Source organism: Chaetodon trifascialis, chromosome 11 (genome assembly GCF_039877785.1).
Source record: "Chaetodon trifascialis isolate fChaTrf1 chromosome 11, fChaTrf1.hap1, whole genome shotgun sequence".
NCBI lineage: Eukaryota > Metazoa > Chordata > Actinopteri > Chaetodontiformes > Chaetodontidae > Chaetodon > Chaetodon trifascialis.
This window is the reverse complement of record NC_092066.1, coordinates 16,254,843-16,711,708: the sequence shown is the minus strand read 5'-3', so window position 1 is coordinate 16,711,708 and position 456,866 is coordinate 16,254,843. Positions and strand designations below refer to the sequence as shown.

Below are 456,866 nucleotides of genomic sequence, written 5' to 3'. Positions count from 1 at the left end.
GGCCTGTGTAGGCAGCAGCTGTAATGCACAGGCATGCCAGGTATAACATCCAAGATGAGATGAGATGAGATGAGATGAGATGAGATGAGATCCTGTTGAAGGAATAAAGGGATACTCAAGAAGCATCCTGGGTAATCCTGACACACAGCCATGCGCCTGGAGGAGCAGAGGGGCGAGTGTTCTCATCCATCTCAGAGGATGAACAAGAGTGCAATTAGTCACCTTAGTCCACACAAAATGCCCCCCCACCACACACACACACACACACACACACACACACACACACACACACACACACACACACACACACACACACACACACACACACACAGAGTTGTGTTTCCATAATTTATGAGGACATTACATAGACTTACATTCATTTCCTGGAGACTTACCATAAACATAACTACAAATTGCCTGTTGTCTCCATAAGGAAGGTGAGTCCCCACAATGTGACTGTGTAAACAAATTTATGTCCCCACAAAGTGAGGATGTGATAGATGGCCACATACACACACACACACACACACACACACACACACACACACACACACACACACACACACACACACACACACACACACACACACACAGATACCACCATCTTGTTATGGTTGTTTCCTCTTCGGCCGGCACGCTGAAGGAAAGGCTATCACGGCACAGCTCTATTAATTTACTGTAATATTAGATTTGCTCTGGTTTTTAATTATGAGATTATGAATGACAATAGGAGGAAAATCTTATTGTCAGTGGCAATTAGAATGGCAAAAAGATTTAGCAAGAAGAAAACGGTCGTACAGAAATATTCCAAACTCTTCACACAAAAAACACAAAGAAAACAGATTTTAAGCACCCTCAAAGATTTGTTTTTCATTTGATAGCTCCCACTTCCATTTCACCCATTCATCTCCATCTGAGACGCTATCTCACAAGCACTGTATGTCATACTGTATCCTATCTCTAATCAAGGTGCAGCTGTGTTAATGCAGCAGTGACAGACGTGTCTCTGGGCTTTGTCTGCTGCTCGTTGTACACGATGCTTTCTTGCGACACAGCAAACACCTTTTCACCGGCATGGCCTTGGCACAAGCATTGGACCATCAACCTCTGTTCACACAGCACAATGATGTCACCGCATTAAATGGAGCAGTTGATGATGAGAGGAAGTGAAGAGGACAAAGAGAAAGAGAAAAAAAACAAGAGCATGGTCCATTTATAATGCAGCCTGGTGTGTGTGTGTGTGTGTGTGTGTGTGTGTGTGTGTGTGTGTGTGTGTGTGTGTGTGTGTGTGTGTGTGTGTGTGTGTGCGTGTGTGTGTGTGTCTCCCTGCAAATAGGTGTAAAGATGTTTGTGCTTGTGTGTGTGTGTGTGTGTGTGTGTGTGTGTGTGTGTGCGTGTGTGTGTGTGTGTGTGTGTGTGTGTGTATAAAAAACCACGTGCCTCGGGGTGTGTGTTTGTGCATCCATGTGCACATGTGAACACGTGCATACCTGTGTGGGCGGATGGGACCAGCGTTTGACAAGAGAGGCTCAGTTTGCCCGGTTGTAAAATATGGTGATGAGAGATAAAGAGAGGAGAAAGCTCATCACTAATGCAAAGGTTCAAAGACTCGGTCCCCGTCTCATCATCAGAGCTCCAACAAACACAAAGGAGATGACCAACTGACCCCCCATATTCACCACCAGCAGGCTGGATACACTGTACACTCTCCTCTGTCTTCACAAAGGTCCTGTGGAAGACCACACTTGAACGTCTTTCCTACTTGTATTCATCAACTCATGCTATCTACACAAGGACAAAAACATTTTAAATACTCTGCACACGGACAGCCCTCTATGATCAGACTAATCTAATGCAGGGAATACACCTTTATATTCCACACAGCACACCAGTAACACAGAAATGGTCTATTTCTGCTTCCTCAAGGCGTAGCTATGTCAGATAAGAAAATTCACCCCTGCAAAAAAAAAAGAAAAAGAAAAAAGTCATGCACTAGTGCTATTAGGTGTGAAAATGCAAATGAAGTGGGCTATAAAGGTTATTAGCTACAGATATTAAACCCTGCAATCGCAATTTCATCATGCAATCTTTTCACACCCCTCTTTTTTGACTAATACTGACAGAAAAGAGGACGTAGTGCAAGGAAAGGGAACGAGGAGAGGGGATGAGGAAAGGAAAGGACATACCTTTTATCTGGTGGAGGTTGCACGGGCTCTCTCCTTGCAGAAGACACATCAACGATGATTAGAAATGACAGCAAGAAAATCAATAGTCTCCTTCTGAGAATAGGGGCTCTTCCAGTCATTGCAGCCTCCTGTCTGCGGTGACTGCCTGTAGCATGGAATAACGGGGAATACACGCTCTGAATTTTTGCAAGCACATGCTCAGCTTATTGTTACAGCTATTGGCGGCTCCCTCTTCTTTCCCCGCGTGTTTTCACCCTCCTCTCCTCCACCTGTTTGTGCTCTGAGAAAACCCAGCTACGGTTTTATTTTGTTTTATTGTTGTTGTTTTTGCCTCGAGTCCTCAGTCAAATCTCATTCCCTCCTCTGTGTCATGAAATTAATTATAGGAGGGGGCGTTTAATATGATTTACTGGGGGATCGATGCAATTGGACTTTTATCAATTCAGCGCGATAAAAATAAAATCGGACTCGGTGTGGGGCTCCCGTGGGGGGAGAAAAAACGCTGATGGGTGCTGTGACAAATCAAGAAAAGCACTGGAGGGGGGTTTTATGACCTTGTGTGCGCTGACGTCCCCCCCGCTCCTCCCTCTGAATTGATGCGGGGATCCCTGATGCTATTTTTAGCCTCTCGGTCGTGGAGAGCCGTGCGTGGGTGGAGGAGAGAAAGGGAAGAGTAGCAGAAGGAGGAGGAAGAGGAGCAGCAGGGGGATGAAGAGGAGGGAGAGAGATGGAAGAGAGGGGGGAGAAGAGGAGAGGTGGTGGTGGGTGGGGGGTTCCCATGCGGACTTAAACTGCAGCAGCATCAACACAAAGCTCCCCGCTGTGAGGGCTTTGAATCGTGACCAGACAGCCAGGAAAAACAGAAAAGGGGAGCGCCGTGTCATTCTCTCCGCACAGGACGGTACTGCTTTCTTTGATTTGGCAGGATTTTCCATTTTTTCTTACACCAGTCTTAAATTATACAGGACTGTGAAAAAGATCGTGGAAGAAAAATCATGCAGAATTATGGAGTGTATAATTATATTGTGGAAAATGAGAGAGATTTGAGGAAGCTGGTCAGAGAGTGTTCAGTAATAAACCTGCAGTAATAAACCTCTAATGGAATTTAGTTCTAAAATATACGATATTTCGACAGATATTATGCCTAAAGCAGGCCTATGTCAGAGCTCTCTGTCATTTAAATGTCTGATTTTAGATCTGATACGTCTAACATCATTTAATGAGCCAATATTTATTTAATGTGCTTTTCTTGAAAAATAAAATCAAGATTTCAAGAAGTCTTTACGTCTATTCTAATTCCATGATAGCTGAACAGAGCCGACCAGTGCACACCATAAACAGCCTGAACGCATTTCATTACATCATGTCCCCTGCTCAAATTAAGTCATACAATTAGCAGCACAGACTGAAATCAGGAGGAAAGTGGAGGGACGCTCGGCATATGGGGAGAGATTTTATTATTTATCACCAGGGACTATTTTTAGGTCCTGCTGACGTGTTGGCGTAGAGGGTTTCCGGGCACATGGATGGCAGGTTTCCCCGTCACCCGCGGGTCACACGGCGGGGGGAGACCCAGGCAAAGCCTACCATACCGCAGGAAAACATGAAACACGTAGGCATCACAGAGGACTCCTCCAGCTGGTTGCATTATTCACTCCTGCGCTTATAATCAGAGGCGTATTATTACTGAGAGAAACAGGAGCAGCCGCGCTGCCGCAGAGGGGGCGTTCAGAGGCTATAGTGGTCCATGTGATGAAGAAAACTAAAAAATGTAAAGCAAATTTTCAAATTTTCTATGTTGTTCAGGAATATTGTTGTAGAAAAATTCAATGATATTTATATCTCAGAAGAAGAATACTCTGTAACACTTGTGTCACCATCATCTACACTCAGATTTTCTTCTAAGTGCTTGTTGTCTGGCAGGCTTTAAGAATAAATGGCTTTCTCACCAGCCAGAACAGCATGGCTGGTATTGCTTGCTCTCTCTCTCTCTCTCTCTCTCTCTCTCTCTCTCTCTCTCTCTCTCTCTCTCTCTCTCTGTGTGTGTGTGTGTGTGTGTGTGTGTGTGTGTGTGTGTGTGTGTGTGTGTGTGTGTGTGTGTGTGTATGTGTGTGTATGTGTGTGTGCAGTCACAACGCCTCAAAGGTTTGCAGTTGAGATCAAAATGAAGGCTGTGTTTGGAGATGGGTGTGGTCCGACTCATGAGCACTAAGTACTCATGTAATGATGTCGCTATGGCTGAGTACTCATGGGTGAGGACATTAACATGTTGACGGGTGTTGTGGCTGGTCTGGCCCCATTGTAAGACGGTCTCTAGTTGATTTCGGGTGCATATGACATTGGCTGTGTGAGAAACAATAGACGGGCCCATGCATCACATAGTACCAAATAATTAGTCCTAACTTGTGTGAATGAGGAACATCGAGGAGTGGGGAATTATCCCGTTCTCAGAGAATTTAGGCCAACACTGTGCTGAAGACCATAGCTGAGAGGGTCTTGAAAAATAAACATAATGGTGCTATTTCCCTTCCCTAAAGAGAAAGAGAAAGAGCAAGAGCAGGATAGAGATAAAGCAAAAGACATAACGTGAAAAGACAAAAATTGAGAACAATGGAGGAGTGCAGGTAGTAAGGAATAAAAACAGGGTTGTCTGTGTGTGAGACGTGGGAGGGAGAGGGAAAGGAGGGAGACAGAGTGCATTAGAAATGATTGGAGGGGAGCGATAGAAAGAGCATATACTGGATGGGGGTATTCTGATGTTCTGGGTGATAATGCTGCCTTGTTTCCTAATGAAAAAACCCAGATGCTATCTGGCTCCTGGAAAAAGCTGGACCTCTCCTCTCCCTCCCTCTCCCTCTCCCTGGTGGGGAGTAAAGCCACTTCCTCTGCTCTTGAAGGGCCCTAACTGGCTAAACACAGTGGGGGATTAGCTTTAGCTTCTCTTTACTGCCAAAGTGCCCTCGAGGTGTGGAGAGGCAGCAGGTCTGTCCCTGCTGCCTGTTGGTCTGTCCGCCCTCCATCTACTCTGCATGGACGTCTGGATTTCTTCCATCCTGCCATGTCTTCTTATCCGTCAGTCTCCATGTGCGTGTCAACGCGCCTGTCTGTCTCTGTCTGGCCAGCTGTTTGTCCAGTCTGTGTATTATTTGTATTCCATGTGTATCTTCGTGCTGGTCCAGCTTCTCTCTGTTCCTCCCTGACAGCCTCCCTCTCTCTCATGTCTGTCTGCATGTTGATGCTGGGTGCCTCTCTCTGTTTGACTACCTCCATTTTGCTGGACGTCTCCGCCGCTCGCTCCCTGCTGCATGCCGGGCCGCTCTCTGCTTCACTGCCTCTTTGCCTCCTCAGGAGAAGAAAGTGTAGAGAAGGAGGGCTCTGCCCCCACCCAAAACACAATGTTATTCACAGTGCAACCTTTATACTATAAGTTTACAGCCTGCTTGTGTAAATGTGGGTAACTGTGGCTAATTTTAAATGGAGCTGCAGGGAAACAGAACAATGACACGGACACAGTCCTAATTAAGGAATTAAAGCAGCTTAGGTTTAATTTGTAACAAGGTCCGTTCATCAGAGAATTTCACTCCTTACCTTGAATTGGCTGTTGCAGGATGCAGCTCAAATTCACAGCTGACGTCACCTTCATAGTTTTTAAGTATGGAGGACATAACTATTAGCGGCATTGTTTTAACCTTCAAGGGACACAGTGACATTTGAAATTTTATTCTGTTAAATTTTTTTTTCACCAAGCACTTAAGGCTATAGAGTATTTTTAGCAAGCCACCCTGGAGATTCACTGTCACGACTACTCTTTTTTCCACTTCTCTATATCAAAACATTAGTACGAGCAAAATCAAGAAAGTTTTGAACACAAAATGGAGAAAAGATTTTAGACCTGCACATTTAATGGGTTCACGTGTCTCTTGTTCTTATTTCTTTACAATAAAGTTTAGTCAGGTGGTTGATTTCTGGGCATTGGAGGCCCAACAAACACAGTGACTCATTTGGTCAAAGTTAAGTTCAGATTTCATTTCCACGTTGATTTTCCCTACCTGGAAATGATAAACATCAGTTATGTGGAGCTGACTTTTTGGAGAAACCTAAACTTAGCTAAACCTGCTGGCTGCAACTGGCTTAGCAGATTTCAGCAGCTGCCATTTCAGCGCTGTCATTCTGATAGAATTCATGCTATATGGTGAGGTTATGCTATGCACATCACAGTGTATCAAACTGTAAAGTATGTAATTCATGACATGATTTCAATATACTGTAAATATTGGTAGCAGAGGGAAAAAGCAAACACCAAACAGATGTCTCTACTCTTATACCTATACCTTAGACCTAATTCTTTGTGTCACTGCAGACTGCAGAATCTGTATTTGTAGGCCGTTCTTGGTTCTATGGCAGTGTTTGGGATAAAATAATCAGCCTAAAAAGGCACAATAGGGACAGTTTGCCAGCCAGCCTGAAAACTTTAAACCCTTTTTTCTCAACTTCACTGTCTATATGATGCGCTAAGAAGGAAATGAGGGCAAAATTGTTTATTAGGATGTCCCTCATTAAAGAAAATGCATGTTCTACACGCTGTAACTATATCAGCAATATAACTGGGCATAAAAGACATAAAACAATGCAGACAACTTGTTTTTAGTTTACTGAGGCTCAGAAACGTCTTTCTTGCTGTGTTTTGGGCCTGATGCTGTTTGTTGGTAATGGCCCAGACAGATGTGGTTGCTATCCATCAGCCCACAACATCTTCCATGTGTCACTAACAGTCTATTTCCCTGTGGTGCCTCCTCTCTTTAAAATGTGTCATTTTATTGTTCTGATTCCTCTCTCTTCTCTGGGGAGCGGAATATGATTTCACAGAACATTAAGTGGATGGGATCTAAGGGAATAGTGTGGGGACTGGGGATGGCGGCGGTGATCTGGCCTAATTAAGCCCTCTCCCCATCTCGTTCCTTCGGCCCCCTCCTCCACCTTCACTCCCCCCTCCCCCACACCCCTCTACCCCCCATGCTCTCAGATAGGTGGGTGACTTTCACTGTGGAGTGTGAAGGGCGAAGGAGTACTCCTCAAATCATAATCCGCCTGACTTTGGGAGAAAACGGATTAGTCTAGCAGTAGTCTGAGCAGCCATGCAAAGACACACGATTCAGCATCCTGTGTCTGTTTAACCCTATATGTCATCTATAAAGCCACAGAGAGAGCAAATGGACATATTAAGGCATCAGAGCGGTGAAGGCTTATTCCTTCATGGTCTTGGTGGACTGAAATTATATCAGGCAATGAAGCCACAAATCAAAGCTCTGTGATCCGTCCAACCACTTCCACCTTAAATACTGTATGATGCAATCTGCTGCTGGCTTATAATGATGCTCTTCATGTTGACTATACAGTTGGGGTTTACATATATTTCATATGAAGGCGTGACCTCATGTTTTCTTAATAGCTCTGAGCCAAGTATCATTGCACGGGTGAGTGGCGCCAGGTGGATATAAGCTAACCTTGTTTTCCCTCTGGTCTGCACAACTATTACCCAATCATATCCTGCCATTAAAAGCACAGGGTCCTCCGCAGTATTGAGACAGAGAGGAAGACCCACAGAGGTCACGCTGGAATGAAGGCCCCGGATACAAACATATGCTCTAAACGCACCATTCAAATGACGAATGACTGTGACTGTTGGCGTCACCATCATGGAGGCACAGGAGAGGCGGAGGGAGCAGGAGGGGAGGGAGACCTGCAGCTACAACACATGCCCCCTCCTGCACATCGGGCACGGGGCTCGGGCAAGCATAAGGTGATTGATAGTGGTGCCAAGACAACATCTCGTCAGGGGCCCAGTGCACAAGGGTGCCTAGCAGAGCAATGATGGACGAGCCCGTAGACGCTACATAAAAATCGAACCCGGCATATATAACACATTCCCAGCTCCCTTTCTTAACCTGTAATGTATAGTGATAGAAATTTGTTTCGCAGTCCATTGCTGCAGACAGTGATGGATGCCAAAAAGAAAGAGAGGGAAAGGGGAAGAGGAGAGAGGGGAGGGGAAGGGGGTGATTTAGTTTGTGTGTGTGTGTGTGTGTGTGTGTGTGTGTGTGTGTGTGTGTGTGTGTGTGTGTGTGTGTGTGTGTGTGTGTGTGTGTGTGTGTGTGTGTGTGTCACAGTATGGGAATCAGTAAGAAATGTTGAATGTTTTGCAGCCATTTTGTATGTGGCACTTACTGTGTGCACATACATAATGTATACACATACACACACAAGCACAAAAACATGCGTATAGACAATATTGATTAAGGCTAATGTACGCAGGCTTAAAGGTGTTATCCCATACAGCACTTTGTTTTGCATCATATGCATGAACTGTGCTATATACATAAAGTTTAATCTTATTCTTATTCTTAGAGTCATGTTAATTTTGTATTATTTACCTCATGGTGTATGCATGTATTTGCAGCTTTCCCAGTTAGCGGCCCACCATGATTCAGCATGATATATTGAAGTTCATCTCAGGGTCTTTGTCAAAAGTTGTCCTTATCTTACTTCTCACTGCATCTATTAATAAGATCAGACAGGGGGAAAAATGCAATGTGTCACTTTTGCAGGTGCCTCTGCACAAAGATTGGGTTGATATTCTTTAGATGTAGTTGAGCAGTGATGCTTCCTGCTCTAACAGCCAATTGTGTAGCATATGAGAACTCTTGAAACACACAGGGCACACGTGTGCTGTTACATGACCCATGAGAACATGTCATACTCTCATGAGCACACAGTGTGCCTTTGCAATTTATACACTTTTTCAAATTGAGGTAAATTATTAGCAATTTTTTGTTTTATAAACAAAATAAATTCCAAAGTAGTAAACTACATTTTCATTTAAATGAGCTAATGAAAGTCAATTTGTAATAAAATTATATAGATTGGCAAAATAATCCCTTTATGCTGTCATTGAGTCTTTTAAATGATGGATAATTATTCACTTATTTCACCTAATGGTTAAGTTATTTCTAAAAATGAATTTAAAAAGATTTGTACAACAGTGTAAATTTGAATTGATTAAAACCAATTAATCAAACAGTCTATATTTATTCTGGTGGTTCACACAAGCCTCGGTGCACATGCCCTCCCATGTGTGTCCTGATTATACCTCGTTAATGGGAACTCTCATACCTGCATGTGCACACAACAACACTGACCACCTTGGTGCATTGTTAGCCTATCAAACTGACTTGTCGTCACGAATCTCCCAGTAGCTGATGAATATTAGATGGGAGCCGATAATACCTCGACAGAGGAGGCCTCCCCCCACCAAGGCAAGAGAGGCTGCACGCTCAGCAGTGAAGCGCTGCCCACTGAGACCAAACCCAGCCTGCTGAAAGATTCCCTTGCAGTTGAGAGCAGGATGCTGTATAATTGTGGGTGGATTTCATGTAACTCACAGAGTGAGAGGAAGTGTGTCCATGTGCGAGTGTGAGTCCATATTTGTGCATTTGTATGGCAGAGAGCAAGTGAGAGGGATGACGGAGAGAAGTATTCATCTCCATCTATCTCCATAAACCTCCAATTGGATTTTACAGCAGTTGCCTCTTCATCATGAACTGCGATGGATTGTATTCCAAAGCTCCGGCTGTGAGAGGAGGATTTCAGGGCTTAAATTTTTTTCAGTTACGTGTGAGAATGACAAGGAGAGGAGAAAAGCTGTGCGCCAGAGATTTTGTATATACATATGTATGTGTGGCTGATGGGCCCTCCTTATGGGCACACATGCAGTTGTGCATATAGTATCTTTATCAGGTTTGCCCAAGCCACAGTCTGGGGTCTAAAAAGGGTAACGCCACCAAAAACCAAAAGAAATGATTGGAACCTCATATCAGTCTCAAACTGAAAGAAGTATATTTTCAAACAAGATCTAACTCTATCAAATGTATTAATGTTTTCACACAGTCTAAAAGGTTTGATTCCAAAAGAAATGTTTGTAAAATGTGTGCTAAACAAGCCTATACTTCGAATCCAGATCAGTTATGAAATACACAAAGGGCTGATTTTTCATGTGTAACTCAAACACTTCAATTATATATGTTTTCAAAAAAAAATACTGATTGGGCCTTTAAGAGAAGAGTTAAAGATTGAGGATGTTTTGACAATGTTCCCATTACGTCAAGTCAGTCCTTTTTTTAGAAACTGACTCAAGCTCTTGCTAGAGATTTGAATAAGCAGAGTGGTAAAACTGAGATAAAACATGGATTGAAACAGAATCCACATTCGCCATATTATTTATTTAACATGGTGAAGTTAATTTTTTATTTGTTTACACCATTTGATTAACATCAAGATTAGAAAGAATCATACTTCAGTAATTGATGCTGAGACACTGCAAAACTGTTTCATGGTATATGACTGACGTGCTCGGCATAGCAAAGTATGATACACCCCCAGCTCCATCCAGCCTTTATGCAAGAGGTATCATACACATGAACGAGACATAGAATTTCACCCACCTCAGAGAACAGTGGGTCCAATCCAGTCCACATAAACAAAATGCACATTCATTTGCCTGCCTGTTGGAGCTGCAATCAAGTCCTGTTAAGGTTTATTAAAGGCGCAGTTTGACATTATGGGAAAAACACATTCGCTTTCTCATCGAGTTTTAAATGAGAAGATTGATACTATTCTCATGGCTGTTTGATAAATATGAAGCCACTGCCATCAGCCAGTTAGCAACAGCTAGCCTAGCACTGTCCAAAAATAACAAAATCTGCCTAAAATCCTAAAATATGGACACTTTCTGTGATTTTTAGTAAGTGAATCAGTTAAATATGGAAACAAGCCATACTGAGTTCTTGCATGACAGACTGAGGACAACAGGTGGGTGCTGCAGTTTAAGTGAGCTGTAGTGACACAACAACCCACTGACTGAGGGGGCTATTTTTTTAATAAAATAAAAATTCATTGATTTAACCATGCAATAGCCCCAGAATGGCAAATAACAACATAAGGGTGTGTGTCCATAGAGCATTTTTCTCTGGCAGGATGCTGGGGAGCATTAGGGTGAAGCACTTATGTGGTGAGCGAGAAAAATGTTGTATGGACAGAAGCCCTAAGGCAACTGATTCAGAATCATGGAATACATTCATTAATCAGAGGACTTGCATAGGAAGAGTGTTAGGTTTATTCTGAATATATGAACGATTCTCTGTCAGAGTCAGCAGGGGGAGGCACGCAGCAACAGCTGCTTATTGGTAGGGACAATTCTGTATTTCCACATTTTTGGTAGGAACATATGCAAGCTTACACCCTTGGCTCTAACCCCCAACACATTTTATCATGCTGTTTTTATATAAAAACTGCTGTCAGTAGCTCAGCCTTATAATTGAAGAGTGGTGGATGTCAGCAAAGTGAATTCAGTTTTAATGATTTAGCTTTTAATGCAAACCACAGTTTGTCCGCTAACATTATTAACTGTACAGGAAACACTCCTGCGAACAGAACTGTGTAAGAGTATGAACACTGGCACAGTCACAAGTACAGGAGGTTTCTACCCACTGGAAGAGGCAAGACTGTAAAGAGTGACATCATCGAGTGATCTTTATTCAAGCTGCTCCTCACACTGCTGGAGGGAGACCCTTGTGGTTACAGTGTGTGTTCTGTGTCTGCTTACTCCTCTTGTTTTCTGCCTGTTGGGAGCTGTAGCACACTTGGTAAAACTGCTAGTCTTCACTTTGTTCCTATATTCAAAGTAAAACACATTTTGCATCAGATTCAACAACGTGTTATTGGCTCAAATGATTTCTGGTTTGCTGAGCCTCCCTTTATGGTCCATTTTTTGCTCCACATCTTTAATTTCCTTTCATAAAAAGGGGATTAGGATTCACTTTTAGCACACAGGTACTTCTCCAGTGATATAAGGTATACTGTCTGAGAAGAAGCTGTTGATATTAAGTGGAGTGGAGGTCTCACACACTGTTTGCTGTACATATATATCAAAGTGGCTTCACAGGTTGTAGACAGGAGACACAAAACAGCAAATTTTGTTTTCAAAAGCCTGAAATTAAACAGCTAATGAGCAAAATTGTGTGAGTTGTGTGATGTTATTACACCTCAGTGACTCTGCAGATAGTTATCACCCAACTCAGCAGTTCCATGCTACTTCATGGTGTCTTTTGGCTGCCCATACCTTCATGCTCTGGTTCACTTTCACCTCTCTCATCAGCATCATTTCCACAGAAGCAGACCGATTTTTAGCAGGCAACTGCAAAACTGTAAGTCCGCAGTTTACACTATGTGGCCAGCACCCAGGCAGATGGAGGAAGTTAGCAACTTGCTAGTGAACACATACTGGAGCATTCCAAGCGAGGCAAGTCGAGCTGAGCTGAGCCACAACGTGCACTGAAAATAAGGCACTTGAGATGGCACGCTGGTTATACATCCGCCATTGATGTGCGCTGGCAAAGTCAGTTGAGACTGTAAACGTTATGGTGTGACCTGTAGCTCCTGGTGTCATGCTTTCATTCTGATATTGTTGAAGGACTCAATAAAGTTGTTCAGTGAGTGCAGTCTGACAGTTAAACTGTGGCAGGACATCAAAATCGATCACCTTCTACTACTGTCTCATCATGAAAAAGCTTTTCTACTTGCTGTGGTCCAGAGCAACAATGATCGGCACTCTGTGTTACAACAGTGTCAACCCACATAAAGCTGCACTACCTCAGGCTCCTGAAGCCCCCCATAAGTGCCCCACACTGTAAGTACACCTACTTTACAACATACACAGTATACAATATACAGGCTCCAGGCCTACAGTATGTTCCTGACAATACTCCCTATATATCCCCTCAAATCAGAACACAAATGTACCCACAGCCAATTACTAAGTACCTAAGTAGTAAGTAGATATAGGAATTATGTAGGTATGTTTGGATTAAAACAGTCATCAGTGTCAGCAGTTTTCTGTTGTTTTTCCCATGTTGCAAAGCTGTGGCATCACAAAAACTTGACTGGTCAGTTGCAGTAATGGTCCTCAGGCAACATTAATTATGACAGCGTAGGAAACCAACACAGTAATATCAGACTGTGTGTCATACAGTACCCGTAATATTAATTAATACCCAGATGTTGGAAATACTTAAAGTATAAGTTCTCTTTAAATTCCTTCCAAGCACCAGACTGTCATCATTACTGTAATGAAACACCCCGGGCACAAATGGTTTATGTGTCTCAGTCAATGATTTAATAATTAACAGTACATTCACACATCTGTAATATTGCCTCTCAGAGAAGATATTTACCACAGCTTCATTCTAGAGTAAACTAATACTCAAATCCATTTGTGACATAGTAGATCTTCCCCATTCAAAGACACTGTCAGGCCTCAATTGTAAATAGAAAAGATTGGCACAACTTAATTAGCATATCGAAGGATCTACCCAACAGATGGCCTTGGATTATATTCAAGGCTTGGCTCAAGTTAGTGTGATGGAAATGTCTGACACAGGAACTGCCTCTCTGTATGCTCATGGCTACGAGATACATGTTATAATCATGAATAAGCACTTACCTGATCTTCAGCAAAGGTTTTCTTTGGACACACAGCTGCAGAAGCAAGCTGACAGTTAACTTTTACTAGTTTGTACTCTGTTACAAAAGATTATTTTGTTTGCAGTCCCTCAAAATTCTACACATTTTGATATAATTCAGACATATGGAGTTACTTAATGCCAATGTAATCATCGATTTCCTAGCCTAATGTCAGCAATGGCTGAGCAACCGGCCAGGTACATTACCTGTCTAAATCCTGGAAAGCCTTAAAGCTGGTGACAGGGCCACCGGTCAGTGGTTACAGTGGCAGGTGGAAAACATATTAGCTGATAAGAGAGACCACCTTGTGTAATAGTAGGCTCCAAAAACAGGCTAACAAGTGAGTCACCCATTGTTTCGAAGGGTTACATCAACATGGGGACTGACCCTGAGAGCAAATGCAATGAAGTCACAGTTTAAACTGCTTCACTGCAGAGGAGTGATAAAGAAGCTGAAACAGTTATTTTTGTGTTAAACTGCAATGAAGTGTGAGTATTTGAATGAAACAAAAACTTGCTTGGTGCATTTTCAGCTCGTCGTCCTTGTATTTCTGTTCACAATGCTGTGTGTGCATTTTGTATTGGTCAAGTTACTTGAAAAATGTAATAAATTATTCATAATTCTCATTAAAAACTAATAGCAATCACTAATTACTCAACAGCAAAAGTTGTTGCAATAGGGGTAACATCACTCGTTACTTGATTTTTGTTACTCAGCACAGCTGCAACAGCTAGAATGAAAAAACAGGAGGTGTTTACTGACCATCAACAGCTAGCTTAGCATTTAACATTAGTTCTCACAATGATGTCGAATACAACTACTGAAGTAACCACATTCTGTACGTGTTGTGCACTTTTGGATGTAGGTGTGTGTACAGGAGGGGATCTGTTGTGAAAACTCCATTCATAATGCCACATTGTAATATAACATAAGTTTAACCAACACAATATCTTACATGCACAGTGTGCAATAACCAAGGCAAAAGACATCCAAAGAATTGTCACATACGGCCCAGAAGGACATATCTAAATTTGTGCAGTATGTTAACAACACACGTTTCATTTGGGCAAGTTTTAGTTGTTGTCAGCTAGTATTGGCCATGTTTTCACGTGTTAACGGAATATCCAATATTCTTTGAAACAGCCAAATTAGTGATGAGAGTTATGTTCACATTGTGAGAATTTATTCAGCAAAGGTGTTTCCATCTCCCATTTTGTGCATTAACACTTTTTGAAAAAGGCAAAAACCACCTCAAGCATGCCTAAAGACTTTTTTGCGAAACTGAGTATTTTTTGGGAATTTTCCATTAAGCTTTTTAAATGCAGTATTTCATAATGCGCATAAAAACACCTTGATGTGATCGCTGTTTAATGACAATGTTAAACTGCCTCCATGCAGTTTAACAGGCCCTGATCACATTACTGTAATGCCTTAGAGCTGACAAAATAATGCAAGCCTCTACTTTCAGTGTAACTAGTGTCAACTGGATGTAGTCAATTAAAGTGCAGCATATTTGCTTTAAAACATTAGGAGGTGGAAGTCACCCACGTTTCTCCCAAGTTTTTAAATTTGGATAAAATCCATCATGTCTTAAATCAGTCACTTTGAGTTTGAGTGGTTCGTAATCACAAAAAACGGACTTCGTACCACATGTATAGATCATAGAGATGCTTAAATTTCGTGTCACTGTGCTCTGCTGAATAGTGGAGACAGAATGTGGAAGTGAAACTGAGAGACCCTGAATTTGACCCAGTGTTTTGACTTACTGAATAAATGAAAAAGACATGAAACTGAAAGAAAGAAGGAAGTCTGATACTTCAAACTCATTAACATGCACATTAACATGGCGTTGGTCAGGCCCCAAACATCACCTTGTCTAAGGTTGGAAGAGAAATACACAGGCTGATGGAGCTCCTGCATTGCGTATTGATGAGAGCGACTGGATAGGATGACAGCGCAAAGTGAAACCAGAGACCCTTCGCAGAACGAGGCGGGGAGGGATGCGGTGACAGTGGTGGCTGTGGTGGTGTGATTTAGCTTTTTAACATTATCACTTAACAAGACAGGGCTGGCACTCGGCCCCAGCATAGGCCCGAGGACAGCAGGAGGGAAAGACAGGAAGAAAAAGAGACATGTCCAGTGCTCCCAGGCCAGCTTTACCTTTCTTATTCACCAGAGAGCAAGAAAGGAAGATGGAATGATGTGACGAGAAATTGAGATGAGAAAACAGAGAAAGAGGGAGGGAGGGTGAGCTTCCACTAGAAACTTAATTATGCATGGCAGGGCAGCTGGAGCAAAATAGAGGAAGAGAGATGGACAGAGATGGGAAGAGGAGAGGAGAAGACCTACCTACGCAGAGGGATGGGGGCAGGTCGAGAGGAGGGGGAGTAGGAAGGACGAAGGAGATAAAAATGAGTAGGTGGAGGGCGGGCTCCATGCTTAAGGGTGGTTGTAGGTGGTGAAAGTTGCAAATACACAAGAGAGCCCATGGTGTCAACTGAGCTGGAGGTGATTCTGTGTTAGCAGTTCATCTGGTCTGATCAAGGACGTACATTATGAGAAAACAAAAAAATAAACAAAGGCCGATATTCAGAGTTTTTTCTGCAGGGGCATATTAATACAGTGCTATCTGTCAATACCTGGACGTATTGTATCTTGAGCAATTGATAATGCAGCGTAAGATGGTTGCACTGCAAAAAAAAAAAAAAAGATTCGGCCAAATCAAAGAATTAACATTAAGAACTTTAATTAATTCAGTCCTAAAATGTTATTTTTAAAATGAATCTTTGTGTGAGATTGTTTTGCAATTGCAACGTTGTACCAGCACAGAAATCTGCCTTAAGTGAGAACAGACAGCGAACAGGAACAGCAGTCAATAAAGCTGATTCAGAATCAGCTTTATTGACCGAGTATGTTCAGGTACACGCTCTGGTTTTCTAATGGCTCTCAGTTTACTTTGTACAGAAGGATACACACATACAGCTAAAGCGAGGACAGCAAAGCTAAACAAACATAAACATATAGCTACACTGTGCAGGCGAGTAGGTGAAAGAAAAAGTCCAGGCAATTTAAATTGACAAAATCATTCACTTTATTTAACTTTGATACACAAATTTACACAATCGACCAAAAAACGAACCGTCTTCACACTGCTGAGCCCTGAAGAAAAGAACCGAAAAGTCCATAACGGAGGAAGCTATATGTCAGACATTCAATTTAACATAACCTTGGGCTTAATATGAGACTAAAGACTCGTTATTAAAGAAATGAGACTAACTAACCAACTAACTCATGCCTCCCCCTTTTCTTTCTTCTACACCTGCCAGGATCAGGTGAACCCTCTTTAATGGTGCATTTAATACAGAGGGGGCCAAACCCTGAACCATTAAGCCTCTGTATTCATTAATGGGTCCACTTACTGGAAGTAACAGAGAGGCAGTGTTTCAATTTCTTAAAAAGCTGCCGCACTGTACTGAGATACTGTACCTGCTGTTGTTCTGCTCCTCTGGGCTTAGATATCCTGCTGAGTCACACACACACACGCACGCACACACACACACACACACACACACACACACACACACACACACACACACACACACACACGCATCCATGCACACACTCAAACACACGTGCGCATACGCACCTCAGCTTGCTTGGAAACCCACGCACTCTCATTCTGTCTTCATCACACACCCTGATGGGGTGGAGAACTGGAAGTGGCACAAGCAGCTTAGCTTTGATTAGCTGAAGTGTATTGAATGGACTGCTCATGTTTTAACAGCAGCCTCCCCCCCGAGATGAACCCGGCTGATAACAGTGACAGGAATATCGAAGGAGGCAAGCCAACAATGATGCAGTGTGTGTGTGTGTGTGTGTGTGTGTGTGTGTGTGTGTGTGTGTGTGTGTGTGTGTGTGTGTGTGTGTGTGTGTGTACACACATATGTGTTTGAATATAAAACAGTGTGAAGGTTTAGTTAATATCTGTTTATCTGTCAAACACGATAATGCAACATACATAATAAAAAGTGATAGACATAAAACAACGACTCCTCCTCTACATTACTCAGCTCACTAACAATGCTTTACCATCCCATCAAGTATAATCCTCCCTCGTCTTTACGGTAACGTCGTCAAGTTGTACATCACTGAAACTGTGTGCCACATCGGCTAAGTACTCCCACTTGGGAGTATTTTGTCAACATTACATCAGCTACAAACAGCCCAGTCATGCATGGGAGTATGGAGGGATGAGGTGGAGGCAGTGATGGACGGAGGGAGAGAAGGTGCAATGGAGCAATTGGGAGCAGCTGTGAAAGAGCAGCTGGAGTAATCGTTTTTCTGGGCATGCCCACCGCTGTCTCCATCTCTCTGTCTGTTTCCCCCACTCGCTTTCCTCCATCTCCCCTATCACCTTCTTACTCACTCAGTCATACACACACACACACACACACACACACACACACACACACACACACACACACACACACACACACATTTTCTATCTTTATCAATTCTTGTGTGTGGGACTAGTCACATTGTCAGCTGCAACTGGATGAGGTTGCCGTTCTTTCTGGATGTCAGAGCGCACACACACACATCACAGACACACAAAACGAGCTGCGTCTTGGCACTCACTGCTCACAACCTCGACATCACAAGACAGCCAAGCTGTGTGGATCAACATGCAGTAATTGCATCATTGCCAGGTGAAGTGGCTTCATGCCACAGTTATGGCCTGGACAGCTCGAGAGTTATTCAAAGAAGTTACCAGCAGATTAAAAAGGGAAAAGGGTGCAAGAAGATGCAGAAATGTGCAATCTTTTGCAGCATCTGAGACTAGTTTTCAGAAGAGGAGCAGAGGAAACAACAGCAGTAGAAGTGTTTCTGTCTGTGGAAGCCCAACTGACTGATTTGAAAAGACCTGACAGCATCAAGCCAAAAAGCATCAACTCACACACAAAACATACGCTGTGGGTAAAGATGAGACAACAAAATGCAACAAAGGTTGGTATGCTTAAGAAAGGATGATGTATGAGGTCATTTTTAAGGTCATTTTTAAGAGAAATTGCATGCTTGCTTAGTGTAAGTTATCACATTTTAGTTAAATCTATACCATAATACTGTAACCTTGCTCTGTTTAACACTGGAATTTAGCCATGTGTTCACACTCAGGACTGGATTTCAATACATTTATTCATCCACACACCTATTCAAATGCATCACACACTTATAAAAAAAATACCACACTCTGGTTGTATCAATGCAGAGAACTCCTCAGTGAGAGCAGAATACGTACATATGGTTTATTTTATTTGTGGTCTATTTTTCCAATGAAAATGAAATATTATATCAATTGTCTTTTCCAATATATCAGCAACGACAGTAAAGCTCTGAGCAAACAGGATGACTGACGCTAGGTATAATAACACTAGAGAAAGAGGGTTAAATGTATTGCTATGGCTCTGAGTTGAAGCATCTCAAATGCAGAACAAACAACAGATTCTGAGTTATTCAGCATTCGACGCCGGAGCATCACCTTATCTGTGCTGCGCTGTGGCATTCAGCTCTGGAGCTGCAGAAAACAGGCCTGCAGTCGGTTTACAGGCTGCCGCTGCCACACTGCCCTCTACCAGCTCAGCTCTATTAGTTCAGCTTCACCACCTCCCAGTGGCCCCAAGGTTGTGGCAAAATGGTAGTTAATGTCTCTGCATGTATGTGTGCGTGGTGTTTGCCGCATGTGCTTCTATTCTTTCACTGGACAGATTAAGCGGATGTAATGACATGCATATGAAACACTGTATATGGCGAGGAAGTAATTAAGGAAGTTGAGGTAATAATTGGTTTTGGTTCAGAGGCCGCTGGCTATGGAAATCTGTGGACCTTTAAGTTTGAGGAGAATAAAACAGAGCGCTGACAGTATATACTCATTGGCTATTACAACACGATTTATAAAATATTCAAGAAGACCTCCCAAAAAAACATCTCTGGTCATGTCACACTCATATAGCTGACCTCTATTTCAGTTGCTTGCAGCGATCATTTCTCATTTGAACCAGAGCATCACTCTTCTGAGAGTTAAACAGTACAAGCCATTTTTATTGACTCTAACAAAAGTTTTTGACACAGCTCTAATGGAGCTTTATCCTAATAATCACATTTATGAGTCCTCATAAAATGAGGGTTTTCCTGACAGCCTGTCATTCATTAGATGTATACGCAGATACACCGTGTGTCTATGATAATGATCATTTCAATCACAGCATGGCTATTACAAAAGTCTGCATCATCGGCAAATACAGAGATGAATAAACGCGTAAGATATGAAGCTGCAGTTCATTACGTAATAAAACCATATTGGTGTGCTACTATACTGTATAGTGATCCCTGGCAAAGAAATATTCATTTGCAGTATCTAATAGTAACAGTGCTAAAGATAGTGAACACTTTATCCAGTCACACAGCCAGGCAGATGAGAGGTGATCAGAGCACGTCGAGAGGAAAGCTCTTTTGGTGGCTTCCTCTCCCTCGTCCTGTGGGAACAGCGTCTAATCGCACAGTGCTTCTGAAGCTGTCACTGCTGGTCAGGCCGTCTAGCTGTTGTCAAGCAGAGGAGAAGACAGAGCCGTCACATCACAGCGGGAGATGGTGGATGGCGCAGGTGTAGGGATAACCGTGCTGCATGATATAAGGGATGATGGTAGGGGGCGGTTTACTTGACAGGAATTATGGACTTAGGCCTTGACTGGAACATGCGCAGCAGAACAGATGTTCTTGGTCTGTGTTAGAGCTTTCAGGCTCAGGAGCAGGAACACACACAGCTGATAGTCATTTCAAATGTGATTAATGGGACGTCCTGGAGGCACTAAGTGAGGCACACATGAAGCAAACAGAAAGTGGCTGCAAGATCTGACGTGAAGACTTCCTGTATGGCACTTTGACAAAGAGCACGGACAGTCTTCATTCTGATTCAGTGTGTCAGTTTCAGGGCTCTGGTTTTGTGTATTTGAGGCGTTCCTGATGAAGAGCTGGATAACAGCAAGATAGCAAGTGGCTTTTTGTTGGAGGGCAAGAGCCAGCCTCAGTGGCACAACCTTTCAATACATTGCTCTTATTGACAGGTTATGGCTGATCCATAAAACATTATGTAACTGTGTTCTGAGGTGATCTCAAACCTGTCCTGGTGAACAATAAGTGTCCATAAGGTCTGTTTAATACAGAGCCAGCATGCAAGCAACATGTTGCACATGCAGTATTGCAGCGCCGTAATATCGAATTTAGAATAACTTGTAAATAGCATTCAACAACATACAAGTCATAATAGCGCCTGTGCAATCCAGCCAACATCCACCCCTCACATCAGCCAATACAGAACACTGTAAAACTCAGAATAAGCTAAAACACATTTCTGCAAAAATATCACAGAAAATGGCAACGATGCGTTCAAGGCGTTCAGTGTGAAGTCTTTATGCGATTTCAAGCTCTGACATCCAAGGTGTTTTGTTTGACATATGACATATAAACACATCTTGTGGCGCCCCCCTTAGGCAAGTTAATGCACAGCAGCTGTACATGTAGCAGAAAGGTTTTGGAGGACTGGAATTCACTACAATTGTTTTTTTTTTTCTTCAAAACAAAATCAGATTTTATTTCAGATCTTTCATAATTTAATGAAATGTTGTCACTTAATTTATCTCTCATTAGCAGAGTAGATCAGATTGTCTGTGTTATATGCATGAAGCATCCTTGAATCCCTTGAAAGGTTCTATGAAAATACATATTATTATCATTATTATTATTATTATTATTGTTACTGTTGAAAACAATAGGCTTGTAGCGTAAACCTCATTGTTGAGTTTGAAGTCTCAGTAAAAATTCACACACTGTATGCAAGACACAAAGACCCTGTTACCGAGGATTCATTTGACACAGCATCTGACAGTTGGCGATACGTAGAGGAATGCCTGGAGCACTAATAATAATGAACACACAAAAGCAGAAATGGACGCTGTTGTCTTTGCTTTTGCTCCCACACCCACATGTGCTCCCTGGTTACAAAATAAAACACACAAACCACCAAATATAGCATCTTTAGCTCTGACACGTTTACTGTCGGAAACAAGAGCGCTGAGAGCCATTTCATTTACATGCAAATTGACACCCACCAGTCCACCACACACACTCTCCTGCCTGGCATGCGTGTGTGTGCACGTGTATTCATGCATGTGTGTGCTCTGCTGGCACTCAGTGAAGGTGTTATCCTGTCCTGCTGCTTTTCCTGCTCACTAAAACAAGAATCAAAGAGATAGAATGACTGAAAGAGAGATGGAGGCTCTGATTTAATTTTCCATATCCAGTTTAGCAGCTTTTCAGTTGACAAACCAGGCATGAAGAGGAGCCCATTAAAGAGGCCCCATGCAGCCGTGTGTTTGTCATCTCATGTTGGCACTTGTTAATGGCGGGCTGAGGCCTAGAAGTGTCCTCTGCTCAGATTTCTCCTCTTGTCACAAGGAGATAAAGGATCACTTGAGGTGATTGAGCATTTTACATTAATGAGCATTGAGAGGCTGATCAGCAGGGGAGGGAGACTGTAGCTCAAATGCAGCTGTAATGACCGAACTTGATACAGTAACAATGTAATTCTACAGTAACACCGAGGAGTTGGCAGGATGTACCGTTTCTTCACCAGTGTCAACTATGATAGGTCAGTGCTACTGTCAGACCAGGTAAAGCAGTGCAGAAAGTATGCCGTTTGAAATCAGATATTGGTTGCCCTCTGCTGGCTGACACCTGGTACTGCATTAAATCTCTCTATTAAATCTCTTCATGCCCTCTCCTCCATGCACACAGTTTAAATGTCCATGAGTGTGTTATACAGCATGTGCACAGTATTTATCAATCCATAATTTCCTAATAATTCTAAAAATTCAGTTGCAAAAAAATATTAATTCATTATTTGATTATTAAAAGAAACTCTGTTTGATTTATTATTTATATTATTTGTATGCAGATACAAACCATAATCAGCTTTCAACATGTAGCCAGCTGTTTTACGGAGTGTTGTTACTCCTGAGGTATCTGTAGTTAAAAACCGAACAAAATAATCGGCTAACAACTTGATCTAAATTTAGAATTCATCTTTGGCTGTTTTGTCTGATAACACAGCAAACGAAAACCAATTACGCAAAAATTAATTGTAATTACAACGCAGCCCATCCCTCCCCAAATAAAACCAATTAACCAATCAGTCAGTGTCGGCTGATTCCATTTGCTATTAAGCCTCCAGTGTAGAGTGACAGATAATCAGTTTGATTATCCGTCGAGAGAATTATGCAGTCAGTGCTAGAAACTGGCCAGGTTACAGAGATTGTTTCTGTACGTATGGAGCTGAACGGCTTACCCAATGGCCTCAATCCAATTTAGCATCATAAGAGAGAGTTCCAGAGTTGTAAACTGCCCTCACTGCTCCATTACTCAGCAGTGGGACTTATAGCTTATAGGTTCATGCGCCTCCATGTGTCTGCATTTGAAAATGACCCATTTGCAATTTCAAGGTTAATTTCTCTGCAGGTTTAATTATTCCAACTTACAATGGGAAAAAACATAGCTGATTTTAACACAGTTTAAAATGAAATTAACTGATGACAGATGAATTACAGTGAACACTGGCATGATATATTGATATATTGATATATTCTACTGCTGATTTGGTACAAGAAATACATTGTGATCATTTTTCCGGGCATCAATATCAAGGGGCCTGGACAAAGTCTGATGAAAGGTGCTGTTGAGTCTCATTATGGGAAGTGTAAAATCCAGTGTTTATAGAGCTCAACCCGTACTGAGACTAAAAAGTCAGAATATCTCAGCCTCTACTGCTTTGATTTTGACTATTCTCTTTTTTTCCCCAGCTTTGTGAATGTCCAAAACTAAATTGTTGTGTATCCTTTTGATGTAGTTATCCTGAAGTGGGGAAATGGGTTTGCAATATTGTAACCTTGCATTTATAGTTTAAATGGAGTAAACATGTCACCAAAAAAAAATCCTTAGAATTGCAGATATGAAACAAACCTTCATAAATAATCATCAAAAGATTTATTACAGAGCAGTTTGCGGAAGCAAATAAATATTTTCTCCAATGATGCAGAGAATATAAATGATATTAGTACAAAATAAAACCTGTGCACAACATGATTTTAGCTTTTGTTCTGCAGTAATTTATTACTGATAGTGTTTGCCAGAGTGCTACATCATTAGAAATATAGCAAAATCATTCTTCTAAAGGATTAGGCAGCTTGGTAAACAACCTCGCAGCACAGATTAAAACATTTTAAGAGTGTATTTTTTCATCTGACATGCAGAGAGCTATATCTAGCAAAACTGGATCAACTCTTTCATGCTGCATCCTTTCTCGCAGCAAATATCAGATATTCTCCCAGCAGCTCTTCTAATCCGAGGGGACAAGGGGTACCAGTGTGGAGCCAAGAAGGCGTCCTTCTCCCCGTCAGACTCTGCAGCGTCGAGGCCTGCCTCTATTGCCTGGTGCTCCTTTGAGGTGTCCTGCTCCCCTGTGCAGAGGCAGTGGAAAGACATGCAGGAATTAGAGAGAATCCTGGAAATGTGTAGCTTTGTGCTCGAAACTTCTTGTGAAACTCCAAAGGGAATAAATGGATTGTACTTTAAGTCATTGATACAAGGGTATGCAGTTAAAAAAAAAACAATAAAGCAATGAAGGCAAACAAGACAGGAATACATAAGAGACTAGACTTTTTGAAAACATGAGAGTCAATTAACCATGGAGAAATATAACTTAAATATAACTACATAGTCCCACCCTCATGACTTTCAATCAAATTATGGAAAAATATGGCATATCAAGACATGATCTTTTCCATTATTTTCAGGTCAGAAATATCGCTGCTTGCTGATATGAATGTCACACAAATAGAAAAACAAGTGCTTCTTTCTCAGGGGGATGCTTCCATTAGAACCTTCTATGCTGGTCTGAGGGATTGCTCAAATTTCAGCACTCGGGCGCTGGGAGTGATCTGAGAGAGGGAGCTGGGTGTTGTGATAACTGAGGAGATGTGGGAGGGCATCTGGGATAACGCAAGGAAAATAACAGTTTGTAATCGGACAAGAGCGATGCCACTTAAGATACTGCATAGAGCACATGTTGCTCCAAACTGCCTCTCCAAATACAGACAGGATGTCTCTCCATCTTGTCTTAAATGTAAGGCAGGAACTGGTGATCTTGCCCACTATCCCCACTGGGGTCTTCCCAGTGCCCGTGTAACTGATGCATATCAGAAAAAACTGTATAATGTTATGACATTTTGTGCTAAGAAAAATATTCTTCAGCACTGGACTTCAGATAAAGTCCCCTCAGTTGTGGGATGGCATAGGACAATAATGGAATATATACCTCTGGACTTTCTGACCTGTCTCCTGCACTATAAAACTAATGCCTTTGAAAGAATATGGAAACCATTTCTTGATTATATCAATGTCAATATTTCTGCTAAACTAAATAATTCAAAAAGTCATTTAAAAAGTGCATAAATGAAAAATATATATCTGAAATCTGTCTCCACATGTTAAAAATGTAAAATATAGCTCAATACACTTGATGTCTGACAATGTCACATGAAGTACTTACAGTGAGAAGTGTGTCGATGCTGTTCCAGCTGCGTGTCCAGGATGCTTCTCCTCAGTCGAGAGTTACCACAGGATGAGACGGCCAGACGTATCAGCTCTCTCCCGCACATCTTAATCCTCTCCTGGGCATGAGCCACACACACTGCAGCCACCAACACCACCATCAGAGACAGCAAACTCTTAGCAGCAGACATTGTATGATGTGCTGCTGCTCCTGGCTTGGTCACTGGACGGAGAAACGTGAGGTTCTGGTGTGTGGAGAGTAAGGTGTGAGGTGACTTATGAGGTGAACTTGAGGGGTTTATATAGTCGATGTGTGTTACCCGAAGAGGTGGTTTCAAATATGCTGAGGCCACGGATTCTTCTAAAGATGTATTCAGCCTTGGTGAAGGAAAGGCATGTTCTGATCTAGAGCGAGAGACTGATGCAAAGTCTCCTCAAGGATGAAACTCTCATTGAGATAAAAACCTGGTCTGACAGCCATATACGGCTCGGCCCTGGGAGCATGACAGGTATTAAAGGTATAATGTATAAGAACTGGCCACCTGTTGAAGGTCATTCCAAACAAATACTGGGCAGCATATCACCAGGGTAACCGCTAACTGCTGCTCACTAGATTCTTTGCTGTAGCTATCATTGGCTGTTGCTACTAGCTGCTGTTAGCTAGTTAGCTCAGTTAGCCTTGAAGCTAGTGGCCATATTAGCTGCATGCAACACTACACCACAGGCAATGGAAGCAGCCTCAGCAGCCTCCTACTAAACACAGTTGGATCGGGACCCAACACAGCCTCCAAGACTGAAGGAGGCCAGTTGGATGACAGGGAAAATGGTGCTGAGGTGATATACTGTGGCTCCGACCAGGAGTCTGACTCTGGGGACAATAAAGACACAGGAGGCTGCGACAGGAGACATGTGAACCAGTAGAGGAGGAAGTGGAAGGTCATCTGTGGTGGGAATTTTGTCATCTAAATTAATTTCGATCAAACCAGAGTTGGTGATTGTTGGAACATTAGAAAGACTGTTGGACTATCGCCACTTGAGATATGAAGTGATATTACGAGGGGGCTAGCTGGTTAGCGTTCCAACTTCATGAGATATTTCACCAACACAATCCATAAACGTCTTTGACATCTTAGAACTCTTCTTCACATTCTGCTGAGAGTTTTCATTAATTTTTGTATGTTTTAGTCAAAAATTGGAGCCATTCCGTATACATTGTACCTTTAAGTGAGAAATTGTATGAAATTTTTTGGCCATTGAGAAAAAACATTAGGGCTCTTTTGACCTCCCAATGGAGGTTGGAGTTTGGTGCTTTGCAGAGAAGTTAAAAAGAAAAACCAAGATGGATTTCAGATAGTTCAGATGCTAATAAACCCTGTCCTGACAGTTCTGAAAGAGGTTTTAGGTTTTAGTCTTAGTTTATTTCACTGATGTCCCTAAACTCACAGTACTTCCATATGTTTATTTGGAAATTGTCACGGCATCATAATTCATGTTATTACACTGAACTATTTTCCTTGAATATGAAGTGCTTTTACACCTTATCTTGACACATTTTGATGGATGGCAGCTAATAGGAACAGGGTGCAACTAGCTAAAAGATGTCAAGGATATTGACGCACATGGTCACTGCAGGCCATACAGTAATCACATAATCATGATGACTGCTTCATATTTCCAGCACTGATGAAAAATATGAAAGGTGGCACTTCTTCTGGTTATGCTTGGCTTTTAAACCTCTAATGACAATGTCCTAATATTGGTTTACTACTCTGAGCCACTGTGCAGTTGTACTTGTTTATTCTTTATATGATTTTCATTCTTTATTTCTTGAGTTGAGGTTTTTAAATTTGATGCTATTCATTACTTTCAAACCAGTTAGTACAGTCAGATATTACAGACTGTATCATTACTTTCTATGCCTCAGTGGTGGTATGTCAGTGTGTTTCTGCTTCGGCCACTTTTTTTTTCTTTTTTATTGATCGGTAAACATAAGGTTTAAAGCTGCTCTCACTGATATTTTTCTGTGTATAATGTGAAAAGGGATCCACATGGATTTTTCACCCGAGCAGTTCCCCTCACATCTACAGGGCATTTTAGCATCTTTCAGCTCATTGTTTTGGTTTTCTGGTCTGAAACTTAACTGTTTTGGTTCTGCCTCATTTCCCTCATTGGAAGCAACAGCAGGCAGGCGTTTTCAGCTCTGCTAACTGCACAGCACTAAATGGCATACGGGTAACATTAGTTACATGGCAGTTGAACAAAATGGATCATTTAACAGCTTCAGATTTCCCTCAGGAGTTGGTGGAGACCAAACGGAGCTAAATAGAGAGTGAATACTGACTTAGATTTGATTTCAAATAATTACTAACATTTCTGTGTGTCCGCAGGCTGTTTGAAGGTGACCCACTGCTCACGCATATTACTTAAAAACACTCATTATTGCTTCTAAGATCAGTCAGAGTTACATGATTGTGTGTTAGTGTACAAGGTAGATATGGTATTTACATTATTTCTGGTAGATGAAGTCTGTGCATTGCAGTACAACTGTGTAACCTTCAACCAGTGTTAGTGAAGAGTGCAGACATTCAAACAGCTTGTATGCATAGGTCTGAGTGAAAGACTATATATGAAATATTAGCTTTTCTATGCAATCATTTTAATCAATTGGTGAGTATCCGTTCTGTCTGTATGTCTGTCTGTTGTGCTGATCTGTCCCCGATGTCCCTCTAGACTGCATCTATTCTTGTCCATTCAGTCCTGGCTGAGCCACTTGAGACAGCCAGGATCTCTCAGTACTCCTGAGTTTTAATTGATGCTGACGACACTATTAAAGGACTGGCATCCCTCCCATTACCTCATCCTGTAATACTATTAGACAGGCAGCATCGTCCTCCAGACATATGAGACAAGTGTCTGTTAATAGACATAGACATCAAGTTGTTATTTAAAGGAAATGTAGATGATAATGGTTATTATAGCACAAGAGTGCCATCAAGAAGAGGCTTTTTTAATCGAGCAAGAAATCTGCTTTTATCATTTTTAAGGTATTGACAAGTATGTATTTTAATATATAATCAAGTCTGTGTTTTACATGGTTTCCAGCCTGCGCTTGTTTTATAATTTTGTTTTGATTCCATGCACAAGAAAGAAAAATGACACATTTTACTTGTACATTGCAAAGTGCAAAATAACTAGCTTTCACCTTCTGTTTGGATTTTTTTCAATTATGCAGTTTTTGTCACATTCTCACAAGAGCTGAAACACTGCTCAAAGGATTTCACCCACAGTCAAAATCTTTGGAATCTACTTTCACAAGAAATGTGAACAGAAATTGAAAATATCTGTCACTATGGAGCAAATTCTTATTCTTCAACAAATATTTTTGGACTTCCAGTAAAGTCAAGCAAAAACAAGGAAGCATTAGCAGTGTTATACCAACGATTCTCCCCTGATTCACATACAATGCAACACAAAATAGTTTCTATGTTTCATGTGGTTGAAGTGAAGGTCTAATACATCATCGGTTTCTGTAAATTCGACGAGAGGCACAACACATAATCAGTGCAATTGGAAAGGGGGTGTAGGGGCTGGCATTGATGATGACCAATTAAAAATCTTTTTCCCTTTCCTTTAAAATCCCTCCTTTTTGTTTGAAACCAGTGCACTGGATAGAACAGTCCTGGGCAGATCTCAGGAAAGCATTGCCTTGCCCATTACCTTGAGAGGGTAGCCAATACTCCTACCTTGAATTTGTTTGGGAGAAGATAATACATTTGCTTACAGTAACTGTGTGGTCTTGGGAGAGCTATTGCCCAGAGCAGGAATTGGTTTAATGATCTTATCCAAAGAGCTAAACACAGCAAGCAGCACAGTGCAAGGACGGTTTAACTGCAGGACTGGGCCATGCTTGATCCAGACATCAGCTCAATTCTCAGAGGGAGCATGCCACATACCGACATGTTGGATGACTGTTAGTTGCACTCTTGCCCATGTGTAACTAGTGAGCATGAAAAATGGTGTATGTCAGTTTACAATGAGGTATCTACCGTATATCAGAAACAAATTGTTCAGATATCATCCATAAAAATATTATGTAGGAATTTAAATAGGACCTGATTGTGTACACCTGATTAGATTCCCGGTGCAACCAATATAGCACACAATATAATTGACTCTTACCCTTGTCTGAGCAAGCAGGAGGCGCAAGCGCAAATCCCAATAATCCTTGACAACAAAATTACACTCCTGCTCTTGATCGCTAGAGACACACCCCCTGCTGCGCCTCTCCTCCCATTTAGGTGCAGTCAAGAGCATGTTGAGTGACTGGAGTGCGCTTTGGACAAGAATACCACTTTACTGACATATACAGCATGACACAGGGAAGAGCATAACACTGATGATGTTCCGATTCTCTCAGGTGTGCAAGAATCTGTACATTTGTATTTCCTCAGCCTAAAAAAGTGGAAGATGATGATGACAGTTCAGCTTGGTGTTTAGGCCAGTCAGTACTGGACAAAAGTTTTACACATGAATTTAAATGATACTTATAGTGCAGAGCATCAGTAGTTGAAATGTAATAGACCAAAATAGTTCATTAATAGCACTTCCAATGAGAGCAGTTCCTCATAAGCATAATGTTCCCTTTAAAGTGGTTGAAGTGAAGCATTGTGTCATTAATAATGTTACTACTGGACCTCCTTGTGTCAAACAACTATTTCAGTCTAATCAGAAGTGGCTGCAGCTGGGTGCTATTCTTAGAAGCCAATACAGTTACAAGCTGTCCAGTGGGAGCATCACCCATAGCGTGCAAACAGCACCTACTGTAAAGCTAAGGCTTAAAGCTTATGTCAAGATATTGGTGCCTCCATTTCTCCCCTTAGATTGTTTATCTTAAATCACATATGCTCAGAGATGGAGGCAGATGGGGTCTAACACTTTGTAGACCCATGGGTGATAAGGCCATTTAGGGTTAGCGAGGTCGCAAGTTGGCAGCTTCGCTCAGTCCTCGCCCTCGTGGATACTTTGCCTCACGCCGGGTCGATAATGTATCTCATCATCAGAGTCCTCTGGCTGGGGTTCAAAGCAGCCTTCAAATTTGCGCTTCAGACGTTTACTGAGCTGGAAGGTGCGCTCGGTGTTTGAAACCATGTATTCCTGTTCCTTCAGTTTGGCGTAGTAGTCGGAAAACTTGTTGAACAGGATGGAGATGGGCATGCCATTGAGGATGATGCCAAAAGAGATGCAGCCAAAAGCCACACAGCGGCCAAGATAGGAGATAGGCACAACATCACCATAGCCCACCGTAGAGATGCTTACCTGTGGGAAGAAGTGAAGTGAGTCTATGCACATGCATGATCTGTACTCCGCTTTTACTATTTCTATATATTTATAAGAAAACAAAGCAAAAGGGCAATCCCTGTGGATAGATATTTGGAATTCCCTCATTTTGTTCCACAGAGCTCATTCTCCTTGTACATGTCTTCTTGACCATCCAATAACTGAAATGTTTTTGTACTGAGAATGAACAGGATGAAAATGAAAATAAACTTCCAGGAATAAACTACAACACTTTCCATCTCTCGAATGCAATCACTGTGTCTGGCCACAAACGAGACGCATTACACCGTATTAGAGGGGATTAGACACATATAAGTTAACAGCTGCCACCAGATAAATAAAAACCAAATGTCCCTAAAAGAGAGTGCACGGGAACACAGAGAGCCAGGCTGATGAAGTACAGGCACTCTAGTACATTAAAACGAGTCAAATTTGAGGCTGTTATTACTATTAAGCTGATCAACACAAGACATTTCAGAAGAACTTAATCCCTTTGTCCTATATCTTGCATAGTTTACCATGTAAATGGAGCTATGAGTACAAACAGAGTCCAATGTAGTGGTGTAGTGGCCTTTGAAAATGTATTCCTGTCCAATGCCTAGATCAAATAGCGTGTTAGCTAAATGTACTGCACCACATTGTTCTTTAATTAGATAGTCAACTGCAAAGTTTGACGCAATTTTAGCAACCAGAATTAAAATGCACTTTCTTTTCGTGTTTTTGACTGTAAATTCCAGATTAAAACCGTTAGTGTTGAAAGGACTCCAATATTGAGTTTAGTCACTATTGCTACTCTTGCCTATAATCACAGGATTTTTTTTTCTTGTCAAGAAATAGATGAAACAAAGGACACCACTTTTTATATCTGTCTGTTAGTATGAAGCTGGAGCCAGCAGCCAGTTAGCTTATCTCAGCATAAAGGCTGTAAACAAGGGGAAACAGCCCAGCCCTGACCAAGATGTTAAAAATTCACCTACCACCACCTCTAAAGGGAACTAACATGTTATATCGTTATCAATGCACAACTGTCAAAGTGAGCACACAGTTTGATTATGACAGTTTGTCACCAAACAATCACATGTCCATCATTAGCATGAAAAAACACAAAGGCTCATTTCTCCTGCTTCAGAGATGTCAAAGTTCCATGCATTCACATGTCTTTAATTACAATCTTGTCGTGGGTTTAGTGCTTGGTTGAGCCACAGCACAGAACGTGACTCTGCTTTGCATTGTGGGCATTGCTGTCATGTTACAACTAAGCAGGCAGCATAAATCCCGGTAGGACTAATCCTTGACAACTGAAATGCACTGCACTGCTTGATCATACTGACACGCCCCCCCACCCCCACTGAGCTCCTACTCTATCTCTGTGGCACAATAAGGGGAACAGCTTAGTAAGCTACATGCATAACCCACTTAATTGATCCGGAAGAATCTCAGAAGCAGGTGTAAGAGCTGATCAAATCCTCTAAATGCTGTGCACTATTCCTTGTTTCATTAATAATGGCAACTGAGGTATTATTTGGTATCAAAGATGTAGCCTTGTGCAAGTTGCACTTTGGTGGGACTTAAATTAATGTGATTATCCATCCTGTCTCATTCTCATTTTTGCTTGAGTCATGGCATGTCCATCAAGGAAAAAAAAAAAAACAGTAAGAAAGGAATAAACTAATTAAGATTATTTGGATTAAGCTAAAATCATGGCAAAGTCACCAAAAAGCTCAACCTACAGATGAGTGGAAAAGCACATTTACATTTCTTACAAAAAGTATTGCCCAAATTCTAATGCAGTCTGGTTAAATAAAAAATACAGAACTAAAACTTTTACTGAATTGAAGTTTATGCTACTCACCGCTGCCCACCACCATGCATCTGGTATGCTGCTGAATGGTGTCCCAGGCTGATCCACCTCCACAGAGTGCATCAGAGCAGAGAAGGTGAAGATGCCCATAGCAATGAACAGAAACAGACAGCACACCTACATAATGACAGAAGTATACATGTCAACAGCAGCGTCCATTCAACATTGGAAATTATACTCAGAAATCTAGGACCACCCATCAGGTCACGCAACAACTTTAAGCTTTATTATGACTCACCTAGAATGCCTACATGTTACATGTATTATCACAAAGGGCACATACAGTATTTTGAACATGAATGACTCCAGGAGTTGCCAAAAACCCCTGAGTCAAGAATGACACACACTTTAAACACTTTTCCCATAAGAAACACTGTCACGTGTGTTAGTGTCTGTCTCACCACAGGTGGCAGCACTTGGCGGGAACAGTGGTAAATTGGGCAAAAGAGAAGAAGAACATCTTGAATTCTTACATGGGCAATGTAAGCCATGGATTTCAAAACCTATTGTGCTATTTAATGACTGTTTTATTCCCATCTTGGTGGCTACATGAAACTTTCCATAAAGAATTCTTGGTCCTGAGCTAGCACACTGCTAGCTGGGGGGGCTACTTGGGGTGAAGAAGAAACATTGCCTATACATCCAACAGTTACAGAGCATGGTTACCGTTAATTAGAGGTCATGTGCTTTGCCACCTGACAAATGTAATAGTCATTCTGCTTAATGCTCTGTTTTAGTATCTACCTACAACTCCTGAGAAAAATGTCTGCCTCTGTAGCTGCTAAATGCTCAACTGTGTTCACCAGCTAGCAGCTTACTAGGTCAGTCTGCTGTTTGTTGCTAGGCAGGTTGTGCAAAGTGGGTTGATAAGAGCTTTCTCCATGAAAACAGCTGCCTGCTGCAGCTGGAGTCAGCTCTGATGAGAACAATGAGACTAAACCAAAACAGTAAAGTTGCAGGTCTGTAAACCAAAATAAGAACAATTAGATGATAATTGTCTCTGGGTACATCATTACAAGTTTCATGTGCTATTAGAAATGTGATCCATTGTTAGTATGCTGATTATAGTCACGCTAACTCTGATCATACCTGCTCAGAGCACTGTCGAATGGTGAATCCAAATGCCCTCATGCCTGTGGAGTGACGGGCAAGCTTCAAGATACGGAAGATGCGCATCAACTTGACCACCTTGAGCACCTTGCTGACTTTGCTGACCCTTGCCATGGTCTTCAAATCTTCCTTTGCACTGATATCTTCTGAATCGATGACAAATGCCTCAAAAATGAGCTGGATAAAGTATGGCATAACAGCCACCACATCAACAAAGTTGAGGGCACTCTTGAGAAACTCTTTGATGTTGGATGTGGTGAGTAACCTCAAAAAGTACTCCATGGTAAAGAAAAGGATGGAAGCAATCTCTACCCACTCCATGTAGGTTCTGCCACTAAGTTTGTACTGCCTGAGTTCTTTTACTGTATTCATTGTCATGGCAACAATGGAGATAAGCACAAAGAGACTGGAAAATACAGCAAAAGCTTTGGCTGACAGTGAGGAGTAGGGATTCTCCATCAAGTCCCAGAGCATCTTCCGAAAGCCTCCAAGAAACATGGTCTTGTATCCCTCGTCATCTTGGTGAGGTTTGATCTCATCAATCAGCTCCTGGTTGACCTTCAGCTGGTCTCTGATGTCATCCACTTTCTCCTCAAACAGAATGCGGCAGCACCTGAGAAGAAGAAGAAGAAGAGGTAGAAGAAGAAGAAGAAGAAGCTAATTTATTGTCTACTTCTACAAGAGTTACTTTTCAAAATCATGCTTGCAATACACAAACAGCAGTGGACCGAGCTACACTTTGGCTCTATGAAGTATCTACAGCACACCTTGGACTATCCTTCAGTTTCAAGCCCCAGAATGACATCTCTTCTTCAAAGTTGACGGGGCAGAGACTATCCATCACCCACAGGACCTTACTACAATAAAAGTGGAAGATGTAGTGGAAAAACATTGGGTCCCTGTCAAAAAAGAACTCATTGTTCTTAACATTGTAATCGTCACAGAGTGTCAGACGCTTGACCGGATCATTACAGAGAGCAAGGACTCCAATCCTGGTTTTTGGGTGTTGGAGGACCAAATGCTTTGGGATGTGAAACACCTTTCCGCCTATGTTGAGGTTGACAATGTTTGATTGCCTTGGGTTTGTTGCCTCTCTGCTCTGTTTTGTTTCAGATTTTTTACTTTTGTTGTCATCAGGAGTATCAAGGTTGTCCATGGATGTCCACGGTTTCACAGAGCTGTCTTGCGAAAAGGGGAATTCACACTCCTGTTCTTCAATGCTTTGTGAAAAACTCATCTCCCGTTTTATGGTTGCAAAAAGGCTGGAGCGACGCTTTTTCAGCACTTTCAATCCGGGCTTCCGCAGATCCATTGTGAAAGCTCCTTAGACGACAAGCGAAAAGAAGAGTTTGTGCCAAGTTTGGAACAAGTCAGTAAAAAGCAACAACAACAGTATTCCACAAGAGCCCCATTTAAGCTGAATGCTGTCCTTAAAAGAATAATATCAGGTTGAAATAAAGATAAAGAAAGAGCTGTCGTGTTTGTCTCTCAGCATGCAAGAAGATCAACTGCATGAGTTAGGGATTCAGCCTCTTTACTGATTCTCTAATCCTATTGCTGTCCTTTCTGTCCAAACGCAAGTTAAAAATACTGTTCACAAGGATTAGTGTTGTGATTTAAGGCTTTGAGTTCTGAGAGAGGAGGAAAGGCGGAGAGAGAGAGTGGTGTGATGACAGTATTGCATTGCTAACAAGGCTATGGAGTGCTTTTGTACAGGAAGTTACTTCTAGCTAGAGGTTTACACTGGCTACCTCCAGTCCTGATAAACTTCTGAAATGCCCCAAATTTAATATTTGTATAAATATTTCTCTGCTTTTCTTTGTATTATAAACAAAGAATCCACCTTTTCACCTCTTCTCCTTTATCTTAAATAGCAAATCCTTGTTTGACATGGATCCCTTTATGATAAATCAAGATCATAGTTAGTTTGCCTATTTCAAAAAATAGTAAACCAAAGTCAAAATGAAGTCACATTTTGATTATATAATATTGAATAATAATACTGCAACAGTGTGTAGACCAGATTATGATTTAGTTTAATGAATCAATATTTTAAAATGAGAGTAAAACATGCATTGTAAATGTGAATATGCCACACAAAAAATGTGTATGTTATGTTGACTGTCACTGCATCAGTAACTGGGATGCACCCAGTATAGTCTAAGTATAGTCATGTAGTCTATGGGATTTTCTATGGTCCTACATGTTGCACAGGGAGACACGTTGTGCGGTTTGTGTTGACGTGGAAAACATTAGATTAACATTAAATAAATAAATAAGGAAAGAAAAATCAATATACAACCAAATGTAATAAAGAATTGCATGCATATATGTGGAAAATATGGGTTAAACAAGCAGACCCAATTGATTGGGTTTATTATGCCACATTGTAAAATTGAAATGAGTGAACTGGTAAAAAGCATTATAGCATCATGACTAATGGTACGGCCCTGGTTTTCCCCCATCAAAGTTTGTGTTAATGGTATTGGCCATTTGCCGGAAAAGGAAGTGGAAATCTAAAATTTAGAAACTTTAATTACACAATTCGAATTTTGCATTTTTTTATGAACATGTTTGCTGGATATTTTTCTTGTTTGGTTACAGTTAAAATGATGTTATGAAATGTAAAAATTAATAGGAATTAGAGTTGCGATATATCTCGGCCGCGCACCACGTGACTTCCTTTCCGGTCTAACCTGACAACATGGACGCCAGCCGCGTGCAGCCGATCAAGCTCGCAAGAGTAAGAAAATACCTAATATGGTGAAAATAATCGTATCCGGACGGATAGACAGCTACAGTAACAACTATTGTGTTATACGGTGCAAAAAATTTGAAGCTAAATTAAATTTTATACACTGGTTAGCCTCCGACACGTCGACTCTCGCGTGTCGATCATGGAGGCCCGTTCATGCTGCAGTCTGCTCGCTAGTTCACCGTTAGCCTGTTGTAGACTTTGAGTTACCATCAGTAAACGCCAAGGGTACTTTGAAACGTATGTATTGTCAGTCTAACTCATATTTTGTTTTTTCAGGTCACCAAGGTGCTCGGAAGAACTGGTTCCCAGGGACAATGTACACAGGTAACGTTATGCTAATAAGAGGAGCATTAAGTTAGCATTTTACTCAATTAAATGTAGGGCTTCTCTTTGATCCCATCGTTTGTTTAAGTTCATAAAAAAATGAAATGAAAATAGTTTCTGGTCCTGAAATATACAGAATTATCTAACTTTGCTGATTAATCTGCGTGCCTTAAGTTCACGTCTGCGTGTGGTCTCTCACCTGGATCTGAGACTAATCTCCTATTTTGAACATTAATGTGTAAAAGTTTGAAGCTGAGTTCAACTCAGGGGCTCAAACTTAAATCATACGGCTAAGTTGTCTTTTCTGCAACATTCTGCAATTTTAATGGTGGTTAAATCTTAAATCAGCCTTGCTTTAGTGTCTCTATTTTGTTCTAACATCACGTCATCTGCTCTTCTTGCAGGTCCGTGTTGAGTTCATGGACGACAGCAACCGCTCCATCATCAGGAACGTGAAGGGCCCAGTCAGAGAAGGAGATGTGCTGACACTTCTAGAGTCTGAAAGAGAAGCCAGGAGGCTGCGATAGGGTGAGGGGCCATGAACTCAGCCATGTCTTTTAGCTCAATTACTAATAGTTGACAACACCCAAACTGCGCAGTAGAGGCCTTAAACAGCACGTTGTAGTTACCAGGTTTAGGTGCTGGTAACGTCCAGGATCATTTAATATAAGATATAATCTATAAAGATAAATGATGCATAAAAAATAATTCTCATCTGGCAATAGTGTATTGCAAGATAATGTAGCCCAGTGTATGACCAGAAACAGCTTGAACCCCAGCACAATGTAAAGCAGTTTAATGTTGCAACCATACAAGAAGTGTTTTATGGAACAAGTGTTGGTCCAAAAAAAAAAAAAACATAACTCAAGTGTTTTGTTGCTTGAAAGGTGCTCCACATTGGGGTGGACAAAACTTAATAATATAACCTGTGACATACTAAAACAGCACTGTCTGTTGGCCCAAAGTATCACAGAATTGAAGCTAGAGCTTTTTGACAGTGCTTAAAAAATGTAACAAAATAGCTTCTCAATTCTTTCTTTCTTCAATGTTATCGTATTGTTTTGTAACAGGATTCTCAGTTCTCAGTTTGTTTTTAGCTTGCCCTAACTCGGATGATGTCTTAGTGAAATGGGACACGATGCACCTCAAACACATTGCTGACTGTCATGTTGAAGCATACAAGCATCAATTTGCCTCCGTAATGAATCATTAAAACTTGTCCTTGCAGTGATGCAACTGACCAGTTTTGGACCAACAAAACTGTGTTTTTGAAAATCAAGGTCAACTTAAGTGACAATGTACTCCTGTGGCTTGCGGTTTACGTTGCACTTCAGTCTTGTTAGCATATAGCTTAGCCTAGTTGTGATGCGGTTCGTGCTGGTCTGTACTCAATTCTCCCATTGTGGACTCATTTTCTCCTGGGACACCAGACAAATACCAGGGATGGGTAACAGTAGGTGGTCACAATAACCAGGACAAAGAATCACTCAATTCACAATATTTAATCTGATTCTTAATGATTTATTAATCTATTACCTGAAGTAAAAACCCATGCTGTTTCTCAGTTCTCTGCTCAAATCCTGTTCATACAAAAGCATTAAGAGTTTTATGTGGGTTGAGTTGAATGTGGTTATTTTTGAGATGGTGTGTGTGTGACAGATGTCTTCTCTTCACAGAGCCCACTGAAGCTGTGAGGTGTGAATCCAACATGTGGAGCAGAAGACACCGTTTCACTTGGAATGGCCTTCACCGCACTTGTTCAGATGTTTTGAAATAAATTTGGTTATTAAGATGAGAGTAGACGTCCTGTGGTTATTACATAGTACCTGTGAACAGGTACTATGGTTCAGGTTTTTTCCTCATAATTAACATTTATTGAGGCTGCAGCAGTTTGTTTGTCTGAAACAAAGCGTAAAATTTACCTACAAAGCTTGTTTTCCTCATTGATTCTGTCAGCTGTGGTCAAGGTATAGAGGCAATGGGAAAAGTGACATGAACCTATTTTTCATTTCAGTAGATGCACTCACAAGGTAAATGTCAGTTTTATAGTTCGACCAATCCAGAGTCTGTTGCAAGAAGAGAAACATTTACAATACTTGCAAAATGAAATAAACTGAGTCAATGATGTCAGCTTGAAAGTATCAAAAATCAACAATCGATTTCATCATGACTTAAATGATAAAGCCTTAACTGCACACTGAAACTAGACTGGCTTTATTTTTCAGTGATCTAATGTCAGAAGGTGAAGTCAAATGTTGACAGTGATTAAGCATTTCTGCTGCAGTGTGTATATAGAATTCTTTCAGATTTATTGCCATAAATGTTGTCATGTGGTTCAATGTGTGCACGTGAAGAAAAGCTTGTTTTTTGTAACCAGGTTCAGGTTGTGCAGTTTACTGTCTGTCCATCAGAGGGTAGCATCACTCAGTTCATTCTCGAATTGACACTCCAGTGATCTCAAAGAGTTCCAGACTGGCCTCACCCAGTTTTCTCCCCTTCCTTCTAACTTAACACTCACAAAAAGCTCGAGAATTCAGCCCAGAGAGCTTGAACAGTATTAGTAATATATGACGCACATTATATCTAAGTATAACTGCACATGGTACACTTGCTTAATACCGTGAAATAATTCTGACAGCTGCTGTATGGGGTTGTCTTTGCATGAGTCAGTGAAAGCGTCAGTAAACATTAGCTGTACATTAGCCAGGCTGCTTTAACTGATATCTTCTTGAGTAAATTTAATTAACAGTCAGTATATTTTTCTGGTTCTAACCAACCAATTGCAGACTCTCTGACACTGATGAAAACAGTTAATACATGAAAGAAAGATTACAACTGTATCGATATAGATCACATTTCTAAACTTCGGACATTCCTTTCCTCTTCTAAGTCTACTTTTCCTTTGTACAACACCAGAAATGAAAAAAAAAAAATAAAAATCTGTTTGTGGCTGTGAATGCATTGCTTTGTTTAAATGCAAGGACTTTAAGCACATTTACATTATTTGGATAACGGCACCATCCAAATCCCTGAAATGTTATGTAAATACAATAAATGATAGAAGCAATAAAGACTGGATGTTCAGAAATCACCATAAAATTCTGTCTTCCCATTTAGATACAACCCTGATTCCCTTTCATACGCAATCATGATAATATCACCTGTTACCAATCAACCTGTTTACCTGTGGAATGATCCAAACAGGTGTTTTTGGAGCATTCCACATCTTTCCCAGTCTTTAGTTGCTCCTTCCCAACTTGTTTGAAACATGTTGCCGCATCAAATTCTGAATAATATCTTCTTTATTTACAAAATCAGTGAAGCTGATGAGATCAAACATTAAATATATTGTCTTTATGCTATTTTCAATTGACTATATGTAAAAATGGACAAGCAAGTTTTAGTTTTTTAAGCATCCCAACTTTTTGAAATTTAGGTTGTATTTAAAAAAAAAAAAAGATTTCATTGACAGTGTTGTTTTTCAGCATGAAGGTATTTGGCTCAAGTCCAGATTGAGGTTCACGAGGGAACCCGGAGGTTGTTTGAACAGGAAAGCAGGTCAGCTTGAGTTATGCGTTATGTGTGATGAAAACCTGACATGTTCCATACTTTGACCTATTTTACACACAGTTATGTATTGACCTGCTGGAGGAGAAAAATGAATTTACTGTGTCTGTAAGATCAATACAGTATATGATGTGAAATGACAGCTGTGCTGTATTGATTTCTGTATAAACAGCTTGGATTAGGTAGCTCATGTGATGTTTAGCAAGTCATTAATAAGTTGTTGGATCAAAGGTGTTATAATGTAACTTAGTTAGTTTACCATGTTGAAAACACACATTTCAAAAATACATGGATTGTTAAATTGCTTTATGTACACAGTGCAGCAGAAAGTCAGCGTTTTATTAAACACTCTTTTGCTCTGGCTTGCAGCGTCACCTTGTGGAAGTTCAAAGGCACAGCAGCTGTTTCTGCCTTCTCTTCTTCACCAGGCTTTACCAAGGTTAGCCCCAAACCCAGCAAGACACCATCATTTGGAAGTGGTGTTTCTCTGCAGGGAATACTAGAGCAACAGAATCAGTTTTGGTTATCATGGTTGATACTTCTGCAACGCAGGTGAACCCATCTTCTGCTCATAGAGCAGATTGCTTACCATCACATACAGCACAAGTCACAAATTATTGCATACAGTATTGGAGCTGCAGTTCCAGAGGCTTATAGACTTCTGAGAATTACTGTGGCTTTAACCAGGAGAGCATCACCAAGTAATGTGAAACCGATTTCTAGACCGACAGCAAGCCACAAATTAATTCTTGGCAGCTATTCATTAAGTTAGATTTAGACATGCAAAACCAAAGAGAGCATGCTGGCACTTGACAGCTGAGAGCCAGAAAGAGAAAGACAGAAGTAAGAGTGAGACAGGATAAACAGCAGTCATCTTACAGAACACAGAAAACAGCTGCCATGCTGGCATTCGTCTACAGCAGTGTACCTCCAGAGCCTCATGTGAGCATACACAAGTGAACAAGTTGCCCAGCAGTCTGTATTTGACATACTGCAGCCAGAAGCAAGCCAGAAAGCAGACTTACAGATCAGCCTGCATCTGACTGTTATTCAAAAAAGAAGGTAAGTTTTCCCAAAGCTGCACCTGCTGCATTCTCTGACTGCACTCTGGCCTGAAGGACAACAGTAAAATGTGAGGGAGCGACAAAAAAGGAGGTTCAGGGGGTGTTATTCTGCAGGTTTCACAGTCAACAACAGCTCTGTGCTTGAAAACAGCTCGGTGTCACTCACGCTCGGTAACTCACCCTGTCATCATCATTCCACGCCTCTCGATGCCTCCCCCACACATACGTACTGTATAGACTTACGGGTGGCATGTGTTTACTATCTTCCCTGTCTCTCTGTCTCTGAAGCAGAAATGTGTCAGGTCAGAAACATATTCATCCCAAGGCCGCTCCCTGTTTGCCTGCATGCCTCCAAGGTCCAACTCAGCCAGGAGAAAACACCAGCAGTGCACATGAGGTTGAAGTAAACGAATAGTAAGTAAAAGTCCTGCATTCAAACTCTTTCTTGCATAAAAGTACAAAACTATTATTAGTAAAATGGATTACCAAAGTAAATGCATTTATTAAGCAGAAAAATAAAGTTTTAGTATCATGTATTGTATTATTGTACTGTGATGGTGTTACTTTGACCTATTTTATATACTATTTGGTACTTTAATCTGTAACATTGCATTAGATTTTATTAACTGATTTTGAATGTAATTCTTTGATCTGTAAAGTAATTAGTAACTGTAGCTGTCAAATACATGGAGCAGAGTAAAAAGTACATTTACCTCTGAAATGTCACAGAGCAGAAGAAATAAACTAGCATGAAATCAAAATACTCAATAAAAGTAAAAATACCTCAGAACAGAAACTGTATAAATACACTTTATACCACAATATGATAGTGGTCTGACTGTAATCTTAGACTGCTGTTGATCATGTCTTAAGATTCTGCACAGATTACAATCCCTGTGACAAATGTACTGTACAGTGACACAAGGGGAAAGTGGAGATCTTTCTGTCGTCTCAGTGTGAAGGGGGCTCAGTGGACTTGGAGGAACTTGGCAGGAGGCTGTGGGCTTTGTTTCTCCCATGCTGGGTTACAGGATGTGCAGCAGGGAGGTCATGGGCCGTCCAGGGGGAGAGAGGCCTCTGATTTACACACTCTGAACCCAGCAACGACCTTGGTCATGGTCCTAAAATTTGCAAATGGGGCCCATGGGACCCAGAGGGGATGCAAGAAGATGATCACCCCAGAGGTAACTAGAGGACATTCCCTCTCTCTCTCTCTCTCTCTCTCTCTCTCTCTCTCTCTCTCTCTCTCACACACACACACACACACACACACACACACACACACACACACACACTCTGTTCGTTTCTGTCCTTATTTTTCTCAGTGTTTTTTCCCCAGGCCTCTCAGGCTTTTTTAGCCTCTCTGCCCCCCTCCAAACCAATGCTGAACTTTAGTACACCCTCCTGCTCTACAGCTTGTTTCCTGCCATTAATTGCAGAAGGTGAGGTCCTAATTGGGGTCCAGGATGGGAAGCCAAGTTTTTACAGCTCACAGCAATGAGGGGAGCTTCAGAAAGAGGAAAAGACTGAAATGAAAAGATTAAACTCTTGGCATGCGTAACACATCTCTTACTCAAAACATGTTTACCTGTTTGCATACGCACAGGGCTTGAATTCACTGCTGTCCAACAAAGAGGTGCATTTTGAAACACATACCTGAGGGTGGAGGCATAAACAGAAAGCCTTGTATATTTGTGTGAGCAAGAGCAATGTAGCGCAGAAAAAAGTAAGAAATGCAAGACCAGAAAGAGTAAAATGAAGAGAAGACAGCTTAAAGAATGACAACAAAACACCAAATGCAGCTTGGACATTCTTGATGTGCTTTTATGTGAGCGAAAGAGCAAAAGGGGGGGACTTCACTGTGCGAAGGTCAGGAAAACAAGTCATCCATTTATTTTTTGAAGGCTCCATCCCCCGCAATGCATTGGACTTGTAAAATATCTTTTTCCCACAATGCCTTGCACAGCAATGTCACAGCATAAACAGCAGGTGCGCAGACAGACAGAAAAAAGTGGCGGGCTGAACCACAGAGTCAGATGTTTGGTTGTTGATGATAGTGAGAACAGTGGTGGAGGGTTGGTGGTGTGGAGGGTTGGCGGTGTGGAGGCAGGGTTACAGAAAGCGCTGTTTTGAAGCTCTGTAGCACCCATCCTAAAGTAAATACTGTACAAACAATGATTTGTGGACTCTGTCCCCTGGACTGACATACTGTCTGCAAAAACACAGCCGGGCTTTGTTCCAGAGGCAGATGTGCTTGTGTGGCGCTGAGGATAAACTGGATGCGATCAGGCTTGTTTTATGACTGATACAAGACACCTGTGATTTCAACATAGCTTCAGGTTCATCTTCACCTGAGAGAAAGATCAACTGCTGGCAGTTCACACCTTTATCCACCACAGCCGAGTAAAAGAGGTGTGATCAGTTTCCTTCTCAACGCGGTTTTAAATGAATCGTTCCGCCCTCACCTGTTCGCTCTTCTGGCAAGAATGAGTTGGAAAGATCAAGATGACTTTCACCTGTCTGTTAAATATGAAGCTACAGCCAACAGCCGGTTAGCTTAGCTTAGCACAACACTGGAATTAGGGGGACTTAGCTTTACCCTGTGAGGAAATTCGCGAGATCACACAATGCGATAACCCATCTGGTGCGTTAGAATTACCCTGCCATCAATACTCTTATTGGTTGACATGTTAATTAGCTAGCCTTCAGAAGTGCTATTAGGTCAGGATAGCCTTTTCCCCTGGTTTCCAGTCTTTATGCTAAGCTAAGCTAAGCTAAGCTAAGCTAAGCTAAGAGAACCAGCTGCTGGGCAAAGCTTCATATTTACCAGACAGAATAAATAACAAGTTTCATTTAATTCCTGACGAGACAGCAAAGTTGGAGCATTCCTTTAATGTGGTGTCAACACGTCTGTCATTGCTGTCTGTTAACTTCTGATAATGATTTGTTAACTGGAAATGTCAGAAGAGTGGTTGAGAAACAGTAATTAGAGATTCAGCACACACACCCTTCAAGACTGCTTATGAAATATTGCGTACTGTGTTTATAGTGTAATCTAGTTTACAAAACATATTAACCATCTTACTGAAACAAGTCAAAAATGTCATCCGGCTTAAAGGTTGTAGTTCTGTTTGTTTACTAGGAGCTCAGGTGTGATCCCGCAGCTAAAGAAAGGGACAGATTGCGTTAACTTGAATGCACCCACAGTATGAGATACAGCAGTCAAAAACACATGCTAAACTCACTCAAGAACTCACTTCAGGATTAATAAATACAGCAGCAAAACCCAGAGCTGTTGACACACTTAATGAGACATCATGCGGGATCCAGTCAGGGCGCACAGCTGGGTCAATATTTCACAGGAACAAACGTTGATGGAATTTGACAAGACAACATATTTACTCAGTCTTTCTATGTCAGGTTACACTAACGTTTTGGTCATGACAGTTTGCTTTGAGCTGTTTTTTATGCCCGTGTTTGAATAGTATTCATTGAGTCAGTGGGACGAACGGGGATATGATTTTTGTCGTGACTGCTCAGAAACGAGGACGCCACCAACGTGACTCTTGTTGGTAATTTTGTATTTTCCACCCAGGCACAAAGATGTGCAATCATAAATTAAAGCTCCAGAGTAAAATGAAATAACACACAACAGGTCATTTTAGTTGGGCTACAATTGCTGAAAATGCTGAAGTAATAACTGCTCCTGGTAACTCCACCCGACAAAGACTGAGAAGTCTCACACAATAAGTTTTCAGTCCTGCTGTCCCTCCAAATCTTTGTGAGGACAGTCAGCGTCTGTTAGGAATCAGGATTTGAGATTAACATTTATCAGGGCAGACATTAAAGACTCGACAGACAACAGATGGTCAGAAGTCATTAACTGAAGTTGAGGTGGAGTTAAATTAAATGTCTCGGTTAAAAAATAACTCCCTGTCAAACGTACTTACTGTCAAACTACAGCAGCCTTCACTAAAGATAACATTAAAGGAACAATTTGACATTTTGGGAAACACGCTCCTTCTCTGCCTTGCAGAAAGAAAAATGAGGAGATCAGTACCATTGTCAGCCACTGGCTAGCTTAGCTTAGCACATTTTATAGCTCCCTCTGAAAAACAACAGCTTTTTGTCTATGGATGTTGCACCACAGGACTTCCAGAGAGTGTGTGTAGTTTCAGAACAAACATCCAGTTTATTGTTCTTTTAGAACCGACATGAGACATAAGAGTATGATTCTGCAGGTTTGTCAGTGCTGGAGTGCACAGCTGCTGTGTTACTGCTGTAGGTCACAGCCCGTACGGTTCTGGAAGAACACTTTGTAATTCAAGCTTTCTTTCCTTTTACTTCTCCAAACCACCAGCTGCTTACTACTTGACAGTAAGAGGTCGGCTATTTCCTCACATTTTTCCCAGAACAGGCCTCATTCACAATTAGATCCCTCTTCAGTTTGAGTGCGTCCTCCATCTGACCGGCTTCCACCTCCACTCCTGTTGATTAAAATTAATGGGGCAATGAATTAGTGTCATTGTGATCAGTTACCTACACCCAGTGGCCTCGAGTGCTCCGTACTCTGTGGTAAACACAGCGTGCGTGATTGAATGTTTCACAGGAGGCCAATTAGTTCGTGGGAATCAAGCTTGATATCTGGGGTACACGCCGCCAAGGGGTTTGTTTTTTTGGGACAAAGCGTGCTCTGAAACTCTGGGGAAACTAAACGGCCACTGCTGATCACATCTGAGGGTTCATGACATGTAAAGATGAGTTATAGAGAGCTTGTTTAGCACCCACAGCTGCCCCTTTTTAGCAAATCCCCAGACAACATAAATATGTGCTTGAGTTATTTAGAGCCACTGCATTTAGCATGGAATTCATCCTTGACCTTGGTAACTTGTTTGGGCCTCTAAAGGGAGCAAACAGTATTTTACAGCAGGGTTCCTCATTACATACATCAGCAAATGCTTTTGGTGCTATTATGCCACTAATAATTCAGTATTTTACTGCATTTATAATTACAACTACACCATTAAAGAAATATTGTAACATTGAGAGATACACTTAATCACTTTCTTGCTGAGGGTTTGATGAGATGATCGATACTCTCATGTCTGTGTATCAGCTATGAGGTTCCAGCCATGAGACTGTTAGCTTAGCATAATAACAGGAAAAGGCAACATAAATTTCCCACCAGCACTTCTGAAGCTCTCTAACTAACACTTATATACATATCTTATATTTCGTTGTGTTGTGGTTTTATGGGAAGTTTTACAGAGGTTTGTAGTGAGGATGGCACGCAACAGTAAAACCACAATACATAATTTTTACACGGATTAAGGAAAGACATATTAATTAGTGAGCTGTGGAGGTGCTGGCAGGTGGATGTTTTTACCTTTGGACTGAGCCTGACTACCTGTTTCCTCTGACCTTTATGTTCTGGCTGTACTGTACTGTACTGAATCACTTTCTTACCAAGAGATAGATAGATAGATAGATAGATAGATAGATAGATAGATAGATAGATAGATAGATAGATAGATAGATAGATAGATAGATAGATAGATAGATAGATAGATAGATAGATAGATAGATAGATAGATAGATAGATAGATAGATAGATAGAGAAACTGTGTTTACTGACAGTTTTACAAAGTGTTCCTGAGCCCATGTAGTAACATCCTTTACACAATCATGTGTTCACAAGTGGTGAACCTCTCTCCATCCTTGCTTGTGAACGACTGAGCCTTTCCAGGATGCCCCTTTCATGCCCAATCATGACACTGTTACCGATGAACCTGTTTCCCTGTGGAATGTTCCAAACAGGTGTTTTTGGAGCATTCCACCATTTTCCCAGTCTTTAGTTGCTCCCGTCCCAACCTGTTTGAAACATGTTGCTGCAACAAATTCAGACAAAAATATGTTTTTTTTTACGGATTTAACAAGCCAGATGTAACATATCAACAGGTGAGCTTTAGAGGTGCCCTTTGTACAGACCCAGACAAGCTGTTTCCCCCGTTTCCAATCTTTATGCAAACTGACTGCTAGCTCCAGCTACATATATACTGCATGAGAGTGGCATTCTTCTTCTCAACTAACTCTCAGCAAGAAAGCAAATAAGTGTATTTGCCACAATGTCAAACTATTACTTCATCAGCTCTAGTGCTTCAGTCTAATGTCTCCAGCCTGAAACTGACTCAGGTTGGTGCTTTGTTTTACAGCAGTTATGTAACTCTGGATTTGCTGTCTGAAAGTAAAGAAGCTTCAAGGCTAGACAGCAGAAATTACTCAAATTCTCTGTGCAATTCATCACCTAATTGCCCTGATATTATCTTTCCTAAATGCAGCTTGAGAATCAAGTATGGTACTGTTTGCAATCATACACAGGCAGCATTTGTTTGCTCAGCGTACAGTAAAATATTGTTAATCAGTGTAGATTTCCAGCACCATAAACAACTGTCAGTACACACCGCTGATCGGGTCAACCACAGTCTCTATGTATTTACATTTTCCAACTTGGAATATGTGTACATTCTGTTCTTTTCTACTTCCCGCCAGCTGGGACGCTCATTCAGTGCAGGAGCAGTGAAAGTACTGAGGAAAAAAATCATGAAGCATCTGGGGATGTGAAGATGTGTACGGGTCATCCATCAGCAGGAGATTGTTCCATAGGATCAGCCTGAGTGGTAAAAGTATCTCACAGCAAACAAATCCCCAACACGTCGAGCAGAAGCAATAACAAAAACACATTCGTCTGTATCGTATAACGCAAGTCTCTGCATGTGCAAGCTGAGCATGAAACGTAAGGAATGTAAAAGGAGACAATGGTCTATGTATGTGTCCATCTAAGCATGCAGGAAAGACACATGCATGCGTGAATGAAGTGTGTACATGCATGAATGTGCGTTCAGCTGCAGAAATAGGGCACTGAAGCACATTTTCTTGTTTCTTATACAACTTACGTGACCTGAACGAAACTGTTTCTAATACAAACAATTCAGATCACACAAACTTTGCAGGATGTTACAGAAGTGAAGCACATGCATGCAGATATCCAAAGTTTTGACGTCATAAAGAGGCAGAAGTCAAACATTTGTGTGGGAACTGAAGGGGACTCTTGATACGTGCTGATGCAGAATGGGGACCGTCCATGTCTGCGGAGTGCTCACAGGAAATCTCTCATATCCTCTCACCCTGCTCTCCCTGCCTGGGCCTGTTTGCACTGAAATGGATCACACTTCATTTCTCTGCTGGCCTGCTGAAGGTTAAACGAAAAACTGCAGGTTTTCATTTGCTTCGGTGCCATGTCACATTCAGTGTGCCGCCCCTGGGGTAACAATAGTACAAGTCACCAAAGAGGCCCTGCTGGGTAAGGGGGCGGGGGTCAAGGCTGAACTAATACAAATGATATGCTCGTGTTTTTCACCACTAGGAGGCAGTAGTGTGTTTCGCCTGGTTGGCTGCTTGCTCTCAACACACGGTAGAGGGAGAATTGAAAAGAGGGAGAATTATGCAGCAAGGCAAAGGTTTTCCGCTGCATGTCTGTATGGCATGAGTGTCTATGAATCGTGACATGTATCTGCCGGCAGATTTGTCTGTCCTCACTGATTTCACTCCTTTTTTGCAGAAATTAGATAATGCAGTCTTATTATGTCTCCCAGTTATACATTTTTCTGTAAAATACTGTTTCTAAATACAGTGTGAATCTTTTTAGAATAAAAAAAGAAATTCATGCAGCAAAAACCCCAAAGGCATCATTTTCTGAGTGGAATGGATTAATCAGTGACAGTGTTATGTTAGCAGGAGAAACACAGGGGTAACTAATAATTAACTGTGACTGGAACTCTTACTGACACAGAACCATCATTCATGTTATCAGTTACATCTGTGGTTTTCGTGCTGTAAAAGTCAGAATGTCCACCTATAAATCAGGCTTTGAAAAACAAAAATCTGACTTATATAATACATACTGTTCACTCTTGACCACAACCCCACCAAAAAACATAAATCTCACACCAGCTATATCTCACTGACTATTTCTTCATCAGTTATGACTCTGACACACCCAGAAAGCAGCATCCGTCTTCTTGTGTTTCATAAGAGCAGATCCCTCCCTGCACCTCTCTTCTCCAGCTCGTCACGGACTTTCTTTCTCAATCACCAAACGGTCATGAACTCCATTCACGAACCCTGAACCTCAACGATCATGCAGTCCGCCAAAAAGGGCACTGCGACTCATGAATATCTCATGATATCAGAAATCAGGAACATCAGACAGGAGAAATTTGGTTACTTAGTCCAAGAGAAGTGAGGAGACATCCTAAATGGATGAGTTGTAATATTAAGTCTCACTTGGATGTTCATATGCTGAGATCTCGTAGGTATGATAGGAGAAGCATGCAGGATGAAAATCTATAGCATTTTTTTCCACAGAAGTTCCTTCAGTTTTCCCCTCCTCTTGGTTCAAATCTCTATTTCAGATTATTTATGTTACTGGAATATATTCAGGTATGTATTCCTGGCAAACACAAGTGGAAAAAATTCAGTGAATAAGTCCCAAATAGACAAGATCACAGATCAGTCTGTCCATGGGAACCAGAGGTTTACGGCTCTAACAGGCTCTGGCACCTGCCTTTTTTTCAATCCCTCCCTCCTTCCATCCCCTCGTACATGACTAAGTCAGGGGGCTGCACCGGGATTTACAGATGTTCTGTGTTTGGAATCTGGGTAAAAGGTCACAGTGCCAGCTACAGATGGGAGCAGCCATTTTGGGAAATTGAATAAGCAGCTGTGGCGAGGTATGGATCCAGTGATGATCAAATGTACGACCGTATGGCTTTGTGAGTTTGAATGAGGAGAAAGATTCCTGCAAGCCCTGTACGTTATTGTAGACATTATACAAATCAAACTGATGTTCATTTAATGCACTTGCTTAGTCTGTCCTCGTGTAAATGTACTGTCCACTGACAATGTGACTGGTAGCCTGTTGGTTTTATTCCCCTTTGGATGAAGTGCAGAGGTAGAGAGTACAACAACGGTCACACTGTTACTTTAGTTACATTGCACCCTTAAATTTTACAGACAGAACAACAATGAACATTAAAATGCTGATTACATGTAAATGTATTTTTAATTATACTTATACTATTACTTTGCTATTTACTTAGCTTTTTTTTTTTTTTAACTTAGGTAAAATATCTGAATTTTATTTTGAAGCACTGCCTGAAATCTTGGTAAATTATTTTGCAATTCTGTCTTTAAGGTCATGATGGAAACAACCATGAGTCATCCCACGATTACAGTATGATTAATGTATCAAGCCAAACTGGATTTCTCTCAGACAGTGTGAATCATGCCGACTGTAACATGGGTCATTTCATATTCCTGCATACAGTGCAATGGACTCCATCAAGCTCCTAAACAAGCAGCTTCTCCTCCACACAGCTGTAATTCACCTGAACCACCAAACTGAGACATATTTCTCAAAATCACAGGGATCTGTAACTTTTCTGCCTGGTAGGATGCAGACATCAGCATGCAAAGCCAAAAATGAAGACCTGCCCTCTCCTTTCACACACTTTCTGTAAACCAAGCTCACATACAGCTGCTAAGGTCTGTTATGTCCCAGAAGGATGCAAAAAAACATCCACATTCTTTACAGGTACAATCATGATGCTCATGTACCAGACTGTCATCAAGTTCATATATTACTGTATTTATTACATGACGCAATCGTCTTTTCCAGATGCCATGTTCCTGCTTGTACCTGCCACAGACCTCGCAACCACTTAGCCTTTCCTTTCTTGAGAACAATACTACAGCAAACAAAAAGAAAATATTTCCAATGAATGATAATCCTGCTGCACCGTAACTGAAAGATCATGAATCATCGCCACAGCGGATACACAAGCCGGTCAGCGTGAACAAAAGCAAATCTGTCTGTATTGACCTCTGTGCTCAGCTTGAAAGGCAAAGATTACCCCAAGTTGAATTAGAAACACCTATTTTTAACTGGAACACAGTAATCTTTGGTTGTCACAGTGGAATCTCTCTCTCTGCCAAGGATTTGAGGAACATAATGAATGTTTGTTACATTCCAGACGTATAAGTGAGGGCCCTGTAATTCCTCTGCACTCAGTTTCCCCTCTCAGCACCGTCAGCAGTCTCCCACTTACCTTTCACCTACTTAGTCTGGGATGCAGACAGGAGAGGGTTAAACCAGCTCCTTCTTTGTGATCTGCCCCGGATCATGTATGGCCTATACAAGCTCCCCCGGCGGAGGTTGTTAAAGAAACCCCATGGCCGGCAATTTGGGCATTCTCTATGCTGTGAACTTTCCCCTAATTCTCACAGTCCTTGCGGCCTCCCAGCAGCAGATCTTTACTGAGGAGCACCTCAGGCCAAATTGTACGCATGTTCCTCCCCTGACGTGCTGCTCTTTATCACTGACTTCATTCATTCCTCACTTTATCCCTGCAAAGATTAGAAAGAAACCCTGATGGACTGTTTGTACAATAGCTGTTAGAAATGTGTAATTAGGATCTCATCTATGACAGTCAGATAACATGATAAAAGTTGTGCTTTCTGTAGTGAAGTACAATTTACATTTCTAAGGTTACTGGGATTGTTGTGGAGGTTTATTTAGGATTGGCATCAGACTGATTAAATTTGAGGGAAATTCAGGATTAAGGAAATTATCCCCTTACATGACAGGAAACCAGACCGTTTTTTAATAATTAAGTTGGCATTTTAGTCTGTTGTATTTCCTTTTTGTTGTGCAGAGATGTTCATGCTCCTTAATTTAGCTTGACTCTGTTCTCAGTCTTGTGAAGAAAAGATTTAAGATTTAATATGCAGTTTCTTTGATAATCCAGATTTGAATCACACAAAAGTAATTTACAAATTACTACTTTTTCTAAATATTCTCGACATTGAAATCATGTCAGTAAGATATACTGCACAAGGCAGCACATGATCCTAATGAGCAAAGAGAAGATGAAGACAAGTAGGACACAGAACAGAAAATAGAGTCATAGACTGAAGGAAAGATTTCATCAGTTTGGAACAATAAAGTGAGGTTAGAGGACGTGGAGTACGTAAAGATCTTCCCATCAGGACTGTGTGAATTGATGACAAATTCTTCCGTTACATGGTGATGAGTCCACTGGCATCAGCGTGTGTGGTCCACTCAGAGTGCAGCCTAGAGTGGCATTGGCCACTATCACTTTTATAATTCAGTTTTGTAAATCTACCTTTACACTTCAGGTCAAATAAGGCCAGTTTACCACAAATGACTTTCTGCAAATCTATGTTTTGGACTGAACTATGAAAACTGAATGAACTCTCTATTTGATAAGCTTACTCTGGATTCTGTTATCATTATCAAACAGGGGGTTCCTGTGCTGATGGATGGATCAGTTCACATATTCAGAAAAACTACACATATTACACTTTGTGTTGATTCAGCAATACTTCACAATAAAGGAATAGATTTGTTTCACTGTGGGGGATATCAAATGTTCAGTTTCCTCCAGTAGATAATGTAGTCCCTGTCTCCCACTGTGCTGAGATGAAAGACAATCTTTTTGTTATATCATGTCCCTCCTCTGCCTCTAATATGAATAGTTAACAGAGAGGTGGAGGAGGGACAGAAACCTGAGAGTAACTGCACCCCTCCCTCTGGTTGGCTGGCCAATGGCAGGCAGCTCACAGCCCAGACTTGAGGGCTGTAAAACTATATAACAGCAGTGCTGTGACTGCCCAGTCAGGAGCCTGAGCTCACAAATCCAAGTCAATAGGAGAGGACAGGGCAGAACACTGCACACCTCTGCAACAGGGAAACACACTATTTAAAGCAAGATTTCCATTTAGACAGCGGCAGCAATGCAGACAACACTGACAACTGCGACTCTCTCCCTTGTCGTGCTTATGGCCACAGGTTTCCCTTTCGATAGGAAAGGGGGCTCACCCTCCGGCAGCGGTGCCAAGGAGAAGCGTGTACAGTATGCAGCATGGGATGATGTAAATGTCATTGCCCATGGCCTGCTGCAGCTGGGACAGGGGCTGAAGGAGCATGTGGACAAAACCAAAGTCCAGATGAGGGACATCTCCAGCAAGCTGAAGGTCTTTAATCGCACTGTGACTGAGCTGGGGAAGGAAAGCCAGAGGCTGCGAGTGGAGGGCGAGGCCCTGAAGGCTCGTGCCCAAGGGCTGGAGGACAGAGAGGGCCAGCTCCTGAATGTCACAGCCGAGCTGAGGGAGAAGGCGGAGGAGGTGCAGCAGGAGAGGAGGACGATGAGCGAGAGGATGAACCGGCTGGAGGAGCGGGTTGACAGCATGCTGCAGGGAGACGCGGTGCTGCCTGACGCGGACACTGGTGCCAAAAACAACAGTGATGCTCGCAACATCCAGGTGAGAATGCCCAAGTTTCTGTCTTTGCGTTTTGATAATGATCATTTGTTTGGAAAAAAACAGAAGCATGTCAAGATAAAGGGGGGCTGACTTTAGTTTGAGGGGGAAATTAATCAAAATAAGGCTTGCAAACATTATCCGTATACTCATTACTTAAAGGTAGTCACTCAAAGTACAAAATGTTCTTGTAGTACGACAGCAAATGGTTAAAGGGACTCTTCAAGTTAGAGGGTTACAGTATGCATGGACAGTTGGCTTTTATTGTGGGGTGGTGGCTTTTTCCTTGAGCTCAAAGGCATTAAATCAAAATGCACAGAGGGCAAGCAGTGGGTGGTGGGTGTAGTGGAGTGGAGGGGGGTTGGTTAACAAGCCTGCAAAGCACACAGGAAGAGCGTGCAATACGTGCAGGGAAACACTAACGGCTTCTAGACAAAGGGATCTGCAGGCATCAGCTGCAAGAATGTGCGAATAATTTCATACAGCTGTGACATTTTACAACCTGGAGAGTATTCGGCCATAATCCACAGTAAAGGGGGCTAATGAAGCAGCTCGTGAGCCTGAAAGGCTTTACAGTGGGATGGAAAATCCCGCGTCGCGAGAGTTACATAACCACGCCACAGTTGGTTGAAAGGACAAATGGTTTTCAATGAGTTGTGAAAATGTGTCTGGGGCCCATGTCTCAGGCGTTTGAATGGAACACTGCAGGTGGCCTGTTTCTTGTGTTAATCCTGGCCTTTTTTTGGTGATGTCTTCTAAAGTTCTAAAGCACCATGGGCACATTTTACGCACAGGCACGGCGCCGAAAAAAATCGACAAAATGCTAAAAATGTGGTATCTTTGTGTTATTTTTCTGGCAGCTGATGCTGGAGGCGCAGAACAGACGCATTGATGATCTGGTGGAGCGGATCAGACTCCAGCAGGAGAAGCTTGACAAGCAGAATGTGCGCATCAGGACGCTCCAAAGTCAGGTGAGGAAGCGTTACGATCACGCATATAGCTTGCAAACAAACGTTTCTGTATTCATCCACATCAGAGTAATTGTTGCAAAGTATTTTGCCGATTTGTCAAAGGTTCTGTAGTCTCATCATTAATTCGTTACTTTTTCAGGTGCAACAGGCACGACAGAGACCTGCATCCCCGCGGAGCAGCAACGCTGACGGCTCCGTGCAAAGTGGCGTCGCGGAGCAACAGGACTCACCAGTCGGTAAGTTAAGCCAGAAAGCGTCCAAAATCCCCTCTTGGCACTGCCTTAAAGTAGACTGCACAAAATCTGACGCCAAATGTGGCAGGCCATCTGTTTAGTCAGGCTGCAAAGACGCTTAAATCACTAACAATTAAAATCAAAGGACCTAATCAATTTGGGACACGTTTCTCTGCTCAGCGTGTTGCCATAAACATCAACTGGTGGACTTTTTGCAGAAGCTGCTCCTTTTAGCCCCTGAAATCCTGTTGACATTATTCAACCAATACAGGACAACACAATTATCTGAGGAGAACGAGTGATTAAAAAATGTAAAGGAGGTCTCCTATTTTGCAGCAATATAAACTAAATTATATATCAGACATGGTTGTTTATAGCTTTATTTCAAATCATCACACATAAAATCTTGGCAGAGAAAGGGGGGGGAGTCCAAACTGTCGGAATGGGGCTCAGTTGAGTCAGGGGGCCTCATACTGTGCTTTACAGTACTTGTAAAAGACAAGTGATGGCCTTGGTGTGCAGCCACGCCAAGCAGCTGCTGCTCCCCTCTGATCAGAACTGTGACTGGACCAGCAGTCACAGTGAATGCTTCCATTCAGACTGTACTCGACTGGATACACACCAACTTACTCACCCACTGCTGTCTAGTCTTCAGAGAGGATGTGGGAGGGTGACGGGGGAAAATGCTGAATGAAACAAATCTATACATACTGAAATAGTAGGTTTTAACAGTCCCAGGCTAATAAAACTGGAATCAAGTGGAGTGAAATTGAAGTCCAATCTCTGTTTCTGATGGCCATAGATGAGAAGTAGGTGAAAGGTGAACATGGCTGAGGCAACGGTTTAGATCAGTCAGCCAGCACAAATCACAATAACACCTCAGAGCTCTGACATCAGCAGGACTGGAGGAATGTGGGAAAAAAGAAACAAGTTTCTTTGGCAAGGTTTCAACTGGGGGAAAGTTCGCTGGTCTCTGAATGTTCAGTCAGGGTCACAGCTCAATGGGATTACTCACACTGATCATTTCTGTTGTTTGGGCGGGGGGACCTGGAAAAAGCATGGGGAGGCTTTGTACAAATCTAGTATGCAATGTTCTTCAGATTACTGTCCTTGTGTCTGAGCTAAGAAAAAATGTAGGGAAAACAATGTGGGAAAAAGCAGCAGGCTATATTTGTCTGTAAACCTTGTACACATATCCTCCACTGTGTTGAAGACCCTCGCCTCGCCTCCTCCCACCTTTTTGTGTAAAACAAACATTTGTACATCCCTCAAGAATGAGCAACCTTTCCCCTAGATCTGTCCGGGAGTCAGACATCCCTCCTCCTCCTCCTCCTCCTCCTCCGTCAACCTCTCCTCCCCCATCCCTACACACAAACCCCCCACCTTCACCTCCTCCTTCTGTCCCATTGTAATGAATAAGAAGTGTGCCAAAGTTCAGGAGAACCCCTGACCCCGAGGCAGACTACAGCCACGACTGGCCACCAAGAGTTCAGGCCTCCAGAGGAGAGGTCATAAGACACAAATGTGGTTTTGTGGTTCTGCAGTCAGCTGGTTTGCTCAAACTGAAACAATACGCAGGCGGATATCCAACAATAATCAAATTGAAACAAAGAAATTAAATTTTCTTGTAGTTTTTTCCCCTTTTTGTCACGTAAAGATATTAAATAGCATCACGTGATGACATCATCCATGATATAAAGGATTACTGGAGAGGTGCTATTCATCTCGTGCCTCACTGGGCACATGACAGCTCCTATTGGCTCTGGAGTTCCCTGCTTTGTGTTACTGCCTTCTCCAATGTCCCTTTACAGAAGCAGCCCCTTACCCCCCTCCTCACCACCCTCTGATCACTCCCCATGCATGCACCAGCCATGCACTCCTACGTCACTGACTGGCTGCTGTGCACGTGAAGGAGGGGTGACGAGCCAGAGAGGAGGGGAATCAGAGAGAGAGGGGAAAGGGGGGTGAGGAATGTAAAGAGTAGTAATGTGTAACTCCATAGCCTGGTTGGGTCTGCTTGGGAACTGGGAGAAAGGTCATATTTATAACTGAGAGAGAAGTTCTCCCCCTCCTCTCTCCCTCTTGTTATGGCTAGATGAAAGGCTCTATCAGGTACACACTTATATCTCCAGACTCCACGTGCTCAAAACAACACCCATATATGCAGACACTCGGCTCTTAAAATACACAGAAACGTGTCGCTGAGAGTTTCCCCATCTGTGAATGACCTACTTATGAATGCTGGGTAGAGTAAACAAGTTCACATTCACAAACCACCCTTTTAAAATAACACCTATGCCGGAATAATATCTGAAACTGCTGCTAAACAGGAAATTTGAACAAGAAACAAGATCATTCTTGCAACTGAGGGGACTTTCAGCCTAATGTTTTACTTGTCCATCACAGTGCAACAGTGCAAAGATCAGAGGAGTAAAGATGAAGCAAAACACATCTGTGAAATGTGTCATGTATACAAAGCATGGCCAGCAAAGGCAGTGCAAAGCTCACACATTTTGGGGCTTTGCACTGATACTGTATGGACCTGTTGGTCTCAACATTGTTGTTTTTTTTCTTCTTCTTCTTCTTCTAGAGATGGCATCAGACTGTCATGAGCTGTTCTTGAGAGGAGAGACCACCAGCGGGGTCTACACCATCCAGCCAAGGAATGCAGAGCCCTTTAAAGTCTTCTGTGAGATGACAGCTGGTGAGTGGAGTAAAACCTCTCCTCATTTTGCCTTTGCTGTCCTGGTTACAACAACTGATAACTACTTGGGCAATCAACTTCAAACAGAATACTTCAAAGTCTCCAAACTGCACAAGAAGCTGCTTTTCGGTCAATACGACTTTCTCTGATCAAACCTTTTCTCTCTTTCTGTCCAGATGGCGGGTGGACGGTGATCCAAAGGCGCCAAGATGGCTCAGTGGACTTTGACCAGCTATGGCAGGCCTACGAGAAAGGCTTTGGCAGCTTGAATGGTAAATGCTCTTTTGACTTTGATCTCACTCTCACTAACTGTAAAACTGGACTAGACAGGTGCTAGCCAGCCTGGCCAGGGTGAGATTACTTCACTCAGTATTACTGTCCTTTCTAAACCACTGCATCAGAGAGCTGGAGCTCACCTCAATAAGCATCTTATCACTGACGGATTCGATGGATCAAAGGCCCAGGGACGTTTTCTAACGATGTCTCTTCTTCTCTTTGCTTTCCTCCCTAGGAGAGTTCTGGTTGGGTCTAGAAAAGATCCACTCCATCGCTAAGGACGGTGGCTACATCCTCAACATCAACCTCTCTGACTGGATTGGTGACTTAGCATCCATCCGTCTCCCCTTCCATCTGGGTGGAGAGGAAACCAAGTACTCGCTCCAGATTCAGAAGACTGGTGATTTCAGCACCTTGGAGAGTTCCCTGGGGACCGACGCCACCTCCGGCCTGCCTTTTTCCACCCGTGACCAAGACAACGACCAGAAAAACGACACCAACTGTGCCAAGCACCTGTCTGGTAAGCTGTAAATGACAATCACAAGTTTAAATGCCTCTATTTGTTTATTTTCCTGCTTGGGATATACCTCAAAGGCAGCGCCTAACCTGTTATTGTCCTTTGTCTTCTTAGGTGGCTGGTGGTTCAGCAACTGTGGTCGCTCCAACCTAAACGGCAGATACTTCCAGAGTCCTCCTCCTAAGCACCGGCACCAGAGGAAGCAGGGCATCTTCTGGAAGACCTGGAGGGGCCGTTACTACCCTCTGAAGTACAGCATGATGATGATCGCCCCTGCTGCCATCCAAAGCAAGTCCTAAAGAATAGAGATAACCTTAAAGAAAAGGTTGAGACAAAGAGAAGAGGGTGGAAAGAAGTAGATTTTGGACTATTCTTTCTTTTTCTTGGTGCTTAGTTGGTGAGGCAGAGGTTTCCATTTTCCCTGGTTGTCTCCCTGTGAGCAGAACCTCATACCAGAGCCCAGACCCTCAAAACAGAAGCATTAAGAACTCACTTTCAATGAGTTCCAGGTTTCCACTGCTGTGTTCTCTGAGAGACGTGCAGATTCCTCCCTTGCACACTGAGCCACAGATGGAAAAAGAGAATAATAAAACGTGCAGTGGAAAATCTTTCATGTGTTGAACCACTGCAGTTGATTCCTTCTGCTGGCATGAAGCTGGGCCCCTAGACAGGAGAGCGCCACAGGGCGAGTTCCAGCCTGTCCACTGTGCTGTAAGTCACAGAGGATTTCCAACAAGTCAAGGCTCATCTCCAGACATGTGGTGTCAAGTGTGCATGTGGGCTGTTTGCGCATTTGAATGTGGTTTTGTAGCAAGCTTGCAGCACTGTCAGCTGAACAACAGCTTGAGAATTGCTTGTATTTTGTAAAGGATGCATGACTGAAACACAGGCCGAGTAAGCAAGCCTTTTAAACCCTGTGGTGCGGACCAAATGGTGACTTAATTAAAACAAAGAGTCGTTTTCCACATGGACAGGATGAGATTAGTGTTCAAAAGCATTATGTAAAGTTATAAATCACTGTAAACTAGGATTACGATTGCAGAAACTGTGTTAAGACTGATGTTGAAAAGCAGTTTGCGGGGCACTGAAGAGCATTTCAGCCTTTCGTACAATGTATTTTATGCCTGCAATTTTGAATCAAATTAAGCGTGTTCTCCACTGACTCTAATTTTCTGTGGAGATTCTGATGATACTGAGTCACATTGACTTCTTTTAAGATGGTTTTGTACATAGTTTCTGAAGGAATGTTGTTCACAGAAATAGAACTATTTCTGATTTGTCACATTATCTGTTCTCTTTGTGACTTGAGAGTTTGTTATTGTAGATGTTCCCTTTTCTTATTTAAATGGTGTAAAGAATCACTATATATATTTCTGGTGCTGCCTATTTGTAATTTATATTGTCTTTGTTGTGTAAAATGACAAGATGTAAAATTGTTTTTTAAGAGAAATAACCATTTTTGGCCACAATGAGCCAATAAAATTGATTTAAACTAATATTTGTATTTGTGTTTTGTCCGTGTATTCTGTGTCACTTAGAGAGAATCCACAAGTTTGCATCAAACACAACTTAACATAGTATCTGTGCATAAAACAGATGGCCGAACACAGAACTAAAGCAGACATTCACAACATTTAAGACACAGATAGGAATACTGTGAAAATATGGCCACAGCTGGAGTCAGGATAAGTGGTTGAGCCCAGACTCTTTCTATTGTACATTTCGTCATATCAAATACAAGCTAATTAGCTTGAAATGGAAAAATGAAGCAGGTGCCTGATTTGTATCAAATTACTGTTGAAAAAATTTAAAATTCATCAAAAATAATTAGTCCAATTTGTGGTTTAATGGAGAGTACATTTCAAATCCCTCATTGTTCAGAGAATATTGTTTTCCATACGAAAACAATAAAGATTTGTCTGATTGAATTGAACTGAGCACACCATTTTTCTTTTCTTTTTTTTTTTACCAGTCAAATCAAACCTGTCTGAACTGAACCACCTGCGGGCATAAACCCATGCAGGAGTCATAAACCATCTCACTGAGCCACACGTGGCAGGCGTCTCGTATCTTAAAGATTTTAGCAACTTAATCACATTACCTGGAAGCAAACTTCAAGAGACTCAAGGTGTCAGCTTTAATTTCTCATTGCACCACTTTCTGCTTCCTTGTCAGGCTTACTGCTAATGTGCTTCATCCATACTGATCCCCGAGCACTGACAACTGGTTCAGGATCAACCTCTGTAACAGCTGATCTGATGAGAGTGTGCTCTTAACTGACCTCTCCCTTCATAGCCAGTGAAGCCAACGCCTGGCTGTGACACAGATGAGTTAAAACTGTGGACAGCACTGGTCACCTACAGAGAAAGATGTAGAGCATGACAGAAGACTGGCTCAATAAACCTCATGTTAAAACGGCTCTGTGACTATAATGGAGCAATCATGGTCACCAGTAGTTAATATATAATAATACTAATAATAATAATAATAATTAACTTTATTTATATAGCACTGTTCTTAACAAGGTTACAAAGTGCTTCATGGAGAACAGAAACAAGCAGCAGATAAAACAGCACAGATAAAAACAACACTGATAAAGAACAGCCGATAAGGAAGAACCAAATATCAACACATGGGGCTTAAAATAAAGTGTTAAATGCAGGAGCAGAATGACACAGTAACTAATATTTAAGAGAGGAGTTTTCAGAGAGCATATCTCAGATGCTCCTGATGTAGCCGTCTGATTTCAATAGGCCGTCCTCCAGTCTGGGGGCTCAAACAGCAAAAGCCCGCTCACCTTTGATAACAAGCCAACAACCAGCAGAGCCAATCCCAGAGACTGATAATAGGGAGTCAGTAAAACTTTTGTGTACCGTATGAAGCCTGCTTTTCTAATGAATACGGAACAAGTGCCCAATGTGATCCACATTTCACCCAGTTCTCTTAATGCTTTCTTGCTGGTGATGACCACTGTGCAAGTATGAAGCTACAACTAGCTGCTTAGCTTAGCTTAGTTTAGCATAAAACGTGAAATTGAGGATAAAACTAGTACTCTAGCTTTGGATAATAACTGCCAACAAGCAAATCTATGTGTAATCCGCTCAAAAACTGAAGTGTAAAAACAAGAGGTTGTGGTTTTATGGGGGTGCTGTTTTTCCAGGTGATGTCGCGGCTGCTAGGCAACCAGAAGAGAATCCAGGAAGTCACTGGCACTGTAATTACATAACCCTCATTATCAAATCGTTGTCTTTATAGTTCACATAACATACATAACTGATTAATGGTTATGTATGGTTATGGTTATTATGGTGGCACAGGTAACACTGTCGCTTCACAGCTAGAAGGTCCCGGTTCGAATCCCGCTGTGGGCGCTGGCAGCGTGTCCTCCACCATGCCTTCGGTGCCTACTGCTTGAGGAAAAAGGGCCTTGACCAATGGTAATGAAAGAGATTGGGTCCCCGGGCACCAGTTGGATGGCAGCCCACCGCTCCTGGTCTGCCGCAGAGGAAGGCGACCAGGATGGGTTAAAGGTGGAGGACAAGTTTCACCAATTTGCATGGCATGTGATTGCATGTATGTCATTGTATGACAAATAAAGGGGACTGTCCCTCCGATTCTTCTTCTTCTTCTAATGTGAGCTTTACAGGTGCTGGTAGGCAGTTTTTGCTGCCTTTGAACAGAGCCGGCACGTTTAGATTAGCTTTATGCTAAACCAAACTAACTGGCTTCTGGCTGCAGCTTCCCATTTAGAAATGAGAGCGGTATCAGTCTTCTCATCTAACTCTCTGCAAGACAGCAAAGAGTCAAAGTTGAAGACACCAAGACCAAGTCATCATATCTAGCACTGCCATCGCCTGCCTGTTGATGCTTTGATGGTTTGCTGAATAACCGGTTTTTGGTACTGCTGATAAATAAGGGCAGCAGCTTCCATTATCTAATCTCTGTGGTGTTATCAGATCAAGGTTAGGCATCAGTCAGTGAGGAGTACCCTCTTATGAAATGGTTACCATGGCAACCGTGCTGCCCACAAAGCAAGGGGGCACAAGGGCTGACATCTGCTGCTTCACTGCGGAGTGCCTGAAAGCCCCTGTCGTTGAAGCAGTGGTTTGGTCAGATGCAGCTCTGATGTGAATAGTAGAATATGAGGCAAGGAGTATAATGAAGGGTTACAGTGGAATATCAATATGAGAAAAACACACTTGAGATGAGTGCATTGCCTAATAAGATAGCCTGGCTACATCCTGCAAAACATGAAACAGTGGCAAAAGCTGCAACTATGTAAGAGGCCTACTTGTAACTGCTTGAAAAAGATGAGTGCAGTAAAAGAGAGCATGTGATTGATTCATACATTTATTCATTATCATGTACAAATTGTATTCTGGTGGTACAAAGCTGTTGTAAGACTCCAGTGCTCACCCTCCTGTTGTCTTTATTGCAGTAAAAAAAGGAAATACCAGCATGATCAAGAGTCAAGAGGTACTTTGGCAAATATAAATTATGTTAAGAAGGCAAGCAGACATTGAGCGATGTAATGAGAGGGGAGAAAACAGCGCCGAAATATCAATGAGCAGCTTCTCTCAGCGCTCATTTAAAAAAGAATAAAAATCCATAACATGGTTTATTTTAAACAACACACACTTTAAACAAATGGACAGAGGAAGAGTCTCGGTTTTCTTCCTGTCTTCATCGTTACACAAACTGCAAGGGACAGACTCACAGTCTATATGAATACTGCAATTCTGTGTTTGTGTGCTTATGAGTGTCTATGTATGAGATAAACTGTATTTTACATATGTATGTATAGTGTAGGGGCTCATGTCTGAGAATATGTGTATAGATTCCATGTCACATCTGTGAACTGTAACCCCGTTCCTACCGCTGACTCCAGTGAACGTAACAGGTGGAGCAAGGGGGAGAACAACACGATAACATTTGGCAAAAACCGTCATGGTTGCGGAGTTGAGGATGTGGGTGAGCGATGAGTCAATGTGACACAGCCTGCAAAAAATTCTCCATATGTCCTTGTCTTTGTTCAGCTTTCAGGGTGAGACACCAAATCTCTGTGCTCGTAAACCATACCCCAGACTGTACACTGGTGGGGGGGTGGGGGCATGGCGGTGACAGAGCAAGCAAGCGAGTAACAGAACAACAGACACAGAGAGTGAAAAGAGGGAAGTATAGTGGAGAAGTTACATGACGAGTTCGTAGGACAGAGTGACCGGTGGCAGCAGAGTGTCTGATAGTCTCTCGGTGACAGGGTGAACAGTTGGGGTTGGGGTGGGGAGGTCTGGGAGAGTAAAGCTGGGTGGTGAGCTGGAGGAGTAAAGGAGGACAGAGGGGAAACTAGCCTTCACTTCTCCCCTGTTGTCTCATTTCAGAGGTATTGTTGTAAAAAGTGCAGCAGCATTATCTCGTAGTGCTCTCCAGACTCTGGGCAGCGAATACTATGTCGCTCATTGGGGTATACCTGAAAAATTAAAGCAGGGTGATCAAATTACACATTCGAGTGTACTACTTGTCTGTTTCCTGTGAAATCTGCTTTGGAAAATGTGTCATTCTTGAAGGTATACTATGCAGGAATTGATGGTAACTGTTTGTGAACTCGGCCCCTCTTCCCCTGCACAACGCCACCATAAGCGCACTGCTTGCACATCAACCATAAGATACTACTGTAGGATCATTACACTTGTTGTAATGATACTACTGCAGGATCATTACACTTGTAATGGATAAGCCGATACTTTAGCAAGCTAAGTGAGCTAACTGCCGCACCTACCTGTTCAACAGAAAACAGGTCAATTCTGCATCATTCTCCATCTCCATCCTCTCTTTCAGTGCTCATCAGCAGGTGAAAGCAGATTATTTTGGATCAAGCTTCATCTGTTTGGTGTCTCGCCTGTTTTTCTGCACAGTGTTCACCGTTTTTGTAGCCTTGGATGCATGCTGCTTACAGTCTTGCACCTGGTTGCTACCTTTTTTTTATAAGGTCCTGACCTCACCAGCAGAGGGCAGAGTCTCTACAGATAAATACACCTCACACTTCTAGGGGCTCATAAGTGATTTTGAATGATTACTTTTATAAGAGTCTATACATTGTTTTTATCCTGCATAGTATACCTTTAATATATAATCCTAAATATGATTAATCTATTGTATTTTACCACCATTAAACATTAAAGTGCAGTACTTCAAAGATAACCAAGACACTTATGCTGAAAAGTGACATAAATTATGTCAACCTAGTGCGACTTCAGACAGATGCGTTCGTGTGGAATATGATGCTAACCTGAAGCTGGTAGGGCTTCCCAGCACGGATTATCTGTGACACTAGGAAATTGGTGTGGAAAAAGTGCACATTCTCATCTAGAAATCCATGGAGAATCAGCAAACGGTTGGGCCTGGAATGACAAGGATGACATGGTTATTATATGACACATTACAGTATGATAGGCTTCACCTACAGTGACAGACATACAAATGATATACATACAAATCCCGCAATAAGACATTTGCCCCATAGTAAAAGGCTCTCTATTCTTTCATGATTTAAAACAGGAGAAGCCTTCATGGATCCAAAGAAGTTCAGCCACTCTCTAGGTAAACCTCAGCATCCAAGAGTAGTGCTCAACATGCCAGTGACCAGGCCCTCAGGGCTTCCTCAGTGCCTAAACACCGAGGCTCAACTTAGTCTGCCAGTTGCAATGACATGTTTAGAAGTCACTAGTCTCAAAACTTGTAATTCCACACTGACAGACAGTATCGCCTGCTTGTTTAAGTGTGCTTACTTACTCGCTGGGCAGCTTGTCCACATGCAGTGCCACAGAGCCTTCCTCGTAGCCCTGCTGGTTGTTCTCAGGCACATCCATATAGCGCTCTGTGTAGCCTGTGTCGTAGGCCATCCACACAGTCACCGGGGCGCCTGCAATAGCCAACTGGCAGGGAAGCACAATGTAGTCAGGTGGGAAAGAATGTAAACTAATGATGGTGGAAAAGTAGCATAGCTTTCAATGCCTCCAGCACAGAGATGCAGACGTCTTAAGTGAATGAAGTCTACTGGCCAACACATTGTACAACACAGACACCATGTGGATGCAAGTGGCAACTACATCACAAGTTCAGTTTGGAGACTTTGTACTTCAGGAATTCCGCAACGAATTCTGTTTACAGTGTATTACATAGTGATATAAGACCATGGTCTGCGGTCTTATTTCTTGCTGAAGGAGACAGCCGAGAATGCTCACTGATAAAAAACGAGTGTACGGTTTCAGGATAAAAGGGCCGAAGGACGGTAAAGCCTCCTAACCTTGAAGACATTGGGTCGCTGGATGAGGCCCATCAGAGAGAGGAAGCCGCCGTAGGACCAGCCGTGTATGGCAACGCGGCTCAGGTCCACAAAGTTAAACTTCTCTGCCACATACTGCAGCCCCTCCACCTGGTCTTCAATCTCCACCTGACCCTGAACAGGCAAACGCAGATTATTTAACGTGGCAGGTGTGCATCTTTTTGTGGCATTCATTCTATCACCTTTCTATCATCTTACATTATTACAGAATTAATTTTGTTATCTAACTCTAACTTTACCATTTTGTTTTTCAGTGCTCCTTCAAATTCAAGACCCCTCTGACAGGAACCCCTCCCATCAATGACGACCACAGCGTAGCCCAGAGAGGCCAACGTGTTTAGACGGAGGTACTTCATCCCTTTGAATGAGTTGTTCACCAGCTGCACCTGAATACAAACACACACAAATGTTGTTTTTAATTGAACACACACACACAGTGACACCACAGGCCCAGACTGGACTGAATACATTCACAAACCTGTGGGCCTCCATACACAAAGAGAACAGTTGGGTGTTTCCTGCCAGGCTGGAGGTTGTGAGGCTTGTAAACCATCCCATAAAGCTGGAAGCCCGATTTCCCTGGAAAGTCGAAAATCTCAGGCGGATTGTAATCTCCCGGGCAACCTGGAGGACACATTAGCACATGAGGCCATTAGGTTGGCATGCACTAAAACTATTAAGGATTGTGGGTGTAACTTGACCTAAAACTTGGCCAATAAAGCAGATTCTGACTCTGATTCTGATTTTGGAAAACTGGAGCACAGGTTAATTTTCCCATTACAGTTGACAATTTAATTCAGGAAAAGTTTTGCAGAAAGCAGAAACACTCGTTAACTCACAGCAAGAGAGGAGAAAATTGCCCTCTCACTCCTGATACTTTACATGAGTCACAAACAACAATCAACACAGACGCAAAGTGCTCCTGATGGTGAAAGTGTTTTAGCACCACTTTATCTGATTGCTGTCAGGATTGTCTGGAGGACGCCGTTGTGGATCGAACTAGCCGTCCTTGATCTAATCAAATGTAGACCTCAACCTTCCCCTACAGACTCGTCTCTATTGATTCTTCCAAAAATACAACCACAGATAGTTGGACAACCTTCACACTTGGCCAGACTGCCCTCAAAGAAAGCGGAGCGAGCCAGATTATTAAATACAATCTCTGCATATTGAATCAGTTGGGAAACAACTTTATGGCGGTTGGTTGAGTCACATCCTGTTTACCTGGTGATTCCATCATGCTGGCCCAGAACTCAGGTACCATGTGTAGCGGGTCACCTTCTGAGCTGGTCAGTTTGTAGACGTGAACACAGGGAGGCGTACTCACATTACTGTAGTGGCTGACAAAAAAGTCAAAGTTCTGCAGAGTGAAGGAGTGGAGAGACGTGCCAAACATTAGAAATATACAGAAATATTTTCAAAATAAGACAAGGAAACTACATAATAAACAGACAAGGGAGGATCAACCTGAGTTACTGTGAGAATAAAACACTGCTGACAGCGAGACAATATTTATCGCATACACTGTAGAATATCCAGCCAATCCCTGGCTTTGACAGCTTTGCTCAGGTTTGCAAGGTGCTTTAACTTTCATTGGGAAAGTGGTTTCTCTGATTCACCTAAAACTATTCCAAACTTTCTATTTGCTGTTCTCACGCTAAATCACAATCTGCAGTGTTACTGTTAGTACAGCAGTCTGTCCACTGTAGTCATTTGTTTTGATTTAGTTCTAATCTTCGAAAAATTACAGTCACTGGCAGCAAAAAATGCTTTTTAAGAAAGGAAGATCTGTGAGCAACGTTGCCTCTTGTTTGTGGGATGAGCTGTTATGTATATGGGCAGATAGCTGGATGAGAGAAATGAATGGACTGACTGCATTATGATTATGTCAAAAAATAAATAAAAAAAAATAAAGGTTTTACCTGACTAACAGAACAGCTATGGGAAAAACCCGGCTTGGTTAGTCTGACCACATCTCCAGGTGATTCGTAGCTAACCACATAGAGGTGGTGCTCCAGAGGAGTGTCTCTGGTGCCCTGGAAGTACACCAGCTTTGATGACTCATTCACCCAGATCTAGCAAGGAAGACAAAAGAGAAACATGAGGCCCAGGCATGTGAGACACTACGGGCAGATGATGAGCAACTTCACTGGGGCTACTGAAATATTTTACAACCCCAGTTCAACAAAAGTTGGGATCCAAAACCATGACCTGGATTACTGACAATCAGCACAGACAAAAGTTGGAGTACTGTGTAAAACAAAAGTCAAGACAGAAGGCAGTCATTTGCACATCCTTTCCAGCCTATATTCAACTGAATGCAGCACAAAGACAAGATATTCAATGTTAAACTGATAAACTTCATTACTCAGTTCTTAACAGTGTTTGAAGGTGTTCATATCCATGCTGGGTGAGCAATGCAGCATTTGTTAATAGTTCTTTATACACAGTCCCCCAGATATGACCCTTAGGAGTGAGGAAGGAAGTCTCCTCTAACAAGAAGTGAAAGTGGCTGCAGTACAGGCTAGCAGAACATCACCAGGGAAAATAAGACGTGTCTGCTGAGGTTGACTCATTGTGGACGTCAGAAATTCAAGCACAAGTCCTTCAACTGAATTACACACCTTCAAATTACAGCTGATGGAGCTGAATTTTAACCTCATAATCACTGTTTGATTTCAAAGTCTATGAGTTGGAATAGAGTCCAAATACTTTGTTAATGTAGTCTATAAACACCAGTATATCTTTTGTATATAATGTGAATTTATACATTCAACACCGCCAGCCTTTGTCTAACCTTAGAACCATGTCTTGCCAGCACTTCCCATTCTCCACTGGTCAATGTAACCTCCTCCTTGATTGCACATTTGAAGTCTCCTGCAGAAAAGAGATAACAGAATCAACATGTTCCTTGACACACCAAACACTCTGACGTAAACCATGATTAAGTGATTGTCTGATAGGCACATTTCAAAGAAATGCAGAAGTGTCTCACCTTCTATGTGTTGGTAGTCATCTGTCCAATGGTAGCAGCCTTTTTGTAACAGGGATGTGATTTTATACAGATGGCTGAAACCTGACTTGGACTCATTTACCCAAATGAAAGTAAACTCATCTTCCGTCGTTTGAATAAATGGATAGAATATATCATGAACCTGTGGAAGGAGAAGAGCAGTCAGTAACTGAATCCTTACAGCAGCAGAGCCGTTCATAGCCGTAACAATTAGTTAATTAAAAACATGACAGATATTTTTGAGGTCACTAAACAGGGCTCATGTGAAAAGACCTACATTAATCCAGACGTCGGTGGTCTCTTCATAGATTATGTATGGCTGTGTGTTACTGGGCACGGCCTCCAGACTCTCCTGCCTCTGAGCTGGGTCATCTGTGACAGGGATGAAGAGGGCTGGAGGCAGCAGAACCAGCTGCAGCTTTCTCTGACTGCGGTCCAGAAGCACTGCCCAGCCACTAGGGGGACACAGAGCGGAGAAAACTTAAAGATTGCTTCATACAGCAAGAGTAGTAGATTATGGAAATAACAGCTCCATTAGAAACAAAAGAAATCAAAAACATCTTGTCCATGAACATCAAAAATGTTTACATGCTACAGAGAATATTATGTGTCCCAAATCACGTCACAATATTAGAAGCCCTCACACCAGGCTGCGTACCATCTGGCGGTATATTTTGAGAATGACTGCATCATTGAGCCCACAACACTCACTATTTGCCATCACTCGTCCATCCTACTCTGGCGATGTATTCTGTCCCAGGAAACAAGGAGGTGAAGGGGACGGCGAGTTCTTTATCTTGTGTGCTCACAATCTGTAAGTACAACCATACACACACTGAGAATGCTGAACTATCATTTTGGAGAAATAAACAAATAACAAAAAAAAAATGGTGATAGACTCACTCTTCCTTGATGGTCTGTCTTGATCTCTGCCAGTTTAAGGGTAGCCTGGGGATTTTTGCTACCTGCAAATAAAGAAATAAGTCAATTGTGAAAGGATAGAAATGGCCAATTCACAACAAAGTATAATTCACTGCTCCAAGGCAGCGTTTGTGTGGAGTGTGTAGGGTTACACTGACCTGTACGTGGATATCTATACGCGTCTGCTTTCCGCTCTTCAAGTGCTGGGGATGGAACATGAATAATCTCTACTTCGGTCTCATCCACCTCTTCATACAGCAGGCACACCGTTTTACCTCCATTATGGTCTGATTGAGTGACATAAATCAGCAAATTGAGCCGAGTGCATACAGAAAGTAATGTATGCAATCTCAAAAATAACTAATCTTGCAATTGGAGTTAAAATGATAAGATGAACAAAAAAATATGCTAACATTTTATATCAAATACCAAGAAACACTGGCTGTCAGTGAGACATGTTCCTCACATCCATGAATGAACTGTGTATTTAAGATACCAGTTGCTGACCTTCCACTGCTGTCGGACTCCACCAGTAGCCAGTAAAACGGTCAAACTCTTCTTGGATGACAAACGTTGCTACACCTGCAGACTTGGGGTCCTCTTTAACACTATCCACACCTGGACAAAAATTGGAAATTAGGAAAAAAGCTTACATCCATGTCATGTTATTGGTATTGTGCTAAACATACAAATTACCTAACGCTGCACACTCTCATCTTAAGAGATACAACCATGATCCCAAAAAAATTGGACCAGAATGTGATCATTTGCTAATCCTTTCTGACATACTGACATAATTGAAAACAGTACAAAGACAATATTTAAGCATGTGAAGCTTCTTACTGTATGACATTTCATTGCCTACTCAAACAACATAAAGCAAACCCAAAGCCTTCAGACCTTTGTGGCAGTAAGTGAGTCTCCGTTCCTCGCCCGTCTTAATGTGGGCTATCCACAGGTCGTTATTGTTGATGAACGCTATGAAGTCAGGGTCTCCGGGGCAGATCTTGGGGTCCATGCGGGTCCCTGAGCACTGGGTCTTGATCTCCACTGGCTTTACAGGAGCAGACTGCTAAAGCCAACATACACAATCTTAGTCAAAGGCAAACAGAAGAGTCACTTTTGGATGCAAAGATATAGGAGAGAACTGTTTATGAAGGTAGTTTCACACACATTAAACACCTTATCAGAATTAAATCTGCCCTGAGTGTCAATGGGTTCCTAATTGAAGAAAAAACAGCAGTGTACTCACGATGAAGCCATTGTTGCCTCCATCCTGACAGTAGAAGAGGCTATTACTGGCCTGGAAGAGGAACAGGCCCGTCTGGGCATGGTAGTCATAGGAGGTGATACCAAACGCTCCGAGACGTTTACGCTCTCTCAGCAACTCCTCCTCTCGAGAGTAGGCCCCTTGGTGTGGTGTAGCCTTAGAGGAGCAACAGGATATCGGATGTACAACATTAGAATGAGCGGAAAAGATATTTTACATACAACTTTGCTTGGATGTAAAGGTTTTAATGTGCTAACATCCCTCTCAGTTTACACCATGGCTGCTTCTTTGGACTTTCTGAGCTAAAAACAGCAGCATTGCCACACCCTCAGGGACTTTTTATCTCAAAGTGAAACTTTGCTTTCAGGTAAAACTACAAAAAAGAAAATCATTAAGCCTCAGAACCCCTCAACCCACCAGCGGGTTTGAAAGGTATGTTTTCTCCTCAGTGCAACTGAATGCAAAGCCTTGAATGACTAAGCGGATACGTACTGTCACATGACAAAAACTCTGTGAAACTTCAGCTGAACTCCAGGCTGTTTGCACAGAGCAGAGGGGAGAGTTTGAGGAGGCCTAACGTTGGTGACACACCTGGGCACTTCACATACATTTATCAAAGACATTCAACTTGGGTTTTTCCTTTGTTCATGATTTATGGTATTATAACTGTGTTAGACTGCACAAAACACATTTTTGAGTTCTCACTCCCAGTTATGCGTGTGCTCCTTCCGTAGAGGTGCAGGACTTAGATAATGCAGTGAAAAATGAGCCCACAGAGAGTAAAAAGGCAACTGGAGCAAAAAAAAAAAAAACCCTAGAAACTGCTTGGGGATCAGAAGGTTAAATGGGACTGCTCAAATTCTCAATTGTGAGACACCATCACCCTGTGATATTTGGTATTGGCACTGCATGAGCAGGAAGAGGGAGGGTGGGGGAAGTCACCTGGAAGTGATCCAGCATCTGTTTCCATGACAACACTAAGAGGGCCTCTTTCCGGATCTTCTTGGGGATTTCTGAGTAGAGTAATGAGTTCTCTCTGCTTCCATAAGGCATTCCTGAAAAGCACACAAAAAATAAACAAAGGCAACATCACCAACAACAAATAAAAAGGCTTATTGCTAACTGGAAAAGAAGATATTCAACACAGCGATTGTTTTATTATCATGAGGCGATCATGATCTGCTGCCTAGAGCAGGAAAACATGACTGAGGTCTGGTGAAAGGAATACAAAGGAGTGGTATAGAGAAAATACAAATCATAAGCTAATCTCTACAAACACATGTCGGCATGTGAAGGCAAGGGACAAGATTTTGGTATCAAAAGTGTTCTGGTTTCCATTTGTAGTCAAATTTGCAGTGACCAATCACGTTTGAGCTGGCTTTGATTTTATGCAGGTAAACTGGGTGGATAGCAAAAGAGGTCAAACACATTGGCCGAAATGCAGTCTCAGAACCCATCAGCTATCGCCTGATGACGATTTAAGCTTTTTATTAGCTTTTTGACATTTATTTACCTGCACTTGTATACTCATGTCTGTTTATGGAGATTAGTCAAAATGTTGTCAGAAAGTTTCTCAAGTTGCTAATTGGACTGTAAACAATGATTTGCGACTGTCAGGATTGGCCTGGACGCCATTATCCGGATATGCGCTGGCTTCACCGAAAGCCCCGAAACATTGGCTCTTAACCCAAGAGCATAAATCCTCATTGGACAATAGTCAATGGGATCTGACATTGATCATACACTGATGCAGGGAATTTTGTGCAACATTGTCAAGCATGAATCCACTTACCGAGGTAGTACAACCGGTGGGAGTGGGGTCCATTCTCATCCTTCTTCTGCACGAACTGGAAGTCATGGGGAGCTTTGTTGGCGATCATGCCTGAGTACTTCCTGCTACAGTGGATAATGTCACGGAGGCCCTCCCAAGAGTGTTTCTCCACAAAGAACTGAGATGGGACATCCTCCATCTCTACCACCTCTGTGTTGTCCGAAAGGCCATCCACAGCCGTCATGCTCACTGTCACACAGCTGGATGTGGACATTAGAAACAACTGATAAGAGTTGGGGAGACTGAGACACGCCTCCACTTGTGAATGCCTTAAATGGAATAGGTCAAAATGCTTATTCATCCATCTTCTTAACTAAGCATCAAAGCAGTTAAAAGAGATATGGCATGAACCTTGTACTGTACCTTTTCCAGATACCTTCTTTATTGTCAGAAAGTTTTACCTTCTTGACTCTATGCATTCACCGGTCAACACGCCTCACTCCGATTCCGTAACCTATGAACAAAGGACAAAACTGAGATCATGATCGAAATGCACCTCCAACAGAAGAGGAAAAACATAACTAATTCAAGAGGGCTTTAAAGTACACTGACTCAGAAACATGGAGCCATGTATTATAAAACTACAGGCCAGAGTGACAATTAGGGATCCTGATTCCTGATAAACTTCTCACGTGTTTCTCTGTGGCAGCGCAAACACAACCGATAAGTCTTCAACTCTGCTAAAGGTGAAGTGCAGGGTGCAGGGAATACCCCACATTCCTTCCTTTATCCCTCTGTGTTGGGAAAGGGATTAGCATGACGCAAACAGCAGTGGGAAAAATCATTTTCTCTAAATAATAAGTGATGTTACTGTTGGGAAGTTGTGGCAGGCTGGTCTGAAGCTGTTGTGAGGCACCTGAGATCTGTAAAAACACTGAGCTCACGACAAATACACCAACCGGTAGATGACCTCATCTTTGAATTCAACAATAACCAAGCTGTCACCTTGTACCTACAAGGGAGATATATAAAAGCAGTGGCTTGACGGAAGTGTATTTTTGAATGGATATGAGCCGAAATGTACACCTGACTATTTATGTGCCTTTACATAGGAAGTGCGCCTATCCTACTTGCTGTATTTTGCTTAAAAAAAAAAAAAACCTCCCCTAACATTAAACTTTAACTTAACGTGGCCTCGGTGTTATTACGTAAAATATGTTAAAATTGATAGAATTACACTTCAGCTTGGAAAGGCCCTGTTTGACTCAGCGGCTTACTTTACAGGCTTTAACAGGCTCACTGTGGGAGTGGAGAACAAGTCGGGTGAAATAGTAAAATACCGGTACCGTTAACAGCTAGCCTACAATAGATCTTTGTTCTCCGATTTCATCTACTCAGTCACACTGGGAAAAACACCGGCAAATTCATTTGTGTTGACATTTTAAACAACACAAACGTTACTCACATTTGGCAGTGAATGATGAAAACTCAAGCTGTTAGAAAATGACTGTTATCAAACCGTGTCTATGTTTAAAAAATCTTGCTTAGCTACATTTTGACATGACAGCTCCCCTCTGTCATTTTCGCTCTACAGCTAACTATCGTTAGCTAGCTACCTAGCTAGAAGCAAGCTAGCTGTTAGCTAGCGGTTGCTGGTATTTCTGTACAAACAGACGCTTGAACGACCGTCCCTATGAAACAAGCTGAAATTAAGGGGAACACTTACCAATCTGGCCACAGTTTCTTTACTCGGGTTCTAGACTTTATTAGCTTGGTGTCAATAAACAGATTGTGTAACTCCTAAAGGTTGTATCCATGGCCCAGAGCGGCCACACACAAAATGTAACTGGCTTTCGAATCGGAAAGAGGAGGAACCTTCGCCCTGGTGGAGTTCACACCGGCGCATTTTCAGGGCCGCACTGCCGCTCTGAGGAGGCATCGGTTAAGTTCAGTGAGGACTGTTCATCAGTTTAACTCATGATCTTCATAATTGTTTTTAACAGTTTCTCGTGGACTGCACAGCAAGTTGTGCCATCTTCTGTTAACTAACCAAATGAACTACTAAGACGCTCAAGAAAAAGTGAATAAGCAAGAAACGTAAAAAACTAGATTCCATTTTCAAACCAATGTTTTTAATCCACTGGCATGAATCTGTACACTTTAATTTTATGTTACTTAGAAATGTATTTCCCACACCTCACACAGCAAAACAACCATTTACTTAACATGATCACGTTTTCCAGTATAAACAGCATTTCTTAGATCAACAGCAGCAAAACCCATTGTGTTCATTCGCTCAGTTATCTGGAAGCCACCGTCAGGTTTATCAAGACACCTCGAACGGTCAAAAACTGAAGCTTTAAGATTACACCCTGCACACGGGCAATTCATTTTGAAACACTGTATTGAAGAAAGCAGACAGATTTTATGGAGCAACCACTTTTTTTTATTTATACAAAGAATACAGCCATTCTACTTCAGAGGGATGAAACGAGAAGAATGTGTGGCTCCAATTCCAGGGCGACCGTGCTTGACTGGCTTGTAGGTGATGGAGAACTCGCCCAAGTAGTGACCGCACATCTCAGGCTGTTAGAGGAGAAACATGTTAGTAACAAGATAAATGCCCTTCATACACTTAAAGCTGCATGTACAGTAATGTAGTAGCTGTTAATCACAATCTTAGTTATGACTAGATTCACTGCAAATAGTACATGTTAGCAGCTCTAAAACAGTGTGCAGGCAACATTTTGGTCTGCACTATCATTCAGAGCACCCTGCCTTCTTGATAACAAATTTGGTATTGCCAAATCTATATTTGGACATCTTGTATTCTGCATCCTACATTACAGCCCTTTGGTCAAAATTTCAAGCCCAGGCCATGTTGTTCATTTTTCTGTGTGGTAATTCTTGTAGATGTAATTGAGAAAATTTGCAGAACAATGGCCCATTTTCACAGTGATGCTTGAAGCAAAGGCACATGTAGGAACATCATTTTCTGTGCTATTATCAACTTGGTGAATTTCAACAACTCTTTCTGTACAGGGTGTTGTATTTTGAAAAGTGACCGCATTCTCTACGCCGCTCCTGTCTGACTTCCTGCTCAGCTCAATCTGCTCTGCACAACTTGATACAGCTTCTGTCAAAATTAGACTAGGCACGTGTATCAGCAGAGTACAACAGAGGAAGGCTTCTGAAACACAGTACGGCACGCCTGATGGAATCACATGCATTGTCTGGATGGCTGCAATCAGCTCTGGTGGCCACGCTGGCCTGCACAGTGGAATTTGTGGGTTACACACAAAGATAAAAGTGTTTTCACTGCGTCTACTTCATGCTTGCTGCCATGACATTAATGAAAGGGATATGATGGCTTATTTGACAGGGCACAGACCCAGACTGACAAGGAAGTTTGACAAACTGCTTGAAAGTGAGATCAGCTGTAGGTATTGGTGCTTAGACTTCTGCCTGCCTGCTCTGTGTACATTAAAAGAAATATTCCAACCTCAGGGTATTTTTGTAATGCCCATGTTATTATAAATTAGCCACCAACATCAAATTTAGCCAAGTGATATTTTTTCAAATGAATTTGACTTTGACTAATGAATATGCTCTACCTCCCACATGACCAGTAACATCTCACCTTGATTTCAACCTGGTTGAAAGTCTTGCCATTGTATACGCCAACCATGGACCCGACCATCTCAGGCAGGATGACCATGTCCCTCAGATGGGTCTTCACCACCTCTGGTTTCTCCATGGGGGGAGCCTCTTTCTTTGCCTTGCGCAGACGTTTCAGGAGGGACTGCTGCTTGCGGCGCAGGCCACGGTTCAGCCTCCTCCTCTGGCGGGCGCAGTACAGCTGCATCAGCTGCTCACTACATGAGAGAGAAGATTGACATCAATATCTGGCCATCTTCAAAGTATGTTTAATACAGAGGAGCAGCACAGCAGCGACAGTTTTTTTGTTTTGTTTTTTTCAATTTGATCATCTCACATTCACTTCAATTGGAACCTGTGCAACAAAGCCAGGCATGTGTTTATTTCAACACAATGTCCAGTCTACTCCTTTGGCTACCTTAACTTAGAGCTTCATATTAGACAACATCTAATGTGAGAGACTCAAGAACTATGACCCATCATGGAGCCACAACAAAATATCCTTCTGGGAGATGAGCAAGGAGTAAAATCTGAAAACTTGGCTTAACAGTATATTTGGAAAGCAGGATGTCAGTTTGCATGTCCAAAGCAACTAAGAAAATGAATTATAAATGCGTCAGATGATCATAATCCAACATTAGGTGATCAACCTCACTTACTAGGACATGTCCAGAAGCTGGTCCAGGTCCACACCTCTGTAGGTGAACTTCCTGAAGGTACGCTTCTTCTTGATCTCTGTATCCGCCTAAGAGACATCATTCCTGATTAGTGAGTAGCTAGTGCAGATTGAACATTATCGCGCATACAATTAAAAATGAATTCAATGTCACCGGTTAACATCTATATAACAACATTAATAACACTCGCTCGGCCCAACAATTCCTGTGAAAGACAGGTCATTTTAGCTACTAGTTTCAGACTACATTAAACGAACGGGTTAGCTTAGCCAGACGGTCATAGCTCTGGCTAATACATAGCCTCCATTCATATTTATCTGGCACTCTAAGCATCGATTTTCTACTGAGTGGTTAGCGAACATGTAGAACTGTCGGATGATATCACGAGCAATCCAAATCAGCTCATGTGGAGTTGTGATGTATATAGATTATATTCGGACAAGCTTCATGATCGGTAAAACACCTACCATCTTGCCTGATGTTCCGAGGAAAAGAACGGGCCGAAGTCTCGTTAAGCCTGATATCGCGCGATTTGAGCCTAACATCCGGTGGTGTCTTCCGGCGTTAGTCCCCGCGGTGAACTGCAGGTGGGGCGATTGTACAACAACTTCAGTTTTTGTGAAGCTGTCAAGTTTCTAACCAACGTGTCTCTTTTTTATTATCGCTTCACTGAATGTTATGCTTTGTCAACACGAGTATTTTTTTTTTAACGTAACCTTTTCTATGCAATACTAAAGCATAGTGCCAGTTCTACATGTCATGGAACGTTGAATGCAAAGTGGGTACGTATATTATATTATTATTATATTACGTACTCATGCACTGATGTATTGGTACTTGGATGTAATCTTCCACCATTGTAACTAGGTATCCATTTGCTTACCATAGGCTTTCCTCAGTTGTTTCCATTTTGAGAGACAATTTTCAGATAAAGATCGTACTTTTAATAACTTTTATTATTACAAAAAATGGACAAGCTTCATAAAACCAGCATGTGTACAGGTACTGATAACAAGTGCAATAAAGCTACAGCTCCGTGGTGCTCCAAGGGTGCAATTAGAGCTCAAGGGTCCTAGATCCTTTTGAGTCTTCATTTTATCTTAATTTATTTTGAGAATATTTTGGAACATCCATACAGTTTTTCGAACACAGGTCATGGAGTAACAGGTGAAGGTCGTCTATATTTGACCCTGAGCTTTGACAGCTCGAAGCCTCACCTTGAGCCTGATGTATGCACCAGACTGGAACTTGAAGTGGTTCATTCATCCAATTACAGAAACACATACAGTATGTTCTTACTTCCTCTATTGGTATCTACAAATAGTTTGGGCTTTGCTTACCCATCTTTTGAGATATTTTACCCGCCCACACGCAAATACAAGGGTGAAAAGCAAGATGGACTATTTAATTTGAACACTTTATTCTATGTTCTCCAGTCCTGAAATTATATGGTTCATGTTTTTGTCTGTGTTTTATAAATGTTGCTGTCAACACTGATGTCTGAAAATGGGATTGTTAAGTTGTTGTTTTTTTGGGGGTTTTTTTTCCCCTTTGGCCTATTTGTAGTATTGTTTAAAAATACTCCATTTTAAATCTGGCCTATACCAATCAGGTCATCCTGTTGTATTTGTAGACATTGTTATTATGCTACTTTTTGAGTGTTTGTTTGTTTGTTTGTTTGTTTGTTTTACCATTTGCAATCTTGAGCCATTTTGGATTCTGAGTGTTAATTTGACTTTTCTTAACACACGTTGGCGGCCTTTAAGTGATACTTAAGCTCATTTTTACTACTGCTGGTATACCCATGAGGTCTAGCACTCACATCAGAACCCATCAACAGTGTGATAACTGACTGTAGCGCCCCTCAGTGTGGGCCAGGCCTGAGTTGGGATAAAGTTGCTCCAATGTTCACAAATGTTGGTGCACACATTGCTCTTATCATTTCAACCACATTTCACATTGTCTGGCATTAACTCCAGCAAAACAGAAGTCGGCCATTTTGTATTTTATGAGAACTTTTTCAAATCACTCCTCCGTGGCAGACTCGTGGTGCCATAGCAATGAGGAAGTGGGAACATACTCAGCGATATTTCACTGAATCAGCCTCAAACTTCATATGGTTATTAATGGACCAATCCTGATCACACCTGTGTAACATCCATGAGTCATTGCCAAAGCGCCACCTGTTTCCTGTTGCCAAGCAACAGGAAACAAGTAATGTATGACAGCCATTATTTGATTTACATGAAGTTTCAACTGCATCGTCTATACTTTATACTGTATATGGCAGCATCATGTATAATTAATGCAGGATCTCTAGTGCCCCATAGTGGGCACAGGAAGTGATATGTACCTCCTGTGGACTGTGATTTAAAAGGCCTGAGATGTTGTGGGGGTGGAGCTGGACCCTCCGGAGGCAGCCAGAGAGGAGGATGCTGTCCAAGTTAATTTTCATTCTGGACCATTTGTCCCACCCACTCCATGACTTGCTGGACAAGCAGAGGATTTCATTCAGTGGCAGACTCATGTCCCCGAGATGAACCACAGAACGCCTCAGGAAGTCATCAAACTTTTTAACTCCTCCCTCAGAGAGTCAGTCACTCTGAGTCAGTAGACTGGCACCCTGGACTGACTGGTCGGACTACCTCACAACTGTAATAATGTCATTAACATGTGCGATTATTCACCTGTGCTGGGCTGTGCAAAAACACATAGCGCTGAAAAATAATATTGCTAATGGGAGAAACTGGAAATTGCAGGAGAATTGAGAATTGCACATGGTTTAAGTGTTTTTCAGTATTGCAAAATAGATAAAAAGATATGGAACACGGTGTATAAAAAGAAAAATATGTATATGTCACAGTATATTGAGTGTCTTACCTGCTGCCGTTTTCCTTCATATGGTCATATGTTCAGTCAGTACTTTTCCACTCTCACTCCACTGCCAGCCATGCCTACCTGACCACTCACCTGCCCCTCACCTGAGATTCACTCTAAATCAGTCCAGTATTTAAGATGCTCTCCCACAATCACTCAGTGCCAGATTGTTCTTTGTTTCCGTGCAAGACTCTCCAGCAATTACTATTGGACTGATCTCTCCAGAAACATAAAATCACACAGCAGTGCAGAAACAGTATGTACACACAGTGCTACAGTAAACAGTATTAGAGTTGGACGGTGCGATCACAGGTTTTAGATGCACCACAGAGTCATGAAATGTTTTTATCAGTGTCCTACACACTCCAAAGCACCTCAGTCTTCTTAGCAGATGGAGATGACTTTGGCCCTTCCTGTACAGGACATCTGTGTTGTTAGTCCACTCCAGTTTGTTGTTGAGGTTAATATTATTATCATCATCATTATTTATAATTCTTAATAATTATTCTAATTAGTTAGGATTATTACAATATACTATAATTACTAAATATATATATTGTTATTATGGGTAGTATTATAGTCTTGGTATTAGCAGCAGTAGTATTCTGTTATTATTATGTATGTTCTTATTACTTGATGTAGAATGTTGTATTTCTGCATGTACGGCTGCTGTGTATACTGTGTACTTGTATATTGCACATAGTTTACATTTTCACATTTAGGTATTTCATATTGTTCACTATTTATAGTTGATTTATAGTGTTCTATTGTGTACATATTTTTACATATTCTCTATGACATTTTTATTTCTTTTCTAATTCTATTAATGTTGGAGCAACTGCAACCAACCCAAAATCCAATCAAGTATTCTGATTCACAAAGTGTCCAGTAGACCTGAAGATCCAGAGCCAGGTCAGCCAGCCTACAGGAACGAGGCCATTGCAACCCCCCTGTTGTGCCCCCCAGGCTCATGTGGGTGTGAGGGCCAACACTGCTTGCAGCTTTAATAGAGTTGTTCACAAAACATAATAATTGAATTTTAATTCAGTTGTTTCTTATATGTCGCTTAAATAAATGTTCAGTGCTCTGAGGACCACTAATGAAATCCCATTTTGACATGGAGGTAGAAATCTCAAGAGATACACATCTCAAAACCTGAACAGTTCAAAGCAATACCATCTGTATGTGAGGAAAAAGTGTTTACCCAACCTTTTACAAACACACCACAGGTCTGTTTTACAAAGACTTGCAGTGTTATACAGTAGGTGCATAGTAATGTAGTAACAACCTGTTTCATAACCTTTCCTGTTTCATTTGTCCTCTATCAGTTATCATTTTTTATGGCTCCATGCAACTTAACAAAGCTACACTGCTGCAGATTAAGAAACAGCTCTCAGACCCGTCCTTTGTGCCAAGTATTAAAAACAAACTAACACGTGATAATGAATACACATTTTTATTACACTGTATTCACAAAGACATACTTCTCAATTCAAACATTTTTCCATTGGCATAAAGGATATTCCAGAGGAAAACGTATAGTCCAAAACCAAATGTTATTCAGAGTCAAAGTACAAAACAGCCCCCATTTAAAAATTACAAATATGCATAAATAATAATGATCCAATATAATTTTATTATTAGTTTGCATTTCAACCGATATTTAATAATGATACTTTAACATTACTCACTGAAAAAAGGAATCCAGTATTCTTGCTTGGAATGTTCAAACCTCACTTGAGTATTACTTTGTCCTCCCCCACCGCCTCTAATCCAAAGAAAACAAGCTAAACTCCAGTTGGACTGGTTATGAAAACAAAGGAAATATTTCCTCCATTAAAAAAAAGAAAAACTGAAATCAGCAAGAAAAATAGACAAAGTAAAAAAGGTACAACTGGTTTGTTAAAAAAAACACAAAACATTTTGTTTCCTCGTCTGTCTGAGTTTATGACTGTATATGTCCATGATCAATACTGAAGGAATGAAGGAGATACTGAAGAAGTCAAACACAATCAAATGCACATTGTCATTCACAGGAATCTTGTTTACACAGATGATACAGCTGGTACACATTAACACGAACACGGGCGCTTTGTTCAAACCCAGATGCACTTTCTTATCAACTGTTACAAAGAAAAAAGAAAAAAAAACTTCCTAATGTCTCATCCTTAGTTTCATTTCATGCTGCCCTTTTAAAACCTGGGGATCTCCCTTAATGTAACCAATGAGTCAGCAAAAAACACAGGGGAAAAAAGAGAAGAGGGGCTTTGGCACATTAAAAACATCCCTGGGATAGAAAACTAGCCAAGCCCAAAAGACTGGCTTTTATGGTCATTTTAAATATAAAAGTCACAGAAATGCAGCTCATCATGATATGTGTAACATTGGTTTTGCACAAATAGGGGTAAAGAAACATTATCAGACAATACTAAAGAGGATACGACCCCAAAAAACAGGGCGATATCCTATGGATATAAAAATAAACCACCTGCCTTGAAATTTCTTGCAGAGGATCCTTCCTTTATGCAATCTCTCTTTCCCTTCCTCATCTCCTTCCTTCCTCCTAGTAATCTGTCCCATCCTCTTGGTACACCTGCTCTTCTTCCTGGTAACCTTGGTAACCCTCGTCTTGGTAATCTGGCACGTAGTTGCAGTGGATGCCTGCCCCGTTCTGATTGTCTGCAACCTCTCCGGCCTTAGGACAGTACTTGGCGTCATAGATCTGCCGGCCCAGGCCGAAGTTCTGGCCGCTCTGGTTGGCTCCCTGGCTGAAGCCCATCTGTAGGGACATGGTGCTGTTGTCACACTTGTCTGTGCACAGCTTCTGGTCGTAAATGGCACGCCTTGTCCCTGGAGCAGTCATCCCAGCCTGTAGAAGAGACAGAGGAAAAAGAAAATATGAATCACAGATACTTTGTTTCAAGCGTTTTATGATGTTATAACATTTATACAACAGCTATTTTTCTAAACATAGTGCTGATTTCACTGAGCCCACGTGATCAAGTGTCGTTTTTTTTCTCGGTGGAGACAAACCAGGAGTTATAGCTTTCTGCAAGACTAAACATGACACTCATGACAGCAGCTGAAAGATATATGGAAAGGAATATATGATGCCCTGAGGCTCATTTCCACTCGAGTCTTATAACAAAGGATTTATGAGAAGTTGGGAACATGTTGCTGTACCTGGCTCGCCCCCTTGTTGGTTCCCATTTGCAGGCTGATGGTTGTGTTGTCCATGGGGGGCTGGATTTGATTTTTGGGGTCATATAAGTGCCTCCTGGTGCCATAGGCGTTCATACCTGCCTGACTGGCACACTTGTTGGTCCCCATCTAGACAGAAACAGCACAATAAATCCACGTACAGGAGCTGCAATACAAACATTTGCTTTAAAGCCGCAAGCTGCACTTATGCAACATTTTACCAATGTTTGTTGAATGTCACTGCATTTTTCACACTTTCAGCAAGAATGCAGGTGATGTCCATGACACCGTGCAAACATACTTTAAGGATTCAGTTGGCTATGAGTACTTGACACTTGCGAACAGTATGTTGAGTTGTCCTCACTGTTTTCTTAGGTCTTACCTACTCAACATCTTTCTTGGTGACAGAAACAGTAACAAAACAGAGGCTTTAAAAGCAGTGAGAGCAACAAGCAGCTCTTCAACACAAGCGTATTCTGTTTGACATGAGATCATGACAGTCTGGTTTCGCAATAGTTTCACACGTGTATTGAGCCCAGTGCCTCAAGCGTGCAACATGCCTCACCTCCATTAGATCCTGCCAAAAATACCAAGTTAATCAGCTGTAAATAGTCTTGAGTAATATTTCACTGTTTTCCTTCATTGACAGCTGTCCTCACATTTCATTTTTACCAGTGTCAGACAAACTTCATTAATGTGATGCGCTGACTTTAAAATGAAATAAATGGTGGTTTAAATGAAGGAGTGAGTGTACACTGCAGTCATTTTCACTACAGAATTTCGAACAAAAACTATACCTGCAGGCCAATGACACACTGTCCAGCCTTCATCTTCTCCTCATTAAACATCCTCTCCTGCTTGTCTGCATACTTCACCCCGATGTCCACCCGTGACTGGCAGCCCTTGGTCTTGGCCTGAGACAAGAGCACAGAAGGTTGTCATAAAAACAAGAATAATTTTAACTTTTAGGAACACATCCCCAGTGTCAGCATGTGATTTTTAAGACTCACCATGCTAGCGAGTGCGAGCAGTGTTGTCTGGACCTGCGTCATGTTGCCGTTCTCAAACAGGTCGTTGGCTTCAAAGATATCATGAGGCTTCAGGCCGAACGCTGTGATAGCTTTGATGAAGTTCGTCAGGTTCTCCAGCTAAAACCAAACCGATTTCAAAGAAGATTAGTCACTAAGTGTGTGCACAATTCACGTGAGAATTTCTCTCTGTTTGCACAACATCTTAAATATACTTATGAGAAAGATGCAGTCACTTAGCTCTAAAAACAGTTTGTATTTGCAACATGCAGCCAGTCTCAAATGAGGGAGTGCTTAATGCGACCGGTCACACCCAAGTAAAGAAACCAGTTTTAGAAACGGCTCTAAAGCAGTGGCTGTAAAACCAAAAGAAGCTTGCAACACTGCCAACATGCAAGCATTACCATGAGCTAGCATGATTCAGTGTGCTGACATCCCAACACCCAGAGCACAATGTGACAGCACAGGGAATCATTTGTCAGCTACGTACAAAAGCAATTCTCTAACTGTGTGCAAACAATTAGATGCTGCACCCTCAGCTGGTTAAAAAGCACGTGTCATCATCTCATTCACCTGATGCCAGTTCAGCGCCGAATGGTTGATCTTTTTCACGGGGTTGTTTGCAAGTTTGTTGATAAGTCTGTAAGGGGAAAAAAAAGCAGAGAAAGAAAAGAGGAAAATATTGAAGTTTTCCAAAACCACCATACGTAATAAAAAGTGATGGCCCAGACCCTGATGGCACAGTGTACCGCAGTGCTGCTTACTCGCACAGAATGACTCCATTCTTCAAGCCTTTCTGGAAGTCGGGGCCGATGGAAGCGCCAGTGACATCTTCAATCCAAATCCTCAACTCCTCTTCTTTCTGAAGGTCATACTTCTGAGCGATCTGGTTGGGCAAAGAGGTCAAAGGTCACATGTGTTCCACGAGCTGCGATAACAGCCAGTAGGTGAGCAGTTAAAACAGTAAACACATTCAGAGTTCATCACAGACGTGAAAAACGATCACCCTGTCCACAATGACCTCCCCCTCCAAACTGATGACTGAGCTGCATTTATAACAACGGCAGCACTGTGGGTAATAATACATCACATAATACTTCAATATTTGTCTTCAAACGTTTATTATGACTGCGTGTTATCATGTTTCATGGTCAGCCCTGGATTTCACTTTGCCTCAGCATGGCATGCTGCAGCTACTGAGGGGGTTTTGTCTTAGCCTTCGGAAATAAAAAAAAAAAAGGTGACACTGACATGACCTTACACACACACACACACACACACACACACACACACACACACACACACACACACACACACGGATATCCTGTTTGCTAAACTGCTAAATTCTCCCCTGAAACACAGGAAGGCCATTGCTATGAAGGGGAGGGAGAGTTTAAGGGCCTCAACATGGCACAAAGCTTGACTTTCTATTGAAGGTGTCACGGTTGAGGTGTTACTTTGGTTTACAAGCTTTATTTTTTCACTGATTGATGACGTATGTGTGACAAACACGCTTCGCTGACTCTGACTGAAAGAGGCCATTCAGGAAGATTATTGCGGTCACGTGAACAATGGTTCTGTCAGCTTTATTTTTTCCTCTTTATATTTTGTCCCACAGCAAAGTCAGTGATTAAAACTGAAACAGGTACAGACTTCTTTTTCGGCAAAGAACAAGGTGTTGACTGAGCTCAGAGCGAACTCACAACCAGCCAACAATCCCTCTCTGTCCCGAGGGCAACGAGGGACCCGACCGCAGAGTTTAGCTGACCGTATACATAGAAGCTGGCCACATTCACCTCACAGCTGGTTGTACTCTAAAGGAATGTCTGTCTTCTAATTACATTTCCTTCATTCACTTATCCCCATATTAAAAACAACACTGCCTATTTTAATTGCCCACAAAGAGGCCGACAGATGTAATTTCCAGAGACAAGCTGAACGCAAGGAATTTGCCCCACAGAGGCTGGATGAAAGATCTGAATGAAAGCAACCAGGGCGCCGGGCTGTGCGTGTCAATGCCATGAATGAGTACGGGCCGCAGTGAGGCTCAAAGAAGGTTGCTTACAACAGCTGGACAACTTTAGAGATCACAGTCTAAACTTCAGAGATGCTTGCCGGTGCAGATTTTCTACAGGGGTGGGGGGGGGTGTAAATCCTTAAATGCCTCACATTTCACAGAGATGGCTACGTCACTGACGGCAGGAAATACCATTAAAATCAGCCCCCCCTCCCCCAAATTCAAGGACATCACTGGCAACAGACAGGAAATCTACATGATTTCTGTGTGTCCGGCTCATGTTGTTCTGTAGGGATCTGGGGAGGGGGCGGGACCCCCTCTCTCCTTTGGAATGCAGATGGAAAATAAGAAAAAATCAGCTGAAGTTGAGCTACAGAAACACTGGCAGGTACATGAAAGCTTAGAAACTTACGCATTTTTTACCTTTCAAGTGAGAAAAAGAAACAAACTTTAAAGCAGGAGAGCACACTGGGAAAAAAAACCTACAGTATTACAGAGTTACAACACCTTTGTGTCATATTTAGAAAGAGAAACAGCTCGAGGCTGTGCAGCTCGGTGTGTGAGTAACGCGGTCTGGAGAGTAATCTGCCGCATCACTGGTATTTTAAGTGGATCCGGATGCAGAGATCTGTGCAGGCAGGTCTAAATAAACAAGCGGTTGATTTGTGGGACTTCAGTCTGCACAAGGATTTATTCTGCAGGTCGAAAACTAAATCCTCTCCTGCACTGGTCTGACAAGATTTGAGCGAAGGGAAGTTTTAATCGAGTGAAGCAGCGCGACAACTTACCGCAAGGGGGGACGCAGGGAGGTACTGTCGCAGTTTCAAAGTGGCAATAAAAAAGACCCGATAATGGGGTTGGGTGGCAGTCAAGCCCGGCACCAATACGTGAATTACATTATCTGCTAATGCGGGTCACAACACCGGACAACACGCTGCGCAGTGCGGAGAAAAGTCTGGAAACGGGCAGAACAATTTTGCCACAACGACATATTACTTTGCCAAGAGGAACAACGCCCATAGTCCGATTTAAGTTTGTCTCCTGTGTGGGGGGAAAAAATAATGTAAAACTATAAGATGAATATATGATTTGAAAAGTATTCATCGTCAACTTAACTTTTAGGATAGTTATAGTTTGTTTAAACTTTGAAAAAGCACTTTAAAATCTCTCGTGGAACCGTTATCCCATCCACCTTTGTCTACCTCGTAACCTGTGAGCGCATATCAAAATGGAGGCCAGGTGACCTTCGCCTTCCGAGAAAAGAACAACAGGAGGATGACGAGGGGCGAAAAATGTTCATTACAACTTACTTTATGTGATATGTAAAAAAAAAAAAAAAGTACGAGCACCTACCTTGTTTTTCACCTCCGCTGATAAACCGTAGGCAGGACCCTTGTTAAACGATGCCATTGTCGAAGAGCTGTTGTGCTATAAGCGTCAAAAAAGAGATTCTGTCTGGAGGATAAAATCTGCGCTAAATTATCTGCGACTTTCTCTTCCAATGAAAACTGAGTGCACTAAATACTTCCTTTCTCTTTTACGGCCGCCAATTAGAGCGCTCCCACGGTTCTGCCAAAGAAGGCTGATCGTGAGTCAAGATAGTTCCCTGCTTCAGCGGGTCGGTGCAGCGGCGCGAGGGATGGGCGATATTTAACACGGGACATATGAGCTCATGCTTTAATGAGATAGGAGCACTGGATGACATCACTCAACCGCTCATCTAAAGAAGGGGGGGCTTATTTATTTAAATCGTATGCCTGTGCCAGTTTGAGGGTTTTAACAACCTGGGGGACAGTTTGAAACGTACACATGATGGCAGTGGAGTTAGATATGGCTTTTAAATCTTTATATTATAATTCATATAGATTAGAATTGGCTGTATAAATATGACAAGTTACTCAAATAAATGAATACATGAACAGAGGGATGATGGGCGTTAATACAGAGCTAGAAAATATATTACAACTTTTATAAGCCTACCTTCAAAACGACACGCACCCCCAGAATTAAATTGTATGCAAAGTATCAGCAATTACGGAAGTCCACATCAGTGAATACTCTCACTTTTCCTACCTACTCTTTGGTTATCCGCGTTGTTAATCGATCCTAGGCTCCACCTTTCCCCTTCTCTTCCTTAGGTCGCGATAGAAATCAAAAACTCCTTATATGGAAGGAAACTTCCCAAATTCCTGAATGGTGGGAGTGATCCACTGGTCCCACCCTGCATACCAGACGCGCAGTGGACCAGACAAATTGTCGCACTTTTTTGAGTCACAGTTTGGAGGCACTAAACTAAGTACCATGAGCTACTGAGTTGACGTAATGCCGGTGCTATGTGGTTTTAGATAACAGAGAGTACTTCACATGCCAGGATCTGTGCTGCTGCTCCAGAATTACGCCTGATTTGCAACAGATTACTCGCCATGGTGGATTCCTTCTTCACATATTAATAAGAAAGTTTCAAATTCAACCAGACTGTGAGTTCGGGAGGCCAGGGGATTTCTACAAGGGTCACATAGTCGGTTTCCTCTTGCTACCTTTTTTTTTTTTTTTTTTGCGCAAGTCTGTTCCGCACAGAAACGGCTCTTACAAGATGCAGTCTCGTTACCTCTAAACTTACACGGGTGTCCAGAGCCAGGGACGGAATGCCATCATTAGTGAGGGTACATGACAGCACGTGAAGTACATGACTCCTCACATGACCATCATCAGGAGTGAAGAGAGGCAGGCCCCTACAACTACACCAACATATATTCTTTAAAAGGAAGCCTACACACAACACATACCAAGTTGTTTTCCCAGACCAGCCTTAATCCAGTTACGAACAATGGGGCTTTTGGTAAAGGTGGAGCTTACTGACTACTGGACAGTCAGGGAAATGAAACTGACCCTAGATGCAGCAAGCTGCCTTAAAAACTGACATTAGTTTAAGCTGTTTCTGGTTGCATGGTGCGTTTTAAAACCTGAATTAAAGGGACTTGTGTTGAGGTTTCATGCTGAAATGAACAGAATTAATCGCTGAGGGTGTCCTCTGATATCAAAGCACACATGGATGTATTGTATCTCTCTGCCAACACAAGTGTGCTGTTTCATATCACTACAGCTGAAATAGTTGATTAACTAGTTGATCAACAGAATATTAATCATGTGTTTCTTTGTCACAGATGATTGTAAGTTAAATATGTTTGAGTTTTGAATTGTTCAGACATTTTTTAGCTGTTTTCTGACACAACACAGAATCAATCTTTTGAGTCTATCACCGGCAGATGAATCAATAATGAAATTAATCCCAAATATGTAGAAATCACAATATGAGCAGACTTCAGTGAATTGCACATCTTCAGCCTGACATAATGTTTTGGCTGAGTTCGATACACTGATTCATCCCACTCAACAGACTAACCAGACAAGATGTGAATGTTGAAATGAATGACATAAACCAGGTGTTTCTCCTCAGTGTCTGGACATAAATACAGCTGTGCTTGAAGGTACGTGTCATATGAATACATCACACAGGTGTGTAGAGGACTGATTCAGAGTCTGACTGTAAACACACCTGAAGGGAGGACAAGTTACTCATTCTGATATGAGATTACGTCAGCTCAGGGAGTCATGGCAGGAAGTGACGCATTTATGATCCCTCTGAGCCTGTTTAACACATAGGGATCTATATGCTATCTCTATTGAGGGTAATAGTGCTAATAAAAATGTCACTTTTTTACACACAAGGCCATGTTTTCACAGGGGGTGTTGACAATCACAGGATTCAGCTAACGGAGGATCTAAATCCTGATTATTTTATATAAAAACAGAGGGTCATATATTCTTCACAGGCTGAGAAAAATGATCTCAGTGATCTGAAGTTAGCCCTCTAATGCCACAATTACATCACACACTGATGCAGACAAAGGAGACAAACGGACAATCTGCACCCCCACATGGATGAACTGGGTAAATACAACAAATTACAGCACAATGACACTTACGCAGACTGACCATTCAGCTTCAACAGAGCAAGACATTCAAGGATGACGGCTGTCGTCAAACACAATGGCACTGGAACAGAGTCAGAGGACCGGGCTGAAGGTTTAGATCATTTTATTTTTCAAACAATTGAGAGATGTTAAACATTGAACAAATAAAGATGCCCCAGTCAAAACTCCAGAAAACAGATTCTAATCAACCACTTGTAGCACTTCTCCTTTATTGCCAGCTGTGTTGTTGTGCAGTTTCTCATTGTCTGCAGCTTCACCCTCACTAGATCAGTGTGTACAAAAAGTAACAGAAATGGTGCATATAACAGCGTCGTACTGATCACGGGATTTGGAACGCTCGCACATAAACCCGACTCCGTGGACAGGTGACTCTTATGCGGAAGCAAATCCAGACTTACCATTTACCAAGGCACATTGGTAGGGATGAATGACTGACAGGATGTATGGACAGAGAGGCTGCACAGAAGCCAATCTTAATTTAAGTTGTGAGAAAATGTGGCAGAGACTGATGAGTATAAAGGGAAATCAAAATGAAGCTTTAATTACCACATGGCAAATTCCAAGAAATCTGATGCACACAGCTTTATCTCTTTCTCCCTTTTATGGTTGCTATATTCAAAAATGGTAGCAAGCGTCCAACAAGTTTTCTCAACTCTCAAAAGCAGCTGCTAAAACTTTTAATGTGTCTGAAACTCTGAAGAAACAATTGGCACATAGGTAGTGGGAGTGTCAGCTGCGATTCCCACTTGTATTTATTCGGTGATGAAAGGACCCACAAGTTGTCAGCTGTATAAAAAGTCTCAATCCTGTATATTCCCTAAGGCTGACGAGGGTCGTGAAGGAATTCCAGGAGGCAAACAGTATCTAAAGGAATGGAGACAAAGTGAGTCCCAGCATTCACACCTGTCCTTGTTGTTGCCTCTTTGAAATTATTGATCCAAACTGACATTTTTTAATATTTTATTCTTGGGAGGGAATTAGCGTGTGGGCAGTTGTTCATTTTAGCTGAAATCACTTTAAATTAGCACCACATTACTTTGATGCACTGACACCAAGTGATTTTGCACAATGAATTTCTTCTTGAGAGTTGAGATGGCATGGACATACAAGGCTGCGTGATGAGATAGAGAGCAAAGGGTGAATGAAGGGTGGGGTATGGAATGTTTATGACCATATGCATCGGCCAGTCTTTAAGAAAGACCATGCAAAAAGCATCTGTATGCTCCTTTAACATCGAAGATTAGGCTGACAACATTGTGATGCAAACAGAAAAAATCCCATAAATGAACTGGTCAAAATAAATAGATGCATACATGATAAGAATTTATAATTTACTCTTTATATCTCACATAAAGCTTCTTGTAACTGCCAAATATGGTCCAGTATTTCAAACTCTGGATATGTTAAGCTCTACCTGTGCTAGACGCACTCTACACCTTTCTGGGCACCAACATGGCGGTCTGGACAGGACAGCTAAACCCCAGCCTTCCCTCAAATTTATTTCTAGATTGCAATTCCTCATTAGAAACTACAAGGTAATGAAAAAAGAAAACAGCATCATCCCAGTGAGCCTGAAATAGAGGTATGATTCAGAACATCAAAAATTCACATCACAACACCATTTCTGATCACCTGGGATAATTCTGTCGTCTCTTTTTCGCCGTCAGTGTTAGTAGCAGCACTCTGCATGTAGGGCCTCATCATTCCTGTGGCTTTCAGTTTGAAAAATAAAACAGAAACAGCCCTTGGTATTACAAACTCAACTATTCTTTTAATTTTTACCCTTTTTATACCAATCTCAACAGATTATCACAGAAAGAGAAGAGGCGTGGGGCAGGGGTGGGGGAGTTTAGCAGGCCTGGCTTTTGCCGAACTCACAGTGGACAAACAAAATCACAAAGTATCTGTCTCTGCGGGGAGACACAGAAAGGAGTGGAAAAGGACAGAAACCTTCCCAAACCCCTCAGTCTAGGCAAACATATGGCAGGATGTTCAATTTGCTTTCATCCCCATGAGGGTCCAATGATATGCACTCTGTCCAATCATACCAGGTGCCCTTGGTGTCGTAACAACCGTTCACCCCTGGCCAGTGCTGTGTGTGTATCCTGTCCAGGTCCTCCTCCATCACCTCCCGGCTCATGCCTGGTAAATCCCCAACTGAGCTGTCCGTCTGCAGAACATGTATCTTCCGTGAGTCCTTGATCTCCTGTTCTTCCCTTTTCAGATACTCTGACATGAAAAAGTGTGCACTAGGGGCCTGGACCCCTGAGGAGGTGAGCACATTGCTCTGAAGGTTCAAGTAGGACTGGATGATTTCATTTCTGGACAGCTCCTTCCAGTTCGTTTGATGGAAAGGGTTGGGGCTGGGACCTGGGGCTGCGGCGGGGTTTGGAACTGGGGCTGAAGCTGGAGTTGGGATTGAAGCAGAGGCAGGAACAGGAGCAGGAGCAGGAGCAGGAGCTGGGGCTGGGGCAGCTGGCTGTTGTACAGTGCTTTCAGTTCTCTGCCTAGACTCAGCAGGGTCAGGAGTGGGGGCTTCCTCTGTTTGAGAATGTTCTTTATGGACCAGAGGTTTGATCTGACCTGTGACAGGGTCAAATGTTAGTCTGCGTTCTTTTAACCGTACAGGCTTAGTCGTGTCCTCTATTTTCTGACCATCTAAGTTGACAGAGTAGTCTCTTGATCTGTACTTCCTCCTTTTATGCTCTGAGTTGGGGACCGTTGTCCCATCTGTGTCATCAGACACAGACATGGCTCCCTCAGATGTCGGTCTGTGTAGTTCTGAGTTGTGTTGGGGGTGAGAGGGTGAAGGGGAGACTGAAGGGGATTCCAGTGTTGCAGATAAGTCAGGTGGTGGGCAATGAGAGGGAACTTCTGATGAACTGGCCCAGTGCATTGAAGACCTATGAGAAGAATGTGGCAGCTTGTCAGCGTAAGATGCTTGGGCTGGGGAGGATACAGACTGGGGCAAAGACAGGGGAGAATCCCTTGAAGAAGGGCTTGGGATAGGCATTGCTTTCGGTGCGTATGCTGAAGAGCGCTTGGTCACTGTATCTTGCTTCATGCTCCTTGGACTGGTAGTGAGGCCACGGGGACTTCTGGCTTGATAATATGGCCCTCCTCCCCCTTCATCCAATCTAGCTTGTTGCTGCATCACAGCAACCTTGATCATAGAGGAAGTGCTAGGTAGTTTGGCCACTCCAGGAGAGCTGGGGCGAGGCTTGACCGCATTAACCGGAATTCTGTTGATTTTATCATTATCAAGGTGCTCTATCCGAGATCTGTCAGGAGACGGGACAACTTGCTGGTCGGGCGGGGCATCAGGACTGCCTGCAATCCCATTGGTGGGTGGTGATGAAACAGAGTTATCATATGAAGACATCTTGGAGATTTTTTCTGGTAAGTGCACTCCACTGTCTCTGTGCTCTGCTCGGCGTTTGCGGCTGCTTGATTTCTCAGCTTTTGGTGAGTAAGTGTTGTGAACATCATTTCTGATTTTAACTTCAGGGACACCCTTCCCTGACACAGAGATGTCAGGAGGGGAGGCCTCTGTTCTGCAGGGATGAGAACTGCCATTGGTAGACCCAGGGGCAGTCGCAACCACAGCTGGTCCAGGTTCAATCAGCTTTTGCCAGTTCCTTAAGAGTTTCTTAGCACGCTTGGCAAGGTCTTCATCCTTGGTCTTCTTCCTTACATCATTGATCAATTTTCCAAGTCGAGTTTCCTGTATAGATCATGTGTGTCAAAAATTAGAAACATGTTAAGCAACACAATGCCTACATGACACAGTAGTTCAGGTGTGGTCAACTGTCTTACCTCAAGTGCTTCTTTGGTGATGGGATACTTCTCAAGACAGGAAATTACCTCCAACACAGCCACCATATTGCATATCTGTGCAGAGCACAAACAAACATTTTATAATACTTCACCTACTTTGTTGCTCACACAAAAAGAAGATTTAGTATTAGTATCAAATCACCATCAACAGAAGAGTTTAAGAGAATCTCAATCACAGTCTTGAAATACTAGAAGACAATGCAAATGGCTGATACTGACATGATTAGCCAATTTTTCTATATTACTGTCATGGTTATAAACACTCTAGTATTTGGAAAAGGTACTGAATCGTCTTTACAACGCGCGTGAGTAGGGGGAAAGTTAGCTTACAAATTAGCTTAGGGACCATTAGCTTGTCTGTCTGCTTCAGATCGACACAACGACGTTAAAAAGTAAAGATGGTATAGTGTCAACCCAAAAAACCTTCATCATTGCAAACGTTTTAACAAAAGTGTAGCACTAGGGCAAAGACTGGAGGCAAGAAATGCTCAACTTTAATTTGAGTGAGTTTCTTATCCTTTCGAGAAAGTCAGCCAGCGTTTGAATGTCGGCGGACTTACCTGCGTTAGCTTATTTGGCTACTGCTAGCATTTAACTAACTTGAGAGAGAAGGATCCGACTATTTCCTAAAACGTAGCTATTCCGGCTAAGAGTTTGCTAGCTACCTCCCAGTTCGATAACAAGGTATAGTTAGCGCGAACAAAGAAATGCTGACCCATTAGTAGATAATTATGTAGTAAAATAAGTAATTCGGTGACACTTGTATGCATTTTACACCTTCAAGTCGTAAAATACTTCAAACCCGCTTAGGTGTTACGGCTAGGCTAGCAGCTAGCATGCTATATAAACCAGCTAACGCCAGGCTAATTTCTAACCCAGGGAGTGCTTCTGCTAAGGTAGCCTGCAAGCTGTCAAATCGAAAGCTCAGCGTCTCCATCTTTCCAAGTCATTTGACACATCGGTGCCAAACTAAATCGTAAATCACGCATTTTAAAAGACATTGGAACAATTAGTTGACAGCTGTTGGGTGAACTGCCTTGTCAAGTTTGCCGGAGTGCAGGTAAACAAGCTAACGTTAGCCACCTAGCCTGCTAGCATTACTCACATTGCTCTGACTGTCGATGGCCTGCAGCAGCCGGTCCCTCATCTGCTGCGGGGTTGCTGAGACCGTTGTCATTGCCTGTTTGGTGCGATCCGGAGGATGGAGGGAGGAATCCTCCAAAATGAAAACCGGGTGACAATGATGACTCAAAAGCCGGTGCGGTAACTCGTCAGGCGTCCGAACAGCATATTTTTCTGTCGCCTGCGCGCTAGAAGGCTCCGTTTTTCTCACATGGAGTAGGAAATGTGTGCGCTGTGTTGACCGTTGGCTGCTGCCTCCTCGGCGCTCGAGCAACTCACTACCAGCTGCTGGATCTCTCATCGGCCTCCTGCTGCATGCTGGGATACGACGAACGCGCTTTGACGTCTGCACGTAGCCAAGTAAACATCCCTGCCGCCCGTCCACCTATACTTCTGGGTATACCCATGGACGTGTTAAGAGTGTATCTCACTGCTTCTGATCTCTTATACCAATATATCAGTGGTTTGTAACAGAATTTTAAGCAGCCGATTAAATGATAAAGTAATGATGAATAAAAAGGTCCATCACAGTCTCTCATAGTCTAAGATGAAATTCTTTATTTTATCTGACCAACTGTCCAAATCCCAAAGTTATTCAGTTCATAGTGATGCTAAGCAGATAATACTCACATTTGAAAAGGTGGGACCAGATTTTGTTATAGCATTTTGGCTTGACAATCGATAATTCTCTGATATTCAAAAGGAATAGAAAACATTCCAAACACCTGAAAAATTAGAGGAGTACAAAAGATCACTTATTTTTCAATCATCAATCAGTAAGAGGCGACAAGTTTCACTTTCACTCTTCCTAGAGGAGAGAATCACATCAGAATCTGATGACAGATTTGAGGCCAACTGTGGCTTAAGTTGTTTTTTTTTTCCATTTCTTGTCACAGTAACCACAAACACACACCCACACCCACACACAGCCTGCAATATCTCTCAGCAATCATACATGCCTGCTAGAACATCAACACTGGTCACTTTTGAGGTAGACATTCAAATACTTGTTTGATTTGGATGTGTTTACCACAGTCTGTAAGTTATCATGAATGATCAATGCTGATGACTTTAACTTGCAGCATTTCACCAGCAGATGGAGTCCCGCAGTTTCTTTAAGAGGGGACAGCTAAAAGAGCACAGCCCATCACTGCTGACTGAGGTCAAATACAAAGCAGACAGGAGGCTGCAGCACTGGACCACAGTGACTGTAAGACAGCAGTGATGGAAAAGCTCAGGAACCCCAGGGAGTGAGATCAGGCTGATCATACGGGGATCAGTCATTTGTAGTTTTAATGTATTGACAGGAGTTTCTACCAAGGTTTTCAAGTGGCTCAGTATCTACAAGCAGAAAAACACATTTTCTTACTGTTTGCTAATTTAAAAGTTGTGGTCTAGAATTATTAGGGAAGCAAAAATGGGAGAGACAGCTTAGGATTTGTCTGCTGTAATAAAGTGTTAAACTTCTTGGCAGCCAATAACTGATAACTGTCCCGAGTCCCGACATAATCATGAGGGTCATTACAATCATGACCCATACCTTTGTAGATAAGTCAGTTACACCAGTCATCCGGTCATTACTTCTGTCATCCCACATGCAAAATGTCCAGCGTCAACTCATTAAAACTGTTTGTGTGGACAGAGTGGGAGAGGGAGGGCAAATGCTGGGCGTGAAGCTGTGGAGTGGGTGAGAAAGTCTAAATCATGCCAGTTATGGGGGCTGTAATGTTCATGTTAACTCCTGTTTTAGTTCAGTTTTCTAGTGCTTTTTGTAGTTCACCTCATGACAACGAAATACAATGGAACAAACGTCTTTGCTTATTCAGATATATTTATTTTCATCTCATTTACAAATAATAATGCAAAGATACAAAGACAGAAGCCTTCACACGAGAAAAATACATCAGGTACAGTTCAAACAGAAGCGGATTTCATCTTTAATATAGCACACATTTACAGCCAACTTGGATTCTTTTGGTCCGATTTGACAGTTAAAATAGAAAACACACAATTTGAAGAACAAGATTTAAACCAGTAATTTTTAAAGGGTTAGCTCAAAAAAGTACCAACTTGCCAAGCTGTGCTGCAGAATGCTAGATTTTGCATATTCAATGAGCATAATGTTTCCTGTTGCTGTGAGTGTACTATCGGGGCTTAGTGCACCCCTTCACGGCAGTAAAATGCACATGCAGTGTTCAGCACCACTGCACTCAGAAACAAAATACATTATATAACAATTTAGCTGCCATTGTATGAGGCTTGAACCAGCAGTGGGCTGTCCTCAGAATGCACACAAGGATTCATAGATGTGGGTGACCCACCGAGTGACTGTACACGACTATGACTCCATTTCATCTTCCTGATTCAGTTTGTGTTTTAACATGTTGCGTCACAAAGTCAATCTACATATATCTGTATATAGCCTGACTGTACACTATTTGTATCTGCTATTCATGGTATTTCTTACTGTATGTATATGTTATTTCTCAGACAAAATGTATATAGTAATATTCACTACAAAATAGTGTTTTGACAGCAGATTCGTAAAACAAAGGCAAAACAAAAATACTTAATTTAAAGCAAAATACACTATGTCAAGATATTTTCTGAGATATTTTGGCAGCATCATGCCAAAAAGAGACTTCGCAGGTAGTGGTCGGGATATTTGAATCACATATTTTTTCAAGTTATGCTGCAAGAATTTCAGTGATTATGTTCAATGTAAACAATGCATTGATAGGTTCATAGTTCATCTATGAAGTATTTTGACCCCAATAAAATATTTTGAAAAACAAAAGGAGAGGATGTGTTTCAACAGTTGGAAGGCTAAAATGTTTTCTCTCATTTATGGCTGTTTTGAACTTTGGCTTTTTGGTTCAACTGTTGATTTAACACTTGAATAAAGAGAAGAGGATACAGTGCAGATGATAGATTTACTAAAAAACTAAATTCAATAAAGTCTTAATAGTACCTATTCTGTTAAAAAAAAACTACTTGTGATGGCATATAGATGCTCATAGCAAGTACATAAGAAGGGGGATTTCTGCAGAATGAAAGTCTGTAAGTTAAATAAAAAGTGCTTTCAGAGCATCGAAATGCATGTGGATGACGTCCAACAGAAATATAATTATGTTTTAATTTAAAAAAACCTCACAAAATAGATAATTATGGTCATATATTGAAATTATTCTCATACAATTGAAATTACATTACTGATTCACTGTTAAATTTCAATAGCAAAACTATTTTGCTATTCTACACTGCAAGTGGTTCATATGTAGTCTGTTATTCCAGATACAATATTAAACATATTTAAGGAGAGAAAAACAAACATTGCTCTGTTGTAAACGCTTGTCTCTGTAAACACTGGTATAATACCAATGGATACCTGAACGTTGATGCATAAAAAGGTGGCAGTAACAGGCAACACAGCAGTCGGAGCTATCTACATGTGCACAAAAAAAAAAAAAAAAGATGTCAGGCTCACTGTAAAGTCTGAGGTCCAGCAGAGAGTAAAGAGCCACAACGACATATTGCAGCACAGTATTTCTCAGTGCATTTTCTCACTTTGACATCATATCACATAAAGCACGAAAAACATTGTTCCTACCATACAGCAATATACAAAGCTAGTCTAGATTTACCATGACATAATAAAACTCTGCAGGGGTTGCACAGAAAATAAGCACATATTGTATATTGCAGTGTAAAACATAGTACCAAACAACAGCTTCTACATGTGCATAAAAGGCTGATTACGATATTTCTGATGCTTTTAGGCTTCAATTAGCAGATACGTAGCCTACACGTGACGCTGAATTAAAAAGAGACAAAAGACAATATCACCAAACAAGAAAAACAGAACACGCCGACGGACGAAGCTGACCCCACCCTTTAAAGGAGCTAAAACCCAAAAAGTCATAAAGGGGAAAAAACAAGCCCGGAGATTCATGCAGTCACAACATAGTTAAAATAGAAAAAACACGGCATCAAAATCCAGAAACATGATGCATTCAAAACATTGTAGTATTTTCCAAAAAAGAAAGGAAAAAAAAATCTTCAAGCTCAACAACTTAATGTCAACAGTTTTGATTTCCATTATGTGAGAATAATGGTGAGAGGCGCTGGCACAGGAGGACCTTTACACACACACACAATGCTGCAGCTACAGAAAAGCCTCTTTCGTAGTGTGGAGTATTGATGGGAAATGGCTATAGTGTCCTAGAAATGAACCTAAATTCCTTTTACGGGCACTAAGATAATAATTACACCTGGACTGAATTACAATATAAATTCCTTAAAATACTTTTTAGGGATTGATTGATCCCATCTGGCACAGTATTGTGATAATACGCCCTGCACATTTCAAATGTACTCATCTGAGAAATCACACTATACTGTACCTGTATCTTTGACGATTTCAATAATAAACTTTTAATTTGCTATCCAGTGATTAGTGTTAGCATGTTTCTTAGATTAGTGCTTCAGTACAGGAACATGACCAACACACCTCTGATCACCTCTGTCCAAAAATACAAATGCTTTCCCAAATTTAGGAAAAGCTGTGTTACAGTAGACAGCTAACAAAATACTCATCGATTAAGTAAAAACAGCTCTTTTAAATAGACTATCTGTGTATGACTTTCCAAAAATAACTATAATTTAGCTTTTTTCATGTTTTTTTTTTCTTCTTTTTTTTGTTTTTTTTTTTTACAAGAAGGCAAGTTTAATCAAAGACAGGGCAAACAGGTCCAGAGCACATAACAGTCACAGGGGTGTGAGGGTGGGTTTTGGGGGGCTTAGGATATAAACTCTCATAAATCAGTGTTTTAAATAAATGCATAAAGTGCAATATGAGAAATGGGATCTGGTGATGAATGAATCCAATGCATCCACTCAGAAACACACAGACTTCGCTTAGGACTTCTTAAAAGCTGCATGAAGCCGCATAAAAGACCACAGAGACATGGAACAAATCATTAAAGGGCACAGACAACATGAGCAAATGGATATTCAGTATCACCGTAGTGCAGAGGAAACAACAAGTTCCAAAACTTAAAACAGTACGGCGCATCTCCTTTGCAGGGAGAAACAATAACAGGTGAAATATATTTGGTCCTACAGTACATAAAGGCTAGACATGAGAGGCAATGAGGATGACAACATGGCAGCAACACAACTGTACAGATGTGACCTAAATACATTCTCATTGCATCAACAATGCTGTTCTAGTATAGAGGCAGTTCAATTGTCTGGAAAAATATATATATTTCAACTACACTGAGGTCACATCTTTGGGAGTAATCCAGGAGAGTTTGTACTGTATGCCACACTCACTGAACCTCTTTTCTCTCCACAACAAACTACTCAGAAAGAAAAATGCAGTTTCAAGAGTATCAAGAGAAATGGAACATGGCACCATCGCTGTGCATTCTGTGAGAATCGTCGGCTTCCTTTTGAAAGGGTTCATTTTTATCTGCGTCTTTTTACAGTCCTAAATCCATCGCTGTAGTTTTGCATAGATACCATTACGCAAAATCTAATCACATTCTGTACATGTAAAATATAAAACAAAACAAGCCTTTAAACATCTGTTTCGTAACAAAGAACTCATTTATCTGTTAAAGATCTGTCTGATAAATGACCGTGAGGAACGATATGGTTGTGACTGTGGACTGAGTGATGGAGAAGATCAGCACACCTCAGAAATACAACTACAGTAATGCAACCGTGAATGACGTAGGCCAAACCACCTGTAAAACAGTACAAATTACTTGACAATTCAAATGTTTTTTCCTCGTTTACATAATTCTCATCTTTGCATCAAAACCAAAATCTCAAGCTATTAAGGCAAAACAAGTATGCACAGTGATTTGTGATTTCATGCATAACTGATGACTGCTGTTTACTATGGTGAAATCAGAATTCAGCATTTCCTAAAAAGAACTTCGGCGGCGAAAAAAATCACTTGTGGTCACTCAAGACTTAAGAGGAAATTTGGGAAAAATCAAAGCAGGCCTGACTTTGGCTTCTATGACAAATCACACAGGGATTAGGACTAAATTTATATCCAGACTGAATGTACCACTGAGAACAATCAGCTTGGCACAGAGGGAGGTTGAACTTGATCAAGTTACTCTATGTTAACAGGTGAGTGAGAAGTGTACTGTAGATCATTACTGTAAATCGTTACATGGTTTAGTCAGTCACTGACGGAGAATAACAGACCTTCTGCCCCTGTGATCATGCTCCCCCAAATGAAAATAGGCATCAAACGTAAATCAAAAATTGGATGGTCATTTGCAAGAAGTAGTGACAGAGCCACGAACATCAATCATACCATAACTTGAGCGTCATCAGTCGTAAACCAGCTTTCCGGTTCTGAAGAGAAGGGGGGCTGGCGGCAGTCTTCGAAAACATTTCAATGCATTTTCCTACAATGATCGTTTTGTTTAAAAGCTCTCCTGTGGGGTGTGATTGTGGTTGGTCGCCGTGGAGTCGATGCTGCCCTGATGAGGTCTCGACCTGCACGCTCCAGATATCCCCTCCTCTGGGTTTTATCCTCTCAGATGCAAAACCCTGACCAGCGGCAGCATCCACACACCGGTGCATGAGCGGTGGTTAGAGCCGGTCGAGGCGAAACGCGTCCTCTGTGGCGGGGTCAGCAAGAACCATGTCCGGATCATTGAGCATGTGCAGGCCATCAAGCGTCAGTGGGTCGATTTTCAGATCGTCCAGCGGGAACTGGGAGTCGATATCAAAGCTGACATCTGTGGACAGTGAGCCAGTCAGGTCCTTGGGCAGGCTGGGGGGAGACTCTCCACTCACTGAGCAAGACAGCAAGTTAAAACAAGGTTTAGTGGTTAAATCTGTTGGCACATGTTTATCTCTGTGGGGTTTTTAAGGGGGAGTGGGAAGATGGTTAAATTTAGAAATCAACAGTGGCAAAAAGAGACAGAATGTTGACAAATCTGGGTTATGATTTGATAATAACTTGCTGTAAGAAGCTCGACATCTTGACATCTTAATTACACATTTCAGTAAAGAGACAGTTATCAACAGACGCTGCTGACTTTCAGACACAACTGAAAGAAAACTCAGTGGGGCTGAAAAATCCTCCTGAATATAATTTTAATAGGTTTATCTCTAGACATACAAGAGTTTAAGTTCTGAATTTGGGCAGCATTTCTTGGTGATGTAACTGCCACACATGAGTCCCACTCGTATAGATTTCCTGCCACCGAAATCATTTCTTTTCCGTCTCTGCTTCTCTGCAAGGTGTTTGACAATGTGGACTGATGGAAAGCTCTGTCAGGATGGTGCATGTGCAGTCCAACAGATCTGGAAAATAACTTTCCTCTTTGGAAGAAAGCTTGTGAATGCAGCATTGTTTTGCAGCCAGCTGTCAAGTGTGGGATATGTCAGCGTTGGCACTAACTCACAGCTCACACTATCACTCATTTAGAGATTAGTGGAAGTTATTCACCTTTGCATGAGCAGCAGATTAAGTACCGTGCCAAGTCATTTAAAGCCAGTCAACTGTGTATACAACCTAAGGCATCATAACAGCCCAGCAGTGAATCACATCTCAGTGAGGCCTTCAATGTTCAGCCTTAGTTGACACAGTGTCAGAGAAACATCGCTACATCGAGACACAGGAGCAAATATGAAGCACAACCTTTTCTGGTTTGGGATTTTGGAAATCTTTATGAAAGAGCCGCAGTCCTCTACAAGACTTAAGTGAGCCACATGATATGTCGAAGCAGCACCTGTGAGAATGATGTTGGGGATGTTGCCATGGCTACTGTAGCCCAGCTGCTGCGAATCCTGCAGGTTGCAATGGCCACCAGTCAAACCCATCATGAGCGCCTGGGAGTAGTTGAGGGTGGAGGTCTGGTTATACAGGCTGTCAGAGCTGATGGGGGTTTCAATCATGTTGAACTGCTCCAACTGGCAATCACCACAGAAAGAAGAATCACATGTGTTGCTGCTGCACCGAACATGCAGTCACTCTAAAGCAAAAGCAGGTGGAGAGCAGAACTAAAAGTGGAAATGACGGCTTTTGTCTGACCTGCTGTGACAGAGCGCTGGCCTGAATGGACGGGAGCTGCTGGTCGTAGAAGTCTGCAAACACGCTGCCCAGTATGGAGTTGTGCTGCAACAACAAACAGGCCAAATCTGTATATTTAGACTCTGGTAAAACCTCCTAATGCACGCCATCAACTATGAATGTTCTTCAAGCAGGCTGCAGAAGTTTAACATGAAGTGCAGTGTATGAAAAGGACACAGTCAAAGCAGCGACAGGACCAGAACGATAAAGTGCCTAATATCACCTCACAGCATCAGAAAGAGTTTGAGATGAGCTTGCTAATCCACGGCCAGTTCACGCTCACTAATGCCTCCAGTGTTCTGCACGTGTGTGATACAATATTTGTGTACATACTGCAGGGAAGAAAAAAGCTGCTTCATTGATTAATCGTTTTTCATCTCAAACATCAACATCTTAAATGTGCAATGACGCTGGAAGGGATGGCACACACAGAAGTGGCAGTGAACAATCATGTAATAAATACATAATTCAGAAGCAACGTCTTCATTTTTAACAGATGTTTAAAGCAAGACACAGACACCAAACATAAGACAGTCCAACAAGGATCCTGTAGCCTGCTCTTTCAATAATAGATGCAAATGAAACTCTGCAATATTTGCAAAATCGTGCATTATTTAAAGTGTTTGTTGTGATTGACAGATGTAGCAGGCATCACGTACATCCACAAGAGAGCTACTTAAACATTTCACCCCCTTTAGCAGCATTTCCTTTCTCCAGAGCACTCAACATTTTATGGAAATGGCTGAAAACTGCAAAAATATATATATAAATTTGGAGGTGTAATAAGGAAATAAATAAATGGCTGACTGACTTAATGAATAAGCAAACAAATGAATAAATAAAGGATTGTATTAATTGCATGAATAATAACCACAAGTTCCATCATCATAGATGGAAATGCACCAAATGTCAAAAATCAGCTAAAGGGAAGGACGGAGACGTCTTACTTTCCTTCCACGCGAGCCTCCCCTGCTGCCTTCTGGCCTTGGTATTTTAATTAACACCACCAAATGGAATGAAATTCACATGAAATAAAGGGAATCATTGAAATCCTAATCCCCTTTGTGACTTTATTCTCCCTCCACTGACTCATCCAGTGCAAGCTAATTCTCTTGAAGTCTCTCATTTAAATGTCCTCGCTGAACCAGCAACAGAAGTTCTCCTATTTCATCGTGGCCTCTTAATGTATAAGTAATTGGATCATATTCTCAGCCCGTGCTCCTCCTAGTTCAAAACCAAATTATCTGTGTGTGCTGCAGATGTCCCCACAGGGCAGAGCAGGATAATAGAGCACACAGCTTGTCAGTTGTGGTTTAGCCCGTGGATAACCTCAGGACTACGAGTGAGCCACTTCAGCTCAGGAGAGAAGTGGGTTGGGTAAGCAGGACAAACATATAGAAATGCAGACACACAACGTACATCACTGCTGTCACTTGCCACATTTCTCTCTCTGAAAAAAAGATATCCACTATATTTATATCAGCACTGAATTTAATACATAATATATATTTGAATGGGTAATCCATAGTTTGATTCTGGGAATGTTTTCCAAAAACACTTTGGGAGGTTAAAGCAGTAAATGATTTACAGTCCCACCTCCTTACCAGGACTTCAAATGCTTACACTGAGTCTGACACAGAATAACAAGGCTGATCCATGTTTACTTTGGGTGTGTTTAGTTTATCTTAAAGCCACCCTGCAAGCAAGGCTCAGTTACTTAGGACTCAACCATGGGGATGATTAGCAGTTTCTCCTCAACCAAAAGAAAGATAGAACAAAAGGTTGGGGGTGGGGGGGGTTAGCATCTCCCCTTCCATTCCACCTGAAGTCTCCATGCTGGTGCAAAACCACAATAAACACAAAGATCTGATAAACATAGAAAAACAACAACTCCAGTACAGAGTCTTATATAACAAGACTGGGGAGGAAACGGTGGAGATGCAACGCAAATATCACAAAAGCAGCAGAGAAGGAAGATCAGGGACACAACTACATAACAACACATCAATGACATGTGTTTCAAGAGACTGGTGGTCAGATCTGGGCAAAACAGGGACTACACAACCGATCAGTGTCTTTTTATGATCGTATTTTGATGTACAGCTTTCCTGTGCGATTGATGCAAAGTTGTTTTTCTCCCAGAATGTTTCCTGAAATACTTGACGACGTTTATCTTGACGTGCTTTTATCATGTCATAGCATGAAAACCACAGGTGTTAATTAGTGACATTAACACTGGTGTTGTGCATGCTGAGAAACGTCCACTGACAGAAAAGCACCAGTGAAATTCCTGCTACAACACGCTAAAATGTCAGCTGTGAAAAACTGCTCTGTGTGTCGATACCACAAGATCCTCTAATTAACATTATTTCTGACCTTTTTTCTCCTTGCATATTTACAGAAGCAATGAATGAAATAAACTGACATCTATTTTTTTGCCCAGATCTGCTAACGTCAACACAATAGAAGCAGCTGTGGGGGGGGGGGCAGCCACAGAGTCCTACTCGGCAACGAGAACCACAGAACTACGATGCAGGGGACGGTGACGTGTATGCAGAGCGAGCCAGCAGCTCACTGGTTCACACGCCCTTACTTGAGGCGAGCCTCCAGGTGAGAAGCCTTGATTGGAGACGGGGGAGGTTGGAGACTGATTGGCAGAGGATCCAACCCTACTGCGGTACTGTTGGAGGGAGGAGGCCTGATACAAGAGGACACGGTTGAGTTATTGACATTGGAGGATGTGTGCGTGTGTGTGTGTGTGTGTGTGTGTGTGTGTGTGTGTGTGTGTGTGTGTGTGTACTGGATATGGAGCTTTGTTACGTGTATCTCTGGTGCTTGTCTCTCTGTAGTTTACACTTAAATATTGATTCCCTTTTTAATGGTTAAAACCCAGAATACTCGCCTCTAATGCTGAAATACATCTGAAATAATTACAGCAGTGAACAGCCCGTGCTGCGCGTAACATCAATGCATTAATAACACTGAACAAGATCTGGGAGAAACAGAGAAAACTACAGGGGATTAATTAGGAGAGGAAAAATGTTGCCAGGAATCCAAGCTAAGTGAGTGAATTCTGCAAAACTGGAAGATCAGAGAGAAGCGACTCTGCTCTCTTCTGTTCTGTCATATCTGCTCTTTTCTATCTACTCACCCAACAAAATCCAAAGAAGCATATTTACATGAAAACAAAGGCTTCTATTTTGATCACAAAATCAGCTTCACTTAAGCAATACACCACCAAAATGACATCACAGTAAATAACAAACTATCAAGTAATTCAGATTTAAAGGTGGATCAAATGAAGAATCTCTTATTACTCAAACCTCCACATTCCTAAACTATTGATAGATAAATTATCACAATATTGGCAGCATGAGGCAGAGAAGTGATAAAACAGTTCAGGGTCTCTGGATACAGATATTTAAACTACTGCAATGATTATATCTGCAGCAGACCTGTTTGAACTCTAAAGAAACTGAAGGACGATAGTATTTTCCATTATCTCGCTGTAACTGTGTTTGCTCCAGACCCCAAAGCTACGGCTTAGACATGGAAGTAAACAAAGTGGTGACAGGCTGGAGAACTGCGGATGAGCTCCGTATATGTGGTTGAATTAACAGAGAGGTACGTCTAAGCCGCATTTCCTCACAGTGTGTCACTTGACCCCACGCTGCAAAGTCTATAACTGAGAGCAGGAGAATGTAGGCCACTTCATTTCTGCAGTTATCCAAACACATTCCCACTGCAACAGAAGTAGAGCAGTGGGAGCCAAGCGAGAGCCATTTCATGCATTAATTTGGGAGGTTTTGTCTTAGTTCTGTGCAAAAGCTACAATGATAAAGAATCAATTACACCAGCGCGGAGATTTGTGTTCAAGTGTAAATGTTAAATAAAAGAGTCATATACACTAGACTATACACAGCACAAATTTTCTTCTTTTTCAAAGCAATCACGATGCTACTGAAGCCAAAAAACGGCCGTGCTTGCAGTTATTTCTTAATGACGTTATCTTGAGATAATGAGATAATCAATACGTCATCACCAGAAAACAAAAGGTCACTTCTTCTTATTTCTTATCATGTTCATCAGAGCTCAAGGGTGCCATGCCAGCATGCACTGATGGTGTCTTTGGTGGATTTAAGCTGAAAATGTCAGATCGATGAGTATCCATTACTGATCAAGGACATCAGACTGTACTTCAGTCAAGGTCTAACACAGGCAGAAATGACGTCTCTCTGTTTGTTATTCAGTCTGCCACGGCCATAGCCACACAGGCGAGTGGACTTGAGTGATCCTGCTGATATTCATGATACGTTATCCCACAATATGGAGAGATCATCCTTTTGTTTTTTCTTGAGATAATGAGATAAATTAAGCTGTTATCATGAGAAAATTTGCTTTTTATCTCAGGGTAATGAAATAATTAACTTGAGATAACAGCATTAAACAAAATAACTGCAAGCACGGCTGTTCTCAGCTTCTGTACTACACAGCTGAGACTTTCCAGAACAAAAGCACTCTTGAACAACTTCATATCACAAAGCCAAGGAGTCTGAGTACGTTAACGAGGCAGCGTCCATCACCCGGACCAACACATCTGAAAACGCATTATTAGGAAAGAAATGAGTAGCAGCCAGGAAGAGCCAGTCATAGCTGTGTTGCAGTCACATAACAACACTGCGACACACTGATGTGATGCAGACAGATGAGTCCGCGGCTCACCGTGTTCATGTCTATGGTCATGTTGGTTTGTGAGGACGTCTGGTTGTCTGATGTGGAGTTCACAGAGGACGGCAGCTGGACCAGACCTGTCTGCTGGAGAAAAAAGAGTGGAGCCATTAAAAAGAGACAGACATCATGTAGTCATCAAGTACCAGTTAAGAGTTTTAATAATGGCTCCTCACAGGTAGAGTATCTGCTGTTATAGCATGTTGGCAGAAAAAGAATTGAGGGCACACAAACGGCTCCAGGCCTCATTATTATGCACATGAAGACCTTGCATTTGAATTCAAGTGTTTCTTCATGTATGCATGCATGCATAGTAATTCAATTTCCAGTGGTTTACATTTCAAACTTGACTTATATTTTGCATTTATTCTTACTATTGTTGTTGACAATGATATTTATCATTTAACAGTCACATATCACACACATCCTGTGCACGTTTGTCACAACTCCTTAATGAATAGATCTGAGGAATCCTGGCTACAAACGTTTACATTCTATGTTTTTGTCAAAATAAATATCAAATATCATTATTAGATGTTCTTTTACGCTCAAATATTGATAAGATATTAAGAAAACAACTTAGATTTGAGACAGATGACTCGAAAGGACTCGAAGTTACTTTGTTTTGGAAACACGATTTTTAGTGTAACGTGTGCAAACCTGGCAACCTACTCAGACGCAACAGAGCAGCAAAGGCCAAAGCAGGAGGCAGCAATCATGGAGGGGGCGTGTCTTTATGTAAAACTTACTGGCTCATCAACTGTTAGCAAAAAGCTAACATCTCTCTGTTTGAGACAGCACATACGTGACTTACTCCCACCTCTGCTGCTCAAGTTCAACCACAACTAAACGATAAACCCTCAACAAGAAACACAACCCTGCCAAAAATTTGAGACCCTTTCATCAGATCAATAAAATTAGTCCATCAGAAAAAGGTACTGAGATCAGAGATCTTCACACAAATGACTGACATGACTGCATTTGAAGCAGCTTTACAGAAAAATTGCACCACACAGTCTTAGAATAATTGCTGCATATGGAGCCTACATTGGGTTTAATACACTTCCTTCTTTTTGCATTAAACAGCAGTGATTGGTAAAATCAAGCATCCTTTCAATGCACCATTTTAGTTTGCATACATATTATAATAATCTGTCAAAACTGAAAATTCTTTAATATTGGGATTGCAAGATTGCAGGAATTAAGGAGCTGGTGGACTGAGATATGGGAAAGCGGTTAATAAACAAACCTTGAACTCCTCTTGAAAAAACTGAAGAACTAACTTGACAATAAAGCAACAAATCTGTAAAGGACAATAAACACCTTCATTCACAGAGGTAACCCATTCATGCTTTGAGTGCAGTGCGTGTTTTAATCTACTGACGCTAACCTGTGCTTCAGATCCCCAATTACACACTGCAGACTTCATTTTGCTCTCGTCTCACTGAGCGAAAATCCATCCACATAATGAAAAATATGTGAGTGCAAAGCAGCTGAAACACTTGTATAACAGTCAGCTTGTGTGGATCGTGGTGGCGGTGGAGGTGAAGCTCACCTGCTGGTTCTGGTGGTTCTGGGACGATGGCTGCTGGTTGAAGAAGGCATACTGGGACAGCTGCTGCTCAAGGTTCATGGCATTGATGGCTGCCTGCAGAGAGCACAGCAACAGATGACTGAGACTGATGTTTTGTGGAAAAAATGCATTTTTTTCCAACATCTGTAGCCTGTTCAGTTGACTGATTTCAGAGTCGGGGTCAGTTTTATTGCCAAGCAGATTTTCACATACAAGGAATTTGCATAACAATAAACACAGTAAGAGAAGGAAAAGGGGAAAAAACAACTGCAAGGATCCAAAAAATCAGAAATAGAAAACATAAAAAATGTAAAATCTAAATATATGTTTTTTGTACAGTGTTTGAAACAAAGAGGACGAAATGTGCAATAAAACAATCTTTAAAATCAATTGGTATATACCTAATCGCTCGTTCTGGGTATTCTTTATCCCACAAGCACAACCTCATATCTCTAATACAACAAAAGCTCGATCTGAACCACTGGGAATTGTCAGAAATCAAACATTCAATAAGCCGGGCAGAGAGCGGGGCTGCACCTGAGAGAGAGTGAGAGGTGGAGATGTTGGGGAGAGCTGCAGGTTCTGGTGCTGGTGGGAGTCTCCTGCATTCAGGATGAGAGGAACCACACTGTCCTGCCCGGGCTGCATTTCCATGGTTACTGTGGGCTGAGATGTGTTCACTCCTACCCAGCACACAAAAACAGAATAAGGAAAGAGTTTTTTAAAAGCACACATGGAGTCAGAGAGAAACTGGCACCAGACAGTGCTAAATGCTGAAATGACAAGTGCTTAATATCCTGCACAAAACCCTGAGAACATTTTCTATGTCAAATGTGAGCAGACCGCTGTCGGCAGTGTTACCTTGCGTGTTGGCCAGGGTCTGTGTGCTGTTGGAGGCAGCTGCTGCATCATCTGAGTCGAGCGGGGTGGGCAGCGGAGGAGGAAACTGGATGTTGGTCAGGTCAGGAAGAGAACCGCCAGTGTTGTGGGCTGCTGGTTTTAATGAAGCGGTCAACTGCTGGTCCGGAGACGGGAATATGCTGCAGAAAGCAGACCTGTGCAGTGAATAACCAGCTTAATACAGTCTGAAAAATTAGATAAGCAGGCTGATGTCAAAGACAAAATGAGGGAACAGGAACATCAACACTGGATATCTTGTGCGAGTCACACTTGAAAATGTTTTCCAATACAAACACCTCCAGAAATATTTGGAATTGGTGCATTTGGCCATTGGTGCTTTTGCTTTGGCTCCACACTGTTTATGACTTTGGCGGTCGAGAAGTAAATGCAAATGAAGTTTAATTACAGTCAGATGGCTTCAATTTAAAGCAATGCTGAATTCATACTTGTTCATCTGATGTGTGTAAATATGCACTCAATCTGAAGCTGCGAGCCTTAAACACCAGTTTCCCTTCACCATCCACTCTAACAGTGCAGCCACAGCAAAACACTTTCATCATCATTTGGTTATTTTAGTCAGACTTTAAGAAAACATTTCCTACACAGCAAAGCCAGTAAAATACTCACTGGATCCCTGGAACTTTGCAGGGCTTGGACCTTGAGAAGTTCTAAAGGGGGAAAAACGATTTACAGTTAGAGGATTGAGAAGACCACAGGAAACTGACAGAAAGACATTGATGTGAGTGTAGACGTTCACCTTTTTGCACTCCCAGCTCTGTTTTTGTCCATCTTCATCAACCTCTTGTTTAATAGCTTCAGCGCCTGGTACAGTCAGCAGCAGAACTGGAGAGATGGAGAAATGGCAAAAAAAACAAACAAACAAAAAAAACAGTCTCTTGGGTGTACAGATGTCCAGCCTGTTTGAGCTTATTATAATCACAGCCCACATGTCCTCGTTTAATATGATCGAGTGATATTTAAACACAAAAAAGAATGGAGGGAAGATAATAGAAAAACAGGAAGTTTAACGTTTAGAAATAAAATGATAACACTTAAATACTGAATGACAGTGATGGGCAACACCAAAACAGAAATTCAAATGAAAGTGCTGCTGAAATCAGAATAAGCCGCCTCACACGGCCATTAGCAGTGAAATTCATCGGACACTTGGATGCGCCCCGACTTCTCAGCAGTCATTTTCCTCCTCTGCCTTCAAAGCCACATTCAAAACCCTTTCATCTTATACTGGAGGGCACTCGACTGAGGCGCCAATAGAAAGCAGCAAGACACCACCAAAAATAAGCAACAGAACAGAGGGAGATGGTCTGCATTGTGTGTCATGTTATCAGCATCGTGATAAGTCTCACAGGATGCTGTGATGGTGGTGGCAGGTAGCACAGGCGTTGACAGAAATGTGATAGGTACAGGTATGTTACTGACATGCTGACATGAATGACTGCACTGCGGTGATGAAGATGTTATCAGTATATGTGAGGGAGGGTCATACGGATTTAGATGTGAATGGTTGCAGTGTGATTTGTTCCTTTCTCTGTTCATGTCTTTGTTCTGTGTCATCTTCCTTCTTCTAAAAAGCAATAAAAAGTGCTGCAGACAACAGAAGAAAAGCACCTGAACATGCTTCAAAACTGACTCATTAGAACCTGGTTAACAGCTCAGCTTATACAACATGTATTAAGTGGATCCTATATGAGCTTACTGTGACACAGCCGTACACTTTTACTTATATCTCAAACTACTGGTCAATATTTCATGAATATAATGTTACTGAGCACGTTCTTATGACTTAAAGAAAATAAAGTTTTAAGCAACAACTTCTCACTGAAAACTCCTCGAGACTATGTGTACCTCGTTTTGGCTGCAGCTCCTGTGAGCCTCCGGTGAAAGAGGCCTGCTGGGCAGGAGTTAATGTGCTCTGGTGCAGTGCTGAGTCAGAGTTTGTCCTGCAGCAGAACAATTAAAAACAAAATCACACAGCAAGCATCAGTGCATTGCACAGAACAATCTAACAAACAAATGTTTGTTGGAAAGCACCGAAAACACACATCACTCAACCACAATAAATAAAAACAATTACATTACATCTAAGCTTTCAAATGAGCATAAACCACTATTATCAACACAATTTAGTCTTATGAACTGATGCTTAGGCTAAATTAAAATGGGGATTCTCACTCACACGTTTGACTCATCACAGTGTGCAATGTGCAGCACTCTAAAGTCTAAATGCAGCATTTTGACCATGATGCAAATCGATGAAAGTTGCTAATTATGTGTTTAAGCAACATGTTTTCACAGCCAGTTTGAAAAGTCTTGTGTTTTGTTCCATGTCTTATATCTCGTATTGATCTGACCCTGCATCTTCATGAACAGTGCAAAGCAGCACGGTACAAATCTGGATTATTACGGAAGTGAAGGCTTTGTTATGATCATTATAAAAAGAGTAAACACAGAGATATACAGTCATGCACAGACAGTATTTCATCCTTGCAGGCTGTCTTACCTCCTCCAGCTGGTATCAGGTGGTGGTGACAGATATACTGAGCCATATGGACAGCTGTCAATGTGAGATTTCAGGTTAAGAAAATACAGCTGGAGACTGAAAATCTTGGCAGATTCAATCCATTCATTCCTGTTCATTCTTTAAACACAAGGAGACACAATAAAAAGCACAGTGCTGGTGGTATCGCAAATAGACCAGCGGCTGATAGTCACATTCGTACCACAATCATAATTTGACTTGAATTAATAACAGGCTGAAGTCATAGAAACATCTGTTAACATCCATGAGTCACACGTAGGCAACCACAGTGAAGAAATCCCATAAAACAACACACAGCCTGGAAAGTTTGGTGATCTCTGGATAAATGAAGCGAGAAAAACATTCACATTTCTGACCTCAGTTAGCCTTGTGGTCCTATTGGGAACATGGAGCACCTGCTTTGGCACAAAATCCTGTTGATTTACTTGATTACATAATTAATCCACAGACTTGATGAAAGTGCAACCCGAATCCAGAACAGTTGGGACACTGGGCAAAACAGAAACAGGATGCAAACAAACTGTGTTTACCAGGATGACGAAGTGTTCCCGAGCCCATGTAGTAATATACTCTCACCTGTTACCAATGAGCCTGTTTACCTGTGGAATGTTCCAAACAGGTGTTTTTGGAACATTCCACAACTTGTTTGAAACGTGTTGCTGCATCAAATTCAGAATAAACATATGTTTACAAAAATCAATGAAGCTGATGAGGTAAGACATTTAATATACAGTCTTAGTACTGTTTTTAGTATATGTCAAAAGGGATGAACAAACTGTCACGCTGTGTTTTATCTATTTTTTCATACATCATCCCAACTTTTTGGAAATTTGGCATTGACCACACACTAAGCAGACGTGATTTAGATCTGCTTAGTGTGATTCTAAATGTGATTTTTGTTGAGACTGTGCCAAATGGGTGTTTTTTAAAGCCGCATTAGTGGTACTGTTAAAATGCATTGCATTATATTGAAAGGTGTTAACAGGTGGGGACAAAATATTTAAATATTTCAATACAAGGAGATACAAATCAGTGGCACCACAAACTACAGCACTGCTTTCAGAAAATGTGAAACGTTTTTAAGGTAGAAAATAATCATTAATCAGGCAATTTTAGGAATTCTTCAAAAACCTGTGTCACCGATCTACAACCCAGCCTTTAACAGGCGAACAGGAAAAGACGATGTTCATTTCTATCACAATATTACCATGAATAAATACCGTGGGTATAAATCAGGCAGCTCTCTGCTCAAAGGTACAGTGTGTAAGATTTGGCCTCCTGTCCACGGCTGCTCCAGACAAACAGTGGGCAGCATATCACCAGAGTGACCATTATCTGCTGCCCACTACACTCTTTGCTGTAGCTATCTCTGGCTGTAGCTGCTAGCTGTCATTAGCAAGTTAGCTCAATTAGCCATGCAGCTAGCTGACTGACCAGGAGCTCAGAACACTTGAATTCAAAAGGTTGTATTTTTCTATTCAATAAGGAACATAGTTGTAAGAATATTTTCTTTTTTGAGATTTGAGTTTATTTTGTTTATTTACTAAAAACTAAATAGCTAAGACAGCTTGTGAAAGGTAGCAAACTCGCATATATATCCCTCCCGTATCCACAACTATGAGGAGCGCCTCTCGAGGTACAAAGTGGTATTACAAGTTCTGGGGCTAGCTGGTTAGCATGCTAACTTCAGTTGCTAACACAATAGAGAGACATCTCTGACATAACATCAGAACTTATTCACATTCTGTTGATATGTTAGCTGATTGTTTGAACATTTGAAGCTAAATTCTGACCATATCTTAGACATTGCACCTTTAACCAACTTTCAACAGAGCCCATGTCATGAGTTTTTATATGAGACTCAGAACTGAAAATAGCAACAAAGGAGAGATGTAACAGGCACAATTAACAGACTAACAGGTTTTAAAGGATATCTGGCGTCCATGTTTGTCGATAGAGAGGGTTTTTCGGTGGGGTGACGTGATGCGGTTCCTGTCCCGGTAGACTCTGTCCACCAACCCGTGGTGTCGTGTCGATCTGTTCATGTCCAGCCCTGAATTCTGACAAATGAAGTCAGAAGAAAATATGATCAACTGATCAAACCGAGTCCGTGGCATTAGACAGCTTTGAATATGAAATGCAAACAAAACTAAATCCTTTCTTAAAACTGTCTAAGTGCAGCCATGATAAGAGCTGGTCGAACTCTTAAAATGCTAAGATCAGATACACTGGACCATCCCCTCAAAAGGAAAGGAGAAAATGTGGTCTCACAATTCCTTACGACTACATCAGACACATATCAGAAACTTTCACCACAGTTAGGTCGTCCAGCGTAAGTACACTTGGATTCTCTCTGCACCGTGGTTTCTTTTCCTGAGTCCTCATGAATTCTTCTTCACGTGTTTCCCTCACGTGCTACTTTTATCACTATTCGACCACATCCCTGGAGACTGTGGCACATTTCCTGTTCTGGCGCACAAGTAGCGATGTGTTTTATGTCCACCAGCAATGATTGGTTTGCCAGAGCTGAAGCAGGGAGCAACCGTAGCGACGGAGCCGGCTACATCAATGAGTATAGTGGAGCTTATGGCGACATAAGCACATCTAAACTGTATGATCACTCTCACTGCCAGAAGGGGGAGACAAAAGTTCCCCGCTGCAGGTTTGAGCTTTAAAGTCATTAATTAAAAGAATATTATACAGGGATGAAAGTTCATGGAGCTCAGGGCAAAAATGACCACAGAACAATGGAAAGTTCCAGTGAAATCAAAAATGAGGACCATTTTGTTCTGTTCACACAACTTTCTTGAAATTTTTCTTCAGTAATATTTGCAGTCATCAGCTGATTCAGAGAGGAACTGAGCCTTGACAGGGAAACAATAGCACTAACTCCCACCCAGCTCTTGCTGTAGAAACTTAAATAACTGCTTCTCCTGCTTGAGTTATGCTGGGTTGTTGATGTGAGTGTCTCGGTCAGATTTAACTTTACATCTCTGTCCCCACAGAATCATTTCTTTTATATGAACAGAGCAAAGGCCTTACTACTAATGTCACTGAACTGCATTACCAAAGTTACCTTGTTTATGAGCTTTGTCTTTCCACACATGCATGTCAGGACACTATACATGTACATTTGTTTTTCCAAGGAAATGAAAGCGTAAATATACAGAGGTTAGAGAGCTTCCCTCATTGTGCTCTGCAGTGATAGACGAACATTTCTGCTGTGAGCAAAGTTCCACAATTCCCAACCTCGATGTTCAGCTCCAATACCTTTGTGTGCCCAGAGCAAGATGTCGTTCTGAGTGCATTTTGGGTGAAAAGAGGAGCAGCTTCTCTCTCACAGACTAACACAGGTGAAAGCATTGCTGTCACGACTATAAGGCTAACGTACTTGGTGGAGTATTATCCAAGGAAATGAGGATCTCGGGATGTTTAAAAAAGCCAATGTAAACATTTTACAGAGCGGCCACAGGTTGAATCAATATTGCAGGATATTACTCAGCCACAGAGATGGGCACAATGGATCGCCAACATTCAACGCAAATCTATGACAGGTCATCTATACACTATTTCAACTGCTGCTGAAAAGATGCAAAACAATGGAGAAAACGTAAATGGTCCCTCACCTGAAAAGCCACATCCACAGTGCCGTTTCCAATCTGATTGACGTTCGGCAAAGATCCTCCATAGTACTGCCCGCGGTTTGGTCCCAGCTGCAAATACTGAGTTTTCTGCAGCTGTAACTGGAAGCAGAAAAGCACCATGTAAGACAAGAGGTATTTATGAAGAAAGAAGAAGAAATATATATGGCTGTTTCTCAGTCAATAACAAGATGCATTGAATATTATTACTAGTGACAGTCAATGTGAATTTCCAGCAGGAACATTTGAACATTACTTGAACAAGCCCTTAATGGACTGTGACCAAGCTACATCGCTAACTCCCTTCTTCACTATTTGCCTTCAAGAACACTGCGATCATCTGCTGCTGGTTTATTGGAGGTTTCGAGAAACAGCCCAAAGAAAATCAGAGATGCAGCATTTGTCGATTACACCTCAAAGCTGTGGAACACTCTAGGTATCAGAGACGCCAGCTCGATAAATACTCTCAAAACAAGGCTAAAAACTCACTTCAGCCTTTAGCCAGGACTTCCTGATACAGGCCTGAAACTTCTGTGCTTTGCCTCACGCTGACACACTGCTGCACTTCTTAAAACTGTTGTATTTTACTTGATTGTTTTCATTCTATGAGCTCTAGATTTAGCTTTATCTTATTACTGTTATTCAGTGGTTTTATTTTCCATTTGATCCATTCGCCATAAAAAAGATTGTAAGGGTTGGCAGGAAAAAGGCCATAACTCACTAACGACCTGCGAACATATCTTCATGTCATGGTTGGGAATGGGCCTCCTAAAGCATTTTGAGTCTGACCCATAGGGGACGCCACAAATACCAAAAATGTTGTATGTTGACAGCCAGCAGGTTCATTTGCACTGATGACAGTTATTAACCTAAACCTGAACTGCTACACTGACTGGTTCAAGTCGGCGTGACATATCACATATTTGCTCATAACTCAAGTTGCCTTGGAGCCATCCTGATCAAACTGCACTAACTCATGAACGTTCCCACCACATCTGACGAAGGGGGGACAAATGGCAGAACCATGAGTGCATGATTACTGAAAAGCTGCAGGCTTTGTGATTATGAAGAAAGTGTTTGATGAGTCTCACTCTGTCTTTCAACAGAAAGAAACGAGCTGAAGTGATCTTGTTCACATTTGTGAAGCCTGAAAGCAGCTTTTTTAATATTATTTTTACTATTATTATCCAGTGGGTTTCATTCTCCCTCTTATTTAACATTAATTATGGCATTCTATCAATGTTTTTATGCATCTCTATTTTAATTTTCCATCATTATCAGCTTGGGTTTTACTGTACATTAAATTTCAATCCCTGTTTTTATGTTCATTGTCTTTTTTATGTACAGCATTTGGAGCAAGTCATTTCTTGGTTGTAAAGCACGCTGAGCTGCATTTCTTTTACGAAAGCTGTGATACAAATAGCACAAATAACGGCAAGCTTATTATTATTATCAGTAGTAGTAGTAGTATTAGCGAAATGCTACACAGGGGTCAATTATAGACCTTTACACTAATCCAACCTGAATCCCATCCCACTTTAAGTCATGTGATTGTGTTCTATAGACTGCTGAAACTACCTCATTTATTTAATGTTGTCACAGCAGTGCAGTGTGAATTTAACTTTTTCATGTGAAGTTTAGGGTGGAAGAAAAGCTCTCCAGAGATAATTCAACATCGGCTGAACTCGCATTACAACAGCGTTCATTTCAAAATGACCTCCAGTTCCATTTCCCATCAGAGAACCCATAACCAGTCAATTAAATTTTCCCATGCAACCCGACTGCTCGCTGTGAGCAGAGCAGAAAATCTAATAATAACAATTACTATGCCTGTATCACTGGTGTATTTTGATAAGCCTGTAACCGCAGAGTTTATTTTTTAACTACAGTCATAGCGACTCTGTTGACAACAGATTACATATCCTAGCATATCCAGTTCAGGAAGAGGCCACTCACAACCACAGCAAGACAGAGACGAAACAGCCAGAGAGAGAAAATAAAAATAAAAACAAAGGGCGGGGGGGGGGGGGAACCTGACGCATACTTCCCACAGGCTTGACTTTGGCTTTGACAAGAGCTTCCTACCATTTGAACATGCATTCATGAAAATAAAAAACAAAGCTACAGGCCTCCATTCAACACGACAAATGGGCTCTCAGACTAACCTGTCTGGACATGTATCCTAAAATACACGTTTATACACAACTGATTCACGCACTAGTTTCTAGAAAATTGAACAGATTTTAAAATTCTGCTGAAGCTTCATGTACAGGCCTTTTCCACAGCAGACATTTCGACTTGCCATTGCATTAAAAGCACAAGTGCTGCTAATAACATTAACAGTCTGCTCTATTCAGGTGTCTCTGTCAGTCAGGACAGTGTGACACTGAGCCAGCATGCACAATAACCAGGACCTTGAAACTGAAGCAGGTAAATGGAATTCAGCCACAGTTAATTTTAGGATTTACACCTGTGCTTTTCCTACTGTGACAAGTCAAAATGTTTTCTGTGGAATAATAAAAATAGTTTTTTCCCATCCTGTCATCAGACTAAACCTGCAGTTTTAAGACAGAGGAGGAAAAAATGAAAATAATCCTGCAGCAGCTCAGTATCATAGGATGACAATCAGGACATATTGTGTTATTTTATATTTCCACATGCACATTGACAGTGACAGCATTACAAAAAGCACTGCAGTAGCTCCATGTTTGCTGTACAGTTAGAGTCTGTCTGGCCATCCTGCCTCCACTCAGCAGCAGTCACTGCTGAAGCCCTGCCTCCATAGGATTTATTTTGAAGGCCTGTATTGAATGTGGCTTAAAGTCCACATAATCTGCTTGTATTCATCTTTGGTGTAAATGTCATTCATGTTGTGCAGCATTCAGGCCCGCAGACCTGTCAGACAAGTTTACAAAGGCAGGGTGCAAACACACCTCAGAATATATCACTGCCATGGGCTACTTCACACATCACGAATCATTTGGTGCTCTGTTAGAAAATGCATGTGTGTTTATTTTGCAGCTGCTAACATCGTTTTTGTCTAATCGTCTCTTCCCGGAGAGCACGAGATGAGAACATCGTCGCTGCAGTTGGACGCGCGCGGTCAAAGCAGCATGCACGCCCCTCCGCTTTCCACTTGCGTGGGACAAAAATTATAATAACTTTTTTCGGACGAGGGTCCCTGTCATCCATATTTACATACAGGTCTGCGACCTCCTGTCAGCTCTGCTCGTTGTCGTTGTTGAGGGAAAAAGGCCACCGTTGGCAGGAGGCGTCGTTTGTTATTGTTTACCTATTCTGCCTTGGCTGCGTGCATATTTGACAGCTCGCTGAAAACAAACGGAGAAGAGGAGGTGGTGGTGGTGTGGGGGGAAACAAGAAGCGGTTTCATTACCCTCGCCGCCCGGGTAATGCTGAGGTCCTTCATCACTTCTTCAAACGCCGCCGTCTCCTCTGCCTGCTTCTGATTATGTAAAGCGATTTTCTCGCTGAATTTCCGTGGATTGTTCGAAGTCGCCATGTTTCGCTCTTCTGCTCCGTTTTCCTCCGGTGGCCAGTGTCAAGAGACACGGAGTATGGACAGGCAATTTCCGGTTAGAGAGGTTGACATAAATAAAATACCGCAGAGTCGGAGCAGTTCAAAGATGTAGACTCACTGCCTCCATACACCTGCAGATAATTGGTTAGTTGTTATGGCTAACATGTTAGCAAACATTTACCTACTTATTCACTGAGATCCCCACCCTAATGGAGTTGTGTTTATGACCACATTTTAACTCCCTTTCTCTTGATAAATATATCAGTGTCTTCAGCTTGCTCATTGTGTGATTGTGTAAGGCTATCTACACTGAATTTGCTAAGTTGATCAGTCGAGATTTGTGAGAGAAGTGAGACTGGATAACCAAACCAATAAACCTTTGTCACTGTCCTGTCAGGCCAGGAGAAACACTGGTGCTGCTAATGACATACAGTATAACACTGGCTCCAGTGGCTCCATTCCATTATATATCAGCCATCCTAGTGAGTAGGCATACACAACAGCAGAGCCCTACCTCAATGGGATGCAGCCATTGTTAATTAGTATATTTAATTAGTGCTGCAAGTTTCTAATTTTCATTATCATTTTGCGTTTTTTTCTCTCTCAATTAACACTATTCTGTTAAGTGTCAGGAACCATAACACGTGCCTATTACAAATTGTTAGAGGCCAAAACAAACTGAAGATTAACAGCTGTCTAATGAAAAATTAAAAAGTTATCAATTCATCATGAAATTAAGTAAAAGAAAAACTGTAATAGTGTGTGTGTGTGTGTGTGTGTGTGTGTGTGTGTGTGTGTGTGTGTGTGTGTGTGTGTGTGTGTGTGTGTCACTTGACTCGCATGCGTTATTATTTAATCATCTATAGCTAATGGCAGTTTTTCCTGATGGACTAAAACTGGTTAGATCTTTTGCGGCAAGGCATGCTTTTATTTTGAAGCTAAAATCGTCCGGTTTCCGCTATCTATACGGTTGTCTCTGGCGGACTTGACGAAGCTGTCTCAGTGAGGCTTTGCGTGCTCACGTCGCTGCGCGTGGGTGTAGCGGAGGCGCCCCGCACATCTGGACTGCGGAATAACCGCAAATTTCACTTTTTACGAAAACACGACTTTGTGCGTGTCTCTTTTACATAGAAATGACTTCAAACACCATGGTAGAATATAGGCATTATTATTATTATTATTATTATTATTATTATTATTATTATTATTATTATTATTATTATTATTATTATTATTATTATAGTAGTAGTAGTATTTCAGTTTAAGACATATTTAGGCACTGAGGTGATGATCTCACCCAGTGTGATAAATATGTTAGAACATGTTAGCGGTGCACTGTGAAAACCTTTTTAGCACATCAATGGTGGCTGTGAGGATATCAGGGATGTATTTGAGATTGAATCCAGCTTACTTGTCTTTTTATTTGTGGAAAAGAGTGTTGCTTCTTTCTTGGGGTTGGCCTAAAGGTATCTGGCATGAAATCCGAGGGCATAAGTGGCAGTGTGGGCCTCCTCTGGAGCTGTAGATGCCCCCCCGCTGACTGAGGATAAACACTGTCACAACAGTGTCTCCCTCTGCTTTCCAGCTGAACAGATTCAAAAGGTGAATGGACCACACACGCCTGTTAGAGACGCACTCATGTAGAGACAAATGAATGAGAAAGAGGTGGTATTTCTATGACATTTTTGTTGAGCCTAATCTCCACTGAATTACATAATGAATGCATCAATCAAGAGAAAAAGACCTTTGCATGTCCGTTCTTGTTTCTTAACTGCAGTGGGAGTTTCACTTTCACGGCTCCTGCAGCACCAGCAGACTGTTTGCCATGAAAGCAGCTGCATACGCAACACCAAGAGGCCTCTGAGCTTTATATATGATGATGTATCAGGCCCAGTAAAAACACCTCAGGAGCATAAAACATCTCAAGCATTTGTTTTGCTCGAGTCCAAACGTCACACCTACAATTATTGTTTCTTTTTTTGTTTTTACTGGCACTGAAGGCACAGTGGAGCTTTTTCACCTGCCATTCAGGAGAGAGTAATTTGGTTGTAAAGTAACCATGGTAACATAGAAGAAGAAGCGACTCCAGGGCAGGTGGAGGGAAGGAGTCTGTGCACAGGATTATTCTGTGAGCGCTGAAGAAGACAAGTGGGGGAAACCTTGGAGTTGAGCTTGTTTGCTGTGGCCTGTTTGTAAAAATGAGGAAAACCACATGTTGTGGAGGATTCCTGTGTCCTTTTTTCCCTGCCCACATATAATGTTAATACTTGTGTACAAACATGCTGCACTAACATGAGCAGCATAGCAAGCAAACATCACAGAGGCATGTGGTCGAAAGCAGAGAGGGAAAGTTTCACTTCGCTTTATCAGTTAACCTGAAAGTCTAGAACCCCCCCCCCCTTTTGTTCTTTATTTTCCTTTTGCACAACTAAACCACAATTTTCAGCAACTTTGGTTTTCCAAAATATTATCTATGGTGTAAAGAAGGTTGTTGGATGGATGCATGTGGGATGTGCATGCATGTGAAAGATAAAGGTTGAATGTACACAGTTAAAAGCACGTTCCAGGAAATGTAAAAATAAATAAATAAATAAATAAAAACAAAAAAACATCAGCAATAAAAAATAAAAGACAGATATGTGCGAAACTTCAGCAAAAGCATGAGAGGAGGGACCTCTCTCCTGGCATTGTACAGCATGAAGCAGCATTGTATAAAGGATGAGTGAGGACATAAGGTGACAGATGGACCAGCCATAGGATGCCTGCATGTCTATCAAGCTCCTGTTATACTGGTAAGTGCTTTTTTCAACAAAATGCAAAAAATCTCACACCACCTGACAGCGTCGCACCGTATGTGTGAGTTTCGTGAGCCACCAGTGACCAAACAGGCAGACAGTGACGGTTCAAATCACCAACTCCAACCAGTTGGTCAGCTTGAAGCTCATCAACCCCCTTTTTCTCCCAGTGCTGCAGAACAGATGGGGGGAATTATTGTCCAGAGGGAATATGACAATAAGGGCTGGTGCTTTCTGCATGTGGGGAGTGAAAGTAACAGCAGGGGGAGGTAAAGGTCGTGCTGAACTCCTGGTTGGTGTTGCAGTGTCAGTTAACAGTGTGATGACAGTATATCATTAATTCATGTAGCGTGATCGACACGCAGATCAGATATAACACTAGTTTAACTGGGATGACCTTAAGCTGGTTTTTATCTCTCTCTCTCTCTCTCTCTCTCTCTCTCTCTCTCTCTCTGTTATCAACCTCCAATCCCCACTCTGAACACTTTCACCCATTCAACAAGAAACCTTCATACACACGAGGATAAGTATAATTGCACAACTTCGTAAAAAATTATTCTCTTTTGGTTAAAAGTGAGACTTTCCGACCAGAGAAAGCACAAAAAAAAGAAAGAAAGCCAGTTTAACCAATTTTCTTTTTTTATTTACAATGGATTATTGAATTATAAACAATGTCCATTCATGCAATCCAAACAGTTTCAGTGGTCAAGTTGGAAACTTGTGCCGTGAGTCATAGATTTTGATATAACAGTAATTCAGCTCCTGTCAGCAGCTATTTTCAGAACGAGCTTTGACAGGAAACCTTGTACTTTCAGCTCTTTCATTGCTCAGTTCCATGATTTCAGTAAAAAGGGAAGTTCACCATCATGAAGTGTCGTGTGAGGTGTTAAAGACAAACTACATGACTTGACTCACGACTCAGACCTTGACCCACAACGCTGGAGGCTTGTTTGGTAAGATCACTGTTTTTATTGACCGATACTCTGACAGCAAACTGTTTGACTTGGCTTACAGGAGACTTTTTTACAGCATTTCCTGGAATGTGCCATCAAATCAAGTATTTCTCTTTATTGAATCATCTTCTCTATTTTTATGTAATCAGACTTTATTAAAAATGTTTCACTGTTGGAATAAAGTGAGTGGTATATTTTTATTAATGCAGAGGCCTGAATAAGAACAAGCAATAAAAGATCTAAAAAACTTCAAACTTCTGAACAACCAAGAAATGTAAATTATTACCGTATAGTTTGAGAAAAGCTTTATTCTGTAACTTTCATACCTGCAGATCATGATTGTCAACGACACTTGTGTCCTTGGGAATGACACCTCCACATGTCAGGTCTCCGGCTCCCCCCCAGGTCTGGCTGCAGGGCTGACCGTCTTCTTCCTGCTGCTTGTGATCATAACAGGTGTGATCATATACAAATACCACTGTGAAATCAGGAATGTGCTTCAGTTTGGCCACAGAAGAAGCCGCAAGAAGGAGGACTATACAGAGACACCAGAACCTACTGCCCATCAGTATATCAGTATGAGCAGAGAACAGTCAACAGGACAGACCCCGATTTATGAAAACCTGACAACTCGAAGCAGTGGACACAACAGGTGCACAGAGAAACAGAGCAGGTAAGTCACACATGAAGTGTTTTCAGAGTTTTAGTGAAAGTCTTTCATGGCTGGCAAGGCCAGTTTCACATCTTTAGACCAATTTAGGGGAAATGTTGGGGCTGAAATGTCATTTATGAAAGTGCAGTGGTCCAAAAAGAGATCAGAGCGGAAACGGATGGAGAAATACTGCGGTGTGAATTTGTGAATTTCCCCATTTTGCACACTCCTGCAGTATTATATGCGCACAGTGCAGCTGGCATCTGGACGTTGTTTCTTCTTCTGTTGTTTCCTCTGATTTTAGTCTGTTAATCAAATGTGCCAGCTGATGACTCAAAGCTGGAGTTTTTCTCTGAGTAATAACAGAAAGTGGGAAAAGGAAATCCACACAGTTTGCATAATATTTGTCTTGTGCTGCAACGGTTTTACATCGGGAAAGTGATGGAAGCATTATGTGCTACACTTACTGTTTCTCCACAGGGCGCCTGGTCTACCTGAGGAGGATTTGTATTTGCAGTGTGATTTACCAGATGATGCAATTTACAGCAATGATCCAGTGTGCAACCTCTCCATCATCCCAGACTCCCAAGAAGAAGAAGACTTGTACATTGTGCCAGATTCATGATAGGACACATCTCTGCTCACAACTACAACTATTCTCACCCCCTTTTTCTGTGTTACTCCTGGTATAAATGCACATTTTTACAAGGCTGCTGCTTTATGTTCCAGCTGACCTGTAAACAGAAAATATACTGTATAATGTGTGGATATCAGAGTACACGCACATACAGTATATTATTCAAAAGCTATATTTGACTATCGTATATTATCTGGAAAGTTAGAATTGAATTATATGTATAAGCTGTTATATGTTGCCTTCTCTCGTTTTGGGGCAGAATAATGGCAGATGACAGTAAATGTCTCTGTTTTTACACTTTGAACGCTCCTGTTTTTGTCACAGTTTACTGAAGGTCATACTGGACGCACTGTACAAATGAGCACATTTTGACAAACCAAGGTCAATTTGCTGATAACAGCTGACGTTTTATGCATTTCTCTTGACATGTCTGTAATTTCTGATGAACCGCTTCATATTTTGACCTTCAGAGAGGAGAAGCGTGATTGATTTATTCACACTTGTGTCATACGTGTCTTTTTTGCATCAGCCATTTCGCTTTTGGCCATCCATAAAAATAAGAAACATTTCAGCATTATAGAAAATGAACTCTTAAGAATCATTATTTTCTTCATGTGGGTAACAAACAAACACATCAACAAACGCAACTTTTTAAATACAACATGACAATATGCTCCACATTATGCACACGTAGGTGAATGTGTGCAGTTATATATGTGGGTGGATATAGTTTTTATTATGTTTTATAGAATAGTGATATTTCTAAAGTTGACATTAATAGAGCTTTATGTGATCAATAAACTGTTACCACTAGCATTTTTACAATGAGTTCACTGAATTAATGGTTTCGATTACGGTCACTATAAAAAATCTTCTACAATAACCTGCACTCATGAAAACTTAACCTTGTTAACATGTCTGTGACATGTCATAGGCAAAATGAGCAGTCATCACCATGGCTGAACATTTCCACTTTGCTGCAGTGCACCAATAAGAGCCTCAGAAACATGGATTCAGACAGCCAGGCCTGAGGAACCAATCGCATCAGCCCGCAGAGCTTTCCGCATCATCATGAGTTAAGTCAATGTGAGAATAGAGACAACTAATTTGCTTGCTCACTGTCCAAAGAATAAGCTAGACAACACCAAGAAACACTGCAATGCCTCATACATGCACACAAAAGCATGTAACAAGTGCACCATGAAGACTTGGAAAACATGCAAAGGTCAGCACCACCTTAAGTGCTTTGTGGTCCACCAGTTTTTCAGAAGAGTCACACAAAAAACAAAAAAATAAAAGCGTTAAAAAAAAAAAAAAAAAGAAGAGTCACACAGAGAGGATGTAAAAAATCTTTCAGAGCGTGTTGCATAGATTAAATCCAGATTTACTCCTTTACACCTTAATCAAAGAGTCAAATATTTTGTCCAAGACTTACAGAGTGTGATTTGTGCCTCTCTGGCAATGACAACGCATGTATTTTTCTTTGCTTTCCTCCTTCAACTGATTTCAGTAGTTTTCCATGAAGGCTACGTGAGGATTCAAAGTAGGCCAAAGACCAGAGGCTAATGGGTTCACACTGTATATCTTAGATTAGACATAGAAGGGCTTGATAAATACTGCAACTCAGGACCTTTCAGGACCTAAGACTGAAGACCTTCACATGCAGCTGCAGTTGTGTAAGAACTGAGGATGTCCCCCCTGAAGCACAGAGTAACAGGACAAAAGCAAGCAAAGACAAGAAGGAGCAGTTACTTGGCACAGGTCTGAGTTAACAATACAAAAGTGAAATTACAGTTTGCACTTGTGGCTGCAGCTCTGATTAATCACTTATCTATTAATCTGTCTATTTATTCAGCCAACCACGATCATTCAACAAGCCCCACCCTTTAAAACGCCAACTCTATGAATTATAAAACAGCATATGGTCATATTTATGTGACCTTTACCCGTTCAAAGATTAAAAAAAAAAAAAAAAAAAAAGATGAATTACCCATTAGGGTTGGTGGTGTCACGTCCTGGAATAATTCCACTATAAACATCTCAGAGGAGCAGTCTACTGATTTCAGTTCAGTTCACTCACTGAACACCACCCTCATCATGGTGCTCTCTTTGTTACTTTTAAATCCCCAAACCTTGAGCTGCACTTTGGCATGTTTCCAGCTCCCCTCACCGGCTCCTTTTCTGCTGTGAATTCACCTTTCTTGTCTTGTTGGCGATCATGCTTATCGTAGGATGCCTCACATTATCATTTGTTCTTTTAATAAGTTATCTCAGCAACACTTAAAAGCAAATATCAGACACAAGCTTTGATAATCTGCCATGAAAATGCATTTACAGTATCGGCATAGATATGTAATCTGAGCAGTCTGGAGTTTACACGACAAGCAGCTTTTTCCTTCATGCAAATTCCCATTAAACCAATGACTGGGTTAGTTCTGTGCCTTGACTAGAGGGTCAAGGCCACAATGAGCACAACTTCGAGGTTAACGAAGTTACCATATCTTTACACGCTGGCTTCTCTGGCACACCCTGACCTTCCTAATCTGGAGTGGCTGGTTGTAATTCTGTGGATAAATGATAAGTTTGAGAAAAGCTCATTCTCATGTGTTTATTATGAAATGTACATGTTGATTCATTCAAGTTCAACAGTTTATTCTGAATAAATCAAAACATTTATTACTGAAATGTAGAACATAACACAGAAAATATCAAAACATTGCAATTAAATAATATGTAGTATTAAAACATGCCGTAACATGAAACAACACCAGCACACATATACACGAAACACAAATAAGTAATAATAAGATTAGAACCATAAATAGAACTTCAAATAAATAATTTTCAAAGGCAGCATTATGAATGTTTCGATCTACTGCTTGATCCACAATGCAAAGTAGTTGCTCTGTGCAGCAGTAACATTCTCTCATCTTCAAAGTAAAGTCATAGTGGATAATTTAGGTTACCACAAAGTATGCAGCTCTGATCAAATGTAAATTTAAGAACAGGTCAGTTTTTTCTCCACCATGTAACAAACATTTGTATTTCAAGTAAAAAAGGGGTCCCATGCATTTCTTTCCTCAGGCACAGTGACATTTACTGACAATGAAGTCATCAAAAGGAGTCAACTTCAGCTTTCCCCTGCTGTCATAGTGCATGAGGACCATGGGCTCGTAGGTAGCCGGCACGCAGCAGGGCCGAGGCGTCCCTCCTTTGGTGATCTGGTGCAGCCGAGACTTCATCTGCGTGTGCATGCTCGCGGGCTTGTAGTTGTGGGGGCAGGTGCCGTCACAGAAATTCATGGTGTACTCAGCTGGGGCCACCACCCAGTCCGTCCAGCCGATGTCTTTGAAGGACACGGTGATAGACTTCCGGCAGCACCATCCTTGTTCATCGCAGTCATCCTCTTTGCTGGAGCGGGGCAGCCTCGTCCTCGTGGCTGGTTCAGGCTGTATGAGGCCTAGTTCCAGAGAAATGGTTGGCTTTGACTTGAGGGTGTCTTTTCGAGCCACAGCTATCCCTACATCCACAACCAGTGCCTGCTCACCATCAGTCCTCATCCACCTCTCCACCTCAGGGCGGATGTCCAGCATCACATCCTGAGTGCTTGACGAATTGGCACGGACTGGTGAGTTTACGTGTGTCCATGAGTTCACCGGCTTTGTGCTGACTTTCACTTGAATCTCTCTTTTTTCCTCAGGATGAACTGAAGTGAGTTTGTCTAAAATCTGCCTGGAAATCTTCAGCTCAGCCCAAGTGAGCATCAGTCCAGTCTGGATATTTGGGTTCTTGTGGAAAACAGCTCTGTGCCACTGCATACTGTGACCTGACTGTCTTTGTTCTCCACTACAAACCGCTTTTATTGGCACCACTATAAAACACACAAACAAAAGCAAAGATTTATCAGATCCAAAGTTGCCAACATCCTGTAATAATATGACAAAGCACATTTGGAAAGCATGATGGCATGTAACCAGGAAAACTCATGTGCTTTTGAAAGTCAGTGCTCTAATGTCATTGGTTGGCTTCTGATCACAGTTCTAAAACCATGTGTTCAAAGTGTAACATCACATACAAGGTGTGTCTGTCACGCTCATGGTTTCTAAAAGCTTGTTGGAATGACAGATAAAGCTAAGGGAGTCAGAGATCTTTATCTGGAACATCAACTATACAGACATTATTTATGGTGCAACACACCAGGACAATAGACAATAGTATCTGCAGATGTAAACTCACGCTGCAAGATTTCTTGAACTGTTATGAAACTTTCTTTCCTACTCCCACGCAAACTCCAACTTTCACGTTTAAGTATGACGGTGGCTAAATGAGGCCTACGTGTCTTCTTGGTGTCTCCCTCCCTAGTATCTCACCTGTAGCTGGAAAGAGCACAGTAGACATGCTGGATTGCCGGGTTTCCTTCAATGTCTGGCTGGAATTTCCTCTCATTTCTCTCAGTTTTTCCCTGTAAAGCTGATACATCGTTCTCAGCTCTTCCTTTGAGGCCTTTTTGGTTGGCCTGGGCTCCTTGTCTATACCCAGCAAGTTGAGGATCCCCGTCTTCACCGCCTCCAAAAGCAGGACCCTCTGACTATCTGTTCCCCCCACATCAGGTGCGCCTTCGTGGGCCACATGAGGCCGGCTCTCCCCTGAGCTGGAGAGAGAGATGAGGAGCAGCAACGTGCAGGATCTGAGCATTGTGAACTGCCAAGTAGGTCTGGTGTGAGAGTACTGGAGCACACTATGAATGAAATTCTTGCCATGCTTTTATTTATAGAGCTTCTGTGTTGCCACGCCCCTGGTTGGTCAGGTGAGCCTGTGATGTGCTCAACCAGGGCAATAGGTTGCAGCTTTGAACATGTGACTTATGAAATGATAAATCTGTGAAAATAATTTTAACATTTGTAGCTTTTTTTCCCCATTTATTAGCACACAGTGGGAAGTGAAAGCAGACATGGGAGAGACATAAAATAAAAGGGTTTCTGGATGAGATTTGGTTTCGTCATGAGTACATGGTGCGCACCTCACCATGCTACGTAACCAGGATTGTTAAACGTCGTTTAATCAAATAAATGACCACATGTCTTACACGACCACTTCTAAGCAGGGGGACAGCAATGGGCTATTGCATTAGCTCCTCCAGGGTTAATAATGATAATGTGACAGTCTATTGATTAAGGTGCTAAAACCTGGGAAGACACATCTCAAAGGGTATACAGTAGGCTGCCTCCCTGCCGAAGACTACAAGCCACTATACGAACAATCCAGCCTCACTATGTATATTCTAACAGACAAGATACAACAAGCAAAGACAGAAACTGTGGAGAGGTTTCATTATCTGTGCAGTCTCCTTTCCCTCCTTAAACCAACCCACAGAGGAAATGTCTCAAGGTTAAACAAAGAGATAAAGAAGTTATCTCGTCTGCTGAAACACGGAACTGTCTTGTGACAGTATATTCTTGCAGTAATCACATCGTCACACAACGGATCTAAGGTGCTGGAAGTGCTCCCTTTTTATGATGATTGAAATTAAGCCATATCTGATCAACTGTCCTTTACAGCCAGATTAAAGAGCAGCATTCCTGCTCTCTCAGTAGTAATAATTGGGACACACCGAAGAGCTAATGACAAGTGACGACTGTGTCTGCACTGTAGAGTGTGATGTGGTATGTCAGTGCACTGTTTTATGGCAAAGCAGTTTTCCTGTCCTGATACGTGGCCGTCTGTGTCACTCACTCTGTGGCTGACTGATAAAGATTTTGTTTGTGGAAATGTCCATAAAAGTATGATCTTAGAAGTATAACATTACCTCTTAACAACCTGACAATAAAACTGTTATCATACATGCCTATTATGATATTAAATAGTAAAACAATAAAAACGAGCATCACAAAATCATTAGATTGTCTGCGTGAATGCTAATTAAATTTGGATGACATGACGCATTAAATGTCATAAGCTGATAAAAAAAATTGTGAAACGACAGTTTCGACATAAATGCAAAGGTTTGCGGGACAGCTAACTAAAAAACAGAGGCGGGAAAAAAATATGTCTGCTGCACAAATGTTTTGACTGACTTCTGTCAAATCTTTACGTTTCACATGTGACATGCAGGAGACTTCCTCTTTAGGGCCAAAAACTGCTAAAATGATTCAAGCTGAAAAGGGAACATCACTCTTTGGTGTATCAGCTCATAGACACACAATCTGTGACGAGGAGCTGGAAGAAGCCAGTGTTAGAAAGAGTCACAAGCCAAAAACATGACATCATAATATCATCAATATTTCTCTTAATTAAAAGGAAGCATGTGAAGAAGTTACTAAATTTAAAAAAAGTGGCAGAGATGTCGCCTTTTTGACTGTGTGGAGTGTGCGAATTTCAGAGCAGTGAGTCACTGAGGTGATGAAACAGTCATGTGCTTTGCCAGGTAAACCTACTTTACAAGTTGAAAGTGTGTGAAAGATGTAAAGTGACTCATGCAAACTGTCACTGTTGTTAAAACAGACTCTCATTCTCCTCACTGGCCACGTCTCCTCTTTTCATCTCTTGTTACACGAGATGGGAGGAGAAAAAAAACAAAGCTCCGGCGTGTTTTGTCATCATGAAAAGTTTCTGCATAATGGGAGTGAATTTCACCATATGCACTGGTGCCACACAGAGATGCTTACCTTAAAATCAAAGATGAAGGTAACAGCACATAGCAGTATGCACAGGGCATGGTCAGGACCCTTGTACGGGGCCACAAGATAAAAGTGAGAGGTCACCAGATAAGATAGTAAAAAATAAACATTGCTACATCAAATCAGTCATCAGTCACATTGTGCTAACATGACTAGACATGTTGGTGGCAACAAAACATGAACAGCATCGTGGGGGGGTGTCAAATAAATAAATGCATAGCTCCATGGTGCCATCTGGTGGCCATATACCAACAGTACAGACTTTAATGCGGTAAGTGCAGCTTTATTTGAAGACCGAAGGAACAGACAACTTAATATTAACCTCATATGGAGTTGTGATGAAGCAGGCAGCCTATAAGAGGAAATACATTGTTTTCCAGAAACTCAACCAAATGAGTGTGATGTGTGTGAGAACTGTCTTTACCAGATGTGAAAGAGGTCAATAAGAAGGCAATGCTGTTATTTGATAGTTCTGGATTTGCTGTTCTATTAATTTCCATCGAATTCATGTTTGTGATTTAACCTCTAAACTAAGAAACAGTGACTGTGGCAAAGTTTGATAGACCATACAGCGTATTCCAGATAAGTAAGCTTGAGATATTTTACACCAGAGTTGGTTCAATTTATGTTTTTATTTTTGTATTATTGAAGTTGTTTCATTCTTTTCTTCATTTCCAAATCCTGAGTGGCTGGACTGTCACAAAACTGAGAGCAGACTCTTTCTTTTACCCTTCAGTGACGGTATGAAACGAGTCAGTGGGGTTCAGATCAGAGACACAGAATAAGAACTAACACAAAAGAAGAAGAGCTGACTTTCACGCCTGACTGTTTCCTTTAACGAGCGCGGACCTTTTGAAGATGAGCTACGCCGGATCACATGGAGAGCACGACAAAATGACACGCGCAGATTTCACAGTCTGTCCTTTGTAGCTCCAAACTCCATTATCAGTCTGGGAAAGAACAAATCAGTTTAAAGGAGTTTCTCTCAGTCTGTGATAATGTTCATCTAAAACCAGCTAAATGAGACATACAATTAACAGCCACACTAACAGCGCACAACAGCCATTTCCCTTTGTCACCTGGCTTGAACTCTGCAAAATCACTTCCTTGCACAAAGCTGATTTTAACTCTGCTTGTTAATGACGGAAGATGTAAATTTAAGCGACATACACCTGCGATAACACACTAGATTTCCATTAACAATGATCTGCAACAGTAAACTCAGTGTGCATGTGGATACTTTGGTTATGTAGAAGAGTAACACTGATGTTTGTGTAAAAAGCACAGAATATGTCCAGGCTTGGACCACACAGAGGATTGCTTGGTTGTCTCTGCAGATTCCTTTTCATTCTTAGGTGACAGGTTGTTGCCACAAATGGAAGATTTGAGAACTCAACTTCTGGAGCCACACCAACGCACACCTGACATATGAGAATACCTTCTTTATTGGCATTAAGGTGACATCTTTAAAAACCCAAATTTCACACAAACAAACAGTACAGTACACGACTTCAAATAAATCTCTTTTGACCTGCTCGTGGCACAACTCTTATCCCTAATAAAGATGAAAGCATATTCATGTAGAATTGTTTTATTGCTACTTCTACAGTGAAGTAACCAATCCAAAACCAGGGAAAGCTGAGATGCATTTCATACAAAGGTGTCACTTGAAACACACCTTGAAAACCATGATCTCTCTGTTAGATCCACTTAACTCTCAAGTCGCTTGATTTCCAGCCCTTTCACTTTAAGCTGCCTCAAATAAACAGAGAACTTCACAAGAGAACAATGAAGGATTCACAGCCCTCGAGCTGGCTTACAGAAATGGACATGTGACAGCACAGAACAAGAGAACCAACCATTGTTGTGTATGAAAAAACAAAAACAAAAAAACACACACACACACATCATGGTGCCGCTGGGTGACAGACACGGATCAATCGCTGCTATTCAGCTTGACTTCAAAGCACAATTGTTCCACATCCTCCCTGGTGAGGTTTCATTCCACCAGACAGACACTGTGTTATTTCACACGATGAGGGGAATAAAACATTTAAATGCCGCATGTAGCACAACATATGGAAACAGGTGGACTGCATGTGTTTCTGGGGGGTTTAGTGTACTGAATGTCTGCACAGTTGCAGGTTATTGCTAAATGAAACCATCATGGTGAGCACAAAGGTTTGTTAAGAAGACCAGGGACCCACAGGATATGAAATGATGAGTGACATCTTTAAGTATCTGATCTGAAAATGCCCATCACACAGTAAAATCAGGTTGTTGTTGTTGTTGTTGTTGTTGTTGTTGTTGTTGTTGTTGTTGTTGTTTCATTTAACAACAAAATATCAGGAAGGTGGGGTCAACACGCCCTCTCGCTTTATTAGGTTAACTAACCTCCCCACCCACTCACCTCCTTCCCCCTCTGCTGATCAGGTGATCAGCTGGGCTGAAGCGACCACCTTATCGGGGCGGTCGTGCAGCAGCTCGCCCTGGGAGGAGGTGGAGGTGGAGGAGGAGGAGGTTCAGCAGCAGAAGCAGGAACAGCCAGGAGGACTCAATCCACGCTCGCGTGGAGCGGACGAAGCGCAGTATGGGCTGACTGACCGGGGATCCGCTTCGGGGTTTTTATTGTCTTCAATGATGGACGAGCCGAATATCCTGAGACGCCGCGGTCTACAGGTAACGGAGACGGTCATGAGCGCACTCGGATGTGGTTGTTTCCAGGCCAATAATAATGATAATAAGATGATGTTGATGATGATTTTGAGCCATTGGCAACGAGGATGGATGTCTCCAGGAATTGCTTTGGGTCTAGCAGACATATTTGACATATTTTCTATTACAATCGATTAGAATTATTCTTTGTTCCTCCTGATAATGATGTGACATTGCTTTGAAATTGTAGCTGGTGATCATGTTTCCTCATGTCTGGTGTCCATTCATTGGAGGAGAGTCCATGAATTGCAGTAATCGGTGCTCATAATGTAATTGATGATCAGACTCCTGCTTCCACTGTCTTATGTGTTTATTTTGGAGCTTTCCATTGGTGCTTCGGTGAAGCCGGTTGCCGTGGTGATAGGAGCGTAAAACCCAAGGGTTCCTGGATGATTGGCAGAAATATCCCTTTAATCTGCTCATGGGTGTCGTGTTTATTACTCGGGAATGTCCAGGATGGGAATAATGAAGTGATATATCTGTGTGTGTGTGTGTGTGTGTGTGTGTGTGTGTGTGTGTGTGTGTGTGTGTGTGTGTGTGTGTGTGTGTGTGTGTGTGTGTGTGTGTGTGTGTGGTTCATTCATGTGTATATTTTCTGCATAAATGAAGTACAGTGAGAGCTGCATTGTTTCTACTCCTGGTCTGTTATGGAGGAGGTGACGGTGGGTTTGTGATGACAGACTCAGTGCAAACTGGGTGTTCCCATTCAGTGACTGTAATTGGGTTTTTCTTTCACCTTACATTCATTTGCAATTTAGATTTAAGTGCAGCCCTGCTATTATACTATTAATGAATATGGAAAGGATTCAGGTTTGCTTTCATGTCTTTCTTTAGAAAGGCATAACATAATGTCAACCATCATCAGGTACTGTTCCTCAAATTGATTCTGCTCTGATTAGTTATGAAGCTTAAAGTACGATAATTAAAACTTCTCTTCTCCCCCCTGCTGTTATTTGAGGTGTTCACCTGTTTTTAAATGGACTGTGGCATTAATCACGTTGGAGAGGACGGAATCAGTGCACATAGCCTCAAAATGATTTTGTGCACAGGCTCTCTCTGTCTAACAGAGTGCTACCCCTCCCTGTCCTTCAAATCCTGATTGGTAAGGGCAGTTTTGCAGTTGCCTGAGCACAAACACAGTAGCCATAGGCTACTGGGGATTTGTATCCTGGCCAGGAAATGACTTGAAGACCCACTTGTCCTGCAAGAAACTAGGCCATACTGCAGCTAATGATATTTACAGTGTACTGACAGGAAAATGAGTGGGTGTGACAGAGAGGAGTAAGCATTAAGGCAAATCCATCTAAAAAGATGCTGTAACCTTATTTTTGCAAACATGTTATGAATGGAAAGAGTCTGCTCAGACAGCAAAAAATAAACAAATTCCTGCCTGTTTATTCTGACATGTGTTTTCATGACAGCAGAAACAAAATATGAACTGTCGCCTGATAGGGGAAAGATACCGATTCATGACAAACAATAAATATCCCTCTCTGCTCAAACACACAGCTGATGTCTGCATTTCAAAGCAATATTAGCATGAAAACATGGAACATTTTTAAGAAAATATAATTATTTCAATGTTTCACATCTCTTCTTCCTCTTTTTTTTTTTTTTTTTTTTTTTTTTTTAGAAAGAACTGAGTCTTCCTCGCAGGGGAAATGTGTAAGTATTATCAGCTGACTTGTTCTGTCTGTCTGTCTGTCTGTCTGTCTGTCTGTCTGTCTGTCTGTCTGTCTGTCTGTCTGTCTGTCTGTCTGTCTCTGTCTCCTTTCTTCTCCCTCTCTCCTCCTCAAACCAGACCAGCCAGGTGCCTGTCACGTGTCAGCTTCAGTGTGCATGCATGTCGTTTTTCACACCGGTGCATGTTTACCTGATCCTGAGAGGCAACATATTCAGAAGCTGCCTGAGGATTGCCTGAAAGCCTGGGCAGTCTCACTGCTCAAACAGGTTTTATGTAAACATTAGCGAGACAGAGCAGAGATAGAGATAAGGTGGAAAAACTGTGCAGGAGTTACTGCCTGCATGGAATCGTCTCAGTATCGTATGCATCGTCCATACTCATTGTGACTATATACTGAATATCTGAATCAGTTTCACTGTTTTGTAGCAGAGTTAATCTGGTGGCTATGTGATTGTGTGTAACTAATATGAAAACTGGTTGAGTCAGCTCTTGCAAGTAACAGCTCCCCTATGCAGAGTCCAAAAGTATTAAGCTGATTCTTAATGGGAATTTTACACAGTAGCAACAGTTCATATCAAGTTTTATCAACAGAGGAGTGACACAGGAGAACAGAATGAAGGAACTAGCTTGTGGATTTGCGCCCCAGTCACAACATTAATCTCTGCACTGACTCTAACCTGCTCAAAGACTTTCCCTTGTCTTTGAAGAGGAGGTTAAATCAGACTGGTTTCACTGGTCTGTGAGTCAGAGGAAACATCAGAATCACTGGAGGTATTGGCAGCAGATCACAGATGACAGATTTAAAGACAAAGAGGAAGAGTTCTCACATTCAGTTTCTTCCCTGCTGGTCAAGGTGTCTGTGATGAGCAAGGAAATATTCATGTTAGGTGTATCAAGGGCAGCATTCTGTGGGCTAAAAGCCATAGTTTTAGGGGTTGTACCATGTCTGAGTGGTCAACACGTACAATCCACAGTGTTTTTATTGTTAAAAGTGAAGGGTTTCTCTGAGAACAGATCGCGCATATATTTCAGGAGGGACTCATGGTGTGTCTATGAAAAAGTTCAGAGTGATTTGCTAAGATTTCTCTGTGGTTTACCTTTTGCTGTAGGGGTGGATTCACTCAATAGGGGGACAAATTAATGGTGGGCCCCTATTTTCACCCTGTTTGTTGTAATTTAAACAAAAGAATATACATCATGGAAATTTTGACTCAAGCGCACAAGTCATTCCTAAACAAATTTGCAAGTAATCCCTTGAAGGTCTGTATAAACTATCATATAGCACAGACCTGCTTTTGAAACTGTACATTTCAGTTTCCTCCTATGCCAGAGCGCTTGAAAGGAGGCGCTGACTGATTTTCGAACCTCAGATCCAGGAGAAGCAATGCAGATCATGGAACAGTGGACCAGCTCTTCACACTTGCAGGGTTACTAGAGGGTTCGTGGGAGTTTGCTCATCCAGTCTGTGTTTTGTGGACTTGGAGAAAGCTTACAACCAAGTGGGGTACCTGGGCTTTTATCAGAAGCCATCCAGTCCTTATGTAAGCAGAGTGAGAGCTGTGTCCATATTCTCAGCAGGAAGTCAAACACGTTTTCAGTGGGTGTTGGACTCCACCAGAGTTGTCCCTTGTCACGATTCTGTTTGAGATTTGTCATATGAAGCCAATAGAACCACATCATCTGCTCTTTGCAGATAGGAGGGCAGTTTCACCGCATCAGCAGATGATGCGGTTCTGTTGACTTCATCAGACTTTGACCTTCAGCACCTCCAAGTCTGAGGCCATGGTTTTTAACCAGAAAACGGTGGATTGCTTCCTCCAGGTTTGGAGTCAGCTGGTGCCCTGAGTGACTTCAAGTATCTTGGTGTCCTTGTTCACAAGTGAAGTAAAAATGTCTCCTTGGTGCCTTCTCTAGACCACAGGGTAGATCCAGAATGCACTTGAGGGATTATGTATTTAATTTGTCTTTGGCATGCCTTGAGGAGTTGGAACATGTTGTTGGGTAGGGGGGCGTCTAGACCACCTTGCTGCCAGCACACCTTGAATAAGCGACAGAGAATGGATGGATAGTTCAGTTTTTTCATCACAAACAATTGCAGGGTTTGAAAATTTCAGAGCACAGTTTGATTGCTCTACAGTCCTTGAAATCCATGATAATCACATGAGAATCTCAATGTACCGCTGTGACATAATGCAACATTCACGACACTTCGTGAAAATTGGGACATAGACTTAACTCCCTCTGCACGTTTAACATTTATTGATTATTTTTGAAAATATATATTAATAGAATCTAAGTTTGTATATGAGTGTTCATGTTTCAGTATCGACATCAATGGAAGTACATAATTTTTCAGTCTTGTTTCTGTTCGCTGGGTTGTTAATGTGATGTAGGGGTATCGCATATTTCCGACAGTGCTTGAAGGCATCATTAGTGCCTCCTCCCTCAGGCGCGCGCTAATGCGCCTGCGCGGTGCGGCGTCGCTGCTGGAAAGTTTGTATCACTCTTTATATTTTGGCGAAGATATCAGTCGTTAACGTCGCTTCCCACGAAAGACTGACCGTTTCGGAAATTTCGATGGTAATAGAGAGAAGGAGCAGAGCGGACATGGCCGTTGCAGTCGCCCATCACCACCGAGCTGCCTTGTCGTGGGTCTGGGGTCAGTTTGTACCGAAGCTGAATGGAGTTTCTGCCGTTGGACGTTGCGTACTGGCCTAACCACCACCAGTAATAACACGTCCAGAGGAGAGACTGTCCAACACGATGCTCCCACTTTAACAAGAGGATCCTTCTCATATCTGGATTGGATTCGTCGGTCACCACCATCACCATGTCTGACCAAAACTACTACTGGACCGTGTTGCCGAGCTACAAAACTAGTTTTGTGACTGGGGCCATGATGAAAAGATCGAAGGGGTAACGATAACACATCCTGTTCATGATAATAGACTAACTGAATGTGCAGACAAAAGCGAGCCAGGCTAGACTAAAGTGCCGCAAAGCGAGCACGTCTGCTCGGCCTGCAGTTGTCATTAGCTCCCCGCTGAGCTGGGCCATTCACTGTCTGACAAACGGCAATTTGTTGAACGTTTATGTTGAGCTAGTTGATTCCCAGCACGTAAACCCGACCCCCACAGTGTCCGCTAACATCACCAGCGTACAGCTCAGATTGATAATGCCACAGTGGTGTGTGTGTGTGTGTGTGTGTGTGTGTGTGTGTGTGTGTGTGTGTGTGTGTGTGTGTGTGTGTGTGTGTGTGTGTGTGTGTGTGTGTGTGTGTGTGAGATCGCCGACAGTGCCTTACTGTACAGTATGTCGGTTACATCCGCCCCAGTTTTTGTTTCCGACAGAGAAACGTGGCCATTGTAGAGTGTTGTGAATGTGAGCAGACTGCATTGTCTGCTACCAGCTGTCGCATACGGCGACACTCAAGTCCCAGCGCTGATCGATACACTGGTGTGGTTCGTGGGTCTGCGCTGTTGTAGACGTGCTTTTATATGTGAGATGAGTTTAATCAGCCCTCACAAAGCAGAGTAGTACAGTTTACCGTTCATGCACCCTATTGTCTTTGACAATCAGCGAGTTCACGGCGATCGTCTCGTAATTTATGGCGTTTTATTTGCTTTGCCGTGACTCCAGTGTTTCCATAGTGAAATGTTGTGTTGTGATTGTGGCACGCCATGCATCAATTATAGCTCCTGTCAGCGGCATAAACTGCATGACCCATTGCTTGTGGCTGAAGTTGTGGGGGTTAACCTTTGCTCTCATCATTCAGTCATGATCATTCAGTACAGTTGTTCTAATTATTAACAGGCCGCTGATTTTATTCTGTGGAGTATCAAACCCTCCACCCTTTTTCACGTAGATTGGGATCAGGCATCTGTCATGGAAGCCGTTCAACACAGCCTGACTTTGAATGCAGCTCAGTGAGTAAGTGCAGCCCTCAAACATCAGCAGACACGTGAAGCATGCAGGCCTGCCTCTCAGTGGCCTACATTCATCATGCTACATGTCTGCCTGCAAGGTCCTTACAAACCACTATTGTTAACCCCAGAGAGAAGCCTTATCACTGCCAACTCATGATAAAGCTCTCTCCTTCCCATGGTGTGATACGGCGATGCTTTTGTGCCCTTTTGGAGGGGGGGGCTCTATGGTGTGAGAAGGTTATTTGTTTTCTGATGAAGGTAAAATGGTGCACATTCACGTTGCCATTCTGTGGTTGGTCTGTCATTGAAGCAGAAGTCAAGCATTTATTGGCTCTCCCCTCTCTGTTGCTGTGCCGTCTCTTTTTGGGGTGGGGGCCACAGTATGCTGTACGAAACCGCCTCAGCACCGACCTAGAAACGTCAGGCTCTGTTGTTGTCTCAGCCCCTCAATTATTTTAGGTCATTGCCAGAGAGAAAGAAAGATGACATGGACATCACCAGGATGAAACAGAGGGCATGTTGGGGATTACATTCAGCTTTTTTTTTTTGGGGGGGGGGGACATAAAAGCGAAAAAAGATTTCTACTTGTAAACTGAATGGAGCCTTTACCTCAGGCCCTCAGAGCGCTCCTTGCACCATATATACACATACAGGATATGGACAAAATAACATCTAAACTTAAAGCAACTGCATCATAATTACCCTGACATCTATGTGGGTGAGTCGTGCTAAAAAATGCCGCTTGGTATCTGCCTGCTTTTAAACCAGTCTGCCATCCACCACTTTTACATGGGACGTTTATAAAGAGAAGGCTCTTTTTAAAGGAGCTCTTAAGAACTGATTGGCTACTGAAGTTGCATTTGTCAAAAAAAAAAAAAAGCTGCACATCAACAATCCTTTAAATTCAACACTGACGCCAACCAGCAGGCAGAAGGAAACCAACTTTCATCAAAATGGCACAAACAGGCTTTTTTTTTTTCTTAGAAGAAGAAACAGCTTGTGTCCAAAGTTACATCAACTGCTGAACCTCTGACTCTGTGCAATGGAAAAACAATCTGCTCATTGATTTTCTCACTGATAGATCAGTCTGTGTTGTCTGTGTGTGTGTGTTCATCCATGGCGATGGATCTTTAATGGTATGGACAGTATATCATGGCTGACATTTCTGTGTCATGGGAGTCACTGGGTCCCCTCATTGCATCATTGTATAACAGCAAGACAAAGCTGTTTTAATAAGATCGGCTGCTCCCATTGGTACCAGCACTTCCAGATGTTTCCCATTCTTTCACATGAAAATAACCTACGCACTTTAAAAAACGTACTTTCTGTGTGAGTGTGTGTTTGTATAATTACCTGCAGACATGTTTGTAGCTCTGCGTGCATGTTTATGCATAAACACCATGACCAGTGTCATTAGCTATCAGTGTTTTCCTCATCCCCATCAACAGCTGAAGTTTACAGGCCGACCGTGTTTATCTTAGGCGAGTGTTTACTGCGCTGATAAAAGACACATGTGATGAGCCATTGCGTTTGTAATTGCATTACATAAGCAAATGTTTTCTCTCTCCTGTTTTGTTATCCCCCTCTCGCAGTTCCCGTAACAACAAGAGAAGGAGTTTGGCGGTCGGGACCCCGTCGCCCACGCTATCACGACCGCTTTCACCTCTCCCTCTTGCCACAGGTACTTGTGTGTTGATGTTGGTTGTGTATCTGCTCACCTCAGTGTGTCATATTGTTTCGCCAATTAGGCTAGAGGCTCATTTGCGCACACTTCACATAGATGTGAATACAAGGAAGACAGAAGTGGGTGAAGATGGAATGAAGACCTGAGAGGTTCATCTATGGCAGGAGACCACTACATTGGCTTTTTTGTCTAGTATATGTGCCTTTAGCCTTGTTTTTGATGCTGTTTGTCACAAGACTAGCCGTGGGTTCTCTCTGGTGTGTTCATGTTGGTGTCTTCCTGGCTGTTGGATCATAATGTGCCCACAGTACAGTGCATAAGGCACACGATAGTTTTCCTCCTCGCGATGATATTTTTCTTGTAGCCTCCTCTAGGCTACTCATTCCTTGTTCAGCTGGCTGAATGGGGACTCATTCATTCCCTTATACCCATTTTTTTCACACAGGGTGTGGTTGTGCTTCGTCCTCAGGGGCTGGCATGAAAACCCTTTAGTGACCCTTTCAAAAGCATGTGGTGTGGTGGATAGTGGTGGGTGATATGGCAGTAAAGTAATATCACAATATTTCAGGGTGTTTCTGCGATAATATTTTTAGCTAACTCCTCCATCGTGGAGCAGGTAGCCACTCCCATCAACGACCCCCTGCTGTCTGATTCTTTGATTAGGCAGGGAAGAGGCCCACTTCACTTTTGTGGGAGTGTTACTGTCATTAAGATATAAGATTGTTTCAGGTTGAACTGTGAAGTCAAACCAGTTGCAAAGTGTTCATGTAAAACAAGAGGACTGCCAGTGGAATGATTCAACATTTAAATAGTCATATACATAGTTTATTTGAGCTTCTGCTCAGAGTTTGTAACTGATTTTGTTTGCTTCCTCAGCTGGTAGCAGCCCTTCAGAAAGCCCCAGAAATGTCCCCGCCAGCACCTCTGCTAATTTCCAGTTCGCCCGCAGGTAAGAATAAAGTCAAACACTTTTTTGTTCTCTGCCAAATACAAAAACTGGAAAATTGGTAAGACTGATATAACGCGGTGCAGATGCCTCCAAACAGCAGTGGATGAACGCATATTTTAACATTGCTATAGGTTCATCTATCTTCCAGCAAAGATGTGAGCTGACAAAACTGCAGACAGCTTAAATTGAAAACATACGAAATGAAGTCCAATAAAATATATTTCCATTATAATTCATTCATCAGCAGTAACCAGAAACCTGCGGTGAGAGTTACACACAGCCAAGCTGATTCATTAATAACTTTTTCTCACCAAGCCAAACCTGAACCGTGAACAGTGCATGAACATTTTTCACTTAATTTAAGCCGAATCCAATCAAAACACGCTCACCAACAACCCCAGAAGCTTGGTTTTAGACAAAACTGAGTTGCATGAATAGCGAACATGCCCTGGCTTGTTCCCTTTTGCCCCTTAGTGGAAATGAGGCAACAGAGAAGCAAGTCCAACCAGATGAAAGGCCCTAGGGCCACTTGCTGGACATGGGTCTTGGCATTTGTGAAGCCAATTAAGGCAGCAAGTCGGTGCACACACTCGTTATTCAGGGCTGCTGTGATTACGGGGGGAAATTGCAAAGCTTGCCCTCTTATCTTATGCTTTTTGCAACCTTGTATAGAGTCACTGGGATTTAGAGGAATAGTAAGTGGACCTGGCATCCTCGTCCAGCAGCAGAAAACATTGTGTTAATTTTGGGCAAAACAGTAATTACATCTGTCTCCCTGTATGTGCATCTGCGCTGCTTATCATCACGTGCTATGAATTAGCATTAAATGTTGCAGTGCAGTGTGGCACACTGCACCATAATCCCGAGAATGGAGAGGTGATGTCTCCTGATAGAACTGCCTTAGCACGAGCCTGCATGACTCATCTGAATTTATTGAGAATTTTTATGCTGCCAGTGTGGAGACGGATGCTGCGACTGCACTTTTAAGAGCTCCACCAGGTACATCTGTTATTCACACAAGCTGTATAGCCCTGCTGTTTGTGCTATAATTTTGACATGTAAACACGGAAGAGCCAGACATGCAATAACTGGCACCCCCGAAAGGAATGGATACATCTTTTAAATGCAAATCAGGTAAAACGTGATAAGGAACCATCTCAGGGCTGCAGCTCCCTCATCGCCATTAAAGAAGCTTTTGTTTAACCTTGAGGTGTGAGGACTGCCAACACTCTGTCCCACAATAGTTTCTTTTCCTCTCATACCTGAGGCATTGATTCTAATATTGATTTTAAAACCTTGTTTTTAATCTTGGCTTGTATCCTCTTAAGCCTCGCAGGACCTTAATACAACAACCCAGTATCAGTAGTAAAGGCTTTTGATAACACATAACGGATGACATACATATCGGGTGTGAGCCGATGAGAAAACAGATCTAATTCACCTGACTAATCCTCAGATGTCAGTCCCGCTGACATCCGAACCGTCCAATTTCATTGTGTCAACCCTGATTTGGCTCCATGTCCCCAAGAGCTGGTTTGTGCGAGAAAACATTTGACCGTCTTTGTCGTCACAGATTGAATCAGTGAACGAAACTGGGCCATGTCCTCAGAGTGGCACATTGGATGGAAAAGTAGGGGGAATGTGGAAACAGGACACAGTTACGAGTAGAAATTTCAGGCATACGGGTTGAATCCTTTTCTGTTTGTAGTAGTGGTGCGGGTGGGTGTTTCATGGTGTATGTGTAGGTGCTAGTTATGAGTGGTTTTTTTTTTGTTGGTATGTGTGTGTTTGTGTATAATGAGTCACGAGCTACGTGCTGCAGTGTGATAGCAGCTTGGCAGGTGTTCAGCAGCAGCAGCAGCAGCAGCAGCAGCAGCAGCAGCAGCAGCAGCAGCAGCAGCAGCAGCAGCAGCAGACCACCGCTGGCTGCGAGCTGTGACAGACACAGTGCTATGACTCTGACAGCCAGACTTACTCTGTCACTATCCTTAAACAGTGTTTGTTTTCTTTGTCACTTTGTGCCCCTGCCTCTCCCTCCCCCTCTCCTTCTTTTGCTTCTTCTCCATTTGCGTCTTCCACTTTAGCCAACTGGCCCGCACCGAAAGGTAAGAAAAGTCTTCTTTTTTATCAACACCGTTTCAAGCATCACATGTTAGCGCTTTAAACTTGCATGAGAAGAGTGTTTAAAACGTGAGATGTGCAAGAGTGAGAGGGTGAAGCTTTGAAGATTGGAGTCAACAGGATGTGTAGGTTTCATGCGTGCTTCGGAGTCACCACTGAGTGCTGTGCTACTGTTCTGTTTTCTGCAGAGCGGATGGGCGAAGGTGGTCGGTGGCGTCAGTTCCCTCATCTGGATACTGCACAAACGCACCCAGTTCATCGGTATCTGTAAGTTGAGTCTCCTTCTGTGTTTCTCTCCATGTCTTTAATTCCCTTCAGTCATCAGTGTCTGTTTCATTTCTTCATCAGATAGCACCATTTAGCTCCTCGTGTTACTTATAGTCAGCGTAGCAATCAGTATATGGGGCTGTAGTCTTGGACACTTCTGGTGCTGACTGACTGAACTGTAAATGCCGTGAGATTACACACAGTGTGGGAAATAAATCCACAGTACAGTACAGTCGACTCTGTTTGCAGAGAGGGTGAAGGAACGGCCAAACAGCCATGCCTTTGAATCTGAAACGCTCACCCTCCTCTAGGCTTGAAAGGGGCTGGGAAAGGTTTGTTGAGCAGGATGCTCCAGCATGTGCACAACAGTGAAGATATGTACCTGATGTTGAGTCCAACAGGATCGTGTGTGTATTTAGAAAGAAGGATTCAAAGGTTTTTCTCACACGGGGAGAGTGCAGACCTCTGCCAAGGCCAAGAGTTCTCTCTCCCATTGTAATTCTACAACTGGATATATTTGTCACTATTGAACTGCCATCAACTAGATTTTAAGATTTAGTCCTCCAGGGCCAAATGAGCCATCTCGCAATGTTCGCGAAAGTGAAAAATAAATTGGGGATTGACAAGTGATTCAGATCTGCCCCAAAATTTGATGTGTCTGGTGCTAGGTTTCACAAAAATCTGGCCAGCTGTCTTTCCTTAAACCTGCACACAAACAGACAAATAAACCAGTGATGCAGCAGCAGAGGTTTGAGAGAATTCTTTGGCTGCTTTCATGCTTTTTCTGCCGTGAAAACTTGTCTCAGCTGTGGATCCAAGCTGATCTATCCCACTGTTCCTGGTGAGGGAACAAACAGCTAACTTTTTACAACCATTTTCCAAGTCTACGAGGATCATCTGCAGCTCAACATGTCAACGAGTTGAAATCATTTGTTTAACCGCTGCGAGTAATGACACTGAGTGCGTTCTCACACCATCACGACACTGTTACTAGACAGTACGCTTGACCACGCTTTGTGCAGCCAGTTGATTTATGCGAAACAGCTGACTGGAGATGGATGCTGTATCCTTTAATGACTCAGCCATAACAGGATGTCCAATGATGATGCATCTCTCCATCATCAGCCTTGTATCACTCTTTCCACTGCAGACAGGAAGTAGGAATGAATCCTCAGATGCCTTTCCCAGAGTTTTCCCAGAATAATTTAAACAGTATGGACACAGTGTTTTTTTTTTTAAGTATTTTACTCTATATGGTGTGTTCTGGCTGAATTAAAAAAGCTCCATTGGAAAGCTCATCATTTACCATGTGAACATCCTTATCAAATAAATTACCTCATCTGAAAATGTTTGAGCTGTACTCAGTGTAGTGGCTCTCAGCTCAGGGGAAAGTACAGGAGTAATAAATCTTATCACTAAAATAACACAGGCCTTGTTGAAATGTGTGCTTTCTTTCTCCTGGATGATATCACAGACGAAGAACGGGACTGCACAGCATTTCACATTTCCTTTCTCAGCCTTTCCTTTCGGGGAGAAGTCGAACGCAGTGAGCGCGCCACGCTGCCCAGCTACACCCAACAGCTATTTGTTGCTGGTTTCTGTGCTGATTGTCTTGAGGTTTTTGTCTTGAAAGTCATTACGGAGACTGCAGTTGGCTGTTAAAACAATACGCGTCTCCTCTGTCACGGCTGTAATTTTGTATGGCCAACCACATGGCTCGGAGACGGTGAGGTCAGCCCTCCCTGCACAATGCCCCTTTCAGGCTCGCTGTCAGTGAGGTCTTTATGCTGCTCTCACTCGCCTCTGACACGTCTCGAGTTTCCTCCTCAGGGTATCTTTCTGTCCCTCCTTCTGTCACTTATTTTTTTCCTTGCTCTTTCGCTCTTTCTTTTTCTGTCCCTGTTTGCTTTTTCCTCTGTTTTCCTTTCACTTTGTCTCTCTGTGAGGCTCCTCTCTCTCCTCCGGTCAGATGAGACACTCTTCCCTTTGCTCTTCCTCCGGTGAAACACAAGATCCTAGCCAGATGGGAGTTCTCATAAATTCCAGGCTTCGCGTCACACGTTTTTGGCTCGGAAAGGGAAAACGAATGCGTGCATGGCCAGCACAACAGCCGTTGCTGCCCGCCTCAGGACATGCTGCAGCAGGACAGAAAAATCCTGCCTGAGGAAACCCTAAAGCCCACTGAGTCATCTTGTTAGATCTGGAAGGGGATTTATGATGTTTTACTTTACTGCAGCCTTTCTCAGGATGTCCTTGTTAAGTGTTACATCTAATTTGGATCTATAGTGGAAGATGAAAGCCTTTAAGACTCACAGGATAATGAGTGAATCTCTTATTAGAGGAGGCTTTATAACGCATGATGTTATCATCAAAATTATAGAAGCGCAGCCTGACATGAACACAAATGTGCAAATAAAAGCAGAAAAAGTAGGAAATAAGTTTGGGCCATTGATTGTATTTATTATATGTGTACAATACATTCCAGCTCACTGACCTCTAATTTTCTTTTCCTCTTTTCTGTCTTTCACAAACCCCATCTCTCTTTATTCCCTCTGGACTTTTCTCTCCCAGTCCTCCTCTTCCCAGGAGTTATTGCACCAGTTGCCCTTCCAGCCCACGCAAGATGATCTCCACTTCCTGTTCAAACATTTCCGGAGCACGGAGAGCGTGGCAGATGAAGATGGAGCACAGCCCGCGGCCCCTGTCAGGCTCCGCTCACGCAGTCTCAGGTAGCTTGGAACAAGACACCGCAGATGTAGGGACTGTTGGTTTGTCACATTTCTGGAACAGTGCACTCCACCGGGAGAAGTGACCATTGAAAAGAGCCACGCCTCTCTCGGCTAATGCTGTGGGTTAATGTTCACATGAAGCCCTTAAAGATAATGTCATGAAGCCTGGAACTGGTCCACCGCTGCTTGCATTGCTTTATATATTACACACTGTTGTGACATGGTTTAAAATGAGCAGTGTGCTTATTTCCTAGCTACTAGCTAGCTACTCTTGTAAGCCTGTGGTTCAATAGGTAACTGAATAGCTAACCTGTTGAACATCAGTGCCCTGAGTGTGAATGAGGAGGAGGAGGAGGAGGAGGAGGAGGAGGAGGAGGAAAAAAGTCATGACTGCCATTTGTATTTTTCATCATTAAACCAAAGTTTCTTCTCTGCCGTTGCAATTTTCCTGGTGGCTAACGTTTACTTGTCAGTTCTTTGGCCCAGAAAAGAGGTATGGCTAACCTTAACTGCAATGTGATGCCGTGCTGCGTTTGCTCTCGGAAAATTCTGCGGTACTAATTGAAGACGCTAGCTGTGGAGCTCATATAAAGCCTCCCACCTCCAGAGGCTTAAGGCGTACAATGAGCAGTAGTGGCAGACACCCTGCACCCTGTGCATTTTCCCTCTGTCACACAGCTGCTTACCCAAACATGGATTTAGAATAATTTTATGAGAGACAAAATGACCTGTTAGCAGTGCTGCAGTCTGCAAAAAGCCTGCAGTTAGCATAAGTGTGCTACTTTAGTAGCAGAGCTATAAACAGAAATGTAAACAAGCAGTGTCACATTTGGTAAGATTGCTGCTTCGCCTCAAACCGAGAAAAGGCCGAATGTTCCGAAACATCTTTCGTGGACAATTATAAATAATGAAGGATGGAAGGATCTGAAGATGGTGGGATAATTATTTCATGTGGTTTTGGAAAAAAGACCTCTGTGCGGGTTACTAGTGATCCTCTGGATTAGAATGTAGCATTTCCTCATCATTTAGCATTGCTGCTCTCATTAAACACTTAAACAAGCACTCTTAAATCGCTCTTGTGGTGGCAAGTTTTGAGGTTGCTGGAGACTTTTGTAATGGGCTGTGTAGGGTGTTGGCAACATCTTGATGTGGTTGGTTTTTTTTTGGTTTTTTTTTCTGTGACGAGTCCCTGCCTTTGCCACTGAAGGCTCCAGTTGCTCTTTAGATATGTCTGCTGTGCTAGGTATGCAGAAGTGGTTGTTTTATACTTAAAGGGAAGAGGTCACAGTCCTGACTTGTGTACATAATGTCTTTATCATTTCTTGATTTAAGCATCTTAACACCTGAAAATGTGAACTGGTCCCGTATATAGTCGAGTCAAATTGACCTTTACTTTCTAGTTTGAAGTTCATGCGTATCAAAGGTGTGTGTACATCAGCAAAGAAGCGCTTTCTTTCTGATGGTTTGTAGATTTGACCACACATCAGTTGTTTACAGATGGAACGTGAGATTCCACAAACCCTCTAATCATTTCATCTTGTAACTGACTTATGCAATACTATTAAAAAACACATCTAAATTACTGCACGTATCGACTATGGAAATAGATGATTGGCAAGTGTCTGTGTGGCTCTAAAATAGCTCCTGAGGGTGTGTGAAGCATTTCTTGCTGCCCTCAAATAGTTCCCAAGGGGTTAACTGTTGCTATTCCCCTCAAATAAAAACCACTGCTGTGCAACTGCTGTGGTTACCCAAAAATAGTTATGCATGTCACATGATGATATTGTTATTTGTAGCATGTGATGTATAGGGGCACCCGGGGTGGCTGTTTTTAAATTTGTGATGACAGTACACTGATTTGTAATGTGCACGGGCGGTTTTAAAGGTGCGCTGTTGTAACTGAAGCCCTGTGCACACAACAGATGTGGTCACGGATACTGCAGACGAGAGCCTGATCTCAATCACATTAGTGTCACTTTCAAGCATGTGAGGTGGCCGTAAACGCTTGTCAGTCAAACATTTGCTGTTTACAGCAGTTTTTAAGATTGACATTGTTTTACGGCTTCTGTGTGTGTGTGTGTGTGTGTGTGTGTGTGTGTGTGTGTGTGTGTGTGTGTGTGTGTGTGTGTGTGTGTGTGTGTGTGTGTGTGTGTGTGTGTGTGTGTGTGTGTGTGTGTGTGTGTGTGTGTGTGTGTGTGTGTGTGTGTGTGTGTATTTTAAAAGAGCAAGTTAAGCACACTTCTGTAATGTCAGCCTCTCCCATCGATCACCAATGAGTTCCTTTGTTTTAATGGGATACAAATGTAGCACTAAAACATTATTACCTTTATCTGTGGGAAAAGTATGATATGATCTTTATTGCTGTGTCGTGTCTCTGATCTACGTCTCTGTTTTTCTCTTTGACCTGGTTTTCATCCAGCCCTGGACGGACCTGCGGAACATTTGACAATGAAATTGTCATGATGAATCATGTCTATAAAGAACGCTTTCCTAAGGTATAGTCAGTACTTTCCTTAACATTTTTTTTCTTGGCTTGTCTCTCTGTCTCATCTGTATTTGTAAAACATCTTCAGTGGCACAAATGCATCTGTGTGTGTGCATGAGTTTTTACACATGGAAATAAGCACAGGAGGTTTTAATGCTCCTGGCAATGTCAAAATCTTGCCTCACTCACCTGCCGGGGGCCAACTTGAAAGAAATTGTTACTGTCAGTGTCTTAAATGAAGTCTTCCATCTTGGTTGTTTCCCAGGCGACAGCCCAGATGGAGGGTCAGCTGCTCGACATCATTGCAGAGTGCTCCCCAGGCACTGCTCTGCCCCTGGCTGATGGTGTGCTGGGATTCATTCAGCACCAGCTGGTGGAGCTCGCCAGAGACTGTCTGGACAAGTCCCAGAATGGCCTGGTCACCTCCAGGTACTTTGTGGAGCTGCAGGAGAAACTGGAGAAGCTGCTGCATGAGGCGAGTGTTTCTCATCTTTAAAAAAAAAAAAAAAAAAAAAATGTTTTTCCATCTCATACTTGGAGAACCAGTTTGGTTCCTTTTTTTCATCATTATTCAGCCGTGCAACTGTTGAGCCAATGTTTGTTCCCTCTGAGACATCGCCAGTGGGTTTCTGATTGCTGCTGGCTCAGATTGCCCTCTGGGACATTGCATGTTATACTTGAGCTTCCCTTGGAACATTGAATTGAAACTGCCTGTTTGATTGGCTCTCAGTCAGCACTGATTCCAGTTCAGTGGCCGGTAATGGTGTTGTCATTTTATATTATTCCAAAGATCTGTGTAGTGGTCAAGTCTTTGATTATGTAATGATTGCTTACATAACCTTTGCAGCAACAGTTTTCCTGCAGGAAATGCTGCTTCTGTAAAGCAGACCACGGCATCAGACCCTGAATGACCTTCTCTTTTTACTCAGAAAGTTGGATAAATTAAGTTTTTTCTTTAAATAATTGTGCTACTGTTAGTGCAGTCAATGTGGTGCTTTCTTGTGTTCATTCAGTAGTTGAAACCATCCAACAGTGCAGCAGGGATAGACATTATTTTGTCTATAATTTCCACTAAAGCCACATTTCTATAATTATTCTTTCATCTTGCCACAAAAATAATTTTCCAGCTCAGTAAGAGCGTATTTTAAGCCAGTGGTCCCCACTGTCACATGTCAAATGTTTCAGATTGCCCTTGCGCTTGCCTGTGTGCCACTGGAAGTTTAGTTGTGGTTTCATAATGCTTTTTTTTTTCCTGAAAACTGTACCTTTTCAAAGCAAGTCTTCAAATCTTGCAGCAGGTTTTACAGCTGACTAACCTGAACTCTGTCTGACATCACTCTTTCACCACATCTGAACCAGACTCTGAACCTGCTGTTTGACCAGGGCAAGGCAATGTTAGACTAAGATATGGAGACAATGAGTTTGCCTTCGCCAGTCTTTTCTATTATTTATGCTTCTAGCGAGGCAGCGAACTGAACTGAGTATTGATGCAAGATGTTGAAATAACAGCTCTGATCCACTGAATCACCAACAGACAATGTAAGACGATGAAATGCATGCTAAAAATAATGAGCCAGACCAAAGCGCAGACAGCCTCTGTGGATGAGCCACATGTCTTGTGCCAATTGGATTAAGTCACAACAGTAATCCATCATCCTTTTGTCCTTTGCTGATCAGGCGTATGAGCGTTCAGAGAGCGAGGAGGTGACCATCATCACCAAACTGGTCAAGAAGATTCTCATTATCATCTCCAGGCCAGCCAGGCTCCTGGAGTGTCTGGTAAGGCTCACTGGGATGCACAGTAGTGATCATAGGTAAAGGAGTGATGCAATGTCAACGTGACACTTGACAAAGTATCTGTCCTTCAAATGCAGACGTCCCAGGTGAGTCACACACATTGATGATAAGGTGTCGTAATGATAGTTTCTGCTCAAATAATAACACTGCATGTAGGAATAAGCCAGCAGCGAGTTTACCTTGCCAGACAGGATGGTGTTTTGAGTTGTAGTCCTTGATAAGCCATTTAACACTGACCGTAGATGTCTAGCTGATTATTCAGGTCCTAAAATTAGCCCAGATATTTATCCCATCGGCTGTATAAGTCAAGGAGAAGCAAGCTGGGTTCCCTTTTCAGCTGCTGCCTTTCAAATCTGTCATTACATTTCAGTTGTGTTCCTTTTTTTTCCTGGTGTGTAATTGGTGTGTGTATGCTTCCTGATTGTTGTATTTTTTTTTTTAGTGAGTGCTTTTTTTTGGTTTGTTTGTTTTAAAAAAAGACACGGTCAACTACATGATGTTCAAAATGCAGTGAAACTCCTCTCTTTTCTCCAGGAGTTTGATCCAGAGGAGTTTTACCAACGTTTGGAGGCTGCAGAGGGTCAAGCCAAGGTGGGCCACGGCATCAAGACTGATATCCCCAGATACATCATCAGCCAGCTCGGCCTCACCAGGGATCCTTTGGAAGGTGAGCTACCTTTTTGATTTAAATATTTTGTGTAGTAAACTTTGCATGTAGGCATTTTAGAATACTTTATTTTGGATGACTGCATTGGGTATGCATGACGAGCATTATTGATGCCACGATCAATCAGAGAATTATCTCCACCGATGTATTTAACTCATTTACCATCGGATATGATTTTATGATATGATGTGACATGATATATAATAACAATAATAATATGAGAATTTTAGAAAAAATAGATTACATGGGGAAACTATGATGTGAATGAAACTATCCCTGCTGCCATTTTTATGTATCCTCTTCCTGTTGCTGCAGGAAATATTCATATTTTTATGTGGACTTTTATTTGTTAAAATATTTTATAGCTTTGAATGAACAAATTAAATTTGGGACATCATTTGTTATTTATTGCACTGAACTTACCACGACTTGCACTGTACTGTCTTTGCATTTCCTGTCTTAGTCCTTTATTGTTCAATTACACAGTTTGTGTCTGTGGTCTGTTTGACAAGAACATTAAAAATACTTTGTGTACAGAACTAGATGTCAGACTCTCTTTCCCCACTGATATTAAACAGAGAACATGTACCTCTTAACAGAGAGAGGAAGAGAGAGAGTTTGAACTGTGTGTCTGCTGCTGTTACAGAGATGGTCCATCTTGAGCAGACGAGTCCAAGTCACAGAGCAGCCAGCAGAGACTCTGATGACACTGGAGAGGCAACACCCATACAGGTATAAGCTTACATAACGCCGTTATATAAAGCAGTTAGAATCAATTGTAATGTGACTCAGAATAAACAGTGGTGGGTGAAGTAAGCTTAAGATAATGGCAGCCATGCTGGAGAAATGTAAAATGTCACCACACAGAAGGGGATGCTGGATGGATCCAGTTTAAGCAGACAGAAAGTGCTCACATTATCACAATCAAGTGCTGAAGTGCATGGCTTCATGCTTTTCTGAAGTAATGCAGCAACTAAACTCCTCTTATTTTCCTTCCCTTTTTTTTGGACGTTTGTGATTCAGAGCCGAGCAGCCTGTACCCCTCCTCGGAGGAAACCACTGGAGAGCGACTTTGAGACCATCAAGCTCATTAGCAATGGCGCCTATGGGTGAGTAAGACAGACTTCTTTGTTGCCGTTCGACTGACTCACTCTCTTTGTGGATACCACAGAGAGCCCAATAAAAGCGGAAAAGAAACTAAAATGAGGATGTGTTGTAGTATTTTTGTGTTTACACTTAGAATTTGTCTGGGCAATTTCATTTCAAGTCTGAACTGATGTTCACTCGTAAGTGACACATATGTTTCCTCATCTTTTTTCTCGCCTTCTGCTCCTTGTAATATCTCTCCCCCCGTACCCGTCAATCCCCGATAAACCCTGCGATCCCTGCTCTGTAATTTTTCCTTTTTCTCTTCTTTTGTCCCTTTCCCTCCCCTTTCCTGCCGTGCAGGGCTGTATTTCTGGTGCGCCACAAAGAGACCCGACAACGTTTTGCCATGAAGAAGATCAACCGGCAGAACCTGATGCTTAGGAACCAGATCCAGCAGGTGTTTGTGGAGCGAGACATCCTCACCTTTGCTGAAAACCCGTTTGTGGTTTCTATGTTCTGCTCTTTTGAGACGCGGAGGCACCTCTGCATGGTCATGGAGTATGTGGAGGGTAAGGTTGGTCAGAATTGCCCATGCGGACATACTAAGATGAAGTCTTCTTACTAAACGTTTGTATGCAAGGAATATCGCTCACAACCTGTATCGATAATACTTTAAGTTTCCTTGTAGTCTTTTTATGCCCACCTGCTGTAAACACATAAGACACATTGTACACACATTCAGAAAGAGGAAACTAAGCATCTGACTGTGTTTGTTCTTCCAGGTGGAGATTGTGCCAACCTGTTGAAGAACATTGGTCCTCTGCCTGTGGACATGGCGAGGATGTATTTTGCAGAGACCGTCCTAGCTCTGGAGTACCTTCACAACTATGGCATCGTACACAGAGACCTCAAACCTGACAAGTGAGTCCTCATTTCACATTTTACATTTTTTTTATCTGTTCTCAGGCAGAGTGTTTTAAAGCTTTCATCATTTTTAGACTCACCACCATCTTTAAAAGATGGGCAATCTTTTTGAAGTTGGAACAGAATTTTGAAAAATGTTCAGCCTTTGATATTCCTAACTGAGTCTGAGATCAGTGTTCTGGGATTGATGCGTTTGATGTAACATGGAACATTTCTCTATTTCCTTCTTCTGTAGTTTGTTAATCACCTCCATGGGACACATTAAGCTGACGGACTTTGGCCTGTCAAAGATTGGTCTGATGAACATGACCACCAACTTGTACGAAGGACACATTGAAAAGGACACCAGAGAGTTCATTGACAAACAAGTTCGTCTCTCCTCCTCTCGTCTTCTCTTTGCCTCGCTGTTGTGTTTGTGGCCTAAACTAACATCAGTCTTTGCGATCCTCGTCTGTTTTTCCTCTCTGCAGGTGTGTGGTACTCCAGAGTACATTGCTCCAGAGGTGATCCTGAGGCAGGGCTACGGGAAGCCAGTCGACTGGTGGGCTATGGGCATCATCCTTTATGAGTTCTTAGTGGGCTGTGTGCCTTTCTTTGGAGACACACCAGAACAGCTGTTTGGTCAGGTGGTCAACGGTAAGAGAATCGACACATGCAGTTTGTCTGCGCATAAATATTGCATAATACAGGTTTAATTTTTAGTTCATTCAGTCCCCTGGGCTGTGTAGATGAACTTAAATCTCTTCGTTGGATCACTGGTATGTGTTTCTTGGTCCAGATGACATCATCTGGCCAGAAGGAGAGGATGCTCTGCCTGCTGATGCTCAGGATCTTATCACTAGACTGCTGAGACAGAGCCCTCTGGAGCGTCTGGGAACAGGTCAGTGGCAGTGTGACTGATGATGAATGGGTGGACGAGGCCCTCTGGAGTGGAGCCTGCTGGGTTCCAGTTTGCTCACCACTGTGACCTTCTATGGGCCAAGAAGAAGAACAACAACAACCAGCTTTTATTGTCAGCTTAAATTGTTACAAGGGCCAGCCATGATGTGGGGGGATTTCATTAGAGAGAGATCGTCAGTACAGGTCGGATGTGGAGAAATGTCAAGTTTTGAAATAAAATCCAAAGTTTAGAATATTTAAATTCGGTCTTTCACCTTTAAAGACATTTCATTTTGTGGCTTAATTCAACAGAACAACAAATACTCACTTTAATCTTCTTTACAAAGCTGTCATCATGCAGGTTAATAGTGCAACATTTGGAGTGAGACAGAGCCACTGTAAACAAGAGCTGAATGGTAGAAGATAGATAATGTGATAATTGGTCAAAGCTCATGAGAGGAAAGTCATCTTGTCATTTTACCAGAAGCAAAAGGAGATAATAGGCTTTTAAAGGAGACACTGTTCACAAATTGGCTGAGTAGCTGTAAACCAGGGCCAAGATGAGCAGACATGCAAGATGAGCAGACATGCAAGATGAGCAGACATGCAAGACAAACCTGTTTGTCTGATTTTCTTGTTTATTTTTTCCCCTCCAGGTGGAACCACAGAGGTGAAGATGCACATGTTCTTCCTGGGTCTGGACTGGAACGGCCTCCTGAGGCAGAAAGCTGAATTCATACCTCAACTGGAGACTGAGGACGACACCAGTTACTTTGACAGTATGTGACAGAACAACACGCACACACACACACACACACACACACACACACACACACACACACACACACACACACACACACACACACACACACAAACACACACACACAGATATTGCCTTTCGTGATCTAGCATGGACTCGCTTAACAGCAATACAAATATGGATCTCTCTGCGCTCACACAGGCAAACCTGGACACACCTTTGTTTGACACACTACTGTGAGACTAAGTCAGAATGTTGATGATGATTTTACTGTAATACAGAGCCAATACAGTATTAATATGCATTCTAAAAACCAACCAGTTAATGATGAATATGTGTTCCTTAATGTAAAGTGCTAGTGTCATCGTTTTTTTATTATTTAGCGCACTGTCATTGTGTCTCTCACAGCCCGATCAGAGCGCTACTGTCACCTGGGCTCAGATGACGATGATGAAACGAACGATGATGAATCATCTCTGGAGCTCCGACAGTTCTCCTCTGTGGCCCACCGCTTCAGCAAGGTACTTGTTACTGCTCTGCTCTATGGTCTCCACCTATAGGATGCATGTGTGGTGCTATTAAAAGATGTATCTGACTTTAATAACTCTTCGATTGAACAAAACATTGGTGCAAACTCTCTGATCCTCCAGATATCCTCATTAAACCCATTTTCTTCTTAAACTCTAGGTGTACAGCAGCACAGAGCACTTGTCCACCTCCACGCCGTCCAACCAGAGCCTGTCGTCATCCGAGCGAAGCCACAGTGAGGAGAAGGAGGAGCGATGGGAGGGCAGGGGAGTCCTCTCCCCTGGCGATGGATACAAGCACTCTGCTGGTGGAGACAGGAGGGTAGATGGACACAGGGGGAGGTGAGAGAATGATGTCCTTACTATGAGAGGAAAAGTATTACAGCCGGCCTTCGATGTCGCCTTGTTAGTCATGTATTGAATCTTTTTGTTTTAAACTGTGTGTAATAAATCATTCAAAATGATAAACACTGCAACTTCAACCAGGACTGATCTGATCTGCTATTGTCACAAGGAAATCATTGATGTCACTCTGAAGCTTTACATAAATGTATTCAAAGCCCAGATTCTAAAAGAAGTTCTTCAAGTGTTTACTGAATTCCTGCGTGTTTCATGTTTACTGTGTCTCCCTTCGCAGTCTGCGTCCTCGTGCTTCGTCCAGCTCCTCCCAGTCAGAGCGCAGCGCCAGCCCGCTGGTGATGAACAGCACTCAGAGCCTCGACATCATGCCTCGCTTTGCCATCTCTGCCGAGGAGGAAGGTGAGACCAACAATCACACTGTACATCGTCTTCTTCTTTGATTTGCCGATGCTGACCCTCTGTACATCCTGATTCTAGACGGGATGGTTTCCAACCTGCGGCGCATTCGGCTGCGGAGCAACAGCACAGGCACCAGGCCGTCCTTCCGGAGAGGGGCGTCCCGACGCATCGCCCACCAGCTGGAAACCCCAGAGAAACCCAGATCCCCAGCTGGCAAGGTCCCCAAGTCTGCCTCTGTCTCTGGCCTGTCCCTCATCATCACACCAGGTAGACAGGTTCATAATAAAGTCTTTGAAATGTAAATGATTTGTCACACCTTGGTTCCCATTGAAGCTGGTATAGATTCACATTCACATTCACAGCCATGATCATGTCTTTTGGAGGCATGACTATCATTTGTCTATATTTGGTAAGAATATTCATGTGTTTACAGTGCCCTCTACAGCCTGATGCTGTGTAATTTACACAATAACACCATAATACTCATACTGTGGCCAAAGATAATAGAATCAGTATTTTAACTAAGAGTTTTTCATGGAATAATTAACCTTATTTGTTAGCATTATTATTTTGGTAGTATGTAAAAGTAGTTTTATCAAATACTGAATGCTGTAAAGTGTAAGAAAAGAAGTAGAAACTATTCATAAACACTCATCTGATGACCTTTTAATCACCTTCCTCTCCCGATCCAGATGACTCAGCAGGACCTCCTACGAGCCCCAAATCGTCCTTGTCCCTGTCATCCAACCCCTCGTCCAGAGACTCGTCCCCCAGTCGGGACCTCTCTGTCAGCATCAGCTGCCTCAGGCCCCCTGTGGTCATCCACAGCTCTGGCAAGAGGTTCGGCTTTGCGCTGCGAGCTATCAGAGTCTACATGGGAGACAGTGACGTCTACACTGTTCACCACATGGTCTGGGTATGTGTCCTCATGTCAAGTGTAGCTGGTGGTGTTAATCATGTATTCTGTATGGTCAACACATTTACAGTGTAATAATGAAACTTAATGAAAAATTACATTAAAACAAAATAGCTTTCATGGCCTTTAGATTTAATTTCAGATGGCCATTAAAGGCAGCGTAACATCACTTGACAGTATGTACAGTAGTCAGCACGGACAAAATTGTATGCATTTTGACTTGTCTAATGCTGTGCATGAATGTGTTAGCGTTCATACTTGTTATTTTGTCACTGAGCAGGTAAACCAAAAACACTGGTTATAATAATTGCATAGGTGAAACATCGTCAGTCCTGATAACAGTTGATTAGATGGTTGCTTGACTGCTCATTTTGTTCAGAGGTTGTGTGTTTTTGTGTCCATAGTGTGTTGAAGACGGCAGTCCAGCACACGAGGCAGGATTGAGAGCTGGTGACCTCATCACTCACGTCAACGGGGAGTCGGTCCAAGGACTCGTTCATACTGAGGTGGTGGAGCTTCTGCTTAAGGTACGAGGAAACCTTGAATTTTGAATATTATTTTTCTGCACACATATCGTATTTTTTGATGATCTCTGTGATTACAATGTGTTTTAAGGAAGGAAAAGTCTGAATGTATTGCTAATGCAAACATACTTTCTGTAAGTTACAACATATTCTCCTAAGGCCTGGATCAGACTACACAAATCTAGCCAGATTTTTGAGATGATTGTGTTGTGGCCAACAAATTACCAGCATCGTGGCCGATTGTGATCAGGCATCTACATCCGTGTACTGTGACATGCTAAACCACCTGTCTGGTTTAGCATGTCACAACACCCCGACGCAAAGATTAGAATGTCAGAAATTTTCTGTCTTGGCGTGTCTAGTGCGACATCTCCCACGACACGTTCTGGAGCACAGTCAGGTAACCATGGTGAAGAGGAAGAGGAGGAGGGATGCTGTCAGGTGGGACAACGAAAGAGAGGAAAAATTCATTGAGCTGTGGAAACAGTACCCCTGTCTATTTGACAAATCCTCAAAGGAGGAGGACCGAGTCAAAAGAAGACAAATATTGGCGAGAAATAGTGGAAGCTCTTCATCAGCCTGGCGAGTAGCTGCTGTGCTGTCATAACATCATCTCCAGTCCTGACTGCAGGAACATGCTTGTCATTACGAATTCCAGATCAAACATTAAAGTAGCCTGTTTGATGTGGCCAACACAGCCGAGCCTGCTCCTTGTAGAATAAATAACTGGAAATAAAATTACAATATGTGAAACTTGTTCTGTTGTAATCGTTATCTGGATGCTGGCCCGGAGATGTAGAAATAATGACAGAATAAGCTCAAGTTAACACCGCCTCTTGCATTTGCTTTTAATGTTAGCAGGTATGTCAAACCTATTCCACAAGGGGCTGTGTGGCTGCAGGTTTTTCCTCCAACCAATCAAGAGCACGCAGTCTGACCAATCAGCTGTCTGAAGACTGAGATCAGCTGATGAAATGAGTCAAGTCTGGTGTGTTGCTGCTTGGTTGGAAAGAAAACCTTCAGCCACTCGGCCCTTTGTGGAATAGGTTTGACATGCGTGTTATAGAGCATCCACAGCCAGCATCACACACAACACCTCTTGTCATGACTGACAGTTGCTTCACTCGCCTCCCCGATGACATCTGAACTCGTGTGCGATCGTGAGATAAGACGTGCTGTGATTAGCCGGGGTCGTACGAGACACTGCAAGAGTTTATGGAACTGTAATTGTTAGATCTGACATGGTGACCTTTGTCAAAGACAAAAAAAAATGTGTAGTCTGATGTTGGCATAAGAGAGAGACTGAATGTCTGTGTGTATATAGATGTTTATGCTAATTAACTGTCTTCAACAGAGTGGCAACAAGGTTACTCTGCAGACGACTGCACTGGAGAACACTTCGATCAAGGTGGGCCCTGCCAGAAAAGTGAGCTACAAGGCCAAGATGGCCCGGCGCAGCAAGAAGAGCAAGAGGAAGGACGGACAGGACAGGTACATGAGGAGAGAATGAAGTCATATCTGCAGCATTACTGTTTGACATTTGGAGCTCCTGCCTGAAGCTTAGTATTAGATGCATTGCACTAAGATCGCACCTATTTGTAGCTTGACCTTAAATGGCTCATTCTTGACTCAAAAGAGAGAGATGCACTAATGACACTTTGATCAAAATCCAGTATTTTTGGCTTACTGAGAGAGAATCTTTGTAAGCAAAGTAAAAAAAATCAAACAACAATATTATAGACAAAACACACACACCTGACACTTCTCACCTCTTGTGCAGCCGACGACGGAGCATCTTGAAGAAGCTGTCTAAGCATACGCCTCCTCCACCCATGCAGAGCAGTCGCAGCTTCTCCTCAGGTTTCCACCAGTCATCTAGCGACAGCCTCTCTGGCTCCCCCACACAGAGTCTCTCTCCTGGGCCTTCCACACCTTGCCGCTCCCCTGCTCCTGACCACTCCGGAGGTGAGTGAGAGTGTCATGTGTCATTAGCTGAGGACCTATTTGTGTCTTATTTCTGAACTGTTTTCATTCTTTCTCTTTCAGATTCAAGTTCTTCTCCTTGCTCCAGCTCCCCCAACTCACCTGTCCCACAGGCCCGTCCCAGTTCCCTGCATGTCTTAGGTCGTTACACCAAAGCTGGTCGCTGCAAGTCCACCAGCAGTATCCCTCCTTCACCGCTGGCTTGTATCCCACCTCCTCAGCCACTCTCTCCCCAGTGCTCTCCATCCTGCCTCCCCAGTCACCCCAAGTCCCTGCAGGGTTTCCATGGAAAGACATTGTCCCCTCCCACTATCGCTCGCCACTCTGTGCGTCCCCGCAGTGCAGAACCGCCACGCTCACCGCTCCTCAAGAGGGTCCAGTCAGCAGAGAAGCTGACAGGAGGAGACAAGACAACAGGGGGGTACCATGGAGATAGGAAGGCCTACAGCACCCGCCGCCACACCATGGAGGTGCCTCTCTCTGAGGGGGAGGGGCCAGAGGACATGGAGGGGGACACCGCCACTGGGTTTGTCTGTGTTGGTGAGCACGGCCGTCAAGGGCTGTATTTAGGGGGGCAGAGAGGCCACCAGGACATGGCCAGTGGAGCCAGCGAGCACCACCGCTCTACCGCCTCGCCACAACACCGTGGCAGCAACCACCACTCCAAAGAAGTGGTGGTGATGAGGAAGCTGGCTCTGTCGGAGCGAAGGGACTCCTTCAAGAAACAGGAGGCCGTGCAGGAAGTGAGCTTTGATGATTTGGAGGAGAGAGAGGCAACGCCGAGCCCAACGCTTCCCGTCACACAGCCGAAGGCATTCAAGGCGTCCTGGATCAATTCGGCCCAGTCAGAATCCAGCCTGAAGCTGGAAGAAAGAGGATCACAGGGTACCACAACACAGCAGAGAGCCAAGTCAAGAGGCAAAGAAGGGTTTTAGCTTTGTCACAATGCAAAGGATGATGGGTCAGCGAAGAGTGTCAGTCAAGAGGAGACTGACAAGTGAAATTAAGTCTTCGACCTGCTACTGTACTTATATTTGAAGGCCTCGCGTGTGTGTCCAGAAAACTGTGGCCAAGTCCCAAATCATCACAAGCAACTGCTTGAAGACAGAAGAGCAAATTAACATTGATGTTCCTCAGTAATATATGCATCTTGCAACACTGTTAACAGAATAACGACAGCCAAACTATGTTTACTTCCTAGTTGCTTGTTTTCTCACTTGGTTCTCAAATCACTGTGGCATCTGGAACTGATGTATTTTGTAAATATTTTTGTTTAAAATGAAGAAACTTATTTATGACTTTTTTATGCTCATCTTGTGTTTCGGTTGCTGAAAATGCCTTGGATGCTTCAGCTGTTCTTAGTTCAGGAATCGCACAAAAGAAAAGCCACGCAAGGATTTCTCAGTCTGGTTTTACAGAAGGCGCAGAAAGGGGGCAGGTGACATCAGTCGATATCATACCATTTGTTCTATACCTCAATGCCTGTCTAGAAGTGGGTGTTGTTTCCTGTTCAGATTGGGTCCTTGAAACAAACTTAGTCGTGTTTGTCCTGCAACATGAAATGTATTATATGACTGCAGAAGACATTCTGTGCTGCCTCTCAGTAGAAATGTGTTGTCGATCCCAAACACAGGCCTTGTACAAACATTTTTAAAGGACAAAAATATCTCAATATTTGGAAGTATAGCTATGGTGCCAAAGCATGGGTTAGCCATAGGAAGCATTTTAAAAAGAGGTACTGTAGTTGTACATAAGAGGCTTCATGCATGCATGGGCTCTTCTCCCACTTGCTCTCTGTCTTAAAAAAAAGTGCGCCATTGCTGATACTCCTCCATCGGTGGTTTAATCCTGATCAACATACAGGTGTTTCGATAAAGCTGTTGTCTCTGTCCTCTAATACCTTGTTGAATCAAGCCTCCGTCCAGCTCCTTATGAACCTAGTCTAGCTGATGTGTTTGCACACGTTGTGGTAGCCGTATAACAGTTAGAGCACATTTAAATTTCAGGATGATCTCTTTCTCTGTGGGATTCAAAAATTGTACAGTGGATGCAACAAACAAAACTGGCTCCCTTGGCTGTTTTTTTTTTAAGTGTGTTATGAATGAATGTTTACATTTTAGTGCAAATATGTGTGTGGACTCGTCATGGTTTTGTTAAATTATTATGAAAAAAAGTGAATGACAGGGAATTCAAGCGGAGGCCCTGAGTGGATGAAGGAATGAGTAGAGGTGATTTTTTTTTTTGTACATTTTGATATGGAAACAGTCTTGTTGCAGTACTAATAACCTATGCTGTTGATGTATATTGTATAAACAATGGTGGACCTTATAACAGCTGTTGGTGGTGTTTTTTTGAAAGTGACCTTGTAAGGGTAGATGGACTCGTGTAACGTCACGTATGTGGCAGGGTCTGGATCTCACGCTGCGATCAGCCTCAAAGGATTGTGCATGTGTCACATCCCAATATAATATTCCCACAATCTGACAACATATTTACATTTTTTTTAAACTCTTGGAACTTCTTAATCTGATCAAAAGGGCCTTTGAATTCTTTAGTTGGATGTTCAGTCACCAGTTTGAACTTTAAAATTAGAGTTTTGTCTGGAGATGTGAATATTTGAGGTTTAGTTTTCAGTTTTATGTTCTTTCATTTCTGATTTTGTTCCCATTTTGAAGTTTTTTTTGTTGTTTTCATCCAGGAACTTTTTGGATTAGTCACCACAAATTGCTTCCAGTCTTATTTCGGATGAATTTGTTGCAGTATTGCACCTGTTCTCTTAGTTTTTATGAAGACACACATTTGTGACTTGCAGCATTGAAGGAACCTACTGTGGGAATTTGTAATGGATGTTCAGCACATACCAAGCCTTGAACAGTGGTTATAGATGATGGGGGTTCGAGTTAGAAGTTTGTTCGTTGTTCTTTAGGAGGGAAAAATGTGTCTGTAGGATTTATCACTGAATATCTGATGCAATATACATCTTGGTATGTTCTTGGGATTTGATCTTTTTATTTTGTCACCCTACCAAAGCATGACCTGAAGTCGTACCATCATGTCATACTTTTTTTTAAGTCACGACTCAGCAGTACACACCAGCAGTTGGGCATCACACATAAAAAGAACAACTCTTCTCATGTGTTTTTGCCTGTGTGTGTCAGTGTGTGTGTGATAAACTTCACACGGGTGCTCAACTGTCATTCTCCAAATGTTCCACACTTGTTTCGGTGTGTTTGCGTGATAAAGTTTTTGCTCCCCATTTGACTCCTTGTCCCCCAATGACAAACTGGCCTTTGTGAAATTCCTACTGTGTGGGTATCTGATGCAGACTGGTGTGACATTGTCTGTTTTTTTATCGTCTTAACAGTGCTTGAAATAAATGCATTGCAAAGGGACTCCAGAGTCCAGGACTACAATATGTGTGCATGTGTCATTTGTCCCTTGTACAACAATATTTGCAAACTTGTGGTACCATAAACAATCATAATGTTTCTTTGTTGTCGTGGTGGTCAAGTATGGCAGTCACTCATCAACACTGATCAACACATAAATACTACAAAGATTACTCTGTTGTAATAATACACCAGATATGAGACTATTTTGACTATATATATGAAATCCAGGTTTACAGCCCCTCATGCTGTTTTGATATAGTAAACCTAAACCAGCTACCGAGCTGGTAATGTGAAGAGGAAGATGAGCTGGAGAAATGTTTAATCTTTAAATAAGGGACTGGAGCTTAATATGAGAAGATGTCCTGTAACCCAACATGGGATCAGACACAGGTTTAAAGATGTGGTTGAGCACTTTCTTTTTAATATGAACAGGAGTCCTTGCAACAAAGAGAGCTCAAAGTACACGGTTGAGGGGGGGAAATGCAGCCCTTCAGCTTAAGATTGTCAGGTTCGAATTTCCATTATGGGCCGAGGCCATCCGGTGACCCCTCACTAATCGTTCGGACTTTTCCGGCGCGCTTCGTCCCTTTCCGCGCTCTTCATATTAGTTCCCACGCACTCTCCTTCCCTGCGCCGTGCTGAGCTGGAAAATGGCTGTGTAGGGGAGCAGGGAGTCATGAACGGGAAAAGAAAGAAAGAGCGAGAGAAAGAAGGCGAAGCAAGAAGTGAGCACAGGCTTTGCTAGAAGTTTAACGCACCTCGAGGAGCTCTCGTCCGCAGATACGTCAGTACACGGACTCTGCTTGCTACTTTGAAGGCTCAAAGCGCCGCAGCCGAAAGTGAGAAGAGTCAAGAAATATCCGCGGGTGAGTTTTTCCAAGTTATTGCACATTTCCAGTACAGCAAGGCAGCAGCCACTGTACTGGAAAATGGTGGAAGCGCTGTAAGTGTGCTCAACGCACGCAGCTACACACTGTTGACTTGAGTCCTAAAGTTTCAGCACAGCGTTTTCTTTTACGCGTTTAGCGTTTTTTGCGCAACACACTGCGCTAAAAGGCAACATTTATTCTTGCAGCGTGTTGCTCGGCGCTCGCGCTTGGCGACAGTTGCTCGCGGAGCCCGTTAAGTTAGTGAAACGGTTTAACATCTATTTTCTAAAGCTGCTTTATACTTGAATTATCCTGTCGGTTTTGAGTTCGTTCTTTATTCTTGTTGTGTTGTGACAATACAGTATGGAGGCCTTTTTAAACAGCCAGCAGGTCTTTAAGTAGTCACTTCATGCGGAATTTAAATCTCCGAGTTTAGCGGGGTTTTTACTTTTTTAGCTAAATGCTAAAATTCAAATGTTTCAAATGCTACTAACTTTGAGAAAGTTGTCCTACACAGCAGATAAGCCAAACTTGGCAGTGTACTCGGTGTGTACATTGGTAGTCCACCGTATGTTACACTGTAACAGTGCCTTTGCATTGATTGCACACTGAGGCCATGCAGTGTGGAGGCCTAACATAGCTGAAGGCCTGACATGATGTGTGTGTTGCATCCCTGGTTTGAGGATTTGCCATGCATCTAGGAGTATAATGGAAATTGTATCACATGCATAATAAGACAAGCCACTTTACTGTGTGGAGATCCCCCCCACCCCCACCCCTCCTCCACCCTCTCTGTAATTACTGAATCCAGCATTATGCAACCAAATGTCAATCCTCCAGTGCACTGCTTTATCAGTGTGAAGAGTGACTTGTGGCAAAGTCTTTATCCTTCTCCTAAATGTCTTAGAATGAGTCGCAGGGCTTCACAAAATGCCAGGTGTCACTTCTCAGAGGGGCTGAAGACAGCTCACCTCAGCTTCCAGCAGACGTGGTGCAGCTGTGGTTATTTTTGTTATATGTCCTTCAGCTGGGGGACCCAGTTAAACTGAAATGGTGTTATTTGATCAAAATAGCAACAGAATACGACTTTAAGGACAGTTTTTAGACGTAGCTGCTCTGGAAACGCTGCAAACTCTGTGCTGGGATTCGTACCCAAGAAAAACTAAATATCTTACAGTGTGAGACGCTGTTGGCAAATGTGCGATGTTTGCAGCCCAAGACAAATTTCCCTGCGGGACAATGAAATGATATCTTAACAAAATTACGATTTCCTTAACTTTTCAGTGAACTAAGAAGCCATGTGGCCTCCGTCGTCGCTGAGTACAAATCTAGTTGATTACTTGTCCACTTTTTGGACACGTCTGTCAAAGATGTGACCAATTGCTGTCAAGTCCTAACAGGGTTTATGAATATGTCTCTGACTTTTTTCCTTGTGCTTATTGTTGTTATCCAGGAGTATCATTCAGGTCATAAAACATTTTTATGGAATGTCAAGTAACAGACAGATGAATTGACACATTAAATTAATCTGAATTCGTCACTGACCACGTAAAACTGGTTCCTTATTCATCTGTCTGTGTCACTATGGGATTAGTCTTTGATTAGCTTTGTCACTGTTGTGTGTTACAGTGGAGGCCTCTGTATGGTACCTGCATATATCCATGTTTAGGCAAAATAGAGTTAGTTATGGAGGGGCTGGGGTGCAGTTTTGTGCATTTGCATGTGACTTGTGAGGCCTGAAAGGGTATTTGTATTAATTAGCAAAAGACGTGCAGTCAGCCGAGTGAAAGAAACAAGCACGAGGCGTCCGTACACACACGCTGCATGCTTGCTACGCAGCAGAAAAACTTGTGGTATTTTCAACTAGCAGGTCTATCAGACCATTTGTATCTTTGCTGCAGTCAAAATGTTAATCAGCGTGGTTGTATGGACTTTTAAACAGGCCAAGGCGCTGAATTTCCTGCATCTTATGTCTTCTGATAAGCACAGTGAGTCCTCTTTTACTGTGAAGCCCTGTGGTGTATTTGACTTTGCAGAACAGTGCCGTCTCAGTGCCACATAATCTTCGTAACAGATGTTTCTCTTCAGCAAAGTTAGCTTTTCAGCTTCGTTAAGGACAGATAGAATTCAGATGAAGATAACCTAACTCATGAACTGCCGAAGCCCACATTTTAGGCTGAACAACAAGTCCTCACAAACTCCTGTGTTGTTGGCTTGTCCTCGCTGCCTGTGGCGCAGTAGATTTTTCAGTTCCATGTGGACAGATGGCCCGAGGCCAGGATGCATGCGTGGTGGCTCTGTAGTCAGCTCCTCATCAGCAGGGCTGCGAAGGGCCAATGCATACGCAAACGTTAAAACAATAACTGTGTTTATTTACATTAAATGTCTGAATTGTGTAAAATGCACTTATTTGTGTCAGTGAAAGTCATTTAAGGACAACAGAAAACTGACACCTTTCTTTTTTCTTTTTTTTGATGCATGAAATCCATAAACTCTCTCAGACATTTTGTCAAAGAGTCATTAATCCATCAGCTTGTTCTGCAAAATAATTTGGTGATATTTGGATTAGATTTGCCTGGGCATGTTTTCAGCAAACTTTCAAAGACATGGTAAAAATGAGGAGTGCACCGTATTTTACATTGACCTACATACATATGACTGTTGACAAAAGCAAAAAAAAAAAGTCAGAATTGATGATATGGTAGATTGAAAACGACACCCGCAGGTCTGCAGGGAAACCTGTTCCTCTGCGATGGTAGCTGATAGCTGGGTGATAGATTGAGAGGAAAAATGAATGACATACTCATGACATAATCAGGTTTGTGTAATGTTGGTATTTGATTTAATATATAATATATAGAGCTAGACAGGTAAATTAGCCGGGCTGATACATCAGCTGATATGAGGTTGTTATAGATATTTCATCAGGGAACAAGAAGATAAGTAACAAGAAATTGCCAATGCCAATGTAGGTTTGAGGTGAATTGTAATTGACTGTAAAAAGTCCCAATAAAAGTTTTAAGGGCTCCTTGCACTAGATTGTTAATGTCATGTGTTTATGTTATTAGTAATATACCTCCGGATCATTATTGGCATCAGGTGTCCAGTATCAGTCGGGCTGGGTTGCTAAATAATGATGCGAAGTAGTTGGTCGATATAACAGTATGAAGACGGCAAATTCACTATCAGAGATTTTCCTCTGTCGTTAATAATGTGGTATTTATAAATAAATATCTCTGGTTTTCTGTTTGGTTTTTTTTCCGCATCATGGCAGTATTGTAATTTCGGCATCATTTCTCAACTGATTTTCACCCACTCTTAGTATATACTAAGATATGATCTGTGCATACTATGAACAGTGAAGGGCTGCAACAAACAGTTATTTTCCTAATTGATTTATTCACCAGTTATTCTTTAAACTCAACGTCTTCCAATGTTTTGGTGCTTTGACTCTTCAAAAACCCCAAAGATATTTATTTTAAAATGGTACAAAACAGAGAAAAGCAGGAAATCCTCACGTTTCACACTCCCCTACACACATACACAACCTGCAACCATCAAATGTTTGACATTTTTGCTTGAAAAACAACTTACAGTGTCAGCTATTAGTAAGTCCTGGTCTTTTAATGTGTAAATGAACAACACATTTCTTCATAATTTCCATACGAATATTAAAAAACAATCAACAGTGAATACATCTTTTCATTCAAATCATATCTATTCACTAAACTACAACGATGAAACACACACACGTTTGGCGTGTTGGTCTTCCAGCCATGTCTGTAGCTCTTGTTTCACTCACAGTGTTAGTGATGCTCTGAATAGCTTATTTGCCATTTTACATTATGCATACTGGTGTATAATGAACAGGTCAGAGCGCCACTGGCTGACTAAACACATCAAGAGTCATTTGATGTCTGCAGACAGCAGAGGAAAATCCAAATGCCATTTTGAGTTCAGTCTGGGTCTCACTTCTCTTCATACTTAAGCAAAATTTCCCTGTCTGTGAGATAAAAAACAAACAGGAAATCAGAAAAATGACTCACATCTCTTTAAATTACTGTTATGTTATAGTTTGTTTACCAAATATTGCATCATGTCAAAGTTTCTCTCACTGTTCAGTTTCATAAAGGCCAAAATGTATTTTTCCTTCTTTTTATGCATCTAATCGTCACATTTATCGTCCCCTTAACTGAGAAAAACAAAAATCCTCTCCTTGCATCTTATTGCACGACTTCAACATGACTCATGGAATTCTCTCCAATCACACGCAGGCTTCGGTGTTTCCATGTTGTGTTTTTCATCATTATCCTGTGGCAGATTTATTTGCTTTAAATCATCACCTCGTCAAAGGTGACGAGCGAGCGCTGAGGTTGCACAGATGAGAAAGTCAAGCGTGTGGGGGGAAAAGGTGGACTTGTTTGGGTCAGATGTTTGATCACTGCCTAGATACATTTTCTAATATTAGAACATTTCCTTGATTTGCCCGGCTTCTCTGGTGACTGCTGAGCACATGGCCACAGCAGCAGCCAATCAGAGTGCAGGATTAGCTTTCCCTCTCTCTAGCAACAGTGAGTTACTTGCTGCCTATTCATTAATTATTTTCCTGTGGTCTCCCTCAGCCGTGTGGACTCTGCTGATAGCAAAGTGCTCCGTCTCTCAGCCTGGCTCTGTTTTTTCACTGCTTTCTGTCGCTCTCTGCTCTGACTGAATAAAAAGTCTCATAAAAAGGATGGATCCAGTGACGCTGAGCTTGCCAGCTGCTGCTGCTGCCCCGAACTGTGAGCTACTACAACACTATCAGACCCGGACTGTAACAGAGATGACTCTGCTCTCACCTTGCACGACTTTTTCTTCTCTGGAACTAAATAATAAAAAAGGATTACTGAATGAGAGTGCTCCCTGCGCGCCGCCTTTTCTTTCCCTGGGTCTTCGTCTTGTTTTTGCCTCTTTTCTGCAGCAGCGCTCCGACTATAAACAAATAAAACATGGCAACTGGGAAAACGACTGGACTTTTTCGCTGGCTGAGGATTCGGGGGGGGGGGGGTTGTCAGTTGGAGGCAAGACTCTGTGTGTGTTTGGGGGGTTGAAGAGCAGGTGGAGAGGGGAGGGAGGGGGGTTTAGGGTTGGGGGGGTGGGGGGTTTATGGTGGTGTGAGGATTGCGGGCTGTGGTTGGGTATGCCAGTGCCACGTGTCTAGCCTGGCACCTCTTGCTTGTCGACTCGAAGGATGTTGGACCGAGAGTGTGGCTGAGCCTGTCCGGCTTCTCTCTGAACCAAAAGTGGGGTGAGTGCTGCACTCTGCTGCATCCTGTTATCACGATAACTCTTAAACCTTTTTTAAAAAGATGATATTCTTTCTCACGAAGGTTTGCAGTTGATATGCGTTCGCTTTCCGAATGTCGTGGGGGGAGAGAGGATAATCTAGACTAAGGTTCGAAAGCATGCACTTTGCTTTTCAAAGATGCAAACCGGAGGTTTAGGTTTATTTTTTATGCTCTCACCTAGTTTTATTGAAGCGTCTGCAATGCATCACACAAAACATTGTCCATTCACGAACGTTTACAAAATGATTGCACAACATCGGGCCTCGGAACCAGGCCTGTGGTTATTTGGATTTGGACGTTTTGAGAAATCGCCCCAAATATCTCCTTCGTCTGGCATACAAGACCAAAACTTCCATCCACCTTCCTGTCCCTTTCACCCTGCCTCTCTACCTGCTCTGTCTCCTCACTGACATCCTTTCATCCCGTCCAGAGAGGTTAACAGGACCATTGTCCTTGGTTGGTCCACAGACCACAGATGTCGTACTTAATCTGGAAGCCCTAATCTCTCTCTCTTCCTCGCTCTGTCTCATCTCTCAGTATGGTTGCCATTTTGAATTTCAACTTTATGGCATTTTCTTTTCATTGCCCCACTCAAATCTCAAATGGCCAAAAGAGATTCATGATTTTTCCATGTTAAAATCGTGTTTCCAACCCCCGGAAATTAGGATTTTTCAAATGGAGTGCCTGATGGATTCGATCAAACTGTTACTAGAACCTCTAATACTGATAAAATCCAGCCTTTCGAAACTGTTGTGTTGCTGTTAAATGGTAATAATTGCATACTTGCGCTTGCCATTTTATCGGGCCTTGCGATCATCTTTATCAGGGAACATTCATTATGGGTCCATGTATAACCTCTGTGCTGTATATAGACGCTCTCATACGATTGACTAGAAGGAGTGTGATATTGTGCAGAGAAACATTTCTTTTTAAGTGGTATTCTGTGATATTGTGCCAGGCTTTGGCTGCTCAGTTGACTGCCCATTCGGGATTCTCATCTGGAAAAGACTTGGTACAGTATGATTTAGCTATTTTGACAGAATGAAGCTGAAAATATTTCTGAGGCAACACAGAGCTGCCTTTTTTCCTCTCCTACGGAGAGGGAACTGTTGCAAAGGGTTCTTCATGTTTCAGAAAATTCTGGTTAACCCACAGCCGTTAGTTTCTTTTGCATGCTCATTCTGCGAAAATGTTTTCTTCGCCGTTTGGCATGAATTTCTTTCGGATTCGTGCTAATCGCACACGTCGGCGTCTGAGTTCAAGGGATGTCTATTTTCACAGTGAAACTTTTTGTTCCTGTGGAAACTGTGGTGCGTCAGTTTAGGCTGTGAGTGTGTGAATGTGCAGTGGAGGCAATGGAGGCTCCTGTCCAGGGACCCAGTCTGCTGTTGGTCATGACGCAGCAGCATCATCCGATCTCTCTGTCCTAACCGAAGACTGCACAAATGCATGGAGCTGCCGCAGTTCGCCATTTTCATGCACCGCTTTAAGCTTCGTTTCACATAGATATCTGCCGCTTTACTTCAGGCTACTTATCGAATAGAAACAGCATTTAATGACAGTCAGTTCTTAATTTTCATGATTGCGGTTTTCATTTTTGTTATTTTTGAGACTAATTTCAAATATTTTTTTCCTCTTTTCCCCTTTCTTCGTTTCTTTGGGGTTTTCGTGCCATGCAGGTCGGTCTTAATCCCAGTCCGTGCTGGAGCCTGTGAGAACGGAGGAGGATTAAAGACCTTCCCACCCTGCCGCTCATCCTCCAATCAGACCGCTTCAACTGACCGTGGAGAGCCAACGACGCAGGGCCCTCGACTGGCAAAACCTTTAACCAGGCTGCCCCAGTAGCACCCAGCTATCCGGTTTTTGCGGCTTGAAAGAGCATGTTGCCAACGCTCTCCCTCTGCTCCATCATCTGGCTCAACCGGGGTATCAAGCTGAGGAAAGTGCACCAGTCCACCAACACCGGTCAGGTCTGAAACCGCTGCCGCCGCAGACGTAACAGCAGCAGAACGTGACCTTATCAACTTTTGAAAATGCTTCTAAGCTTCGGGTGACTCTCCCTCCTCCCCTCACCCCCCAGAGCCACCGTACCAACACCAGAGTTTAGTGACTCAACAGCCTTTTTGGTTTCTGAGGAGGATTTCTGTATAGCCGAACCCTGTTGTTGCAGTGGGACTCGGGCTGCACCATCTAATCCTCTCTGCGGTGGCCATTTTGATTTTTGCCTCCCTAACAAAATGGCGGCAGAAGGTTTTCAGTACCTCGCCCTCTACGCATTTACCAAGGACCAGGAAGAGGACTTGGATCTGCAGCCTGGAGACCTTCTGACAGTCAGCAAGGCCTCGCTGCTGTCAATGGAGAATTACCAGGAGGGCTGTGTGGAGCAGCCCGAGCGCCTCGGCTGGCTCCTCGGGTACAACGAGCGCACCAAACAGAGAGGCGACTTCCCAGGGACGTATGTCGAGTACGTGGGGCCCGTCAAGATGGCACTCCCATCAAGTCAACCCAGATCCCAGCGACCCCTCCCAGCTGCTCCGAGACCAGATTCGTCTCAAGGTAAGAGTCTTTTCATGTATGTTGTGCTCTGTCATACGGTGTTTCCCTGCAGGGAAGCAGGAACCATTTTTCCAGTAAATTGTAGAGAATAATTCGCTCGTAGCTCAATTTGGTTGCAAATTTAAGGTGACCTCAAGATATAGTTCAATTTGGTTGCAAATTTAAGGTGACCTCAAGATATAGTTTTGCTGTGTCGTACGTAAGTTAGAGTAAAGTTTGTTTGAGACACCAGCGCAGAAGTTTGTTGATTTGATTGAAGAATAAGTTATTGCATAATTGAGAAGTCATTCCTATTACATTACATACCAACTTGTTCAATTTTACTTTTGTAGTGAGCTCCAGTCGTGCCAAAAGCTTCCAAATGAAGAACAGTAAGAGCAGTTAACTCTTATTACTCCAATTTATACCACGTTATGAATGGAGATCTTTGTCGGTCTTTATTCTCATGAGGATGATCACGTTTTTATAAAGACTTTTTTTCTTTGCAATCAAAAATCATTTCATTGCATTTTATTTTTTATTTTTGGGTTTGTTGAGGCAGTTTCACGTAGAGGACCAGACTATCCCCAAATGCCCAAATGCAAAAAAAAATGCACATATTTAAAAGCAGCGACTGGCTCTTAGATGGTGTAGTTGCTGATCAGCCTTCTTCGGAGTTTTGATAGGGATCTCACATTTGGCAGTGACCTCAAGATGACCCTTTAATCTATCCTTAAAACGCGTCATAAGCCTTACCTCTTTGGAAGCGCAGCTAACCAAACTCTCTGCTGAATAAGAAAGGGCTAATCCATCTGCTTACTGGACTCTCCTGTACAGGTCTGTCATTTATTCTGTCCGTCTGTGTGGTCCCCTTTACATTCAGCATTAACATGTGTCTGTGGCGTCCTAACTGCATCTGGGCTTATCTGCACAAAAATGCCTGCCTCTCTTTCACTGTGTCACTCAGATGTTTAACCTGTTGAGTGTCATTTTGAGGAACACTGCTGTTTCAACAGGCCTGTTTGTGTTTTGTGCAAAGTGTTTTTTTAAAGACAGTGTCTCTGAGATAAGTCCTCTGTTCTTTCACACCTCTCTGCACTCCCGTGACTTAGAAAATAGGCAGGCATGATATTTATTCATAATGGTAAGAGCCTGCCTTCAGCTGCAACAGCATCCAACTCAAACATACACTTGGCATGGACTGGTCGATCTTAGCGAGCTCGACTTCAAGTAAAAACTATGATTTGTCACCCGAGTTCTTCCACACTCGCAAGATTTCCATCATTTTCTCCTCATTTGCATTCCCTTCCTTTTTGGCTTCAGATGGTAAATTTATTGCTTCCTTGTGTGGGATGCCAGAGAAAAAGGTGCACAGGGCCAAAATAGATAAATAAAAGTTTTAATATCATTCTGCATATAAAACCTGCATTCCTCCTCCGTCAAAAGCTCTATTTTCTGTTATATCCCTGTGCTTTTTAATGACAGATGGATAAGTACCACTCTGAGCATGTAGGCTGTGAACTCTGAATTACCTCTGGTTGAGCCAATTGGCTATTCATTGTATACAACACTGGGCTTCATTCAGATTGGTTAGTTTGAATTCATTTCTCTGTACTTTTCTCTGGTAAGTCCTAAGAAGAAGTCATAGCTGCAGTGCAAATTTCTCTATAATTCTTATCTAATGAGATTCCTCCATGGCAATGATTGAATACAAACTTGAGAGTGAAGGGAATGTATTGGTGGATAAGCACAGGCCTGAACTTTGTCTAGCGGAGGCAGGTGAGCAGGACAACAGTATCCTCATGGTTTGACAGACAGTGAGACAAACCAGTTGGGCAGCAGGCGTTTGTGTCTGTGATATGGAGCGACAGGGCCAGAGAAACCAAGTGAAACCCTGAGGCAGGGGTGCACGGCAGAAGGATACCTTGGCTTAGCACCAAATGTGCATTGTAGATTAGAAATGGTCAAGCCCAAATTTTACAAATATCATCTTCACTTCCCTGAAGGCACAGAGGCCTTGGACGTCATGTGAATAGGGCTATTGTTAGTGTGGCCCATTTACTATTCTCAGGGATTGTAACATTTGGCATCGGGGGGCAGCACTGTGGCCTGGTTGGTAGGAAGGTTGACCAAGTTACAGGTTTAATCCAGCGTCCATCTTTACACGCAGCTCAAACTTTAGGAAAACTGACTGCAGGCTGTTTAGCTGAAATTGATTGATCTAAACTCGTGTTTCAGGACACATAGATTTCTCATCAGTTTGTTTGCTGTCGTAAGAAAGTTTAAAGTGAAAACTTTGCACTTTGTAACACAAAGTTTATGAGCACACAAGAACGCGTGTTACTGGCAGAAATAAGGAAGGTCACTGGTTACAGTCTTTATGTGTGCTGCAGTGACGCTACAGTGACGTGGTCACTATAAAACCCACGTTAACATGCAGCTGGTCCGTTATAAGATTTCTCCCCTTGATCACTTTGAACATAATTTCAGACTTTGAGAGATGAAATATTTTACCGCTGATTTTTTTCTCTTTGTTGTTTGTTCCTGGTCAAACCGTTATGACTGACGAGTGCACTGCGAGGGCCTGCTTTGTGTTTGTCTTACTGGTCTCGTGTGCAAAATTACTTACTAAGACTTATTTCTTTTACATTCAGTTTTAGTCTGAAAACTGTCAGTAACTTGGATTTAATCAGTTTAAATAATAAACTCTTACTGTCTTCAGTCCACACTGCTGCTCCAGCAATGCTTTCTCAGTCTCAAGTCTTTGTCATGCAAATGCACACATGTAAAACTCTCATTAGAAACCCAGTTAAGTGTATGCATTGGCAAAAAATCAGGTTTCTTTAGCAGAAATCTTACTGTTAACAGGGCTTTTCTTAATCCCTTACCCTGATTAAGGAAACCAGGTCTCTCATTTGCATTTAAGAAATCAGGTTACTGCAGAATGTCGACAACAACAACCCAGCTACGTGATGTCCAAATGTGTTTGAGCAGCAGCAGGGACAATGCAAAAAGCAGATTTCTTGTTGGCCAAAGGATGCAGATGGCTCAGCTTTTCTTCCTTCTGAAATGACTTGGTAAAAAGGATTCTGGGTTGGACGATGACGTCACATTAGTGTGAGTATTTGTACAAGATGGACGGCTTTAGAAACGCTGCTGTTCTACTGACGCAGCACACCTTTTTGTTCGTGCATTTCGTTGTCGCGTGCACAGAAAATGAAATGCACGTCACTTTGTGTTAAAACAGTTTTTCAGTTTTCTCGTGGCGTCGTTTCAGCCGTCAAGCTGGCCGTGCATGCAACAACAGCATTTCCACATTCAAAGACTGTTTGTTTGCATGGATTTTGGCTGGTAACACTCCTCACTTCTCCAGCTTTGTGGTGCACGTGTGTGCAATAGATGCAAGTACTTTTCGAGACCAGTTGGGAGTAAGAATCAGTTTCGTGCCTCGGATATGGAGGCAAAACGTTTCTCAACTTGCTGCAGAAATAATTCTACAAACCCGGAGTGAGTTTTTTTCTCTTTCCCTCCTTTCTCTGTCTCCTCTCCCTGGCCTCACTTTAACTGCCTGCTGAAGTGAACCATGGCTTGGCATTTTTGCAGACTCCTCCCTTCATACTCCTTTCCTCCCTCCTCTCCCTCCTCCCCCCACCCCCTCTCCTCCTCCCTCCTTTTTTGCAGCCTCTCTCCCTGATTCACATACACGTCTGATACTGTCTCTGGGCAGCTATAAACCATGTTAGAGAGGCCAGTTCTCAGAAAGGAGAGGCCTCCACTCACTCCCCGCTCCCTGCGCCTTACCAGGAAAACACTTTCAAAGAACGCGTGGTGGGGGTGGCAGAGGGGGAGACAGTAGAGAAAGTGAATGGGAAAGATATGGAGAGGCTGGAAAGGGAGGGAGACGAAGGCTACATTTTAAGCCCAGGCCACCCTATCCAACTGCAAATATAGGAACCAGCTGTATTTGGTTTCTCTTCTGACTGTTGTATTATTCTCCAGGAGTTTAGGAAAGTTAGCATGTTACCGTTTGCAGAGCTTTAGAAAATGTCTCTTTCTGGAGCATTTTCAGGGCAGTAACTGAGAGCTCATTTGGGCGTGAAGTTGTCTTACTAAAAGATTAACAGCTTAAGCAAACCGGAAGCAGAGTAAAGTACAGTTTGTACGGTTTCTTACTGCGGGCAGGAGGGAAATACAATCATGATTCCTGTTTGCCTCCACAGAATTAAACCATGAAAGCGTTCAGACTTGACTAAATAGATTAGAACCACATTAAACTACAACAGTATGGTCTGTTCTGTTCTTCTCCAACTCTGTTTCAGTGACCTGAAACTATTAATGTGCTGTGTTTAAGTGCAGGGCTGCACTCGAAACAAACTAGTTTGTAAGAATGGTTGACGAATTGTTTGTACACTCAAAGTTTGGGTGAAAAAAAGAGAGGAGTCAGAGAGGAGCAACACAGGAAAGTTATAAAGAAAAGGCATGAATGTTGGTGCGCTTGTTGTGACAAAAGACAAAGAGATTGCTGCGTGAAGTGGACGTGAAGGTTGGATCTCCAGTTTTCGAAAGTTATAGACTGTAAAGAGTCATACACACATACACAACGATCAGTTGTAGATAAAACATTTACAAATATGCAACACAGTGTGTGACCTCCAAGCATTACCATGAGCACAGCTGTTTTCCATTCAGGTACATGGAAAGACTTGCTGTCATAGACAGCACTGCATTAATACACTTCGAGTACACAACCACCACATTCACTGTATGCAGATGGCAGAGGGAACGGCACCAACACCAGCAGATTAGCACGCTGGACTCTGCCGGACAGTTGAAATAGCTGGAAGGGCGACACATTGATGAAATGCCCACTGCTGGTTTACAGGCAATCAAAAAGCAAGCAAAATGAAATGGCAATGCACAAACACACAGTATACATTCAAGAAATGACCTCACAGTTGTATACATGGGCCGGTGAAGCGACAGACCCCTTAGACACGCTGTCGTCAACTGACTGAGCACTGAGATGTCATTTTCCTCAAATCTCACCATGTCAGCTGATGCTTCACTAAAAGTTTTTTTCTCCACGTTATTCTGAGCCTGGTGTTACATTTTTTGTGTAACGTCTCCCCATTCACGTTGCATGAAACACGTCTCAGACGGCCTGTTATCACAGGTTTTGTAACACATCTCTGCTTTCATATTTCCTCTCAGTAGCACCTGTAGGCCTGTAACGCCCGATCCAGCGTCCTGTGGAGATCACATGTGTCTGACAGGTCGCTTGTGCATGTGCAGCTTTGAAGCATGTTGTGACAGAGGAATGGATGGTGTGCCTGGTCATGATGCATCGCCTGTCTGCGTGGTTGTGATGCAGTGAAGACATGTAGCAGTGAAACCTGACCAGCAGCGTACATACTATTACACACCCTCCGTGAGCCAGGCGCCAACTGGCCTTGTCACCACTGCACATAAGAAACACATGCTCGGAGTAGGCGGCATGGTTTGAAAATGTTTTCGCAAACCTCAATTGTGGATGAAGGTGTTTCAGTTTAGCCTCACATTAGTTCATCTGGAGGACAGCTTTGGAAAAATCTAGTAACGGGCCTGTAGTTCAGATTATTTTCTTTAGTTTTTTTTTTTTTAAGCATCAATGAATGTCTCAACCATGCCACCACAAAACCACTGAATTAGGTTTTCTGAGATATGTGAAAACATTATTGTTTCATATAATCATCTCTGATTAGTATTTCGTTGCCTTCATCATGGTCACTGCGGTCATGGTACAGTAAAATATTATTTTCTGTGGTAACTAGTAGCTGTGCCTGTCTGGCCTTCATCTTTATCATCAGTAGCTTGAAATGTGAATTAGGCAGTGATTTGTCCAACAAAAGAGTGAAATCCAAAGTTTTCACCACATAACAAATGATAATTTCTTGTAGCAGTAATGGCTGTTTAATTTCACACCTTGTACATAATTTCAGTCCATTAAGTCTTTATTCAGCGCAGATCCAGAGAGCTGGAATTAAAGGTTTAGTTTGAGCAGTGAAATCCTGTGAATGAATTCATGCTGTATCTCTGCACTTCAGCCCTGAGAGGGAGAATGCAGCAGAGCCAGCTACATATTACATAAGCACACTGATGCAGAGATACAGAGTGAATATTTTGTTTTGCATAGCTTTGCTTCATTCAGCCTACTTTTGCTTGTCTGCTGCTTGCCTTGAACTCAGCAAGCAAGTCACCGCAAACTCACAAAGACACCATCTGTAACATTTGTCCGGCCTTCACAGCTCAGCTTCATGTGTAGATAACACACATCACACATGATTTGGTAGGTTTTTCACCAGCAAACATGGTGTTGAACAACTTGGTTTGTCCACGATTTACTTGCTGTAATGACTTTATCAAAGCTCCTCTGCAAACACGGTCATGAGGTCTTGTCTGTAAAATCTCTTACAGTGAATGCATGCATGAACTAGACGTACAAGGCCTCAAATGCACCAGGACTTACGTGTTAAAGTGCGAGAGTGCCAAACTACACTCTCTGTCATGCTTTTTTTCTCTTTATCTCTCCCATTGGCTGCATCTCAGGACATGTCAAGTCATATGTCTGTCTCCCAGAGTGCAGTCTGCCAAGGAGGTGGTCCTAATTGACTAACGAGTCGCTGTTTCTTCATCTCTCTCTTCTCCATGCCTTTCCAAAACCCCAACAAGGCTCCGGGGCTACAGCAGCTTTTTCAGGAGAGAAAAAAAAGACTCCTTTGCACGAAAGTCAAAGTTTAATTTTTTTTTCTTTTTGGATGAAGGGAAATAAACTGAGAAATAAAGTGTTTGTGTTTGTTTGCATGTGGGAGTGAGAAAGTTACTTCCTCTTGGGGAAAATATGGCAGTCCCTTTTTCTTTCCTACACCCCTCCCAAACTATTAGAGTGCATTCATTCTGTGGTTTTATTGCCTATATTTGTACTTATTTCCCTGTTTTATTTGATTTCCCTGTCTCACTGCCTGCAACCTGCCTAAACACATCTGTATGAGTTCTGAGGGGATTGGTGTGTGCTCTCTCGTACTGAATAATTAATACATGCTGCTTTCTGAAGCAGCAGCATTTGCATTTTGCTTCAGCTGTATTTATGACAATCCAGTCATACTTAAGGCTCGTTTCCACCAAGCAGTCTGGTTCAGTTCAGTTCAGTTTGATACACGTTATTATCACGTTTGCATTGTGAAACGTTGTATTGGAAGCACAAAACAAAGGTTTAGGTCCGGGTTAGGTTTCAAGGGTACTGTACCAAAAGTGGTGAGTGGAAAGATGGCTTTAGGCGGTGTTTACTTATTCTGACACACCTTAAATGAAGGCATGGAATTGAGCCATATGGAGAATGAAATGGCCCAAAGTGTTTGCTGTTTTCCACAGTCGTGAAGGCACATTGTGATCTGTGAAAGATAAAAACAAGCAAATATCAGTTCAGTGGTTTCACTTGAAAAGTGATGGGTCAAGTGTTCACCTGACACAGACCTGAAGTGACAGCGTGAATTATGACTCTTGTCTGTCAAGCAATGGTGGATGTTGCATCACATTGTTGTACAGCCCAAAATCTCTGACGCTGTGTTCAGACCGACATCGGCCTCTTGATTCATTTCAGTGAGACATCAGTGTACACGGTCGACTGGCAAGAAGTTAAACCTTGTACCACTTTTGCACCGATCAATCATGTGAAGCTCACATTCTCAGTAGATTACGGTGCGGATATATATTAGACAGAGGATAAAATGATTGTTGCCATAGAAGTCGAATCCTGTCCCATCATATTACAATTATTTTGGTGTCTGAGAATCCTTAAAAATTCATGGATCCATTACTCACTCTGGACTTTCTGGATTCAGTTTCACTATCTCATGCCCTCTCCAACACAGCCACTAATGCTGTGCTGCTTGTGGGTTGAACAGCAGGAGACACAAGAGACATTGCCCCCCATTTTTTGCCACCAACATTACTCTCTTTTAACCAAGAGCACGATCTGTCCCTAAGTCGTTTTTCTATTGTGACACTCATAGGGTTTTTGAAAAACACTGATAATCTGTGCCATGGTGCCAATAGGAGAGCTCAGGAACAGCTTGTATGAGCTGTCTTGGAAGGCTGTGACATGTTTTCATGTTGCTTTTTGTTTGTAATTTCGTGCTAACATGTATGTAAAGACTGTCCTGTACACTGGAGAGATGAGAGTAGGGGGAGGGGAAGGACCTGCCTGCCAAAATGGCCAACAGGGATAAAGAGGAGGCAGAGGTCTGTCCGTGTGCTCGCTAGAGAGCCGGAGACACTGCCAGGCAAAGTTTCCATGTTTAACTGGCAGGCATGGAGACAGAGACAGAGACAGAGACAGAGACATGGAGAAGGAAAGAAAAGAGAAAGATCGAGTTGAAACTTTAGTAAAAGAGACCAAAAGGGAGAAAAAGAAAGAGAAGGAGCGAGAAAGAAAGTCCAGTGAGAGCAAGAATGCAAGAGAGCAAAGGACAGGGAGAGAGAGGCAGCGAGGGCGAGAGAGATCCAGAGAGACTGAGAACAAGAACCGGGGGGGGGGGGGGGGTGACGGAATGTGCTGACGCGGCGTTTCTTGTCTGAACTCCCCAAATTAATAATCAGCAGCGGTTTAGCCGAGCCGTGCCAGGAACAGGAGCCTACTGCCAAGCCCCGGCCAGGCCAGGCCCTCCCTGCTCCCACCGTCACCCCCACCCCTCACCCCTCAACCCCCAGCTCGCAGCCCTGCTCTGGGGCCGAATAGGAGGTGCTGCCCGCCCGCCCGCCTGTCCGGGCCGGGCCTGGCACACTGCCACAGGGCTTTTGCTTGTTCAGGAGTTTTGATTAAATCCTTTATTGTGCTCCACTCACGCAAAGAGCTAAGGCGAAACACCGAGCAGGACGGAGCGGAGGGGAGGAGAGAGAGCGAGAGGGGAGAAAAGAAAAGGGAAAAAAGAGAGGGAGGGGAGGGAGGGAAATGGGATCTCTCTTTTTTTCCCTCTTGCTTTCTCCTTTTCTCTTTCTCTCTGACTGAAAAGATGTTTGATTTAGTCTGTGGGGAGTTGTAAAGTAGATAAAGTTTTTGCTCACCATCAGCACTCTTTTTTTCTTCTGGCCTTTTTTTATTTTCGCTCCTCTGAATAAAGCCTCTTTTCATTCTTTTGTGCGTTTACTAAATTGTTCTGGTTTTATTATCATTTATCTCATCAGATAAACTTCCAGACTCAAAGCTCACCACAGTGACTTGCATCTCAAGTGTCAGGATTTCTCTGCGTTTCAGTTTTTTAGCAGAGGACTTTCTAAACAAATGCAGCACAGACGACTAAGTGCTGCTGCGCCTTTTCAAAACAGGTGTGCCTCTTGAGAAACGGATACTAAAATCCACCTTATCATATTTTATTGTGTTCCTCACGGATCTTATATTATACACGCAACATTATGCACGCTCTATATCTCCAACTGCTCCTCGTTAACTGTGCCCTTGTCAGTGCTGCAGCACCCCCGTGGCCTTTCAGAGGCTTTGTGCCAGAAGTGTAACAGTGATTTGTGTTGTTATTTCAGCTGTTTCTGTGCCGGACCTGAGCGAGCAGTTCACACCGCCAGAGACGGCTCCCCCGGCCCTCGTCAGCCTGATCCAAGCCATAGAGAAAAGAGGTATATCCATGTCAACCTGCCAGCGTATTCGCCCGTTGTCTGTCTCACCTCCTCGTCTTTCCATCTACGTGCGACTGTCTCCCTCCCGCCATCTGCCTCTTGCGCTCATGCCAGCGTTTGCACAAGTGTAGACATATAGACACGAGTTTCCAGATGGCAGTCACACAGATGAAGAAGTGCACACAAAAGTTCATGCACACTCACAGTTCCTCCTCCGCTGGTCAGTGACTTCATATGGATTTTCTACTTTGGGGTTTAATGTGGTTTAAGTCAGAAGTGCTCTCATTGGCTGCTCTGAGAGTCCTGCACAGTGGGTTTGATTCACACTATGTTATTAACAAATAGTGCTCAGTGGGGCTCACATTCACAGCTCTGCCTCCTTTTTTCCTGTCTTCCTGTTTGTATTTTCTCTCTGTCTGTCTCTCAAACACACACACACACACACACACACACGCGCACACACACACTATGTAGGGCTGCAACTAATAATTACTTTCATTTTCCATTAATCTGCCAATTCTTGATTAATCCCTTAATGTACAATATGTCAAAAAATTATCAGACGCCAATTCAACATCCTCATTTCACTTGTTTTATCTAAACCCCAAAGATGTTCAGTTTACAATGATGTGAAACAGAGAAAAACAGCAAAACATCACAGTGGAAGAGCAGAACTAGTTTTTCCTTTAAAATGACTGAAACAAGGTTAATCCATTATCATAACAGTTACTAATTAATTTTCAGTCACTTGACTAATCGATTAATTTACAAATCGTTTCAGCTTTACACACACACACACACACACACACACACACACAATTTGATTTTGCAGTCAATAAGGCAACATTTTATAGACAGTAGGTTTCCTCAGGGAAGAATGAGAAAAAAATTAAACCTCTCAAAGAGAAAGCAAAATTGATTTCCAAAAACAGAATATTTGTATTCTTGATTTCTGATATTTTTAATTCTCACCACCAATTTCTATTATTTTTTGCGGTTGTGAGTCTCTTCTCTATTCCTTGGTGCAATGCGTTGTGGGGCAAATCTGCACTGTACAAAAGCACAGGAAAAACAGGAGCTTTTTCATGTGCACAGCAATTTTTTGAACTGTGTTAAATTTGTCACTTGCCCACTGTGAACAAAAAACAAAAGAAGAAACTGAATCTTAGACCAGTTACAGAGCGTAGATCTGGAACAGTTCGGATGTGCGTCCTCTCATGCTGTCTGAGATTCTTCTCGTGCTCGGCCGTGGACCTGATATCTGCGAGAAGGGCGACAGAAGGTCTGTCTCTGAATGTAAATAAGACAATGGAGCAGTAATATTGAATTACTTCCCAGTGGTGGATGCACACACACTCTGACTGCACGGTGTGGTTTTCACAACTCTCTGAGAGACTGGCTGCTCTCAAGCTGTCCAGACCTGCTGGTCCTACATGTTTTTTAAGCCTGAGACCCAAAGGAGAAATGTTGAGTTCAAATATTCAGGGATATTTTCACAGGATGTGTGTGAAGTCTGGTATGTTGATGCACTGAAACATGACATAAAAAAACTCCCTCATCATTCAATGTGCAGGTTACACAGTTAAGCTATAGCGCCAGAACAGATGGCTTGAAATGATTTCATTATCTGCACTTCCAGTTTCAAGTTTCAGTTTTCTGTGTCTGCGTCTGGCGGCAGAGCCACTAAATGAATCAAGCAAACAAAAATGACACACTGACACTGGAACATGTGTTGAGGCTGCTCTTTTGAATATTTCTTGTACAAAAAACAACATTTGAAACAGCAACTCTTCTCTTTGATCACCTGAAAGCAACACGCAGCTGAACTTTATCTCAGTATATGGAAAAGAAATGATTTGGCCACATGCTTTGTCACGTTTAAGTTGTTGTTTTCTCAAACTAATGTTGTCCAGCTGGTCATTAAGCATCTCTGTCAAGTGTCTTTTACATTGCTGTAGATTATCTCGTCCGGGTCAGGCAGCTGTAGCGTCATCTCTGACATCAGAATGAGCTTCTGGTTGCAGCGTAGGACTCACATGTGCATTTCATTTTAAGAATATTTGTTTTCTGTTGGTGGAACGTATGATTTCTATTTTAAATTCCCCATCTCTCTTCTGCTCTGCTCTGCTCTGCTCTGCTCTGCTCTGCTCTGCTCTGCTTAGCTGTGCTCTGATTTTTGTTATTTGACCAGATTTTCTGTCAGTTGTGTGAACCTTTACTCAGCTGCTCTTTTTGTCTTTCTCAGGTCTGGACTGCACGACCCTGTACAGGACAGCTGATTCCTCAGGTTCAGACAGCCCAGTATCCAGCCTGGTCTCTGGTGAGTTAGTCTCAGTCTGAGATAAACATCTTTTAATCTTCATTGTGTTGTTTTTTGCATAGTGTGTGTAATATTTCACATTACATTAGTGCTAGGACAGAAAGACCAAACTAGGTTTGAGGAAATGCTGGAAGATTTCCTGCTCAGTATGTTTCTCAGTCACAGTTTTTTATTCATTTGTACAATAAATCTGAAGGGCCTGTGTCGATAATGTTTGTTTATATTACAGAAATTGCTGCCTCATATAAATTTAGCAAGAATTTAGCCCACAAAGTCAACAGTATTAAGAGTTCAGACTCAGGTTTTTTTGTGGATGATTGATGGAGTTTGGTGGATTTGTCCCTCTTGTTGTCCCTAAATATATGTGTGTATGTATATACAGTACATGTATTTATACTGCCTGTTCCTGCCTGCACTCATTGCAGTTTATATATATATTTGTTTTATTACTGTGTACAAGCTATTAAACATCACAGTATATATTAACTGGTCATCACTACAGGACATCAGCCTGCTGCAGTATACGTTTTTTGTATGTTTTTGTTTTATTCTGTTCTTTATGTGTTCTATTTTATTCCTGTATTTTAACTTCTGCACTGTTCTTCTGCAGTGTTTTTGACTTAGATTCTCTTTTCTCATCTGCGTGGTTTTCTTTTGTACAGTTTGTATGAGCAGTGTTGGCAGGAGCCTGAGCACAAGAATTTCATTGCCAACAACTGCTTCGCTGTAAGTACTGTGCATATGACAAATAAAGAACTTAGATGTCTTTCCCTCTGGGCTCCAGAGAGCGACACGGGTCAGCAAGATGTGGGTCCCCTGTCTGAGTGTGTGCTGCGCTACCTGAGAGACCTCCCGTCAGCCGTCATCCCCGCGTGTATCTACCCTCACCTTCAAACGGCCGTCGCACTGCAGCAGCAGGTCCTTCAGCAGTCGGCAGGTTGGTCTGATCTCATGAGCTTCGACTTGATTCTTAAATTGACTAAACATCCATTTTTCTAATTAGGAAAGAGTGTCCTCTTTTATGTATCTTGCTGCTGTAGTGGATTGTTAATGGACCATTAGCAGAGGTTTTAGTTGATACAGTCATAGATTCTGTACACTGCTGCCAACATTTTCCAAAGCACGCCATTTTTTTTTTTACATTAACTTGCAGCTGAGGGGTTTTAAGTTGATGCAGGTATAGTATAAAAATCTACTTAAGACCTGAAATCTGCTTGAATTCATCAGTGACCATTTTTCCATCTCTCCTCCTTTGCATTTTTTGTTGATTCTTTTAAAAAGTTACATTCGTCACGTTCAATTTTAGATGAAAGCTTGAGCGCCCAATGTTTCTCTGTCAGCTGCCTTAAAGTCTTGAACTGATGATCTGTATTATTTGAAACAACCATAACAATAACTTTTTTCAAAAAAAAAAACAAACAAACATAAAAGCAGCTACATTTCTCAGTTCTCTGTGATGGATTATCCATCTTCAGAGAGATTCAAGTCTCTGCAAGTATCTGTTCATACATTTCTAGCATGAACTGAAACCAGTGGCGCCTGGAACTTTTGGAAAATATGCATTTATCAATCTACAAACCCATGGTACGCTTTGGAAAATGGTCCACAGCAAGGGGAAACACACAGTTTGTTGTCAATGATCTCAAACATGCTAAGCCACCAGTATGGGCCTCTAAAAGACAGACTAAAGTTACATCGTTGTAAATCTCTTTGGGCTCGTGACTGTTCTAGATCCAGAATTGAGAAATTGACACTTCATTATAAAAAAATTCTTGAATTGAGCTTGAAACATTGTGTTTTTCAGTCTTCTAAGAAAACATTTTTGGACTTAGTCGTAGAAAAATGAGTCGTTAAGATGGGGATTCTGTGCAGCGCAGACAAAAAGCAGAGTTTGTGCTGAGCAGTAGCGTCACTCAAGCCCATAAAATGAGCTGCGTGCTGCTGATGTTGTTTCAGTGAATAGAAAGGCAGCTTTCACTACTTCAGTAACTGTAATTTAAGCAAACAATTGCATGAGGACCAAACTGAGCCTTATATGCAGCTGATCGAGGTCAGTCACATGTCTGCATTGAGAAAACAGAGTCAAGTGTCAGGAGAAGATGAGCTCACTGAGGTATGCTAGAAATGCTCCAGCTGATTCTCGTCTGCACAAAGGCCACCGTGGTTTACTTTCAGGTATATAGCTGAACCACGCAGTGACCCCATTTCTCTGTGCAAGTATGAATTAGACTTTGAGATGCTGGTTAAACAATATGTTCAAATACCTAATTCAGCATAATGTTCTTGTGTTTGATTCTCTTCATGTGGAAAAACCTGATGTTACAGTAGTTTTATGTGTGCATCCTCCTCATGGTTATTCGAACACCTTTTCCAGATGGTGCAGTTGCTGGAAGCTATGACAGAGAGGTAAGCCTGGTCCTCGAGAGCTCCACCACCGTCCCTCTCCATAACCGTCTCACCCTGCAGTACCTCCTCACACACCTGGCCAAGGTCACCCAGGCGCAGGCCAGCAATGGCCTGGACACGCACACGCTGGGACAGATCTTCGGACCGTTGCTGATACGGGCTGACAGCTCAAACCCTTGGCAAGTGGAGATCTTGGATTTTTTCTGTGAAGTTGCTAAAGGAAATTAGCAAATTTAGAGTTAGAATTGATCAGATATGTTGGAGTAGCAGTCTCTGCTGTGTAATGTTAAACTGTCCATTGATTGGTTGATTTGCAGGTTGTCATTAGATGAGGAGTTTCCTGGCCTTGTGGTGGAGAGGCTGCTGATAGAGAGAACCACAGAGCAAGACCTCACTCCTCCAGGTATGTGTAGACCCTTGTTTATGTTATAGTGCAGCATAAAGACATTTTCATATGGAGTAAAATGTTGATTACAGTGGATTTAAGTATTTCTGTCATACTTCCAAAAAATTTCTTCCACTTGTAGATGCTTTTCTGGCCGTTTGCAGGGATGTGTGAAGTGACTGTTGGGATACATGCCATGACTATAAAATGCTTTTATTGGTGATCTTTGTGAGTTTATCTGTGTGTCTGTTTTCAGGTCTTCCAGCAAAGCCAGTCAAGACAAAAATGGCCCCATCAGCCATGACAGACACAAGCGGCCTGCTGACCGATGCTGAGTGGTACTGGGGAGAAATCTCCAGGTAGATTATGAAAATAGATTGTTACAGATTTATTTAGTGGTAACGCTAACTTTTTCATTTATTATTGGATATTAATTGTTAGGATTACCGGTCCACCATACAGAAACCAGTGTTTCTTATTTTACCTGTGATCATGGCAATGATGTTATTATTATGTTAAATTGTCATGTCATCGTATTCGCAGAGAGGAGGTGAATGAGAAGCTTCGAGACACTCCAGATGGCACCTTTCTGGTCCGAGATGCCTCCAGTAAACTGGAGGGCGAGTACACTCTCACTCTCAGGTAAAGCAACACTTTTGCTTTAAGGTTTGTCTTGTTTGTCAGGTTTGTCTGAACATCTGGAGTGCTGACACACACTCTGCCACACCAGTGTGAACCACATTTGAATCAGTTCGATAAGAAAAACCAAAAAACATGGTTCAAGTTAAACAAACCAGACCCTTTCTAGACGTGAACAGATGATCAGCACGGATAGCCATGCCTCCTCTCATGTCCTTTTTCTCCCATTTGTCTCCCCCTGCAGGAAAGGAGGGAATAACAAGCTTATAAAGATTTACCACAGAGACGGGAGGTACGGCTTCTCAGAGCCTCTTACCTTCCTGTCTGTAGTGGAGCTCATCAACCACTACCGCCACGAGTCCCTGGCCCAGTACAACGCCAAGCTGGACACCAAGCTTCTGTACCCGGTCTCCAAATACCAGCAGGTTGGTGATGCTGCGGATATGTTGTAGTTTGTGATGTGTTCAAATTCACTTCACAGACTTTGTATCACCATCACATTTGATTACAAGCAAAATCCTCCCACAAGCCTCCGCCTCTCCATCAAAGTTGTGATTTTTGCTCTCGACTGCATTTTGCTCGGCTCAGTTGGTGAAGGAGAACAGCATAGAGGAGGTGGGAGAGCAGTTGAAGGTGTATCACGAGCAGTACCAGGAGAAGAGCCGCGAGTATGACTCTCTGTACGAGGAGTACACACGCACCTCACAGGTATGAGTTCAACACACACACACACACACACACACACACACACACACAGATCTTGTCACATAGTGTAATTATTTATACTTTGTATGGATGAATATGGAAATGCGGTGAATAATAAAGTTGTGAATTTAAAGCATATGTGCATTTATATGTATTATTTACATAAAGTGGGGTAAAGTGTTGTGTATATATGCAATGTGAAAGAAATTCAGGTCATCCAAATATTAGTACTACACCACTGTACTACTATGAGTACGACATTATGCATCCACCTCTGTTAGCTTTAATATTACACAAAAGCAGAGTGTTTTAACATGAACATGTAGAAGATCAGATGTGTGTCATATCAGCAGCTGAGGACAAATGAAAACATCAAGTGCTCAGTCATAGTCCATCCCTCTGTCCCACAGGAGCTGCAGATGAAGCGCACAGCCATCGAGGCCTTCAACGAGACCATCAAGATCTTTGAGGAGCAGTTTGAGACTCAGGAGCGCTACAGCAGAGAGTCTTTAGAGCGATTCCAACGGGAGGGCAATGAGAAAGAGATTCAGAAGTAAGTTTCTGTCCGTGGCAGGAGGTCAAAGCATTGACTTTACAAAAGAACACATTCGTAGATGTAATTCTGTCATTCTCTCAAATCAGGATCCAGAGCAACTCAGAGCGTTTGAAGTCTCGCGTGAAGGAGATCCACGACAGCAAGCGTAAGCTGGAGCAGGACCTGAGACAACAGGTCTCTGACAACAGAGAGATCGACAAGAAGATGAACAGCCTCAAGCCAGATCTCATGCAGCTCCGCAAAATCAGAGACCAGTACCTGATGTAAGGAGAATCGATCGAGTGATTTTTCTCTGGGCTTTGACTTCACTGTAGAGAATACTTCCAGATTATATATTGGTAAATTGTCAGCATTAAATCTTTAATGTTCTGGCTTTGCAGATGGCTGACACAGAAGGGGACGAGGCAGAAGAAGATCAATGAGTGGCTGGGCATAAAGAATGATGCTGATGAGTGAGTGTTTGAGTAACGGCTCTGCAGCTTGTGCTGTGATGACTGTGCTGTAGTGTCTCTGCCTCAGTGTTCATGATATGTCATGTGATCAAGTGTCTGCTGCTTCACTTCTGCTTCTCCAGCTCCTACTCAGTCGAAGAGGACGAGGGCTCACCCCACCACGATGAGTGTACCTGGTATGTGGGTGACATCAAACGCACCCAGGCCGAGGAAATGCTGCGAGGCAAATGTGACGGGACCTTCCTCATCCGTGAGAGCCAATCACAGAAGGGCTCCTACGCCTGTTCTGTAGTGTAAGTTCAGTTTGTGCTCCTTTGGAGAAGTTCTGGTTTTCTGTGCCTCAGTATGATGATGTATTTCTTGGTCCACTTAGATAACTGACCAAATGTAGACAATGTTAGTTTGATAGCAGGATATTTCTGAATGATCTATCATATATAATGTACATTAGCAGTAACCTTTTAAGCCAGATAAGCCAGCTGCACAGATTCTCACCAACACGAGGCACCTTCACATAAAGTGTTCAGATTTGGGCGTGAGGTATAACTAGTTTTCAGGCAAGCAGAGAAGTCTAAATGAAAAACAAGCCTAAAGGTCCTCATGGATTCACATGCAGCCACCTAACTGACACAACTCCTGTATTTTCTCAATGAAGCATATCTGTCAAAAGGGGAGGATGAAGGGGTACGTGAGCCCATCTAATTGAGCTGGGAGGGTTCGATGGATCAATATTTTTATAATGGCGATATATGAAATGACAGTCACACAAAAGTCACTCGCACTGATGAACCTACAGAGAATCATGACCTCAATCTGCAGCTCCCCTCAGCTCTACAGAGCTTTATGGCTCACTGTTTAGCTGTTTGGTCCAGAGCTGTACTGTTTTGGTTCACTCTTACTGCTCTCATGGCGTCAGCCACACCAGGCAGCTGTTTACAGTGAAAAGCTTTATATATTTATAAGCTGAATACTGGACAGCTCCAAATAAATATTAATGTTGCTCCATAAAAGCTCATTATATGTCAGTGGCCAAAAAATCAGCTCAGAATAAAACTAAGAGCAGGGAGTTTTTTTTCTAGATTCACCGTTTTTCTACAGACATTCAGCACAACGCCAGGAGCCTGGAACTAGCTCACCTCGGCAGAATTCAATGATTTTTAACATCACTGATTACGCATGCGCTTTTCCTGCTCTGTCAATCCATGATGTCTGTTTCCACTAACACATAAGCCAGCTAAGTGGTGAAGTTAGCTCATTCTGTAGGAAATCAGTAATTGAAGTGAATGTAAAGTACAAGTGATTTATATATTGACAAGAGCATCTGTGAAAATGATCTCTGTCCTTCTTTCTAGTGTGGAGGGTGACACCAAGCACTGCGTCATCTACAAGACGGCCACAGGTTATGGATTCGCCGAGCCCTACAATCTGTACTCGTCCCTCAAAGACCTGGTGCTCCACTACAAAAACGTCTCCTTGGTCCAACACAACGACCAGCTGAATGTAAATCTCGCCTATCCAGTCCTGGCCCGCTCTCAGAACCAGAACCAGCACCCCAGATGAATTATCCACCAGCAGTGTAGGACGCCAACCAGGGTGGGGGAACTACATTTTCACTCATGTGCATTGGGGAAAAAATGAACCTCTGAACAATGCTTGCTGTTGATTAAGGGGCGATAAAAAATAAACTCAACAGCCACAATTTAAAATTCATCCGTTTTTGGCTGGAGGCTGGTGCTGATTTTCCACATAGGCCCCAATCCAGCAACGAGCACTCCCTGCTAACAGCATGGCTTCACAATAAGCACACTGCTAGCATAAACGAGGCACTGTACAGTTAGCCTGGCTGATGCACAGAGTTTTAGCTCGAGGAGAGAGTCGCATTAGCCAGCCGTGACTCTACAGTGTCAGTTATGAAAAAAAGTGCGAGAGATTCACAAAGAAAACACTTTTGAGACCGAGAAAAAAAAAAACAATGTCTAAATGTGTCAAAAGAAGACCTAATAAGCACACAAAAATTGTTTTTTCAAGATCGTGGAGAAGAGGAGAGAAACCAGATGGAGGGATGATGGGAAAACTTACAGGAGGCGCTTGTGTTTTTTTTATTATTATTATTTTTTTGCCTTGAACACGTGATAACTGTCCACAGACAAAGGCCCGATCTGTCATCCCCAGACTGCCTGCGAACTCTCTGTCGACAAAAGCCTGAGCTGTCATCCGCTGAAAGGACTGGCTTGGCTAAAGCAGGCTGCTCGCTTCACACCTGAAGGCGGCTGAGAAACCGAGGACCAGGGGGTGTAGTCACTGGAGCCGGGTGGGGGAGGGGAGGGGAGAGAAACGGCTGGGGTTGATGTTTTTTCATGCTTTCAAAAAGATTGATCGAATTTAAAGCTTGCTTAAGTGCCATAGTAATAGCTTTGAATGACCACAAGCCTGTGTCACTAGAACAAGGGGGCACGTCGAGGTTGGAAGGAGGAAGGGGATCATGAGCGGCTGTCGACGTAGACGAAGCTAAAGCTTTAAAAGACACACACATATAGGTATATTTTTTATGATATGATCTTTATTTCCAGCTGCTTTGGCTTGTCGCTCGCTCGCTCGCTCTCTCTCTCTCAGTGGGCCTCCTTCTATGCTGACGAGGTACAACATACAGTAAATGCTGTATAACAGGATAGAAATGCATGGTACGTATTTAGTATATTGTGAATATAGAGCGACTTCTTAATCACAATACGCTAGATGAAGAGGTACATTGATAAATGCAAATCCACATGATTCAGGTTTCCTAAATGGAAATTGTGGAAAGACTCCTGCATCTCTTTGTTTCAGATTTCTTCCTTCTTTTTTCATCCTCTTCAATACTGTAGCACCTGTAGCCATTGACTTAAGGCATAACTGTTAGTGCTCCTCTTATGTGTCTTGCTTCTGTATGCTTAAGACACTTGCAGAGCATCAATCTGTGTAATTATTGTATCTTTGGTACTGTATTTGCCTTGTCTCTACTTAGATTAGACTGTTTTAGCGGTACAGTGTCCTTGCAGATGTTTATTGTTTGTTTTTTGATGCAGATTTACTCCTGCTTCCCACCCTTGCGCTCGACTGTTCATTTCATCACAAGCTTGACTCACGGAGCTGTAGAACATTGATGTACAAAAAAAAAAGCAGTAATATAATACATGTACAGTATATTTCAGACACACATGCAGTCAGTGTATGTGACTTTATACAGTTTCATGGCTGTGTTTATGTTTTCAGAATATTTGCTATGCTCTTAGATTCTGTTTGAGGATGCAAAGTATCCACCTAATGTGAGCCAAATGAAGGATGTCCTTTCATGTAGCAAGAAAGAAAAGAAAAAAAAAAAACAGAACCAGTCCTTTTGCCATACAGCATGGCCTCTGTGGTCTGAGAGATTATTGAGTACAGTATGCATGGAGTCCTTCATTTGGGTTGTTTTGCGTTTCTTCACTTGGCACCAGTGCTTGATAATTGTACTCTTTGCAGTGCATATACAGTACGATGTGCAGTAGTACGGTACTGTGCACAACATGTTCGTATGTGGATAATACGCTTCAGATTCTCCCATCAGTTCCCTCCCTCTGTTCTGTGCTGTGGCAGTGAATTCCTCCCTGTTTCCCTCATGTTCATTTGGCTTGAGGTAGAGATTGTACCATCTTTGTTCTTTGTCACTTTAAAAGCACAGCGCGTTTGTCCACAGGCAGGGTTTTTCACTTTCTCTTGCACGGTCGATGAAACAGACGAGGCGTCACATGATGCGCCTGTTGAGTTTGATTTCTGTCGCTGATTTCTTGAGAGTGAATGAACATGAATGATCTCTCAAGTTTCTTTCACATAGTTCATGCAGATTGCCAAAAAGAAGTATTTTTGTAGAGAGATATAGACGAGTGAAAAGTCATTGGCAATAGAAGGTTTTAGAGAAGAAGGTGCACCGTTGCACATTTGGCATTTTTAAATTTATTTTTGTTGAGGAGGGATAGAAATTGAAGTTTTCTTCCAAAATATAATAATCACTGACTCTTCTCGTCAATTCTACGTTCATATCAGACCTTTGTTTCATCTGAAGAGCTTCCAGCAGTGCTTTTCAGCAGACTATCATTTCAGTCAAATCACAAAGTTCAGGTAGCAACACGTTTCCAAACAGACCCATTCACAAGTGAAACCCAACTCGACCTGAAGAGTTTCAAATCAAGACATCACTTGGATTTCGGTCAGGACGAATCAACTGTACTGTACTTTGCACATTTCTTGGCACGTAGAAAATCCCAAGAATTAAACTAGAGGTGATGGCGGTGCTTCTGATTAGAGGGCTACACGACCGTGAGTGAGACAGATTAGAAGTGCCTTTAGTTGTTGTGATGAGCTCGTCTTCTCCTCGTTGTCATTGGAGCGCTGCTCTACAGGACGGTGCCACCGCTACCATATGCTGTGCCCCATGGTTCACACATTTGCCATTTATCAAAGACAAAAAAGGTGTCTGGCAAATGAGCATAGTTGTTATATGTGATTGTGTGTGTGTGTGTGTGCGTGCGTGCGTGCGTGCGTGCGTGTGCGTTAGAGCAAATCTGAGCATGTTATAGATAAAAGCGAGACAGATTTTAGTCGTGCCTCTTTGTTGTTACACCTGTAGTTGTTACATATTCCTTCTCTCTATGGTTGGGGCTGTACAGTAGCTCGGTGCTCGCTCTCACTGTGCACCAAAGCTAGATTTCTTTGGTGTTGTTCTTTTTTAAGTTTGTCTGATATATTTTTGAATAAAACTCAGATAAGATAGAAATGTGAACGTACACATCCGTGGCCCAGCCCCAGTTGTTCGAAGCTCATTTATAAGCTCTCAAATAATGCATGCAGCATTTCTCAGTGTTTTGTATTAAGAGTCAGTTCCTTGGCGAACAGGCGATCTGGTTGAGTCATCCACGACTGCTGACGCATCCTTTATCCAGTTTGTTGGACCAACACTTTTGTGACTGCACTTTTTTTCTGTTCCACACGCTCAGTGGAGTGTGTCTAACGCCCAACAACCATAGACTCACAGACAGTGGTGAAGCTCAGTTGTCAATAGTGTTTTTAGTTGGTAGTTTTAAGGTCTTTCCATACAGTATATCGGCAGTGATTGACGTGTTTCTTTATGATATCGGAGTATACAGTGTACAGTATATGCTTTTATTGTTTTTGCGGTCAACAACTGTCATGTAATTCTTGAGGCTTTTGACTGATTGCAATGTTTTCATTATAGAGTTAGTTTTACTATATGGACTGTATAAACTTTGTAATACTTTTCAAAACAACTTTAAGGAGAGCTGCAGGCTCATTATGCAATTTGTGTCCACGCGGCAAAATTGTCCAACTTAACAAGACGAACGACGTTCATTTTCCAAACGGGCCACTCCACCCAAATTACACAAACACTGTTTTTTGAAGCTAAATGAACGGCTTATGGATACTGCTGCGGGAAGGTGGAAACAGTGTGTTTTTTTGGCGGGATTTTGGTGGGCCAACCATTTACAAACATCATGCCAATGGAGCAAGATAGCTGCAGTTAATCCCAAAACAGATCGTGAAGCAGGTGGTTCTGCTTCCATTTGCTCAGTGTTTTTAGGTGCTTTAAGGCAAGTAGAAATGTGGAAATGAATAGCTTCCTGTATCACTTGTTAAGATGAACATTTTTGCAGTGTCGGTGACCACTTTCATCTGCCATATATGCCATGTTAATCACAGATGTGTAATAGCTAGAAGCAATGCAACTTCAGTAGCAATGAAACCTGGTCAGGCAGTGAGAGGGGCACGGTACGCGCCGAAGATGAAGACTTTAGTGGGCTTTGATGTAGAGTTGAGGCTTTAATCCCGCTTTTGGTCGATGTTAGTCTGAAACACAAAGCTTTCATCCTGCTCATCTGTTAGATATGCATTTGTGTCGGAGCTTCTTGGAACACGTTTTTCTATACGACGAATGATCATTCAAGGAATTAAATATTTTTTCATCGGCTTTGGTACACTGTAAAGGATATTTCTTGAACTGGCCTCACACACAAAGCACATCTTTCACTGACTACAAAGAAAGACATATATTTGGTGTCTGTTAAGGTTTGAAGAATGCGAGACATACTAGAGAATAAATATTTTGAAACATATACTTAGATATCTATATTTTTGGATGATGTAATTCTGATTTGGATTGTGCTTGAAACAAATCAGAAAGAGGCTTTGATGTGAACATGATCTCTAGACTTGCTCCACGGCTGCTTTGTATCCAAGCAGTCACTGAAACGCAAGCGTTTTTACTAATCAGCTGCAGTGAGCTTCATCGTGATCAGCAACAAACTTTGTGGTTACAGTTGATCGACATACATGTAATCTATTACGCATGATTATCAGGTGCATTCAGAGGATGAAGCAAGCTTATGTACATGTGTTAATATTTACAGAGCTGAGTCTATATGTTAAATGCAGTCTTGGCTGCTTTGCATTTATTAAATGTTAGAGAGGAGTTGTTTCATTTCTTTTTTTTTTTTTTCTTGAACTTGAGAATCTGTTTTGTCATTTGGACGATTCTGGTTTTTGTGAGTAGACTTGAGTGTTAAAGTTGCACCACAGAAGATACACTTAGGACGCGGCCGCAGAGATCCACCACAGACTGGACACTGATGCTGCAGCAAAGTGAACCATCTCACCACTGAATCGTCCTCTGGTCCATCTCTGTGGTCGCTCAAAGGGTTTTTTTTTGTTGTTTTTGTTGGCCTGGACTTACACACACACTCAGACAGGAAAAAAAAAAGTTAAAACCTGTTAAGCTGACAGAAAAAGGTACACGACTCAACGGTTCACGATCACACACAGATCTTTGTACCTGGAACAATGATGGCATTGGAAAGTGTTCTTTTATGGTGCCTGAGTATATTGTTTTTTGTTTGTTTGTTTTTTTAATTTGGCTTTTTAAAAAAGCTGATAGATTTGTCTGTCCAAGTGTTGTTTATTTTTGTTTGTTTGTTTATATCTGTTAATGATAACCTTACAGAGCCTATAAAGAAAAAAAATAAGCTAGCTTGAAATTTTTCCTTCATACAGAAAAAAGAAATACAAATGTTTACAACATGTAATTAACCAAATAGTAAATATGCGTTTGAGGATCAATCTGTCTGTCCCTCAAAGTGGCTGTGATAGATTGATTTATATTTCATTATTTCCTGTCGTTTTAAACTTGAAAATGTTATGACTGCTTGTTCTGTTTTCTCTGTTCCAGTTTGTTCTCTTTTTGTTTTGGTACTTATGAGAACAGTGCTCCCTCAATTTCAAAATAATAACTCAACAGGATAGTTGAACAAGATTCATTTTGCCATAATACACAGGTATTCATCAGTCTTTGTCCTCCTTTACCTGCTGACTACTTCACCTTACACTGAGCCTTGTATGTGCAGGACTGAATCCTAACTTGAGACGCTGTCGCATCTTTTGCTGTTTATATTATGTACAGTTCGGTAGATTTCAGTATGGCTCTGCCAGACGTTTCTCCGGTAAGGACTCAGTTCAAAGAATCTGCAGGGGGTGATACCCACACGTTGTGAATGACAGTGCAAACTCGCCACTTGGTGAACACACGAGTGCAGTTTTAGAACATAAAGTTGAAAATTCAGGAATAACTATCAAGAAACATAATTTTCTTGATTTTGCACTTCAAACGATACTCAAATGAAAAGCTGAATCAGTTGCTCTTCTGGTGGGTTAACTCATTCTTAAGACCAAAATTATATCCACTATAGTCTCAGCTTGTGTGTGATTTCCGTTTGAAATATGATTATGTTAACAGCTGCACTTTCATTTCCTCTTTCTGCCTGAATCCAGTCTTCTCACGTCATCACTTCTCAGTCTGGACTTCCACCTGATCGCTCAGGTTGTCATTTGTTTGATTATTCTGATTGAAATGTTGTAGTATTTTTCACTGGTGTACAGTAGTTCATATTCAAGACCCAACTCTGCATGTTGGAGGCAAGATTGGCCGTGATGCATTCGGCAGCAGCCCGGGCAACATCACAGAGCAGCAACACTTCCAAACACACATCTTCACATTCATAACAAGGCAGCGTCTTGTTCCCTTTGCTCGACCGTGTTGCCCTGGAACCAGTTGCCTCGTGCATCACCACCTCAGCAGCAGCAGCAGGTGTACAGTTCTGAATGCACAGTAACAATGATGCGGTTTTCTCTTTCTTTCAAAAGTGTTGAATGGAAATGAATGGGGCAGTCAGATAAAGCTACTCTACACCAAAGTGCAATTGAACTCAGAGGGAGCACTGTTGTTTCAGCCAGTAGAGGCCTATTGGTTGAGGTGTGCCCCACCCCTATGCACGAAAAGACGGTTACTTCTCTTGTGTTCTCCTCCCTCCGTTGGTCTGTCTTAATTCAGATGCGACATTTCTTTCTTCCTCTCTCATGTACAGCTTGCTTCAGAGTTGTGTTTGTCTCCTCAGACAGGTACTCTTTCATCTGTACGGTTCTTTCTTTAGGCTGATGCAATGATTTTAAAAAGACAATAAAAGATATATGAAATAAAGTTCCGCTGTCTGGTTTTGTCTTGATGTGTTTTGTTTGTCTCTGCTTCATAATGACGAGCTGATCATCACCATGTCACACTTTCATGTACTGATGTACTCGTGCTGGTTATACTCTGGCTGACCCTGCTGTGTAGTCCGTGGTGCTCACTTGGCCATGCGTACTCTACAGTATGTATACATTGGAGACAAGTTTACAGTAATCCCTCTGTCCAGTCGTAGCTCTCATCTGTCCAACCTTCCGGGGCGGGGGGTTTGTCTCTGCCTCGATCTGCTGAAAGAGCTGAAGGCTGTATTCCAAACAGCTTTGCCCTTCATAACATTTCACACACGCTGGGAACTGACAGTTAAACATTCTTACACAAGAAGCAGAAAATATCACACAGTGCACATAACTATTTAGACAATAGGAGTATACATTTCTATCACACTATACATTTACAGCCTCAAGGATACACACAGTGCGTTTTGGGGAGAAACGCTTAATGTAAACAGGGAACCTTCTCAGAAAAAAAAAATTTGTCACTTCTCTTTAACTGTGGACAGTTTTCCCTGGTACCTAATTCTTTGGTAGAAAGCTATTCCAATGAAAACTTCGCCTTTAACCAGAGTAACCAGGGCATTTCTGTCAAGAAAGATAATGCTGCTGGAAAATGTGATTGTTTAATGTTTAATGTTTTTAAGCTGCAAATGAAATGTGATTAACTTTCATTACATCAGGGTGGAGAAATAAGTCTCCTATCTCAAATTACAAACAAAAGCTATGTGAACGTCTAGATGCCAGTAAAGGGAAGTGAGAAAATGTGTGTTTGTGATTGAGTGAATGGTGACACTTTCTCATACAGTGTAACCCACATTTACTACTGAGTAAATATGGCAAAGGCGCACAGGTATAAAAGCAGAATAATACTCTAAAAACTGAAACAATTAAAAAAGATGGTCTTTCAGTGTGGTGCTTAAATTTGATCTGTGACACTCCAAGCCAAAACACAGGGAAACAGACAGGAAGCCGAGTGAATCATGCAGAGTGGCGCTGTCTTGTCCTGTCCTGTCTGCTTTTTGTCTGTCCTGGTTTTAGAGGAAAGCTTGGAGAGATCATGTGAGAGTCACCATCTCAAACCTTATATAATGTTCAATAACGTGTGTGATGTTTTGCTGCAGTGTGTGCTTCTTATGACTCCTCTTGAGTAAGACCTGTGGACTGAGGAACTGAGGCGTGACATTGCTTTATAATTAGCCAGATGATGTGTCCAAGTCATGCCAAAAAGAAGAGGCCCCAAAACAAGTAGAACAAAATGGATGACCCATTTTAGTTTTTTTTTTTTTTTTTACTGGTGCAAGAACAGTTCCCACATGGAGTTCACAAAACTGGATTTAACTCCCTCTGTATTTTCCCAATAAACTTTATCCAGTGTGTTGTGTGTTATTGGAAGTATTTAAACAATATAACTCAGTTTTAAGCGAATTAAGTGAATTATTCTTATGTAACGTTTTTACCCAGTTCTTCACTTTATAGTGCTTCCTAAGGTTTGTGAAACTGGATTTTTTGCATTGTTTGCAGATCACATTATTTCCTTCTGAGAGACAAAAAATATCCAGATGACATCTTAAAAAATAATTGCCAACTAAATTAAAATTTACACGATGGCAAACCTGCGCCCACACAAATGTCATGACCTTATGACTCGTTTGTGTGGGAACCCCCCCAAACAGCAGTTACCAAGGCCTCACGGCATGGCTATCTGCTAGTTACAAGTGACGCTGTCTTGATCATATGACCAAGAGCCAATCAAAAAACAGAGAGCCTCCACGAGGAAGCATCAACACCGTATTTAAAGTTGTCCGTACAGTAGTGTGTACGTCGTTGTTGTGTGGCTTGGAGTAGTCTGTCTTCTCTATTGTCACACTAAAACCTTGCAGGTGAAGATGAAGGGCCCTCTGCTGCTCATTTTGACCGTTTGGTTAAACAGTCAGTACGGCTGTTGTGCTCTCTCCACTTCGTGCACCTATCCTCCATCAAAGTGGTGCTCATCTCTGGAGTCTGCTGTCCAGTGTGGGGTAAGGTTATTCATGTATATATCACGACTGTTGTAGACATTTACGACCACGGAAAATGATGTTTCTGAATGACCAGCGTCTGTTAAAAGCCATAGGACATCTCGGATATAACTATTTCCGGTCAATAATTGAACCTATATTCTGAAGCACTACGCCACAGATAACTGCAGGAAACTATAGCAACAGTGGTCAGCCTCGCGCTCCATCGCTAGTTAGCGTTAACTCACTAGCTAACGTTAGCTAACGCTGAATGGTGAAACTGGATACAAACTTGTCAGAAATTATTATAAAGACACTCCCAGCCGTCCATTAACAAAATACAAAATTGTGTATTAACTTTCGCGTCAAGTAACGTTAGCAAAGTTTCACAGGGAACACAGCAGTTACCCAAATTATGGTAGTTATGCATAGACTGTATTTTTGACATCTGGACTGGAATGAGGAAGACTTAGGCAGCTGGGGGTTTTAGAGGATCACCTGTTTGCCATGGAACAGTTAAGGAGGAAGTAAAAACCCTAAAAAAATTACTCACATTACCAGTTACAATGTTAATACATTAGCACCTCTCTCCCTCACAGAGTCACGGTCCAGTCAACACAGAAATATGCAAAACTAAACGCCTACTGTGGCAGTCTCATACAGCACAGTCAGTGTCTAAAGCTTTCATCCAGACAGAAAAAAGTTGCTTTATATGTTTTGAACAGCTGTTTTGTTTTCTTTTGTTTTGTTTTTTTGTGATGAGTTAAACATATGGAAATGCCATCAAACTCAAGTAAAATTTGCAAAATTAAAAAAACAAACAAACAAACAAACAAAAAAAACCAACTGTTGTTGCTCTCCTGATATTGCCACCAAATGGAAAATGGCCTGACCTTGCAGAAGCTGCACACTCACAGAGAAACAGAGCCTGATCACTTAAAAGTTAACCTCCCTACTGTTGCCCCCATGTGCAGGTTTTGAAGGAGTGCCTTCACTCGAACTTCACCAGGTCCACTCGGAAGGCAGATAAAGTCGAGGTGGCGCTTTACTATGAGAGTCTGTGTCCTGGCTGCAGAGGTTATCTTAGTAGTATGCTCTTCCCCACCTGGATCTTGCTGGGTGATATCATGTCTGTTACTTTGGTGCCCTATGGCAATGCACAGGTAAGCAGTGAATCAAGCATTGTGGATATACACTGAGATTGAACTTCCTCTATAAATGATGGAGGAAGTAATGATGGTGTTGTCTGAAAAGGATATGTGATGATTTTTCTACTAAAGAAAGAGGCAGAGACAGGAGAGGAAAGGTGGAGCCTATGTAAAACCATATGTGGTCACAAAATAATCAAATGAACATGATTGTCCAAAGGTGGATTTCTCTTTAATTTGACTGGGTGAGAAAGGGATAATCATGCCATAAGTATGTCATAAACTTGCCTGTGAAATTGCTTTTCTGTTTCTTGCTCTTTGTTTTATGAATCTGTTGAATTTGTCCCCCTAACCTCACCCTAGGAAAAACCTGATGGGCAGAAGTATATTTTCGAGTGCCAGCATAGAGAGCAGGAATGTCTGGGCAACATGATTGAGGTAACATTGTAACCCAAATGCAGAGAGAAAACCGCTGCCACTGTTAATAATGTAACTGCAATTTAGAGCCATGTGATGTGCCATAGCTTAGCGAAATAAATACTGTTCATCTTCCAGAGAATGCCGTGAGGATTCTTGTAGATCCAGGTGTTGTGAAAACACTAGAAATTGTTCGGAGGAACGTTTGAGTCTCAGAATGCCTTCATTTACTTTTAATTCTAGTCAGTGTCACAATGTTGACAGTCCATTATGATTAATTGATTGCCTTGTTCCTTTAGACTTGTTTACTTAACATGACCGAAATGGCTTTCCCGATCATCTTCTGCATGGAATCCTCCTCTGATGTCATCAAGGCAGCCAAGCCTGTAAGCAACTCTGTGTGTGTGTGTGTGTGTGTGTGTGTGTGTCTTATATTATTCACTAGTTCACTCCTGAAGTTGATGGGTGTTTCTTTCCCTCCATTGTTGTTTGTAGTGCCTGGAACTCTACAGCCCTGAGTTGGCCTGGGACACTGTCATGAGCTGCGTGAAAGGGGATCTGGGAAATCAGCTGATGCATCAGAATGCCTTGAAGACCGAAGCCCTGAACCCTCCACACCAATATGTGCCCTGGGTGACCATTAATGGGGTAAGGCTCCGTTGCATTTAGCAGCACCACCCATGGGCGCTGTGGCATTCTGTGGGAAAACATAAATTGGAGACCGCTTTGTCTGCAGTGCCCCATCCTGCCACTGTCATCATTGCTCGCTTTTTAAACAAGTGATGATACAGTCACAGCGATGATGTGACCATGTGATTGTTTGACACTTGACCTGCCCCAAAGCTTCTATCTATAAGTGACAAGAGAGCTGTGAGTGGCATGTGTGAAACTACATCTCGATGCAGGTCCAAAGCACCACACAACAGATGCCATTTCTCCAAGCTGCCAAGCAACCTGAGACGGTAGCATGGTAACCGCTTGAAACTTGAGTTCGCTCAGAAGCAGCTCCATAAGAAACAAAGAGAAAAAACACATCCTGCCTTCATCATACAAAGGAAAGAGGTGATCAGTGTGTGGGGAACTTTTTTTTTTAACTTGCTTTTTCAAATAATTCTTGAACAGAGAATTAAAAACTCTTTCATACATTAAGATTGTTCCATGTAAACACTGAATATTCAAATATTTGAGTTTTCACCCTTGTGCAGTGTGTGGGTGTACAAGGCCAAATAACACGACAGCCCCGTGTAATATGATTCACTTAATTTGAGGAAAATTGGACACTTTTATAAATTTGAATTAGGATTTGGTTTGTAGTCCCCTAATTCTACTTTATTTTCTCTCTGGTATTCACGAAAATGTTCCCACATTTGCTTTCAAGTCTTGGACTGTGGGAAAATCGCAAGCAGCAGTCATGATGTCATGGCGCCCCTGATAATGGCTTCAGATTTGTTGACCATTACGTCACCATCCAGAAAAATCTTCATATCCAGTGACTCTGATAAAATAGTTCTCCATATCAAGATATATCTGTATGTGCTCCAAAACACTGCACTGAAATCATACTTTTGCTCTGTCCAAGCAGACTGAGAGATGGCTCATCAGATCATTAAGCTTTTTCATTGTTTTTAACTTCAAATTCTTGTTCTCCATACATCATTAATTAGTAATTAAAATTATTTGTCTCTGTGTTTGGAACTTTGTTGTTCTCCCTCACCATTATAAACAACCTGCAAGTCCATTACCAACAATTTGACATCTGTAAAACTGTGTCTGACAGCCAATCAAAGTTATTTTTTAAACTATTATATATGTAGTAAAGTCAGTTATTGTCATATTCCTCTGAAAGCTGCCACATAATTCTTACTCACATTTATGATCTGTAGGTGACAGGCATTATAGCTTATTTCAGATGATGTTCTGCCTTTTTTGTCCACCCCTGCTGTGGAAAAGGACAGACACATAACTGTGTCTTTTGCCTGAATGCTATGTTTCCATAGCCTTTGGGATACTAAATGTTATTCATTTGCAGGAGCACACAGAAGACCTGGAGGAGAAGGCCATGTCTTCTCTCTTCAATCTTGTCTGCAGCTTGTACAAGGTACAGTTAATGTTATTCACTGACTCTGTTCTGCACTTTTGCCTTTGATATCATTTTACTGTGTGTTATAAAAGCACAAGCAGTTATGAATTTGAGCTCTGACAAGCAGCTTCATTTTTCTAGGGTGCCAAGATTCCAGCCTGCGGAGGGGGCCAGGGACACTACAAAAGCTACTGCCACAAAGAGTGAAGAAGCAGCAGTGCACATGCCTGTGTGCTCGCTCTGCTCCAGGTGTGGCCACTAAATAAGGAACACTGCGGAGTGTCGTCAGATTTTTATATGTGATTTCCTTTCTGTTTCTGCAAAGGGAAAAACACCTCACTTTATAATTCAAAGAATGTAAACACACTGTTCTTTCTTAAAAAAAAGTGTTATCATTGAAATGTTATCTCCTGAAACCATAAATACAGTAATTTTGGAGCATTTTGACTTCATGTTAGTGTCGTGGTCATTTGGAAAGTCTGGTCGAAGACAGTGTTCTCTTTGTCCTTTAGATGGCGCCATATTTCATAACTTCATCTTCAGTCCCCTGTTAGTAGAGGTCATGAACGAGAGAAATGAACGGCAAGTTCCATGTTTGCAGAGAAGGAACCATTAGTCGTGTCATACTACTGTCTTAAATGGTAATGCTCGGTTTATTTTGCACTCCCATTAAAAACTCCTTCCAGTATTGTTTTCCAGATCATCCAGAGAAACGGCTCATTTAATGTTCGATAACATGTTATTCAGAGCATACTAAATAATGCGTTATACACAAGGCACATGTTAATAAGCGAAGCCGACAGTACAACTAAAGGCACTTCAAGCAAATAAGTGATAATATGAATCACAGCTGACGTTACACTTAATGTACATACTTTATGTTTTGTCTGGGTTTTTTAAAGCTGCGCTCATGAGGCAGGGTCATAAAAGGTGATGTCATCTCCTGAGGATCATACTGAATGAAACCTAAATAGTAAATCCACCCAAAGTTGTGTTATAAGAAAAGGGCACATGGATGGATTTTAGGCAGCAGCTTGATTAAAGGCAGAGTCTTGCCTAACCAGAAGATCTGGATGCATGAAGTCCACTGATTCCAAAGTCCGATAGACACACATGAATAATGGCCTGTCATGCAGGCAGCTCCACCTCCACCTCAATCTCACTACCAACCAATGTCTGCAGGCTCCGAATCCTTTCTCATTTCTGCTCTAAGGGGCTAATTCTTGTCATTTTCTAAAACATTTGTAGCTATTTATAGCTTTTGGGTTAGGTTCCAATCTAAAAAAGGCCACAGCAGAAGTTCAAGTTGCAAAGTCAAAGGTGTGCTAAGAAAATAAGCAGTTTATCATTAAATTAATAACAGCTGAGGGTTTATGAAGAGGCGGGGAAATAGCTGCACTTTGCTGAGTCCAAGGAAGTATTGGTCCCATAGACTACTTCATATCTGATCTTAAATGTGGTATCTGTATCCTCCTCTTTGGTATTTCCTTCCTAGTTTTCTTGTTCCCATCACACAGTAGCTGAAAGTATGAGGCGAAGTAACTCATCAAAATTTTTCAACTTCACCGAGGTAAGGTCAATTAATGAACCTTTAAAAGACACTTAAAAGAAAAATGTCATTAAATTAGCGTAGTTCTCTCTGTGGCCTTTGACTCATATGTATGATGTATTTTCTGAATCTTTTCAGAACTAAAATACGGCAGCAAGTTACTCATCTGGTCGATCTCTTTTATATTTACTTAATGTAATAAAGCGCATGTATCATTTTATGCTTTTTCCATTTCCAGTTGTGGAGAAGATTTATGGAGCTGTATGTTAAAATAAGCCCTGTCTAATAGCAAGGTCAGGTTAACAGCATTAACAGTGTCTTGTTATATTCATTAGATTAACAGCTGTTTGAAATTTACATACATAATTTACCAGTAAAATGCTATTCTTGTCACTGAGAAGAGGAATCAATCCATGAAATGAGAAAGCCAATGTCGTCTTATAAGTGAAGGGAATGAACGCCGCTCACCACAGACATGGTCGGCTATCAAAGCAGAGTGTGTTGACAGTTGTTCACAGAAAGGTGGGACTCCCGAGCAGATGCCGTGATAAGGTCACGGGATGCAGCAGAAAACAAGGACTCTTATCTGTTTCCCTTCAACACTGACGCTGGAAGAGATGCCCTGAGAGCTTAATCCCAAACACTATCTCACTGTGAGAATCGTCTATTGTGTCCCAGGTGATAGTGTGTGTGTGTGTGTGTGTGTGTGTGTGTGTGTGTGTGTGTGTGTGTGTGTGTGTGTCTGTCTCAGGATCTGAAATCAGATAAAGCTTCTAAAAATAATGCTCGGGTGGGCTTTTTTCCGAGGTTCGTCACATTTTCGGCAACAGCACAAGAACAGCCCTGTCTGCAACTTACCTCAGATCTCAGCGAGTGGTTGTTTTATTTTTGATACTGTTGTCTCTTCAAGAAGTTAAGCAAAGGTTTGTCATTTGATTCTGAAAAGCCTCATTCCACTGCTAATAAAGTCAAGCAGTAAACTAGGAACTTACTTTTCCTACAATTTCCTCATTACCTCAGCTGGAAGAAAGTTTACATCGTCACTGAAATAACCCAAATATCTCATTGAGTCTGTGTGTGAGTCACTCTCATAGCGTTGAAAAACACATTGTGCTGACACATAAAGCCAGTACAAAGCATATGAAGAGAAAGCAGGATGGTGCAAGCGGTGGAGCTTCCAGTCCTGAAAAGGTTGAATTTGAAGAGCTGAATGAATGAAGAGGTTTGTTCACCCAATGTTATATGAAAGAATGATCTGTGAGTTAGTGTGTGTGGAGCCTCTAGCTTACACACATCTTCATGCCATTGCAGTTTTTACTCACTACTTTGACAGTTTCAAGCATCTGGTTTAATAAAGTCATCAGTGACTCTGTGAACTGACTGTTTCCTCGTGTCTCAGTCTTATCACATTCTGGTTTTCTCGTTCTTCTGGGCATCCAGAGACAATGGGACTCTGCAGGGCAGGCCTCCTACATCGAGCCTCCCCAGGACCCCGGGGTCTTCAGATGTACCGTGAAGAGGCTCTTCTCAGGCACCCTGCAGCTGCCCAGGCTGTCCTGCAGACCATCCACGCAGGACAGACTGGAGGACTGTCCCCAGTCCAGCCCCTCAGTATGCAGCATCAAGCCCTCCAGGAGCCTGGGCACTCTGACCAGCTGCATCTCCAAAGCCTTGTGAGTCAGTGCTTTTCTATGTGTTGCTGTTCACGTCTTTCTGCAGGACGTCTCCTTTTTACATTACACTGACTAAATCCACATAATTTAACTTACCAGCAGGAATGTGCTGGTATACATAAGTGTAAAATCATGATGGACACCAGGTTGTGACACTTTTAAACTAAAGGTTATAGGCAACATTTTTCAGACTTTAAATGTCCCATCTCCCACATGTTCTATAATTTTTCCAGCATTTGTCAGCTTTGTGAAAATTAGTGTTTTTTTTTCCTAGTTCACAAACAGTTTGTTCTATTTTCCTGATAAATGATTAAAATGACATGTGGTCAATTGATAAGCAGCCACTGTGACTAGCATAGCTTTGCAGCAGTTTCCTCCAGCTCCGTTTCCAGTACTTTTGAGTATTCAGCAGAGCTTGATGATATTGTTTTTGTTGCTTAATAAAAAACGTGGATTGGCTTCTTGAGCATATGATCTAGCAAAGTGTCCTGCTTAAGGCGTCGCTCTCCCCTCTGTGATACAGCTGAACAATTATCACCAGAAATGATCAGACAAACAAGGCTCTTGTGATTGTTTCCACAACAACATTCAAGCTGCTGCTGCAAACACATCTGTAGCATTTTTGCCTTTCTACACTGCAAGTGTACATGCACTGTGTGTGTGTGCGCGCGCGTGTGTGTGTGTGTGCACTGCACCTTCTCTTTTTTCACATGTTGAAGGAATCCAGTGAGACCTGCTTGATTACGTAGGTCGGTTTAGTGCATGTCAGAGATGATCAGATATGCCTGCGTTTTGGACAAAGACACACTTGTGCTGTTGATGTTTTCTCTTTGATTGCAAACAAACCGGCATCACTGTGGTATTAATCAGGAAAACATGCATGCTTAAAATTGAATTAAATTTGACAAAAATTGGTCTTAACATGAGTCCTTTAATCCCAAAATGGGATTTTGACTTTCTTTGATAGCAACTCAAAACAGATAGGTACAGTCTGTACCCTGACATAGTTTGTCGACATGCATGCAGATTTATCACTTTTTTGTGTGTCATGGTTGAACTCTGCATATGAGGCACTGGAAAATAGGTCCACATGTTGTGGTGATTAGGCTATATTTATTCCATCATTGTTTATTTAAAACAACGCTGCCATAGACATTCCACCTATGATGCTGATGGGCTGAGAAGACTTTCGTTGTGTTCCTCCCCCGTGTGACGGGGGCCATGTGCTCGCCTGTTTACACGTTGGTAGTGCAATTTTGATGCAGCGCCAGAGAAACTGTTTATGGCAAAGCATCTAAAGCTACAGAGTGTTTAAAAATGACCACACGTGTATGGAAAATCCAATCAAGTGGAGGTGAATTATGTATTATGATATTGCTAATTTCTATAATTATATATCTATCATATCATTATCTCATATATCATTATCTATCATGATATATCTATCAAAGTTCAAATGAAAATTAAACTTGTGACCTCTAAAATATTCATGTGATGCAGGCTGACAGGGCTACAGACGTCCTTAGTGATCTGAAAGTAGACCACAGACAATTATAGGCAGTGTCTAAACTGCAGTCAGACACGCTCTTATATGGCTGCATTGGTGAAGACAGGGTGAAGAATAAGTGTGCCTCCGTGGTCCCAGGCAGGCTCAGCAATGTGTTACCCCCTTCCCTGGAACCACTTCTGACATTTCCAAGGCTTTTCTCAGGATGCAGGCACTTGAACCCCCTGGTGAGGTCCCCGTCCAGGATTTCCAACAAAAGAACTGATGAATCACCCTCTTCAGCCGCAAGAAAGTGGACACAGTTAATCCAAATGATGAGAGTCTGGGATGCAGCAAGCAGATGCAGGTGATACAAGACCTGTTTAAAATCTTTGAAAGGTGTCATAAAGCAAAGGAAGATCCCCAAATGGCAAACCAATCTGGATTAAAGTGGATGGTTTACATGTTGATCTGGAGTGCGAGCTGGTCTCCAGGTGTCTGACACAAACTTTCTATTCAGACATCAGCTGTGGCTTGAACGCCACCTGAAATTATGACATCACTAGAGGAGGAGTTGTGAGCATACTGTGCCCACACCAGCTCTGAACTCCAGATGGATGCGTTGGAGGTAGAGAGAAACTCGGAGATAGATCCAGGAGGGAGCAGATGGCTTCCCAAAACCAAAAGATGATTCACAAGGTTTCCTGAACTGGGAATTCTAAAGTGCAATGAAAAGCTGTGGAGATGGTCAGTCATCAGAGAAGTGGTCTCGTGGGATTCTCATTGGGAGTTTGATTGAAGATGCACCACTTTGGTTCTTAGTTGATAGTAGTACTGTTTGAGGGAGGAAGCTCAGTAATAAAGTACACAGAGAGATCTCAGCAAGCCCTGTGAAAAAGATGGAACGTTGGGAAAATCGTCCTGTAACACATTACCTGAGCTCTGCAAGACTGTCACTGAGTCTAACTGCTCCACCTCATGTGTTGACCCTGCACCAGCAGGTGTTCGACCGTGTATCAAGTCATGTCCAGAAGATCATAAACTTCTGTCACGCTTTAGATATTTGGTGGATTTTATTTTCCATTGAAAATGCACTTTGCACTGCATTTCTTATATGAGAGGAGCTACACAAATGAAGTTTATTATTATTAGTATTATTGCACACTTCCATAGTGACCCAGCGGAGGGAGCAAACTTTTAGGGCATTGTCTCAATGACTTGATTTGTGCAAAAAAATAAGTAAATACAGGGCTGAACAAAATGCAAAAAAAATCTTACTGGAATTGTTTTGACAGATAATGGACACACAATTTCAGTGAGAATGGAAATGTTTGCATTTCATTTTCAAAAAAAAGTACAATAATGGTGATGATTTGATTTTTGCATTTTCCCTTACATCTGGAAAATATGATTTATAGGCGGTAGACAGTGTTTTGTATATGATGGTATGCTGTGACACATTTCACTTTTATCATAAACTCGCAGCTTCTGCCATACTACGTCTTGACTCGGGCCTGTGGGAGTGCCACCACAGGAATGTACACCCTGATCTCCCAAAGTCAGACTTGGAACTACGCAGCCCACACCTCTGCCTCTGTCATCCACATGACTGGAATGATGATGTGCTTCAGGGCCAGGATTAGTTTGGGACCAGGATTTTCCTCAGCGATGTTTCAGTTGGAGAAGAGGGTATCTTATTGTCTTGGCACTGGCACAAAGCCAATATCAAAGTGGTTAAAAATGCTCACTGGGCCTGGTGCTAGTTTGGCAGCTTCATACACGGGATGTATTACAGTGATATAAATATTTTCAAAAACTATTAATATGTAGTGACTAGAATTCTGGAAACCTGATGAAAAATGTCCATGGAGATCTTCTGCTAATGAAAGATCTTAGCAAACAGGAAAAGATTAAAGCAGCATTAACTGATTTTAGCCAGGTTGGAGGAAGCCCAACAGCTGTAAAAACAATGCTGACATATAATCACTTCGATATAGCAAACAGTTGCTTATTGACACATTGGGCAGACATGGTGCACTTGGGATCATGTCTGCGTCCACCCACAAATGTTCAGCCCAGGATTCACTAAGCTTTTAGCTCTGATCTGGTCTCCACCAATTCGTGAGAAAAATATCTGGCTCTTCACTTGACTTGTTTTACCATCGGAATTTGATCAATTCAGTCCGATAACATTTGGAAATTCTGGATGAGCAGCCCAATTACATCATTTTAGCTCCATTCTAGTGATGGGAGTGCTAAACCGGAAGTTAGCCGACTCGGCTGGCAGAAGTCTCTGTGCGAATGCAGTGTGCATTCACCCGGGTGATTTCTCAACAGTGGGAAGTGACTCAATCGCCATTAAGCAATGTTCATAGGAATGAATGAACCCTGCACACTGTAACCAGTTCTAATCTAAATACATTCATGGGTACAAACATCACAGAAATTTGACCTAAAACAAGGATGTTGATAAGTGCAGCTTTAAAAAGGGTCTGATACCTTTTTGCAAAGATAAGCCCATCTGATGCTGAACGAGAGCCCTTTTCCCTGTCTACAAGTACAATACTGTTGCTCTGAAATGCATACAGTAGCTATAAGTGTATATCCATAAAAAGCCTTTAACCAAAGAATCTTTCTTCCCTGCTCTCCTACCATCTGTTGATCATAGGTTCAGTCCTGTGTCAGATGTTCCAGCTCCCTAGGTTATTTCAGTTACTTTAGACAGCACCGGTGTTCAGCTGTGAGTTCTTAATCACAGGAAGACCTCTCCTCACTCTGCAGCAATAAACAAAGAGATCGGGTGGGGGTGAAGATGATGTTGCCTCTGGTCACAGATAGAGAGCGCCATCGTGACAGCACCCATGCTCTCTATAGCTTTTATCTACCTCTGCTTTTTATAGTCAGAGGCCCTTCATGTGACTCTTCCCGGTACACTCGGAGCATGTGAAAGGCAAAGAGGCTGTCTCTGAGGAAATAGGCAACTTCACAACAAATAGCACCTCGGGGACCCGAGGAAAAGCCTGAGTCTGCAAAGTCAGCTGGAGTAAGAGTGAGAAAGGCGAGCTGGAGGGCCGAGCCAGGCGATGGCTCGATGTTTATACACTGGAGGAAGTAATTATGGAGTACATTTTGAAGTTGATGAACAATATTCTCTGTGAGATTAGGAGTGAGGGAAGGGGGGAAGCAGATAGTTGGAAAGAGGGAGAGACATGCAGAAGGAGGTGATCTGTCATGCTTCTCCTCCCTGTAAATCAGACGTCCATATTTAGTTGGAGAGAGGGAAGGCCTAGAGTAATGTAAACAAAGCCTGGGAGAGGGAGGGAGCCAGAGGGAGTACATCAACGCTGATGTTTGAGTCTATTGCCCGGCACGGCAGTCAGCATGATCCCCAGGAGGAGACAAGAAGGGAGCGGACAGGTTTCAAATAAAGATAAAGAGTCTGATAGAGAGGTGGTTGTGTTGACTTTCTAGAGAGGTTTTTGTGCTCTTTTTGGATTTTGAAAAAAGCTTATTTGAGAATCTTGACAAGAGAGTGTCGGAGCAATCATGAGCAGGCCCAGGTTTTGTTAAAATATAAGGAAGTAAGGATTGGACCAGGCGCACTAGCTTCACCTGTACTTGGAAAATCAAGACAGACAGCCAGAGGAACTAACGGACTACTGTTGTATGTCAAGAAAAAGTCTTAGAAAGTGTATTTGAAAAAGCAGAGAGAAACTTCTCCTCGGAGCAAAGTTACCAAAGGCAGGGCGAACAAACCTGACCCCCGACCATCCTGTGCCCGCCATGAGTGAGCTGTGCTCTGAGAGCTCTGAAGACGAGCAGGCTGAAGTTGAGGACATGCCACAGGACCGAAGGATGACCAGGCTGCCTGTCATTCAGCTCATGTCCAGGTCCAAAGCAGGCTCCCCTGGAGGATCCCCAAAAATCTCACCCAAGGATTCCCCACGCGGGTCTCCTCGAAACTCCCCTCTGCTGTTCAGAAAGCTGCTGATGAACCGCAGCATCAACCTCCAAAGGCGCCGCTTCACTCTGGCCCACACGCCCAGGTAGAGTCCATCACTCTGTGGCCAAGATGGCAAAGACGACAGTGCTTTGTGCTCCACATGTAGCTTTACTTTAATGTGCAGACATGATTGTCTTTTTCCAAGTTGGCAGTACAAATCATGCATTGCTTCTGCACAGCTGAATGCTTAAGTTTCAGCAAACAGTTGTACTGAATGAACCACAGTATACTTATGTATATATACTTATTTAAATTGATGTACTGTTGACAGACAGATACTTCAGCCAATATTTAAAAACCAGCAATAGTTTACCTTCTTTTCTTTACTTGTAATGGCTGCTGAATGTTTCTGTGAATCTGTGTGTGTTGTTGAAGCAGGAGGTTCGTGTCTCGTGGCTGCCGGTTACTCTACTCAGCTGCAGATGTTGACTTATTTTTGTGCTGGCAGCAGCCTTTCACACTACAAAATGGTTGCCTTCAAGCTCATGTTATGAAATTAATCCTGACCACAAGACGCTCAAGTATTGCTGCATTTCAGTAAAACACACTGTTCTGTACTCAAATAAAATCAGCTGTTGTTTCAGGGAGATCCTACTAAAATAATTATTGTACATATTTTAAAAGTGCTGTTTCATCCTCCAGGACCAGCTGATAGTTATTGAGACTATTACACAGCAGATTCAGGATGGATGCTGGTGGAAATTTGCTTGATTTTTGCTTCCTTTAGAACTTCTACATTTCACATTTTAAAACATTTGATTCTCACTCCAAGTGGATTCTGCTGAAAGATCAGTAGTAAGAGCTGGGTGTCAAAAAGTGCTCAGCCTTCGGGATTAATTTCCTCCAGGTGAATGTGTTTTTCCAAAGCTTTTGTTTTCCTACTGAGCAGCATCATCTCAGTAAACACGCAGCTCTGCGACATCCCTGCTGTCACTGCATCAACAGTTTGTTGTTCCACTTCCTTGTCAAGCAACTACTTGTATCTATCAACGACAAAATAACCATTTTGAATAGTAACACGAAAAGCAAGCACGCCAATATCTTGTAACAGGATATTTCCTGCTGAACTTAAAAGCTGTTTGATTTATTCATAATTTTTCATCCGTTATAGTGGCCATAACTCTTGTTTGTAAAGAGTGCAGCTGTCTTACCGTCAGCCAGCTCTGCTCTGGTACCTGTTGATAGCTTGAATTTTATGAGCCGTTATTACATTAGGCCTGGCTCATGATTCCGATGCTAATTAAACATTTACTTGGTTAACAATGCCAAAGCACGAGTCGTATGATCAATTAAACCACACTTGATCATAACGTCTTGAGAGGGGAAGCATAAACGGGCGTAGATGGATGTACAAATAGACAGATTCTTATCCTGTTTCGGTGTATTTCCTCGTTGGTGTCTTTCTGTAGCTTTATTCAAAGGAAGAGCCTGTTGTGGAAAAGTACTGTAAAACCAGCTTTTACACAAACGCCTCCTGTCTCTTTGACAATGTTTACCCTTCACTCCTCAACATATACACACTCAGATGGAGACACCTCGCAATTGCCGACCTATTACAAGGTGTCTTCAACTGGTCGCAGGGTTGTTAGATGACATCGGCCTCAGTGGGATCAACTTAAAAGCCTGGGAGAAACTCTAGCCAGTGCTGTCTTATTTTTATTGGCAAATAATGCATATTAAAGAAGACAGTGCCTACTAGAAAACTCCACATAAGTTCATTCACCTTCATAAACATGCAGTGGTGGTGGGGGAGATCGACATTTCTTTTCCAAGGTTTGCTGTAACTCTCCAGTCCAACTAATTTCAGTGTGTCTGCTGAAAATCAAAATATTAGAGGGCAGGAGTCCAGTCAGGCTCAGTCTGGAAGGTCAGATGCTTAAAGTCTAATACAGATATTCAACATGTCAAAGCTTTTACATTGTACAGCTCCGAGGTCAGGTCATTGAGGCCATTGGATGTGTCCCTCTGCAGGGTATGTGCAGTGTCCCATAATGTCAGGGCTGATATAAATGGATGGAGATGAGTTATTGCAGGATGGCTGGCAAGGAGGAAGAATTAAACAAACTGGGGGTCTAGCGGAAAATAAATGTCGCAGGCAGCTCAAATATAGAACATACCCGCGAAGTTATTTTCACTTAGTGTCCAAGTTGATTAAGCCTCTTTTTCCACTCCAGAGACACCAAGTAAAATGGCTTCTTTTGCGAAAAATATTTTGTGAAAATTGTTTTTGTCAAGCCGGCTCTGGGATGGCGGCCAATTTTCTTTCCATTATGCCTTTCATTGATAAATGAAGAGCATTTTCTGGGTTGATAAGAACTGATACTTCTTCTTTTATTTTGATGGGCATCTTCATCTCTTTGTTTCTGTAGTTGAGCTGGAGTATTGTTTTCTAAGGTAAATCCAGCAAAGTTAACATTAGCAACTAAACCGTCACAATTGCAGTTTATAGAATATTGGCTACGTACCAGAACTGCATATACTGCACATACAGCAGTGTCATAAAAGCCAGAGTATGTGTTGTCCTGAAATCATAAAATACTTTGCAACACATATCACCATCAAAAAAGTGCCATATTGAGCCTGAAGGAATAACCTCAGGCATATGTAATATTTGAGGCAGTAGAACCAAAAAAAAAAAAGGCTTACGCTCAGGATGTCCATGTCTCTGGATGACGTTGCAGTTCCTGTTCTTTTCCACTAGAGGCTGCTATGTTGTGAAATATGGGCATGGTGCATTAAGAGGATGTGTTTCATGGGTAGATGGAGTAGAGGAAAGAGGCATTGTCCTTTGGTTGGTGTGTGGCTGGATAAAGATCCTAATGTTTCTGGAGATTCGAAATGCTCCTGAGGATATTTGAGACTGTTGAGAAATGTTTCTTCTGTTTATTTATAAGAAAAATCTGCAGAAATGTTTCTTCTGTTTATTTATAAGAACAATCATTGCATTAATGAACATTTCTGTAAATGTGCCAGTGTTAGCCCGCTGTCTGATTTTCATATGCAGTCCTTTGGCCAGCTGTTTTAAACCTGTGAGGTGATGCCGACATTTTACAGGAGACACAAACACAGTAACAGCACCAAAATACTCATTGTCAAGTCAGTGCAGAAGTCATGCAGAGTGACAGGAAGCAGCTACACACTAGTACCACAATACAGCAACAAAAACTGTTGTTCAGTACATGTAACCATGCAAACAAACAACTTGAAGGAGCAAAACACAGCCAAACAATACTGATCATAGCCATGTTTTAGCACATGCAGACATGCAGAGCAGCAATAAGCAATAGGATATAAATAAAATACTGCAATCAGAATGGAGATCTTGATTTACTGTAAATGTTAAAAAATGTTGTCACAAGTGAGTAAACTGATGAGCCATACAAAGCAGCAGGTTAGTCGGTAGCATGAAGACAAGTAGGACTGGTTCTTAGAGAGCTCTCTGGCTGTGAGGGTTACGTTGTGATCAGACAGACCTGTAACCATGTGGACAGGTTTTATTACTCTCTCAGGTTTGTTGCTGGATCCCAGATCAGTTTGAGTTTCAGATGATGACGTTACCCACGTAGGTTCCTTTACTAAGTGTGTGAGATCAGATTCATTCATGATTTCTTTCATTGTCTTTTCACCTAACTGGACTTCACAGCAGATATTCAAATCATCCATAATAACCACTTCCTTCCCCGAGCTGCATTCCCTCTCTCAGTATCTATTTTGCGTATCTCAGTCCTCCTAGCAACCTGTCCTCTCAACCCTTTCTAACTGGGCCAGAATTGAACGAGGCTGGCTGGTGAATAATAAAGAAAAAGGCAAACTCTGCACAGTTGCAAAATTACAAAAATGTCTCATCTTTTGACAGTTTTTACAAGACAGCAAAGATTTGACAACTTTAGTAACACAAATTTGTGTAATTTACGCCCAAATAGTCCCTAAATCTTACAAGGCATCACCGTTTGTCAAACACCAAAAGAAGAAAAAAACCTCACTCAAAATAAAGAGTGTTTGAGGGACAAATAGTTACAGCAGTGTTCTTCTTTGTGGTGAAACACTGTGAGGACGTCGACTAAACGGAAGTTTTAGTCATTTTTAGGCCATTTCAAATGTAAGTAACACATTTGGTGTCTGAATGATAGCGACATCCATGTTAAAATAGCTGTTATGGAAGGAAAGAAAGAAAACTTCCAGACAGCAGGTGATTCCAAACTTTCACGAGAGTTCATCCTGATGAAGGCCTTTCTCCATGCGTCTGGCTAATTTCAATGTCGTTAAATTGTTAAAGTCTTGCACTGAAGTAAGTGAGTCCTGAGCATTTTCAGACCCGGCTTCAGAACAGATCATTTAACTTGACAGATATCAGGGACAGTGAAACAACCTCAGATGCGTTCTAACTTCCTGTCTGCTCCTTCCTCACCTCATGAAAAACGAGATGTTTCCATCCTTTATTAATCATGTGTTCTCCGCAGTATTTTCACTGTCGCGTATTTGCTGACAGCAAATATTTGTCTAACCGTGAGGAGGATATTGTGCAAATCGGATGGATTATATCATGACATGAGAGGAGAACTCAATATTAAAAAGGAAAATTTAAAAAAAAGCACACACACACAGTATTGAAGTATTGATTGACCAGGGCAGCGTTGTCACTGCTGGCATCGAGGCAGGCTGCTTACACGAAATGAGGAACTCAACACTCTCTCATAGGAAAACTTTCATTATGAAAACTTTGCACTTACAGCGTAATCCTCTAACACAGCATTTTGTTTCTTCTTTTGTCTCATGTCAACTCATCTCACTCTGACCCCAGTGCTGTTCACACTGGTCCTCTTTCTCATGCAATGACTGTCACTCACTGTGCTCTCTCTCTCTCTCTCTCTCTCTCTCTCTCTCTCTCTCTCTCTCTCTCTCTCTCTCTCTCTCTATCTCTCTCTCTCCACCACCCAGCACCCCACCCCTTCCCTCTCCCTCCACATTATCTCTCTCTCTCTCACTCTCACGGGAGATAGTGTTGTTGTTTGTTGTTTTAAGCCTGAGTTTGGTCCCACCACTCTCAGGAGAGAAGAGAAGAGAGTGCAGAAGTCTGTTATAGCCCGCTGACAGGGACTACATGGGACGGTCCACTCCAGGGAGCATCTGATGGGATTATAACACTCTTTCCAGCTCACTTTTTTCCCCACTAAGAATAACTCTGCTCAGTCTGTTGGTGGTGTAGCATCGCTGTGTTCAAATGGACCTGACTTTTAAAGACAGAGAATACCTGCGGCTCATGGTGGAGGAATTTGGTTTTGTCAGCTTGCAGCTCATTTGGAAGAATTCAAGCTGCTGTTTCCTATTTAGGAGTACGAGGAAAGAGAAACAGCACACACACACGAGAGAACGAAGCGTTTATCTTGGCACGTCTGTGGTGAGGAGAAAGGAGAAGAAGTGAGGAAGTAGTCCCAGATGAGCACTGACAGCTGACACCATCCTCAATTTCACTTGATTTGATTCGGCCTTGTACTTTCACTGTCTGTGAGATGATATAGCAGCTCACTCTCTGATTGCTCTCTAACAGACAAGACTCTTTGCCTTTTTAGGCTGTTCACACACACATACACGCACAGGCTCACACACATACATACACACATACACACACTGAGCTGAACCTTTTTGATTTTTCTTTTTCCACAAAAAGAAATGGACATATCCTTCATGGCAGGACCCAAAGCTGACCCCCAAATTCAGTTTCCCGTTTGATGCACTTTGATCCGTTGATTCGGACTCATTTCTGGCTAATAAGTTTTATCTAATAAGTACAGAGGAGTGCTCAGCGGGCCTGACTCTTGCTGTTCACTTTCAGTCTTGCTCATTCCAGGTGCAGCTGATGACACTCTTGCTGTTTTGCATCTTGGTGTTGTTTTACATTTGGCGTTCTTGGACCTGTTTTTCCTGCACCGTCCTGCACGTAACTTGCGACCACAGACAACGTTTCGCACAGCTTTCCCCTCTGGTTCATGAAAGCATGGGGGTTTTGGTTGCCCAACAGAAGTTCACTATTTCAGTCCCTCGCCTTCCAAATCTGCTATTTTGATGCCTTTCTGAACTGAACCCAGCTCCTTTGCAACCTGTCACAAAATGATGAGCAAAGACTCTCGCTTTTCGAGGAAGATGCATGGCAACTTCTCCACCCGCAGGCACTCGTGCATTGGGTACGTATCCGGTTGTGTGTTTTTGTGACTGTGATTACAGTGAAGGCAACATAATGCATGTATTTGCAGATGTTCAGGAAGTTTGGGGAAGCGGATTTCACTTGTTTCTGTGTCTGGCAAGAACTGCCTGTTTTTGTCTTTTACAGTACATGAGTTATGATCAGCTGATGGGGAATTCTCTGTCACTGTGTTTACAGTAGCAGCACACTTTGTTGGTGTTTTTCTGGTAGTTGTTTAGGCATGGTGTTTCAGCCCCAGAGCGTGCCACGTCGACTACATAAAATATAAAAAGATAAAAACATTTAAACGTGAAAGTTAATCTTTCTGCAACTCCAATGAAAGCACTTGTTTGCGTTGCTTTATTGATAAACACTTTTCTAGTGGCGAGTCTGCACTAGTATCCTGTTTAAATCTCTGGATTAACTGAAACACTGTTTAACACCAAAAAACAGACGTCTGCTAAATGGTTGGATGTGTGCTGCGGTGAAGCTGGTGTTGCTGTTGGTGTGCTGGCTGCTGTCGTTGGCGTAGCAGGCCTCAGGCTGGCACGGTAGATCAATGGCTCTGTCCACTGATGGCCCTCCTTGGGGGTCCATGGACCCGAGCCAAGCTGAGGCATCCATGTCAGGCACAGTCCAACCGTCATGTGGTCAGGGACCTTTGGGTTTCATAAGAGGACTGAAGAAATATCGGCGCACTGTGGAAAATAGCCCATGAGAGCAGCAGATGGAGATTTCATCTGTTTTTTCTATCTTGTCCTCTAGGAAACAAAACAGAGAGGAATAAAATAAAGTGTCAAATGGAATCTAAATCATGGTAACATGCCCCCCGGTCAACACACTGATGAGGCTGATTGGCTTCATTGTTGTTGTAAGTTGACCCAACTGTGTAATCACCAGGCTGGATTCAGGAAAAACATAAGATCTTCTATAGCTGTCATGAGATCCCTGCAGGACACGCCATTATGTAAGTTTACACAGACAAATAGCTGAGACTCAGAACATGAAAGGCAAGCACACACACACAGGCACACACAGCATATGAATATACTGTGTACACACACACAGGAAGGCCAGCAGGAGTCCATACGCACTGTGAATGGTGGCTGACAATCAGAGATGCATCATTAAAATGAGCTTTAAATGCTGCACAGATTCATAAAGAATCCCCCTCTTCAGAGCTGTTGTGGGGTTTTTTTCTGTGCGGTGTGGCAAACTTTTGTGAACTCTGGGCATAAAGCATGCGCCTCACGAGTGTCATCCGAACTCCTCCAGCCGTGAGCCTGTTTGGATCATATGAGAAGATCAAAGCAGGAGATTTTAGACCACAGCCAGAGACACAAAAGAACAGGCGAGAACAGAACATGCCGCTATTCTCATTACCTGATTTGTTCATTGAGTTTCCTGTTTGGGGAAAAAAAAAAAACAGTACTGAAGTGGGGTCACTGTTGGAAGCATCAGATAAAAAGCAAAGTTCAACAACTGTTTATTCATTTTTAGCCACCGAAGACAATGATGTTCTTATTGTATGGTGATGGAGAAGATACCATTGATGTGGGTGTGCTTAAATTAGACAAGGAACAAGTTAAATCCCTTTATAAATAAATAATTTCTCATCTTATGTAACACACACACACACACACACACACATACCCTGAGACAAAGCAGTCTCTTGTAATCCGTGTGTGCCCATCACAATAGAGACAGCTCTTCTCCTCACTTGTACTAACAGTACCAGGGCACTATTCATCCTCTGACTACCACACACACACTACAAGTAACCTCCTCAACAATGCATTTTATAGCTTCCCTGGCAGTGTGGTGCATTTAAACAAGTGTCACTGCATTAAGGCTGGACAAGGCTGGAGCGCTCTCAGTCAGTATCATGAGAAGATAGCTGGTGCTGCGTCTGTGCAGCTTGTGACAGTTTGAGAAGATGCAGACGCAACGGCTGAGCGAGTGGGAAAAAGAGATAATTTAGACAAAGCGGGTAAAAGCACAGACGAGAGGGTGGTGAAGAAGTGATAGAGAGGACGTGGGTCGAGATAGTGCTGCTTTCAGTGGAGATAACGAAGGAAGGAGAGGGTTAGACCAGGAGATGCTGGGGGGTTACAGGGTGAAAAGTGAATAAAAAGATATTTCTGAGGTGGTCGAAAAAGAGAGAAGGGAGACACAAAGTGGTTGTGAGTCAAAGAACAATTAGGAAAACAAAAAAAATGTCAAGTGAGGCCATCCAACCAAAGGGCAACAGTGTCAATGTCAGAGGTCCCAATATAGCTGCCACGGCCCCCCCAAACACACACCCAGATTAGTCAATAGGGCCTGTGTGGCTGTGGCGGGCTGGCTGCTGTGTGCGTCACTGCTGTACTCCATATTTTCAGCATGACTGATTTCCCCAATCGCCTCCAGAGCCACATTGATTTCTGAGGCCGGCAGCAGCAGCAGCAGCAGCAGCAGCAGCAGCAGCAGCAGCAGCAGCAGCAGCAGCTGGGGACAGCACTAAAATGCTGGAATTCAAACCCAGCAACTTTACTGTACTCACACTGTGAGAGGACACAGGTGTCTATCCGAACGTTCAGAGAGATCGCAGCAACAACAAAAAGACTGATCAAAGGACATGTCATTCTGTCCTGAACGGAACAGATGTGCTGCTATTTAAGCCATTAGAAGAATTAGAAATGCAGCTTTAAACAGTAAATAATGAGAAATGGTTTCAATAAAATGCTCAATATGTGGCCAATCTGTAATTCAGTTCAGCCTTACAAAACTGATAAATCAAAAATTGTTGCTTTGTCTTTGTCTCACTCTGTTATTGATGAATAAATGCATTTCAGAAGAAAATCCTGTCTTTTATTCCAGACGATGGTGCTGGGTGATGGCAGCATCAGGTTGACTGTTGACTGTTCGTTGTAACCACTAGAGGGAGAAACCGACTTAGTTATGCTCAGACCGTGAAAGCACAGTGACCTCCTGCAGAGCAAGCAGTTGTTGAATAGAGGGGAAAAAAACTGCGGTGGTTTGGTAGATTATAATTCTATTTTTAGGCTGCTGGAAAGAGTCCTTGTGTCATTAATTAGACTTCCGCAGTGCTGTGGAGAGTTGTAATGTAATATGAAGGAATGTGTTTGAAGCAATTTAATCAAGTACTTTTTTCAGTAAATATTCTGCTGCTGCTACTTCTGAGTACTCATACATGACACCTATTGCACACTTTGTTCCCCCTGAGGTTTATCCCTGGTTTTACTTTGGGTATGCATGATGTTGTATGTTGTTGATACTGTTAAGCTCTCTCAGTCAAATTTGTGATTCTGGGCTACATAAATAAAATTGACTTGACACCCAACACTGCTGCTTTACTGGGTCGTAACATTTAACCTGAGTAGTTTGTACGTTGGCCACTTGAGCCACAGTATACTGCAGAAGAATACCATTACTAACTATCAATACGCTGCAAAGTATTCTTAATTACAGACGTAGCACATTTGATTTTATGAAAAGTAGAAGATTCATATTAATATTTAATACTGAGATGTTTAAGTATATCGTAAATAGTGTCTTATCCGATAAAGTTTCAGTTTTTAGATGTATATCGTAACAGCTGATGTCTCACATACATTACTTTTTTTTAGATCTGCAGGACTCTGATGCACCGTATGCCTACTATTACATAAAAGAATGTGTGTGTCCACACATTTGCTGTCGCCTACACAGTGGTCAGAGAGTATAAATGCGGTTGTGATGTTGTGGCTGCTGTGCCCGCGCTTCATGGCCCTTTCTTCTTTTCCAACAAACACTTCCTTCCTAAAAGAGCAGCCACCTGACATCTGAGAGTTCACGCAGATTTAATGTGTGCCTTTCAGTGTCCGTCCATGGCCCTGTACATGTGCGTGCATTAGTGAGCTCCCTTGTGTGTGCGCCCTGGCCTTTTTGGGCTGTGTGTGTGAGTGTGACTGCAAGCGCTTGTGTTTTGCATGTGTGCGCACAAGTCTGTCATCCACCCAATCCCCAAATCAGACGAGCCCCAAGTCCCACCGTCATGCTAGCAGATGGCAGCCTAATGAATCATGAGGCGATCTGATAGCCTTTACTACAGTACATGCTGTAACATGACGTTTGACATCACCGAGGTTCAGTTAAATATAGGCCACAAGCAGCAGCCACATGCTCACACCTGGTGCTGCTGCTTTGTTACGTACACAGTATTATTGATGACATTTCTACCATGAAGAAACGTGTTTCACATTGTTTGCTTCAGTGGTCAACACCTTTAATTTGAGATAAACGGAGCAACTGCTGTGTGCATTTCGGGTGTTTTTAAGGAGATGTGAAACGCTGCAAGCCTGTGCTGCCTGTGCTTGACTATTGCTGGATACAAAAAGTTACTACATCAAGTGAGAAAGGAGTCAATTTTTCCTGTTCAATGGATGCAGTCAGCTTTGGGAGCAATTCTTCCTGGACATGGGCAGCCCTGCTCATGTGAATATGCCTGTGTGAGTGTGCTGGTGTGTTTGTTTACCCTATTCATCTGCAGCTGCTTTTTTAACCTCTTGATCACTGCTGAACCCAACACAGGGTCCCTCTAGTGTACGGCTGAGCATGGTTCAAACCAGCAGTAAGTTATTTAAAATTTTGGTAGAGAGTTTCCTAAGATAGCAAACATGCTTAATTTAGGAAAATGTGTGTGTAACTGTGCAGAATGTTTTTCATTTGATTTGGTGAAGCAACATGACATTTTCACATTGATTTACTCAGGCTTTGTGATGCTTTTTCAGACTCTAACGAGTCAAAATGTGTTCATATTTATTATGCAGCCCCACAAAAGTTTCAACTGCATATTTGGGTTAATGCAGTGTGTGTTTTATACCATAGGCCAGTTTAATGTGCTTCTATAATATAAGACTGGCAGGTGTAAAATTTGCCACGCTCTTCTCAGCATGGCAGCTGTTTTTAATTTGTTATAAGACATCATCCGTGTTGAGAGATGAGTGGGTGTTTCTAAAGTGTTCAGCACTTTTTGGTGTGTTAGAGGAAACCGTGAGAAAATCAAGCCTCCAACTCATACTCCAGTTGTTCAAAACTATTACATTGATCAGTGACTTTTTTATGAGCTGATTGCATTATTTAATTGCTATTTTTTTCTCATATAGCCTCCTAAACACTACCTGATAATATTTCTTAAATACTGGTATTGGTTCCCTTATTATTTCAGTGTCGGCAGCAGCCAGCAGTTTCTTCTGCACCCTTAACACCCCAGAATGCTTAATTGCATTTGACTTGCACACTGCTGACCTGCTTGATTTTCAGATGAAAGCTACACAAAGTGGCTGACATTACTGTCAGAGTTCATGCTGTCGATTCTGAGTGAATGTCAAAAACATTTTATTAATATAAAATAAAACTCAAAGCAACCAGTTTCTGTGCTTGAGAATGTCAGTCCCTCCTCATTATTCCCTCACAATATTTTATTTTACTGTACATTTTCTTTCATTCAAACATAATTAGATCTCAGTGGACATGATGGTGGAAATTAATCAGTGTCAGCTAGCTTTACAAACAAACCACAAACAGACAATATGTCCACTGACAGGCAGCGACTCTGACACAGTGCTCCTCGCTGACTTCAAAACAGCTCGTTATCCAAGAATGCTCACCATGCCTCCATGTAGCCAACGCATGATGTCATGAGGCCCCTTTGCAAATAATGGACTATTAAACCCACAACTGAGGGGTCAGCCTGAATTTATGAGGCCTCACTATTTTATGAGTTTTAGAGATTACCTCGCCACACCGCCTTGGCGTTCAGTGCTTTAGAGCACGACTGTCTAAAGACGAGATGTGAAGATACTGAGCAGAGCTAAACATTTCATGTCTGCCTTTCTTCAAACATCCACTCTCCTCCACCACGGTGACGCAGATACATTGGACATTGTGAAGTCTTCTGGTATACTGCCAACCAGTGTGTGTGTGTGTGTGTGTGTGTGTGTGTGTGTGTGTGTGTGTGTGTGTGTGTGTGTGTGTGTGCATGTCCACTCTAAACAGCACAACTTTTGAACCATGTCGTTTAATCACTTTATTCTTCTAACTGCACATGAAAACAATTTTCCTGTCATGAAAATGCGTCAAACGAACATGCTCGTAACATCCTGTCATCCGGTTTGCATCAGGACACTGAGGATAAATCCTTCAGTTTTACAAGTCAAAAGCCAGATCACATGTTAATGTTTGTACAGTATATAGCCACAAAAGATAGATGTGACTACAGAGCCAGGAAACTAAGCAAATTGAGAGACTTGTGGAGTTCTATATCAGACCATGAGGGACCTGGTCAAGATTCTGTTCATGTCATTGGATTTATAAACTGTTCCTGTTGAATTCAGGCTCCATAAAAGCCATAAGATACAGCAGTATTGTAGGTCTGTTCAGTTTGTGGTTTTGATTGACCCTTTTTGTGTGTGCACCTCTTCAGATTTCCTTAAATGGCAACTTTTCGACCACCGACACACAACCTTTGTATTATATTAAAGAATTGCATTAAATATTTTTAGGGAGCAAATAACCACAATGCTGTCTGTGCTGTATGTCGCAACCAACTTAAATATAAAGTTGAAAAATAAAACCACAGCTTATGAAAAAAGCATAAGCCAGCTCTTTCCCATATGTAGGTAATGGAGCAGTGGTGCTGTGATGCATTTTAAACTCTCTGGCCTCTAGAAAAGCAACCTGGTTCACGTTACAGATACGTATTGAGCCTCTGTTACAGTCATATTTTCTTGCTTTTTCTTTTCCATTCTCACCTATTGTTGTGTCTCTGCCTAACATTTGTGAATTCCATAGCGATGAGGTGATGCTATTGATTGATTTGCCAATTTAATTGAACCATGTCTTAGTGCAGAGTGTAGCATGAAGTGCACATCCATTTATGGAGATGTTTTTTGTGTGTAGGAGCTAGCTGGATAGCAAATGACCGCTCGTCAAGCCCTGCTTCGCCTGCCAAACTCTCCGGTCACACAAGGCACATAATGCATTCATAGTAATTTTTGCTGAAATGACAACACACTGGCAGATTTTATCAGCTTTAGCTCGCGAGCTAATTAAGCTAGTTGAACACCACCTCTCCAGCTTTCTCCAGCTGACCTGTTTTAAATTGACAGCCTTGTTTGTGTGCTTCAATATGAATTGACGGTTACATTCACTAGTTGATGATCCACATATATACACTATAAAGAACATAAATTAGTTCTTGTATTGCAGTGTAGAGCTACTTCATTGTAGTTTTTTTTTAAGTAAGGTAAGATAAAATGTAAGATCAGACTTTTATTTAATTCTATCATACTTTTCTGTGTAATGTTCATGGCTGGGTGTTAACTTCCCAAAATACGATAAGAAGCAGGATAGCCGCTAACATTAGCCTAAAGTCTAACATAATCCAAGATTATCTTCCACAGCTACTGCAGGATGCTACACAATTTATAGTATTATATATTTACAGTTTATGTCAGTCACTATGGGGTTTTTTTATGCAACGTGTAACCCCACAAACTAACGTTAAAGTCAACAATGTGTTCCTTGGCTTTGGAAGTACAGTAATGCTAGGTTACTACTGTAGAAAGTGAGCTACTTAGCCTGGCATGCTAACAGTTGACGCTTACGTTAGAGCAGATAAACACAGGATTTAATGCAGTTCTAACACTGTTTGTCTTGTATTTTGTTTTTGGAAATATTTAAAAAAAAAGACACCACCCATCAAACTCTTTAAATGCAGAACATACCCCTTATTATAGACCCATGCACACTGAGGGGAAGGAGTTTAGCAAACGGGCAAAAGGTCAAAATTCAGTTCGCAATGAAATATCACAATTTGACAAGGGCAGTCAAAATAATCAAATATTCCTTCTAAAAGAAACACGAAGGTTTGAACCATTGAAATATCTGTTATTGCACATTCTGTCCGCAAAAGGAAAAAACAAGAGACATATTACTTTTTTATTACCTCAACATGAACATGTCTCCTAAAAGATCAACATACCTACACATTACGAAATACACAAAAGTCCAGTTCACGTGTCCCAGAAGATTTCAAACAGGACAAATAGGCTGAATTCTGCTCACATATTATCTGATTTATAGACCATGTTTCCCATGTTTTTGTGTCCAAGAGACTAAAGGAGACAACCATTTTTAAAGTTTTGTCATTGAATCAGAGCGTTGCAGTGTTTGTGCGTTGTCCATGTACGTCCACTAAAAGTGTTTGTTTTTGCCACTGACAGGCTCAGATTGTTATTCTAAGTGTCTGAAAACATTATAGAAAAGATCCCCACAGAGATATGTTTTTGTTAAAGAGTAAAATCAGTTTTGTTTAACCAGAAACGGCTGTTAGATGGCATTCATTCAATTCATTCAATTCTATTCCATCCATCATCACCACTCTTATTTCAATGAATCAAGAGCGAGAGAGAGGCTGGACATTAGAGAGGCAGTGAAAACAGTGTGCAGTGCCAGAATTATGACACTATGGCAGGAGAGCTTTAAACGTGTCAGACTTCAACAGATTTTCCCGGTAAAAATCGAATGTGTGGATTTTTTTTAGAATTACAAATTTGAAATTTGAATTTAGAATATTCACAGTTCAACAGCTCAGAAAACCTGATCACACTCCCCTCAGCAATTAAAATCTTCTCATGCACGCAGCTCATCCTGATGACATTTTGCAAATTCTTCGTCTCTGGTCTAAAAATCCAAAGCTAGGCTTAATCAGTCTCAGGGCATATAGTCTGTAAATTCGTGGCCCCGGTCTCGTTTTACTGAACTCTTGTCAAATATTTCCTGTTTAAGTTTTCATATGACGCCTACAAAAGGTCAACCAGCTAAGGTTTCATATTTACTTTCCACATTTCTGGTCTTCAAAAATACACTGCCCCTGGCCACGGGTGACCTTGCATGCTTGTGCCTAAGCCTGTGTGTGAGCACATACTGCATACGGGTAAGTGTGTGTTTGTTTGTCCATGTTCTTCGTTCTCAGCAAGCTGTGTCCCAAGAGCTACTTACTGTAATACCCTATCATACTCATCCTATCATCAATCTCTTTACCTAACATAGACAAGACATACCTGCCACACACGCACACACACACACACATTAATACACGCTCCATCTGGAAAGGATAATGGTGCTATGGCCAAAGGGGGAGTGCTGTCCTGCCGTTGTATTAGGATTCAGTGTGTGTGTGAGTGTGTGAGAGAGCAGGAAGGGGTTAAAATGGCTAAAACATTTGGGGAAGGCAAGAACCATGCTGGCTCTGATCCCGCCCCTTTTCTCAGCTCTGACCTCACTCTGAAACTTGTTCCCCCTTGTGTGTGACACACACACAGACACTTGCACAGTCACATGCCTACACACACACACACACACACACATGCGCACAACTCACACACTCAGCTGCTCACTATCTCATGCACACACCTCGTGCAGATCTGTGCACATTCTGTGGGGCACTTGGACAAAAAAAACACACACACGTCTGCAGCACAGGGCTACTGTGACAGACTGGAGCAGGAGAGCAAGTTTGCAAAGGGAAAGGAAAGGTCTCTGCTTGCTGTGATTGAAGGTGTTGCAGCCAGGGGAGAGAAGAGGAAGCAGAGGAAGAGAGAGAGAGAGAGAGAGAGAGAGAGAGAGAGAGAGAGAGAGAGAGAGAGAGAGAGAGAGAGCAGGCAGGCAGGCAGGCAGAAAGGTAGAGGGGGAAGAGGGCAGCGGTGTTGCGCTACATTTAGACCCAGGGCAATGACAAGATGTACATGGGGGACCGATTAATGGAGCTCTGCTGAGAGTGATGAAAAGCTTTTTCTACAGCCTGCACGGCAGACAGGCAGGCTGCAGGGAGTGTGCACGAGGAATTCAGGTGCTCAGCAAGGAACGCACTCCAAATTTATTCAGATCATCCAAGGAAAAGCAGGTTTTCACCAGCGTACAGTAGCATGGATTGCATCATTGCTCTGCGCTGGAGCCAGCGGTCCTAGAGCTGGTGTTCACTGCTGCCAGAGGTAATGAGAACTCTTGGGAAGCCGTGGAGAGCCGGACAGCCCGACAGAGCCAGACAGACGAGGAAGCGGGCCGGGGTTTACAGGGATGAGAGCAGCCACAAGCTGAGGAGAACCAAGAGAGGGAGAGCAGCGGAGCGTCCGAGAAGAGGAGGGTGAGGACGAGTTAAAAAAGAGAGTAGACTAAAGAAAGATGAGTGTGCCGACGAACTGTGGGTTCTGTTACTCCGTGGAGCGGAGTATCACTGTGAGGAGTGGGAACATATGGGGATCGCCATGTGCTGTCAACACGCCTATTGACATCATACAGAAATGCAGGCGGTAATTAAGAGCTATCTCATTTACTCTCACTCGCTCAGTCCTTTTGTCTTTCTCTGCTTGTCAGTGTCTCCTTTCATCACTAACACACACGTACACACACACACACAGCATGTGCAACATCACACAGAAATATTATGCCGTACATGAAGTGAGTAGCATGTTCTGTTGGCAAAAAGGCAATTCTTTAACAAAAGTTACCTGGAATATAGAATCACTTGTGCAGCATCAATGACAATTTCTTATGTTAGTATTGATTGAAACTAAAAAGTGGAGGTGATCCCACAGCTGCAGTGTACAGGACTTGATATATTGCGATTTAAGTGTTTTATAACAGAGTATCTGACATCTGTGGCCTGCATACAGTCTTTTATCAGCTGCAGTATTTACAAGAAACATTCTTTTGCCCTTATCAGTTGTTTTTGGTTCATATCTGCATTTCCCAAAATATTCTTGTTATCATATTTCCTCTTGACCACTTGTGTCGTCTCCTCTTTTGTTAGACTCGGCGCTCCTCCAGGGAGTGATTCTTTTTTCATTACACAAAAGACACCAAGTGCCTATTCACGTTGAAGCTGCGGTTAACGAGACTCAGCACAAGGGAATTGGAAATAATTGCTTTTGCATCATTTGAGTTTTCTGTTGCATTTGGTTACAAAAAGCAGTCCACCATGGAACTCTAAATTATTCACTTTATTCTGCCATGAACTCTCCTGCCAAATCACATGTGGCTAAAGACAAACTAACTGTGGTTATACTATATAATGTAGCTCAGCCAAGACTTGAAAATGAGGTGACAAGCTGTACAGGAGTCTATGTCTAATTTTAAATCTGTGTGTGGGATAGAAATGAAATAGATTGTGCAGTATCTGCTGCTCCCATTTGATTGCCTAGCTGCAAAAACTCTTTTAACGGCAGTTAGATTAAGCAGATTTAGTTGAAACAGATTTTCACAAACAGGAGGGGGTCAAATACATGTTTAATTCTTATTTATTTATTTATTTATTTATTTATTTATTTATTTATTTATTCAAACTTAAATATGAAGTAATTAAGTTATTCAGAGACACTGATTTTCACAGGATGTGAAAGACTCACATTCATACACACTTAAGACAAATAAAGCATGTGTGTAAATGTGTACTGTACACGCAGCTTGGACATTAATGCAGGAGAAATCCTGTCCTTTTTTTCTCTGCATCATGCACTGGCTCTTTCCCATTAGAGCTTTCTGTGCACTGTGTCGCTCTAATGCCAAGGTTTACACAGATATTCTCACAGGAAAAGTCCACCATAAGTTTTGTAGCTTCACACATAATCCTCAGTGCCAGTGGGGAGTCTGTGAAGGGGGTCTCGGAGATAAAGGCGTGTTTACATTACAGTCCTCTGTCGTCTTTCTCAGGCAGGACCCTTGTTTATCAGATGTAATGCAGAACATTTGTGAGCTTGAGGGATTGTAAAGGGCAGTTGTACTTTCAATTGAATTCCCCTCAAGACCCCTGCCAAGAAAGTGCAGTCAAGTTGTGCTTTTGAACAAAATGTGGACAAAAATTCAGGGGTGATGCGAAAGTATGGAAATGTCAGACTGTTACTTATCACACCGCTGCTCAGATTACTTCCACTTGTGGATCTAAAAAGCAGTCCAGAAATTCTCTGCACGCTATAGTTGCAGTTTTAGGATCCATTACTATGTCCAAGGAGGGAGTCACAGACTGGACGGAGGACACATGGAGCTTTATTTGGGTTGAGGTATCGATCTTCCCGGGTACACCGATGATGGAAGAGCAGACTCTGTCAGAGCTGGAGTCACCACCACCATTTTACCCTCTGGAGGAAAAGCAAAGAGAAGTGCAGGGGGGATGCATACGATTATCAGCCTTGTCCTTGACCACCTTGGCAGTCTATTAATATCACATATTTAAGAAGTCAAAAGCTATATTTATGAGTATGAAATGATTCGGCAGTAGTCATTTGTAGGGTTGAAATTGTAAATCTTTAGACTTCCGAAATGTTCTAGTATCTTCTTTCTCTCTACTTCTTTATTTTTCCTTCCTTCTTTTTCTCTTCCTCCTTTTCTGGGAGATCTACCAAAACACAGTGCTGGTAATAAAGTGGCATCCAGAGACCTGATGTAGGCACTCAGACATGCCGGCCAGAGCTCCTTTTGAAAGTATAAAATACACTCCTCATGTAGGTAGCTGACAAGATGAACCTACGGGAGTAGGAAGGATATAAAACTGCAGCTTTTGACATCAAACCCAGAGCGTCTCGCCTGCCTTTGGTGTGTGATTTAAAGCCCAAATTATCTGTTAACCACACGAGACAACAGCCAGATAACAGTAGCCCTTTCTCCTTAGATGGATACAGTATGTGGCGAGGGTTGGCATGTTTTTACGTGTCTGTGAGCACAACAGGTACCATACAGACGAAAGTGTTGAATACATCTGCTCTTGATACACAGCTTGTTTTGCCCAGTGGCAGTTATTGGTTTCTCCTTTCAACTTTCAGCTGGAAAGGTAACACCTGCTTTTCCTAAAAGAGGACAGATAAGAGGATTCCCTGTGAAAACCTGGGACAGTAGCAGCTTATTGGCTTTGATGTGTTCTGCTGCATTCAGTCATCCTTTGATGTCAATTTTATGAACCTGAAATTGGTTTTAGGCTATGAAAGCAGTCTGTAAGGCACATTTAATTTGTATTTGCCAGCTCAGAACAACATGATGGAACATGGGTTTTTAGCCATGCTAACAGTGTAGCTTAAAGGTGTTCACCATTCTGGTCCAGACTGAAACATCTCAACAACTAACGGATAGTTGATATGAAATTTTGTACAGGCTTTCATGACCCCCAGAGTATATTGAATTTGGTGATCTTCAGATTTTCCCCTAGCGCCACCATGAGGTTGACATTTATGGTGTGTTTTCAGTGAAATGCCTCAATGACTATAGGATGGGTTGCCCCGGCGTTTGGTACCAATGTTCATGTCCTCCTGTATTAACTTTGGTGATCCCTTGACTTTTCTTGTAGCACCACCATCAGGTCAAAATTTAAATTTGTCCAATTCTGTGGTTTACGACGGAATACATGCAAAACTTTTGCCATTTGCATCAGCCTCAGTGTACTTTGTGTTTAGTGCTGATCAGCATGCTAAACCAATTAAATTGTGTCTGCTAAACAGCATGTTAGCATGCTAATGTTGACTTTTAGCCCCATTGTGCAAAGTACATCGTCGGATGTTAGCATGGCTAAACACGCCTAGTCTTGTTTTAAGTCCATATACATAGAAGTTTTTTGAATTTTAAATGAAAACAATTCTGATGTCAGGAAAAAAAAAAAATTAAATGCCAGATAATTAGCACCATTATTTTGAGCCATGTTACTTCTCTCCTCTGCTGTCCCACCATTTACAGCCTGCTCTGTTTCCACAGGCTATTGATCTAATTTCTCTCAACACTGTCTGCGGAGGGCCAAGTATAAAAAGAAGTGCCAGCAACACAGAGCATTACGCAGTTATGTCAGCTTGGGAAGGGGGAGAAAATTGCTAAAAGATTATTTCTAAATGAACCACTGACAGCAAATAGAAGTCTGAGCTTTGTTGGGTGTTTTGGAGTGAGAGAGCGTGATTTATGCACAGAGTAATTTAATATGAATTAAGAGTCTTACAAAGACGACAGCTTTGGCAGGTTACATGTGAGTGAGGTAACTGAGGCTGAGCTTTAGAACAGCATTTCTTAGAAACCCAATAGTCTCTTTTGTCAGTTCCACCTGGGAGGAGAGGAGGGGAAAGAGAAATCTTCATCGTTCTTGATTTATCAAAATCACCAAGTGTGAACGTTGGACACACTCTGATGTTTTAGACGCCAAACCCTGTCAAGCAGCTTTTTCTTTTTTTTCTTCTTCCAGATAAGTTTGTGTAGATAAACTCTTGTGTTTGAGGTAGACACACACTACTTGTGCCAGAGGTCAATTACTATCTAAATTTGCCAGGTCAGTGTGGCCATGATTTATGTGCGCTTTCAGTCTCAGTACATGAATCTGCTCATTTGCAGAAATAATTAAATCATTCTGTGCCCTCCACGGAGCATAACTTCCACTGGTCCTGGCGAAGGGGAGGAGGCGTCACAGCCAAAAAGCATTTTGTCATAATAAATGTGTCTGAAAGTGTTTCCAAAGCATTTCTTAAATCATTAGTGGCTTATATTGGTGGTTTGGCCCACAGGGAGCGTCACTGACACTCATTTATCTGCCTCACAAACGACAGGAGCAGGTCCACTGGTGATGGGTTGTGGGCCTCACACACACCGACACACACGCACGCTGCGCTCATGTGGGATTTGAAAGTGGGCTCGTACGTGTGTGTTCATTTGTAATGTTCATTCACTCAGAGTTAAGTCATGGCGGAGTGTTTGCAGTGTGACAGGCATTATGGGCTGAACGCTCTCCTAAAACCGTACAATTTTACTCTCCAGTAACGAGCTTTCCAGACACAAGCACGAAAATAATTTTTCATAGCTTGACAGAATAATTGTGCAATTATGAGTGTGTGTGTGTGTGTGTGTGTGTGTGTGTGTGTGTGTGTGTGTGTGTGTGTGTGTGTGTGTGTGTGTGTGTGTGTGTGTGTGTGTGCTATGCAAAAGCATTGTGTGTAACGATAGTTTGAGGCTTTTTTTCCTGTGACATTCAGAAGTATTTGGCATCAGGATCCTTTGACCCTGCATGATTTTATTTGCATTTGAACACGTAAATTTAGACCACGTGTATGCTTCACTTGCTGGTACCTGAATACATGCTTAAATAAACTGGATTTAATGTTCAATTTGAAAAATATCCTCCACCTTCATATACCCAGTCATGTCTTCTGAACTTCTTGTTGTGCAACATCTTTGTGAGAAAGGCAAATTAGGTGAAACTTGACCCACAGCTCTAGAAATTAGGATATGTGTAAATTTAAATCCACATTTTATTCTCATAATTTTGCTCTACAGCCTGTAGATTAAAAACTGTGGACACAGTCAGGTACAAACAGCTTCACAAATGCTCGAAGATTAACTGTCAAAAGAACAACTGAGACACATATGAAAATGTGAATTTAGCTATTATGTTAACTAATTATATTATTACTTACTGAGCTTGAATTTGTGAGGAGCTCAAAGCTCACTGCAGTACGTGTAGTTTTTTCTGGCACTTTTTCTTTAATATTTAGCAATCAGGTGTTATTGTTATGTCTACGTTAGCTCATCCTAAATTACTTTTAGAGCAAAGAACCTTCTAATTATCGCCTGAATATAAACTGTAACAAGTTACTTGATGACAAAGCCACATGTTCGATGCACATTAGTGTCCAGCATGTTTCAGTGCAATCATCATCACACGTATCTCGCCTCAGGAACCTTCACCATTAGCACCTCACGCTGATCATGTTACAGCACTTTTATAGACCACGTTCTGAACTTTTCTCTCTCCTCTCCTCACTTCCTCTCTTCTTCATGTGTCTTCTCACCTTCAAACCCACCGCTTATATTTATTTCCCACCAGTTCTCCTCCTCTCACTTCAGTGTTTTCTTTGCCGTGCGATATGATCCTGGAGGATAACAGAGGCGTCTTGGAGTGTGTGTTTGTGTGAATGTGTGTGCACGTAGGTAGTCAAGGACACTCCTATGACTCACTGCAAATCTCTGCTGGTCTCCAACTCACTCTCGTTTTTTAAATGACCACCGCTAGTGCTTTTACATGATGTCATAACTGTACAATTAGAAAACCGTGTAATCCTTATCTGCATGTTCTCCATGCATTGACACATTAGTTAAAGATATATTGTGTATGTCTGACGTAAAGTTTGCTGCCATTGTTTAAACAGTGGTCGACCGTAGAGCTGCAGTGATTAGTTGATTAATCGATGAGTCGTTCAAAAGAATATGAACCACCAGCTATTTTAATGATCCATTAATTGTTTCAGTCATTTTTCAAGTAAAGCTGTCAACCATCTGCTGGTGCCAGCTTCTAAAATGTAAGGATTTTCTTCATTTCTTTTTTATTTATAAAAGTAAATGAAGAGTCTTTGGGATTCAGACTGAAGAAATTTAATGACGACACTTTGGGCTCTGGGAAATTGAAATGAGCTTTTTTTCTTTTCTTTTCTTTTCATTTTTTCATATACGGTATAAATATTTTTTAGTCTTAACAACTGCTTGATTACTTCTTACAGCCCTGATCTACAGTGTAAAATAGTATAGCATGTACAGTATGTCCCTAACTGTCTGTACATTATTCTGCAGCCTGCCAGCAAAGTTCATTTTCTAAGTTCACTTAGGGAAAGACAAACAGCAGTATTTGAAGCTAAGGGATGCATTTACTGTGGATGATTGGTTATCATAGCCTAATTTTGCAGAACAGCTGCAAAACACAGAAGAATTTCTCAACAATTTTACTGCACTGGAATAATTGGATTTTTTGCAGCTGATAAGAGTGCATGCAACTTAAAACCAAACTGCAGATTTTTCGGACAGAGAGAAAAACACAGATACTGTATCAAGTTTAGTATTTGAAACGGACAAATCAGTCACTGGGAGGAAAAAAAACAAACAAACTAGTGCTTCTACCATATCAATCGATTGATGATTGACAGAGCGACTACCCTCAGCAGCCACTTCACACTGTTCAGTACATCAGAGGTCAGCGCGCTGCACGTCCACCAGTGCAGGCGTCATGACGGCTTTGTGTTGTTTTCCAAAGGAAAGATCTGAGGAAGAGGGCTGGACTCTGGCATGGTGATTAAAGCCATCAGAGAGGGAGCACTGACAATACAGTTCACATGTGATAATTGCACACACACACACACACACACACACACACACACACACACATTCATAGACACACACGCACTAGTTTTGTCTTTCTTTTTCTGTCTGTCTCTTGCTTAGCTGTTCTGAGTTCATAGCAAAATAAACTGTTCTGACTAAATTACAGTGGACGGACTTAAGTGCAGTAAAACCATGACCACACACACACACACACACACACGCACACACACACACACACACACACACGCGCACACACACACGCGCACACACACACGCGCACACACACACACACACACACACACACACACACACACACACACACACACACACACACACACACACACACACACACACACACACACACACACACACACACTTGTTTAATTTACAGACCAGCTGCTGGGTTTGAAATGACTCAGTTACTTTACTGCCAGCTTGTGTGTGTGTGTGTGTGTGTGTGTGTGTGTGTGTGTGTGTGTCTGATATAAAGTAACAAATATAGCCTTTGTTGTCAGTCATAGATCCATTTGTTTTTACTATATGTGATACAATGACAGATTTATTCTTATGTTCTTCAGTAATAAATTATTCTCCACTGATTCGTTGATCCATTCATCAATTAAACAAACCAAGTCTTACTTCTCCCTGAAAATCATAAGTTTCACATACTGCCTTGTCTCACTTCCTGCTCACACACAAACAGAAGAAACAATGCAGTCTCTTTCACATCACTCACTCCATACAACCTAGTCACATTAAGCAGTATGTCTCGTAACACTGACTTGTTTTCTGAAAAGGTCACTGAAGTGATTCTGTGTTCCTGCCTTTCTGTTATGTCAGCTAACACTGCATTGGCTCACATTCTTTTAACATGTCTCACTGCCTGATTCTGAACAATGGACATGCATGGGTATTGTAGTTACATAATGTTCATACTTAGCTGTCATTTGGACAGAAAGACGTCGACATATTGCCTTGGTTTTTGTTGGATGTGAAATGATACAATGCCTGAAAAGTTATTGTCTGTGTTGCTTTTCATGAGTACCTTCAGAAATAATAGCAGCTAAACTCTTAAATTCTGTGTTACTGAAAGCTTGAGAAAAGAAAGATCTACAGCATGTACAAATGCATTTCACTCCTGGTTTCAACAAGGTTTATTACTCAGTAACAGAGACAGCAGGGACAAGCAGGGAGTGCAGGGGGACAGGGGGACAGATCTAATGTTTTCCTACATGCTGCTGCCCAAGCAAGACTTCTACCACTGAAATCAGATAAAGCACTAGTTAGACATTTTGGGAAATACCCTGAATAAGTGTTTTTCCTCAAATTAAAAGTGAATATCTTTTGTGCAGAGACTTAGATGAGACAATTGACACCATTCTCATGCATGTACAGTAAATATGATCTTGGCCAGCAAAAAATGTCTGATTTTCAGGAAGATGCTGCTCCTGACCAAAAAATGCCATTGACACACAGCCCCCACAAATTTACCTTTTTGCACTCCAGTTTTTGTTTTCCAGTTTTTATGGTAAAATAAGCTAACTGTCTCCTGGCTGTGGCTTAGTTTTTATTGTACAGACATTAAAGAGATATTGATCTGTTCATCTGATTCACAGCAAGAAAGCCAATGAGTGCTTTTCCCAAAAAGGCAAACTATTCTTTATGCTGATGCCCCTTTAAAGAAGCTTCAGCACATGAACGTATATCAGCCGTAATGTAAGCAAATGAATGCAGTCAGAGATATTGCATAATAAAGTTATGCTCAAGAAGCAACAAGCTCAGGCAAAGACAACCTGTCAGCAAAGCAGCTGAATTAAGATTATATAAGGCTATTGTGAATTAATGAAGCTCTGCTGACGACGCACACAAACACACACCACATCCATCAGGTTGCCACACGGCTAAATAATACACTGTCAGAGGAACAGAGAGGAAGGGCAAGACAAACAAACAGGGTGGTCCTCCCTCTGTGTGAGGGGCCACAGCAAAAACAAGCAGACCGCTTTTATCCCAGAACACACACTGGGGACTCTTGTGTTACGCCGAAAATGTCACTGTGAATTGAAAATTGCTCCAAGAATACTTTTTAAAAGTCTGTCTTCTGATGTGGCCACATTTACCACCTCTGCGGTTCATCCTTGGTTGTCTTTGTTCTGCGTGTTGGGCTGCAGGGTGTGGACGCTCAGCCGCTGGTGTGAAATTTGTGGTCTCATTAAGCCAATCCTAATCCTTGTTTGCTCCAGAACATCTTTCATGTGTCATGTTGCAGCGCACAGCCTAGATTATAATGCTTTAACACAACAGCAGGGGAACAAAGTTTGGTCTTTTTCTTTTATTTTCAATTACGTTTACAGACTGCTTTCAACACACTCATTGTCACGTAACAGAAATTACTTTAAATTACAGTATAGAGGGAAATACAATACTCTCAAGCGTCACCAGATTAGGTCTGCGTTACATGTATAAATGCTCTCTGCCTTCTCTTAAATGGCTTTTGAATAAATGTCTGAGCTGGTCCGGCAAGTCAGCTCTGCTGTAACAAATTCTACCTCTGGTTGTGTCACAGTAAAGGCCTGGGAGTGATGAATGAAGGTTCAGATGACAGCTTGCCCTGGTTTACAGGCCTATCTCTCTGTTTCTTTCTCGCTCGCTCTGCCCTGTAGCTCCTGTATTTTAATGCTCCACAGATGGGATTGACGTTGCCGTGACAGGCGGTGACGCAGGCGGGGTGTCGGGTATCAGGGCTACTGACAGGTTACCATCAATCACACCTCTTACCAGCCAGCCACTTAAATAACAAACGCCGTAACACACCTCTCTCTTTGCACTTTTCTTTTTTTTAAAAGGCTTTATGATGCCCAGGAATGTTGGCTCCAGTTTGTTCTTTAGACTACAGAAAGTAATCAGGTGTGTGTGCGTGTGTGTGTGTGTGTGTGTGTGTGTGTGTGTGTGTGTGTGTGTGTGTGTGTGTGTGTGTGTGTGTGTGTGTGTATGTGTGGGTGTCTGGTTGTGCTCTTAGTGGAAGGTTTGAATGAAGCTCTGTGTGTGAATGCAGATGCCAGTTTAGGATGGATCTCTCTGACTGTATCCACTCCCCTTTTATATTAGATTTTTTTTTTTTTTTTTTTACAATTCAATAATTCAATGTTTTTTTGTGTGTGTGTGTTTTTTTCATGGAGCATAATGCATCAATAATCAATTGGATTATTTCATTTGTGATTTTGCCTGCATTTCTCCCTCATATGATATACTCAATATCAATATCAGAGAAATATTCTTATTATTATTGAGATATTGATTGCAGCCCTGTCACCCAGCTCTACTCACTGATTTACTGTTTACGCAGTATAATAGATTAGCAACTATTTTCATTATTGATTCATCAGCCAAATGCTTTGACTGATTTTTTGGTCTATAAAATCACATGTTTCCAAAGCCCATCGTGGCATCCTGTTTGAAATGTTTGATTTTTGATAGATATTAATTTTACCATCATTTAAGGAAAACACCAAATCTCCACATTTGAGAGGCCGGAAGCAGCAAATTCTTTCTTTTTAACCTAAACAGTTAATCAATTATCAAAACATCTGATGAATTCTTTGTCAATGACCAATCAGTGAATCTGCTTTGGCTCAACTGTATATTTCCATTGTCTGATCACCTCTTGTATTATCACCAAAGCCCAGTAGAGGGACCCTGTCTTCACAGTGACTTCATAGATGTATTTCAGTTCTCCAGACAGCGCCTACTCCACACATCAGCCATCACTCACCAACAAGTTTATCTGTTGTATTATTAAACAACACCCTCCCTCTCAACATGATTATTTAAAAAAATCCCTTTCTGTTTATTTTGATCACTTGTGCCTGAAACTGAGAAAGGGAGAGGGGGAGGAGGGTGTCAGGGAAGGAGAGAAGAGGTGGGTGGGTGCGACTGGCTGGCATGTGAAAGACACGAAGACAATAGAGTCAAATTAGAAGACCGGCCGTCCAAACAGCCATGGCGCTTCTGTGGGAGCTTCCTGTCAGGATGGCGTGCACGATTAGTCTGAACGCTGACCTCTGACCTCTTTAAAACACAAAATGCCTCTGTTGACATATTTAGTATACATTTTGTGGTGTTTGCGTAAAAGGCCGGGCACAGTGGAAGTTCTTGGGTTTCAGAGTTGGAGCACATTTGCTCCAGCAACGTTGCCCATATTAAAGAAATATAGAAATAAAACCTGTTACATTTCTTCAGTATGTAATATATACAATAATAGAATATGAATTTCATCACTATAAGAAATTGCATCAGTCCGCATGAAAGCCATTTCAGTTTGACAACAATGGTCTGGTGTATTTTAGCTGTTGTCTTAATTTGCATGTGTGTGTGATTGTGGTGTGATTGGCTGCAGTTTATTCATACAGTAACAGAAGTAACTGAATAAATAAAATATAATGTAAGTACACCAGCTAACCTAATATTGAATCAACACCTGTCTGACACAGCACTGCAACAACAGAAGAAATGAATCTAGACAGTATGTGTTTTAAAATCATTATTTCAGTTTATGGTTTATTCCCCATTTGTTGTTACCTTGGCAACAACCTCCTGTTGTTCATGCTACTGTGTCTTTTTTTCTTAATTTATATAAACCTAAGGGCATGAAAAATACAATATCATTGTGTGTGTGTGTGTGTGTGTGTGCATGCATGCGTGCGTGTGTGTCGTGGGATGGGGTTGGGTGTGTAAGTAAAAGTTAAATAGTTCAGTATCATAAGTCACGTCTCTGTTCAGTCCCCCGAGAAAGAGGCAAAAGCTGGAAGTGAAATGGCAGCGAGGGAAAGACGTGGGCAATATTTTGATCTGTGATCTAATTTTAGCTCGCCATCGGCTTCAAATAGAAACATCCCCATAAATATTCATGAATGGAGGGAAGAATCTGTTTCTCTGCGATGCAGAGGGAGACGACAGGGGAGGGGAGGTTTCTGTATTCTACCTGAAACTCTATTTTTAGCTGCATCACTGCCTCTCTCGGTCTGTTCCCCATGCACAGAGAGGCTAAATTTAGCTTCACAGAGGCAGAATCGTGATGCTGAAACAAAAATAGAAACGACTTTATGGTCAGAGCACGCAGGACAACAGCCAGGAGTGCAGCATCATTAGGGAGGACAGAGCACGATAGAGGGAGCGAACAGGAAAGGCAAAGAGTTGGTGTACAGTACTTGTAGTATCTGGATGATGTGCGCGCTCACAGATCAAAACAATACACACTATCAGTGTGTAAGGTGGCGCGTTGGTCTGCTGTCGCACATTAAAGGCATCATTTACACACACACACAACAGGTTTAATCCATAATTGTTCTGTCAAAATGGTGATTAATCCTCAAATGCATATAATCAAATGCATGTTTGTACATTTGCAGGCATGCACCTCCAGCCACCCTGCCCCAGTCCCACAGCGTATATACAGTTAAGACCAAAAAGCCCTCATGTGTATGTCTCAGAACAGGCTGTACTCTCTTCCCCTTTGAAATTTTATTTACTCTCCCCCTCTCTTTGCCCTATTTTACCACTTACCCTGCTGTCTTCCCTGCCTCCCTCCCTCTGACTCCTGTCCTCGGCTATCTATAGTGCAGTCAGTGTGTCTGAATCGGTCACATGTATGGAGGGATGGGGGCTTCTGGGGGATGGTGTTACGTAATAGCCAGTAACGTACTAACATCTTGTCCTCATGCAGCATCCTAGGAGGGTAGCAGGGTAGGAGGAGGGGCACTGAGGAAGGAGTGGAAAGAGGAATGAATAGAATGTTTGCATCCTGCTGTTGGTGCGTTCCTACTATTAGTGCGCCAAAGAAAGCTGCAGCCTTCAAAGTCATCAAGTAATAATATTAATGATATTAAAGCTTTGATTAGCTATTTTTAGCCATGCTAGACACACGGCTCTGTGGATGGCAATGTTGGTCTGTCGGTCCGAACTGCAATAACTCAACAAGTATTTTATGGATTTGTACAAAAATGAATGGTCCCCAAACATTAGCATGTTAGCATTGTCATTGTTAACAGTTTGGGTTTCTTACATTAACATTTAGCTCAAGGCATAGCTGCATCAAGTAGTAAGTCTCATAAGGTCTCATTTTTTTCAATCTCAGAACCCATCAGCTATGATCTGACCATGATTTAGTCTCTGGGGGTAACGGCCAATGTTTCGGGGCTTCCAGTGTAGCCCAAAGATACGCAGGTAATGAATATTGGAGATCTGGGCCAAGACTTTGTATTTTTATTATCAGCTTATCTATCAAGTGTATTATTGTTCATTATGTTGTCATTTATGCAATAAAATTTCAGGGAAAAATTAAAAAAATACCCCTCTCTAGTTCCCAAAATCCAAGGTAACAACTTCAGATTGTTTGCTTTCTCAAACCAACAGTCCAAAGACCAGTTAACCAAAAATTAATGTCTATAAATTATCTGTCATTCAACTATCAACAAATGGCTTAATCAACAAATAGTTTCAGCAGTTCAGCAGCAGTTCATTCTATTACTATGAAATCAGAGCTAGTGTATAGACTTCAAACAGCAGCTAAAGTGTACTGAGTGTTGTGTTATTCAGTCTTCTGTCCAGGAATTTAGTCAAGACTGTGATGATGTTTTGGTGTTGTGCTTTTATTATTTCCCACACTTATCATTGACAGACATCTCCAGCTAACACTCCTGCACCCATAGCTTCAGTTTTTATGTGCCTTGGCTTTCAGATGTTTTTATTTTTGAACATGGTTACCCTGCTATATTTATTTGAAAAAGATTGAATGTGTGTCTCAGCATCTGCCCGTCCAAAATCCTTCACGTTCTGCTAATGGCTGTTTTGCTAAAGCGGGGATTTCTACTCTGGAGTTCCTCAGACTGTTTATAAAAGGGGGCGTGTTGCCAAACGGAGCACCAGGCTGACAGAGTCTCTCCAGGTTCGCATGTCAGCAGAGGGGCTGTGGGAAATTAGAGATGTGGATCAAGGCAGAAACGTGCCCAGACTGTAAAAAAGCCTCGCTGTGCCTTCACTGGGTGTTGCTCTCTGTAGTCAGATCGTGTTTGATCAGGAGGAATTCCTCCTCACCTGATCGCCAGCCTATTTTTAGACTCACCCTCACCCCCACGTCAATACGCTGATGCTAATTTTAGACTCACAGTCCTTCACCGCACACATGCCTCTGGTGTGTGCCTCCCCTGCATGACATTAGCCACACAGGCTTCACACCTTTAATGAAGTGCACTTCGTGTAGTCCACATTGTACGAGTACATAAACACAGGCTGGATGGAAGTGGATGGATTTGTGGGAATCTTTGCTTTTCTTGACTTGCTTGAAATCTTCAGGCAGCAGATGAAGAGATTTCTGCTGTTATCTGCCTCCTTATGTCTCATCAGCTTGATGGAAAGGGCTTTATTTGGGTCAGTTGTCCTTATAGTCAGCCCCCTCTACAACAGGAAGATCATCTACATGCAGCCATTCACAGTCTGTGGCTCCCACACCCACTCATTGTTTAAATGCAATGCTGCTTTTAGTCCGTGTTGTGGTATATATCAGTGTGATAACTGCATTCCCACATTTTTCACACTGTCATATCCTTTTTGTCACCCTCCTAAATTAGTCATTTTTAGCCCTTATTTTGGTCTTTGCTGGTTTATAATGGTTATGCTTCCGTCTAAATGACACAATTTCCTGTTCAAGGGATAAAAACAGCTGAATGTTGTTACCCAGTGATGAAAGCTTGTGATATTTTTGCATTTGGACTATTGTGTCGTATATTCATTTTCTCCCTGTCATTGTTACTGGACCAGCCCCAGTCTCTCAAGTGGAGCAGATACTGGGATTTCTACAATTGCTTTGTCTGTGGCCACAAGCACAACCTTTTCATTACCAAGTGAAGCTGGTAGTATTTGGATCAGCCCTCATTGATCCCTTTATTTGTCTCACTGTCACATTCATATTATTAGAAGACATCACAGTGACAGCTCAGATTGTACTGGACAGTCAGTCAGGATATCTCTAGTAATGATGCTGACAGCTGTTTTCCACTTGTTCTTATTTACTGTATTTCCAACCGATGTGTCCAGAAACAGATTCATTCTGCAGGAGATATATTCAAACTAGTGGTAGGAATGTCTTTTTAGGTTTAATGTTTTAATGGAAAGTGGTTGCTTGTTAATGGTTAACAATGGCAACCTAAACCAAAGAGTGGGTGTCCTGGATGGATGGATGGATGGATGGATGGATGGATGGATGGATGGATGGATGGATGGATGGATGGATGGATGGATGGATGCTTCTTTCATTTCCTTTCCATGCTTTGGAATAAATCTGCCCGTTTGTTGTTTTTATCCATAAAATGTGTCTTGAGTTGTCTTAGCTTAATAAATCGTCACTTTCTCTTTTCTCAGTTTTGATGTGGAGAATGGCTTGTCAGTGGGACGCAGCCCCCTGGACCCCCAGGCCAGCCCTGGCTCTGGCCGGGTCATACAGGCCAACTTTCCTCACAGCCAGCGGCGGGAATCCTTCCTCTACCGCTCCGACTCGGACTTTGACCTCTCACCCAAAGGTCCTTCCAGAAACTCTTCCACTGCCAGTGACCTGTAAGTTCACTCACACCTCATGTTGCTCATGTGGTGCCTCCTTGTGACACTCTACAACACGACATATGTGTGTTTCACATTTGTTGTGTGTTTAGGAGGATGGGTTGTTGGCAAGATTTTCTTTCCTGGATTTATTCAAAATGATCCTTTATTTACACCCTTCAGATCAGTCCAGTGTCTCTGAAATGTTCCTGCTCCACACATGCTTTACTTTTGTGTTGTGTGCTTATTTTAGCATGTGATGATCCGTTATTAATTGAATACGCAAAATAAAGAATGTACTTTCCGCAACTAAATATGAAAATCATATTCAATATCAGACTGCAGCTTTAAAAAAATGTCCACTGAAATCATGTTTAATTGCCTTCAAATTTGATATCTCACAATACAAAAGTAAAGTCTCAATACTGACAGTTTTTTGTGTGCTGTGCTTTAGGTCTCATTTAAAAATAAGTGAGTGCTGCATATAATCTCTACTGAATATAGTCTACAGTATATTCAGTATACTAAGTGTTGCATGAGACATTTCAGTACAAAGACTTTGGTCCTGATGCTGAGACACCAGTCAACAGTTTGTTTTCTGTTAAATATCATTTAACCAAAAAAAACCAAGAAGACACGTCTGTCAGTGATTTTCTCGTCTCGTCTGTCTTCCTCGTGCTGAGAGGCTCCGAAATGGGAAGATTCGTGTGGTTGGCCCCCTCACAAGCTGCAGCAAACAGTTGCGGTCTCAACTTTATTTGCAAATTTGAAGCTAGTCTTTCTGGCATTTTCTTTGGACTCCTACAGCGTCCTCTGAAGCCAAAGGGCCACACTTTTGAGGTGGCGTCCTGTCTCTTTCATGGCTTTGTATTTTGATGTCTCAAAGCTCTTCTACACACGTTTGCTTGTATTGGCCAAAAGTCCTACACAGACTGATATGAGGTCTCTACCTCTGATGCGTTTCTTGTTGCAGTCTTTCAGTTTTATAGCTTAAAACATGTGCGTGTGCATGTGTGTTCAAAAAACCCACTCTCAGATGACTCTCGAAAAGCCCAACATTAGCAAAACCAGCTGTTTTTCCATCACATATGCTTGCATGTCCCAACTGCTTCTCAGGGAATGCAAGAAATTGCAAGAAAGGGGCAAATTTTGGTCTGTTTTTTCTTTTCTTTTTTTGCTGTTTGTGTGTCCAATATGTCCCCGAAACAGTCCCCTCCACAGCGCGTAATGTCTGAACACATTCAAGTTTGTAACATAAGCAGTCACAGGTCTCCTCATCGTCTCTCGCCTATCTGTTTTTGAAGGGAAGAAAGCTTGAAGCACTGGGAAGTCAACTGGTTGTCATCTCGGTGAGAAGAACATGATAAAATGAAAACAAGATAGAAACACTGACTCTGTCCCCTTGAAGTCCTCACCTGTATTCCCTTTAGATGACTTCACGGCCATTTCCCACCCCCCTCCTGACCAGCGTGACTAAATATTAGACACTTCACCTGATCTCCGTTAGACCCCCCCACCCCCCAAGAAAACACCCAGTTCTGTTTTCTTTGTTTTTGCATGTGATGCTTAATCAGAGACAACCAAGTATAATAACACTGTCTGTGTTTTTATTTACTTGAGTGTTTATCCGTTCATTCTTTTATATCACCCACCCTTCCACCTACCCCAATCCGTTTCCTCACCAACCATACTCTATGCAGTTCCTTTTATTTCTATTTATTTCATCTTAACAAAGTTGTTTAGCCTTTTTATTTAATGCAGATGAATAATTAAGATTGAGTTTCTTATAGATTGCTCTTCATCAGTGTTTCATGTCTTTTCCTCTTGTGCATTCTCATCTGTATTGCAGACACACAGAAGACATGATTGTCACACCGTTTGCACAGGTGAGTCCTCTGAATCCTTTGGAAGTAATTTTCCTTTTTGTGCTCTCTGAACGTTTGCCAGATTTGCAAATAAAAATGAGAATCACGTTCACTTGTGCGTGAAAGACAGCAGGTCGTTCAGAGAACTCTAATAAAGTCCAGATGGTACGAGACTGGGCTTTACTGCCTCATCGGCGCAGGCCCTCAGCATCATGTTTGGACCTACGACAGGATCAGGCATCCCGCTGGTGTTGCCTGGCTCTTGCGTGGGATGTGCGTCACACTTGTGCTCACTTTACACAGTGAAAGAAGTGGTGAATCCAATACTGCTGGATCATGCTGTTTAAATTTGCATGCCATGGCTGATAAGGCCGCTACATGGGTCAAGTCTGGACACCGAATACTCTGAGGGCTTTCTCTGTGTGCTGAATCAGTGTTTGGCTGCAGATGGAGTGACAGACATGACATAGAGGAGGGTCAGTGATGCCATCAAAACATCAGACGGGGAGAGGGGAATGCCTCTGTGTAGCACTTGAGCTTGCAGGATGAAAGCCTCAGTATCTGGTTTCAAAGGCTCGTCAGCGATTCATATGAAGAAACACTTGGTCTAGTTCAAGATGAATTAAGTGAAGGCATGTGCAAGTATTTAAGGTGATGAATGAAGTGACATCTGTGGTGTCATTGCATCACATTTGTTACATATGTCACATTTGGTGATGTCGTACATTCAGTCTCCTGTCCCAATCTTATAGGTCCTTGCCAGCCTGAGGACAGTCCGAAGTAACTTTGCCGTCATAACCGGCCAGCAAGATCGCACTGCCAGCAAGTAGGTTCTTAGAAAATGTCCTTTTCTGCTTGATGAATGTTCTCATAGTCTCAATGTCCCACCTGACAGACATACTTGTGCTGTAGTTCCAGTTTGACTTTTGCTTGTTGATTTTGGATGGTCTTCTATCTACAGGACGCGATCCTCAGGCAGCAACCCGCCATCCATGTGCAAGACCAGCCTCGCAGGTCAGTACTGGTTTTAGACTGGGCTGTTTACTATTCAGTATCCCATTATCAACCCAGACTGAGCATACAACGAGGACATTGTCATGATCTGGGATACACAGTAATGAATTAGTGCATTAATGTCATTCACAAAAACCTGAAATCCAGTGGATTACTTACTTAGGTCAAAGTATCAATGCCACAATGTAAGAAAACCCATTACAATGTCATATTTAAAGAAAGAAAAAATCTTTGAAAATCAGTATCGTCAGTAAAACGTTCCTAAAGTATCAAAAGTATCAAAAGTGAGTACTCAGTGCAGAAAATAGCCTTATATATTATATTGTTACATTCCATCGGTGTGTAGGCTGCATTGTTCTGTTTTAGCTGCTCAAGGTGGAGCTGATGTGAACATATTTCCCATTATGCAGTTCAATCAATAATGCTGCCATTATCTTCTATAAGATCATCAAATGTTGTGTATGCGAAGTTACTAGAAATGTAGTATATAAATACAGCATTTCCCTCTGAAATGTAGTGAAGTAGTACCTTAAATTTCTGTGACCAGTTTTTAAGTTCCACTTTAACAATCTTTTTGACGTTTCAGCAGTATGTGAATGAGCTGATTCCATCCCATAATGCCTTGCTGTGTTTATCTGGTACAGAGGAGCCTCACCAGCAGCTGGCCATAGAGACTCTAGATGAGCTGGACTGGTGTCTGGAACAACTAGAGACACTGAAAACTCGTCACTCTGTCAGCGAGATGGCTTCCAACAAGGTACTTTAAGACAAACACATTACAGTGAGAGCACAGCACGATAAAGCCAGCATACACACCTGTCTTAATACAGCCAGGTTCAGTGCGAGGTTGCAGTGCACTCTCTCTAATCTGTACTATGATTCACCCCCCTGAGGGATTTTATTAGTCATGTGCATCTTGTTGCCATTTTTAAGGTAGTCAGAGTCCGGTCAGCTCCATGAGCACGGTATAGTCAGTGACCCTGAACTCATCAAGGTTGAACCTCGGGAAGAATACAATTAGTATATAATATATTCTGTGTGTTCATCATATTGGAGGATTAATCCTATAACAATGGATGCATGTAACCATCATAGCTCTTGATTGTGAAGGTATCTATAAATATCAAGAAGTTCATTTCACCACTGTTGCTCTCTCACGTCACTGTTGATGAGACATTAATGGTCAAAATTGAGCAATCGAATTAGCTGAATTGAATTGTTGTTTCCCTATTGAGATGAGATGCGTCAGCACTTTTTTTATTAGAGGAGATAATAAAAGATATTTTAATAATTTTCATTGTTTTTTCATCAACGGACGGCAGCTCAGATTGGAGTGGGCTCCAAGTGCAACACTAAACCCGTGCATTGTGTGTGATGTACTGTTAAGTGCTGTTAGCCTTCACTGATCCCTTAACAAATCTGAAAGCTCACGAACGCAGAAAATCCAACGAGAAAATATGAATAGAATCTCACGTCCCTCAGTGGATGGGAGCGGGGCTAACTCCATGAATGAGCGGGATGGTTTCATGCATGCAAATAGAGACTAGACACACAGACACACCCTTCCCCCCACTCATGTGCAGAAAAATGTGAATGAGGAAGTGGGAGCTGAAGATGAAACGGCATCCCCCACATTCAGTTTTCCTACATGATATCCCGCTCCTCTCGGACTGGAGCCCGGCTCTCATGTGATTCCGTGATTAGACCGCCCACGCAACATACACATGCCCCTCATACTAGCACACACACATACATACATCACATGTGCACAGACTTCCTCCCATCACATACATGAACATCGCCTGCCTCGCCTTCCGTCACATATATTGCCTGCGTGGATACATATACCGTTACACACGCTCACGTGGCGGCAGCAACCCCCACCAAGACAACATCCACATCCACCCCCCACCCTTCCATCCCCCCACCCCATTGCTGCAGATCAGTCAATGAGCAGCTTCAGTCAGTGGGGAAGAATTATCCATACTGGCACTTAGAAACCAAAGACAGGCACATGAGAGTGAACATGTTTCTGCATCGCTGACGGACTTATTGAACTCAAAGTGTCTTTGAGGAAGAGTGAGACCACTCTGGACCACTAAAACATTTATGTTTGATTAGCTTTGTTGAGAAAACGCTCATTTAACCCCATTCATAGTGTTTTTCTGGGCTCTTAACTGATTTGGTACTCATAATAAACTGTGACTTCCTGTCACTTATTGTCATACCAAGACTTTATTATCTTATGATATTTTACACCAGCACAATTAAACTGTATTCAACATATAAAAAGTGGGGTTAACCAGTTTAGAAGTATTAACTGCACTGTGGTATGTTTTTTGTCATCAGACTGTGTGCCATTGAGGTATTCTTTTAGTCAGTCTGGGCTTATTTTCATGCATGAACATATTGTTTTCACGTTGCCAAGGCAGTCTGCTTTGAGTGTATTTCTGTGTCAAAATATTTAGTTAACTGCTGTTTGTAATCATATTCATGATAATGGTCGATGTTCCCACAGCCTTGTGGTACATGGTGTGCTGCTTTTATTTTTAGCTACATGAATGAAATCCCCCTCCATCCATTCAAAGCTTTTCCTTCATATCTTCTTCAAACTTTGTGCACATGGTGTGTCTCACAACCTCCTCCTCTGACACGCTCGGCCCTGCCTACTTTGTACATCTCCCCACCAATGAGGTCTCTCTGTCTCTCCAAACTTCTGCTGCAGCGCGTGTCTGATTGGCTGCTATTCTTAGGCATTTTTGGAAGGAGGCGGGGATTGGAGTACCTCGTTCTCCCTCTGTTTACACACATAGGCAGTAACTGAGTGAATGAGGGAGAGTCAGGGGGAGCGATGGAGTGTGGCTTCTCTGCCTTACATCCTCGCATCCCCACAGCATTCCCACAGCTGTGCATCCACTATCTTGTTCTGCCGTGGACCTCTGAGCAGATTTTTTTCATGCATCTGTTCAGCTCGTACTGATCAAAGCTTCTGCAGCGCTAACCAGTGGACTGTTGGCTTGCTGTGGATTTTGCTCAGACAAGCAGTGCAGGAGCACAAAGTGTCCCTGTTGTCGGAGGACGACCAGAAAGCTCTGCTCTCTCGCTCAGTTTTATTTTTGCTCCCATGCCTGACTTTGCGCTGAAATGCCAGAAGTGAGTTATTTCATCTCGGTGTCGTGGATGTTCATTCAGGTAAGGAGAGGCGAGGGATGAGATGGGTGGGAGGGAGCGAGACTGCTCGAGGCTCACATGTTGCTCGTTTCTTGAATGAGTGTGAAGAAGTGGACAACTGGTGGTTGAGAAGAGACGGTGGACTTTCACTGACAGCCTAGACATCTTCAATTACATTTGTAGATTTTAGATTGGAAAAACATCAGCCACATGCACAGTGTGCAGCGTGTGTTTCAGCGCAGGCTACTACTAGTAAAATCAGTCATGCATCTCTGTCCAATCATAAGCTTCTGCACCGTGTGACGTGAGACACACACAAGCACATGTGGATGCTGCTGCTGGTGTAGCCATTCTGGGTATATTTCTGGATGGTTGTTTGTGTTTAGATGAGTTTTTCTCTTCTGGCAAAAAGTGTGTTTGATTTAACTCATGCACACGTGTGTGTGTGTGTGTGTGTGTGTGTGTGTGTGTGTGTGTGTGTGTGTGTGTGTGTGTGTGTGTGTGTGTGTGTGTGTGTGTGTGTGTGTGTGTGTGTGTGTGTGTTTGTGCTTAGTTCAAGAGGATGCTGAACCGAGAGCTCAGCCAGCTGTCAGAAACCAGCCGTTCAGGGAACCAGGTGTCTGAGTTCATCTCTAGCACCTTCCTAGGTAAAATATCTTCACTTTGTATAATCCACAAGCTGTGCATAAACATATGTATCATATGAATTATATCATGGAAAAAGATTTATCAGCAGCCTACACATTTCATATTTTTTACATTGCACACTTGTGACACAATAATGAAATATATGTATAAATATGATATTAGAAGGAATACAGTGCTATAGCATCATTACAGAAGAGTGCAACAAGAGACTGTTACAGTGTTAATGTTTGGTCTGTTTCCATCTGACAGAGAAGCAACATGACATGGACATCATGGCTCCCCCCACCAAGGATAAGGACAAGAAGAAGCGGCCCATGTCCCAGATCAGCGGTGTGAAGAAGGCAACCCACAGCCCCAGCCTGGCCCCGTCCACTATCCCTCGCTTCGGGGTCAACACCAGCCAGGAAGGATTCCTAGCAAGGGTATGACAACAAGTTCAACACTGTTTATCTCTATACATTGTTTTACATGTATTCTTCCTTGTAGCGTATGTTTGTAAAGATATAGATTTGTGCTTGCTGTCCACTGGCAGGAGCTGGAGGACATAAACAGATGGGGTATTGACATCTTTAAGGTCTCTGAATATTCTGGGAATCGCCCACTGACGGTCACTATGTACACCATCTTCCAGGTAACACATCCCAACATGTTGTGCTTTATCAGAGTATGGCCCTTGTACTGTGTAACCTCAAACATCTGATAGAGTAAATGAGCGAGCAAGACGGTAAATGAATGAATGAATTTTAATGAATGATGAATCTCCATCTTGACTGACTCAGTGTTCTCCTGCTGCTGTAGGAACGGGAGCTGCTCAAGTCCTTTAAGATTCCAGTGGACACTTTCATCACCTTCATGATGACTTTAGAGGATCATTACCACGCAGACGTGGCCTACCACAACAACATCCATGCTGCAGACGTGGTCCAGTCCACGCATGTCTTACTGTCTACACCTGCTCTGGAGGTACATTATCACTTGATTTCATCCAAGACAAAGAGCAGATACAAACTTCATCATCATTCAATAAAAACAATATGATCTGTACACATCCTGTCACGCTGAGCACACACACACACACACACACACACACACACACACACACACACACACACACACACACACACACACATATATTGACTGTGCCTGCCTTGTTGTTTTTCTAAGGCTGTGTTTACTGATCTGGAGATCCTCGCTGCTCTGTTTGCCAGCGCCATCCATGACGTGGATCACCCTGGAGTCTCCAATCAGTTTCTCATCAACACTAGTGAGTTTGCATGGCTCCACAGGGATTATGTGAATGTGTGGGGGCATTGAGTGTATTTAACTATGCGGATGAGGTGTCTGTATACATGTGTGTGGGTGGGATTGTGGTTTACAGTGCTGTGTGTAAACTTTTTTGCTACTCTGCCTTCAGACTCAGAGCTGGCCCTGATGTACAATGACTCGTCGGTGCTGGAGAATCACCACCTGGCTGTTGGCTTTAAGCTCCTGCAGGAAGACAACTGTGACATCTTCCAGAACCTCAGCAAAAAGCAGAGACAGTCGCTGCGCAAAATGGTCATAGACATGGTAAGAGGCCTCGGAGGAGCTCAGTTCTGTTCTGTGTAACACTGTGTTTTGTTCAAATCAAAAATTTAAATGTCACTGTTTAACCAACAGGTGCTGGCCACAGATATGTCTAAACACATGAATCTACTGGCAGACCTAAAAACCATGGTGGAGACCAAGAAAGTCACCAGTCTAGGAGTCCTACTGCTGGATAACTACTCAGATCGCATACAGGTGAGAACAGTTTGGCAATTTATTCATTGTTAGAGCTGCACTGATCCATATATCTATATTAACAATGAATAAAATAATGTGAAAGGTGTCGCTTGTGATCACAAACTCAGTTCAGTTCAGTTCCTCTGAGCTCTAAAGAGCGTTTTTCATTATTTTGGTTTTACAGCCACAATTTTTCACAAAGTTTTCTTTCTCTAATCAGCTGCTGTTTTCAGCATAAAAGCTGCAAAATCCCACTGTACACCTTAGCACCAAACAGCAGACGAAGTTAGCGACTAGGTGATGAACATTGCTTTTGAAAAAACAGATATTTCCCTCAGGAGCTGGTCGAAACCAAAACAGAACTAACAGAGGAGTGAATATTGAACTGCATCAATCAGATGGTCAGAAACACATTTCCAAATCAATGCTAATCTTGCTAACAGTTTGCCACAGCCATTTCGTAAGGTGTTACACCTTTTTCTGCTGTCCCCAAGTGACCAAAAAATCAGTTGATGCTGTTTCAAGTTAAATACCTCACAGTATTTAGCTTAGGTGACTATGGCTTAAAACTGTTTTTATATTAGATATTTGTCACCACAGGTCCTTCAGAACATGGTGCACTGTGCAGACCTGAGTAACCCCACTAAGCCTCTGGAGCTGTACCGGCAGTGGACAGACCGCATCATGGTGGAGTTTTTCACCCAGGGGGACAGGGAGAGAGATAAGGGGATGGAGATCAGCCCCATGTGTGACAAGCAAAATGCCTCAATTGAGAAGAACCAGGTACAGAAATAAAAGCTGCAGCACTCATGAAATCATTATAAAGTGTAAAATTGAAATGTAGAGGTAGTGAAGAAAATTCTAAAGAAAAAGCACTCAAAGAAATATACACCACTTCTCTCTTTCAGGTGGGTTTCATTGACTACATCGTTCATCCTCTGTGGGAGACATGGGCGGACCTTGTCCACCCAGATGCTCAGGAGATCCTGGACACACTGGAGGATAACAGAGAGTGGTACCAGAGCATGATCCCCCACAGTCCCTCACCCAACCCAGAGAGCCTGGAGGAGGGAGCCCTTGCTGGTGAAGCCTCAGCAGTGGGTGGAAGTGGTGGCTCCACTTCAGCTGACAAGTTCCAGTTTGAGCTGACCTTGGAAGAAGAAGGAGAATCTGACACTGAGAGTCCACCTGAGGAAGAGGAGGGCTACAGTGGTGGCAGGGGGCCTGAACTCTCCAGAACTGATTCTGCCAGCGGATTTGATGCAGTGTCTGCTACGACTCACCTGCTCACCAAAAAGCTCACTACTGATTCAGGCAGGACGTTTTCTTTAGACTCTGAGAAAGACATGGCAGAAGACAGAGAAACGGACCAGGAGGGCGTCTCTGGGGTGCCACGCTTCAGACTTGGCACATAGCACCAATCAAAAGTTGTATTTCTTTTGGCCTTTTTTCGTTCATTTTTCTTGATTTCGGTGCCTCATCCTCTGTCACTCCCCTTCTCCCACTCCAACCAAACCCACCTCTGGTTTCCACAAACAAGGTGACAGCAAGCCTCGGGGTGGGGGGTACGGGAGTGCGGAGGGTGTGGGGGGTGTTAAGAAAGTCTGCAGTTTAACACAGCAGTCACTTGCACTGAAGAGGGACATATAGACTGAGTCTAAAAACCAAGAAACCAAGTTTCTGACCGGTCGTTTGTGTTCTGTGTCCTTCATGCAGACATACTGTGGATAAAGTTCTACAGAGACAATGAGAAGTTTAAAAAACTTCTCTTTTACCAGCCAACCCAAGGTCTATTACAACAAACGACAGAACTGTCTTCCTCTTTTGGAGTACTTGTGAGGAAAGTGAGGAAGTGATGAATGGTCGTGAAAACACAACAAAGTCTTGAAAGACATTTTGCCAAACTTGCAGATTACATGGACAATGCTGTTTTGCCTGCCTTTTTAATTTTTCATTTGTTTGTTTATTCAGTTTTATTTAGTTCCATACACAGTGAAATACAGTGAATGACGATACAGTACAGTAAAACTTCAAAGCAGTGTAAGCAAAGTCATGGCAGAAAGGAGCTGTGCATGATTTTATGCAGGAAGCTTTAAATGTAGCAGACATTTTGAGTGACTCTATCATTATTATTGTATGCGTAGCGCTCCTTTCAGCTGGTGTTGCATAGCCCATTTCATTGTGTTCAGTAGGCAGAAAGAATACAGTATGATTATGATGAATTGGCTGGCAGTACATATTATTTTGAGATTTTCAGTCGTTTCAGGCTTTCAGTTTCCATTTTTATAATCTTAAACTATGATATTATGACAGCGACACAGCTGAGCCAGGGTCAGTGAAGTGTTATACAGTCAGGAATTAACATCCAAAGCCATGTGGGCTGTGCACATGGTGCCTCCTAGTGTTGACAAGTGGAACTGACATTCTGAAATTGGAGGCAAATGATTTGCAAGGTTTTGCATAGACCTATATGCATTCAAAACGTATTTAACTGTAGGACTACAAAATATCAGTTATGTTTCAGTTTTGTTGCTCTTTTGATTTATTTTTTTGCATTCTTTATATTTGGCACCCACTTTATCAGTTTGCCTTCAAGTTTAGCACTTTACAGTTTTGTTCATAGCTAGCCCTCATTGTGGTTTTTAAGGGCTTGAGCCAAAACATGAACACATTGGAGGCTTTTGAATGCAAAACAGTTTGTCATTCACTGTTAAGCAACCAGCACAGACATCATGCAAAAACTTACCCTCACAGTACAGCGACAAATGCATTAAACGATCCATTCAAATCCATTATCGTTACTACACCATGTATCAAACACTGCATCCACCTACTGAAATACTGTTTTTGGTAACATCCACTGGCATAAATTACTAGACTGGTAAGGACAGCATATTAGGCAGGTTGCAAAGAATGATGTTAACACCACTGGAACTGTAAAAAATCCAGGAGGTTACTAGGAGACAGTTTCGTGTGCCAGAATTATTTTCATCTTTATTCTCTCATTGATCAATATTTCGCTCTTCACAGGGACATAGTCAATGACAAAACAAGTGCCAAGCAAGCATGACACAACCCGTACTGTAATTTCCATTTTGCCACTGGCTACTTTCCATCAGTGACTGATAAAGTTGGTTGACTGTAGCACCCTGTGTGCCAATCTGACCCCAGTGTCTCTGTTTTTCTAACTCCTGTTCAAACAGTAACTGAAACTGATATTGTCTTAAAACAGTGATGTGGTTTTTGTGTGTGTGAGTGAATGACTGGGTTGACTTTTTTGATGTATTTGCTAAGAAAAAAACCAAAGCACTTTGTATGGTACTTTTACAGTTCTGCACTTCCAGTACAGTTGAACATGTAGAATTAGACTATTTTGCTGTTTTTCTGTCGGCAAATGGCCTGATGGTGGAGTTGGACTGCACGGGCTGGACCACTACAGCTCTTAAAGGCTGGAATTGGAGGGACAGTTTTTTTTTTTTCTTCTTCTTCTTCTTTTTATAATTGACTGTCCAAAAAATGTGTTTTGTTGAACTGCATGACATTGACTGCAGTATTCGAAGAATATGAAGAGTATACTTACAAAACTTAGCCTGTGGAGAAACTTTATTTTATTACCATGGAGTAAATCATGTGTTAGCGTGTGAACAAGCTGAAAGTTTTTTTGACGCCTTATTTTCACACTTGGGATTTTTTTTTTTTTTTCTGCTCATAGATGTGTTCACTGACATGCTGGAGTAAAACATGTGCAATCCTTTCTGTAGCCATAAACAGCACCAAACAGACCAACACTCAAGGATGCCTTCAACACTAAGGACTATTTAACAACAGCTTAGCACAAGATGCAAACATTCAGTCTGTCTCTCTGCGTGTCACTAATTGTTTGATTTTGTACATTTTCCTCACAGTGCTTCATGTACAGTTTATTTATTATTTCTATATTATCTGTCAGAAATGATGAAACACTAGACTTTATTTTAGTGAGGTTTAGTACTTATGTGTAGATTGGTGTGTGAGAAAGTCAAACAGGACAGATTTCAACTGTTACTCAGCTTTTTCCCTTCTCTTTCATTTCTTTATATCTGCAAACAATATTATTCATAAGCAAAAATACTCACTTTCATGTTTTTCTTGGTATAAAAATAGTTGAGTGACAGATTTCCATCTGGCTTTTCTCAAACATCTCTCCCTGTCTTCCTCCGTTTCCACTGATCTGGTCAGATCATGTATTCATGAAGGATCTTACAGTCAGTATGCTGATCTGACACTTAGATAATAGTCATACAGCCTCAAGCCATCTTAGATCAGTATTTCTGTCCTTACAGATTTTATGAATATGGGTCATGAACTAAGACTCTACAGCTTTGACAATCCAAACTCTGCTGTTTAACTGCGGGTGTGTTTGCCCTCTCTCCATCTAGAACTGTATGCCTTGCCAATAAAGGAAAAGCTCTTCACTCTTTGATGTCTTGTTGTCTGCTTTCCCGCAGAAACTAAATAATAAAACATGGATAGAAAATAATAAACAAGAACAATTCTGTCATCCAAGCATACTTAGCATCCAAAAACAAGAATGCACCTATTTATCACTGATATGAAGTAAATATTGATCATGCTTATTACATACAATGTTGATCTCTGAACAAGCCTCAGCCTGCTGATGGCTTAGTCACACTATGCAGCCAAACATTCTGCAATATCTCATAACTTTATTTTTAAAAAACAAATACTGATCAGTCTGGCTTATATGAATGTATGTTTGGTTTGTATAAGATAAGAAAAATACTTGCTTGTGGTTTGAGTCTTTCAGTAGTGTAAACATGTTATGGCTGAAATGAAGAGTCGGAGTAAGATTACAAGGTAGGTTATGCTTTCAAAAAGTGTGGAATAAGATGGTTACATTTTTACTAATGTTAAGGCTACATTTACTCAAATAAATAATACTAATAATACTTAAGTACAACTTTGAGGTACATGTGCTTTACTTGATTATTTGCATTTAACAGTACTTTATACTTGTCCTCCACTATAATTCAGAGGGAAATTTGGTAGTTTTTACGCTACTACATTAATCTGACAGCTGTACTGATTAGGTACTTTGCATTAACTATGTGTGATAAATAAAGTACATTTCTTCTTCTTCTTCTTCTTCTTCTTCTTCTTCTTCTTCTTCTTCTTCTTCTTCTTAAGATTGAGATTGTACATACAAAACACACAATTAACTTAATAAATAAATGAAATTGAGAAATTAATTGATGAAGGAAACTAAATGAAATAAATTAAATATGGTACACTGTTATTTACTTTTTATCCTTACTTATAATACTGAATTAAATCCTCAAAATAATTCATATTGGCTCTCTGTTGTGAATGAGCGGAGCCTTTTGTCTGATTGGTCAATCATTCTGCCAATCATCCTTACTCTGTTTGTACCCGCCCATGCCGGGGCTGTCAGTCAAGAGCTGCACGAGCTACTGCAGGTGCAAAGCTGGGGACGGGGCTAGGCGCTGCTGCGAAGCCGAGGATAAAACACACATTTCATGGTAAACCCTGCGCTTATTTGTCATTACGGGGCCGAGTTTAGTATAACAGCTGCAGCAGCTAGCATGAGGATTATCTGTCGCTTGTCATATCCTGGATTTAGACTGAGAATTCAGACGTAAATAAGGAAGAGTAACCTTCATTTGACATAGCTGGGATGCCTAGCTAGCTCCTGCTGCCACTTTTAAATACTGGTAACGGTCTGCTGTGTTAGCAGTAAAGGCAGCGATGCTAACCTAATTGCATTTATTTTCAGTGGCTGAAAACGGCATTTTAATCTGTATTGCTTTCATCTCTTTAACAATCGTTTGATCCTTATTTCAGCTGGTAAAGAATGTATAACTAGGCTGTATTTTCAAGGGTTTTTTCTCCCACTACCGTGAACCAGTCCAATCCAGGCAGCTACATAATTCACTAGCAAGCTAACCCCAGATAAGCTCCGCAATGGATAGGGAATGTGTTTTAGGCCGTTTAAAATGGGACCATGTTGTGTTCAGATAGAGTATGAGGGAATTACAGGCGTTTACAGCTTGTCACTTTTTCTCTAATTTACCACAAGGCAAATTCTGGCCAACCATATGGTCATTCATAATTAGCTGGCTAGCGTAGCGCTCCATGGAGGTTCCCTGCCCTCCTGGATGGAAAAGGATAGTCAGTTTAGCTGATGCTTAGCTTGCTAAGCCCTGGTACTTCCGTCCTCTTATCTTGCGTGGGGCGGAGGTGTGCATTCCTTCTCCGACAGGTATTATTGATATGACGTGGAGATACTCAAGACTGTGTTGGTCTTGGTTATATTGACGAAGCCTCTTGGCTTCCGCTGCATCATTATATTAGCCGATAACCTCATGAGACCCATGAGAGTTTGGGAACCATATGGAGTGTAACCTGACCTCACACAGCAGACATTACTGACATGATTGAACCCCATCACGTGTTAAATCATACACAAAAGGCTGTTTTATACAGGCATATGAATTTAGTGATGATTTTTGTTTTTTTACTCTTGTTTATTTGAAGGATAATTATGATCTGTGTCTTTCTCATTGTACCCTACACAGATGTGCCTCATATTGGTGTGTCTGTGCTCCTGTGTTTCACTGTTGCCACATATGAGTTTGTAACAGTCAGTACAGTAAACTTGAAATTTGACTTTTGACAGCTGCCCTTTAACTCTCCCTCTGAAAAAAGGTGTGGAAATGCTCACATTTGTTACAGGAGTGAAACTGTACTGTGCTTTCCTGGGGCTTGTTGTAGACCTTTTAACCTTTAACATAATGCTGGAATTGTGGCAGGGTTTTGATGACTTGTGGACTTCTTGTCATTGTATCTACATATGTTTCCGATCTCAGTACATAAGCAATGTTGACGTTACTGTGTAACTTAGGCAGAGGATACCTGAATCTGCTGTGTCAGTCTAAAAGTAACCTCAGAGGATGCCTTGATGTCAGTGGTTTCCTGACTCAGAGGCTTTTGTGCTTCTTGAATCTGTCAACCTTTTAAGATAATTCAGTATGAATACAGAATTATGCAAACTATTGACAAAGGGTGTGTCAAACTGTCACATGTCCTAACCAGAACAGTGATATTTTGTGCAATGGTAAAGAGGCAGCTACATTGTACATTTTCCTTGTTCATTTTTACCATTTATTATGTTTGATTCATGTTTGTGGATATAGTTTGTGGTCTATTGGGTAGTCTTGTACAGTGTTTATGTTATTTGGTCCAGCTCCTGTAAATAAGAACACACTGTTTCCTCAACCCAGTTCTTTATGACTAATGAATATATAATCTCAATCCTTGCATAGATGGCGTCTGCAAATGCCACATACGGACAGAAGGAGTCCTCAGACCAGAACTTTGATTACATGTTTAAAATCCTCATCATTGGCAACAGCAGCGTAGGAAAGACGTCCTTCCTTTTCCGCTATGCAGATGACTCTTTCACGCCAGCCTTTGTCAGCACAGTGGGCATCGACTTCAAGGTCAAGACCATCTACAGGAACGACAAGAGGATAAAGCTGCAGATATGGGTGAGGAAGTGAACACATACATGCATAGCAAACTTGCTAAGGTTGTCAGCTACAGATTGTCTAATGGCTCTCAGAGCAGGCTGACAAATGTGAGAAGTTGTTGTTGGAGAGCGAGTGAATCACACTCACCCTCAGGATTGCTTTTCACTGTACCCTGAACTCCTGAAGATTTGTGAAAAGCAATTAAAAGCTCATGTGGCTTTGGTTATTGCCGCCTCTTTTCTTTATCAGCGTTTTGCATTCAGCACTGCTGTCTTTAAGGGTGCTATCAATAGTAGACACCAGTGAAGAAGTAAGGGTGTACAAGGTTGAGCGGTCTGTGGCTGCACACCTATTTTCCATTACATAACTACTACAGATGTTGCAATCAGTGTTTTCTATGTATCTGCTGATACAGAGTCCAATCTGATGTTCTTATTTCCCCTCATAATACAGCGATGTAGTGCACACTCAGCATAGAATAAACTGACAGTACAACAAGACAAGCAGTTGTGTCTGACAGCTGCCTGCACTACTATTTTCTTTTAGTTTTTTCTTTAGCGACAGAACTGTTGTGTGGCACAGGATTCAGGCAGTCTCTGCTCATCTCCACGAACAAGCATCCATTCCAGTATCCCATAGTCTAAGGTTACTTCTTCAGAGTTCTTGCAAAACCCAAAGATTTTCAGTTCACAGTGATGGGAAAACACTAAAAAGCAGCAAATTCTGACATTGTAGAAGCTGCAACCAGATCATTTTTGACATTTTCACTTGAAAAGTAAAATTAATTAATTGACAAATTGTTTCAGCGCTACAGTACTTATACTGTAATTCAACAAGCCTGCAAAAAATAGATTTGATTAATCAGAAATAAGGCAATGTCCATACTTTCTGCCGATTGTCCTAATATGACTGCCTGTTTTTCATGCTTCCCCATCACATCTGTGACGGAAGGGCTCTCTATTATCATCATCATGTATCTCTAATGATTACCAGCTGTTCAACTGGCCTCTCCAATGCCCAGAATCACATCATCTGCTATGTAATGGGAATATCCTTGAAGTGTACTTAACATGAACCATAAAGCATGACCCTGGGACCAATTGCTTATCACGTGCAACACCAGAGGAATACCTAATGCTCATGGGAGTTTGGCTGAATGTTAAACCTCTGCAATCATCAGGAGGCACATGCACATGTCACGACGCTGCTGTTTGTTCCACAGTGTTTCTTTAATCCTATATGGACATGGCAATGTTTAGACCACAGCTAGAGGAAGACCATCCGTTGATGGGTGGAAACATTTTCATGTCCACGAGACAATGAGTGTGCCGGTACCATTTAATTATTTTATGAGTACGTTCAGTTAAAACAGACGGTGTTCATGTGTATTCATGTAGGACACCGCTGGCCAAGAGCGCTACAGGACAATCACCACAGCTTACTACAGGGGAGCCATGGGCTTCATCCTCATGTATGACATCACCAATGAGGAGTCTTTCAACGCCGTTCAAGACTGGTGAGGGACACCTGAGTATGCATGCCTGTGTGTATGAAGGTGGCAAATAATTTCAATTATTTTGGACAAAATTGAGATCGCAATTATTTAACACAGTTAACCATTGACTTTGGGAACATATATTGAATATTGAACTTAAAAAATAAAAAAAAATATTTTTTTATTAAAAAATAAAAAACTTCTTTTAATGGGGGATTTCCTTTAACTTTGAATATAATTAAACTGAAAAGCAAATTAAAAAATGAATGTCCTACAATTATAATAAATATGGTGTACTATGTGTGTTATATGTGGTGTGTATTATAGTGTTTTTATTTTGTGCATAAAATGTGATAAAGAACTGCTGAAATGCCACTCTCATGCTTTTTGGCTACCCCAAGCACTGGTACCGTAAGAGCACAGACAGACATGCATCAAAATCCAAGTGGTGGCTGTTTTGACCAGTTTTTTTGCAAATGACGGCTCACAGTGAGCTGAGGTAAACATGCGATGGCCTTGTGTATTGTGAAAGTGAATTTGGGCTATTAAGGAGGAGCAAAAGCGCACTGCTGTAAAGGAAACGGTTGTGCTGGATTTATAACACAAGGCAAAACAAGAATATTGTTGTGAAACAATGCAGCGAATACTTGTGTTTCTCAATTATCTTGTTTTCATAATCATTGGAAGCCAAAATGATAATTGAAAATTAGATTAATTGCCCAGCCCCACACACAAGTAGTCAAGAGAATCAGACCGGTTTCAAACAATTCCTCGGGTTAATCCAGTTATTTAACTGTTCACTAGTGCAGTGACAGATGAAAGCACTAATAATGTGTGTTTAAATCGACCTTTTGCTTTGTCAAGCTGTATGTTTCCACAAGAACTGGGAGTGATGTCGGTCCAACATGAGTCAGAATGTCATTAAGCAGAATAGATGTTAACGTCACAAAGCTTAGGTTTAAATTTCAACATCCATCTTTGTTTTCATATCCAAACTAGTGATTTAGATAATTATGTTAAACTTGTTTGAAACCTGTCTGGTCACTTGTGTTATGTGACCTTGTTTACTCTTTTGAAGCTGTTCCTAGTGGCTCTGCCGTTTTCCCATATCTGAAAATGAAGTTGGTGATTTAAACCAATAGGAATGACGGTTGTAAAGAAGACAATTTTTACTGTTCACATTGGCAAAATTCAGATGAAGCCTATGCTAGAAGTCCTCACAGGTCTGCCCAAACCCAAGGACCCGAGACCCGAATCATACAGGTTCAGATCCACATTTTATATGGTCAGTCGGGTCCAGACTGCGTTCCATTCTATTATTGTGGGTCCTGGTTATGTTTAACATTATGTGTAATACCTGAGTGGATCTGGGAACACCTGGCCATGATCAGACAGCACAGTTCCAGGTCTTTTTTGGGTTCAAGCATGAATTTTTGGACCCTTGAAGACCTCTGGCCATCAGTTCTGTTGAAGTATTCTGCCACCTTTCTCTGCTTTAGCATCTGGCTAGATGCTAAAGCTATGTCGACTAACTGGCTAGAACCAGTTAGTCAACACAGCTGAACACCCTGTGCTGTATTTGCTAACAGGTCGACCCAGATCAAGACATACTCATGGGACAATGCCCAGGTCCTCTTGGTGGGGAACAAGTGTGATATGGAGGATGAACGAGTGGTGGCTTCAGAGAGAGGCCGGCAGCTGTCAGAACAGCTGGGTAAGTCAGCTGGTCAGAGTGGAAGCTGCATGCCATATGTCTGTTTGTTTGCCCCTATTGGTGTTTCTCTCCTCGTGGGAGCATTAGTGAAATTAAATACAGTCATGATCCATAGAGTTCTGTCAAAGAGGGTGTGATGATATGTAAATGATGTATCTAAACATCAGTAAATTTCATCCTGTCTTGGCTGTGTTTGGGCAGCGTACTGAAGGTATTGTGAGTAGACTTTTCTGCCTGCCACATTTCATAATTTCATCATGTTTGAGACCGCTAAATCCAAGGCAGCTATGCTACTGGGCCATGCTAACACGAGTCTGAACTAGCGTCATGTGTTAGGTCTGATCATCAGCACTTCAGTCTTCATAAGGCTGCTTGCTGAGGCACAAAGTGCCAGGTAGCTTCTTTTCTAGACAAGCTAGGTGTTATTTTCTGCTATTCCTGTTGAAACATGTAACATCAAAAACATGTTTGGGGAGGGATCATTTGTAATTTGACTGTAATTAGACTTAACTCCAACCCACCGATGAAAGAGGTTTAAGTATGATCTGAAATTATAGATTTAGTTGTTTTCAAAACTTTGTGAATATATTTCATTCAGACATACTTGCTTAAATCTGATATGGAGGGAGAAATGGATGAGGTGCTGAAACCTTGATGTGCCCTGACATGATGACATAAGTGGATTAGCTGGATAAGCTTCACAGTGGAACAATAAGTCTAACCATGGCCTCTCTCTGTCTCCGTCACCTATCCTGCCAGGTTTTGAGTACTTTGAAACGAGTGCTAAAGACAACATTAACGTGAAGCAGACCTTCGAGCGGCTGGTGGACATCATATGTGAGAGGATGACTGAGAGTATAGACAGCAACGATCCGACTGTCACTGGAGCTAAACAGGGGCCACAGCTCAACGAGCAGCCGCAGAGGTCCCATCAGGATTGTGCTTGTTAAACATGACCACACACACTCTGTCTGCCGTCCTAAAATCCACACACCTTTTTAAGTTTGTCTCTCACTTTCTTTCTCTCGTGCACGTACACACAAACACATGCAGTATTACAAACACTGCCATACAGAGACACACAACCTGGCTGCTTAGATTCTCCACCTCTCTCACCACACGAAGAGCTCCATCTACATGAGCCGGCTCTCCCCAAAGATTTGCTGTTTTATGACTATCATCTTAAAAGTTTTGTTCGTTTCAGAAATGCAGACATTATGTAATAGTGCTCAGTCAGAGGGTGAAGAATGTTTAACAGAGGAACAATCTTAATCTTATTTTTACATGTATACATATGCACACACACACACACACATATTCACACTATACTTAGCAGAATTATAAAAGGCCAGTCAAGGCGGCTGTGACCTAATCATTCCTGATTGACACGTCTGCAATTGGGTTTACTCTAAAAGGCTGTGAAGGAGGAACGGTGGAGGGATCCTCCAACCAAAGCTCCCACTCAGCACTAACGCCTTGAACCTAAATGGATACAAGTCATTTGTTTAGTCGCATTGAAAATATCTGTTTGTTGCTGTGAATAGAGTTACTGTTTGTTTGGGTTTTTTTTTTTTTTACGGTTTTGAGTTGGTTAGGTGTGGCTTTGACCATGTGAATTCAGTCCTTCCCAGTGTTGTGATTGAGTTTCTACAGATGTTCTTAGTTTGTTATCCAAGCAGTCACTTGGAAGTTGGCTTTTCTTGTAATTTTAGGAATGAAGAATAGCAAAAAAGTCATGCATATCAGTTATTATTCATTTTTGGCCCTCCCAGTTTTTTTTTATTATTATTCTTAGTAAAATTGCATGGCGATGTCAGCCACTCGGTTGGTCCAGCGGACGGAGCTGCATGGCCTCTGGAGGTTGCTTGAATTTAGATTCTTGGCCTTTTTTGTTGTTGTTTTTTGTTACTATTTTTTAAGACATACAGCAGAATAAAAGGATAAGGGATGTCTTTGACCACATGGAGAAGAGTGTAAAAATGTTAAAAGTCTAAAGATGTGCATTTTAAAATGCATATATAATATATATATATATATACATATAATTAACATGTTATACTATAATAATGATTTGGGATATTGGATTCCTGCCTGTGCTTTAGTGAGAGGTGCATGTTGTTGATGTTTTTAACAGATTCTGGTTGACTGGGTGGTTATTTGTATGAGCCGTTGTCCGGATTGAAAACCCATCTGTCTGACAGTTTCAGTACTTGGAGGTACTAAATGGGGCTAAAGGCTGCACATGTGGCCCCTCCTCATTGTATTAGCTTTCATTCACCGCATACAATTTGCAACATGCACTCACTGGAAAGGCATGTTATTCAGTGTGAGCACGGGAATATCACAGATCTCCATCAATTTCAAGATAGTCTCTTATGTCATGGTAGACACTAGTTTGATCTTTGGGTGGAACATGATGTTTTTAAGCATGTTACATGTCAAATTATGAGTTGTATTTCTCTCTCTCATGCTAAAGTTAGGCATTTGTCTGTTCCTGTATACACTACAGAACCTGTATGTCATGCATTCGCAGATGAGCTGAGGCATGTGAAAATATTTCAACACCTAAGTTATTTCAAAATATGACTTATTTATTTTGTATTACTTATAACTTTATTTATTTTTGACATAATGTTCTTCCTAGATTATGCATTGCAATGTGCACTCTATGTTTTTAAAGAGATGTTCAACAGTATTCAATTCCTTTAAACGGTCCCAGCTTTCAAATGAAAATGTATTTGTGTTTACAGTGACTATAAAGCTTAAAATGCTTCTTCAAGAGGAAAGTTAAACATTCCATTGTGAGAATCTCTGATCATGTCAATGCAGCTTTGCTGGGAAGTTTGTCCGTCTTTTGATATCAGTTATGTACCTTTTAAGACTAAAAGCAGACTGTTCTCACAGAGCAATAGCACTCCTTTCTCTCCACACCCAAATATCAGCAACATACAGCCCTGCTGATGGTTTGTAATACCTGTGCTGTACGTGGTTGTGTGAATGTACAGTTTGTACAAAGGCAGTCTTAATAATTGTTTTCCAAAGAGGTCTCGACAATAAATTTAGAGGCGAAAGCAGCGCTTTTTCCTGTTCACATTTGTTAGATAAACTTGTCTGGTAGTGTTTTCCTGCTCTGTGCAGAAGCCTCAAAAGGGAAAATGTTTGGGAAGTAAACTGAATACTCTGAACACTTCGTTAAAATAGTGATTCTTATGGCATTGGTTCACTTTTGACTTGTTTGTTGATTTTTGTTACTGTATTTTTTTGTGTTTTGCTACAGCTGTAAACGTTGCCAGTGACTTAGGAACATGTTATCGATCCTGTTCAACTCTCCTCCTCCTCCTCCTCCTCCTCCTCCTCTTCCTCCCTCCCTGTCATAAATAACCCTTGTAAATAGAAATTTTCTGACTGTCAGATATTAGTTGTGTGAATTGTGCTGTAATTCTGTAATGTCAGATTTGCTAAAATGAGGAATCAATAAACAAAATCGTAAAGCTGCAGCTTGGTTTTTCTCAGCTGTTGTTCCCATAGGTCAGAGATTTACAAGAAGTGTACATGTGATGTTTGAGAAATGGTTGAAGCTTTATTGTGCCCAGCAGAGGGCATAATACTGCATTAATGTCCTGTTTTCTACCCTCAGAGTTGTTTGACCATCTATGGCTTGGTTCAGCTTCTCTACTGCACTTAATACACTGCTCACAGAGTCAGCTGTGTAAGATGCAATAAATGTAAAGGCATGAATTTATGTGTAATTCTCACAAATGTTCATTTTAGCGATAGTAAAGCAAGCAGAGCCTGACAAGAAACAAAACACAGGAGCAGTTATTAATGTAGTGAATTTAATAAATGTCAGGTAGAGACTTGAAAGTCCATTACACATGGATACATAGAGTTTCTCAGCACGTACAGTTACATTCATGGAAGTGGCGACTGAAGAGCTACACAGCAGCCACCACGATGAAAAATACAATGGTTACTGTACACAAAAGCAACAAGACATGCAGTGTTCATTTTGAAAAAAAAAAAAAAAAAGTAAGACCATATGTAAAATAAGAAATGTTTCAGTAAATAAAATATATATTTGTCATTAAGTGCTTGTAAACAAGTAAGGCATTATATTACACGGTGGATGACAGCACTTGGTGACACCCTGGTGTTTGGTTGCACTCTGGTTGAGATTGTCCAGCTTACACACAGATAAACGCTATCCTTCACCTGCCCACTGGATAGCAGTTTGCTACATGGCTTCCCAAAAACTTAGGGCAACAAAATAAGTCTGCACAACACTGCCAAATTTCCATGAATCAGAAGAAGCTGCGGCCCTCACCTGCAGCTGGTTAACCTGTCACTGTCCGGCTGTCATCGAGGCCTGTTCACCTCTGCGCAGGGCCGGCAGATGTCTGCCTCGTGTCTCAGCTGCAGGCTTTATCTGGAGGGTGCATTTAGAATGGCCTCCTATCAAGTCTCTGATAAGGACTGAAGGTTACAAAAGGCAAATGTTCCTCATAATACAACCCCGTATCTGCAGAGCATATTAGAGCTGTAAAAACATCCATAAAGAGCACCATTACTGAGTTAGTAAGCCTGGACCTGGTTTGGCAAAAGCTGGCATCCGCTGCTGACGTGGTTCATCACCTTCTGCTTCAGCTGGGCCACTTGCTCCCTGAGGACGCTGGCCGTGGATGCCAGCTCGGTATTCTGCGTTTTCAGGCTCTTGACCTTGTCCTCCAGCCGAGATATCCTCTCCAGTTTTCTTTTGCGGCATTTGGAGGCGGCTATCCTGTTCCGCAGCTTTTTCCTCTCCGCCTTGATGCGCTCCTGGTTGTCCATGTCAATGGGAGACAGAGGGGGGCTTTCCCCGAAGCTCTGCATGTCTGGTACCGTCTGAGGCTCGTCCTTAACCAAGCCGTGTGTCACCCCGGCAGACTGGAGCCGTGACAGAGCCGCCGCGGCGGCCGCTTGTTGCTGCGCGCTGCTCAGATGAGACGGAGGCGGCGGGAAGGGGATTGTGTCCGTGGAGTAGTTGATGGTGGTGGCTCCGAGCGGACTGGCAGTGTACCCGTTCAAAGTAGTGTATACAGGAAGATCTGGCGTTTGGAGCCCGGCGGAGCCTACCGCGTTGGATGATCCGAGGAGCTCCAGTCTCTCCACGGAGACGCACCCCGTTTCGCTCAGCTGATTCTGCTTGTGGAGATCTTCCAGTGCCTTGACGAAACCTTCCGCGAACTCCTGCTCGTCACTGGCTGACTTCGGGTAGAGGAACTGGGAGGTCGGGTTGGTGGCGGTGACCAGACCGTTTGACTGGATAATAAGGCGCTCCAGGTCCGGAGAGGTGAGTTTCAAGAGTCCCAAGTCTGGAGAGTTGAGAAGTCCGTCTGTGTCTCGGAGCGGGTTTGCTTTGAGCTCGGAGTTCTGGTCGTCCAGGTTCAGGTTAATGTCCTTCTTCATCATCGTGCTCTGGGAATAGATGCTGGAGACCCTCGGATTATTGACCACGGTGCCTGGGTAGAGGGTTGTTTCCATTCTACACCCTCACATGAGGGAGTGTTGAGCGTTACGCATTAACGATTGTTGAGCAGTCACATCCAAACATGAGGAAATCAGCTGATCCTTATTTCTCTGTGATCCCGTTTCCTTGTCCCCCTCCTGTGTGTCACTCACTCTACCAGTCGACCACTTAAGCTGTTGTGCCCGAGGGGCTCTGATGTGTCTCTCCTGCGCGCCGATGATATTGTCTTTTCCCGATGGCACGACTGCTATGCGCAGCGCCAGACCTCGCTCGCTTTCTAGCCCTAAAAATTCCATTATGTCACTCCAGAGCGCGGAGATTGGCCCAAAATGACGTTGGTTTCCGGTTCAATTTGAATAAGGGGCCGAGCCGGTCTTTATTGCCATGGAGACTTTAAGTAAACTACAAACAGTGCAATGCATTGTGGTTTGATGTCATAGCATAAAAAAACTCAGGGTCGCCAAGAGAGAGCAGAGACTGGGCGGGGAAGGTGTAAGAGGCGAAGGCCAAGGGAAGGAAGAACAGAGGAGCAGGCCGTACAGAAAATAATCCTTCAACGCAGGCTGAGGCTGTTTGAAAAGACTTCAAGAATAGAATAATCAGCTTCAGATAGCCTGAGTCGACATAAGCATCAACATATGAGTTATAGTATAAGCTTGGACTGTTCCATGAGACTTTGTAGGATTCCTGCGATTCTCAATCTGGAATAGATACAAAAATACTAAAAGGGAAACTGGATGAAATAGATTCCTAATTTGGTTTTAAAGTGTTTGTTGAAGTTCAGACTGACTTCAGATTTAATTCCAGTTCATCAGACCTACCAACACCTCTTGTTTCAGCTCTGTAAGGAGCAGCGGTCACATTCAACCCTCACACATGAGCGAGAGAGAGACTTGAGATGAGATGCTCATCTCAACATCTCAGAGTGCTCTGAAAGTGTTTCTGGGGAAATTGAGCGTGAACTAGAAAAGGGAAGGAAACGGTGACAGTAGAATGAGGACACCATGTGTTTTGGGGAAAGGTTAACATACTGACATGTCCATCAAACATGTTTTCATGGTTTTAATAACTGTGGTGGGTGGATCTCGAGCCATCCTCAGTTTCTTTATACATACACAGATTTTAGTCATCGTAACAAAGGACCACAAAGCTGTTAAAATTACAGGCACTTAAACATATTTGTTCTTTTGAACAAATGAGGAATGAATTATTAATATTAATGCATTAGACTATAAATGATAGATGCAGTTCAACACACGAGCATCCACATAAAAACTGTTTACCACTATTCAAATGCGATTCAGAATCTAACACAAGACAGTGATAAGCATGGAACAGAAGACATAGATCAGAATAGAATACAACGGAACATTAGAACAGACAAACATTCAATAGAACAGAACAGAACAGAAACATATAGAATAGAGCATAACATCATAGAATAGAATATAGCATTATAGATTGGAATAGAAAAGAATAGGTAGAGTAGAACTAGAAGCCATTCTAGAATAGAATAGAATAGAATAGAATAGAATAGAATAGAATAGAATAGAATAGAATAGAATAGAATAGAATAGAACACTAAAGACTAGATGTAATAGAACACTGTATAATACAATAGAACAGAAAAGAATAGAATGAAGCCTAACATCATAGAATAGAGTGGAAGACAGACAAACAAACACAGTGTACTGTATATCCAGTGGAGGCTACAGTATAGAAGGCCAGAGTCTGGCCCTGTGGTGGAAACTACAGCAGAATATTGTTATTCTACCCATACGCAGTGATGACGTCAGCAGACCGTCTGCCTCAGAACCACGGAGCAGAGAGGGCATCATGTGTTTCCATGGCAACACTGACATAGCAAGTGACGCAGGCGAGATGGAGAGAGGGAGGTGAATGGGTTGAGCGACAGATGAGGCTGTTAGCAACTGCAGTGCAGGTTGTGTAGGTGTTTGAAGGAGGTATTATAGTGTGTGTGTGTGTGTGTGTGTGTGTGTGTGTGTGTGTGTGTGTGTGTGTGTGTGTGTGTGAGTGATGTGATTCAGAGGCACAAATCAATGTTGATTCTCCAACTGTAGAGGCACTACCATGAATAAGAGAAAGAAAAAAACAAATCTCCACCCTATGGAGAGCATATTATCTTCACTATGCCAGCTCGGAGCCACATAGGGTGCAGTGTCCAGAATGTGTGAGTCATTTCGCAACCCAAGGGTGTGGACCGCAGACTGCACCGAGACTTAAAAAAAAGAGCCGTTTCTGTAAGGCGATATTAGATTAGCTCTGCCTTCATGACAACAAACTGGGGGGAAAAAAGGGTGTCCTCTAAACTCAGGTAATGGAGTGTGTCAGAGGTTGTGCAAGCTTTTAATTTCTCCTCCCTCAGCCAGAGAAATGTCCTTTGATTTTAGCTCTCTTGGGAGAAGCTAACAGGGCCGCATGTTCAGCAACGCCCTGTGTCACACTCATGCTGTTACAGTGCATACATTCACACCTGGGAGCTGCCCAGTAAAACCACTGAGCAGCTCCACAGGACCAGCTGGTTGGGGGTTACATGATTATTATGGGCTGTCTCAACAGTTCTTGTTGATGGAGGGGAGGTTGTTTTTTTGCTCGCCTTAGCTGCCCACTCATGAGACAGCTCTCCGAAGCTTTAATCTGTGATGCAGTGCAGATGCTTGGGTTTCATTTTCAGCACACATGTGGCTTGAATTACATTCTATTGCATTAAGACACTTGGATTAAAACGATCAGTTTTCATTCTCTTCTGTCCACTTTCCAAAACTGTCTTGTGGTGCAAGGTGAAAAAATACAAATTCCTCCTTTATTAATTTTTTTCTTTTTTTATTTCTTAGTGCTGATTTAAATTATTATGGGATGAAGTGCTGTGGAGGGATGCATGCCCATACAGCAGATGGCAGTATGATCCATACAGACTTGGTGTGTCATTTCCTTTCAGCACTGAGCCAGAAGAAGACAGCAGCAAGCGTAGACAATCCTGGAATTCTTGTTGGGGATATCTGATCCCTTTATTATAGATCCATGACTATTCCTGTCATAACAACCAAGGATAATGGCCAATAAGAAGAAAGTACTAGTGACAGGTGAGAGCTTTTAATTGGTCAGAGGAATGAAGAGAGACAAGTGTGTCTTAAATGATTTCTTCACATGTCACTACAGGACTGTTATAGCCCATAGAGTTTTCTACTTGTGCCTGAGCTGCACAGTTGATCTGGTTTAAATTATGTAATGGTTGGTATTTTTAATGATAAATATGTAATCACACTGCTTTCAAAAATACTGGTCTGCAGAGACAATGTTGCTGTCAGGGCAGAAGGATTTTGTCCCCTGGTTTTGCATCAGGAGGAGACTAAATGACACTAAATCTCATTGATTTTGTAACAGAACTCTTTAACTGCTCAAATGCAAGGAGAACACCTTGTGTGTCTCCACTGAGCATCGTGTGCTACCACCACAATTAATATTTAACTTGATGCAACCTTTGGACTTTGAATTAAGAGTGCTTTTTTATTGCTTCTTTCCATGACAGATAAGGATCCTTGATTACTTTTTTATTTATTTTGCAGCACTGTGTAGCATTGCTGCAGTGAAGAATCTTGCTTGATGTTCTTTTCTCTGCAGGTTTTGAGCCTTTTGGTGAGCATGCAGTGAACTCTAGCTGGGTGGCAGTACAGGTAATCAGTGATCAGATTAGAGGTTGCCTTTTCTTTCATTATTTATTGTTCGCCTTTGAAGCCATTTAAGACTGTAATTAAAGTGTATATGTGTGTTTTCTGTGCTCACAGGAGCTGGAGCGCTTAGGGCTGGGTGAAGCAGTAGACCTTCATGTGTGTGAGGTGCCTGTTGAATACCAGGCTGTTCAGAACCTATTGCCATCGTTATGGAAAGAACACCAGCCACAGGTATTCAAAGAAGCACACAATACTGAACAGAAAAAACACAATACTGAACAGAAAAACATACATACTGTACCATCATACTGTGCATGAAATGCAGCTAAAATCCATCAAGCAGTCCAAACTAAGCTCTGCCATCTGTCTTTTGGGGTCCTGCGAGCAGTTAGTGGTCCATGTGGGTGTCTCTGGGTTAGCTACCACTGTCACCCTGGAGCAGTGCGGCCACAACAAGGGTTACAAACGCCTGGATAACTGCAACTTCTGCCCAGCTTCCCAGTGTTGCATGGAGAACGGCCCCGACTGCATACAATCGGTCCTGGACATGGACACAGTCTGCAAAAGGGTCAACGACTCTGACCTCGGGGTCACTCTTTCTGTATCTAAGGATGCTGGAAGGTAAGTGAAACACATGCACACACAGGTAAAAGCACAGGTGCTACTTATATCATTAACATTGGCTCCATTCTTTAATGTCCCAGAAAGTTATTTATGACAGTGAGACAGTAAGCCAGTATCCACCATACCTGAAACTGAGGCAGCTAATTGGAACTGAACCACCACTGATTTCATTTTCAAAATGTCAAAATGTCTTTTGTGAAAAACTCTCAAAAAAAAAAAAAAAATCTCAAATGAAATCCAGAAAGAAACTACAGTAAATAAAAAGCGAATAGATCAAGGCTGTTAATGGTGAGAAATCAAATGATCTGTAATAAACAGTCATGTGATTTATCAGCTGCCATTGTTATTTTTGTATACAAGAAAATGTCTTTTTCTAATGCAGTAAATGATAACATGATTCCCTACAATCAGCCAACCAAACATCAGATAGTCTGTTTGTTATGCGTCAAAGATAGACTACATGTATTGCCATCTGTTTTTTGATCTGACTGTGGAGTTTGGTTTATGTAAAATTTCTTTCTACATCTTTCACTGAAAAACATTCATGCCTACACCTACTAGCAGAAAAAATGTTCCTCTTTTTACTCCGAATAAGTGCAAGTGTGCATAATAAAATTGTTTTATGACTTAACTCATCATGAAATGTCTTAACAGCCAGGGCCACCTACTGTTTCACAGAGCTGATGCAGTTTGAACTCTCACTGCCTTGTTTTCTCATTGTCTGTTTTACACTTTACACAACCTAACATCCATCCTTTGGCCCCCTGGCAGGTATCTGTGTGACTACACCTACTACACCTCTCTGCACCTGGGGCAGGGTTGCTCTGCTTTCATCCACGTGCCTCCACTTGGGAAACCCTACAGCAGCCAGGACCTGGGTAGAGCTCTGCAGGCCGCTGTGCAGGAGATGCTGAATCTGCTGGAACTGGATCACAAACACAACGAGCACGGCGATCACAAGCATCAACACCAGCATGACCACTAATGACTCACGACCTGAGCAGACTCGTAGATAAATTCACCAAAATGGACCACAGGTTTTACTACAAGTTTTCATCAGTGTGACTCCTGAGGCAAGTAAAATGATAACTGCGACTCAAAACATTGAAAAACCTGTGAATTACAGTTCAGGCAGTGATGACTCAAAAGTAATGGCATAAATTTAATGTTTACTGTCAAGAACAGGAACTCATGCCTAAATTTGGTGCTTTTAACTGATGTCATTCCCATATGTTGCTTGTCTTTGCAGCAGAGAAATGTGATGACTTTAAAATAAGAGGAAGCCGAAGACATTCTAAGATTCACACTTGCAATGATTTGTTTTTCTCAGGGAATATATTGTACATGCAATCAGTATGAAGGCATGTGATAAACTGAATGTGTCTGTCCTACGTGTGTAGTGCAACTGTGCAAGGCAAAGCTGGCTCAAAGCCATGTGTAATTAAAACACTTCACACAGGCTTATTTTTTTCCTTCTCTTTCACCTCTCTATTGTTCATATCCGAAATAGGCATGCAAATGTCATTTGACTTTATGTGTTCCGCAGAGAACCACATGCAAGAAAAACTACATGTCAGCTGTTATCCTGCCAAAACATTTCATAACCTGTGATCACAAAGTGACATTAAAGGTGTGTGAGACTCAGAGTTTGAAATGCTGGTATTGCCATTTTAGGTTGGGTCTGAATTCAGTCATTTGGATTTCTAAGTAGCACAAACAAGATGAATTGTTGAGTTATACCTGAAAAGGCAATGCTGGGCAAGCAGAAAGAAACAGATATTAAGGTGATGTCAGAGAGATGAAGACCAATAATAATAAGATAATGAGAGGTTTGAGATGATCTTGAGATGTTGAATAATCTGCTCGTAACCTGCTCGCAAGGTAGATTCCTTTGGTAGAGGGTGCGTTACAGTAACACTGGGTGTAGTACATTGTGGTTGGAGAGACCTGCTGAGCTTGTTCAGACCTGACAGAGCGAAGGGATCAGGATGTTACTCCAACATTAAAAAGGTATTTAAGTCTGCTTGAGTCAGTATCAAGGACTGTATTTATCTAATCTCTTAAAGTAGGAAATTGGTCCCGACTGGTCCAAAACTCTCACACTGATGCATTTTTATTCCCACTATTTGGCACAGGAGTAAAAGCATTTTATCACCTCTCTTAACCTTGGAAAGTACCAGGATTTAGGAGAGTCTCAGAGCTGTCCCAACCTGTGAGGCGTTCTGAGCAGATGGGATATGAGGACAATGTTCCACTTGTGGACAGAAAATCCAACTCTTGACTTTAAATAAAAATGTTCTTCAACTGGCCACTGTGGTTGAATCTAAGGGTCGACGTGCTTCTTATAAATAAATGATTTTAATAACACATGATATTGCGAATGGTTCAGGGGGTGAAGAGTCGGATCAGGGTATGATGTATAGCAGATAAAATGGATATGGTTAGGCTTTTTTCAGGGGGGCAACATTTCTAGTGAGCCTCCCAAACCTATAAGGAAGTATTTGAATGCCACGATCACTAATGCTCAGGTTGTCTTAAAATCATACAACCATATAAAGGTGCACATTTACACTGATTTCTTCCACTTATAGGTACAAAGAGAAAATTGGTACTGAAATTCCTTTCATTGCTTTACTTTTATGTGTTACCACACAATGGCATGATTTACTGGTAGATGTGTACTGGATTATCTTGCATATTTATTATGATGTGTATTAATAGTATATGCCATTTTATTCTATTTTTATCATGTCTTTTTTAACATCTTGGCAGAGACAACACATGAAAATTAGTCTTACTCTGGGTCATTTACAGTTCTTTTTCTTCTGCTAATCACTGAGCATTGTCGCTGTTGAATAAGCTAATAAAAGCAAAGAAAAAGTTGTAAATACACTTTGTATCTTTTTGACTCAGCTAGCACATTTGATGCACCTTCATTTCGTAATTTTTAGACAAATTAAAGGACTGCATTTGAGTAATCCTGCAATATTTGACCTTGTTGCATAATAAACCTCGGAGTTTTGTGACCATATAAGAAATCAATTGTTCCGCATGTGAGTCTGTTCACAAATGTCTCCTTGTCTCCTTTCCTTCCCTCGCACCCTGCAGGTGACTTTCTGTGGGAGAGCAGCAGTAGTGACAGAGGAGAGGAAACGAGCGGGGGAGAAGAGAAACGGAATGCAGCCATAGTCGAGGCTCTTTCTATCTCTCTCTCTCTCTCACCACCACTGTTTGTCATTTTCTCATCAATATTCAGTCTCTGTTATTCCATTTCTTCTGGAATAGCAACAGTTTGCGGAATATTCATCGGAACGGGAAAATACCGTTAATAACAAGGCAAAAACATGAGTGTCGAGGCGTACGGGCCGAGCTCCCAGACTCTAACGTTCCTCGACACCGAGGAAGCCGAGCTGCTGGGAGCGGACACCCAGGGCTCCGAGTACGACTTCACCGATTTTACCCTGCCGAGCCAGACCCAGACTCAAGGCCAGACCCAGAGTCAGCTAGACAACCAGGTGCGTGTGGTTTTTATTCGTCGCAGCTCGGTGTCAAAATGTGTCTTCTACTGTATTGACAAAACGTGATTTCGCTAGCTAACGTTAGCTAACAACATCACTGGCTACCCCCGGTTAGCATGATGACGCCTTCCATCTGATACCATGCTTTTATCCCGCTAATTGGCTAGCATGCTCGCTAGCTGTCTTTCCCAGAAAAGCTAGCTGGCAGCAACATTTAGCATTTTGACACAGCTGGCATGTCACTGCAGGACTTTATTGCCATACATACTACGAGTGTCAGGGATTTGCCTCTGTGGCAGATCAGCCCCAAATGCCCATATTTATACTCACTAATACTTATACATAATACTCTGTACTGATTACAGTCACCGCGGTCAGTAGATACAAGTAGTTGGATACAGTCAGTGTGTTATTGCTGTAAACAAACCATTTATTGCTGTGACAGACAGTCAGTAAGCAAAGCTACAGGTGAAATATATTACCACATAAGGCTGTGTATCTGTTCAATTTCTGCACAATCGATTCACTATCTGTGATCCTTTAGTGTTATTTTATCCCACATAGTGATGACATGAAGTTTCTGTTTCTGTACACCTGTCTCCTCAGGTCAATGACCCGGACGGTGTGCTACAGAATGGAGACGACCCTGTGGTGAAAGCCAGTCAGTTGCTGGCAGAGTTGAACTTTGAGGAGGATGAGGAGGACACCTACTACACCAAGGATCTCCCTGTACACGCCTGCAGGTAAAGGAGCAGACAGTGTGACTGGTACCATGGCTGTTATCAGAGTGGGGGCAAATCACTTGCCATCAGTTTGTGTCTTTATTTTGATCACATAGTGTCTCTTTGCTTTTTTTATGGTTGTTGTGATTTGCTATATTTATATACAGCCCCTAGAGCCCTGTCAATGGGCATTTTTTGTTGGTCATAGTAATTGAAAATCTATCTTAATTTGCAGTGTAATTGGTGCAGAAGTAGATATTAAATCTTAAATACTTTTTCCTCATTCTCAGCTGCTTACTGAACATATCTGTACTCAATGTTTCTGTCCATCTTGTCCTCTTCACTTTGGTTGATTACTGTCGCTGGTAGACAACACTCACTACAGATGTCACATAAGCCATGTTATCCCAACATCTTGTATCGTATCTAATGTCAACAGTGATTAATCACTATGAAATGTAAGTCATGTCAAATAGCACTGCTCTTGTCACACTCACAGTTAAGATGTTAATTAGAGAACAATTTGACTGTCAGCTGTTAGTTTGGCTGTGCCAAAAGACTTGAGCTGTGTTATGTCTGACATCCCAGATATTCTCAGTTGCTTAGCTGGATAAGACACAGTAACCGCTCAGTTTGTTTGTATAGAAACTTAAGTATCCTCATATCATTCACCAGCAGATCGGTCATCAAATCCAAATGTTTTTAAAACTTTTTGCAGAATATTGACAGTGCTGGTGGAACAAAAATGAGAACGTCAGTTTCCTTGACAAATGTGCCACCCTCTCATTTCCATTATTTTTATATAAATTTTGATGTGTATCATCAACGTACAGCTTGATTATGGGCTTGTAGGCATGTACCGACATGCATTACACTTTGGCAGGCTATGAGACAACTCATGAAGTATGTATTTTGTGAACTAAGTGGCATATTAATTAAAATCTACACACATACTGTATTTTAGTCCAAAAATGGAAAAAGAACATTCATTTTAAAACTACTATAAGGCGGATTGTTGCATCACTTTGATTGTAGCTGCAATAGTAAAGCATTAACATCAATATAGTATAATAATCAATTTTGACCATTTATCACAGGTTAGATGCTTATTTTTCTTGTTTTGTTCTCTGACATATTAGATATTGAACAGGTCCATGTTCTTAATGGTAAGATTTTCTGTTTCCTTTTTAATTTGGACTTACTTCTGTTGTAGTTACTGTGGGATTCATGATCCAGCTTGTGTGGTCTACTGCAACACAAGCAAGAAGTGGTTTTGTAATGGCCGTGGAAACACATCCGGCAGGTAAGACTTGTCGGCTTTCTATTGACCCTCCCTGTTGCTGTACTTAACTGAATGAACTGGAGAGAGAACCATTTCATTGGTTCAATATCATCATAGCAGGAGTACAGTACACAGTGACTGTAAAAATAAACAGTAGTGTAATCATTTGCATTTCTTCCTTCGAGTGCATTGATTATCCTTTTTTCCACTTGTAGCCACATTGTAAACCACCTGGTGAGAGCAAAGTCCAAGGAGGTGACCTTGCACAAAGATGGTCCTCTGGGGGAAACAGTGCTGGAGTGCTACAACTGTGGCTGTCGCAACGTCTTCCTCCTGGGCTTCATCCCTGCCAAAGCTGACTCTGTGGTGGTGCTACTGTGCAGGTAAAGGTGCTTTTATGCAGCTGACTGCATTCTGACCTTCCTGCTGATGGGGACAATCAAAGAGAATACAGAATTTCACAGTTATTGTGCTCTGGTTGTAATGCAGGCAGCCATGTGCCAGCCAGAGCAGCCTGAAGGACATCAACTGGGACAGCTCACAGTGGCAGCCTCTCATCCAGGACCGCTGCTTCCTGTCCTGGCTGGTAAAAATCCCTTCAGAGCAGGAGCAGCTCAGGGCTCGTCAGATCACTGCCCAGCAGATCAACAAGCTGGAGGAACTCTGGAAGGTACTATCAGTGCAGCTGTCTTTGCACACACCCACTACTTTTCTATGTAAATATTAAACCCACATAACTTGAATTTGAGCATGGGCACGGCTTACCTATAGACTTAACCAGTATATTCATACAGTTGGGTGTGATACACATACCTTTGCTTTGAGTTTGCTGAGCTAATTTTTTCTTTTCAGTATCAGTTTCCCTGCCTCTTTCATGCTGGATTTTTGTGTAGTTTCCTGTTGTATAAAAGGTCAAATGTACATGCATTTGTGTATTTTTGTGTATTTCTTTTGTTTTCTTGTGTATTTCTTTTCTATGGGCTCATCTGCCTTTTCAGAGCAGACATTTTGACTTAGTAACAAACCACAGGTGTTACTAATGACATTAACCATGGCTGTCTTGTATCGAAGTGTCTCAGTAAGCTGTGACTGTGAACCAGCATGCACTGGAACCTAAAACAGAAGGAGCTAAATGGAATTCAGCCATCATTCATGTTATTATTTACACTTGTGCGCTTTTCATGTGTTACATGTCAAAATGTGTTTCGTCAAACAAGTATATTGTCTGAATCTAAATCAAGTTGGAATTTAGGAAATTTTAGCACATTGATAGAAAACCCTCAACTCTTAACAGCAGTCTGTTTCGCTTTTCTATTTATATTTTAATCTTTCTCTCATCCTGTGTGTGTGTTTTTCTACATGGCAGGAAAATCCCACTGCGACTTTGGAGGACCTGGAGAAGCCTGGTGTGGATGAGGAGCCGCAACACGTGCTGCTCCGCTATGAAGATGCCTACCAGTACCAGAACATCTTTGGTCCTCTTGTGAAGCTGGAGGCCGACTATGATAAGAAGCTCAAAGAGTCCCAGGTTAAACAAAAAAATAAAAATGAAATTGCCCAAAAAATTCATCTTATCTGTCCTGTAACAAACAGTGCTGTCAAAATAGTTGATGAGAGATTTCTCTAATGCTGGAGATTAAGGAAATTAAGCTGTTACAATCATACATGTATTTTGTTGTACTATGTTATTTTGACTTAAAATGGTTTCTGCTGGCATTTAAGTCTTGAATATATCTGTGAATGTTCCTTCCTGACAGACTCAAGACAACATTACGGTCCGATGGGACTTGGGCCTGAATAAAAAGAGGATTGCTTATTTCACTCTTCCCAAGACAGACTCAGGTATTTTTTAAGTTTTGCTTCAAGTTTATCATTTTATCATGAGTATCAGTTTATCATGTTGAGTCATATTTTTAATGTTACCCTGACTACACTCTTAAGTAATTGCCAGTAATTAAATATTTCAATAGTGTATAATTTTGTATTTTTTTTCATAGATATCTTTTTTTGTTAATTAATTTTAAATTCTGCCTCTTGTGGTGCCTTTACTCCATCCAATGATGTGTACGTAATGGAGTTGTGTTTTTGTCCATCTCATCTGTTGTGCTCTAGACATGCGACTGATGCAGGGAGATGAAATCTGCCTGAGGTACAAAGGAGACCTGGCCCCTCCATGGAAAGGCATTGGACATGTCATCAAAGTCCCTGATAGTATCCTTATGACTGTTATAATAGATATACTGTGTTGAACAGAAAACCTTATTTCATACATATTATCTATAGCTCACCCATGTATCACTTTTGAGAGTTGGTCACAGCCATGGGGGTCTCTTATTTAAGTTGAGCTTCACTTTAGCGTGCCATCAGTAAAATGAGTCTTGTCTAACATCTAGTGGCAGCTGCAGGAAACTACAACATCTGGCTTTTGATTTGCTTCAACAGCTTATGCCTTATGATATGCAGCCTGAAGCTGCATTTCATAACAATCATTGGTGCATCCACCCGTGTCACTCTGAAAAGGATCAGTAACTCCACCATAAAATACAAGCTGCCTCAGGTGATGTGGTGCTCCACTGTGTGAGCTAGCCGTGAAAACGTAAGTAAAAACAAAACGTCTCCATGTCTCATTTTCAAGGATTCATCTGTGTACTTACTTCCTGTATAAACTGACAAATGGACAGTTTTGCAGAATTCAAAGCTCTTGCAGCGCTCTTGAAATATCAGGATAGTAGTAAATAAAGCACATTTGACATGCTGCCATAACAACAACCTCAAATATGATGACAACCACAGTATGTTCAGAGGTTCGACCACTTCCTTGACTTCCTGTACCAGACTACGGTGATGAGATTGCCATCGAGCTAAGGAGCAGTGCTGGGGCTCCAGTGGAGATCCCACACAACTTTCAGGTCGACTTTGTGTGGAAGTCCACTTCCTTTGACAGGTATTTACAACAAGAACCACACACTCTTGTCACTTGCTGTGATATGTGTAAACAAGGCCTGAAACCCAATTTTGTGTGTCAGTAACATGTCTGAGGGTCAGGCAGTCTGACTTTAAAGAGCTTTTGTATTTTACTGCAGTGTATAAATCTGATAAAGTCTGGTGTCTGAAGCTTTTCAATGTGCAATGAAAAACTTTGCTCTGTATTTAAGGTAATATTTGACACGACTGGTCTTGAACAGGTCCTTGAAAAATAAATGAATGCATTCATGTTACTAATGTTGAAAAGGCAAAGGTTTTTCAGTGAATAACAGGTGCTTTTCAGAACCAGTTTAGAGCCTTCTCCCATGTTCATGTCTTCATCATCCAGGATGCAAAGTGCCCTGAAGACATTTGCTGTGGATGAGACTTCAGTGTCTGGTTACATCTACCACAAACTGCTGGGACATGAGGTGGAGGATGTGGTCATCAAGTGCCAGCTGCCCAAACGCTTCACCGCTCAAGGCCTGCCTGACCTGAACCACTCACAGGTGAGTAAGAGAGAAAAAAAAACCTGTAATGTCAAGAGAGACTTTTTAAATATATAATGAGAAAAGTATACATGTGACCTAACCTATATTACAGATTACATGAACAACATGACAGAGATCAGACATAGTTTTAAGAGTTCACTTTTATAAAAAAAAAAAAAAAACACTCAACCCCAGTGGTATTTCGGCACAAATCAAGAGGGAGTAATTCTTTTACATGGTGATCATATGATGTATTTTAGGTCTTATGGCTTCAGGGCTCACATGAATGTGGTTCATTGTGATGCAGGTGTATGCTGTGAAGACAGTGCTGCAGCGTCCCCTCAGTCTGATCCAGGGTCCTCCAGGCACAGGGAAGACCGTTACCTCTGCCACCATTGTCTACCACCTGGCTAGACAGGGCAACGGGTAAGATGCATATACAAATGTTTGTACTTGTTTTATTACTTTGTCTGTATTTTGTATGTGTCAGCTGGTGCTGTGATAATAGTCACCGTAATTGTTAAGTTTAGTTAAGATAACAAAAACAACGATTCTTAGTTTTGGGTGATTCTACACTAATGAAAACATAATTATGAATACTATATTCCATTTCTGCCTAGATCCTTTAAATCCTAGACACTGGTCCTTTAAACAATAGTTTGGCTATGTGTTATGATCCCTCAGACAGAATTGTACCTTTTGTCCCTCCAGGCCAGTGCTCGTGTGTGCTCCCAGTAACATTGCTGTCGATCAGCTGACAGAGAAGATCCACCAGACGGGCCTCAAGGTGGTGAGGCTGTGTGCTAAGAGCAGGGAGGCCATCGACTCACCTGTGTCCTTCCTGGCTCTGCACAACCAGACCCGTAATATGGACAGGTAACACATAACCTGTAATCAATCATCATTTTTAAAAGCAACTTTGCAAGGCCTTTTTTTATGTGTTGTTAACTGTGAGAATGATTTATAGCAGGTATGCTTACCCTTGTGTAACAACATTAGTCTAAACTATGTGTCTTTGAATAACAAGAAAGTGTCAGTTAGTCCCAGTAATAACTGATAACTGAGGATAGCGCTGTGTTAAGCAGCATGGCTAGGGGTTGGGCTAATATTGTTTAACAACACATGGACATCTAGGAAGTACAATTCAGATCGTTACTGACCTGTAGCGATTCCAGATCCTCAGTAATACAGCCTGTTAGAGATTTAATTATCTGTTGTCAAGAGCATCACCGAACTCACTGTACTGAACTGATTCCTACCTGAAGTATGCCAGAACTTCAGAAGCTCCAGCAGCTGAAGGATGAGACTGGAGAGCTGTCCTCCTCAGACGAGAAGCGCTACAGAGCTCTGAGACGCACTGCTGAGAGGGAGCTGCTCATGGTATGAAGAATGGCTTTACTGAACTCCAAGTGAAGCTAAACAAGTTCCTGTTTGTGACTGTAATAGGCACAAAGTTGTACACCGACTTTGCTTTAATAGTTGTGGACAGATTATGTGTAATGGTAATGCTTCTTCAAAAACAAAGTCTGTGTTGTTCCTTCACTCTCAGAATGCAGATGTGATCTGCTGTACCTGCGTCGGTGCTGGAGATCCTCGACTGGCCAAGATGCAGTTCCGCTCAATCCTGATTGATGAGAGCACCCAGGCCACCGAACCAGAGTGCATGGTGCCTGTCGTCCTGGGGGCCAAACAGGTAAGAGCTTTGTGATTAGAAGTAGTACTTCTAGATCATTCTGTGGCATCAGCTAATTTCTGGTTGTGGGGTCTAGGGTGTCCACATTAACACATGTATTTTTTCTTTCCGATCATCTTGTTCTTTTTCTTTTTCTTTTCCCCCGTAGTTGATTCTGGTGGGTGATCACTGCCAGCTGGGCCCTGTGGTGATGTGTAAGAAGGCAGCTAAAGCAGGTCTGTCCCAGTCCCTGTTTGAGCGTCTGGTTGTTTTAGGGATCCGGCCAATCCGTCTGCAGGTCCAGTACCGCATGCACCCAGCCCTCAGCGCCTTCCCCTCCAACATCTTCTATGAGGGCTCTCTGCAGAACGGAGTCACTGCCGGTAAGATGAAAAGAAAGTTTTGAAAACTAATCATGTGATGCTTAATTACTTGGCTTTCCCTTTTCTGCCACTTAAGTCTTTTGAAACTGCCCTCTAACTTCCTGCCCATGTTCAGCTAAATGCACTTAAGTAACATGATGGTGCTCCTTTACATTTCCTCAACTGTTTTTCTCTCTCAGAGACTTTAGTGTCCAGTCACGCTGTGAGACTTTGGAAATGGTCATAAATGCATCCTGAGAATTTGGGGAGAATACAAGTTTACCTCAGAGATTGTCAGCTCTTTATCAGCTCTTCTCCACTGACTCATATGTCTGTTTGCCTCTTCTACAGGCGACCGTGTGAAGAAAGGCTTCGACTTTCAGTGGCCGCAGCCCGACAAACCCATGTTCTTTTATGTCACTCAAGGCCAGGAGGAAATTGCCAGCTCTGGAACATCCTATCTCAACAGGTTTCAACTTTCTTCATCATTATGTTCATCTAATAGTTATATTTGTCCTGAGTCACTTCAACCCTTGGATCGTACACATGTGGCCACTGGTGGCTCTTTACATTTCTGTTTAGAAGAACCTCTACGTCTGAAGAAAGTCAAAAATTTCAGTCAAGCATTATTAGTTTCTTTACTGTATGTCAAATTACATGAAGTGTTTTTGTCATGTAATCCCTGTCAGGACTGAGGCAGCCAATGTGGAGAAAATAACCACAAGGTTGCTGAAGGCTGGAGCAAAACCCGATCAGATTGGCATCATCACGCCCTACGAGGGACAGAGGTCCTACCTGGTCCAGTACATGCAGTTCAGTGGCTCCCTGCATACCAAGCTCTACCAGGTATAGTTAACAGACATTTGTGCAGGTTAAGTGTTGTATTGTGCGCTTAGCATAAAAATGTATCACAACCATTTAAACTGAAGATGTTAAGTAGAGCCACAAATTTTAAACAATTTATAGCATCTAAAATAAAGCAGATCAAAATCCGATCTTTTCTTTACTAAACTCTACTGTGTTTTGTCCACCTCTGCACTGCTCTAATTAATGACAGCCAGGCTCTGCAGTGCAAGCATTTTGCTCCAAATGCAACTGAAAAGTGTGTGAATGTGAGAAATAATATTAGGACGCGGCGATGCAAGTCTGAATTCTCACTGAGCTCTCGCAAATTTCCTCACATCGATATCAGTAGTTGCTCTCTGAAAGTTAAACGTTATTTATGATTATTATATATATGATTATTAGTGTTGGAGCTCCCACACATCCTTGAAAACCTTGAAACAACTGTATGCGAGTTGGCTAAAAGCTGGTCAATGGTGCTTTTTCAATGGTATGATAAACTGATAAGAGTAAATGGCGGTAAATATTCTCAGCTAACTCAACTCTAACTTTGAATTGTACATTTAGGTATATGAAGTTCAGTCTAGATTTGTCAGTAGGCAGAATTGTAGGCTGCTATTTGTGTTATTGGTGATCAGGTTCTTCAGTTATTGGTGTTCAGGCAGCAATGTTTAATGTAATTCATGAGGGAAAGAGGATCCGCTCTTCCACTGAGCTCATTCTATGGGATCGAAAAGACAATTCTTTTTTGCCATTATATATTTATATTATATACTAATGAAAAAACACTTATGAATGTTATGCTACATTTCTGCCTTACATCCTACACACTGGACCTTTAAGCTAATCAACTTAATAATTTCAGTATTTGGATCAAGTTGCTCATGATAAGATAAGGTGTGCCAAATTTTGTGAGCTCCAGCTGTTACTTCAGTGTACCAGATACATATTTAATCAGCATTGCATATGTTCTGCTGCCATGTAAATATATGTATTGGATCAGACTTTGTATCATAATAATCTGGACATCTCTAGTGTTCAGTTTAGGATGAAGAGGAGGCTCTAAGTAGCCATTTACATTTAACAGTTCCTCATTTGTGAAGAAAGCACAAGCATATTATGTCTCACAACATAAGGTAAACATTGTATATTTTCTTCAGTGATGAGTGAGTTTTTGCACTGGTTTCTCTTCCTCCTCTCTGCAGGAGGTGGAAATAGCGAGTGTGGATGCCTTTCAAGGCAGGGAGAAGGACTTCATCATCCTTTCCTGTGTGAGGGCCAATGAGCACCAGGGCATCGGCTTCCTCAATGATCCCAGACGTCTCAATGTGGCTCTCACGAGGGCCAGGTAAGATGAAAACAACCCCAGTTCACTTAACATAAGCCCCTGAGGGCCCGTGTCTGCTTTTATAGATAGCCATTGTTTTTGTACGCTACACATTTTGCCTTTTTGATATGACACCGTTAATTGCTTATGTCACATAGGTATGGTGTAATCATTGTGGGAAACCCCAAGGCCCTGTCCAAGCAGCCTCTGTGGAACCACCTGCTGAACTACTACAAGGAGCAGAAGGTTCTGGTCGAAGGCCCCCTTAATAACCTGAGGGAGAGCCTCATGCAATTCAGCAAGCCCCGCAAGCTAGTCAACACCATTAACCCTGTGAGTTTAGTGTCTGTGTGTATGACATCTTACAGATTTGTACTTGCTATGAATTTGGAGTTCCCTATACTAATCATGTGATATATAGTTGATGTTGTTAATAATGTTGTCCTTTTGTATTCTGTCATGATGTGAATCCTTGCTGCAGAACAAATATTCCCTCGTGACACAAAAAAAGATAACGTTGAACCTTGACATTCAGGTGGATATAGAATGCTGAAGTCAGGGTTTCTTAACTGGGTCATGAATGTGTTGTTTTCCAGTGTGGCACATAACGGCTTTAGAGTGTGATTCATAATTTACGCATGCACCTCAGACAAGTGGTTTAGAGAAAACAGGGCAATAAATCAGCAAACGTCCAAGAAATAATGAGGCATGTCCTAAGAACTCAAAATAGCTTTGCTTGTCCTTTTGTTCTGCAGGGGGGTCGATTCATGAGCACAGCCATGTATGATGCCAGGGAGGCCCTCATCCCTGGGTCTGTTTATGACCGCAGCAGCAACGGTGAGAAAAAGAAAAACACACCTGTTTCTTATTTCAAATGTTAGTTTGTTATTAATGAACCCTATAACAACCGCCATGTAACTGTGAAAGGAAGTAAAACTAACCTGTACTTCTGTCCTCTACAGGACGTGCGTCCAATATGTATTTCCAGACCCATGACCAGATAGGTATGATTGGAACAGGCCCCAGTCCCATGACTTCTATGAACATCCCCATCCCCTTCAACCTCGTGATGCCCCCCATACCTCCACCTGGTTACATGGGTCAGGTCAATGGACCCTCATCAGGTGAGGAACACTCAAAACTGTACAGTCATGCTAAATTTAGACTTGTTGAATGTCTACATGGTGTTCAGTTAAAGCCGTTCAAACACTTGTCTGAATTGTGACATATTTCTCCTCCAGGTCGGGGTGGAGGGATGAAAGGCAAAGCAGGCAGTGGAGGAGGTGGCGGGACTCGAGGTGGCCGTCAGAGAAACCGCGGCAACATGGGCAGCCACAGCGGAGCAGACCGTGGGCAGCATGGAGGCCACATGGGTGGCAGCCAGGCCAGCCAGGACCTGGGCTCGCAGCCCTTCTCCCAGGGCCCTCTGACACAGGGGTACATCAACATGAGCCAGCCGTCACAGATGAGCCAGCCTGGGCTCTCCCAGCCTGAACTCTCTCAGGTTTGTTCACTGAACTGTCATCTACTGTCAGTAATTCTTAATGATCAGTTTAGTGTTTTTTTTATGGAGCACTAAGCTGCTGTTAGTAGTCTGTTTTGTTCATAGCAATTAGTACCCGGTGCCAGAGCTGTTAGCGCATATGTTCCAAGTGTTTGTCCAGGTTTCCTCTTCTCATAAAGGCTTCATCTTTGTTAAAAACCACTTCATGCTTTTCTTCTTGGAAAGAAATGAAGGAATAACTGTTGACGGGCCTCTTTTGCTTCTTGTTTGTCCCATTATAGGACAGTTACCTTGGAGATGAGTTCAAGTCCCAGATTGATGTGGCTTTGTCCCAGGACTCCACCTACCAGGGGGAGCGGGCATACCAACACGGTGGTGTGACTGGACTGTCCCAGTACTAGACTGTAAGTAATTCCACTGTGGACTAAAACTAAGATGACGCATTGAAATTAAAGGACTAGTTTAACATTTTGGCAAGTAAGCTCATTCATGACTTATTTAGATGAGAGCAGTGATACCACTGTGTGATCAGGCTGTTGTAACAGTGATGAAGAAAGTATATATTAATATATAAAGACTGGAAGTGGAGGGAAACAGCGAGCCTGACTCTGTCCAAAGGTGACAGAATCATCTTACAAGCACCTCTAAATCTCCCAAGTTAACACATTATGTCTCATTTGTTCAATCCGTACAAAAACTGAAGTGTTAGAACAAGAAGTTGTTATTTAATAGAGGGTTATGTGCCAGTGTATTTCTTGGCCGAGAGCAGTGACTTCCTGGAGTTTTCTTTGGTTGTCAGCAGCATCATATTGATAACAAGACTGCTCACTGATCTTGGCTAAGAAATAGTCTTCATCAAACAAATGTGATATAATGTGTTAAATAGTGATCTTTGAAAGTGCTGATATGTGGATTTTGTTCCTTCGCTAGTTGTTTCCACAAGTTTTCAGTCTGTGTGCTAAGTTAACTGGCTGCTGGCTAACATGAGAGTACTATCGATCTTCTCATCTAACGCTCAGCAAGAAAGGGGGATAAGCACTTTTCCTACATAAAACAATCCCTTTAAATGAAAAGTTCATATTTAATACAAATATTTAAAAGGCAAACGACTGTTTCCTCAAACAAGTGTTCATGTGTATATGTATATTTTTGTACTTGTCTGACAGGTTGCTGGAAAGGAGCTAGGCCGGTGTGAAGCTTAGTTCAACGGTATTTTAATCTGGGTAATAACAAAAAAGAACAAACATGGATACCCGTTTTCCACTGCTACAACCGAAGCACCACTGTGTGAAAGTAACAGGAGAGAGACCGTGAGAAACCAACCAATCACAAGAGTGAGAGCAAAAATGGGAGTAGAGCTGGACAGGATGCGAGCAAGACACAAGAGAGTGGAAGGCTGGTGGAGGAGAGAAGGCACTGCTGCTCACACGCGAAGACGTGGCGAAGGAGAAAAGCTGTCGTTGTCGGAGCAGCGCAGTTGCAGAGGCGAGACCTTCGACAGGTCGAGGAGGGTGGAGGTCCGAACAATTCTGCAGGTGGGGAGGGGGCGACTGTGTCATCTTGTCCCTCGTGTGCCCCTGAAACCTCGAGGATCTCCAGGCGGTATGGTTGGGAATCTTGCTCCAAAAGCTGAGAAAGATGGAGAAGAGGTGTCTCACACAAATGTCCTCCAAGCTAACTCAACAGGACGTCTTCTGTGACTTGGAGAGAGAGAGAGAAAACAAAAGGGGACACAACAGAAGCAGTTGATATGGCAACTTTTTTAAACTCAAAGCTTGAACTGAGGCTCTGCATTTGATCACATCCAAGCATCTGGGAGAGAGGAGCGTGAAAACACTGTTTGGCTGTTCAAGTGAACTCAAAAGTGCTTGTGGTGTTGTGCCTCAGAGAGCTCAGATCCGAGGATTACACGGCCGCGGATCACTTGCTTTTCTTTCTCAGCTTTGAGTTGGAAAGTTTTCTAAATAAAGGCTGTTTTCATTGAGGTTTTCAGTGATGTAAGCTAGCGCAGTTGGCCGTCTTTCAAGGCAGGTCTTTCTCAAGGTGGTCTGCAAAGAACAAGTGGTGGAATTAGCTCTTAAAAAAATACAAACGCAAAAGAAAAAACATCTTTGTCTCCAGATCTGAGGAGGTGAGCTCCAAAGATCCGAATACAGGGAGACAACTTTGTTTTTGTTCTTCTAAATGTTTCTTTTTCGTTGTGAAAGCGAACACCATAACCAGCTTCTCACTGAACGAAGCCGTCATTCTTTCTCTGATACTCTGAAGCCACTAATGCTAGCAGACAGGGATCATCTTGAGCATATACACTGTAGCTAAAGGCATCAAATAAGCCAAAGGAAGAGGGCAGCAAGTCCCAAAGACCCCTCTTCAAAAGTCATATGTCAAAAAACATGCATACAACCACAGTATTTATGTACGATTTAATCACCTGATTGTCACAGAAAAGTGAAGCAGGGAGTCCCTTTCAGAGGGGAAATCATGAGCTAGAGTTGAGCACCTGACGAGACAAAGTATGATGAAAACCTCTGAGGCCCCGTCTTAGAACAGATGTGCTGGAGAGAAACTTGATCGTAGGTTTCACCACGTTGGACTGTGGTGAAAGATGTTGTTTCATTTTGGAAAGTTACATGTTGTATGTGCACTATGAAATTTGGCATGAAGACACCTTTGAATCATTAAGACAGGATGAACCAAGTGTAACATTTATACAGGGAGGACTTTTTTTAGAAGAACCTTTCTATCCCTTTTCTGTCCTTTTTCCCCTTAAAGTTTTGAACTTCTAGAAAAGAGTGAAGTTGTCACCGCGTCGAGGACAGAACCGGTCCTTTGTTCTATAACCGTTCGTGAGCTTTGTGTCTTAGTTTCGGCGCTCTAGATGTTACATGCGTTCGATGGACACCAGTGAAGTTTCCATGCAGCTAGTTTTTATCAGCCTCACTTTCTTCTGAGGTGTACTGACTATTCTTTTCTATTTAACTATTCTGGTCATCGTCAGAACAGCGTGACCGCAGCCACCTCACCTCTGAACTGAAGCTGGGCTGAATAACTTTAACGTCCCCTCAGCGGCACAGAGGAAAGAAGCAGCGAGGCTTTGAACGTGTCGCTGTGAGACGTGTCTCCGTTAAGACATTTCTGTGTTCATATTCTCACAGTAATGAATAACCAACCAACCAACCCAGGTCAGCTTTTGGCCAGCCTCAGCTGTGCAGGTGGTTCTTTTTACCTCACAGTCATATTTATGTCCTGTTTCTGTATGACTTATCTGTAGATTAGTAGATGATGTTTGATGTCTAAATTTATGTTACATCCTTTGTGGATAACTAGCTAGATGCACCTGTTCACTGACATATTTAGAGTCTAACTATAAAAATTGTCATGATTTTTATTTATTTATAACAAAATCACCAATAGATGCCCACCTCATCCCTTACCAACACATACCCAGTAGTTTTTGCATGTCTTCTGATTAGAGGGTAACTTTTAGAGTCGGTCTACTTTTGCTATGATAATCTTTGTTTGGCTTATTCCTGTTTGAAACAACCTGATGAAGAAACTTTGTGTTGTCCTCGTGGCTGCACCATTTTGTTTTTCTGCCCTCACTGACTGATGTTAGGCTTTCTGAATGATGCTCACAAAGATTCTCCTGTTGATAATCTTGGAACATTAAAGTTTGCTTCTTTTTGCTCCTTCACCTCGCCTTCACTGTTGTATTTCTCTTTCTTTTTTTTCTTCCCACTCGTTCTGCAGATGGATTGACAGACGAACTGCCTCATTATTACAATGTGAGGCAGGAGGGCAGGTCTGCTCATAGAAAACGTTTGATCACAGCTGGAGTCCTAAATGGGCTGTAGTATGACTCTGAAGAAGTCTTTTTAGGTCACGGCTTTTCCTTCGGGACAATATTTCATTAAGCCTTAAACCTGGCAGCGCCGAGCAGACCTATAAGATCCAGTTTGCAGCAAACGCACACATGCGGGCTCATTGGCTGCAGGCAGGCTGACACGGTCCCCCTGCCTCACCGCCTCATGCAGCTGTAGCAGGTGCTCGGAGCCTGCAGAGCCAGCAGGTGGTACCCAACCGTCGGTTGTGTCCGGCAGTTGAACGCGAACAGCCGGCTGAATGAAGAGCAGAGAGCCGTGACCACCAGGACGAGGTTCGGGACAAAGCAAAGAGAGGCTGCTGCTCTGCTGCCCTGCCCGGAGATGGACGCACACGGGACGGCGGTCACTTCTGTCAGCGAGTTGAGCAGCGCTGCCTCATCCGGCTTGTAGCTCCCCGGGCTCCGCAGAGGTGAGCGGCGGACTCCGGTGGTCGGGACAGGACGGTACGGACGCTGTGCAGGCTGCAGCAGGCTGTGTGTGGCGCCTTGCGGAGAAACCTCCCCCTCCCCTGGAGAATACAGCATCTGGTAGCTCAGACTGAAAGAAAGAGGAGAGCAGGGCAGCCACAGCAGCTCCAGCGCGGAATTATTATCAGACTCACCAAGGCTGTACACCGACATGGGGTAAGTGTGTCTGGGCTTGCGTTGCATTGATTTAATTAGGCTCAAAGTGAAAATTGAGAGCAGACTTTGTTTACTCATCGGTTTTTGCACTTAAATTTGCACCGACAACCAATACTTGTTGGGTTAACTCAGTTGGCTTCAACTCTCCTCTCTCTAGAAAAGAAGCCTCAGTCACCTTGTAAGATGTTTCCTCACCACAGAGAAAGGTAAGAACATTTTGAGCCTGGATGGACATTTCGCAGCTTGTCTTTGTTATTCCTGCTCCTGGATGACATTGTTCGACTTGTGACCTTAAGATGCCACCCACTCCATTCATAAAAACTCCACTTTAAAATAAGAAATACGCTCTATATGGAAGAACAGGTGACAGTCAGCCTTAACTTGAGGAAAGTTAAATGGTCATAATAATTTAAGATTGTTGTAATACTGGAGCACAGATTCAGGAGATGGCACATCTGGAGCAGCACCCCTGTACCAACGCAGATACAACAGGGTCATTTTCAGACGTGATGAATCTGTTAAATTAAGGCCATCGTCTTCTGAAATGTTTCCCTCTTCAGATTATTTGATCCATATTTCTTTGTAATGACTGGTTTTAGGATGCTTTTATTGCTGTTGAGCAGAGAGAGAGGACCCAGGAACGATCGCACAGAGGAGCATAGCAGGCATGAAACTGCTCACAATTAAAGCAAAATCTCAGATTTCTTAAATGTGTTTAATAAGAAAAGGAACCCAGATGTTAAACATCTGTGTGTTAAAGGTTTAGACAGGTCCGACCAGAGGGAGACCGGAGAAACACAGTGAAGCAGCTTGTGGATGCTGTTGGATTGTGGTAGGAATTAATGGGGTTATTCATCCTGAGGTGCAGCCCTGACCTCCATCCAATCACAACCAGGCTTTGTTACGCTTAAAGACCCCCATTAAGCCCCATAGGCCACATCCATCTGTTGAGGATGAAGGTCGAGTAGCTGAACATCCTTAAGGAACCAGAGTGTTGACCAGTTAACAAGAATACACACGCATGAGCGGACACGCTGTTTTACACCACCGCAGTGTGTCTCACCAACAATTTTCACACACAGGAAGGAGTGTTCACACACACACACACACACACACACACACACACACACACACACACACACACACACACACACACACACACACACACACACACTAGAAGCCAGCAATCATGTGTTCAGACATGTAGTGTTGACTGTAACACAGGTCCACCACAGGCGGTCGCAGGTTTGATTCCTGGGCAACGTCAAAGCTTGGCAGTGATGAGAACAGCTGATTCTGACGCCTTAAACAGCCTCTTCTTTGTTCTTCAAGGTCACAGTCGCTGACCTCAGTGGTTGTAATATGGACCTCCTCAAACATGTGAGGTATGGTCAAAGTCGATATAATGATAGATATAAAGCTTTGACTTCTAAGGCAAATTATTGGCATCATGTCAAAGAGAACTGGAACAATTAGAGTAGTTTGATGTGAATTTTCTCAGCTGATGATAATATATACAATGATAAACGGAGCGTCTTTAGGTTCTGCACATCAAACAAGACAAGTCATTTCAAGACGTCACCTCTTTATAGGAAGTTGTGATCAGCTTTTTTTTACTATTTTCTGATATTCTGGAGATCAGCAAAATAATTGATAATAAAATGACTCATTAGCTCAGCCCTAATAATATGAATGAATGAATGATTGGGCTTTATTCAGTCAATTATTGTACATGTACATAATGTGTAGTACTGAATTGTAGTGTGGGAACTGTAGGATCCTGAAACTTGAGTCATACTCTGCTGCTTCAAATCAGAGCATTCTTGTTTTAATCTGTTTTGTGCAAGACGCCCAACATCATGACTGTACAAAGGAGTGTTGCTTTGAAACTGTTTAGGTGGCTTTAAGTTCCTTTTTCTGGTTTATGTAATGAATTCACTGTCTGAACAATGAAAACATAAAAGTCAAATTCTGATACAAACAAAACTATCTGAGCTTCGTCTTGTACGATGGTTGATTTTATATCACTGGAAAACCAGAGCTTAAGTGTCACCTCCAGCTTCTAACAGACTGCTCTCATCCCAGTGTCTTGCCCCAGTCAGACCTCAGATCAGTGCATCAGTGGTTGCAGCAGGAGATCCGCCAACAACAGGGAGGATTACTGCGAGATGAGCAGAGAATTCTAGCGCAGGCTATTATCAGACTGGAGTGGGTCAGCTGTGGAAATGCCACCGTTCATATCAACATCTTTACCATCAGTCCTCAAAGCTCAGTGTATGCATGCTGTAATGTTTGTTTTTAATCATCAACTCCTACGGTGAGAAACAGACAGAGACCATTACTGGATTTGTGTGTCACTAATGGGGTCAGATATAAATGCACAATGACGGGGCCAAAATACTACAGTTCTAATGGGAACAGCCAGTGCAATTTACAATACTGCACCGAAGACGAGGTGTCCTGGTTTTTACCATTTCATATTTTACCTTGGCACATCTTTTAGGCGACATTTGAGTCAGAGGGAGACGAGCAGCTAAGAGTGAGGAAGGGCAGCATCTTGTCCTGTCTTATTATTGAGAGTGTAATCTGTGCCTGTATTGTCTGCACCAGAAACATGAGCATTAGGTTCATAATCTGTCTGCTAGAATTTACAAAGAGAGGACGCTCACAGTGAGTGCCTCAGTCCTGAATGTGTGGAGCTCACTGTGTGCCATGTTTGCCATGATGGGATGGACAGCGAGATTGTCTTCAGATTTTCTTTTTGATGAGATTATTTCACCATGGCAGTAGCATTGATCTGGGAACCTTGTCTATGATTTATTCTGTAACATGTAAATTGTGTTGTTAGCCACGTTAGCAGCGTTCACGATCCTCAGACGATGAATCCTTCTCACTTCGCTGATCCTCTTAATTTTCCTCAAGTGCCACCAGCAGGTCAAAATTTAAAACTGCCTCAAACTTTCTGTGACCAAATACCTGAAAAACTAAAGATATTCCCATCATCCCCAGCTGTACTTTGTTTTAAGGGCTAATTAGCAAATGTTAGCATGCTAACACACCAAAGTTAGATGGTGAACATGTTCCAGCATTATGCCTGGTATACATAAATGTGAGCATTGTCATTGTGAGCTGTTAGCATGCTGACATTAGTCCTTTTTTTTGCTTTTGCATCGGTTTAGACAGGAGTTTGCACCAAGTAGAAAACAATCTCACAGTTTGATGCCTACGCTGTGACGTCTTTGACTTTCAGAGTGAGATTTGGTTGCATATTCAGACTGACACAAAACTTTACTTCTGTATTTTCCTCACATATCTGCTTTATGTTCTGTCTGTGTGGGAATACACGGTGCTGTAAATGTACTGACTGGACTTGAGAGTTAAAAAGAGACGAAGATCTGGAGCAGTCTTCCTATTCATACCACATGACAGCGGCTAAACCACCTCCAAACACTCCTGACTTTGTTGCTTTGATATATTTACCTCGTATCCAGGATACAGCTCTGCAAATACTGGCAGGAGCAGAGCAGAGGGTGGAGGGTGAACAACTTGGGAGTTCATCAACATCATTTAGCAGCTAAGTCACAGCCCTGTATGGCTGCTGAATGACGCAGGAAAAAGTGTGGGAGAAAGCCAAAGGATGGTTCCAACGTCTGTCCATAGATGGCAGAGAGACAGATGGAGATGTACCGTTATGACCAAGATAAAGGATTTTCTTTTTAGACAAAGGAGAGATACCATTTGAGTTGCATGATAATGGGTTTTTAATGGATGTTTTAGTAATGTGTTAATGCTCAAATAAGGAGCAAAAACACATTTTGCTCCATGCAAGACGCTTTTTGTCTTGTTTCTAAGATTTGAAAATGTTCACAATGTCCTTAAAGTTGACCACATTATATCTAAAGCATTGTTTTTGTGTGAAAGGGTTTACGTTGACATTTCCTTTGGTTTCTTGCTGTTTCTCACTGTCGTCCCTGTGTTTCCTCTTCCAGGGAGCAGCCGATCTTCAGCGCCCGGGCCCATGTTTTCCAGATCGACCCTACCACCAAGAGGAACTGGATCCCTGCCAGCAAACATGCCGTCACCGTGTCCTTCTTCTACGATGCCAACCGCAACGTCTACCGCATCATCAGCGTGGGCGGGACCAAGGTTAGTGGGAGGAAAGTGATGATGCTGACAGTGGACAGCAAAGAAACTAAGCTAAAATAATGCATAAAAAACATAACGTATAGTTCCAGTAGATTTGGTATCCAGAGCTGAAACCATGTATGAACCATGTATTACTCATGATTGAAAAACCTGTTTCTGAAGGAAGCTCTGTTTGAGCGCAGTGACGATGGTGGCCTTGACATCAAATGAGTCTTTGCAGTTTTCAAAGGCAGACGGCTGCTTCACGCTGAGTTTTCCTCACCAACCATCCTCCTACTTGAAAATCTGTAAGGTTAAGAAAAATAGATCTTGAACAAAACCGCAGTGGGTGTCAACAACTCAGCAGCCAGAGCGCGCTCCTCGCAGGCTTGTGGATTTAGATTATGAAGAAGAGGACACATCCATCACTGGAGAGGAGGGGGTGGGGGTCTATCTGATCTCTTCTTAGCACCTCTGGTCTGACCCACATTTCTGCCTCCCAGAAGGCTGTGCGGGGTGGCAGTTGGTCGGTCAGCAGCCCAATCCTGCCAGGACTGGTGCTTGGCCCCACGGTAATCTTCACTGCCGCTGCTGCCACCGTCCAACATGTTATGTCAAACATGTCAGCGCAGAAAGGCAGAGTGTAGAGTTCATACAATCATTTGTCGGACGGGAGAGAAGGACCAAAAAGCTCCCTCCTAAGCTGCCTTTGCCCTGCAATTCTGGGATTTTAAATCAGTTCCATTATTGTAAGGCTGGAGATGACGTAAAAAGGTTTATAAATAGGTCCGCTCTCATTTTTTTCCTCTTCCTCATGTGCTCAGGGGGAGAGAGGTGGCTTTGGCCACTTCTCTCACAGTGAGGTCATGAACCTGGTGGATGTGCTGCATTTGTGTCTTTACTGCTGCCCCTGCCTCTGCTCTGAATTTACTTTGAACATTAAGCGCTTGTGTAGTGGCAGAGCTTATCTTATGTCCTAAACCAACAAAAGAACAAACATGTCTCAAGGGAGAAAGTGGTAGAAAAACCGAGCAGAAAGTAAATGCATCTCTACACTTTTCCACCCAATGTGAAACAGGAAGTTAACCCAGTGTTGACAAGGTGTGTGTCGGTGCCGTGCTCAAATGATAACACAATACTACATATTATACTGTACAATGAGTAATCATTTTGTCATTTACTGCTCCAGACTCTAGAAGGAGAAAGTTACTAGTTTAAAACAATTGTTGGTATTTCAATCAATTAAACAAATTGAGGTTTTTGAGCATTCAGGAAGCTGGGGGTGTCGAACAAAAAGATGCTGTTGGTTGCATTGTGGGAAATCCAGAATCCAGCTTGACCTATTATTCAAACTGCAGTTGGGATATCTTGGCCTGCTCTGCTTCGACTTTGAGCTTTTTTTTTTTCTTTAGCTTACTCTCTTGAGTCCAGCAGCTTTATGGAAGCGCAGTGCTAAACCACTGGAGTGCAACCTAGAAAGTAAACAAAGAATTCCACACTTGATATTTTACTCATCATAGTTCATCTATTTATTTGCTTTTGCACCTTTATTATTTTCCTGCACAAGAGAAAGAAAGTAATCGGCAAAATGACTGTCCAAGTCTGCACAGAAGATGGAATGTTAACGCATCTGGAACGACAAAGTGCAGTAGATAATGGATGGATTAATGAAATGTTTGTTGAAACAATTCAAAATGCTTCTACTAATACTCATGAATCATTTCAAGTATTTCATCTGGATTCTTTGATCTGCTGCTGAAGTGTCTGTTGTATTCACATGATGTCGACCCACCTGAATCATCTTTGTCATCTCTGCATTTGCAGGCAATCATCAACTGCACCGTTACACCCAGCATGACATTTACCAAGACGTCCCAGAAGTTTGGACAGTGGGCGGACAGCAGGGCCAACACTGTGTATGGTCTCGGTTTTGCTACAGAGCAACAGCTGCATCAGGTAAACTAACCCAGAGTGACTCTGACAAATACATTTCCAGAGGATTATTCCTGCTGCATTATTAATGTTTCATTACCTGAAGCAGTTCTTCACTTGTCCTCTTTTGAAAAGTTCTCAGATAAGTTTAAGGAGGTGAAAGATGCAGCTCGTCTGGCACGAGAAAAGTCCCAGGACAAAGAGCTGGCCAACACGGCGCTCACAATCGCTGCCCCTCAGGTGAGCTTTACTCTTTCAGGAAAACGTGAAAGTAGATCAAACCTCTGCAGGTGTCAGGCAGGAAATACAAATGTGAATCCAGTGATGCATTTTAGTGTTGGTGAGACACTGAGAGCACAGGCCAAGGTCAGATGAATGCACCTCTGTTACATTGCAGCTATTAGACAGGGCCGCTGTGATTAAATCTAAGGTGGGATGGAGAGAGAGAGAGAAAAGAAAAGCAAGAGAAAGATGAGCTGGGTCACTTGTCTCAGAGGGAAGAGACAGTGAGGGAAACTAGGACGATGGTAAAATTATCCCATGCCGCTCAGCAGTGCTCCGCATCCGCATTTTCTACCCACTGCTACCCAGAAGCCTCTGGTGCCAACACTGTAATGATGAAAATGTAGTCAGCTCGGGGCCTTTTTGATCAATGAAGAATAATTACCCATCAGTTGCATCTGCTTGGTCATGAGGCACATGCCCATTTCCTTTTAATTCTACGACTGAGCACATTCCGAGTGATGTCTCTCACACTGCGTCTTTATCGATTTGATGAACACATTGGAGAAGCCAGAGCTGCAGAAAATTGCCAACTGCCTCAGTTAATTGTGCTTGATTCTTGCTAAGTAGCCCTGCGCTGCATCACTGATCACCAGCTAAGTGTGCTTGTGGTTGTCATGTGAACTTTGCAGTGACATGTTTCTTTGTCTGTTTTTCCCCACCTGATGGATTTCCTCTGCAGTTTTCACAGGTGAGTCTGTCGCTGTGTTATTTGACACGGCACAAAACGCAAACTGAGATTTAAAGCACATGAAATACTGCATGTGTGCAAACATTCTCTGAAAGCCTTTGTTTTCCTTCCTGTTCGTCTGTCTGAATTTTGAATTTATGTAAACCTCGTGTGATGGGCTGATAGCTCTTCATTTCATCAGACCAAAACACACAGCTGAAGTATCTCAATAATAAAGTATTCAGATCTTTTACTTCAGTAAAAGCACTGATGCTTCCAACTCTGCAAGGAGAAGTCCTGTATTCAAAATGGTGCTTAAGAAAAAATATGAAAGTACTGAAAGTAAAAACTGCTCAATGCAGTGAAAGTAGTAGTAGTAGTGGAAGTAGAAAGTGGCATGAAAAGAAAAGACTCAAGTAAAGTAGAAGTACCTCAAATTTGTGCTTAAGTACTTGAGTAAATGTACTTTACATTCCACAGCTGCAGCTGACATCACCATGAGTCCATCAAGTCCTGAGAGCAGAGAGAAAGTGATTATTATTTCCTCTCTGCTGTGTTTTGTAAAGTATACAATGAGCAATGTTAACCGGACTTTGATGTGAATGGTACTGACAAGCTCTGGATGCAGTTATTAATGAAAGAAGCCGCCCCTCCCCTCTCTCAATCATCCGGTTGGTGTTGTGTTGCCGTGCGTTATTGGAGTCCATTTACTGATGTGTTTCTCAGGACCTCTCGGATGAACTCCAGTCTCCTCCGGTGATGTGTGTGAACGGGCCGGAGGACAAGCTGTTCCGCAGCCAGAGCGCGGACATCACGCTGTCATCTGAGAAGGAACGCATTAAGAAGATGCTGTCTGAGGGGTAACCGAATTACGCAGGCACACACACGCAAACACACACATTAACAGAATGGAAAGTGAAGTGACAACTTTCTTCTTCTTGCTCTGTGTGCGATCTCACCTTCTGTTCAAGCAGTTCAGTACTGTGATGAGAATCCCTTTGTGAGGCGCTTGCTTTGTTCATTGTAGACGCAGACCTTCCTCTCTGCTCTGTTCTGCCGCACTCAAAGCTCAAACCCGATGACTGATTTGAAACGAGATGAAACTCTCCAGTTATCTCTCACTTCATCCAGTGCCCACAAACATATATGGAACTGAGCTTAAAGGTTCAGTACTGACCATGGAAATAGTGGTTTAGCCTTGAAAGACCAACAATACATGTACGTTAGCTACAGGTCACGGTGCCGTGTCTCCGCCTGCAGTGTCGGGACAAAGCTTAAGTGTAACGATATTAAAGTATTTTGTCATCAGATCATATTTTTGAGACAGAATGTGATTTCTTGTCAAGTCAGTCAGAATAATAAAAGAGTTTTGGGACATTTGCAACATTATAACAATTTATTGGATAAGTATTTTAGTAATTTAATGTTGAATGTATGGTAATCCTAGCGTCTGCTGATCTTCGCTGATCTGCGGATTTAATCTGATCAATGTTGTTTGCTGTGTGTCAACATGGTTTTCATGGGATGGGTTAATTACAGTTTGACGTCATTTGATTTTTTAAGCTTTCAAGGAACTGAAGAGGCCATTGTTGAGATTCTGACTCATACGTAACATCAAATAAGGCTTGTAAACATCTCCTCGTTCAGCCCTTTGAGCCGCCCACAATGCTTTTTATGAAAGCCGCTCCTGAATGGTTCCCATGGCAAACTGTAGCCACTGAACAGCCTCATGCTTTCTGAATGCAGAGGGAGGGAGCGAAGGCGCAGCATCAGGGATGAGGACAGAGTCTGACCCGTCTTTGCTGCACCAAAACTGACTGAAACTGATATCAATGAATGATTTCATGTGTCTCTTACGTAGTTTGTAAAGTCAAGCGCGATACAGGCCAACCTGTTTTACATGTGAGTGTGTGCAATGAAAGCATCATTGGTGCCAAATTCAAGTGCCAAAGATCATCTTCTACTCATTTCTTCCCTGATACTTATAAATTACAGATCTGATGATCCAGGACATGTCAGTACACTCATTTCCTTAAAAAAAGAGTAGTCTCTCAATGTCACATTCAGTCTTTTGATGAAGACCACTCATAGAAATCCTTCCAGGATTAGAGGATTACTGTGGGAAGAGTTTGGTCTTGTTGTTTGCTTTCTGGGAATTTTAATGAGTGTGTCTTTGCTTTGTTATAAGACCTGTGAAATGACCTTCACTCTGGGCAGTAGGTGTGCAGCTGCAGGCTGCAGTCCTTGGTATAGCCTTCTGAACGGTGTCACAGAGGCTCGCTGCTTGTGTTAACCAGGCCAACAGTGTTTCATCATGGTCCTGAGCACTTTAAAGGATGCCTCATCCATGTTGGCTAAAATATGTCTCATAATCATGTGCGCCATTAGCCATGTTGTCATAAGGCTTATATATACAGTGTTGCATGCACCGTGTCATATGCATCCTGGGGTTACAGTTTTGTGTTTGCGTCTTTCAGGTCTATTTGTGAGATGAACCTGGAGGCTGAGCTCTTCACTCTGCAGGACAGCAACTCCAAGCTGGTGGCAGCTTTGCATGAAGCTAATGCTAACGTGGAGCAGTGGAAGAAGCAGCTGGCAGCGTATCAGGAGGAGACGGAGAGACTGAGAGACCAGGTGAGCCTCGGCTACGTTCAGTTCAGTCACGCTCAGGCGCAGCAGGCACTTTGAAGCTGCTCTGCTAAACTGAGTTTACCCTCAACGCTGAATTAACCATCATTAAAATGTGAATTCTGGGGCAAAAATCACCAAAACAATCATGGTAAAATTACTCCAAACAACATGTTTTAATGCTCTGAAACTAAACTATTTCAATTATAGGTTCAGAAGTACAATATAAAACATGCTGACTATATTTGCCAAATCTCAAATCTCAGGTTGCACTTCAGCTGTGTGGAGATGTAGAGGTGTTGCTGCCTTCATATCCTCCTCATACACTCCTATTTCTAAATTTAAAAGTAATTAAAATATCCTGTCATATTAAATTAGCTTTACTTTGAAATAACTACAGGCAGGCTTAATCTAGAGTGTCATTTTTAGAAACCACATGGTTTAGAGCTGCTGTCTGTTGGAACAGAAGACTTTCTTATGTTAGTATGTAAATTAGATTCTACATTACTTTCTAGAGAAATTCAAAATTAAACATTATACCAAAGTAATCGTGAAGAAGATTACTGTGGATGGCGTAGCTGTTACATGAAAATCTTATTGGCAAAGTTGACTTCCAAGCCGCACAGAAACATCTTTACAGTGTCCCCAGTACCAGAGGTGAGTGTTGAAGCAGCTCTGTTCAAAGTTGAGGCTTCACTGGTTAATGAGAAGTAAATCAGGCCAAAAAACCTTCAGGCGTTGTTGAGTCAAACACTGAAAAGTAGTTGCTCTCTCTTGTGGCTTCTAAAGTCCTTTTGGCCTTCATGTGAAGCCGAGTCCTTGCTCGTTCTGTAGTAACCCGCAGGGCGGAAGCTGATGGCGAAGCTGTGCAACAGGAGCACAAACTGAAGTGAAGCCTCGTTCAAGCAAGAACAAGATGACGCTGACGGGACTCGAGTCTCTGCTGACGGATCGTCGTTCTCAGACTCTTCATTTCCTTGGTTTGAAAGTACTTGTTCAGGAAAGACGTGGACAAGTTAGTGAGGCTGCTAACGCACTTCATCATGCTTCGATATGACTTGCGCTGCGGGCGTTTTCCCTGCGAGGCTTTTAATCAAGGTGTTCTCAGCTGGTTGAACCGGTTCACTCTGCAAATGTCACATTTCACCACAGGGGAGTTCAGTCTAAATACGCCGAGCCTCGGGAGGGTTTTACACTTGAATTACCTCTCAGGTTCCAGTGGATGCAGATGCCCCCGCCCTCCCTCTCCTCACTCATCAATAAAAGGTATTTTCACTGTGGCTGGTGGCTGATTCCTGTGGGAACGACCTCACCACAGGCTGACAAATACAAACCATGCTTTAATACCTTGATCCCTTTCCATTATAGCCCAGCTTTACAGTATTGATCACTGCTTTTGAATTCTCTACTGCTCGTATTTAGAAACAGTTTTCACTGTTTTGGTCCACATTGACAAATTAATTCATAGAAGTGAGTCTCTCTCTCCTTTGGACCGAGACTGTTCCCTCTATCAGAAGAAGGGGACCAGGTGGCTGAAAATGGTCCACGTCTCTGGGGTGGTGTGAGAGGGAGAGGGGTTTGTAGGACAGCAATATCCTACTTTCAATGCCCCAGTTAGGGAAAAAATGAAAAATCACCAGAGGGAGCTGGCATCCACTCGTTCCTCTCTTCTCTTTCCTTCTTTCTGCCACTCCTCCTCGCCTCAACCATACACGGTTTAAAATAATCCAGCCTGTCTGGATTGTGATGCAATGCAGCAAGGATTTCATTCCTGTTTACCTGTTCATGGCGACATGACTCGCTCATCCTAGATGTAGAAGAAGTAGTAGCGTGTTTTAACTTGTAGTTACAGTTAATAAAAACCAAGACGCTGAAGCCTGTAAAGTAATGAGCGGTCCTTTTCATGGATCACTGTGTTTTCATGTACAATCAGATCGCAGATACTGTATGAAAGCATTTTTTATTATAACATGCTATTAATCAGATGTATTAGACCATGATTTTTAACTTCAACATAGTTATTATTTAGCTATTCACGCTATACTTACAAAATGCTTCAAAATAAAACTGTTTAGCAATAGATGTCAAACAGGAAGAATAATAACAAACAGCAGAGGAACAAAATACAGTAAATAAAACACAAACAACTAAACTTCAAGGATGTGAGAGACCAAACTACCACTTTAAGATTTTTGAGTGAAGCCATGTCCAACATGATTTAATTCTGTATGTGTGTGTGTATGGCTCAAAATTAGCCAAGTTCTCAAGAGCTTTTTGCAGCAGGTGGCGAAGGAAGGAAGCCGTCTGTAACCTGAACCGTGGAAGAGAAAGCACTTACGCAGCCTCACCGAACTTCTTGGTTTGACAGGGTCTGTCTTGATTCCTGCGAAGTCTGAACCAGGTCTCAATCTGCCTCTGGGTTTTGCCACAGAGCGATATCAAAGTAACTATTTCACTCTGAAACAACAATGCAATGAATGAATGAGTAAAAGTTAGCAGAACTGGCAGAAGGGAGAAAGAGATAAGAGGCAGTGGATGTTATTCTTTCCATCAGATTATCTCGACGTCACTGTCCTGAATGGATGCTGGTATTAAGTTACTGTAAGTGTTGTTACCCCACTGGTGTTAATGATCAATTAAACAAACAGCCTGCTGGGATTAATTAGTCATGTGCTGCAGTAAAGCTTCTTTATTTTCTTGCTTATTATTTTCTGAGTATATATATATAAGCATGTGTGTGTGTGTGTGTGTGTGTGTGTGTGTGTGTGCGTGTGTGCGTGTGTGTGTGTGTGTGTGTATGTGTGTGTGTGTGTGTGTGTGTGTGTGTGAATTTCTATGTGTGTGTGTGTGTTGTAAGGTGGCTGAATTAGAGGCCCATGGAGGCCAAGGCCCCAGCGACATGCTGAAGGATGAGCTGACCCAGTCCCTGGAGGAGCTGGAGGCCCTGCTGAAGGCCAAAGATGAGGTTGGTGCTTATTGTCCCAGAGGTCAGAGGTGGGAAGCGGCAATGTTCATCACAGGTGTTGATGAATGACCTTGCTATTCAAACTTCACGCGTGCCTCTCATTCTTTTCCAGGAAATCCACATTTTGCAAAGCAAGAAAGCAGAGTACCACGAGATGGAGCACGACCGGGACGAGGCCATCCACAGACTACGGGTAGGAGTCAGATTATTATGCTATCGTGGTATGCTTTCAGAAATTGTGCACACATTTGTGAGGTAATGCTGAAATGATCAGTGGTAAAATTGACATTAACATTAGTTTTTCCTTCATTTTCCTCTTGCTTTGCCTCCTCCTGTGTGTAGGAGATGGAGATGCGCAATTCAGAGTTGGAGCGTCGCATCCAGAACTCAGAGCAGAACCTGAATAACTCCCTGGAGGACCGCGATCGCATGGACTCTGAAATCCAGAGGGCCGTTGAAATTCTGGACATCAAGATCTTTGACCTTAATGACCTCCGCCAGAGCCTGGTCAAACTCATCGACAAGTAAGAGAGGAAAAAAGGGGGAAGTCCAACCCAAGAGACAGATGGAACAGATGACAGGGTTAAATGTTGCTGTGGCCAACGCAGCAGGGGAGTAAACAGAACAAAGATGGAGCTGGTCCCATGTCCTCCTCAAGCACAAGCACCACCTCAGCTGTGGGAAGGTTTCTCCGTGTGTGTGTGTGTGTTGCAGCAGTGGCTGTGCTGTACTCAACAACATGCTGTAGGTGTTGGCCTAAGCAGCAGCATATACATGGTTTTGCTTGTCCAATCTAATGTAACGCTTCATGTTGCTTTCAAGGGTAACATTCAATGCAATAAACCAACTTTAAGGTAAGTGCTTCACGATGCTAGACATTTAATATTGAGAAGTGGTGCTTGTAGTTTTTCATAAGTAGGACTTTTGTACACAAAATGGCGATGCAGTGTCAACATGAACGAGAGGCCTTGTTTCTTCGTTTTCTTTGCTTCAAATGACGAGTGATATTTAAACGTCTTTACAACAAAATGAGTCCGTGCAAGTAGAGAAAGTGGAAAGTGAATGCAAATAAAATCAGCGCACAAGAAAAAAGTTCCATTTAAGAGATTTGCCTATTTAACAGCCTGCATACAACATCATTATTACTGAATTAAAAGTGAACAAAGTTTGATTTATGCAGAGTTAAACTTGTGTATGGTCTTGTAGCTACACATGCATAACATAGCAGCTATAATGTTGGTTCTAGGTGGTGCCTTTCCACAGGAATAACCAACGCCGTGTACTCAAAGTCAGTAAAATAGTACGCTAATAGTGGTTTATATTTGGGTAAGGCATGGATACACAACTTAACTTAAACATGAGATCTGAATATTGACACCAAAGATCAAATGTTAGGAGCAGAGTCATTGTCACATCTTCACATAAGCTTGTCAGAAACCTTTAAATCTAAGATAAAACGTGCATTTTAGTGGATAAGATACGTGCAGTAATTACATTTAGGGTGAATAAGTATTTTCCACATGATAATATAGTAAATCAATAATGCTACTGTTATTAATTGAACTAAAGAAATAATGGTCATCACATAGAACTACAGATAAGGTGAACTGGTGTTTGGACTGGTCCAGTCTGAGCAGTGTGCATCATCTCTTAACAAACCACAGTCTTAGTAACTTATTTATGCTCGACGTATTCAAGGAAATCTAAGAGACTTTTTCTGCCTTCTGCCATTTTTCAGCCTGTTACCTTTAGCCGTGGACAACATGCCGTACGCCTTCAGAGTCTTTTATCACACAGACTGTACTGTTAAACATAGTGCTATGTTTCTATTATTTTTTCAAGCCTTATTGTTCTATTTTAAGGGTGTTTGTTGACAGTCACGCCAGCTTTATGTCTGAGACTTTGAGCTGTTGTGGTGAGTTTGGAAATAAAAGCAAAGGATACAGTCACTCAGTCATTTCTCTTTCTTGTGGTATTTTTTTCTGTGGGCCATCTAGTTTATGAACTTTATTGTCACATCAATCCACATTGTTTCAGTAAGTTAATGAAATGGATTTATATGAATCTTTACGTTCAACATACATTCAAGATTGCCCAAACAACCAAATCCAAATATAAAAGGTCATACTGAGTCACAGCTTAAGTCCAGTTATTGGGTTTGATTTGTTTGTCACTTATTGCATTTGCACTGATGTTAGAGAAGAGGTTTGTGATCAGAAGGTTGCTGGTTTGATCCCTGCAATGGGCAACAATAATACGTGTTGGCAAAGTGCAACAACGGTTTCTTACATTACTTCCACTGAGATGCTGTCCTCCAGCGAAGAATGCTTGGTGGCAAATGGATCAGACTGCGGTTATACTGGGCTGCTTCCAGTTATAAGTGAGTGTCACTGCTTCATGTGACACCTTTACAAATAAAATCCAACATTATCTGACTAACTGCTTTACAAAAAGCCGTTCACCCAGCTGACAGTGCTCCTGTCATCACATCTCATGGACACAAAATGTGATCAACTATTGATTAATTATGCTAAATCACCTTTAAAATCAATATAGCCTACTTAAGTACTCAATATGACTCAACACACCCAGGACTCCAGCCTGTAACCACCCTTCAGCCTTCCCAGGTTAATACTCTACACTCATACATGCAGCTGGTTTCTGAGTGTCAGTTTTATAACGTGAGAGAAAATAATGATGTTTAAACTCGACCACAGATTAGCTGGAGACAGCAGATGAACACGCTGAGATGTTTCCATTATATGGAGCTGATTTATCCACAGAACACAAACCAGGAGAATATTCTGAAGAGAGCTGTGAGTGAGCAACCAGCCATTTATCAATCGTGCCTGTCAGACTGTTTTATTGACAATATAGGTCTTTGATTCCAGCAGTCTACTTCAGCTTCTTCTTGGGCCTGAGGTTACTGGTGTGTCCACACTTCTTCTTGCGGCAGTTGACAGCACGTGGATGTAAGCGAGCGTAGCACCTGGAACAAACCAATCGATCAAAATAACCATCATCATCCTGGCATCTCATCAGAGAAAAGGGCAGTGGTCCCTGTTTCATTAGGTGACAATTTACACAGCTTCATGGTTTAGTGAAGCACTTAATAACCCACTCATTATATTCCACCTTGAACTCTACCAATAAATACTGGAGGAAACTGGGGGAAAAAGTCAGACTGATAATTTTTTTTAAACGATATCATCGAGAACACTGACTACACGTGTGTCCTGAAGAACTGCCAATAAATAGTTATATTTTGATTAAGCTGGCAGACCTTTACACACAAATCTCCTTGCAGTGGTGGAAAGTAATTAAGTACATTTCCTGAAATTCCATACTTAAGTACAATTTTGAAGTTTGGATTTTATTTTATGCTACTTTATACTTCTACTCCACTACAACTCAACGGCAAATATCATACTTTTTACTCCACAACATTTGTCTGACAGCTTTAATCATTAGAAATAAAATATAAAAATAAAATAAATAAAAATAAAATAAAATATAATAAAATATAAAGTTATACATATAAAAATTACTACAAATTATTTTTTCGCATTTCCTTCCTGTCCTGTGAAAATCATGCATCTCCAAAGTTGGTGACTAATATAATACTAATAAATCATGAGGCAATGCTGCAGATTAAGCTACCTAGCAGTATATAAAATAGCTACAGCTAAACCAACCTTCACAAGCTGCAACATTTAAGCGATGAACACACTGATGCATCAATACTTTTGCTGCTACACCGAGCTATGAGCAGTCTGCAGCTCTTTTCTTCCCTGTCTGTTTGTGCCATGTGACCAAACACTTGAAATGAGTGAAATTCATTTCACTCTCTCTGATAATGAGTTCAGTGTCACCAATATGACACTGTACTGTGTTTGTACACATACTTGCGGCAGACCATCTTGTCGCAGTTGAACTTTTGAGCCAGCTGTCTCAGAGAGGGCTCGATGATGCCTCCTCTCAGACGCAGGACAAGGTGGAGGGTCGACTCTGAGGAGGGAAAGAAAAGGGCAAATGATCACCAATACCTCCTCCTTATGACATTAGTGGTGTTTGGCTTCACTTACCCTTCTGGATGTTGTAGTCTGACAAGGTGCGTCCGTCCTCCAGCTGTTTCCCAGCAAAGATGAGACGCTGCTGATCAGGGGGGATACCTCAAAACAAAACAGTCACAACTGTGGTTGGTATTAAAAGTCAATTAAAGCTTACAGCTGCTGCTCAAACTGCATCTCTGCGGCCGATGGAGTGTAACCCATGCTAGTCCTTCGATGTGGAAGGCATCGTCAAGTTAAATACTGGCGATATCAGAAAGTATTCAGTCATATTTAACTAAAATATGAAAAGGTGTTTACACGCAAAAGCATATTTGGATTATTTATACATTGTTTCATGAGATGCCATTGTTGAAGTCGTTCAAGTACATTGCGATCTATTTAAGGATAATGTGTAAGGGCAGAAAATACCTGAAGTGAAAATTGGAGAATATGAGGAGAGGAGTTGCTATTTTATTTTATTTGGGATTTGTTTATTGGAGATCAATAACAACATCACTGACTAATCAATGATCACTAGAGCAGTATAATTAGGGGGACACTGGTTGGTGCCAGTGACGGCCTCCCGAGGATTTTCTTGTTTCTAGAGCTCTCAATAAGAGGCAGCAACATACAAAGTGCACAACAGATTTTTAGTAAAAGTGGCTGAACGTGTTAATTTGAAGACAATTTCAATGCAGTTTCACGGTCTTCACAGTAAAGGGTACCTTCTTTGTCTTGGATTTTGGCTTTGACATTCTCAATAGTGTCACTGGGCTCCACCTCAAGGGTGATGGTTTTACCGGTCAGTGTTTTCACAAAAATCTGCATCTTTGTTTTCTAAGAAGACAGGAAATGTGTTGGTGAGACTTAACAAACACATTGAAATCACACTAAAAGCCAATAAAACCGTTAAGTTCAACCCTAATATTTAGATCTAACCATTTTTCAACAACCAGTTTTCCCAGTGCAGACTGTCAGCTTACATTCGAGACACTTAACATAAAAGAAAACACGTGTTCAAAAACTGCTTTCATACACGAATGCAACGTGAAATACCAATTGTACACAACCAAAAACACATCACAGGTACTGCAGACAAACCAAGTTTAACCTTTATCATAAAGCATTTCTCAACATAGAGCAAAAACGACCTTTTGAACGTTATAAAATCTGCACTTACGTCGAGACCATTCACTCGCAGTTGGGCAGAGCAGGAACTTGATGAGCCCGGTCCTGAGCTTCAGAGGAGAAACAAGCTCATCCAGTTTGGTTTTGTTTTTTTCCACCGACACATCTGCACAATTAGGGTTGGTGCTTGTATCGCAGGTGCTGACATGTTGTAGATTTATCAGCGGTGACGATCTGATGTAAATAAGCGATACATGTTAAGACGACTCTTCTGAAAACACTGTTATGAAATGATAAAAAAAAGAAAAAAAAAACATATATATATTAACGAAAACATAAATTCTGTCGTCCCTGGGTGGGCTCGAACCACCAACCTTTCGGTTAACAGCCGAACGCGCTAACCGATTGCGCCACAGAGACAACCATATAAGACTATGCTACATAAACATATATGAAATACGATGTGTTCAGACTGTACAGCATTAATAAGTCTAATTATATGTATCACCGGTGCCGTAGTGCCCCCTTGTAGCAGTTCAGATACGCGAATATTCAAGGACACTCGGGGGCATGAATTTATCTTTTTCACCGCTGGGTGGCTAATCACGACAAATAGAAAAGCATTAGCATGTGGAAGCAGAGTACATTTTAATTTGGTTGTTTTACAACACATATAACCAATAATAACAACGTAGGATAAACTCACATCCGACTAAGAAGCCAGCAGAGTGGAGCCATGATTCATTTACTCCATCTCATGGACCAGCTCCACCAATGGTTAGAGCCGTGATCAGTTTGACTGGGAACGGTGCGGCTCCACCTTTATTTACGCCATTTAGCTACATATTTACCCTTTGGTTAAGAGGTTACATTAACCTAGGTCAGTTACACCGCGGATGATGTGTTTGATGTTACTCAATGACATCATCTTTGAAACTATTGGGTCACCACATACATTCCAGTGTGGCACTCAGCGTGTAAGTGTCATCCTGGTCCAAGCCACCAGGTGGCACTGCGGCACAGAAGAAGAAACAGCATCTTTTCACAGCCTGTGACTGTATATGATGTAAACACATTTCATAAAAGCACATGCAAAACCTGCTCTGCTTTAGAAACAGCCGGAGGTAAAAACCTGAGCAAGGATAAGTCTAAAACATTGAACTAAGTATCAGAATAATTACCATGGCCCTGTGTTCTATCATCACAAGAGACAGACACAGAAAGAGTAAGATGATGGTTTTATTTCCTGCATTTGAATATCTACTGCATGTTGTGTAACAATTTCATTATTAAACAATATGTAAAAAAAAAACAAAAAACAAAACAAAACAATGTTGTCTATACCGGTCTTACATCAGCTACCTAATGTATATCTTTTATTTTGCTGTTGTTCTATCTATTAGCTACAATTTCTTTTCTGTTTTCAAACATGTCCTTTGTGAATTTGCTGAATGACAAACAGTCTGCAGTGTAGGCTGTAATGAAGAAAATCACCAGACAGGCACTGAACGCTCTCAAGTTCCTGTGCTTCACCACCATCCCTGTCCATCATTGTACAGTGGCATGTCGTGCCACTGCAGGTGCCCCAGTGGCCTAATGGATAAGGCACTGGCCTCCTAAGCCAGGGATTGTGGGTTCGAGTCCCATCTGGGGTGAGCAGCAGAGTGGCGCAGCGGAAGCGTGCTGGGCCCATAACCCAGAGGTCGATGGATCGAAACCATCCTCTGCTAAGTCAGCATTTTTCAAGGCTGACGATTCAACTCTCACTGCTTAACTTGTCTAATTGCACTCTCAATTAAAATGAAGGATACTGGCAGGAAAGAGGTTAATGCGTTGCATCCATCCTATATCACTCAGTGTGTAAAACATGGCAAAAATGGTAATGTTATGTAATAGAAATCATTAACACTTTACTGAGCTTTGCGCATCCTGTCAGCTACAGATGTCCTGTGGTTACTCAAGTTATTTAGGACGCAACTGTTGGTCAGCACACACAGTTTGGAGTTCAGAGTGTCTTTACTTTTCTCCCAACAATAATCTCCTTGGTCCGCATTTCCCTCTCCTCCTCTATCATCCTCCTCCTCCTCAACCTCACTCTCTTCATCGCTGCGTTCATCTTTTTCCAGCTGCAGACAGAAGCAGACACAGGGCCTGTATGAAAATCTCATCTCAGATGTTAAAACATATGTTGGTCAGAGGTGCCCTGTGTTTGATTGCTGATTCTCACCTTGCCTTTCAGGAACTTATAGACCATGCGTAAGATTAAGCCAGCCCAGAAGATGTGAAGAGCCTGCAGCACCATCAGCAAGACGTTGAAAAAGTAATAGCCGACGAAAGGTTCAAAGACCTCCATGGACAGCACCAGGGTGGTATGGATGATTCTGTACATAATCAGATAATTAGAGTTATGTTGAAAAAGTGTTTCTGACAATAGACTCCATCCTGCATTTAGTAGTAAAATGGAAAAGCATCTCACGAGTTAACCGTACTTGCTGGGGAAAATCACCAGGCGAGTCACAAGGAAGACCGCAGCGAACACAACAAACAGTGTGTCACACGTTCTCCTCCAGCCAGTGCCGTAGTTGAACATCTTGGCAGACTGCAAAAGTACCAATGAATTGAACTTATTACACAAATATGAAGCATAAATGAAGCTATATGTGAAGCGAACTCACAACAGTGAACAAAACATTAGTTAAACACTGTGCAAATACTTTATTTCCCCTTTCAACAAGGGGGAAATAAACATGAACATGTGTGCTTCATGTGAGCTCAGTCCATGATGAATCTGTGGCATGAGCAGCACCAATCACGTCTTTATTTTTTTTTTCTGCTGTAGTTTCTTCTTTAAATCGTTTCTCATCTACAATTCTTTGTTTTGTACACTTAGACAAATGTCGCCTCGGGCTGCTTGCTATCAGGACTCAGTCACAGGATGTGCCTGCTGAAATAAGTTGAGCATCCCGCAGGCTGCCACACAGATCTCAACCTAGATACTTTCTAAGAGCTGCCTCGAGCCCAGCGTGACCGTCTGTAGTCTGTAACATTTATACTTCTAGTTTTTCTCACCTTGGTGAGGCCACACAGAGGTAGAAAATTGGCCAATGTGGAGTTGAATCTATGGTGACCTGCTCTAATGAGATTAATTATATTTGTGAGGTCCCATGTGCTTCTTAGGCTGTGGCCCTTGAGACATGGGACTCTCAATGTACAGGTTGTTTTTTTGTCTTCTACAAAGGCTACATGAAAGCAGCCTTTCCAAGAAATTTAAGACAATACATTGAATTTAACATGAATCGAGTAAAGCACGAGATGACACGTTACCTCGAGCAGGATGTCAGAGGAGTCGTGAAGCAGCATGACCAAGGTGCCGATGCGAATGTAGTTGGCACAGTAGGAGAAACTGAGCAGGAAGATGGTGGCCAGATGATGGATCACCTGTTCTTTAAAATCCTGGCAAAAAAATATATGTAGTGAATCGACTCAGTGAAATAAAATGACCTTCGTGTGTCAACAGAATTTAAGTTCCTGCTGTTATAGTTACTTATTAACCATGTGTCCAGTGAAGTTTCTCATTGCAGCAGTAGTGCAAGTCATCAAGAAATATGACCCAGCGGAAGCGATCATCGGGCTAATACCTTCACTTATGTCCTTCTCTAAAGGCCAATGTCTTGTGAGGCAATGAAGTTTGGAAACCAGAAACATTTAACGATGAATGCATTCTGAGGTCCTCACCTTCCTCTTGATGTCCACAGAGATCCGGAGGAGCAAAGAGCCATAAAATCCCAACTCTAGCATGTAGTACCAGTAATGAGGTCTCTCCATGGGCTGTGGACAAAATATTACTCAAAAGTCAATGAAAACTTATTAAAAAAAACAGAAACATGGCGCAACTGGTGGCACAAAAATGGAACCATATCAGCAGACAGAGAAACAGCTGGAGGATTTCACTCAAAATGTCGATTAGGAAGTACACTTTGTGTCTGTTGTAGATCCTTTCAGTTAAGTACCATCAAACAAGCAGGGAATGACATTAATCTCCAACTATTCTGATAATCAATTCAGCTATTTTTCATTCAAAAAGTCCCAAGATTCACTGATTCTTCCCTTCTCAGTCTTCTGGACTTGAGGGTGGACAAAGAAGGACATATGAAGACCTCACTTCTTGGGCTTTGTGGAGCTGTAAGAGGCATTGCCACTGTTTTAGTCTGCAGTCTAGGCTACACTGAACAACATCAGGCAACATCAGGCAACATCAGGCGGGTGGTCTCTCCTCAAGATATATTTAAGGGATTGGAAGATCCCCCATGATGGCAGAGGGGGAATGATAACCGGGTCACAGGAGGAGAGAGGACATGACATGCATGATGAAATACACCCTATGACTGCTGTAAGAGATGAACTCAAATAGCCCGAGTGTCAGGGGGGTATGAGCAGCAGAGTGGTGCAGCGGAAGCGTGCTGGGCCCATAACCCAGAGGTCGATGGATCGAAACCATCCTCTGCTATATTAGTCTTTTACAAAGAAACTCCTTCTTGGGTTTTGGCAATCAGTCCAAAAAAATAGCAATTCAAAGTCATTGTTTGTTTCTTTTTAATCAAAATAATATGCTGTAGGCCCAGAAAGTATTTTTCATGGCAAGTTTGACAGCAGTCACATTTAAACAGCAGGCGGGACCTGCTGCTGCATGTCTGCTCACATCCCTTGACTCGTGTAACCATAGCATGAGTGACTGGATCTAAATTAGTGACACAGATTATTCATTGTTCTCTGTAATATGAATGAGGAAATATATTGTGCTTGTTTCACATTTCCTCTTTAAAACACATTTCATCTGTTTCCCCAAACTCAGATTTCAGTCAGACTTCCCTTCAAAACTGATTCCACATCAAACAGAGACACACGATTTATTACAGGAGGACGCTATAGTGCAGTAACAAAACAGGACACACTAATTATCCAAAGCAGTGAAATGATGTACTGTAAAGTAATGTTTCACCTGAACTGGATATTGCCTCCAACATTCACTGCGGTCCCAGAACCACGGTCTCTGTGGAGGAAGTTGAGGGGAGGTTTAAGAACACAGCTGGTCCACTAGAAATGCTACAAAACCTTTTTGAAACTCACATCAATCAAACAGGCCAGTCCGGCAATGAAGGCTGTGAGGTAGAAAAAGAACCGCCACCTGCAAGATGAAAACACTTGAAATCAGATATTTTGAGCATTAAGACAGAAAGCACATTAAAAATGTAATGAAGTCGACAAATGAACACAGCTATTGTCTCTGTATGAAGTGGCAACTTCCTGCAAAATTAGAAAAGTTCTCAAGAGCTTTTTGCAGCGGGTGGCGAAGGAAGGAAGCCGTCTGTAATCTGAACCGTGGAAGAGAAAGCACTTACGCAGCCTCACCGAACTTCTTGGTTTGACAGGGTCTGTCTTGATTCCGGCGAAGTCTGAACCAGGTCTCAATCTGCCTCTGGGTTTTGCCACAGAGCGACATCAAAGTAACTATTTCACTCTGAAACAACAATGCAATGAATGAATGAGTAAAAGTTAGCAGAACTGGCAGAAGGGAGAAAGAGATAAGAGGCAGTGGATGTTATTCTTTCCATCAGATTATCTCAGCGTCACTGTCCTGAATGGATGCTGGTATTAAGTTACTGTAAGTGTTGTTACCCCACTGGTGTTAATGATCAATTATATATATATATATATATATATATATATATATATATATATATATATACAAAAGCTGGGAAGGAATAATGTGTGTGTGTGTGTGTGTGTGTGTGTGTGTGTGTGTGTGTGTGTGTGTGTGCATCTGCACATATGGTGATGTGTTTTCCCTCAGGCTGGGTTTTCCAGGAACAAGGATGTGTTACCATCACAACACTCAAGCACAACTCACAAGAGGAAGTAAATGTCTCAAATGAACATTGGAGACATTTAAAAACCGTTCGTCTGGATCCTTTTTCATTGTGCTCAGATAACTTCCTCCAGTTTAAATCAAAATGTGCCACAAATCAAGCTGAAGCGCACGCATGCTGAGGCCTTTCAGACCGACCTGTGTCGGCTGTCTGCTCCTCTTGGTGTAAAACGACTCCAGCTTCGGGGAGGGGGCAGCACTCACTTGTGATCTATTCTTCACCCCCAAACGTCTGCCCATGGGTGGGGCAAAAAACCTGCAGGCAAAGAAGACAAAAGACAGCTTACACAAATGATAACATAACACCCTCTGTAGGACAGTCAGGCGCGCAGTTGTTTAGCTGTACTTAAGGCTGTATATACAACCTCTGTGTGTTAGAGCAGCTAACAAAACACTGTGTGTGTGTGTGTGTGTGTGTGTGTGTGTGTGTGTGTGTGTGTGTGTGTGTGTGTGTGTGTGTGTGTGTGTGTGTGTGTGTGTGTGTGTGTGTGTGTGTGCAGAAATGTTACCACTAAGCCTGACACATATTTGTATTCAAGATATGATAAAATGTTATCAGTTCACAGGAGGGAAATTTAGCATTACAGCACAAGAAACAGGCCAGAGCTGCAATTAGAAACATGACAGGCCTTTAAAGAAGTATTCTAAATATACACAGATGTCTAGAAAACTATATGTACTAAATGTGCAAAAATGTGATATAATTGAAAACCATTTATATATACATAAACCTTAAATAAAAACTATGAGATAACAGAATACTACAGAATAAAGTAGCACAGCATGGTGGAATAATACCACATGATAATGACATTTTAACTGGGTTTAACCAGCCATTTGATTCCACTCACTCTTCACTGCCATGAATGTTACCACAGTGAACCCACTGGAGATGTAATCAACCAATCAAAAACCCTGAAGGCAGTGTGTGTGTGTGTGCGTGTGTGTGTGTGTGTGTGTGAGAGAGAGAGAGAGAGAGAGGCCTTTGAGGTTTGTTTGCACTCAGAACAAGCTCACTGCAACACTACCTCTGTCTTTGTGACCAACAGTTTCTCATAAGAGATTTTTAAAAGCTGATAACTGAGCATGTGCTTCTTTAGATTTTTCTCTTCAATTTGAAAATCATGACCAAAAAGTATCCCATGCAAACAGACTCTGGTCTGCAGTAAAATTCAAAGTAACTTTCATTGACTGTCTTAGGCAACATGTCTATGTCTCTCCAAGTCAAATAATTCTGGCTTTTTCAAGCGTGATCCCTCCTAAACGAGGAATGTAGATATTATTGTGTTTAACTGTCAAAGACACACAGACCACATTGCCCTGACCTGTAAAGCCTACCACATCCCACCCAAACACATCACCCAGCACGGAGCAAAGACAGCAGGTGTGTTTTACCTCTCAAACACGTAGCGCAGGCCGACAAAGCCCAGAGCGAGGGGCAGCGCTATGAGGAGGTCCTGGGGTAACGGTCGGTCAGAGTCTGCCAGCTGTTCCATGTCTCTCCAGGTCACACCTGGAGGGAGCCAGTAGTCCTGCCTCCATACGTCAGGTAGCAGGGCCATTCTGCTGTGGATGGACAGGCAGAGGTGATGAAGACAGTTACACATGGTGAAGATGATGTTTATACCAGATGTTTCCTCATAGTCCAAGGAAGTCTGCTACTTGGATTGTACCAGAGTAAGCAGGCAGTGCGTAGAGTGAGACCTCAGAGGCAGAATCACTCATTTGATTGTTTATTTGTGTGTGTGTGTGTGTGTGTGTGTGTGTGTGTGTGTGTGTGTGTGTGTGTGTGTGTGTGTGTGTGTGTGTGTGTGTGTGTGTTAGTACTGTACCATAAACATCCTGAGAGCTTATGGACAATATGGTGTAATATCAGCCACATATAATATCTCTACCTCCACAACAAAAACTCCATCTAAATAATATTATCATCATTAATAAATAATACAAAAGCTATTAACAATACATTAAGATTAACATCCTCCAGGAATGTCACTCAGGCTTTTAGTGCCACTGAACCATACATGTAGTTCACAAAGCTGGGAAACAAAAAAGGGCATAAAATAATTGTAAAGTGTCTCAGAATAAAAAGCAGAAACTCAGCTAGAGACTGTGCAATCCTGTCTATCCAGGAACATATGCAGAAATGTTATTTATCTTATACAGGGTGAAAACCAGACTGAAAACAAACACAGGTACGGCACATTCATTTCCAAAGTGAAACACACCAAGTTGTGGTTAAAGTGTTGAAAGAAAAGGGAAACTCACCTGGCGGCAGCTGTGTGAAAATGATGGACTGATCAGTTCAGAGGTCAGAAGAAGAAAAATCCACCACAAACTAAGACTTTGTTTCAACCTTAATTGGCCGGCGACGCGCTTTGGTTCCGCTGTATCCTAACGACTACTCTGGCGAGGAGCCGTTCAGTCGTCACGGCTCAGGTGTCAAGTTAGGCACGATGAGGAGAAGATTGTGATGATCATTTCAAAATAATAGCATCTGTAGAGAACGCGACACCTTTAATGGTTTCTGTTAGCAGTGTTTGCAAAGAAAGCCGTCGTTTGCTTTCCAAAAGCACGTTTATGCGATGACAAAACATAAACAAACAAGTGCAAATGCAAGTGCCCTCTAAATGTAATGTTACTGAATACGAATCACTGCCACAAAAAATAAGCAGCCAAATTAGCAGAATATTGCTATTTAAAAAAAAATAAATAAATAAAATTGCTTAATTAATTTTAACCCATTATCCGTCACAGTTCTGTGCAGTCTACAATAACTGCTCATACATGTAGCTTACGTGTGCTTTTATTCTGAAAGCTTCCGGTATTCTCTGTCTTTTCCTAACAGGATGATGTAACTTGATGGATGAGCAGTTAATGAAACACCTGGGGCGTCTCCTGCTCATAACCCATTAACTCAGCATGGGTAACAAAGGAAGCACTGGGCTATTATTGGGCTATTATACACTTTACAGTGTTGAATAATAAACTTGCTGTTATTAGCCCTGTAATGTACTGAAAACGTTAATATATAAGGTTGGAATTGGGAAGATGAAAGAAGAAATATATTAATGCTTCACAGATAAAAAATTAGATTCATAGGCAACAAAGGGCAGTGAGTTAAAAGATTTGCTTCTGCCGCCTCACTTGGTCTGATCTGGGCAGTAGCATGTGGTAACTAATGCTAGCTAAGGTTAGCAAACTCTAGATACTGCTGTGTAAATGACACTGACCTTGTGACCCCTCTGTATTTGTGCCATTGTTCTACTTTTAAGCATTAAGCATTAACCTATTAAGCTGACATGATATGCAGTCTATAATGCTTAACTTCCCCTGTGTTACTGCTGTCCAGGACAGCAGCTGTTGACACCCAAAGCAACTATCCTGAACACTTCCAGGACTTCAGAGTTTGAAGGTAAACACAGTGTGTGTATGTCCCTGCCGCTGAGCTCACACTTCATTTTGAACAATTGTGTCATGTCATCAAGGGCTCTATTCAAATTCTTATGGCACACACTCCCTCTAAACACACACACACACACACACACACACACACACACACACACACACACACACACACACACACACACACACACACACACACACACACACACCAGTAGTCCTCACACCATCATCCTCTTCAGCCAACACTCTCAGCTGATAGTATTGTCGTGGAGGGGGATAAGGAGGCTGTCAGGTGATAACATCAGTACTGTTATGCAGATGAACTGCTCTTTTTTGTCATGCACATCAATCAGGACCACAGCTGTGCTGTCTCAAGCATAGGTGTTTTATTCCTTTGTTAATATGTAAAATGTATGATAAATATGTTAAAAGGACCGTGTCTACTGAGAGAGATGGTCTGTTTACATTTTACAGTAGACAAATAAGACTTGCATGCGTGTATACAGTAGGCCGTGCTTCACTTCTGTTTGTATTCGTGTGTGCATGAGTGTGTTGTGACTGTGTGCTGGGAGTTCTACGTAGCCTACAAGTGAGTTTCTATACTTTAATGTGGGATGGAGTCACATTACCAGAAAATTAGCCTGTGCACATTCAGAAAGGTATTTGCATACCATGTGCACCTGCCTAGTCTGTATGCCCGGGAGACAGAGACACATATGCCTTGTTTCAACAATGTGAAATCTAAAAAAGCTAATAATGTTTTTGTTTTTTTTGTCTTTTAAATTTTGATTAGTGCGATACATTTAAATTAGAAGAATTGTAGTAGCATTACCATAAGCAATAACATTTATATACACCCTCCCCCAAAGCAATATTGTGACATGTGGGAAGTGTCACGCATGTTAACATGGAACAAGTTCTGCTTTGCATGTCAAGGCTGAGGTCATATTTTTCTGTGGTCCAGCCTTATTTCCATATCTGTGTGCACATGCACATGTGTGTCTGTGTGAGAGGATGGTGGGAACTGAGGGCCTTTGTTTTTTTATCAAGGAAGTAAATTGTCAGAACCCACTGAAGCAAAATCTGTTCTGTTAATTGCAGTACTAATGAGGTGGGGGTGTTTCACTGTGCTTCCAGCCCTCTGCTGGAGCCTGATAAACTGTAGAAGGCTGTTGTAGTCCACTTACCAAAGTCTGGCTGGTCACTCTTTGTGCAAGGTTTATCACCACAGATAACTTGCCCTAACTAATTTCCTCACGAGCATTAACATGCTAGCATGCTCACAATGACAACGCTAACATGCATGTTACATACACAAACATGTTCACGATCTTAGAGTGTTAGCATGCTAATATATTGCTGATTAGCACTAAACACAAAGTGCCACTGAGCATGATGTCATTAGTTTCACAGGTATTTAGTCATAGACCAAAGTATTGGTACAGTTACAAATTTGACCAGATGATGGTGTGAGGTGAAAGGTCACCAAATGCACTGCAACTCATCCTCAGAAGAGCAAGAATGAACCATATTTAATGACCATCCCTCAAATAGTTGTGACATTTCTCTTATAGTTTTTGCCCGTTGCTTGAACACTTTTTGCAAAACTTGGCTCAGTGTGACAAAACTCTACACACAAGCAAAGACACAACACTGGGAAATAAAGCATTCACATCTACGTCAAACTGAAACTCTGCTATCAAAACCTAACAATCCTTTGTCAAAATGTCACTCTGATGACAAAATGATACACACTTCCATCATACGAATACACTTTCAGATTAGCAGCAACACACTACTGTACTTTCTATAAAACACTGCAGTCTTTCATTGTCACTGTTTTTATTCAGTTTCTCAGACGCATTCTGTGAAACTCAATGCAACACTGTTTATTACTCTTGCTTTATGGTGATGCTGTGCTTTACCAAGATGTGTCTGATAGTGGTAATGCTTACTTGATTTATGTTGATGAATACTTGCCCATCTGCAAATATTTGTTGCCGTAGCTGGTGGAGACGGATTGCATTGTTTGCTCTGACTATTTCTACAATGGCAAGTTCCTGCTGTTGGGTGAACAGGCTTTGCGTCCACCCCCACAAGGTCTACTAGCCATTCTGTAGGAAAATGCAACCATGAATTGTTATTGGTTTGCTTATTCTTTTTAAAGTAATGTATATACTGTACTTAACTGTAGATGCCATACACAGAACTGAAACATCTCAATATAATCACTGCATGTTTCACAAAACTTTATTGTATTTACAGGACTGTACTGTATACTGTGCACAGTACTGTAACATCTCAGTGGTACAGCATTATGTACTATACTGTACAGTATGTTTCACAGAACTTCCAAGTTTTGGTGCAAAAGGAGCATTAGCCAACTGTTGCTTAGCTGAGGCCTATATGTGGCTGATTGGTGTTCAGTTTTGTAAGTAAGTATTTTCAGGTGTGTGTCTGAGTATTTCCAATTACCCAATGTGTTTTGTATTTTGAATGGATGTGTTTTCCCAATGGTGCCCTGAGATTTCATTTATGAACGAAATGTCTTATGTATGAAATAGTGTGTAGTGTGCAGGAGCAAGTGTGTTGCAGAATTGCAGCTAAAGTGCAAAGCAGCACTTTTGTTTAGGGTATGGTTACACTGTGTTTAAGGTAAAGTAACAAAAACCTCTAGTTTTGTTACTCTGGTCTAAGCATGTGTCAGTAATGTTCAAGCAATGGGCAAAAACTGTAATACAACAGATGTGAGCCTCATAAACAGCTACAGGAAAACTCAGGGGCTCATGATAGTCATTAAGATTCCTCCTCTGGGCAACATGAATGTCTCTGCAAAATTTCATGGCAGTCCATCCAAAAGTTGTTGAAATATTTCAGTCTGGACCGACGTAGTGGACCATCTTACAGACCAACAATTCCATCCCTAGAGCCATGCATTAGCATGGCTAAAATGTGTGTTGTCTTTGAACAATAGAATACTCTGCAGGGCAGCAGCTAATGTGAGACTATTTCAGAACAATACTCAGATGAATGAATTGTGGAAATGGGCTCCACATATACAGCTAATCAGTTAGCCAGCGTAATAACTAAAGGATTGTACACATGTATCCATTATGTGTTATTCTGTATTTCCCCTTAGTGTAGAAGCGCATTAGAGCACTGATTGATCTGTCAGTGATCAGTGGACTCACACTTGTAATTCTCAAAGTATCCAGAGGAGGTCACAACTAACCAGAAAAACTCAATCAAAATGCATTCAGGAAACACTCTGAATCTATAGAACTACAATTCCTAATCTGATTAGGAAGATTAGAGAGGTCTTAGATATGTGAGTCTCATGTTAAATATTCCAAACTCTGGTTTAATACTTTTTTTAACTCGTATTGTGATGTCTGATGTGGATCTTTTGAAAACCCTACGACTGACAGTGAAGTTTGCTCTTACTTATAAATGTCTGTCTCATCCAAACAAGCAGAGTGCTGTGATGAGGCTCTAAGTCACTCAGTGTGGGGATATATTTCATCAGGGGGGTTGATCTGCCTCTGGGAGGGTTGATTCCCATAAATCAACTGACTGTGTCTCTTTACGAGCCTCCAATTGATTATTCGATTGATTTCATTTGCTCTAAATCTTGCTAATATTGACTTTAGGGCAGCAGTCAGGACAGCCTTTGCTCAATTAAAAGTTTGTGTGTGTGTGTGTGTGTGTGTGTGTGTGTGTGTGTGTGTGTGTGTGTGTGTGTGTGTGTGTGTGTGTGTGTGTCTGTAAGGAAATGAAACTTTCTAAAATCAAGACAAGACAAAAGCTTTTATTTCATTAAAAAAACTCTATATCCAGGAAATTGGACCATATACAATAGTTTGGTATTAATAAACAGTTTTTGGTCATCATTAAGGAATCAAATTTTAACAAATCAGTATAATATTAATACTAATCTTTATAAAGAGTCTGTCATTGCCACACTTCAAAGGACTTTACAGTATAATAAGGGAAGAAACAATATTACAAAACAAAGTGGCAAAAGGAGCAATAACATCATTAGTATGAAACAGATATTAGCTTTTCTCACATTTCTACAGGCACTGTTGAGCAGATTTGGCTGGTGCGCTGGACGGGGCCTAAAGGCAAAAAGGGATTAGGCGGAGGAACTTGGTGTACATGCATTTCATAATCAGAACTTTATATGACACATATTCAGCCAGAGCTGTGACCCCCTGCTCTGAGCCTCATAAGCCTCTTAAAGGGAGAACGACATGAAACAGGACAACCCCAAATAAAGTATGCTGTATTAACTGTTATGTATTATAAACTTTGGCTTTTATAGTGACATAAGATTGAAATTTAGGACACAGAGAATTGTAAAGAAAATAGATACAAATAGCAAATTTAGCTCAATTTAAGTGATTCCCTCAAATGACAGAGGCTTTGGTTACTTACAAATCATTTCACCTGAGGATCATCTTAGACAATATCCAGCATGGTTCACATTGATTAAAGGTAAATAGAATAAAAATAAAGGTTTCCAGTTCCAGAGAAACCATGACATCTTCTAAATGTTTGGTTCAGCTGCACTTCCAAATAAAAAAATAAATCAAGAATAAAAGCTGCAGAGGAAATATCAGTTTTACATTAACAGTAAATCATCCTATAAAGTTGACAGTCTTGTCTCCGAGTCTGCAGAAACAGTGCGTATTAGTTCTGTCTAAATGGCTTCCATGTCTGGCCTAAACACATTTAATTCCTCTTTCATTTGATCAGGGCCTCTCCTGCAGCAGCTCTGCTCTCTATTTAGAATGCAGGCCTGGTATTTGTAAAAACTTTATAGAATTACAAAATGATAAGCGCAATGCTGAGATACTGATCGTTGTCTTCCTGCAGTGCCTGTCGCTAAAAGCTGCGGCGTAACATCATATACACCATACGTCTCTGATATTATATGAATTACTGTAAATTAAAATGGGTACACCACTTCTGGTGTGTCTGTTCCTCTTCTGTCTGCCGCGCTGCATTTAATCCCTCCACTGTTTAGTGGTTTTTATGCTGTTGTCTTGGCTTGCTTTGAGCTTGCATTAGCCCAGCTAAACATCAATATACTGTACCACACTGCAGAGTCTCTCATCTTCAGGAGCTGAAACTTTTAGTTTTAAACAACAAACATCATCAATCAAAAGTCCCTCAAAAGAACCATCACATACACATCCTCATCTCCTGCTCTGTCCTCTTTACACCAGTGCATAATCAAATTGTCCTCTGTCCAGTCCCTCCTTATGGTCAGTCCATGATGATGCTGGCATGCTGCTGTAGGGATCTAACAAGATACGGACGCAGCGAACAACAAGAAAGAGCAGCAGCAGCACAAGGAGGCCCACAAAACACAGGGCTGTTCCCTGCTCGGGGTGCCCTGCCATGGGCTGCAGCACCGTCGGGCTCCTGGGGAACCCGGGTGGTGCAGGAGAGGAGAGCTCATAGTCCACAACCCAGTAGTTTGTGTCGCTCATCGTGGATCGCGGGAATGTTTTGAAGGTTGAAGATGTTCACTGTGTGAGTTTTATTTTGCAGTCAGAAGCTGTGAGGGATGGCATGGCTCTGCTGGGTCATCTTTGTAACTGGGTGTGATTTCTAAGCCTGGAGTGAGATCACATCTGGCAGATGTCAACTGTCTGAACTCAGCAGCAGTGCTTCCCACCAGTCAACCAGGCAAAGAAATTATTCCTGCAGAGAAAACGTGTTGCAAATCAGTAGTGCAAATTAATAAGCCCTCTGGTGAACTGAGCAGCAAGCTCAGGCATGCTTAGAGAGATTTCATTCAAAATAACTTCTTGCCTTCTTTCACATACACTCGCTTGCTTTCAAGAGAAGCTAACTATGCAATGACTGAGGTCACTACTACAACCTGCCCAGCCCTCTTAAGTGTCATCCAATAGCAGCCCTAGAGAGACGTGTCTTGTGATTTAAAAGTGATGTATAAATTCCAATCGAGTAGCCAAAGATGTTCCACAGATCAATCAAAGTGCTTGCAGGCTGTAAATGATCCCTGTTGTGGAGCTTCAGACAGCGTTTTTGTATTGAGTCACTGGAACGGGCTGGCCGTGTTGCAATGAGTCGGTGATTTACTGTGATGAGAAAGCTTCTATTTTTAGCCCTTCATCACCAGGAACCTCTTCATTTTGGGATTCACTCATCGAGATACCTAAGAGAAAAAAAAAGATGCAACATGAGTGAGTGAGTGAGTGAGTGAGTGAGTGAGACACATCTGATCTGATTCAGGAGTCCAGAGCTGGACAGGGGCCTGGAACATGTTGAGGATTATAGATTCTTATGATTTCAGGGCTCTCAAGAGGTGTTTTCAGCACACAGTCTCACTTTAAAACTGTTACTGCACATTCTGTCAAATCTTCTAATCTTTCTTGTGCAGAACAAAACTGAGACAAGATAGAAGCACTACCCCTCTCCTGAACTCAGGTACAGCATAGTACAAGATAAATAAATCAGACACTGATGAGGGAAGAGAGAAATGTGGGGAAAACCCTTGGAGAGTTGCTGCACTCTTGCACAGAAACACTCTCCGTAGCCTCTTTAATGGGCTGTGGAGTGGAGAGACATTTCCTGTGGTAGGTGCACTCCCAAGTCAGCAGATTCTATTCCAGGAGACTCCGTCTCCCTCCTTACCACCCCGCCAATCCTCGCAAAGACACATTGATAGCTCCCCTGCTCTCTGGATGATGGGACTGAAGGGCCGAGCAAAGCTTTAATAGGAGACTTGACGGGATAATGAAAGAAACTGCCTGCCTCAGAATCAATTATCAAATGGCTGGTGGCCGCATGTATAGAAGAAGAAGAAGAAGAAGCCAAGCGACGACTCAAAAGTCAGTGGAGAGGCTTGAAGTTCACACAAGGAGGACGACATGTTAGTCAGAGTCAGTGCACATCACTGAGAAGACGGCTGCTGCTGAAAGCTGGACAATAGGAGTTGAACAATGTGATGCAAATAACACATTTACCATTAAAGGCCTGCTTTTCCTGCACACAGGATTTGTACGGTTTTAGCATGTGACTGATTTTTATCGGCCGCCATGAAAGGAAGTGGCACAAGACTGGATTTAAAAGTTAACTGAGATTAAAATCCTTTTGAGTATCTGCCCAGTCAAAATACACTTTTATAGAGAGTTATGCAACACAGCCAAAATATTTGCTAGTCACTGCAGCTCCACTTGACAGTGCACTTTATGCTACATTGGCAGAATATACAGTGGTGTGGGAGGCTTTTTTATATCGAAGGCCTGGAGTTGTTCTTACTCGCAGGCAAACTCAGCAGATATGAGGACCCATTGAAGATGGATGGTTGCAAAAGGTGACCAGGGAAGTCGCTGTATATTTTCAGTTCTGCAGGTTAGCCCAAATCAAAATGATATACCACCACCACAGAGCTGAGAAGGAGGATGTCATAATGAGAAGCAAAGTAATAGAGCTTTAAAGAATAGAAAAGAAAGGACATCAATTTCATGGCTCATAGATCCTCATTGACAGAGCTGCATTGGTTCCTAAACAGCAGATAAATCACAGGGTGGTGCCTGACCGCATCTGAATTACACACTCACACGCTAAAAAATAAAAACTGACTTTTAGCTGTTCTGGAGCCCAAACTGGATGTAAAATGTGGACAAATATCATAGAATCACAGTTTATCATTTCAAAGCCTCAATGAAATAGGACAGAGCACATGTGACATATGGCGTTCCTCATGGCTGTAATACCTGTAATACCTCCCAGTTACACCTCTGGATTATGACAGCAGCTTTGAAAATGTCAAGGACTTCTCTAAATATAAAGGGTGAAATGATGATGTCTAAGATAAACCCTTACTGTGGGACTACAGGCAGAACAAAGCTCAATATCTACAGCTGGAGCTCTGTCATCTGATTTTACAGCATCTAAAAACATTATTTCAGTGTGTCACCTCCACCTTTCTTTCATCCCTGCTGGCGGTGATCTCTGATTACATCACCCCAAAGACTTTCTCTCCTTCGTGTTTATTTTTCTGGTAAAACTTCTTGAACACAGAAATAGTAAAAGTAGTTCAAAGATTCAAAGACAAGCATTTTAAACTTTTGTCTGATGTCTCTTAAATGACAGCAGGAAGAAGCAGATGGGTTTCATTTATTAATCTTCCTTCAAAGCTGAAGCTGTCACCACTGTGTTTCAAAAACAGTCAGACAGTTTTCTGTGTTCTCAGTCTGTGAAGGAAAGCGTAATCACCTGTCTTCTAAGAGGAATATTGGCTGTTTTAGTGTGATGCTGATCGTAGCAGGACAGTTATCGCCTCTAAATAAATAAGAAATATTAAGCATTTTCTCTCTGTTAAAACTCTCAATTGTTCACATGAAGTTACACAACAGCACAAAGTTGCAGCTGCACAGGACAACTTGCAAACGAGTAATTCAAAGTAGACATTCACACTGACTCCTTCATACAGAAGTTCACTCAAACAAACAAATCCATCATTGCAGTGAGAACTTGGAGGTGGACCGGGTCAGAGGACTTACCTTCGTGCTGGTGTCTCAGGTGAGGACGCGCAGTCAGAGACGCGGCGTGCCGCTGATCCCGCAGCTGTTCAGCACCGCGGACAGCTCCGGCCCCTCAGCCTGCACACGGAGCTTCAGGTCTGGACTCCGTCACGTCCCGCAGCACCTCCTCCGCTTTGTCAGGAGCTTTTAAGTCTGCTCACTTTGAGGGATCCGCCCCACCGCCCTCCCCCCTGTCCACGTTCGGCTGTATATACTGCACACATAATCTTTTCGTTTGGATGAGTAAAGCGCCGAAAGCCGTGTGTGGCTTTTGCATTATGTAAGAGGACAGCGTGGGGCACGGACACTGAGGGGCCCATGAAGCCATGCTGCCAGTATGTCACAGACAGAGGTGGCAAAAGCGTTTATTGTTGTTTACTCCAAAATGATGATTCCCCCATTTTCTTACAATGAGCCTTTAACAACTTTTGCACGCCGACTGGCGACAGGTGCGCAGAAAAAAACACCATGAAGGTAAATATTTTGCTTGTAACTAGTTTAACTGTTTGCTTTCAAGGGTCTATAATTTCCTAGAAAGATTCCTTGAAAGAATTGTGTGATCTGGTGATGATAATAGTGTTGCAAATAAAGGCAATTATTATTTTAATTGGGTTTTTGAGTGGTTGTTGATTTTTTTTTTTTTTTTTAGGAGTTTCCTAAAAAAAACTGCTGTGTTTAAATAAAACTTGCTGAAAATATGACTGAACAGGTAACAATGAAATGCCCCTCAAATTAAAATATTTTTGGTGTGGGGGGAGAGCATGTAGACTCATGACCTCTGTATTAAAATGCTGGCTACGCCTTTGGGTACAAAACACGCATGGCTGAATGAAGCAGCCATCAGACCCAAAGGGCAGAAATGAATTGTGGGCTTCTACTGACCATCCACCCCAACCCTGAGGTTTGCTGTGCTGCCAGTGGTTTGTAGTAATTTCATTAAACACACATTGGTTTGGAATAAATGCCATGTAAACACAATAGAAATTGCAGGTGAAATGAAATTAGATCTGATTTTGGGACAAGATGTTGACACAACCCGTCCATAAAACAGTGCTGCTGATCAAATAATAACACAGGTAACACATTTTCACCTTTTCAAGACCCCGTGATTTAATTTTAGGACTCCCCTCAAGTGAGGAGCCTTTGGCCAGTTGTCTGCTTTGTCATGTTGATAGTCTTCCTGAATAAATCACGTTGTGATTTGTTTGGAAAAGGAGCTGATAGCAAGAGTTTCTCAGAGGTGAAGAACTGATACAGTTGATCCGCAGGTTGCATATGTTTAGAGAAAGACTTCAATACTATGGGTTGTATAAGATGACTTATGTCAGACTGCATTACAAGTTTTGCTGACCTGCAGGAGAAAACATGATCAAGATGTGGAACAAAATAAGTAGTTCAACCTGCCTGTGGCTAAGCTTCAGACACTCACTGTGAGAAGTAATTAATTGACACAATTAAAACTGTACAAACACTGGAACAGATTGCCGTCCATACACAGCCACATCTCCCCCACCTGAGGCCACATGCGCCCTCCCTGTAGGTTTAATTAATAGTCAGTGGATCATAACACTGTCCCGAAGGAGCTCGTAATCAAATCACACTGAGCAGTGCTACAGCAGGCCACCCACTGCAGCCATAATTGATACGCCGAGTCTCCCACCTGCATGGTTATGAAATTCAACATTAGATTGCAGATGGTACACCATGAGGTCAAGCTGTGGTTCAGGGAGCAGACATAGGTCACCGCTACAGGATATCTGGGTTGCCCGGCAGCAGATTAATCTTTGTAACCGGCTTGTGTGTTGCCCTGATTCTGTCCTTTTAGGCAGCCCTTCCTTTCAAATGTATCTCACCTCCTTGAATGGGATTAGCAGACTCTAAATCCTAAACTCGACTTTTTATACGCAGGATACAGAGTTTAGGAATAAGTGATGCCTGACAGGTTCAGCTCAGGGCAATGTCTCCAAACTACTCTGTGCTTACCAATCTCCCACTTACAGTTTGTGGACCTTCATGTCTGTATACAGTATAGAATATGTAGGTGGAACAAGCAGCAGGTTAGCTTAGTTTAGTATGGAATCAGGGGAGACAGCTGGTCTGACTGTCCAAAATTATACAATATATCTCAGTTGTTTAAAAGACAAAGACCAAAGTATAAAAACAACACATGTGATTTTACAGGGGTTACAGTGTTATTTTCATGGCGCGGTGACTTCCTGGAGTTTGTCTGGCACCCTGATGGTGATGCACATTCTTCCTAAAATGCCAAACTGTTTCTTTAACAGACTACTGTCCCCACACATCTGATACATTGCAATATATTGATGCAATTATTGCCCTGTACTGATAGGTTGCCCAGTTTTGTGCATTCCTCAGTAGTGCAGCAACGCCTAAATGCATATGTAGAGAAAATAAGGTTTATCAAGTATGTATATCAAGTCACTGCTGAGTCAGTCGCTCAGTGTAGTTTTATTTTCTGGGGAAATGAAATCACAAACTGTTGTTAGAAAAGTATGTTACAAACCAAAACAACCACAAAGGCAAATACAAGTATCAAATATTTAATCAATCTGAGTTTTTTGACATTCACACAATGTGTAAAATCAGCTTACATAATGATCTGATGTTACCGCATACGCTACGCTGAAAGCCTTTTCATTTATGTAGGCTAGAACACAGCTTGGTGTATACACTGTAGTGTGCCACCAAGAATATAATGTAATAACTAAAGAAGTAGATAAAGGAAAGCTCTGCACTGCACTGCCTCCAAGGCCTTTTCTGCTTCCAGACTGTTGTGTTGGTGCATCCAACCCCATTTATTCAGATATAATAAGAGTGCTCATTGCTCTGGGGGCAAAACATGGACTTCTTCTATGAGGATGTTCTGACTTTATCCTTTGACTGAAATGGTTTAACTGTGCTGCACATCAAAAAGAAACAAACTGTGCTTGAAAATGTTGTGCATAAACTTCATGATTTCATAATTGGCAAGGATTCACTTCAGTGTAGTTTCAAGAGCTTATGTTCGTTGATCAACTCTCAGTAGGCTTCAGTCGCAGACAAGAAAAGCAAGAAGACTATGGAGGACCACAGGAGGTTAGTTAGTGTGAGGACGTCCCCAGTCATTCATCACCAAAGACAGCTGTTGGATGAGATCCCCTATAAAGCAGCCCTGTGTGTGAATCTACAGGCATGTGTGATTTAAAGCCTGATCTATCCTCCCTATACTACCAAATCTATAGGTTTATCAACCAGTGTCAATGGCCAAATCCATGCACATCTATCAAAGCATGCCAGTTCTGAAATGAGAAAACAAAGGACACACACACAATGTGCAGAGTTGAATTTTCTCTTGTGAGCAAACATACACAATGCATACGAAGCTGCTGACACTAAGAAGACTTGGACAAAGCAAATCGTAATAGAGCACTCTTCATTCTGCAGACAGACACATTACTGGCTAAAAATTGAAAAACTCATGGATGTGTATTTCGTTGGTCAAATCAAAAATAAAACAATGATTGCAAAATTGAGGGAAGGATGAAATGTGTGTGTGTATGATGGAGGATTTCTCATAATCATGGGAAAATATGGCAACAACCTGGTCATTTTTCAAGCAAACCTTGTTAAGACATGCTAACAAGTTAGGAAGCTGGGTCTGTTGAAAACCAGTCGACTGCAGTCTGAAGAATTTATCTTTATTCTGAGTCATGAGGACATTTAACACATCAACAGATTTGTTCAGGTAAAACACTTCTTACACATGTAACAGCGGGACCATATGTGTGCCTTTACTGAACACACACAATAAGACATCAACACTAAAACTGTGAAGTCTTGCAACTGGACCCTCAAAGCTGTAATGTTCTTTACAACCCACAATGTTTAAGTGTTGCATAGAACAAATACAGTGATGTTTTGAGCCTTTCGAGTAGTGCTGGAAAGGCCATATGGTCATTACATCTAAAAGACTCATCCTCTTGGACATTAAAAAAAAAGTATTTTGTGTGCAAAGGTGAAATTTTGGCTGATAGTGGCATGAGGGGAAAGCTGATAAAGTGTTGTAATATGAAAAGAGTTTGTCCTCAGGGTCACAAGAACAAGCTCTGAAAATTTCATGGAATCTTCCAATATGGTTTTGATATTTCCTGGAGGTCAAACCCAGCGAAGATGCTAGACGAAAGGTGAGGCCTCAAGGATTCATTGTCTGGGGACCCAAAACATCTGTACCATTTTCATGGATATGTGACAAATACCTGTTGAGATATTTTGCAAAGAGGGGGAAAAACTACTGCAGAGATTTGATTCAGTACTCCGTCACTAACAGTCTCTCCTTTCACAGCTTGTTCTGCATGTTCATCCGAGTCCTCACACCTGCATTTTATGGTGGTGTGGTTTTATTTTCCACCCCCAGGAGAGACAAAAAAAAAAGATGGTTGGGAGGTTCTGAATCACTGAATGCTAAAAATACAAGCCTGTGATAGATATTGTTTCATCAGCACACACCAGGGACTCATCACAAAGACATGTTACTTGAGCATGGTGTGACCGTGAGGGGTAGTCATGAACTCCAGTAAGTAACAGATGGCCTCATGTCACATGCTTTGGCAATGAATAACAACTCATACAAACCAAGCATGCTCGTCACGGCGAATCTGGATTCATCAGGAGCTCAACTGCTCTTCCCAAGTTTGGATGTTTCTGTAGGTTAACTGAACAGTCGAGGAAAAAAAGAGTTACAGTACAATGATAATGTGTCTTCAGTGGTATATGAGTGGAGCCTTGCATGGACACAGAACAAATGTTAAATACAGTCAACATGACAGTACAGGAACGTACTCATTCATTCTTCAGCACTCACCCCTTGAAAAGCCACATACACAAAAGTAAACCAAACCTTTCAGCACAGCTAAACCATGTGCAACATGAGATGGCCAATGATCCTCGAACACTAAAGCTGCCATAATGACATGACTTGACTGCGGTCCCACCCGAGCTTACAAAGAAGCAGTACTCGACAGTTAACATATTTACAGAGAGTTAAGAGCTGTAGATTTCTTCTTATTGAGGATGTTCAGTGACCAGGAGCTCAAGGCACTGCAACTTCAGAAAACATGCTGCCTCTGTGAATTACTACAAACACAAACACAAGGATACGCTTCTCCAGCTGCTTGTGGTCTCTGAGCTACAGCACATGTGAAAACATGGACCCCAATGAGACAAGTAAACTCATCTACATGCCTACAACTAGAGTGTCCCTTTAACTTGAAGAATGGGACAGACTTGATTAACGAGGCCTCTCATGCTGGCCCACTCAGCTCATCCTTGCCACTGCCCAGATGTCAATTTCCTGTTTACATTGTTTGACAAAGACTAAGTGGTCAGCTGTAAACCCAGTTTTAGTCTCAGGACCAATGGGTTAAGTCACAGACGTGATGTGAATTTTTTCCCACCAGTCTTCTTGGATCTCGCCACTGGGCTGATATGGACGGATTGCACCACTGGATGAAACAATGGGAGAAATGGCACAGGCTCCTCTTGTTGGTGAAAATGTTCCATCCACTCAAAATGAACGTAAATGCTCTATAGTCACACTCCACCTGGAAACACTGAGCTAACCAGTGCAAAGGACTACACACACATATTAGTGGATGCGCCAAATATACTGTATATTTATATGTATATCATGTTGGTAGTTTATCTCTATGTTCATGTATACTTTCCTTAGAGTGGACGAATATGTACATATGCACATAAATCCTGTGGGTAGCAATTGAAAACGTGAGTGTGTGCAAATACAGTCTCTGGCGTAACACAGGAGCATGGGTGCACTCTGCTCTCAGATGTTGATGTTAATGTGTGTGTGTGTGTGTGTGTGTGTGTGTGTGTATATATATATATATATATATATAAATAAGTCAGTATGTGCAGGTGTTCCAGACACATCCTCGTATCCCTGTGTTCCTCCTCCTCCTCCTCTTAGAGAACCTGCTCAGTGCTGGAGGCGGAGATGTCCAGGAGTCTCCAGGCTGCATTGGGGTTCAGCTCTTCCTGGTCACGACACAACGCCCAAACATACATCATCCTCATCACCTTCCCCTGTTGATTGAGGGGGAGAAGAGCAGAGGGTCAGTCCCAAAGGGACAGTATGGAGAGGTGGAGGGCTCCTCTCAACTCATCAAACCTCTTTCTGAAACCTTGTGATGTATGATGCAACTTGCTAGACAGACTATATATACACACACACACACACACACACACACACACACACACACACACACACACACACACACACACACACACACACACACATATATATGCAGTAATTCTAAATTTACTGACTGGATCTCCTTCCACAATGTCTCCTTTGGGGCTGCGGATCACCATGACGACCTGAGCCTGGAAAGTGATGATCAGCACTGGACCCTGGTCCATCATCTTGCCCATTGCTAGCTGCGAGGGACGAACAAATGAAATGAGAGGAGCACACTTAATAAGGGTTACGTTTCTTAAACACACGTAATGAATAAAGTGCCTGCTTTTGGCATGTAAATGAGGCGAATGTTCATTAAGAGGGAAGAAGCTGGACAGAGAGAAAGAAGCATGAAGAAAAGAAATCTGTGAACACAGCACAGTGCTACACTTTGTGTGATGGCTAGTGAACACCTCTCAAACACTTACATCGATGTTATCAATGTCGAGGATTTTGGACTGGAAGAGGAGCCCCAGCGCTCTAGCCTGCTGGATGGGGTGAGCCAGCTGACTATACGTCTGAGAACCGGTACAAGAAAACACACATTTGACATGAAAATGACCTTCACCTTCATGGTGTTTAATTAGAGTTGATGAAATGAACACTGGACTTACAGCTTCATAGCACCAGTCTTTTAAAACATCCAGCTCTCCACGGATCATAGCCTGCAGAAAGACAGTGACACTGTTATTGAAGACTGCTTTACAACAAAGGGTGATTTCACAAGTCACCTTATGCAGCAAATTAGACTTATTTATTATTTACCTATTGGAAGCATTTAAATTACAATGGTAACTCAAGCTTCAGTCAATCCTTGTCAGAGCAGTTTTAAAAAAATGTAAGCAACAGCATTTAACCACACAGTCGCATGGTAAGGTCTTACATTGTAGCCTAAATCACAACAGATCCTCATTTCATTGAACCACAATCAACCAAGCCTTCACTTTTTCATTATTAGATGTCTGCAATTATCATTAAACTGTGAGAGACACAAAGCATTGTTTTGATTGTTTTCTACTTTGAATGATGTCTTTTGATGCTCAGCTTGTTTAGACCTTGTTTTAAAATATGACAGCTGCAGCCTGACTATTAATTGTAACAGAAGAAGTCACAAATTCATTTGCTGAATCTGATTTAAGCCGTAGTAAAGACTCACATTTAATTAAGCAAGACCCTTATCAGTAAGTCTTTCCCTAGCCCTCCTTGTGGAATGCCCTCAGGTATTGAGCGAAGAGAAGAATGTGAATGAAGCAGACAGACTGGAGGAGAAAGTGAAAGCTGGAGGAAGAGTCAGTTTACCTCCAGTATGTTAGGGATGATGTCTTTCTCACACTGTTTGAGAAACGAGTCTTTGTCAAAGGTGGGGTCCGCCTTCACGATCTCTGTCAGCACCTCAGACATTTCTGTCTTCGAGAAAAGACCACCTGGAAAACAAACAAACAAACAAACAGCAGCAAAAACTAAGAGATCACTCAGAACTATGAATGGGACATTAACAAATATGAGTTAACATCTTGTGTCTATGCTTTTTCAATATCCACATTCATGTGTAAAACAGGCTATGGCCACAACATGGGGCGCATCTCTTACTGCCCGCTACTTCACTGAAGCGGATTCCAGAATGAGTAAAAACTATTTGCAACATCAAAACCAACTACGACGCAGCATTACCGAGGAAGTCAGTGACTCTGTCAGTCACAGCTCTGGACGCTCTGATGAGGGCATTGTCACTTTCATCGTATTTCATCTTCATCTCAAAGAACCCTGTGGGGAACAATAGCTGTGGTGAGGACAGATTGTTTGAAAAAAGATATTAATGTTTTCGGTCATAACGGAGGATAAAACGTGCAGCAGTAAGGGCACATAAGCCTCTGCCAAGATAAACACTAGTGTAAAGAATCTGGTGCCACCTGCTGCCTCTAAAGGGAATTACACACCTACACACTGCAGGTGATCTGTTATATAACCGTAATTCCACAGTATCTTAAATCGAGAGGATTCCCTTACTGTTAAAAACTACATTATTGTCCTTGAAGTCCTTCCACTGCTGGAACCACTTTGAATCTTTGTGGAGAACAACGCCCATCGCCTCTCTGCATGATAAAACACAGGAAAATCACTTTCATCAGTAAAGATGTTTACAACAAGTGCAGTTATGGATTAACAGAGACCATAAAGTGTCCAAGAGAAGATATATCTCTGCACAGGAGGGGGCGAGAGGGGAAACAGGTTTCAGCTCCAACAGTTACTCACTCGTTGGCCTCAAACACTCTAGAGTCACTGTCCGTTCCTTTGGAGGAAAAATCGCTTCTCTTCCTGAGCTGAGAGGGAGCTCTGTAAGGGCCAGAATCACCAACATCGATCTCCTTCTTCATGGTCTCCACACCCTGCAGAGATGTCACACAGTTTCATTATAACTGGGGTATAACCACACACATGTTTCCTTCAAACTGTCGACACAGGAACAGGTATGTGGTTTGATGTAGTTGGTTGTCAGCAACAATGTAAAGATGAAGATGATGTCACGAGATGCTCCTCTGTCATTTGATGCGGTCATTTTGAGGGTGAAACCTTGGAAACGTATGTATATTATTTATTGTCTTCTGACCTGTGAAATGGCCTTGAACGCGCTGGTTCGGCCCAGTTTTTCTCCTCCTTTGGAGACAGACTCAGCAGAGTGTATGGCTGTCCTGGCTGCCTCCTCCACACCTTCCTTCAACTTCTTCCCAATGTCAGTGCGGCTCACCTCCTCAAGACCCTGGGGCCAGAACGCCAACAGATGCACACACACACACAAATATTAAGACACATGCAATTATTCAGTAAATGAAGTGTAACTTTATGTCACGTTTCAAGAAACCAAGAAGGCTTAATTCTATTTTCAATGTAAGACCACATATTTGTTTGACATTTGACCACGTAACTGAGACACACAGGAAACCCTGAGCAGCCAATTAGTTCAGACATGAAGGTTCAGCAGTTCAATCTGCGGCAACAGTACAGAAGTATGACTGTTTTATGGGTAAACCAGAGGAAGTGCTGATACTTTACCTCTTTGACGGTGTCTGACAGGGAGCCAAAGGTCTTCTTAAATATCTCTGAAGTCTTCAGTGTCTCAGCCTCTATAGATTTCTGATGAAGGGAATAAAAAATAATGTAAAGCAAACCCTGTGAATGCAAATAAATCATTTCATGATGCAAACACACATTGCCTTAATATGAAATCACAGCAGCTGGAAACTAAATAAGGCTCTTACATATTTCCTACGGGCTTGTTGGAGAGCGTCAGACTCCTCAAGCCTCTTGGCCTCTTCTCTGAACTTCTTTATGTTGTCTTTCATCTCCTGATCCTTACTGAACTCCTGACGCAGGTTTTCCACAAACTCTCCCAGGAAACCTTTACGTCCCGAAGCATATCGTATCTAATGAGACAAACAGAAAGTAGGACTTTAGTTGGACAGACAGATGCATAAATAGAGTGACCAGATTATTCACATATTTCCCCTGGGAGGTCCTTCTTTATCTGCAGCATTGAGAGATGGAATAAACCACAGTCGATGCACTACTTAGTAAGAAGACAAAATTCTAAAAATGGGACAACAAAGTCAGATAACTAAAGCCAACTTTCAACTTCCTCCCTTAAACGAACTCTCTGAAGTTACACAAATAAGCAATGATTTTCCTTGATGTAACTGACAATGAGTATGTGTCACTTAAAGGTGAATGGGGGTACCTGCACAGCTGCAGCTGGGCTCCCATGCAACCGGAAGGCATCTCCTCTCCACACTGAGGAGACCAGAGGCCGCGAGCAGAGGGCCAAGGCACGTCTGCCAACCAGCTGCGATGGAGAGAGTCACAGTCAGCAACAAACATCAACTCTGTCAACACTGCCGTGGGTGGAGAATGGGTGAAAGGTGGTTAATGGGATATGAATGGGTTGGGTTCACGCAATAGTGAGCAAGGATATAAAATAGGAGAATGACAATAGGCACAACGGAGACATGATGTTGTGATGGTAACCCCATTTCCCATTTGTTTTGGTTGTTTGCAGGCCTTTCATTTGCATCTAGGTGTCCTGGCTAAAACCAGGCTGTATTTAACCTGTAAATAATGCTAGACACCTTCGCCAGGTTAATTATCACTAATGTTTCAACAGCATACACAGATCGTTGACATGTTAAAAGAAAAACCAACAAAATGTGTTAGTAAGGTATGGTCCACCACAACCCTCAAGAAAAGCTTCATGCTCCTGGCATAGACTCTCCAAGACTTTGAGCGATGGAACATTATTCTTCCAAAAGATATTCCCTTGTTTGGTGCCTTCATGATGTCTAACAAGTTGGTCCAAAACCACATAAAAGTGTTACACTGGGCTGAGTCCAAAGCATTCAGTGACACCTCATGCCCTGTGCATGCTGGCATGCCCATGCAGCGATTCTTCCCCAAGGAGACGAGAGATGCCACAAAACTGCCATCAGAAACACAACAGAGCACCCAGAGCCCCTCACTGTGGAGGTCAAGCAGTCAGATCTGTTCTTACTGAAACATCATTTGATCTAGTCTTTGTTAGCCGCTGTTACACCAAATGCTGCGACACATATATTGTGACTGCTAATGTTTTTAGCAGGCTGTTTTCACGAGTATTTGCTAAAATGGTCTTCCCATTACATTTAGAAAGAACGCAGTGACCGCAAAACAGTATCTCTCTGTAAAACACCGAACAAGAGAGCTGAAATTCCTTGTCAGGTCACAGAATACCCTATACCACCACTATTAATGCGATGAGACGTTGTGTTTTAGATCAACTAGTCACAGTACCTGGCTACAAAAGCCGCCCACACACTGACATCTTGTCACCTGCAAGCCTAAAACAAAATGTTAGTTTTAGACATTGATATGTAAACAAGAACAGCGAGGAGTCTGCCGTGAGTCTGATGTAACAAGGCCTTTTACTAACGGACATCTCGCGCTCTCTCCGAGTAAAAAACAGAAAAACGCCCTATGAAATCGCCTCCACGTCACTGGAGACGAAAAGACAAACTCCACAGCATAAAGAAGCTTCTCTCTTCACCAAATGCTCTGCTCAAAACTCAAGCGCTGCAATGAAGTACATGTATGAGTGCCTAACCTCGTAGCACCGACACACGGAGGCTGCCATCTTGGTCTTCAAATGCGCGCAGCAGCACGTGCAACCTTACTGCAGCAGCTGACCTCACGTTTGACCAATAGGAGCAGAGCTAGCAGGGCTGTGGGCGGGACCAGCTGTCAGCACGACTTTAAAGGGAAACTTCACCCTAAAAAGAATGTACAGTGTTTACAATGACACTACGCCATTATGCACAGGTTCGGCTGTCACCTTCATCAGGAAATCCGAGCATTTGACAATTTATCCTATCGCCAGTTGATTGCATTCTCACTTACACCATAAACTCTTGTAATTCACATTATATCCAAAAGGGTTTAATATGAATGCATAGTTATAAGTCAGAAAATGTCCCATTGAATCACAATAAATCACCATCATTATTGGCATAGGGAGTCCTTTGAGTTACAATATCAGAAAAATGCCATATGTTATTGTCAGTTTTAGTTTGTCTTTTCTTTCTAAAGTCTTTGTTATATTAACTTTTGTCATTTCAATTGGTAAGACAAGTTTGACGTGTTTGTGAAGAAATGTAGCCATATAATTCAATATACATGGAGCATTTGTTCATGTACGGAAACAATCTGATTGTCATCCAAATTTTCCAACAGTTGGCAGTTTATAAACATAAGAATTAAAGGCAGAAATATAAAAATAACAATAACAATAACATAACAATAATCTATACACTTCATCGAGCTTTCTATTAAATAAACAATTTCAGGCAAACATATTTATGTTTGTTTTTTTTTATTTGTGCCATCGTGTTTCATACATTGTATTTTCCCTCACAACTCCAACACAAATGCTCCATGATTTGCCAGTCCCTCATATCGTACAAAATATCTCCACCATAACATTTTCCACTTATACCTCCAAAATATGGTCTTTAAAACAATTCAGTAGGTTTGTTACTGCCTGATAAAACTGCAGCTATCACATTATAACAAATCACATTTTTATTTTCATCATCATAATAAAGTTAAATGATGTGACAACCCTCTGTGGCCTGCCCGTCTCACTCTTTCATTCAGAATTAAGGCCTGTCTGTCTGTGGGCCTTAGCTGGATGCTGGTCTGCCGGCATGCCAGTAAAGAGCGCCCCCCTGAGGAAGGTATTTGAAGCGCAGGGACTCCTCCCCTCCCTCTGCAGAGTTGGGAGCTCTCCCCTTCTGCGGCCAGCTCGCCTTGACAGCCAAAACTGGCGCAGAGTCTCGGCACAAACCTTTCCCATATTTTTTCTGGCATATAGCGACAATTCATACCAATACTTTTCACACATCCTCTTCCGGAGACAAGTGTTGGAGCGGCCTCGTCTAGAATGGGGAACCGAGACGATGAATACGATTTCTTGTTCAAAGGTAAAAAAAAAAAAAAAAAAAAAAAAAAGATGACTGCATTCCCCCTTTACACAGGCTCTCACCGACGAAGCTGTGCTTTATCTATACATCTCGTACCGTGTCATTGTCGCTGAGCATATATCTAGATTTTCTAAGGAAACGGAATAATGTGTTTTTTCTCAGGGACTGTCCGGATGATCATCGCTTGCTGATATTACAACATAATGCTGTCATTGTAACATTACAACGCCTGCAGCTATATTTATAGGTATAGGATGCAACACCCTGTCCGTGCTCAGCCTTTCTATTAAACTTTCATCAACTCTCAGAGCAGGTTTTGGTCGTTTGAGTCAACAGTTTCCTCGTTTATTGAATGACATTTGATGTTTTCTGCTCATTCCACCTCATGTGGTTGATTAAAGGCCTATTAGCCTCCAGTGATCGATACGCTGCATCCTCAGATGATTGTAAGAGTCAGCTCTCCCTGAAAATGCTCAGAACTTTGTGTGTTAGCGTTATTGTGATAACCAGTAGGCCCGATCAGCTTGAGGTCGAAGCGGTACCAGACTCAGGTCCATGTGTATCTTCTGGGCTCAGTTGGATCCAGAATGCCTCCCTTTGATCGTGCTATCAGCTCCTGTGACACATTAACATCCCGGGCCTGTGGAAGCCAAAGGGACATTTAGATGTAACAAAGTATCCTCTGTGGCATGAATAGGGCATCTGCCGGAGGCGAGGGCTCTCTCCCTCCCTCTCTGCCCGAGCCATCGTCTGTGTACCCGGCCGAAACAGGAAGGGCAAGGCGGCCTGAAACTTGTCGATTCAGGTTTTGATGGAGCCCTGTTATCAGCTTCCTGCAGCCCGGACCAGCGCGGTGTCGCCAGGGACAAAGTTCGGCTCTATTTCCTTTTGTCGACGGGAGAGAGAGAGAAAACAAATGGGCTCCACCTCTGCTGCTGCTGCTGCTGCGCTGTGGACAGCAGCCTCCTCAGCCCCGGTCCAAACACCGGCTCATCCCCGGTCCGAGAGCTACTCTGATGTCTAATTTAACACAGCTGAGACATGCGTAAAACTGAAGCCTGTTCATGATCAATCCAGTTTTCAGTTTATGCTGTGGATGCCACACAGCAGCTGCTCAGTTGTGCTGAACTTATGGTTCTTTTAGAGGTTTTCAGCCTCAGATTCTCGTATTTATACTCACAGTGTTGGTGCCACATCCCTACAGTTCCTTTTCTTCCTTGCTCTTGAATCTTTAGGGCAGAATTAGGCAGGTGAAGTGTAGATTTCAGCAGTTTATTTGCTCACTGTCACCACCCTCAGGTTGTTTTGGTTGGGCTAAACTCATGACTTGAAAGGCCGAGCATATTAAGTTCATTGAAGACGCAGGGTGAAAAGCAAATCCCTCATTTATTCAGTTGAGAAGATTCTGCTCAGTGGAAGAAATGGTTCTTGAAAACCGTCCCCCGTGCTCCATTATTTAAATTTGGCCATCACCAACTAAAGCACCTCTTTATTTTGTGGATAATCCTTCAGGCACTTCAGGGCTTTAATTCCTGTTTGGGTTATCTAACGGGAGGGTGATGGCATAAATGAAATAACTGTACCTCTTCATGGTCTTCGGTGGTTGGCTGCTAATGGACATGTGTTCTTGTTTTTTTTTTACCCTCTTTCTCTGTGTGAGTGGTTCTCTACAATGACACCCAAAACAGTCTGGATATGCAGAACAGTTCAACTACAAGAATCGTTGTTCAGTGGGTTAATTGTGAGTGAGGAAAAGTGGACAGTGTCAGACACACAGTTTGTGTTACATATTGTTCAATACAACAGGCTACACATGACTTATCAAATACTCCATCACATAGTTTGTCTGTTAAACAATGCTGCTGCTGCTGCTGCTGCTGCTGCGGTTGCCTTTTGGTCAGGCTGTCACATGTTATTTTTAATGTATTGTAAAGCCATGCTTTCGTCTTTTGATAAACGCTGCTGAGAAACTACTTGAAATAGATCAGAAAAAGCTTTGTTTCATTCGAAAAACTTCAGATAGTTGTCATTCAGTTAAGAGCAGTAATGAAAAGGGCAGATTCTCTGGAGCTATTGAGTAACAGTTAGGCTATGTCTTGACTCGAGCCTTGCATTTTGTTATACACTGTACTTTAGAAAAGTAATAGGTGTTTTTCATATCCCATCATAAATCACACACACACACGAGCATGAAGCCCCTGGGTTCTGCTGAAACAGCCTTTAGAGGCACTGCTTTATGCAATATCAACATTTCTTGGATCTATTAATATATACAGCCCATCTCCCATCACACATACTGTACCACACAAATACACCTGTCTCATCTTCCTCTCTCTTTCTTCCCTCCACAGTTGTGTTAATTGGGGACTCGGGCGTAGGGAAGAGCAACCTGCTCTCTCGATTCACGCGAAACGAGTTCAACCTCGAGAGCAAGAGCACTATCGGGGTGGAGTTCGCCACGCGCAGCATTCAGGTGGACGGCAAGACGATAAAGGCTCAGATCTGGGATACAGCAGGACAGGAGCGCTACAGAGCCATCACCTCGGCGTGAGTCCACCTCTGTGAGCCCTGCCTGTCACCTGAAACCCCTCAGTGTGGGGAAGTGCTTCAGTGACAGTTGACACATTATCCTGCAAAATGGAGTAATTCAAATGAGGCAGCATTTAGTTAAAGAGGTAGACACAGGTCCCCAGGCAGCCCTGTCACTGTCCTAGATACATACGTGCATCTGATAAACGTCAAACATGTTCAGTGTAAATTCAGAGCGGCTGCAGATGTCAAAAGCAAACTTTCACTTTGACCTTTCTATCTTGCGTGGAATTGAATTTAAGACCAATTTAAAAACACATATTTAGTAAAGCAGCAGAGTGCAGACTATACTAACTACTGTATCTTCTGGATTAGCCAGTGAACAAGCAACAGAGATGTACCTGTCATGAAAACCAGTGATTTCTAAGACTAAACCTTCGACCCCCTGATGTTTCCTGCCATCTTGGCTCCTGCTACAGATACTACAGAGGAGCGGTGGGAGCGCTCTTAGTGTATGACATAGCCAAACACTTGACCTATGAGAATGTGGAGCGCTGGCTGAAGGAGCTGAGGGACCACGCCGACAACAACATCGTCATCATGCTGGTTGGCAACAAGAGCGACCTGCGCCACCTCAGGGCCGTGCCCACAGACGAGGCCCGGGCCTTCGCAGGTACCGGAGCCTACAGACAGACACGGGAAAGGTCAAATGTTAGAGCACAAGGAGGGATTTTAGACTTTACTTTTGTCGCTGGGTATTTATAATAAATAGTAAGCTTCTGTTGCTGTTAAATGTAGGTTTTCTTTTCTCATCCCACAGAGAAGAACAATCTGTCATTCATAGAAACTTCAGCCTTGGACTCAACAAACGTTGAAGAAGCCTTCAAGAATATCCTTACAGGTACGCTTATGAACAGAGGTGGGACGTCACAGCTGCACTGTTTATATTCTACTGGAATAATAAGAAAAGAAAGTATTTCACTTTAATCATTCCCAAACCTTGGTCTAATAACATACCATTCGCATGTGATTCTAAGCTGAAATGGTGTTACTTAAAGGTCCGGTGTGTAGAATTTAAGGCGATCTATTGGCATATATGGAATATAATATTCACAAGTATGTTTTCATTAGTTTATAATCACCTGAAAATAAGAATCACTGTGTTTTCATTACCTCAGAATGAGCTCTTTATATCTGCAGAGGGAGCAGTGACTCCTCCACACACACAGTCATGTAGTACTCTACAGTAGTCCAAAGTGGACAAACCAAACTGGCTCCATAGAGCGTCTTTCATGTTTTTAGGGGCCACTGTAGGCTCTCCTACATGCTTGGAAGGGGAGGGTGAGGCAAGGGGTACTGAGATGATTGCAAAATGTAATCTCACCACTAGATGCTGCTAGATCCTAAACACTGGTCTGTAAAGATTTTACATTTCAAGCTTTAACATGCACTAAACCTTTGTGTGATTTAAGGACTGGGAGCATAAACTTAAGTTTTGAACTAGCTCCTCCTGAAAAAAATGGTAATTTCTGGTACGTGAACTCTTGAACTTTGCTTCTGTAACTTCCTCTCTCTGAGAGAAGTTGTTTGTGTTGTGTGAAATCATGTTCCTTCTAATGTGCCAAGTGAGGGTGACGGATAGCTGCGACCTCACCTCAACCATGTTGTTTCAGTGCTATAGACACATAATGTGGTTAGAAAGGTGGTCTTCTAAGATAACCTTTGCCAGCTCATCTGTTGACTGATCTGTTTCTATTCCTCCCTTTCAAAAAACAGAAATCTACCGCATCGTCTCGCAGAAACAGATCGCTGAGCGGTCTGCCCATGACGAGTCCCCAGGAAACAACGTGGTGGACATCAGCGTGCCACCCACCACGGACGGCCAGAGGGGGAGCAAACTGCAGTGCTGTCAGAACCTGTAACCCACGGCCACTATCCCTCCTCGCCTGGGTCGATTATTAATTGAAATCCACAGTGTCGGTGTGCTTCCATCCGCCTGGGGTGCAATATTGTCTAGATCTGCACTTTTTAGATCAGTGGAGTCAGTTCTGTCATGCCACAAGTGATCGATCCCAAAAAGAAGTGTTTGAATTGATTTCAAATTATAATCTGACCCAGGTACAATCTGCTACATCCCAGTGCAAAAACAGGACTGGTGGTACGGCGTAAGTAGCTACCAGTTACCCATGATAGTGTAGCAGAATAGCTTGGCCTGAGACCTTGTAGACATCTCCCTGGTAGACGGTTATTGCCACACGCTGGAGGCCTGGGGTTTCAATCCTGCCTGTTTCAGTCGTACCGGCAGTCCTGTTTTTTGGGCTTTCCTCCTCCTCGTTCAGTCATCATCTCAAAAGTGGTCGTGACGCTGCTGATGCTTATTTCATTTTGTGTAAAATATATTCTTTTTGTTTTGTTTTGATTTTGATAGCTTGTCTGCTCACATACATTATATTAATGCCATGAAATTAAATTTTACAATATTATGGTGCTTGTGCTGTTTTTATTTTAGCAACACAAAATGACACACTGTACCTGAACAGTGTTATAGGGTGGTCTTGGGTTAAGCTCAACCCAAGACCACCTTATAACACTGATATTTTTTAGGTATTTTTTATGCTACAGTGGATTGTAGCATTTTACTGTAGCCTCAGCTCAAGATGGAGCTAGTTTTATAATATATATTATAGTATCATAATTTAGCTCTTCAGGTCCGTCCAGTGGTTCCCAACCTGGGGGTCAGGCCGATCCAAAGGGTCACAAGATAACTCTGGGGAGTTGTGAGGTGGTTACTGAGGTAAGAAAGATGAAAAAATGTTGTGCTAGCCAAATTTGTGTTAGTTAACAGTTAATGAATCCATCTGAGAAGCTTTAAGGGGAATCCAGTCTTTGTTGGAGCTGGTAACAACTCATTAAACCTGACAAGGGGCCCCAGCAATGTATTGTATTTTACAAACGTGTATGTTTTTATGGAAAACCTTAATCTGAAAAGTAGCTGTTGCTGTAAATTAAGTGTAGCAGACTTTCCCTCTGAAATGAAGTGAAGTATAAAACAGATTAAAAAGGAAATCTTCACGTACAAGTACGTGAAATTGTACTTAACACTTGAGCAAATGTCATATTCATAGTGTTCACTGTGCCTGTCACAAAGGTCTCCCAGCACAAATATATTAAATGGGAAAACAATTCAAACTATTTACACAATAAGACTGAAACCTCGGGGCATGACCCCCACAGTGACTGATCATTAGATAATATTTCCAAAGGCCACATGAAGACCATTAGTGGCTGAAATACCTAAAACCAGCAGACGAGTCACATTCCACATTGATTTCGTCCAGGAGTCCCTCGTGTTTTATTGCACAATAACCCAACTTTCCAAGGGATGCAGCAGGAAGACTACAATAACACAAAATACTTTTTTTTTAGCATATGCTGCATACATCGATTGAAATCTCAGAACACATTTCTCTTCTGCACCTTCACCGAGTACCAGCCCGCTCTGATAACATCTCTGCTTTTATATTGAACAAAAGTCTGTAATCTCACTATCAGAACACTGGTATCTCTTCTATTTAAGACTGCATCTCTTGTGATGTAGGACGTAACTACTGGTCATTGCTAGGCAGCTCAATTAATGAATGGTGCATTTACAAGTGGAGCAGGGCCGTTTGCTAATGCACTTTTATGACAATAGTAGAGACGTCACCCAATTAGAATGTAAACACTTTTCCACACCTTTAATACTATTTCTTCTTACATTACCGCACTTCCGTTTGACGGCTGCAGGTAGTGTTGTCCCATTTACTACGATCCTCACTGACCCCGTGATAAGTGTGATAAATATGTGATGCCTTAGCTGTTGTCTAAACAGGAGAGGGAGTTGATTTCCACTGTTCAGGCAGCAATGATAAAGCTTTACCAGGAAATTTTAAAAGGGTTCAGATTATAGACAAGACCTTGTGACTGTCGCCCCTTACTTGTCAAGAATGAATATTCACAGATAGACTTTGTCAGTCACGTTTTTAGATTATTATCCTGCCGGGCTACTGGCTGCCCGTTGTTCAAAAAACAGCTAAATACATTGTGAAGGGGCATGGGGGAATAATAGGTAGTGAATACTTTTCATATTATATTGTAGTAGCATGCTGAATCAGTTATATCCTGCTACATTAGCTTGTGTCTTAGTATTTCATAAGTTTGTGTCACGGACATTCAGCTGAGCTGGTTAGTCCATTGTCCATGTGTTCATGTCATTCACATCCCAGCCCTGGCTGTCCGGTGACAACTCTGTGTTTCGACATCGACTATGACTCTGGAATGAGTTCTTCCCAAAACCACTTCTTGTGGTCGGCCAATACCGTAGTAGTTTACATCAAGTGCTTCAATAAAAGAAATGAGAAGGAGAAAGTAAAGTAGCTCTGTCTCCTCCCAGAATGGTCCATAGGAAGTGCAAAAGTTCATTAATATGATTAATTTTGCTTTTTGTTTGTATTTTTTTGTTGTTTCTTTTTTAGAGAGTGCTTCAGTGGGTGTTATTTTAAATATTCCCCTTGGCACCACTCTGCACTCATACGATGGTCTCGTCAGTCATTTTCTTGGTCGACTTGGTCGGCACTGAACGTTGGGTGGTGTGCGCCCCTTTCATGTCAGGCATGAGCAGGCGCACTTTCTGATTGGTCCGCCTCCACTCCGAGTACAACTGACAGTGATACCGAAATGACACCTGAGATTGGACGGAAGAAGAGCGGGAGGGGGGCAAGACAGGAGGTGACAACAGAGGAAAAAGACAGACATCATTACAACTGAGAGCATTTGAGACAGAGTAGTCTGGACACAGAACAGGAACAATACGCTGGCAGCAGTAGGCACTAACAAGCCGTGAGACAAAGGGCTCATCTTTAATTGTCATTTCCACTGATTCTTTTGCTGAAGATTAAAGGATTGGGTTTCTGGAGAAGTTTTCAGATTCACAGTATATCCTATTTTTAAAGAATAGGATCCAGTGAAGGAAAAGCAGCTTATTATTACTTAAGAGTAAAAGCCAGCTTACTCTTACTCTCTCAATGAGCTCTGCATGCATAAGTATGCATGAACCATCTGCCCAGCTTCCAAACAAATGGGTGATCTGTGTCAGAGATTATCAAGCTGTCATGTCTCTCTATCATTTGACTTTGTTCAAGTGGCATTCAAGGTCACAGTGGGACCAGAAGTACCAGAACAGTGATATAATTTCTGCGATAATCAACAGCAGAACATAAATTTGTGGGTTTGGTTGTTATTGTGCTGTGCCTGTGCCAGTTAAGATTTATTTTCCAAATCTATGTGGGACAGCAAGACATTAAAAACAACTTGTGGGTGTCAAGATGCCAGAGAGGAAAGCATTCACTCTGTGCTTGCACCTTAAACGCAGAGTATGTAATTTCTGCCTCTAGGGATCAAAACAATAACAAAAGACGAAATCTGATGATGTCCTGAGGTAGCGTGGGATTGTTGGGAGTTGTTGTCTTCATTGTTAAACAACCACCATTGCCGATGAAAATGAATATTTGTGCTCCATTATGAGTGAGCAACACACAAACAATAGCAAACAACAGAGGCAAGCTAGCTACTCCGCTACCCCACTGACATCTCATCTGGTGTCTCCCTGAATATGTTAGTAGTTAGAAGGTGTAAAAGGCATATGACGCCGCCGACAGGTGACCAAATGAAATGCACCAAACCATATGGATTTCTCTGCGTTTGAACACTGTTGGTAATATTTGGGATTCTGTAAGTACAGAATTCAATTAAATATATAACATCAATCTAGTTGTTCTTAGGCATTTCAATGCAGAATTGTTACACAGTATGCCTGTGACACAGGTACATGAATATGTGTACCATCATGCTTTTCTCAATTACAGGAGGTTAACTTAAGTAATGGATTAGTTACCAGTGTCCAAAGGATGTAGATGGTGAAGAGGGCGATGGTAAGGGCGATCAGGCCAACAGCCTCGAGTCTGCTCTTCAGCTGCAGGTGGTCCTGGGCTCCCCTCAGACACAGCCAGCCGGAGATGGCTGCCAGGGGTGTGATGAGAAGGAAGCAGGCCATGTCACACAGCAGTGTGCGCTTCTCACTGCGAGGGCCTGGGTCCTTCAGCCACTGAGCAAGGGCAAAATGAATGAAAATTAGCTTTCCAGAGTATCACCTAAACCAGTGTTACTTTGATTGATTGGTGCATCTTAGTTTTTAATAGCTATTGCAGCAAAATCCTGCCAAGTACAAGAGAATAGGGAAAAAGGTGTGATTCCCATGCATAACTAATAGGAATGCACGGCTGCTACTGAAAACGAGTCCTATGAGGCGAGAGTTCTTATTACAAGGTCAGGCAACCACCTCATCAATACAAGCAAGCCGCCTCATATCCTGAAGATGCTACCTGTTGAAACACAATTTCCACGGCTTAAAATCAATCTCACAGACACTTCAAATGTCAGCACAAGGCCAAAAGCAAAGATAGCCTGCTTTGGACAAATTAGACTTGCTCACTTCCACCTCTTTTTGTATGGAAATAAAAAAAAAAAAAGACAACAAAAGCGTTTCACCGAGCAGTAAAAACAGTCTGACCTGTGTGAGTGGTTGTGGTCGTCGTTCAATAGTGAATTCTGTGTGACAGAGTTCACAGTAGCTGGTGTTGGAGGAGGACAGCCACTTCTCCAAGCAGCTCTTGTGCACTTTACCCAGCGTACCAGTGCAGTCACAGGGTGAGAGCAGCGTCTCCCCTCCAGCGCCCTCGTGACAAATCCGACACATGCCCACATCGCTGTGGAACAAATCAGAGAAGACAGAAATATGATGATTAACCAAAGAACAATGTAATTACAGTGTGTTCGTTGGGCCCCATGTGGCTTCCTCCCTCTCTTACCTCTGCAAGCTCACTGCTTTGACAACAGTGGAGAGTGGGCGGCCATCTTTAGCTGTAACCTTGGCAATGTACTGGGCCTGTGTGGTAGAATCAGACTCCTCCGAATCCTTGGAGGCATCAGATTCTGCATTCCCGGAGTAATCACAAAGGGAGCCGGGGAGGTGGCAGCACCCTGACGAAGACATGGCTCAGCTGAGGGTGACAGTGACTAAGATGATGGTGGAGGCGACTTCAGAAGAGGGTTTGATCCAAAACCTGATGTCCTACACCTCTCTTCTTCTCTCCTACTGTCTTCACCTACAGAGCAAAATGCCTGGTGGATTGTGACCAGGACTATAGTAGAAGAACAAGAGACAAACAGAGTGACTTGAAAAGACATGATAAATACAACATGATGTTATTTTTGCAAGCCTGTCATATGGTGCTTTCAAAGTCTCAGTGATGTCCTGTTGATACAAGCGGGGGCGACATCCTAAAGGAGCAAACAAAGTAATGGTTTGCTGTGGGTGTAAGAAGGGCTGGAAAAACTGTCTACTGGAAATGAACAAGACACACAACCTTCAAAAAGCCTCAAATCAAGGCACAAAATCCTCAAAAATATCTATTTACCAAATGAATCCATCCGTACAAACAAAGGCATGTTGTGAGGTCAAGTTATGCCTGAAACCTACAAACATTATCAAAATCAAGATGGAATTATTGCTAACGGTGTGTTCTGTATCAGTGAGATGTGTGAGACTCCTGGAACGTTTCAATTGGAGTGATGGTGGAGCCATAAAAATGCGTTTTATCTTTGTTCCACTTTGTTCTAGAAGTAATTAAGTGGTAAATAAGGATGATACAGATTCAATAAACTGAGTTGGCAAGCAAATAAATATAATAAAGAAAAAAAAACCCTGAAGTTTAAGATTAGGGTGAACCTGATGAGCAGTGGTGGTTCAGGTCGTCGTTTGAGCCCCTGCAACCAGCCCCCAGACTGATGCTGTCATTGATACATTAATGAACAACTTCCTTGAAAAAGAGGCATTATAACAACACATAAGCATGGAATGAGATTCGTGTGTTTAAAGCCATTATGATTTACCTCCTGAGCACTGTAAATCTACACTGTGTGCTCCTACTCCAAGATTAACAGTTCAAATTTGACAGCTAATATTGACGGTGTGGAGCTGTAGATACATGACTGATACAGTGTCGTTACTGTACAACCGCTAACAAAAGCAAAACGTGTCTCTGCACACGAAAACAATGTGAAGCGGTCGAAAAACAAGCTGGTGTGCACTGCTGGTATATCGAAAAACTGGCAGGCGCGGTGAAAAGCAGACGTTATCGTGAATTTACTCACCCGACGGCCTCTCTTTTCTCGCTCGGCCTTGGCCTTGGCCCTGCGTTAACCAACAAACAGGCTAGCTGAGCTAACTGGACAGCCCTAGCTACAAACTATGACATTGACATCTAACCAAAAGCTGGTGATATCAGGCGATACAAAAGACGACCATATGCGCAGCAGCACCTCCATGGCTTGTAGTATATCTCCCTCGGGTGATTTTGTTCGGAAAGGTGGGAAGAAACAGCTGTTTCTGCCAGGATTACTAGACACAGCTATTGTGGCTAATAGGCTAGCAACGGGCAAGCCTTCCTCAGCGTCCCTCAGCTGTGCGTTGGTCATGTGACACAATGCTGCCTTCAAAGTCATTAGTGATGTTTTGATAATCACAACTTTACACACATACCACTTATCAAAGTGGCAAATACGACTAGTACGCTTGTAAGACGTGGAAATACATGTGATTTCCTTTTGCCAAGTTTGCTGCTAAGGCGTCAGACATAAACATTTTTTTACTCCTAACCTTCTGATATCCATGATCAAAGACACAATTTTACATTTGCAGTTATGGGGCGGCCGGAAAGCAGCGCACGGCACAAACAATATCAACAAAACCTGTGATCGTGCCTGTTTGGAGATTCTGTGGTTCAAATGTTTCATTCTTTTTCCTCTCAGTATGGGTTTGCTTTCAATAAGGAGATGACCATCATCCTCCATTGAGAAATCAGTTATATCAAAGTTATGTCAAAAATAAAACCGCTAGGTGGCATTATTTAGTCAACCGTGTCAGGGTGGCGCAGAGAGGGCCTTTAGGACAGTTGTTCCTCAGGTGAGGTCAAACACCTGCACGTGTGCCAGCGAGGGCTTTGAAAATGCGTAAGTCTGCCATCAATGACATTAGCACAATGGCAAAATACAACAATGATAGTTTACATTTTCAACAAACACATATTTTGGGGTATTCCTATTTTAATGCTACTTTACACTTCCACTCCACAACATTTCGGACAGAAGCATTACACTATGTAAATGAAGATTTTGAAAACCTATAATGAGCATAGAAAATATGACTCATTCCTGTACAATAAGTTATATTGTGGGACACTGGTTCAAAAACATAGTGATCAAATGTGACTGATACTGTGCTGCCAAAGTGTACACTTTATTATACTGTACAAACAGAGCTGACGATCAGCAAATATAAGTGTTCTCAAAAACGTGTTTATTATTGACTTACTGAGATAGCTGAACTTTGTTGTAATGAGCCAAGTCAGTGACTTTTGGTATCTCTTTTTAGCCTCAGCCACTAAAAACAAAACTCAATGACATTAAAGCCTTCAAAAAAAAAAAAAAAAAAAAGGAAAGGTGTACTTGACCTAGATCTTCAATGCTCATACAGCCCTTGCTCTATTTTGATCAGTCTGTTATCATGTTCTAGTTCTGCCACTTTTGAGAGTCGGTATTTTGTTACCAGAGATTCAAAAACATTGCAATTTAATTCATGCATTATGCAGAAATATTCAAGAATGTGACGCTTTGCAGATTTTTAAAATGTCCCTTTAGTGTGACCTGAAATAGTAACCTCCATGTGTATTTTTTAACCAGTAGTTAAACAGTGTCTATTTTTGTCATATTGCCCTGCCTTACCTGCTCCCCCCGCCTCTTCCTTTTCATTCCCTTTGAACCCAAACACTGATAAAGAAGGGGTCCACTCATGGTGAGTGTGATCTTGGTCCGTTACCAAGGACCACACACACACACACACACACACACACACACACACACACACACACACACACACACACACACACACACACACACACACACACACACACACACACACACCTCTGAGCGTGTTTTTCATTAGTTATCCCACCCGCCTGTTTGGTCAAAGTCCAACAGAAATCAGGAAATCACGAGACACTACCTCTCCGCCTGTGTGGGATATCATGAGACATGTGTTAGTGGACTTTAACACAGACAGATACACAAATAAACACACAATTCATTTGGCACCATTTGAAAATATAAGAAAATATTATTTACCTAATAAAGTGTTTCTGAAATATTTGGCAGTGTTGTTTACTGGGTTCATGATCCATTGCTGTGATCATAAAGGAGTTTCTGAGGCTGTAGAGAAGGTTTGAAACTGGTGGGACGACATGCCAGTGGTTCAACAAGTTGTAGCAATATGTTTGTCTCATTACTAGTTAAAATGCTTGATTTCTGAAGCCTGCTTCGGCTGTATTGACGGTGTAAACACACAGTAATTACATGCATTTAGCACATTACTCTTTCAGCTCGTGTTGCACTTGCTATTCTCTCTCTTCAGCTGCAAGCTCAGGCACACAAACCAGCATGTTCCATGTCTTTGCCACATGCGTGGGTTGCTGCAATGTCTAAATCCAAATCTCTGAAGGGCAATGAAATATAATTATTTTTGATTATTATTTGAATTTGATTTGTTGCACACATACAAACCAGTTACAGACATACAGTATATGTTACATTCCTTCATCATTTATCTACAGTGTCACAGAAAGAAATGGAGAGTGAGTGAGACAGCCGCTGACGGAAGCTGAGGCAGACAGATGGATACAGACAGGCAGATTGCACAATATATTCACAGCGTTTGGCTTTCAATAACAGTGTAATTCAATTGCTGCTGTTCAGTCTCGTGATCCTTTAAACTGTCAGTAGGAATCCTCATGAGCTCCAGTGGAGGGCAATCATTTTGTGATGCACTCATCCTTGTGAAAAGGACACTAACCTGACCAAGCTGCCTTTCTCACACTACAAGTCTATATTCAACTGCCAATAGGGTAGTGTGGTGACCACGTAACCCTCCAGCTATTTAATGCCATTCATTATGAGACAGTCTTCTGGACACATTTAGTCATTTTCAGCAGTGTTGACAGGTCTTGGGACCAATTCCTTTAATATAACCTTGAACACTTTGGGAAAAACACATAAAAAATAATTAATTTTAAAGAGGAAGCATAGTATGACACGCAACTCTTTCATTTCTTATTTCCCCATTCACCAGGAACCAAAGCTGCATTGGGATTTCAGAGAATTTTGTCCAGGACCATTCTGAGTATTAGCGTGTGTTTATCTATGCATCACAGTGTTTATTTTTGATGTTTTGGACTTTCACCTGGAACTGACCATATTGATTCAAAGGTAAAATGGTCCCACAGCAACAAAACAAAAGATGAAGCTGCTTTAATAACTTTTTAAAGTCTAGAGATAATATTTCAAATGAGACTGTTCTATGATCACATGAAGTACTCAAATTTGTGTCTGAAAAAAACTTTGTTAACAAATTACATAATAATAATAACTGGAAAAAAAAACCCCAAGATGGCTCCTTCTACAAAGCTCCTGTTGATTTTATTCTGTTGATTTTGATAATTTCATTTTCGAATGTGTAAGCTGTAATAACAAGAGGCACACCATCCCCTTTCATCTGAAACCGAATAACTCCTGCAGCATCCATGCTAAGTCTCTGAATCATGGGATATACATAAGCTCTCTAATGCAGGACACGACATTATGGGTTTTCACTTTACAAATGTGAAACCACACACATGACTCCAACTTGTCATACTGTGCTTCTAATTACAAAACTGTGTGGAGTCATTCAACTCCATTATTGAATCACCGACCGACTACTCTAAGTGTAGTCAGCTGATTGTGTAGCAGCCTTCGGAAATTAAAAAAATCCAGTTTTGGTCAGTGAAAGGGCATGTTCCCTGCCATGCTAAATGCTATCAAAGTGCACTTGGTAGCACTTAATGCTAAAAGTGGATCTGCAGCTACTGTTAGCTGCAGCCAATATTACCAGGCTAAGAACATATAAGAGCATTTCTTACTTAAAGTACCTGTATGAGTACTTTAAATTAAGAAATGTTCTTTGTTAAAGGGCTGGTTAAACAGATGTCTTTAGTCATTTTCAGTGAACAGTGCCCTTTATAATCAATAAGTAATGAATGCTCTCCATGTCTTTTCGATCCTTGCATTTAAAGATTTTGGCCTTAAATCCTGGTGCCAGAGCTTCACCAAAGTCTTGGTCAAAGGGAAAAGGCAAACATCTGTTTGCTGCTGCCAAATACAGCAGCATTTATTATTTTATTACACTGGATTTAAAACAGTGATGTAGGTTAAAGAGCTAACTTCCAGCTTTAAGTGTGTGAAGTTGATCTCTTCAGCTTTATGTGTGTTCATATCAGTCGTGGATGATAAGGATAAAATAATGTCACGCTGAATTCTTTATAGATTACACAACGGGATATGGTTAGTCCAGTTAATTTATTATCTGGTTACATAAAGGTTGGCCACTTCATAGCATGGAAAAATCCAGTACTGCTATGCTCTGCCCACTGATATGAAAAATTACCCACAATGACTTAATACATGTAGAAATATCAAAAGAATTACTCTCTCTCTCTCTCTCTCTCTCTCCTCTCTCTCTCTCTCTCTCTCTCTCTCTCTCTCTCTCCATATATTTAAGGTGGTCATCTTTGGTTTCTGGGGTTCCATCTTACACCCAAACATACTGCAAGTCTGATTCATTCAACGCTGAGCATGTGAACAGTGCATGATCAGGGCGGCGATGTCGTGACGTCACGCGCCAGGCTGACCAATAGCGGCGTCTGTTTTCCAGCCTATGATTGTACAGTAAATACTATGTGCTCTGCCTCCTTCCCTCTCGCTGCAACGATGAAAGCAGAGGAGAAAACTGAGACAAACCCGTGGATTGTAGCATAAAACCGTTAGTTAGAGCTGAGATATTGTCTTGCCAGTGGGTAACCTGATGAGCTCACAGCTCTCGGGTGGTTTAGCCGAAGATAAGACGCTATCTGTGTGAGAGGGGAACCTGAGCAGAGTGAGAGCGACAGACAGGAGGATCGTCGGCCCACTGCAGTCTGAATCACCGGAGACTCGCCCCGCAGCTGGTTCATCATCGACGTCGTTTGCCCGATCTACGTGCGCATCCTCTTAGGTGAAGAAAGCAACGGCAAGAGACGAACCTCAAGCCCGTGTTCGACCCTCTGCCGCAGCCCCGAGGTGCGCTGCTTGGCAGAGCATGCTAAATAATGAGCCAAAGGGACACGCTGGTTCATTTGTTCGCCGGAGGGTAAGTCAGATAGCGAATTTCATCTGGGTTTGTTTTTGAATGGACAGTCTCAGCACTGAAGTATGACTCGTCGTCCTGTATTTCTAGCTAGCTAACAAGGGTCGTTTTTCTACGCAGCGCGTGCATGTGCTACAACCCGGGCAGCTGTGTGCACGGCACGTCAATCACGCCAGTGTCTAAACCATCAGTTCAAACTTCCGGCCAAAAGTTAAAAATATGCCCATTTGTGCTGTAAAATATTAACCCAAACGTGACACAGACCGCGTTTGAGCTTAAATGTGGCTTCGAGGATACTACCAAGAGCTTTATGTTATTTTTCGTCCTTATATGCCTGTAAATACCGACTTTTTCTATTGAGGTAGCGAGACTTTCTGCTTTTATTTCGAAGGCAAATGCAGTGTATTTCCGGGCTCGCTGATACTCACTCTCGATAACCTGATGAAGCTCTGCAGCAGCAGCAGTGCGTCTCACTTCCTCCAGAGATTCTGCATTTTAAGTACCTGACAGATTAATTAGCTGAGAGGAGCGTAGTGTCAGTGACAGGTCTTTGTATGCGTAGCCCACAGTGGAATATATTTCTGTATCTTTTCTTTCTTTGTTGACGGATAATAACAACTGCTAATTTATCTTTTAAGACTGTTAACATGGCAAAGACCCCCAGATACAGCAGATGAGTATTGCCTTGCAAACATCTACTTGATAAAAAAAATGCTCCCAGAAACTAGCACCTGAAGACTTTTGCTTATTGCATACATTTCCAAACTGTAGATGTAAGGTCAGTTTAGGGTGTAAAATACTGGTAAAATATGTGTTCTGCTCCTGCTCTGAAGGTCTTTTGTAAAACACTAAATGAGGCCACTACCTTATGCTAAACTGGCAGCCATGACAGTAGGTGAACGACTGTTCTCATTCACAATTCTCTAGACAGGCCTGACAACTTGTTCATCAAAGAAAATGTAAATGCAGACATACAAGTTGCCCCTCTATTGACACAGTATGTCTGTCTTGTTCTTAATCCATTGTCTCCAGTTTCTTTGCGTCTGTCGCCTCTGCTTTCATCTCTGCACCAAACCAGTGATATTTAAATATGGTAATCTTATCACACCACAACCCTTCTCTTATTTCTCTTGTCAGGGATTTAACATCTGAGACCAACACAGGACACATTGCATTATCTTGAGTAAACAAAATCAGATGTCTCCCCCCAAAAACATGAGCTGGAAGCCTCAGCACAGTGCTTCCTCTCACAGCTACCCATGCTGCAGACAGCGTAGCCCTGAAAGTAGACCAAAGGTCACTGCTGCCTGTGAGCATGAATGTGGGTCGGTCTTTTGAAAGGTAAATATAGCTGGTGCTACTCAAAAGAGACTGCAGCTAGAGGAATTTACTGCCAATAGCCAGGACGTCAGAATACACTGCTGTGGGGATACAGCAAGTATTCACTTAACCTAACTTTCATAGCAGTCATATGGTTTGTCACTGCAATAGTGAAAAAGCACTTTCCAGCTTTGTGGTGGTTTGACTGTGAAGCTCTGTCTATACAAGTCCTGTGATGGAAAGCACCAAACCTTTGGTGACAGCAGTGAGGATCAACAAATGTGTATGTGGGGCACATGGACAGAATGTTGTTTTTTAGATGACGTCTGGTAGCCTTTGGCTTATGGTGTCAATGACCCAGATAAAACAGTGGTATTTATCTGTTTTTATTATTCAGTAACAAGGGTGTTTGGGTTGTTTGCATGCTGATGGCTTCAGTTAGAGAAGAGGCCAAAGTCGAAGCAGCAAGTTTCTTTGCTCCATTTTTGAGCAGTCACGTTTTTATTTATGGTGTGTGTACGGGTTCAGTGAGCCAGCAAAACAGCAGTGTAATTTTCATGACACCTCATTCTAGCCGTCTCAGATGACAACAGTCAGCAAACAAGCAGCTACACTGAGCCGTGGACACTCTCCACTGAACTGCAGGAAGAAACCAGTTATACACTCTTAGCTGGTAGCTTGCACATGGCAGCATCTTGTATATCACAATACCAGGTCATGTGGTCCCGCTCCTTGACAATTTTTAGAGCTAAGAGGAATAACAGATTGGGTTACCAGCGATCAAGGAGATCAGTATTAGAGGATGGTTTTAAAAAGAAAGCAGAGGAAATGGGCGAAATATATATGTGACTTGAACCAAATCTAAATATAATGATGATAATAATACGCTGTATTTATAGAATGCTTTTTAAGATGCAGAAGGAAACTTAACATGAAATAAATAATAAAATAAAAGAGCAAAAATCAACCTAGAAAACCAAAACACCATACAAGCACTATATAATAATAATAATAATAATAATAATAATAAACTTTATTTGTGTAGCATCATACAAGAACTGCATATATGTCATATGATATGCAGATTTTCTTGTACATAATTATTTTAATCTGCCCCTTTTGTCTTTTGACCAATGTGAATGCTAAAGGAGAGTGTTAAATGTGTTTTCTCATCATGTCTTTCCCCTTTCTGTCCTTTTTTTTCCACAATCCCCTTTGTTTCTGCACCCTTTCTTCCTCAACCGCTTCCATGCTTCCTTCTAGATGTGGTGGCACAGTGGGTGCTATTTTGACTTGTCCTCTGGAGGTTGTGAAGACCAGACTGCAGTCCTCCTCCATCACTCTCTACATCTCTGAAGTCCAGCTCAGCACCGTCAATGGAGCCAGTGGCGTGGCTCGTGTTGCTCCACCAGGGCCTCTGCACTGTCTCAAGTAAGGAGAATGGTGCTAAATGTTAACTCTACGAACTTAACTTAATTAGGAATAATTTGGAAAGAAGGTCTGAAATGTACAAATGAAACTGAAGTTTTAAATTCAGAGTGTCAGAGTGGTGACACACACACACACACACACACACGCACACACACACACACACACACACACACACACACACACACACACACACACACGCACACACACACACACACACACACACACACACACACACACACGCACGCACACACACACGCACACACACACACACACAGTCTGTGTTTGTTATGTTGTTGTTACAGCAAATGTCCATGAACCGGTCTGTTGACTGTTAATGATGAAAAGACACAGACTTAGTCTATGGGACTCTAAAGTGACCCACACAGTAAGAATGATATTGGTCCTGCATCACTGTAAGGGGTGCTCTGGGAGACCGAAAGCTACATCACAAAAAAGGAAAAAGTAACATTGTGTTAAAGCATTACAACAAATTCACCTCGATAGCAGATTCATCAGATTGCAGAGTCTTAATGTGCTTTTATCCTTTTGCTCAAGCCTTTTGGTGTGTATGCCGAACCAGTGTCGAACAGGTCAGCATGCAGTGAAGGTGAATTCAGTTCCTCACTTACTTATTTGTTCTCTTACTTGTTTAGCTGTTGGACAGCAGCAGAATCTACAACCAGATAAAAAGTCCAACCTCATTTTAAGCCTCATCTTGACCTCAAAGCTCTGTGGCTGTTGTTGGTACTTTGTCAAAATAACTACAGGGAAAACAGTGTGAGAAATACACCAGAAATTGTTCCTATTTTGCAACATGGTGTTGTATATGATTCCCCTTCTCATTAGACAGGAATTTACCAGACAGATGGGAAGTGAGAGTGTAGGGGAATCCAGCATTGGTTTGGTGTTTATTTGAAGCCTGCTGAAAGCCGGTGTGGCTGGATACTCGCAGTTAACATAAATGTAATGGAGGGATTAATAATATTAAAGTAAATATTCGACACACACTACAGGTCTCTGCTCTTGCTCTCTGGCAACCTGTTTCCATGACTGTCACAGAGCATGTCACAGTGTTAAACATAATGCATAATGCACAAGCTGCTGTGTGTGGAATTTTCCATTGCCGTTGCATTAATCATTAGGAATATTGGGAAAGACCTCTCGTGTTTAACTTCACATCTCAGGAATAATATTGATATATATGTAATATATAAAGATATATCCATGAAATTCAGATTGGCTGCGCGTCTTGAACTTGCGCAGCTCAATAGAAATTCCTGTTTCTCACCAAAATGGTTAGCGTGAATCTTTTTTATTACATTTGTTTGGCTGGAAAGCAGATTCGCTCTAACTGGCTGTCGCAATAACTTGGAATGTTTTCTTTGTCACTGTGCCTGCATGAACAAAGCTTTCTTCAGGATTTTCAGAATAACATTGTAGTAACGCCCTCTTTCAGTTTCACTCAATCAGGGCATTATTTTGGGCTCAGTGCTGGTCTCATGATGACATAAACCAACTTCTTGTGTTGACCTTGAGATAAGCAGCCACTGGCAGAAACTGTACACCACTATTACATGATCCAGAGGGGAGCAGAGCTGAGGAGGGAAGAGCGATATGGCAAGGAAGGGAAAAAACCCACACGAGTCAAAGTGGGTCAGCATGCAGTGAGATGCAGGCATTGTTCCATTTCACTGCAGAGCTCGTTGACGACTGATTTCCACTGTCACTTCCAGCCCGGTGTGTGTTCTGTACGTTGAGGCAGTTACTTTACATTCATGAGGAGATGTTTTATACTGTCAATATTTTTTGAGTTGAAGTATTTAGCTACGAGTTGGCAAAGTCTCACAGGCCGTGTGAGGCACAGGCCTCAAACCCACAAGCTGAACAAAATCCAGCTACATAGCTGCTTCAGGAAACATCAGGGCTGTGTCTTGTTTTCAATTGTCAGGAGCAGTTCAAGTCGGGCCACTATCATAAGAATTCAATGTACCCCAAAGGACCATTTTGTATCTTTAGGGCCCCTTATTTCTTTCCAGGATGACTTGATGCTTTTCTTTGGATGTACTTTGCATCACAGTTTATATGAAAGCATGCAGGGAATGCTGAACTATAACATGTGCTCATTCTGAATGAGACCGATGAACAGTCTTTGAACTCAGGTGAAAACCAAGAAATAAACACGTTAGCCGCCACGATAGCACCACCGCACACACCACCAGATCAGGGACATCTGTCATTTTATTTATTTTGGTTGTTCCAGTATGCTGATAATGACCCTGTATATAATGTCACGCTGTATTGAGTGTCAGGTCCTGACAGGTTGCCCATAAAGTATATGGCACCCGCATTGGATATAAATTTAGCTACAAACAGAGATGTTGTGCCAAGTGAAATGCTGTCTCTACGGGTTGACCTCTGCAGTTTCTTTTTGTGTCCCTTGGTGCCCCACAAATGTCAGTGTGTGTGTGTGTGTGTGTGTGTGTGTGTGCGTGCGTGCGTGCGTGCGACAGTGTTGTTACAGTGTTTTTGTTGAACATTTTGGAGAGAGAGTTCATGAAGTAAATGTTCACATGACAGCACCTACATGGTCAAGACATCGTTTTACTGAATCTCCAAATTTGTGGTAGATGCGAGTTTGTAACTGTGATTTAACTTGAGGGTGGGAGATATTCTCCAGCCAGCCGTATTATTCGCCCAATGATTCACATTTATAGCAAACATAGCACAGGGATGTTAAATCAATGTATGCTTGCTCTGCATGAAGATGAAATAACCAAGAGAACATGAATTGAAATCTCTCTGCAGGTTAATTCTTGAGCGAGAGGGACCCCGTTCACTCTTCAGAGGACTGGGACCCAACCTTGTGGGTGTAGCACCTTCCAGGTATGTACAGCATTATCTGCCGTATTAAGTGTGTGTTGCATGGCTTCTCCTGCCTGCCTTAACCATCATGATCCCTTCAGCCATACCACGGCACTGTGCAGCTTAAGCTAAAATAAAGAAAAAATAACCTACATATACTTGCAAAATATCTGACAACCAAAACAGCAGAGTAGGTCACCACAACCTGTGATGTTTGTGATAAATGTTAGGTAAGAACCACTATTATCTACACCAACATGACCTGTTATCACAGAATAAAGGCAGTCTGCGTCATTTACTTCACATGATGCATCTAATGTGGGCACATATTTTTGCTGAGGAATGTATTTGCATATCTTTTTGGCTTTTTTTCCCAAGCTTGCAGCTCATTCAGAGCTTATGTCTGCAGTAATAATAGCACGCCAGAAACACAGAAACGAATGGAGTTAAACTCACTGAAATGCAGTGGAAATCTGTGCCTCAGATCCTACAGGAAATGAGCAGGTTCCCTCTTTTGTAGCTTGGCTGCTCTGGGTTGCATAACAGCCTGAACTCAGCCAATCAAAGTCTGAATGAAACAGCAGCAACAGCTGGAACCAGCCAGCTGTGGCAGCCTCGTCATGTGACTGTTGTGGTGGTGTATTATCACAATGGAGTTCCTATACTGAGACAGTTGTTTGTGTCTCATTGCCCCCCCCCCCCCCCCCCCACCTGTCAAGTTCTCCCTAGCTACTGCTGTGTCACATGTCCATTGTTATCCTCTTCCAGTTGGTTCGCTGTGGTCTCTGTCTCTCTGCCCGAGTCATCCTCTCCATAGTCTTTCACTGTCTGTGCTGCCTCGCTCTGTCTGGTTCAGACTCTCTGGGGGGTGCCCATGTGTGTTTGTATGTGTGTGAGACAGCTATAGCAAACTGTGCTATAGGAAGATATTGTTACATAAGAAGTGAGCCTGATGAACTCACTGGCTGCATGTGAGCTTTCCTGCTGTCTAACATGCAGCTTTATGAACCACTTGAAGCCAAATGTTTTCAAATATTCCCCATTAAAATTGTTTTTAAGTACAGGTGTACCAAATTTAGATATAGGTAAGCAGTTTTTATGGCTTCAATGCCACCCTAGATGCCAGACTCGGGGGGGGGGGGGGGGGTAGGGGGGGGGGGGGGGTGGGGGGGGGGGGATGGGTGGGGGGGTACATTTGGCCGCGTTCATGCGTTTGCAGGGTGTAGGGGGGAAGGGGGGGGGAATCGGATTTGGGCAGACCGTTTGAGGGTTTGGAGGACTAGCTAGGAAACCTAAATGAATTGTCAGTATGCGCAGAACGTGAGTAATTGGTTAAAACTCCTTTCAATAAGCAACACTGTAAAATCTTATTCATTATTCAGAGCAGCCAAATTCATCAGTTCAGCCTTCATCTGCAGTGAAATCTTAAGTGTTTCATCTTGGGAAGATACCCTAAAACAGCCAATTACTGTGGGCTATTGGTCAACATCCACAGATGTCTGCACAGTTTGTTATAGATACAGTGGAAGTTTCTGGCATGTAAGATACAACATTTAACTTCATTTCATCACAGTCTTAATTTAGATCAAGTTTGAGCTTCTGATGCAATATAATTAATGAAAAAACAGATGTATTATCTTATTTATCTACAAGCGGGGGTCTGGGTTGCTGGGCTGCAGAGTTATTCTCTCCTGTTATAATGAGGAAACGGCACTCTGATGGTGGAAAGCTAAAAAAGAAAAAAAAAATCTTCTGATGCTAATGAGTGCACGGTCCACTGGGCGTGCTGCTGGTGTTCATTAGCAACACACATACACATTACATGCGCACACAGAACAGCTTGCACCGGCAGCATCGCTCATTACGTATGAGAGATGCACAGAGCCTTTCAGAGCCACTCACATAATTCATCCCTCATCTGCAGTGCAGCATGATTATGTTGTGCATGCGTGCTCTCGATTCAGAACGAGGGCAGGGCAGGGAGGTCGCCGGGTTTAATTCCACTCAGCAGATATGTTGACTAAATCCTGTGATTTTTATTTAGTGAGGAGCAGCTAGAATCATGGGAGATAAATCTGCTACTAAAGCGTGGTTTGAGATTGAGAGGCAAACACAGACGGGCACAGATAACCTTCTTTCAGTGGCTTGCTTTTAGACTACGTATAAGCTCGGCTTAGCTCTACATGCTCTTGTGTACAGTGGTTATTTCAGCTCATTGAAATAATGTTGTCCTGTTTAATGCAGTTAACTTAAGGCTATTCTTTATAGAAATCATGTAATTTGTGTTTTTAGTTTACTCAACGTGGGACTCCAGTTGGTGCTCTTTTCATTCCTGCATGTTCATCATGAATTCGTAGTTGAAACTAATGAGTTTACTAGCGAGTAGTACTTAAGCAGTGTTCTTTATTTCTTATACTAATCTCTGTCTCTGTCGTCGCCACAGGGCGATCTACTTTGCGGCCTATTCAACAGCCAAGGAGAAGCTGAATGGGGTGCTGGAGCCAGACTCTACCCAGGTGCACATGGTGTCAGCTGGGATGGCAGGTAATGAAGGCTCCTTCTCCCCCCCTTCTGTCTGTTTGCCACTGTGTGTCGCTGAGTGTCATATCTGCCTGTTTGTCTGTCTGTCAGTCTGCCTGGGAAGTGTAAATCACTAATGGGTTATATATATATATATATATTCATATGAACAAAAAAACATGATTCAGTTTGTCTTAACCAGACAGATTTCATTTTTCCTCATAATTTTTGTCACAATTTGAAGTATCCCAGAGTTTCACTTCATTTTCTTCCCCCCTTACTCCCCCCCCCCCCTTTTCCATATACATGTGTGGGATGGTGGGATCTTCACAAATTTAAAAGCTAGTGAATACCTAAAGCATGCTAAAGCTAACTAATAAGCTGTTTCATGTATAGAAATATTAAATATATACAGTAGGGGGTTTATCAGAAAGCACAATTTGAGACTCTCAGGATCAAACTGACCATGACCTCGATTTATCGGTGGTGTAAACACTATGTAATCCAGTGCAATCAAAGTATGTCAAAGTAACGAGTTAATCTCCCATCTGACATTTAGGAGAAATGGTTAAGATAGTTCAAGACATGCCAGTCACACAGTTGCGTGCATATCTTTACTGCAACAGCTTCTTTCTGAAAATACACCCGTCTGTCCAGATCGTACAGCATCATGTCTCTTCATGGTGGCCTTGCTAGCTGACATATAGTTGAGGAGACAAATCCTTATATCAGCAGTCTCAGACTTTGTTGCACTAAAACCAAAACCCAAATGAGACACAGCATCCAGGTCATTTCGGGCTATAACGTGTCACTACTGACATTTATAACACGACAAAAAGAAGAAAATCACTTGGTCCTCAAAGTTTAGGTTGTGCTTTCCTCCTCTCCTAGCCCCTTTGTCCCCCCTGTCCTCCATTATTATTTTTTCCCTCCTCGCCCTTTTTTCCTCTTTTCATTCTTTAATTTTGAGGCCTCTACAGAGGACTCTGTAAATGGTTTAACATCCCAGTTGTTACTTAAACAGTGTGGTCTGGGCCCCCTTCTTTGCTCTGTGTGTATAGAGGAGAGAGCACGGCCCCGAAAGGTCAACCGGGGCCCCCGGCACTCGGGCGGACACGTCAGGTAGCACCCCATTTCTTTACAATGGTATGATGAAAACCATGGTGATTTTTATGAATAAAAGAAAGTTCATAATGGTTATTCATTGTAATGATATTACCATTGCGTATGGCAATGTGTTTGCTGCTGGTTTGTAGATTTAGGTTTTTATTATAAGGTTTTGTTATTGCTTAGTCTTGATACACATCTCCTTCCCCTTAGCCTGTTGTCTTGTTTCATAAATATAGTAAAGGTAAAGAAATGACACATACTTCTGTGGATTTTATGTTGTCAGCACAAAAGAAATGCTAACCTTGTCACTGCTGCAGGAGGTTTTAATGGATGTGCTCCATTTTGTCTTTTGTCATCATCCATCAATACCATCAGTGCCACAGTCATTTCTTTTCAAGGAGAATCAGTATCAGTCCATCATCCAAAAAGCTGGCACTATTCTGACTCCTTCTTTTTAAATGAGATTTAACTCCTGGACAGAGTCTGCCTCAAGCATTTAACCCCAGCAATGCTGGCACCTGTTTGAAAAGCACAAATCAATACGTGAATGTGGACAAGACGCAGTGAAGGCACAGACATGTGACTGTTGAAATTGCGCAAACATTAGCACAAGATAAGATAAGGCTATTGATCCCACGCCGGGCAAATTCACTTGTTACAACAGCAATAATAAAAAGGAGAGGTAGAAAAATGAACAAAAAAAATCAACTATGTGCACTATGTACAAAAGTGTAGAAAATGTTGCCTTGTGAAGAATGGCTAAATTTCACAGTGGATTTTGAATTGCACATGAGTAAAATACGAATAATAAAATACAATGGGCTACTGCACAGTAACATATAGAAAAGTCAGTGTTGTTGGTCATTAAGCTCGGAGAATAGAATAGCACATACTTCATCAGTGCGGCAGTTGCATTTGTTTATCTAAAGCACCTTGCATGAAGTACAGGAAATATCTGTGTAGTTGTATGTGGAACAGTGCTACTGGATCGATATAAACGTACTGCCTCTGATTTTCTTATGCACGTATAGCATTCAGGTTTGTCAGCACTGACACACAGTAGTTAAAGAAAGCCTTAGTGACTGAACAGCTGAATTTACACTGATGCCTGGGTATTGATAGGTTGACGTTTTGTGGAGTCATTGCCTCTCATGGCCTCCCTGCTGTGAATTGTGGCCGTCTGTGCATGTATTGCAAAGGGGTTACTGCTACAGAAGGTAGCAAAGGAGCACAAGGGGGCGAGTCCCATTACTTCACTTCGACATACTTTTCCTCGTAGCAGTTAATATAAAGTATGTTTGCCTTCTCTGAATCTAGAGCAAATGTGTATGTGCAGACATACTTACTCTTAAGTACTTACTCTTACTTTACATACTTTAAATTGTCATATAACAGCAATATAGAACAGGCCTCTCACTCATACTGTGGACAGTTATGAAGATTATGCTGTTAATATTCCAAAAAATATTTACACTGAACACACAGTAACCGGAAATCTGTTTCAGGAAACAGTAGTTTTCCACTGAAGTTGCCATTTCCAGCGTGCGTCTGTGTGATATGGAAGAGGACTTGTCTAATAACTCCTCCAGGAGTCATTTGATCTGTTTGTCTAGAAACATGCTGCCTCTCAGGAGACACATTTTTCTCCACATGTGAGGACGTAAATTAAAATTTGCCTGAACCCGGTTGGGTCTACACAGTATTCGCTGCGGGCAGAATGTCATTCATTGTTCCACCTCATCGATTCACTTCACTGTGATCTATGACATCATCCTTTTGTCATCACATACTCCTAAAGTGGTCTCCTCACTCCTTTCATCGCCATTGTCCACAGCGCAGAGTCTGTTACATACAACGACAAGGTTAGCATTTCCACCTGCCTCTCTTTAGCTTATCGTATTTGATTTTGTTCTTTTTCTGATCTGTAGATTATAAACTGATAATGGCACAATGATTCTGAAGAAAACATCTTCAATTTTATCTTCTGCCTTTGTATCTGTACTCTGCCTCACTCTGGTGAGATGGAGCTGGACTTTTGGATTGGGTTGGTTTTTATTCAGTCAACCTTTTCTTTGTTTCAGTCAATAAAAGAAGTAAAGCGAGAGATAAATTGTTAAGTAAAAAATAATAATACTTAACCGTATAATTACAAAAAAAAGTGGATGGGGCTTAGAGTTGGGATTAGAGTTTGGGGAAAGATGGGGGGAGGTCAGTCCTTCACCTCCCATCTTTTCTCCAGCTACCTGTACAGTACCAGTGGGTTGGGGTGGGTGGTTGGTGGGGTTGGGGGTGGATGTGACTGCTGCTTGTGTGTGACTGTGGTACAGAAAAGCCTGTGTCTATTTTAGGGCTTTACTGTAAAGCTTTCACTCCTGCGTGATTGGGTGGGAGACCCCCGCCATCTGAGCCCCCCATATCTGCAGGCTACTAGCTGCAGCGGGGAGGAGCTGGAGGAGCTTTGCCCCTCCCTCGTGAGTACACGCCATAGACGCTATTTCCTTCTACTTCCCTCTTTTTTCTTCTTCCTCTTTTCCTTCTTCTCTTCAACAGACCTGTGTCATCCTCTCTTCTTCACGCAGTTGCCTTAACGTAGAGCTGTGGTGCAGCGATACGCTAGATGTGACTCAGATCTCTTTATAGACTTGCCCTTGTCTTAGCTGTTTTCTGCAAATGGTCATGTTTTATTTCTCTCTGTCACATCAGTTGTATCAGAAGCTTTTAAAGGGACTTTGTGTCATTATATCGTGATACAGAGTGCTCATTAATTAGCTTTACAGTGTACACATCAAACTTTATTTGTCACCCTAGTGTTCATACTTAACAAAAAACATCTGTTCAAAGTATCATCCTCTGTAAATAACAGGTGCACGCACACACACTCACATCTACTTGATATATATATTCTGTGCACACAAGTGCATTTTGAATGCACTTTCATGGACCCCATTGCTGACTGACAGGAGTTTCAAACTAAACAAACATTAAGATTAGAGGTGACGGCAGATGGATTTAGAATAAGGATGCCCACCACTAATAGCAAGGAAAGGCTGCACTAAATTTCACGTCATAGACTTTCCACTTCAGTCCTGCTGAATAATTGAATAATCTCCTCCCGATACCATTTTGTGTCTCTGTGCTGTTTTAGTTGTGCTAGTATCAGGCTGACGGCCTGTCGCTAGTGTCTAAGTAGTTAGCCACTGGTTTGTTAAACGTCACATAATAAGCATGAAGACCCTCATTAATTAACTAATCAAGGATGCACATTCGTATTGCTGAACTAACAATGAAAGACAATTTAGAGCAATGTGAAAACTAGGAATCAAACCCACTTTGTTGGGACTTGAGGTTGTGGAATGACAGATTTGCTTGCAGAAAGGCCAATATGTGTATTACAAAGCACATTGAAAGTGTAATGATATAAAAAAAACCTCTCTAATCTCATTAAGATAAGATAAAAATAAATCAGATGGCAGTATAATCATAATCTGCGACAGTTAAAGGCCTAAAATGAATTTACTGTCCTCATTTCCCAGTGTTTTTGCAGTTAGATTTAATTTTTTAAGAAGACGCATCAAAAAAAAGAAACACAGCTGCTGCCTTCATGCACTGCTGTTACCTGAGATACTTTACTTCAGGTAGAAAGCTTACCTGTACCTGTGTAGCACTCACATGTAGAGGGTCAGTATGTGAATATGGACGAGCACGTGTTTCTGTATGGAGCTCATTGACTTTTCAAGAAGGATGATTTTAGCACAGACATGGTCTCGAATCATCTTTAGAGTCATTCTCTGATTCTGTTTAGTCAAGTGCTTTCTCACTGTCCTTGTACAGTATAGAGTATTTACCATGGTTGATTAGATTGTGTCCTTCCAAATGTCTCTGCATCTGTCTGAACCTCTGACCTCCTCTGAATTTCCCAGGGTTCACCGCCATCACAGCCACCAATCCCATCTGGCTGATCAAGACCCGTCTGCAGCTGGAAACCAGGTGAGGAGCCTCAGACCTTAAAGTCTAGAGGTGGAGTGGGTTGTATGACTCATTCATCTTCTTTTAATGATAATGGCAACGAAATGACATCGTTACTGGATTTAAATGAATGTCTATATGATTACAGAAACCGGGGTGAGCGGCGAATGAATGCATTTGAGTGCGTGCGACGGGTGTACCAGATGGATGGCCTGCGAGGTTTCTACAGGGGCATGTCAGCCTCTTACGCTGGCATCTCTGAGACTGTTATCCATTTTGTCATCTACGAGAGCATCAAACGCAAACTGCTGCAGTCCAAGGCCCACGCCAGCATGGATGAAGAGGAGGAGTCTGTCCGAGACGCCTCAGACTTTGTGGGCATGATGCTCGCAGCAGCCACCTCCAAGACCTGTGCCACCTCCATCGCCTACCCTCACGGTAACTTTCTGTCTCACATTCAAATGATAAGGATAATGATAATTTCGGAAAACAGTTGGCCGCTGTCATTTTTTAACAAATGTTGCTCGAACTGGAGTAAATAGTGAATTTGTTGGGGATTTCTTTTAGTCTCGCACAAGTGCTCTAACGAGTGTTCGGGGCAGCAGGATGCTGCCGAGGCGATTAGCTTAGCTTAGGATACAGACAGGAGACGGGGGGGGGGGGAACCTACCTGCACCTTTACTTCAGATAACACATTGGATCTTGTTTAATTTGTACACAAACATAAATGTAGAAACAAGAATTTGCAGTTTTTCGAAGAGGAAGCATCAGGACATGTTGCATTTGGAGTGAGGCGGTGACTCACTGTTCCTTATTGGAAAATATCATCCACTTGTGCTATAAATATCACTCATATTATCATTCCCCACCCACGTACAGCCCACAGCTGAATGCAACAGTTCAGATGCCTTCTGTTTGGACTGTCTGAAGTCAATCTGGGACAAAGTCAGAATCTCGAGTATGTTATTTACAGAAGGTGAGGATTAGGCAGGTTGATGGACAGATGGTCTACCAAAAGATGGATCAAACAATAGCTTACAATAGGAAGTTTATATGAGAGTACCACGCAACACTCATAGTCAAACAAGATCATCCAGAAGATGTTTTTTGTCTGTTTAACACAGTTTTCTTCCTCTGCTCTCAAATTGCAGAGGTGATCCGCACACGGCTACGAGAGGAAGGCAGCAAGTATCGCTCTTTCTTCCAAACTCTGCTGACGGTACCAAGGGAGGAGGGATACCGGGCGCTGTACCGCGGCCTCACCACCCACCTCGTCAGACAGATCCCCAACACAGCCATCATGATGTGCACCTATGAAGTGGTGGTTTACCTGCTCGGCCGTTAGCGCACCAGGTATGTCTCCCTGCTGTTTGAAGAGGGAGCAAATGACTGAGAGGGAGGCCCTTTGGCGAGAAAGAGTGAGGACAAAATGTCAAAATGAAGACCAAAGGAAAAAAAGAAAAAAAAGAACATGCTCGAGTGGACCAGGAGAGGACAAATGGATGAAAGAGGAAGAAAAAAGGAAGGAGGAAAGCCCTTTGTTACCATATCAGCATCATCACCTCCAGTTCCCTGTATCAGACTGCTGGAACAGATAGAGGGTGCTAGAGTTCACACATGAGGTAATATGGGGAGGATGAGGAGGGAGGCGCTGGCAGGAGAGACACAGAAAGAGTTTGGCACCTGTTTAACAAAGTGTACCAATGAAGGAAAAGATTTTCAGCACAACTCAGTGGCCTTAACAGAAAGGGTTTTAGTGTGCGTCCTCTCCGAGTGAAGAGTGAAAAACAGCATTTTTCACTCTCGGACAGATATTGTGAAAGGGGAATGCTTGGAGGCAACTGAATTTGACAGAAAATATCATAACTAAATGTAGATGAATTTTAATAATCCAAGAATCTCTACTTGCTCTCTACTCTCGACTTAGTTGGGTTTCCACCAAACAGTCATACTGACATGCACCTAAACCACAACAGATGAGACTTTTCTTAGTCTCATGAAGCTTGACTGACACGCTGTAACTTTAACTGTGTTCTGTTCTGCTCGCATTCACCGTCACAGTTTTCTGCAGCTCAAACACACACTCTCTACGCGCACGCATTACACATTGAGCCACACTACTCTTACAACAAAAACACAACAGAGGACACCGGATGTTTTGCATTCTTTCTTCTCAGTATGTGGTTGTTTAGCACAGCATGGAGACCAGCTCTGTTTGAGAAAGATACTAAAATAAGCGTTGTAATGTGTAACGAGCTGAACTGAGCTGAGCCGAGCCGCTTGGTGGAAACGCAGCAGTCTGCGCATGCTTCAGTGCTGTGAGGCTCCTTCACGATCAGATGACTGGCGGTTAATGTCAGAAGGCAGTTAGCATTTAAAACAAAGACATCAGTCTGTTCACAAGTCATCTCCACTCTTTGCACTACAGAACGTGTGGCTCCAAGCATTCCCCCCCCCAACGCTGCAGTCAACACCCCACCCAATTTTGTACAGTGCAGGGATCGAACTGGCTGAACCCAAGAAAACACAGTGATGAGCTTTCGGTGGCCTGAAACCTGCCTGTGTTTATAAAGAGTGGGTTGCGGGTTGTTTTATTCCTCTAACCCAGTGCCTGGTGGTGACAGTGCTGTGGCTGAAGTTGGCCTTCATTGTTGACAGTTTCTCTTTGTTGAAACTGAAATAAGATGGGTATACAAGGCCAGCTTCTGCCTGCACCCAGTCACTGCTCAGGACGTGAAGATCTTGTGTGAAAACACGAGACCAACGTGTCCTTTTTCAGATGTGAAGTGTGCGATTGTCCAGAAGGTACCAAGACGAAGTATCTGCCCTTAGAGTGCCACTACTTGAATATAATGTGACGGTGTGGAGAAATGTTGGAGTGGGAGAATGTTGATGGAGTTTCATCATCACCTCAACGTGTGTGTGTGTGTGTGTGTGTGTGCGCGCGCGTGTGTGCGCGTGCGTGTGTGTGTGTTTGTGAGTGTGAGTCTAACATGTTGTCCACTCTCGCTGTGATGATCTAACTATGTTCAAGGATGTGTGCGTGTGTGTTGTGTTGGTGCATCTGCAGTCATGTGTGCCTGCATGTATAATTAATTTTTACTCCAGATTTCCCTCCACTAACTATTAATCTTGCAAGACACTGTGGTTGGGAGTGTGGGAAAGCTCCTGTTCGATACTGGCAGCTTTCATTCGCACTCTCGCGCCAGTCCTTTCTTCTAGTGGCTTCCAACTGACCTGATAAACATGCACTTTTGTGGCCTTTTGGGGCTTGTGCTTTGCATTTATTGTGTGGACAGTTTTAACTTGTACATTGTAAAAAAACAAAAAAAAGTATTACTGTATAACCAAATGGTATTTTGCGCAACTGTTCTTATAGCAGATATATTGTACAGTTTAGAGTTCTCAGTAGTTGTGAAGGATGTCCAGATGTGTGTATATAATATAGATACTGTATATGCATATCATTTTTTTGTTTTTCTTTGAGGCTCGTGGATGATTATGCTGTAGTCTGCATGTGCAATTTAACCTTGTTTTGACTGTTGACATGAATATTGATATTGCTTGGCTGATTTTTCTTACGGTATAAGTTGTCTGAGTTCTTTTGTATTTGTATATTGCTGTCATGCAGACATCTGTGCTTATGTGAAAGATGACGAACGCTGCAGGACAAACTCTTCCATGTAAGCGTTTGTGCTTTGCTTTGTCGTTTTACTGCATTCATAAAAAATGTTCCATTTTGTAAAGTTTGGATGTTTCCGTCATTGGTAATGTTTACATTGTACCTTACTGTCTGTCAGATTATCTTTGGTCCTCCAAGCAAAACATGTTTCGATTATCAAGATGGGATTTTTTTCAGTGTGAGAGTTCAAGAACTGAAATCATCTTTTTACAACACTGTGCAGAGGACCACAGCGAGATGGGGCTTTTCAAAGCTGAATTTAAGAGATCCAGAATTTGCTAAGATATGTGGAGTGTTATTGGTCAGAGACAGTTAATGTACCCCTTTAAACAATCTGTTCAAAAAGTTCATCTAGTATAAAGCCTTTGGGAAATTTTGGCACACGTTTTTCAAATTGTATCCAAGCACTTTTATCTATTTTCCCTTTGAATACTCTTGTATTATTTATTATCAGAATGTCCTTTTACATGACATTTAAAACTTCCATTGAGCAGAGAAAAGCCCTCCCTCCCCCTCCACAGCCCCTCTGACCCAGCCGCTGTGGTCTCACTGCACACTGCTCCATATGGAAATGATAAGGTCTGCACAGTTTCCATGTTTGAAAGTAGTGCTCATCTCAGCAGTTGTAGAAAATCTGGTGCGTTCACTGGTGATGTTGTTCTTGAACGCTCCCCCCCCCCCAGTATAATTTCAGGGGCAAACTGAGGCCTGCATTGTACGTTGTAATAGTTATCGATCTTCTGTCTCCACTGACATGTTGCTAGCCTGTAGATGCTGTCGGTGCTTGAAAAAAATTGCTGACTCATTTTAAATGTCCACGTTTTCCTGAAAAACACTAATAGCTTTTATGTCCTTGGCTCCATTGCAGTAATAGTTAAGGTCAAATTACCAAAAAAATATGACATGAACAGATGACTGGACAAACATTTGACTGAAGTTTTTACCTCTCATTTCAGTGTCTGTATGCATCTTTGACCTGTATGCTTGGACAGGATGCAGCCTCAAGCAGGGTTGAATGAAACCTGGAATATTGGTTTTTGACAGCTCAATCGTGGATGCATTTTTCTGTTTGTTTTTTTAAAACACAAAAGTAAATAAAAATGTACTTGCAACAGAAATTTTATCAGCTTTTTTTCTTCATTTGTGTGTGTTTTTTTATGTGTATATATTGTTGTGCAGGTATTTGCGGTTTGAGATGCAAACCATGGTGGTGCAACTCCAGTTTCCATTTTCTAAGTTACAGGTGATGACAGAACTGCATAAATGTGCATCGGTGTTACCAATGTTTAAGAGTAGAAATGGAAATAGAGTAAGACTGTGAAGTACACGAACTGTTTGTATCTACCAGCTCGCACCGCCAGGTGGAGCCAAATATCTCCTAATTGAATTGACCCGTGCACAAGTTCAATTTACTGAATTCGCTGATATTGCTTTTCATCTCTCTAAATTGCAATTAATTAAATGACACGGTGTCAACAAGCAAGATCGTTTTTTCTGTCCGGACCCCCCCCCCCCCCCCACACACACACACACACACACACACACACACACACACACACACACACACACACACACACACACACACCTCGCACATGTCCAAAGGAGCATTTTCATGGTCAAACATTAGAGGCCAATAAAGGCATCGATTTCTATTTAGTTCCCTCTAATGCATGTGTAGAAATAATCAATGAATGTGAGTAGATGGAAATTGAAATAATTCATCATCATACATGCCGTGGCTGTGACTTAAAAATGGCCATAAGACATTAGTTTGTATTGATTTTGTAATGCAGCGGTTCAGTACAAACAGCACAGCGCGCACACTGCCTCTGTCACAACTCGATGCGAGTCAATCAGCCTCAGCCCTCCTCTGCTCCACTCAAACAAAACAGCCTGAATTTCACATGCATTGATCTTGTGGTTATGTGTCTGATTGACTTCAACTTAACAGCTCACCGATTTGCTTAGTGATAAGGATTCAGCTAGAAAGCAATATCTGGGATGTTCACAGGAACAGGGCAACACGGCAAGGGAATAATGATACATTGATGTGCTGTCGGAATTTTAGGGTTTGCAACAACTGAAATTCGCTTTTTACTGAGAATAAAAAAGAATAGAGGTAAAACAAAGTAGAACACATTGAAAGCAGCTTTTTGGGTATAAATGGTAATCTTTAAAATGACAAATATAACTGTGATCAAACCACACTGATAGTAGTAGTTAAAGTTAAAGTGGCAGTTGAAATAGTTACTGACAAAAGTTGATTATGGTAGTTAAAATGGGATTTTTGAAGGAGGTTTCAGTCTAGTCACTGAATAAAGTTGAACTATCCTCTTAAGTGTCAGTCAAAGTGAAAGTGCCAAAAGAGTTGAAGATTTTGATGAACCTCAAGCATTGAAAGGAGTTGAAATTGAAAAAGGCATGACAGATAAATTGATAAATTCCAAAACAGTTTTCAGACCATCACCAAACCAAAAACAGATAAACTCTGTTGAAAATAAGGAATGAAAGAAGTCGAAGCATCTGTGATATGTCAGAGCTGAAAATCCAGTGTCAACAATTCAGATATAGTATGATAAAAAGGATGATAAAATTCGACTAAATAGCAGTTGGCATACTGTCAGAATATGAATGCAGACATACAATATATTACTTTTCTTGAAAAACAAACGTGGGTAAAATGATAAAACAGAATGAGGATCTATCCTTTAAAATTCAACCCAAACAAAACAGTTTAGAAACACTGGCACGTATATTGGCTTGCCTCCAAATTGGATGAAGTTTTTAAAATATTGCTGTCATTGTTAATAGTAGTAGTTGCTGTAGTAGTATTATCAGTAGTAATAGTAGAAACAACCATAGTAGCTGTAACAGTAGCAGCAGTGTTGGTAGTAGTGTTATTTTTGTACACCTCTAAGGAGCGGTCCTACGGGAAACGGAGATCACGAATAGTCCCTGAACGCATCACCCGAGCCTTAGCCAATAGCACCAGAGCCGAATGCTGTGTTGTGGTGGAAGCGACCAATCAGCGCTGGTTCTGCGGAGTAAACGGACACTCAGCATCGGGACCCTGTCTCGCTGGATGTATCGAGCTGCTGTTTACTGCAACAAAGAAACCGTCGCTCCAGCGAAGAAACACATGTAACAGCGCCGGAATAACGCTGCTGTCATCAGCGGAGAAGAGGACAGGCCTCGGTTCTCCTTACCTGGTCGAGAGAAGTGTCGCTTGGAGAGGAGTTGAGTCTCTGTTCGGTGAGTGTTTACACCGGATGAGCTGACCTCAGCTCTCGGAGCGGGGCTGCTGTGTGGTTGTAGGTCGGCGAGCAAAATGTTTTCCGCTGAGAAAGTATCTTCAGTCCAGGTGGGACCTTTGACAGAGTGAAAAACCTTTCACAGCCAGCGGTACTTTCTGCTAGTTTGTCGCCTCTTCGTGTTGTAGTAGCGTGCTGAAGTTTTCTCAACTTCCAGCAGAAATACTTATGATGCAGCGCACCTGAGGGAGCTTTGGTAATGTTTGTGTCTGTGTGTCTGTGCGTCTGTGTGTCTTTTCACACGTGTGTCACCTCATGTGTCATCTTACATCCCACAGTGGACGGACAGGTTGGCTGAATCCCTGTGCTCACTGGATGTGGTAGCAGGGAAGCGGCAGCATCTCAGATAGAAGCAGAAGCTGTTTGTTAATTGATTGTTTGTCAATCAGCTGATTTTACAAGCAGCGCAGTGGTTTTATGGTTTGTGTCCATTTGAAATGAAGCAACCTCTGCTTGCCACTCTTGACCAGGAGCCTTAGAGAGGCAAAACTCTGTGGTATTTCAAAATAAAAGAACAAAGATTAGAAAAAAGTGAAAACATAAACATCTCATTAACCCCTTTTTATCTTGTGACACTATGAACCACCGAGTTACACAAGCTGCACTGTCAAAGACTGCAAAACACTAATGAAGCAAACAATCAAGCACTAATCAATGTCTTTGGAGTGATCAATTCTCTCTGTGGCTGCACCCTGACCTTTCCAAAGCTAAGATGCGTAAGGTGACCAGAATGAGGAAAATGGAGAGCAGGTGGTAAGAGCAGGGAGGGGAGGAGAGGGAAGTGGAGTGGAGAATAAGAGCGGAGGAGAGGGGAGCGTAGGAAGCGGAGTGGGGGGGCAAAACGAAGAGAGAGGGAAGTGGAAACAGGAGCTGCTAAACAGAAGGTACTCGTGCTGTTCTCACATCTGCCAGGTGCAGCGTGGCTTCATTTGGTGTGTGTGTGCATGTGGGTGGGTGGAGTCTGCAGGCTGATAGATGACCTGTCGTGATACGGCAGGGGTGGGGGTGTTTTGTGGGGAAAGAGATGGAGGGGTAGAGGGATGGAGGAGAAGATGGAGCATTGTGATGGTGACGGGGGTCATTTATCTGTCTGCCCGATCTGACCAGCCGGGCTCAGTGGGAGATCCGGCTGCTCACCAGCGTCCCCCCCTCACCTGCTCTTTCTTCTTCATCTTCCATCCACACTTCTGTGCCTCCCATCTCTTCTTCTTCGTCTGCTTCTACGGCACCAGCAACTTTTCCTCTCTTCCATGTCCTCCCCCACATGTCTCCGTTGTCTCCTGTCCCCACTCTCGCTCAGCCTGCTCCTCTTTCCTGCCTCTTGAACTCACTGACACTTGAACTGTTTACAGTGCACGCCCTTCATCTCTGACGCTTCAGCGGGAATTTCAGCTGCTTTCAGCCTCTACGCATCAACACATCGCGTCAAACACATTTTTGCTATTTCAACCGTTAGCTCAAATACCCACGCTGACATTTCAACTGCTGTCACCCCTCACAGAGCAAGTGACACTTCAACTGTTTACAGTGCACTTCTTCTAAACTGTCTGTGCCGCTTCATCTCCAGCTGATTTCAGATGCTACATTTCAACTGCTTTCATGTCTTATCCCACTTTTACCCCAAAATTTGTGCGTATTTTCAGGGTTTTTTTTAAAACCTGCTAAAAATAGGCATTTGACTCTTTTCTCTTTGCCGGTAGACGACTTTGCCTTTCTGTTTTTTTCTGGTGAGTAACGTTTGATGTTACAAACGCACCAGAAAACAGGGAACAGCAGAAAGCAGCTCGGAAGCCAGTGCCAATGTCATGGTGGTTACTCTTTATGTCTTTTATGAAATGAGGATGAGATGGAAATGGAGTGTAATGAGTTGACAGGTCTGTCTGATATCAGGCATTATTAGCGCACTGATGTCTGCGTGAAAAAAGAGTCATTTGACCCGATTGTATTCTTCCCCACCGAGGACAAAAGCCAGATGTCAGTGGGTGTTAGTGGCTTTTTTTCCAGTGTGACAGGGGTATTACTCTTTAAATGACGGTTCAAAGGCTTTCATTTTTCACACTTCAACCCAGAGCTTTCAGTACTTTTCAAACGTTTGTTCCACTACCTTCAGTGCTGACACACAAACGGACAATTCAGCTTCCTACACATCTTCAACTTGAAATTAAAATTTCACGTGCTTTCAGCGAAGACATTTCCGCTGCTCTCGGCTGCTCTCGTCTGCTTTCGGCTCTTATGCTTCAAGCTCTTAAAAAACATTTTCACCTGTTTATTCCTGCGATTGTCAGCCTTTTCTAGTCTTGTACATTATTTGCTTTTCTCTCTCTCCTCCTTTACTCGGCTCTCTCTCCCTCCCTGTTTTTTTCTGTCTTTATTTCCTGCTATTTCCCTCCCTTTTTAAAAATCTCCCCTTGTCCCCTTTATCCCTCCAGAGGGACTAATAAGCAGCATTATTGTCAGTGTGAGGAGAGAGGCAGATGGGATTCAGCTCGTAGGCCAGATAAGGGTTTTTAAATCGACTGTGTCTTATCACGCCCTGTCACTGCTACTTAAACTGAACAGATACTGCCTGGCATTATGTATAAACTGGTAAAAATCCTCATACTGAGATAGTGGAAGTTCTGTCTGAAGCATGTTGGAGTAATCCCCGTACAGAGGGCTGCCAGTGATGTCAGAGTACTAATTTAAATGCAGTGATGGGTGACTTTTTGGAGTAGTTCACAAAGGCAACAGCACCCAGGAGTTGGCTCAGTGTTATGTACATCAATTAATCAGCATCTTGGTCACAGAGTAGAATTTTAAATTAGATTTTAGGTCAATTTTTTTGTAAGTTGCCGGACATATTGCTCATCTGCATTCTGCTCAGCACCCAGTGTGTCACCGTGCCCATCACTCAGTGACACACGAGGCGATCTAGTGACAAGACAGACGGCATTTTGTAGTCAGTGTGAGCTGCTTTCCGTCAGACATCATTATTTTTAATTACTTTATTTCCACACCTCACCCACTGTGCTTGTTGTGCACTGCAGCAGAGTACCGTAGGAAGCAGGCTCATGCAGGAAGCAGGCTCAAAGATCTGAACCTGTGAAGCTTCAAATTAGACTAAATCTGAAGGCACAAAATAGATCAGAGCGTTGTATGTCTAATGGTGAGAGTCACACTTTCAGTCCATCTCACCAGGGTTCAAACTAGCTGTCTTTTTTCATGATCGAATCAGCGTTCATCATCATTTTGTTGCTTGTGAAAACTGTTCACCCCAATTTCTCAGAGCTGAAATTACTTTTTTTTTATCTGTCCAACAGTAACCAACTGTCATGTAATGCAAAGAAAACAGCAAGTCCTCACTGGAAGCTGGAATCCGTGAATTGTAAGTCATCGATGGAAATGTTGGCCGGTCAGTCAGTTGGTCCACCGCTTTGGTCCAGACTGAATGTCTCAACTACTAGTGAATGGATTCCTATGAAATTAGGCACACATGTCCATGTTTGGATGAATTGTATTAACTTTAGCTTTATTTTATGGGTCTCTGTGATCTTCTAGTAAGCTTTATGTCCTTGAAAAAAGTCAAGTAAATATGAATTAATTCCACATTTATCGTTAGAAACTTTATTCTACATGTATGTTGAATTCTATGCTTGGCTGTTGCCAAATGTATCTTTTATGCTTGTTCAGCTGCCGTGCTCTGACCGAAGGTCCAAGTAATTGGAATTAATTAATCGGAAATGTACCAATTGAACAGTGACTCTTTTTTCTCTCTGCAATCAGTACAAAATTCCACATAGACAGATAGATACCTATATGTGAACCTTTCCATCTGTCTGGTTCACTGTTGGTATAGTTATTTATATATTTCTGTCCTTGGACAACCATGTAAATGTATGCGTCTTACACTGGCAGATGGAGTGGGAATGGATTTATATGCAGCAGCCTTTTGTTAAGTCAGTCATAGACTGCTGAGCTTACAAAAATGCACACAGGCTCACTCACGGACATACACACACACACAGACACACACATATACAGAAATACACAGACGTCACTCAAGGAAAACAGCACTCTCATGCACTTCTACGCTGTAAAGTCAATGACATCAACTGCTGCAGGGAGAAACAAACAGGAAGACGACGTGTTCCTCCTGCCCTTGACAGGTGCTTAGTGTCTAAATGCAGCGTACAACCTGTGTGTGCGCGCACCTGTGTGTTAATGTGCGTGTGTGTGTGTCAGCAGTGTTTTGTGCCCGCTGATGCTCTGGTGACTCACAGAGGCCATTACAATGACAGGATAACTCAAGCAATAGTGCACTTTGCAGTAATATGGGCAGATTTCCTCCTGGTGCCTGCCAGTACAGTGAGTGGCAGAGATAAATTCAGAATGTCACATTTTCGCTTGAAGTCAGTGGCGGTGTGCAGCTTTACTGGTCAATCTCCATGTGTTATAGCTGGCTCATCAGTTTTTCAGGGCAAGGTTTGAAGCTGCCTGTCATCTTGTTGTCATCCAGCGTGACAGACGTGAATTTGTTAAGGAGGGATTGCAGCAGTGAGTCATTAACCAAAGTCCTCCTCATAGGGAAAACTGCCTGAGGAGCATGGCAGTGAAGTTGGTGCCCTTGGGGAGACAACAGTGAACACGAAATCATTAGTGTTGTGACAAACAGACCTCATTTGCAGCTTATGTCCGCTCCTCTTAAACCCCGTCATCTTAGCTCATTTCACCTCGTCATGTCCTGTCCTGTCACGTATCGTTTGGCTTCCCGTCGTTCCCAATCATCTCGTCTGACATCTTGTCTGATCTGATTGGAAGTTTGCTCCATCTTTGGGTTTCTGAGTAAAGAGGGTTGCATGGGGGGAGTAGCGGTGTGCTCATTTACATATAAATGACAGGAGCGTCTGAGGTGCTGGGCTTTTGCTCATTTGTCATTTTGTGGTGATTCAGTGTCCATCCGTGTGTGTGTGTGTGTGTGTGTGTGTGTGTGTGTGCGTCTCCTCAATATTGAAATGTTTCTTTTTCCTCTGTGTGTCAGTGCAGCGTCATTATGTGATGCTGTGCATCAGCTGCCACATGCTGCAGTCTCTCTGTGAATTCATGGCTTCCATGAGACAACAATATCATCTGATGGCTTTTCCAGTTAGATAAAATCACTGGACTCATCCTGGGATGTAAAGCATTGCTTTGGCTGGAGCGAAAAAATTCTGATAATTGTGAGGACAATGCAGTGGAATGAAACTAACATGGTGTCTTAGCTGCTCTTCTACCTCTTGGTGAACAACAAATGCGTTGAATAATTTTTCATTTTTTACGCAGAGGAAAAACAACAGAATTTCCTGCCAGAGACTCTCTTTAAAAGCCTTGAAGTCTTCTCAAGTATCATCTCTGAGTGTTTTTGTAACAGGAATCCTGGCTGGCTTCTCCAACTATTTACTTACAAATCCCAAAATAGACCAGACAGCACTCTGAGGCCTGGTTACCACAAATCATATTCGCACTAATATTAGATGTGATATTAGATTTGTCCTCAGGCTTTAAAGGGAATGGAATGAACGCAGTGCTGCAACGCTTGTGGGAAGCCCAGCCAATGACTTCTTTTTTTTTCTTTATAATGTAACTTAGCCTTTGGGCTGGGAAGTATGACCAAAATGTTTACAGCACAGTAACGTTAAATATTAATTACATACCCTCAGACACATTTCTGCATGTTTTGAAATGCTCTTATGTGCCTTTGCTCAGTCTTTCTGCTGTATTAAACTAAACAAATAAGCTTACCTTAACTTCACAAAAATGTCAAACTATTCCTTTACGGCCTCAATGTCGTCGTCAGATACAGCGTTTGAGACACCCTCTCTGACAGGGTAATTGGGGCGGCTCTGTGCTGCTATTTTTGAAGCTTTCCGAAACCAACAATTGCTCCCACTTTCCAGAGTGTTTGTCCAGGTGTGTGCAGCTGTGAATGTAGACAGGGTTTAAGCTTTTCTTGCGCGTTCTCTTCTTTCTTCTTTACAAGACCGTTCCATCACTCTTGGGAGTGTACAGTGGAGGCAGCATCATGAGTGCCTTTTAGCAGAGGCCGTCTGAATGTGTGCACCCTCGCCCTCATTTGCATGGCTCATTTTCTCTCACTCCACTCTGTGACGGGGCTTTTCCGCCCTGCCTTTCACTGTGGCTATTCAGACACAGCTGCCTCTAGGCCCTTTTGCATGACACGTCATCCAGACTAGTTTGTTTGAAGCATACAGTGACCTGTAGCATTCGCTCTCATCGTGACCGTCTTGTTGTTTTGTTATGAAGGTAGATGTGGAATGAAAGCAAGACGAGTTTGTAGCGTGTGACTGGAAACGATGGGGTGTTGTAGTTTCTCAGCAGATCACTCACTAAATCATCTGGGGAAAAGCTTTTACGAAACATTCCTGCATGAGCCAAATTAGATCTGTCACTTGTCGGTCAACTCCTGATGTCAGCCCCGGAACATTTTTGGTTTCTCGCCCAGCTCTGCTTGGCATATACTCCAAGACAAATGGGAATAAACTGACTGAGACTGTTTTTGAAGTCTTCACAAAAAACAAGCGATGCCATAACTATTGATTTTGACTCCTTGGACTGTTGAGTCCAAGCAATTTCTGTCCACAGCTGTCAGGGAGAATTACCACTGTGGCACTGCAGCTCCATATATCCACCCACCTATTATCACATCATTGCATAGCATCATTTATGCTCTTCATGTCAAATTAAGCAACTCCTACAGCAAATACAAAAAAAGTTTTGTTTGTGAAACAATGAAATTCCTTGTCATCAGGTCATATGACGCTAGAAATAGTCTCTAGCTGCTCAGGCTTGGATGGCAGGAGTGCAGGACACTGTTGATGTTTTCTCTTAATACTGTGGGGCAGCCTGGTTTTAACAAGTGTGAGGGCATTTCCTGCTCTGCCTCCCACACTCTCTCCCTGTTTCTCTTTGTCTCTCTCTGTCTATTTTCTGGCCATAATTACAGAGCTCATGAAAGCGTTTAGAATCTCATGAATATTTAGGTCTTGGAGGGAAAGTGTCAGGGGAGACCCATGTGTGGCTGGTCTGTCCTAATTATGGAGATAGGCCTCCGCACAGTCTCTCACACACACTTAAAATGAGAGAAGAAGGCCAGAAAATGATCAAAAGCCACCAATTTGGGAAAAAGTTAATATAGGCTTAAACAAAGGTATAAACACACACATGCACGCACACACACACATACACATCAGGGAGATAATAATAGCACAGCTGGTTGTGGCTTGCAGCTGGTTCTTCCTGCTCACTATTGTTTCATAGTGAGCTAATAAAAGACATGAGCCTGGCAGATTAGTGAATAGGACTGTGTGTGTGTGTGTGTGTGTGTGTGTGTGTGTGTGTGTGTGTGTGTGTGTGTGTGTGTGTCTAGCACTCTGGGGGCTGTGATGTTTTTTTTCATGTCATGCTCAGTCATGGCAGGGATGTGCAGAAGTGTGACTCATTGACTCTATGATGGACACCATTGAGTCAAGGGAAGACAGGAGGGGGGAGTCATGGTTTTTGTCTGGAGAAAGCTGGAGAGGAAGGAAAGGGGGTGCATGAACAGAAGCACGCAGAAACACAAAATGAAAGAATTAATTGGAGCCAAAAGAAGGATGGAAGCAGAAGGAGAGAGAAAGGAGGATGTTAAGAAGTCAGGGGGAGGAATAAAAGGTGGATGAGACAGATATGGTGGAAGTAAAAGAGAAGGAGTGAGTGTAGGAGACAGTGGGGGGAGAGAGGAAAGGGGAAGTCAAGAGGGGTGTGTGTGAGGGAAAAAAGTTGGGTGAAAAGCAGGTGAGACAAGAGAGACAGGGAGATGAGAGGTTTGCATTCTGAAGGAGGCTTGTATTGTAATGAGTCATGTCAGACTGGGATGAGGTGAGGTGAACGGTGAGAAGAGAGGGAAGAGGTGTAAGGAAATGTGGGAAAAAGATGAGAGACCTAAACTGCATATGAAGAGGAGAGGAGAGGAGGGAGTACAGCGGAGTGTGTCACTGCAGATGGTGATGTCTCTGTAAAGGTGAGAAGCGAAGGTGGTGAATTTAAACACACAACCACACAACACAACAACACACAAACGCATGTTTAGTCTCAGAATAGAAAGTAGCGTGATAATATAAATGATTCACTGGTACGGTTAGTTATGTGTGCGTACTGTGTTTTATAAATTCATAATGCTCACGTACTGCTGCTGAACTGAGATCAAGAGTTGAAAATGATCCCTGAGGCTACTATTCACATTAGCATCTATTACTGTGAGATCAGAGAAATTTAGCGGCTAGCCTCAGATACTGTTTCACATTCATGCACAGACGAGTGACGAACTGAAGGGAAGAGCAGCACAGAGCGTCATCAAACCATTCAGTGAACCCATCATGACAAAGTTCAATCTAACCTAAATTTAATCTAAAGCCAAATTTATTGTATAAAGCATTACATTATCAATAAACAGTATTTTTAAGCCGAAACTGACCAACTTGTCCTGTCATGAACGTTTGTAAGTCATGAACATGGTAGTCTATGTAACTCTGTCATCCATCCCTTTTGAGAGAAACAAGGCATAACAAAGACCGTATGGAATTGCATTATTATAAAATTAGGGATGCAGTGTTGTTGGCACTCGACCCGTACGAGGGACAGGTCGGGATATCTGCTGCTCCTGTTACCACCAGTCTTTTTTCAAATCTGTCTCCGGTGAGTCGCCCAACTTTATGGAAGTGAAATTTTTCAATTTGAGGATAATAATAGAGTTGTTTGATCACAGAATCCAGCAGAATTCAAGATGTTCTGGAGAATAATTGGCTAAAGAAGTATTGACTTGTTCCAGAAAGTGAATTCATGCATGTAAAAGCCTAATGGAGCTCATTGCTATCATGTTCTGGGGCCAGTGTGACTGAAAATGAAGCGTGAAAAAGGTTGTTTTTATGAAACGTCCTCTTGCTTTGACGAGTCTTTGCCAACTATCTCGACTCTGTTAAATATCTGCGGTAGACCGGGAAGTTCTGTCGTCCAGCCGTTTGAGCGCTGTGGTCCCGACAGGAGATCAGGCTCGTCTCACCGCCACCATGTGTGAGCTTTCATCAGACCACTTCACAGCACTCTGAACGGAAACCAGACCACCACCACATGCTGTGCAGGCACGCTGCCGCCGCACAGACAGTGACACACACACACGGCTATGATTATGAACACTAGCGCACACAAACACACGTGTCAGCACCACTTATAACAGACCACAGTTTGATGAGGTGTGTCATCAGTCTGAGTGGAGCCCACTCTGCGTGTGTGTGTGTGTGTGTGACACAGAGAGAGAATTGGTTAGAAGTTAGTAATCACTCAATCACAGGATAGCAATCACTGTTCATCAACCAACTCCACACTGTCGCTGCACTGGACGGGCTTATAATGTCATTCAGCAGCTGCGTGGTGATGAATATTTATGTGTGTGAGTGTATGTTGTGCTGCCAGTGGAAGGCGGGAAGGGGTGGAGGAAATAATGTATTTATTCACACGTTATACTTCATCTTTATTTACGTATGCTGTGTATTAGCTAAGAATTGAAATGGATAAACAATTCAAGGTGGCCTGCAGCCCGTGTCCTCAGCGTTGTGTCTCACTGAGGCTTCTGACTTTGTTTCGTTATTCCAAACATGACGGACAACTTTTGACACTATTTTCCATTTTTTATAAACCTGAGTTGATGGATATTTGTGAACCTGGAGAGGGAAAAGTAGTAGTTATAATGAAAATGTCAACCACATGCAGAATGATTTCAGCTGGCAGTAGAGTTGAAAGGAAATGGAAATTGGCATGTTCTCACAGGCAGTGAATATAGTGAGAAAACAAGCTTTGAGTGTCTCAGTGTACTCCGGTCACAGCTTCATGTGAGTCATGTGGACAGAGTGCGATTAGGTTCCCTTTTTACCTGCACTTCGTATTTTTTCCTTCTTCGCTAGATGGACCAATTGAGATGAAGATTCATCAGTTTTAATGAGACTTCTGAGGAAATCCTCTTAACTGAGCCCCCTGAATGCACAAAAATCTACTAAGACGGTTGTTGTTTTATACATGTCAGCTTTATTTTCTTACACAGTGCCAAGAGTACATTTAGAGGCCACACTAAACTTCACGCAGATCATGTTTCCTGTACTTCTAAATCTGGGAGGGTCATTATGAGATGTATTGGCCACTGACTCATTAAGCTCATTATGCAATAACTTTTTTTGTTTTCTGAATCGGGGCATGTAGAACCCGACTGATACTGGATTTATGAGGCTGATACTGTTGTTACTCTTGTTTTCTTAATTACCTCAAACCTCAATTATCTTTGACATTTCTTCACTACACCTTCTTGTTACGTATTGGCTGACATTTCCACCTGTTCAGATATTTATGTGACAGTCTGACATTGGGAAATGAATCGGCCCGGCCGTTTATCCTTTGGGCTGTAGTCCAGAGTGTGGAAGAAGCGCTGCTAATCAAGTTTACCACGTGCAGGAACCTGCAGCTATAATGTGTTTAAGCCTGAATTGTGGCCAGTATGTAGAATATAGGACACTCCATAATATTGTGTTTGAAGTACCTTTATCATGCAATAACAATTATTTTCTGACTTTTTAAACAGCATAGATCGATGAAATTTTCCATGAACACGGTCACTCATTTTGGTTGATTTAACCGACACAGGTTTCCCTCCTCATCCTCATCCATTATTTCCAGCATCATCTCATCTTCAGTCACCTCCTGACATGGAGGAAAGACCTCCAGTGGGGCATCTGACCCAGCTACGAGTTTGACCGCCTTTGAACACACACCAAACTCAATTTCAAAGCGAGCGTAAAATGAGTGAATGTAGAGAACCCTCAGAACTGAAGCACTATGTCATCCAGTCTGCTCTCTGCGCTTCACTGCTGAAATAACGCCATGTCAAACGCAGTGTGTGTGTGCGTTTGAGAGAGGGCGAAAGTGAGAGCAGGAAAATACACTAGCTCTTGTGGAGGATTACAAGAGATGATGAGCACTCAGTGAAGCAGTTGTGTGCGAATGAGAAGAAGAATGAGTGAGATAATGTTTGCGTGCATGTGAGAGAGAAAGAGGCTAAAAAGCTGTTCCAAGAGACAGAAAGAGCACCAGGTTCACACAATATCGAGAGCATCCCCCACTTATGATTTATTTATTCATTTTTGTTTTTCATTAAGCGAGGATGTGGGTCAGACGCACAAGTGTGTGTGTGTGTGTGTGTGTGTGTGTGTGTATGTAAGAGACAGAGGCAGAAATGAAGAACAGGACAGATGTTTCTGGACAATGGAGGCTGAAATCTGCCGGCTTAGACACATAGATGAGGCTGTTGGCAGATATGTGGGCAGATGCAGGATATGAGACGGACACAGAGACATGAAGACAGACTGCCATTCAGAGAGACAGGCATATGTGGGCCAGCTGTTTGCCATCTTCCTTTCCGCAGCCCTTTGGTCGGAAACCAACAGGTGTTTGTATTCAAATGACAGATGCAGACAATTTGTGGCAGCATGTTGTGTTGCAGCGTGATGAGCAGCATTCTGCTCCAGCCTCCGAGCTGGTTTATCTGCATCTGTAACAGATCTGAGTGATCGCCTTGAATTAGTCAAGGAAACAGGAGGTGGCTGTGAAACTGGAGAGTCTGTACGTCAACTTACAGTGCGTGTGTGTGTGTGCATGTGTGTGTGTGTGTGTGTGTGTGTGTGAGAGAGAGAGAGAGAGAGAGAGAGAGAGAGAGAGAGAGAGAGAGAGAGAGAGAGAGAGAGAGAGAGAGAGAGAGAGAGAGAGAGAGAGAGAGAGAGAGAGAGAGAGAGAGAGAGAGAGAGAGAGAGAGAGAAGCAAACTCATTTTCTGTCGATTTTATTTTATTTTATATAATAATTGTTCATCTCAGCCAGTTTTGGAACAGAAATGCTAAATATTTGCTTGTCTAGCTTGTTAAGATTTGATACTTTCATCTGTTTTATATGATGGTAAGCTGAATGTCTCTGGGGTATTGACTGTGGGTAGGACAAAGAACACAACACCATGAGTACGGGGAACATTTTACAGAGCAGTTAATTGGTTAGATGTGATAATCCCCAGCAGATTGTTTGTTTGTGTAAATAATCGTTTCTTGTAGTCTACTGGGGGCTTCTCGTGTCGTTGGTATTAAAGATCCTTGATTTTTCTTTCTTTCTTTTTTTGATTAAGCCAAAAAGCTAAATCACGTGCACAGACGTTTTCCATTTATTTGTGGTTAAGGAGATCAGTAGCAAGTTGAAATTACAGAGAGAATATAAAACAAAGGTAGTGTATTTGACACACTCGCCTGCTGATTTAATTGTTCGCTGGATCCATGAACGGCCCTGATCTGACAGACAGAAGTATTCTGTGCTCGAGGTGAGGAAATTGACCAATATCCTGGCAGTACCTGCAGAGATTTTTTATTTTTTTCGTACGAAAAGCTCGCTGCTGTCACATAATCGAAAATTCCTGGTGTAATATATCTCTTTTATACAGGAGAGTGGCCCTAGGGAAATATTTGCTCCATTCAAGGGGGAAGAGGGAGAGGAGAAATTACAGGGAGATGGAGTGATGAGGAAAGCAGAGGAGATATGGAAACGATGGAGCAGATAAGAAGCCCATTATTCTGCTTCTATATTTGGCTGTCCGTCGTCCTCTCTTACTCTTACGCTCACCGTGGAGACGTCCTCCATGAAGGCCTACATCCTGCTGAAATCTGTCGCCTGCACTCCTGTCTGTCTCTGCGAGTGCGTGTACATGCCTCCTCAGTACTTCTGTAGTTGTCATGGCAACATTAGATGTCTGGCATATGAGAGTATTTTCAGTGGGGTTTGTGTATAATGAGCCGTGGTCTTTTGTTTTCCTCGGGCTGACCTTTCCCCTCACCAGTGCAGATAAGCAGTTTGAATGTACGTCTCCTGAGCTGAATTCAGTTTTAGTCAGTTTGTGACGGCTCTGCTGTCGTTACAGCGAGGCCTGGCTCCACTGTGAAAGGCATCACTTGGCACTCGCAGCGTTTGAATGTTTATTGACGCTCTCATCAGCCACTGCTGGTGTTGACTTTTTCTTTGCCGGCAGGAGAGAGGAGAGTCAGTTACATGCATACAATGATCTGATTAAGGGTCTTTGTTTGGATTCCAAGAAGAGTAAACAACTGCTGCATTTCTACTCACATTTACCCACAATAAGCACGTCTTCAACTCATGATTATTTTCATTATGGAATAACCCACTCAATAGTTTGTTATTACATTTACAAAATATAAGAAAATGAAGAGAAGTGCTCATAATAAGTTCAAAGCCAAAGATGTAAGCAGATTTGTTATTTTTGCCCTTATAACAATCCAAACCCCGAAGATATTTAATTATATAAAACAAGGAAAAGCACATTTGAAAAGTTTGAGCAGGCAAACACATAAATATTCCTTAATAAATTGTTTATTAATTCTTACTAAAGTTATTTGTCCATTGAATAATCGTTTCAGCACCACAGCGGAGTGTAGTCTAATACTGACCACATTAAAGCAAAGGTTTGACATTTCGGGAAATATTCACTTTCGACTGTGGATCTGTGGAACTTATACAGTGAAGTGACGAGGCATGACAGACGTGAGCGGTCAGTACATCACTGCTTTAATCTGCTCGTGTAAACCTTTTATTTGGAAATGTAATGAAAGGCGAACTTCTAAATGATCACGCAGGATTTTCTGCTTTGCTGTACACGTGTTGCTCTCCAGCGCTGCTTCCTCTCAGGTTGTGTTCAGTTGAATCGGCAAAAAGGTGAGAGATTGCTTCAAAAGATGTCTGGTTCTTTGATTTAAAAAAAACCAACAAAAAACGGTGTTTCAAGTGTATGCCCATAGAAATGAAAGGACAGGACTCCCAAGGTGCATTTCTGTGAGAAACATCCGCTCACTGAGCTTAGATTTCTCTTGTGTTTGCCACTAACAGCAAAATTCAGCCGTTAAACTGAGTTCACTTTCCCAGTCAGAGTCAGCGCTGGATGAATCCAGCCACTGCGGTGTGGTGCTTTGCTGAAATGTTTTTAGTTTGCTGCTACACTGATTCTAGCTGTGACGGGCGTCTTCTCCATAGTAACAGCTGCTGAGGCAATCTATCATACTGATGGAAAAATGTTCTGTCAGAAATAAAGATGAAACAGTGTAAACTGGCGGCTCAGACATAATCTCCTGTGCGCCTTCAGTTCACGGTTACCGTCTTAATATCCGAATATTGGTTTGATTATAAACGTAGAGCACATTAAAGCACAGCTCAGTGAATGAGTCGTATTGAGGGAGTGCGCTGAAGAGGTCAAGATAGAGATAGACAGACGGACAGAGAGTGACACCTGCAGCGAGCCGCTAATCCCAAAGTAAAGTAGATTACTGTCGCAGCCTGGTGCTCCCTCCCAGCCTGTCAGCAGGAAATGGAGCTGCCATAAGATGCTAAGTTGCTGTGGGCCGAGAAACTGCTGGCTGTGCTGCTGTGGTGACCAGAATGCTGCTCAGTATCGCTCAGCTCTGCCCTGAACTCCTCGACTCTTCTTTGACCCGTCTGTCGTCTCCGTGTCACTTCACCTGCTCTGCTGAGTCCTGCTGTCGTACAAGGTCCGTCTGTGTGGCTGCTGTCACTCTGGTCTGTACTGTGCGTGTGTGCGTGCGTGCGTGCGTGCGTGCGTGCGTGCGTGTGTGTGTGTGTGCTTCCACACAAGTGTAGTTGCAATAAGCCCATCGATTTATTGAACAAGTGTTTATGTGACATAACAGTGAGTACTTTTCCAAACACACACCTCATCATTTCTGACTAAAACTGTTGAGTCTTTTTAAATCTAAATTTCCCTGAATGTCTTTTTGTCATGCCCATATTGATTAACTCTCATTCTGACAAACTAGTTTTCTTTTCTATGTCTCTACATTTCCCTTCCCTCCATTTCTTTGTTCTTTGCATTTACAATATATGTTTACACACAATTTACATACATGCAGTGGACATGATGTGCATAAAGTACAATAGTACAGCTTTTATATGTAAATGTTCATTACAAAAGTACGATGTAGCACACAGGTTTGGTGCAAAATGGCCTTACATGTCATGAAAAGATTATAATATAGTAAACTAGAAGAGAAAATTGATAACCTCAGATTAAAAGTGGATTAAAAATATGTGGTCATACTTAACGGTTTCATATCAAATGCAAGTTTTCTGAATCTTAAAGGGACCTTGTGGAGGTTTTGACCACTAGCAGCACTATGGAGCGATGTTTTGGTGAGTGAATGCGCATGCCACTGATTGGCAGTTGGTGGCGATGGTGTGCCGTGAAAGGAATGGAAGAAAACTGCGAATCAGTTTTGTAAAAGTTCGCCTTAAGGATACAGACAAAATGTGCTTTGGTGGTGAACATAAACAGAAACTTTCCTGATGAGAAAACCCTGCAGGTCGCCGCTAATCCTCCTAACAGTGTGAATGGTTACATATAAATGAGACAGTCTAAGTTTTTGATTTTCTGTGCCGTAATTTGCTAATCCCGTCTAGTTTTAAATTTCCAACCTCCAGCAGCTTTCACAGTTTGCCACTTGTTTGTTAAATGTCTGAATTTATTTTTTTTGGTCGTGATCTTGACTGGACCATCCGATTGCTCTAGTTACTCGAGCACCATGTGACCATGAAGCATAATTGCCAGCCTTCAGCTGTTCAGTTTCACAGGATGAGAGATGCTGCAGGTGCGCGTATAGATGCATGCAATTATAGCTTTCATTATGACATGTTTTGCTGAGTTACACATAAACTTGTAGAAATATTGACTCGGCGACAGAGACGCATGAAAACGACACTAACATCAAACCTGGAGGGGGGAAAAGTCCTCTCTGTGGGCACTGGCTTCATCGTCCCACAGAGTGACAACACAACAGTGCATGTCACCCCATGTGACAAAGCTAATATCACGTTTTGTAAATGGGTCTCTTTGCACAGCATGACATGCAGTAAATGGAAAATCTGAAACACAGGGTTGAAGGGAACTTTAAATGCTGCTCCAGCAGACTGATTTTATGACCTGCTGCGACAGTTTCTGAAAGCACAACACCACAGAGATGAAAGGAAAAGCAGTAAGGAAGCTAAACGTGTGTTGTGTAATTATGTCTACATATATATGACTCATAAGTATCTGTGTGTCTGGTTTATTGATAACAGGCAACTGTAGTCTACGTATTTGACTGACCTTTCACCTTTGGCCCTCGTCTGAACAGACACATGGAGGGTGAAGACATGTCCATGTAGACTGAACGCTGGGTAAGGTGCACTATGAGAAGAGTTTCTTCAGAACGTCAGTCCTAAACATCATTTCAAGAAAGTTCAAAGTACATTTGCTGGTCACTTCTGAACTTATCAGCAATTATGACAATAGCCATCAGGTTAATCCATCCTTTGCTTTTGCTTATCAGCCCAGCTGCTTGTTCTTGTGTGCGAAGAGATATAATGTATCTGCATCTCCACCGATTACCTCCGTCTCTGTCTCAGTTTTTCTATCTGATTGTCTGCCTGCCTGACTCTGACCTGGTTTCTTTGAAGTCATGACTCAGATTTCGAAACAATGGTTGATTCAGTAGAAAAATAGCTTGTGCAGATAGCGCACAGGGGTGTCACAATAGCCCTGTCCATGAGCCATGTGGGCTCCAATCACACACCCAAGGCATGACAAGCAGATGTGTCTGCACTCAGATGGTGTGAGGAGACCATGCTGGTCAGGTGTCACTGTAGCCACATTTACATGTGGTATTAAAATCACATCTGTATCCGGATACATTATCCAGATGAACAAGCCAAACATGCCTTTGCGTGGACACCTGGTATTTTTAATGTTTTCTCATTATCCTCAGATCAGATCTCTGTCCTCAGACTCCTCAATCATCCCCAGACTCCCTTAAAAAATCAAGGAGTTTTATGAGTTGTTGAGTTTGGGAAAACTTCATAAACTTTGTGAAACGCTGTCTACCACAAATGCCAAATTATTTGTCCACTCATGTAATAAATGGACTACATGAAGTTACTCTTTTCTTTGTATTAAAAATATTGCGTCAGTTTTTCCGGGTGTGTTGCAGATGTATGATTTGCCTTGGTAACAGCAGATCAGATGCATGACTGACGCACGGTCATTTTTTAGTGTGTATCATTCATTTCCCATCCATGTATGAGTGCTTTCATTATTCATGCAGCTCTGTTGAATAATGCATCTCTCGGTGCTTTCGTGGCACAGAATAGGTCATATAATCAGTAATTAGAGGCGTGTCTCTTTCAGCCTTCCCGCTTACTGTCTTAATTTGACCAACAATCTGTATGAACTAAGAACAAATATTTGTATGTTGTGAACAGATGCCAGCCCATTCTACAGATTGTGTTTACACCTACACCTCCGCACAAAGCATGAGCCAGACTACCTCCAGGTAGATCTGATCCCATCACGCATATTAATGCTTTTACACCTGCATTAACATACATCCAGATGCAGATCGCATTTTAATGCAGGGTGTAAATGGAGTGGTTTGTTCAGATCCCATTTCCTGTAGCATGAAGTGAAAGATGATCTGATTTAGCACAGTGTGATGCGTTCATACACGTGTATTACATTGACGGTAAAAGGTCTTGAATGCCATAAGAACAAAAACAAGGAGAACGTCTTTAAAACAGCATATAAGCAGAGACGTCACCATGCTTGAGGCAATTTGAAACAGTGGACACAATGTTTTTCCTGTCCCTGTGGGAAGCTGCAGTATATTGCAGTATATGGCAGTAATGTTCTTGTTGTTGCAGCCTGAGCACAAGCTGAATTCACAATGCTGCTCTACGGTGACACTTATGACTTCTGGCCTTGCAGGTTGGCCAGTAAGACAGATTTACCAATATTACTTTACGACTACTGAGTCCTTACGTCTGCAGCTGTTCATCACATACAGAATGTGATCCATTTATCTTGTGAAACAGCAAAAACTTCCTGATTAGCTGCGGCGTCTTTACGCCGGTGTTTTACCACAGTGTAAACCTCAAACCTAAATGCCAGTGTCAGCGCTGATGTGTGCTGTACTCCAATCAGCGCTTCAGAGTGACAATTTTAAATCTGTTGAGATTCTCTGCAAATGTTGGCCAGGCCCCTTTAATTGAAGGATTTGGCCTTTATAAGACATTTAATTGACAAATGGTACAGCGATGTAATTAGAGTCTGCAATCAGAGGTCAAATTTGTGTGCTTTTCTCGCTCTCTGTGGGTGGGAGACAGCCATCTATCACAAGCCGATGTGTATGTGTGTGTGTGTGCTAATGATTTAGGGCCTCTGTGGGACACTGAGAGGAGGACTTGGCACGTGGCAACGAGAGGTCAGCAGTGACAGACGCAGACCAGCAGATGTTGGAGAGGAGGGAGGAGGGGGGACAATGAAGGGGGGCTCAGACGGGAGCAGAAGAGAGGGGAGACACGGGGAAGAGGATTGGCAGTGGGAAGAATTGTGGGAGGAGAGGAGTGGCAAGGGTGGTGCTGGATTGATGGATGGATGAGCAGAGATGGAGGGAGGAGAGGAAGAGGGGAGGAGGGTGAGAGAGAGTACATCAGACAGTTATAAAAGGAAAAGAGGGAAGGAGAGGCGTGGATTCAAGCTGAAACATCGGTTGTTTTTGAAAACACTCTTAAGTAGAAAATGCTCATCTAGTGTAAACAGGAATCGCTGACATATGACTGTCATGTGATCTCAGGCCGCTTATTGTCATGTGACATATTTTTGAGAACTCTGACTTGCTGACACACTCTGTTCTTCAGACTCTGAAATAACAAACACCCCTGCAAAGACAGTTACAGTTTGGGGGGACATTGGTAGAACTGCTGGCTTAAGTGGGTTATAAAAGCTGAAAAAGAGTGGGAGCTTTAATCAAACAGTCTGACAAAGCTGGGCAGATGGGAAAGGCTGCACATTTAAACAAGGTTTTCAGATGTGTCTGCATTAGTGAAGACGTGGCCTGTCTAAAGCCGTATGTTGTGCAGAGAGCGAGGAGCATACATGATACCCAGTGACAGTGTAATTCAAGCACCTGAAAGAGAGAAAACCGTACGTGTGCTTTACAAATTGAGACTGTGACTCACTTCGAGAGCTTTCCTATAATCAAACAAGACACGGAAAGGTTTTGTTTTAATGGAGAGAGAGGGAGAGAGAAATGAAAGCAGCAGATCGCTGTCTGTCCCTCCTGCTGTCTCCTTTTACCATCATTGATTGTGCAGCCAGGCTGAATTAATGCCTACCTGCTGTACTCAGATGGCCAGCATCTGTATCAATTTGTGTGTGTGTGTAAGAGGGAGAGTGGAGTGCCTGTGTGTTTCACTGAGCCTTTCATTTGTGTCTTCACAGTACGACAGCTGAAGGTTGGTGTTGTGGTTTCTTGTGAATGTCTTCACAGGCCGAGAAAAATGAGGACAACCTTGTGGTATGAGGACATTTTTTACCAGGCACTGCTCCTTTAAGGGGCTCTTGAGCTGCGTGTAAAGGTGATAGTTACTGTTGATTTTGAATTGCCGTTTTGTTGTTGCACAGTAAACATATATAATATTGCACAAGATAAGTTGCGCAGATGCAAAGGAAATGAAATTATCCATTATCCATTTTAATGTTAAAATGGGCTTTGAAAGAACTTGAAAGAAAACTGAAAACAACAAAACATCTCCATGTCCCCATGTACTGATACCAAAGAGTAGTTTTTACAAATACTCAGCTGATAAAGCAAACAGCAGACCCAAAAAATGGGTCTGCTAAATAGTAAAGTGGCCAAGCTGCTACCAGAGGAACAGCAGAGTTGCCTTGAAAGATAAATCTCTAACTCACTGCTGAAAAGGGATGGTGAAAAGACACATGCAGATCACACACAGTCTACACCAGGTGGCTTTTTTGTTAGATTGGAAACTTTCCTGGAAACCTTCCCTGGGTCCAGAAAACAGCAATGCAACAACCATTTGAAGGTGAAGGGGGGACGGGGGGAAACAGTGGAAGAGGAAGCAAAATCTCCCTGCCAACAACTCACTTATTAAAATGTGAAGTCTTATTTGTGTAATCCTTATAAAATCCCGAGTGTAAAAAGGATGTGGTTGTATGATATGTATGTATGTTATGTTAGGGACTATTTCTTGGCCGTGTACAAGTCTCTGTTGTGCCTGGCAAACTCATGGTGAAGCCAAGACCCGAAGAAGTCACAATGCCAAGAAACAGTCCAGCTCACGATCCCCGTAAAAACACAAATGGGTGTCGATCTTCTCATTGAACTCTCACCAATAACCACGTTTTCCAAATTATCAAACTATTCCTTTGATTTTGAAGTAAAAGCAGGTTCAGGTCAGGATAGATAATTAGAGTCCTCACAAGTACAGGAATATAAATGTTTGAGCGTATTTGGGTCAACATGTGAAAACAACAGCTGATCGTTTGAGCACAAAATGAGCCAATGTGTCCTTCATCATCCCTCTTTCACTGTTACCTCGTCCAAACCGCTCCTGTCTCTCAGCCATCTGCACACTGAATTCTACCATCTACTGTCTCTTTTTTTTTAAGCTCTCCTCCTCTTTCTCTCCCTCTAACTGTCCTCACCCTTCACCCTGAGGCTGCATGTTTCAGACCCCTTGTTCCTCCCACTTCCTTTCTTCTGTACTCCTGATCTCCCCTGCCATCCATCCGTCTGTCCATCTATCAGTCCCTCCCTCTCTGACAGGCCTTCTCCCCTGGGCCGCGTGGACAGTTGGATGGCTTTGTGTTCGACACGTGTGTTGGCAGGAGGCACTGCACGCACACACATACACACCCACAAATGCGCATGCACACACACTTCCAGTTTTTATTGTCAGCAAGCTGCTCAGCTGTGAGGCCCCTGGCCCTAATTCTGTGTGTTTGTGGGGTGAGGACAGGCCCCCATTGTCCTGCAGATTAACTCACACACACACAAACACACATGCGCGCACTCTCTCCTCAGACCCCATGGGGTCCCTTAAGTGTGAATGTGCCTTGAGGCAGAAAATCAGGGGACAATTTACAGCAGGGTCCACCGGAGAGGATGGGGGAGGTACCGCAGGTTCAGTCCTCCGTTTGAAGCTTTAGTGTCAAAGTGTGTCTTTGGTTTCTTATTCAGAATGATCAAAGTGAGTCTGAATCCCTTTATGAGGCTGTACAATAACCTCAAAATGTACATGAATTTGATTTGGTGTATTCATGCGAGGACACTGACAGATGCATAAAAACATAAAAAAAATGGTAAACTAGACATCAGGTGAACATGCCCCCTTAAATATATTTTACATACTGTATGTTACTGCCGTGATGCTGGACAACACAATCAAATTTGGTGATCACTGATTTGAAGCAAAGCCTCCCAAAACTAAAACCCGGAAAAGCCTCTAATCCAGCAGAATTAGGGGGCTGAGTTTGTGGGTTTGCATTTTACATGCAAATTAAACTGTAAAGTAGCTGCAGTAAATTAATGAGCTGAGCCTTCATATACTCTGAACGCCGCCGGTCTATGTGCACAGTCTTTAAAGCTCATCCTTTACTATCAGTGCGGCATCGCCAGGTCATGTCCCCCAGCGATTTTCCAAATATGGACTTCCACAAGCCTCTTCTAGGACTTAACTTAATTGATCATTCTGAGAATTTGAATTTGATGAGTTACAGCAGCAAACAGGATTACAAAATAGAAGTGGCAGGATTACAGTAATTAAGATGGTGTGTACATAAACAACCAAAACTTAATTCTGTGCGTACAACTGATGAGAATACATACAAAAATCCTCATTTGACAGGGAAAACCATCAGAAAAATATTTCCCCAAACCATAAAACCTGAACTTAGCCTCACAGCAACTCGACTTTCATGGAAACAGAGCCTCAGATTCTTTGCTAGATTTCTAACCTCGCTTCAAAGCCTCCTCCTCCCTACCTGTGTGTATTATGTTAAGCCTACAGTGACTGCTTACATTCAGAACCATTGACCTACATCAGCTGGCGTCTAGAATAACAGTCAGTTGGTGTGTGTGTGTGTGTGTGCAAAGGTAATGTGTCTTACCCATACATCTGCTTCAGGTGATCTACAGCCGCCAGTGTGTGTTTGTACAGATCTGCACATTTCCTCTTTTCCAACTCAGTCTGAATGAGGCCAGTTAACTGGCTTAGATGTGTGCACGCAGTGTGTGTGTTTGTGTGCATGTCTTTGTGTTGAATATTTAGCAACTAAAACACAGATCTTTCACACTTCTTACAAGTTTAAGGCGCATATGACTATCTGTTAAATATAAGGTAGCCCCCCCCCCCCCCCCCCCCCCCCCCACAGCCTCCCACCAATTCAGCCACTTTTGCTGTTTTCATGCGGGAATGATTTCGGTCTGCATTGGAAACAGCTAGCCTGCTTCTGTCAAAGGACAAAATCCACCTTCCAGCACTTCTACAGCTCGCCAAATAACAAGATAGATCTAGTTTGTTTAATGCGTACAAAAAACACAAATTCATATTTCTCAAAATATCAAACTGCTTGTGTGTGTGTGTGTGTGTGTGTGTGTGTGTGTGTGTGTGTGTGTGTGTGTGTGTTGGATGGGCATTGGTGTGTCCCTTGATTGCACAAACTCCTAATTAAATGCATCCTTGTTGCTAACTGTGGACTGTGGCACAAAAATCTGACAAAATTGTGAGAAACGTCCACCAATTCTCTCTCAGTGCATGTTCCATTTGAATGCCTCTGCAGACATGTGATGTAATGACATGGTAAGGATATAGTGGAAGTGGTGGTGATGTGGGGAGTTTGGTTCCCTGGTGGTCCCAGCAGCCCTGGGAAAAGGAAGTCCATACAGGAAGTGAGCTGGCTGGGCCTCAGTCCTGCCTGACTGTGAACACTGTAGTCTGCCTCACCACTGTACAAGCACTATATGTCAGTGTGCACATGCCTGTACACGTGTACGCACACCCCCAAGTGCTCATGCACAAGAGTGTTAATGTTTATGCATGTGTAAGTGCATCAACATGTCGGTGCGATTTGTTTTAAACGCCACCTGGAGGTCACGTGCTATTCCAAACTTCCCCAACTTTGTGAATGACTGATGTAGCTGTGGGAAAAGGCTCCACCATCTGGAGGTCAATAAATGGACGTAATCATCACATCACCTCAGAGCCAAGTTATGCTGTAATGTGGGCTGATACACAATGTGATGACAGGAAAGAGAAGGGAGCAACAGAACAGAACAAAGCAGAGCAGCTCCTCCCTCAGACAGTGCTGGATGTCATGTGTTAACTGTCGAAATGGAAGAAAAAGAAACACTTTGTACACAGCAACAATAATCTAATATTGTGGACAGAGCCGTTCTTTTTAATGAGTACTCCTCATAGTTTCTGAATTATGCGGTAAATGTCCGTTATTCAGTGATATTTGTAGTTTGGTTTTTCATCTGTAACCTCACGTATGCTTGTGGTGTACATGACATGACTGGCACTTTTCACCTTGATGCCTGAAACTTGCTCCGCTTGTGTAGTGCATGTGGCACGTGTAGGTGTGTGTAAGTGTGTTGGTGTGTGCCTGTACCATAGGGGGAGGTGGGGGTTGGTTTGGTTGGTTGGCCTGGTGTGAGCTCTTTGTCAGAAGGGGGGAGGGAGGGAGGTGAAGCGGGTGTTTCTCTCAGCTGCTTGCCGGTCTGGTTGCTGTTGGTAACTTTGCTTGATGAGATCAGAGGGGATCGGCTTTCAGCCCTTCATGTCTCTCCCTCACTCCTCTCGGAAAGACTGAAGAGGAACTGAAACTGGAGCGGGGCTCCAAAGTCTGCACGGCGCTGTAGTTGTCAGCAGAGAACGTCGTGACGGCGCTGCCTTGGAGACACTCCTTAGAGTTGGAGCGCAAGTGTGTTGGGGGAAGGCGGTGGTTGAGGTGGGGAGTGTGTGAGGAAGAGGTGATAGCCTCGGGACAGATAAGCTCCAGGGAAGGAAAAGAGGGAGGGAACAGTGGAGGGAGGAGGAGGGAGAGGTGGGCAGCTCTCCGAGGAAAGAGGGAGTCTCTCTTTCTCTGTCAGAGTCAGACTTGCCGGCTGCTGGTCTCTTCTCCCTCCTGTCTGCTCTGGTTCTCTCTCTCTCTCCCTCTGTGTGTGTGTGTGCCGGCGGCTGGCTGGAGGAGTTTAGCAGTGTTTTGGCTGCCTGTCTGGATTTGAACATGGACTGAACAGCTACACGCAGCGAGTCAGCAGAAGAGCCACTGGATATTCACTGTAAGCGACTTGATCTGTTGTCCTGTCTACAAGGTGAAGTGTTTCATCGCTGAAATATGTCTCACTGAGGGGATTGTTGCTATTTCAGGTGTGTGTGTGTGTGTGTGTGCGTGTGTATTTGTGGAAGAAATACTGTAGTGCAGCCGACACAGCTGTATGCGATGACAGTTTTTACAGTGATATGTCCTACAGTGCGCGCCTGAGAGTTGATGGAGCTGTAAGTACGATAAGTGTTTCATTCTGTTTCCATTAAAGAAAATGAGTCCATGCGCTGCTGCTTCTGTTAACCTTTTGACGATATACTCAACATTTTCTTCTCCAGTGGATGCTACTGTGTACTTAGCCTCTCCTCCTCTTCCTCCTCCCTCCCTCCTCCTCCCCCCCTCACTTGCTTATCTTCTGTTGCCTTTAATTCTCTTAATGGTCTCGAGGCCCCAGCTGGCCAGCTGGGATACCCCTGTGTGTGTGTGTGTGTGTGTGTGTGTGTGTGTGTGTGTGTGTGTGTGTGTGTGTGTGTGTGTGTGAGTGTGTCTGCTTTGTTGGGGAGAGATAGAGTTGAGAGTTACCCTCGGATTTCCCCCGCTCACACACAATAATAGGATAGATCCTGCTTTCTATTTTTAAACGCTCTGTTTGTCTATATGTTTCAAGCAGCCCTAATCTGACGCCTTGCTCTGCTCTCCCTGCAGTAGCTTTTCTCACAGTGTTGTGTTTAGGTTATGGATTGTGGTGAGAAGGTGTATTTGTGTGGTCCATCCTGGGATAGAGAGATAGCAGCTCTCCTTTCTGACTTTATCCTTTTGTTTTGTCAGCTGCTGACCTCTGTTTCTCTCTCTCTCTCTCCTTCTCTTCCATTGTTTGTGTTCTCTTTATTTCTGCCAAATCCATACAGCCGTCCTCCACCGCAGCCTCTGCCTGCTTTTTATAGTCAGTCCCTCGATTTAAATAATCGCTGTCTATCTGCACAGTTTTTTTAATGTCCTTCCTTTGTTTCTCTCTTTGGTTTTTGTGTTGTTTGAGAGGAGTGGGGAGGTTTCTCAGTAACACTGTGTTTGTGTGTGTGTGTGTGTGTGTGTGTGTGTGTGTGTGTGTGTGTGTGTGTGTGTGTGTACATGCTTGTGTGGATGTACTTTCCCCTGTCAAATGTCGTGGAACAGCACCCTTTGTTCCACTTTGCCCACTTTGGAGAACACTCCTCTCAAGTTACCAGAGTATCCAAAGCGACATCTTCAGATTGCTTGTTTTGATTGTCCAAACTCAAATATAGTCCATATGCAACAATAACACAATAAAGCAGAAAAGCAGCAAATCAAAAATTAGGTATTTTTGGCCATGCAGCGTGGCTCTAGATATGGCAATGTCTGCCACTTGAAATATCTCAACAACTATTGGATGGAGTGACATGAAATGTTGTACAGACATTCATGGTGCCCATAGTGAGGCCAGTCTTTTCGTCTAATATTTGTTGAAAACCAAACACCTGGAAAAACAAATTCTGTTCCTCTACTGTGTGTTTAGGAAACGTTTGCATGCTAATACACAAAGCTAAGACAGTCAACATGACAGCATCACCTGATAAGCTTCAGCACGTTAGCACTGTCACTGTGAGTATAGAAACATGCTGATGTTTGCTTCCACCTTAAAGCACAGCCTCACAGGGCTGCTAGCATGGCTGCATGATGCTTCGTCTCGTTGTTTAACAAATAAGGTTACGTTTACACGGAAATGATCTGAACAGAAAACGCAAAAGTGGCATTGCGTTCTCACTTTTTAGTCCGTGTTTAGACAGGCGGGTAAATCTGCATGCATACAGTAACGCAAAAGTGTGTGGAATCAGAGAATGTAACAGACAGATCGGAGCACACTTTTGCATTTTTACCCTTTAGACGGGAACGCGACGGTGGAGCGTTTTTAAGATTTCCACTCTGGAGGGGGGTTTCACTTCTTTGCGTTTTTAAGGCCCAAAAACACCGTCACCGTCTAAACAAAAGGAATATCCGATAAAATATTTTGTCATTTTCACCCGCGAGCGTTGTCGTGTAAACGGGGCCTAACTCAATTAATCAATTATTAGAATTGTAGTTGATCAGTTTTCTTCCAGCTGACTCAAAAATAAATATCGTTTCAGCTCTACAAAGAAGTCTTAACTCCTCAATTGCCCTCTCTAAAGTGTGTAAAACCATCCTGTGAAACCAAACAAAATCAGTGGGCCAGATGCTGTTTTAGACGTCATTTTGTCATGACAGCATAAAAAAAAAAAATTCATGGCTTGTGTTCGACTCGTGTGGGTGTGACATGTTTCATCACACTCTTGCGTAAGTGGTTTGGATGTTAAATGAGTGAGGCAGCAGCAGTGCGTCATATTCAGCCACACTTTGATTCAGTTTCATTACTGCTGGGGTTGTGAATCTGCCACCTGAATCTACTTCTACCCCAGAGAGCTTTATGGATGGCACAGCCAAGGCCTTCTGTGTGTGTGTGTGTGTGTGTGTGTGTATATCCATATGTGTGTATGAGAGAGATGAAGAGGTTTTGCGTAGGTGTCCGTAAAGGAGTGCTCAATCACTGTAGCACTGATAGTCCTCCCTTAGGGCACCATGGATTTTAAGTTGTCACAGCAGACATGAGGAAATATAAGAACTTAGCACACTGTGTGTGTGTGTGTGTGTGTGTGTGTGTGTGTGTGTGTGTGTGTGTGTGTGTGTGTGTGTGTGTGTGTGTGTGTGTCTGCTCATCCATCTTCTGTATTTTCAACCTGTCTGTAAACATGGAATTTTATTTTTTTTTAGCACAACTATTTAGTTTCAATTCCTGCATCACCAACGAAGCAAATTCAGTATTTAAGAAAAAGTGAGGGAGTTTTAGGAGGGAATTTCTTCAGTTGAGGAGCGAAGCAGATTAATGTGAGCAGAGGAGGAAGATGTGGGAGAGGGAACATGATTCATTAGGGAGACGATGACTGGAGGTACTTCGTAACACGTTCAGACTGTGATGGAAGAAAAGAAAAGAGAGACTCTGCTTCTCTGACTGGAGTGGGAATACAGAAAAGTGATGCATCAGGGAAATTTCACTACAGGCAACCATCAGCTCGAGTAGAAGAGTAATTTCCTCCACAATACATGCATAGTCTGTGTCATCGGTGTGTGAAGGGTTTGTGCCCGTCAGTGAGCATGTGTGCGAGTATGGATTTGCTTGTGTTCGGTGTTTTGCGGATCCTACGTTTCGTGCGCGCTGAGCTCGCATTGATCACCGTGTGGTAGACGCCGGGGCATTTGGTGGCAGGCCTCAGATAATTTTTATCAGTTGAAAGGGTGTCAGCTCTGCCGCTGTCTCTGAGGATTTGCTGTAAGACAAAGAGGCGGGGACTGAGACAAATGGATAGAGGTGGAAAGCAGAGAAAAATGTATAGAGTAGAAGAAGAAAGTGGAGTAGAGGGGAAAAGGAATGCAAGTGAAAATAGAAGAGGCAGGTGTGTGAGGACACAGGAAAGATTAAAAAGTCAAACCTGCAAAGACAGACAGAGATAAAAGAGTGTGATATCTCCTTCTACAACTGCCTGTTAAGTCTGAGATGTCTATATTAGGGCACCACTTCTTCTCATCAGCTGCAAGATGAATTTTAAATCCCAGTCCGGAGTCTGTATTTTGACATCCTGTTAGGAGCCAGACGGTACAGTTTATGTCTAGCTCTGGCATCTTCAGCTACCCAGGGATTCCCTCAGTAGGAATGAATGTCAGCAATGTAGAGCGGACGGTAGTTTGTTTAATCTAGTGGGTACAGCTGTTGCTATGAAGAGCTATCATATGAATACGTGTGTCTGTTTTCCTGCATGTGTTTGTGTTTTCACATGAGCTCTGCGGTGCCCAAATGTCGCCCCCAGGAGTGGAAAGTGGAAGAAGTGACCACTTTGTGATTCATTTTCATAAGTTGCTGTAATTCAGCGTGACAGTCAGGGTTCAAATGAGGTCGGAGTGCTCTAAAATCAGTCGTGTAATGGTGGTAAAAAGTGATATACAAGGATGAGCAAAACTACAATCTGTCTGTTATAATGAGAGACATGACATTAGTTTGGCCTTTTCTCAAACTTCAGAATATTTCCTTGTTATTAGAGCTCTGCTGCTGTCCACCGTGATTTCAAGCTTGACCAACGAGTCAGCGAGTGAGCAATTATTAAATTGAATTAGACCTAATTCTGCACTTAAGTCAGAAATCACCATGACCAGTATAATTCGAGTTCACAGACCCTTGAAAGGTGAATCACTAAGTGCATTTTGCACCCTGCTGATGTATTTTAATGCAGACTCAGAGCCGCATGACCAGAAAAAGATGGACACCTCAGTGTTTCAGGAGGAAGCTGCTGAATTTCTCTCGATGACCAAGACAGAAACACACACAGGAAATGTTTCAGTTCATTAAATGTTTCAGTGTCTTTCCAAATGAATGTCCCCCCGGTCACTGTGGTTTTGGGGACAGTTCAGAGTTCAGCTTTGTTGCTCAAATGAGACTGAACATTTCTTAAAGGAATAGTCTGACATTTTGGGAAATACACGTATCTGCAACTCTTCAGATGAAAAATCAATGTTCTCCCTGTTCCCAGACTTTATGATAAACTGAGCTGACCGGATGCTGTCTGGAGCCTGATGTCGAACAGACGGATATGAGAGTGTTATCGATCTCTTTGTCTAACACAAAGCAGTAAATAGACGTATTTCCCAAAATGTCAAATTATTCCTTTCAGATATCTTTAAAATATTTATTAACGTTTGACTGGATGTGACTCGCTAAACAAAGCCTGTTGTTTCCAAGCAATAAGTGGTGCCAAACAAAAGCTGTTTCTGCTGCTGTCGCAGTGTGTACAGGTGGCCGGGGTGATAACTTGTGGGCCAGCTGATCTGGGATGAAGGGCACATGCACGCGCACACACACACACACACACACACACACACACACACACACACACACACACACACACACACACAGAGGCCAGACATTGATGCATGAACTCTAGCTATTAATGCTGACCCAATGTGGCCTTGTGGATCACCGGTTGTCCTTGATTGACCCTCTGACACACAAATGAGTAATCACACATGTACTATAAATACTAATGTATTTGGAGCGCCTCGATAGTCGCATGAACACAGCGCACGGTTTCATTGTCACGTAGCCACTTCATTTCTAGCCAGTGACCTTTGTTGCATGAGAGGTTTTCTGTCTGCCTCTTCGCTGTCACTATCAAAAGATGCCAAAAAAGATAATGCTGTATTCAACATTTCTTGGAAACTCGGCTTGTGTTAGTCATAAGCTCATATTTAAACATTGTACTTTGGAGCGTCTGGGAGCTTGACATGATTTCTGTGGACAAACCCACAGACGGGTCAGGCCTGTTCTCAGAGGGCGGTGCACTGTGAGTGAGAGGTTCCTCAGCAGCTTCCTATGTGTGTTCTGAGGTGCACACACACACACACACACACACACACACACACACACACACACACACACACACACACACACACACACACACACACACACACACACACACACACACACACACACACACACACACACATGCTGCGTCCTCCTCAGACAATGTTACACACTTAAAGACACACACACACACCGCCCTCACATACTTTTTAGTAGTGGAGCTTGTTAGTTGTACAACAGGAGAGGCCAGATGAAGCCTGCCCACACACCAGGTGCACACTGCTGTCTGTCTCTGTCTGTCCTCTCCCGTCTTCTTCTTTTCCACTTTTTTGAAGAGCCTTTCAGAGTAATTCCTATTTCAGTGAAGCAAGTTGGCTCCCTTTCGTCTCAGATTATCTAACCATTATGCTGCACTTCTCTCAGTTCAAATTATTTCTTCTTATTCTGCCAAGTTTACCCATTTTCTCTTTTTGCTCCCAGTCATTAATAGGACGAATATAGAAGAACGAGAGACAGGAAGGTCTCCCATTCTTCCACATTCCTGCTAATTTCCTTCCCCCGCAGAACCTGTTTGTGTTATTTGACATTTTGTGTTATTTGATATTTACAAGCAATAACCGATCCATTGTTTAAGCCAAGTTTGAGGAGTTACTGTTTTTATCTTACATACAATAAGCTTAATATCTGTGGATTTTAGACCGTTGGTTGGACAAGTGAAGAAATTTGAAGACATCAAATTGTTGTGCATTTTGCACTTGTGTGGCACCATGTGAGTCTCTGTTCCCTCCATACCTGCGGGACCCAGCTGAAAGTACAGATGAAGGGAAGGAGCATGAACATGGTCATTCCTAAATGAGTTGGCTGCAGAAGAAGAGAGAGATGGAGGGAGATGGAAGGAAAGTAAACAACAGATGGCTGAAACATGTTGCTGCTATTCGCAGCAGCAGACGCTGCGCCAGCCCACCACCAGCCTCTTGAGAGGTTACTATGCAACGGCGACCGTGACGACACGGGGTCAGAGATCAAGTGCCTCCTTGATGACAGCCCATAATGCCAGATTGTCATCCACATGCTGTGCCAGACTGGGCCAGCTGAGACACACACACAGACACACTGAGAGTTCGTACAGTGTTAAACTGTTTTGTTTGGCTGAAGTTTGGCAGCCATGACTCTGGAATCTTCCACACAGCGTCCACCCTTAACCCACCTGCCAGCCGTGATGACACACACTGAGGCAGCTGTCTGTATGCATGTGTCTGTCTGTGTGCGAGTGTGTGTGTGTGTGTGTGTGTGTCCGAGAAGTGAACCCCCTCATGCTGAGGAGTGAACTGAGTGGTGGCACACATTAGCTGCCAGCTGCCATGACCTCATCCACAGCAAGAGAAGCAGAAAGAGAGAGACAGAGAATGGGAAAATGCAAGTGGCCAAAATGAGACGGAGGTCTGTGTGTGTGTGTGTGTGTGTGTGTGTGTGTGTGTGTGTGTGTGTGTGTGTGTGTGTGTGTGTGTGTGTGTGTGTCCCTGTGTGTGGCATCACAATTTCACACTGAACTGCGCCATGACCTCACTTTGTGGTGTGGCGGCTGATTGGTTTGGTGGGAATATTTGTGTCTGTGTCATCAGTCTTTGGTTAAAAATAAAAACACTGGATGTATTTTTATTACATTTACTGTACTTAACACTTTACAGAAATACAATAAGAGTATTTTCAGCTCATTATTATTCACTTTTCACTTCAGGGTAGATCATGTGTAAATTGAAACAATGAACTTCATGATACGGTGAAGTCAGCAGGAGAGCGAGGTTTAACCCTCTGTATCCACCTGCTATAGCTGCAGCGATGACGCGTAAATAAACGGAGGTGTGAGACGCTCACTTACCAGAAGAAGCGTCAGTTCAGTGAACACATAAATGGGCATTTTGCGACTTGTGGTGGGTGAGGTAAAGACAGGCAGCAGATAGATGAGACATGAAGAGAATTGTGTCATCCACTTCCCTGTCTGAGTGAGGTGTCACTGACTCTTTTCCTGTGAACAGGAAGCACCAGCTGCTGTTCCTGGAAGAGATCACTACGTCAGCTTTACCACACAGAGCTCTGTGTGTGTGTGTGTGTGTGTGTGTGTGTGTGTGTGTGTGTGTGTGTGTGTGTGTGTGTGTGTGTGTGTGTGTGTGTGTGTGTGTGTGCGTGTGTGTGAGTGAGATCATCTTTGTCGGCTTTATATGCTACAATATGGTGTTCAAGACTAATTGTTGACTAAAATAGCAATAAATGTACCAACTCTACCACAGTAGTCAAGGTAAAATTTGTATATGTGTCATTTTCTTTAACTATATGTGTAAACTTGAGATAAGAGATGAAGGAAAATCAAAAGAAACAACAGGTGTTTAGTTTTTTTGGATGAACATTCATTTGAAAAGCAACATAAATTGAAGGTGAACACACATTTTAAGCCGCTCCTGATCTGTTGTTTTTTAACACAGTGTCACCTTTAACCCACATAAACTGAAACTCAAAGTGAATTCAACTGAAACTGAATTAAAAAACTAAACTAAAACTGTCCCGCCCACACACTGGAAACTATGCTGAAAATGACATAAAAATAGAAATTACATTCTAAAAATGAAACCACAGTATGGGCCGTGGTTATTGCTCAGCAGGATTTGGGTTTTATGTAGAAGACAGAACAGACAGAGCCTGCTGCTGTTGTGTATCACACACTGTACCGTCTATAAAGTGTGAGCGTAAGCATAAGTCAAACTGACTTTTCAACTCTGTTTCACTAAGGAACGGACATAAATTTATACCTGGTGTTTTGTTGTTCCGCCTGTTGTGTTGATAGTTCTGCAGGCTCAGGCAATACTCATTAAAATTAAATTACCTAAATGAGAGCGTGGTGGCTTCAAATCTGGGCAATGTTGCACAACTGGGGAATGTTTGAAGGGTTGCATGAATGTATTGAAACTGGCGTATGACTGTTGGGAGGACGTAGGATGAGTCAGAGGAAATGTGTGTGCGTGTGTATTTGTGCCTGTGTGTATATATACTTGTTCATCCTGTTCATTTTTTACTCCTATCAAAACAAAGTCACACGAAATCTGTGAAACAAGAAGTTTTGCCAACACTTGCCAGCAGTGTAATTCTTTCTCTTTCAGTCACTTTCTTTTCTTTGCATTTCTTCCTCTTTTTCTGGTTCATTCTTTAGACTGGAATTTGCCAAAAACTATTAGTGATGAACAATTAGTGATCACATTTTTGTGTCTCTTTTCTTCTCTTAACAGGAGTGGCAGTGTCTCTGAAGACATTTGTGGCATGAAACCAGATCGCATACATCTTTCATTCATCATCTCCTTCATCTCCCTCCACCACTCTCCAGTTCGAAACTCTCACCTCAGCTCCACCGCATTGATGAGGTAACGTCACGCTCTACGCAGCGCAGCAGCCACCTGCACAAACACCACCCTCCCCTCTTCCGCCCCCCTCCTTCAGTCAACCCTTCCATCGTAGCCATGGGACAGAAGATTTCTGGTGGCATTAAATCGGTAGATGGTCGTGGGGAAAGCGGTGGTTCCCCGTCATACCGGCCCTCGGCTCACCGCCGGCAGCACCCTCAACTGAGGGATCCAGATTTCTCCAAACCTCCCAGGCTGGATCTCCTGCTGGACATGCCATGTGCTGGACTGGAGACCCAGCTCCGTCACGGATGGAACCCTGACGACCGCTCGCTCAACATCTTCATCAAAGAAGAGGATAAACTGACATTTCACCGCCACCCAGTCGCTCAGAGCACGGACTGCATTCGGGGGCGGATCGGATACACACGGGGTCTCCATGTGTGGAAGATCCACTGGCCCTCCCGCCAGCGGGGCACCCACGCTGTGGTTGGGGTAGCTACCTCTGAAGCTCCTTTACATTCTGTTGGGTACACGGCATTGGTAGGGTCGGACTGTGAATCCTGGGGCTGGGATCTGGGACGCAACAGGCTCTACCATGACAGTAAGAACAGGGCACATAGCTCGCTGCCCTCTTACCCTTGTTTCCTAGAGCCGGAGGAGTCGTTCACCCTGCCGGACTCTCTGCTAGTGATTCTGGACATGGACGAAGGGACGCTGAGCTTCATGGTGGAAGGACAGTATCTAGGAGTCGCATTTAGAGGACTGAAAGGCAAGAAGCTGTATCCCATCGTCAGCGCCGTGTGGGGACATTGTGAGATATCCATGAAGTACATCAACGGCTTGGATCGTAAGTATCACATACTTCACTAACAACACATGACGAGCATGGCTGAGTACGGAGAGTACTAAGGAGAGTACTCAATGCTTATATTTGTGTATACAAGATGCTTCAAATTCATGGTGAGGAAAAGCCAAGGTTTTCTTCTTTTAACCCCCAAAATTGAACGAATCTGCTGAATGACCCTCCAACAAGTCTGAGCCATGATTAGATGGCTGTTAATACAGGAAACCAATGGTGGTAGCCCAGTCGAATTGTGACGTCACCACTTGTCTTAGGTTGTGGTAAGAATTTATGTAACTCTGTAAACTTAGAGATTGTGGACATTTGCTTCACTTTTTTTGGCAGCAAACAGGGTAAAAGTTATGTTGTTTGGCAACAGTGGCAAGACAGTGAGCGCACATGTTTTGCAGTTTTCTGTGGAGGAGAAGTTGAGGCTGTAGTTCCTCATCATGTGTCATCATCTCATGGTGTGTGGTCAGTTTTCTGTAGGGTCTTCTCCATGACAATAAAAAGATGTTTGTCATTGTGAATTTGGGTTCTCTGCTGAACAGCTAAGACATGTTGTTGACCCTTCAGAAAGGATAAGGTGACTGTTACCTTACGGCTCTGCTTTGAGTTCAGTGCATAATACCTTTCAGTGCTACAGGAACTGACCTGCTGGATGTGAAGTTCATTTTCTCTTTTCCTGTTGGAGCTTCTGTCAGACCTGAGGAAGCACCAAGAGATAATTTCCTAATATATAGTCTTACAAATGGTTCTCGCAGGTGTCAACACAATTGGCTGTCATGCCTGGACACCTCTGCACTAAATAGTTCCTGACTGAAGCAGCACTACATCCTGCTGCAGAGATGTATCCAGGGGTTGTTGTGTCTGAGTAGAACAGCTGTGTTTTTCAGTGGTATGAGAGGGAGTTCAGAGACAGGATGTATTCTGCCTGCTTAGGGTTTAGGTATTCAAATACGGTAGGTTTTGTTCTCAGGAGACTGCATTGTCTTCCTCCCACAGACCAAAAACATGCTCATTAGGTTAATTGACGACTCTAAATTGTCCGTAGGTGTGAATGTGAGTGTGAATGGTTGTTTGTCCTTACATGTTGCCCTGCAATTGGCTGGCGACCGGTTCAGGGTGTACCCTGCCTCTCGCCCATTGTAGCTGGGATAGGCTCCAGCCCCCCGCAACCCCGAAAGGGATAGGCGGTATAGATAATGGATGGATGGAGACTGCATTGTGTTTGACTCCCACTGTCTGTCCACATATGTGTGTTATGAGAGAAGAGACTTTTCCTCCCATCGCAGTCTAAACAGAGTGACTCTTTGAACAGCTTGTTAGAAGAGCTCTTAGATACACATCATGGACACCTACACACATGAACCCACACCTTCCAGGAAGGGAAAGTGTGTTATGAAAACATGCTTATGATCTGACTCTGGCCATCTCCCTCCCCCAGTGTTTGCACAACCCCATGGGTCTTATTTGATATCACAACAGCGTGTGTTTTTGTCTGTTACCCCACAGAAAGCTGAAAGGGAAACCATCTCTCTCTGTACTTTGCCACATCTCATTTTTCTTTTCCACATCACCTCAAATTCCTCACATTTTTCTTAGAAGTTCTCTGCTCTCAAGGGTCATCACGACTGTTTCTTAGCTTTTAAAAGATGTCATGAGACTCATACTAGCTTTAAATTTGGATGTTTTGGTCTTGAAACTGCAGTCGGCCAGCTAGAATATGAATCAGAATGAAACACAAAACATTGAATTCAAAGACTTGAATTTCTTAACCTCTGGTTTAAGTCCTGCCTGACTGTTTGTGTGATGTCTGGTAATCTCCTACACTCATGCTTAGTTCAAAGTACATACTTTGGCTGTTGAAAGCAACTCACCTCAGCTATTTTCCATTTATGGAGCCATCTGCGGGATTTCACGGCCAGTCTGTGTGATGGGCCACCTCGAAGTATATGGAGAATATTGAGTCTGTTCAAAGCCCTGGCTTCTGTACGAGTATAGACGTCATGCTGTGAAATGAGGTTTGACTGTTGAAAATGTGCACGGCTTACTGTGGGCAGGAGAGTGAAGGTTGAAAGGCTCATCCTGATAGGTGTATCTTAAGGAATAGGAAAAGAGGGAGTAGGTGGGGGAAAGGAGGCAAGCTGGAGAAATGAGAGACAGACACAGAGACAGCAAGAAATGTGAAAGTACACATTTGTGATCAGAGCAGAAAACAACGTAATTTTGATTTTGGGCTTGCATACCATTTCAGTCAATAAAGAGGAAAAAATACTCTCTGAGCCAACAGCCTTGCTAATTACCAGGTCAGTAAGTCCACACAGTTTATTCAGAAGAAGAATTGTACAATCGACTCTTGTCTTATAACTGTCAACAAACCATTCTTCTTTTGGGAGCAGTTTACCTACTTTTCCCCCTCAACCTTACAGCATTTATTTCACGGTGGCTTATCCATCTCGCTTCCACGTTAAACCGGCGAGTTGTCCAGTGAAATACCCAACTTAAGCTAGCAGCTCTAGCACTGATGACAGACACAGTGGCCGAGTAGTGTGTTAAATGTGGGCTGTTGACAGTGAAAGCACTGAAATAGACCACAGATTATTAAAATATAATCCGTGCATTTCATGTCAGGTTTCGGGGGAAACAAAGTGCTGCTGAAAGGTCAGCACACTGTCCAGATGGCTTGCTGTTGGTCAAGTGTGAATTCACGAGTCAAGGTTCAGCAAATGAGAAACTGTTGCACAAATTTACTTTGCCCCCACAAGTGAATCCACTGATGGCAGAATAAATATATTTTGCTCCAGTATTTAGCCATGTCAAACACTGGTGTGACCAGGCCTTGCAACTGTTGCCTCCTGTTACAAATCAAAGTCTAAAAGGTACTAAATTATTCAGCTTTGCGTTCTGAAACTCATAAACAAAATGAATTAAATTGTGTTTGCGTGTGTGTGCTTGTGTGTGCACAGACGAGACAAAGGCTTACTTGAGAGATGGGCCTCAGGTAGGGGAAATCCACTCGGACCACCAAATCTGAACAATGTTTTTGGTTTCTCTTTCCATTCATAACCACATTCAAGGCTGAGAGGTCTTTTTGGCTTAGTAGTGCTCCAGTCGTTGCTTTGAATCTGAAACAAAGACGGTGATGAGAGCAGTATCTCAAGATTTCATTCAGAGGTGAAGTAAATAGCCTCGGGCTGCTCCCTTTGTTGCAGAGGGGTCAAACAGGGTGTGATTACAGTCTGCATAGTGGCTTCGTTCAATATCAGTTTTGAATTGAATCAGCTTGTCTGGCCCGCAGATGACTCGGATAGTGAGAATGAAGTCATAAGTGCTGTCTGCCTGTGAGTGTAGGAGTGTGTGTGAATGGCGAAGCAGCAGTATGTTGTCAACAGACATTGTATTGCATAGCTTTTCTTCTCTGTTAATTGCTTTGTGCATCATTTGTGAGATGTATGTGTGAGTGTGACTTTAAACCTCAATAAGTGTAATGTATAAATCTGTTCAGTGTGTTTATGAGTGTGTGTGTCTGGTCATGAAAAATCCTCTTGGTAGTTTGGTAATGACTTAATCTAACAGGCCTTCCCATGAGGAGTAGCTATTGGATTGTTTGTGAATTATTGTTGTGAGGGGGAACAACATGACTGCAGGGTATTAAAAAGAGATTTATAGACGCTGCATCTCCTCACCGCAAACTGTTTGTTTTTCTCATCACTCCGGCTCAGGCCCAGCTGCACCACGAGTACTTGATCATCACTTTGCTCCACCTTCACATCATTGCTCCCATTCCTGTAGTAACACGGCACATAACCGGCGAGACATATAACCCACAGCGCTCCAGGCTCATGGTAGTTTTGGAAAGATCACATGCAGCAATCGGGTCAGATAAGTCAGTGTAATAAGCGCTAATGCAAAGAAATGCTGAGCGATGTTCAAACTGCATTATCCTGTAAATGTGGTGTAAATTATTCATCCTTCTAGTGCTCTGACTTCAAAGAATGTCTCCTCTCCATCGAGAAGTGAGCTCTGTTTGCCAGATAGCATATATTTCACTTAATTGTTGCTACATTACATAAACATGTGTAACTAATTTATTTTGCTAATTTGAAGCGCGTTCTCATCTGCTTCTGCTGTCTGTGTGTGTGCATGCCCTTCTCGCTCACACAGCTCTGTATTCTCTCTCATCTTGTCTATATAATTGTACCAATTAGTGGCGCTTTGATTCATGACAATGGGAGCTGTCTTAGCTTCAGCCCTGATATGTGTCGCTTCCTCTCTTTTTCTTCATCTCTTCTCTTTGTACTCATGCACACATCACACCAAACTCCAATGCAGAATCTGGCAGCTTAATGTTGCCTTCCTTATCAGCTAATATACAAACCACCCAGAAAATCATTTCAGACCTTTTCTGAACCATTTGAGGCTGCTGTCGGCCACATGTGACTGTTATCAGGTGGAAACGTTGTAAATTAAATTTGCAGAGACTATTTTTAACTTCAGTAGAGGGATTACATAGTCTCTTTTGACATTAAAGGTTCTTTATACAACATCTGTGATGTGACTCACCAGCACAAACCAGTTTCAGCCTCACATGGTTTAGCTGACCAGATGACACGACAAGTCGTTTCTGTCTCAGAGTCTGTGAGGGAGGCAAAGAGGAGAAAACAGCGTGGGACAGGGAAGTTGGGTTGAAAAGAGGAGAGAATGGAAAGACAAGTAAAAAAGATGGGGGAGACAGTGACAGAATGGAAGAAAAACAGCCAGGGAGAGTTATAGCAGCGAGAAGTTAGTAGAAGCTAGATGAGCTCTAGAAGTAGCCACACTGAAGTTTTACCAGCGGAAGGATGGAGCCAGAATACAAGGCCAGCGAGAGGGAGGGCGTGAACAGTAAGGACAGAACGTGGGGAACTAGTGGAGCCGTGCAGTTGCATGGGATGATGTGAGTGAGGCAGCGTGACCCCGACACTCAACTGATTGGTTTGCAGAGCTGACTTAAGGCGGAAATTGTCATATTTTCGAAGAAGTTTCAAAACTGCATTGCAACACACCCACATCTCTGCACCATCGCTTTGCTGTTTTAACTGCACTGTGTGAAAAATGACAGACACAAATAAAGTCAGTGGCCTGCCAAATGTGGCATTTGCAGCAGGCAGACACAAATACTAACACTAAGTTTTCATTGGCCGGGATTAATATGTACTTCATAGTTAAAATCACAATCGCTGGACTATTCAGGCGTCACATTCCAGCAGATCTGTCAATGAGAAGTGACCAACTTTTTCTTTCTCCTCTAAGTTGACATGACACTCTGACCTCTCTCCCTCTTCCTGACAATTCAGTCGGCAACACATAAGCCTACAAAAACCAGGCCAGACCTAAACCATACATGCACCAAAACTACTGAAAACCAAGATCCACTCATGACCAGCTAGTTCACATGAAGGTCATGGGGCCTGGTGGCACCATGCTTTGGTTACATTCAGTATGGAGGGTTACTGTATGTTCAGTTTGTCTGGTACACTCTGGTTACATGCTGTCACAACATTACACCTTAAAACATGTGTAACGTTAAAAGTATCAGGCATGTTTGTATGGATCAGTTGTCCATGTTAACACTTTGTGCTACAATTTTTTACGTATGAAAAGTGCTATACAAATAAAAGTATAAAAGATTAGTTTATTTGACGTCTTCATTGTTGGAAAAACAATCTCTTTGAGTTATCTGAAATTAAATAGTGTGAAATTAATTCTGTCTGGGTTTGCTGACACAGTATATCAGCTTCCCAGTGCAGTGCAAGTATTCATCTTTTCAGTCATTACTGTAATGATCATTGTGGCTTATGCTCTGGATAGGAATGCGAGGTTTAAGTGTCGCTTCCATCCAAATCTCACCAAAACATTTTATTGGTCGCCGCTTTTGATATTAAAGGAGTTTCAGTTTTATCTGCTGAGGTTTTTAGATATTCATCTCTCAGACTTCTACCGCCACTGCAATACAATGGAGTGGAAAAAGTTTCATTGTTTGCTGCACAAAGCACTGATAAATTGCATCAGGAGAACTCACCAGCAACATGTCCTACCAGAAACAACTCTCTTACTACTTTCTGCTGAAGAAATAGTTCCGAATAAAACTGCCCACAGGGAGGTCTGTGGATAACCCATGTAACTGTGGGGAAATTGTTTCTGGAAAAGCACTTTGCTGTTGTGATTCTGTAAAATCGACCTTACTGTATTCACGTTGCAGTACAAATCCACACTATCTCAATGTTTAGACGCCTCTTGCAGAAAGTAAAGAAATGGTTTGATGCTGTTGAACTGATCCTTTAATACCAGTTTATTTCCTGATGGTTAGGTCTGCTCAGTTCGGTGCACTTGAGTTTCACCCTGTTCGTTCATCATTGCTGTGAATTAAAAATCTTCCTGCTGGGCGCAGTGACTCAACTTTCCAGTAGCAGCCCAGTTATTACCAAGTTAGCCCTCAGAGTTGCTGGGTAGGGTTGGGCGGTAATTCAGTAATAAGGTATCCCACGGTATCTAAAAATAGCAATGGTATCAGTTTCATTACCGTCATTAAAAAAAAAAAAAAAAATAACATAAACAAAAATGCAGTCCACTCTGTTCAATGTATCTGGTTGAATTTTTACTCGAGAAAAAAGGTGGAGAAGGGAGTAAGCCCAGAGAGTTATTGCATGAAGAGCGCTCCCTCCACTCTAGAAACCCCCTCCTCTTTAAACAACCAGGACCTTCGTGATTGGTCTCAAACTAACGCAGAGTCATAGGAGGAGACGTTAGCAGCGTTTTTTTTCGAGCTGGAATATAACTTTTGACCACAAAACAGCAAAAATAAGACATACTGTATGATTTAGCAAAGTTTTTTTCTGCTACTCTTTGGCTGCTGGCTCGCTGAGTTTTTGTCGCACAGTGAGGAGGCACAAATCTTTGTGATCATCAGACTCTCTGCTTTCATATGATACCAGGCTTTTGTGGTTTGCGTGAAGTGGTGAAATCAGCAGATGCGGTACCGTTGACGTGCGCTATTTTCGTGTTTTCGTCACATGCACATATTGGGTTATGAATTATGTTTCGTTTGGCTGACAATGCTTGGTAGAGGCTTTTAGCTGAGTTCCTCGCCGTCATTCTGGTATGCTACGAGTTAGGATTGGTGCTTCTTAGCGTGAGCATTGACTGTCTGAACTGCACGCATGGCACGCTGCCCTGCAAAGTGATTTTTAATTAGTCACGGTAATACCGTATACCCCGGGAAAATGTGGGGAAGGTTTGACGGTATCAAAATATGGATACCGCCCAACTCTACTGCTGGGTGTGTGATATGTGGGTCAGTGGGTTAGTGCTTTAGCATAACTTAGGTGCTAGCTGCTGGCGTGATGGCTTGCACTCTTTCTGTGTTTCCCTGATTCGTCTCCCTCTGTTTTTTAATGTGACATGTGCATGCTTGTCTTTTCCTTTTGCTTTTTCATCTCTTTCTTGTTTGTTTTTCCCCTGAAGTGTTGGCTCCTGCACATTTAGACAAGCCATCAGCAGCCATTCTCACTAGAGCCCACGCATTGTACAGACACACAAAGAAAAGTATGTGCTGTGTGTTTTTCTTATAATACCCAACACTGATTTTGAAGGCCTTCAACAAACACTTTAAATGCAGCTAAATCCAGGTTGGATTGATCCTTTTAAATGCAATCTCTAGCCAATTTCTTTCCTAGAATTGAGAGAGTAGTTTGTCTTTGCCCCTGCACTATAAACTACACAAAACACATTACAGATGCTAATTGTGCTATTTTTTATGGTGGTTAATTTAAACTGCCTACGCAGTTACTTGGTAGCTTCTGCAAAACATCTGAATGGAAGCTACATCAACCAATATTCCCCCCAAATCTAATGTCCTGTCTTTAACTATGGTCAGTGACCTGGCTGACATAATCTAACAAAAATGTCTATGATTGGTTGTTCTGAAAATGCACTACACAATTATATGACAGAAAAAGCTCAATGTATGTTTGAAAGTGCTGCATGTTTCCTTCATCCTGTGCTTTGGGATCTAAACACCCTCAGCTGCAACAGGGAACAGTGGTGTCATGTCAGTGCACTCATAATCAAATATTTAAGAGCAGAGATGAATAGACGAGAGGGGAAAAGAGGCAAAGAAAAAACATAAAAAATACAAGACAGAGAAAGAAAAGAATAGGAGAAACGAGCAGCATGCAAGAGAAGAAAGACAAATAGAGGAATGTGTATAAAACAGAAAGCCTGAAAAGTGAAGATAGTGAGACTGTGTGCTGTTTCATGTTCAAAGCTTTGAGGAAAGATGCCTTCTGACAAAATGAGGGTATGAATAAAGGAGCAAGAGTGAGTAAAGAGAAAAAGAGGCCAAAATGAGGAGAATGTGAAAAGACAAACCAAAATGTACGGACAGCGAGACGGAGGCAGCAGCGCTTTGTGCAAATGATCACAGATCAAAGCATGGCAGCCACAATGGCGTGCGACAAAGACAGGATGATAAAAGACAAAGAGAGAAAGAAGAGACATTAGAGATGAAGAAGACGAGAGGTGTAAAGAGTGAGCAAGTGACAAATTGAAAGTCATGTCAAGCGGCGGGTGTCAATTCTGTGGAAATCCATGAACTGATTAGTGATGGAGGAATGAAGGGCTGCGCAGAGAGGAGGGGGGCAGTGCAGAGAGCGGGTGCTAATGAAGGGCTGCAGTGACGGTAAGAGTGCTGGAATAAGAGCACATAGTCACAGAGCGTAATGCCCACAACAGTGTAGAACTCAGTCCACACTGGATTCAAGGAAGAAGGCTGTTTTTATTGCTGATGTGAAGGAGTCATGAAATCATATGGCATATATGACATCACCATCAAAACAGTAAGGCTTATTTTGATGCTAATTTAATTCAAAAGCTTCAGAGACATTTTTCAGAGCTCGAGAAAGTCAATTTAAAGCTGGAGTGAAGAAGCGGCTTTTACATATGAATGAACGTCCTGTTTTTCAGTGAGTTCACACAATGCAGATGAAGCTTATCACCGCCAGGTAAATCTCTCTGTATTTAAAGAGAGAGCTTTTAAAGCTGGCATCTGTGGTAACGTTCCTGCGTTGGTGCACCAATTGTGATGTGTTTTACATAAACCAGTGTTGACTAGTTTGCCAGAGCTCAAGAGGAGAGCAACCATAATGACGGAGTCGGCTACAGCAACGAGGAGCATGGCAGAGCCTATGCCGTCAGGCCTACAGTGACACTGTTTGTGTAATTACTCTCACTGCCAGAAGGGGGAGACAAAAGTTCTGCACTGCAGGCTTAAAGTAGCTGCTAACCTTGTCCAGGCACCCAGCTCTGATTCTGACCTGCTGTTAAGTGGTGCTTTTGCAACACACGATCGCAATTTCAATTGACTGTTTAAATCCAGGTTCGGTACTAACAGGTACAACACTGACCTGGTTTGGTTCACGAACTTTAGACTGATTCCCAGACTGAGATTACGCCAAATCCTGGACTAAATGGGCCTTTTACACCAGATCAATTGCAGCATTTGTACATTTGTAAAACCAGATTAACTCAAATTGGTTTTCTCTGATAATCCTTGACTCAGTCTTGGATTAACTAAACCAATTCCCTGAAGGAAGATTGTAGTTACACCAAGAGTCCACAAATCTGCTGCTTAACTTCATTGGCAAGACAACAGTTTTTCTGCTTTTATTGATTCGCGTGGTTCTATTTATTGATTCCACCATATTAATGGGCTTTTATTGATCTATTCCATCTTTGTCAGGCACCTTGAGGACAGAGCCATGTGCACCTGCTCTCACTGATGAGTGCTAACGCAGGTGTTTGACATTAATCTTGTTCAGCGTAACTAATGGATGATAATAAGGAATTTTTTCAGAAATCCACTTTTTAAACCGGGATGAACTATTCCAGACTGACTCCTGGTTTAATTTGCACCCTGATCAGAAAACCAGTGACATTGTTATGGTGGAGATTCACAGATATAACTGTCTCTATAGCAACCTGACTGCAAACACCTTCACCTGAGTGCCTTGCAGATATTAAGCTTAAGCTGGATGCTGGAGACTTTTGTAGGATAATAAATAATAATAATAATAATAATAATAATAATAATTATTATTATTATTATTATTATTATTATTATTATTATTATTATTATTATTATTATTATTATTATTTTGGTTCTTTAGTGTTCTGAAACATTTCAGAATCTTTATGTTGTATGCAGACGAGAGTTTAATTTCACTTTATAGACAATTCTGGTCTTCATTAGCTATTAAACAACCACTCTCTCAGAGACCATGCAATGTGAGGCATGGTGTAATAAAATATATTACTGTAGACAAAATTAATATATTCCTTTGCAGCAGCAGAGCTCTGTGTACTTTGTGTGTTTTTGTGTGTGCCACGTGCGCTTGGTTCTCAATGCAAACCCACTGTAACTCCCCAAGGAGTCCATGTGCAACACCAGATCCACTGTTTGTTTTCTGCCAGGATGCTGCCAGCTAACAACCAGATAGTGACTGGTATGCTAGCTTAGTTACCAACTGTCAAGTGAATATATTTACTATGGTTGAATGAAAAATGTAAACTTCCGAAACACCCCAACAAAAGTATTTCTATATTGCTGCATTTTGAGTTGCCATTATTACATAATTTCCATTTTGCCTCTTACACATTGAAGAAAACCTGCCTCTCAGAGAAAAAGAGAGATGAAGATGGAACATAGAACAGGCAGAAGGACAGATGACTGATCAACAAGGGGAAGGAAAAAAGTGACGCTCAGGGGGAAAGAATGGAAGGGGTAAAAATGGACGACTGTCAGAGAAGAAGGCAGAGAAAAAGCATGAAATCCTGAATGCTGGTGCTTCCCTGGGAGTAGTCGCCAACTCGTGAGAGCAGACAGGTTAACATTTCCCACAGTGTGTGTGGGAAAAGCCCTGCGATTACTACTATTAGTTTTGTGTGAAACAGAAATAGCCCTTTGCGTTTAGAGACGCTGAGAGAAGATGAGACCGACTGAATTACTGCAGAAAGAAAACCAGAGTGATTTCACACCTGATTATCTCCCCATTTATCCCCGTTCTCTGTCAGGACCGATCCATTTCTCCTCATCTGCCCCACACAGTGTGTGTGTGTGTGTGTGTGTGTGTGTGTGTGTGTGTGTGTGTGTGTGTGTGTGTGTGTGTGTGTGTGTGTGTGTGTGTGTGTGTGTGTGTGTGTGTGTGTGTGTGTGTGTGTGTCGAGAGAGAGAGAGAGAATCTATCCAGACATAGGTATTAATGGAAAGATATTGCATATACTGTATGAGGACTGTGTCATTTTAAGGAGCAGGCCAGTCTGTGGGAGACTCATTTGAATGCAATTAACTTTCCAAAAATACACTCTAAACAGCAGTAAAACCTTTCGACAGATCAGTTTTGCTTTGCAGTCAGTTATGCACCACAACACCAGCCGCCAGAGATGCACAGAAATTTATGCGAGCAAGGAAAGCAGAGGAGCTGAAATCAGTTTTGAAAGCTCAGCAGTCGCTTTTTATAAACCCATAAATCCCACGTTTAACGCTGCCACAGACTAGACTATGATTGTGTGCCTCGCTTTTCCCAGACACAAGTGCCTTCTTTTTAGATAGAAGGGGGAAAAGACTACCACATTTTACCTGCTTGACAAGCATTGAAAACAATATGCTTGGATGTTCTACATTGTGGAATAAGTAACTAGTCAAGTGAAAATGATTTTGGTACCAAAGCATTAAGTGAACATTGATTAAATCTGCCACCAACACACACACATACACAGGTCCAGTGTTAATAACAGGGCGATCCAATCACTCGCCGTCTCTGTAATGAACGAGAGCAGGATAATCCTCCCCAATCTTGGTCTCCTTCGCTCTTTGTTCAGGAAGCTGTAGGCTCGGCCTCTAATCAACACTTCAATTTGGCCTCCTGACATTACCAATTTACTGACAGGCTCCATTCCTTTGTGTGCTCTCATGGCCTCTGTTCTATTTAAAGGTCTCTCTTTGGCATCATTCTTCCCCGTGAATGAAACTCTCCCAATTTATTCAGCTGTCGCTTCATTCACTTCACTGCTTTTTTGTGGCTCTGCTGAATTAGATGTGTGTTTTCAGTTGTGTTACTTAACACTGTGTTGTCGCAGTACAAGCAGGGAGTTCAGTTCGAGCTACCTGAAGCCCTGAGAGCTTGTGGTCCGTCGCCATCTCTCTGTTTAAGTTAGCTGACTGTTGTTCCTCTTGCGACACATTAAGGGGAACTACAGCACGTCTGTGAACTCGCTCTGAATTGTGTCCATCTGTCACTGTTGGAGCCAAGTTGCAGTGTTTCCATGACAACTCTTCTTTAACGTTTCCTGTTTGCACATCTTGTGAGGATGATGTCATGACTTCAGTCAGGTGAAAGAGGTTTGCGTTAGCGCTCAGGAATCCTGTGCTTTGTAACAGGGCAGAGGTGTGATGTAATGGATTTGTCCCTGAGAAAGCTTCTTTTAACCTTTATTTAATTGTGGAAAGTTGACAGAGCACGCTTGCTCTTTTTCAGCTATTTCCTAATTCACACTCAGTTTCCCACCTTCACACATGGGTAGTCCTGTTTGCCACTGAGCAGCTAAACTGGAGCCATTCCAGGTGGAGAGACTTGCACAAAGACATCCTAAAACTCCCCTCAGTGGCATCACTCATTCACTTCTTGTCCTGTCAGTTATTCAGCGCATTTACTTGCATGCAAGAAACCACGTTACTGGGAGAACGCATGTGCATGGACTGTAATCTAGTGACTGTAAATCCACATATAAAGGCAGCAGGTCAGTAATCAGATTTTTCCCGTACCCTCAACCTTATTTTGAAAACATTTCTCACAGCTGCAGTGATACAAACACACTCTCCTTTCATCCAATCACAGTTGTCACAACAAGTTTATGTCATGCACATGCACACATGTAAAAAGATGATTAGAAACCCAGTTTCGTTTATACATGGCCAAGAAATCACAGCTGGGGAAATCAGTTTTCTCAATCCCGAACCTCAATTATGGATCCCTGTAAACACACTGACAGTTCTGCAGACTGTGAGCCACTGCCTGTTGTTCAGTACACTAATGATTCTCAGCCTCTCTGCAAGTCGACACAGCATGTTTCTCACTGGAATCATACATGTCATTAGTGTTAATTTCACCAAAAAACACACTTCATACCTTTAATTAAATTCAGAGTCTTCACTACATATATTATTGTAGTATTGTCTGGACAGACATGGATGTAAACTGCAACTAGACTGATTGGCGAAGGCATACAACGACAAAGAGGTAACTCTAGTTGATTCTCATACAATAAGGAAAATATTAGAGTGCATGTCAGGTTATTATTTCTGCCCACATCATGTTTATTTGACCGACGATGAATCACAGACACCTTGTGGCAGAGCCATGTTGTTGTTGTAAACCTAATGGAGCCAGGCGGTGATGTGTATTGTTCACTTCAGTATTTTGCTTGTCACATTAAAGTCAGTCAGGAGAGGTAAATCAAAGCAAACCGTGTGTGACTCAGTGTGCAACGCTTTCTACTGACATTGTTTTTTCTCTGTTTGAAAGCTCTGTGAACATGCATTGTGCTCACTGGATTACTCTTTACTAATGTCTACAATTAGTGTCTGCATTGCTTTGAATATTCTGGCAACTGTTTTGTACATCGTAACCTTGGAGACCAGCTACCCAGTGTGGCTATGCAGGGCTGGATCTGGCCTCTGTCACATTTCTCTTTAGGAGCTCAAAGTGCCTGTTCCTTCTGCTCCACATCAAAACAAGATGAGACCAAACAGAAAAAATGAAAAACGAATGACTTTTAAATTTAAGATGATTTAAGAATCAAAGCAATCCCAGCTCCTTAAAGACACCATGAGCTGTTGATGTAAATGAAATCTGTGGTGTGAATTTGTCAGGATGTTGAAGTGAGTGCTGAACAGCAGAGGGCATGTTTTTTTCTCCTGACTGATCATCTCCTCCCTCTCACACCTGCTGCTTTCCATTGGCCAAGAAAGTTGGTGGCTTTTGGCATCACACGAGTCTTTCCTGCTGAAAACTTTTTGCTGTTTCTGATCCTGTGTGACATGACAGCTCTGGATAGATTTAGCTGTTTTCTCAGTGTGAGTGGTGGTCCGCGGGATCATCGAGTGATTTGTAAAATTCGTACCATGGCTGTGCAAATGATTGGCTTTTAAACCATATTTGGAAGTTGAGTGAATGTTTAAACCACGGTCTGGTTTAAGGATATCAAAGTGGAAGAATCTGCAGGCTGTTAAATCTGCTGCCACGGATCAGATAATCATCATTTCAATTTCAATTGTTTAATGTTGATGTCCTGTCTGCCCTCCAGCTGAGCAGCGCAGTGCATGTGTGTGCCCTACATTTGGAAGCATCAAACATCTCAAGATTTTTCAAAGATTCCAACTTTTTAATTGCTAGATGACTTTTTGCTGCTGTATTTCTAGTTGAACTCCAATGAGAGTCCTGTCTGTGAAATAGTTCTCTCTACAGTGACGACCTGGAATTTCCTGGGAACGTTGTGGGAAACTTACTGGGTCCATAGCAGGCAGACTGGTGGAGCATCTTTCACAGAAAGGTGACTCTAGTGTCTGTTCCCACATGATGCTGACACAATATGCAAGGTGCATTTGGGAGAGAGAGGCTTTTGACAGATGTTAATCTACCTCGCCTAAATCTCATCTCAGCTCTACACATTTTGAGCAAGGACTATGTGCTGTATTCTTCAATATAGTCATGGACATTAGATTAGAGCCTTATACCAGAAATAAATAACAACAAAAGCAACACAGATCCTTACAAAACCCATAAAATGATTTCATCCTTTATGTTTCATTCTACATTTTGCTGCGTTTTCATGATTTCAGACTCTTTATATTGACGCAAATATAAAAATGTACGTAATTGAGGAGGTTCAGTAAAGTGAGCAATATAAGTGGATCATTTGTTGGAAAATATTGTTTCACTGTCTGGCACCAATCTCTTTAGCGTCTGGGTTATGATCGCCTGTCATCGTTCCCTATGTGTCCAGTGCTGTTTCTGTTTTTCAGTTGGTTTTCCTCTGAAGCTAGTCTCTCTTGTCCACTTTGTCCCTTCACTCCCTCTGAACTCCTCTACATGTCCCTATGTATGCATGTCCCTCCCTCCCTTCCTCCCTCCCTCTCTGTTTTAAATGTCATTCAGCCTCTAGTTATTCATCACTTTAGCTCCGTCTCTCTATCTAATTCACATTGCCTCTTCGTCCCCTCATCCTCTGCTGGGCTCTGTGCCCGGCCGGCTACTGTAGCTCGCTCTGTTGGCCTTTACTGCAGGCGTCCAGTCCAACCTCACCCTGCTGTCCTGTCCTCTGTCATACAGACTGCTGAAATTACGCAGAGTAAAAGAAATGCTAAGACTGTAGCCAGAGATTTGTAATCCTGGTTTGGTATTTCACAGTGCAGTTTAAACATGGCTCCTGGGCTTTATAGAAGTTAAGATCTTACTAGTTATACATACTGTGTATATAGTACTCCTTATATGTGGCTGATCAGTTGCTACTCAGCCTCTCATTCTCTATCTTGTATACTTGGATTTTGTGTTCACTTTTCAAAGCAACTCAGCTTTAAGACTTGATTGTGACAAAGCCTCATCAGTGTGCTCTAATGTTGTGCCTATAGGCATGTGCGTGTATTACTCACGTTGTGGGGAGATAAATCTGTTTACTCAGTCACATTACAAAGTCCCTTTAACACATATCATTACATTTTTGGGTGAAGACTTGGATTAAGGTGAGGGTAAGTCTCCAGGAAGTTAATGTAAGTCAGTGTAATGTCCTCTGAAGTGATGGAAACACGACTGTGTGTGTGTGTGTGTGTGTGTGTGTGTGTCTGAGTGAGTGTGATGGATGACGGTTATGTAGTAAGGACATCCATTGTGGAGAGTGCCAGATTAAAAGGAAGTCACCTTGCAGTGAATCATTGTAGACAGTTTGTAGCTGCATTGCAGGTCGCTTCACCTCAACGGTCTTAACGTCGAAAAGTGTGTGAGCTGTTTAATGTGAGCGAGTAAATGTCGCAGAAATTCTTTCACAATGTGTTGCAAGTCCTCACATAAAGAAACTGCAATTCATTTCATCTGAAATGAAATTGGCTCGACGAAAACCACAGCAGGCAGTGGTCTTGGTGCTTTCCTCTCCTATTATTAGCTCACCTCCTCTATTGAAGAGTAGAATTGATTCACACACACACAGATGAGGTCAAAGGAAGAGCGCATCCTTTACTTATGCTAAGTGAGTTTCCCTCAAAAACATTTTAATTGCTTGATTTGCATGTTAAACCATCCACCCAGACCAATCAATAAAATGCGATTAAACATGTTAAATAACCAAGATAAAGGATAATGTGTAATTAAGACAGATTTAGACTTGGTAAGGAGCATTTTTAGTATATTCTTCAGTTTTGATCGCTCTAGGCTTACAGCTCCCCTGCTGCCAGTCTTTGCACTAAGCTAGGCTAATCATGCCCTGGAGCTGGCTCTGTTCTGCACTGAAGAAATTCAAATCAATCTCATTGTCCAGCACAAATGTCTTCCTCCTTGTTGATAATCAGCGGTGCTTTCGACCAAAGAACAATTCAACCTTTGTGTCGAGTAAAAGTTTATGTTGGTGGATCACAGCTGTAGATTACCAGGTCACGCTGTATTTCTCGTTAATTGTGGTGAGCGTCCCCTGATTATGCTACAAGCTTGGAAACAGGCCTAGAATTAAATCTTAGCGCATGGACACTTCTGAGTTTCATTTGTCAGTTGTTCTGTGTCAGATGTACCCAAGTGTGTTAATGAGAATTCAGCATGTAGTTTAATTTACTGATCTTTCAGAAAGTCGTTGTGTTCCTCTAATTATCACACACATACAACACTTAAACAGTAACTACAGCAAGAAAGACATCAACATTAAAGGTAGCATAACTAATACACAACACATATGCAACACACAACATTAGTGACAGTCGCTTTACAGATGGACTGAAAAAAGGGGTAAGGTTGCGGATTGTAAAGATTTATAGTTGTTATCAGTTTGGACAGTTGTCTCCACAACTACAAGAAGAGGTGTTGTGTAATATCACAGCGTAATGTGGGTCAGGAGTGCAGTCTTGGGTCAACATGCTGGATGATTCAACCACAAAATAAAAATTCCATTGGAAGCAGCAACTTAATTCACCTCGAGCTGCTCATTGACCACTGAGTGCTCATATCGTACAGATATGGAGATACCTGTGGATGAATGTGCGCTGCTCGGTTACCTAAAGTGAGAGAAGTGACAGCAGAGTGGGGAAAGCGTCACTGGGTTGTATTCAGACCATTGACTCCTTCAACTTGTGCTTTCAGAAGGAAAGACACGCTGATGCATCCTGTTGCTGCTCTGAGCAGAGAACATTTCTCGCACTCAGCGCTGAAAGTTCAAATTGTTCAGCTTTTAGTTTACGATGCTGCACATCAAATGGGCTGTCAGTCGTCTCATAGCAACAGCAGGAGCTATGACAAGTGCTTCCCCCAGACAGCTGCTGCATTACAAGATTTGTTCGATAAAAGGTGCCTCCGGATCCAAGAGCCCAAGTTGTTTTAGCTTCATGTCATGATTTTTTTGCAGAGCACTCAGTCATGATTAGTTCGCTGTTTGAAGGGGAAATCCTCTCTGATGTAAGATGGGTAGTTCCTTTGTTTAATCGAATCTAAAGGCACCGCCAAGATGGCCACGGGCAGAGCCACCATTACAAAGGCCACGTCCATGTTTGGTACAGTCTGTGGTTACTAATGTAAGGCCCATTTGATTGGCTTGGTCAGACAATTAAACGTCTTTGCTACAGTAGTTAATGAATAATTCTATTTGATGAACCCGAGTTTCTTCAGTTTACATTAGAAACATTACAGCCACTATGATGAAAACACAAGCTTAGTAATTGAAATTGTGAAATTTAATTTGAAAAAGTTATTAGTTATATTTCTAGTTACCACCAAAAGCAGTAGAATCACTGACTTGAAACACACATAACACACACTTCTGATAAACATGTAAATCTAGATGACTGCTGGAAATATTGTGCAACACATAAAACACTTCGTGCCCAGTGCGACCTAAGTGTACTCACATGTTTCATGGCAGAGATTATGTCGATGACGGGAGTATTACCTGGCCATATTCTCATCTTAAGCAATGAAGCCCAATAAAAATGATAACACAATATCAAATTCCAGGTGATTCATCGTTATGTCAGAGGTGTCAATAAAAAAGCCTTGAGAGAGAAATGTTACTGCTCTGTGTGCTGGATAGATACACATGTAAAGGCAGGAGTTAAATGCTTGTAAGTGTTGGTCAGTTTTACTAGAAGCTCGGTCTATAGAGTCAAATCTATAGACAAAAGGTCAGCTCATTAAGAAATCTCAGAAATGAAAGAAATAAGCCTCTGAAAAGTTCTTAACACTGAAAAACTCAACTAACACACAAGTAACCAATGCAGAAATGTAAACGTAAAATCACTAAAACTGTGCTTTGGCAGATAAATATGTGATGTTGGATCCATGACTCATAGACAGAAGTTGACTGAGAAAATTATTATTATTATCATTATTATTATCATTATTAGTAGTATTATTAGTATTAATTAACATAGAATATTTAAGGGACAGAAGGGTCCAGCTGCAACACTTTGGCAACAAACTCATACATGTGCCATCCACGTGAGCTTTGATCCCAACCAAACACACAAATAATAAATTCACTAATAGCTGATAACACAGTCTAACTGGGAGGAAGTGACTGCTGAAAGCATGTGGCGTGCTGCTCAGAAAGCCTGTGAACATACAGTACTCTCAGCGGCTTGCGTGTGGAGACACACAGAAGACCCCAAATTAGTGTCACAGCGGCTTTCCATGTCTAATTAAAGGAAGTTGTTGAGAAAAAAATATTGTGTGCACGTTTTTGTTCGCTCTGTTCCTCTGCCCTACCTCACAAATTAATACTGTGTTGAAAATCTTTTTAGAAAGAAACCATCAATGAGCATTTTGGTAGCTTTGTGTAAACGCTTCACAGTTTGAACAAGCTGAACCAATTCCAATGTGAGGGATACAGATATTTTTTAATCTGATTTTGTGCATTTTTGGGGCTTTTCTGGCCCTGCCCGATGTCCCCGGCCGAGAATGACCTCGTTGGTTCCAACATGACTGACCTTGCATGGCTTCATGACTGTGAGCCAGAGATGAGGATTAAGTGTCCACGTCAGCCGAGGAGAGACAGCAATTCCCTGAAGCCAACGGACAATTTGTTCAGATGTAATGAAATGGGTGGTAGACCACACGTCCCTTGATTCTGCCATAAAAAAACTGCATGCAGTGACAGTGATTGCCTCATTTTTGCAAATTGAAAAAGCAAAAAATACAGAATAAATATAAAAGAATGATGACAGCCGTAATGTTCAGCGACCCCTGTGCTTTGTCACACTTTATTCTCCAACTTTTACATACATCTGCCTTTTGAAAGCTACACATTTAGATTTTAATTACTCCAGTGTAACAGAATGTTGCGTGTTCTCACATCTCACAAGCACTGTTTGGGAATGTGCTGTACAAAATCAGGTAGAGAGCTGAGGTGTGGGATCACACAATGTCTCACTTATCGGTTGATTTTAGCAGCAAAACCAATACAGTTTAAACAGCCTTGATGTGACTGAACATGTGACCAACAATATTATGCAGTGCAGGTGTATCATTGATCATTAGATGGTGCTTAATAGCAATTTTAAATAGTTCCAAAGATGGCAGCGCATAACGAGCCAGGCGAGCTGTTTCACCTCTCTTTCAGCCTTGATGCTAAGTGAAGCTAACCAGCTGCGGGCTGAAGTGTCATACATTACAGTACAAAATGTGGAACTACTCCTTTAACATTGCACACTTTCAGAGGAAATGCTGCCTCTGTGGAGCAGGAAATGGCCTGGACTGAAGCCTGATGTGAGGATCTGCAGTTGTTTATTGTTGGTGGGTCATCACATGACAACAAGAGTTTTCACAGATTCACTGTCACAGCATGAAAGAGTAAATGTGTCAGTGTGGCAGTTTCAGCTGATTGTGAGCATTGCTGCTTTAGGCAAGCCCTCTGATTGGACTGAAGGCTAAGCTTTGACCCCCGTTAGGCTGCCATGGAGGCATCATTTCATTTTCTACCTCAGTGCTCTCCTCCCTCTCTCCTCCGCTGTCATAACCATCCTCCTCACTGCTCAGTCTCCTAAGCGCTACCTTCACTCTCTCCACTTCATCTTCCTCTCTCTTCATCTTCCTTTCCACACATTCCTCCTTGTTCTCTTGCTCTATCCTCAGGCTATCTACCTGCTCCCCCTCTTGTGTCTCCAACCTCTGCTCCTGCTCTGGCTCCATGTTTATCTTCGTCTCTATTGTCTTTTGTTTTCTCCTCACACCTGTCTCTGCCTCCAGTCGAGCTCTCAGCTCCTGCTCTCTGCGGCTCCACTCCTCCTCCAGCTCTTGGTACATGTGAAGGGAGAAGTGCCATCCTCCGTTCTCCTGCAACATATTCTCCACTTTAGTCAGCAGCTCTCTCACCTGCTCCTGCTCTCCTTCTTTTCTCCCATCTGCCTCACCTCCTGTGCTCTTCTGTCCCGCCCCCTTGATAATTTTCTTCCTCCAAATCCCTTCCTGTTTCTTCCCACCTCCCTTCACCTCCTGCTTTCTTCTGTCATGCGTGCCAGTGACACCCGTCTTGTTATTGAACACATGGTATCGATAGTGGCACTTCTCCATCAGCCAATGCAAGGCGGGGCCTCCTGATTGGATGTGCTCCTCCACACTGCGCCCTCTTCCCCGCAGCCAGTCTCCACATGTGAACAACACCATTGTGTGCCTCCAGACTGTAGAGGTCAAGATCTCCATCCTCCTCTCCACTGCTCTCCTCTCTGGCTCAGTGAAGTCCAGCAGAGGGATCACTAATAGAACAACATGAGGCCCTCCGAGTCCACAGAGAGACACCGCTCTCAGCAGTTCAGTTTTCTCCTCTTGGGGGACAAACTCCTCAGATGAACCCCAACCCTGTGCGTCCACCACGCTCATGTGATGTCCAGCTGTGATGGCGCTGGCAGCTGTACTGGCCCCGCCTCCTCTGGTCTCAAAAACCTGACCCCGGCCCAGCAGGGTGTTACCAGTAGAGCTCTTGCCTGTCCGTCTGGGACCAACCAGCAAAATATTTAGTTCTTGAGAGGCTGGAAAGAGAAGAGAGGGGAAGCCTTTAATCTGCAGCAGATGGCTTGATCCCTCTTTCATTCCAAAGACGGGCCTGTAGTGTTGTGTTGTATACTTGTTATAGACTGATCAATTACTGAAGTCACATATTGAGTGTATCTAGCATTACTTTAGTGAGTAAACATTTGTTCCTAACATCTCCCTGCTGTTGTATTTGAGTACAGAACTGGTCTGGTCTGGAGCTGATCGCCCCACACCGAACGGCCGTCACTGCCCCGGATAGTTAGCACGGTTCAAAATGCAAAGTATGAATTCTGTGCATCTGCAAGATGTTTGGCAAAAAAAGAAATCATGGCTCCAGCATTTTAGAAAACTGTCAACAAATTTGTATCTCAGATTTAAAACTGAACATACCAATGTTTCCTGGAGGGTTGCGGCTTCCCATTGTCTTTCCTTGTGGATGATTCTTGGAGACTGCAGGTGTATATCTTTCCACAATAACGGCAGCACTACATCAGGGATGCCTGAAACCAGGTTCACAGGAATAATAACTCACACACTAACCCTTCTTTGAGTATTGTCCCTCTGTACTTTCTTCTTCACTTACTTGACTGTTTGATGGCTGAGCACTTTCTGAACACACCTTCTTCTTATCGGTTGTGGACTGAAGCGCCTCCCACTTTTGCTGACTTGGCAGTCTTGAGGAATATACAACTATCAAAACTTTTATGATTTCTATCAAACAGCTTTGCTGTCTTTCAGGAAGGCTCCCAATGAATTTGACGTTTTACTGTTTTATATAGCGAGATGACAGATTTTCGTCAATGTTTAACTGGTGTGGCTTACTGCTTTTGATGAGCAACATGAGGCATAATCACTGCAGAGGGACCAAAAGCGATGGTTATGGAGGCCGTATAGACGCTTTGTTGCATTACAACGGGATAGAGGGTTACATCACAGAATTGACTGTTTCCAGTACATCCTGATTGCAATAACAAAAACAATAACATTCAGTAACTTTTTTTTTTCCACGTCCTCAGTGTGTTGAGTTCCTGGTTGTTCACAGTAGCCTCATGCTTCTTATTTACTTCCGCCATCATTCTCTCTCATTATCAGCGCTCTCATGTTTGGTCTGTCTGCCGCCTCAACCTGAGCTTGTGCGCCTCACAGATTATAGTTTATGCTGACTCTGAATGTGTGTGTTTGTGCACGTGCTATGTGTCATCTTTTGTTTTTGTGCAGCCCTCACCCTTAAGGCACTTTCTGGGAGTGTGATATTAAATTGCAGTCACACCGCTTTGAGAAAAGTCCATGCTCACATGCTCATGTTTAAGAACCCAGGCTGTCATTTGTGATGAAATGCTGTAATTTACCTCTTTGTATCCAACTGCCTCATCAACTTACTTCAGTTAGTGATTTCCACATTACTCAGAATGACTTTGGTCAACCTCCAGACAGCAGGTATAAACTTGTTGTGTTGAGCCATGAGTTGTACTTTAGTTGGAAGTGGAGGTGAGCATTAGTGATAATGACACATAATGTGGAGTTGTATTCTGCTCTAAAGTGACGTTCTTTTACCTCTTCCTGTACATCAGCTGATTTCTAATTTCAAACCTCAGCAGGTAGAGTCTTACGCTACACTGCAATGAAAAGCTACACCTTTCTGTCTCTTCCTCTAGCCTCTCCAATGTCTCGCTCTGTTTTTATCTCTAATCTCAAACATGCACACTGATAAACACACACTCTGAGTGGACAGGTGAGGCCAGCGAACGATCAGCCAGGGTTTTATCCCAGTCTGCCTCGGTCAGGTTGCTGGTAAGATCCTGTGTGCGCACGTGTGAGAGGGTGTGTGCGCACGTGTGAGAGCTCATACGTGTTAATGCGTGTGTGTGTGTGTGTGTGTGTGTGTGTGTGTGTGTGGTTTTCCCACCTTCATTCACACACTGAAGCTACAGCAGCAGGAGCAGTTTCCTTTGGGTTTTTTCCTCTTGTTCACCTCTAACTTTTCGGATCTCATCTGTATGTCAACTTCACCTGCTTTGTTTAATGTCTGTCTTTGTCATTTCATTTGACACACACAGCTGTACAGTAAGCTTCCCTAATCGCCCATAGACTCGGATGACCTTGTCTAATGATGCTGCCCATCACATCTCGACACGTAGGTCTAATGTTTGAACAGTTTTCTTGCCCCTGAATCAATTAACCTGACATCAATTATTGATGTTTCTTTCTTGGTTACTGTCTGCACGACCAAGGTCAAAAGATGAGAACATTTGATTTTTTGTAGCACTTTCTAATGATTAAAAAATAGCATATCTGCATGCAAGATTTACCAATTTCCAGTAATATCTTGAACAAATACAGGGACAGATAGTTACAGATTAATCCCATTTATCTTACCCCAGCTACACTTTTATTCCAGTTATTTACTGTACATCAGTGTTTCTCAATTCCAGTCCTCGGGCCCCACTGCCCTGCATGTTTTAGATGATTCCCTCCTCCACCACGCCTGATTCAAATGATCAGCCCGTCATCAAGCTCTGCAGTGGTCTGATAACAAGCCACTCATTTGAATCAGGTGTGTTGGAGCAGGAAACATCTAAAACATGCAGGGCAGTGGGGCCCGAAGACCGGAATTGAGAAACACTGCTGTACACTATCTGTGACACAACACGTAGTCTTAGTGGACACACCTGCATTAATTATTCTTCTGACTACTTGGACACTGTGTTACAGACTTGAAACTCAACACTGACATCATATCATAATAACAAACATAAGATGAGTGATGTTTACAGCCACTTGACTAATCTAAATCCGATATCAACTCTCCTTTTAGAAATATGTGGCTCTTGAGCTAATAAATGCTCCACTTTGTTCACCAGTTAGCTGCTCACTTTGTTGCAGTGGCAGAAAATGAGGATGATGAGATGATGAGAGTGAACCAAAACAATAAGCTGTAAGACCCTAATATGCCATGAGGACCTGAGGGGAACTGCAGAGTTTGGTGATCCGTCTCTGGCTTTTCACGTCAAGTAACACCTTTCAGATTTTACATAGTCATCTTTTCTACTGTTTGAATAAAAATATTGATTAATGTGGCTTTAAGCAATTACATTTGCTTGTCCTTTTCACCTTATCTGCCATTGGACTGCTTACACTCGTTCTCTGCCAGATTGTGAACAAGTTATCTTCTATCGGTATTTTTAAGAGAAAATGCACTCCAGCAAAATGCCACAGTGGATCAACATCAGCAGTTTCTCTGCAGATTGTACGGGGATGAATAATTGTTCATCATGTTTGAAAAAGTGCATGTAAGCAGGAACATTAATTGAAGGCGTGCTTAGTAAATTATACCAACACATTTCCTCTAATATTGACATTTTTATGAATAAGGTCCGCCTCCCTGCAGTTTGTAACTGTCAAGAATAACTGAGAGTCAGACAGGTCGGCTGTGCTCTCTCCTCTTTCTGTCCATCCGCCTCTCTCATCTCATGGCCTCTTCCCATCTTTCTCTGCTTTATCTACTTTGCTTTTTTCTCCTCTTCCTCTCCCCAGTCCACCTCCTCCACCCCCGCTCCCTTGATTTTCTGAGCTCTCCCTCACATCTTTCCTCCACCTCCTGTTTCTCTTATCACTTTGCCTCTCATCCCAGAGGAGACGGTGAACAGTGGATTTACAGTAATGCAGGATGGTAAAGAGAGAACAGGGCTTTAAAAAGAAACACTGGCATGGCTTGTATTACCACCAACTCCTCTCTACTAGCCAGCTCTGCCCACAGTGCCCATCTTTCTGTGTGACACTAATGTGGCCGGTTAGATATGACTCATACCGCAGGATCTGCACAAACAATTTAAGCACCAAAGTTAGCTCTCGCCAAATATCTCAAGATGGGAGTTTGCTCAGGGACGACTTCAGAAAATAGGATTTTCACACCCTCCTCTCCTAAATCTGTGTGGGGTGGACTTAGTACAACTATGTTTGTACCCATTAGTCCTCCCACCCTGTGGCTGCATCCTTTTTTAGTACAAAAGGGTTTTCTGTCAAATCTTCCGTGGATTGTGGCAACATCACTGCATTAGTTCTGCACAACACGCTGCCTTGACGTGTCTTTAAGTGTGATTGTGCTAAAAACTGGTGTCGTTACAGAATGTGCTGGGAAGAAGATACAGGACACCACCGGAGGTACATAGTTTCAGATAACGGCAGCTTCCCTCAGTGGCTTTGAAGGACCTTGGTGTTTGGCCAGGTTCAGCATCTTGTGTGTTTGAGAAGGAGGACGCTGTGTGCAGGAGTAAAGCTACACCTCCTGCTAATCCTTCGCTTTGTTGTGCTGTTTTTAGCGAGGTTTGAACATGATTATGTTCAATTTCTCTCTTTGTTGTGACGTGAGAAATATTCACGTTCTCTATACAGCCATTCACGTTCATTTTCTCGTCAATTAGAAACATTATTGCGCTGTGTTTACTGCACCGCTGTCCTCTCTCAGTAGATCTGCAATCCAGGCTTCATATTTATTAGACTGCGCTGTGTTTTTCTTCATACCGTATTGGAGTCACAATACAGTACACATACATTGACTGAAATTGAGGTTAGATAGCATTTTTAATCTACCAGTTACTTCATTTTAATAGCAATAGCTTTAGCGTATTGGCTAACACCTGTGTGTTTTATGAAAGCTGTTTGTGTCAAACACAGGCCACCATGACCTGCCAAGGACTTGCTTCCAACTGAGGATGGCAGAAGTGTCTACCTCACTTCGCCCGCTGCCTTTACTGCCCTGAAGCAGATATAAACTGGCTCACTGTTAGAAAAGTATAAAACATCTGTTCTGTAGTATGGAAACTGGTAGCTGTAGAGCATGCTGTTCCATTAGCTTTGACTCTTGTTACAGTAGCTACATTGCTGGTAGGCTGTAGTGTCTGCACAGCTCAGAGCTGCTCTGATGGTTACACACAGGCAAAACATGAAGATCCTGAGAATCTCCTCTAAATCTCTTATTTTAACATCTGCCACACAGCTGTGAACATTAGTTTTTATTAGTCTGCCCTGATGTGAGCTGTTGGAGCATTTCTTTGCTGTCAGGCAGACAGACTATCGTGCCAAATCCATTTGACTACGGCAGAATATCATTTTACATGTTTTGATACCGATACCAAACCTCTGAAGAATATGAGCTTGTTTTTCCAACAAAGCCTTCCTTCTATTAAACTGAAGTAGCTTAACTTCTCAAATTGTTAAATGTCTAAATACAATCAGCCTAATAACAACTTTTCTCTTGGTGCCAAAAAGCGGTGAAGTTCAATACCCAGCCCTGCATGTGACTCTCTTGGCCTTATTTGCCCTTGAGTGAGCTCAAAGCTTCTGTATATGTTGTTTACTTTCCACCATTTGAGTTTTTTCTGATCTGTCTTGATTTGGAGATGTGTGTCTTTGTCAGTTTGATTTCCTGTATTCGTGACCTTGCATGCATGTGTGCTCTTTGCATCGGTTATTCTACCTGTCAACATGTTTCCAAGGCACGTTTGTGGATTTCCTTTGCGCAAATGTTTGCTCTTTTATGTGTTTCGTGTTACCAGGAAAACACAACACAGTGAGTCGATAGCATGGCATCTGATTGGGAGAAAAGGCTCAGCATTTGCTGTGAAATATGCCAGAAGTCACACAATTGAGCTGTTGGTAATTTCACCCTTTAACAGATCACTCTGTGTGTATGTACACATGCTCAGGAGCAAGCACTGCAGTTAGTTGTACATTAGTCCAAATTTTACCACTGTTGTCATGTGAAAGCCTTGTAATTACAGTTTTGTTCGTTTTCATATTTATTGACTTTAATTAAAGGATTAAAGGATTACATGCTCCTCTAAATTCTTCAACCTCTTGGGTGTAGAAGCACTTCCAAAACCAACCGGATAATGATAAAAACTGCATTGTCATCAAGCTAAATACACTCCAGTTCTCTGCCTCTTGTTGACATTTCAAAGATAACACAGCTTTCACCCAACAGCAATCATTTCTAATGTGCCAGAGAAGATCAAACACTCTGACCTTGGACAGTGCAATGATGGAAAAACATAAAAAAAGAAGAGTACAAAGAAGGGCAGGGAAGAAAAGCAATGAAGAGAAGAGAAGGAGGCAGGCAGAGGGGTTTCTTTGCTGGTGAAGCAGCGTTGCAGGAGGAAAGAGACGAGAGGTGTATTGTTACAGATTAGATGGAGCTGAGGCCGAAGGAGGGAGGAAGACTTGATGGAGAGAAAGAGGAGAGGATCATGTTTTCCCGAGCTCACTGTTCTATATGTGACGTTTGTGTTTGTCATCTCCGCCGTCTTTGCTTAATGCACTTCACATCATACAACTCAGTATTTCATTCAAAGGAAAATCAGCTATGAAGTTAGATTAGCTTCCACTTCTTAGTGAAGTACAAATTTAACAGTACGACAGGTCCTCCCAAATGTTGAACAGCATGAAATGACAGATGTCTTTAATCATCAACACTATAAAAGCATGTGAAAAAGTGGAAAAAAGGTTTTCTATCAACGTTTGTATGATTTACAGTCCTGTGACGTCCTTTAGTCAGTGATGCTGTGTGTGCTAGCAAGGCTGGCTCTCTCAATGTCCAGGAATGATGCTTACACGCCTCCTCTTCAAATATGTCCAAAAACAGTCTTCATCCTCCTTTGAAGAATGGCCAATCACTGCAATGTCATCACAGTTCATATGTCTTTACACAGATTTCAGCTCAACTTTAAGCGTTTCCCCCCTTCCACTGACTCCTTCTCTACTTTTAAACTCACTCATCGTCTGTCAGGCTTTATTTAGCTCCTGGCCCTCCCCTCAGGTCAGTTTTTACATCCATCATAAAAGCGATACTGCCGTTGCCATTTTCACCCTCTCTCCCATTATCATTGTCTACAGACAATAAATCCTGCGCTGCACTGCATCTCATTACAGGCGTCATGTCACATCGTGTGCCCCTATTACTTCCCGTAGCAGCAGACGCAGGGTCACAATTCATATCCATATAAAATGTCTCATCAGGGAGAAAGTTTGCCACTAACTTGGATCATGTCACACATGGTATCTGATATTGGCCATAAAACCTGCTCACAAAATTTATAGAGGTCTGCCACCTTTGTATAAACAGCACTGACAGCAGACTGTGGAAGGATTGCTGGTTTGATTCCCAACAAAAGAGGAAGGAAAGCACATACAGTAACATGATTAATGCTCATTATCTTCTTTTTAATTGTTTTCTGCACTAATGCGACCCACAGGGGTCGTTCACGATTCACCTCGCTGTTTTTTAGCGAACAGTTTGAATTCAGGGCTGGAGAGATCAGCACTAAGAGCAGATATTATCTGACCAGAGAAAACAGTTTTTTTAATGGAAGAAACACCATAATCACTGTTTCCGGCTGCTCGTCTGTACCTCAGTTGTGACCTACAGGTGAAGCAATTTACCCGCAGTGATGATATTCAATCCTACAGCATTTTGACGCGTAATTCCTCTTAATGCACTGAGAGTGTAACGATGCAGGGATAAACGACCTGCTGCTCATCAGTTCATCCTCACTTTCCCTCTTCATTAGCTTGCCTTACCACTTGAGGAGATGCTGGGATAAGACAGAAAGTGTCTCATTAAGAATAAATCTTATTGTTAATGCACTGTGTATTGCAATAGAAGTTATTAAGCCCAGCTAATTACTTGTAAAATGCAATACAAGGCCATTATACACATCTGGAGGGCAGCAGATGATTAATGTAGAGATGATTTCACCTTATAGTGAAGTGCAGCTAATGGATCACCTGGGGCAAGGACGACATTATGAGCAGACACCTGGGTTCGGGAGCATTATATTGTATGTACCCACACAACACATGTTTAATACATGCTATGGTAAAAGCTGTTTTAATGCATTAATCATGTCTTATGATCACACTGAAAGGCACTGAAAGCATGATGACAGTATTTTTCATTAACACATGTTCATAATCCATCTGTCCATTTTACAGAGGCTCATGTTTTTGAATAGTTAATGCTGCTATAATCAATATTTTTACATTAACAGTGCATCAAATAACTACTCGTATGTAAAAGGGATCTCTCTATGACAAACCCACAGGTAATTTTCACTCTGCCCTTCCCCTCAACTCAAAAAAAAAGCTCTAAAAAAACGTATTTTACAATACCAGCCCAGCGACAAACAGCAGACAGGCACAGTTATCGACTACCTGGTGAACACAGTAAATCATCAGTAGTTAAAAGAGCCAAATATTTCCATCAGAAGCTAAAAACGGAGCTAAAAGAGTGACTATTGGACTTCATTCATATTCATCAGGTGGCCAGGAACATGATAAATGAATGCTAATGATGCAAGTCTTTGCCAACAAATGGGCAACATAAAATGCATTAGTGTTTACAAATTGTTTTCAAAAGCCTTATGAACATCATACTTTGTGGCCTTTGTTAAACAACATCTTAATGCAGTATGATAAAAGCTTAATGAAGTTGTTCAATACATGAGGTAATCATTAGATTTCACTATGAAGGCACTAATAGTGCAGTGTAGAAAAGGGCTCCACAGGAAGTATTCCTGATATGATCCTTGGGGATGAATGAAGTATCTATCTGTCATCTGGCAGACAGAGCAATGCTGTTTTGGATCATTTGGCTTTGAGGTAGAAATGACTCCTCTTGGAGGTTTGAGGGTCTTTTGATTTCACTAACAGAGGCTAATTAAGTCTCTGTTTTGGCTATAGAGACTGAGTAGTGAATTTTTCCTTTTTCAGTCTGCTTTTCACCTTTTACTATTTTAAGTCCTCCAATAGTTTTCTCCAGAGGTGACTAAAGATAGAAAGATGGAGAAAGACCTCCCCCCCCCCCCTTCTATATGCTGATTTGGTAGAAAATCGCTCCCCCTCATATGCACATGCAGCTAATGAGCCAAATGTGTGCAAATACTTTCGGCCACAGCAGACTTCAGCCAATCAAAAGCAGTTGTCAGTAAACACTTTTCTGTCTCTGGTCATCGGCCAGGGTGGCAGTAAAGCCAGCTTAGCATCAGTGTGATATATTTAGAGCTGTTAATGAGAGGCTGCTCTGTTGTTCAGCCTTCACACTGTACCTACATTTAAGTCAAACAATAATTTTAACCATTGTGACCCACTGTGAGTTGCTCTTTATTAGTCATTTTCTATATGCTGATATACATTAGAGCTGAAACAATTAGTCAATGAAATTACCAGTCAGTCTCACAGTTGATTAATAGTGGAAGTCATTTATCAGGTGTGTGGAAAATATAAAGGGTATTCCCAGTGTTTGAGTGATACTTTAAAGGGTAATGACCGTTTATTTTATGCCAACATGCAGACAGCCTCAACTCATCTACTGAGAGAACTTATGAATTTAAAAGTGAGGCAGTAAACCAACCCTTCACAAAATAAAAACTAATGAATTTGAATGACATCTGGATAATGCGACTGATTAACGCTCTAGCACTGTGAGGTCTGTCAAATTCCCACCTTTCATGGTGGTAGCATTTTTATTTTCTGTTTCTTGTCATTGTAAATCTAATATCTTTGGGTTTTACACTGTTGTTTTAACAAAACAAACAATCTGAATTCACTACCTTGAACTCTCAGAAATTATAATTGGCGTTTTAACTATTTTCTGAAATTGAATAGACTAAATGAACAATTAAGTTGTCAAAAGATGAACGGACGAATTTATAATGGAAATAATCGCTAGTTGCAGCCATAATGTACGTGCATGGTCCATTGAGAGCACAAAATGACCTGTGTGAATCACTTGTCTGCAGCTCACTGTATGTGATGTTGAAGCCACTCAGCCACCATACAATAGCATTCATCTGCTGTATATCCTATTAATGTGATGAGAGCAGCTCTCATAATGGCAGCAAAACTGAGTCAAACAGAGGTCAGACTAAAAATCAACAGAGCTGACGCGTCATCATCACAAGTGAAGAACTGTGGTCTCTGAGAGTGTGGATGAGCATTAATGTGACAGTCACAGAGCAAGGACACACACGTGTTGAGCTGAAGTGGATGTATGAGGAGTGTGTGTCCTGTATATACTGTATGTGTGTAGAAGCCGGGGTGTCCTTTATCCTGTTGGTTTAACCTTGAACAAACACAAATGCGCACACACATACACACACAGTGGTGCAGCTACAGAAGCAGGTGGTAGAGGACGTCCAGAATTACAACGGGTGATGGCAGAGTGTAGTTTTTCCTAAACAAGAACAGCAGGGAGAGACACACTGGTGGCCTAGCTGTGCTCTAATGTCACTGAGGATCCTTGCAAAGCACTTCACGCCTCCAAAATAAGATACACACCACTAATTAGAGCCTGTTACAAGATTATTATTACATTATCTTGAAGGCTATTTCAACTTACACTAGCCTGTTTTCTGCAGCTTTACACATTCACACATCAAGTGTTTGGAGATTTTCGCAGTTGTAATCTGCATGTTTGACCGTGAACTTAAATTTCCATCCCTCCTCTTTACTTTTTACTGTTTTCCTCTTCACCACCTTTCCATCTGAATGACTTCCATTTTTATTGTTCTGCCCCATTTCCCTGCATATTCTTCCAGTTGGTGTACTGATGATTGGGTGCCGCTGTGTTGGTGGGGTCACTAGATGCAGTGCAGCGCAGTAATCCATGTACTGTACAGTATGTGCCAGAGTGTGTGAGGGGTGGGTGGGTTGTTGGATCATGGAGTTCATTTTGGTAACGTGCCTCTCTCCTCTCTCGCACTCCGCTGTGCTATGTAATTAGGCTAATCAGACATGGTCATTACTATTAATTGAAACTGATGATACAATAAAACCCTTGTGGAGGAAGCTACAGTATGAGGCCAACTTGTTAAGACTCAATGAAGGGAGAAGGACAAAGATAAGATAATTGGCAGTAAATGAGAAAGTTTATGTTTACAGTTTGTGTTTATTAGTTGTTTGTTGGATCGTTGTGATTGTTGAAAACTGGACTTTCCTCCAGCACATCATCAAAATGTAATCAACTGATCCTAGGGGCATTTTAGATTTCAGCCATATCCTCCTCCTATCTTCTCAACAAGCAAGGCGTATTATCTAACTCTGTTGCCAGATGAAACACTAACGACAGCAGGACCAAGCTGAAAGGACTGCGCCAGTGAAATCGGTTTTAGTCAACATCAGTCAGATTTATCCGTCCTTCACACCATTACACATCCAGCTAGACTGCTAAAAACTGTTTGTAGTGCATTTCTTGCTCTTGAAGAAGTGGAGAAGAGAGACCAACTGATGCTGGAGTTTAAAAATTTTAATAATGATATATGAATACGAATTGTCCAGTCACATGGAAATCATTTAGCTTCAAAGCAAAGCACATGGTGTGGTGAAAATAAAAAAAAAGACAAAAACTGGGGGACATGACGGAGATGGTTCATACAGTCGGACAAAGACATGTTTGAACTTTCTCTGCCATGGATTAAAATGCATAGATCAATAAATGCAACAAATAACTGGGCCTGTAATAATAATAAATAATAATAAACGGTGGGGGTAATAGTGCTACAATAATAACAATGAATAAATATCTTAGATAGACACCATAAAAACAACAGCAGTCACTAATGAAAAGACATTTTTTCAGTGAGGAATAAAAGATTGCCTTTAGATGTTTCTCGTTGCTGTAGGTATCCTGTAACGTCCTCCTGAATTTATTAAGCTGAGGGTGAGAAATGACTGCTCTCTGGTGGATAAACTATGTAATGGTGACACCATTTCTCAGTTGCAGTGTCTTCTGATCTATATGCCAACATATACCAATATGTCTGCGTAGGGTTGGGGTTTGAAAGCTTTTAATCCAGACTGAATCCTCTCTAACACCTTGTCAAATTTAACTGGCTTTAGCTTTTAATGTTTATAGCTCATCTGTAATCACTTCTGTCCAAGAAGGCAGAAACTTCAACTTTGAGTAGCAGTCTAATTAAACCTGCCTCCCCGTCTCACCTGAAAATGAGATAAGCAGCGGAAGATATGAAATGTTAATTAAATATGACAGTGAAATAACAGCTGTAGCATGCTCGCGTTCAGAACTTCATTAGTTTATTTCATGTGAACCCTTTGACTTCAAAACCTGGAGGTCCTGATACTGAACTGTAAAGCTGATGAGCTTAAAATACTGAAATGAAAGGCATGAAAGATTCCACTGAAGTTAATGCGAAGGGATCAGCAAGATCATTTCTCTCAGATTCACTATGCTGCAGGTGTACTGTGGTGTAACAGAGTGCTGTTTCCCTCTCAAACGACCTTTAGCTAAGTACAACCACTGACAGCAACCAAAAGTCTCATTTGAGCCACTGTAGAAGTGTCGTTTATTACCTTAATTTAACTGGCAAAAGCAACAGGCTACAAATAAGAAGAAGAAGAAGAATGATGCAAAGAAAAGGAAAAATAAGAAACGTGCTTGCATCAGAGCAAAGTTTTTGTTATTTTTGTTAACCTGGAACCAGATCCAAAATGGAACTGGCAATTGAAACCCAACCCCTTTGTGCTAAGCTAAAATTAGCTGATGTATTGATCAGGCTCTAGAGTCATATTTATTGTGTGTTTTTTGAGGTTTGTGTGCAGTTTGTGGTTTTTGTAGGTAGGAATTATCACAGGACTATACAGGTGGATGTGCTCAGTAACATCACTTGAGGAATTAATATGATTGTGGGCTATTAGACAACAACAGCAGCACGATTCAGGCAGGTTTCTCTCAAAGCACCATATTTCCACCGCTTCTCCTCTGCGGTTTGTGTGTCCTGCAGCTCAGACTGCAGCCTCCTGTATCTGTTACCTCCTTAACCCTGATGTGAAGATGAAGGTCAAAGAAGAGGCTGACCAGGAGCTCACAGTATAGAGGGAAACGTGGACACATAACACAAATATAGATATTTATACGAGTTCTCCAAATCCCAGATAATTTTTTGGAAAGTAGATCGAATGTCAGGGTAACAGATGGCATTTGGGTTTAAATGGTCTCAGCGTAATGTGACAATACAAACAGGTGTTACTGGTGGCATGTGTGTGCGCGCATGGAAGAGGTTTAAATATTTAAAGGGTGTGCATCGTCACTCCCTCTACCTCTCTACTCCTGTTTCTCACTCATTCATGCATAACAGATATTAAGATGTATTATGCATGTATTAAAGGCCGAGGTGGAAGTATACACATGAACCAAACCGTGAAAGTCGTTAAGTCACACTTCCAAGTCATTTTCTAACTCCATCCCTCTCTCTCTGTCCCTCTCTGCAGCCGAGCCTCTTCCTCTGATGGACCTGTGTCGGCGTGCAGCCCGCCTGGCCTTGGGCCGGGAGCGGCTTCAGGAGATCGAGAGCCTCCCGCTGCCCCAGTCTCTGAAAAATTACCTCCAGTACCAGTGACTGACACCAGCAGAGACAACTGGGAGTATAAGGACACAAAGCAGACCACCAGAAAGTCTAAAAGATGGATGGAATAAAGCAATTAATTAAAGAATGCAAGGAGGGGATGCTGAACGTCCACACTGTGAGCACCGCTGCTCTACAAAAGATGGATTTATAAAAGGATGGGGAGAAAGATGGTGGATTAACTGACGGAGGAAATCCAGGCTTTCAAACAAAGAACAGGACAGCACCAGCTTCTTTTGGATTTCCAGCTGCTTTTTCTTTTGTTTTTGACTTGAAATAAATTATTAATGATGGTATCCCATCAGTTTCTCACTCATCCAGAAAGAAAACCCATCCTCTGATGGCGTGGTGTGGTGAAGAGGTAACAGTGGTAAGACAACCACCGCCACCTAGTGATGAGAATAAAAAACTGCGCAGAGAAAGCACACTAATCCTATCCCTGGAGGCCTTTCTGACGTACAGTCAGTGACCGAATCATTGCTGTTGGATTCCACGGTGTGTATTCATGGTCTCCACTAGCACAGGTGGCAGGCTGCAGAGCACAGATGTCCAAGAGGATTTTAGCACTAATGTTGATTTTTATCTGGCTGACTCGGGTCCCGACCAAAAGCTCACATCACATACAGAGTAGATCAAAACATGGCTGGAAGGTGCAAGCAAAGTTCAGTCAGAGAAATAAAGCATGCCGAGCTTTATGCTGACATTTGATGACAGTTAAACCCTTTTCAAACGTGGAAACATCAGTTAAAGGTGTTCATTCTGGTTATGTTGACTATGCTTGTACAGCATTTAATTGCTAGTACATGAGAAAGAGCAGAGGAGCTGAAACTTAATGATATGAAGAAACGGTATTTAATCATACTACAATGTCCAACAGTGCACAAGTACAGATTATATGCTGTATGTAAAGAATTTTTGTGTACAGGATGTTCATCGTTTCATCCATTCAATAAACAGATAACATGAAAAAATAAACTTAACTATGTTAAACGGATTTTTTTTCCATTGTGCTTAGGAAATAATAATTGAGTGGTAAATTTGTTACAGTGGTCTTAAAGTTCCCAAAAACTTGCCCTCAAATCTTTGTTATTTCTCTGTAACGTTAAATATTCAGAAATGAATAAGCACCTATCAGGTTGGAAAAAAAAAAAAAAAAACACTCAAAAACACTGACCTGCTTCATTGGGACTTTGTGGGTGGAGTCTGATCAGATTTGATAGACAATACCCAAACACCAATTGCTTTAAGAACTGAATTCAAATGTTGCTGAATCCTGATTGGTGGATGCAAATACAGTGAAACTACCTTTTTCTAAATGAGCACGATCCACTTAAAACCTGTCAGAAGAGCAGAGAGAAGAGATGTACAAATCTCTAATGTGAAATAAGCAAACCTGTTCTCTTTCCTTGCTGTTGAACCTCATTGGTCATGGTAAGAAACCCCTTTAAAAAGGGAACAAGACATGTATTTAATCCTTCCATGTGCACACTTTGTGCTGCTGCAGCCTAAATGTTAATGCGATGATATCAAATTGAGAGTTGCACTGTGTGGGAAGTGTTACGGGAATGTCCGACTCATTGCCGTCATGACTTTTATGTAACAAGGTGCATGTCTGAAAGGGGCTTTATTGAAGAAACAAACAGGACAAAACTGCTCGCTGTTTAACGTAGTGTTAAGTTGGACCAAGGACCATTGCTCACAGGACACTACATTATGTATTATGATGTTAGTCTCCACCAAAGTATTTCATACTAAGCCATGGAGTGTGTGAATGTGTGTGTAGGTCGTGGCCCGTCGCAGTGGAACTAGTGCTAACGTGCTGTTGGCCATAAGAGGAGCCTCACCTGCTGTTGTAGCACCCTGCTGTAGCTCACTGGTACCAGACAGAATCTGTCTGCTCTCCACACATCTGTCTTAATGACCACAAACATACAAACAAACAGGACCAGAGCAGGTCTAGTCTCACTGGATCTATAATAAAGGCTAGAGTGAGATGGAGGAACATTACTGCTACTGCAGCAGCAGGGCAGATGTGTTTGTTGCTCAAAATGTCCAGTGCGCGCACACACACACACACACACACACACACACACACACACACACACACACACACACACACACACACTGTAGACCAATCATGTTTTCTTTCCTAAAAAAAAAGCTTGAGTCACTTTTTTTTTTTACTTGAGTTTGTATCCTACATTATTATTATTATTAATATTATTAATATTATTGTGAGTGTGGAGTCTGATTCTGATGATGGTAGGACGATGATGATGGTGATGATGATGGTGATGATGATGATGATGATGATGATTATTTATCTAGTTCTGTTTGTTTTTTAACTGATCGTTGATGGTTGCATTCAGGTAATTTTAATACTAAGATGCTGGTGATGAAGGGAGAGAAATCAAAAGTTGTTTTCTTCAATGCTGCTTTTATTATCATTATTATTATTATTATTATTTGTGATGACGGTGATGATGGTGTTCTTACCTCCTGTTTTCATCAGTTAGGATGGGAAGAAAAGGATCATTCATTAAAGTAGTGGAATGTATGGACAGACGGTGCAGTTGAGATGTCAACAGACATGAAATGTGAATAAAAGCCAAGTGAATTTGAAAAAATGTCTGCCTGAAAAATGTTTCTTTCCTTTCACCCTTTTCTTGTTTTTTTTAGGAAAGCTTACTAAACTATACATGTTGTTGTCATCCAAAATGCATCGGACACTTTTAAAAGTAAACAGTCGGAGGTGCAGTAAGATGCAGAAGAGCCTGATGGTTGAACTGGGGCTGACACATTTTCAGCATCTTTAATTGTGTCTGAGGGAGCATTTAATCTACTGAGGGAGGCCTTAGTGAGGAAAACTGGGCCGTAAAGTATTTGGCTGTAAGTTCTCCCAAGTGTCAAGTCTGCAGTTTCCACTTCAGAAAGTAAACAGCTAAGGCGCTGCTCATCAGCTCCTGCAGCGGTAAATACAGCTCACACTCAGCCAGAGAGATATTCATGCAGGCTAAAAGTAAAAACCGCAGGGCACCACAGAGTGAAAAAGAAGACATTAGTGAGGCTTGATGTGGTTACAGGCTTTATATTTCAACTGCACAATGTGGGATCAGTCTCATCAGGTTCATCTCACCATATCCAAACACACAGGGGACTGATGTTTGAGAACTCGATAGCAGACAGACGGTGTAATGATGCCCCCGCCTCACACACAATCCTGCCTGGGATGGATCCAACACTCACAATTTAACAGGACCAGAGAGTCTCCTTACCAAGCGCGTGCGCACGCACGCACGCGCACACGCACACACACACACACACACACACACACACACACACACACACACACACACACACACACACACACACACACACACACACACACACACACACACACACACACACAATGTCTAAAAGATCATCAACAGTTTCATCTGTTTTCCCAGTCGAACACTGACGTGAATACTGAATGCGGTGCAGGCCTGAGGAGCTATGCTTTGATAAGGCTGGACAGCAGAGCACCATGTGATTTACTGCAGAGTTCTAGGTGATAAAGCAACACATGTTCATTAACACTTTAGTCTAAAGGTGCGTTCCCACCTGATTTCAGAAGGTGTGGCAAAAAGCAGGCAGGAAATAGTGTGGGAGGGATTATACAACATAGTCCACAAAGTTGTACATTATACCGCAGTGGTGGCTTGTGGGCCAAATCTGGTACTCCAACAAAAGTATTTGGGCCCCCAGTGATTTTAGAATTTGCAACTTTTGCATATTTTTTTCTGTGATAGACAATGTAAATACATGGTTTGTGTAAATCCCAATGATACTTTAAAAACTGTAAAACTGTATTGGCCCATTAAACAACGCTGAAACAAACTGGCCGACATTTGAACCAAACTGCTGATCCATAATTTACAGCTTCTTATCAAACCTGTCATTACCTGTCATTACTTCCTGTCCCTGCCTTGGCATTCACAGTATCCATCCTTCTCTGCTGCTTGTATTATTTCATCATGCAGGTATAAAACAAGAATGTAAACAATCAATACTTTCTGATTCAGAGTTCAATCCCACCCTACTAAAACTGGCTGGACACTGGAGGACACCCCTTTCTTTATTGAAATGAATGTCTGAACGCACCAGAAAAGGTACATATGGACACATTTCATCAGACTATAAGCCCCTTTTACATCATTCTGTTTAATCCCCGTGGCAAACTGATGCGGTCTATTTTTTTAATGTAAATTAGGCACTGATGCACATCACTGAAATGAAAAGTATAGATCACATCTGTCTATCTGGAAAGTGATCACAACAATCTCATGTCCAACTCTCCACTCTCATAAACAGTTTTCACAAACTAAATAAAGCTACAGCCATGTTTCAACACTGCAGCTGCAATGATTTGTCAATTAATCAAAGTTGATAGACAGAAAGTCAATTGCCAGCTATTTTGATCGTTCACTATTAATCATTTCAGTCAATTTCAAGTGAAAATGTCAACATTAGCACCAGCTTCCAGCCTCTTAAACGTAGGAAGTCTTTGGGTTTCGAACTGTTTGTTGGACAAAAGAAGCAATTTGAAGATGAAGATTTTGTTTTTACATTTTATAGACTAAACAATTAATCAATTCATAGTGAAAAATAGCAACAGATGAATCGATAATTAAAATAATCATTCGTTGCAGCCCTTTCCAACACTATGCAGTACATTATGTGGCAAACATGTATTTCTATATTCAAATATAAATATAAAGTATCACAGTTGATTATTTATTGTATACTTATCAATGACTTTTTATGGACGATGGCCTCATTTACACTGTTGTATTATATGTTACAATGGAGCTGAGCTGAACCACTTTACATACTCCTATCCTCAATCTAAAACAAAGCATCACATTTTCTTAACATATTTGTTTAACATGTAAAATCAGGGATAAAGTAAGCTAGCTGTTGGATAAATATAGTGGATTCAAAAGTAGAATATTTCCCTCTGAAATGAGGTGGAGTGGAAGCGTAAACTCACACTGTGCCACTGTACAATAGTCGAGTAAATGTACTCAATGTACCTATAAACTAAAATAACTAAAATAAACTGAATTAGATACTTAAACTAAAAAGAATAAAGAATTTGACATTAACATTTGCCCACATGCTGCTCACACAGGCACTGCTGCTGCATTCATCTCAAACATTTCACCCTGATGCTCGCTAAAGCAGGAAAAAGGCAACAAAGCTGCACTTAGGTTCTATTCTGGGCCTTTGACAGGAAGCTGAGCCGTGAAAAGGGTCCACATCACATTTCTCTCCTGGGGAAGGCAGTTTTTCTTCAGTCGGGGACGAAAAATGAGGATGCTTTCCAAGTATTTCTGATAAAGAAATGATTTAGAAAAACAAACAAGCAGAACAAACGGCAGTGATGATCTTCAATATTTTGACTTTCTGTCATCAGCTGTGAACTAATGTGCTGAGAGAAACAAACATTATGCAGCAAGCTGCAAAGATGGATGAGTGAGCCAATGCACTTGTCAGATAAAACTGTTATGACTGCCACCGTCTGGGACTGCAATGGCCGTTTTGGCTCAAGCTCAGACGCCACATCGACAGTTCTTTCACTGTACCAATGCAAAGGAAAATGCCACGGTGTTGCAGGAAGTAACGATAAAAAAATGAAGCACAGTGAGGCAAACTCACTCACATGCACAACAACGAGTGTCTCCACTCCTACAATTAATCAACACACTGTCAAAACACAGCTTAGTACAGCAGTAGTGAGCAGGTGTGAGGCTGGTTTCCAGAGAAAAAGGGATGAAACAAGTGGGAAATAAACAGCGATGACAAGAAAACAAAGTGCTTCAGGAGCCCTGATAGCAGGGTTCATCTCACTGTTAATGGCCGACTGTGTCACACTAGTTAGTGTGTGTGTGTGTGTGTGTGTGTGTGTGTGTGTGTGTGTGTGTGTGTGTGTGTGTGTCTCTCTGTCCTCTTATCACAAGCCAACACACTCACAAAATATGTGTATGTATAAAATATGTGAGAGGATGTGAGCAAAAGAATGTTCACCACAATTTTCCAGATGTCCTCAAATGGTTTGTTTTAGCTGATCAATAGACCAAAGATTCAGCTTGCAATTTTATAAAAACAGAGAGAAGCAGCAAAATCCTCACATCTAAGAAGGGCTTGTTTTTTTCCCCCTTTGGTTATAAATGTCTTCATGATAGGGTGTGGACTGAAATTATATTAAGGACTCCAATGTTACAGAGGTGAAATTCTACATTCCTGGAGTACACCGTTCATTTTGTGTGTCAACCAGTTATTTGCATCATGTTTTTCTCAGTATTAGCTGATATTCACTGGCACTAAAAGACCTGATGGTGAGCGATGTAGATCAAGTTAATAGGCCATGATTACAAATCACAAGTTTGCCTCACATGTCATCATTTAGCATGTTAAGTGGATAAAAGTACAGTAAGCAGACATGAAAAAAGCCACGCTGAGTTGGAAAAACAGTATGTGGTGTGTAATGAAAGCCATGCGAGTTCCCCATTGCACCAATATTACAGCCAAATAATTCCACCAATAGTCTGTCTGTGAGACAGTGGACATGTTTGACAGCAGCAACGTTTTGGGGGACACATGCACAAACCCAGTCCAGCCCATACGGCTCTTGATATTCAACAAGAAAATCAACACAAATGCATCATAATGCACACACTGAAAAACAGCCAAAAGAAAATGAGCTCAGCAGCAAAAGCTTCATTTCCACATGCAGCAAGACAGACCGCAGCAGCAGCGTAGGAGTAGAAACAGAAGCATTCAGTAAATGACAAGTTTTCACAAGCAAACCAACAGCAGCACTTCAGTGGTGGAAGAAGTATTCAGGTCCTTAATTTTAGTAAAAATAACTTTACCACACTGTGACAACACTCCACTACAAGTAAAAGCCCTGCATTCAAAAACCTGATCTAAGTAAGTTTTAGATCAATATTACTGCTGTATTTTACTGGTTGAGCTCATTTTAACTACTCCCTGTCCCACAAACCTCTAAAAAGTGTTCTTGAGCTCATAAAAGCAGCCCTGTTTCAGGTTTGACATGATGCATTTTCAGCTTATCCAATGCGGCTGTTAATAATTAATTCAACTAAAAAGATGAAGAAGACTTCAAACTTTAAAAAAAAACAAACACACAATTTGGAGGTAGATCGTTTTTTAGGACAAGAGGTAAATAAGAACATTTAATTTGAAAGGTAATCAGTAACTGAAGCTAGCAGACAAATGTAGAGGAGGTAAAAGTGCAATGTTTACCTCTGGGATGTTGTGGACAAGTATAAGACTACATAAAATGGAAACAAGTACATCAAATTTGTACTTAAGTACAGTACTTAACTAAATGTATTTAGTTACTTTCCACCACTGCTTGCCTTGCTGGTAGGCAACAAGCACAACCACAGCAGCCCAAACATCCACTGACAGCAACGTTAGCCATGTTAGCAAAGCTTGAAATACTTAGCTTGTTGAAGCGGAGAGGAGACGCTCGCTATTTCGGCGGAGATTAAATCCTCTAGTTGAGACACCCTCGTTCAGCTCCTTGATGTGCGAGTTGGTGGCACAAACACGGTTATTTTTTTCCACACACATAAACTCAATTAGTAAATTTCGGGTGTTAGCTTGTTTGTGGAAATGTTATATGGACAGTAACGGCTGTTTCCTCTGACGTTTTCAGGTGCACAGGTTTAAGTATCCCGCCCCATTTCAGAGGGTGCGTTTGATTTAAGTTCCGGTGAGTCGAGAGTGACGTAATTGTTTTTTATATTTTCTCTTTTTTAATTTTACAAACATACAAACATAACTTGTGTTTATCGACTCAAAGAGTTTAAATTTGTATGTTTGTATTCAAAAGGCATAACAGCACTTGTCAGAAATAAACGATTGTAAATGTGTTGTTCATGTTCATATTCAATTCTGTAATTGGGTCAACTCTGGTGTAACTGGTGTAACTTCGACGGGCACCGCTGTTGAACTGAATTTAAGTGAAGAGGAGGAACACGAAGGTCTGTCAAGAGATTATTAAAAACAGGATGTAGAGAAAGAAAGCTATAAAACACAATCAAAGATACACACCACTCTGCATACTTTACTAAATGCAAACCAAGAAGCTGAACAAACTTAAAAGTAACTCGAAGGCCGCCGGATGTGTCTGGAAAAACTGACGCAGCTGCTGATCACTAGCGGCCCCTACCGGCCGGCGAAGAGGAGTGACTCAGCGGTCAATGGCGGTGTAAACAGAGCAGTCAATGAAACAGTTTTTACCTTAATAGCGAATCACCACAACCATGAGAGGGCCTTGAGCATACAGTCATTAATGTGCATAAGAAATATTAAGCTGATTGGTCCAGTAGTACACACACACACACACACACACACACACACACACACACACACACGCCTCCTGGTTGCTGAGGCACTCTTGTGTTCTTTTGCACGGGTTCATTAGAGTGTTATTGAACATGTGGTGCTCAGTTAAAAGGGCACATTAAGCTACTAATTAGTCAATTGTATTTCTTCATCCTCAGGGATCTGCTGAGTGAAGAAGTGGATCGTCAGCACTGTTGTGAGCAGAACTTGGACATTTAATAGATGAGCTCACATGAAGGGCGGTCAATTAAACGCTTTGTGGGAGTGATTAAAATCTGCATACTGAGGTTTGTACAACGCGGGGGGGGGGGGGGGGGGGGCGGAGTGACTTCTTCTCGACTTAAATATTCTTAATGTGGCGTTTGTCAAATATTAAACTGTTCACACTTTGGAATTAAATTGAAGACTTGTCCCTCTCCTTCGTTGTATGATGAGCGTTAAACTGTGTGATTTTTTCTGCACATGTGCCTGAATTATGCCTTTAAAACAGGTGAATAGATGCCCTCTGTTTCCTCTTTTCTTTATTTACAACATAAAATATCTTTCACAAACAAACCTTGCAAATGATGGACAAAGAATACTTTTTTCTTACTTGTAATACATGTTGCAATACATGCTTTAATTCATCATCAATTTAACATTTACAACTTTCGTTTCTTTGTGGGTTTATGTCTATTATAAGATTTAGTCTCAACCTAGCATGAACTCATTTTTCCACCTGCAGGGTTCAGTGATAGTCTCCTGTGCTGATGGATATACTGTATCTCTGTTGATATGATCGCATCCAAGTCGAGTTGTCATTTACTCCTGTTCGCATCCTCCCCCAAACAACCATTATGTCATATTACTGCCGATTTAGACACCCACGGTGGATTAGCAGATGTTTTCTTTATGGTCCTGTTCAACACATCGTTGAAAAATATTACATCACTGACTATGTGTCGATGTGTATCTTCAGTGTTTTCTAAGCCAATATTGGATGAGGTTTTATTAACATATTTTTTTTATTAATATATTTTTTTCTTTTTTTCCTGTGGGTCTGTCTCCATCATCCTCATCTTTTTTTCTTTTTTTTTTTTAATGTGTCAATCATTCTTGGCCTATGACTCAAGTCAGTAAGGGATTGCAATCTCTGAACTTTTGGCTGGAGCTTGACCACAACAAAAGTTACAGTGGGACACATACACTGAAAACTGGTGCGTCAGTCTTTTACAAGTCTAACTTTAAAGTTTTTCTTATTCCGTTATAACTACTAACTCTCCTACTCGATGAGAAATCTTTTTTAATCTAAAATTTTGGCTTGTGAGGTTTTAAAGGAGTAGTTTCGGGACACAAGCTTGTTTGCTTTCTGGCCAACAGTCCCAAGAGAAGATGATCACAGCTACAGTCAGCTGCTGGTTAGCTTATTTTAGCATAAAGAATGGGAACACAGGAAACAGCTGGCCTGGCTTCATCTAAA

At 42.2% G+C, this 456,866-nt stretch overlaps 28 protein-coding genes, 1 long non-coding RNA gene and 2 other non-coding genes across 50 annotated transcripts; 15 read left to right on the top strand and 16 right to left on the bottom strand.

Moving 5' to 3' along the window:
- Positions 1 to 23,975: 23,975 nt before the first annotated feature.
- insl3 (insulin-like 3 (Leydig cell)) lies at positions 23,976 to 25,824 on the bottom strand. The gene is made up of 2 exons (XM_070974282.1): positions 25,420 to 25,824; positions 23,976 to 24,328 (listed from the first exon to the last, which is right to left on the bottom strand). Exons 1-2 carry the CDS (start codon positions 25,610 to 25,612, stop codon positions 24,132 to 24,134), a joined length of 390 nt encoding a protein of 129 aa, XP_070830383.1. The 5' UTR covers positions 25,613 to 25,824; the 3' UTR covers positions 23,976 to 24,131.
- A 4,033-nt stretch (positions 25,825 to 29,857) lies between these two features.
- LOC139338928 (potassium voltage-gated channel subfamily V member 2) lies at positions 29,858 to 35,240 on the bottom strand. Its single transcript, XM_070974281.1, has 4 exons — positions 34,497 to 35,240; positions 33,709 to 34,342; positions 32,611 to 32,736; positions 29,858 to 30,737 (listed from the first exon to the last, which is right to left on the bottom strand). The coding sequence occupies exons 1-4, from the start codon at positions 35,039 to 35,041 to the stop codon at positions 30,420 to 30,422; spliced, it is 1,623 nt and encodes a 540-aa protein (XP_070830382.1). The 5' UTR covers positions 35,042 to 35,240; the 3' UTR covers positions 29,858 to 30,419.
- Positions 35,241 to 36,411: 1,171 nt separating this feature from the next.
- rps28 (ribosomal protein S28) lies at positions 36,412 to 38,606 on the top strand. The gene is made up of 4 exons (XM_070974656.1): positions 36,412 to 36,472; positions 36,764 to 36,811; positions 37,216 to 37,339; positions 38,488 to 38,606. The coding sequence occupies exons 1-3, from the start codon at positions 36,434 to 36,436 to the stop codon at positions 37,336 to 37,338; spliced, it is 210 nt and encodes a 69-aa protein (XP_070830757.1). The 5' UTR covers positions 36,412 to 36,433; the 3' UTR covers position 37,339; positions 38,488 to 38,606.
- A 14,593-nt stretch (positions 38,607 to 53,199) lies between these two features.
- Positions 53,200 to 60,037, top strand: angptl4 (angiopoietin-like 4). Its single transcript, XM_070974970.1, has 7 exons — positions 53,200 to 53,844; positions 54,702 to 54,812; positions 54,952 to 55,048; positions 57,636 to 57,749; positions 57,926 to 58,021; positions 58,261 to 58,545; positions 58,657 to 60,037. Exons 1-7 carry the CDS (start codon positions 53,317 to 53,319, stop codon positions 58,839 to 58,841), a joined length of 1,416 nt encoding a protein of 471 aa, XP_070831071.1. The 5' UTR covers positions 53,200 to 53,316; the 3' UTR covers positions 58,842 to 60,037.
- A 2,837-nt stretch (positions 60,038 to 62,874) lies between these two features.
- On the bottom strand, positions 62,875 to 74,715 carry LOC139339117 (dipeptidyl peptidase 9). 4 transcript variants are annotated; one of them, XM_070974590.1, is made up of 21 exons: positions 74,586 to 74,715; positions 73,283 to 73,373; positions 72,881 to 73,119; positions 72,031 to 72,143; positions 71,071 to 71,244; positions 70,719 to 70,890; positions 70,326 to 70,436; positions 69,977 to 70,105; positions 69,801 to 69,862; positions 69,609 to 69,709; positions 69,175 to 69,352; positions 68,880 to 69,039; positions 68,682 to 68,761; positions 67,807 to 67,959; positions 67,109 to 67,244; positions 66,363 to 66,508; positions 66,124 to 66,270; positions 65,846 to 65,998; positions 65,332 to 65,474; positions 64,829 to 64,940; positions 62,875 to 64,009 (listed from the first exon to the last, which is right to left on the bottom strand). In XM_070974590.1, exons 2-21 carry the CDS (start codon positions 73,336 to 73,338, stop codon positions 63,917 to 63,919), a joined length of 2,658 nt encoding a protein of 885 aa, XP_070830691.1. In that variant the 5' UTR covers positions 73,339 to 73,373; positions 74,586 to 74,715; the 3' UTR covers positions 62,875 to 63,916. The 4 variants fall into 4 exon arrangements, with proteins under 4 accessions (XP_070830691.1, XP_070830692.1, XP_070830693.1 ...); XM_070974591.1 differs by having other exon boundaries at positions 70,719 to 70,887; XM_070974592.1 differs by having other exon boundaries at positions 73,321 to 73,373; positions 74,586 to 74,707.
- Positions 74,716 to 75,282: 567 nt separating this feature from the next.
- rps15 (ribosomal protein S15) lies at positions 75,283 to 77,713 on the bottom strand. The gene is made up of 4 exons (XM_070975198.1): positions 77,661 to 77,713; positions 77,176 to 77,261; positions 76,500 to 76,734; positions 75,283 to 75,445 (listed from the first exon to the last, which is right to left on the bottom strand). Exons 1-4 carry the CDS (start codon positions 77,661 to 77,663, stop codon positions 75,332 to 75,334), a joined length of 438 nt encoding a protein of 145 aa, XP_070831299.1. The 5' UTR covers positions 77,664 to 77,713; the 3' UTR covers positions 75,283 to 75,331.
- A 3,797-nt stretch (positions 77,714 to 81,510) lies between these two features.
- On the bottom strand, positions 81,511 to 87,842 carry cnn2 (calponin 2). The gene is made up of 7 exons (XM_070974978.1): positions 87,670 to 87,842; positions 85,064 to 85,185; positions 84,873 to 84,939; positions 84,282 to 84,419; positions 84,069 to 84,185; positions 83,254 to 83,400; positions 81,511 to 82,939 (listed from the first exon to the last, which is right to left on the bottom strand). Exons 1-7 carry the CDS (start codon positions 87,724 to 87,726, stop codon positions 82,634 to 82,636), a joined length of 954 nt encoding a protein of 317 aa, XP_070831079.1. The 5' UTR covers positions 87,727 to 87,842; the 3' UTR covers positions 81,511 to 82,633.
- A 4,199-nt stretch (positions 87,843 to 92,041) lies between these two features.
- Positions 92,042 to 95,574, bottom strand: crsp7 (cofactor required for Sp1 transcriptional activation, subunit 7). The gene is made up of 3 exons (XM_070974280.1): positions 95,254 to 95,574; positions 94,128 to 94,202; positions 92,042 to 94,035 (listed from the first exon to the last, which is right to left on the bottom strand). The coding sequence occupies exons 1-3, from the start codon at positions 95,569 to 95,571 to the stop codon at positions 92,275 to 92,277; spliced, it is 2,154 nt and encodes a 717-aa protein (XP_070830381.1). The 5' UTR covers positions 95,572 to 95,574; the 3' UTR covers positions 92,042 to 92,274.
- Positions 95,575 to 99,981: 4,407 nt separating this feature from the next.
- On the bottom strand, positions 99,982 to 120,357 carry crtc1a (CREB regulated transcription coactivator 1a). Of its 4 annotated transcripts, none has more exons than XM_070973741.1 (15): positions 120,177 to 120,357; positions 116,768 to 116,884; positions 115,076 to 115,201; positions 113,103 to 113,164; positions 112,448 to 112,542; positions 111,339 to 111,424; positions 111,209 to 111,249; positions 110,543 to 110,721; positions 110,219 to 110,364; positions 109,664 to 109,756; positions 108,103 to 108,192; positions 105,974 to 106,078; positions 103,342 to 103,425; positions 103,040 to 103,220; positions 99,982 to 102,097 (listed from the first exon to the last, which is right to left on the bottom strand). In XM_070973741.1, the coding sequence occupies exons 1-15, from the start codon at positions 120,300 to 120,302 to the stop codon at positions 101,892 to 101,894; spliced, it is 1,737 nt and encodes a 578-aa protein (XP_070829842.1). In that variant the 5' UTR covers positions 120,303 to 120,357; the 3' UTR covers positions 99,982 to 101,891. The 4 variants fall into 4 exon arrangements, with proteins under 4 accessions (XP_070829842.1, XP_070829839.1, XP_070829841.1 ...); XM_070973738.1 differs by having other exon boundaries at positions 99,983 to 102,097; positions 108,103 to 108,195; positions 110,543 to 110,736; XM_070973740.1 differs by having other exon boundaries at positions 99,983 to 102,097; positions 108,103 to 108,195.
- A 3,598-nt stretch (positions 120,358 to 123,955) lies between these two features.
- On the top strand, positions 123,956 to 125,669 carry LOC139338930 (uncharacterized). Its single transcript, XR_011602639.1, has 3 exons — positions 123,956 to 124,068; positions 124,401 to 124,741; positions 125,201 to 125,669. It is a non-coding gene; the product is annotated as an uncharacterized lncRNA (long non-coding RNA).
- A 2,706-nt stretch (positions 125,670 to 128,375) lies between these two features.
- Positions 128,376 to 130,053, bottom strand: gdf15 (Growth differentiation factor-15). Its single transcript, XM_070973298.1, has 2 exons — positions 129,728 to 130,053; positions 128,376 to 129,228 (listed from the first exon to the last, which is right to left on the bottom strand). The coding sequence occupies exons 1-2, from the start codon at positions 130,050 to 130,052 to the stop codon at positions 128,438 to 128,440; spliced, it is 1,116 nt and encodes a 371-aa protein (XP_070829399.1). The 5' UTR covers position 130,053; the 3' UTR covers positions 128,376 to 128,437.
- Positions 130,054 to 134,518: 4,465 nt separating this feature from the next.
- mast3a (microtubule associated serine/threonine kinase 3a) lies at positions 134,519 to 164,832 on the top strand. 2 transcript variants are annotated; one of them, XM_070973297.1, is made up of 28 exons: positions 134,519 to 134,713; positions 136,383 to 136,414; positions 141,952 to 142,040; positions 142,920 to 142,992; positions 145,077 to 145,097; positions 145,302 to 145,380; positions 147,952 to 148,109; positions 150,529 to 150,604; positions 150,860 to 151,069; positions 152,272 to 152,373; positions 152,926 to 153,058; positions 153,705 to 153,790; positions 154,082 to 154,167; positions 154,508 to 154,716; positions 154,930 to 155,068; positions 155,307 to 155,439; positions 155,542 to 155,707; positions 155,850 to 155,951; positions 156,607 to 156,729; positions 157,119 to 157,231; positions 157,398 to 157,579; positions 157,875 to 157,996; positions 158,075 to 158,263; positions 158,689 to 158,912; positions 159,317 to 159,439; positions 160,791 to 160,927; positions 161,217 to 161,401; positions 161,483 to 164,832. In XM_070973297.1, the coding sequence occupies exons 1-28, from the start codon at positions 134,672 to 134,674 to the stop codon at positions 162,352 to 162,354; spliced, it is 4,206 nt and encodes a 1,401-aa protein (XP_070829398.1). In that variant the 5' UTR covers positions 134,519 to 134,671; the 3' UTR covers positions 162,355 to 164,832. The 2 variants fall into 2 exon arrangements, with proteins under 2 accessions (XP_070829398.1, XP_070829397.1); XM_070973296.1 differs by lacking the exons at positions 134,519 to 134,713; positions 136,383 to 136,414 and adding an exon at positions 138,897 to 139,349.
- A 609-nt stretch (positions 164,833 to 165,441) lies between these two features.
- Positions 165,442 to 194,013, top strand: pik3r2 (phosphoinositide-3-kinase, regulatory subunit 2 (beta)). 2 transcript variants are annotated; one of them, XM_070975105.1, is made up of 16 exons: positions 165,442 to 165,677; positions 172,687 to 173,563; positions 183,113 to 183,205; positions 185,451 to 185,525; positions 186,310 to 186,462; positions 187,900 to 188,110; positions 188,249 to 188,334; positions 188,573 to 188,675; positions 188,860 to 188,958; positions 189,200 to 189,380; positions 189,544 to 189,663; positions 190,071 to 190,213; positions 190,303 to 190,479; positions 190,597 to 190,668; positions 190,791 to 190,961; positions 192,021 to 194,013. In XM_070975105.1, the coding sequence occupies exons 2-16, from the start codon at positions 173,245 to 173,247 to the stop codon at positions 192,226 to 192,228; spliced, it is 2,211 nt and encodes a 736-aa protein (XP_070831206.1). In that variant the 5' UTR covers positions 165,442 to 165,677; positions 172,687 to 173,244; the 3' UTR covers positions 192,229 to 194,013. The 2 variants fall into 2 exon arrangements, with proteins under 2 accessions (XP_070831206.1, XP_070831204.1); XM_070975103.1 differs by lacking the exon at positions 165,442 to 165,677 and adding an exon at positions 170,270 to 170,967.
- Positions 170,909 to 205,609, top strand: ifi30a (IFI30 lysosomal thiol reductase a). 2 transcript variants are annotated; one of them, XM_070975107.1, is made up of 8 exons: positions 170,909 to 170,912; positions 201,112 to 201,284; positions 202,238 to 202,426; positions 202,775 to 202,849; positions 203,128 to 203,214; positions 203,324 to 203,476; positions 204,858 to 204,926; positions 205,050 to 205,352. In XM_070975107.1, exons 2-8 carry the CDS (start codon positions 201,153 to 201,155, stop codon positions 205,113 to 205,115), a joined length of 771 nt encoding a protein of 256 aa, XP_070831208.1. In that variant the 5' UTR covers positions 170,909 to 170,912; positions 201,112 to 201,152; the 3' UTR covers positions 205,116 to 205,352. The 2 variants fall into 2 exon arrangements, with proteins under 2 accessions (XP_070831208.1, XP_070831207.1); XM_070975106.1 differs by lacking the exon at positions 170,909 to 170,912 and having other exon boundaries at positions 201,020 to 201,284; positions 205,050 to 205,609.
- Positions 205,610 to 206,420: 811 nt separating this feature from the next.
- Positions 206,421 to 258,459, top strand: pde4ca (phosphodiesterase 4C, cAMP-specific a). Of its 5 annotated transcripts, XM_070974961.1 has the most exons (17): positions 206,421 to 206,478; positions 207,898 to 208,130; positions 245,367 to 245,558; positions 246,845 to 246,889; positions 247,390 to 247,426; positions 248,158 to 248,231; positions 248,367 to 248,419; positions 249,064 to 249,176; positions 252,144 to 252,237; positions 252,488 to 252,660; positions 252,771 to 252,869; positions 253,037 to 253,201; positions 253,403 to 253,502; positions 253,653 to 253,807; positions 253,898 to 254,020; positions 254,603 to 254,785; positions 254,911 to 258,459. In XM_070974961.1, exons 1-17 carry the CDS (start codon positions 206,437 to 206,439, stop codon positions 255,415 to 255,417), a joined length of 2,388 nt encoding a protein of 795 aa, XP_070831062.1. In that variant the 5' UTR covers positions 206,421 to 206,436; the 3' UTR covers positions 255,418 to 258,459. The 5 variants fall into 5 exon arrangements, with proteins under 5 accessions (XP_070831062.1, XP_070831063.1, XP_070831066.1 ...); XM_070974962.1 differs by lacking the exon at positions 246,845 to 246,889; XM_070974965.1 differs by lacking the exons at positions 206,421 to 206,478; positions 207,898 to 208,130 and adding an exon at positions 218,704 to 219,801.
- On the bottom strand, positions 237,764 to 340,868 carry LOC139339377 (mitochondrial import inner membrane translocase subunit TIM44-like). Of its 2 annotated transcripts, XM_070974968.1 has the most exons (14): positions 340,834 to 340,868; positions 339,439 to 339,543; positions 338,963 to 339,127; positions 338,757 to 338,837; positions 338,314 to 338,463; positions 337,959 to 338,092; positions 337,713 to 337,798; positions 337,377 to 337,469; positions 337,005 to 337,129; positions 336,320 to 336,370; positions 336,134 to 336,223; positions 335,795 to 335,905; positions 335,416 to 335,551; positions 237,764 to 237,773 (listed from the first exon to the last, which is right to left on the bottom strand). In XM_070974968.1, exons 1-13 carry the CDS (start codon positions 340,861 to 340,863, stop codon positions 335,432 to 335,434), a joined length of 1,341 nt encoding a protein of 446 aa, XP_070831069.1. In that variant the 5' UTR covers positions 340,864 to 340,868; the 3' UTR covers positions 237,764 to 237,773; positions 335,416 to 335,431. The 2 variants fall into 2 exon arrangements, with proteins under 2 accessions (XP_070831069.1, XP_070831068.1); XM_070974967.1 differs by lacking the exon at positions 237,764 to 237,773 and having other exon boundaries at positions 335,339 to 335,551.
- Positions 259,425 to 268,258, top strand: rab3aa (RAB3A, member RAS oncogene family, a). The gene is made up of 5 exons (XM_070974675.1): positions 259,425 to 259,542; positions 261,346 to 261,570; positions 262,950 to 263,068; positions 264,637 to 264,761; positions 265,521 to 268,258. Exons 1-5 carry the CDS (start codon positions 259,540 to 259,542, stop codon positions 265,709 to 265,711), a joined length of 663 nt encoding a protein of 220 aa, XP_070830776.1. The 5' UTR covers positions 259,425 to 259,539; the 3' UTR covers positions 265,712 to 268,258.
- On the bottom strand, positions 268,581 to 270,512 carry LOC139339178 (transcription factor JunD-like). The gene has a single exon (XM_070974674.1). The coding sequence runs from the start codon at positions 270,279 to 270,281 to the stop codon at positions 269,334 to 269,336; it is 948 nt and encodes a 315-aa protein (XP_070830775.1). The 5' UTR covers positions 270,282 to 270,512; the 3' UTR covers positions 268,581 to 269,333.
- Positions 273,219 to 277,623, top strand: LOC139339180 (pyroglutamyl-peptidase 1-like). The gene is made up of 5 exons (XM_070974676.1): positions 273,219 to 273,371; positions 273,910 to 273,962; positions 274,074 to 274,190; positions 274,348 to 274,580; positions 275,355 to 277,623. Exons 1-5 carry the CDS (start codon positions 273,341 to 273,343, stop codon positions 275,566 to 275,568), a joined length of 648 nt encoding a protein of 215 aa, XP_070830777.1. The 5' UTR covers positions 273,219 to 273,340; the 3' UTR covers positions 275,569 to 277,623.
- On the top strand, positions 277,715 to 292,701 carry LOC139339177 (regulator of nonsense transcripts 1-like). Its single transcript, XM_070974673.1, has 24 exons — positions 277,715 to 278,098; positions 278,708 to 278,844; positions 280,037 to 280,126; positions 280,321 to 280,488; positions 280,595 to 280,775; positions 281,472 to 281,633; positions 281,863 to 281,947; positions 282,218 to 282,316; positions 282,941 to 283,049; positions 283,419 to 283,578; positions 283,868 to 283,986; positions 284,272 to 284,436; positions 284,826 to 284,940; positions 285,110 to 285,253; positions 285,402 to 285,615; positions 285,946 to 286,063; positions 286,284 to 286,440; positions 287,643 to 287,785; positions 287,923 to 288,097; positions 288,520 to 288,601; positions 288,727 to 288,888; positions 289,006 to 289,268; positions 289,550 to 289,672; positions 290,435 to 292,701. The coding sequence occupies exons 1-23, from the start codon at positions 277,928 to 277,930 to the stop codon at positions 289,667 to 289,669; spliced, it is 3,339 nt and encodes a 1,112-aa protein (XP_070830774.1). The 5' UTR covers positions 277,715 to 277,927; the 3' UTR covers positions 289,670 to 289,672; positions 290,435 to 292,701.
- On the top strand, positions 293,400 to 308,330 carry LOC139338490 (homer protein homolog 3). The gene is made up of 10 exons (XM_070973536.1): positions 293,400 to 293,775; positions 293,933 to 293,981; positions 297,765 to 297,921; positions 299,725 to 299,856; positions 299,968 to 300,072; positions 301,511 to 301,644; positions 303,262 to 303,418; positions 306,270 to 306,377; positions 306,490 to 306,570; positions 306,720 to 308,330. The coding sequence occupies exons 2-10, from the start codon at positions 293,959 to 293,961 to the stop codon at positions 306,903 to 306,905; spliced, it is 1,083 nt and encodes a 360-aa protein (XP_070829637.1). The 5' UTR covers positions 293,400 to 293,775; positions 293,933 to 293,958; the 3' UTR covers positions 306,906 to 308,330.
- On the bottom strand, positions 309,138 to 312,103 carry LOC139338491 (ubiquitin-ribosomal protein eL40 fusion protein-like). The gene is made up of 5 exons (XM_070973537.1): positions 311,610 to 312,103; positions 311,155 to 311,266; positions 310,463 to 310,549; positions 310,283 to 310,385; positions 309,138 to 309,366 (listed from the first exon to the last, which is right to left on the bottom strand). Exons 2-5 carry the CDS (start codon positions 311,255 to 311,257, stop codon positions 309,273 to 309,275), a joined length of 387 nt encoding a protein of 128 aa, XP_070829638.1. The 5' UTR covers positions 311,258 to 311,266; positions 311,610 to 312,103; the 3' UTR covers positions 309,138 to 309,272.
- Positions 311,904 to 311,977, bottom strand: trnan-guu (transfer RNA asparagine (anticodon GUU)). The gene has a single exon. It is a non-coding gene; the product is annotated as a tRNA-Asn (tRNA).
- Positions 312,779 to 319,045, bottom strand: LOC139338489 (ceramide synthase 2-like). The gene is made up of 10 exons (XM_070973535.1): positions 318,879 to 319,045; positions 317,622 to 317,739; positions 316,957 to 317,075; positions 316,685 to 316,742; positions 316,557 to 316,607; positions 315,293 to 315,385; positions 314,882 to 315,010; positions 314,047 to 314,156; positions 313,785 to 313,938; positions 312,779 to 313,683 (listed from the first exon to the last, which is right to left on the bottom strand). Exons 1-10 carry the CDS (start codon positions 319,043 to 319,045, stop codon positions 313,468 to 313,470), a joined length of 1,215 nt encoding a protein of 404 aa, XP_070829636.1. The 3' UTR covers positions 312,779 to 313,467.
- trnar-ccu (transfer RNA arginine (anticodon CCU)) lies at positions 313,140 to 313,212 on the top strand. Its single transcript has one exon. It is a non-coding gene; the product is annotated as a tRNA-Arg (tRNA).
- On the bottom strand, positions 324,679 to 326,505 carry LOC139338493 (cortexin-1). The gene has a single exon (XM_070973538.1). It carries the CDS (start codon positions 326,384 to 326,386, stop codon positions 326,111 to 326,113), a length of 276 nt encoding a protein of 91 aa, XP_070829639.1. The 5' UTR covers positions 326,387 to 326,505; the 3' UTR covers positions 324,679 to 326,110.
- A 1,124-nt stretch (positions 340,869 to 341,992) lies between the features above and the next one.
- Positions 341,993 to 347,220, top strand: LOC139339378 (ras-related protein Rab-11B-like). The gene is made up of 5 exons (XM_070974969.1): positions 341,993 to 342,208; positions 344,560 to 344,755; positions 345,217 to 345,410; positions 345,558 to 345,638; positions 346,514 to 347,220. The coding sequence occupies exons 1-5, from the start codon at positions 342,169 to 342,171 to the stop codon at positions 346,657 to 346,659; spliced, it is 657 nt and encodes a 218-aa protein (XP_070831070.1). The 5' UTR covers positions 341,993 to 342,168; the 3' UTR covers positions 346,660 to 347,220.
- A 1,990-nt stretch (positions 347,221 to 349,210) lies between these two features.
- Positions 349,211 to 353,314, bottom strand: LOC139339310 (E3 ubiquitin-protein ligase MARCHF2-like). 2 transcript variants are annotated; one of them, XM_070974866.1, is made up of 5 exons: positions 353,156 to 353,314; positions 351,643 to 351,975; positions 351,345 to 351,540; positions 350,670 to 350,879; positions 349,211 to 349,460 (listed from the first exon to the last, which is right to left on the bottom strand). In XM_070974866.1, exons 2-5 carry the CDS (start codon positions 351,825 to 351,827, stop codon positions 349,305 to 349,307), a joined length of 747 nt encoding a protein of 248 aa, XP_070830967.1. In that variant the 5' UTR covers positions 351,828 to 351,975; positions 353,156 to 353,314; the 3' UTR covers positions 349,211 to 349,304. The 2 variants fall into 2 exon arrangements, with proteins under 2 accessions (XP_070830967.1, XP_070830966.1); XM_070974865.1 differs by having other exon boundaries at positions 352,988 to 353,300.
- A 4,341-nt stretch (positions 353,315 to 357,655) lies between these two features.
- LOC139338592 (solute carrier family 25 member 36-A-like) lies at positions 357,656 to 376,106 on the top strand. The gene is made up of 7 exons (XM_070973755.1): positions 357,656 to 358,109; positions 360,690 to 360,857; positions 363,663 to 363,740; positions 366,163 to 366,263; positions 371,270 to 371,336; positions 371,464 to 371,753; positions 372,467 to 376,106. Exons 1-7 carry the CDS (start codon positions 358,069 to 358,071, stop codon positions 372,658 to 372,660), a joined length of 939 nt encoding a protein of 312 aa, XP_070829856.1. The 5' UTR covers positions 357,656 to 358,068; the 3' UTR covers positions 372,661 to 376,106.
- A 1,930-nt stretch (positions 376,107 to 378,036) lies between these two features.
- On the top strand, positions 378,037 to 448,928 carry LOC139339443 (SPRY domain-containing SOCS box protein 4-like). 5 transcript variants are annotated; one of them, XM_070975063.1, is made up of 3 exons: positions 378,037 to 378,249; positions 411,303 to 412,263; positions 446,853 to 448,928. In XM_070975063.1, exons 2-3 carry the CDS (start codon positions 411,531 to 411,533, stop codon positions 446,978 to 446,980), a joined length of 861 nt encoding a protein of 286 aa, XP_070831164.1. In that variant the 5' UTR covers positions 378,037 to 378,249; positions 411,303 to 411,530; the 3' UTR covers positions 446,981 to 448,928. The 5 variants fall into 5 exon arrangements, with proteins under 5 accessions (XP_070831164.1, XP_070831166.1, XP_070831165.1 ...); XM_070975065.1 differs by lacking the exon at positions 378,037 to 378,249 and adding an exon at positions 392,800 to 392,952 and having other exon boundaries at positions 446,853 to 448,126; XM_070975064.1 differs by lacking the exon at positions 378,037 to 378,249 and adding an exon at positions 402,404 to 402,597 and having other exon boundaries at positions 446,853 to 448,126.
- On the bottom strand, positions 432,441 to 433,992 carry LOC139338706 (GTPase IMAP family member 4-like). Its single transcript, XM_070973954.1, has 3 exons — positions 433,962 to 433,992; positions 433,067 to 433,567; positions 432,441 to 432,931 (listed from the first exon to the last, which is right to left on the bottom strand). The coding sequence occupies exons 1-3, from the start codon at positions 433,990 to 433,992 to the stop codon at positions 432,441 to 432,443; spliced, it is 1,023 nt and encodes a 340-aa protein (XP_070830055.1).
- Positions 448,929 to 456,866: the final 7,938 nt, after the last annotated feature.

Excerpts from the sequence above, each read along its gene's own strand:
- insl3 (XM_070974282.1), bottom strand. The coding sequence starts at position 25,612 with ATGTCTGCTGCTAAGAGTTTGCTGTCTCTGATGGTGGTGTTGGTGGCT. Across the intron at positions 24,329-25,419 it reads GCATCGACACACTTCTCACT|GGGAGCAGGACACCTCAAAG; the intron begins GTAAGTACTTCA and ends GCCTCTGCACAG.
- LOC139338928 (XM_070974281.1), bottom strand. The coding sequence starts at position 35,041 with ATGGATCTGCGGAAGCCCGGATTGAAAGTGCTGAAAAAGCGTCGCTCC. Across the intron at positions 34,343-34,496 it reads AAACTGAAGGATAGTCCAAG|GTGCTGCCGCATTCTGTTTG; the intron begins GTGTGCTGTAGA and ends TCTTCTTCTCAG. Across the intron at positions 30,738-32,610 it reads ATGCATGGTGGTGGGCAGCG|GTAAGCATCTCTACGGTGGG; the intron begins GTGAGTAGCATA and ends TTCTTCCCACAG.
- rps28 (XM_070974656.1), top strand. The coding sequence starts at position 36,434 with ATGGACGCCAGCCGCGTGCAGCCGATCAAGCTCGCAAGA. Across the intron at positions 36,473-36,763 it reads AGCCGATCAAGCTCGCAAGA|GTCACCAAGGTGCTCGGAAG; the intron begins GTAAGAAAATAC and ends TTGTTTTTTCAG. Across the intron at positions 36,812-37,215 it reads CCCAGGGACAATGTACACAG|GTCCGTGTTGAGTTCATGGA; the intron begins GTAACGTTATGC and ends CTCTTCTTGCAG.
- angptl4 (XM_070974970.1), top strand. The coding sequence starts at position 53,317 with ATGCAGACAACACTGACAACTGCGACTCTCTCCCTTGTCGTGCTTATG. Across the intron at positions 53,845-54,701 it reads GTGATGCTCGCAACATCCAG|CTGATGCTGGAGGCGCAGAA; the intron begins GTGAGAATGCCC and ends TTTTTCTGGCAG. Across the intron at positions 55,049-57,635 it reads GCAACAGGACTCACCAGTCG|AGATGGCATCAGACTGTCAT; the intron begins GTAAGTTAAGCC and ends TTCTTCTTCTAG.
- LOC139339117 (XM_070974590.1), bottom strand. The coding sequence starts at position 73,338 with ATGCATAGAGTCAAGAAGGTAAAACTTTCTGACAATAAAGAAGGTATC. Across the intron at positions 69,863-69,976 it reads GTATAGATATCCACGTACAG|GTAGCAAAAATCCCCAGGCT; the intron begins GTCAGTGTAACC and ends CTTTATTTGCAG. Across the intron at positions 66,271-66,362 it reads TTGTGTATGGAGGCCCACAG|GTGCAGCTGGTGAACAACTC; the intron begins GTTTGTGAATGT and ends GTTTGTATTCAG.
- rps15 (XM_070975198.1), bottom strand. Across the intron at positions 76,735-77,175 it reads CAGCTTCTGGACATGTCCTA|TGAGCAGCTGATGCAGCTGT; the intron begins GTAAGTGAGGTT and ends TCTCTCATGTAG. Across the intron at positions 75,446-76,499 it reads TCAACCAGGTTGAAATCAAG|CCTGAGATGTGCGGTCACTA; the intron begins GTGAGATGTTAC and ends CTCCTCTAACAG.
- cnn2 (XM_070974978.1), bottom strand. The coding sequence starts at position 87,726 with ATGGCATCGTTTAACAAGGGTCCTGCCTACGGTTTATCAGCGGAGGTG. Across the intron at positions 84,940-85,063 it reads AATGGAGTCATTCTGTGCGA|ACTTATCAACAAACTTGCAA; the intron begins GTAAGCAGCACT and ends TTCCCCTTACAG. Across the intron at positions 84,186-84,281 it reads TGCTCGCACTCGCTAGCATG|GCCAAGACCAAGGGCTGCCA; the intron begins GTGAGTCTTAAA and ends CTCTTGTCTCAG.
- crsp7 (XM_070974280.1), bottom strand. The coding sequence starts at position 95,571 with ATGAGAGATCCAGCAGCTGGTAGTGAGTTGCTCGAGCGCCGAGGAGGC. Across the intron at positions 94,203-95,253 it reads CCATCGACAGTCAGAGCAAT|ATATGCAATATGGTGGCTGT; the intron begins GTGAGTAATGCT and ends TGCTCTGCACAG. Across the intron at positions 94,036-94,127 it reads TCACCAAAGAAGCACTTGAG|GAAACTCGACTTGGAAAATT; the intron begins GTAAGACAGTTG and ends TGATCTATACAG.
- crtc1a (XM_070973738.1), bottom strand. The coding sequence starts at position 120,302 with ATGGCGACTTCGAACAATCCACGGAAATTCAGCGAGAAAATCGCTTTA. Across the intron at positions 103,426-105,973 it reads CACCTGGAGGCTCGCCTCAA|CACAACTCCATACTGGGCAG; the intron begins GTAAGGGCGTGT and ends TTGTTGTTGCAG. Across the intron at positions 102,098-103,039 it reads CCCCAACATCATTCTCACAG|TGAGTGGAGAGTCTCCCCCC; the intron begins GTGCTGCTTCGA and ends TGTCTTGCTCAG.
- gdf15 (XM_070973298.1), bottom strand. The coding sequence starts at position 130,052 with ATGCTCAGATCCTGCACGTTGCTGCTCCTCATCTCTCTCTCCAGCTCA. Across the intron at positions 129,229-129,727 it reads TGTGCTCTTTCCAGCTACAG|TGGTGCCAATAAAAGCGGTT; the intron begins GTGAGATACTAG and ends TGTGTTTTATAG.
- mast3a (XM_070973296.1), top strand. The coding sequence starts at position 139,264 with ATGTCTGACCAAAACTACTACTGGACCGTGTTGCCGAGCTACAAAACT. Across the intron at positions 151,070-152,271 it reads TGGAGAAGCTGCTGCATGAG|GCGTATGAGCGTTCAGAGAG; the intron begins GCGAGTGTTTCT and ends TTTGCTGATCAG. Across the intron at positions 155,440-155,541 it reads GAGAGTTCATTGACAAACAA|GTGTGTGGTACTCCAGAGTA; the intron begins GTTCGTCTCTCC and ends TCCTCTCTGCAG.
- pik3r2 (XM_070975105.1), top strand. The coding sequence starts at position 173,245 with ATGGCGGCAGAAGGTTTTCAGTACCTCGCCCTCTACGCATTTACCAAG. Across the intron at positions 173,564-183,112 it reads GAGACCAGATTCGTCTCAAG|CTGTTTCTGTGCCGGACCTG; the intron begins GTAAGAGTCTTT and ends TTGTTATTTCAG. Across the intron at positions 188,959-189,199 it reads GAGTACACTCTCACTCTCAG|GAAAGGAGGGAATAACAAGC; the intron begins GTAAAGCAACAC and ends CTCCCCCTGCAG.
- ifi30a (XM_070975106.1), top strand. The coding sequence starts at position 201,153 with ATGAAGGGCCCTCTGCTGCTCATTTTGACCGTTTGGTTAAACAGTCAG. Across the intron at positions 203,215-203,323 it reads TCATCAAGGCAGCCAAGCCT|TGCCTGGAACTCTACAGCCC; the intron begins GTAAGCAACTCT and ends TGTTGTTTGTAG. Across the intron at positions 204,927-205,049 it reads TTGTCTGCAGCTTGTACAAG|GGTGCCAAGATTCCAGCCTG; the intron begins GTACAGTTAATG and ends TCATTTTTCTAG.
- pde4ca (XM_070974961.1), top strand. The coding sequence starts at position 206,437 with ATGAGGCGAAGTAACTCATCAAAATTTTTCAACTTCACCGAG. Across the intron at positions 248,232-248,366 it reads CAAGATCGCACTGCCAGCAA|GACGCGATCCTCAGGCAGCA; the intron begins GTAGGTTCTTAG and ends TTCTATCTACAG. Across the intron at positions 253,202-253,402 it reads TGTCTACACCTGCTCTGGAG|GCTGTGTTTACTGATCTGGA; the intron begins GTACATTATCAC and ends TGTTTTTCTAAG.
- rab3aa (XM_070974675.1), top strand. Across the intron at positions 261,571-262,949 it reads GGATAAAGCTGCAGATATGG|GACACCGCTGGCCAAGAGCG; the intron begins GTGAGGAAGTGA and ends GTATTCATGTAG. Across the intron at positions 264,762-265,520 it reads GCAGCTGTCAGAACAGCTGG|GTTTTGAGTACTTTGAAACG; the intron begins GTAAGTCAGCTG and ends CTATCCTGCCAG.
- LOC139339178 (XM_070974674.1), bottom strand. The coding sequence starts at position 270,281 with ATGGAAACAACCCTCTACCCAGGCACCGTGGTCAATAATCCGAGGGTC.
- LOC139339180 (XM_070974676.1), top strand. The coding sequence starts at position 273,341 with ATGGCCAATAAGAAGAAAGTACTAGTGACAG. Across the intron at positions 273,372-273,909 it reads GAAGAAAGTACTAGTGACAG|GTTTTGAGCCTTTTGGTGAG; the intron begins GTGAGAGCTTTT and ends TTTTCTCTGCAG. Across the intron at positions 273,963-274,073 it reads CTAGCTGGGTGGCAGTACAG|GAGCTGGAGCGCTTAGGGCT; the intron begins GTAATCAGTGAT and ends CTGTGCTCACAG.
- LOC139339177 (XM_070974673.1), top strand. The coding sequence starts at position 277,928 with ATGAGTGTCGAGGCGTACGGGCCGAGCTCCCAGACTCTAACGTTCCTC. Across the intron at positions 280,127-280,320 it reads CGTGGAAACACATCCGGCAG|CCACATTGTAAACCACCTGG; the intron begins GTAAGACTTGTC and ends TTCCACTTGTAG. Across the intron at positions 283,050-283,418 it reads AAGTCCACTTCCTTTGACAG|GATGCAAAGTGCCCTGAAGA; the intron begins GTATTTACAACA and ends TTCATCATCCAG.
- LOC139338490 (XM_070973536.1), top strand. The coding sequence starts at position 293,959 with ATGTTTCCTCACCACAGAGAAAG. Across the intron at positions 299,857-299,967 it reads CAGAGCAACAGCTGCATCAG|TTCTCAGATAAGTTTAAGGA; the intron begins GTAAACTAACCC and ends TCTTTTGAAAAG. Across the intron at positions 300,073-301,510 it reads TCACAATCGCTGCCCCTCAG|GACCTCTCGGATGAACTCCA; the intron begins GTGAGCTTTACT and ends TGTGTTTCTCAG.
- LOC139338491 (XM_070973537.1), bottom strand. The coding sequence starts at position 311,257 with ATGCAGATTTTTGTGAAAACACTGACCGGTAAAACCATCACCCTTGAG. Across the intron at positions 310,386-310,462 it reads AGACTACAACATCCAGAAGG|AGTCGACCCTCCACCTTGTC; the intron begins GTAAGTGAAGCC and ends TTCCCTCCTCAG. Across the intron at positions 309,367-310,282 it reads GACAAGATGGTCTGCCGCAA|GTGCTACGCTCGCTTACATC; the intron begins GTATGTGTACAA and ends GGTTTGTTCCAG.
- LOC139338489 (XM_070973535.1), bottom strand. The coding sequence starts at position 319,045 with ATGGCCCTGCTACCTGACGTATGGAGGCAGGACTACTGGCTCCCTCCA. Across the intron at positions 315,011-315,292 it reads CTGTGGACATCAAGAGGAAG|GATTTTAAAGAACAGGTGAT; the intron begins GTGAGGACCTCA and ends TTTTTTTGCCAG. Across the intron at positions 314,157-314,881 it reads CCTCTGACATCCTGCTCGAG|TCTGCCAAGATGTTCAACTA; the intron begins GTAACGTGTCAT and ends GTACTTTTGCAG.
- LOC139338493 (XM_070973538.1), bottom strand. The coding sequence starts at position 326,386 with ATGAGCGACACAAACTACTGGGTTGTGGACTATGAGCTCTCCTCTCCT.
- LOC139339377 (XM_070974968.1), bottom strand. The coding sequence starts at position 340,863 with ATGGCAGCCTCCGTGTGTCGGTGCTACGAG. Across the intron at positions 339,128-339,438 it reads GCCCAGCTGCAGCTGTGCAG|ATACGATATGCTTCGGGACG; the intron begins GTACCCCCATTC and ends TTGTCTCATTAG. Across the intron at positions 337,470-337,712 it reads CAATAATGTAGTTTTTAACA|GGTTCTTTGAGATGAAGATG; the intron begins GTAAGGGAATCC and ends TGTTCCCCACAG.
- LOC139339378 (XM_070974969.1), top strand. The coding sequence starts at position 342,169 with ATGGGGAACCGAGACGATGAATACGATTTCTTGTTCAAAG. Across the intron at positions 344,756-345,216 it reads TACAGAGCCATCACCTCGGC|ATACTACAGAGGAGCGGTGG; the intron begins GTGAGTCCACCT and ends CTCCTGCTACAG. Across the intron at positions 345,411-345,557 it reads CGAGGCCCGGGCCTTCGCAG|AGAAGAACAATCTGTCATTC; the intron begins GTACCGGAGCCT and ends CTCATCCCACAG.
- LOC139339310 (XM_070974866.1), bottom strand. The coding sequence starts at position 351,827 with ATGTCTTCGTCAGGGTGCTGCCACCTCCCCGGCTCCCTTTGTGATTAC. Across the intron at positions 350,880-351,344 it reads GACCACAACCACTCACACAG|TGGCTGAAGGACCCAGGCCC; the intron begins GTCAGACTGTTT and ends GCCCTTGCTCAG. Across the intron at positions 349,461-350,669 it reads TCTACATCCTTTGGACACTG|GTGTCATTTCGGTATCACTG; the intron begins GTAACTAATCCA and ends GTCCAATCTCAG.
- LOC139338592 (XM_070973755.1), top strand. The coding sequence starts at position 358,069 with ATGAGCCAAAGGGACACGCTGGTTCATTTGTTCGCCGGAGG. Across the intron at positions 358,110-360,689 it reads GTTCATTTGTTCGCCGGAGG|ATGTGGTGGCACAGTGGGTG; the intron begins GTAAGTCAGATA and ends GCTTCCTTCTAG. Across the intron at positions 371,337-371,463 it reads CGTCTGCAGCTGGAAACCAG|AAACCGGGGTGAGCGGCGAA; the intron begins GTGAGGAGCCTC and ends ATATGATTACAG.
- LOC139339443 (XM_070975063.1), top strand. The coding sequence starts at position 411,531 with ATGGGACAGAAGATTTCTGGTGGCATTAAATCGGTAGATGGTCGTGGG. Across the intron at positions 412,264-446,852 it reads GTACATCAACGGCTTGGATC|CCGAGCCTCTTCCTCTGATG; the intron begins GTAAGTATCACA and ends CCCTCTCTGCAG.
- LOC139338706 (XM_070973954.1), bottom strand. The coding sequence starts at position 433,992 with ATGGGAAGCCGCAACCCTCCAGGAAACATTG. Across the intron at positions 433,568-433,961 it reads CAACCCTCCAGGAAACATTG|CCTCTCAAGAACTAAATATT; the intron begins GTATGTTCAGTT and ends TTCTCTTTCCAG. Across the intron at positions 432,932-433,066 it reads TGTGTTCAATAACAAGACGG|AAGGAGAGCAGGAGCAGGTG; the intron begins GTGTCACTGGCA and ends ATGGGAGAAAAG.